Source organism: Xyrauchen texanus, chromosome 12 (assembly GCF_025860055.1).
Source record: "Xyrauchen texanus isolate HMW12.3.18 chromosome 12, RBS_HiC_50CHRs, whole genome shotgun sequence".
Classification (NCBI taxonomy): Eukaryota; Metazoa; Chordata; class Actinopteri; order Cypriniformes; family Catostomidae; genus Xyrauchen; species Xyrauchen texanus.
Genome location: NC_068287.1, coordinates 31,284,039 through 31,860,754, shown reverse-complemented (window position 1 = coordinate 31,860,754; position 576,716 = coordinate 31,284,039). Strand labels below are relative to the sequence as shown.

Here is a 576,716-nt window from a genome sequence, read left to right as displayed (position 1 = left end):
TCTCAGGCCGGGGAGCCCCCGGCATGATGTACATCCATCTCCCTCTTTCCCTGGGGAAGGGCGTGCCCTAAGCCACGTCTGCTGACAGGTCATCCCTGCCTTCCTGAATCTGGGAGGGGACGGGGGAGGGAAACAAAAACTGTAACAGTGTAGTACCCCCCCAAAAAACTGTAAATAAGAGAGGAGAGAGAGAAAGAAAAAAAACACTTACTTGCCGGTTCTCCCTAATATACGTATTATTTACTTTTAATATTTGTAACATTTTAAGTATTGCAAAATTCTGCAAAATTAGCAGCAAATATAAAGGCCATCTTGTGGAGCACTTGCTTTTTTTTGTCACATGACAATAAAATTCTGAGCACAAGCTGGTCCTGAATAAATAATGTGATCAAATACAATAATGAAAATTGTGCTTGTGCACAATTTAAATTTTTTACCCTGTGCTTGTACATTGTGGGATTTAAATGTGTAGCTCGAGTGTTTTGACTACATTCTCCAAGATTCATTCAGATGCATTTAATAATTCAGTGACCATTTCTGGTGATGCCAGAAGGTGGTGACAAATTAGTGTCTTGTGTGAAATTAGTTAGTCACTGAATCAACGATCAAAAGAAAATTTTAATCCTTTAAAATTTGTGTCTACAGACTTAATTTAACAAAGGTTTTTTAAGCATTATAAGAACAAAGCAAATCTATCATTTCCCTACACTTTGTGAGCTACTGATAAAGACTTTTCTCAAAAGACAACAATATCAGTCTTATAATAATTATGAGTTTCAAAAATATCCATATGTTTTCATATATAAAAAGCGTGTCTATATATCTATTCCCTTAAGTAAAAAGTGTTCTAAGAACACAGCAGATCTATCTTTTTTCCTACAGTTTATCAACTGCACACCAAAAAATAGGAAAAAAAAAAACAAAAAAACAGGAGCTGATATTAAAAATAGCTTTACATATTTAACACAGTTCTAGTAATCTGCTTTAATTGGCAAAAACAACCTATCAAACTATTATCTCACAAATATAATGTAAAAAGCATAACTTAATAAAGACTCATTCGCTGATATAAACTCCACTTACAATGTGTGCTTAAAAGAAGGATTGTCCTTTTCTCCAGTGCATATCACGTAATGCTGCCAATCAAGAATGATATGCTGAAATATAACTCTCATTTGCGTGATTCTCATCTCCAGATTATTAATTTAGATCAACATCTATACCGATAAACACATGGATAAATTAGCATTGTTGAAAGCAACTTTGTAGAAATGAATGGAGTCGCATTGATTAGACTGTCTGACTAATGGCCTATTACGTAAGGATTGTTTCGGCTCATGAAACTCAGCTGCGATTGGCTGGATGGTCGCTCAATCAGCCCAAAGTAACAAAACACAAAGAATACTATATACAAAGCCACAATTTGGACTCAGGTTTAGCTTGGAAAAGTGCGGGGGACAAAAATCACCTTTTTATAGAGTGCTGGGTACACGTCCCCTACATCGCAAGCGGCTGCTACACCCATGGATGTAATGATTGGCGCTACTAAGATAATGTGATATTGATTATATCTGCTATGACTGGGATAACTACCCTTATAATATCTAAATGTTCATTGTGCTGTGGTGAGAAGAAGACTATTCACTTGTGTGTGTGTGCTATTTATTGGATCTTTCGTCTTCTGGGGTTCATGGTTGAATACACTGCAACAAAGCAAGGCTAACAATACCTTAGATGCAATCTATAGCACAAAAGGCTGTTCAGAGTAATCAACTGTGTTTGATGGAAATGCTCGCTGCATTCAAACTAAAGCGTGTTCATAACCACACATGATAAAGTTGACGCAGACACCAACATCTAAACAAACACATTATTTGTTAAGTCAAATGAGTTTTTCTTTATAAATGACTGCTTATCTAAATAGTTTCTTTTTGTAATCTTATGAGTAATCTACCATGAAGAATAACATAAAATAAAGATACACAGAAAGACAAAAAATAGGCGCCACGGGCACTGATAGAAAATATACGTAATGACAGCAAAATATGGGGCTGGCATCTGTGCACTTGAGTTACTTGCTTGCAGAATGACTTGAGATGCAGGGGCACCTTTGTTTCTCAGTAAAGGAAAATGAATAACTTTGTTCCGTTTCAAACACTGGCTGGTGCAGACTCTTGATCTCCTGCATGAATCTGTTAAAGGGCTGCAATTAATCATCACAAGCCTGATGTGAGCTGACAGGACTGAAACTGTAATTAATTACTTTACAAACCAACAAAAAGCACTTTCAAAGCTTTACTCTTTGTAGTTGACATGGCCTGACAAAATGTTGCATTCTGAGCAACACACTGTCCTTCTATTACCTTTTTTTATGCTGTTATCCTTATCTATGTAGAACAATAAAAGCAACTCAGTGTACATGAGTATAGAAGACAGACTGGAGATTTATTTTAACAAATTGATTTTAGGGAAAAATTAACAAAGGAATTCTCTTCTGCATTACAACCCCTTTTAAAATTCAAAGACTCTTTCACCAATGATAATGTAGTGTGCTGTTGCTGAAGTCTGAGCCCAGTCTGAAACCCTTTTGCAGGGATATTCCAAAATATTTAATGTGATAAACATGATAAACGTTTAATGTGGCTTAATGCACTTAACATAACCAAGGAGATCCTAATTTCTTTCAAACATTCTCTCATAGAAACTCATTATAAAAACACAGTTTAACATTGCTTAATGTAAACTTAACTCTGTGTTTAGATTCCAGGCTCATCAGTCTGTCTGTACACAGTAGTTATAATCAATAATGTGTCAAATAAAAAGCTTTACATTAAACAATGCGATTTGCATTTAGATTATGGGCACATCGGTTTGTTAGGCAGTATTTATGATCAATAAGGTACAAAAAAGGTCTTCCAAATCCACATTAAGCTGTTTCCTTGTGTAACCGCTGCACAGCTTGGTGTATTCAGAATAATAATATAGGTATCTAAATTCATTCAGATGGGCACAGTGATATAACACCACACTAGGTTCAAAGGAGGATTTTAAACAGCAAACCACACATGCTTGACATAGAAAAGTGTAACTTTGTATAATTTTTTTTTTTTGCAAGTATCTGCAGAAGGGAAAAATACAAAATCAGGCCTGTATATTGAAAAGAAAAAACAACCCCACCAAAGTCTAAAGAGCTCTTTTTCTTGAAAAATAAACATAAAAAAATGTCTAAGTCCTTTATGTTCCAGTGTGGGGAAATTACTGTACTACCTAGGTAGTGAGTGTTTGAATCTCTTGGATCTCTTATCTTTTCTCAAAGTACTCCTTGAAATCCGGATGAAAAGCTAAGATGTCACATGAAACTTGCTGGCTCGCCTGATCCAGAATCAACATTCATCCAATGGAAGCACACTCTAAAAAAAATAAATAAAAAAAATACACACACACATTATTATATATATATATATATATATATATATATATATATATATAAAAGAGATATGGGGTTTCAGATCTGTCCCAATTAGTATTTGTGGCTGCTTGTTCAACTAATGTGGGAGCAACCATATTTAACAACTCAAAATACATCTCATCTACAAAATATAACTACATACATATCAGCCTATATATTAATTAAACAGTCATTGTTTAATTAATATACAATTAATAACAGCGCTAAAATGACCATTAATGCATTTTATCAACAGATTATATCTTTTCTTATTACAATTAATAATATTTAGCTGTAATGATCAACACAGTATCAAATTACCATGTTTCTGTTGCATGTTAATTAGCAGAACTCTATCACTTCCTTGTTGATTTTAACTTAACTCTGATATTTCTTTTGTAACAAAATCACTCTTATATCTGTCTTACAATGTACATAGTTCAATATTTTTACATCAATCCATATTTATATATCTTATTTATACATCTTTATTTCTCCTTCTGTCACTCACTCGATGTTGTGACGATGTAGTGACACTAGGGGTCGCTTTTGAGAGCCCCGAACACCTCCCATTCTATGAGAAAAGGCCAAAGAGAATTGGCGAGTGGAATTTGCATCCCACTCCCCTGGACATACTGGTATAAAAGGAGCTGGAATGCCCACTCCATTTAGGAATTTTTATTCGGAGCTGAGCGGTTGTACTATCAGAGAGCTGAATACTACTGCTGTTCCATTCACATCTTAAGAAGCGTATGCTGTTGTATATACGGCGCATTTCCAGCGGCTTTCTCTCCTTCTGCACGACGAGTGCATATTTCACCCCTGGGGGCTTCGACAGTGCTAAAAGAGTATATATTCCTGCTAAAGAGTATATTTTATCTATTAGAGCACACACATTGACGTTGAACATCTTTTTAAAGACGCGTATTTATAAAGATGCCTTTCAGTCTTTGTGTGATTCCTGGATGTGGTCGTTATCTCTCCGCTTCCGATGGTCATAGACGCTGCCTCACATGTCTGGGCAGCGATTACACTGAGGCAGCGTTTGTGGATGTTCATGTTCTCATTGCGAGAATATGACCATGGCAACGTTGCGGTCTCGGCTTTCCCTCTTCTGGGGGAAAGCCACTCTAGCCGCCCCCTGTGATGCGCCTTCTACCCATGGGTATGAGGCCGGCCGGCCTGTCTGGCGCTGGAGGCGATTTTGGGAGTTCAATTGGCGAGGTCTTGCCGGGTAATTCCCCATGGTCCTCCCGTTCCCCAGCACGCTCGTTTGCTCCCGTCCGTTTCCGAAATGAGACCAGACCGCCTCACAGCCAGCATGACGTCTCTTTCGGGGCCTGCGAGCATGATGAGTCTTCGATCACTGCATCAGAGAGAGCACTGGCGGTGTTGGACTCCATTGACTCGGCCACCTTTGGGTCTGCCTGCCCAGTCTGAGGCTGACGCTGAGCTGACCATGCTTGCCCATTTGATGATTGGTTCCTGTGTCATATCCGGGCAACAAAGGTCACAGCGCGAGCACTTGGGCAGGCAATGTCCACCTTGGTGGTCCAGGAGCACCACCTGTGGCTGAATCTGGTCGAGATGAGGGACGCCGACAAAGCCCACTTTCTCAACGCGCCCATCTCCCAGATCGGACTTTATGACGACAACATTGAGGACTTCGCCCAGCAGATGGAGGCCATCCAGCACATCTTGCAACAGTGTGGCTCAAGATTCCGCACCCCTGCTCACTGAGGGTGTCCCCCTGTGGCGGTGAAAGCCCAGGCAGCTCCACCTGAACCCAAGCCCAGTTCTCGGCCCCAGCGTTGAGCCCCCCACAGGAAGCTGACGCCCCCGTCTCACAGGCTGGCATGGGGACCTGGAAGGCCCTTAAGCATCCCTGAGACAGACGACCCAGGGAGCGAGATGTCCACTACGGAGCTGGTGTCTAGACCACTCCATCCCCCACTGGAGAGCTGGGAGGTAAATCCTTTGTTTCCTTTTCTCTTTTGTTTGCCGCACCCTGAACTGGCTGCGGTATCCACATTGTCAAAAAGAGAGCGGTTTCCTCACTTATTGGGTCACATAATCGTGTTTGCAACCACTGTTGTCATGGCGAACAGACACATTTACATTTACATTTATGCATTTGGCAGACGCTTTTATTCAAAGCGACTTACAGAGCCCTTATTACAGGGACAATCCCCCCGGAGCAACCTGGAGTTAAGTGCCTTGCTCAAGGACACAATGGTGGTGGCTGTGGGGTTCGAACCAACAACCTTCTGCTTAACAGTTCAGTACTTTAGCCCACTACGCCACCACCACTCTACCCACCGAGCACGCACAGTCAGGGGCCCGTGAAGGTAAGTGCTTCGAGATTTCCCTCAGCGCAGCGACCTCGGGACGAGGCAATGCCCCCCGACTTGGCGTCGCCTGCTCCCCCTACTGCGAGGCCCCGCCTCCAGGTACATCAGATGTGATCGTCCCCTCAGTGCCCCGTGGCTAACGCTTTCCAACCCATCGCGGTAATTGGCCAGGGCCAACCGACTCGGCTACGTGATTCAGTTCACCAGGTGCCTGCCCCGGTTTAGCACTGTCGGTGCTTCGGTGCAGGGCAAGAATCTGCTTGTGGAGGTCGCGACCCTTCTTCGCAAGGGCGCAGTAGAGCCTGTTCCTCCAGCCGAGATGGGGAAAGGGTTCTACAGCAAAGAAATGCAGTGGGTTGCAGCCAATCTTGGACCTGCGAGTTCTGAACCGGGCCTTACACAGACTCCCGTTCAAGATGCTGATGCAGAGACACATTTTGACATGCGTCCAGCATCAAGATTGGTTCGGTAGACCTGAAGGGCACGTACTTTCACGTCTCATTTCTACCTTGACAATTCATATGGTTTTCTTTCAACGGCCAGGCATATCAGTACAAGATCCTGCCCTTCGGCCTGTCCCTGTCCCCTAGCTTCTTCACGAAAGTCGCAGAGGCATCTCTTGCCCTGTTAAGGGAAGTGGCCGTCCGCATACTCAAATCTGCTCAGGCACCTCAGCCATCTAGGTCTTTGTGTCAACTGTGAAAAGAGCAAGCTCTCCCAGGTTCAGAGCATCTCTTTTCTCGGCATGGAGTCAGACTCGGTCTCAATGATAGTGCGCCTCACAAGCAAGCGTACGCAGTCGGTGCTGAACTGGACAGCGGTTCCACTGAAACACTTTTAGAGGCTCCTGGGGTATATCGCTTCCTCAGCGGCAGTCACGCCACTCGGGATGATGCATATGAGACACCTCAGCACTGGCTTCAGACTCGAGTCCCGAGATGGGCATTGCACCACAGCACACATTGCGTAGCAATCACGTCGCTCTGCCGCCACTTATTTAGCCCTTGGACAGACCTTCCATTTCTACAGGAAGGAGTTCCCCTACAGCAAGTGTCCGGATATGTCATGGACACCTTCCCCGATGCGTATGATGGTGTTAGATGGCACCAGCTGGATCTAATTCTCTGTGGAGAGAAAACATAGAGAGAAAAGGCTGTGGCTGGCGCAGCCTGCTTCCATGCTAGTTACGTCACTTCCCCCCCCTCAGTGATGTGGGGAATTACATGACGTGGGCATTCCAGCTCTTTTTATACCCATGTATCCAGGGAAGTGGCATGCAAATTCCACTCGCCAACTCTCATTGGCCTTTTCTCAAAGAATGGGAGGTGTTCAGGGTTCTCAAGAGCGACCCCTAGTGTCACTACATCGACACAACATCTCGTTCCCTCCATCAGGGAACGGAGGTTACAAAAGTAACTATGATGTTACATCTAACATGTATTTATCCTATTGACACACTAAAGCTGAATATATATAAATAACCATCTTAAGACAAATGTTTTTGTGAAACACGGCTTGTGCTGTTTCTAAAAAGTTATTACATAAACAAGGATAGACAGCTGGATGTGTGTGTGTGTGTGTGAGAGAGAGAGAGGGAGAGAAAGATAGAGAGCGTGTGCAATCACCTGTTGCCACACCCAATTAGAGTTGCTGTCAGCTTTCTCAGTGGAAAATAGTCATCCAAGCGGGGGTATTCCTCTCTATTTCGCGGTAGCCGGTCCGCAAGAGTCATTCAATATAGAAACATTGATGTCCTCCGCCATTTTAAACAGTATGTATTCAATGTGGAAACTCAGATAGAAGGTAAGCACTTAAGTTCTGTAATGAATCAGTCTGTTGTGTCTCTCAGCATGAGCCGTTTAAAGCTATTTCCTAGTTTTGGTAATGTATTAGTAATACGAGTGAACACAGAGCGCAGTTCTATGTAAACAAAGACTAACGGATTCACTTTACGTCACTTTTACGTCTTTTGCCACCACCTGCTGACTAACATCAGAATCAGAAAAACCTTTATTGCCAAGTACGTTTTTTACGCAAACAAGGAATTTGTTTTGGTGTTATAGGCGCACGTCACACATTCTCTAAATATAAGAAAGTTAAGAGAAACAAGTATTAAAACATAAGCAATATAAATATATCCACACAGTATATATTTAAAAGTAAGAATAAAAATAAAAGAGAGCAGTACAGCAAAGTAAGTAGTGGCATGTAGAGCCAGAGGTGGAGTGTGGAGAGTGTCAGGGTGGGTACCGGGCCTTGTTGATAAGGCTAGTGGCGGATGGGAAGAAACTGTTCTTGTGTCATGAGGTTTTTGTCCTGATGGACCTCAGCCTCCTACCAGAGGGGAGTGTCTCAAAGAGATTGTGGCCGGGGTGGGAGAGATCAGCCACAATCTTTCCAGCACGCTTCAGGGTCCTGGAGGCGTACAGGTCCTGGAGCCAGTAGCGGTTTTAGGCACGGGCGAACCGGGCATTCGCAAGGGGCGGCATTTTTGGGGCGGCACGAGCAGTTATAATAAAAAAAATGTAAAAAATTTTAAAAATCCTTTGCGCCGCAAAGCGGTTTTCTACATAGAGGTTTTTCTATTATCTATCATTTCACTGTGTGGGGAATTGGCAAATTGGCGCCCCTGCATGCTGAGAAGGTGCCGTGTGTGAGAAGGGGAAAGAGAAGGGGGGGCGCAGCAGGCAGGGGATAGTTCACCTCTGGGTCACTGACTGGGGGGTCCACTGTATAACAGAGCAATACTCTAATGAAATTAGTGGGCTAAAGTCAGTCACACTCGACTTTCTTCCAAATAACGCATAATATTATAAATACAGGCCTATAGTTCCTGCACATTTTAGTTTTTCTGTGTGAAATGGCTAATAAAAATAAGTAATACAAAACGATTATGTGGTCACCTCACCAAGGTGAATTGGTTTAGTCTTGACTTCTGGCCGTGACTCGTAACGTGAGTGACAGTGTTGGGGGGCGGGGGATGGGAAATCTGTTGATTGTCGAGTGAAACAGGGATGGACAGGAAAAGGTCAAAGCCATCAGGTGCACAATTTAGAAAAAACGAGCAAAAGATAAAGGTATGCAACTATGTTCTCTCTGTGATATGATTACGGTATCCATGTTGTCATGAATGAAGGGCTAATGTTAATTGTTGGTAACTCTTACGTTTGTTAGCCTATTTGCTATGATGCTTGCTATGCTTATACAACAATAATTCGGTTTTAAGTCAACAAACACGAGATCTAATTTCACCATAATATTGTGCTTTGCACCCAAACTGTTACAAGTTCAGTTATTATTTATTTCCATCCGTTGGGTTACGTTAGGCCCTGTAATTAGCCAACGGAATTTTTTTTTAATCTGTAGGTAGTTTCAAAGAGACGACATTTGCTATTTATTTACTACTTATTTGCTACATGACACATGCCAGATTAATTATTAAACTTAAGAAACTACTTAGCTTTATGAGTTAACATTACATTAAACTGCCATGTTGGTTTTGACATTGGCTGTCATGAAGCCATTATAACTGTCATGAATATTTTTCTGACCACTTTTTTTCCCAGTAGTACAAATTGAATGTCAGTAAAATGTCATTAAGTGTTAATACTCTGTCAAGTCGTTTTATAACAGTGTCATGTATACTTTTCTTGACCTCAAGTGGTACAATGACATTTTAATGACAAATTCAATGTGTACCACTGTAGTTGAGGTCAAGAAAAATATTCATGACACAGTTATAATGGCCTCATGACAGCCAATGTCAAAACCAACCACATGACAGTTTAATGTAAAGTTAACCCATAAAGCTAAGTGATTTCTTAAGTTTGATAATTCATCTGCATGTTTATGACATATTTATGACAATTTATGCTGTCTTGGTAATGTCAAGAAGTTGTCATGTTTATGTCTCTCTTATTATGTTTGGGGTCAATTTGACTGGATGTTTTAGCTGTTATAAAACATCATAATATGGTCTTTTAATTTCAATTTCAATTGCAATTCAGGGGCACTTCTAAAATATTTTGGAGCATCCTCTGCCACTGGTCAGGATGAGCCACCCACCTCCCCCGCTACACAGGCCTCTTCTGGAATGGTCTCGACTCTTCAGGATGAGCTACCATCTATGTCCTCAGCTACACATATGTCTTCACAAATTTCTCCACAAATATCTGATATTGAGGATGAAGTCAACTTTGCCTCTACTTCTCTCCAGCATGAGCCTTCAGGTGTATTTTGTGTGTGTATGTGTGTGTGTGTGTGTGTGTGTGTGTGTGTGTGTGTGGAGGGGGTATGCCTAGGCTACAAGACAACTGAACAACTGCAATTTAATGTAATTTTAATATTTCTGATAATTTCTGAGTAGGCCTATGTGTTATGTTCCACTGCTATGTGCTTTGACTAATGTGCCAAAATGCTGTCTGATAGAAATGCCTGGAGCTGAACCCCCACTGAGCCCCACTGCTGAGGATAAGCCTCTGTCAACCGACCCTGCTAACTGGCCCTCACATCTGACTGACAGGATTCGGACTGAGCTGGTTCGCAGAGGACCATGTAAGGTGCCAAAATGGCTTTGTTTTCCGTAGGAATGAGAGTGATGGGAGAAGTTGCCACCACCAATATTTTAGGAAGACATTAGTAAGTGGTGAAAAGATGGCAAGAAGTTGGCTGATTTATTCAGTGAAGAACAACAGCCTCTTTTGCTTCTGCTGCTAATTGTTAATTTAACAAGTGCAGGAATGGCAAATTGGAAACATGCGAGTGATTACCTCACATCACACGAAAACAGTCCAGAACACCTCAATTGCATGAAAGCATGGAAAGAACTGTCAGTGAGGTTAAAAAGTGGGGAAACTATTGATAAGCTGGAGATGGCACTTCTGGAGGCTGAGAGGTTAAGATGGAGAGCAGTGCTGACACGTCTCACTGCTATCGTGCAGTCACTGGCACTTCGAAATTTGGCTCTAAGGGGACACACAGAAACACTGTTCACACCATCAAATGGGAATTTTCTCAAAGAGGTCGAACTTATGGCTAGGTTTGATCCCATTATGAAAGATCACCTTAACCGTGTCGAAAGAGGAACAGCAAGTCAAAACAGCTACCTAGGCCATCATGTGTAGAATGAGCTGATTGATTTGTTGAGCAGCAAAATCATATCTTCTATAGTGGATGACATCAAGCAGGCAAGTTTTTTTCTGTAATTCTGGACTGCACCCCAGATATAAGTCACACAGAACAGTTGTCAGTGGTCATTAGAGTGGTGTCACTGATGGAGAAGCCCCACATCAGGGAACATTTTATGGGATTTTTGGAGGCAGAGGAGTCCACAGGCCAGCACTTGGAATCCATGATCCTGACGAGACTTGAGGAGTTGGGAATTCCTTTTGAAGACCGCAGAGGACAGTCATATGACAACGGGGCAAACATGAAAGGCAAAAATAAGGGAGTTCAAGCCAGGCTCTTAGAAAAGAATCCCCAAGCTCTGTTTGTGCCATGTGTAGCGCATACATTGAATTTAGTTGCGTGTGATGCTGCTAAGGGATCTGTTGATGCTATAAGTTACTTTGGTGTCTTGCAAAAGCTCTACACATTATTTTCAGCCTCCACCCAAAGATGGGCCATACTGAAGAACCATGTGAGCATCATCTTAATGATGTGGGCAGAAACAAGGTGGGAGAGCAAGGTCAAGAGCGTCGAGCCCATGAGGTACCAGGGAGCTGCCGTGAGAGAGGCTTTAATTGAGGTGAGAGACCACACCAAAGACCCTGCTATAAAGGCTGAGGCCCAGTCTTTGTCTGAGGAGGTGGGGTCATACCGCTTCAGCATCTGCATGGTTGTTTGGTATGATATGCTATCTGCAATACAGCATGCCAGCAAACTCATGCAGTCTCCTAGTATGGATGTGGACCTAGCTGTGAGTCTTTTGAAGAAGACTGAGCGAGATCTCCAGAGCTACAAGGCAAGTGGCTTTGTGACTGCACAGATGGCGGCCAAAGACATTTGTGAAGAGATGAATGTGGAGGCTGTTTTAAAACAAAAAAGGCTGAGGTCCACAAAGCGGCACTTCTCATATGAATCAAATGATGAGCCTTTCAGTGATGCACTTAGGAAGTTGGAGGTTGGATTCTTCAACGTTGTCGTTGATGCAGCCACTTCAGCCATCAAGGAGAGATTTTCCACATTGGAAAATGTGGGAAAGAAATTCAGGGTTTTGACAAATTTCCCAAGTCTTGCAGGTGAGGAGCTGGCAGAGCAATGCGAGGCACTAGGCAGCACACTGCACTTTAAGGGGCACTCTGATGTGGACAGTAGAGAGCATGTGCAGGAAATTAAGAACTTCCCTGAACTGCCATCAAAGACCATGAGCCTCCTTGAGCTTATCACTTTTATGCATGATAAGGATCTATCGGAGATCTACCCAATTTTTGGACTGCTATCATGATTGCACTTACTCTGCCAGTCACTGTGGCTCAAGCAGAGAGGAGCTTTTCAAAACTAAAGTTGATCAAGTCATACCTGAGATCAACCATGTCCCAGGAACGGCTCACTGGCCTTGCCGTCATCAGTATCAATCACTCAATAGGGGAGCAGATTTCATACGATGACATCATTGATGATTTTGCATCAAGGAAAGCCAGAAATGTCAGGTTTTAGTTTTAGTTTGTGTTTTCTGTTCTTAGTGCAATAGTGTAATAATTAGATTCTCTTTAATGTGTTTTCACATTTGTGTGTAATATATAATATACATATTCTATTCTATATTTTATTTGTATATTATTCTTAATGTGTTATATTATTGTTGCTCTCTGCACTTGTTACATTTTTTATATATCTGATTGTATATATGTTTGGCACATTTATGTATATAGTGTATATTTAAGTGCTGATAACTGTCATAGTTTGCCAAAAGACAATGAACACAATTCTGCACAATGTCGGATGTTAGGAAGGATTTGTGCAATTGAGGAATATTAATTTCTCTTTAAGAGAAATGTTGCTATAATAAAATATGACTGTTTGTGGATAATTAATCCACAAACAGTCATAATCATAATAATAAAGCACTCAAAGGTGGTCTCGCCCAGGGTGCAATTCAATGTAGAACCGCCACTGCCTGGAGCGGCGGCAGATTGCACCCAATCACCTTCTCTGCAGACCGAATGACACACTGCAGTCTGCCCTTGTCCTTGGCAGTAGTAGCAGCGTACCAGAGAGTGATGGAGGATGTGAGGATGGACTCGATGATGGCTGTGTAGAAGTGCAGCATCTTTGTCTTTGGCAGGTTGAATTTCTTCAGCTGCCGCAGGATGTACATTCTCTGTTGTGCTTTCTTGATGAGGGAGCTGATGTTCAGCTCCCACTTGAGGTCCTATCACAATCTATCACATTGCTGTTTCAGTGTGCTAACACAGGCAACCTCGACCACCCCACTACCACCAGTTGAGGAGGTAGGCTCCTCGCCCCTGCCTCCTATCTCCGGCAGGACATGACGGTTCTGGGTACAACTCCCTCGGACCGCCGGACGGGGCCTATGCCAAAGAGAGAGACTTTACTTCCTGTTTTACATTTATCAAATAAATGGCATCTTAAACTTCACTCAAGCCTGCGTGTCTTCCAGATAGAAAGTGATTTGATTTGATTTTAGTTTTTCCAACCTATGGAAAGATAGGAACATAAATAGTTATAGTGGACAGCAGCATAGATCTTTCTTGTTCATAGGTTTTCTAAAAAGTGCATTTTGAATTACATACATATACCCAGAAGAGAACTTTTTCCATAGTGTCAAGATTTGCATTTGCTACATGGTGGCAGCATTACGATGGTAGAAGCATTATGTGGGAAAAAAAAGGATGTTTCTCTACAGACAGCAATTAAGATGTAGCCATGTACTGTATTCTGATATTTACTTTTTCGAAGCAAAATATATCTACAATTTAATTAAGGTACTGTATATTATAGCACACTGATTAAGGGAGTTGATAGGGCGATTAACTCACCAGGGAGTTGAGTTAATGTATTCGTTAACATTAATTTGGTGAAGGGCACCAACACCCTTTGTTTTACAATTGTTTATGTAAATGAGGCTTAATCAGCTTAAAATTGACAGAAAATCAGTTTAGTGGGCCACTAAGTTAAGTAAAATGTACTAAAATCAATAATCAATGTCAAGGCTCAGCAGAGACAAAAAGAGGCATTTTGATGCCAAACTAGCATTTTGACTCAGCTATGAGCTCACAATAGATGATTTATGATTATTCAATTATTTACAACTGTTCTATAAAATGTTGCCTTTGTTATTGCTTAAGCAAAGCTATCAAAAAGCAGCAGGTCAAGCAAGATTGAGCCATTCTCACACTTTGTGGATGAGAGGCTAATCCATACTCAATACACATTTGGTAGTTGTGGATAAGCCCCAGTGGCTTCTTGGGTTAAGGATCGGCGGTTGTTTGCTTGTAACATTAAAGTCCTCTGTGCAATCAAGTAGTAACGGGCAGTTATTGACAGCCGAATGTGATAAATGTTGCAGTTATTTTATAAAGTGCCTCTAAGTTTTGTTCTTAAATTTGTTTTACCACCTTGAAAATCATTTTAATTTCACAGAGCATGTAACACTATTTAACAGACTATAAGTGAGCCAAGGGCAGACACAGTTAGTCATCCATGCTTAAGGACAATATGCAAGACAAGTGACTCATTGCTGTCTGTAATGAAGCTGTTGAATATCTCTATTAATAAGCAAAAGAATGAGCATATAGATTCACTTTTGATCTAACATGCTCTAATTTCAGAGAGGGCAAAAATGATGCTCATTGTTCAATGACTGTGCTTATCTACTTGCTATGACTTCTTGCAGTCAAAGCTTTGACCGTCCTTCACAACTCAACAGGCAGTAATTTGAATTTCAGCCTAATTTAGTTAGCAGCGAGACTCTCTCTAGAGAATTCTACTCCATATTTGAACATATGGACAGTGTCTTGGTGGTGAAGCTCCATTTGGGGCAAAATCTCCAATTAGTCAGAGAGATGCTTTCATGGAGGAGCTATTTTCTCCATCTTTATAATTAGATAATGAGTACTATCATATATAGAACATTTGGTCATCTGGAGGTAATTAAATTGATGATACAGACCAGAAAATGATAGGCCATTAACATCAATACTGTAAGTCAAGGGCTACGTGTACAAATTGTAGTATCAGGCTTATTTATCAGAATTCGCCATTTGTGGTAAGATTTTGACAGAAGTGGATGACTCTAATCCATAGAGCCAGCTCCGTTATTGAAGGGAGCCACGATGCATGAAATTACGTGTTCACACTGACCATCCCTCGTCGTCCTCTTCTCCTCTCAGCTCTGCTAACTTTTGAGCTACTCTCTGTGGTGTAAGTATAATTAGTACAAAATAAATAAATAAACCTGCTACCTTTGCTGTAAAATCTAGAAAGAAACAAAGAGAAAGTCACAGTTTGGATCAATTCAATGTGTTCCTCTGGAGTTTCACTCTGAAACACAGCTAGTGTTGTGAATGCTAATGCAGGAGACTAGCGCACTGCTACAAATCTGTATGTATCTCGATGCAGACACTTCAGAGGTCTACAAATGACCCCGAAAACAAGGTTGAGAAAAGTTGCTTCAAATTCGAAGGCAGCTTAACCAGATAAAAACAAAGCACTAAGCCGTTTTAAAGTAGCTATTTAATGTATTTTCTTTTTATGCATACTGTAGATTGAAGAGTAAACCAATTGAGAAAAAAATGTCAAATATCTGACTTATATTTTACACTCACATTTACATAAAGGAAAATGTATCCTTATGAATAAGCATTTTGCTCACTAAGATTATACTTAATTTGTGCTCACACCTAAAATTGCCAAAAAGGTACTTTCAGAAACCTGAGCCCTTGCAAAAGTACTATAAATATAGCATATTGCAACTTAACTGGACTACAAACTAGTGATGGTATCACATATCGGTCAGGCAGATTTATAGGCTGATATTTGCTAATTTTGATGGTTAATCCCTTTATCTGCTTGGTCGATTAACAAAAGTCCCTGATAGCACACTTACATTACCCAGACATCTATTTGATGTGTGTGTGTGTTTACATCCGGAAGATGTATTTTTAACATTGTTTGCTCATCTGCAATCTATCCATAAGATGCTTGTCATTAAGTATGTCTCTATTTTCAATAAGACTGTAGCAAGGAGGAGGGTGGAGATGATGCACGAACCGGCCCCTAATCAGGCTAATCAATCCGACGGGAGGGATAAAGGCCGCCGGAGAGAGAGAGAGAGAGAGAGAGAGAGCTACGGGCAGCTTCCCTGTATGTGTTTATGTTTGTGTGTTTTTGTTTAATTAAATATTCCTTTGATGCTTCGTCCGGTTCTCACCTCATCCTTTACATTCGACCCCGTTACAAAGACATTCAGCAGATATCTTTGAGAAATGTATGATTTAGAATGTTTGTAAAGTGGATCTTTTAAAGATGTTTAGCAGATGTCCAATAGATTGTGATGCTTTCTGGATGAAAAGGTCTAAAACAGACATCTCGAAGATGTACGTGCGCTATCTGGGAGTTTTAGACTCCCTTTATATCATTTCCAAAATCTGACAGCTTTGTCAATGGATATTGAATAATTTCTGAGAATTTTTTTTGTAAATATTGTGCAAAACAAGCATTCATTTAATCTCAGCAAATCTGTGTACCTCTCATTTGCTGTCAATAAATTTATATATCAGCATTATATTTGCTTAAAGGAATATTCCGGGTTCAACAGAAGTTACGCTCAATTGACAGCATTTGATTTGACAATGTTGATTACTACAAAAAATTATTTTAACTTGTCATTCCTTTTCTTTAAAAAAAAGAAAAAAAGGACAGTGAGACACTTATAATTGATGCGAGTACGTCCATAAACGTTAAAATACTCTCTGTTACAAAAGTATAGCCACAAGGCGTAAACAATCTGTGTGCTAACATGATTTAAGTGTGATAAAATCTCTTATTACACATCAGCCTGGAATACTGTATTCTGATTGATCAATGGTGGCATCTAGTGGTCTGTTATTCCTCTGTTATCACAGCAGCTCCACTTTATCAGACCACTCATCCGGATTCTTGTGAGCCATCCAGTGGCGGAGTTAAGGGGTGGCCAGGAGTGGCCGTGGCCATCATGTGCCGATGCCTGGCCACCCCATTGGCCACCCCACTTGCAATTGCTGTTTTATTCATTTTTTGGTAATTTTTTTAGCACAATTTAGTTATTGAGAGGTGAAATCATCTCTGTACAAATGTACAAACTAAACTTAACATGTGCGTACACCAAGGTCGCCGCAACTCTCCGTCCCGCGTGTCATTTCTGTGCCAACACAGACTGATTGCTTGCCCCTGCCGGACCATCCCTTTGAAAAACACCTGGCTCCGCCCCTGGAGCCATCTCTCCTTCTTCTTTGATCGCTGTGCGATCTCTTCACTTAAGGTAATGACATATTTTCAACTCAAATGTTTAATGTCCATTTATTTGTTCTTTTGGCAAGTAGTCTTGTAAAAACCTGGATAATGAGGTGGCAGATGGCCATTTTTTGCAAAATAAACACCAACAGAAAATTCTGATGCAAACCGGAGGTTGATTTCAGCTGTTCAGTGATTTATTTCTCCTTACATAATTACAAACTTTCAACACAAATCAAAGTGTCATGTCTATTTATTTTTTTATCTGGCAAGTAGTCTTGTAATAGGCTGAATAAGGAGTCAGATGGTCATTTTCACTAAATGAAATTACCGACATAAGTCTGACGCAAACCGTCCTGTTTACTTCCGTAACCTCAGTTCCTTGATGGATGAAACGAGACGTTGTGTCGATGAAGTGACACTAGGGGTCACTCTTGGGAGCCCGAGACACCTCTGATTTTTGAGAAAATGGTATGTCATAGCTATGGCTTCAATGATCCAGTGTCCGATCCTCTGGTTGGAGACAGTGCTTCCTTTCTGCTGTCCACCTCAGAGACACTGAAGCTCTGCGTGTGATCCAAACAGATGCGTAAAGTGTGACACAGAAACATCAAGGCTGGGTCTGCCTCCTCTTGGGGCAGTGCTTGCAGGTTCACCACCTGATCCCTGAATGGGGTTGTGGGAAACTTTTGCACATAGCCCGGTCGGGGTCTCAGGATCACGTGAGAGTAGCCCGGACCGAACTCCAGGCATGTTTCGCTGACAGAAAACACTTACAGGTCAACCTGCTGGTGCCTCTCAGTAACCTGATGATCAGGTCGTGCCTCTCTAAGGACTTACTGTCCAATGTGTCGTGGTGTGCTGTTATAGCGGCTACGTACACCTTCAAGGTGGAGGGTGCCGGCTGGCCCTCCAACCTCTACAGCAGGAAGGAAAGCACCAATTAAACTGCGCATCTCTGGGGGTCTTCACGTCGAGAAGAGCACCACTTAGCGAACAGACGCCACTTCAAGGCATACAGGTGCCTCGTAGAGGGAGCCCTAGCCTGAGTGATTGTGTCTACCACAGTGGGTGGTAGGCCACGTAGGTCTTCTGCGTCCAGTCCAGGGGCTAGACATGGGGATTCTAGAGGTCTGGTTGTGGTAGCCAGATGGTGCCCCATCCCTGAGAAAGAAGGTTCTTCCTCAGGGGAATTCGCCGGGGTGGGGCGAGGAGCATGAGTTCCGAGAACCAAGTCTGGATGGGCCAGTAGGGTGCTACAAGGATGACCTGCTCCTCATCCTCCCTGACCTTGCACAGGGTCTGTGCAAGTAGGCTTACTGAGGAAAACGCGTATTTCTGTAATGCGGGGGGCCAGCTGTGTGCCCGCGTGTCTATACTCAGGGGTGCCTCGGTCAGGGCATACCGAAGTGGGCACTGAGAGGATTCTGAGAAAGCGAACAGGTCTACCTGTGCCAGCTCGAATTGACTCCAAATCAGTTGGACCACCTGAGGGTGGAGTCTCCACTCTCCCCTGTGGGTAACCTATCGTGGCAGCGCATCCACTGCGGTTTAGAGGTCGCCCGGGATGTGAGTGGCTCGCAGCAACTTGAGGTGCTCCAGAGGAGGAGACGGCAGGCGATTTGTGACATACAACGGGAGTGTAGGCCGTCTTGATGGTCCATATATGTCACCGTAGCATACAGCGCCTCAGCCCGTTTTGGAGGCGTCCGTCGTAAACACGATGCACATGGAGACCTACTCCAGGGGAACACCTGCCTGTAGAAATGTGAGGTCGGTCCAAGGGCTGAAAAGGCGGCGAAAGACCGGGGTGATGGCCATGTGATGTGTCCCGCGGCGCCATGCCCATCTCGGTTCTCGAGTCTGTAACCAGTGCTGAAGCGGTCTCATATGCATCAACCCGAGCGGTGTGGCCACTGCTGAGGACGCCATTTGCCCCAGGAGCCTCTGAAACAGTTTCAGTGGAACTGCTGTATTCTATCTGAAAGCCTTCAAACAGGTCAGCACCGACTGTGCTGACCAGCCCATTCGTGCGGCGTGACATCATTGAGACTGACTCCAACTCCAAGCCCAGAAAAGAGATGCTCTGAACCGGGAGGAGCTTGCTCTTTTCCTCGTTGACCTGAAGCCCTGAGGTGTTTGAGCACCAGATCCCTGTGCACACACAACACATGCCGAGAGTGAGCTAGGATTAGCCAGTCTTCCAGATAGTTGAGTATGCGAACGGCCACTTCACTTAACGGGGCAAGAGCTGCCTCTGCGGCCTTTATCAGGGGATGTGGGACAGGCCGAAAGAGCTTGTACAGAACTTGTACTGGTACGCCTGACCCTCGTGCGCAAACAGCAGGAAGGGTCTGCGTCGAGGTGGAATTGAAATGTAGAAGTATGCGTCCTTCAGATCTACAGCTGCGAACCAATCTTGATGCCAGACGCTCACTAGAATGCGTTTTTGCATCATCATCTTGAACAGGAGTCTGTGTAAGGCCTGGTTCAGTACTCGCAGGTTCGAGATTGGCTGTAACCCACCACCTTTCGTTAGAACAATGAAGTAGGGGCTGCAAAACCCTTTCTTCATCTAGGCCAGAGGGGCAGGCTCTATCGCACCCTTCCATAGGAGGGTAGCGATTTCTGCACGCAAGGTAGCGTTCTTACGAAGGCAAGCCGTGAACAAAATGTTGCCATGGTCATGTTTTCGCAGTGAGAACATGATGCTTCCATGAACGATACCTCCGCGTGGACAGTGCCCAGGCATGAAATACAACGATTGTGGCTGTCAGAATGCGAGAGATAGAGAATAACCAGGAATAACCAGGAATAACACACAGACGGAAATGCATCTTTAAAAAGATGTTCCCATGTGTGCCGCTCTTTTAGAATGTACTCTTTTAGTTTGTTCTGCCAAAATGCCCAGGGGCGATCTCTGCGGTGCACCAGTGCAGAGGGAGGAGATGCCGCTGTAATGGGCCTCAAATCCAGCAGAGATGAATGGGAAGCCGTGTGAATTCAAATCAAATCACTTTTGTCACACTACCATGTACACAAGTGCAACAGTAGGTGAAATTCTTGTATGCAGTTCCGAGCAACATAGCAGTCATGACAGTGACGAGACATATACCAATTACAGTAAACAACATACTTACACAACACAATTTACATATGAAAATGTACACATACTTACACAACACAATAATAATATACAATGTACAGTAGACAATACACACAATATAGAATACACAATATACAATAAGTGGGAGTATATGAAATATATATAAGTAGTTGAATAGAGGAGAATATGTTGACAGTCCAGTGTGAGATTATAGATTAATAAAGTACAGTGCTAATTATTGATCCTGATAGATCAAGTGTTCAACAGTCTGATTGCTTGGGGGAAGAAGCTGTCATGTAGTCGGCTGGTGCGGGTCCTGATGCTGCGATACCGCCTGCCTGATGGTAGCAGTGAGAACAGACCATGACTCGGGTGGCTGGAGTCTCTGATGATCCTCCGAGCTTTTTTCACACACCGCCTTGTGTATATGTCCTGGAGGGAGGGAAGCTCACCGCTGATGATGTTCCTGGCAGTTCGCACCACCCTTTGCAGGGCTTTGCAGTTGTGGGCGGTGCTATTGCCGTACCAGGCGGTGATGCAGCCAGTCAGGATGCTCTCTACAGTGCTGGTGTAGAACCATGTGAGGATATGGTGGTTCATTCCAAACTTCCTCAGCCATCTCAGGAAGAAGAGGCGCTGGTGAGCCTTCTTCACAACGGCCTCAGTGTGGACGGACCATGTGAGTTCCTCAGTAATGTGGACACCGAGGAACTTGAAGCTGCTGACTCTCTCCACTGGTGCTCCATTAATGGTGATGGGGCTGTGTTCTCCGTCTTTCTTCCTGAAGTCCACTACAAGCTCCTTGGTTTTACTGACGCTGAGGGAGAGGTTGTGCTCCTGACACCAGCGTGTCAGAGTGTGCACCTCCTCTCTGTAGGCTCTTTCATCATTGTCAGTGATCAGACCTACCACCGTCGTATCGTCAGCAAACTTAATGATGGTATTGGAGCTATGTGTTGCCACACAGTCATGCGTGTATAGAGAATACAGGAGAGGGCTAAGAACACAGCCCTGCAGGGCTCCAGTGTTGAGGGTCAGTGATGAGGAGGTGTTGCTGCCCATTCTAACCACCTGACATCTGCCTGACAGGAAATCCAGGATCCAGCTGCACAGTGAGCTGTTTAAGCCCAGAGCCCGGAGTTTCTCATCAAGCTTGGAGGGCACTATTGTGTTGAATGCTGAGCTGTAGTCTACAAACAGCATTCTCACATATGTGTTCCTTTTTTCCAGATGTGAGAGAGCAGTGTGTGGTGTAGATGCAATGGCATCATCAGTGGAGCGGTTGTTACGGTAGGCAAACTGCAATGGGTCCAAAGAGGTGGGCAGAACAGAGCAGATGTAATCTCTGATTAACCTTTCGAAGCATTTGCTGATGATGGGAGTCAGAGCAACAGGATGCCAGTCATTTAAGCAAGTGATTGTGGCTTGCTTCGGTACAGGCACAATGGTTGATGTTTTGAAGCATGTGGGGACTACAGACAGGGAGAGGGACAGATTGAAAATGTCCATAAAAACACCAGCCAGTTGATTCGCGCACGCTCTGATGACGCGGCCCGGAATGCCGTCTGGGCCCGCGGCTTTATGGATGTTCACCCGTCGGAAGGATCGTGTTACATCCACAAAAGAGACAGAGAGTGAATCAACCTCTTAAGCGTCAGCCGCGAATACTCTCTCCGCGAGGGCGGTGTTATTGTCCTCAAAACGAGCATAAAATGTATTAAGTTCATCCGGGAGAGATGCAGCGATGTTCATGGCGAAGTCTTTATTCCGTTTGTAGTCCGTGATGGTGTTAATTCCCTGCCACATACTTCTAGAGTCAGTGGTGTTGAACTGACCTTCAAGCTTGTGCCTGTACTGGCGTTTGGCTGCACTGATGGTGTTACGGAGGGCATAACTGGCTTGTTTACACTCCTCCGTGTTAGAAGAATTAAAAGCGGAGGACTGCGCATTGAGTGCCGCGCGAACCTCGCCGTTAACCCATGGTTTCTGGTTGGGGTATATCCGTATTGTTTTGGACGGAACAACATCCTCTACGCACTTCCTGATGAAACACGTTACGCTGTCAGCGTAAACCTCGATGTCGTCATCAGAGGTGGACCGGAACATCTCCCAGTCCGCGTGATCAAAACAGTCTTGTAGCGCAGAGTCTGATTGGTCCGACCAGCACTGGATCGTTCTGAGGGTGGGTGCTTCCTGTTTCAGTTTATGCCTGTACACGGGCAGAAGCAGAACAGAATTGTGGTCCGATTTGCCAAATGGGGGGCGGGGGAGGGATTTGTAGCCATCCCGGAAAGGAGAGTAACAATGGTCCAAAACCCGGTCCCCTCGTGTGTTGAACTTTATGTGTTGGTGGTATTTTGGAGCGATTGTTTTGAAGTTGGCTTTGTTAAAGTCCCCGGTAACAATGAACGCAGCCTCAGGGTGCGCGGTTTCCTGCTCACTTATACTCCCATACATTTCCCTGAGTGCCCGGTCTGTGTCGGCTTGTGGGGGGATGTACACAGCTGTGATGATGACCGCTGTGAATTCCCTCGGTAGCCAGAATGGTCGACACATAAGCATGAGATATTCCAGATCAGGAGAGCAGAAAGACTTTATGAAATGTACATTCCTCTGATCACACCATGATTTGTTGATCATAAAACATACACCACCACCTCTGCTTTTACCAGAGAGGTCTTTCGCTCTGTCCGCTCGGTGAACGGAAAAGCCTGTGATTCCGATGGCCGAGTCTGGAATCTCCGCAGCCAGCCAGATTTCTGTAAGGCAGATAACACAACAATCTCTCGTCTCTCGTTGGAAAGAGATTTTCCAGTAGTATACTGGGTAGCGGGGGTCGATTTGCACGACGTCTTACTCTGATGAGAACGCCGGCTCGTTTTCCTCTTTTCCTTCTGCGTTTCAGCCCAGACAAAGGGCTCCGCCGGCGTGTTTGTAAACAGCGGGTCGGCATTAAGGAATTTGAAGTCCGGTTTTCGATGTGTAATTGTAGAACCAATGTCCAAAAGCGTTTGTCTGTCGTAAACAATAAGGCAGACAACATCCAAGACAAAAAAACAAAGAACTGTAAACAAAACAAACAATAAACCGCAGTGTTGTATCGGAGCTCGCAACGCAGCAGCCATACTCGGCGCCATCTTGAGTCAATCTATTCAGCTCAACGAATAGCAACCGCTCTACTCCGAGGATGCGCTGGAGTATGAGATGCTGCATGATCTGGCCAGATTCAATTAAACGCTGCCAGAGCTTGCACGCACTTATCGTCTCATGGTATTTCTCTCTCTTTCTACAGGTGAACAAATGGGTTAATAATGTGAATTCATTATTAAGTAAACCATATTTTTCAGAGTGTGCAGGGAATGTGTTAAGGTGTTATTTCTCTGTGTAAAAACATTTGTTTAATGTCTATGTTCAGCTATTATTGGATTCATGCATGTAAGAAAAACGAGTCATCAAAGATAAGGGTTTAAAGTTCCAATCTTTGAAAATATATGAATGAAATGGGTTTTAAAATGTTGTAAAAGGAGATTGTATGTTCATTTGCCTGTTTGGAGTAAATGTTATTGAGGTAAACTGAAATAACTGTTAATGGGGCAGAGCCAAAATGGCGCTGTGTGAAATGCGTTAGATCCAAGATGGCAGCCTCCATGTGTGAATCGTGGTCAATGTGAAACTGAATTCAATGTGTAAAAGGCATTCATATTTTATTCTAAAAGTTATGTAAACACAAACAGCGTTTGTGTTTACAACACTATATATATATATATATATATATATATATATATATATATATATATATATATATATATATATATATATATATATGTTTGGAAGAGGATGAGGAGGAGGAGAAGGGCCCCTGCTCTCCAGATACTGCCAGCGCTCGCAGCCACAGAGGCCGTTCCCCAGTCGTTGCCAGCATCCTCGGCCACAAAAGCCATTCCCCAGTCGCTGCCAGAGCTCCCGCCAAAGAGGCCGTTCCACAGTCATTGTCAACGCTCCCGGCCATGGAGGCTGTTCCCCAGTTGCTGCCAGTGCTCCTAGCCATAGAGGCTGTTCCCCAATGGCTGCCAGCGCTCCCAGCCATGGAGGCCGTTCCCCAGTTGCTGCCAGTGCTCCCGGCCACGGAGGTCATTCCCCAGTTGCTGCCAGCTCTCATTGAGTCATTGAGCCTGTCCACTTCCTTGTGGTCATCGACAAATCCGTACAGATCCCTGAGGCTGTCGACCAGTCCATCCAGTTCCCTGAGGCTGTCGACAAGTCTGTCCATTTAGCTGAGACTGTCAACGAGCCTGTCCAGTTCCCCATGGCTGTCGACAAGTCTTTCCAGTCCCCTGAGACCATTGACAATGCTTCGAACAGCCCTTTGCTCAGCCCAGTAACAAACACCTTTAAGGCACCAGCTATCAGTCTTTTGCTCAGTCCAATGGCCAGCACCCATCAGACACCAGATACCAATCTGTTGATCAGTCTGTTTAGTGCCGAGCATCCACCCACTTCCAGTCTGACCCCCGCATAGTGGACGTGGTCAGTTCCCTGTTTCCTGTTTCCATTTTCGGTCGGTCTAGTTTCTGTTTTGTTTTCGGTTGTTTACTCCTCTCCCTTGTGAGTGTTTTGATTTGTATTTTATTTGTTTATATAATAAAAGCCCTATTCTGCCTTCCTGCATTTGGATCCTTCTCTCAGCACCAAACCAAAACAAACAAACAATTGAATAACAACCTTTTGCTGCTAGTTTATCATATTATTTTACATTGAAACTTTCTCCATTGCTTTTAATATTATGTAAAGGCTGGAGACATTGTATAGTGAATGTGTAGGCCAGGCATTTTGACTGGAGCTTCAGTTTGACCATATTTCATCATTGTTCTCCCAGAGGTATTTAAATAGATGATTCATAGCTCCTTCAATGACTCGCTGTTTAAATATTTCAGCAGTTCTAAATATAATTTATGAAGAGATCTGTTCAGAATGTGACAAAAATGGCTGATAGACTTTTTTCAGTGTATCTCACAAATTCCGTTGTCAGTATGCAGGTAGAGTGTTTTTAGCTGATATTTTTTACCCAAAGCAACTTAATACAGAACAGCTATTTCAGGAATAGCATATCTTCCAAAAGCAACTCGGGATTAAGTGCAAAGTCTCATAGTAAAGCTGCATCCGGAATTATGTATGTACTAAAAATCACAATCCACATCCAGTCAAAAAGTACATTCTTTAGGTATGCAGTTGAGTAGTATGAATGCATTCCCAGACATACTTTTTTCAGGTTGTGGGAATTTTGTCCTGTGCAGAGCCAGCACATGGGTTTGGGGCCCTAGGCGAAATCATGAAAATGGACCCCCCGGTGTGAAAATGTACATAACTTTAAAACATCCATAGAACCACTTCAAACATGATGAGCAATTTTTTTAATAGAAAGGACTATACTGTATATCTTGGTAGATGAAATTAAAGTGTAAAACAGCTTTTTTTATCCCCAACAAGGGAATATTAGGATTTTAGATGCTGTGACAAGTCACCATTTGTTTTTGTTTTTTTGCCTTACGTTGATCGCTTTTCAAGTACAAATTAACTAGTGTTTCAGTTAAGATTGTGTAAACTGCATGGATGATAATTACTGGGTAACATTTTACATTAAGGTTTGCATAGGTATCATAAACATGATATAACATGTGTAGGGCCTCCTCGTGCCACCAAAACAGCATCTGAGATGCTATTCTTCTCACCACAATTGTACAGAGCGGTTATCTGAGTTACCATAGACTTTGTCAATTCATAACAGTCTGGCCATTCTCTGTTGACCTCTCTCATCAACAAGGTGTTTCCGTCTGCAGAACTTCCCCTCACTGGATGTTTTTTTTTTTTGTTTGTTTGTTTTTGGAACCATTCTGAGTAAATTCTAGAGACTGTTTTGTGTGAAAATCCCAGGAGATCAGCAGTTACAGAAATACTCAAACCAGCCCATCTGGCAACAACAATCATCCATGCGATTATCTAATCAGCCAATCATGTTTCAGCACTGCAGTGTATAAAAATGGGTCAGGAGCTTCAGATAATATTCACATCAACCAAAAGAATGGGGGGAAAATATGATCTCAGTGATTTGTTGGTCATCCAAGTTTTTCTCACCTACTCTTTTAGTAATAGGATTCTGACACACTACTCCATTGGCATATATGGTAGGACAGTATGCATATTCAGATGCAGCCTGAGACTCAGTTGCAACTGAGACTGAATTTGCAACTTTTGCACTAAAATTATTGACTGCTACACATCAACACCCCTCCAGTTTGGGCAAGTCTGATGCATTATTATTATTATTTTAAAGACAGTGTGAATGGAAACTTTGATCAGATATAGATATTTACATTTTTTGCAGCTTTTCTCTACCGGAACAACGTACCAAAAATATTAAAGGGATAGTTCACCTGAAAATAAAAATTCTCTCATCATTTACTCACCCTTATGAAATCTCAAATGTGATGACTTTCTTTCTTGTGCTGAACACAAATGACATTTTTTAGAAGAATATCTCTCTGTAGGTACATACAATGCAAGTGAATGGTGGCCAGACCTTTCAAGCTCCAAAAATCACATAAAGGTAGAATAAATGTAATCCATACAACGCCAGTGGTTTAATATACTGTATGTCTTTTGAAGTGATATGATCACTATGGGTGAGAAATAGATATATGTTTAAATCATTGTTTAATATAAATCTCCCCATTCACTTTGAGAATGCGAAAAGATGTGAAAGTGAAAGTGGATATTTACGGTTAAAAAATAACTTCAACTTATTGATCAAACCCACACATATAATATTGCTTCTGAAGACATACAGTAGATTTAAGTCTTATGAGTGTTATGGATTACTTTTATGCTCCTGTATGTGCTTTAAAGGTCTGATCACCATTCACTTGCATTGTATGGACCTACAAAGCTGAAATATTAATCTAGAAATCTTCATTTTTGTTCTACAAAAAAAGAAAGTCATTCACATTCACTGACCCTTAACACTTAGTTTAATAATTTTAAACCATGATTTTACCTATACATAATTAATATTTACATTACATTCATAATGTTAGCCAGAGGGGAACTGGCCCCCACAGTGAGTCTGGTTTCTCCCAAGGTTATTTTTCTTCATTAATCAACATCTTATGGAGTTTTGTGTTCCTTGCCACAGTCGCCTTCAGCTTGCTCACTGGGGTTATTAATACAATTATCATTTAATTATTTTTAAACACTATTAAAAATCGTATTTTATCTAAATTACACAATGATGATTAATCGACTTTATAGACATTAGTTTTATCGTCTGTTAATGCTGATATTCTGTAAAGCTGCTTTGAAACGATGTGTATTGTGAAAGGCGCTAAACAAATAAAATTGACTTGAATTGACTTGACATATGGGATGGCATGAGGTTGAGTAAATGATGAGAGAATTTTGGGTGAACTATCAGTTTAATGATTTATGTTGCACTACACAGATTTTTGTTAAATCAAATGCACTCTTAAATGAGACATTCCTTCCCCCTAAAACCACCTGCAACTGACTAGTAGCAAAACATGTTCATGGCTGTGACATGAACTAGAGTAATTGCCACACACATTTCCTGTGTTAACATGAAATACATCAACTCGTAAAACACGGGGTCTTACTTGCTAAAAGACAAACACATCATTTACATTGAGCATCCAACCTGCCTTATGACACTATACATGAACCATGGTAAGGTAACACTTAAAATTCGACAAAGTTTCTAAGCAGAGAGAAGGGATTTCATTTAATCTGGGTAAAGGATTTATTATGTCTGCAGGGACTTTTTTTTTTTTTTTTTTGTGGATGTGATAAAATACTTAGCAAAACATTTCTCTGGCACATTTACTCCTGCCCTCCGGCTCTCCTCCTGACTCAACAATTCCAGCAACTAAAACAAAATCTGGGGCTCTGTTACCAAACAAACATGCTTTCATGTGACAATTATGCCTGGATGGAGCAGAGTTGTGATTGGCAGTGATGTAGCCACATGCTGATGCTATTTCTTTGCATTGAAGGAGCTTACACAGGTGCTAGATGACACTTTTGTTTTAAGTATCGTCTAGAGCAGGATTTGCAACCTTCGCCACCAAGACTAATCTCAACTATACTGAGGGACCCCTTGAAATAAAAACATTTTTGATTTTCTCAGTAACGCTGTATATTATTTTCCATTAACAAACAATATTGAATTATGCTAAACTAGTGTTGACCTAGTTTCTCAATTAACTACATTTACATTCCCTTGCCATATCCAGGATTCATCATGCCACTGTATTTTCAGACGCAGAGATATTTGTATTTGTTTAATAATGATTTTATGCTATATAGAATCAACCAAATTAGCCAAAGATGATGAGGTTTCATTTTACCATAATTCTAAATAAAGTAGTCTTCATTTCTACTTTGGTAAGGTCCATTATTTCTCAGTTTAATTTTGTGAAAACTGAATATTTAATCATTGGACATCAAAGCAAAATCAACCAACAAATTTCTAATTTCCTCTGTTGGTTCATCTCTATTTTTCATCATTTTTTGCACAAGCTCCCCTCTTTATTTAGGATTCATATTACTATACAGAACAACATTTTGAGTAAGTACGTATATTTCTGTGTTGCACTAATGAACCACAATCTTGTTAACAGCAACAACACTAATATTTTTCCCTTTAATGTTTTGGTTTTCCAGTCACTGTGATGCAGTTTGGCTGTACGTTACACAACGTGTCAGCTACTTGCTTATATTGCATGAATAATTAAATTGCTGCACAGCTTTATAACTGTTATAGAAGTATAAATATTAATATGCATTTAATATGGTATAATGGAATTTTATTTGTATTTATTGTTTTGGTTAATTGATCAAACACATTGCCAACTGTAATTTTCATTTGATTGATTGGTAGATGTTTTTATTCAAGCAGCCATTTAAAGAGCAGAAAGATTACACAAAAACTCCAAAATAGCAAATGAAGAAACTGATGCAAACATACAGTGAAAACATTTGTCAAAGCTAAAAAAGGAGAATATACAATCAAACCTTACTTTTCTGAGATTATCCTTCAAATTATTTCATTGTAATGAAAGATGTTATTTGTGGGTCATTCTACATAGAATGTATTTGATTATATTTATTATTTCAGTCAATGTTATATATTTACTGCCTTGCCCCAGTGGCTTTCAGTATGTTGGAAAAACTATGCTATGTCAACTCAGATTTCGCATTAAAAAACACAGAAGCATGAATAATAGCTGATAGTAAATCACATGGTGCCCGACACTTTGTAGAGCTACGTCATTCAATAGATCAGCTTTCATTTTGTGGAATCGATAATCCGTCTGCGGCATGGAGGGCGTGGTCATGTGTCGGTCTGCGGGAGAGAGAGCGCGGTACAACTCATCACCTGGTTCACAATTATCTCTAACACCTGTCTCTCGTTATAGTGATGCGTAGGGATACCAAAAAAGGACGCCAGAGCGTCAGTGGGGAGGAGAGTGAGTGTCCTACAAGCACGAACAGCCACGAGTGCTTTCCTTTGTCAATTATTTATTTTTTTCCGACGGCAACTGTCAATTGTGTCTGAAAATTAAAAGACTGAACTTGAACCTGCTTCGCTGTCTCCTGACTCCTCCATTGCCCACGAACCAAGATCCTTTTACACCCTCTTTTTGTGGACAAATAAATGTGTTGCATTTTTTTTTTCCATTTGGATTGTATTGAGATATCTGAATATTCCAGACTGATCTCATAACATTTACATGACAATGGCAAAACGGCTATAATACCCATGTTTTGTGTGAAAGTGAATGAAAAGCACAGTTGTTATAGAACCTCTAGTGATAATTTTTTACCAAAAACTTCTACGTTAAACTCTGTTTGCAAAAATGTAGTTATGTAGCTATAACAAAATTTTTGCAAACCAAGTTTTACGTGTTCATTCTATTAGACTAGGTTGCAATATTCATCTAAATTTCAAAAGCCTTTGGATATTGGATGCTAGTTAATGACTGACCCCATATGTTGGGCTTTTTGGAAGTACTGAAAGGTAAACCACAGTTTGAAGACATTCCACCCCCCATTAAGCAACTGAGCATTGCCCTTGAAATAAACATCGCTATATAACATCTGGACTGATGTAATTATGTAGGTATAAATTGACACCATCTGTTTTTATTTTCGTTGATTATTATTCTATTCTCCTGACTTCAATTTAGTTAACCATTTGGAATGCAGGAATGGTTTAACCAGCCAACTGATAAATCTTTATTCTTTTAAATGAGCAAAAATAACCAGTCAAATCCTGAAGAGTGAACAATGTATTTCTATAGAAAGTGCCTCAAAACAAGTGGTTTTCAACTGATGGGTCACAACCCAAAAATGGGTCAATGGGATTGCATAGAATAAACATTGCAAAATGCAAATAATAAAATGCAACTAACCATATAATTGTGTATAATTACATAGTTAAATACATATAACCTTTAAAAGGGAGGAGAAAACGCATCCTATATCTTTGTTGTTGATGTCTAAAGCTCTGCATCTATCCAACCTCTACAGTATCTGTCGCTTAATAAAAGCTTAGTAAATTAGGCAAATGCCAATATGCCATTATCCTTGAAAATCATGTACCAAACTATGCAAGAAACAAGACTATACTAAATAAAGGTTTGCATCAAGCATGCAACAAGAATGAACAATTTATGCATGACCACAATGTGTATTGCAGTTATTTATTGAATAAATAATAACAATTATTTGAAAAAATCCATTATAAATATATATTTAATACATGTAGATGTTTGATTATAAGGATATTTTGTAAAATTGTTTACCATATTTTGTAAAATTGTTTACCATAAATATGTGTTGTAATGTGATGGGTCAACACCTGTCCAATATAAAATCTGGGTCCTGAAGCAAAACCATCGAGAATCCCTGATCTACAGTAAATTATGTCATGTTTGATAATGGGAACCATGTGGCGGTTAGACTTTGGGGGGTTGGGTTTTGGTCTATTAATAATAGGGAAATACAGCTGAAGTACCGTATGTGCACTGTAGAATTCCAAAGAGACCAAAGGAAATGTACAGGAAAGCTGCTCTCTTCAACAGAGCACATAACAGATGGACAGAGTACTAATTGCTGACCCAGACATGCAAGCACAGCAAAATGTGAACTTTCATGCAAAAACATGACTTACATAATATTTTAACGTTGCATTCATTCACACACAATGTAATGCACAAACATATACACTCAGTGTTGTGATGTATGAGTGATAGCAACTCATGAACTGCAGCTCCATCTTGCAGCATCCCCATCAGTGGCAGAGTCCATCTTTCACATTTACTACCTGTCTAATTGACATCTGATGCAAATATAGTCCGAAAACTGCCAGACAGAACTGCAAGTATAGTCAAAAATGAATGTCAAAATGCCTGTCAGTGAATGTATGAAAAATGCTTAGCTGGAATGTGGTAATGGGGCAATATTCAGAGTGTTGATTGGATCAGCTTTTTAAAAGGGGTGGCAGATCATAGCATGTCGTTCTTTTTAAAGTATGGGAAAATCATATTTGCAGAGAAATAAAAATGAAAAATATTAGAATATAAGACTTTTAGATATAAGGAAATTGACTTCGAATGAACTGCGCCCATTGATGCTGTGATCTAGCATACTTTGGTGGAATGATGCTTTACAGTTCAGTACTGCAATGCAATCATCCGAATTGCTTCTTTAAAATGTAGAAAACATGCTTGACTACATCACGTGTCTGGAATAGTGGACGACCTATAATTAATTTCCGATTGTGTCAATACCAATATCTAAGGTGGTGGGTAAGGGCTGATAACTGATTAAACAGCCGATAGTTTATTATAATATTTATATATATATATATATATATATATATATATATATATATATATATATATATATATATATATATATTTTTTTTTTTTTTATCGATTTATTGAACGATTAAATAAAAAATCTTTAATTTTCCTTACTATGAAATGCAAAAACCCCAAAAGCTGTTTATTGTGCAACCAAAACCTCAATAATAACCAGAAAAATTCAGATTTGCTGCATAACGCAGGATTTACAAGCCCAAAATACACCAGAGACATGACTCTGTTACAGTGCTCTATAGGCTCTATAGGCAAGTATTTACCAGATGAGAGCATTGTGTATATATACATTTCACCAGATGATTATTGATGAGGAATAAAAAAAATATATATTCATTGGTAACCATCAACACTGATTAATCGGTAAAACCGCATATCGGTCTACCTTTAGTCTGGAAATATGCCCGGTTTGAATACGTTTCCCTAGGTGGTAATAGTGCAATGTTAATTTCTACCAAGAAAATACCTCTGAGTTTTGTGAATAAGGTGCAATCTGTAGTAAGCCTAATTTACATAAAAAGGAGTTAGGTTTGTGCTAAAAAAATTATTACTAAATTATTTAATGGAATAGTTAGTTCAGAAAAGAAAATTCTGTAATTATTTACTCAACCTCATGATGTTCAAAACCCATAAGACTTCTACTGAAGATAAAATTACTGTATATAAATTTATTTAAAAAACATTACAATACAAAACCAGTTTAGATTGACTCATTTTAAAGCGTAAAAAGCACCCTAAAATGTCATAAAAGTAGTCCATGCTATTCGTGCTTCATATTCCAAGTCTTCTAAAGCGATGATGAACAGACCATAATTTAAGTTGTTATTCATTCTCAGAACCACAGGTGCCGAGCACCCATGGAAAAGCACGAGATATTCCCCATTCATTTTCTCCATAGGCTTTTAAAAAAAATAAAAATAAGTAAATAAATAAATATATATATATATATATATATATATATATATATATATATATATATATATATATATATATATATATATATATATATATATATATATATATATATTACATGTTTCTCAGGCTTGACCCAAACCAGAAAGCAGTATTATTAAATAACAACATTAAAACATTTGATTTGAAGTATATAAATACAAATAATTGTGAAATTCTCTGATTGGAGGATCTCACATAGGATTCACGGTTCCAGAGTGAGATCTGGTCCCAGAGGAATTATTCTTTGGATTTTACGAGACACAACAGCAGATTGAACTCTTAAATTACTTCATCAAGACTTCATCAAGCGCACCACTGCACAGAGAAAAAAAAACGTTGTAATTGAGCAGGTTGAGCATGCACCATCTTATATTCCTTCCTATTACTTAGGAAAACATTTTTTTAAAGTTAATGGGCATTTGTTGCATTCGTGGAAGTGTTCGTGCACACACCGTGCTTTGTCCAAATTACACCCACCCACCGACAGAAATATAAATCAGCACCTGTGCTCAGAACATTTATAAACTGTATATCTATCAGATGCTCAAGAACCAAAGCACTGCAGGTTTGACATTTTTTATTGCAAATACTTTGACAAGGGAGAACAATATGTGGCTGGCCAAGGCTACAAAATCACATAACACTGCTGGCATAAGGGGAGTCGGTAACACTTTAGAATACTGTATCTTACTTAATGCATAACTAATAAGGAATTACTGCAGAACTAATAGGTCATTCTTCATTAACACTTAAGTCACTACTATTAACTACTAATGAAGATGTGTTAACTAATCAGTATTTATTAGTATTTTATAGTTGTGTTAAGTAACAATTAGCTAATCAATAACTATTGAATTCAGTCATGCCTCCTGATGAACTACTTTTAATTATCTACTAATTCAGCTTCAGGAGAAATAACTATTGAGTAACTACTAATGAACAGTCAATTAATTACTATTACAATAATAGCATAACAATTAGCCATTACAATATTCAGGTTGTAGCCCTTTCTTCTTCCTTACTTCTAATGTTATTATAACTATGGAAATGCAATACGCATTTCGTGGAATTACTACACTCCCAAAATGAGTCATTACAGCGAATTTAGTAGTTTTGGCCTGTATGGTCAATTGCATTGTGAGTGTGGTCTGTAACCAGAAATCAACAACCGAATGGAACCCCATCCCCACTATAAGTGACTAGCCAACATACCTCAGGTAGGTTTATGATTTATATATAGTATAGTGTGTGTGTCTCTTGTTTTCCTCAGCACATATCACATTACATTTGGGTAAATTATTCCTGTATGTAAGGCAATGACTAAGGGGAAGGGAACATACAGGGAACCCCTGAGTAATTAATAAAGAATTACCACATAATTATGAGGGAATTACTTACAACCTGGAACAGTATTCTAAAGTGAAAATACAGGGAACCCATGATTAATTAATACAGAATTGCCACATAATTATGAGGGAATTACTTAAAACCTGGAACAGTATTCTAAAGTGAAAATACAGGGAACCCCATTAATGAATGATTATCTGGTAATTCTGTATTAAATAAATAATACAGTGCTGAAGCGGTCTCATATGCATCAACCCCAGCGGCGTGACCGCCGCGGAGGACGCCATATGCCCCAGGAGCCTCTGGAAAAGTTTTAATGGGACCGCTGTGCCCGGCCTGAAGGCGGAGAGGCATTTCAGCATGCGCTCGTTGGAGGTTGAAAACTCACAAGTCCAAGATCGGACATAAGCCGCCGCCTTTCTTGGGTACGATGAAGTCATCTCAGTTGGAGGGACAGGCTCTATCGTGTCTTTGTGTAAGAGAGTCGCGATTTCTGCACGCAGGAATTTGGAATGTTCGTCGTGTTCTGCAGTAAGGGGGGCCATGCAAATTTTATTGCAAAACCGAGTCGAATGGTCCTGGCCAGCGTGACGGACTGGGAAGAGAGAGCCACGCATCCAAACTCTGAGCTAGAGGCACTAAGGGGACAGTTATTATTACCCGGCGGGACTTCGCAGTGGGGCGGAGCAGGAAATGTGGCGTCGGGAGGCAAGGGTGCATCCCAAGGCTCTGGTGATGAGAGAAGACTTGAAGCACTTACCTTGCTCTGCACACCCGGCAGGGGTTGAGTTAGTGACTGAGGAGGAGATCCCGTGGAGTCATCCTCTGGTCTCGTCAGAACCGGACAGCCGGGGAACAGTTGTGGGGCTGAAGGCGAGAGGTCTGCCTCCAGCATGCCTGGACTGTTGAGGTGTGGTGGCAGAGTGCCGTGAGAATGGCATTTGCGGGCCAGGTGACCCAGAGACAAAGGAAATGGCTCTTTTACTGAGAATGTGGGTACCGCAGCCCGAAGGGGGATCGCAACTGCTCTGTCCACCTGGGGGACCACCGTGTACCCAAGAGCCGCTCCACCGTCGAGGATAGTGAGAGCAGATGAGAAAGAGGCCTTGTGACGGGTGGAGAAAGGTGTCCTCCACGAAATCGTCACCTCATCATGCACATCTGGGAAGAAAGGAACCGGAGGGGGCGTGGCTGTGGGCGAACACAGACCCGAGGAACCAGTCATCCAGCCGCAAAGGCTGTGGGGAAGACGGAGTCCATTCCAGCTCCACGCTGACGGTGGCCTGGGAAAGCATGTCGGACATCTGGGCCTCAGCATCAGACTGGGCGTGCTTGCCCGAAGGCGGCTCAAGAGGATAGGCAGGCTGGCTGTGAGGTGAGCCGCTGTTGCCTCGAACCCGGACGGAAGTCAACGAGCATGCTGGGGGGCGGCTGGTTCGCGGGGACGTACCCGGCGAAACCGAGCACGCTGCCATCCCCAAATATGTCCGGGGGCGGGACATGCAAATTCTGTCTGCCAATTTCTCATTGGCCTTTTCTCATAGATCAGAGATGCAAAAGGCACACAAGAGAGACCCCTAGTGTCACTTCTTCGACACAACGGGGAAGTGAGCGACAGATGGGGAACTGTTAGTTATACTATAATTGTAATGTATTGCTACCAGCTGTTGGTCACCTAAAATGTAAGTTCAAAGCACTGAAGTGGTGATTCCTGTGCTACCACTGTTTAGCCTTTAAGCAAGGCACTTAAACATATGTTGCTGCAGTCAAATGCAGTGTAAATCACTTTGAATAAGAAAGCACCTGCTAAATGAATAATGTAATGTAATGGTGCTGCCGGATGGGATGTCAGTGGAAAAATTACAGGCTAACGCATGTATCATGTTCACTGAAGAGGTTAAGATAAATCTCTAGGTCATATCCTACATACCCATGTAGGGCAAGTGACGTACTGTTTATAGGGTTAGATCATTATTCAGGCAAAAGCTCTATTGATCGATTCAATAATTGCAGAGCTAACCTCCAGGAAGGGAAATAAACTTGCTCCCTAAAGCATGCCGTTACACTAGGATTCTGAACTTAACTTTCATAACAAGCAACTCTTTTCTTCCAAGATCTCCACAGCACAAGAGAAGATCTTCTAAAGTAACAGCAAATGCAGATTCATTATATTTCAAACATTACATGACGATAATGTTCCTGCTCCTTTGATCTGATTGCATTCCATGAGCGCTGAAATTGTACAGTTTGTATCACTCACTTGTCTGTGTTCACAGCATTAGACCAGCTGTGTACCTCAGCAAAACACAATGGTTGATCCTGCTCTGTCTTTGTTTGAATCTATTTTTGTTTGGGAAGCAAGTTACTTGATATTAACTTCTTGTTTATAGAACTTTTGTGTAAAAGCATCATCTCACTTGAAATCATGTTGTTGTACTGTTTATCAGCACTTCTGTAACGTGATATTGCTTTACCCTCTGAGACCCAAGCATAGAGATTGGTGATATATTTTCTTTTTTCCTCCTTGATCATTTTATTGCTGTAAACAAACGTTGCAGTTCTGCTACACTGGGTCTCTAAGGTTTATAGGAATGTATAGCCATGAGACATGAACATTATAGGTGTTAACATTGATTTAGTGTAATAAAATAATTTACTAATCTTAATTGTTTAAATAAAATCCAATATTACAAAGGCAGTACACCCTGTAATCTAGTAAACAGCGTAATAATAGAAAATCCCTATTTATCACACTAAAATCATGTTAAAGCGTAATGTTTACATCTTGTAGCAATACTTTTGAAACGGGGTGTATTTTACTGATTATGGACTGTCCCTATTCACTTCCATTGTAAATGCCTTACTGTAACCGCAATTTATCATTATAATTTTTTTTTAATTATGAACAATGAGGCTAAATAAATTGTCGCAATCAACATTATCCCACAAATGCTGTTATGAGTTTAAATGAGTTTAACTAGTAGTGAAGCTGGGGAATTTTCTTTAACCTTGTGAGACCCGGCGTACACATAAGTGGACATTGTATTTTGCTTCTTTATACGCAACGCATAATTTAAATTAATTTAAACAGGCTAATCTCAGTTCAGGAGACTCTGAGCTGTCAGTAAAAGGCACAGAGTCATGTGACAAAACAACATGTCACTTTAGGAGAAATGCCAACAAAACTACATCTGGTAAGAAACCCAATTACGTTTTTACATTGAAACCTGTTATATGGAGTTAGAAAATAAGTTGGATTTCGAACTGTTCTGAGACCAATGCAGACAGACAGCACACTGGAGGATAAGTCATACACTAAACAGGGAGCAAGGGAGTAAGGGAGCATCTTAATGGTAATCAGTACATAAATTCAGAATTTACAATTCTGAATTTTGTTTTAACAAGGTTGGCAGTGATTGGATTATGCTTGCCATATAGTTTGAATCACAGTTAATTATGCTAATTTCAGATGTAATGTCTGTAACGCCTCAAAAACATGAATAAACAAAACTCCAGGAAATATAATAAACAATGAAAAGTAAATCTAATAAAAAAATCTGATTTTCTAGAGATTGGTATTATTTAAAATTTCACAACTTAGTTCAGCTGTCCACATATGTTGCCATACATTTTTAGGAAAACTATTTGCTCTAGATTTTGTTTTCTTGCATGTTTATTAAGTAATCTGGCATATCGGCCATTTTCCCAGTGTGCCGATGCACTTTTGGGCTATTAAGGGGCTGAATGTCCATCGGGAGAACAGAGCAGGCCAGTGGTTCGGCCGCGAAACATGCTGAATGGGCCGCGATAAGCATCAATGAGCCGCAGCGTTATGCAGAACGGACAACAAAACGGCGCCGCGATTTGCAGAAAAGGACAGCAAACAATCCCCCCCCCCCCCTCTACAACATCAAAACATTCTGCCACTCTGCCCTTTCCAGCCTAATCTAATGAAAATTCAGTGACTGTGGCGACATTTTTGCAAAATTATATTACGTGGTTCATCACACGTATTGTGGCAGTTCAGAGGTGAGCTAAAAGTGAGTAAATGTTTTCCCAAACAGACAAGTAAATATTTTCTCCCAAACAGATGAGGTTTTTAGGTTAATACTCTTTTGAGGTTTAAATCAAGAAAACCTACCTCATTAACTTAAATTTAAAACTACACCAAACCGATAGCATCATAAAAAGCAAATGTGACATGAAAAACAGATTTTTGAAGGTTAAAGTTTTATCAAGTAGTTAATCAACAAAACTGCCCTCCCTACCCCTAAACCTATGTAGGATTTGAACATTTTGGAAAAATTCAACTACTGAAACAACCACATCATTTTGTGATTTGAATGAAAAGGAATAAAAGTAATTGTTGCTTAAGCGCCTCTAGTGTTAATTTCACCAGTGAAATGCCAAGATACTTACAACAAGCCACATAAAAATAATTTAGCAAAACTCTATCTCATAGTAGCCCAGGTTATAAGAATGCTAGACTGTGTTAGACTAGATCTAGCATACCTCTAAATTACAAAGATGCTTTTGTGTTATTCAGTTGCAGAAACTGATAAATCACTCATATTACAAGCTGGCAACTCAGTGGCTGAATACATTAGAGAAATGTATGTTTCTAAGAAGAAAGTGAGCAGTTTTTGATGCGTTATTACTTCAATTTATGCTTTTAAATCTGTTACCTTTAAACCTTTAAAAAATTCACCTCTCAGCTCATAGCACCTCTGCCAGCCAGCCCTTCAATATGACCTACGGGAGAATGCTGCCACTCCCTGTGTAAATAGTTAGACAGGTTGTGCATGCTGGTGTGTGGAGTGTTAACCACTGCTCCTGTGAGACCCTCAGTCATCTGCACTATCAGCCCTGAATGACTCATTTTCTGTCTGTCCATCATTTCATTACTGCAGGAAGAGAGCCACCTGTATTGCAGCCATTCTCAGGCAGATGGTTGGTGACATGTGATCATGAAAGAGACTGCTTTCAAAATAAAGCTGTTCTGACTGCTGTTAAAAGCCATACACCTGGGTGGATGATTTATTGCTTAAAAATAAAAATTATATCCCCATTTACTTACCCTCATGATGTTCAAAACCCAAATGGCTTTCGTTCTTTATGAAACTCCAAATTAGATGTTAAGTAAAAGGTTCAGTCTCCATTCACATTCTTAGCCACTTTTTCCATACAATGAATGTGAATAGTGACTGAGACTAACACACTGTCTAACATCTCCTTTTGTGATGCTCCAGTGCTCCATTTGAAAATCACTACCCACAACATAATAGAGTATATTGCCTTACCCCAGCATACTCCATTCAAATTTGCATTCTGTAAAGGGATTAATGTAAAGGAGGAGGCTAGTTCCGGCTTGACAATATAAACAATATTTTAATATAAAACTTAAACCAAAAGACACAAACACACAAATGTGTCATACAGCTGCCCGTAAACGATCTCTCTCTTTCACACCACCGTCCGCAGTTGGCCTTTATTCCTCTCGGAGGCTTGATTAGCACGATAAGGGACCGGGTGTGTAGAATCACGACCCGGCCCCACCCTCAGCCCTGTCACACATTCTTTCTCTTTTTTTGTTACCTTAATCAGTCTGTTGTAAGGTATGGCGGAGGATCAGTGGCCTTAACAGATTCACGAACAAACAAGAACTTACTGTTAAAAACTCCCCTAATTACTGAAATAGCGCCAACCAGTCTCCACAAGCACAATAAATGTATTGACAAAGAGACAATGAACTATTGACAGAGAACCGCATGTGACATCCGCATGCTCACCACGTGCTTATCGTGTGGACAGGAAGGGGGAAACTTTGAACGTAAAAATGTGTGTGTGTTTTTCAGTTAAACACAGAACTGCATATTGCTAATGAAATACGTGTAATCCCTGTATGTTGTGTATTTCTGAGGTATATCAAACTCGTTAGAACTGTTTCAGTTGTGTGTTTTAAACTCTGAGGCCTCATATTTAATAGCCTCAGTGTATATTCCCTTTCTAAGTGTACTAAACACATGTTTCTTGGTATCAAATTAAACCTTACGATTTGTCCGAGCTGAATTCGAATATAAGATCTCTGTAGAATGATATTACGCGATGTTTTACTATCTTTTGAGTCATTCAGCCCAAAATCTCTTACTGTCATAAACATGCAAATGAGCTTTGACAAAGGAACTCTCTCATGCCCAGAGTAAGGGAGACTTTTACGACCTCCAAAGGAATGTTCAGAGAAGTGCTGACCCTCACTTCATTCTCTTACTGAGAAAGAGAAATGAACCCTGTTAATCCTATATATATATTCTATATATCCATGTGATAAATATTGACATGTATCTAATGTGCCATCTCACATTTTCCCTTAAATGTGCTTGATCTATGTTTTCTTGCAAACTAATGGGTTAATGTTTCAGACTTTGCATACTATGATTAACCAAAATCATATGTGTGGCATATTTGGTCTCTATAACTTGGTATTTTGAAGATTGAAATGACTGTGTACATGATATGTCGATAACAGCAACATATTAGTATTACAAGTATATTTCCTATTTTCTTTCTTGCACATGCAATGGGCAATTTTACAACAAAGAGCAATAAACCAAATTCCCGCCTAGAACTCAAACCCTTCTTATTGGTCGAGCCAATGAGAGGTGGGACCTGTTTCCTGAGGGTATAAAATTGCTGCGCCCACTTCCTCGCTCCCTCTTAGCCCCCTTTTAGCCCTCTCTTAGCCCTCGCTCGTCTCTTCTTGCTCTCTTAGCTCTTCCTCGCTCACTCTTAGCCTCTCTTGCTTCCTGCCTCTCTTGCCCTCTGAGCCTTGTGCTCTCTCACTCTCTCGCTGAATGATGCCAAACTAGAAGGCCCCAAGGACTCCCAAGCGTGTGCCAGGCTCCGGCCTTGTCTCTGACTCTCACTGGTTCTCTCTCATCAAGACAACATCATCAAAGATCAACTGGAGCCTCAACAAATTGCATCAGGACAGTTTAATTCAAATGGGACATGCAAGTATCAAACTTAGTCTCATTATTTGATACGTTAAGTATCCTTACCCCTTTCTAAAAAGGGCGTGTCAGAACTAATATGATGGTTTGCTCAGGCTGTTGATCTGCTGAACTTCAAACAATGCTATAACTTCTTGCCTTCCTGTATTCTGCTTCAGCCCTCTTTCCCTTGGTAAACTGTATGAATGTATGTATATGTATGTTAGAGTAGTTTAAATGTTTAGTCTAGTTAATACAGTCTTGTTCATGTCACATGTAAAGTTGTCTGTGTCTCAAGCTCATATCTAAAGTCACTAATCATAGATTTTGACTACTTGCTCTTAATACTTAGTAAGAAAGACATTTCCCTTGCCCGGAAATGTACATTTCTATTAATTAATTAATTAATAACCAAAATTGAGTGTTCACGGGATGAACCGAGTATTTGGTTGTAATGTTAATGTAGCTACATCAAGTTAACCCGATTAACTGATCCAAATATTCATAATCGATTATAACAAGTTATGATTGATTATTAATATTTCATAGAGCTGATTCGCTACCTAATGGTGGAAGAATATAGAGCTGATTCGCTACACTGTAATATTGTATATTTGTAGTCAAATTAGAATACTATGTTGAACAGAGAATGCCAAATAATACTTTGTAACATTAAAATTGCTGTCACGTTAAAGGATGTTATATCAAGACATATTTGTTATTTTTGTGCATGTATGAGTAGTGTTACCACATTATGCTTGTTTTTGACTTGTCAATTGGAGACAACATGTCACATTAAGCCTGTTCTTGGCCCCTGAAACCCCAGTGCTAATGTAATAATGCCAATGTTAATTGTTTTTAGACACATGCTGTTTAATCATTATAATTATAATGCTTAACACAAACAAAACAATCAGCACAAATGCGCAGACTAGTTTGACAACACCTTGCACAGAATTGGATCCAAAAAGGAATGAGCTCCGTTACCAGATGATTCCAACTGAATCTTGCACTCAGAAATAAAGGAAAAGATGGCATTTTTGCAGCCTGATCTCATTAAAACATGTTTGGCTGCAGGTTCCAAATGAAATGTCCATTGGTCAAAGGAGAGTGAAATGTCGTAATCAGACGAGATTTTTAAGGTGAATATTAGATGGAGGATTTCATAAGAAAAATGTTCTTCCCTAACCTAAACCTTTAGCCTAAACCTAACCACTAGCATTCCAAAAGCAAATGAGGGGTTAACAAAGACAAACTTACCCTTAACCAACACCTTAACTGATAGTGTTTTAAAAGTAAAAGTGACACGAAAAGCAAATTTTCTGAAGCAGCCACATCATTTCATGCCACTTATGACACTTTCGTCTCACTTGTCAACTTGCATCTTTGACTGGGCTTGAACCATGGTCTTCCAAGTCCAAAGTCCAACACTCTATCAGGTGAGTCAGAGCTAATTTCACCAGAAAACTGCTGCAAAATGAAGAACTAAGCACGTAAAACTCTGTTTGTAAAAATGTAGTTATAGTAATGTTCATTCTATGAGACTAGGTTGCATTTTTGGCTGTACTTTAAAGGAAACTAGGGGTGATCTCTGGGGGTGATTTGCGGAAAAAGTCTCACATGTGAGAATTCATTGTTAATGTGGCTGTACTTCATGCGGCAGTAAGGATCCTTTTGGCTGACTACCTACTGTACACGTATGGTATAGTTATGATCTGTATGACAAACTGAGATATAACATTTTACAATAAATATCTATCACAATAGCATCTGTTCCTGTGGCTCAAATGGCAAATGGTGTTTGCAACGGCAAGGTCATGAGTTTGATTCACAGGGAGGACACCTACTAATAAATATTCATGTATAACTTGAATGCCTTTAATTCTGGCTAATATTATATAAATATTTTTTTATATAAGTCCAGATATTGTAGAGCTCATTCATAAATAATGTATAAACATTATTAATATTCACAATAACATTACCACCTTGCAGTCAAATACTTGTTGTTCCGGTGAGTAACTTGGAGGGTCACCTTTTTCGAATCTTCCTCCTCAGCTGTCTCTCCCTTTTAAGACAAGTAATGGCTTACATTTGATCTGACAAATTAGCTTTTCCAGTCTCTATCTCATTAGCATTTCAAAAGATGTTGTTGCCTCTCCGATCTTTGATAGAAGTAGGAGAGATTACAGAAAGGGGTTTGAGGAAACTTTGTTCTGCCAACTGGTTCCATGAAGAAATCTCTTCTGACAACAAGCATAGCTCTTTGAAGAGAGTTTCCATATATTAAGGCTATGAGGACTCTGCCTCCCCACAACCTGGTTTTATGCTGGTCAGCATTCAATAGTCCATGTAGGAAGTGTTGTGATGTTGAATAACATTGGAGTAAAATTATGCTTCTGGAATGATGCTTTAATAAAGAAGAGGTTGCCTGGCCTTCAAATGGTTTTGGAAATCTCCCTGTAAATAATATAGAGGAATCTGTTCATCAATTGAGAAATTTCATTCTCTGATACTGTATATTGTAATAATAAATATATCTCTGTAGGGGACATACTAGGTTATTTCTGCACCACTAGCATCAACAAACAAAATTAAAAAAATAAACATTGTTTTCAAATAGCTTTCCCAAATTTTACCACCAAAATTAAAAGAGAGCAATCCTGTCCACAGACATCTCTGTGAGTTTATGTTAAGTATTCAGTATCGGTTATGCTTATCCTTTACAGACAGATGCTCTCTCTTCCTTTTGCCCACAGGCACAGTTTCTGGTAGACACTGATAAATCGCAGTCACAGTTATTGCTCTTTGCTTGGAAAGACAAGAGTTGACGCTGAATGAATCGTTTCCAGACGAGTAATCTGTGCTAGGTGGGCTGTTGAAAAGAATATGATAACCCTTACATCACCTCAATTTCGAAATGCTCACTCTCTTCTTTTTGCTCCCACGTCTTGACAAGAGTTGCTGAGGTTATAAATGATCCACAAGTCCGTGGCTTCTTCAATAGGGCTCTGTTCGTCTATTTGAGACAGTGTCCAGCTATGTGCAGTAAAAATGTTGTGCCAGCACTCTGACAGAAGGACAACTAATGTGCCCCAGATAGGTGCTAAACAAGTACAAAGGCTTCACACATAGTATGAAGGAGTCTACTAGGTGAGCTCCAGAGATTGTGTTAGGTACGTTGCATGATTGCCCGCAACTAAACTTCAGATATAAAAGGTCTAATTTAAAAGCTACCAAGGGTTGACCTGTTGGAATTTTAATCATTTACAGACAGATGTTGATGATGATACTGTAAATTAAAGAGTGCACTAGAAAAGAAAAATTCTGACATAATTTACTCACATTCATGTCTTTTCAAACCGGATACAAAAACAATATTGTGCAAGCTGTCTTTTCTATACAGGGACCAGGGCCATCCATAGTCACCATCCACTTTCATTGTATGTAAATAAGCTTAGACATTCTGCTAGATACATTTGTTGTGTTCCACACAAATAGAAGGGCATTTGGGTTTGGAATTGCATGAAGGTGAATAAATGATAACAGAATGGTCATTTTGGGGAGACATGTCCCTTTCAGAGTAATATGGCTTGTGAGTCTTATATATACATTACTTACAGATCTCAATTGGAGGCTGTGAAAATACAGATATTTTGATATCTGATTAGGCACCCAGGTTCACATCCCTAGACAAACATATACAGAAGTCTATTTTAATATGTTGGGCATACTTTTAGATATTCATATTGCATTGCATTTATGGCTTTCACATTATTACACACATTAAACCCTTGATATAACATTTACTTTAATTTTGTTTTGTTCATTATCCTCTTTAACCTTGTCACTGTAACACGGTTCAATGGAAAGGAGGAGGCGAGAACCGGCTTGACAATATAAATAACAGTTTAATGATAAACTTAACCAAAAAGACAAATACACACACAGGTGTCGGACAACTGCCCATAACACTCTCTGTCGCACTGCCGTCTCCTGTCGCCTTCATCCCTCTTGGGCTTCATCAGCCTAATTAAGGGCCAGCCCTGCCCTCTGCCCTACCACAGTCATCTTTAACAAATAAGAAAACAAAGGTTACTCTAATTAGTAGCGAAGCTGAGAAAAAGATGATAGAACAACAAATATATTGCAGGAGAATATTTTGACTGCCTCTTTGGTGAAAAAAGAACAAAACAAATAAATAAAACAAAATACAGCATTACATTTTAAGAATGAAATAAACCCTTCAGATCTGAATCCGAACATATTGAACATGCACTCACTGAATTCTATAAAGTGCAGTTTAACCTCTGATATGAATGTAAATGGAAGGCTGTATCTCACACTAAAATATAACTTTTTGTTGATCTAGGGGAGAGCGGGGTACTTTTTGGTTTTCTTAAGTTTGTGTAAATGCGCTTGGCGTTTAAAGTATTTATTATTTATTTTTTCACATTAATTCATCACATTGCTGATACAAGTATGTGGTCTTGTTTCATAAAAACCATTAAAACCATCATATCATTTTTTTTGCCATCTACCAGGAAAGATGGAAAGTGAAATGTTACAACATGCCCTATTATTGACACTTGAAAATGAATACATAGCCACAATATGAAATAATGCATGGATTGATGACACACACACACACACACACACACACACACACACACACACACACACACACACACACACACACACACACACACACACACACACACAGTAACGTAGAGTAGCCAAAACAAAAATAAAGATTTCTCAAGTAAAAGTACAGTTATTTAAGAAAATAATTACTCAAGTAGAAGTAAAAATTATATTTATTATTGATTAATACTCAAGTAAGAGTAAGAAAGTATCCAATAAAAATAAAACTCAAGTAGTGAGCAACTAGTTACTTTCACATATAATGTAATGGATGTTTGCTATCCTATATTCCAGTACATGATACACATTTAACATGAATTACAGAAGGATAATTATTAATAACTATATTAAAACTATTATTGATATAGCTGGTAATAGAAATTGTCATCATTCACCACCATGTTGTTCAAACCCATGACTTCTTTCTTCTATGCGTCAAATTAAAGGGAAATTTCACCATAAAATGTAATGCTCTCATTTTCTCACCCTCATGCCATCCCAATTGTGTATGACTTTCTTTCTTCTGCAGAACACAATTGAAGATTTTTAGAAGAAAATCTCAGCTCTGTTGGTCCATACAATGCAAGTGAATGGTGACCAGAAAGCACATAGAGGCAGCATGAAAGTAATTCATACAACTCATCAGATTTTTAGAAGCAATTTAATGGGTGAGATAATATCTATCTAATAAATATCTATAACTTTACAATATATATAAAGTTCTTTTTTTACTATTAATTCTCCTCCCTACCCATTAGGAGATGATATGCACAAATAATTAAATCCAGAAACACAAGAAGAAAATGTGAAAGTGGAGATTTATTAGTAAAAAAGGATTTAAATATTGATCCATTTCTCACCCCCACTTATCAGATCTCATCTGAAGACATAGATTGAACCAGGTTCATTTGAATTCCTTTAATGCTGCCTTTATGTGCTTTCTGAGCTTCAAAGTTTTGTTCATCATTCACTTGCATTTTATTAACAACAGAGCTGAGATATTCTTTAAAAAAAAAAATAAAATTCACATCTGGGATGGCATTAGGGTGTAAATTATGTTAGAATTTTACATTTTGGAAGAATTATTCCTTTAAGGAGATGTTAGACAGAATGCTAGCCTTAATCATCCTTTACTTTCACTGCTTGTTTTTGTTCCTCCATATTTTGAAAGGGAATGGTGACTGAGACTGTCAGTTCTTAACATTCTGTCTAACATCTTTTGGGTTCCACAGAATTCAGAAGGTTTCATGGGCTGGAAGAACATATGGACGGGGAAATTATGATATAATATTGATCAAAGGCTGAACTATCACTTTAAGGACGCTTCTCAGATTTGGATGAAGAGAAGTTTGGAAACCTTTTTCTAGTAATTATTATGGTGAAAAATGTCACACAGTCCCAAGTTATATACAATGTTTAATTATACACTGAAGCAAGATCATGCTTTATTCATGCCTTCTGTCATTATTTCACAGCTTTTTACATCTTGTGTGAACTTAGTTCAGTGTAGTTCCAGCATTTTCAGTGTCAAAATAATTTAGATAATTAGTTCTGTACACTAAGGGTAAAGGTAAAGTGTCTGTCAAAATCTGTGCACGCACCAACGTTGCATGTGTAGAAATGCTCACAATCTCGATTGGCTGGGCAAAACATTTGAACATAATGCAGATGTTACAAGGATTTATACGGTAGGCACTTATATTTTGCAGTGCTGATATAAAAATGTAAACTTAGCAACTGAGGTCACAAGAGCTCACATATTCATGATTAAAATGAATGAGCATCTCCATGACACAGATAAGCCCACATTATCACAACACAATCTCTAAAACTTAACTCACCATGTTTTCTTAAATTGGAGCTGCAATTTTAATCTTGTGCTGCTGTAGTGTTGAACGCGACTCGAGTGACAGCGTGCAGCAGCTGTGAAGTTCCGCTGTCGTAAGAATCCTTTTCAAAAATCTCAATAAATTATGCAGTAATGTAACGATAGGAACGTTACCCATTGTAGCAAAGTAAAAGTACATTATTTCATCAGAAAATTACTTGAGTAAGAGTGAAAAGTACCCACCATAAAGCACACTCATAAAAGTCATTTTTTTCCAAAACGTTACTCAAGTAAATGTAACGGAGTTAATGTAGTGTGTTACTACCCATCTCTACTACCCAATTACTCCTTGTAATTCCCAGTTTGTAACATAAAAACATTTCCTCGTAAACCACTTAAACCTGCCCACACACACAAAGGGGAATTATGTAAATTACATGACTTCCTGGAACTGCAAATCGTTTGTTCTTATTGGTGCACACTGTAACATAGTGATACAACATGCCCCATCAGCGCAACTAACCCACGCTAGTTTGTGCCCTGCTCTTCCCAACTGTAAATTGTTTACTTTGCAAACTATTACTATTACAGGGAAAACATTTTCAATAGTTATTTTTTTCAAGTACAAAGGTTTTCATTATCCTCATCTTGTTATCTTATGCTCCCTTTGCATAGCATACTCTTATGCATGTTAAAATACTAGATGTTAAAGGTGCACTCAGCGATTCCTGAGAAACACTGTTGATATTCGAACTCAACTGCCAAAACTAACAAACCCCTCTGTAGGAGCCATTTATGTTTATTGTTGGCAGGATATTTTATTTTGTTTGGATATATTTATATTAGTATTTTGGACACTGGGTGGCAGTGATTAGATGCACATGGTTATATATAGAGGGCATAGGTGATAGGAAGTGGTAGGCACAGGTAGGGGGAGCACACACAGTTCTCACCAGACCACAGACCAGTATACACGCAACTGGAAACAAAGAAGGAGAAACCAACCGGTATGTGCATCCATTTGTACTATTCTCAGCTGCAATAAACCACAAACCTCAACTGCAATAATGACTGGAAAATCTTGTGTGTCTGCGTAAAACTTCACTCCTACCTGTGTATGATGGCAAAGATACGGACATTGGAAATTAAAACTAGAGGTAAAGCAAGGAACAATTGCCATTACATTAAGTGAGAACTGTGCTCTATGAGTGAAAACCTCTACATTGGAACTGGATAAAGATTGTTTTCACGGAAGAACCGATTGTTTTATTTCATAAAACTGGAGCCTTCAGTGCTCCTTTGGAAGTTCCGTCCTCAAATTTATTTTACCTCTCGGAGGTCTATTCACCGCTAAAAAGCCTCGCCGATGTTGACGTGGCTCAAAGCTCTCAATTTATCATAATCCTTCTTTTTTAGTTTATCTGACCTTTTTCTCTTAATCTGTTTTTCAGCCATTTGTCCGACTTGGAGTTTAGAAAGTTCACATCAGCTAGATTTGCCGTCACTCTTCTAATGAATTACACTCTCGCCCCCAACCCCATCCTGTGCACAGGCAAGAACCACCCTGTGTTGTTGACTGGCTGGAGTAGTGTTGTGTGTATCAGCTTGACCCACTTTGTTTTTTCCCATTTACAGAGCCAGGGCTGTGTACAATACTAGATTTTCTTTTTTCAGCACACCCACAGAACGGACAGCTAGCAAGACTGTGAGGAGATATTTGCAGAATTTTACAAAAAGTGTATTGGATTAGAATTACTGAGTACACATATAAGGCATTATATTACACTGTCGCAATCAGTTGGGTAAGTTACTCTAAAAACAAAAAAAAACTAAATACTAACTACTAATTACATCTTCTACAGTGTAAATAGATTACTGTACTAATTACTCTGTCTGAAAAGTAATTACATTACTTATTACTAATTACTTTCTAAAGCCCTTATCAACCTCGACCAGATAAAAATACATGGATAGACATGACATTTTTCTTTTAATTCTTTCAGATAAATCATATAAAATCAAAGAAATTGTTCATGAACTGGCCAAAGAATTTAAGGGGGCTGCATTTAATTCAATTAGATTACATTTTAACATGAGACATTACATTTCGATTTTAAGTTCACTATTGTTTTGTATAGATTTTTTCTATAGTCTATAAAGTATTTAAGACAATTAAATGCAATTAAATTTCAGTAACTGTATTTAAATTACTGAAAATTTAAGAGTAATCCCTTACTTTACTTTTTTTAAATGGAAAAGTTATTGAATTACTTAGTAATGCATTACATCCAACACTGGTTGCAAAATCTCTAAGCCAGACACTGTGGCCATAGGTAACAATAAGTGCAGGGGTGTGGGCACAAACCTCAAAGCTGTTTTGCTCTGTCAGCACATTACAATGACACAGCAGACAGCAGGGTAAAGATATACACAAAGTCCCTGGAGCCAGGGAAAGAATCAGTTATAGCGCTTTTCCACCAAAATTGTTATAGTTCTCGTGCAGAGCCTGTTCTCTGCTTGTTCACGGCTGGGGCAATCTGGAGCCTTTCGTAAACTGCCGTGCTTTTCCTCTGACCTGAGAGCCGAACAGTGACGTAATTGGTTACTGTCTTATATGGTAGTTTCACATGACTACCACAAACATAAACAAACATAATGCACCACAGTGTGCTTGTACAGCTTTTACTCTTGTTTTTGAGGACATATTTAAACATTAATACTAATGCAATCCATCGTTATTACATTGCTCAACAAGATTGTCAGAGATGACTTCTCGCTTAAGACGATAGGTAATGTAATTACATTATATTGTATGAACTATGGCTTAACTTGCTAAATTCTGTAAACTATTACAGTGGAATCATTATTGACATTGGTGTAGCAGATGGTTGTTTTTTGCCATAGTATATAATATTACTGTTCCACATCAGAGAAGTGAAGTTAAACCAGTTCCTCTGACGCTTTAAATGTAGTCTTTACACCTATTTAACTATCCTATCAAGCCATTTTATAATCCACTGTGAGGCATATGTTCAGTTATGTTAGTGTTTAAAGGACTAGTTCACCCAAAAAGGAAAACTCTGTCATTATTTACTCAAACCAATATGCTGTAATTTTCAGTTGACCACAAAAGTATATACAGTGTCTTTAAACAATCTTTCATAAGTATCATAAACATAGTCCACATATATTCAGTGTTTTCTAAATCTTCTGAAATGTTATTGTGGCAGTGGGGGCGTGATCAAGCGCCCGTCCGGGAGAGGAAAGCGGTAAGGGCGCTTACACCTGAGCTAAATTATGCCTAACACCTGTCTCTAATTCCAGTGAGCACGAGGAGAGCGTCATAAAAACAGACACAGACCCTCCATTAAAAGGAGACCCCGACAAGCCAACTCAGTGCACTTGTATTGTATTGTGTTGTAGTGTATTGTGTTTATGAGCTATTGTAAGAAAGACGGCAATTAAAGCCTTACGTTTGGTTGAAGACTCGTTTCATGTCCTCCTTCCTGTAAGGGTCGTTACACTGGTGCCGAAACCCGGGAATGAAAACAAATTTAAAAAATTCCAAGCATGGAGAAAGGTCGCTCCATAGAGTCCTCCCAGCTGGCGGAGGTCCTCCAGTCCCTCGCGACGCTACATCAAAGCCACCAGCAATCCCTGCTTGAGCTCCGGCAGGACCAAGATCGCCGTTTTTTTGAAGTCATGCGGGCTCAGGCAGAGGACCGGCACGCCATCCGGAGCCTCCTCAGCCAGGAGACCGCGTCGGCCACAACCGCGACCCCGGACACCGGCAAAACCATCATTTATTATTAAATTATGATGGGAAGTTTTAATGCAAAAACTTTACTAACATTATCAGTGGACTTCAGGGAAGATAATAAAACTATAAAATGTGTCACAGTCCTGTCAGTCTGGGGTTTTGTCTGACAGGACTGTGGCATCATCGTCCCATGTCTGTCTTGTGTTTCTTTGCCTGTTTTTGTGTGAGCGCACGGTTTCGGTTGTATTACCGTTTGACTCACGATGTACGCTCAGATTTCTTTTAGTGTGAGAATGTGTAGTATTGCCTTGTTTGGCATTGCTACGCATTCTCTCGTCTTGTTGGTTGGTTGACATGGGCATATATTGCCTTAATGTCTTGGCAATGTGCGCTCATGCCATTCAGGTGTTTTGCTGTGTTGTGAGAGCATGTGGCTTTGTTTTGTTCCTCTATCACCACGTGTCTCTCTGTCTTATGTCATACCCCACCTCCTTGTTTACCCATTATTAGTTTGTTTTAGTCACACCTGCCCTGTCTTGTTAACCTGTTGAATTCTCCCCCTATTTTAGTTTCCTCATGTTTGTTGTCCAGGGCCAGTTCGTCTTGTTTCCATTCTTGTGTATTCCAGTCGGTCAAGTCGGTTGGTCCTGTTTTTTGTATATTCGCCCCTGTTCATCCCTGGTCCATTTGGTCACGTTCCCCACTGCATTCTGCCCCAGCCCTGGATTACCTTTATACCCTATGTTTTTTTTTTTATGTAATGTAATGTAATGTAAATTCCCATTTATTTATTCCATGATGTGCCTGGGTCAAAAAGAGCATTTTATGACCCTTTTAAAATACTCACTGTTTCAGAAGTAAAGCCACAAGATGTAAACAATGCATGTTAACACAATTTTAATGTGATAATATCACTTTTTAACCTTTTTTTGTCAATTTAAATCCAGTTTTACAACTCTGTTGCCATAACAATGTAATGCTGTAAACCGTAAAAAACTAAAATGACTGTAAGGATGAAGATTTAAGGAACATTACAGCTCAAATAATTCACAGTTTTTAACAGAAGTATTAATGTAGGTGCTTTTATAAAATTTGAAGTATCACATTTCTGCTTTTAAACACTCAAAGAATTGTCCCCATTCACTTCCATTGTAAGCTCCTCACTGTAACCTTCATTTTTTCTTTATTTAAAAAAAAGGAGGGACAAGTCATAATAATTTTTTCAACATTATGCCACAAATGCTGTTGATTGAGCAAATCCACGATCCCGGATCCGGGATTTAAAATTACGTCAGTAATAATGTACTTCCAATTTTAAATGTATGCGGAGGAGTTATAAGCTCATATCTGGTACCATTTGAAAGCTTAGAATGTCTACTTTCTTGAGATATGCATCACTTTGGCATTTGTTTTACACTAAGTAACTTATTTACAATAAATTACATAGTTCCACCCATCAAAAGTCGTGTCATAATTATGTGCGTTTTTGAATACGCATATTTCTCATATCGCTCAAATATGACGCACATGTACAAACCAAGTATCAAATGAAAGCTCTCATTGCCAGTAAGAAGTTCCAATAAGTCTTTTTATTGAGGTATAATCACATATCTAATACACTTCGAATGAATCATGAAGCAGATCCAAGATGGCGGCGCGGTAGCACGCAGCGGCCACTCCGGATCCACAATGGTGCTATTTTTGTTAAAAAAGCCCGACTTTTGCAACACATGGACATCGGAGCAACCAGTGTTCGTGTCTACCATCGCCAGACACTACTCAAATATAAGACTCATGCAAAAACCAAGCTGCATGATGACCTGCAGGAGGCGCTACGCGTGCTATCGGCTTGCTGCGGAGACCAGGCCTCCAGCCCTCGGCGTCACCTGATGCCGGTGGCGGGGAGAGGACGTCGTAGCGGTGTGCGAGAGCGAAGCGCGGAAAGAGGGCGGGGTCCATGCTAGGCTAAAACAAACCCTAGCCGGCCGGCTCTCCCGTCTATCCTGCTCTCAAATGTTTGCTCCCTGGACAATAAACTGGACTATATCCGACTCCAGCAGGCTACGCAGCGTGAGTTTAGAGACTGCTGCGTCTTTGTTTTCACGGAGACGTGGCTCAGCGACAGAGTTCCGGATGCCGCCATTCAGCTAGACGGGCTCGCCTCGTTTCGTGCTGACAGAAATACAGCTCTCTGCGGTAAGATTCGCGGTGGTGGCTTGTGTGTTTACATCAACACGGAATGGTGCAAGAACTCTATGCTAGTCTCTAGTTACTGTTCATTGCTGTTGGAGCTTGTGACTGTTAGATGCAGACCTTTTTATCTACCACGGGAATTCACCACTGTTTGCATAACCGAGTTTACATTCCCCAAGCTAACGCTAAGGAAGCGCTCTGTGAACTGTATGGGGCTATGAGCGAACTGCAGAACGCTCACCCCGACGGACTGTTTATTGTCGCCGGAGATTTCAACCATGCAAATCTCAAGACAGTGCTCCCTAAATTCCATCAGTATGTGGACTTTGCAACGAGAGGGGCTGAACGGCTTGATCTTGTTTACACAAACATCCCAGGCGCGTGCGGCGGAGCCCGCCCCCACCTCGACTACTCAGACCAAATCTCTGTTATGTTAATTCCAGCATACAGACCGCTCGTCAGACGCACAAAACCGCTTCAGAAGCAGGTGAAAACCTGGCCAGCAGGAGCCATCTCTGCTCTTCAGGACTGTTTTGAGTGTACTGACTGGCACATGTTCAGGGAGGCTGCAACATATGGCGATTCTACCAACTTGGAGGAATACACAGCATCAGTGACCAGCTACATCAGCAAGTGCATTGATGATGTCACTTTCTCAAGACCATCACCACACGCTCCAACCAGAAGCCGTGGATGACTGCGGAGGTGCGACGCTGCTGAGGTCCGAGACTCCGCCTTCAGAGCAGGCGATAAGGCAGCCCTAAGAACAGCTAGGGCCAAACTGTCACGGGCAATCAGAGAGGCAAAGCGCGCATGCGCCCAGAGAATCCACAGTCACTTCCAGGACAGTGGTGACACGCGGCGCATGTGGCAGGGCATCCAGGCCATCACCAACTACAGGACAACATCAGTTGCCTGTGACAAAGATGCCTCCCTTCCAGATGCGCTGAACGACTTCTACGCTCGGTTTAAAGTGCAGAACGACGTGATGGCGAGGAAGTCCACCCCTCCTCCCAACGACCAGGTGCTCTGTCTTACCACGGCAGATGCGAGGAAAACTCTACGTAGAGTCAACCCACGGAAGGCTGCTGGACCAGACAACATTCCTGGCAGAGTGCTCAGAGGATGTGCAGACCAGCTAGCAGATGTTCTTACCGACATCTTCAACATCTCTCTGAGCAGCGCCGTTGTTCCAACGTGCTTCAAGGCCACCACCATCATCCCCATGCCAAAGAAGTCTTCAGTGTCCTGCCTCAACGACTACCGTCCCGTCGCACTTACACCCATCATCATGAAGTGCTTCGAGAGGCTCGTCATGAGGCAGATTAAGACCCAGCTGCCCCCTCACTAGACCCACTGCAGTTTGCATATCGTTCAAACCGTTCAACGGACGATGCCATCACCACAACCCTCCATCTGGCCCTCACCCACCTAGACAATAAGGACTCATACGTTCGAATGCTGTTCATAGATTTCAGCTCAGCATTCAACACAATCATTCCCCAGCACCTGATTGGAAAGCTGAACCTGCTGGGCCTGGACACCTCCCTCTGCAACTGGATCCTGGACTTCCTGACTGGGAGACCTCAGTCAGTCCGGATCGGGAACAGCATCTCCACCACCACCACACTGAGCACTGGGGCCCCCAGGGCTGTGTGCTCAGTCCACTGCTGTTCACTCTGCTGACTCACGACTGTGCAGCAATGCACAGCTCGAATCACATCATCAAGTTCGCCGATGACACGACCGTGGTGGGTCTCATCAGCAAGAACAACGAGTCAGCATACAGAGAGGAGGTGCAGCGGCTGACGAACTGGTGTAAAGCCAACAACCTGTCCCTGAATGTCGACAAAACAAAAGAGATGGTTGTTGACTTTAGGAGAGCACAAGGTGAACACACTCCGCTGAACATCGACGGCTCCTCTGTGGAGATTGTCAAGAGCACCAAATTTCTTGGTGTTCACCTGGCGGAGAACCTCACCTGGTCCCTCAACACCAGCTCAATCACTAAGAAAGCCCAGCAGCGTCTCTACTTTCTTCGAAGGCTGAGGAAAGCACATCTCCCAACCCCCATCCTCACTACATTCTATAGAGGGACTATTGAGAGCATCCTGAGCAGCTGCATCACTGCCTGGTTTGGGACTTGCACCGTTTCGGACCGCAAAGCCCTGCAGAGGATAGTGAGGACAGCTGAGAAGATCATTGGGGTCTCTCTTCCCTCCATCAAAGACATTTACAAAAAACACTGTATCCGCAAAGCAACCAGCATTGTGGACGACCCCACACACCCCTCACACAAACTCTTTACCCTCCTCCCGTCTGGCAAGAGGTTGCACTTTAATAACTGTCACTTTATAACTGTCTGCTACCTCAATAACTGCTATGTGCATAGAACATTATCTCATAGTATGTTATGTTTACATTTTTAGAAACTGTCATCTTTTTGCACTACTGAGTACTGGTCGGCGCTGCACTGTCTATTGTCCTGTTCATTGTCAGTAATTTGTTGTACTGTCCTGTACTTTTTGCACATGTTTGCACGTGCACTTTATATAGGTATATATAGGTAGTTTATATAGGTATTTTATTTCGTTGTGTAGTCTCATGTGGTCCTATGTTGGTCCTTTGTTGTTTTTATGTAGCACCATGGTCCTGGAGGAACGTTGTCTCGTTTTGCTGTGTACTGTACTAACTGTATATGGTTGAAACGACAATAAAAACCACTTGACTTGACTTGACTTGACTTGAAGTATACAATCAACATTTGTAAACATACAAGTGAAATTATTGAATATTTGCCGTGCTACTCGCACTAGACAGCACAGTTAGCCACAAATGCTACATAATCCTTTACCTTAGGTTATTCTCTGCAAAATGAGCCGTTTTTCAGTGTTTTCTGTGGTTGTGTGCCCAAGTAATCCCTCGAGTGCAGAAACACCACAAAGTAATGTTATATGATATTCATCAATCCAGGAAAATATGTAAACATCCGATCCGGATAAAGCATATATTGCCGTAAAGCTTAGACCCTCCGCTGTCTCTCAAGATCAAATAGACCAATCAGGGGCTGTGATATTGCATCCAGACTGTGAAGTGATCACTAGGTAGGTTACGTCACAAAACACACAGGCGTGTCTCACCAGACACCAGAGCGCATATTTACCACTTTCAACAGTGTTTTATGTAATGACAAAGGGTTTTCTGTAAAATTACACTGGGATTTTGCATTTATAGCACTGTATATGGGTATGGGGAGACTTTAGATTTGGGTAGGCGGAAAGTACACCAAAAAAGGTAATATTCCTCCCTTCAAATAAATTGAAATAGATATTAAATAAAACATGATACAGACAAAATTCCTTTTCAGGTATTTGCTGACATCTAGTGTAAACAGCCAAAACTGTCTGCTTGCTGCTAGGGTTTACAGGGCTTGAGTTATACACTTTCAAAAATGAATTTATATAAAAAAAATCAAAAAGCGCCTCTTTTTTTAGGAGGGTTATTACTGTTCAGACAACATATATTTAATTTTTTTTTTAATTTTTAGCAGTGTTTTATGCAACTTCAAAAGGATTCCTGTAAAATGACACCAAAACTGTGTATTTAGGCCAAAGTATGTGGGAATGGGAAGCTTTTTAATTTGGGTAGGCCAAATCCAGGCGGAAATCCTCAAAAATGGCAAGGATCTTAAGAGGTTAACTTGTAATAAAACCAGAATATTCCTATAAAGCAAGAAATGAAAGAGAGAAAGTAAAAAATTGTCATATAACAAAATTTTGACTTGACCACTATTATAAGTTATAAAAACATTATAAATTATATGTCCCCATTTACACCTACTAAATAGGCCTGTTTTGGTAATTTACAGTGTTTTACTGCAAACAATCTAAAGGCACATGCAGTCACATTTATCCTTCACACTGCAAAATTCTGCATTCAAAATATAATCATCTCAATGGGAATCCGCACAATAGCGAATTTCACATGATGTACTTCCAGTGGTGAAGAATTTCCTCTTGCAGATTTCTTGTGGAGTTCAAGTTTGGTGAATTTTGACATGCCAATTGTCGTGTCGACCAATAGAAAGTTACTTGGTTTGGCTGTGACCTCTGTGTGGTGGGTGTGGGTGAATATTCACAATGGACAAGGATATCATTTTAGCAGAAGTTTCACTCTCCCAGAGTATAAAGTGCAGCATTAAAAAGAGGCTGCTTGGCAGTTAGGCTTTTGCTGATATCATGTGTGCTCTACATTTGCTCACACGTTCTTCATCTGTTGATTTTCACTGTACAAAGGTAAATGTGGCTGCTCCTTAATGGTCGCATCAGAATTTGTTTCTGTTATGTATTCACTCTGCCCCTTTATGGCCTCCACATATATGTGAATTCAGAAGGGAGAAAAAAGCATAAATGCTGGAGCTTAAATATTTTATCGAATCTCTGCAGGGCAACGAATGGGACGAGGAGAAAAGGATATAACTTCATCTACCTGTCACCATTCCTCTTAGAGAAAATCGATCACAATGAAAAAGGATGGGAAATTGAGACGGTAACATCTTCCAAAGGAAGCATCATCTGTAAGGCTCTCCAGAAAAGGCTTGAGAACTATTTGCTGGGCTGTTCAGAAGATCAGAACTTCTCAATCCATCAGGTACAGGCTTAGGAATTGCTAGGATTGGAACTTGGAAGAGATAAGTGGCTTATCCCCTTAAGGGAACCCCTTCACCATGGCTAAAATATAAATTTTAATAGGAATGCATATCTCCTGAATCTAAGATTTCAGTAAATTACATTATTTTGTTTACTGAATTAGCACTGTAGTGTTACCAGTAAGCTACCTTCTGGATGCTGACCACATTATTGATGCTTGATACGACTAAAATAAAGAGCAAAAAAGAAAATCAATAATTAATTGCGAAGCCGGATCGTGATTCTACACACCCGGTCCTTTATAAGGCAAATTAAGCCTCTGAGAGTGATAAAGGCCGACTGCGGACGGTGGTGCGACAGAGAGAAAGAGAGTGGTTACAGGCAGCTATCCATCATATGTGTGTGTTTGTGTCTTTTGGTTCAGTTTTATATTAACATTATTATTTATATCGTCAAGCCGGTTCTCGCCTCCTCCTTTCAATTAATCCCTTTACAATTTGTTTTAATGGCATGGAGATAAATGACCAACAATGTATTTACTTTGTATGGATGATTATTCACTTCTTAACTAAAAATATATAATATATAAAAAGTCTGGCCCTTTAAAAAATAATAGTCTGCAATGCATAAATTAATCTTCTTCTCATTTACTTTTCTGTCATTTGTCATGTCAGACCTCTTGAGGTTCCTATCTGGCAGTTTCAGTATGTTTTCTAAAAAATCTAGTTATTTTCTGCATGTCTTAACATCTGAAAATATAATTTATGATGTTGTTTTAGGAAAAGTGGTTAATTGAGGTGCAGCAAGCTAGCCCGTGTTACTAATATCTAGCTAGTAAAATTTTGAAGAACATTGTTAACATTGAACATTACACTGAACAACATTAGGCTACTTAAAAAAGGGTTGAGAACCACTGGTTCACATCTTCACACAAATAGTCTCAAACAGTGTTTTGAAGCATGTGATACATTTATTTTATGTAATCAAAGTTCAAAGATCAAAGTCTTCAGAATACTTGAATAGAGCATAAGATTCATATTGTCCTTTATGAAGCTTGCCAGAAATAGTAAATCTTTTTTGTGTTCCATGGAAAAAGTAACAGCATACGGGTTTAGAATGACATAAGTAAATTATTACAGAATTTGCATTTCTGGGTGAACTGGCCTATTTCTTTAAGAAACGTGTGCACAGCGAAAAACGAATGCACATACATTTTATATGAAACAGGCAAATGCCTGCAATATTTAATCATGCTGAAAAAACAAGTGTCATGCTCTACGTTTGACTGACTTATAAATAAAGAGAGTGAGAGGGGCCCTAGTCTGAATGAAAGGGCCCATGGGTGTCTCTACGTAATCCAAAACTCCTTTGATATTCTGCATCTTACAGCCTGCGAGAAACTCAGCTCATCAGAAATGCACCATGCACAAACAAACACTCTTTCAGCCTGCTAATATAGTATTTGGAAGATAAGAGCTGCTCCATAAGTGATGAGCATTAGAGAAGTGCAGCTGGCACATAGAGGCAGGCGGACCGCATGGATGTACAGCCAGTCAGGCAGAAGCTTCTTTGGATCACTCTTCTTCCCACTATGTCTAATTCTTTCTCTCTCTATCTCTCCCTCTATTCCACTTTCTGTCTCCCTGCATGAAAAACTACGCCTCGCTGCATGTCACGCGACATCACCAAGAGCTACCCAGATGATTCAAAGTGCAAATTATTTTGGGTGGAAAGACAAAACTTCTCTGCACTCTGGTGTGCTATTTTTATACATTTTATACAGCACTCAAGTTGTGTCTTTGTATATTTTGCTGAGTTTGTCTAGCTTTAGATTTATGTCACATGGTAATATGTCAATGCACTGCATTCACTACAAAAAGAGGGCTGGCTGTGGATCAGGTGGTAGAGTGGGTCGGCCACTAATTGTAGGGTTGGTGGTTCAACTCCACATGCCGAAGTATCCTTGGGCAAGACACTGAACCCCAAGTTGCACCCAATGGCAGGCTAGTGCCTTACATGGCAGCTCTGCCGCATTTGGTGTACGAATGTGTGTGTGAATGGGTGAATGAGTCACAGTGTAAAGCGCTTTGAATACCGTTAAGGTTAAAAAGGTGCTATATAAGTTCAGACCATTTACAAAAATCATTTTCTTAATCAGTATTTTCATCTTGTTCTCCAGTATAAAATATCTAAATATGCTCACACAAGATAAATATACTTGATGTTAAAATATTTCAAATAGTATTACTTGTTTCTAGAGAATGTATATTGAATTCAGTTTCCATACCTCATCCGCAAAGTTCAATTTGTATGCTTTAAAAAAGAAGAAAAAAAAGCAAGCCAATGGAGTAAGAATAATAAACTTAAAATAAACTTAAACTTGTATTGTATTAAAACAATTATTATCATGTTTTAAGTATGTATCAACAGTTTTACTGGAAAAAAATATATTTATTGAACAGTATACTTCAATAAAAATACTGTTATTTTTTGCAGTGTATGATCAAGCTCATGCTAAAGAATTCTGCCTTGTACTAGGCATTAAAACAAGTGTTGGGTGTAATCTATACAAAGTAATTCATTACTTAATTACTTTAGTACAAAAAGCTAAAGTTACTAGCTTTCAAATAAGTACGTAATTTAGTTTACACAAATTTCTAAAATGAAATTGTATATGTAGAATACAATTAAGAATTTAAATACGTAAGTATGTACATTTGTTTGCATTCTTTGACAGCTTGAAGGGAGATACCAGGTTCAATACAAATTAAGCACAATCAACAACCAGGACTAAAATCATTTCAAGTAATGAAAAGGAAAACAGAACAACATTCTGCTAAAAATGTAATCGAGAACCAGAACAAAGTGATTTTCAATGGTTCTGGAGTGAAAACGTCTTGGTAAACGCCATAACCTCATTTCCGACGTTGTGTCAATGTAGTGACACTAGACATCGCTCTTGAGAGCTCCAAAACACCTCCTATCTTTGAGAAAAGGCCAATGAGAATTGGTGATTGCAATTTGGATGCCACTCCCCAGACATAAGGGTATAAATGAGAGCTGGAATGCAGAGTTCATTCAAGTTTTGTCCTGAGGAGCCGAGCCAAAGTCCGGACATTACAGCGGGTAGTACAGCCAGTGGCAAGAGGGACACAACGTCTCTTTCCCTCCATCAGGGAATGGAGGTTATGACAATAACCGAGACATTCCCCTTCTGTAACTCACTTGACATTGTGTCAATGTAGTGACACTAGGGGTCCCAATATGAAACGGCACAATGGCTGAACTGTGTTACGTGAACTGCCGGTGCAAGTGCTACTGTTGAGCGTCGGAACAGATGCACTCAGACTGCACACCTCCCCTGACGCCCCAATAAAATGGCATGGAGGGTGGGAGACTTATCTAGTATGGGAGCAGGCCATGCCAGATGCATCCTTTTCTCTCAAAGTTTTCTCTCCACTGAGTATTAGATTCGTCTGGGGCCTTTAAATGCTCATAAAATGCGTTCTTGGAAATGGGAAGGCGTTATTTTCCTTTCCTATTCTTTCAGGTGGAAAAGACCCAGCGGAGACCACACCTTGCCCCGAAGGGGGTTAAACATGTGGCAAATACGCCACTTGGGCTCAAGGCCGCACATGGAAGTGGTGCAGCGGTAGGCCCTGCCTTTCGTAGGGGAGGAGCTCTACAAACACAGCGACCGGGACAGAGAGAGTTCTGCCCACGGGGACGCGGTTCTACCGAAGAGAGACCATGCTGCAAAAGATACATCAAAGGATGATACCGGGGTAACCAACACCTGTGGAGCACGTACCCCAGTACAGGTACACGTACTGGGTCTGACTACGAATTCCTCCGCTGAATGTGAGCCAGAGGGCTAGGAGGGTTCTTGGTGCGTAAACTCGCATGGAAGAAAAGAGAGCACAACTTCACCTCCTGGAGGGGAAAGGCACTATATGCAAGCGGCTCAAACCGGAGATTGTAGAATCCCGCTAAAGTATTGGGTGTTGCCCAGCCTGCTGCTCAGCAGATGTCTGCTATAGAGGTACCATTGGCCAGTGCCCATGAAGATGCCACACTCCTTGTAGATTGTGCTCGAACCCGCAAGGAGGCGGGCATGGCCTGGTTCTGGTAGGCCAATGCAATGGCATCCACGATCCAGTGGGCAAGCCTCTGTTTGGAGACAGCGTTCCGTTTCCGGTGTCCACCAAAGCAGACATAGAGCTGCTCAGAGCGTCGATGCTATAATAGCTATGTATTATAACGTTATTAACCGTTCTTTTTTTTGTTCTAACCAGTAACCATTTGGAAAGGAGGCTGGGAAACTTTTGAAACAGAACGGAAAAATACTGTTTTTGCTCAGAATGAACTGTAATGAAAAACATTTTGTTTTTAGTCCCTGATTGACAGTATTTGTGGCATAATGTTGATTACTACAAAAAATAATTTAGACTCATCCCTCCTTTTCTTAACAAAAAACACATTGAGGTTACAGTGAAATGGCACTTACATTGAAAGTGAATGGAGCCAATTTTTGGAGAAATGTGAAGCTTATAATTTAATAAAAGCACTTACAATTAATTATTTTGTTAAAACTCAAATAAAACAATTATTTGAGCTGTGAAGTTGTTTAAATCATCATTTTACAGCCGTTTTGGGGTTTTAGGTTTTGTTGACATTATACTTCTGGTAAACATTTGTTTGAATCACAAGCTCATTTGCACGTGAAAATAATGAGTGGCAAATTTGTAGCTAGTTTGTGGCTAGTTTGCCAGAACTCTAGATTTGTTGTAGGGATAGCCTTTTTTTGTTCATATTAAATTTTGGTATTATTCATAAAAATTTACAAAATTGTGTTTAATTTACTAATACAATGAAATGATGGATTGTGTTTTGTCATTCAGATGAAGAAACAGTTTTACTGCCTTAAAGAACCGAACGGCCTTGACTCAGGTAAACATGTTTGTGTGAGTACTTCACTGTCTATCAGATTTAGAGTGTGGACATAATGTTCAGCTGTCAAAAATGGATTTAAAAAGACCCTGTTGTGGACACAAAATTTTCCTCAAGTCCTTTTCGTTGCCTGGGACATTTCTCCACAAATTAAATGTTGATAAATCCAAATGCTACACAAACCCTATTTCAGTTTCAGCCTTTAGGCTTATAAAATACATTGAGGCTCAAGGTCTTGTGACATGCTCAATGTGTAGAACTGCCTCTGTCATCATAGAATGTTAATACAATAACAGTTTGATCCCTTCCTGTTAACATGTTGCATGCTGTCTTGCATTCTGTCTTGCTTTCTTGCTTGTTCATTCTGTTGATGTGCTGACCTTGCTCTGTGCCCAGCCTTCATGCTCCAAATAGTCACATTTGCACTCTGCCATGATGCACAGGGACATTTGGCTTAAAATTCCAGGTAATTGCCTACATCACCACACAGGTACAAACAGCTCACATCCAAACAAACAGCACTGTGGTGCCAGATAATGATTTTCTCTGATAATTGTTACTACCTTCAGTTTTGTGCAGGCTCATGCTTTTCTGAGACTGTCAGACCAAGAGCAGTGGCTCAGTTCTATTTGGGATGATTGTCTTTTGTGCTTCATTCCACAAGCCAAGGGCATACTGGGAAGAGAAATCGGCTTTGGATTTTACATGGAAACTGGATTAAAAGTTGTTGAGGTGGGTGTTTTGGGGTGGAGGTGGTTTGGGATGTGGGAGGTTTCACTTACCTTTTCTGCATATGGTGGCCCCTGTCATCATATCGCGGCACCGTTTTACGGCCCTCATCAGCCTGTCTCGGCCCATTCATAATTACCTGGCGGCCCATTTTAGCTCATTGTGGCACGTTCAGTTCCGATTCGCAGCCAGCCAATGGGAAAAGTCACAATTCTCCTTATGGCCAGTATTAGGCCTACATATTATTTTTATTATTAATTTCTCATTAAATATTGTTTTGTGACTAATTTGATTAATTAATTGGCACATTATGAAACTAATTTGATTAAAATGTTTCATTAATTGACAGCCCTACTTGTGACCAATTATCATTGAGAGCGTTTACATGCACGTTCTTACACCAATTATGTTTAAAAAGCTGACAACGCTTGTGGTACTGTAAATGCAATGAACATTTTTAAATAAGATGATTTTGGGGAGTAATCAGTGTATTAGTGTGCATGTAAACATGCTCATTGACATGAAATCTGGTGCAAACTGGTCTAAGCTGTTTTTTGTTTTTTGGAAAAAGAAAAGTTATATGTGTATATAACCTTTACGTATATATTTTTTATACTTCTACAGGCTTACCTGTCTACAGGATGTCCCAGAGCAACTGATAAATACTACACAATATAAACATCAGCTAGTGGAAAGCTGCACCCTCTCATGTCTCAATGATATTGATACTGATGTAAGAGATTTAACAATTATTGGTTAAATTTCTTCTTCAAAGATTCTGTTTTGTAATCTACATTTTGCACATTAAAACTGTAATACACCTGAAGGACCAGCTCAGCCTTAAGTAATAAGTCAATGACTTTTATTTTTCCATATTCATATTTGTATTGTAAAATAGTGCTATATGGGTGAGTGAGGGAAATTGTGAAGAATTGGACTGAGTCTGTTGAAAATCAGCTCTCAGAAGTTGAGTAAAAGGCTTTTGCTAAAGCTGGTGACTGTAATCTTGTGAGACTGGGTCAAGCTAGGGACTCAGAACTCATTAGTGCTACTCAGACAGCAGGCTCTCCACAAACTTGAGACGAGAAACATTGAGATGAGTTGAAAAACAAAGCACCACATACTTGTTCTTTATGTCTGGTAAATGAGTGCATGCTTCAAATCAACTTAGAAGTCACGACATGTCTGTTTAATTGTATAGTGCATTTCTATTAAAATTAATGGGAGAAACTGAAATGCCCAATGGTCCACAGAAATAGAAAATAGGTCCTGCCTTACATGTAAAAGAGCCAATCACCTTTTAGAGACAGACACCTCCTGTGAATTAAATATATTCTTTGATCGTAATCTTGACCAACCATTTTTGAGATTTCGGTTTTTCCCCATTCAAGTAGATAGGGGCTAAACTTGCATGCCGGCTGTTTACAAAAAGAGAGATAGCTGCCCGGGAGCATTCCAATCATGGCCACTGAGTGGACTGACTTGATAAATAAGACTTTGAGCGTACTCAAACAGTTTTTTTTAAGACAGTATGAACCATGTTTATGTAGGGACATTAGAAATTAATGGATCAAATATGATACATTTTCATTATAGGGCTAAATGCAATTTTTTTTTTATGTTGCACTGGCCGATATGGCAGTCAATTCAGATTTACATTACAATGATATGCCTTACACAGTATCATGCAAAACCAATAGTTTTTGGTTTTCACTTACAGATACAGATACCATTGTACTGTATCTCATCGCAGAAAGCCATGGTTATTCTGTGAGTGAAGGTGTCCAATAACAGGAAGGTTAGATAAAAGATAAAATAAGTATTTGACTGTTCATGTGATCTCAACATGGCGGTCCCCATAAATTGAACCACTCCATGTAAGATAAAACAGCTTTCATTATGCTACTGATATGATTAGAGTCTTCATTTCATGTACGTTCACCTGATTTCAAACTGACTTATCAGAAGTACTAATTATTCTTTGGGGGTAAATATATAATTTTGAAAAAAAAATGACAGAATACAACTTCATAAATTAGTGTTTGCAAGATAAAGCTTAAGCTGTAAAGATAACAATTAAATTGTTATCTTTAACTATCCTTAGACAGATGGAGAGATGTAGGCCTAAACTTATTACCATGTACCATATCTGCAATGGCATGCTACATGAGACCTCCTTGAAATGACAAAGTGGGTTGATGGTGGAGTGTTTGATAATCAAAATTTTGACTAGTTTAATTCAAAAAATCAATTACTACATTTGTTTTTCCACATGCTTTACTTTTCCTCTGTCCAATTACTGCTGGCCTCCACCCTCTTTGCTTGACTCAAAGAAGTCTGAGGTACAAACAGGGTTCCAATAAAATTTTCCATCTCTCTCCCGGGGCCTTATAGACCAGTGAAGACACTGATCTTCAGAGGGCTGGATTTAGGTGCTCACTCTGTTCTGTTTGCTGTCATGTCCTCTATGTTGTGACCGATGACTCCACAGGGTTCTCAGCCAAGAGACACAGTGGCCCCTTCAGCAAATGCCAAACTCACTGATCAATACACGCTAAACACAGCGGGAGAGTACACATTTGTCCTTAGTGTCCTAACTCTCCTAAACACACATCCAGACAGAGAACATTACAGTTCTACCAACAGAACTGCAATGTGTTTTCTAATTCAGATACACATATTAAGATATTGTTTGCATTCGAGACATCACTGAGATTTTGAATGATGGAGCATTTTAAATCATTAGTGTGGTTTATCTAAGTGCTGTGTTTTGGAACACAAGATAGAAGACAAAAGTTGAGCATTGCAAATGGACTTCATTTTAGATTGCTAATGACTTTACCTAAACAACACTGGCAAACAGATGGAGCCGTCTCATCTAAGAAAACAGAGCATCCAGTCTCAGCTGAAATATTCATCAGTTCGAGTGCAGATCAAAGCAAGTTCTGAGGCAAGATATTACACAAAACAACAACAAAAAGCCTTACTTACTAGAGTCTCTTTCCCTCTCTCACTACAGTGAGTTCAAAAGTCTGAGTCCACATAGAAATTATGGAAACCAAAATCTAATTTAAACCTGGAATAACCAGATTTCATGATATAAAATGTAACACACACACACACACACACACACACACACACACACACACACTCACTGAATACTTTATTAGGAACACCTTTACATCTACTTATTGTGATTAACTAATCTGCCAATCATGTGGCAGCAGTGCAATGCATAAAATCATGCAGCTACGAGTCAGGAATTTCAGTTAATGTTCACATCAACCAGAATGGGTAAAAATGTGATCCTAGAGATTTCGAAAATCCAGCCCAAAAGTTGTTGAGTGGGCGGGTGGTTTTGGGATGTAGGGGGTTTCGCTGTCCCTTTCTGCATATCGGCAAGCGGACCTCTTTAACCAGTCGTGGCCCATACGACATAACACGGCAACCCGTTTCAGCTTATCCTCGCCCGTTCTATCCCATTTTGCGGTTGACCCAGAGGGAAAAGTCCAGGTTCTCCCTATGGCCAGTCAGCCCCTGGTGAGCAGAATAGCATTCCACAATGCACAACAAGTCGAGCCTTGAGGCGGATGGGCTACATCAGCAGAAAACCATGTCGGAAACTTTATTAGGACCATAGTGTTCCTTATAAAGTGCTAAGTGTGTGTATACATTCTGTATATATAGAAATTTGTTTAATTTTATGTTGTGTGTGCTGTCTTTAAAACAAAAGTGAGACAATGCAAATCTTAATTTTTAAAAAGAGTTTTTTTGTCAAAGTTAACTGTTATACTGATAATATGATTTGTAATAAAACATTTTATTAAATTAAAGCTACACTATGTAACTTTTTTTAAAATAACAAAAATGTTATTAATGAGAGAGTGCAACAAAAATTAATCTTCCAAACCATGTCTTTACTTTACCCAAATACACTTTGATAAACCTATAATAAATATTTATATTTTAGAGCTGTTTGGACTGATTTCGTGGGAAATTGCATACATACATCATTCGCCCATGCGTGTTGACGTCATATCCGAACAAAGAGAAAATAAGCTCCGGCTTCATTAGCGCATGTGTGGGAGTAGTGTGAACCTGAAAGTTGGTTGTCACGACGAACGAGAAAAATTGACCACGGATCATTCAATGTGGCAAACCTCTGGGGAATCAGAGTTAGAGTCTACAAGCAAAAAGGGAAAGCTACAGAGACATTGGTTTGGCTTTTCAGAGATGGCAACAACTCAGAGATCTGAAAGGATTTAAAAGCGACCCAAAGATGGCTTTTTTCTTACTAAACAGGTAAGATATTTTATTGATATAGATATGTATAGTTGTGTGTGTGTGTGTAGTGAAATACAATAATAATACCGTAATGTTTAACTTGCTATCACACGTGTATATTTTTCTTTATAACACCAATAATGTATATAAATAAATCCTTTAGTACTAGGCTTGCCAAGGACATGTGATTCTTGAAATTATGTTGACCACTGGTTGGTAACAATGACAATCTATAAATTAGTTACTACCGTGGTCTATTTGGCCAGATTATCCTGCAGTTATAAAAACGTCACAACATTTTACCTTATCAGACTAGCAATCAGTTCTGACAGACACTTTTGACAGATTTATAGTCTAAGCCAATCAGGAAACTACATGTTGATATTTTGACCAACTGAAAGACCGTAAACTAAGCTTTGAAATGTAAATCATTTATTTTCTCCAAATAAATCACATACACCTCATATTCAAGGTAATGTGGTGCAGAACAAAGTATCCTGTTTCGTATATATATATTAAAAAAAGCCCTACATACTGTAGCAAATACATGGCTCAATCAATAAGCCTATCAGCAGCACTCTCTTTCAGTCACTGTCAATCTGTTACCTATTAATATTAAACAGTCACTGTTAATCTGTTAAATGTTTTGCAGCAACACATTCAAGTTCACAATTTGTCCATCTGTGCTGTTATATATATATATATATATATATATATATATATATATATATATATATATATATATATATATATACTGTATAATGTTTTTTTTCCTATGTGAACATGCGCTAGGTTAAAAGGATGTCATTGACTGTTGCGTGGCGTCTTGCTGTGTTTCACCGGCATCTTGCTGCGCTTAGGAGTGCCATGTTTTTAAGTTTATAAAAAAAAAGTAGAAGGCTAGGAAGACAACAACTCGATTTAAACCCAAAGTGTATTTACAATAAGTAGAAGAAAAAAACATCAAAGTGAATCCAGAAATATATATATATATACAAATGTACAAAAGACACACAAGAAAGCAAGAAAAAGATCAATACTAAAGGTGAATGAAAATGGATGAATTGACTATAGGAGTCCCGTACAATGTCCTGTTTATGTGTGTGTTGAATCGGCCTCACCAGTGGATATGTTAAGTCCGTGAGCTCGATGTTCTGTGAAGAAATCCAAAGGCAAAAAATCCCAAAAAATTAAGATAATCCCACAATGTCTTCTCATTCACAGTCTGGAACAGCTTAATATAGAGGTTTTCGCGCGATCAATCGCTAATCCCCTTGAGCATCAACGTGTCGCTCTCGAACGCCGGTTTCCCGGCTCCTTTTAAACGGAAGAAAAAGTCATACAGCTGATTTGGAGTGACGTCAGAACTCTCGCGTGAGTAAAACGGGAACTCAAACACATAACCGGGCAATAAAGCGTAATTCAGGTAGCCACTGGTCCCAGGTCTGATGTTGTTGACCCACATAGGCAGCAATCATGGTTTTTATGGTTCGGTTGATCCTCTCTGTTAGGTTTGACTGTGGGTGATAACTCGTGGTGAGTTTCTGGACACATCCCCATGTTTTGCACAGATCACCCAGGATGCTGGAAGTAAATTGGGGACCCCTATCGGACACCAGGTATTTAGGTACCCCCCAACATGTGAATATCTCCTCCCGTAGAATCTTCACTATTTTCTGTGTCTTACTGTCTCTGAGGGGGAACATTTCCACCCACTTGGTGAAATAATCCACAATGAATAGGAGGTAAGTATTCTGCCTCTTGCTGTTGGGGAAGGGTCCCATAATATCCACCCCTAACGTGTGTCCAGGTTCTGTGATCAGTGTGCTCTGCATAAATCCCGATGGTTTGGTATTGCTGGGCTTATATTTCTGGCATATCTCACAGGTTTTAATGTATTGGCAGACGTCCTTCCGGACGGACGGCCACATGCCACGTCTAGGATCTTCAGCAGAGTTTTCAACCGTCCGAGATGGCCTCCAAGTGGATTATCATGATAGTAATGCATGAAATCAGATGTTAAGGATTGTGGTACTACCAGTTGATATTTCACTCCTTGGTTTTTCATGGGAACTCTGCGGTACCACACCCCTTGGAGGTCTTCAAAGGTGATGTGTTGGTCTTTGACTGCTCGAGGGTTCATGTTAGACTGCAGGTGAGAGATGGTATCATCCAAACTTTGAGCTTTTGATATTTCTTCCAGAGAGTGAGGTAATGTAGATGCATTGTGTGAAGACGTGATCAGGCAAGGAGCATCATCAGCAACAGGTTTCTCCAGGACCCGGGACAAAGCGTCAGGTCCCTGATTGAGGCAACCTTTCCTGTGATGAACTGAAAAACTGAACTGTTGTAGGCGGAGTGTCCAGCAGGTAAGGCGTGAGGATGTTTTAAGGCAGTTGAACGCCCAGGCGAGTGCCGCATGATCTGTGAAGACGTCGAAGGGTCTTCCCTCCAGGTAATGTCTCCACTTTTCTACAGCCCAAACCACTGCCAGACATTCCTTTTCTGACGTGCTGTAATTTTTTTCTGCTCCAGTTAAGGTCCGTGATGCATACGCCACCACCTTTTCTCCCTCCTCGGAATGTTGAGTGAGGATGGCCCCCAGTCCTACCTCAGTCGGAGGTAGTCCGTATGAACCTGGAAGGGTTGGTTAATGTCAGGTTGTATCAACACCGGTGAGTTTTGAAAAGCTTGTTTAAGTGCATCCATACTAGATTGACACTCTGGAGTCCACTACCACTTAACTCCTTTCTTTTTGAGGTGGTTCAATGGAGCAGCAATGTCAGCGAAGTGGGAAATAAACTTATGATACCACCCTGCCAGTCCCAGAAATCGTTGCAAGGCTTTCAGATCTTGCGGTGGGGGGAACTCCGCAACGGCCCTGGTCTTCTCTCGGTCAATCTCCACTCCCCTCTCAGAGACTATATGGCCGAGGAATTTGAGCTGTCACTTGAAGAAGTGGCATTTCTTCATGTTCAGCGTCAGGTTGGCTTGGGTAAGTCTATGTAGAACCATGTTGAAATGTTGAATGTGTTGTTCTATTGACTTTGAATAGATGATTATGTCGTCAATATACACAAAACAAATTGTCCCCCTCAGATCAGACAGTACTCTCTCCATCAACCGTTGGAAGGTAGCAGCGGCATTTCTGAGCCCATACGGCATCGACTTGAATTGAAATAGCCCCTTGGTTGAGATAAAAGCAGTCTTCTCTTTACTCTGGTCATCCATCTCCACCTGCCAGTACCCAGACTGCAGATCCAAGGAACTAAACCAGGAGGCTCCTTCCAGGGATTCAAGGATGTCGTGAATTAACGGCATAGGGTAAGCGTCTGGTACTGTCTTGCTCTTAAGCTTCCTATAATCCACGCAGAACCTATAAGAGCCATCAGGTTTGGGGACCAGGACCACAGGATGGTTCAATGATATCATCTCGCAGCATCTGATCTACTTGCTCCTCAATGATCTGCTTCTTAAGAGGAGAAACTCTGTATGCTCGGGATTTGAGAGGTATGTCATCCGATAATGTGATTTTGTGATGTACTATTGATGTCTTACCCAGGGTGTTTGAAGTGGTGCATGGCCAGGCAGAGATCAACTTCATTAACTCCTCCTGATTGTCAGAGTCCCACACAGTGATCTCCGTGGAAACGGACATGAGTTCAGGAAGTCTACCAGTTGAGGGTAAGGCATAGTATAAATTCAGCTTTGCAGCCATATGAGAAAGAACTTGACCAGATGGGTTGGCTGGATCTGTTGGAATCTGTGATGGCAAGAAAGGGTAATAGGTGTATCCTTTGTCAGATCTTAACCCATATCTGCCAGGTCCCACTTCCAGGACTGCTCCCGTGGCCCTCAGGAAATCCAGACCAGCAATAAGAGGAAATGCGAGGTGAGTGTCTTTTAGGATATAAGTATCCATACTGCATTCCTGGTCATGCCATTGAAACCTAATCCTTTGCAGGTCTCTGGACTGGTGAATTGTTCCGTCTGCCATAATGAACCTCTGTGGGCTGAAGGTAACAACTGATGGAATCTCACATCTCAACTGTTTCCACAGGTTTTCTTGCATTAAAGTGTAAGTGCTACCTGTGTCTAACACTGCCTTCACTTCTTTGCCATTTACCCTTACAGGCACCACAAGGAGAGATGACACTGGATGGGGTTGAGCTAGTGTTACTCCGGCCAGGTTTTTGTTGAAGGTACGTTCAGCAGATTTCTTGTTGGTCTTTTCTTTGCTGCTCTGAGTTCCCACTTTCTGCCAGTAGTCTTTAGCTCCCATGTAGTCCTTTTCCAACATGGATCCGATTTTCACCAGGTGTTCAACCGAGTTGACTGTTCCCCTCATACACCCGGCGACTCTGGGGTTGATGTTGTTCAGTATACGATTTACTAGCTCCTCTTCAGAGATCTCTGGCTTCCATTTCAGACATAAGGCCCGGTAGTCATAAGCAAAGTCCATCAGGCGTTGTCGTGGCTGCTGAACCATTGTCCTCAGCTTTTCCTCCACTTCATCTGAAAGAAAAGCAGCCATAAATGCCCTTTTGAAGGATATCCAATCCGTTACCTTGACCTTCTCTGCCTTCCACCAGCTCAGAGCGGGTCCTTTCAGTACCGTACTTAAGGTTCCTAGTAGTTCAGCACAGGGAAGGGGCCGGATCGCCAGGAAGTTCTCACATTGCTCGATGAAGTTGAGCACCTCCGCTGTCTCACAGGAGTCTCCGAAAGAAGGGAACTCGATGCGGATAGGAGGTCGGGCACAGAATGAGGATGCACCTGCCACTACAGAGGAGGTATTCACATTAGGATGGTGAGCAAGCACCTGAGGTTGAACAACATAAGTATCATTTATGAGTGGGAATTTTCTCTCTAGATATTAAAGCTGGGGTCAGTGGTTGATGGACAGTGGAAAAATGGGAGGAATCTGGTGAGTAGGCCTGTAATCTGGAGAGTGTGGGAGTGCTAGTGAGCCTCATTTTTATCATTTGATTTTCCCATTTTGCATCTCTCCTCAGAAAACAATTTGTTACAGCCTTTTCTAATTTTTCCATTGCCTTAACGAAGTAATCCTCCAACCCTGCCAAGCTAGAGTCCACGGCTTGCCTAAAGCTTGTTTCCCGATTCAATGTACTGTCCATTGACTGTTTGAAATCTTGTTCCAAAGTATGTAATTTTTGATTTAGGGCCAATAAATTACCTTTACATTGAGTCAAGTCAGCATGCATCAGTTGTACCATGCCTATATTCAGTATGCTACTTTCATTATCGTCTTGACCCTATGTTTGTATGGTGATGGGAAGTTTATAAAAAAAAAAAGAAGAAGGCTAGGAAGACAACAACTTGATTTAAACCCAAAGTGTATTTACAATAAGTAGAAGAAAAAAACATCAAAGTGAATCCAGAAATATATACAGGTGAAACTCGAAAAATTAGAATATCGTGCAAAAGTTCATTAATTTCAGTAATTCAACTTAAAAGGTGAAACTAATATATTATATAGACTCATTACAAGCAAAGTAAGATATTTCAAGCCTTTATTTGATATCATTTTGATGATTATGGCTTACAGCTTATGAAAACCCCAAATTCAGAATCTCAGAAAATTAGAATATTACATGAAATCAATAAAAAAAAGGATTTTAAATACAGAAATGTCGGCCCTCTGAAAAGTATAATCATGCATATGTACTCAGTACTTGGTTTGGGCCCCTTTTGCATTAATTACTGCCTCAGTGTGGCGTGGCATGGATGCTATCAGCCTGTGGCACTGCTGAGGTGTTATGGAAGACCAAGATGCTTCAATAGCGGCCTTCAGCTCTTCTGCATTGTTTGGTCTCATGTCTCTCATCTTTCTCTTGGCAATGCCCCATAGATTCTCTATGGGGTTCAGGTCAGGCGAGTTTGCTGGCCAATCAAGCACAGTAATACCATGGTCATTGAACCAGGTTTTGGTACTTTTGGCAGTGTGGGCAGGTGCCAAGTCCTGCTGGAAAATGAAGTCAGCATCTCCATAAAGCTTGTCTGCTGAAGGAAGCATGAAGTGCTCTAAAATGTCCCGGTAGAGCGGCTGCATTGACTCTGGACTTAATAAAGCACAGTGGACCAACACCAGCCGATGACATGGCTCCCCAAACCAACACAGACTGTGGAAACTTCACACTGGACTTCAAACATCTTGGATTGTGTGCCTCTCCATTCTTCCTCCAGACTCTGGGACCTTGGTTTCCAAATGAGATGCAAAATTTGCTCTCATCAGAAAAGAGGACTTTGGACCACTGAGCAACAGACCAGTTCTTCTTTTCTTTAGCCCAGGTAAGACGTTTGACATTTGAAGCCCATGTCCAGGGCCCGTCTGTGTGTGGTGGCTCTTGATGCAGTAACTCCAGCCTCAGTCCACTCCTTGTGAAGCTCCCCACACATTTGAATGGCCTTTTCCTGACAATCCTCTCCAGGCTACGGTCATCCCTGCTGCTTGTGCACCTTTTTCTTCCACACTTTTCCCTTCCACTTAACTTTCTATTAATGTGCTTTGATACAGCACTTTGAGAACATCCAACTTCTTTTGCAATTACCTTTTGAGGCTTTCCCTCCTTGTGGAGGGCGTCAATGATGGTTTTCTGCACAACTGTCAGGTCAGCAGTCTTCCCCATGATTGTGAATTCAACTGAACCAGACTGAAAGACCGTTTAAAGGCTCAGGAACCCTTTGCAGGTGTTTAGCTGATTAGAGTGTGACACTTTGAGCCTACAATACTGAACATTTTCACAATATTCTAATTTTCTGAGATTCTGAATTTGGGGTTTTCATAAGCTGTAAGCCATAATCATCAAAATGATATCAAATAAAGGCTTGAAATATCTTACTTTGCTTGTAATGAGTCTATATAATATATTAGTTTCACCTTTTAAGTTGAATTACTGAAATTAATGAACTTTTGCACGATATTCTAATTTTTCGAGTTTCACCTGTATATATACAAATGTACAAAAGACAAACAAGAAAGCAAGAAAAAGATCAATACTAAAGGTGAATGAAAATGGATGAATTGACTATAGGAGTCCCGTACAATGTCCTGTTTATATGTGTGTGTTGAATCGGCCTCACCAGTGGATATGTTAAGTCCGTGAGCTCGATGTGAAGCAGCGCTGTTCTGTGAAGAAATCCAAAGGCAAAAAATCCCCAAAAATAAAGATAATCCCACAATGTCTTCTCATTCACAGTCTGGAACAGCATAATATAGAGGTTTTCGTGCGATCGATCGCTAATCCCCTTGAGCATCAACGTGTCGCTCTCGAACACCGGTTTCCCGGCTCCTTTTAAATGGAAGAGAAAGTCATACAGCTGATTTGGAGTGACGTCACGGGGGATTCCCTGGAGCTACGCGACAGAACTCTCGCGTGAGTAAAACGGGAACTCAAACACATAACCGGGCAATAAACACAGGTAGAATAATTAGAACATAGCAGCTGTCTTATAAGAATAATTAGAGTAATTAACAGCGATATAAATATTCATCCCTTATGTGGCTGCGCTACAACTGTGCCAGATTAAAAAGAATGTAAGCTTTTAAAAATGTCTCTCAAGCTGGGTTCACACATTCTCCATGAGCAGGGTCGTAACTCATTACATTTACTCCGTTACATTTACTTGACTAATATTTGGGGGAAAATTTTACATTTAGTATAAGGTTTGAAAGTGGGTACTTTTTACTCTCACTCAAGTAAATTTATAATGATTCTTTTGTTCTTTTACTTCTTTACAATGTGTGGCGTAACTGTCATTACATTACTGGGTTTAATTTGAATTAATGTGCAATTTATTGAGAGATTATTGAATGGGACTATTACGAGAGCGGAAGTTCACAGCTGCGCGCAATGAGACGCTCCCACTTGAGTGATTAGACTGTCCCTCAAGTCATCAGTGCAGCAGCATCAGACTCTTCAAAATTAAACACTTTCTTCACTCCACACAGTGGAAAAAAATTATAGTTTCATCATGCAATGCCTTCATTTAACACCAAGACAAGCTGATATTTCAAGATTAAAGTCACAGCTCCAACTTCAGGCAGCAGGCAGAGGTAAATTGTGGCTCTAATTCTAACATGGGCTTTGCTGTGTAATGAGATGGTAATTCTGTAACTGGGCTATTGAGTAACTACTAATGAACAGTCGATTAATTACAATTACAATTGTGGCCCTTTCTTCTTCCTTACTTCTAATGTTATTATTACTATGGACTGTTCATTAGTAGATACTCAATAGTTATTTCTCCTGAAGCTGAATTCGTAGATAATTAAAAGAAGTTCATCATGACTGAATTCAATAGTTATTTATTAGCTAATCGTTACTTAAAGGGGTCATATAATGCCATTTTTGTACAAGTTAATATGAATCTTTAGGGTCTAAATGAAAACTTTGTAATATAATTTTATTAAAAATTCTCATTATTATTTTAAGAAAACACTAATTTTACCTGCTCAAAAACAGCTCTGTTTTCAGCACGCCATTTCAGTGCATATGACTTTAAATGATAATGAGCTTTGGTCACCCCGCCTCTCCGTTGCCTATATGAAAGCAAAAATAAGTGATCAGATAACATCAATTAGAGTATTAATAGTCTTTAATCATATGCATTTGCAAGATGTAAACAGTATTTTGCCAGTATTGTGTTACCATTCATCTACATGCAGTTATAACTGTTTTTTACATTACTTCTTAATCAGTAACATACAAGTAAACCAGGTGTAACTTAGTGTTACCATGTTAACTGTAACACCTGCGTACACAGTTTTTAATAACACAATAACCATAACGCGTTGTTCATTATAAACATGGGATTATGAATTATATTGAGAACGTCTCGTAACGTTATGGAAAACATGCCGTAATGTATCCTGAGTGTAAACATTAGCCACATTCATTGTGAAGCGTGCAAGCGATTTGCAAAGATTAATATAAAGGTTAATAAAATGTTACACTTACTTCTTCTGGAGGTGCAGAGGGAATATAAATAGTTGGTACCGAATCTTTATTCAGCAGCAGCTTCTTAGCAAAACCAGCTTTATACTGACCCTCGTTTATAAAGCAGTCTGGTGAAAAATGATTTGCGCAAACATGAACGCATTGACGTTGCTCATGGGGAATATTCCCATTGTAAACAAAACTCAGCCACTGCGTCTTCAGCGGTTCAGATTTAGGAACATCAAAATGACTGCTGTGTTCGTTATTACACCGAAGAACATAACACCACAATTGCTTAGGCGCCATTCTACTCCAGTGTATCAACAATGATGACGGACTATGATTGACAGCTCACTCACGAGCGAGGGCGGGTCTGTGTTGAAACACTGCTGTCAATCAACAATCCTGGGAGGGGCGTCCGACCGTGTGACGTCACACGGTCGAACGGCTCGATTTGAGGCAGGGGAAATATATAAGGAGATTAAAACAAAAACACTGGATGGATTTTTATCATAATAGGATGGTTGTGTACAGGCACAGCCAACACACATTTCAGTACAATCAACTTGAAAAAGTGCATGTACCATTATATGACCCCTTTAACACAACTATAAAATGCTATTACATACTGATTAGTTAACACATCTTCCTTAGTAGTTAATAGTAGTGACTTAAGTGTTAATGAAGAATGACCTATTAGTTCTGCAGTAATTCCTTATTTGTTATGCATTAAGTAAGATACAGTGTTCTAAAGTGTTAGATAACATTTTAGAATAATGGTCCATCATTAATAGTTAACTATGCAGGAATTAAAGAAGGACAAATGAATAGTACTACGTTAACACTTTAGTTACTACTATTAACTAATATGGAAACAGGATTAACCAATCAGTAAGTAATAGTGAACTGAACACTGAGGTAGTTCACTGTTAAGTAATCACTTATTACTAAATTAAATTTTCCTCTTTGAGAACTATCAACTAACTTTGGCTCATTTAAAATAACTACTAATTAATTACTAATCAAAACATTAACATGTGTCTAAAATGTGAATGATTATGTCTTTATTATGAACAAGATCACGGATGGGTTCTTTGTGGGAATTAATTTATGAATGTAACATGTCAAGGCTACAGCATCTGGTAGAGTATCATAGTCAAGGATGTAACCACATATTCAGGATTGATGGGGACCAAATTTAAATAATGTAATAATTAACCATGAAAAAAACGGAATACTCAATTGTTTGTTCCTATATTTTATTCATTTAATCAAACAGATGGTTAAAAAATATTCACAGATATTCAAAAAAGATTTCTGGCATTGAATTATGATTCATTGAAATAATTGAACATAATTGCATAGGCTACAAACCTTTAGCAAGATAATGCTTTTAATTGCTGGTGGAACAACTACATATTTTAAAAGTCTTATCTCTTAACATAAAGTAAAATGATAAAATTCTGTGTTTAAATGATAAGTGTGTTGATCTCCACAATACTTCAACAGATAACGGAGAGAAAACCTTCTTGCAGCATGAGGCCGATTCCACATGTGTACTTCCGCCCTAGACAGCCCACTCTGTAAATATGTACCGTTTTTATCAAATTAATTTGACAAGTTACCTCCTTTGCAAATGTTCAGTATGAACAGAACAGAATATATGTTAACGTTTACCACGTGCAGGCGGATCGATGGGAGAGCGAAGCAAAATCGCACTCTCTAGTTTCAGCGTGAGCACTGAATAAGGCGAACCCTGATTGGATTAGAAGCTTGATGGACCAGACACTCATTCTTTTTTCTCTGGATCCATTAAGTTGCTCAGAAAAAAATGCACTTCACATAAAATTAAAGACTTCTTGTAAGATTAACCTACAGTATCAATGAATAAAAAAATCATTTTTAAAATGTTTTGAGAAAAAAAAAAAACATTTGTGTATATTCAAGTGTGTATTCATTAATTAATAATTTGTTACCATGACCCTCACTTAAAAATAATTAGTAATTAATTCATTTTTATGTGGAAACACGTGACTCATTACTTATGGGTTACCAAAATTCTTTTAAAAAGACCTCCAGCAATATCAATCCTGCTGAAGTCAATAATTTTTAAGGAACAGAAGAGAAATCCCAAAGAATACACATGTTGGGCACGTACATCTGTAAGCTGACTATGATACTCTACCAGACACTGTAGTCATGATTAGAGAGCTGTTATGTTCATAAATTAATTCCAGCAAAGAACACATGTGAGGTGCATGTTTCTCTGAAGATGCATTTCATGATCATGTTTAACCTCCTGAGACCCCTGTGTGACTGCTGTGTGCATGTTCCGTTTCCTTTTTGATTTGTAACTAGTAGCACCTAATAAAGAAGCAAATAATAAAAAATATATATATTTTTTTATTTCTAGAGCAAATAGTTTCCTAAAAATGTATGTCCACTTAAGTGGACAGTATGAATACGTTGTGAAATTTTAAATAACACTAAGCTAGAGAGTCAGATTTTGTTAATCGATGTATTATGTGTCCAGAAGTGTTGGTAATTCATGTTGGTAATTCCTGTGTCTGCCCCTGAGCCCGTTTATGCTTCCCATGCAAATTTGAGCGCCGTGAACTCTCTACCCCTGGAGAGGTTTTTTGGCTCTTCGGACGCTGACCAAGGGGTTTTTATGCGAGGCAGCAGTTGTGTAACTCATAACCCCACCCTCGACATTAAGGAGCCAGCGGCCCGACTCTTGGGGTTGCATCAGGGGAGTCAACCCTTGGAGGTTTTTGTTATGGATTTTGGTGCCCTGGCGTACCAGGTGAATTTTGATGAGGTGGCTCTGAAAGACATTTTTCAATGTGGACTGAATGAGCCAACCTCATCATTCATGCCAGGTGGTCGCTGCTCTCTCAACCTGGCTCAGTTTATTGACCTTGCCCTACAGTATGCTGGTTCCTCGTTTACTGTGGGGGAGGCAGAAACTGAACCAGCGTTCCATACCACGGCCCCCGTCTTGAAGCCTCCCACGGCCCCCGTCCCGAAGCCTGACACGGCCCTAGCCCCGAAGCCTGACACGGCCCTAGCCCCGAAGCCTGACACGGCCCTAGCCCCGAGGCCTGTCACGGCCCCAGTCCGAGGCCTGTCACGGCCCCAGTCCCGAAGCCTGTCACGGCCCCCGTCCCGAAGCCTGACACGGCCCTCGTCCCGAAGCCTGACACGCCCTAGCCCCGAAGCCTGACACGGCCCGAGCCCCGAAGCCTGACACGGCCCCAGTCCCGAGGCCTGTCACGGCCCCAGTCCCGAAGCCTGTCACGGCCCTAGTCCCGAAGCCTGTCACGGCCCGAGTCCCGAAGCCTGACACGGCCCCAGTCCCGAGGCCTGTCACGGCCCCAGTCCCGAAGCCTGACACGGCCCTAGCCCTGAAGCCTGACACGGCCCCAGTCCCGAGGCCTGTCACGGCCCCAGTCCTGAAGCCTGTCACGGCCCCAGTCTCGAAGCCTGGCACGGCCAGCGAGTCAACGCCCATGCCTGCCACGGCCAGAGAGTCAGCGCCCATGCCCGCCATGGCCAACGAGCCAGCGCCCATGCCCGCCACGGCCAACGAGCCAGCGCCCATGCCCACCACGGTCGGCGAGCCAGTGCCTGTAGCCTCGACCGTCCCCATGGCCACGTCCCCTGTTGGCCCGAGGATGCAAGAGAAGGAAGAGGGTCCCTTCTCCCCAGTCTCGTCTTGTGCTCAAGACCGCAGAGGTTCCCTCAGAGTCTTCCACAGCTCTACTGACCTCTGCTCCGCCCTCAGAGTCTTCCACAGCTCTGCCGGGTTCTGCTCCGCCCCCAGAGTCTTCCACGGCTCTGCCGGGTTCTGCTCCGCCCTCAGAGTCTTCCACGGTTCTGCCAGCCTCTGCTCGCCCCTCAGAGCCCTCGCGGCCTCCGCCTCACGAGCCTCCCAAGGCTCCTCCTCCTAAGCCTCCCAGGGCTCTTCCTCTCGGGCCTCCAAAGGCTCCTCCTCTCGAGCCTCCCAGAGCTCTACCTCCCAAGCCCCCCAGGGTTCTGCCTTTCAAGTCTCTCGAGCCTCCCAGAGCTCTACCCCTCGAGCCTCCCAGAGCTCCGCCTCTCAAGCCTCTCAGGGCTTCTCCTCTCGAGTCTTTCAGGGCTCCCCCTCCCAAGCCTCTCAGGGCTTCTCCTCTCGAGTCTTTCAGGGCTCCACCCCTCAAGCCTCTCACGGCTTCGCCTCTCGAGTCTCTCAGGGCTCCTCCCCCTCAAGCCTCTCAGGGCTTCCCTCTCGAGTCTTTCAGGGCTCCTCCTCCCCTCAAGCCTCTCAGGGCTCTGTCCCTCGAGTCTTTCATGGCTCCACCCCTCAAGCCTCTCACGGCTTCGCCTCTCGAGTCTCTCAGGGCTCCTCCTCCCCTCGAGCCTCTCAGGGCTCTGTCCCTCGAGTCTTTCATGGCTCCACCCCTCAAGCCTCTCATGGCTTCACCTCTCGAGTCTCTCAGGGCTCCTCCCCCTCTCAAGCCTCTCAGGGCTTCCCCTCTCGAGTCTCTCAGGGCTCCTCCTCCCCTCAAGCCTCTCAGGGCTTCGTCTCTCGAGTCTTCCAGGGCTCCTCCTCCTCCCGAGCCTCTCGGGGCTCCGTCTCTTGAGTCTTTCATGGCTCCCCCCCTCGAGCCTCTCGAGCCTTCCAGGGCCCCACCTCTAGAGCCTCTCGAGTCTTCCACGACCTTTTTCCCCGAGCCTCTCACGGCTCTACTCCCAGAGACTCCAGAGCTTCCTAGGGCTCCGCCTCCCGAGCCTCCTACGGCCTTCAGGCCTTCGCCCCTAAAGCCTCCTTTGGTTCCACCTCCAGAGCCTTCCAGAACCCCACCTCCAGAGCCGCCTACAGTGCCGCCTCTGATGGCACCGCCTTTCACGGCTCTTCCATGGCCTCCTGACCCTGTTCCTGTCTGGTGGTCACCTTCCAGACCCCCGGACCCAGTCCCTGTCCTCCAGTCGCCTTCCAGACCCCCTGACCCAGCCTCTGCCCTATGGCTGCCCCCTAGATCTCCCGACCACCCGCCTGTCCGCTATGTTCCCCCTGACCTTGCCTTGAAACTGCCCATTGACCCCATGGACTGTCTCATTTCCCTCTGTGCCCCTTGGACTGTCCTCAATTTTGTTTGTGTGTTTTGTGGGTTGTCTGTTCAGGGTTTTTTTGTTTGTTGGGATCGTCCAGCACCACTTCCTCGCAACCGAGCGCGGCCGTCAGGAGCCGTCCGTTTTAGAGGGGGGAGTACTGTCACGAACCCCGCTCCTCTGCCCCATCCCCGCTTCGTCACACACACACTCACTCCTCAAGCTCGCACGCTCGTTCTGCCCCCTCGAGCTCGCATGCTCGTTCCGCCCCCCGCGAGCTCACGCTCGTTTTGCTCCCTCGAGCTCTCACGCTCGTTTTGCTCCCTCGAGATCTCCTGCTCGTTAACAGGTCTCTCTCCTCAGGCTCACATGCACGCTCCTATGGCCAAAACATTATGACCACCTGCACTCGTCTCAATCACCCCTTTATTTGTTTCACCTGCACTCGTCTCATCACCTGTCATGGTTTACACCTGCACTCGCCCCTATATATATCACTACCCTTTCAGTCTCACGGTTGTTGGTTATTGAATTTAGTTTCCCGTGTCTTTGCCCCCGCTAGTCTCGTCTAGTTTTGATCTCCTCTTGAACTCCTCTTGATTACCCCCCTTAGCTTGCCAGCTCCTCGTTTCCCTAGTACCCCTGTCTACTCCCTTTGTTAGTTTACCCGCCTCTCGATCCTGTTTACCCCGGCTTTGACCCTCGCTCCCCTCAACTACTCTCCCGGATTTGCCCCCTTTACTCTTCACTGGATTTGCCCGTTTGTACTTTTGCCTGCTTTTATTGTTACAATAAAAGCAGTTTTTGACTTACATTGTGACTGTCTCATCTTGTGTGTGTGTGTTCGGGTAACACCTTGCTCCATATTTAGTGAATGACTTAACCTCCAGTGTGTTGTCTGTCTTCATTGGTCTCAGAACAGTTTGAAATGCACCTTATTTTCATCCTAACTCCATATGAAGCCTCTGAAAGCAAAATCTTTCGGTTTTTGGGTGAACCCATTTATTCCAAATGTGAAAATGCATAGTAAATATAGGTAATAGTAGGTATGCATCTATAGGTATGAATATAATTATATTGCACAGTGATAACTAAATAAAATCTAACAAAATGTATATTAAAATGAAGCAAAATTACCAACTAGAGACATCTTAGATGCACTTTTGTTGGTGCTGCATCCATAGGAACACTTCAAGGAAATTGAGGGCATGCTGTTGTGTCACATGACTCAAGTGTGGCAGAAGTTAACCCTTTAAATGACAGTCTAGAGTCTTGTGAACTTCGGTACAATATTAAAGTATGATGCCATTAGCAAAATGTAATGTAATGTGAGAGTTTTGAGATTAAATCAAAGACTATTTGATAATAATAATAATAATAATAATAATAATAATAATAATAATAAAAAGTGTTATCATTAAACAGCAGAAGGATATAATTTAATGAAATAATATACAGTCACCTGTATGAATAACAGGCACCTATCTGTCCTGTCATCTTTTTCACACACACACACACACACACACACACACACACACACACACACACTCATACACATGATGATAGGTAGTTGGTCTACCTATCATTATGAGGACTTTCCATAGACATAATGATTTTTATACTGTACAAACTATAGATTATATCCCCTAAACCTAACACAACCCCTAAACCTAAGCCTCAAAAAAACGTTCTGCATTTTTACATTTTCAATAAAACATTGTTTAATATGTTTTTTAAGCTATTTAAACTATGGGGACACTAGAAGTTTCCTCATAAACTACATTTATAGCATAATACCCTTGTAATTACCAGTTTGTAACCTACAAAATTGTCCTTGTAAACCACATAAACATAACCCCCCCCACACACACACACACACACACACACACAGTCACACACACATAAATGCAACACACACTACTAATACTTGATTTTCATGCAGTGTGTCCAATAGTATCCATCTGCAGAGCCACAGATCAGTGTGTTGAGTGTATAAATGGCTGTGAACCCTCAAATGAACTCTTTCTCCATTGCAGCTCGGAGATTTCACCTCCTGAGTCGCAGGAAGCTTGATATAATGAACTCTTCACAAACATATATCTTTCAATATAAAAGTCCCGCTGAAATGAGAGCCCTGTTCAACTGATTGCTTAGAGTTGAAGACATTACGACAGACAAATATTACTACTGTATGAAAGTGTAATATTCAAAGCAGTAGCAATAATACTCATAGTAACAGTAAGATAATATTAAATGGTTATATAATTAGATTATTATGTTTAAGCAATATCACATAAGTAAGTGTAATGAATATTAGCATGTTGTGATTCAGCCATGGCAGCCTTTTGCCTCGGGCAATCAGATTGTTTTAATTTAATTTGATTCTAGCTATACAGCATGTATTTGATTAAACACAATTTGATCATAACATTTAAATAAAACATTTAACATGGAATCCAGACAACAGAAAAGGCATAATTTTGGTCTATATGACTTTATGCAGTTCTTTTAGACATGTCATTTTCTGTGTAATTTCATCCAAAAATGTGAGTGTTTTTTTGTTTGTTTGTTGCCTATCAACAAAAAGTTAGGATCAATACTGAGGGACCAGGGCTGGTATCGTACCGAAGCCAAAATGTTTGCATCAGAGCAACCCTATTGTAGTGTAATCCAGCCTTAAAGCACTTCTTTTCATCCGAGCGGATGAAGAAATACAACATCTCAAAATGTAATGTAATTTTGCTGCTGATGTGTGAATGTTCGTAAAATGGAAAAAAGGTGGAAACATAGATGTGGTCTTTTATTTTGAATGACTTTTTATATCATGATCATTGGACTGTTCATCACCAAGACCTGGCTGAATCCTAGCGAACAAATGGCCCTGGGGGAACTAACACTGCCAGGCTGTGACTTTTTAAATTCTCCACGGACGTCAGGGTGAGGAGGTGGCATTGCCACTGTTTTTTGAAACTCTTTTAAATGCAGAATGCTACCTACGGACATGTATACCAGTTTTGAAGTCCAACTCTTAAAGTCTGATGCCCTGGGTCATGCCTTATGCGCACTTGTGTACAGACCTCCCAGATTTAATAGGGACTTTATTGAACAATTTTCAGACTTTCTCTCTTGACTGGTGTCACGCAGTGATAGACTCCTGATTCTTAGGGATTTTAAAATCCATGTATGCTGTCCATCAAAACCACTGTTAAATGAATTTTAACGTGTCACTGGTTCTATCCACAACATGGGTCATACATTAGATCTGGTGTTATCTTATGGTATCTCTGTATCTAACTTAGAGATCTTAGATATTGACATCTCTGACCATTATTCAATAATGTTTGAGTCTGTCTCTACTTGTCCTCTCTCAACTACTTCTCTGGCTTTACTGAAATTTCCTCATAAACTACATTTATAGCATAATAGTCTTGTAATTACCAGTTTGTTACCTAAAAGGTTTTCCTCGTAAGACATATTCTTCTCAAGCGTCTCGAGTGTTGGGTTGCATCCAGGGTATGACCATCCAGTGGTTTGCCTCCTATCTAAAAGATAGGATGTTTTCTGTAAATGTAGGGAATTTCTCTTCTACATCGGCTCATTTATCATGTGAAGTCCCTCAAGGGTAAATTTTAGGACCCTTATTATTTTCCTTATATATGCTTCCTCTGAGCTCTCTTTTACAGAAGTACAGCATATCCTATCACTGTTATGCTGACGATTCACAATTTTACTTACCAGTGTTATTCTCTGGAATAGTCTACCTTACCATGTGAGGTCAGCTTCTTAAATAGCCATTTTTAAATCCTCTTTGAAAACGTATTTATAGACCATAATGCACTTATGTAGCGCTTTTTTTAACCTTTGTATTAATTTTCTTTTAAATTAGGTAAATACTTGATACAGTTTTTTTATTGTATCTATTTATTTATTATTCTAAAAAAAATATGGTATGCATACAATTCTGTCATCGTATATAGTTGACTGATTTGGGTCAACTTCTGTTGTTTTGAAATGTAATAATTTAAGTCTATAACATTTAATCATTTTCAATTTCTTAGCTCACCACAATAGACCCTTTTCACATATCTGGGTTTAGAATGCAGATGTAAACAATAGTAGGGTAAACTTGTATAGCATAATGGGTAGCGGTCATTTTTACTTACCCATTTTTTCCAACACCAAAAGAAAAAATTCTACTGTTACACTTTTACAGCTTTGAAAAAGAAGAAAAAATGGAGAGTGGCGAATTACCGCAGTCAGAAGAGAGAAAGGCAAACATTTCTGTCACTTTCTCAGCAGTTGTATTAGAAACCTCATCGCAGCTGTTGTAACTTGTTTTTTTAAATGGATTACAGAGTAATATTATACAAAGTATAATGTTATGAATTTATACTTAATAATTTAAAAATTGCCAATATAAAAAAGTTTGCTAGATTTTATGCTACTATATAAGGCAGAAGCTCATCATCAGTCTGTGAAAAGAGTCCATAGTATTGAAATTCAATGCAGACTGCAAGTTAGGATCAGACTTAGGAGTCAATAACTATTTGTGTAACCAACTATTTATTTATTTGTTTGTTTTTTATTTGAATAGGGACAGATACAAAAAGAAAACATAGATTATTACATAAAGAACAATCCGATGCCTGTATCACAGTGTTTATAGCCATGGCTAATTCGCAACACCTGTCCCTAGAAAGACTTTTAACAGTTAAGATAATAAAGGAATAACAATTTACAGTGAATACAATAAAATGCAAATGAAAACTATGCAACCAATTGTGTTCAGCAATACTATTATGTCAGCTGGGAGGTTTTCAATTAAAGGTAAATAAGGCTCCCAGCCAAAGGGAACACTAATCACCAAAATGGCGACTTCAGATGAAACTGTTCTACTATTATCCCACAATACAGTGTTACATATAAAATGTCTTTGGGTAATTTGTTGTGATATGATAGAAAATGATCTAGAATGCATTGATTTCAATGTAAAACTACAGTACAATACAATGTACCTTTTTCTGGCCATAAAGTGTATCAAGATTTAGAAACTACATGTCTTTATATTGAATATTGATGGAGCAACATAATTTGTCCAAAAATAACCAATAACTGAAAGTTGTTTTGCTTAAAACTATTATTATAATTTTTTAAAGGTGTCGAGGGAGACTTTTACTCACATATAAAGGGCTCCCATATATGGGCAAAAGGCCCCAATATCATGTAAATATAGGTACAATAGATATAGGGCAAAATGTATCAACTAAGACAATTACATTTGAGACAGCAATATAATTTTTTTGAGTAACAAATTAAGATAATACTTATTCAAAATAACCACTTCAGAAAAGGGTTAACCATTTTCTGTTTATTTCTATTACATTTGGTATTTCATAACATCTTATGTATTCTAAAAAATTTACCTCCACTGGAATTGGAACAGTCAATATGAGCCCACTTTGAAAATTGTTAGAACAAATCTATTCGGCCCATTTAAGAAAGACGTTTTTAAGAAGTTTTATAGGGGCCTTTAGCCCCTGCAACAAGGGTGCCTTTAACCCCAAAGACTATCCTTTTACTTATTGAACAATCATTAAAAAAATTTGGTCGTAATCTTCTTGAACAAAACTCTAGACATTGCACACAATTATTTCATGGATCAGGAATATTTTGCAGTGAATACTGACAAATGTGTTAAGGAATGTACTGTGGTAGTTTTTGTTGCTTTTTAGTGTTTTGGGAGAAAATACAATTTCTGTGACGGACTGGCCAACTGCATGGTGTTTCCCTGCCTTTAGCCTGAGACAGCTGGAATAGGCTCCAGCATTACCCACAACCCTACATAGGATATCGGCAGTGTTGTAGTCAAGACCACCTAAACCAAGACCGAGTCATGACCAAGACCAGACTGTATCAAGACCAGAGACAAGACCAAGACTTTGAGGGGTCGAGACCGAGTCAAGACCAAGACCAAGGCAGGGCGAGACCGAGTCAAGACCAAGGCAGGGCGAGACCGGGTCAAGACCAGACCAGTGTGAGTCCCACACTGCATGACACACTTAAGATAAAACGTGGAACATGCAAACATAGACATATCTCAAATTGATCTGAAAGATCTACGTTCCTATAAAATACCCACAAAAAGCATTCACCACTTTTATTGCCACTCACCCAAGTGACGGAGCGTGGTACCACGGTGTTTAACTTAACTTTATTAAGTCGGGAGAGGTAGGCAACTGACATTAGTTAACGTTGATGCAACATAACTTTATATTCATCATTAGCTACATAGCTTTATGTGGCCTGGCTTGTCATTGTTTATCACAAACAAAAGTTGGCAAGCAACTGAAACTAGCCCCCTGAAACATATTATATAACAATACATAGGTAGCTAATACTCACTAAATCTCTTTGGGTGAAGGATTTCTTTCTGAAGAGTTTTGGTACAGAGGCAGATTGCAAACATTAGGTAGCTAGCTATGCTAGCTTCACTTCCACTTAGCTTACCTTTTATTTAGTTTTCTTTCTAAATGCTGGTAAAAGTTTGATGTGGTCCCAGCCGTCTCGATGAGCATCTCATTGCAGAATTTACACACTGCGGTGTGTTTTCATTTGGACGCAACTGTAAATTCTTTGTGGTTCAGGTAACCAAATGTAATTATCGCTGATTTTGCCAACATCTTCCAGGCAGATAGCCACTGCTTCACCTATCTCCCTCATTTGCTTTTGGGGTGCGGGTAATTTCAAATAAAAATGAGAAAAGTTATTGGTTGCATTTGAAGCATGACATTTTACTTCCAATCACAGTAATGATATTAACAAATAAATTAAACAATGCACCGACATTTTTGTGATATTCCCATAGTTGTGGTCTTGACCGGTCTTGAAATAAAATCCCGAGTCTTCTTTGTCAGAGACCGAGACAAGACCAAGTAAAAATGCGGTCGATTCCGAGACGAGTCCGAGACCTTAAAAAAGTTGTCTTGAGACTGGTCTCGAGTACTACAACACTAATTAGCGGGCTATTTAAGATGGATGGATGGATCAAATCAAATGTGCCTTTTACCCTTGGGGGCCTTTAGCCACGTTGTACCCTACTTTTGTTTTGTAAGAAATAGCAATATTTTATTGTGCATGTAACAGATGCTGCAATATTTGTATTACTGCCTTTTTTGTAGCAGTTTATGAATTAACCTCTGCCATGTTATCACAAGGAGGCTTCCCCTGTTGATGACCAATAAGAAACAGTAACAGAGCAGTTATTGAGAGAAAAAAGTATGGACACATTCTTGTGCAGCCTAGTGAACTGTGATTTCAGAGCCTGGGACAAGAAGCTTGCTCAAACTTGGGATGGGAAGAGGAATGCTTCGGGAAGCTCTGGTGGAGATCTCTCATGTGTAAAATTAGTGGCCTTGATACACTATTGATGAAACATGGAGGCAGCCAAAAATTAGGTTCAGGGGTTAAAGTAGTGGGATTTGAGTCCAATGAAAGCCCAATGAGTCTCATCCAGACAGATTGATGGGATTCAGATTGCAGACATGGATGAATGCTGCTCCTGTAAGTTTAGTTAGCGATGGTTTCAGGAACATTCATAGCATCAAAATTACAGCATTGGGGACATTTGTCACATGTCCCCAATGCACTCTTGAACGTCTAGCAAATCTTTCCTTGGAAAGATCTATGTGTACATTTAGTTCCTGAAATATTGTGTTGTCATGTTCTAATGAGTGTCGCAACCACTTAATGTTTTACCTGTATCATTAAGGCTGTTATCATATCAAAGAAGACCCGTCACACATGTCTGTCTCTCATTCGAACAGCTCTTTATTATCCTTTTCATCCTTCCGCCCACTGCTCATGCATTGTGGGTAGTGTAGTCCCTATCAGTACACCTCCCCCTTTTAGCTAAGAAATGCATTCACTTTCACTTATGGAAACTTTGAATATAACATTAACTCCGTTAAATCTTACCATTAACTCGTTTTCATTTCCACAAACAGTTTCTTAAAATTTTCCTTTCAACAAAGTTTCTTAACACATCCATCCCACAATTTGTATTTATTTTTTTTCCAAAACTTCTTGTGATATTTTCAATCAAAGCATTGTATAGCCCCCTTTTCCTTCATTATATTATAGGTTCAGTCTATCAGGAGGTTTGTAAACCCTGCCCAATCTAGTGACACCTCCAAGGGGGCGGAGATGCTTTCTGTTTCTCCACAGCATTCCTCTCTCTGTCTGCACCAGGTAAGATCTTGGTTTATGAGCTGGTCCGCAGACAAATCCATATATCTGTTCTGTGGCGAGCCACACTTTCTGTTCAGGCTGAAGTTGTGGTAAAGGATGTGACTTATGGCGGTAATTGTAATTCACTGCCTGGCATTTCCTCCCTTTGTCATCCTTTTTTCTGAACTCCTGCAGGTCCGGCCACCTGGGCTCCAGCTTCCCTGTGATTTGAGGTAAGGTGGTGTGTAGACATCTTCCCATGAGTAACTGGGAAGGAGAAAACCCTTGCTCCATAGGTGATGCTCTGTAAGTCAGCAGGGCTTTGTGGTGGTCTTTTTCCTTAGCTCACAGACCTTTGATTGTGCGTACAGCCCTCTCAGCCTCTCCATTTGCTTGGGGATAATGTGGGTTGCTTGTAATGTGTTTAAAGTTACAGTCTTTTGCAAACTTTTGGAATGTGTGTGACACAAACTGAGGTTCATTGTCCGAAATCACCTCCTCTGGGATGCCATGGCATGCAAAGGCTTCTTTGATTGCTGTTACCATGACCTCCGAAGACATAGTTTTCAGATGAGCCACCTCTATATATATAGAGAAATAGCCTACTATGAGCAGGTATGTGTTCTTTGTCACTCAAAGAGATCCATGCCCACCTTTTCCCATGGATATGCTGGAACTGAAGAAGGTAAGAGTGGTTCACAGTGAGGGACCCTGTGTTGATTGCATATGTGACATTGCTCGACCATCTGGCGAATGTCTGTTGATTTACCAGGCCACCACACTGAGTGCTGAGCTCTGGCACGACACTTTGTTATTCCTTGGTGACCGTCGTGTATTTTCATCAGCATCTCTTTCTGTAGAAGCTCTGGAATTACAAGTCTGTCTCCTTTTAACAGCAGATTGTCAGGCAATGTCAATTCTGCTCTCACCTGCCAATAAGGCATCAATTCTTTACTCACATCATGTTTTCCGGGCCAGCCAGAGAGACAGTGTTCCTTCACCTGTCTACAGATTTTATCACATTTTTTAGCCCTTTTTATCTGCTCCAAACGACCTTCAGTCACTGGGCAAGTCACAAGACACAACAGCATCTACAAAGACATGTACAAAAAAAGTTTTGCAAGATAGTTGGCCATCCATAGTACTCTGCGTAAATCTGCCACACAATTTGGTTGGGGCATGTGGAGGATAGCACTGACATAGCTTTGGTCTGGCTCAAGGCCATTGGCTGTGATTTTGTGGCCCACAAAAATCAGTTCTCTCTTAGCAAACTCACATTTTTCGTTTAGTGTGAGACCCACTAACTGATTTTTTTTCAAGACACTGTGCAGGCGGTAATCATGTTCAGCCTTGTCTCGCCCAAAGACGAGGATATCGTGCTGTAATCCACCAATAGCTGGGACATTCATCTTTGAAAGCGTTCGGATGCTGAAACAAATCCAAAAGGGAGACGATTGAAGACATATCTTCCAAATGGAGTGATAAACGCAGTGAGTGGTCGTGACTCATAGGGGATCTGCCAGAAACCTGATCGTGCATCTAGTTTTGTGAATAATTTGGCATCTGAGAGCATGGCTAAGAATTGATCGACGGCTGGAAGAATGTGGCGTTCTCGTTTAACCCATTTGTTAAGGTTTGTTAAATCCACACATATACAGATCTTTCCGTTTGGCTTGGGCACAACCACCATCCCCGCACACCATTCTGTAGGGCAGCTCACCTTTGAAATGACTCCATTCTCATTAGAGGTATGGGAACATGGCGGACTGCTGATAGGGCATATGGTGTTGCATCCTCCTGCAGTTAATGTTATATGTCTCCTGTACCAACCCTAGACCTGTAAACACTGACGGGTAAGCAGTAATGAAGTCATTGTCTTGTTTTGTGACTGCTTCAATGCGGTGAATCAGGTTTAGTGCATCTATTGCTGGTAATCCCAAGAGTGGTTTCGTGAGCTTATTTACAACATACAATTCTTGGGTGCAGCTGTGTCCTTTTGCACTCAACACGCTCTGAATACACCCTTTTACATCAAGGATGTTGCGCCCTGGCCCATACAGTACTTTTGATGGTGTCTTTAACTCACCAAGTTTGTTTGCATTGAAAATGGTCTCTGGTACAGCAGTCAGAGCTGCCCTAGTTTCTTTGTCTGTCATGTTGGAATTTTTTGTTGATCATCCTCTTACCTCTGATTGTATCTAAATTCAAGCTATGTGTAGCCATTGATTCTGCCCCGTGTAACACTGCTTGTTGTTTTTTTACTGTTTTGTTTTACCGTACTTTCTGTATTGCCTTGGCTAATGTAAGATCCGGAACTAGTTGCAGACGTTCAGATAGTCCCCTAACTCTAATCCCTACAACTATTCAATCTCTGATCAGCTCTTCTTTCAATGTGCCAAAATTGCAGTGTTCAGCCAGCTTGTGTACCGCTGTTATAAAAGTCTCTGTGTTTTCTCCATCTTCCTGACATTGACGGTGAAACTGTGCACGTTCGAATATGACATTATGTTTGCCGACACAATGTTGGCGAAATGCTTCTACAACACTGTCATATTTCTTTCTATCTGACTCACTCAACGGTAGAAGTGCGAGGATGTAATCTGCTTCGTCCCCCATAGCGTAGAGTAAGGAGTTGATTTGATACTCCTTAAGCTTTGTACTCAGGCTGGATGCCAGACGAAAGCGTTCAAAACGTCTTATCCACCTTGGAAAATCTGCTGAATTGGAGAAATTGAACGGCTCCAGGTGTGTTATTTGTACTGATGCAACAGCCATTTTATTTTTATTTTTTTTATTCGCACTGCTCCTTCGAGTTTCACGCACGATTCTTTCAGTTTTCAGTTTTCGGAGTTCTAACTGGTGTAGTCCGATTTGACCTACAATATGGGTCCGCTTCTGACACCATGTATCATTAAGGCTGTTATCATATCCAAGAAGACCCGTCACACGTCTTTCTTCATTCGAACATCTCTTTACTATACTTTTCCTCCTTCCGCCCCACTGCTCATGCATTGTGGGTATTGTAGTCCCAATCAGTACATGACCTTTTTACGATTTTTGTATTTTCCTTTGGTAGAGTTGGGGAATATTGCATGACCCATTAGATTGACCAGTATGTTCACTGAAGACCAGGAGTGAAAGTTGAGTTTTAAATTATTTGTGAGAGAGTTTACGGAAGACAAAGTCCTCCACATTTGCAAAGGCAAAAGAGAGAAACAAAAAATTAGTTGAGGGTCTAACCTCTAACTAAATTAGACTACTGAAACAGCAGTAATAGGCAGATGCAAATGAATTTACATAATCTCTTAAAGTACAGTTCTGATAGGTGAACAGTACATATAATTCTAGAAACATCCAAGTGTGAATGCAGTCAAAAAATATAATATTTTTAAAACAAGAAGTCAAGTTGGTCAGACGCAAAGGTCAGAAGTGAGTCAAAAATTGAGAGGGCTCTTCTCCTTTTAGATACCCTTGGCGCCCAGGTCTTCTGACCTTTGCTGCCTTCATGTGCTATTGGAATTATCCTACTTCCCCTTCTGAAGAAGTAATTAAGAGTATGTCACATTCAAGTGCTTTGTTGTCAGAAAGAACAGGAAAGATGGATGACACCAGGTTCATTCATACATATTTTTGTATGAATTTAGATTTAGATTTGCACTACGTATGTGTGTATGTATGAAGGTGTGTGTCTGTGTGTATGTACATATATGTATAATAATTTGTTTATTATTATCTATGTCTTGCTGCTGTTTTTTGCATTGTTTTTTGCATTGTTGTGCACAGGAAGCTCCTGTCACCAAGGCAAATTCCTTGTATGTGTTAGCATACTTGGCAAATAAGCTGATTCTGATGAATTTATATCATTCAACTTTTATTTTATCAACATAATACATAGTAATTTAGCCTGCTGATGATACTGGAATTTTGGTCAAATACAAGTTATTTTCATGGTGTAAAAATGTACAACATGCATCAAATGGTTGATGATATACACAAATTAATATGACAGAAACCGAGAGATATCAAATTAGCTGTATTTAGAAAAATGATCTGTATTTAGAATGTAGTCACTGTAGAAACTGTCCTCTCCTCCATGATATTGAAAGTTTACGACTCCTCCCATCTCGGAATCTCAGGTGTTAAAATTAGGTTAAAAAAGAGTTTCACAGTCGTAATAAAGACTTAAGAGGTCGTTCATATACAACTTCTGAGTAGGAAACTAAAAGTTTAGGTATTGTAATATGTAAATAATGACCAGCTGACTGCAAAATTATACCACTTATTCAGTGTTGTGGAGTAATGGAATACATGTAACAGGATTACGTATTTAAAAAACAAAATATTAGTAACTGTATTCCACTACAGTTACAATTGAAATAGTTGGTTCCCTATCTGTCACTCACTCGACGTTGTGTCAACCAGTGGCACTAGGGGTCACTCTTGGGAGTGCCAAACACCTCTGATCTTTGAGAAAAGGCCAATGGGACTTGGCTAGTGGAATTTGCATGCCACTCCCCCAGACATACGGGTATAAACGGAGCTGGCTCACAACCACTCATTCATTTTTTTCTTCGGAGATGAGCGGTGTTCATTCATTGAATTCCACTGCTGTTCCATTCACCTCTGAGTATGCTGTTGGATATATGGCACATTTCAGTGGTCCCCCCCCCCTCCTCCTCATGCACGAATTAGTGCAGAGAACGCTAACTTCGCCACTTGGCACTTTGATAGCTAAAAGAGAGTATATATTCTAACAATAAAAGAGTATATTCTCCTCTAAAAGAGTGGCACTGATGGAAAGCGACTTATTAAAGATGCCTTTGTTTCTAAGTACATTTCCTGGTTGCGGTCATTACCTCTCCGCATCTGACGGCCACGATCGCTGCCTCACGTGTCTGGGCTACAGCCATGCTGAGATAGCATTCATGGATGGCACATTCTCTAACTGCGAGAGCGTGACCATGGCAACGTTGCGGTCACGGCTTTCCTTCTTAAAGAGGAAGGTCACTCTAGCCCCTCCTCACCCCGGTCCTTCTACCTATGGTTACGAGGCAACATCAGTTAGCGCTGGGGCGATTAGGGGACCCCAATGAGAGCGGTTCTGCCGGGTAAACCCCCACGGACCTTACATTCACCACTAGGCTTGTTTTCCCCATTCGAGTTCTGGGATGAGACAGGTGGTTCGCCCCGTGTCATTTCGTATTCAAGTCGTTCAGATGAAGAAAGGCTGTCCCACTGAAACAGTTTCAGAGGCTCCTGGGGAATATGCCGTCCTTGCCGGTGGTCAAGGGGCTCGGTTTGATGCATATTAGAGTGCTCCAGCACTGGCTTCAGACTCGAGTCCCGAGTTGGGCATGGCACCGCAGCACACATCAAGTGGCCATAACGCCGATCTGCCGTTACATGTTCAGCCCTTGGATGGGCCTTGTATAGCTGCAGGCAGAGGTCCCCTTAGTGCAAGTGTCCAAGTGTGTCGTTGTTACAACAGATGCCTCCAATTTGGGCTGGGGTGCCATTTGCAACGTGCACACAGTCACTAGCTCCTTGACCGGGCCGAAACTGCATTGTCATATCAACTGCCTCGAGTTCCTGGTGGTTTTGCTGGCCCTGCGGAAGCTTCGGCCACTGATCCAGGGCAAGTACGTGTTGGTCTGGACACAGAACACGGTGACGGTACCGCATATGAACCACCAATGCAACTTAAGCTAGCGTCCCATGCCACAACTCGCCCGCTGTATCCTCCTCTGGAGTCAGCAGCGACTGAAGTCATTGCGGGCCACTCACATCCCAGGCAACCTCAACCGTGCAGTGGACGCACTGCCGCGTCAGCTGATTTGGAGTTGATTCGATGAAGCACAGGTAGACCTGTTTGCTTCCCAGGAATCCTCCCACTGCCCGCTCTGGTACTCCCTGGCCGAGGCTCCCCTCAGCACAGATGCGCTGGCACACAGCTGGCCCCAGGGGTTGCACAAATAGGTGTTTCCCACACTGAGCCTGCTTGCACAGATTTGTGCAATGTCAGGGAGGATGAAGAACAGGCAATCCTGTTGTCTCCCCACTGGCCCACCCAGATTTGGTTCTCGGAGCTCACGCTCCTCATGACAGCCCCTCCCTGGCAAGTTCCCCTGAGGCAGACACGATCACTAGGGCTCCCTCTCCAAGGCGCCTGTATGCCTTAAAGTGGCATTTGTAAATATAACCCAAACTTAAGACCCCAGAGATGCGCAGCAGTGTCGGTGCTTTCCTTCCTGCAGGAGAGGTTGGAGGGGTGGCTGTCCTTGAAGATGTATGTGGCTGCTATAGCAGTGCACCACAATGTGGTGGATGGTAAGTCCCTTCGGGAAGCACAACCTGATCATCAGGTTCCTTAGAGGCGCAGGAGGCTGAATACTCAGGCTGAGGCCAAACCTCATTCCCTCGTGCGAGCTCTCCGTGGTTCTGCTAGGCCTGCGGAGAGCCCCGTTTGAGTCAGTTGTGCTAAAGGCTCTCTCATTGAAGACTGCCCTCCTGACTGCGCTCACGTCAATCAAGAGGGCTGGTGACCTGCAGGCGTTCTCTGTCAGCGACACCTGCCTGGAGTTCAGTCCGGAGTACTCTAATGTGGTCTTGAGACCTCGACCAGGCTATGTGCCCAAGGTTACTATGACCCCTTTTAGGGATCAGGTGGTGAGCCTGTAAGTGCTGCCCCAGGAGGAGGCTTACTTTGCACATCTATTTGGACTGCACAAAGAGCTTTAGATGCTTTGAGCCAGCAGAAAGGGAACGCAATCTCCAAATAGAGGCTTGCCCACTGGATTGTGGATGCCATCGCTTTGACAGACCAGGCCCAGGGCGTGCCCTCCCTTTGGGATTACGAGCACACTCCACGAGGAGTGCGGCGTCCTCCTGGGCACTAGCCAATGGCACCTCTCTAGGAGACATCTGTAGAGCAGCGGGCTGAGCAACACCCAATACCTTCGCCAGAATATATACTCTCTGGGTTGAGCCGGTTTCGTCCCGTGTGTTGTCAGGTACAAATAGGTAAGTGTGTGTGGGGCAGCTGAAAGGGTGTACTCCACGAGGAGTGCGGCGTCCTCCTGGGCACTAGCCAATGGCACCTCTCTAGCAGACATCTGTAGAGCAGCGGGCTGAGCAACACCCAATACCTTCGTGAGATTATATACTCTCTGGGTTGAGCCGGTTTCGTCCCGTGTGTTGTCAGGTACAAATAGGTAAGTGTGTGTGGGGGAGCTGAAAGGGTGTACTCCACGAGGAGTGCGGCGTCCTCCTGGGCACTAGCCAATGGCACCTCTCTAGCAGACATCTGTAGAGCAGGGGGCTGAGCAACACCCAATACCTTTGCGAGATTATATACTCTCTGGGTTGAGCCGGTTTCGTCCCGTGTGTTGTCAGGTACAAATAGGTAAGTGTGTGTGGGGCAGCTGAAAGGGTGTACCACTTGTGTACAGTGCCTTTCCCCTCCTGGAGGGGAAGACATGCGCTTTTTTCACACATGCAAGTTCATGAGACGTTGAACCCTGGATGTCTTTCCTCCCTAGCCTGTGGCAGGCGAATTCGGTGGAGGAATTCATAGCCGGGCCCAGTTCGTGTGCTAGTATAGTATAGAATAGTATAGTGCCCTGTACTGGGGTAGGTGCTCCACATGTGCTGGTTACCGGATGTAATCAGATTACAATTACATTCAAAAGTATTTTTATTACTAATGAGATTACTTTGCATTTTATTAGTTTCATGTAATATTTTGTTAATTCCGTTGGAAAACATGTATCCATATAAATTATGCTTTCAGAAGAAGATATGGTTGTGTATACTTGCCGTCGGTTGTAGCAAGTTTGGAGCAGCAGAAACGATTAACCCTGTGTAAATTGTAATTTGGATATTTAGCTTTATGATAAGCTAAAATGCTCTTTCTAGCCCCTTTACATGCACATGTTACCAGGCAAGATAATTTTTTTCTCATAGACATTTGATATTAGGGCAATGATGAACTGCAGTGTTTCCCAAACTGGGGTACATGGGGCATGTGAGATGACGAAGGAGGTATGTGAAAAAATCTGAAATGTACCATTATTTCAATTTCATCCCAGTCTAGCATAATATTCAAACCAAGTTCATGTATTTCTCACCGACAAAAAAACGTTTTTGCGCCTTCTTCTATCTGTTATAAAAGTCAGATAAATAGTGTGCAATTAAATAACCCAATTCTTTTGCGGTTTAAAAAATACACCTACTTAAGCACCGTGCTTTAGTGCACAACATATGTGATGCAAGTATCTTTTTCTGCAGCCCACCAAACTGGTATGTAACATGGCACATAAGTGATGGATCCTTCACTGTTTTACCAGACTCACAATTGTCAGTCGTCCTCGATTATCATTTATTTATTTATTTATTTAACGTCATTTGTATTTATGGTAAGCTGTATAGGGGCTTTTGTTTCTGGCAATATAAATTAATACGTTTTGATGACAGATAAGATGTCAGTCACACCAGTATGGCCAAATAATTTTCCACATTCACATGAAGTAGTTTTGCTCACATTTGCTCACACCCTAAAGCCCTGTTTTTTCATGATTTTTTTTTCAGCAAACAAGCTCAACCTAGATGAGGCCATTCCCCCTTCCTTGCCAGTTCTCATAGATACAGAGATCATTCCCCCTTCCCTGCCAGTTCTCACGGCCATGAAGGCCATTCCCCAGTCTCTGCCAGTGATGCAGTACACTGTCCCCTGTCCTGCAGCCACTGCCTAGTACTGTGCCGCCTCTGCACTGAGGCCGCCAGACTCCATCTCTGCACTGTCTGTCTTGTGTTTCATGTCTGGAGCATGGTGTCTGGATCCTGACTTCCCTGTCTGGTTTGGTTTCGGTCCATATCGGGATCCGAACACTCATGCTCCATGTTCTGTCTGTTATTGACATGGGTGCATTGCATGGCTTGCACTCAGGTCAATAGTTTATGTCTGCCTCGCATTGCACTGCGTGCCCGGGTCACAAACTGTCTTTTGTTTCATGTCCAGAGCATGGTGTCTGGATCCTGAATTCCCTGTCTGTTCCAGTTTCGGTCTGTGTTGGGATCCGGACTCTCATGCTCCATGTTCTGTCTGTCTTTGTGTCTCTCTCGCTTTGTGCTGCACGGCCCAGTCGTGAGCTGTCTTCATGTTGTGCTGAGGTTCGGTCACTTCGGTCTGAGGTCCATTTACAATATTAATTGTGTTAAATATACATATTTTCAAAATACCTTGTGTGAATATTATCGACACATTAAAGAGTGCATACGCAAAAGGATGTTGAAAGTTTGGAGGGGTATGCAACTCTAAAGAGTTTCGATCTCTCTCTCTCATATACACACCCAAACATACTTAAAATCAGTGTTTCCTAATCTGATCCAAAGAAAAAAATTGTTCTTCCCAGTACAAGAACAAACACTGAGTGCGTTTGCATGCATGTTCTTACACCGGTTATGCTTAATAAACCGACAACGCATGCGTGTAAATGCCATAAACGGCTTATGAATAACCCTGTCGATATGGGTACTGTAGATTTTTGCCCATTACACAGATTTTGCGTGCCATGTAAACATCTTTCCCATTGTTCTTAACGGCCCATCCAATGTGTGCACATGTTAAGTGTCTCTTCACGGTTTTAAGCCAAAAGCAGAGAATAACACGATTATTTAAAATTTCATATAAACGGGGATTTCTTGACTTGTCAGATTTTTTTTATAATAATTTAATAATCTGATTTTAGAGAGTAATCCGCATACTGGTGTGCATGTAAACAAGCTCATTAATTGAACTATTTTAATTTAAATATTTTAAATTCTCTGGCCCTCAGGAGTATGGGACCAAGAAATCCAGTTGTGTCAGTGCAGATACTGTATTTGAATTGGTAACATTGGTATTAATTTGTTAATATTAGTTAATAAAATATAATTGGTCATTGTTAGTTCATGTTAGTTCATAGTGCATGAACTAATGTTAACATATACTACTTTTGATTTAAAAAAATGTATTACTATATGTTAAAATTAACAAACTAAGATTAATACATGTAATTAATATTGTTCATTGTTAGCTCATGTTAACTAATGTTATTAACAAATGGAACCTTATTATAAAGTGTTATCTTTAAATTCCTCAAGTAGAGCACTGAGAGATCACTTTAGTTCTTAGTCTACGATCCTAGATTGCACAGATGCTAACAGCAAAAGCTCTTGTCAGCTAAATTTCATTACTTTGAAAAATTCATCCCGTTACAGAAAATGTCCCTATTGTGCTCGCTGAACTGGAGCTTGTGGAGAAGGTTAATATAGAACCTTTTTTATGTTAAATAAGAGTAGAAGAACAATTACTGAGCCTCCATTAAGGGCACATCAAGAAACAAGCCATGTGCACAGATGACATTTACTTTTGTGCGTGCAACTCACTGTGGCATGTATGCTATTAATAAAAGCAATACAGAATCCTCCTCCACTTAAGAATACGCCCCATACTTAATCAACCTTTTAATTTGTGCTGTCCTCTAAAAGCCTGCAGTATATACACAGAAATGTTTTATTTATTTTTTTCAGAACTAAGTGAATTTTTAATGCAGCTTTCATCAACAACAAAAAAATTATCTTTAACAGTTAAGTTGCATGATTATTATAGGTTAAAAGAGTGTTTAGATAATAAGTTGCAGATCATTAATTTCAAACTGAAATTTATGTAATCATCGATCCAACCTAAATGCTTATTAATTTCTCCCCCTGTGGAATACAAAAGCAGTTCATTTTTATTATGTTTTTTTGTTTTTGTTGTTGTTGTAATTCTTAACTTGCATGGGGCACCAAGTGACTGTTACTGTTACCCTCTCAAAAATTTGGTTCATGATGCCCCTGCAGTCATGCAGTGCATCTCATGTACTGCTGTTCCGCAAATAGTTTTTTAAATGCGTTTGGGAGGTAAAGATATTCTTATAAAGAATTATCATTTGCTATTGTGTTCCCTTATATCATGTAGAGTTAAAGAAATGTATTGTATGCTAGTACCAATATGATTACATAAGAGCAGGTGATTTGGGAGTGTGGTCTCGACTCTAACACAGCTGTCACAGACATGTTCTAAACAAGGAGGATCTGAGTCACACGAGATGATGAAAGTGCATAGAGAATTTTGAGGCAGCTTTCTGGTGATTCGGATTGGTTGAGGTCAGCAATATAAGGACAGCATCATATGCTGTGTGGAGGGAATAATTAAGTGTGGCATGTAACCAGGAGCGGAGATGTGGTTTCCTTTTCTCAAATTTCCTTCAGACACACTTCAGCCCCGTTATAGGCCTTGTGGGTAGGCTGGTGAAGGTCAAACACTGTGCTGTCAATATGAGGGTTGGCCAAATCGCTTTGAGATCAGGCATATGCCAAGGCTAGGAACATGTTTTAAAGATACTGGTTAAATATGGAACAATTTTTACCCTCTCTTGGCTGTTAGAGAGCATGTAACTTATGACTATGGCATTTATATAAATTATACAGTGGGGTCCAAAAGTCTGAGACCACTAGTTAAATTTTTGCATTTTCTTTACCAATTACACTCTCTGAGCACTTCATAAGGAACACCGGTACACCTACTTATTCATGTGATTCTCTAATCTGCCAATCATGTGGGAGCAGTGCAATGCATAACATTGTGCAGATATGGGTCAGGAGCTCACATGGTTAATGCTCACATCAGCCATCAGAATGGGGAAAACATTTTAACTTCCAGTGAGTGGCAGTTCTGTGGACGGAAAGGCCTTGTTGATTAGAGAGGTCAACGGAGAATGGCCAGACAGGTTTAAGCTGGCATAAAGGCTACGGTAACTCAGATAATCACTCTGTACAATTGTAGTGAGTAGAATAGCATGCGAGGCGATACGTGGTGCGAACGTGAGGCGATTGTGTGCTCCGTGACTGCTTTCGGGTCCTTGAATAATGTATAACGTGCAAGTAAGGGCAGCCTGGTGCCACCCAGGGTATGATGGGGCCTCTTTGGAAGCGCAATATGCATATAGGGAGTGACAGTACTGGTTATGATTGGCTTACATGAACAAGCACCAAAACCTTATAAAACTAAATATCAGGGTTTACACATAACACACATCCAACACATTGCATGCAAATATATTAAACTGTTCATCTCAAGCACAACAGTTAACACTATGTCAGGTAACACTCTGTCTATACTCGACACGAGAGTTGTGTCAAAACCAATAGAACCCACTGTAATCTGTAATCTGTAAACTGTCTACCATGGTAGCGTCCGTAGCGGCACTTAGCATCAACGGTAAACAGTTGTCTTGTTCCATTTTGTCCATGCTACTTCTATCAAAAACACAGTTTAGAAAGTTTCTGTTGACGTGCCTAGCTGTTGCATCGTGTCGTGTCAGTGGACACGCCCGGTTTAAACAGGGTGTCTGCAGCATAACATATGAAATGTTCATGAAATAAACGGTTTACTCATGTTTTTTGTGATCGCATCCAAGTGTTTTTAACTGCCCCATCCTTCAATAACAGTTTCTTTGCAAAGCTTGAATCGTAATATGAGTGGTATGATATGAGCCAAACATACATTCCAAACTATAATACGCTGAAGACACATCCACATCCAGTTTCCAGTATCATTCCATCATGTTTTCATACACCAACAACAAAAAATAGCATCCATGATGCATTCTCCTCTTCAGAGTTGTAACTTGACACTGCATCTTTTAAAAATGGCCAGAGATATGTATCAAGCGATCAAAGACTGTCTGTGCCTGTTTATGTAGAAAAACATTTAAATCCAGACAGGCACATGAATGTGTCCTGTGTAAGTCCACTTGACCGACTGACTGAGCACGAGTGGGGCCAAGAGTGCATTGACGATAAATAGGCATTGCATATGAACATGTATTTGGTCCTTGTGAAGTCACAAGTTCCATGAATTCCAAAAGAGCCATTTTTGCAGCTTGGTTTAAATAAATGCTCTTTTTCTGTTAAGGAGAATGTTTTCAGTTCTGAAACTTACAGTAGGTTTTTATTGTACAATTACCTCTTATTTTTCAAAAGATCAAGGAAAATGTGATTCCTCATGTCATGACCCCTTTAACCTATTCGTACTTGAGTTTCTGCTGTATTAACTCCCAGCGTGAGTTCTATAATGTGCACTTTAATTAAAATAAATCTTACCATACACTTCACAGCAGATTGTGGGTGCATTACATCACAGTGGGTGCATTGAAGGTCAGATTATATATTTTCAATCGACGCGATCACAAATGCACTTTCTGGCTATGCATGGCGCCATATTTTCATTGCAATTCAAAATGGGATTCTGAGTGTGTATAACCATAGAAGCATACAAAAGGAGAAGCATAGAAGGTTCTAAAAACCTAGGCCTTCCTGGTTGTGATGGACGGAATGGGAGAAGGATCAAGTGGACTGACTAGTTTGTTTATTCTTTGACATCAGAAAACATGGTTGCAGCACTGCATATAAACAGTGTGCTCTGATGGTAACAGCGTTATTCTTTTATTTAGTGATTGTTTTAAAGTTTGTAACATAAAAATAAAGATATTACGGTGTTGAAAAGATTATTTGAGTAGCTGGTTCATTATGTCAACTGCTTGTGTCATTATGACAACTGATGTTGCTGGTAAACAGCAGCATGAATGCAAGCCACACCGGTTTGATCATACGCCTCTGAGCCCAGCCTTGTGTAATCACACCGGTTTGATCATACGTACGAAACGGTTAATTACCTCTACATTATTACTAAATATTGCACAATAGTGGTACCTCATATCATGTCTATGGTTAATTTTATACCCATTGTGTGAGACATATCCTCCCTTTATCTCCTTGTTTTAAACCGATAAATACTGTTTTTAAATTAACTGAATGGGAGCTTTGCAATTATAGTGATTATGAAATGAGAACGATCACCATTTCTCTTTCTGGCATGCAGGTGTGTTTATTACTGCCTTCCTGAATATTGTGCCTGATTCCCTTTGTTTCAACAATTCATTAATCTGCCAATGGGCTAGTTAAATAAATAAAGGCACACAGTCAAATACCTGTGTTTAGGTCTGTTCTGTAGAAAATGAGATTGTACACTTTGTACTTCTGCCAAATGCATTGCATCTAAATGCTGAGTGTCATTAATCAATGTGTCTGGTCTGTAATTAAAGCCTTAAAGCCTTCTAAAAGCGAACTGCCTTAATTTCAGATTGTAGTGCTCACCCTCACTACTGTTTTGTATACCCTGTCTTGTTCCACCGTTGCCCTTTTGTTTACCATTTTTGTCACTTTTGTATTCCTTAGTTTTCACTTTTATCACCCTTGTACCTCCATAGACTTCCTGACTTCCTGTCAGCCCTCGTGTTCACTGTTCATTGTTTTCACCTGCCCTCGTTTAGTTTCCCTTTGGTTTCTGTTTATCACCTTATCATCTTGTTTGAGTTCTGTTTGTTCATTGGTCCCTTTTTCCTATGTTCATGTATTTTTACCCTGGTTTTTGGTTCAGTCCTTGTCTATCGTTGTTTGTTGTTAGCCTGGTACGTGTTCCCTGCCCGAGTTCTCTGTTTGTTTTCATCGTGTTTAGTTTTCAGTTTTATGTTTTATTTCCCCATTGAGGGTTGTTCCTTTGTGTTTACTTGTTTGTTTATTTAATAAAATCTAAACTGCATTTGGATCCGCATCTCCTCGTCTGCCTCGTTGCTCAAACGTTACAACTATCTTTACTAATGTGCTTGCAGCAAGTGGGTTTGTGTTTACCGCAAAGTTGATTCTAGACCCTTTGTCCTTCATCTCATGACATGCCCATAAATTCTGTGATTAACTCATCTAACACTCATTCCAGTGAAATCACAAAATAAAGTGCAACCAAATGCTGTATACTTGTATACTTACTGACAAACAGATGCTATTTTTTTTGTGCTATTTTTTATTTTTAAAAATCAAGATCCTGTGCTTTGATTGTGTCACGTGATGCATCTGTTTTGTGTACAATGTGGACAGGAAATCGCTTGTTGCTGGGAACTTGGTTAGAACACAGTGTACATTCTAGAATCACTTTCGGTTTGCCTTCCAATGCTCCATCAATTCAAGACACAAACCGAATGTCAATGACTTTTACAGCAACATAAGTGCTGACATTGATTGTAGTCTTTGAGCTGAAAATTATCTGGAATCAGCAGTTTTGAGGGAGGACCAGGTAATGATTTGCATCCCTGGCACCCAAGTTTTACTGTCAGATAGATTTTTGACCCCAGGTGAAAGCTGTCATTTCATGTTGCATTTGAAAAGTTTGAAGACTGAAATATCAACCGCCTCAGATATGAGGAGCATTCTGTCCATTGGAATGATCCAGAGCCATAAATCTTTAACACTCATTCTCAACACTAAGCACAGAGCCACTGTTGATGGTCAGGTAATTTAATAGATTGCAAAGCCCTGCAGTGATATTTTATAGGGGCAGTAAATTTCTAGACATCTACATGAGACAGGCAAGGCAGATTGCACACCTAAATGTTAAGGTCCCAGATGAATAGTATCAGTCCATTCCATTTAGTGTGCTTTAAACCTATTATGCTCAACATTGTCTCTGATACAGGTACTCAGACTTACTTTCTGGTGTGACGATGACATTGTTTTTTGGATCTCAAAACATGGACTCATGGATCAAACAGACCTGTGTTCATTCACTTCATTCATCATATCCTGCCTCTCAAATTCTAGCTGATATGAACCTTAAACCAAAGAATTATCCTCCGCCACCACACACAAACACTCTAAAAATAGGCTGTGGCTCAGTGCAGCAATTATTTATCAGGTCAGTCTGGAGGGGGCCAGCTTGCTGTGCCACCCAGATGTTAGAGCATGGACCCTGGACTGCATTCACAGTGGAGAAGAGCATTTTACAGCTAACAAGCCCTTTGGGAGAAGAGAACAAGCATTGATTAAGCGAATACTGCTGCTGTTTTTGGTCATTATACTGTGTTCGATAAAATATGGAAGGAGCTGGCTCTGGCAGTCCTTGTGTCGGCTGCTAGGTGCTGAGACAGCAGAGTAACTAGTCTCCAGTACTTTTCATCTCTGTCTCTGTCAGCAACAAGGTCTTCTGGAAAAATTGACATTTTTGCAAAATCGACTCATGTACCAAACCCATATCTTTATGTCAGTGATCTGTTTTATCAAATGGGTAAAGAGCTGACTTGCACATTGTGTGGTGGTTGACAGTCATTTATTTAATGGAATAGTTCACTCAGAAATGAAAAATGAAAGTTCACTGTCTTCTTGTTCCAAACCTGTATGACTTTGTTTCTCCTGTGAACACAAACGGAGATTTTTATATAGAATATTCATTATAAAAGCATCATAAAAGTAGTCCATATCAGAGGTCAACTGATAGTGGATTTTGCCAATACTGATAACTTTACCCTAGTCTCATAGAATGAAGGTTACTATTTCTATATTTTATCAAACTGACTTTTATGTGCCAAATTCTGTTTTGTTGCATTTCCTAGTGAAATTAACACTAATTTAAGAGGCACTACAACAACTATGCAATTTATTAACTTTCACACAAATCACAACTACAATGGTTCATTATGACTATATATATATATATATATATATATATATATATATATATATATATATATATATATATATATAAACACATTTTTCGCACAGTTACTCATACTCTGGTGTCAAATGATGTTGAAAACACTTTCACTTTATTGTATCATTTGAAAAAAATACATGAAATACTTGTATTACAGACTCACCTACAGTTACATACTTAATCCAGTGTGATTAGCTTGTGAGGTAGTTCACCTGATGTTGGACTTTGGAGTCGGAAGTCTGTGGTTTTAGACCAGTCAATGACGCCATGCACACTGGATCTGTGACCCAGGGAATTAGGAAACTGCTCTTTTGTTAAACTGTTGGGTACCACAGCTACTTGTGTGTGCGGCGAAATTAAATGAAAAGGGAACAAAAGATTCTCCTACCGGCCCTCCACCGGGGATGGAGTGGTATGTTCACCAGCTCAGGAACCACTCTTCGAGCCGTGAGGGTTCAGGGGTGAGCGGAGGGTTCCACTCTAGTCCAATGCTACGCTTGAGAGCTCATCACCTTCACGGGCCCTGCACAAGAGTTCGAACTCGCTCTGAGACGAGCCGGCGCACTCATCCGGAAGCCTGATTGTGCTGGGGAATGTGAGGTCCGTGGGGATTTACCCGGCGGAGGTGGTCCCACTGAGGTCCCCAAATTGCCCCCAGTTAAACCCATAGGTAGAAGGACCATCCATGAACGATGTCTCCGCATGGGCAGAGCCCAAGACAGTGATCATGGCCGTCAGAAGGCGAGAGATAATGAGTGCAACCAGGAATAACACACAGACAGAAAGGCATCTTTAAAAAGACGAGTCTTTAAAAAGACGTTTCCGTATGTGCCGCTCTTTTAGAATATACTCTTTTAGGAATTATATTCTTTTAGAATATACTCTTTTAGTTTGTTCTGCCGAAGTGCCAAGGGGCGATCTCTGCAGAGCACCAGTGCAGAGAGGGGGAGAACAAATCTTACTTCCTTACTATGACAAGAGTCCAATATTAGTAAATCCTAGATGCAGTTTATTGATTAGCCAAAATCCCAATAAGAACTAGAAATAATTATGATTTGGTTCACAATGTGGACTTTAAACTACAAAGAAGCACAAAATATACAAGGGACTCTTATTTCAAAATCATGGATACTGCTGCTGTTATACTGTAGAGCCAAGACATTCTAACTATAGAATCCTCCAGTGCCGGCCACAGAGGAACATTAACAAAAACACAATTATCTGCAACTATCGGCATAGATTTTGCTGGTATCCCAAAGTTCAATATATATGTTCGAAAATGTATATATCTGTTTACCTCTAGTCCATATGGCCCTTGCACTATATTCCAAGTCTTCTGAACATATATGATTGCTTTGTGTGAAACAGACTGGAATTTAAGTCATTATTCACTAAAAATCATGCCTTGAAAATCATGTTTGAAAGCTGTGGCCACTTTTATTTTATAGAAAACAGCAGTTTGGACATTCTGCTACAAAAAAAAAAGAAAGAAATTCACACAGGGTTCGAAAGACAAGATGGTGACTAAATTATGACAGAATTTCTATTTTTTATGTGATCTTTCCTATTAACTAAAGGATGTATACATCTATAGAGCATGAACAACATTGTCAAAAGTGATGAAAGTCTTGTTCCTCTGTTAGATCACAAAATCCAAGCATTTGTCAGACAGGCAAGCGGAGAGAATGTTCTAGGTCGGCGAAGGCACTAGGTGGTGGTCTGACAGGGAATGTAAGCCTCTAACAGCCATTACCGTGATTAGCTGACATCCGCGAGTGTCATCAGACAGGTCCTGACAATGAAGCTCGAAGACAGACTGAGCAACATGACAGGAAAGGCCTCTGCTCCATTCTCCCCTCTGTAGCCTGACTGCCCAACCTACTATAGACAACTCAGCAATAAACCAGTTCAAAATAGTATATACTGTATATAACTTTTCTTTTCTTTCTCATGACCCAATGGAAACTTATCAGGGTTCTCTTGGTTTTTAGGTTTTGTGATAAAGTTGGTAGCATTTGGGGCCAGTGATTTCATACTACGGTAAAATATATTTTAAGTGGTGCTAAAAGAGTGTTACATTTTCTCCCAAACAGATGAGATTTCTAAGGTTAATGCTCTATCGAGTTTTAAATCAACAAAACCAACTTCCCTATCCTAAACCTTACCGATAGTGTCATAAAAAGCAAATGTGAGACTGCAATAGCTGAAGCAGCCATTTTGTTTTGAGGTGCTGCTATGACACTTTTGGCTCCTGTGTCAGCCCGTGTGCTATTCAGGACTCATACCTTTGTGTCCTTTGCATTGCAAGTGCAACAATCTATCAGTTGAAATACCCCACAATTTGATTAGCTTGAACAAGCTTGTAAATGCAGTTCTTTATGTACTGCAAATGTTAAAACGTATCGCCTTTTAAGTCATGCACTATTGTAAGTGATTAGATTACCAGGATAGAAATCATAACAAGCAATGTACACAGTAGCCTTTATAAAAGAAAGTCTTTTCAATAAATGTATTCTTTATATTAAATATATCCCCAAAAATATTAAACATGACATGGAAGACTACATCTACAATCTGCAATTAGACAAAGAAATGCATGATGCAGCAGTTTCCTTCAGAATCAAAGCACATACTTATCATGTTCTACTAAAAAGAGAGAAGCCCTATTTGTTAGGCAACAGGTAGTGGTGTAGTTCAGAAAATGTACTGTAATAAAACATTTAGTTTTTGGTTATCAGAATGAAATTAACCAGTTATTAATCTGTTTCAAGCATTTAAAAATAATGTTTTCACTCCGGAACAACTGAAAGTAACTTTGTTTTCAGTTACGTTCAGCAACAAATTGTGTTCATTTTCGGTTTTCGTTCCTTGGGCTGTTTTGAGTCCCTGCGTGTACATTTTGCATTTGCAAGCCAGAGTAGTAAAGTGCTCCAAAAAGCAGCACAGTAGGAGTGCACAGAGCCTAAACACACTCAGTCCCTGAGCAAGAATCTCTGTGGATCAACCCCATTATGACTAGAACTGAGCTCGAAGATAAATGCCTTATTCGGAAATGCCCCCCCTAACCCCCCCCAAATGACTTTCTCTCTTCTGTGGAACAAACAAGGATAAGCAGATTGTTTGCCTTAGTCACCATTTGTCTTTCACTGCATCATATTTTCCATAAACATTCAACCTTGGAGCAACATACTGAGTAAATGACAGAAATATTTTTTTTGCTTTAAAAAAAACATTCCTTAAATTAAAGTAGGCTTTATACTGAGCCACGTCCACTTCCTCATCTATGCAAATACAGACATGAATACAAATAGTTTTGTCATCCAAACAAATACAGATTTAGATACAGATAGTGGCTTCACTGCACACCTCTAGTTATATATAACCCACCTTGAGTGCCCTTCACCATAACAGCAGTTCCTTTGGACAAGGGGAGCAGCTGAGGCGCTTTACATGCTGCAATGATGGATTCAATTATATGTTTTAGATGTAGATTTGAGTGATTATATTGTAATACAGTGAGATGGAGCTGAAATTGTCTTAAGCTTAGAGAAATGAAGGTAATTCATGCAAAATCTCATTGTACCTTTATTTGGAAGTCAGACACCCAAATTACTTATGAATAGCCCATCTAGGGAGAGCAAACATCTCAAGATGACAGCCTCATGAATAACCCAAATGAAAATGGAGACAACTATTCATGACCTTTGCTGTTCTGGAAAACATGCCACTATTTGCAAGCAGGCAGCATTTCTTCCTTTCAAGCCATGTAAAATGCATGTTTAGAAAGCCAATTATGCTATTTTATCTTGTATGAGGTGATACATGCTTTGATTTTGAAGGGTTCCTGGATCTTTTTGCACCCCTTTTTGCACCCATTTTTGTATTTGAAGTGTTGTTTTGACATTGTTTGTGAAAATGCTAATTATTTAGTCCCTGTTTATTTGTTTTTAAATGAATTGCCCATTCTTAAACATCAATGTTTTGTTTGCTTGAATTTGTTAATCTGCTGAGGAGATGAAATTCATCCTTGAACATTTTCAGAAGTATATCTCAGGAATACTTCAGAAAACATTTTTTAAACCAATTGTCACAGAGACCAAACAGGTAAGAGAGAAATCAATGACATTTTTAATAATATTCCATCCATCCATCCATCCATCCATCCATCGTCAACCGCTTATCCTGTGTACAGGGTCGCGGGGGGCTGGAGCCTATCCCAGCTAACATTGGGCGAAAGGCAGGGGACACCCTGGACAGGTCGCCAGTCCATCGCAGGGCTTTAATAATATTACCATATAATATTCTTCATATATAAAGTGGTTGGACCAACCCGGTCTCATGACAAGTCGTACTAATAGTATAAGATGTCAAAATTGTAAGAAATCATATGAGTTGGCTCATATAAAAATGTATGACTTTAAAGTTTAACCCCCCTAACCCAACCCTCAAATGTAAACCGAACCATAAAGTCTAACCCCTTATACGAGCCTTAACCTAACCATGATTTGAATAGGAGTGACTGAGGAGTGATTGTAAAAATATACAACAGCTCAAAGCAAACTGTCAGTTCAATACATTCATTGTATTAACATCTGTAATAAATCACAAATATCACAGATATCACCTTGATGAACAATATATAAACACTTTTAAACATTAAGGCAGCCTCTCAGAACTCAAGATGTTCATAATAAAACACAAATCTGAACTCATGCTCAGAAAAGGCTATAAAAAATCCTCCTTTTCCTCATTCAAATGAATTAAGTCTCTAAATTAATTGAAGAGGAAGAAAACATACCATCTGCAGCAACCCCGAAGGCAAATTATAATTCTGAGAAAAATAGAACAGAAAAAAAAGACAAACTTTGAAAGAAGATTCAGCTAAACACTGCTTTAAAAAATATCGTCCTATAGGCTGACAGGCTGTCTCTCCCGCGTCACCACTCTGCTCTAAAATTTTATTTTAAGACTTCTCTTTAGCCGCGGAGCATTTGTGGCATGCTCCTTGCCAGGGCATTAAAAATGAATTTCTTCTTTTTGAAAATACAAAGAGAAAAAAGAATAGACACACAAGAATCACAAGACACAACAGTATATCTCTCAGGCTTTGTACCTTTTGAGTTTGATTTAATAGCTCCAAAAACAGGCCTATCTCCCTACGGTTTAACACATGTACTGTAGGTGCATGTTATAGATTTGTTTAATTTCAAGAAAGCTGTACAATTTTTTTTTTGTTTGCAAACTGCTAAGTGCCAGCATGCTATTAGTAAGAAAGTATTTATTTCTCCAATGCTTTTATCCAAAATGACCTATAGTACACTTATTACAGGGATAGCCTGGAATTAAATGAATATTTCACCCCAAAACTACAATTCTGTCATTATGGATTAAATAATTTTGCATGCCAAAGCGCATAATTCTGCATTATTCTACACCATTTTGTAGTCTAAGTAGTGCGAGTAGTATGTTCACACTGAAAATGCATCAAAAAGAAGTCTACTACGAGTACCCTGATGATGTACTTCTTCAAACGACAAAGTGTCAATAGAGTGTGGGATGTTTGACACTTCATGCATTCGTTCGTGTCCTGTGCTACGTAGCAGAATGGGCGGAGTTGCCTGGCCGTGATGATGACCTGACAAGTAATGGTGAATGTGTCAACTAGCGAAATTTCTGTGAAGACAGCACCTTACAGATGTGAGTTGAATGCTTTAGCATCACCCCATGCTTTGTAAATATGTACATTATTTGAAATATAAGTATTGAACTGAGCTTGGCTAACATGCTCAAGTTAGTAGTAGCACAATCCGTGAGTTTAAAATTTCACATCCGTCAGATTGAAAACAGCTAATTGTGCTATCTAGTAAACACATTTTTGTTTTCCATTTGCAACAATTCTACACTTAAAAAATTCAAACACTAGATGGCCGAGTGCATAGTGTATAATATAAGTGCACACTGTGTATTGTCTAAAATTTGACTGCTTTGTTTGATGAATGGAAACAAATTTAATTCATTATTCACTACACTCCAGCTCTCAAGTCAGACACGCGAGAACTTATGACGTTTGATGTTATTGATGTCCAGTTGTGCCCTATTTGATTTGAGAGCTGCACCAGAATGGAAGATTATCATTGAATAAACTTAGATTTTGTTCTGTTCATCACACAAAGTTATTTTATGGCTTCAGTAGACTTGCCTAACTTTCATAAGTCCATGTTAGAGCTTGACAGGCCTTGTTCACTATGAACTTGTAATTTTATGGAAAAGATTTAGAAGATTTCTTAAATTCTTTTTTGTGTTTCATAGAATAAATAATAGCATAAGGGTTTGGAAAAAGAGGAGGATAAGGTAATTTAACAGAATTAAAAAAATTTGGGGTGAATTATTCTTTCTACAGTTAATATACATTGTTGTGGTAATCGAACCAGCAATCTTCCTTATATCTTGAATGAGCTGTGAAGCTTCAGAGCATTCATATCCAGTCATGCCTAGTTTAGCTGAGGTCATTTGGTGCTCAAGTTTTATCGCTTTCAGGTCTCCAGAATTCACCTTCACATTTGGGTGTGGGTAATTGCTTACCCCCCATATATTATAATAAAAATGGCATTTCTATATTTATTTTTACAGCAGCACAAAATGGACATTCTCTTTCAAACACAACCATAAAAAAGCAATTTGAGGAAAACATGGGGTTTATATGTATTTTGTGGAGTTTTAAATGACAGTTTCTGAAGAGCGTGCTTATTTAAAGAACATATGTGAACTCATGAAATTTTTATGACTTTATGTGTAACTCAACAGTGTCAACTGAGACTGTTATTCTGTCTTGCAAACTCTTAAGCAGTTCTATATATATAAAAAAAGGTAACACTGCTGTATGATTCCATATTTATATTCACAGAGTGGAGTGAATTTACTGTTTATGTGAGGCACACCTGTGACATTCCTTATCATATCCTATTCAAGCAAATCACTCTATTGTGTATGGCTGACAGTTCAGCACACAATTAAATGAAACTGTAATGCAGTGTTTATGGGTACCAGTGGTGTCTGCACAGCCAGCAATATGAATGGCACACTGACAGCCTAAAAGAAGTGTTGATTAGGTATGACAGCCCTGAATTAGCTTCTCTGGCAGCCTTTTCAATAGACATCTCACGCTTCAAATGTGATTCTTTGATGCCTTAGTTGGTATTTTTAGTCAGAGACATTGGGTGGGAGGACAGCACTGGTGGTGACTAATGGACACGTTTTTATACATTGTAGTACAACATGAGAACATCACCAAGCTTTCTGTGCACTTCATTCATATGTGAATGTGTCTTGTTGTCCCCAAGACCCTAAGTTACCAGTTGTTTGTGTGTCTCCAAAGACAAGATCCACGCAATATATTTGTCACTTTTAATACCCATTCTGTTGTTTCTGTTTTCTACTCTCGTTAAGCGCTCAACCAAAACACTTCTGTGAGATGCTTGCTGAACTGCTGCTATTCTTAAACATTATTTAAAAATAACAGTAGGGTACAACAGGGCTAAGGCCCAAATTATGGAACATTTGCTTTATCTGGTCACAAAGTGTCTCAGATTTAAGAAATACATTTAGTTTTATTGAATATTGATGGACTAACATACTCTGAGTGAAAAGAATGAACAACAGAAGGTTATTTTGAATACAATTCTTCTATAAAATAAAAAATAAAAGTGGGGTAATCATCTCATCTGGGGTAAAAGGTTCCCTCACTTGGGGCAAAAGGTCCCTAGAGGGGGTTATAGTGATATAGTGTACACACCGGGGCAAAAGTTATAGTGCACAATTTGTCAACTTATGAAATTTTGTTTGAAACAACTAGATGCTTTTTTAATAATACATTAAGATGTTGCTTACTCAAAATAACCATTCAGAAAAGGGAGCATAATTTCTTGTTAATTTCAATCACATTTGACATTTCATTCGGGCTGGTTTGAGGATTTCTGAATAGCATCTCAGAATGCACAACAAGTCGAAGGCGGATGGGCTATAACAGCAGAAGACCATGTTGGGTTCCACTTGTGTCAGCAAAGAACAGAAAACTGAGGCTGCAGTGGGCTTACCATTTGTGTACCTCAGCAGAAATCCAGATTTGTCAGACAAGATGATGTTTTTCCAATTTTCTACTGTCCTGTTTTGGTGAGCCTGTGCCCACTGCAGCCTCAGTTTCCTGTTATAAGCTGACAGTAGTAGTACCCGGAGAGGTCTTCTGCTGCTGTAGCCCATCCGCCTCAATGTTCAACGTGTTGCACGGTCAGAAATGCTTTTCTCCATAGCACTGTTGTAACGTGTGTTTGTAGCTTTGACATTCACAAGCTATTTTCACCCACAGAACTACCAATCAGTGGATTTGTTTGTTTGTTTTTTGCACCATTCTCTTTACACTCTAGAGAATGTTGTGCGTGAAAATCCCAGGAGATCAGCAGTTACAGAAATACTCAAAACATTCCGTATGGCACCTGAAATCATGCCACAGTCCAAATCACTAAGATCAAATCTATTCCCCATTATGATGGTTGATGTGAACATTAACTGAAGCCCCTGACCTGTATCTGCATGATTTTATACATTACATTGCTACCACACGATTGGCTGATTAGATAATTGCATTAATAAGTAGATATACAGATGTACCAAATAAACTGGCTGGTGAGTGCGTGCGTGTATATATACTGTGCATCCGGAAAGTATTCATAGCGCTTTAGTTTTTCCACATTTTGTTATGTTACAGCCTTATTCCAAAAAGGATTCAATTAATTATTTCCCTCAAAATTCTACAAACATATCCCATAATGACAAAATGAAAGAAGTTTGTTTGAATTCTTTGCAAATTTATTAAAAATAAAAAATGAAAAAAAAAATCACATGTACATAAGTATTCACTGCCTTTGCAATGGCACTCAAAATTGAGCTCAGGTGCATCCTGTTTCCACTGATCATCCTTGAGATGTTTCTACAACTTGATTGGAGTCCACCTGTGGTAAATTCAGTTGATTGAACATGATTTGGAAAGGCACACACCTGTCTATATAGGGTCCCACAGTTAACAGTGCATATCAGAGCACAAACCAAACCATGAAATCCAAGGAATTGTCTGTAGACCTCCGAGACAGGATTGTATCGAGGCACAGATCTGGGGAAGGGTACAGAAACATTTCTGCAGCATTGAAGGTCCCAATGAGCACAGTGGCCTCCATTATCCGTAAATAGAAGAAGTTTGGAACCACCAGGACTCTTCCTAGAGCTGGCTGCCCGGCCAAACTGATCAGGGGAAAAGGGCCTTAGTCAGGGAGGTGACCAAGAACCTGATGGTCACTCTGACAGAGCTCCAGCGTTTCTCTGTGGAGTGAAGACAACCTTCCAGAACAACAACCATCTCAGCAGCACTCCACCAATCAGGCCTGTATGGTAGAGAGGCCAGCCGGAAGCCACACCTCAGTAAAAGGCACAATGACAGCCTGCCTGGAGTTTGCCAAAGGGCACCTGAAGGACTCTCAGACCATCCATCCATCCATCCATCGTCAACCGCTTATCCTGTGTACAGGGTCGCGGGGACTCTCAGACCATGAGACACAAAATTCTATGGTCTGATGAAACAAAGATTGAACACTTTGGCCTGAATGGCAAGCGTCATGCATGGATGAAACCAGGCACCACTCATCACCTGGCAAATTCCATCCCTACAGTGAAGCATGGTGGTAGTGTTTTGGTCTAAAGCACATAACTGGTAAACTGGTAATCAGAAGGTCGCTGGTTCGATTCCCACAGCCACCACCTTTGTGTCCTTGAGTAAGGCACTTAACTCCAGGTTGCTCCGGGGGGATTGTCCCTGTAATAAGTGCACTGTAAGTCGCTTTGGATAAAAGCGTCTGCCAAATGCATAAATGTAAATGTAATGTAAATGCATGTTGGTTGCAGCATCATGCTGTGGAGATGTATTTCAGAGGCAGGAACTAAGAGACTAGTCGGGATCGAGGGAAAGATGAATGCAGCAATGTACAGAGACATCCTTTATGAAAACCTGCTCCAGAGCGCTCTGGACCTCAGACTGGGGCGAAGTTTCATCTTCCAACAGGACAATAACCCTAAGAACATAGCCAAGATAACAAAGGAGTGGCTACGGGACAACTCTGTGAATGTCCTTGAGTGGCCCAGCTAGAGCCCAGACTTGATCCCGATTGAACATCTCTGGAGAGATCTGAAAATGGCTGTGCACCTGATGCTCCCCATCCAATCTGATGGAGCTTGAGAGGTCCTGCAAAGAAGAATGGGAGAAACTGCCCAAAAATAGGTGTGCCAAGCTTTTAGCATCATACGCAAAAAGACTTGAGGCTGTAATTGGTGCCAAAGGTGCTTCAACAAAGTATTTAGCAAAGGCTGTGAATACTTATGCACATTTATTTATTTTTTAATAAATTTGTAAAGATTTCAAACAAACTTCTTTCACGTTGTCATTATGGGGAATTGTTTGTAGAATTTTGAGGAAAATAATAAATGTAATCAATTTTGGAATAAGGCTGTTACATAACAATGTGGAAACAAATGTGGAAAAAGTGAAGCGTTGTGAATACTTTCCGGATGCACTGTGTGTGTATATACAGTGAGGAAAATAAGTATTTGAACACCCTGCTATTTTGCAAGTTCTCCCACTTAGAAATCATGGAGGGGTCTGAAATTGTCATCGTAGGTGCATGTCCACTGTGAGAGACATAATCTAAAAAAAAAAAATCCAGAAATCACAATGTATGATTCTTTAACTATTTATTTGTATGATACAGCTGCAAATAAGTATTTGAACACCTGTCTATCAGCTAGAATTCTGACCCTCAAAGACCTGTTAGTCTGCCTTTAAAATGTCCACCTCCACTCCATTTATTATCCTAAATTAGATGCACCTGTTTGAGGTCATAAAGACACCTGTCCACCCCATACAATCAGTAAGAATCCAACTACTAACATGGCCAAGACCAAAGAGCTGTCCAAAGACACTAGAGACAAAATTGTACACCTCCACAAGGCTGGAAAGGGCTACGGGGAAATTGCCAAGCAGCTTGGTGAAAAAAGGTCCACTGTTGGAGCAATCATTAGACAATGGAAGAAGCTAAACATGACTGTCAATCTCCCTCAGACTGGGGCTCCGTGCAAGATCTCACCTCGTGGGGTCTCAATGATTCTAAGAAAGGTGAGAAATCAGCCCAGAACTACACGGGAGGAGCTGGTCAATGACCTGAAAAGAGCTGGGACCACCGTTTCCAAGGTTACTGTTGGTAATACACTAAGACGTCACGGTTTGAAATCATGCATGGCACGGAAGGTTCCCCTGCTTAAACCAGCACATGTCAAGGCCCGTCTTAAGTATGCCAATGACCATTTGGATGATCCAGAGGAGTCATGGGAGAAAGTCATGTGGTCAGATGAGACCTTTTGGTCATAATTCCACTAACCGTGTTTGGAGGAAGAAGAATGATGAGTACCATCCCAAGAACACCATCCCTACTGTGAAGCATGGGGGTGGTAGCATCATGCTTTGGGGGTGTTTTTCTGCACATGGGACAGGGCGACTGCACTGCATTATGGAGAGGATGACCCGGGCCATGTATTGCGAGATTTTGGGGAACAACCTCCTTCCCTCAGTTAGAGCATTGAAGATGGGTCGAGGCTGGGGCTTCCAACATGACAATGACCCGAAGCACACAGCCAGGATAACCAAGGAGTGGCTCTGTAAGAAGCATATCAAGGTTCTGACGTGGCCTAGCCAGTCTCCAGACCTAAACCCAATAGAGAATCTTTGGAGGGAGCTCAAACTCCGTGTTTCTCAGCGACAGCCCAGAAACCTTACTGATCTAGAGAAGATCTGTGTGGAGGAGTGGGCCAAAATCCCTCCTGCAGTGTGTGCAAACCTGGTGAAAAACTACAGGAAACATTTAATTGCAAACAAAGGCTACTGTACCAAATATTAACATTGATTTTCTCAGGTGTTCAAATACTTATTTGCAGCTGTATCATACAAATAAATAGTTAAAAAATCATACATTGTGATTTCTGGATTTTTTTTTTAGATTATGTCTCTCACAGTGGACACCTACGATGACAATTTCAGACCCCTCCATGATCTCTAAGTGGGAGAACTTGCAAAATAGCAGGGTGTTCAAATACTTATTTTCCTCACTGTATATATATATATATATATATATATATATATATATATATATATATATATATATATGTCTAAACCATTAATAAACCACCAGAAATGCGGTCACAGCCTCATACTAATCTTCTACAAGAGTCTGGCTTTGTTCACACTGCAGGAGAAATCAGATTTTTTTGAGTGACTGTTCAAACTGCAAGTTATATGTGGCCAGATCAGATTTTTTCTGTTAAGATTACTGTCACTTTTGCTAAAAGAAAACTTGCATATATTCACCATGCATGAGATGTTAGCGATGGATGTTTTAACATTGATTATGTTTTTCATGAGGGCAGTATCCAAATATGAACATTCTTCACAAACAAAGGCTTCAAAATGGGAGAGGCGACAAATGCAATGTTGTTGCTGCCCATTTTTTATCATGGACGAAATTACGACATCCCATACTGGCCGCGTTTTATCTTGGGGACCTGTATTTTAGCAGAGAACGAAACATCTTGTATTGAAGGCTTTGTGTCCTGTATTAAAGCATCCAGTGATGAAATGCTCAAAATGCTCAAGGGTCCTGTATTCGGATTCCATACCACCTACAAATGTGGTTTGGATGAGGCTTGTAAAAAAATTATATAATGTATTTTTGTCCTGTTTAGGCTACTAAAACTGAAACAGATTTGAGTGACAGCATCCAAAAAATCAGATTTTGTTCTGCCTGCAAACGTAGCCTATAAGTATTTATTTAGTACATTGACCTATGTGTGTACAAAACATTAGTCAAAAGAAAATACTGCCCTTGCTCTTTGTGCTTTGGGCATGACATCACATACATCATGTGTTACTGTACATGTCACACAAATACATACTTCAAGAGAGGAAGAAAAAGAGGAAGTGAGAGCAAGCTAAACAGTAAAGAAGAGAGTGAGAGAATGCATGAGTGAGAGGAAAGAGGCAAAAGAAAGAGACTGAAAGGAAGATGAAAAAAAAAGGATGGCAGAGGAGGAAAAAGAGACAGGAAGAAACAAGAAAATGGAATGACGTATGCAGAGGAAAAGGGAAGGCAGGGAGGCAGAAAAAGACAGAGGGAAAAGAGAGCTGTTGAACAGAGGTTTGGGGAGGGAGGGAGTGGTTTCACCTGCTGCTGCATTGTGCTTCAGTATAGTCTTCCATTCTCAGCTACACTTCACCGCACCTGTGGATTTATGTGAGGTGCTGCCCCCTAGAGTTCACGTGAGACCTCTTCAGCCTTCATAAAGCAACAGCTCTCCACCTAAAACAGTAGAAAACAAAATCATTGTATCTAATTTACAAATTGTACATATGGCATACAAATAGCATTTCTACTAACCTTCTAAAAACTGGTTAATAAAAATAAAATTATATAAATATAGCCTACTCTCTATATACTTAAAACAGTCATACATTCCCTCGACAAGAAGATACAACACTCTTATTTAAAAACAAAACAAAAGTTAAACAAAGGTATTTTAGAAAAAGAAACTTAGATAATTCTCCAACTTTTTTTTGCCATTATAACTGTCTCTCATGAATTCTAGTTTGACCCTTTTTAATCCTTTTTTGCTCCCTTATCTTAATCTCCGGTTCTCCCTGAACGAGTCCCACAGTTCCTTGGCCATCTAGGCACACTGCAGTATAATTCTGCAATGATCTGTGCTATCAATCATATCAGCCTGCACACTCTGCAACCCCTTCCTGACTCCCGTCCAGCATGGGTTGCCAAGTGAGGAGCCAATGCATTAGTCCAGGCCCCCGCCATTAATTCTCCATCCCAGGTCTGCAGGCACTCTTTCAGATTGCCACTACTGAGCTTGCCTTGCATCGGCAAAACATCTCAGAAAAAAAAAGCAGGTTCGACTTTTCCTTTGCAGAACATGAACATATGCCTCGTAAGATTAATAAGCTACTGTTTTTTTTTAATGGCCCTGGTCTCAAAAGGATTAAAAACTGGCTTGTACTTTTTTTGTAGTAGTAGTATTTTGCATGAAAGAATGATATAGGGTAGAGGAGAAAAGGGGTAACTTACTGAGAGAAAGAGGCAAATATACAGTACTTGTAACAATCGCTCCAAAACCTAGTGAGCAGCCTACAGAGGCTGCATTCAAAGATGGCAAATTAATGCAAAATGGTGGCCGAAGCGAGAAATGTAAAATAAAAACAAACGTATATTTCATACAATATTGAAAAGTATCAATAAAAAAGTTAAATGTATTTAAAAATGTATTTTACCTAATATTTGTTTATGCTATGTATTTAAATGTTTTATTAGGCCTACAGTATTATGCCATTAGCTTAGCAAGATTTTTACATAAAACATTTTGAGTTTAGACTCCTGCACTCACGGTCTCGTAGAATCACGCTACCTACAGTTTTGCTAAATGTTTGTACGTGGCTCATTGTATGTATCGTGTCAGTTTACAAGTGAAATACACACTGCTACAAAAGCAATGACTTTTATTCCTTTAAAACACATTCTTTTCTCCCTTTTCCTCACACAATATTATCTTATGACATCTAAAAACCTTTACAATAGTGCATGACTTGTAAAGCCCAAATTATATTTGTTTTTAATGCAAATGCTCAGCTTCTGTGTACAGTCAAACGCAAACCTGTCAAAGTATACTCCATGTGACTGTGCACGCATACACCGACATTGGAGCATGCAAACTACGACTGCTATGTGACACTGAACTTTTTCTCTTCAGTAGTTTAGACCCATAAAGATTTCTTTTTAGTCCTTCAGACTCAAGTTATACAAATGCCTGTATCTCCTAACGTCCCCACACACGTGCTCTTGACGTGCATATCCACTGTTATTTGTACCTTTGTCTCCTGTTGTTTACTGGTGATTACATCTTCTTCTAGCTGTTCTTTGTGACAGTAATGGCTCAAATGTGAGTGTTGCCACCTTGTGGACCCACTAATTAGTGCAAATAATTCCAAATTCATGTGCATTCTGCTCTTTCAAAGTCGTGAGGTTAGAAAAATCAGACTACATGCGTTCAGTGCTCGAGCACTCTGCTGGTAATGACATTTGCATTAGTTTCTGAGTATATTTTGGCCTTAAGGTGATACATGTTAACATTTGCAACTACAATTACAAGCTAGTTTGAGCTCTATCAAATTGTGCAGTAGCTTAACTTGAACTTGCGATGCATAAAGTGTCATAGAAGCACTATAAAATAACCAGTTTGCTTTAGTGATTGCATTTTTGTAACGTCACATTTGCTTTTTATGACACTATTGGTTAGGTGGAAGGTTTAAGGTAGGGAGGTTAGTTTTGTTAATTTACAACTTGATTTACCTTAAAAACCTCATCTGTTTTGTATCTAACCTTTGTTTTTAATGACACATTTGGTTATGTTTCAGGTTTAGGGTTGGGACGTCAGTTTTGGTAATTTAAAACTTGATAGACCATTAACCTTAAAATCCTTGCCAATTTTGGGGAAAATGTACTTTGCTGTCAGCCCCACACTCTACTGCCATGTTAGATGTAATGATATTGCCACGTAATATTATTTTGCAAAAATGTCACCACAGTCCAGTATATTTCATGAGATCAGGCTTGCTATTTGTGTAATTTGTGAGTTCCTGTCTATGTGGATAATTTTAATTAGATAAATTATGAGGTTCCATGATGGCTAGGATACTGCCTTAGAAAGTAGCTGCCTATGTAGTAGTAGACAGTCAGGCAGCTCACACATTTTATTGACAAAATTAGGAGAGAGAGAGAGAGAGAGAGAGAGAGAGAGAGAGAGAGAGAGAGAGCACAGAGACAATATAACACCACCCTGAATTTGGTGCTTGTTTTAGAATGACTACTCAAAGCACTGGCTTTGACACAATGAGATCAGCTAAGCTGCCGAGAAGGAATATGTTAAACATTCTAGGCCAACAGCTCTGGGAACAAACACCAGATCATGAGGCTGCACTACTGTGGGAAAAGATTGGTGCTGCTGCTGCTCGGAAGTCCTCCATCTCACTTTGCATCCTTCCGTCGGTGCCTCTGTCTCTCTCTTTCTCTCTCTCACTCGCTAGATCACATGACTTTGCTGCTTAACCCTGGGAGAAGGCTTTGCTGTGCACTGCATGTGGGGTTAAGGAGAGGGTTAGTGTTATAAAGGGATGTGAAATCATGCCACGACAAAAGGGCAACCAGTGGGACAGAACCAACAACCTCAAAATGACTTGCAACAGAATGACTTGCAACAAAATTCTGGCAACAGAATGTCTAGAATCATGTGTAGTAAAATAGTGAAACATAAACTACTTTAATTTTATTTCAACTTTTAGTTAATTATTAATATTAGTGTTTAATCTTAGCAGTGTCATGTTTGTAATCAAGCTAGGCTAATTAAGTGTGATTCATATTCTAAATAAGAATCAGAAACTGAATTGCATGATTGTAAGATTATAGTTTATCTGTGAGGCATAATGTGAGGGCTGGCAAGGAATGTAGCAACCTGATGTGGTTTTGAGCAATGGCAGCCAGTGGCCTGATTATGGGGGCACTATTTGTCTCGTCACTTAAAGCATTCACAAAACAGTCAGTGCCACCCTTTGTGAACTTCACAGTGACTCATTTGCCATTTTAGTTCATTGTTTCTCTGCAGAGGTTTTGTGCTGTCAAATCATCAAAATGTTCCTCACTGATTCCTCACACTGGTTGAAAGAAATTACAAAGATTTAAAATGTTGCAGGCAGAAAATAAACAAATGTTACTGTAGGTGGAATCAAGTAAAAACATTTTTTTTATAATAATAAGCAGATTTTGTGAAATGGTGAGATAATTTGTTTTGTGATTTTCAGAAGAATAACAGTGAGCTCAGGCTTTTTGTTGCCATTGCTTTTTGTAAGGCTTTTCCGTTGTATATGAAACTTGATGCTTTTAAGGAAATTATGAGGTGCGTAGATTATTTTAGATTAGACATTCATCTAATTTTAGCAGAAGAAAAAGGCTCGTTCAGGAAATCTGCCTCCCATCATTCAGAAAAAGTGTTACCTACGTCACAGCAAATGTTCTATTAATCTTTTTTTCTTCTTCTTTTTTTCTACACTTATAGTAAAAACTTTAAGGCAATGCAGCAACGCAAATGCTTATTGCACAGCTCACTGGGAATACTTAATTTCCCTACTTTCCTATTTCCCTAGATGTATATGTTTAAAGGCCTATAAATAATAATATTAATAATAATAATCAATAAGGAATTCCATATATTATTTGTAAAATGATATAACTGATTAGAGTTCTTAAAGGTATAGTTCACCCAAAAATGAAAATTCCGTCAAATGGTCAAGGTTAAGTCATTTACAGAAAGTTCAGTCACCATTCACTTTCATTGCATCTTTTATATGTATATAATGAAAATGAATGATGACTGCGGCTAACCTTCTGCCTAATATCTGCTTTTGTGTTCCATGAAGGAAGAAAGTCATACCGGTTTGAAAAAACATGAGGGTGAGTAAATAATGGCATAATTTCATTTTTGGGTGAACTATTCCTTTAATTCTATTTCAAGGAAACTTGTATTATATACAATAACATCCTCCCTCAAAAAATCTCTGACATTTCACTTTGTTTTAATTTGCTGTGATACAGTACTATAACAAAGTTTTTGCAAATTGAGGTTTACGTGCCGTTTGGCTGAAGTTTCTTGGTGAAATTAACACTAAAGACATTAAAACAACTGTGCATTTTATTAACTTTTAAACAAATCACATGTACTATGGCTGTTTATGACTTTATAAACACTTATTTTTTTCATCTATTTCTCACTCCCTGCTATTTTATTATGCCTAAACACTTTTACTCTAACGCATAATTTATAAAACTATAAATTGTAATGCTTTTATTACAGACACACCAACATTTACACACTTATTCCAATGTGATTAAATTCTGTGGTAGCTCATATATATTGTTGGACTTTCGACTCTGAGACCGAGCCGTGAGCCCAGCAAAGGATGCTCAAAGTTAAAGTGTTTTTGCTTTTAAAACGCTATTGGTCAGGTTTAGGCAGGTGCGGACTGGCCATAGGGAGAACCAGGGCTGGTTGCGAAAATGGTCTGCCGAACATTTCACAGGGAAACTGCAGCCAAATATGTAATGAAGCAAGTAATTTTGGTTTGCAAAAATGTTGCTATTTTCACGTAAATTTCACGAGATCAGGCTGGGAAAAGAGTAGTGTGCATTAGCATTTCAAATTAGGTATGGCCAACATAATAAATTATAAACACATTTTCCTCATTTCATTTGGGAAGGTCTCCCTAAGACCTGTGTTAAATCCTGGTAATAGGATACAGCATGAATGAAAATATGATTAGAATAGCTGAGAGAAGAGATCTCTTTAATAACATATTAACTTGTTACTCGTCCCATCAAACGATGTCAGCTTATGTTCCCCTCTGCTATGGCTGCAGCCGAATGCATGTGGGGTTGCTGCATCACTGACTAAGTAGGACACTACGAAACACTCCTTCCTCATCCATCTCTTTCAGCACTAGCAGCAAGCTCCTAGATTCATGTGCACATGATCAAATAAGAAGCTATTTTAAGGATGTTCTCTGGAGAATCTCAAAATGCAGGCCTTTTGTCTTAAATCCTTTCCTTGAAAAAGTATTTTTTTATGATGACCAGTAAAGAGTGGCTTTATATCACAGACCCTTTTGAATAGGTTTCCAGTTCATAGCCACAGTGATTCTAGCACATCAAACGTGAACACAGGCATAACCACAAGCTGTTGGGAATTGCTGATTTGCATCTATAAGGCATAAGACAAGACAAGCTAAGCACAGAATAGGGAAAGAGGTAATGTGTTTGAACTGGGAAGTGGTAAGGAAAGATGTACTGCGGCTTAGAAAGTCACGTCGTAATGATTATCCAGTCATATGAATCCATATGAATGCCACCACAATGTCATAATTACCAGTGAGACACTTAGGATTTTCTTTAAGCACTGACTTTCAGAGTTGGGGTCATGCCAATTAAAGATTAATTTGCTGAAGCTAATTATTTTTCATCATAAGAAGTTGAAGTTGTGAATGCTTACTGTACAGTTTAGTTTGTATGCATTTGTTTACTGTTAATAAAGAAAGGTGATAAAACTTTGCAGAAAATACAATCTTATAGCACAAGTACTATGGTTTTGGATCAACAAAACTACATTTCCCATCATTCTCTGTGGCAGCATTAAAGGGATAGTTCATTAAAAAATGAATATTCTGTCATGATTTACTGATTTGTTAATAATTTTTTCCCCTCATACCCATTTAACTTTTTTCTATCATGGAACACAAAAGGAGAACTTTTGAGGAATGTTCATGCTGATGTCTTCCATACTGTACTTTGAAAGTAGATGGGGACCAGGGGCTGTCAACTTCGAAAAAGGACAAAAAAGCACCATAAAAGCATTATAAAAGTATTTCATAGGACTCATATGCACTACAAATATGAAAACGGAAATTTAACAATATCAGAGTTAAATCTAACACTTTTACAGTGTATATATGGGTACCACCACATAAGTATTAACATAACACTTTCGTAAGTGTTAAAATTACCAACACTAATAGTGTGTTCACAATGTAACACTATTAGAGTTAAATTATAACACTGCAATAGAGATCACAGTTTAAGTTGTTGGCTCATCAGAGCAACTCAGAGGTTCAGTATCACTACTGTCACCATGAAGTTTAAGATGTCTTCTGAAACCACAGTAACTTTTAAACTCCAAACAACAACCATCCTGCGCACATAACAAATTGAACTTTTTGCCAGGATATAAACCATGTGAAAGTTTTAGATGTCGAATCAATACTCCACCTGAATGATAAAGTGTCCTACAAACATAACACCTAAACATCATTCATTGACTTTGCTCGCAATTCCTTCACTTTTGGAGTCTCTTTGGTGGCTCCCACATCAATACCAAACACAGTGGTCTGGATGAAAGTATACGTACATGCTGCGAAGCGCTTCATCATAATTTAAACTAAAAACAAATTGGACCTTGAAAAGCTCATCAAATGCTGCAAGCGAAGTGCTTCCTTGGCATGAAATTAGTTTTTATCCATGACAATGTAGAAACGGTTGATAGCTCGTCTGCTGGATCCTGAAGCAAGAACATATGGCTGTCTACGTTCATCTGCAACCAAATGCTCTTCAAGACTCCGGCATGACTAGTAGAAACATATGAGAAAGGATTGCATTCGAGTACTTGTTCAAAAGAATATATTCAGTTTAGTGACTTAGACTTCGTACAGATTCATGGAATCATAACAAACCATGTGAAAGTCTACTAGGTGGTCCATGGCTTGACGTGCACTGATCTTGTTAGTCCTCTTTCTCCCAGCTGGCTGAGGTGACAGGATGTGCACAGCAGGATTAAAGTAGACATATCACTTTCCCAACCTGCAAACAATTAAATTAATAAAACAATAAATTCAACACACTACACTGTCATTAGGCTCATCTAAATAAAATTCAAATATGTGTTGAGTTAAAAAACAAAACAAAAACAAAATATTCAAATGCAAATCTACACATTTGAATTTTAGATGTGTACTCAGCACCAACTTATCAGTTCAAAGTGGTGCGCCACGGTTAAGTCATTAATTCCATCAAAGGAAGATGAGCCTCCAAAACAAATCAAACATATTAGCCTCCCCCAAAAAACACTCACAGAGAGCCACTGATTACAGAATATTAGAAGAATAGCAGCAGAGCACATAGTAGGTCCTAAACTGTGCAGCATCATAACAATTGAGCACTATGTTTATTGTAAAGCAAAAAATAGAGGATGGAATAGTGGAAAGCATTTGGGGGAGTTTTCTCCGTAAACATTGATATGTGATAAATTAATCGCCATGTAATTCATTAAAACCCCTGGGGGAAAAACAAACAAAGTTTGTGGTATTTTTAATGGGTCACAGACACTTATCCATTCTAATTTAACATTCTAATCTTGTTGTTAACAGTTCGTTCGTTAACAAGCGTTGGTTGTTGGTCAGGAAAAAAGTGAAATGAACATCCCTACTACTAATTCCTATGTTATAAAAAAACCTGAGCTACCTTTCAAGCTGTCTACAGATGATTCCCCTTGCTACTCTCTGGCAGACTGTAAAAGCCATTACAGATATGGCATTGAAACAAGCGCAGATGCCTCCTTTATCAACTTAGGTTTGTATGATGGCCACCTTTCCAGAAGTCTAGCAGATATTTTATGTCCAAAGAGAAGGCTGAAATCTTGAAGAATCTAAAACACTGAAGGATACACAGGACATTATTTAAGGGATAGTTCACCCAAGAAGGAAACTTGTTAAACTCATGTCATTCATCTTCTGAACACAAAGATTATATTTTTAATACTCAGCTGCTTGTGTCCACACAATAAAAGTCAACGGCGACCAAGCAACTGAGGGAGTTTTAAAAATATATTTTGTGGTTAGAAGATGAACAAAAATCAGATGGTTTGGAACAACATGCATGAAGGTGAGTAGAATGACTATTTACATTTTTAGGTGAACTAACCCTTTTATTACACAATTACACACTTACCAATCCTTTTGTGTCCAACAGTCTTGGGAACACAGACAAGACTGTCGCTGAACTTCCAGGGTTGTGGACAAGCCTCTGTCTATACACAAATGTCTCTCATATCTTCTGGAAAATGGTCTCCCGATCATTGGTATGGGGCAGGAAATAGCCTCTTTGCACTGCTCATCCTGAAGCTGATGTTCTTCATTTATACTCCTGATGAGTGTTGGCCCACCTCCTGTCACCACTGCTGCACTAGAAGAACTAGATGACATAGGGCGAAGCTTAATCTTTTGTTGTATTGTCTTGAGCCGCCAAGCCAGGGAGCCTGGTCCACTCTGGGCATCATAGAAATGCTCATAAGGAAAACAAAACACATCACACAAAATTCTAGATGATACACAAGTTGCTAAGATGTGAAGTTGGAAGGGGCATGTCAATTTCAAACACTAGTGTAAAACAAGTCTGTTGAATGATTTCAACACTGCTAGTTCACCATCAGAAACATATCTTGTTTGTCACACTTTTGTTTTCTTTACTCAACTAAGTAATCTCAAATAAAAGAACCAAATTTATTTTGGTATTTCTTGGCTGAATATGGCACGAGTGTTACTCTGTAAATGCCCCTTCAATGAAGAACTAATGAAAAAAAGCATCTTAGAACATACACGGAAGAAATTTGAAAGTGGCAACTAGTCTGTTTTCTCTGCCATAATGTAATAACCAGCATTTAGCTACCTCAGAAGGTTCCAGACAACTTACATAGCCTTTCTTAGAGAGTGGATCTTTCAGGGCAGGGAACAAGCTGATGATACCAAGGGCATATTTTTCCTTAGGCAGCCATTTTGGAATTCTCCTAAAAAGTGCCATAATAATATTACAAATGGTATTAAACACTCCAAAGAATTATAGAAAATAAATAAAAAGTAACATTTTTAATAGTATACCCTTCAGTTTCTGTCATGTGTTCCGCTAACATGTTAACCATCTGTCGCCTGGAACTGTCACATATGCTCCCAGTGTCCTCATACTCCTTCAGGATTGCTGCGCCACCAGGTTTCTTGAGTAGAACCTTTTTAATAAGCTGAAATTGAATAAATTTTTTTAATTATCTATCCATAGCTATACACATTTTGTTTGTCTCTACTGCATAACTCAAACTGATACTGAGCATTAAGTGTTAACTAAGTCTTTGGATTGTCTTCTATAAAAAAAAAGAACTGGAATGATCATGAATAGATATAACCATTACTATCACGGTTTCTACATAAATAAAAGCAAGATTCATTTAAAGCACACCTTTTATCTAAGGGTTTAAAAACTGTAGTGTACTTGATTATTTTTAATTTTTTTTTTGTTTTTAGAATTTCCTTTGGGATTGATGAAGTCAATCTTAATCTTAGAACAAAAAACATACCTTTATTAGAATCACTATGAATGACCAAGCACACATCCTTTTTCGCCAACTCTGGAAATACATCAGAATCAATCTCTATTCCCCCATCATCTGTCACCGTCAAGGTCTTGTCCTCATGTATGGACAATGTTTTCTGACTTGAAAGCAAAATTAAGGAAAACACGTTTCTCAAAATGTAGTCCATATGCATAACTATTCAATTCTTGAAGAAAAAAAAAAAAACATAACTTCAGTGATGAACATCTCAAAGCATGCCTCCTCTATCTTGACATACTTCTTTTACATTTACATTTATGCATTTGGCACACGCTTTTATCCAAAGCGACTTACAGTGCAATTATTACAGGGACAATCCCCCCGGAGCAACCTGGAGTTAAGTGTCTTACTCAAGGACACAATGGTGGTGGCTGTCGGGCTCGAACCAGCAACCTTCTGATTACCAGTTATGTGCTTTAGACCACTACACCACCACCACACTTTTGCTTCAGGTATTGAACCTTGATAATCATTGTTCCCCAATTCACTGACCAAACCTGTAGATCATATTCAAAAGTAGATTATCAGTTGATGACAATAAAAAGGCAAGTGATTTTTTAGGTAATTTAGATTGTTGATTGTTTGGCTTGTTAGGTATAGAAATAAGAATAATTCATTAAATTACATTTTGTCACTCTATCTGAAATATTTGAACTAACAAAACATAAATGTATCAAATGCCAAGTAGCTTTACTTACCAGCTGCAGTTTCTGCAACTCTCTGAACTGACGTGAAGGGAAAATGGCTTCCAAAAAAGTTTTGAAAATGCTAAACACTACTATATAATACACTCACAGACATTAAAATTACTTTAAAGCACATTTTAATAGCTGTCAGTAATGTAGTCAGTGACAGTTTTTAGATCGTTTGACACACTCCTACAACACAAACGATGACAAATAATCAGTTAAAATTTACATTTGTCGCTGTATCTGAAATAAAATAGCTAACAGTACACATTCCAAGCATAATGCCTATCAAATGCATACTTTTAAGTAACTTTAGACTACAAGTTGCTTTTTCTTCAGCGAGTCCGCCACAGCGTGGCTGCATAAATGCCTGGATGTTGAAAATAACACTGGCAGGTGTTGGTTATCTGTAACTGTGATTTTACACCGACTCAAACCAGCTTCTAACATTATTCATGTTAATTTCTCAAGATCTAACACTAAAACTTCAACACTTTACTCTGAAAGGCCTTAACACTGGGAATTTAACACTGATGAATTTGCATGCTTGTTAAAGTCTATATGATGAGCTTTATGTGCTCATACAGGTTTAGGTTTAAAAAGACATGAGGGTGAGTGGATGATGATCGAATTTTCATATTTGGGTGAACTATTCCTTTAAAGGTCTTAATTTTCACACTGCTTCAACGTTCATTGGCAGATGTGAGCATTAACCTGTGAAGGGTTTGAAAAGTCTTATACAGCCCCTAAAGAGTTTACCATTTCAATTTCGTTTACAAGCAGCTCACATCAAGGGTGGGTGGACGGAAGGCTCTGGTTTGGTGAAGGGCCAAATGTTGAGTAGTACTGGAATGGGTGGACAGTGAATAATGTAATGGCTGCAAAGAGGCGAACAGCACCCACAACACTGCATGGGAGTGATGGAGAATGAGAGAGGGGACAGATGTAGGTTGGGTTGTGTAAATATGGTCTGTTTTGACATTCAGATTTGCATTCATGTCAGCTTGATTTACATACATGCAACTCTAAATAACCGATGTCTTGACTGGGATATTAGTGTTTTCCTTTCCTAGTGTTTTGGTTGCTGCAATTTGTAGATTGTGTCTGTTCCTTAACTGACGAATATGTGATTTGTACACAGTGTATGGTACTGAATAAATGATAATACCAGTTAAGTTACTGTATTACTACTGTAGATTGTGTCAGTTCCTTACCTGATGAATGTTTGATTTGTTCACAATATATGGTACTGAATAAATTATAATACCAGTGAAGTTACTGTATTACAAAACAACATGTAGTTCATCTTGTATAATGTAAATTAATATAGGTCATGTTTACATACAGGCACATTTGTATGATAGACAATTCCTGCAATATCACATTCAGAACAGGAATATTTAATTCCAGCTCTGAAATCTGATTGCATGAACTATGTTCTAAGCCATTGTGACACACACCTACTGACTACTGTTGTTCTGTTGTTGCATTGCTTGACAGCTGTAATCAGCCTACTGGCTAGTAAATTACATTAATTGGAGCAATAGCTGTTTATTGTGAGTGTTATTAATTATATATTTAACTATTTATTGAACATTTGTGTCTTTTATTATATTGCTGTTGCTTCCACTTTATAAAAGCAATTTTCGTCTTAAGACTGTGTGATATAATGCCTTTTCCATGGTTTAGGAGAAAAGCCTCATTAATATCCTCACTAACGTCCTGTAACTGTGGTATAATCACACCAATGTACAAATTTGTATTGCTCTTATATACAGTAAATGTTAAAAACTGTATTTATTTATTATGTTGCTATATTAATTATTTTAAGTTCCACTGATGTCATCTAAAGACTGGAAATTTCAGCTTTGCTCTTAGATCTCTATTCATACCGCAGTAATCTCTGTATTGTAGCTTGTGTTTGTTTTAGCATTAGAGGTAATGGGAATATAATAAATGGCCTCTGGTTAGACTGCATGAGAGAAACTTCAGTGTAATAAAATGTAAAAGATAAATCAGCCTAATTCTGTGATTGTGAAGGGAGATAGTGCTTTGTGAAAGTACTGTATCTCATTAGTTTCTGCCCTGTTTTTCTATCTTGATTGTTCCCACAGTATTGGATGCCACCCTGTATCAGATTATTCCTACATCAGTGAATGAACGACTCTCATTTCATGCACATCAAGTCTCTTTAAAATCACTAAGTGCTGGATGCACCTTACATTAAGAAAACTTTGAGTTTGCCACTTGAATCTTCTCACTGCCATATCATTGATTAGCATTGCAATGTCATTGTAGTGCAGAGTCCAGCCAACAGAGAGAGGCTCAATAAGTAACATTTTTGTCCAGATCCACAAAAACATTTAATATGTGCCTATTAGTTAGTCTTCAGGATTACATTTTACACTACAGTGTCAATGTAACTTATTTTACATATTACAATATTATTATATTGGTATTACTATAGTAATAACAGTAGAAATGTGTAATTATAACAAGCTCCAAAAAATAATCATACAGGAAGTACAGTTCATTATTAATGCTCAGTACTAAAGTCAATTTAATCACTATAAAATTAACACTAATGTAAAGTGTGACCAATTTAGTAATCGAGAGTAATTATGCACAATATTTTATGTTTATTGAACTTGGTCTTTCAACTGAAACTGTGAAGGTTATTTTTGTTATATCATATCAGAGCCTTATCTTTATGCCTAGCTCATACCCTTCTTCTCCTGAGAATCAATTCAGAAGTATCACCGCATCCAGGGAGCCAAGTGTGTGAGAACCGTAAGATTTCATCTTAACACACACCATTACATCTCCAAAAGGGAAGACTGTGATTGTCACAATTATCATTAGAGCTCATTTGTGTTAGCCGCTCAGACAGGCTGGCAATGGCTGACACACAATTCTCATTATCACCTCTTTGAAGGCAGACGTAATTAACACAGTACTTCCAAGCAGGTGTCTTTGCTCATGTATTGTAATCTAGAAGGGAAGGGCAGAGGTGCAAGCATGTTCATTCTTTATGACAGTTTGATGATGTCCCCATCTCTGATCTAAGCACTCATAGTGAGGGACACAGCTGGATTTACATCAGTGTCTTGGAGGGTAAAATGTTATGACAAAACCTGTTGCATCAGGTAGAGGAAAATAAGGTGGTGGAAAATAATTCTTAACCTCTTGAGACCCCTATGTGACTGCAGTGTATATTTTGCATTCACCTTTTTTATTTGTAACTAGTAGTCCCAAAGAACCAAAGTAGTTTTCACAAAAAATTATGTCCACATCTGTGGACATTTGTGCTATTTTAAATGATAGCAAGCTATAGAAAGTCATTTGTTTTTTTTAGATGTTACTGACATTGCCTCAGAACAACATAAATAAAAGTATATTTAAGATCACGAATAAAGTGTTTCAAATGTTTTGACTGGTAGTGTATGTATACAGTACTGTGCAAAAGTCTTTGGCACTAACAATGTTTCACAAAAGCATTTGTCTTAAGATGGTTATTTATATCTTCAGGTTTATTTTGTCAATAGGAAATATAAATGTTAGACTCTCAAACCTTACTTTTGCAAATAGAAAAGATTAGAATAGAAGAACAGGGAGCCCTGCAACAGATGTCATGGCCCCCACAAAGCCCCCTACTGAACATCACGTCTGTCTGAGAATATATAGAGAGCGAAGCAAATGGATAGAAGAGCTGTGGTGAATTTTCCAAGAAGCTTGGAACATCCTATCTGCCAACAACCAAGAAAAACTATGCCAGGTGTACATAAGAGACTTGGTGCTGTTTTAAAGGCAAAGATGGTCACACAGAATATTGAGTTAGCTTTTTTATGTTTACTGGACTTTGTATGACATTAAAATGATTAATTAAAACTATTTATTTAATTATATTTGAAGACATCCTCACTATGCAACAGGTTTCACAAGTGCCTAAAACTTTTGCACTGTACTGTATATATGTGTGTGTGTGTGTGTGTGTGTGTGTGTGTGTGTGTGTGTGTGTGTGTGTGTGTGTGTGTGTGTGTGTGTGTGTGTGTGTGTACTTTTGATTTAACATGCTAATTCAGTGTGATAATGATATAAAAAATAAAATGCAAAAAATTAAAACATGCTATTTATTATGTCCCCAGACCGTAATAAGGAATGCTCCTACTTTTGGAGCAATTCAAGCTTGAAGTACCACTTGTTTTCTCCAAGGGGCAAAATTCGATTGCAAAACGTATTGCTGTGAACTCGAGGCCAATGATTGGCTTATGCTCTATAATATGGAAGTTAACAATACATTGGATTCTAAAGCCACTTTTTATATTGTCTTATCAATGCTTTACTAGTTTGCTACAAAAATATAATGCATTTAAATTTTCTAAATATAATGTTTTATAATTTAAATTATTTGTAATTATTTGAATTTTTTTAAAAATTATTTCATCATTATACAGTATATTGAATTATTGTTATATGAGGGGCTTTCTCAGCAAATATTTAAATACAGTATGCGATTCATTTTGATTAATTCAAATAATTAATCGGCATATCATGTAATTAATTTTATTAAAATTTGACAGCCCTAACTGATAAGTGAATCCAGTGGAACAAATCTTGGGGTGCAAACATGGGGCTCCGCCCACATGTAGTGGTATCTGCATGGGTGTTTGTATTGGAAATTCAATAATTGCACTTCTGTGGACAGACAGTGTTGTTAGGCCAATTTAAACTCTCTTTAATACTTCTCTCTTTTTATATCTATTTCTGTGCTGAAATATTTTCTATTTGTCTTTCTAGATTTCCATGATTTAGAAAGTGTGAGTCTGGATGGCTACTACGTGGTCTACAGCTGGTAAGTGTTCTAGATTATATCAGTGGACACATGATTTTGCAGCAGAAAATCTAGAATGGACAATGGTTTTCTAAAGTCTTTCCTTTACATCACACGAAAGCAGTTGGCAACAGCATCCTGCTACCCAGCTAACATATGTATGTTTCTAAAAATTATTCCAAAGGATTTTGGTGTGGGAATGTAAAGATATTCAGTTTTCTTAACATGAGTAGAACATTGTTCTACTCATGTTACAATTTAGCATAACATTCCTGAAAACTTCCTTAAAACATTTTTTTTAAAGTCTAGTTTAAAGAATGTATGATATTTTTTTAAGATTTTCCCCTGACATTGCGAGAACTTAGATACTTAGAACATTAAAATGATTTTTTTATTAACTTTATCTTAACAACGTTTATTCCAAATCCTCACATAAAGTTCCACAGTTTTTAGAATGTCCCCTGTTGGGTCAGTACTAAAGATGCATGAAAATCAATAACTAATATTCAAACATGATACATTGTTTCGCACAATTGTTATTCTGGTATATGATCATGGTATATTTATCACTTAGATGCAGATTCTATGCAGAGTAAAAATCACTGTAGCCATGCAAATGTAGCAATATTTGCTCATAATGCAGTGTAGGGTTTGTTCACCAATACAGTATATGACTTATTTTGGTATGGGTCCAGTTTTTAACAGCAGAACTACAAAAGATTTGATTTCTCTGGATTCTTTTCAGTCAGATGTATATTTGTTTGAATTTAGAAAGAAGCTCCCTTGTGGCATAAGGTAACTGTGCTCAAATCATGTGTTTACAGCAATGGCAGGAAAATTTCCAAGGTTAGAGCTGCTTTGTGGAGGAGGGTAGAAATGCACAAGGCCCAAGCAGAAAATCTCCTCAGGGACTACATCAAACAAATAGGTGTATAAATCCCTGCTGAAGCTCAATATTAATTACAGTTGTCTAGCTTGTAAATCATGTGTGTTTGTAGAGTACATGCATTAGAAATGGAGTAATTAGACAACCAGCTGCCAAACTCGCTCTGAGAGGGGCCAGCTAACTCACCAAAGACAGTAAGGTGGAAGAAACAAGTCATACCCAAAGATCGCTTTCAGTGGAACAAAAACCATAATGGCTAATTTATTAGATCTACTATAAACTGTTGGCAATTTCTGTGAATTGGTCAGTATTTACTGTAATATGAACAGTTTACTACTGTAAAGCAACTGTATTTTACATGTACAAGCTACTGTATGTTTCATTATGGGAAAATACACTCTCTGGGAGGTATTAAAATACTGTATTTTTTATTTACTCTAAATCCAAATACAGTAAAATTGAATGAAAAATATTTTACCAACAGTAGCCTATTTTCTGCGCTGAAAAAAGCAGAAACAAAGAACAAGAACATAAGGACATAATTCTCACATAATTCTCACATTTTATGTCAATTTAAAATATATTTATTTCTCATCTGTATTTATTATTCTTTAAAAAAAAAATGAAGTTATCTATTATTACATTTTTATAGTTTGTTAGTGTGGACATGCCATCGTCTAATTTTGTGGGCTTACTGCATTTCTGCACATGTGTGACTGTGTACAGGCTTTCAGGCATAGTACATGAAAACCTGAAGTTTGCTAAGTTGTGCCCCTTTGCATTACTATTTAAAGCTTTTATGGTCACCAGGAAGAGAAAAGACTGCTTGCAGATGGGGTCTGAAGAACATGATGAGAATTTGAGATCCTTTAAGGGCTCTACATTAATGTCTGCAAAAACTTAAATAGCATAGTACAATTTCAATGTCCAAATAGTAACTGTAAAAATACATACATACTATCCATACATAAATTACATTTTTATTTAAAAATGTATTCAGAATTTAAGGATTTTCAAAAGTTACAATTCTAATAATGAATATTAAAAGGTAAAATTTGAATATTCTATTTCTTCCATATGTGTGACGTTCTGTGTACTGAATTCTTGAGTGACATTGTTACCCTGATTTGCGTTTGCATATCCAGTTTTGCACAGTGCTTTTGGATTATTCATACTTGTTTAGGTTGTTGATCAGAAATGTTGCAGATTTTCATTACTGGATTACGTTTCATGGAATTTGCAAACTCTGCTCATGAACCCTAATCCTGTCACTGATGCAGTTTTAATGCAGTTTTTGATTGTAATTTGTGTATAAAAATAGAATTCAGAACCCCAGTGAGCAAGCCGAAGGCGACTGTGGCAAGAAACACAAAACTCCATAAGATGTTGGTTAATGGAGAAAAATAACCTTGGGAGAAACCAGACTCACCGTGGGGGCCAATCCCCTTTCGCTAAAAATAATTAATATAATGTCAATATTAGTTATTTGTGTGCAGTGCAAGTCATGGTTTAAAATTTGTAAACTATGTAAGTGTTACGGTTCCACGTTTAAACAAAGATTTTGTATGAACTGTTAAGATTAATGACTAATGTCTTTGAAGTTCATCCTGAACTAACTGCAGAAGTCCACATAGATGCACTGTCCTTTGTTAGTTGGCTGATGAAGGCTTTTGTTGGCAATTCATTGATAGTATACATATTCCATTTCAAGAGTTTTGTCCATCAATAGCAAAGGTGATGCAGGCAGAGATCAATGAGGTGCATAGCAGTTCAACCGGCAGGTAATTTCTGTGATGTTCGGTTGGGGCCAACCTAAGTCCAAGATTCAGGCAGTGGCATATGAAGTAGCCAATGTCTTAGAGTTGGAGTTGGCATTAATTCATCCTCTGAAGTCCATCATAAAACCGTTGTCTGACTAGAACCAGCTGTAGTTTGTCGTCATCACTCAGCGACATGTAGCAGTGGAGTCCAAGCAGGAACGGAGCTGGTAACCTGAGGATATGAATCCCAGGGTTAAGACATGGAAACAAATAAAATAATATTGTGTAGATGCCATTACATTTATTGCAGAGTTATATATTCTGAGAAATTTTTCTGGTTTCGGCAGACCTAACTAAAGCAGCCTAATTTTAAGTTGATGGATAAATTAGGTGTATGCCTGGCCAAATAAATGAGTCTTTAGTCTAGACTTAAACTGAGTGAGTGTGTCTGCGTTCTGAACATTGTTAGGGAGACAATTCCATTGTTTATGAGCCAAATAAGAAAAGGATCTACCTCCTTGTGTGGATTTATTCTAGGAACTTTTAAAAGGCCAGAATTTTGTGATCGTAATGAACGTGATATAGTGTGGCAGAAAGTCACTTAAGTACTGTGAAGCTAGACAATTAAAAGCTTTGTATGTAGTTAACAGAATTTTAAAATGAGTTTAAAAATGTATTAGTTTTTCGGCATCAGCCACAGAAAGCACGTCTTAGCACTATTTCTGAGGTGGAAGAATGCTGTTCTACAATCATTAGAAATTGATGCGATCTGAGCAATCTGCTGTTGGATCTACGGCGCACTTCAGTGGCTCTCTCCTTCTCTGCACGGCAGAGCAGTTTGCCCCTGGGCGCTTCAACAGCGCAAACTAAAGGAGTGTTTGTAAAAGAGTGATTTTCTCTAAAAGAGTATTTTCCTCTAAAAGAGCAATACACAGCGGCGTTGAACGTCCTTTTCAGGACACTGCGAGAACATGACCATGGCAACGGTGGTCGCAGCTTTCCTTCAACTGAAGGAGCGCCACTCCAGCCGCCCCCCGCTTCGCTCCTTCTTCCCACAGGATTGAGGATGTTGCGGCTGGCGATGGAGGCGATCTGGGGATGGCAGCGGGCTCGGTTTCACCGGGTACACCCCTGCGAACCACTCGCCCCCCTGCACGCTCGTTGACTTCCGTATGGAATCGAGGCAAAAGCGGCTCGCCTCACAGCCAGCCTGCCAATCCTTTGGAGCCCCCCCCCGAGCTGGATGACCTCACCGCTGCATCGGAGAGCGGTCCGGCATCTGACGCGGATGACTCTTCTGGCCAGCTTGCCCAGGCTGAATTTGGTCGAGATGCGCGAGACAGATAAGACACGCTTCCTCAACGTACACTGTCTCCCAGTTCGGCCTCTTCGGCGACACCGTCGAGGACTTCGCCCAGCTTCGCTCCGCAGTGAAAAAGCAGACGGAGGCCATTTCACACATCCTGCCCCGCCGCAAACCTGCCACCACGGGCCAAGCCCTGCCTGCTCGCCGAGGGCGTCCTCCTGCAGCTAAAAAAAAGCAGCTCCGCCTCAACCTAGGCCCAGATTTCAGCCCCCGTATCTGCATACTCAACTACCTTGACAACTGGATCATCCTGGCAGTTATTGAGGTAGCAGACAGTTATAAAGTGACAGTAATTAAAGTGCAACTCTGTGTGTGTCTCTGTCTGTCAAAACAGTCTCTGTGTATTGAGGAGTCTGATGGCTTGGGGGAAGAAGCTGTTACACAGTCTGGCTGTGAGGGCCCGAATGCTTAGGTACATCTTAGCAGGAGGGTAAAGAGTTTGTGTGTGGGGTTGTCCACAATGCTGATTGCTTTGCGGATACAGTGTTTTTTGTAAATGTCTTTGATGGAGGGAAGAGAGACCCCGATTTTATTTTATTGGAGAGAAATCTAAGAAAATGTAATAACCTTTATGCTGATAACAATAAACAAATATTTGCCAATAGGGTAAGAAAAAAAAAATCTTTTTTCAGCATTTTTCTATCCCAATTTGCAAATAGTTTTTTAAGCATAAACCCAAACAAAATTGTGTTAGAATTATCTGTAGTAAATTGATCTTGTTTTAAAAGGCATAGATAATTCTTTTAATAGCCTGCTAAATAATAAAATAAAACCTTTAATGTCACACATTGAGATATGTCCAATTTTTTTATTCTTGTACATGGCTTTAATTTCAGTCCAGTGTTTGTTTTTGTTATTATTATACCATGTTACATATTTAGGAGACAGCAAGACAGTTCTTTTACTTAGTTACACTTTTAATTGTCTCACTAATATTACATTGCATGACATGGCTGTGCCCTCTCTGGCATTTGGGTGATATTTGCAGAGGTCATGAATAATCAGCTGGCTCTGCACTGAAGCTAGTTGATTTTCTGCCACCAGTGTATTCTCATCAAACAGCAACTCAAAGACTCAACTCAAAGCTTGTATCTGTAAAGCTGCCAGATTCCCTACTACTCATAGATGAGGGTTAGTTACAGGGGCATCACTACACTACTTTTACTGGGGCATGTGCCCCAGTATAAATCTGTTGTGCCCCAGTAAAATCTCAAGTTTAAGTTTGATCCAGCTGGGGATACAATTTCGGACGAATAAGTTATTTAGTTTTAATTAGTTGACATGCTATTTTATATAAACACCTACATATTTTACTAGTGGGACTGTTTCCAGATTTGCCAGCCAGGATTCAGAGTATTGAAATTTGAAATATGTCCTAATAGGAAAGATTTAGTTACATTTAAATGCTGTTTCAGCTAAAGCAGGTATTTAAATGGTATGCTGTATGATATAACTATGATATGTAATATGATATAAAAATAAATGAATGTTTAGATTATATTTTTGCTAGTGTTTATGCTGCCTCATCATCATCAACAAAGCTTGTGATTGCAAATATGTGTTCAGGTTAAATAAGTAAAACACACTCAATATATTATAATGATTTCTGAAGGATCATGTGACACTGAAGACTGCAGTAATGATGCTGAAAATTCAGCTTTGATCACAAATTGCATTTTACAATATATTCAAATAGAAAACTGTTCTTTTAAATTGTAAAAATAGTTCACAATATCACTGTTTTTACTGTATTTTGGATCAAATTAATGCAGTCTTGGTAAGAAGAAGAGACTTCTTTTAAACTGATCTGTAGGTCTTTACATAAAGAAAATGTATAATCAGATTACTTCTTTTAACTTAAAACTTGATTTTGATCATTAAGTCTCCTCACATTCATTCTTTCTGTCACATTCCTCATTGATAGGCCCAGGGGAGGGGTCTTTTGTCTCCTCAGGTGTGAAATATATCCATATTCATGATAGTTCACAGCTCCTCGCATATGACCTTTCTAACACTAAAAGTGTCTTACAGAAGTTCAATTACTATATTGTTTTGTATGAATGAGTGATCAGGATGGTTTTAACATCATTTTGTAGCAAAAACTCTAGGCTAAAAGATCCAGTTCTCAAAAGGCTTGTGGACAAATGTTTAGTATGAGTTATATGGCCTTATTTTAATGACTTAAAAATTTATTTATTTTTTTCAAAATCCATGCATAAACAATATTTTCTGAAGAATACAAACATGTACACGCATGTTGCTCACATATTATTGTAGCCCAGTTTGTGCTGAATACAGTGTTATCAGACTTTAGCCATTAATGTGTTTTTAAGCAACTGAAAAAAGCACAAATGTCAAGGCATGTCAAAACTTCTCCAGGGCCCAAAACACCCACAGACCCCAGAGGGTTAAACTTACACAATTATGTTAGCAAGCTAGTTATTAATTTATAGAAACAACACTTCTGCATTTATAAAGTTAGAGATAACTCAGCTAGTTTTTCAAATTAGTGTAGTGAGACAGACTACTGTCTTGGAGTATTTCCCCTGGTTTTGTTATGTGTATAATTATGACTTTCTCTTTTATGCATTTTAACTTTAATGCGACTTGCATTATGCAGTCTGTATAACCGCAACAGTGCATCTGTCGTTTTATTGCATCGCACCCCTCAGTATTAGGTGGTTTGTTTTATAGCCTATCAGCGTGCATTTGTGGGGTATATTAGAGTGGCTATGTGCCAACTAGATGCACGTCATGGTCTAATGACCTCCCCCTCTCCGGTATCGGACGCTTCCGCTCCAAAGGATGTTTGGCTAACCTCTTGGCTCTGGTTCCCTGTGCTAAAGTTCCTTTGTATGTGATAGCATTTGTCATATTGAGCGCCGCTGGCTGACTTCTGCCTTCTTCCAGTCTGCCTGTTCCATACTGTATACTGCTTGTGTATTCGTGGCTGTAATTATGGCTGTAGCTCCAACACTTTTGGTATGTGAAATCATTAAATACGATGGTGATTAAAACTTGGGGGTTTAATGATTTAGCTTTTTATAATTGTTTGTTCTTTTATAGGTTAATTAAACTACTCAACCAGAATGTGTCTGTCTGCATAGAAGCTGCAGGGCTGAACTCTAATGTTGCTGTTTTGTTTTACTGTTTTGTTTTGCTTTTTGTACGGTTTGTTTTTTGTATTTGTTTTACATTTAGATTTTTGGCACGTTTGCATTTACAACTTTGTCTCTGACTCTGGAAGTGCAATTTTGGGACTCGCAGAGAGAAGTGCTATCATTATCTCTTTGTGTATTTCTTGAGCCAAAGAGATTATCATTAGAGTTTGGAAATAGTATTATTTTGTTCCGATTTAAACCATTTTATTTTGTTATTGTTAGTGGGAAGTTGATCTTAGCAGGGTGATTTGCCATCAGCTCTGTCCCTGTCCTTCACACTAGCATATTTTGTTTTGAGTGTTAAAATCCTTTGAGATTTCTTTTTGTTTTCTTTGTTTTGTTTTATTAATTATGTGATTATTTGGTTAATTTTCTCTTTTAGAGAGCCTATTACAAACCACACAGCTGATTGCGGTGCTCATAGTTTTAATACACTATTAAATGATGGAATGAGAGTTCAGTGCCCATCTGATTCATCTAATCTTAAAATAAAATATTTGTGTACTTTGGTATTCACGTCTCTTTCTCTATTGTTTTGAAACAACAAACCTGTGTGCCCTTTTCTATTTGTGATTTGGTTAGTATTTCCCTGTTTATTACAGGGTGGTGTAGTCAGATTATTTATTAGTTTTCCATAATATATTAGCATCAGCAGCATTCTCCCCCTATGCTGGTGCATAAGCCATGTCCTCCTATCTCCCCACTCTGCTACACTGGCAACCAGTTTAGCTATCAACTCTACCTAGCGACCAACTCTCTGCTCATTTTGAGAACTTTTTGTCAAAAGCCGTTTCATCTAAGGCCGTTTTGCCTGACGTTGGATAATGCAATTTCATAAACTTGACAGAGGTTTTCCTAATGTGTAATATAGAAGAATGCCAATATGCAAGGACGTTTTCTCCCGTTTTGTTATTTGCATATACATTGTATGTATTTTTTGCCGTAAAACATGTTGAGAAAGTTCATATACAGTATGTTGAAGATACTTAAATATTTTCATAAAGATTAATATCTCTACAAGTTTACCTTTCCCAGTACTTGTTACAGTTTAGGAATAGTGGGTTAAGAATGGGAAGTTTGTATATTGCACTGTGTTGCATACTTCCACACAGCAGGCTTTGACTGAAAGTTAAAAAAAAACAATATATGTAATGGGGGGCCTATGCCCCAGTAGAGCTTTTTGCCTAGCAACGCCCCTGGTTAGTTAAGTAAATGAGTTTATGGAAATCTTGTTGTGAGGGTCAGATATGTTATCCTCTATTTTAGCAGCAGTAGGGATGGCAAGGGCACATCATTTTCCTTTAAAAAAAAAAAAAAAAACATACTGCTTAAGAGTAGAGCTTCTAGTTTTTTAGGCCAGCCCGTCTTCTGCTCGGTGCGCACACATCATTGTTGAAGGAATGGAACTAATGCTTTGCTTTTGTAGGCCTACTATGTCTTGACAACTTTTCAAGCTGTGTTTGTATTTATACCTTTAAATCAAGGAGCAAAAATCTTAAAAATATCTGACTCAAATCGTTTTTTGTAGTGTGAACACAGAAAAACACATTTACAAATCAGATGTTTTCTGAAACACAACTGAAAGCTGTGTGAGTTTTTTTCCTTTTTTTTTTTTTTTGTAAAGAAAAATGTTTTTTAAAGATAAGACAAAAATAGAATTGAACACACATTGTCAAATACAACTAAATCAAACAGGAAACAAAAACTCACAAGGGAGAAAATACAAGAAAAAAGGAGCTGCGAACAAACTGACTGGATAACAGGACAGCATACAAACTGGAGACTGAACATAACACAATGATCTGACGAGGAAGACGAGACAAAGGAGAGAATATAAAGAGGAAGGGAAGATTGAACACAGGTGCTGCCAATAATCACAAGCAGTGTGTATCAGCGCTGCCATGACAACACTGATTGCCCTGCTGAGCAGCACCTGTGGGAAAGAGGAAAACAAAAGCACATGCCAGCCTGAAAAGAGGTGGAGGAAACTATCAAAATCCTGCCACATAACGAATAAAACCAGACCAAAATGGCAGGATCATGACAGATCCGTTTGATTGCGTTCTCTGCTCAGATTAGGCTTAATTTTTTTTACATTAAATTTGACACTTCTGTTAGAAAACTGTCCCTCATCTCACAATTGACCAGACACTGTCCGCATGTGATTTTGTACAGGTACATTGTGCTAATTTGGATTAAATGAAGTGCATAGCCATAACCAGGAAATGTCAATTACATGCCTCAGCTTCTTAAACCTTTGAATATCACTTCCAAATGAATTATTGCACACGATTCAATGCATAATGGATGAAAATACATCCAAGTTTAGAACCACCACTGAGACCTCAATGCTGGTTATGGATCTGCAATCATAATAATTTAGTTCAAGTGATGAGTGAGTGTTGTTATTACATATAATGATGTTGTAGCCTTTAATGTGATTAATTTTATTTCTTGATGTCAGAATTTGAGAACAGGAGCCCCAGCATGATTTGAACAATACCATATTGACACCAGTTGTCTGAAAGAAGGTTAACTATGGGCAGCACAGTTACAAATCATTAATAGAAAGCACAATGAAATAATTCGAGATTGGGTTCATCATTATTATGATCACTATATAGATAATTCAGTATACCCAATTTTACTGCCACAGACAGTCTAAGGCAGCATCTTAAAAAGTGCTCACCATCAAGTGTCATTGCTGTAAATACTATCTTCACAGTGTTTTCAGGATTAGACTTTTTTTTATTTATAGTGGTGAGTGTTTATCCTTTGAAATGCACAGATGGTAATTGTGAAAGTTATTTTTTTTTCTGTCATCCTACCCACCTGGTGCAGTCAGCTGTTATTTAAAATAGTAAAAAGTAGGACCAAGGGGAATTGCTACACTGACACGGTCCACTCTGCCCCCGCTTATTGAGATGGGCCAGAATTAGAAATGAACGCATTAAGAGATGGAAAAAAAGGACAACTGGGCAAATGTACAACTAGTCCCCATTCACTTTCAGCTTTGATATTTTTGCAAAACTTCTACTTTGGTGTTCCACAGAAGAATGAAATTCAGGCAGGTTTGGAACAAAATGAGGGTGCATAAATGATGGCAGAATTAAAATTTTGAGTGAACTATTCCATTAAGGGATGTTAGTGAAGCCTTGTTGATCCATGTTAAGAGTTTGCTTAATTTGAAAGACATTGTTTCAAAGTGCTCCTCAGAGGCTTTCATAGAGAGGTGACCAGTCCTGCAAGCTCAGTTCACCCTGGCATTCAGAATAGGGTCTCATTCTTTTTGTTATTAAAAGTTTTTTATTGATTCCATGAAATGTTATAAATATATATATATATTGTAACACACCTCTCCACGGAGGGAAGGACGACACAGGAAACAGGGCTTCCACTTCAGCTGTAAGGCTTTTTAATAAACTTTTAGACTTTACAGCTTCACAATCACAGTAGATTTTCAACTTCACAGTCAATAATAATTTCCAGTACAAGCTTTCTTTGTCCCTGACACTCTCCCTCCACTGGATGTTCTGTGGCTGCTTTTATGCCATTCTCCCCATGCTAACTGAAATTAGAGACAGATGTTAGACACAATTTAGCTCAGGTGCAAGCGCCCTTACCGCATTCTCTCCCGGACGAGCGCTTGACCACGCCCCCGCTGCCACATATATATAATAACAACAAAAAAAAAAAAACAGAATATTTGGAATCCCATTATATAATTTACAACCCTTCCTCCCGAACATTAACCACCCCACCCCACCACCCTACACAAACAGATACCCCAGTGGTCAAATAGAATTGACAAAGACACACTAACAGACAAAAAAAAACAGAAGAATATGTATAAAAATACATTTTTAAAAAGTATATGTAAAAAAAAAAAAAAAGGCTACAACATACACATTTAAAACAACATGTCTCCCTCCACTGCCCCTCTACAAGATCCCTCCAAAAAGGCCAAAGAGCTGCCCCACATCCTGATGAACATACCCATGTTGCCTAGCTTTCTATATGAAAACTCTTCCCAAGCTGCCACCTTGCCCATCTCCTTGCACCACTCATGAAACGAGGGGCTTCAGCTGACTTCCATCCTCTAAGGATAACCTGTCTGCCCACCATAACACCGGACAGGATCCAATTGTTCATGTACTTATCTCCTACATCAATGACCACCCCATCACCCAAAATACAGAGCCTGGGGCAAAAGGAGATCCAAGAAGGAAGGACTTCGCTATACTATCAAATTGCTTGAAATAAGAGAGGGGGACATCTATAAGGAGAGATTGTAACAGGTAGTTGAATTTTGGAATTCAATTAATTTTAATTACATTAACCTTCCCAATCATCGAAAAGTGTAATGAAGCCCACCTGTCCATATCATTCGAAGGGATCAAAATTAACTCAATTTGCTCAACTCAACAAATTTGCTGGGAATAAAACACCCAAATACTTAATGCCCTGTTTGGGCCACTGGAAGGCGCCTGATTTTAAGGCCGTTACTGGACAGTATGCTGTCAAAGCCAAAGCTTCGGATTTAGACCAATTGACTTTGTATCCTGAGAACTTGGAAAAGGAATTCATAATTCTGTGGAGGCAAGGCATAGATCTAGTGGGTTTCAGAGATGAATAATCTATATAATAAATAATAAAATAGCATCACACCTCCCGCAATCACCCCTTGAAAATCATCCTCCTTTCTTATCGCGGCTGCTAATGGTTCCAGGGCAAGACAGAACAATAATGGCGAAAGAGAGCAACCCTGCTGATTGCCCCAATCCAGAGTAAAATAATCTGAAATGAGTCCATTTGTTAGTACTGCCGCTGCAGGGTGTCTATAAAGTAACTTATTCCAATCAATAAAAGTACTCCCGTACTCATACATTTCCAAAATCTTAAAAATATAATCCCATTCTACCATATCAAACACCTTTTTGGCGTCAAGTGAGATGGCAACGACCAGAGATTGATCATTCGCTACTGACCACATGATATTGATGAGATGTCTAATATCAGATATCATGATGAGATATTAGAGGAGCCATGGCCTGTTTCCATAGATCTAACAAAAGTGGAGCCAATTCTGTAGCATAAGATTTTAAAAACTCAGCTGCAAAGCCGTTAGGCCCTGGAGCCTTGCCTGTAGGCTGGGCCTTAATTTCCTCATTAAACTCCTCCAAGGTTATCTCAGAATCAAGATAATTTTTTTGCTCGCTCGTTAGTTTAGGGAGTTCTAATGGTTCTACAAAGTTTCTGATATCTTCATCAGTAGACGGAGACGTGGAACTATAAAGATCAAAATATAATTATTTAAAATCATTATTAATATCAATGGCCGAGGTAAAAATTTCACCACCAGCAGATTTCACTGAGGGAATGGCTTTAATTCTGTTTTATATATCTAACCAAAAGATTCCCTGCTTTGTCCCCCAACTCAAAGTATGAATGTCTTGCCATGAATAACCAAAACTCCACTTTCCACGACAAAATAGTATTATATCTATATTTCAGTCGTTCCTAAGAACCACCTTAAGTGTCTCCCAAGCAACGCCACAGAGGATACTGAGGACCAGTTGGTCTCCATATAAATATTGATTTCAGTCTTTAACATTTGTTGGAAATTAGGATTTTGCAAAAGGGATACATTAAGGCACCAACTATATGATTTATTTTTCTCTGTATGTGGCAACCTCTCTAAACTCACCAGGGTGTGATCTGAGACCAAAATGTTTCAATTGATTAATCCACAACAGATTAAATGAGGGACTTAGTTTTTTATATATATATATATATATATATATATATATATATATATATATATATATATATATATATCCTAGAATACATTTTATAGACCGATGAAAAAAATGTATAGTCCCTACCAGATGGAATCAAAATTTTCCAAATATCTGTAAGACCAAGATTTTAACACATTCTGTTAAGTGTCAATGTTGCTCTAGAGGGCTTGCACACTTTTGCTTCACTATGATCAAGGACTGAGTCCATCAATAGATTAAAGTCTCCCGCCAATATTATATAATGAGTGGTCCCAGCGGCATTCAAAATCCCTTCAAGATCTACAAAAAAAGCCCTGATCATCATCAGCATTAGGTGTGTAAATATTAGCCAAAATCAGCCTTTGCTCTTGAATTTCAGTTAAAACAATAATGTCTCTTTCAAATGTATCATTAATCGGTTTGAGAAATTTGAATTGTAGATGTTTATTTATCAATATAATGGCTCCCTTGCTTTTACTTGGGCCAGCATTAAAGAAAACATGTCCACCCAATATCTTCCCAAATTTTCCAGCTTCCTGCGGGGAAAGATGAGTTTCTTGAAGAAACACAATATCATATATCTTATGTTTAAGAAAGGAAATAACCTTCCTTCTTTTTATGGGGTGCCCCAACCCATTCACATTCCAGTTGGAGAGAGATAACCCACTCATATTAACATTTGACATTTTTATATAATAGACAAAATAAATTGTGTGTCAAAAACAAAATTATAAAGATCACGTTTTAGCATCAGTGCAACAATCAAACCCTGAACAAAACAAACAGAAAAAAGAAAACCCCACATGCATTAACCCCACGCATGACAGCGCCAAACGGCATCCATTCCTCTAAACTCAAAAGGTCTATGTATACCTACGAGAAACCCCGCAACAACTTTGCCCTCGGATTACACAATTTTGCCACAAATTTGCAAAGGCAAAATTACATAATAGAAAATAATTTGTTAACAAACCCAGCCAATAGGTAGAGTAAACGTGTAGATTAATTAACAGAACTGTCTCGAAAGTGTGTTCCTCCACAAAACAAATTCCAGCCGATATAAAACTATTCAGTGTCCACGGACAGACAAACTAATGTTCATTGCGCCGGCTGTCCATGAGTGTAGCAGATGACGTCATCATTCCAATGTCCCATGGAAATGAGGCACAAGCACAAGGAATGAACAGATCCATCTACAGCTGTCCCGAAGCAGTGTAATTCCACAAAACAAGCTCCAGCCGCTAGTCGGAACCAGCACAAAAACAAACAAAACAGGAGTCCCGGTTCCTCGGATGGTCAAGAGTGTATTGAGCGAGTCAAGTTCACTCTGTGGCTGCATGAAAAAACACACTATGACTTAGTCCATCAACTTAATAAATGACATCCCTTGTGTAGGAATGTAGAAATTTTGCGGTCATCCATAGTGTCCAAGTCCCTTGGTGTGTCATTCAACAAAAACTCTAGCCGCTAGGCAGAAACTACACAAATAGAAACAGAAATGACGCCCAGCTTCCTCCGACAATCGAGAACAGCGAGTCAATCCACTCACATAGGGAAACACCCAATGGTTAATCATCCATTGTTTTCATGAATGACAATGCTTGCTTTGGTCACAAAAATACCTTTCGACCGTCCTTGGTGTCTGTTCTCAGTTTGGCCAGAAACATCAGTGCAAAAGCGATCTTCCATTGATGTAAGAGTTTCTTAAACTGATTGCGTTTCACTCTTGTCAAATTCGTAAAGTCTGGGAACAAGAAAATATTTTGATTCTTCCAAGAAAGATTTCTTTTGCTCCTCGCCTGTCGCAACACAAAATCTTTATCAGATGATCTCAGAAATATGGCCAGGATTGATCGAGGTCTGTCTTCCTCAGCAGATCTCTGCCTTCCTCATGCTCAGGAATTCCAACAATTTTGACGTTAATCCAATTCTCAAAATATTCAAGCTTTTCAAGAATATATTTCAAATCAACTTTGGTTACAGGCAGATTAACGGTCAATTCCCTCTCCGATGACTCCAGATAATCGATTCGTTTTTCAATATCTGCAACTCTTCTAACTAACTCAGAAAATTTTGTTTCCATGGCCGTAATCGATCAACGTATTACAGCAAGATCCTCCAAGTCAGCAACAACTTTCGTCAGCATCACAAACATGTTGGACAGTTGACGCTGGATTTCTCTGGCCGCGCCATCCAACTTGAATCCCTGGTCCACAGTCCCATCAGAGCTCTCATCTTGAGCTCGTAAGTGTCTTTTAATGTCTCCAGAGCCCAAGGATTTTGACTTCTTAGCTATGTTTAGCTCCAAGAGCAAATGTATCCCTGGGTGTATCAAATTTCAACAGATTATGGCATGAAAATAATTAAAAAACATTAGCAAAGTGCGCAGAACTTACTCTCACACATCTGCTTCTCGCATGGCATCACGTTACCTCCCATAGGGTCTCATTCTTAAATAAGACAGGAATTACTTATAGGTCAGTGGAATTTCAAGCTATGAGGGCTGGAGTAGAGCTCCTGAAATTGCTACATTCAATACACATAAATGCTGGATTAAAGCTTCAGCCCTTCCGTGCTTATCTCCAAAGCAGACCAGTCTAGGCCCTCATTACCTTGACCATATTTGAGACTAGATAAGATGTCTTACAGGTTGCAAAAGTGACCTCTGGTGGTTAAAGAGCTAGTACACCCAAAAATCAAAATATTTACAAATCTTATGTTGTTCCAAACCCATATGATTTTGTTTCTTATGCAGACCACAAAAGGAGATTTGTTTTATGAATTTCACAGCCTTTTCAAAACAATGGCAGTGGACAGTCCTAAACCTATAGTGGTATCAAATGCCTTCAGAAGACTTGGAATATGCTGCATGCGCTGCATTAACTACATTTATGATACTTTAGGGTCTTTAGGGTTTAGGGTTTTTGTTTAAGCTTTAAAGTGAGGTAATATCCACTGCCATTGTATTGAAAAGATGGCCTGTGAAATTCATTAAAGAAATCCTCTTTTGTGCTCAGGTCATTCTCAAAATATTTGTTATTTTCATACAAAATATTGAAATTTCCAATTCAGTTCATTATAGTTTTTGCCCTTAAAAGCTGAGAGTGAAAATGTTTTTTAACATCTTTTTATTCATAATGGTCAACCTGACTGTTGATATTTATTTATTTTTATTATTATTATTTATTTATTTTTTATTTCACGAATGATGCAAGGATTGTAACACTAGTCACAATAACACCAATGACAAATTCTCTTAAAAGATACATTTTATAAAATGGTGTCAATAGCATCACGAATCAAACACCACTGATCAGACTAAACTAAATAAATCATTATTTTAAATTAAATACATTTTAAATACAAAATCTTTCACATGAACATTAAACAATGTAACACCACTGACATTTCTAAATTAACAGGTTAAATGTAAATTAATTCCTTTTTTTTAACATGGTTGGGAAATCATTAAAAGCAGTCTCTTCTTCATCAAACTTTTGACCTTGGAAGTTCTTCTCCACAACTTTTATTATTTTCAAAATACAAGTTTTTAACATGGCACCATATGACGTGAAATCAAGCGACAATCATTATTTTTTTACAATTATTTAAATTATGAATACTTCATTTGTTTTGCTTTTGCTCACTTAGGTCTGGCACTCACTTAGAGGTGGTATACCAGAAGAAGGGGACAAGGCTTTTTCCAGGCAATTTACAAATTCAAATACATTTTCTAAAAAAAGAAAGGTTAAAAAATACTCAAACCATTTCATATTACTTAATAAAATGTTAGGTTAAAGAATGATAACTTTTAAATTGAGTTTCTTTACTATTTGAAATCTTTTTCTTTTTTGCATAAGAAATGAGTTTGTAACAAAATGAGAGTAAATTTTTGGGGTAAACTATCCCTTTAAGGATAAAGGCCCTACAGTAGGTGTAAAACCAAGAAGTAGTTTTCCATTAACTGAATATATGCGGTTATCTTATCACCATTATATCCTTGAGGTACTTAACTTTAGATTGCTTTGGAGTGACTGTCCATGCTCTATATGTCACTTGAATAAAACATGTCTTAGATAAAATGTGTCTGCTAACAAATGTCCAAAACCTATTATTAGAAAACTTCCACCAGAATTGTAGTAGTTTGTGTATTTCGTAAACACTCATGTCAGTCCGAACATGAATAAATAGCTCCCTGACCCCTTATCTGCTGCACATACACCAGCTGCTGCTAATAACCAGTGGGAAACCCTGCTGCTAATGCAACCATGCTCTGATACACATTAAACTCTATAATTGCAGGCTCAGATCTTCAGATACAGATTGTGTACAGGCATATAATATGTTTGTTTTCTGAAACAGACAGCCAAACTATCAAAAAGCACCACAATAACAGTTTTTGAATGCTGCCATGTGTGTTTACACTAGCTTTTTGTCACACACACACACACACACACACACACACACACACACACACACACACACACACACACACACACACACACACACACACACACAATGTCACACAGTGAGAAGTCAAGTGCATATAGGCAAACCAGACTGCTGCTATTATTTGTTCAAATATTTTTTACATCTATAATAAATAAATAAATAAACCAAAAGCAGTGCAGCAGACATAACCCATTTGTTCACGTTTACTATTTTATATACAATCTTTTACTTGTATTTTTTTAAGACAAGAAATCAAAAATGTAAAAAATACTCATCTAAACTCTGCCCACCTCTACCGGCAGTGCAGTGTCACGTGCAAAAATAACTCACTCCAGGAGACACTGCAGGGGAATTTAGACCCTACTCATGAAAAGGTTAATGCTTCACATGCAGGGAAGTCATGCAGCAAGTCTGAATGCAAATCCATAGCACATTGAACAATAACACATTCAAGGCAAGTTCTTCTTCAAAAGGAGACATGGAAGGCATGTATTGTGTATAATTTGATACTGCACCGGACAACCAATGAGGAAGGGGTTGCATTATACTGTATACCATAGAGCAGTGGTTCTCCACTGGTTTTGCTTCAGGACCCAGATTTTACATTGGACATCAAGTAGTGACCCAACACTGTACCAAAATTGTTTCTCCCACTAAATGTCAACATAAATATCCTTAAAATCGAACATTGAAATGTATTAATATTACCATTAACTGCATTAGCCTAAGAATATCCTATATGTGACAAAAAAGGGACATTTTTGCAGATACATAACAACTTGAGGGTAAGTATTATAGTATTTGCTATAATATGTGACAGATTTGCAAATACTTCGTAAATACTGTAGAGTTTGATTTGATGCACAACCTTTGCTTTTTCAACCTTTTTACAACCATCAACCAAAAAACAAATAAATATGGTATTTCTCCTGAATTTTAAAAGTTAATAAGTCTGTTTATTTTGCTATCCTAACTATGCACTATTATATTGGTAGTTGCAGTTTATTATTTGCATTTACCATTGTTTTTTACCCTGCTGTCTTCAACCCTAAAAGAACAGAGCTGTGACCCATTTTTGAGTCACGACCTACCTGTTGAGAACCAATGATGTACAGTTTTTGCTCTTGCTAGCAAACAAACTTCAGTCAGTAAGAGGGTCTCTGGCTGTGAGTGCTACTGCTGCAATGGGTCCATTAACAAAGATGCATCTACATCCAGGGGCGGACTGGGAAGAGAAATCGGATTTTACATAGAAACTTGGGGGGTGGGTCCCAGAACTACAGGGATATATGTGCCCAACCTGTGTGTTCCTTGGGATATCTCATCTGTTCATTACATTTTTTTTAATTCTGCAAGATTGACATTCCTAAAGGTCTTTTTTTAAATAATTCTGGTAACTCATATGTAATGAGTCAAGTGTTACCACAGAAGTATGAATGAACTATTAATGATCTCGACCATTATTCTAAAGTGAGAGACATGGTAACGCATTATTAATTAATGAGATCTTACTGTTTCCTTCCTTGGGAGTTAAAGGTTATCTGGACCATTATTCTAAAGGGAAAACACATTATAAACCATTAATAGTAACTGAGGTGTTACTTGTTAGTTAGTAATGAATACTCAAGTGTTTGTTCCTACATTTTATTCATTTAATCAAACATTTCAAACAAACATTCACAGACATTATAAAAAAATTCTGCCATTGAATTATGAATCATTGTATTATGAATCATTGAAATAATTGAATATATTTGCAAATTTTGCACATGCTACAAACCTTTAGCAGGATAATGCTAAAAAGAGGCCGAGCCTGGCTGGGCCTCTTTTCTCTCTATGTTTCTCTGCATAGAGCAATAAATGGCCTGAGCCCTTACATGCATCGAGGGAAGGGGGTCTTACCCAGTTTACTATTAATTCAGGGGGAGAAGACCCTGCGGAGACCACACCTGCCCGGAAGGGGAGGTAAGAGCGGTGAATACATCACATGGGTTTTTAGGCGGCATGTGGAATGTGAGGCAGTGGTAGATCCAGCCTCAAGGAGGGGGAAGTTGCTACAACACGGCGACAGGAGGGCAGCTGGGACTGCCTAAGGGAGACGCGGGTCCACTTTTGTAAGGGGACCGTACCACGGATAATACACACAGGGGGAGTCCGCGTAGGAGTCCTTGACCTGTGGAGCACCTATTCCAGGACAGGGGCCCGTAGTGGACTGGGGCGGCGAGTTCCTCCGCTGAACTGCAGACCAAAAAGGGCTAGGGAGGAATCATCCAGGGATCCTAATGAGTGGAATCTCCTGGGAGAGAAAGCGCACTGTGTGTGATAGGCCAATGAAATGGCGTCCACGACCCAGTGGGAAAGCCTCTATTTGGAGACAGCGTTCCCTTTCTGCTGTCCACCAAAGCAGACAAAGAGCTGCTCAGAGCATCTAAAGCTCCGCGTGCGGTCCAATTAGGTGCGCAAAGCACGTACCGGATACAGCAATGAAGGGGCTGGGTCTGCCTCCTCCCAGGGCAGCACTTGCAGGTTCACTACCTGGTCTCTAAAGGGCGTGGTAGGAACCTTGGGCACATAGCCCGGTCGTGGTCTTAGGATCACATATGTGTCTGCCGGACCGAACTCCAGGCAATTGTCACTGACAGAGAACGCTTGGAGGACCGCTGAAGACCGGTGAGGACTACCGAGAGATCCCAGGAGGGGAACAGGCTTGGTCGGGAGGGATTTATCCTCCTGGCGCCTCTTCGGAATCTGATGACTAATTTGTGCTTACCCAGAGATTTGCCGTCTACAGGGTCATGGTGAGCTGCGATAGCAACAACATACACCTTCAAGGTGGAATGGGACAGCCTCCCTTCCAACTTCTCCAGTAGGAATAAGAGCACTGACCTATCTGTGCACCTCTGTGGGTCTTCAGCCCAGGAAGAACACCAGTTAGCGAACAGGCGCCACTTTAGGGCATAAAGTTGCCTGGTAGAAGGGGCCCTGGCTTGGTTGATCGTGTCTACGACGGTAGGTGGTACACTAGCTAGATCTTCCACGTCCCGTCCAGGGGTCAGACGTGGAGGTTCCAGAGGTCTGGGTGCGGATGCCAGAGCGTGCCCCGTCCCTGAGAAAGAGAAAATTCCTCAGGGGAATTCGCCAGGGAGGGGCTGTCGTAAGAAGTACGAGGTCCGAGAACCAGAAAGGGGCCACTAGGGTGATTTGCTCCTCATCCTCCCTGACCTTGCACAGCACCTGTGCAAGAAGGCTCACTGGGGGAAATGCATACTTGCGCAGGCCAGCTGTGTGCCAATGCGTCTGCCCCGAGGGGAGCCTCTGTTCGGACATACCAGAGAGGGTAGTGGGAGGTCTCTCGGGGGGCAAACAGGTCTACCTGGGCCTTGCCGAACCGGTCCCAAATCAGCTGAACCGACTGGGGGTGAAGCCTCCACTCTCCGCTGGGCAAGTGTTGTCGTGACAGCGCATCTGCAGTATGCAAATACTGTCTGCCAACTTCTCATTGGCCTTTTTTCACAGATCAGAGGCCTATTTGGCGCTCAAGAGAGACCCCTAGTGTCGCTTCTAGGGGAACAGAAGGTTAAATGTTCAATAAGATGTACAAAATGACAATGTATGCATACAATCACTGAGTCTTGAAGACAAGAAGTACAGTCGAAGAAACAAAAATAATAATTAAAGTAAATTAAAAAAAACATTAAAATACATATAACCCAACATTTAAGATAAAAAATGGGACAAAGGGGACACAGAATAAGAATAAGATAATAAAGAAGATAAATAAATTGAAGAAATAAATATAATTGTATTTTTGGGACAGGAAAGTTATTATTATATAAGAAAGAAAATACACTTTTTATTGTTAATAATTTAAAAAGCATTTATTGCAAAAACTGTCAAGGATGTGGTAATGGAACATCTGAATACATTTCTTGGTATTATCAAAGTCTTTCTAGCAAATCAGTCCACTGCCAGTGCAGCTCCTATCTACTTGAATGGGGGAACACCAAAATCTCAAAAACAGCAATAATGCATCCTCCGCCACTCAGATTGAGTCACTACGCCACCATAAGGACATAGAGCGCATTGGGATTTGGGCATTCCAAATTGTGGAGAAAAGGGGAGAAATAAAAACATCAATAACATTTTTGAATATTGGAATCATAAATTGTGTTTCTTTACCTCATATTATGCTAAAACACACAAATTTCCCAGCTTGTATAGCTAATGTGTATACGCGTTAGCAAGTCAGGCAATGTTTGTATCTAAAAGGTTTTCGGCTCTTTTACTTTTAAGGCGAGACTTCTTTCTACATCCATTGAACGTTGGGAGCTAGAGCTTCTTGGTTGGGCTTTCCTTTTTCTCACATTAATTTAAATGGAAGTGGCCCATCTCTGCAAAAATGTATCTGGTATTATTCATCTTCAGTGTGGTATTACTGACTGGTACTGCCGTTCCCAATGTGCATATTACGCAGTCTGCATTGGGCACCTAATCACTACGGGGCACCATCTTACCCTTGGGGGGCACCAAACATTCCACCAGCTGCCATTCTTACACACATACCAACCACGTACTCCCCCCAAAATCTCACTATTTTTCACAATCCGATGTTTGCAGGTATGCATACAGGCTGTGTCTCGTGTTGAAGGCCGGTGCTAGATAGCACACATCCTTTTAAGGCAGCGGTATACAGAGTGTCCTCAACTTTGAATTAACTTTGTTTAAATGAGATGGCCATTGTAAGACAAACCGAAACGGAATGTATCATGTTTGCTAAGACAGCACGCATTGCTCTCAATGAGGGCTTTGAGTAAAAAAAGAGGTAAACTTTAGAATAGTTATAAGGATGTAGAGAAGAATGAAAATGGATTTTGTGGCTGTACTTTTATATTTACTTCATAATACTTTATTTAAAATCATATAATATTATAATTTTACATATTATATATTTACTCCCATCTACTGAGGTACTTGCATTTGAACATCATATTTTCAGGAAAATTGTCTTGATTTTGATTTTTTTATATTTTTTATACACCTCTGGCATCCTCAGAATTCCAGTGGAAGGAGGTTGCATTCGATGGCTGCATTCAGAGTCTCCTACTCGCTTTTCTGTGGCCGACAAATGTGACCTCCAGAGCACACAGCCTTTGAAACAAGGCACAGCCACAGTCCACCTTCAAGTACTGACTTTTATAACTAAGGTCATTCTGTTCAAACTATTCAAAATGTGATAAGCAACTAATACACCTTATTTAAAAGCATAAATCTAGCAAAGACTTTTACTTTGACTTTTATAATAAAAAAAAGTTTTCAATAGCGTGGTGTAGATTGAGTAACATTAGCTTATCGCAGCACACAAGAGGCGAGGTAATGATCCAAGATGTCATTGCACTGCAGCACAATTTCTATATTATCAACATCAACTCCATATGACAGAATTAAATCTAGGGTATGATTATGACGATGAGTTGGCCTTGTTACATTTTGTCTGACTCCAAGAGAGTTGAGAAAGTCGATAAATGCTAATCCCAATGTGTCATTTTCATTATCTATGTGAATGTTGAAGTCACCAACAATTAAAGCTCTATCTATAGTAACTACAAGATCTGATACAAAATTTTCAAATTTACCAAGGTAAAAGATGACAGTATTTTTTTTTTTATATATCTGACGATGTCACATTAAGCATTATTAGTTAAAAAGTCTTACATTTATATCCTGTCCTCTGAGTAACACCAAAAACATCACAGTAAATTGCAACAACACCTCCTCCTCGACCCTTCAGATGAGGCTCATGTTTATAACTTAATTTATAAATATATAACTAATATATTCATCTGGTTTAAGCCAGATTTCAGTCAAACAGAGCGCATCCAATCTATGATCTGTAATAATTTAATTTACAATTAGTGCTTTGGTAGAAAGAGATCTAATGTTTAGTAGTCCTATCTTTATATTATGTTTATCTTTAATTTGTTTGTTTTGTTCAAGTTTGACCATAATCAAATGTTTTCTTAATGATTAAGTGAGGGTTTTGTGTTTTGTAGTTCGGGGAACAGACACAGTCTCTATATGATATCTAGGTGATACTGTCTCTATGTATTGTAGTTTATGTGACCTGTGTGACGTCTCAAGGCAGCTAGTAGACGTTCGGATTAACCAATCACTGGTGAGGGAAATCTGAAAATGTATCAGCCAGTGGCTAATCACAGACATTGTCATATAGTGAAACATTTGGTTGCATATGCAAAACATTTAATCCATGGATCTTGGGATTTTAAGAATCAATATTGGGAATGACAGTTAATTTGGCATATTTTTCTCTTCTTTCTTTTGGAAAGTCATAAAAACATATTTGTCCTTTTGCTGTTTAGCAAATGGGATTGCAAAAATTAATTGTGCTATGGTCCCCAATTCACTGCTGTAGAAGTTTACCTGGCTATTCTGTAGTTTACTGCCACAATCTAAACCTGGATATGTGATAAGCTCCATTACTATACAGTATATAGCCTATATAGATTCCAGTTAACAGAGACCCATAATGCACTTAGATCAAAGACCACCAGCCTCTATATATTGTGTACAGATTTACGATAAACCAAGTGTGAGAATAAGAGTCAGTGAGACTTGATAAGGAAACCGGGAGTGAATGAATGAGTAGGAGCACGAGAAGAGAGATGGGAGTGATAGATAACATGTGAGTTTCTCTGTGAGAGAATGAATGAGTGAATGATTGTTCAGTAGATTGAATGAGGAAGAGAATGAGTGGGCCAGTGCTGGTCAGCTTCCAGCTCTCATGAAACCCCCCACGGCTCTGTTGCTGATGTGATCTGACAGGGCAATAATTCCAGCGCTGCTGACTCCCCCACTGCAGTATTACCTGCAATCCTTTCCACTGACTCCACTCTAAAAGTGGGCTTAACTTGCCAAATAAAAGTAATCTTGAGTTCGTGGAATGGGCTCTATTGTCTCTGACATTATTGCCGTGAAGTTGGTGCTGTGCTAAGATTGATGATGTGAAGTTTCCATTCGTTTAGCTATAAACAGAAGTATTGTCTAAGGCACTGCCAGAGAGTGGCACAATGGAAAAAGAGAAACGGCAAATATTTAATGTTCTCTCACTTACGGAGATAAATTGGCAAGCATTAATTCAATTTCTTTCTAATATACCTACCCCTCAGTGCAAACAAAGCATGTGCTACCTTGCAGAATGGTGACTGCCGCATTAAAATGTTGGTTAATTTGAATTGTGAGTTCTCGCTAGCTTGCTAATTTGCTGGCCTAAATGAGTCGCATTCAAACTCAGCTATCGCCTTGTGATGGAAAATAATTAGCTGAGTGCCTCATGAATGCCTTAAAGGCCTTGCTGTCTGCACCATCTCAATGGCTGGCTAAATCCTAAATGTCAGTTGACTTCACTAACTTGAAAAATAGCATTTATGTGTCACGGTCCTGCTACTTTGGTTTGGTTTTTCATGTTGTGGCATGATCATGGATGTCTCCTCTCCCTGATTGTCCAGTGCTGTATCTGTTTGTCTCGCCTTGTTCTATTTTGTGTCAGGGTTCGGCCACTTCTGTTGGTAGTGTTTTTTACCTGGTGGTTGAGCTCTGACATGTTTTGTGTCTTATTTTGAAGCTGGGTGTGCATTGCATTGTTTGTTTATTTTGCAGTGGGCACTCAGGTTTTGTCTAGTCCAGTGTTTGTGTGAGAATTCATGGCATTGCTTTATTGCTGTTGTCATGAATTCTCTTGTCCTGCCATTGTCTTTTGACATGAGGGCATGTTGCTTGTGTTTTCCTGGCAGCATGCGCTTGTGTCATTTGTCTGTGTTGGTCAAGTGTTAGTACGTGTCTATTATATGTTTGGTTTCCTCATTGCCTCGTGCTTTTATGTCTTAAGTGATACCCTGCCCTCTCATTTGCCTGTTTCACCTGTTCTTCCTCATTAGTCTGCTTATTTATACTCCTCCTGTGCTCAGTCTTGTGTAGGGATTATGTATTGACCATGGGTGTATGGAATATGGAGCAGCAGCCGAGAGTGTTCTGGATCAATTTGACAGAATACAGTTCAGAGCTCTTTGACTTAGTATTGGTGCTATTAAAACAACTCCTACTAATGCATTGCTGGTGGAAGCTGATTATTTACCATTATACTGAAGATGTTTAAAGTTGTCATGTATTGGGTTAAGTTAAAATGATCTGGAGAGGAACGACCTACAACAAAGTTGCTGTGTGATTTTTGGGAGTACTCTCAACAACAAAAAGGTAAAGGTTCCCCTTCTGTCGCTCTCTCCACGTTGTGTCGGAGAAGCGACACTAGGGGTCTCTCTTGAGTGCCGATATTCACCTCTGATCTTATTGAAAATGGCCAATGGGAGTTGGCAGTCAGTATTTGCATACCCCGCCCCCGGACATACGGGTATTTAAGCGGGGCAAATACGGGAGTTCATTCAGAAAATTTCTTCGGAGCCGATGGTCTGTCTGCAGTTTGCTGCGAGTTACATGCCACTTAAACGTTCCTGTTTTCCTCTGACGATCTGCATGCTGTTGGATCTTGACGGCGCACAACAGCGGCTTTCTCCTTCTCAATGCACGGCGTGCATTGTTGCCCCTGAGCGCTTCGACAGAGCAGACACGTACACACACACACTGTGTATTAAAAGAGTTTTTACTAAAAGAGTAATTTTCTCTAAAAGAGCAAACACAGCGGCGTTGAACATCCTTTTAAGGACGCGTCTTTTTCAAGATGCCTTTCCGCCCCTGTGTCGTTCCTGGATGCGGTAGAGTGCTCTCCGCTTCAGACGGCCACAGGCGCTGTCTCGTGTGTTTGGGCCGCGATCACACCGAGGCGGCGTTTGTGGATGGTTCATGTTCTCACTGCGAGAACATGACCATGACCACGTTGTGGTCGCGGCTTGCTTTCAACCACCCCAGCCACCCCAGCTGCACCCCGCATTGCTCCTTCTTCCCACGGGATTAAGGACGGTGCGGTTGGCGCTGGGGGCGATTTGGGGGCGGCAGCGGGTGCAGTTTCGCCGGGTAACCCCCCTCGAACCTCCCGTTCCCCGACACGCTCGCTGGTCTCCGTCCACGCTCGTGGCGATAGCGGCTCGCCTCACGGCCCGGCTGTCTATCCTCCCGAGTCCGAAGCAGATGAGCTCGCCGCTGCATCGGAGAATGCGGTGTCTGATGCCGAGGACTCCCCTGGACTGCCACCTTCGGGCCAGCAGGCCCAGGCTGAGGCCGACGCTCAGGTGTCTGACATGCTTGCCCGGGCCGCCTTGAGCGTGGGGTTGGACTGGAACCCTCCATCCTCCCCACAGCCGTCTCGGTTGGATGATTGGTTCCTGGGGACAGCGCGCCGTTCGCGGCCTCGCATCCCCCCGGTCCCTTTCTTCCCGGAGGTGCATGATGAGCTAACGTCTACGTGGAGAGCCCCGCTCTCCGCTCGTCTAGGTGCCACCCGCTCCACTCGCTCCACCCTCGACGGCGGAGAGCGCCACGGGTACGACGCGATTCCCCAGGTTGATAGGGCAGTTGCGCACCATCTATGCCCGGTAGCCCTACCTCCTGGCGGGGTCGCCCCGTACTCCCATCCAAGCCCTGTAGGACAACATCCTCGCTTAACGCGAAGGCCTACACTACGGCTGGACGTGCTGCCTCCGCCCTGCATGAGATGGCCCTCCTGCAAGTCCACCAGGCCAAAGCTCTCAGAAACATGCACGGGGGTGGACCTGATCCTGATGTGCTGCAGGAACTGCACTCAGCGACCGACCTCGCCCTGAGAGCGAGGAAGGCCACAGCGCAGGCACTCGGACAGACGATGGCCACCCTAGTGGTCCAGGAACGCCATCTTTGGCTCAACCTGGTCGAGATGCGTGCGGCTGACAAAAACTACTTCCTGGACGCACCTGTCTCCCAGATTGGCCTTTTCGGTGACACCGTCGAGGACTTCACCCAACAGTTCTCCGCGGTGAAGAAGCAGACGGAGGCCATTTCGCACATCATGCCCCGCCGCAGACCTGCCGCTACGGGCCCTGCCCCGTCTGCCCGCCGAGGGCATCCCCCTGCGAGGAAACCAGCTCCTGCTCCGCCTCAACCCGGGCCCAGCTCTCAGCCCCAGCGTCGAGCACTCCGCAGGTGGCGCACGCCCCCTGTCTCACGAACCCCCTCCAGGACCCGGAAGGCTCCCAAGCGTTCCTGAGACAGCCGACCCAGAGCCGAAGACGTTAGCTCCGGAGGTGGTAAGACCGCTCCGTCCCCCGGTGGAGGGCCGGGAGGAAAATCCTTTGTTCTTTCATTTGCCACACCCCCTGACAGGGGCTGTGGTACCCACATTCTCAATAAAAGAGCTATTTCCTTTGCCTCTGGGTCACCCGGCCCATAAATGCCGTTTTCACGGCAATGTGCTTTCAGATCACAACAGTCCTGGTACACCGGACGCGGCGATTCCACCTTCCGCCTGCCCACGACTGTCCCCCTGCCGGGCGCGTGGAGCAAGGTAAGTGCTTTGAGTCTATTCTCAGCACCTCAGCCTCAGGCCGCAACGAAGCCGCCCGACGCTGCATTACCTGTTCCGCCCCGCTGCGAGGCCCCGCCGGGTACGTCCAAAATACTCGTCCCTTTGGTGCCCCTAGCGCAGAGCTGGGAAGCGTGGCTTTCGCTTCCCAATGCATCACGCTGGCTGCACCGGACCATTCAACTCGGTTACGCAATTCAGTTTGCCCGGCTCCCGCCCCCCTTCAGGGGCGTCCGCTTTTCCGCAGTACACGGCGAGCACGCCAGTTCCCTGCGCACGGAAATCGCGACCCTCTTAGCCAAGGGCGCGGTAGAAACCGTCCCTCCAACCGAAATGAGGAAGGGTTTCTACAGCCCTTACTTCATTGTACCCAAGAAAGGCGGCGGCTTACGACCAATCCTGGACTTGCGAGTTTTCAATCGGGCCTTGTTAAAACTCCCATTCAAAATGCTTACGCAGAGAAATATTCTGGCTGGCGTTCAGCATCTAGACTGGTTTGCAGCGGTGGACCTGAAGGACGCGTACTTCCACGTCTCAATTCTGCCACGACACCGACCCTTCTTACGGTTTGCATTCGACGGCCAGGCGTTTCAGTACAAAGTCCTCCCCTTCGGCCTGTCTCTGTCCCCTCGCGTCTTCACGAAAGTCGCAGAGGCGGCCCTTGTCCCGCTACGAGTAGCCGGCATCCGCATTCTCAACTACCTCGACGACTGGCTCATCCTAGCACACTCTCGAGAGTTACTATGCACACACAGAGACCAGGTGCTCCGGCACCTCAGGCGCTTGGGGCTTCAGGTCAACTGGGAAAAGAGCAAGCTCACTCCGGTTCAGAGCATCTCTTTTCTCGGGTCTCAATGACAGCACGTCTCACGAGCGAGCGTGCTCAGTCGGTGCTGGACTGCCTCGCTTCCTTCAAGCCAGGCACAGTGGTCCCTCTAAAACTTTTCCAGAGGCTCCTGGGGCATATGGCGTCCTCCGCAGCGATCGCGCCGCTGGGGTTGATGCATATGAGACCACTCCAGCACTGGCTCCAGACTCGATTTCCGAGACAAGCATGGCACCACGGCACGCATCGGGTAAGGATCACCCCCGCCTGCCTCAAAACATTCCGACCCTGGACAGACCTCTGCTTTTTACGGGCAGGAGTGCCCCTGCAGCAGGTGTCCCGACGCGTCCTGGTCACAACCGACGCCTCCCGGTCCGGGTGGGGTGCCGTGTGCAGCGGGCACGCAGCAGCGGGCCGTTGGAAAGGGGCCCGCTGCGTTGGCACATCAATTGCCTGGAGTTGCTGACCGTCCTTCTTGCTCTCAGGAAGTTCCTCCTGTTAGTTCAGGACAAACATGTCCTCGTGAGATCGGACAGCACCACGGTGGTGGCGTACATAAGTCGCTGCATGCCACTCACATCCCCGGCAAGCTCAACGTCGTAGCGGACGCGCTATCACGACAACGCCTGCCCGGCGGGGAGTGGAGGCTTCACCCCCAGTCGGTCCAGCTGATTTGGGAATGGTTTGGCAAGGCCCAGGTAGACCTGTTCGCCACCCAGGAAACCTCCCACTGCCCGCTCTGGTACGCCCTAACAGAGGCTCCCCTCGGGACAGACGCGCTGGCACACAGCTGGCCCTCGGGGCTGCGCAAGTACGCATTTCCCCCAGTGAGACTTCTTGCACCGGTGCTGTGCAAGGTCAGGGAGGACAAGGACCAAGTCACATTGGTGGCCCCCTACTGGCCCACTCAGACTTGGTTCTCGGAACTCAGGCTCCTCGCGACAGCTCCTCCTTTGCGAATTCCCCTGAGAAAGGACCTCCTCTCTCAGGGACGGGGCACGCTCTGGCACCCACGCCCAGACCTCTGGAACCTCCACGTCTGGTCCCTGGACGGGATGCGGAAGAGCTAGCCGGATTACCGGCGACCGTTGTGAATACCATCAACCATGCCAGAGCCCCCTCTGCCAGGCACCTTTACGCCCTAAAGTGGCGCTTGTTCGCAGATTGGTGTTCTTCCCGAGCCGAAGACCCGCAGAGATGCGCGATTAGGTCAGTGCTTCTGTTCCTACAGGAGAGGCTGGACAGGAGGCTGTCCCCGTCCACCCTCAAGGTGTATGTTGCCGCTATCGCCGCCCACCACGATCCTGTAGACGGCAAGTCTTTGGGTAAGCACGACCTGATCCTCAGGTTCCTGAGAGGCGCCCGGAGGTTGAATCCCTCCCGGCCAGGCCTAGTTCCCTCCTGGGATCTCTCGGTAGTCTTGGCAGGACTCCAGAGACCTCCCTTCGAGCCGCTCGAATCAGTTGGACTCAGGGCCCTCTCTCTTAAGACGGCCCTGCTGATCGTGCTCGCCTCCATTAAGAGGGTCGGGGACCTGCAAGCGTTCTCTGTCAGCGACACTTGCCTGGAGTTCAGTCCGGCAGATACGTCTGTGATCCTAAGACTGCGACCGGGCTATGTGCCCAAGGTTCCTACCACACCATTTCAAGATCAGGTAGTGAACCTGCAAGCGCTGCCCTGGGAGGAGGCAGACCCAGCCCTTTCGTTGCTGTGTCCAGTGCGCGCCCTGCGTATTTACCTGGACCGCACACAGAGCACCAGACGCTCTGAGCAGCTCTTTGTCTGCTTTGGGGGATGGCAGAAAGGGAATGCCATCTCCAAGCAGAGGCTCGCCCACTGGGTTGTCGACGCCATCACACTGGCTTATCACACCCAGGCCGTGCCCCTACCCTTGCGGGTCCGAGCTCACTCAACAAGGGGTGTTGCGTCCTCGTGGGCACTGGCCAAGGGCACCTCCCTAGCAGACATCTGTAGAGCCGCGGGTTGGGCAACACCCAACACCTTCGCGAGGTTTTACAACCTCCGCGTTGAGTCGGTTGCGTCTCGTGTTTTCTCAGAGCCCGTAGAACTCGGTAACACGTAGACCGACCAGCCAGGTGGATCGCTTGCGCCCAGCGCCCTTTTCCTGACGTCAAGGTAAAGTAGTGCGCCTTCTTCCCAGGGCGCCCCACTCCGAGTCGGGCCCCTGGTCGATTCCTCCCCAGCCCTCCGGGTCCACGGTTCAGCGGAGGAACTCGCCGACCCAAGCTACTGTGGGTACCCTGATGGCTACCCTGTACTGGTATAGGTGCTCCACAGGTAAGGCCTCCTGCTCGGACTCCCCCTGTGTGTAATTCCACGGTTCTGTCCCCTTACGAGCGGACCCCCGTGTCTCCCTTAGGCAGTTACAGCTGCCTCGGTCGCCGTGCTGTAGCAACTCCCCCCTTTCGAGGCTGGATCTACCACCGCACCATACTTTCCACACGAGCCCTAAGACGGCCGTGTGATGTGTCTACCACTTTTCCTCCCCAAGAAAAAGGGCAGGTGTGGTCTCCGCAGGGTCTGGGTAAGACCTCCTTCCCTATATGCGTGTAAGGGCCCCGGCCGTGATTGCTCTATGCGAGAAACAGGAGAAAAGAGAGAAAAGAGGCCCAGCCAGGCTGGCCCGTTCCCATGTTGGCAAACATTGCCTTGTTCCCCTCCCAGGGTAACTAGAAGGACTCCGATGTTCTTATGGGGCATTGGGGAAGGGTACGTGCAGCCAGGTACAGATGATGTGTGGCACTGGATGAAATCCCTGCCCGCCTCTGTATCGGCGGTCCACGTACAAGGTTCAGCGCATGGCAAGATTGGAATGGGTCCCCTAGTGTCGCTTTTCCGACACAACGTGGAGAGAGCGACAGAAGGGGAACGTTTGGTTACGTATGTAACCTCCGTTCCCCGAGGGAGGGAACGACACGTTGTGTCTTTCCTCCGCCATGTCGCTGAACCGAGCCACTGTTGTGGCCGGACCATTTCCGGCTCCTCAGAAAAATCCTGAATGAACTCCCGTATTTGCCCCGCTTAAATACCCGTATGTCCGGGGCGGGGTATGCAAATACTGACTGCCAACTCCCATTGGCCCTTTTCAATAAGATCAGAGGTGAATATCGGCGCTCAAGAGAGACCCCTAGTGTCGCTTCTCCGACACTAGTCATTCCCTCCCTCGGGGAACGGAGGTTACATACGTAACCAAACGTTTTGGTTGGAGTATTAATACAGTAGTGGAAGAATATGGTTTAAATAAGTTAGAGTATGGGCCAAACACTATGTGGGGTAACGTTCCTCCAATGTGGACTTGCAACTCGTAGAGCAGAAGAGAGAATGGATTGAAAGGAATGGAGATAATATTGGATATTTGGTTCAAGATTATGTAAAGAGGAATTATTATAACACTATGCCAATTGTGATAGCGGGGGCGTGGTCAAGAACCCCTACTTCTGAAGAGCTCTGCGTCTTCGTTCCATCCTTCTTGTCAGACCTCTTCGCACCAATATATACTGATCTAAAGATCCAGGGAGTGAACATGTAGGAGTAAGAGTGTACATACCTGAGTTAGATGAGGTCATATGCAAATTAATTAATGATAGATTATCTGTATTTACAGCAGAAATAGTAGCTATAATATTAGGGTTGCAATGGATAGAATTAAGGTCTGAGAGAGTTGTCATTTGTTCTGACTCTGTTGTAGCCCTTAATATTTTGAATGCAAAAGAAACGATAATAAATTATTTATTGGTGGAAATATTTATGATAATGGTGAGAAAGTTGGGTTCCTGCTCACGTTAGTGTGGATGGCAATGAGATCGCCGACAGGATTGCAAAAGGACGGTTGAAATTAAAGGACAACGGAATAATGAAAGTTCCCTTTGGAAAAGCTGAGGCCAAATTGTTAATAAAAATGGCAGTGAGGGAATTGTGGCAGAAGAAGTGAGACACTATTACAACATACAGAAATTAATTAAGGTGAAAGCTCTCTGTTAACTCCCATGGCAGAAGAGAACCACCGCGTTACCGAGTTCTATCATCTCGGACCTGACTAAACACGGGACGAGACCGACTCATCCCTGAGATTGTAAAATCTGGCAAATGTATTGGGTGTTGCCCAACCTGCTGCTCTGCAGATGTCTGCTAAGGAGGTGTCACGGGCCAATGCCCACGAGGATGCCACACTTCTCGTAGAGTGTGCTCAAACCCGCAAGAGGGCGGGCACGGCCTGGGTGTGATAAGCTAAAAAAATTGCATCAACGACCCAGTGAACTAACCTCTGTTTGGAGACAGCGTTCCCTTTCCGACGTCCGCCGAAGCAGACAAAGAGCTGCTCAGAACATCTAAAGCTCTGCGTGCGGTCCAAAGCACGTACCGGACACAGCAACGAATGGGCTGGGTCTGCCTCGTCCTGGGGCAGCACTTGCAGGTTCACGACCTGGTCCCTGAAGGGGGTCGTAGGAACCTTAGGCACGTAGCCCGGGCACGTAGCCCGGTCTCCGAAGAAAAAATCTGACTGGCACTCGCGTGTATATCAGATAAATGTGATGTTTGTAATGTTCCTGAAAATGTTGAGCATGTCATAATGAGGTGTAATAAATATAATTCAGAGAGGAACATTTTACGTGATAAGATGTATGAGCTAGAACGTGGATGGAATTTACAAGGGATTTTAGGGATTGGTGAGAAAATTAGGGAATGTTGTTAGGCTCTCTTTATTTTTCTTAAAGATAACGGATTAGAACATGATATAGTGTAAATTATTAATTATAACACGTTGGTTTCAGGAAAGAGAGAGAGAGAGAGAGAGAGAGAGAGAGAGAGAGACTTGTGCAGGATTATTTTGTATGAATTCCTGTTGATATGTTCCCTGTTTTGCTCTGTTGGTTTTTAGTTTGTTTGTTTCTTTGAGTTCTCTGTTCTTGTAATCTCCCATGTGAGTTTTTGTTTATATTTTATTTGGTTTGTAAAAAAAACTTTGCCAAACTGCCTCCTGCATTTGGGTCCTTCTTTTCAAACTGTGACAATGTACTGTAGCTAGCTGTTGCTTAGAAGCTCTTTGTTAGCAACTTTGGAGTCCATGTCTTTCAGAATATAGTGAAGAGTTCACCTCAGTGACAACTTCAGTATTAGTAATAATGTCAGAGCTGGTAAAACCTTGAGATGATTAATCTTTTCAGCTGGATCCCTTCAGTTCAGCTGGAAACATTATTCACCATGATGGAAGTGTAATCAGACCTGAATTTATTTACGAATTAATCTTGACAGCCTCATCAAACTCTGCGTACAGACATAAATAAACCTACACCTATAATATGTTTATATCATCCAGTGATTATATATTATCTGGCTGACCGACAAGTTTCTCATAAACTGCAAGATATTTTTCAATGACCCCAGAATCTCTGCCATAATTGAGCATCAAAAGCAATAATCAACTAGTACATTCCAGATTATTTAGTTGTATATTATACAGCCATTCAAGTGAAAAGTATCTCTCGATATTTTGAGTGCAACAAACATTAAAACTTTTCATAATATTTCCAATGAACCACTGTTGATTCATTCACGTTGTTCTAAACCCATGTTTTTTTTTAACCAGGGGGAACATGGAGCATGTGCAGAGCTAGGGATGGGCTACTGGGCTTAAGCCACGAATGTTTTCTGTAAAAAAAATAAAACAAGTGTTTTTATCATCTTGAAGTGATGTCAGAAGTACCAGTGCTTCAGTATCAAGTTGATACTAAAACATATTATATTGGTTATAATTATATTGTGGGTGGTGGTAGAACTCGTAATACTAAAAAATCTAAATGTTAACAATCTCATCTAAATCTCTCAGACTTAGTTTTATTTAGATGAATTTTATTTAGTTTAGTTTACTACTTACATTATGGCCTTTCTATTCAGCAAGACATGGAAGCCTGTGCTGACTTGCATTTATATGGTTGTTTTTAGAAAATACTTTTCAACAAATACTTTTTACAGTTAGATAAAATCTACTGTAAAAAGTGAATCCCAAAAATGAAAATTCTGTCATTATTACTCAACCATATGTTGTTCCAAGCCCATAGGAATTTCTCTTATCTGTGGAACACAAAAGGAAATGTTAGGCTGAATGTTAGCCCCAGTCACCATTCACTTTCATTGGTCTTTTTTCCATACAATGAAAGTGAATGGTGACTGAGACTAACAGCTTGTCTAATATCTCCTTTTAAGTTCCACAGATGAAATAAAGCCATATGTGTTTGCAAGGTAACTGATGACAGAGTTTTAATTTTGGTGTCAACTATTCCTTTAAGAGTGGTGTTATCCCTTTAATAAGTAAATTCTCTCCAGTTTAAAGTTGAAAGAAATACACAGAGGAATCAGTTATGATTGCTGCTGAATCAGTTATGATATTTATTGAAAATAATAAAATAATATGTATTAGAAAGACAGAAAATAAGAATATATTGAAAAAAAAATACATCTATATTATTAATAACATAGTTTTTATTTTATGTAAATCATTAATCAGGCTTGGTTAATATTAAAATGACTAATTCACAAGGCAGAGTAAATACCTGTACATGCCAGATGGATTTGAGAGATGTGTCATGTGTTTAACAGGATGAAGTAGTCTAAAGAGTTTCTGTTCCTCCTGCTCTTCTGGAAGCATTACACACAAATCGTATTTGCTACTGTATTTCTGCAATTGTTATCAAAGCAGCTGTAATATGAGTGAACGTGATGATGTGACGAGGCAGAGAGATCACTCTGATGTCACACACTTGCGTTGTAGACAGCTCATTGATTACAAACAGGAGCAATTGTTTATCGTTTCGCTTGCTTGAAGAGACACAATATAGCAGTGTGCTTCTTTGGCTTACTGAACATTTGTCTAGCATCCAATGAGCAGCAGAATGCCTTGTTTGTCTACAAACATTTAAGCATACACATTAAGATCAAAAGGTTTTTAAGAAAGAAACTTAAGAATCAGAAATAGCTTATTGCCAAGTATGCTTATGTGGCGATCAAAACGAGGACAGACAATACGCAGACTATGCCACCCTGGGAATTTCACCCAAGGAATGATTTTACTGCCTAATTGCAATGGTATTGATACAATTAAGGACACACAGGTGCATGTACAATTCAGCCAAAGACAACGTTCAATTTTGAAGAAGAAACAACTTTTATTTCAATCATTTAAAACAATTTTAAAACACATTCATCTCTCGGGGAAGACAGCACAAAAAAGAAATAAACAAAAAAAGAAAAATATATATATAATTTATAATTGCTGAGGCTTACCGTTGGAGGAGAAAGGAGTCAAAGGCAGTAGAAAAATCCCAAGGAAAGTCCCCTAGTAAACACACAACCACACCACAGTGAACACAAAGGAAAACGAGAAAGGCAACACAGCACACCAGAAGGGGACGCTACCACCCAGACACCAGCACCACCATCGGCTCTCAGCCACTGTAACGAAAACACACACTCAATTAACAAAGATTCACAAAAAAAAAAGGAATAAGGGAAATCAATATATAATCTTTAAATGAAAAGAACTAACAAACTTATCACAAGATACACACAATATAAACTGCCAGAACCAACAATGGTTTTAAAAAGGCAGTATAAAAAAGAAATATATATATATCTATATATATATATATATATATATATATATATATATATATATATATATATATATATATATATATATATATATATATATTCAATAATCAGCAATGAAAGAAATCAAACTAGGGAAAAATACAACTTATAATCTAAATAGAAATCAAAACAAACAGAAAAGAAACAAACTTCTTAAATCAGCAAAATTATAATATAAAGCCCCAACCCCTTGAGCTATATTCAACCATCATAAAAACACTGAACCATATGAAACAAATGGCACATACTTTTGGCCATGTAACAACGATATTTGCGTAGAGACAGCGAAGCCGCTACCCTACCTGTTAGCACAGCAGGGCACACGGAGAGAGCGACCCGGAAGGACAACACAAGTTCCGTCACCGACGAGCAAGAGAGGGTGTTAGAAAGACTACTCGCTACATTTATAGGACGGAGCCTCACACGGGGATTGGCCAAAAGCACGCCAGCTCATTACACGTTAACTCAGACTGCTACAATCACATGGAATTCCTTGGTGACAGAAGATTCCAGTTAGAGGTCTTCACGGGTCCACCCTAACCCAATCACACAGGTCTGTTTAACATTACATGTAATACCCAAGTCGATCTGAGAAATAATCTTTATAAACAAATACAAATATATACTTTTATATACAGATAGTGCAAGGGAATATAATGGTAGGATATATTGGATAAATATAAATAGACTAAGCTGTGTTGTGACAGGGCGGAGGGCAGGGCCGAGTCATGATGCTAAACACCCGGACCCTAATCAGGCTAATCTAGCCTCAGAGAGGGATAAAGTCTGACTGGAGACTGCAGTGGGACAGAGAGAGAGAGTGTTTATGGGCAGCTGTCATCATATGTTTGTGTGTTTGTGTCTTTTGGTTAAAGTTTTTCATTAAACTATAATTTATATTATAAAGCCAGTTCTCACCTCCTCCTTTACATTAATACCTTTACATGTGTATTACACATAAGTATTGCTCAATGGGACAGTTTTAACTGTTCATGAGATAGATGGCCTGAGGGGGGAAAAACTATTCTTGTGCCTGACGGTTCTGGTGCTCAGTGCTCTGTAGCGCTGGCCAGAAGGCAACAGTTCAAAAAGGTAGTGGGCTGGGTGAGTGGGGTCCAGATTGCTTTTTTCCAGCCCTTTTCTTCACTTTGGAAGTGTACAGAATTTGAAGGGAGGGCAGGGGGCAACCAATAATCTGCTTAGCAGTCCGAACTGTCCTTTGTAGTATTCTGATGTCTGATTTCATAGCTGAACAAAACCAGACAGTTATTGAATACAGACTCAATGACTGCTGAGTATAACTGTATCAGCAGTGCCTGTGGCAGGTTGAACTTCCTCAGCTGGTGAATGAAGTACAACCTCTGCTGGGAATTTTTCACAATGGAGTCAATGTAGGTCTCCCAGTTCAGGTCCTGTAAGATGGTAGAGCCCAGGAACCTGAATGATTCAACTGCTGCCACAGTGCTCTTCAGAATGGTGAGCTTAGTCAATGTTGAGGTGTTTCTCCTAAAGTCCACTATCACCACCACTGTTTTGAGCCAGACAGCCAGCTGTTAAAACTCCCTTCAGAATGCAGACGCATCATCATATTGGATGAGACCAATGACAGTAGTGTAGTATGCAAACTTCAGGAGCTTGACAGTGGGGTCCTTGGCAGTGCAGTCATTTGTGTACATGGAGAAGAGGAGTGGGGAGAGCACACATCCCCGGGGGGCACCAGTGCTGATTGTACAGGTGCTGGAAGTGAATTTCCCCAGTTTCACTAACTGCTGACTGTCTGTCTGAAAGCTGGTAATCCACTGACAGATAGAGGTGGGAATAGAGTTGGTTTAATTTAGTCTGGTGAATAGCTGGGATGATGATGTTGAAAGCCGAACTGAAGTCCACAAAAAGGATCCTTGCATATGTCTCTGGTCTGTACAGATGTTGCAGGATATGATGCAATCATAGCAATTGATAAGCAAATTGAAAGGGATCCAGAAAGGGTCTAGTGATGTCCTTCAGGTGAGTCAACACCAGTCTCTCAAATGACTTCATGACCACAGACGTCAGAGTGATGGTGCAGCATTTGAAGCAGCAGAGAACTTTACACTGTTCCAGTGATCTGCTGAGGATATGTGTGAAGTTGGGGGCCAGCTGGTCAGCACAGGATTTTAGACAAGTGGGTGAAACACAATCTAGGCCCTGTGCTTTACTTGTCTTTTGTTTCCGAAAGACCCAACACACATCCTCTTCACGATCTTAAGTGCAGGTTGAGTAGCAGGAGGGGGGAGGAGGGTGGTTGCAGGAGGTGTTGATGTTTGTGTGAAGTGAAGGTCAGAGCGGGTATGGGGTGTGAGACTGGGCTTTTCAAATCTACAGTAAAACACATTTAGGTCGTCAGCCAGTTGTTGATTGCTGCCAAATTTTTAGCAGTTTGTCCCTGGTAAAACTGATTTGGAAAAAATTACTAAACGCAGGACAAACAAACAAAAATAACAAAAGAATTGGAGAGCTCTACACCGAGGCTGCCATCCCTGGTGTCATCTTTTACCAGGCTTCCTTGAGAAAACATAGTGAGCAACAATTCAGTCAAGTGAATCCAATCTTTTGAACGACAATATATATAATTAAATATAAATAATCTAATTGAAATGGGCATTTCATGCATTGATTTTTAAATATCCCTCATGTTGTGTGTGGTAACGTGTTTATGAGCAATTCATAATGAACCATAAAATGTATTTAAAAAAAACTTACATCAGTTATTTGAACTTTGAATTTCATTCCATTTTAATTATTCTTCCTTAAACTTAAATTTGAATTATGACACTGCATAGTGTTTGCTAGATCAATTCACAATTTAAATTAAAATTCCATCTGTAAAGATTGAAATCCTCTGTTCCAAATCTTTGTAGATAAGTAGTTATGTACTATGTACTAAACTAAACAATGCGTTTTGGTGTGATTAGATTATGTATCTCTTGAAAAGCAAACCTGTTAAACATACAACCTAATAATATCAGTTGTAGCCCTCCCTATAGTATTTCACCAAATGAAAAGCAATTTTTGTGTCTTATCCCAGTTATGTCACCTATCATAACTGAGTTTCTCACATAAGTGGGTGTTGCTGAAAATTGAAGGCTAGTGCAGTGCAAATGTTTTAGTAAGCTGGGCAGCACTTAGAGCTCACAGCCTTTCAAAGAGCGCTTAGTGCCATGTCAGTTCTAATTCTCTTCACCTGTCCCTCTTCACCAGCTCTGAGATATCTTATGTTATTTTAGCTAAAGTAAATGTAATGCATTATTTTGTAGTGATCAGACACAAAGGTCCCATTACAGAAAGCATAAAATGTTCACAGTCTTTTGGCATGTACAGTATTTCATGTGCTTCATATCTATACGTAGATACCTTATTAGCAGCTGTTTCTATAGACCGCGATACGTCTGTGCATCTGCATATTGGATAGGTCAAGAGCTGTCTGTCAACACATTAATACATTTAAAGATACAATCTGCAAAAGTCTATTGTCTTTTCCATCCAACTTTCAGATTATCTGATTTTCCATAAACATTGTGCAATATATTAGATGATATAAAAATCCTGATTTCACTTCCAAAACAGTTTTTTTTTCATACCCATAGCAAACTGCAAATAAAATCCTCCACAAATGAATATATCATGGCCAACATTCTAAATTAGCACCCAGTCAGTCAATTCATTACATGATGAACTATTTCCACACAAAAGCAGTTTATGCAACGGTCTGTGGCTTCTTCTCCATTCACTTACATTCAAACAGTTCTCCTTGTTGAATGTTCCAAGATGGTGCCGCAGTTGACATATACGAACCAGCTAAATGGGGCATCAACGTACATTATGAAAACAGTACCTATGTTGCAAATGTCATAGATTTTTTTTAAATAAATTGGATTAAATTTAATTTCAAAATTTGATTCCATCCAAATAATAAATAAAGGAATGGGAGATAGATGTCACTTATTGTATGTTTTATACACTGCCTGGCCAGAAAAAGTTGTATGACCACATTTAGCTTTGATTACAGCAAGCATTCATCTTGGTAATGTTTCAACAACCTTATGCAACGTCACAACATTTATCTCCGTCCAGAGTTGCATTACTTTTTGGCCGAGATCTTGTATTGATGACGGGAGTGTCGAACTACTCCATAAAGTCTTCTCCACCACATCCCAAAGACTTTCAATGGGGTTAAGATCAGTTCTGAAACATAAGTTCTATTGTCGTTTTTTTTACAATATATCTCCAAGAGTTTTAGTGATCTCCATTCACTACATACAGGTCATTCAGATCATTCAAGATTTTCACATTTCTTCCGTGAAGCTAACAGTTCACCACTACTACCAGGTTTTAATCATGTGTTGGACCGTTCTCAACCCAATTCCAGTGATTTCAGCAATCTCCTTAGTTGTTTTCTTTGCTTGATGCAAGCCAATAATTTGACCAATCTGAAACACAGTAACATCTTTTCCAAGACTATGGGATATGTCTTCTGACCAGGGGCAATTCTAGGGTCAGAGCTTTAGGGGTGCTGAGCACCCAATGAGCCCCACTGCCACCACCCACCCTCTTTTCACACAAAAAATATGTCTACTGAAAAATAACTTTATCATTTTAACATTGGTTCAACTAACTCCAAAATATAGAATTTCTTCTTCTTTTTTTTTTTTTTTAGACCTTTTCAGAGCACCAGCTTAATTGTGAGAGTTCACACAGACAGCCCCCTGTAACAAACACAAAACCTTCTTCACTCAGCTACTTTTCCTGACTGTTAACTCCATGTGCCTCCTTTTGTATCAACAGTCATCAGATTGATTAGATTAGATTCAACTTTATTGTCATTGAACAAAGTAACAGGTACTTGGACAACAAAATGTAATTCATCTTCTGTAAATTATTTACAAAAAATGGTTCTTGAAAGGCTCTTTTTTGTGTGCCAAACTGAGTATGAGGGTATTGAGACAGCTTTAACTGTTTAGGACCAGTGTCCTTATCCCCTAAGTCTGAACAGCTCTCTTCTGTCTCTGCTGCTTTGGCTTGGTGGTCTCTATGTTGCACTCCCTCCGTCTCTTCATTTCTTTCACTAGTCAATTCCCTCTCATCCCTTATGGACTCTCCCTGTTGTTTTCCTCCTCCTTTATTATGAAAAAATGTGGTGTAAAATAATGTTACAAAAAGTAAATGTAATGTAGGCTACTTAATGTCAATAAGTTAGTATAGGAGTATGAGTAGTTACTGTTTTGCTTGCCACTATTCACTATATGTCAGTTTATTGTTGTTCTTTCCTCACCTGGTTCTTCCTGCATGCTCTCCCTTTCCCTTTCTCCTTCTCCATCTCCCTGACTTTCCTTTGGCACTGACAATCATACACAAATATATTGTAGGCAGGAGAGTTGAGGTCAGTTTGTCATGTCACAAAAATGTTATGGAGACCATTTACAGATTCTAAGGATATGATCAAAAGGCACACAGAGCGTGCCATTTTAAATGTCTTTATTATTATTATTATTGGGCTTAGAAACTTTTTAAATCACAAATTCCTTTCACAAGAGAAGCTGTACTCTCCATTGTGGGTTTGAAATAAATAAAAAAATAAAAGCAGGGGATTGCCTAGATAAGTAATTTGATACAACAACACTTTTCAGAAGAACAAAAAAAAACTAAAAACAAGACAGAGGTCATTATGGACTGTCCCTAGGCTCTCACCTGAATCTGTATTTTTTCTTTTAAAGAACTGTCGTATGTCCATTGCTCACTGGCAGGCCACACACACACACACACACACATGCACAGAGAGAGAGAGAGAGAGAGAGAGAGAGAGAGAGAGTAATGCTAGGATTTCAGGAGTTAAGCCTAGTTCAGGTTAAATCCTCTGTGTGTGTGGAATGAATAAATACAGCAAAAGAAAAACATTAAACTTTCTTTTATTGTCTAATTTGATAGTCAGCCACAACTGACAAATAACAGATATAAATCTAGCAATGAATAACAATTAATTTAAAAAGCCACAGTGATATGTTTTTTTTACTCTGGTCCAAATGCCAGGGCTTCATGTTTCCATGACGACTGACCCGAAAAGACACACGTGATGTCATGTTTACATGACTCCCAATTTTTAAAATGAGTATCAAATTAACGATAAACTTTACCAACAGAGACACACGTACGCACTACACAGGTATGCAGTTTATTTGTCGCGCTGCTGTTTTTGTTTCACGCTCTAACAGTTAATAAACAGAACTGCATGCGTCTTGCGGAAGAACCAAGTTTATGACTATGAACAAGTCACCCAGGTCCTGTGCTACCCCACAGCGGCGGCGACCCGCTGGACTAAAATAGTCCGAAAATAAACACTTATTATAGGTGTACCGTGGTGATTCAGGATACTGACTCCAGTACTCACCGATATGGTTTCGAAATCAGAACAACTCTAGGTAAAAGTGTGAGACACAGCTTTGGAGTAACTTAGTTGATTCACAACACTACATAACGGGTTCTCCCTCTGCGTGTTTCGCGCTGGATGACGGTCGTGCTGAGCGGTGCAGGTACAGAGGAGAAGTAGAAGAAGAGAAGAGGATGACACCATTTGCTAAGCGGGGTGTTTTCATTTTCACCCTTAACACATACATTTTAAACCACAAACTACGGAGTATGTTTTGGACATTATTTAACCTTGTCAAAGACTAACAAAAATCTGAGGCACCCCTAAAGAGGGACTAGACTCGCCCTTGCTACTGACAATCATAGGCTCTTAAGTATCTACTTATTTAAATACAAACAGCAACTTTTTCTTTTTTTTTTGGCCAGGCAGTGTATATTTTTCTTCAGAGCATTCCTCTTTTAAACAACAGAATCCAAAACTTGATTAATCCTAATTCTGTGGAATCCAAACTCTGGCCATCTCTCTCACTCCTGCCTCAAGTTAATTGCATTGTCTCCAAAGCTTGTGATGCTCTATTTTTAGTTGTGGAGTGGGTTATAGTGATATGTGGCTGCTCTCCATCGCTCACAATCATCCAGAAAGTTTGAGATGTTGCGTGCTGCCCAAACTAAAGAATGCATTAAAAAAAGACTGAAATGTCAGCTCAATGACTAGCCAAACTGAAACAGAAAAGATATTCTCTTGACTAGTATGTCATCCCTTAGCAAAGTGTGTAGTTAAATATGAATGTGGAAACGGACACTTTTTAAGCTATTCTGTGTGAACCAAGCTGGACCTCTTGAGCTTTCTGACTGAAAATATTGCATAGATTTTTGATACCAGCTGAGCAAGGGTTTGGCTGCAGTGCATTTAAGGTCTAAATTTTATCAGTGAGTTCCCTGGAAATCGAACGTATGACCTTAGCATTGGTGCTGTTCCAATTAAAACAACAATTTAAAAAATGTTATGTTAATCCAAGTATACTTATATATATTTGCTGTATACGTATATACATATATATATATATATATATATATATATATATATATATATATATATATATATATATATATATATATATATATAATCATGGAAACTCAAAAACGATATGAGGGTGATTACTTTATTGTTGTGCAACTGTTGCTTATTTGTCTCAAGCACATTATCTAAATTAAGTCCACTTGCTAAACATTTCTGCAGATATCACAAAAAATAATAACTATGGTTTTGGGAAACACCAAAACATTTAACTATATTAGTATTCAAAGTCATTAACAGTGTACACAATGTACAAGTACTTGAACAGTTCAAATGGATTGTAAGTTATGTAACATATTGTAAATAATGAATACATGACATATGAAATGTGCTTGAAGCAAGAGTCTTTTAGTAGTTCCCAGTGAAGTTTCAGTGCATTAAATCAGTGATACATTGCCTTATGAATGATATCTTCTTTAAAAAATATCTATTAAGAAATTTTCAAAAAAATTTTGGAATGTGAAACTGTCCATCAAGATTTCATGACTGATCTATCACACTTGTGCCTCCTTGCCGAATGCATTAAGATTTGTATAGCTTTCCTTTTATTTCCAGAGTTTACAAGCTTGGACTTTCAGGATACCTTTCAGATTATTAAGAAAGTTTCATTTAAAAATATAACAACATGATTCCGGTACAATTGTTAACCATTGTGGTTTACACTGAACGCTAAATTACGCTTAAGGGATCTGAAAATAAATCTTTACCTCTGTGCACGTGTCACCCATTTTTCGATAAATGGGAACATGTAAGAACTCAATTGTTAAATGTAAGCAGACAGTGCCTATCTGCACTTCCGAGCATACAGGCTTATGTAAATGTAAATTTTTAATTTTTTTGAAGGGGTTATAATTTACCCAGTTCAATTAAAGTTGAATCAGATTTGGTGCAAGGTAACAGATATCTTCGACAAGAGGCTGCAATCTTCATTCCCAGAATTCATTATCTTTTTGGTGTGTCTCCGGATCCTGAGAGCAGTCACATCTTTGTGTAGAAACGATAGTAGATGCTGTTTTGTCTCTTATATAATATATCTCTGTTGCTGGACAGTGGACAAAAGAGCATAATCCTTGATTCGCTTTAAAATAAATTAATGCCATTGCTTATTATTTAGAGTGGCTATCATTCTCTCCATTTCAGTGTAACCTGCATGAATTGAAGAACAGGCTTCCTGATTCGTTTAGATTACATGACATTCAATTATGATGGGAAAATTGCATTGGAATTATTAATGTCAAGAGTCAGTATGGCAGTATGGCAGTTGAACCTGAAAATAACTCTCAACTCCCTTCTGAGTATCTTGGGCCATCCTTTCCTGCAAATGTGCTCTGTTCTTGCATAATCTGAACTCAAGTCAGTATGTGGCAGAGTAAAACAGTCTTGTATGTCCACCAGAGGCTTGCAGATATTGAAGAGACAACACGCTTTGGCATCAGGCCAGCCCAATTGTTAGCCTCAGGCCTTCAATAAAAGGTATGGCACATCAATGTATTCCAATGTCTGACACCTTTCAAGGCAGGACATTTGGAGGCAAGGAAAGAGGTGCATCGTGTATTTATTTATTTATTTATTCTAAAATTTCTGCCTAACCAACAAAAAGGTGCTAAGTTCTTGGAGGTGTTCCAGTGTGCCAAGCTAATGGAACAGATGGCCTATCAAAATGGCAGAAAGTTGTATTGTTGAATAATGTAATGTTAATTTATTCATTATGTTTTGACTGCACTCACCTGAAGAAAGGTCATTTGCCTGCAACTCATTTTGTTGAGCTTCACTGCCGTTAAAGAAATTCAGCTTAAAGGGTAAGTTCACCCAACAATGAAATTCTCTCATAATTTACTCACACCCATGCCATCCCAGATATGTGTGATTTTCTTTCTTCAGCAGAACATGAACAAATATTTTTAGAAAAATATCTCAGCTCTGTAGGCCCATAAAATTCAAGTGAATGGTGATCAGCACTTTAAAGCTCCAAAAAGCACAGACAATTATATTAAAAGTAATCCATAGCTAAACAATTGCTTTGGGTGAGAAACATATCAATATTTAAGTCCTTAACATTTTCATTATTTTCTTCTGGTCACTCTCCAATTCACGTCCACAAGGGGACTCAGTACACGCTGCCTCTCGCATGATACAACCAGAAATGCGGCTCGATTTGTTTACAGGATAACGCAGTTCACAAACTTGATTGGTTTTGCTTTCATTTGAACATGCAGCATACTTGGAAGTAAACAATTATAGTGAAAAAGAATTAAATATTGATCTGTTTCTCACCCAAAGTGATCAAATCAATTTAGAAGACATTAATTTTGCCACTGGAGTTGCATGGATTACTTTTATTACAATTATCTGTGCTTTTTGGTGCTTTAAAGTGCTGATCACCATCCACTTGCATTGTATTGACCTACAGAGCTGAGATATTCTTCTAAAAATCTGACTCCTCCTCATCACACCATCTTTTAACAGCTTTGTCTTTTAGACACTTTGGTAATTTATTCCAAACAATTGTACTTGTATATAAAAAGGTGTTTTTCTCAATTAGACTTTTAAACCTACATAAATAGATATTTGTGTTACTACATCTTGTGGCATAATTATGCTGAACTTGGGTGATCAGATTCCTGCTTGTGGAAAATGGGACAGCCTCCTCCCTGCAAAAAATGAAATTGACTTATCCTTACCTAGGCGCAGATCAATGCGAAGTAGAGGTTGCATCCACATCTGTCATCCTGTCACCTTGTACTTTTCGCTGGCAGCAATTTTATTCAGAGTGCGCTTGTCTTTCAAGAGTTTATCGTAAAATGCAGAGCAGTCAACTCCAAAATTAAGACATACAAAAAGCATTGCCTTCATGACTGTTAAACTGAGTCTAGACTTATCTGGTGTCCATGCCGCGTTCATTATTGAGAACACACGCTCCACAGATGCAGATGTCCCAGGCAGGGAAAAAACAAACTCCATTAGACCTTGGCTAAGACTCAATGATCTATCTCTTAACTAAGAGTTGATGATCTATCTCTCCAGCTCACAAAAAACATTTGTCCATCTCTCAGACATGGCCGTCTTTTTTCACGTCCCACTCAGTGATGCAAGAAGTGACAATGTTTTTGCACAAATGGTCTGCATTTATATGGTAAATGGTCTGTACTTATATAGTGCCTTTTTAACCTTAAAGGTATTCAAAGTGCTTTACACTGTGACTCATTCATACACACATTCACACACATGCAAGGTGCTAGCCTGACATTGGGAGCAACTTGGGGTTCAGTGTCTTGCCCAAGAACACTTCAGCATGTGGAGTAGTGTGGGCCGGGATTCAAACCACCAACCCTGCAATTAGTGGCCGACCCACTCTACCAACTGAGCCACAGCCAACCCTCAATTTGTTTTATTTTTAAAGGAGGGAACCTGCTTCTTTTATTTGTTTTTTTTTCCAGTTTTGTTAATGCATGTTGCACACAGTGACAGAACTTCAATGGAGGAAGGAGAAAAGAAACAGGAAAAGTGTTTCTATGAAAATCCTTCAAAGGTTGTCAGCAGCCACCATTTCTGTCCATCGAATGGTCCATCTGCCAATGGTCCTTTAAACTGTCAGGTTTCCTCTGACCCAGCCCTATTCCCTCCCTCCTACTCTAATGACATACGCCTCCCCACCAATTGGCCTTCTAAAGAAAATAAAAAACTGGAAAAAAGAAAATGGCAATGACACAGGGACAAACTGCTAGTCACAATAGTGGAAATCACATAAGTGTTCCTCTGGGATTAACACAACGATCTTCCAGGAGAACTAGCCACAATCTGCAGCGGTCCAATAGGAACATTACAATGATTAACCCGCCCACATTATACATGGAGACAGACAAAAATAAAAAGCTTATAGAAGAGCATCCAGTACCCCCCACCCACAAGCCCCACCCCATCAAGCCCCACACACCCCCAGTAAGATTGAAGTATGTGTGAGGGTGACCTCTGGCAACCAGAGATCACATAAAGTCTCTATAAAGGAGCCCCTAACGGAAGGGTCTCTAATATTTCTTGGCCTCTGGGTTCAAGCTGCTCTTGCGTGCAATGTCTTCTGCGTTTCCATCACTGACTGACAGGCCGCTGAGCTGTTGTTGGATCTGCCCCACACCAGGGGAAATGTCTCTGGAAGGAATAAACCAATCTTGATCCTCCAACATCTATTGGAAACAGTGCTCAAGAAACTCCTGCTCCAAGAGTTCCTCCTCCACCTGCCTATTGTACTCCTCATCGTTCTCCATCCATATGTACTCTGCAAAAGGGTTGGCATCACCCTCCCTGGGACCATTCACAACATTCTCCTCTTTCCCTGGTCCGTTGACTCCTCCTGGTGTCTTCGCTACCTCCGGACTGTTAATATCAGATGGTTCAGGCATTCTAAAGTTTCTGTCTCTTTAATCTATCGCCAAATAAGTCAACTGAAAGTGGTAATTTTCCTATTTGCAAGCCCACTCATCAAAGAGAGTGGCTTCATCAATCAAACTGAGAGTGGGGATTCTGGAGTAGACGTAATCGAGGCTGCTCTGAGTGTCTTTCTACTATGAGATGTCTCTCAGATGGGCCCACTCAAGTTTTTCTGTGTTCTGCAATGAGCTGTTCCAATTTTGAAGGGAATCCACTGATGCTATATAAATGTTTGTCACTACACAAAAGAAATCATCTGCTTGTTTTTCACCAGCCTTAACCAGAGCATCCAACTGCTTTTTAATGTCAGAGGGTATGAATGATTCCTCCAGCCTGGCCTGCAAGACTTTTCTCAGGTCATGAATGTGCAAAGCCACTTCTGTGGCTGTTTTGTGGTCTTGCTCTACTATCTCCAATGCACGGTTAAAAGTGGCTTTTTGCTTGAGTGCGAAGCCAATCCAAAGTTTAGTGCAAGAATCGCTGAAAATGTCTCTTAGAAATTTTGGGCATTTATCTTGAGGAAGAAAGTATCCACGCAGACCATTGTAAATGTGTTGTATTCTTTCAAGAGTTGCACCAAGAGAGAGGAAAACGTGTGTTGCCATGTTGCAGTAATTTCTGACAGTCCAGCTGCACAAAAGCGAGTATGTTGCATATGACAGCTTCAGGTTTTGTGCGGGCAGAAGAAAATTATGGATCATACAGTTTCTTGATCAGTTTCGCAGTGCAGTCAGCCGATCGAAAACTATGGCCGTGCACAACAGAATAAGCAAAAAGTTCTTCACTTGCATGCACCTTGTCAGATTTGGAAATTTTCTTCACAGAAAAATCGCTAACACCTGGTGTTGCACACTTACTTTAGCAGCATCCACATGCTTTTTTGTATGAATATCCTGTGCGATGTCGGTGCGGCCTCCATGGACGATGGAAAAGTGAGCTCCACAAATCTCACACCTCATTTTATTAGGCTCTGTCTGTGACTCCTTTTTTAGAATTGTAAACTCTTTTTGAAGATCCTCATCCTCAAGTACATGCATGCTTCCTTGACATTTTTCCAGCCACAATTTCATCAGTATGCTCTTTCAAACTGACTTTTCAATCAGTTCATTAACTGGATGTCTACTGATAGGGGATTGTGATTGGATAGTTTAATCCAATCATGTACTTCATACAACACAATGTGATTTTATTGGTTTTACAAGCCATATCCTTGGCTACCTTTGATTAGAATACTCAGGCGACTGAGAAAGCCACTTAGGCGATAGAGAAATGTTTCGGGACATCTGGCCACCCTATCATTAACCAAGTTGAAGTTGAACCAAATTATTTTTAATTTTATGGGTAAACCCCAATTTTATTAAAACACTCTTTTTGAGTGAATTTAAATGACTTCACCTGTGTGATATTCTTTTATGACAAAACAATCTCATTAAAATCCCAGTTCTAACTTTACTACCTTCAAGCAATTGTAGTGCTTCTCAAAGGCTGCTGACAAACACTTGCACAAATGACATTTCACTTTGGGTCAGCACTGCAATTAAACCTGACATTTATCTTATATGATGGTTCAACTGCCTTCTTAATATTAGCTGTTAACATCCTGTTAAGAGTACAGCCCCAGCATAGAAAGGCACATCAGAAACTGTTGCACATTTAATATGGTGTGAAAATATAATGCTTATTAATTTTCTTTGATTCATTAATGAATATCACTTGCTAGCAGGAGTGATTTTTTTTTTTTTTTTTTACAATAGTTCTATAAACAATTGGTTCATATTTACATTTAAGTAATTTACATTTTAGTCACAATATGGCAAAGTATTTTTGCTCCACTTAAGATAATATTTCCAAGCGAAGTCAAAGCAGGCTCAACTGTTGCTTGATGCCAAGTACACATAAACATCAACAGTTCATGCAGAATCATGACATGCAGATAAGCTGTTTTTTAGAATCATATACAATTAAAGAAAAGAATCATGCTAAACAGAGTATGTCAGCTCAAATCTCCTCCACTCTTCTTTAGACTGAAGCTATCATATGTGACACTGCCATTGGCAGTAGTGGACTGCAGCATTGCCCTCCCCCACCCACCCAACCTTCCCCTTGAGCTCTCTCACACTTTGTCTCTGCATTGTCTACTGGCACTGGAATCAGTCCCTGATGCTGGATCATGTTTACTGAGCTATTCTTTACTCAGTTTTGACATGCAGTTATTTTAGGTGCTGCGTTTGCCTGTTATGACATTTTAATCTCATACCAGTATTGCATGAATTTCCTGTGGAGGCACATTGACTAATAATATGCTCATGCATTGTCATGCTAAAGCAGAGTCTCCCAAATATCTTTCAGTAATTGTTTTTTCAATCCAGAAATATACCAAAATAAATTATTTCTCTCTCCGTGTTTGCCCCAGAAATATAATTCTCCAAAAGCCTAGCTTCCTATCCTAGCTTAATATGTAGACACAACTGTACGTGTCCAATTAATAGGTTGATCACCTCTCATAGGTGGATCACATTGCTCTTTTTCTTTAAGCATCCCGACCAGCCTGGCAAAACAACATTGTCTCAACCAATGATGTGACTTTCTGTTTGACCGACCAGTGGGAGAATGGGGGGATAAAGCATTTATCAAATACATATACAGTATCATGTTATATAATCTCAACGTGGAAGCTTGTGTGGAAATGTTCAACTCTGATTTCCCCGAGATGCAGGTGTGTGACGTCACACAAACATGATGGCACCCAGAGAGATATATAAAGTAAGTGATAAACATTCACTTTATTCATTTATATAGATAAATACAAGTTCAAGTTTCCTCATTACATGATATTAAAGCTTGTTTAACAAATACCTGCAGAAACAGGTGTATATAACATGGTAAACATGATCATACATACACCTGTATCACAAATGCTAGCGCTGCAGCATTGTTTATCAGTTGGGTTGCTAGGAGACATCTCTAGTAAAAGTTGAACCCCAGCTGAGCTAAAGGGAACATTGCAGTTGTTTCTTTAAACGTCATCTTCCGAATGTCGGGAAATGGAATGCATTTATCGTTGGAGATCGGAGATATCAAGTAGGAATATCCCACATTCGACTTGAATGGAACACAGCATAATAACTTGAAAGATGCATTTTGATTCATTTTAAAGCAACATGTAGCCTAAAGCAAGTGCTATGCAACAGTCTTAAACATTGGCTGCCATGAGCTGCAGCAACAAATTATGAGTTTGCAGGTGACTGACAACCAAAAGCCTACAGCAATGGTTGAAGTGACACTTTCTTAATTCAGTGAGATCATCAGCTGGAAAATGAAATTAAGTAGCAGCCCCCCTAAAAACTGTTTTAAATCACTGCTTCTCTAATGAGTTGAAAACTGAATTATTGTTCACTTGGCATGTAAAATTACACTAATTCATTCCAGAATCCTTGCTATTTGGAGCGTGAACTTCTGCTGCCACATTTAAGAAAATGCCACTTTGCTCTCCGGGTGTTCCTTCTAGAATTTAAATAACATGACCCAGTCTGAGATCATGCACTGGGTAGTGTGTCATGGTCCTGTCACTCTGTCAGTCTGGGTTTTTGTCTGATAGGACCATGGCATTATCGTCCTATGACTCGTTGTCTGTCTTTGTGTGAGCATGTGGTTTTGGTTGTATTCCCTGCCATGCGCACTTCAGTCTGTCTTGTTTCATGTCTGGAGTATGGAGTCCACCGCGCTTATGTCATCTTGGCAGTGTGCACACTCTTCATTAGTTTATGTCTGTCTCTCGCGAACATGGGTGCACCTCGCGTTGTGCTGCACACCGGGGCCGCGAACTGTCTTGACAATTTGCTGATGGTTTGTGTGTGGCCGAACTCTCGCAAAGGTGTTCTGATTTGTAACATAGTACACTAATACGTTATTCAATTCTAAGTGTGGTCTAAATTATTCATGAGAAGGAATCTTCCATATAATCACTGCACTGCCTGCATGTGCTTGCATTACAGCAGAGGATTTAAAATCACACACGTACATGACAGCGGATATTTTACACTAAATACATTATTGAAATCAGAATCACTCTTCAGAATGCACCGCAGTTGATATGGGAGTGAACATGAAGCAGCTGTTTGTTTAAATTAGACATATATTTAATCGTATCATATTACATTACATGACTAAAACTAAAGTTATTAATGTAATCTTGGGGATTACATTTTATGGTAATGTAATCTTATTACTTTTAGATTACTTCTGACCTAATTCTTGTTTATTTGATGTAACATGCATTTGATAAGGATAAGCTGGTACCATTTTTACATATTGTTGCTTAGATTCATTAAAGGGGTCATATAATGCCATTTTTGTACAAGTTAATATGAATCTTTAGGGTCTAAATGAAAACTTTGTAATATACTTTTATTAAAAATTCTCATTAGTATTTTAAGAAAACACTAATTTTACCTGCTCAAAAACAGCTCTGTTTTCAGCCCGCCATTTCAGTGCATATGACTTTAAATGATAATGAGCTTTGATCACCCCGCCCCTTCTTAGCAAAACCAGCTTTATACTGACCCTCGTTTATAAAGCAGTCTGGTGAAAAATGATTCGCGCAAACATGAACGCATTGACATTGCTCGTGGGGAATATTCCCATCGTAAACAAAACTCAGACACTGCGTCTTCAGCGGTTCAGATTTAGGAACATGACTGCTGTGTTCGTTATTACACCGAAGAACAGAACACCACAATCGCTTAGGCGCCATTCTGCTCCAGCATCAACAATCCTGGGAGGGGCGTCCGACTGTGTGAAGTCACACGGTCGAACGGCTCGATTTGAGGCAGGGGAAAATATATAAGGAGATTAAAACAAAAACACTGGATGGATTTTTATCATAATAGGATGGTTGTGTACATGCACAGCCAACACACATTTCAGTACAATCAACTTGAAAAAGTGCATGTACCATTATATGACCCCTTTAAATAAAACGTACTTAATGGTTCAAAATCTGAGAACTGATATGGTTTTTGTATATGTGTTATTAAATGCGAAAAGGGCAGTCATATATTTTGAAGCCAAATACAAAAGTAATTTGGGAAACTAAAATTAACTAACCACATTAATGCAGTCATTTCAGTATTTATGTGTGGATTACTGCATCATCTTCAGTGTAATTTTAGGCACCTGGCCGATTGCTTATGCCAGGTCTGTTTATGCTGTTCCACTGCTAATTCCACTACACCTTTTCTTTCGCTCACTGTCACTCTGCCTCGCTCTTTCCCTCTTCGCTTTTCCCACCCCTTATCTCCCTCGCAGGTCTCGAGGAAGGAGGGTAAAGCCTGCCACCAAGCACGGCCGGAAGGGCAACCTCCTCGGAAATGCGGGGGTTGTATGTCATGCTGGGTGTTCTGAGGCAAAGGAGGGAAGAGTGCAATGAGGAGAAGGAGGGTGGGGCCGGAGAGATAGAGCCACACACATCTGCTTAGCTCATCTGTTTCTCTGGGGTTGAGGCTCAACGCCAAGAAAAGCGTCCTCTCTCCCACTCAGAACACTGTCTATCGGGGCATCGTATGGAGTTCAATCTCAATGCGGGCACAACTGTCTCCCGCTAGGATTGAGTCCATTTAGATCACCCTGAGCAAAGTCAGGCTAGGTCAAGGTTGCACTGTTATCAGTATCAATGATTTCCAGGTCTCAGGGCGAATGCTTCCACAGTGATCCCTCTGGACCTTCTGCTCATGAGACCGTTTTTGTTGTGGCCAAAAGCCAGGGGATTCTTCCAAGGGCCAAAACCCCTAGGCTAAATAGGGTTACGCGCCTCAGGCTTCGTTCCCTTTCTATGTGGTTCAGACCCCGGTTTTCTGCCTTGGGTCCCACTCTAGGTGCGTCTTGTTGTCGCAGGCTGCTAACGACAGACGCCTCCCTGATGGGCGGGGTAGCGGCCTTAAGTGGTCATCCAGCTTAAGGGGATAGGAGGGTCGTCAGCTCGGTTGTCACAGTCACTGTCTCGGGTTGATGGCTGTATTTCTGGCCCTGAAATACCTCCTCCTGAGGCTGCCATGTCTTGGTGCGGGTGGACAATGCAGCGGTAGCCTCTTACATAAATCATCAAGGAGACCCACGTTCTTGTCAGCTGTATTTCTGACACGTTGGGTTCTCCTTAGGGCCCAGGGCAAGCTCCTGTCACTCAGGTCAGTTATATCCCTGGATGCCCGTATTTTGGAGCAGATTTACGGTCCAGACAGAAAATACCAACGGGGATTTAAGAACTCCACCCTAAGGTAGTAGTTGCCCAGAGTTCGCCAGCAAGGGTTTTTGCCTCTTACTGATAGCACCACGCTGGCCGAACAGGGCTTGGTTCTCGGAGCTAATCTCTTCCCTCGACGGCTCACCTTTGGCGATGCCGAACAGGAAGGATCTTCTGTCTCAGGCACAGGGCAATATTTCATCCCTGCCCCAAATTGTGGAATCTTTCATGTTTGGCCCCTAAGGGTACCAACTGAAGGACACAGGGCTCTCTCCTGAGGTTATCGAGACCTTTTTAAATGCCGGGCTTTTTCCACTTGGAACAAGTTTGGGTGAGATCTTAGGGCAGAAGAGGACCTCTTCGCCTCTATGAATAGCGCAATGTCTCCTCTACTTCTCCCTGAAATCACCCAGCCCCCTTGGGTCTGGACGTTAAGACACATACATGACCCAGAATGCGTCTATATGCATTTCTTTCCCCGGTTTCTCTGCTCCCGGGAGTCTTGGCAATGTTCACCAGCAAGGGTCTTGCCTCCTATTAATGGCGCTGCCCTGGCTGAACAGGATATGGTTCTCGGAGTTAATATCTCTCCTCGACGGCTCGCCTTGGGCGATTCCGAACAGGTAGGACCTTCTTTCTCAGGCTCGGGGGACATATTCATCCCCGGCCCGAATTGTGAAACCTTTCATGCTTGGCCCCTGTAGGGTATCAACTGAGGTTCACAGGGCTTTCTCCTGAAGTTATCAAGACCATTTCAAGTGCTAGGGCTCCCTCCTTTGGAACTGATCTGGGTAGATTTTACAGGGCAGAAGAGGACCTCTTCGCCTCTGTTGATAGCGCAATGTCTCCTCTACTTCTCCCCGAGTCACCCAGTCCCCCCCTCGGGGGTGCTGATCGTGGTGGCGCATACATGGCACAAATGCTCCTGCATGCGTTTCCTTCTAATAAGTTCAAATTACAGAACCAGCTAACTGCCAGTTTGCTTCAGTTCTGGATTTTCTGTGGAAAGAACTGTCAGCGGGCACTTGCCTCGCCACTGCCAGGTTCTATGTGGCTCCCACTTCGGCTTGCCACGCCTTGGTGGGCGGGGTGCCCTCTAAGAGGCATCCTTGCTAGGACCTCTTCATAGGGTAAGACCCCCCTTTTTAAAACCTCTAGAGTCAGCATTTGTTAGACTTCTGACTCTCAAGATGGTTTTTCATATGGCAATTATGTCTCTAAGGAGACTTGGGTACCTACAGGCTCTGTCTCTTTTGCCGGCCTGTTTTGAGTTGCCCCAGGTAGGACCAAGAGCATTCTTTGCACCCTCACCCTGACTACCTGCCCAAGGTGCCTTTCTCGACCCTTGGCCAGTCATTCTCTAAGCCTTCTGCTCCCTGCCGTTTGTAATGCCGGAGCAGCTAAAGACTACTCAGACTTTGTCCAGTCTGTGCCCTTCAGAATTATGTCCACCGCATTTGCTAGTGGCGTAAAGTCAGGGCAGCAGTTCTTCACTTCGAAGCCGTGACCGGGTTGTCACTTTGGGTGAGGGACCTTACTGCCCGGGCCTACGAGGCGCGCGTTCAAGCTTTGCCAGTAGGTTTTAGGGCGCACTCTTCCAGAGGGCTCTCCTCCTCTGAAGCCTTGGCTAGCGGTCTCCCTCTGCAGCAAGTTTGTGGTGCGGCAGGTTGGTCCTCTCCGTGCACATTCATTAAACTTTTATAGTTTGGATGTTCTTGCCACTCTTGGCTCTTACGCCCTTGAGTTGACACCGAACAAGTTTGTGGTGCGGCAGGTTGGCACTCTCTGCACACACTAATCACATTTTATGGTTTAGATGCTTTGCTACTCCGGACTCTTATGTCCTTGAGTCGACATCTCAGCCCATGCCTAAACAAGTTTGTGATGCGGCAGGCTGGTCCTCTCCGCTCACATTCATCAGTTTTTATGACAAGTTTGTGTTGCGATAGGGTTCTCTTCTCTTCCTTTTTCAGGGAACAAGGGTTACACATGTAACCCGAGATGTTTCCTGGAATTACATGACAAAATGGGCCTAAGAGTAAATTGTTCTTTTGATTAGTTTGAAGTTGTCTCTTTGTGTTGTATAAGTTGTTTAAAGTTTGAGTGTTTCTGTAGTTTACAAGTTTTTTAAATTATAATTTTGGTTCCATTTTATGAACATTAAAATATCTTATTAGTTTTCTAATTGTTCAATGTACATTTTTACTAGGATTTGAAATTGAATGTTTATTTTTAATTTGATGACATTAAATGCCCATCCTTTAAGTACTATTTGTAACATCACGAACATGAAGGAAATCATATAAAACAGTCAAATGGTTAACACTTTATAATAAGGTTCCATTTGTTCCAAGGTCCAAACAAAACTTTCAGCATTTCTTAATCTTGGTAAATGTTGTTTTTAAAATGTACTAATATATTTTTAAAATTAAAAGTTGTCTATGTTAACATTAGTTCTTGCACTATGAATTAAAAATGAACAAATGTGTTTTTATCCATTTACATTACCAAAATTATTAAATAATGGTTAAAAAATATTGTTCATGATACCTACTGCATTAACTAATGTTAACAAATGGAACCTTATTAAAATGTATTACTGTTAAATGTTTAAGATCAAGTCATCAAATTGAAATCAATGCAAAAAACAGCACGTTTTAAATCTAATAAAGCAAACAGAAGTAAGAAGTTACACTTCAAAACTGTAGGTGAGGCAAGCATCGGTCCGGAAACTGCTGTGGCTCCTTTAGCTCCGCCATAACCTCAGGCCTAAGACTGCTGGCCTGGCGCTGTGTCCTGAAATGGCTGTGATGTATGGCTCTGCAGACAGATATATCTCAACATAGGAGCCATATTAAGTCATACAAGTCACATGGTCACATGACACAACAAGGCAATTAAACTCTGGCTCTGTGGTTCTGTAGATAGATATATCTCAACATAGGAGCCAATTTAATCATACAAGTCACATGGTCACATGACAATCAAACTCCCACAATATATACCAGTACCAATACACCCTAGCCATTAATGCCAAATTCAATATCATAATCCACAATGATTGTTAAAACACATAAAAAGCATTTATAATCATAGTATCCCAACATGTCTATTCCCAACAAGTCAAATAAAGCAAGATAATAGATTTTCTTCATTAAGCCCTTTTAGTTGTAAACAGTCCATATAGTAAATCCACTTTGCATCACATTGTAAGAGTCTCTTGTCCTTGTCACAACCCCTCCTTAGTCATGTCAGCTTCTGTATACCACAAAACTTAACATCAATTAAATTGTGTTTACAATTTAACTGATTTACACAATTTAACTAATTTGAAGATTTGCTGTTCAACAATCATTGTTGATTATGATATTGACTTTGGGTATTAATGGTTTATATGAATTGGTTAGTGTGTTGTGTAGAGTGTATTGGTGTTGGTATTTATTGTGCGAGTTTGATTGTCATGTGACCATGTTACCATGTGACTTGTATGACTTAAAATGGCTTCTACGTTTGGTATGGTAATCAAGCACTAAGGAAGGTCACCTGTGAATGAATCATTTGCTCACTGCTCACTTTCATTAGAACTATACTTATCTTGCATGTGGTGATATATGTATTTCTTCTATAAATAGTGTGTGGGATTTTTTTACTTGGATTTTTGTGACCTACATATCTGTGAATTGTTTTTTGGACTTTTTGAAAGGTCTGGTGAATTCCTTAGGACATATTGTGAAGAATTCTAAAACATGCACCTATAAAGTGAGAATTATTTATATGTAGCCTACACTGCCTGAGCTGTATGATAATGCAATTCAATGAATGCTAAAAACACAGCAGACGTTGTTTGCTGTGGGCACACCTACGGTAAATGTATCTCAGCTAAATTAAGAAACATCCGCCTCAAGCTATCCTTCCTTCCTTCCTGTGCACTCTAAAACAGAGAGGCTAATGAATTAAGGATTTTTGTTATGGGCATAAGATATCAGGTGGCTTTCTACAATACCTGTACCACAAGTCAATACTGAGATATTTCCAGAGTAGGTGAGATATTTTCAGATCAGGTCATCAGCTTCAAATTTCACTCATTGTTTACATCATCCAACAAGCCAACCAAAGAGTCTGATAAATTACAGAAGCATATTTAAATCGCATGAAATCATACCATTTGAGAAAACCATATAGTTGTAGTGATAACTGTGGTAATGAACAGTGAGCTAATTAATTAAAAGTACAGTTTACCCAAAACATTTTAATTTTTCATAATTTACTCACTCTGTGAGTGAAGTGAATGGTTACTGAGGCTAACATCCTCACTAACATATTTTGTATTCCAACGAGGAAGAAAATCATACAGGTTTGGAACACATGTGAGTAATTAAATGATGACTGAATTTTCATTTTTGGGTGAATAAACTCATTAATGAGCTGTCTCTTTAATTTTGATTTGGGTCATCTTTTCAGACAGTCAATAAAGTTCAGTAATTCAGAACTCTGAATCCTAGTACAAAAGACTTCTATCACACATTAAAGTGACAGTTAATTTCAAATCATGAATATTCAATGAAAATACATATACAGTTGAAGTCAGAAATTTACATACACCTTAGCCAAATACAGTACATTTTAACTCAGATTTTCACAATATCTGACATTTAATCGAAGAAAATATTCCCTGTGTTAGGTCAGTTAGGATCACTACTTCATTTTAAGAATGCGAAATATCAGAATAATAGTAGAGAGAATGAATTATTTCAGCTATTATTTCTTTCATCACATTCCCAGTGGCTCATTCTCCAGACAGAACCAGTGTAATTGAGTCAGGTTTGTTGGCCTCCTTGCTCGCACACACTTTTTCAGTTCTGCCCACAGATTTTCTATCGGATTGTGGTCAGGACATTGTGATGGCCACTCCAATACCTTGACTTTGTTGTCCTAAACTTTGGAGGTATGCATTGTCTATTTGGAAGACCCATTTGCAACCAAGCTTTATCTTCCTAGCTGATGTCATGAGATGTTGCTTCAATATATACACATAATTTTCCTTCCTCATGATGCCATCTATTATGTGAAGTGCACTAGTTCCTCCTGCAGCAAAGCACCCCCACAATATGATGCTGCCATCCCCATGCTTCACGTTTGGGATGGTGTTCCTCGGCTTGCAAGCCTCACCCTTTTTCCTCTAAACATAACGATGGTCATTATGGCCAAACAGTTCAATTTTTGTTTCATTAGACCAGAGTATATTTCTCCAAAATGTAAGCTCTTTATCCCCATGTGCACTTGCAAACTGTAGTCTGGTAGAGTAGTCAATAAAGGACTTGTTTTACTGTTGAAACAAACATACTTGTATAATTGTTTCCTCCAGCATCTTCACAAGGTCCTTTGCTGTTGTTCTGGGGTTGATTCGCACCAAACTACGTTCATCTCTAGGAAACAGAATGTGTTCCCTTTACAAAAAGCTTCGCTATGATGCTGCGCTTTGGGAACAATCCTACATGTTTGTGACCAGCTGAAATATGTGTGTAACAGGTCAATGAACATTGACCAGAATTTATAGCCTTGGTTGGTGTAATCATTGGATGCACCTGTGACAGGGCTATAAATAGAGGCGTCACCAGCGTGTCGTCGGATAATTTTCTTCAGAGCATACTGTGCTGTGTGTCTCACAAGCCTGTCAGAAACTTTCTTTCCTCTGCTAGGATTTAGAATTTGTTAGGCAGTGCGCAGTGAACCTTTCCTCCTTTCCCTCTTGCTATATATATATATATATATATATATATAAAAAGAAAAAGGTGGAAAAATGTAGGAGAAACAAAGCAAACGATGCGTGTTTCCCTGTCAACTTTCTATGACCATCAGGGACACGCATCAGTTTTGTTTTGTTTGTTTGGGGGAAGAGCATGCTGCTCTCGCGTTGGGGCAGGGCAAGTGCGCACATTGCGACCTACTTTCAGGCGAAATGCTTTGCGTTCGCCTCGCTTACTTCCGGGAGTCAGCGCCCACTCTTTCATCGTGGGGATCTCGCATATATCTGGCTGAGGACCGAGAGACGGGTCCGTCCCTATCGCTCGCTCTCTCCCCAGATCTAGCTGATCCTTCTCATAAGCCTGAAGTGCGCCTCGGCGCCACTTCGTTTCACGAGGGGGGCGCTGAACCTCTGTACATTTCACGCATAATAATAAAGTGGCTGAGAAATTACTCGAGGTGGTTACTCGGGCTGTGGCCAGACTACAGCTAGACTGGCCACGCGAACAAGAGACACAGGGGTATTCAATGATGCCGCCGGTCGAAGAGACGCTTGCGGGCTATCTCTCACCGGGTTTGGCATCATCACTCAAGAAACCAGCTCTCCCCACTAAGCCATGCAGGACTACCTCCATGCTAGTGGGGAGGGCTTATCAAGCGGCAGGTCAGGCTGGTGCTGCGCTGCACACCATGGCCGTGTTACAGGCGTACCAGGCTGACCTACAGAAAGACCTGAGTGCAGGTGCAACGCTCGACGAAGAAGACTTTTCTGAACTTCGTCGGGCCACGGATTTATATCTCCGTGCGACCAAGCAGATGGGCATCAAGGATAAGGACAGAGTTTTCCCACTCGATGCCCCGGTTTCGCCTTCCGGTCTCTTCGGAGACACCATGAATACGGTTATCTCCAGATTCCAGGAGGCAAAAAGCCACGAGGAAGCCTTCAGGCAGTTTTATCCTCGCCGCACTCAGGGAGCGGGGCCGTCAACCACCCAGTCCCGCCCCAACTCTGCTAGGCAGAGCGTGGCGAGTCGTGCTCCCCCTCGTAAAGACTGGGGACAGGCTCGTCGCCCTCAGCAACCCCGAAGCAGGACCTCAGGGTCGTGATTTATAAAAGAAAAAAACCCTGAAGGTCTTGTACCCAGCCTTGTGGGGGTAGTTCCTCTTGGGACGGGGAGCGTGTACCATCCACTTCGGCCCTCCCGATACCCTCAAGAAACCTCTTCACTCCCGCCGCCTTTGGTGTTTCGGGTGACAGAGGCTTCCAACCGCTCGGTCAGGGTGTCCAAATTCAAGATACTACCAAGCAGACTATGTCACATTGGGTGAGGGATGCTATTGCCCTGGCCTATGAGGCGCATGGTCAAGCTTCGCCAGTAGGTGTCAGAACTCACTCCACCAGAGGGGTTGCCTCCTCTAAAGGCTTGGCTATAGGGGTCCCTCTGCAGCATGTTTGTGATGCGGCAGGCTGGTCCTCTCCGCACACATTCATCAGATTTTATAGTTTAGATGTTCATATTACTCCGGGCTCTTACGTCCTTGAGTCGACATCTCAAGCTCATGCCTGAACAAGTTTGTGATGCGGCAGGCTGGTCCTCTCCCCACAAATTCATTGAATTTTATGGGTTAGATGTTTATGCTACTCCGGGCTCTTACATCCTTGAGTCGACATCTCAAGCTCATGTCTGAGACCACTCGCGTTCTTGTGAGCACACTTCACAACAGTAGGGGTCCGGACAGCCCCAGTGCGGCGGCGTGGGTATTAGCAAAGTGCAGCATCATAGTGAAGCTTTTTGTAAAGGGAACGTCTCGGGTTACATGTGTAACCCTTGTTCCCTGAAAAAAGCAGAACGAGATGCTGCGCTTCTTTGCCTCACTGGGACATCCCAGGACTGCTCTTCAGAAAAAATATCTGACGACACGCTGGTGACGCCTCTATTTATAGCCCGGTCACAGGTGCATCCAATGATTACACCATCCGAGGCTATAAATTCCAGTCAATGTTCATTGACATGTTACACACATATTTCAGCTGGTCACAAACATGTAGGATTGTTCCCAAAGCGCTTCGCAAAGTGCAGCATCTCGTTCCGCTTTTTCAGGGAGCAAGGGTTACACATGTAACCCGAGATGTTTCCTTCCTGAGCGGTATGATGGCTACGTGGTGTTTATACTTGTGTATTATTGTTTGTACAGATGAACGAGGTAACTTCAACCATTTGGAAATTGCTCCAAAGGATGAACCAGACTTGAGGAGGTCCACAATTGTTTTCTGAGGTCTTGGCTGATTGCTTTTGATTTTCCCATGAAGTCAAGTGTGACAGGATAAAGGAGCTAGGTTATTGGTTTATTAGTGGATGGGTGGAAGACCAATGAGGTGGTAGCACCTTTAGTATTTAAGGACCTTTATTTTGACGTCAGTTGACGTGTTTTGCTGATTCCGGGCCTTCACCATCGGTAGACTTTATCCAGTGCGAGGACACTACAGGAGATGCCGCTGCTGTTTTGCTTATCAGATTACATTTCTTATTCTCGATTGATTGTTTGCACCGCTGTGCTGAGTTTACCGCTTAGCAGGTCGGTTCTTTTGGGTCAACCAACCCACGCTCTGTGTTACTGCTTGTGCGATGTATGATTGACTTGACTGGCTAAGTGTGTACCTTTTTATTTTTTTGTGTTTGTAGGATTTCAGTTGCCTTTTCCTGTGTTCTGTCTTGTTGGATTTTTCTTGTAATTACTGTGTGTGGATTATTTGTTATTGGTTTCTTTATGGTTTTTGTGTTATTTACTTTTTTTATATTGGTACATATTAATTTATGGTTTTCTTTTGTACAACTCATTGTAACTGTTTTGGAGTTGGATTCCGTGATAATCACTCAGGCACTGCCTTTTTGATCGGCCTTATCCGGACAGGCGGCTGGGGCGCCTTTGATGTACCAATCATTGTGGTTGTACATTTCATTTGGGTTGGGGGGGGGGTTTTAGTATAATTTCTCAGTTAATTATTGTTTTATTCTCTTTTTGTGTCTCCAGGAGCTGGTAGGGGTTTGAGGCGGAACGGGGGAGGCCGGATGCCTTTCTTTCGAGGTGTGTGTGCTTCACAGTGTGTGATGTGTATTAACACAATTGCCTTGCAGTGCCCTGCTGTTTGATTTTGGGGTGAATTTAAGCGGGTTTGGACGACCTCTGAGTGCGCCCGGCCTGCCTTGTTCCTGCGAGGCCTGCCCTGGAGAAGTATTTTTCTATGGTGTGTTTTTTAGTGATCTGTCTGTTTTAACAAAATAAAGTATATTAAGTATTGTTACCCCTGTCTCACTGGCTTATATCTTTGCCCTCAGTGGGTAATACTTACCTGTGTGTCCTTTCTTGGAGTATTTCCCTGGCTCTCCACCAGGGTGGCGTAGTCGGATATAAATTAAAGTGTAATTGCAAATCTTTCGTACCTAGTAACGCCACACAAGCAAAGAGGCGCTGAGTTTGAAGGTAGGCCTTAAAATACATCCATACACTTCCAATTCAGTAGGCCTCCTATCAGAAGCTAAGTGGCTAATTGTCTAAAGGCTTGATATTATTTTCTGGAATTTTCCAAGCTGCTTAAAGGCACAGTTAACAGTGTATGTAAACTTCTGACCCACTGGAATTGTGATATAGTCAATCAAAAGTTAAACAATCTGTCTGTCAACAATTGTTGGAAAAATTTATCATGTCATGCACAAAGTAAGTGTCCTAAATTACTTGCCAAATCTATAGTTTGTTAATATTAAATCTGTGGAGTGCTTAAAATTTTTTTTTTAATGACTTCAGCCTAAGTGTATGTAAACTTCTGATTTCAACTGTAATATTGAATCAGCTCAGACACGCTTGCTTTGGCATATGACTCATAAAGTGCAGTTTCTATTGCTGAAGCAAATGATCAAATAGGCTTATAATTTTGTGCTCAGTGTGATATTGTGAGCATTGAGAACTCTTGATCTATTTATCTTTTCTATGTTTTGTCAACCATGAAATATCTGCTTGCTGAGAACAGTTTAACAAGCATTAGATGTAAATCACTTTCAGTTGGAGACATTTAAAGGATTAGTTTACCCAGAAATGAAAACTGTCATCATTTACTTGATGTTACAAACTTGATATTCTTTTTTCCTCTTAACACAAAAGGTGAGATTTTGAAAAATATCATGGCCATTCTTTTCCAAATAATGAAAGTGAATGAAGAGTGGGCATTCTGCCTAACATTTCCTTTTGTTTTCCACAGAAGAAAGTAAATCATATGTGTTTGGAACTAGGTGTGAATAAATAATAACATAATTTCAAATTTTGAATGAGCAGTTTCTTTAAGATAAATGTTATTGTTCTATTTTCCTTCGGCCATGTGTGTCTAAGAACTATTGAGTAAGATGCTGATCTTCTGGTTTTTGCCCCGACCTGTTTACATCCTTTGCCATTACCATTCATCTCTTTTTTCCAATTTACATGATGTATTCACTATTCCTCTGAAAGTGCTGAAGATGGCCCATAAGAGAATGTGCTAATGAATATTGCTTGTTTAGGACAAAGGCACTTTATGAGCAATTTTGCTTACACCTCCAACTACATGAGAGAGATTGAGACAAATGCCTTTGGCCCAATCCCACGGCAAACCACTGAACTCGTATCTTTCCTTGCAAACCATGCCACTGGCAAGAGGAGACATGCAATTTCTGTAAATGACTCTCATGGCTGGGGCAGGCAGTTTGTCATTTTTTCCTGCCAGTTTTGCAGGGCATCACTTGAAGGCAGTTGTCGCATTGGACACTGCAGCTCCTTCCACTGCCCTACAGTGGAAAGCTCTCTGTTTGATTATGTGTGTGCGTGTGTTTGCAATGTTTTTATAATTAACAAAAACTTAAATGGAAAAATAATTGACAGATCTTTTGGTTACTGAAAAAAAAATAAAGACATATTTGAAAAAAACTAACTAAACAAAAATACACTTTCATAACTCTCAAAACGAATTAAAATAAAACAAAATATGACATAATATTAACAATAATTATTATTATTATAATAATGACTAATTAATTTTAATAACTAATTCATTTCTGAATTAGTTATTTTTTATACATTGTATATAATATAATTTGAAACCTTTACAACCCGCCTTCATTAAACATGAAAACGCAACAACAGCAGAATATATTTACTAGTTTACAATATTTAAGCAACTATATTTAAATTATGTCAGTAAACACATTAGCTTTGGCAGTCCTAAAATATCAAAACTAATACTTAAATACTAGCTAAACTGAAACTAAAATAACACTATGGCAGGGCGGAGGGCGGGGCCAGGTCGTGATCCTACACACCCGGTCCCGTATGAGGCTAATTAAGCCTCCGTGAGGGATAAAGGTTGACTGCAGAGGATCATGCGGGAGAGAGAGATTGTTTACGGACATGTCCGTCATGCGTGTGTTTGTGTCCTTGTTTTAAGTTGTTAATTAAAATATTATTTACATTGAAAAGCCGGTTCTCTCCTCCTCCTTTCCATTGATCACTTTACAAATACTAATAGTCATAGAGTAAAAACTCAAATAAAACACGAAACTAAATTTGAATTGGAGCAATTAAATAAAAGTTTTAAGAAGATATAGAAGAAGAGTACTTTATTAGGAACACATGTACACCTACTTCATGACATTATACAATCAGCCAATCATTTGGCAGCAGTGCAATGCATAAAATCATGCCGACATGGGTCAGGAGCTTCAGTTAATGTTCACATCAAACATCAGAATGTGAAAAAAATGCAGACAGATATGTCTTGTTGAAGAGCAGTGTTGGGTGGAATGCATTACTAAGTAATTAATTTTTAAAGTAAAAACTTTTCATTGAAAAATTTAAGTAAGGGGTTACGCTTAATTTTTCAGTAATTTAATTAGTTACTTCTGATGTAATTGTGTTAAATGCTGTATAGACTACTAACATTTCTGTATAAAACAATAATGAATTTTAAATGTAAATGTAGCATCTAATGTTAAAATCTATGTTTTCTAATTTAATGCAGCCCCCTTAAAATCATGAATAATTTATTTTATTTTATATTATTTAAAAGAATTAAAAGAACAATTTCATGTCTATCCTTGATTTTTCATCTGGTTGAGGTCGATAAGGGTTTTAGAAAGTAATTAGTAATAAGTAATGCAGTTACTTTTCAGACAAAGTAATTAGTACAGTAATCTAATTACACAGTAGAAGATGTAATTAGTAGTTAGTAATTAATTACTTTTTTAGAGTAACTTACCCAACACTGTTGATGAGAGAGGTCAATTGAGAATGGCCAGATTGGTATGAGCTGACATAAAGGCTACTGTAACTAAGATAACCACTCAATTATATGCACACAATTGCAGAATTGCATCACAGAATGCACAACACGTCGAACCTTGAGGCGAATAGGATGCAACAGCAGAAGACCACGTTGGGCATACCCAACAGTATGAGTATATGTACTGAATGTGTGTGTGTGTGTGTGTGTGTGTGTGTGTGTGTGTCTCTGTTGGGTGCATTAGGCTGGGCTCTGCTCCAGGACAATATAGCGGGGCAGTTTCCCCCTCATCTGTCACCTGAGTCGCCAATACCTGCTGTTGAGCAGAGCAGCACAGCAAGTGATGGGGAGCTCACTCTAAATCATACCACCTCTCATCTCCTCAGCCTGGATTTTATATGTGGCCTCATTTGTAACATTACGGCATCCACTCTGACGGATGAACCAGCAGTGATATTAAAAGCAAGGCAGTGGCATAAAGGCCTCAAGCTATTACAGCTGGCCCGCAATATATGATAGAGTGTTGCACCATCCATTTGCACACTAAATGGAATCTATCGGTCACTCCAGCTGTTTATGGTGATGCATGTGATAGAAAATGTTTGGGACGAACATGTCTATCAAAGCAGTGAACAAAGCAGCTCGAAGATCCTTGGATATGCATTTTAGAGGATAGTTAGGATAAGTGTGTATTTTTTTAACAAAAGCTTGTTACAGTGTTTGCAAGGCAGCACTTTATTGGTTTTCCTCCACATTCTGTTTAGGTGTTTGTTCTACATTATAATGATGATAGTGATAATGAAAATTTCTGCCTTGGTTGTGCTATCTGTTTTTGCTATTTGCTTTTAAAGACGTGACCTATTTTGTATAATAACTCCCAACTGACTTACACTGATATAATTGATACATTATAATAAGTAGTAACCTGTCATTGTTGCCTTAATTTTTACTTGATCTAACCCATAAAAAAATTAGTTTTTTTGGTGTAAACTATTATTGTCAGGTTTATTCACCCTGAATTGTGGTTGGTCTCGTCTTCTTATATATTTAACCATTTCTAGACACCTTTACACTGTACAATGACTGCTGTATGTTGATTCTTGTGTTCAGCTGACTGAAAACAAATGCATGCTGATTGCAATGATAAATGCAAAACCTCTTTTTATATGGCATTTAATTTACACATAACCTAAAACTTCCCATGAAAAGTTCTCCTGAATAATTTGCATACTTTTTTTACTGCCTTGCAAGTATTGTCATTTCCTTCTATAAATGCAAATCTGGTTGGTTAATGTAATTTCTAGTTTATTAAAATAGGGAGACTAGAGGCCCTCTGACTAGTTATTAAAACCAAACACAATTAGAGAGCTGTGGCAGGGCGGAGGGCGGGCCGGGACCCAACCCCCGACCTCCTAATTAAGCCTCCGAGAGGGATAAAGGCCGATTGTGGCCGGTGGTGCGGGAGAGAGAGATCGTTTACAGACATGTCTGTAAACGATCTCTCTCCCGCACCATCCAAAAGCTCAAATTAAGACACATGGACTACAATCCACAGGGCCCTTTAGAGTTTAGTCTTTTTTTTGTGTGCGTGTGATTCATAATATTATGTTCCTAAGCTAAAGTGCTCCTAAACAAAATTAGTCATAGTATACACAAAACGTATGGTCCAAATTCACGTTATGTGACGAGGAGGAGGGAATGGCCGTGCCGTAACGATGGACGCCTGGGAGGTTGTCATGGAGTCCTCGCCACCGCCGTCCGCCAGGGGGCAGTGCAGCTGGCTGACGACCATGTAGCAGCGTGGTCGGGAACTAGAGTTTTTTTTTCTTTTCCCTCTCTCTCTCTCCCTCTCCCTTCTCCCTCCCCTTGTCCTACTCAGAATCCCAGGAGGCGGGGATGGCCGAAAGGGCAACACCTCTCCTCCGGGAAGGGGGGGGAGTAAGTCAGACTGGATATTTCCCTGTCAGGGGTATGTGACCAGGAGGAGGGCGTGGCCAGGCCATAATGGACACCCCACACTGAATCAGCACAATCAGCCGGGAGAGGGGTAAAGAGGAGCCAGGGATGCCAGTTTGAGAGAGAGAGATGCACGCAGCAATGTTTGTGTGTGTGCGCTTTTGTGTTATGCAGGAAAGCGGTTTTATGTTGTGTTTTGTTTAATTAAAAGTCTTTTGTATTGTAACCTGCTTCCTCCTTTCCTGATGAACAAGAGGTGTTTCTGCCACACAATTAAATAAAAAACATTATGAAAAGACAAACCTCATTAGAAGAGTGATGTTATACCCTTGTGTCTTGTGAGATGAAGTTTTAAAGTTCAGAATCTCTTCCAAGTGGGCTTGCTGTTTGTCTGTTAAGCAACTGCTGATTTGGAACATCATGTGTCAGATTAAATACCAACGATGGTGCAGTCATTGTACAGAACAAAGAGAGAGCGGAAGGTGCTGTCAGCTCAGTGTCCTGTTGCGGTGACTAGGAGCCACTGACACGACCAGATGGCTGTGGACAAGGACAAGCTATGTCCAGCTTGTCTGACCCTTTGCTTGTCTACTCCTTTGTTTTTAAAAAAAAGGTGACCTGTCTGTCATTTGACTTTTTGTCTGAAGAAAATCTCCCAGAGGACATGAAAAGTGACCTGAAGGTATTCTTATACTACATTCAAATTATTATATTATATTATTTAAGTTATTAAAGCGATGCAGCCCATGATTCCTAATTTTGTTCTGCATCTGACCCCTGCTATACAGTTCAGGTTTGTGCACATCAAGTTGCATGCGTATTTGTTCTTACCTGTGTTATTACAATTCTCTCTTGCTCCATTTCTGACATTGGTGGTCGCCAAGTGTCTTTGAGTGTATATGTGTCTTTTTTGGAAACAGTTGGCATGTCTTATTTAGTGTCAAGTCTTGTGGAAATTCTACTTTTAAAAATTGCTTACATCACCTTTAACAGAATGCAATTTTATTCCAGTACACTAGATGCACAACACACAAACATTAATGAAAACATTAGTATTAACAATTTCATCAATGAAAATTACAAAATACATCTCATAAAATTCACCATTGATTCAGATTATTATTCTTTTTTTATTTCTTAACCATAATAACATCTCCCTATCTTTTATCAAATAATTATTTGTGCTCAGATACCAAAGACAAGTGCAGCTTCACATCCATCATCAATGCTGGTTCCTAGTTGTTGTTCTTTAGGTGTTTGATGTGGGTTTGCTAAGTAACTTTTGGTGTGTTTGCACCACCAACATACTAGACACGTGACTATAAGCACTTATCTAATTGGTTGGTCAGTTTTCTTCACAGTCTGAAGGGAAAAAAAACAGACTGCTCTCAGTTTGTCAGACCAGGTGTAAATAGCGCCATAGTAATTATTTGTTCCTATTCAAAAGCTCATTCACAACAAACTTAGCAAAAGATATTCAGGCTTGGTGTAAATAGGACTTTACTGTATTAGGGGGTTCCCACACAAAATCTTAAGCTGATGAAATGTTGGTTATATTTGCATATCTAGGGGGATTTTGGAGTAGTCTTCACCAGGTCAACTGCTTTCCTGTGATGCTCAGTATACATTTTAGAAAGGAGTTCCATTCAAGAATTTTTGGTCTGAAGTGGCATCTTTGTCATTTACATCACTGTCAATTTTTTACATATTGATCCAAAATTGAAATCACCAGCCTTCAGGCTACTCTGCTGTAGCCCTGCTAGCACCAGGAGGCCCAGAACAATGTCACAATTTCCATCACTCTAGCAGCTACAAACCTTTGTGCATGATGTCACAACTTGTGGGCAGAGCCCCATTTCATGGTTTGTAGGAGGAGCAAAGATTTACAATATACAGCACTGAAAAGAACATAAAGAGAAAGACAATGGAGAGAATAAAAACTGTATGTAGAATCAGTGGACAGGTTTGCAGCCATTAGGATTGGCTGACATCACTGGAACTGGTACTTTGCAGAGGCATTCAGAGTGCAATGAGGACACAAATTATCATGCCCTGGAGTCAAACTACAACCCTCTCATGTGTCTTCACAACAGAATAGTGCATTTCACAAGGTGACAGAGAGGCTTTAATGCAGCAGTGTCCACAGATTCATACCCATTTATTTCAGACCTATGAGGTCACAGTAACCTGAAATGCCAGGCTCTCTTTTTTCAGGTTGGGACAAACTGGCAAAAATAGTCCCTCTGTACTGCTTGAAATTCAACTGAAAGGAGGTGCTAACCGTAGCATGACCTAGTTGATGAGAAGCTGGTTTAAGCATGCAGCTGTAGCTTTGGCGATACAATGTAGTTTTTTAACCATTTTTTTATCTGTTTGATGAAATAATGTTCTAAAAATCTCTTGGGATAATACTGGCCAGTGACCTGTACATTTGCCATCATTGCAATGATCCAGTTTCAAAACAATTGTAACAAACGTTCGAAAAAGTAATGGTTTACAACACAAGTGCAGCTTTTAATTTATTTAAAAAAGGGCAAAGCACACAAAAGCTTTTTAAGGAATAGTTCTCTCAATAGTTATTATTTTATCATCATTCCCTCACCCTTATGCCATCTCAAACTCCAATGACTTTCTTACTTCTGCAAACACAAACAAAGACCTTTTGGAAATATTATGTTTTTATGTCCATACAATGTAAGTCAGTTGGGTCCAAAACTTTTTATGCTCCAAAAAGGACATAAAAGCAGCATAAATGTAATCCACACAACTCGAGTTGTTTAATCCATGTCTTCTGAAGAAATACGATCAATTAAGGATGAGAAAGACCTAAATAAAACTCCTTTTTCACAATAAATCTTACAGTCCCCATCAAATGTTCATTAGAGAAGCTTGAATAAATGTCCTCGTGCTTCGCTCATGTGCAGAGCCATTGTATGGACATTGTATGGAAGTTAAAAAAACATTATACTGTATCTTTCAAAATATCTTTGTATTCTGCAGAAGAAAGTAAGTCATCAAGTTTAAGATGGCATAAGTTTATGCAAATGTTTAAGATGGCATAAGTTTATGCAAATGAGCCATAATGCGATACACCGACTACCAATGGGTGGGGACACAGCATACGGCAGTCAAGTAGGAACATATACTAGCAGCCAACAGCACAGATACTCTGTGTCCACAAGCAATTTAATCGCTTTTATCGTCCGTGTGAACGCAATATTAAAGTAAACTAGGGAATGAGGATAATAAAGATTATATTTAAGACTAAGTAAACAGCACAAAACCTCACAAACTGTGTTGGGTGTAATGCAATTACAAATTAGTTACTGTAATCAAATAACTTTTTAGTCTAAAAGTAAATTAAATGTAAAAGATACCACCCCATGCTATATCCTTCCTCATGCCGGCAATGCATTGTCACGCCCCCACATGTGAACTGCTAAGTAATCAATAAGAGTGTATGAGTGATTGGCCATTCCACTATAAAATTAATAAATGAGTCCAGTTTTTGAGATGTCCTATCTGTGAACTCTGAGATTTCATTCCAAGGGCTCAGCAATGGGACAATGTTTGGAACATGCTGCTGTTCTCAAGTGCACTTAATAATTCAGCTAAGCACAATTTACCTTCTGGCTCTGTAACCATTGTGCACTTTTTGTTTGTGCTGTTATGTATGTGGCTACACTAACATCAGAGGAGAGAGCACTTTTCTTCTCAAAACCATTAATCACACCGCTGTCATCCACAGTGACGCTGTCTCATTTATATAAACTGATATCAAACGGACTTTCTGTCTGTGTGTAATCCAATACATGCTTGAGCTTTCTATCAATGTTTGGAAGAAAAATGATGTAGCAAACTACTACTGATTTGAGTGATCTATGGCACATTTTTGCAGTCGTATTCCGAAAAGTTCAATTTAAACACAATTCTGCTGAACAAAATGTAACTTCCCAAAACAACAGGATCAGCCTCATCTAGTGTTCAGCCAATGAAACTGCAATCTAATACCCAGAGCATATAGTACTTAAATGAAAAAGAGAGAAAGGCACAATGTGTTTTGTGTTGTTTTTCTAGAGCAGTGATTCCTAACACTGGGTATATTTTGATTTTGCTTTAAGAGAATAGTTTAGCAAAAATTGCATTTCTGTCATAATTTCACCACCCTTACAGTTTGTTGTTCCCAACCTGTATGACTTTCTTTCTTCTATGGAACACAAAAGGAGATGTAACAGGTTCAGTCACAATCCAGTTTTAATTTAGTATTTGCCATACAATAAAATTGGTTGGTGACTGAGGCCATTCATTCCCTAACATTCTGCCTAACATCTCCTTTTGTGTTTCAATGAAGAAAGGAGAATGACATGTGGGTGAGTAAATGAAGACAGAATTTCCATTTTGTCATTTTAACCCTTTATATCTATAAAACAGAAATGCTACATTATAACTATTATGGCTGTAAATAAATTAAAACTAGCATTTGTTTTATTAACACATTAATGCATTCAGTTTCTTTTGAGGCAAGAAAACAAAAAAAACATGTTGGACGTTTAGTAAATTTGCATGAATGACACTCATAATGGACGACACTCGTGCATAAAGCCTTTATAAAAAACACAAGGTTAATTTTTGCAATGGGGAGGTACATTTTTGCAACTCTTTACTTGATTAATTATACTGAATATATAATTGTTATTATCATTATTACTGTTGTAAATTTTACAATAATAACAATGTTATTATTAGGTAATTATATTACTATTATTAGTAAATTCAGAATATGATAATTATATTAATTAATTATCATTCATTTCTAAGGGTCTGTGGGGTTGCATTGGACAAAAACAGTTTGGTCTCCGATTGATCTAGATCTAGAGAAATTCTATAAAGAACTGTGTTCATAGGTTTTTTTTTTCCTGTTTTTTTTTTTTTTTTTGCTGATGTGCAACACTTCTGGCTAATTGGAAGCTGCATAGTGCTGATTCAAATTAAGTTAATGACCAAAAATACCTCTATATTAGCATTTAATAATGGGAATTTTGGAAAGAAGATAATCAGGTGCAGCAGTGTAGTGCCCATCAGATGGTAGTGTGATTTGGAGAGGGAAGGAGACCTCTGGCATGGCATTGTTGCCATCAAGGACAGACTCCTCATTTTCCACAGACTGGCCTAACGCTGATGGATTATCTACATATGTCCTTCATGCTGTCAAAGCCCGGGTCATAAAACAGGATGCATACAACACACCTGATCTCACCTTAAAAGCCATACCAAAAGCATGTTCCCTGTCTGAGGTATCAGAATGCATTTCACTATAATCAGCGAGCAGGAGTGTGCAGTGTGTTATGGCCACTGAGCAGCAATCATTCATTTGGAAATAATGGGGTGGCATAAGATATGTTGCCTGCTTCCAATGGGTCCTGTTTGGAATCATGTCAGTGAAAGTCTTCAGTGGAAGATAAGGGATTTCTGCAAATAGGCTGAACCACAGGAGGTGGGCTCTGAACATTGGAGTTATTACTGTATACACCTACAGAAATTGGGCTGGCAAATCTTCAATAGTTTGGTTTTATCATTAAAAATTAACCTTATTTGTGACTGAATTGCCATGTCTGAATAAAAGTAACCTCAGCTTGGGTTTGGGCACTCACATTATACTGTAATGAATAAAACAGTACTGCATTGAATAGCAACTTTTAGGGCCAAATTTCACATGTGCATTTGTATTTGCTTTTAAAGTCCAGCTTGGCTGCATTTAATAACAGAATGACACAAATGTTGAAACTGGCTGTTTAGAGATTAAAAATATTGTCAAAATCTATTCAAATCATCTGCCTCTGTACACGGAATGCGGTTTGATGATGTGATTGTAGATTATGCCTTAAAATATGTGTACATGGATATTGTATTTACAGTATATATACACACCGATCAGCCACAACATTAAAACCACCTGCCTAATATGGTGTAGGTCCCCCTCGTGCCACCAAAGCAGCACCAACACACATCTCAGAATACCATCCTGAGATTCTATTCATCTAACCACAATTGTACAGAGCGGTTATCTGAGTTACCGTAGGCTTTGTCAGTTTGGAACAGTCTGGCCATTCTTTGTTGACCTCTCTCATCAACAAGGCATTTCCATCCACAGAACTTCCACTCAATTGATGTTTTTTTGTTTTTGGCACCATTCTAAGTAAATTCTAGAAACTGTTGTGTGTGAAAATCCCAGAAGATCAGCAGTTACAGAAATACTCAAACCAGCCCATCTGGCACCAACAATCATGCCACGGTCCAAATCACTGAAATAATTTTTTTTCTCCCATTCTGATAGTTGATGTGAACATTAACTGAAGCTCCTGACCCATATCTGAATTATTTCATGCACGGCACTGCTGCCACACGATTGGCTGACTAGATAATCGCATGGATGATTGTTGGTGCCAGATGGGCTGGTTTGAATATTTTTGTAACTGCTGATATCCTGGGATTTAGAGTGATATTGTTTTCATACAGTACAACAGTTTAACAAACAATTGAATACAAAAATGAGGAAAAACTAAGGACGGTTGCAAAAACACATTTCTTGCGCCACGGATCAAGATTGGCCATTGTTAGTTCAAAAGTCTCAAGCCTCCGTTGCTAATTCGAAAACCACACTTTAGAACTAGTAATGACGGATTGGGCTGTTTGCATGATACAAACATTAAAGCATCCCAGTGCTGATGGTGTGAGCTTTCAGCACTATTGTTATGCCTTTCATCCAGTCAGATTCTAGGACCAGAACGAACTGTTCTATAACATTGGATATTAGTGTAAAAAGTGTTTAATAATAGTGTTTAACAAGTTTAAATGCTGTGAGTTTATGAACTGAAGTGTTCTTTGATTAATGTTCTCCATAGACATCCACTCAAAAAGAACGGTGTACAGTGTACACCCATAGAATGTCTATGGGAACGCTACGTTACACTGTTCTATGCTAACCTTGAAGGCTCACCTTTCTGAAGGGCTCTGCACGCACAAGACGGTCAATGTTGCCATAAACACTGCAACTCCAAAAATCATATGTTATGTGTAAAGACGAAGCTGGAAAAAGTAATGAGAGTTACTGTCTGTCACCTTACTTCAGCCCAATAACAACACAGTATAAAGCAATCGAACAGATGTCGAACTCAGTCAGGCTCAACGCAACAAACCGAGAACAGTCAATCAATATGCCCTCTCCGTGAATGTACAGAACAGTGTGGATAAAATAACAATGATAAAGCATGAATAACGTGTATGTGTTAGCTGGGATACTTTTGATGGTAAGCTACACCCAATTAAAATAGTTCTGAATTGTAATTTTGAATTACTGGAAATGCTAATATTGGTCCTTCTATATGCATTTGATTTGTTAATATTGCCGTTTACGAACACAAAACTACTTATATTGGTATTAGGTATCAGCCGATAACCAAAACTACTGTAGGTAGTTGGTACTTGTATCAGCCTTCAAAAATTAGTATCAGTGCACCTCTAGTTTGAATCCCTTTTTCATCTATTAATTACTTTATTACCTAAGTTAACCTAACTGATTCATTTGATCAAAGCACTAGATTCCTTGAGTGAGCTATCTGATTCATAGAGTGAATTACTGATCCTTTTGTTCATCTGTTTGATTCATTTTACTGCACTTTCAAATCTTGATTTCTATTATACACAGAGTACTATTTGTCTTCTTGTAAATTAAGAACTTTTAACAACTTGTTTAAAATTGTTTAAAACAAAGACAAAATGTATTTTCGATACATTTTATTACCATTTTTTTTTACATTCATTAAAAAGAGACCAGGGAAATAATTTTAAAAGAATATCGTGTTTAAACCCATACTTCTAAAGTTCTTTGGGGTTATTTGTCTGTGGTGACACATACCTGAGCAGTGTGTAGTTCATACAAGTCCATATACCCTTTAAGTTCCCTTTAATATATCAACGAACCAAGAGTACTCTCTTTCTAAAAGGGGTGAAGAGCATGCTACACAATGAAAGTGAATGGTGATTGAGGCTTCCATTGTGCCTAACATCTCCTTTTGTTTTACATAAAAGAGAGTCATACAGGTTTGGAACAACACAAGGGTGAATTTTCATTTTTTGGGTATTCTATCCCTTTAAGCAATGTGCACATGTAGCTACAGCATTCCAAAAGTGCAGCAATGTAAACTCTGTGAACTCAAAGGTGGCATTAACTTGGATCTTAGTAAAAGTGGGAAATGTGCCTCTTGGGATATGAAAATGCTTCTACAGCTGTTATGATAAAAGTTTAGCTAAGAGTTTAGTAGAGGTCAGTCATATTTGCTTTCTCTTCAGTTTATGAGTCTTATGACGCCTAGAAAAAACAGTACAATAATAGCAACCGAGCATAGCAAAAGTTCAGTCCTGCCCTGCCTGAACCAGTAATGAAAGCAGGAGATGAGGATGCCTTAATTAAAGGGGGAGTAATTGAAATGAGAGTGAACCAGAGACTGCACTTTAAAATGCTTAATTTACACTTTTAAAGAAGAGGTTGCTTTTTTATAATTACACAGTTAAAGGATCCGATATTATTAACACATGTGTATATCACTAAAGAGACCGAGATTTAAAGTAAATAATAATAACCTACAAAATTCCATGTCTTAATGTTAAATTCAGGAGGGAATGAGGATGATAGACCATGGAGCCAGAGAGTTACAGGTTCCAAACGCATATCTGTGAATAATCTGTCACAGAATGTCATCTGTTCCTGCATGACAGCTTAGCCTGTGTGAGTAAGATGTTGATGTGATTTGATTACATGCACATGTAGGTAACAGCTGGGGCTGGATGGAAAAGTTGGAAATAAAATGTTGGCTGCTTCCACATACATGGCTCGGGTCATGATCCAATCAGAGGGGAAACAGAGGCGCATCACTGTCAAACTGTTCCCTTCTGTTTTAGGTTTCAACCTGTTCATTTTTGGGGGAAAAAAACTTGCTTTAGAAAGGCAGGAATCTGTTTAGAAATTCCTCAACCTTCTCCCTCTCTTCCGTAAAACACTCATAGTCTTACCTAATATACTGTATGTCAACAGATTTGTACAGAAGGCTGATTTAGAATGAATATATATATATATATATATATATATATATATATATATATATATATATCCATTACTACCCAGCACTGGTGAAAGGCCAAAAGATTTAAAGTTGGGTTGATTGTAGTTGTTGGAGTCAGCTAAAGCAAATGTGAGGTTTGTGCTAATGTAGCACTGTATGAGCAATTAAAATGCAAGGCTTTTATTAAAAGTCCTCTGCTCCCCCAGTGTTACCCTAAATAGTCATCAGGGATTTCACCCGGTGAAGGATTGACCCTCATTTGCTAGAGAAAGGCTATAAGCTCATTCTGATAACTGTGGCAACAATGTACAACCCTCAATTAACAAGCTTAGCTTGTGACAAAAGGAAACACAATGACTGCCTCTGAGTGTCCACATGTGGTACTACCATTTCACAGCAAGCAATTAGCACATGCCCTCAGCTAATTAATATTAAAGTTGGGGTGAAACCAAGTACAGCTTACTACTTAAGTACTTTCAATCTGCTTTTATTCCAGTTTGAATATCTATTATGTAGCTGATCGTTTATCTAGGTTATTTTCTAGTAGATCATGTCCATTTTTCCCACAACTGTGAAAAATGCATACAAGGCTGTTCCCTGCCTCCACCACAGGTACTTAGATCACATCACTCTAATGCTAATTCCAGTGTGCAGACCACATCTCAAACTCACTAAACCAGTTCATAAACAGATTACAGTATGGCCAGAGGATGCTACCTCAGCATTTCAGGACTATTTCCAGTACACAGACTGGAATGTGTTCAAGGAGGCAGCCACCTACGACAATCACACACAGACTGCTTACATCAGGAAGTGCACTGATGATGTGACAGTCACTAAGACCATCGCCACACATGCCAACCAGAAGCCTTGGCTGACAGCAGAGGTCCGTGAGCTGCTGAAGAACTGAAATGATGCATACAGATCGGGGATAAAGCAGCCCTCAAAACAGCAAGATCCAATCTGTCCCATGGCATCAAGTAAAACAGCTGGATACACAAAAAATCAACAATAACTTCACTGTGCTGAGTGACTCCAGCCAGGTCTCCTAAGCAACCAAATTGGCCCAGTTGCTAGGGAGAGTAGAGTCACATGGGGTAACCTCCTCGTGGTCACCCTCGGTGGGACGCATGGTGAGCTGTGCGTGGATGCTGCGGCGAATAGCGTGAAGCCTCCACACGCGCTATGTCTCCGCGATAACACGCTCAACAAACCACATGATAAGATGTGCGGATTGATGGTCTCAGACGCTGAGGCAAATGAGTTTCATCCTCTGCCACCCGGATTGAGGTGAGTCACTATGCCACCACGAGGACTTTGAGCGCATTTGGAATTGGGCATTCCAAATTATGGCAAAAAATGTGAGAAAATAAATAAATAACTTCAAATGACAGCAGAGACGCACAGAGCTTGTGGTAAGCCATTCAGACCATCACTGACTACAAGTCCACTCCACAGGCATGTTTTGATGACACATCCTTCCAAGATACACTAAACCCCATCTACACATGGTTTGAAGTGCAGAATGACACTTGTGTGGAAAACAGCTACATCTCCCAGCGACCAGGTAATCTGCCTGTCTCCAGTCGATGTGAGCAAGATCCTATCCAGGATTAACCCACGCAAGGCTGCGGGTCCCAACAATGTACCTGGCCGTGTACTGAGAGACTGTGCTGAACAGCTGACAGATGTCCTCACAGACATCTTTAACACCTCGCTGTGCCAGGCAGTCGTCCCCACATTTCTCAAGTCCACCACCATCATACCTGTACCAAAGAAGTCACTCATGACCTGCCTGAATGACTATCGTCCCATAGTACTGACACAAATCATGATGAAGTGCTTTGAAAGGTTAGTCTTTATGCTTTACATCAAAACCAGCCTCCCTAACACACTCAACCCCTTCTAGTTTGCATACCGTCCAAACTGTTCTACAGACGATGCAATATCTTTCACCCTCCACCTGACCCTGACCTACCTAGAACACAAAACTAATTTGTCAGAATGCTGTTTATCAACTTCAGCTCAGCATTCAACACAATATTCCCACAACAGCTCATCAATAAGATGAACCTACTGGGCCTCAACACCTCCCTCTGTAACTGGATCCTGGACTTTCTAACTGGAAGAGAGTCATGGTCAACATCAACACCTCCAGCACTACCACACTGAGCACAGGTGCCCCCCAAGGCTGTGTGCTCAGTCCACTGCTCTTCACACTGCTGACATGTGACTGTACTGCCAAGTCCAGCTCCAACCACATCATCAAGTTTGTGAATGACACAACTGTGGTAGGCCTCAACAATAACAACTCCACAAGTGTTAGAGAAAGTGGCACAACTGTCTGAATGGTGTAGTGCTAACAACCTGTCCCTCATCGTGAAGAAGACAAAGGAAGTTGTGATGGACTTCTATGTTGACCACCTCCCACTGACCATCGATGGCTCAAATGTGGAGAGAGTTAGCAGCATTAAATTCCTGGGGGTGCACATCACAGAGGACCTCACTTGGACCACCAACAACACATCGATCTCCAAGAGGGCCCAGCAGCAGGTCAGTGAATAAAGCCGCAAAGATCATCTCCCCTTCATCCTGGACATTTTCCTTGCTCAGTGTGCCAGCAAAGACACCAGTATCATGAAGAACCCAACCCATTCCTCTCACAGTCTCTTCCAGCTCCTGCTGTCATGTACCAGCCTGTACCAGCTCTGCCAGACTGCTAAACAGCTTCTTCCCTCAGGCTGTGAGAGTCCTCAACACCCAGCATCAGCATGAAAAGTAAAAGGATGCACATCGAAATGTACAAACACTGTATGTACATATATGTCATACGTCTTTGGCTGCTGCATTGTGTCTCGTTGTTCCAACATCTGTTTATGAACACAGGCTGCTATAATGTAGTCTGTTATAATTAGTACAAAAGAGGGCATACTTAGAATATAATGCATAATATTTTGTCATTATGTAAAAAGTCTCTTTTCTGAATCGTGTATCACCATTTCTGCAAACCGCAGTTTTTGTGATGCCAAAATCATTGCGTTTTTATAACGCAGTGTTAGGTTAAAAATAGTTTTGAAGACCCTGCGTTCTGTTACATTCAGCTGTGCTCCATCTATATGTTTGAAAGTTTTACATTTCGCCTTTGTGTGTGTGTGTGTGTGTGTGTGTGTGTGTGTGTGTGTGTGTGTGTGTGTGTGTGTGTGTGTGTGCATGTCCGTGTGTGTGTGTGTGTGTGTGTGTGTGTGTGTGTGCATGTACGTGTGTGTGTGTGTGTGTGTGTGTGTGTGTGTGTGTGTGTGTGTGTGTGTTCTTTTCCAGAGTGTAGAACACAGTCTCTGCCCTGGACAGAATGTCATGCTGTGCTATGTTGGAGTTTGTTGCTGTGATGGTTTATGCTTCCTCACATTTAACTTGGAAATTTAAACTTCATACTGGGAAAACTGCAACCACTTTATGTAGGTCTTACAACTCATGCGAGATGCATGTGTGTCACACAAACATGTAGGCACCCAGGGAGATTTACAGTCAATGATAAATCGTAATTTTTATTAAATAATATACATTAATGAGTCAAAGTTTCTACATTACATGACAATCAAATATTTTTAGCAAGCATGTGCAGAGACAGATGCTCAAAACACGGTGGATTTTTAATTATTTTGTATTTTTCTCCCCTTGTTTTCTCCAAATGGGCTTGTAGTCAGTGATGGTCTGAATGGTTTGCCACAAGCTCTGTGCGTCTCTGCTGTCATTGAAATTATTTATTTTTTTCTCCCCAATTTGGAATTCCCAATGCGCTCTAAGTCCTCGTGATGGCATAGTGACTCGCCTCAATTTGGGTGGCAGAGTTCAAATTTCAGTTGCCTCCACATCTGAGACCGTCAACCTGTGCATCTAATCATGTGGCTTGTTGGGCGTGTTACCATGGAGTCATAGTGTGTGTGGAAAATTCACGCTATCCCATGTGGCATCCACGCATAACTCACCACGCACCCCACAGAGAGCGAGAACCACATTATGGCGACCACGAAGGTTACCCCATTTGACTCCACCATACCTAGCAACCGGGCCAATTTGGTTTGATTTGACGTCAATGTACCCCTGAGAGAGCAGAGTGTAAGACATTCACTTATTTTGCTTGGTGTGCGACTACACACCAGCGTCTTAAAAACTACTCATTCAGAAATGATGGGGTTGGATAACTGATGAAAAAGATTACTTGTTGAAAACAATGGGGTTTTATACAGTATATCATTAGCTTATTATTATATAAATGAATGCCTTGGGTTTAAATAAATCATAGCATATCTTTATAAAATTTCATAGCATATCTTTTTTATTGCAAATATATACTGTATATACAGCATCTATTCATTCTTTTTAATTGTAATTTTTATTGTGGGACTTACAAAAATTATTCAATTACAAAAATATTCTAGAATATGGACTTTCGACTTCACTGTACCTCGTTGGTTGAATGACCTTCCCAATTCCATCCATGTAGCAGACTCCCTCTCTGAATTCAAAAAACGGCTAAAGACACATCTTTTCCATGAGCACTTGACAAAAAAAATATATATATATTGTTATATGTCTATTATTGTTGTTGCACTCTAATCTGTCTTGGACAGTATTTTTCTAATGCAATTGAAAATTTGTAATGCAGCACTTTTCATACTACTGTCTGCTTAAAAGGGTCATGAAATGGAGATAAAAGTTTCCCTTGATATTAAGATATAGAGAAGTTAACTGTACTATAAAACATACTGTTAATTTCAGAAGTCAAGTTACCTCCCTGCTAAAACATCTAGTTTTGAAAACTGTTTGTTCGTGATATCACAAGACATTGCTCATTTCCATTAAACACCCCACAACATGAGTCATTACACCCTTGGCCCCGCCCACTGGTGCTCAGTTAGAAAGAGCTGTACATACAGGCCTAGTGTGGCTAACTATTCCTTAACACCCATCTGGACTGTTTTATTTTGGCATTATTTTGAATAATTTTTGTTTATTAACATAAACTACACAGACTCTTTGACCGCTGCCTTGTATCTCGCTGCTTTTAAAAGATGTATGATGCAGTGTCAAGTTACAACTCTAAAGAGGAGACATCATTCTCTTTCATTCTGCTGTTCTGCCTGTTGTTGTTTTGAGCACAAATGTGTCCTTTTGCAAATCTGCCCTATTTTTAATTGTTAGTGTATGTAAACATGAACTAGATGGACGTCGTTGACTGTTATTGTTCGTTATTATGTGTTTCTGGCGATATCCGCCTCAGAGCACCTATGTGTGGGTGTAATTTCACCGTGCTTTGGACTAAGTGTGTGCATTTTTTCTGGCTCATATCAGCGTGGATTGCTTGTAAGCCAGTCATAATATGATTCAAGCTTTGCAAAGGGACTGGTATGGGGCAGTTAAAAACACTTCAAAAACACTCCGATCAAAAACTTAAAACCGTTTACTTATTCATTAATTTTTCACATGTCATGACTGTTTGATAGTTTATGTTGCTGCTGTGCTTGAGAGGAACAGTTTAATATTTGGATGCAATGTGTAACCACTGAAATTTAGTTTCATAATGTTCTTCTTCTGATTGAGTTTGAAATATGGCTGAATTGAGGGGTTGCACAATTTTAGCCAATCATAACAGTGAGCGATTTCATTGAAGTTTTAAGAAGGCAATTAGGCAGAATTAGGCTGTTTCAGACAGAAGGCCAAAAAAAAAGATAAAGATAATAATCATATTTTTTTTTTTAAGTAGCATTTCATGAGGACTTTAAGATCTCTTATGTTGTATTACTCCTCTTTTGTAAGTTGCATTGAATAAAAGTGTCTACCATATAAATAAATGTAAATATGTTTTAACAAATAATATTTTATTAAACAAATTCATAAAGTGTCATCATTCTGCTAGAAAAAATATAGTCCCTGATATTACAGAATGTTGCTCTGCAACATGATGATAATGGTAAACAGGCATTTGGCACCATAGCTGTTACTATAAAGTGTATTTTAGCACAGCTGAAATGCTATGTTAACCAATTAGCATCCAGGAATGGAACTATGTGTTTTATAATTTAAGGTATTTTATGATTTATTGATTATGATTTTGTGTTGCTAATGCACGGTGCATCTGTGCATTAGTAAAACTGTGTATTTCCAGAATCTCTGACTAGCTCATAAAACAGCAGAATGCCGGCAGCAAAAACAAGCAATCAATGCAAAATTGATTTGATCTTGTTACAGAAAGCAACTTAAGCATTCGTGCCAGAAGTTTGATGTCATCGCCTTGCTATCGGCCTCTCCTACCTTTGATATGCTATCTAAGGTCATTCTACACACATGCAACAGTATCGTGTTGCAGCAAAGACTGATGTTATGTGAAAGACGATGTCAGTTTTTAAACAGTAGTGTGATTGGGGGAGGAGAGAACCGCATGAAGGTGCTCTGAATTAAAGCTGGCAGATGATGTAGTTAGCTTTGCTATGTGCTTTCGCTAAGCTCAGCAAATTTCATTGTGTTTTCCCCTTTACTCACTTTCCTTCTATTGTGTGAGAACTGAATCTTTCTTGCAGATCACTCACAGCTGTGGTCTCATTTCCAAAGCTTTCTGCTGCTTAAACTCTGAAGAAAAAGACTGAACTGAAGGTAATCAGATTTGCTATTCCTGAAACTGGGATGCAACATCGGTTTTATTGTCTGGCAGCATGTTGGGATCGACTGACGTTCATGAGCCTGTCTAGGACGTCATTCAGCTTTCATTTTGTTTTGTGTCATATGTGAGGCTTTACCACTTTTTGTTTGTGTAGAGGATTGCGTAGGAAGGACACGGGAGGCAGGTTGCCCCAAACCGAGGTAAGACTTTTTAATTAGTCACGTCAGCACTTACAGCTTCACAAGTAACGTAGTTTTACAAAGTAAAAATAACATCCCAACAGGACTCTCTCAGTCTCTGACTCTCTCCCGTCTGGTGGTTCTGTGGCCGTTTATATGCTGCTCTCCCCATGCTCACTGACATTAGAGACAGGTGTTAGACATAATTTAGCTCAGGTGTAAGCGCCCTTACCGCTTTCTCTCTCCGGACGGGCGCTTGACCGCACCCCCGCTGCCACATTCTGATCTCTCTGTAGAGCTAATAAAAGGAATTTGATTCCCACAGTGAGAAATAAATGTGTAACATTCTTTGGTAATACTTTATGAAACAATCCGGACTCATAGTTTAATGTGTAACCACATTAAGATTACTAATCACATTAGGATTATGAGTCAGAGCCTTGCTTGATCACTGGAATGCAAAATGGTGTTCTTGTGAACTTCAAGATTACCTTTCTTCTTCTTCATTGTTTAGCAGAACAGTGCAGAATTGTTTCATAAAGCAGAGAGGCTGAATTTTAAAGTCTCCACTTTGCCCACTGTCTAAAGTTACTCAACAAAAAAGTGCCGCACTCTTATTGTTACGTAAGTGAGTGGATTTTCAGCCTTCCAAGAGAGGGTTTTTATGTACAAGCAAGCAGTTTTTGGGAAGCATGATTAACACTTAAACGCATACTTCGGGTGTTTGGAGACCCAGGACCTCATTTCACCCCCTGTACCTCATCAATTTGTTGGAGTTGTGCCCATACCTCTTAGTATTCATAAATGTTTCTCTTTTAAATTGTGTAACAAACAAAATGCCACATTTTGAAATAAAATATATATAATGCTTTAAGTACCAAAAGTGTATAGTCATTAGAGACCCTAGGTTGTTTTATTTTTATCTTTTTTGCACTTCCATAAATTATATATATTTTTTGTTTGATTATTTAATATCTATTTAAGTTTACTATCACATGATATATATTTCTTTGTTTATTACAAGATAAATAAGTAATATACAGTATTTAGACAAATAAATACTATATCACATTGATTTTCTGTGCAAAAATGTTGAGTTATCTGTATCCCATATGCGTGTACACATACATGTAGGATCAGAGCATTCCGGCAGAAGGAAATTAAGAAGAATTAAAAAGAGAAAATTCAGACTGGAGCCAGCATGTATAAGGCTGCAGCGTCTGTTGAGTGTCAACTGTCTTGAGAACAATGAGAGTTCTGTGGATGCAAAAAGACCTTTCCTCATACATGTTGTTGTGAGCAGGGCGGAGGGTGGGGCCGGGTCATGATCATACACACCCGGTCCCTTATCAGTGTAAAGCAGTCAATGGAAAGGAGGAGGTGAGAACCGGCTTTTCAACATAAATAATAGTTTAATAATAAACTGAAACAGAAGACACAAACACACACACATGACGGACATGTCCGTAAACGATCTCTCTCTCCCACACAATCCTCCGCAGTGGGCCTTTATCCCTCTCGGAGGCTTGATTAGCCTGATAAGGGACCGGGTGTGTATGATCACGACCCGGCCCCGCTCTCCGCCCTGCCACAGTTGTAAATTAGGGAATACTTCTAGAGAACCTAAGGGAGATGATGGTCAGCATAAAACTTCACATGACTATCATTATTGTTCAAGACAGAGATTGAACAGATTTACTGGATCTGAACTGTTGAACTTCTCTTTAGCAGGACACAACTAATGATCTGATCCTAACTTCAAGTGTATACTTACATAGGGAAATATCAACGTAATCCATGAACATTTCACTCAAAGTTACAGTATTAGTCATTTAACCCTCTAAAAGTCACAGAATCTACCAATATCTAGGCTTGCTAGATAATTCAAAAAATGTTGTTATGATCTGTTATCACTTTTTTACTAACAAATTGATGATTATAATCTTTAATCTGTTTTTATTTTATATTATTATTCATGTGAAATTACTGGAATGGTAACCGTTAGGGATAAGAATATTGTGTTTACTATCATTAACATTCTTTCTGCATTTCAGGAATGTCTATGTTAATACATTTTTTATATATTCAGTTGTATACAAGTCATATAAAAGTTCATGATTAAACATTGCCCTATTTTAAGCAGGAAATGGGAGTCTTCACAGACAAAGGCTCGTTGTTCACCCCAGAAGGAGGAACAGAAAGTTCTGAAAAGACACTTCTGATTGGCTCAGGACACCTTTGGGGTGTGGCCAATCTCAACTCAAAACTCCACTACCAAGGAAGAACTTGCTCTTTTCCCCTCGACTCTCTTGCTTCCTCTCTTGCCTTTTTTCTGTAGCTCCTCATCCTCTGCACTTTGGCCCTTGTGGCTTGTAGCCTCGCTCCGGCACCCTTCAAGTTCAGGTACAATGTGGAGTTCAAGAAAGCTCGGAACACAAAGTTCCAAGGTAGCCTTTCTCCCTCTCTGCTCTATAATTCACACATGTGACAGGAGTCAAGAGTCCTCCCTGCAGAAGGCCTCGCTTCAAAGCCCACCTTATCATCCATCGACACAACAGACAAATAACAATCTACAATCATTATCATAGGTCCAAAACATCGATGGAACAACAGAACTTTCTACTGAAACCAAAGCAACGCAAGGAAACACAATGAAACACAAGTACATATCCAGACTTTTGCTGAAAGTGTTGGTGTACTATTTAAAAACGTTGGGTAATCCGATTACAAATCGAGGTACACTCAAAGAAGTAGCGAATGGTCCTCTAGGCATTGACTCTATAGCCTACTCCATAAAGTTAATTTTCTCTGTACAGATAATTTAATTCACCTTGTGTTATAATTTAACCACCAAACTGTTTTTCAAGTTTGTATGTGTTAGATAATTTTTTTATGTTTAGATTAGCAATAAAGTCTTGTTTGTATTCAAAGATGAATTGACTGTGGTATATTTTGATAAATAAACTCGTCAATTGATTTTCAAAGATCTTGCTCCAAAGCTCAGAACTATATCTAAAATATTTTTGTATAGTATTATACTATTATATATACTATATATTATTTTCAATAAACCATGAGAATAGAATTACTCCAATAAGTGAATTAACCATAATACCCATATTAAAGCTAATTCCTTACAATAGAAATAGTGAGCGGATACAATGAGTCGTTGTATTACGAATAAATTCAAATAAATAATCAAATTATTTGTCATTTATCCTTCTTATAATGGTGGTCAAACATGGATAATTTCATAAATTATCCTTACATAATGATGGCAGTTCACAGGCACTTTATCCTGTACTGTGTACATTTATACTACCAAATATCCTAATACAGTACATAATATACATGTTATTTCTTACTCAAGGTGGTGGTGTTGTTTCAGTGATTGACTTTTGGCATCACTATTTGATGAAGAAACAACCTGGAAGTAAATTTTATTAAATACAACACACGAAGAGAACAGTATGATATGATTATTGTCATTTGGATGTACTACTAAAATTATGTAAATTGTGCATCAATTTAAACTAAATAAGTGCCTGAGAAAATACGTATCTGTTATGTGTGTAACGGTTGTGGAAGTAGGAGAAGGCAGACGAAGGTTGAGGATCCAAATGCAGTTATCTTTATTTATTAAACAAACACAAAGGAAAACCCACGATGGGGAAACAAACATAAAACTAGAAAACACAGGAACTAGAAACATGGGAACACAGGCTTGGGAGGAACATCCAACCACATTCAAACAATCAAACAGCAACTGACAGAGACTGAACAAACAGACAGGGTTTAAATACAAGAATCTGGGACAAAGGGGCCAATGAACAAACAGAACACAAACTAGATGACAAGGTGATTAACAGAAACCAAGGCAAATTAAAAAGGGCAGGTGAAAACAATGAACAGTGAACACGAGGAAAAACAAGACTGTGGAGCTACAAAAGGGACAAAAGTGAAAACTAAGGAGTACAAAAGTGACAAAAATGGTAAACAAAAGGGCAACAGTGGAACAAGACAGGGTATACATAACAGAGCCCCCCCAAAGGATCGGCTTCCAGACGATCCTAAAAAACAAAGACAAAAAACCCACAAAGAACAAAATGATGGCACCGGGGGCAGACAGGCAGACCAGGGGGGGCACAAGAGCAAGGAGGCAGTCCAAGGGGCACAGAGGGCAGGCAGGAAGTCCAAGGGGGCACAAAGGGCAGGCAGGAAGTCCAAGGGGGGGCCACGAGGGGAAATGAGACAGTCCACGGGGGCACAAAGGGAGATGAGACAGTCCATGGGGGCACAACGGGCAATTAGGCAGTCCACGGGGGCACAAAGGGACAGGCCATAAGGCAAGGACGGGCTCAGGTGGCCTGGGAGCTGGCCACAGGGCAAGGATAGGTTCAGGAGGCCTGGGAGCTGGCCACAGGGCAGGGACAGGTTCAGGAGGCCTGGGAGTTGACCACGGGATGTGGGTAGGCTTGGGGGACCTGGGTGGTGGCCGCAGGATAGGGACCGGCGGAGCCACGTGAGGCGGAGCCAAGGAGGACTTCGGAGGCGGAGCCGTAGAAGACTTGGGAGGCAGCGCCGAAGGAGGCATAGGCAGGACCGTGGGGGGCTTAGGAGGCGGAGCCGAGGGAGGCCCGAGAGGCGGATCTGAGGAAGGTGGCGCCGTAGGAGGCTCTAGAGGTGGAGGCCTGGAAGGCTCAGGAGGTGGAGCCAATGGAGGTGGCGCCATGGGAGGCTCTAGAGGCAGAGGCCTGGAAGGCTCCGGAGGCGGAGCCGAAGGAGGCTCAGGAGACGGAACTGAGGAAGGCTCAGGAGGCGGAGCTGAGAGCGGTGGTGCCGTAGGAGGCTTTAGGGGCGAGGACCTGGAAGGTTCTGGAGTCTCTGGGGGCAGAGTCGTAGGAGGCTCGGGAGGCGGAGACGTAGGAGGCCCGGGAGGCTCTGAGGGCGGAGCCGTCGGAGGCTCGGGTGGCCCAAGAGGTGGAGCCATAGGAGGCTCGGAGCCGTAGGAGGCTCGGGAGGCTCGAGGGGCGGAGCCCTGGAAGGCTCAAGAGACTTGAGGGGTGGAGCCCTGGGAGGCTCGAGAGGCTTGAGTGGCGGAGCCCTGGGAGGCTCGAGAGGCTTGAGAGGCGGAGCCCTGGGAGGCTTGAGAGGCGGAGCCCTAGAAGGCCCGAGAGGCTTGAGAGGCCGAGCCCTGGAAGGCTCGAGAGGCCAAGCCCCGGCAGGCTCGAGAGACTTGAGAGGCGGAGCCCTAGAAGGCTCGAGAGGCTTGAGAGGTGGAGCTCTGGGAAGCTCGAGAGGCTTGAGAGGCGGAGCCCTAGGAGGCTCGAGAGGGAGGTGGAGCTCTGGGAAGCTCGAGAGGCTTGAGAGGCGGAGCCCTGGGAGGCTCGAGAGGCTCGAGAGACTTGAGAGGCAGAGCCCTGGAAGGCCCGAGAGGCTTGAGAGGCGGAGCCCTAGGAGGCTCGGGAGGAGGAGCTCCGGAAAGCCCGGGAGACTTGAGAGACGGAGCCCTGGAAGACTCGAGAGACTTGAGAGGCAGAGCCCTGGGAGGCTCGGGAGGAGGAGCCCTGGAAGGCAGAGTACTAGGAAGCTCGAGAGGAGGAGCCCGGGGAAGCTCGGGAGGAGTTCTGGGAGGCTCAAGAGACTTGAGAGGCGGAGTCCTGGAAGACTCGGGTGGCGGAGCTCTGGGAAGCTTGAGAGGAGCCCTGGAAGACTCAGTAGGCGGAGCTCTGGAAAGCTCGGGAGGCTCGGAAGGTGGAGCTCTGGAAAGCTCGGGAGGCGGAGCTCTGGAAAGCTCGGGAGGCTCGGAAGGTGGAGCTCTGGAAAGCGGTCTGCGAGCCTGAGCCCACGCCTGCCCCGGTCTGCGAGACAGAGCCCTCGTCAGCCACGGTCAGCGAGCCAGAGCCCTCGTCAGCCACGGTCAGCGAGCCCAAGCCAGCGCATACCACGGTCACCCAGCCAGTGCCTGTCGCCTCAGAGGTCAGTGAGCCAGTGCCTTCGAGCGGATGAAGTTGGCCGTGCTGGCTCGTTGACAGTGACAGGCATGGGGGTTTGCTCTCTGACCGGAGGGGCTGGCGTGACAGGAAGCGCTAGGGACGACTGGAGAGTCACCGCCATGGGTGGAGAGGTAGGGTCCTCCTCAACGATGCCCACGGTGAACAGTGAGCCGCAGACCAGCAACGTTGCCTCCAGGAAGTCGCGGAGAGTCCAGCCGCGCATTGCCTATGGCAACCGCTCCTTCAGTGAAGCGTTTAAATTGCCCCTGAAGAAGACCACCAAGGCTGAGTCCGGGAAGTCTGAGATCTTTGCCAGGTTCAGGAAGTCGCGGATGTGGTCTTCTATAGGGCGGCCTTCTTGCTTTAAGCAGAGCAGGTGGTAGTTAGCTCGCTGAACCGCTGGATCCATTGTTAGGTCAGTCGTTCTGTAACGGTTGTGGAAGTAGGAGAAGGCAGACGAAGGTTGAGGATCCAAATGCAGTTATCTTTATTTATTAAACAAACACAAAGGAAAACCCACGATGGGGAAACAAACATAAAACTAGAAAACACAGGAACTAGAAACACGGGAACACAGGCTTGGGAGGAACATCCAACCACATTCAAAACAATCAAACAGCAACTGACAGAGACTGAACAAACAGACAGGGTTTAAATACAAGAATCTGGGACAAAGGGGCCAATGAACAAACAGAACACAAACTAGATGACAAGGTGATTAACAGAAACCAAGGCAAATTAACAAGGGCAGGTGAAAACAATGAACAGTGAACGCGAGGGAAAACAAGACTGTGGAGCTACAAAAGGGACAAAAGTGAAAACTAAGGAGTACAAAAGTGACAAAAATGGTAAACAAAAGGGCAACAGTGGAACAAGACAGGGTATACATAACAATGTGTAGCTCAATATGTGTTTGACAGAAAGTTGCATCTCATCAATTTTAGTGTGAAAGTAATAAATCCTGTTCTATTTGTCCAGATTTGTGTCATTCTTTCTTTGATCAATGACTGAAAAATATATATATATTTCAAAATATAATTATTTTATCATTATGTGGGCATTTTGTAGATCCATTTTTGATGATAGATAGATAGATAGATAGACAGACAGACAGACAGACAGACAGATAGATTTTAGTCTTTTAAAAGAATTTACTCTTGCAAGAAGAACCCAGTCAATACACATGAATTACACTGTGACATGAGTGAGATCTTATCAGGAAGGGTTGAGCTCTTTTTATACCTCTTTTCCCCAAGGTCTCCAACAGAAGCAGATCTTCCCCCTCTACATTCCTTAGATACAGGACTAGGCTACTATCCCTGATTTACTACTAACTAGCCCAAACATACCCCCCTGTACTAAATGACCTCTGACCTGAAGAGGGCAGAGGACCCCACTCAGCCTTTTCCGAGGTGTCTCGGTTCTGCTTTTCAGTCGTAAATACTGTCTCGGTTCAGATATAAGCACATACATACATTTTCCATCCTCATCTCCCTCTACAAATGAGAAGACCATGTGGCATTCCTTTGCAATGACTATTACTGATCAATGAGTATTAAAATTTCTACAACAATGGATGGATGGATGGATGGATGGATGGATGGATGGATGGGCTGGTCTCAAAAGACCCAAATGCGTATGAGTGTTTGGTGATATTCCCATGCATATTAGGGTTAAATTCCTGTTAGTGGAATTTTTTTATAGAATTTTAGAAGTTGGTTAACTGTCTTTCAGCAAAAATGGAAATACTACACATCACAGAGACTGTAACTGTGTTTAACAAAATGTGTTTAATTGCTTCATTAGAGTACAGACTCTACTACTTCAAATCTCACGTCAGATCTAATCAAGCAGGTATAAAACATCACTAAATAAGAGAAATTATTTTGAAAAGTATAACATCTGCAGACATCCTTCAGATCACCAGGATTAGTGCCGTAAATTATGAACATATTTGTGTAGTAAAAGTGCTTCCAGTAACGATATTTTAAAGAACATATATCATCTATTCCTCACTGCACCAATTTGCATGGCAGCAGTCTATTAGACTAATGCCTTCTTTCTAATTGAGAGTTTCAGAGTCATATTCACTGCCATTACAGCTAATCACTCAAGAAAACATTACATAATGAAGATGCTGTAGCCAACACAGACTTATTTGTGCAAAAAATATGTCTCACTAGAGGACACATAAAATCCCTCCATTGTGTGAGCTTGTGTAAATAAGAGCCATACATAATTTTGAGATCACATTTTTGAAGTGAATCACTAAAGGCCCTCTAACATGAAAATGTTCCCTGTGTGACTCTCTGATCTTTGTGAGTTTTCTCTGTAATTGGATGGGCCAAATAAGATCCACCACCACCTTGGAGATAACGAGAGCTGCGAAAATAAACACCACATGCAAAGCCTCATCAGGAAGTCTTCGAGTACTCCTGAAAAATTAAGTTCCTGGGATTTTGCTCTTCAACAGAAAGCGTTGCTTTTTTCGTGCCGTTAACACATTAGGACAGAAATATGAGTGCTTTACTTCTTGAATATGCTGTATGATGAACAATGCAAGAGTATTTTATCTATGTTGTAGATTTATTTAGAGAACAATGTCAGTTTAATGATTATTCAAGCATCTGTGTTCCTATAGCTGAATTGTCACAAACACATACACTCAGCCCTTGGCAAAGAACATGAAACATAGTCTAAAATGGAGGATTTGAGGTCAGACCTTCTATCCATATGCCCACCAATATGCTGACCTTCTCCTCTTGCAGAGTAAAAAAACAACAACAAATAAAAAACAATCACAGTTAGATTGAATGGATGGATGCGATTCCTAATGAAGGTTGATTGCCCCTTCATTGAAACACTGCTGGCACCAGAGGCTAAAAATGTGCTCACTGTCCTCTTCCACTTCTGCCCTGATTGACTTCAGCTAAACATCAGCCTGAATCGTTTTAGAAATCTGTCTCAACACCGATGGACAGGACTAAATTAGAAAATACTGCAGTGTGCGTCACAGGCTAGCTGCACCCTTAATAGGCCTCGAGTCAACTCAAACCGAAAGGTCCTTAATCTTTTATTTTATTTTTCACTAAATACAAAGTAAATTGGATCACAAAGGTGTAATCCTAATGCATTTTTCATCAGCTCTGCTATTTACTGGAGTGGAAAATTAACAACATAAAACCCAGTTAGAGTTCGAACAAAAATAACCTCATTTATATGCATTTCATACTAATACATGCACTGTTTTCAAATCCTCTTCCTTCGACTTTACTGGTCGGATTATCTGCATTATTCTCAGGGAGTCCAGAACTAAAGAATACATTTATATTTCCAAAACATACTGAGCTCCATTTACAAGATTTTCAATGTAATTCCCAGCAGGTATGTAACCAAATATTCAAGATTGCTGGGACCAAATATAAAAGCTGAAATCTCAGAAACGGCAAAACTCATAAGCAATTGGTCAACCACTATTATGAATATTGGGGTAACATTTAATATGACAAAGACACAACATTTAAAATTGCATTCATTAAATTCTAAGTTTGTTATTAAAATTCTGTGTATTCAGTACAGGACGATTCTCATATAATATCAAAAGTCATCTGAGAAGACTGACTGCAGAATATTGAACTACCACACGCATGATTACACCAACATGTATAAATTCTAAGTTTTTCAAATGCCCTCTGAATAACCTTAAAGGTGGAACATAAATCCTCTCTAGAGTCTGCTGGATGTTACAATTAGAGCTGTTCAGGTTGTAGTCCAAAAACCCAGAACAGAATTAGCATTTTCAAGCCATGGGTTTCCTTGAGATTTTCCAATGTGTTTCTATAATGGCAATTTTGGATTTGTGAGTTAAATAAGGTCTTTGGTAAACATTACTTGCAGATATTTAGACATTTTGTTTTACAACATAAACTACATAATGTCATACCCCAAACATGAATTTTGAAGCCGTCGTGTTTTGAAAAAAGTAGGTTTGGAACATTTTGCTAGATAAGAACTACTATGGTGGCCGACATGTACACTCGCATGCTTGTGGTATTTGTAGTCCTTATTTAGTAACTTGTAAGGAACATAATGTTTGTTTGTTTTTAAACACAGCAGCTTCAAAATATTTTCCTGTCATGTTCACCACAGACCTTATTTTACTCATAAATAGGAAAAATAAAAATAAAAATCCATCGGAAATTCCCAAGGGAACCCATGGTGAATTAGCCGTGATGTCAATTTGTAGGAAAACCCAGAATTTAGAAACCGCTGTATTTAAAAAATATATGTTGCTAACAAGTTGTTAGATGACAGCTACAAACAAAAAAGCATGTGAGTGAACATGCCTGACAAAACAGAAAACTGTAGTGCTTATCTAGCAACTTGTTAGCAACATAGTGTCAGAAAAGTGAACTAAGTATAATATTCATTAAAATATGTAAATAAGTAAATAAGTGTTGTTTATCTTCATCAAATCAAGTAATATTTCCGTTTCAAATGTGTAATCATATAACATAATATCAACATGAATATAGCACGTTATGACTCCGGCTCCAGTCATGATCAACTCACAGTCGATGTCCAGTTAAGCTCAAATTGGGAGATTCATTTGCCAGAAGAGCAGTGCCAGTACATGACTGACATAATGTATTCTTTCACAAATTGCTTGCAATTTTAAGTTTCAACCACAGATTTCACTAGAGAGCACAAAGTTGCATGGTGAAGCTTTTAATAGTCTCTGGCCTAAAACAGAATCATTTGTTCAACCAATGTTTCGAGTGGGACTCTCTGTTATTAACCACCCCCATCAGTTTAGCTAAACTGATGCCACAATATCTGTTTCAACTATGCAAATGTCAGTCTATGTCTGTTTCAAAAGAAATTTGAAATGTCATTAAAGTATTTCAAAGATGCCTTTCATATCCTTATACAATTGTGTATTCATGTTAGACATGAATAAACTAAATAGATGTAAACTAAGGAGTTGGTTCGAAACATTTCATATTGCCATTGCAGGCCCCTCAGAATGTTGTTAATGTCGGTAAGAGTGAACCGAATACATTTCAATACATGTTGAGGTTGCACCGTACTTCTACATTGTGTTGCTGATGTAAATACAGTCAATAGTAAATTTGGCCAGCACAGGGTAATTAGAACTTCACCTCACCAGAATATGGGGTCATTACAGCTGTCACCTCACAACTAAGAATGGTTCATTAACAAATACAAAATTGTGGATGGAAATTGTTAGCTGCAACCAATAATTGCAATGTCACTCCATACATTGCCAGTAGCTGAAGATAAAGGCTTCCACACCTACACTGAAATTAAAATAGCTAAGTGAAACTTTTTGCTATTGTTTAGGGAAAAGCCTGATCATTTCCTTGCTTTCCTTTAAAAAAAATAAAACATGATGGAAACAAACTGATGTCTGTTCTGTCTGGTTGCATCTAAAATGTCAGGTTACCTTCATAAACATTTTTAAAATTTTGGTGACAAAACGTCCAGGTTATGGATGTAACCACCGTTCCCTGATGGAGGGAATGAGACGTTGTGTCGAAGAAGCGACACTAAGGGTCTCTCTTGAGCGCCGAATATGCCTCTGATCTATGAAAAAAGGCCAATGGGAAGTTGGCGAACAGAATTTGCATGTCCCGCATGTACTGGGGAGGTAAAAGTGGCTAATCAGTTGACCTTACTTACATTTTTCAAGGCAATCGGTTTGCATGCTTTTTCTATGAAAACATACTTATTTGGCTCAAGTAAACTCAACTCAATCTTTTCAATAACGATAACTAGTTACAAGTAAGCTTAACTCATCTATGATTAAAGTATAATTGTTTTGATTTAATTATTAAATTGGGTTATACAGTATAAGGGAAATTATGACTAGACTCTAAGTTAGCCATATGGCACACCGGACTCAACTCAGTACTTCTTAGTGCACATAAATCTGCACTTTCATAAAATACAATTGAGTAAAGAAGAATGGTTTAATCTTAACAGGCTCCAAGTTCATCACAGGTAACACTAATCACCCTGATTGTGACTTAACAAAAATCTCAATTATCAACCAGATACAACAAAACAACAACAATAGGCATAAGAATTAAAACGAAATACATTTTTAAATAATAAAAAAAAAACTATTATTTTAGTACATGAGTTCCCTTTTTTTTACCAAACAAACATAATGTATTCAAGCGCAAGGGTTTATGGGCATTCCACGCTTGTACTTGGTAATTTTGAGTTAGTAGTACTCTATGCCAAAGTTTAAAGAACTGATGTATTTGAGTTATGATTCCAAATTGTGACATTTCAAATAATGCTTAATTTGAACACTTAAATGTTTTTATTAATGTCAACTTAAGGATTTAGAGAGTAATGGTAACTTAATTAAAACTAGTAAGAATAGTAAAAATGTGAGATTATGTTGAGTAAACTATTTTTTATAATTTGAGATTGTGGCAGCGGGGGCGTGGTCAAGCGCCCGTCCGGGAGAGAAAAGCGGTAAGGGCACTTGCACCTGAGCTAAAGTATGTCTAACACCTGTCTCTAATTTCAGTGAGCACGGGGAGAGCGGCATAAAAGTCAGCCAGAGGGCCTCCGTGGGAGACAGGAGTGACATGAGAGTTACTATGCTGTGTCATTAAGCTGGCTGTTTAAAGAGTGCTCCTTGCACGTTGTTATTGTTATTGTGATTGTTATTGTTAGTAATAAAGACCCTCACCTTTGAGCCACTGCGTCAAGTGTCATCCCTTGGAGAGATCTTTACAGAGATTGCTATTAGTATTTACAGTGTAGATAAGTGGCAAATATTGCATAACGATTGATAAAATAATATTTTTTTGTTACAACTATATTCATTACAATTTACCAACAATTCTTCATTATTTTTCTGAACATTAAAAATGCTTATTGAGTCATAAAACACATTTTTATACTTTATATTTTTTGAACATTTCAATTTAATTTTCACACCTTGCCTTACAGTAATGGGTCATTTTTTACCTGTATGGGAAGAACCAGTTGACTTTCACTTTTCACCCTTTGACTTTCTAGATCAGGGGTTCTCAACCTTTTGCAAGCTGGGCCCCCCCAAAGCTTTATTATTGTTATTATTACTAGGCCTAATAGTAGGCATCATCTGCATTTTTTACAGAAGCTTGCTGGTAGGTGATGTTAATGTGAGATCTGAGCCTGCTTTGCCTTGCAAAGATCCTCAATTCTTGGCTCAATGTTTGATAAACATAGCCTCAAATCATCCTCGATTTGTGCACGATTGCGGTATTTCGTTTTGAGTGCAGTCATTTTTGAGAATCCTGCCTCGCACAAATATGTCGACGCGAAAGGAAGGGGAATCTTCAAGGCGACATCACAGAGTTCAGGGTATTCTTGCATCAATGCTGCCCAGAATGACGAAAGAGGGCAGGAGCTAAAGAGTTCCTTCAGTCTACTGTCACTCTTCAGCTCAATAAGCTGTTCCTGCATATCAATTGATAGCTCGTTTGCTGTGCACACAAACGGATCTCGAACCCACGCAAAAGAGCGATAATCCTCTTTAAAGTACGTCGCAAATAGTTTTCTCATTGCTGACAGGTGCTCAGACGCTGATTGAAATAGAGAGGAGAAATCGTGTGACGTGCCTGCATCAGTGATAAAGTCTGCAAGGCTGGGGAACATGTCTCAGTTCCCTCGACTGATGCGGCCATGCCAGAGGTCTAGTTTTTGTGTGAAGGCGTGCACTTTGTCTGCAAGGAGCAAAATATGAGTTTGGCGGCCTTGCAAAGACAGGTTGAGGCCATTCAAGCGGTCAAATATATCGACCAAATAGGACAGAGACGCAAGCCACATAGTGTCATCCAGATGCTTCGCCAGATCTGATTTGATTTCTGTCAAAAACCACTTCACCTCCTCTCGCAGCTCATACAACTGCTATAACACCCGCCCCCTGGAGAGCCAGCGAACTTCAGTGTGCAGAAGCAGCTGTTCGTGCCCTGACCCCATCTCCTGGCAGAGGACCCCAAACAAGCGAGAGTTTAGCGGCCGTGATTTGATGAGATTTATTATTTTCACGGATTGGTTCAGCACGGAGTCAAAGAGAACCGGCATTTTTTAGCAGCTAGTGCTTCGCGATGGACCATGCAATGTGTCCATTTCACAAGTGGAGCTACTTGCTGAACGCGAGCAGCTAGGCCACGCTCACGCCCGTCATTGCCTGCGCACCATCCGTGCATAGGCCAACGCATCGGTCCCAAGCCAAACCATTTTCACGGATAAAAATATCAAGGACATTGAAAATGGCTTCTCCTGTAGTGTCGCGACTGAAGAGGCCGGCAAAACAGGACATCCTCCTCAATCGCCTTGTCCCGCAGATACCTGACATAGGTGAGGAGCTGTGCCTGCCCAGCAATATCAGTGGATTCGATCCAGCTGCAGCGCGTAGTAAGGACTCTTTTTTACGAACTCTATCAGTTGCTCTCTGATATCATTGGACATGTCTACAATTCTCCTAGCGACTGTGTCATTGGACAGTGGTACTGCACCGAGTTTGGCTGCTGCACTATCGCCTATCATTATTCTGCACATGTCTTGCGCTGCCGGCAAAATGAGAGTCTCGGCGATTGTATGCGGTTTACCCAGTTTACCGATCCTTTTGGCCACTACATACGATGCCTCCAAACACTTAGACACAGTGCTGTGCACTGAAATGGTTGCCTGTTGCTGATGGAGGCCATCAAGCTTTCTTTTAAAATATTCAGCTGGTTTATTTTTAATGCCAGCATGCTTTGTTTCGAGGTGCCTTTTTAATTTGCAGGGCTTCATACTGTCGTTTGCCAGCACCTCGGCACACACGACACACTGAGGTCTCAGATCAGCCGTGACTGTAAACCCAATTTGCAAGTATGCTTCATCGTACCTTCGAAGATTTTTTGCAGCTGGTGGTGCGTCGGTTGGCTTGTTGGTCCTCACAAGAAATTTCTCCATTTTGATGTGTTTTTAATAACATTTAGGCAGTATGTAACTGTTTGTGTGGTGTATGTTGAGAGACGTATCAGGGGCTAATCAGTCGGGACTTAGGCACAATCTTTAATTACACGAACAAAATAATTATTTTGCAGACAATTCAGATTTTATTTTAATACTTAATGATTGTAGTCCTCGTCAGTGTGTGTGTGTGTGTGTGTGTGTCTGTGTGTGTGTGTGTGTGTGTGTCTTAGTCGTGTGGGTAGTTTTAGCTAAGTGTAGCTACTGCCTAGCAGTTAAAAAAGAAATACTGGCTAGGGCTGAGATTTGATCTAATCTTAAAAAAGAATGTTTGTGGGTTTAGTCTTTAAAAAGAATGTTGGGGTTTTGTGGTAAAGGCCTATGTAAATCGAGATTGATAAGACTAGCGAGAGCTGGCACAAGCGAACTTGGCAAGAGACTAGACTAGAGTGAATGGAAAGCTATGTCGTGAGTCAATTTAAATGCAGTGATTTATTTTTGTGTGAGAGTGAGTGAACGCTTACATTTATACCCCGCTCTGTAAGCCAGGGCGGGAACGGCGGCGGCCATGCGCATGCGCGATTCATTTGCAGCCTGGACGCGGAGGGGTGTGTGTCTCCTCTCTGCTCTGACTGCTGCGCGAGGCTACTGAGAGACTGACCGCCTGTGAGTTCTTTTGGACGGGAGAGGGGCTCATGGCAGCACCCGCTGTTCGTTGAGCACAGTAGGCCTAACTGCAGAGTGATTTGTGCTTTCGAGTCTCCAAACACCACAAAAGTCTCCAAAAACACCAGTAAAAGTCGCTGGATTTGTCGCTTTTGACAAAAAGATATTGCTGTTACAACAATGTATTGTTATTTATTTAGCATAGCGCATCTCACAGCAATACTCAATCGTGTTTTGAATGATTCAGTGTTGTGAACGAATCGGTTGAGTCAAAGATTCAATGACCCATTCACAAACATCTGTCTCATTCTTGATGAATCGGCCGTTTGAACGAATTGTTTGAATGAACGACTCAATGACTCGCTTAATGAAACCGCTTATGCTTATCACCTGCATTTGTGCTCACTATCGACAAACCAATCAAATTTGTTCAAAACTTTTTTTTTTTTAAATCAGTCCAAACACATTTTAATTTTTATTCAGGAGTTATGTATATACAAAACTATAACTTTTTATGACAGTAGTTTAGTGATAAAAAAAAATTCCAGTTTTTTTCCCCTTCCATCGTAGCCAACTCGCGCCCCCCCGGGAGAGTGGGGGGCGCGCCCCACCGGTTGAGAACCACTGTTCTAGATGCTTCACCGCTTTAAATGGTTTGTTGTACATCTATGAATCAAATTTGACCTAAACAAATATTTCAAAATTTCTCAAGTTTAGCCCCTAGCCCCATCCTGTTCCACTGGGCATTGCATCTTTCCCAAATTGAGACATCCTTTTTTATTATTAGTATTATTTAAATGTGTGTTATTATTAATACATTGTATAAATTATGTTAATATTCAGAATATATTTCAGATTTTCGTTAAGGGGGGTCGTTTGTGCCGTTGTTCAAGAATATAATTACGGGTCAAAAATGACCTGAAGGACAAAAGGAGGGTGCATTTTTTTAAGACAATAGGTGGGTTAAAGTCTGAAATAGTGCTGGTCCTTTTTGTGTCGCTGAATTATTGAACTGTGTCTTCCAACTGAGGCTTTACTCCCTGGAGGCTTTGGGGCTTCAAGATGAAAGACATGTAAATGACAGAAGCTCTGAAACCAGGACAGACGTGTTCCTCTGTCAGCTTCAACGAGCTGCTAGAGCTACTTAGTGATTTCTGTTTTTTGTGTGCACGTCGAATGTCTCTCATGTTTGTGCTGACTGTGACAGTGAGTCACAAAAAGGGATGGTTAGTCAACATTTTATCAGGTTCAGCCTGGAAAATTATCTGTGAAACCTGCGCCATATTTTTCTCTCTGATAGGGGGGATTCGTTTCAGTAGGCAGAATTGCTTGTCCTTTGAAGCAGCGCATATACTCATGATAAAGGAAATATTCATTCTACAGCTGAAAGCTCATGCTATCTACCATTTTATACAGGGTTAGTAACATCTTCACAGTCTTTTACCAGCTCTTCTATCTATAGGAGGTGCAAAAAGGGGGGGAAACTGTCATCATCAGGCATCAAATAGAAAAGAAATAGAATGTGAAATCAACACATTGTGAAGCTTATCTAGTTAAGACAAGAAGATCATTTAAGGGAGCAATGTATATTTCCTGTGCCAATTGCAGCACCAAACGGAATTGCAAAAATAATGACATCATTCATCCAGACAGGTTTCCCAAACACTCCTGCCACACCTTAAGCACCATGTGGACACAAACTAGTCAATTCCCCTCTAAATATTTTTATACAGATAGTACTGCCACAAACTTACCCCATTAGTTAAGCCATAAGATGACATACAGTATTAGACTGTTCAAACAGAGCAATATTTTGAAAGTGCCAAAGATCTTCAAGGAAGTCAACCTTGGCTTACTCATAGTTGTCTAAATCGTTATGCAGTAGTTATTGTTATCTTCAGAAGCCATTTCGACCCAATATAACCTTTCAAATTGGCTGTGCTGGTGTAACCTAACGCAGTCAGTTTGATTAAATGATTTTAAATCATATTTTTGACTTGAATCAAACCAGTTAATTTAGCTACCACAAAAGGCAATTTATTTAGGTTACAAATGTTTTTATATATTTGTATTTATTTTATTTTTTTGCAGTGTACATCATTAAAAATTAGATTAGACAGTGTATTTTCTATTCTGTTGTGAAATGTTTCTACTGTTGAACTGATCTTAGTTTGTTATTGGCTGTGTGCTGAAATGGCACCAAGACATGACTTGAGCATCTATATGAGCTGCCCTTTAAAGCAGTAATCAAATCAGTCAAGCTAATCTTCCCAAACAAATCAGCACAGCATGGGTGAAAACAGGTTGCCTGGATGGTAAATAGCTTAGATGCGCTAATATGATCCTGTCAGTTCCTCAGCAGTTCGAGTAGCAGTTCCACCGTTATTACACTACTGCTAAAGATGAACAGTGGAGGTGATCATGAACGACTCTGTATCTGCTGCCAAATGTCAAATATGGGAATGTATTGAATATGTAATACAGGTGAAACTCGAAAAATTTGAATATCGTGCAAAAGTTCATTAATTTCAGTAATTCAACTTAAAAGGTGAAACTAATATATTATATAGACTCATTACAAGCAAAGTAAGATATTTGAAGCCTTTATTTGATATAATTTTGATGATTATGGCTTACAGCTTATGAAAACCCCAAATTCAGAATCTCAGAAAATTAGAATATTGTGAAAACATTCAGTATTGTAGGCTCAAAGTGTCACACTCTAATCAGCTAAACACCTGCAAAGGGTTCCTGAGCCTTTAAATGGTCTCTCAGTCTGGTTCAGTTGAATTCACAATCATGGGGAAGACTGCTGACCTGACAGTTGTGCAAAAAACCATCATTGACACCCTCCACAAGGAGGGAAAGCCTCAAAAGGTAATTGCAAAAGAAGTTGTGTTGGTTTGGGGAGCCATATCATCGGCTGGTGTTGGTCCACTGTGCTTTATTAAGTCCAGAGTCAACGCAGCCGTCTACCGGGACATTTTAGAGCACTTCATGCTTCCTTCAGCAGACAAGCTTTATGGAGATGCTGACTTCATTTTCCAGCAGGACTTGGCACCTGCCCACACTGCCAGAAGTACCAAAACCTGGTTCAATGACCATGGTATTACTGTGCTTGATTGGCCAGCAAACTCGCCTGACCTGAACCCCATAGAGAATCTATGGGGCATTACTAAGAGAAAGTTGAGAGACATGAGACCAAACAATGCAGAAGAGCTGAAGGCCGCTATTGAAGCATCTTGGTCTTCCATAACACCTCAGCAGTGCCACAGGATGATAGCATCCATGCCACGCCGCATTGAGGCAGTAATTAATGCAAAAGGGGCCCAAACCAAGTACTGAGTACATATGCATGATTATACTTTTCAGAGGGCCGACATTTCTGTATTTAAAATCCTTTTTTTATTGATTTCATGTAATATTCTAATTTTCTGAGATTCTGAATTTGGGGTTTTCATAAGCTGTAAGCCATAATCATAAAAATTATATCAAATAAAGGCTTGAAATATCTTACTTTGCTTGTAATGAGTCTATATAATGTATTAGTTTCACCTTTTAATTTGAATTACTGAAATTAATGAACTTTTGCACGATATTCTAATTTTTCGAGTTTCACCTGTAGAATGATTGAAAATGTAATGTTTTCCTCAGTATTCACAGACTTGAACCCAAAACACTAGTATATTGCCTTCAAATACTAACATAATCAGAATATATATATCAAATGAAGGGGACATAAAGATATATGAAACCAAAGAATGAAAAACAACATAAAAAACGGAACAGCTCAAGCCCACAAATGTCAACTAAATGTCAACAAAAACACAGAGCAGTACAAACCTGCTTGTTGAAATAGCAGAGATATGGACTAACATGTGTTAGAAGAACAGCAACCGTTATTCTAGATAGATAGATAATCTAGATAGAAAATGTGCTAACACTTTAAAATAAGGTTGCATATGTTATCATTAGAAAATGCATTAGGTCTATTACAGAATCTATTAATCCAGGCCCAACCATGAATGACACCACAATACAGTGTTAAACAAATTTAATATATTAACTACAAAAAAACGAGAGGAAAAACCTAACAATAAATTAACAACTCGCACTTCTAATGTATATTTACAAAATAAAATAAATAAAAAATGAATAAATGACCTTGCTTTGCATCTGTTTATACCACATATAAGTAGATAGAAATGGCCCTGAGCATAACCTAATGTTAACACATAATAACTTTTATTTGATGCCATTTTGACTTTAGGCTCCTTTTGTTGAAGTACTTTTGGGGGTGCTTAAAATCCACTCTCAAAAGCACAATTGGCCTGTAGGCACAATTACAAAATAGAGTCTTTATTTATCAGCACATAACCAAGCCAATTTTCAATATGAAAACATATATGTAGCAGGACATATGATTACTGAGTGCTTAGCTCCCTCCACTCTAAACCATATGACTTATGCTGTCTGATGTTAATGGAATGTCCAATTAATCAGAGGCCATTGTGCATGGATAAGTAAAGTTTGCCATTTGGCTGAACACGGTTGACAGGATATCCCACTGCCCTATAAACCTCTGGTGGCATCTAACCTCCGCCACCATTTGCTAGGCTACATAGGTTGCAATGTGCATTTCTTTGACCACACTTAACCTGCCTAAACCAGTTTGGATCATTCATACTTGTCTAAGATGGTCTTTTGAGTATGTTTATCTTGTAGCTATTGCATCGACCGTCAGTGCCAAATACAAAACAGTTATTGAAAAAACTATCATCTTGACACATAGTGATTTCTTATGTCACATGTTGTGCACCCTTCCAACAAATGGATGAGAAATCCACCTTGGTAGAGTAACTGGCAGAATATTTGAAGAATACCTTGAAATGAGGCATATATTATTTGAGGTCTGAGAGACTAGTTGGTTAAAATTCATTCTGCGTTGTCATTGAACCTTTTTCTGCATCTTCAGCTCTTTTTAAATTGATGGACTGAGCCAATCTTTAATACCTACACCCTTCAGTCAAATAATATGTTGAAAGGGAAGGTAGAAGCATATTAGCCCTAAGAGGTCTGTTAACCAAAGCACTGCACCTAGAATTTCCTGAATCATAATTTATAACCATGTATCATGCACACTTAGCTTGGAAACATTTCATTTTGAGATCACTGTAAATAAACTGAATTCAAAAACTGGATTATCAAGTTTCATAGTAATTAAAAGTTTTTTGTGTGTTTAAAGCTGAGGTGTATAATTTCTGTGCCAGTTAAGGCAAAAATCATGGCTTCCCTACACGTTTCCCTAACACTCCCCATATCTTTCATTGATCGGTCAAACAGATAGTTCGGCCCCAAATTCGAGCCATTGGTTGACCCAATGTTTCCATGTTGGGCTGGTCAGGATGCTAGAACAAACAGAGCAATGTTTTGAAACTACCACCGAGTTTATACTTTGGGGTGTGTGTGTGTGGGGGGGGGGGGGTAGTTACCAATGGACTTCTTAAGGGCCATTGTCTTTTTCCATTGTTTTTACATTTACATTTACATTTATGCATTTGGCAGACGCTTTTATCCAAAGCGACTTACAGAGCTCTTATTACAGGGACAATCCCCCCGGAGCAACCTGGAGTTAAGTGCCTTGCTCAAGGACACAATGGTGGTGGCTGTGGGGCTCGAACCAACATCCTTCTGATAACCAGATTACCAGTTATGTGCTTAGACCACCACCACCACCACTCCTGGTTTTTACAGTATACATGCACAAGGCTAAACAGATGCCTTTAACCATTGCTCCATGTCCAGCTGTAAAACTGCGCAGGAGTGCTTTTTTTAGACAGCATTTCAGGTATAAAAAAAAATATTCTGTTAAATGCGTTGCACTGTGTTAAGCTTTTTAACACAACAACATTTTCGGTCTGAATGGCCCTTTATATTTGACTCTGCATATAACCTTGGATAGGAGAGTATTTAAACATCAAATAAATTACACAGCACAGTTTTAACTTTAGGGCATCAATTTTAGGGCTTTTTACAGACTTTATACAGTCTTAGACAAGAAGTCTTTGCCCTGGCAACACAAAGGGATTTTGTGGAGTCAAGGATATAATAGCATTTCCTGAGGGATACAATGCTGTTTTCTCTTAAACTTCCCCACCACTTGTATTTGAATGCTCCTGTGCCATAATGACCTCAACACCAAAAACACTTTTTCATTCTGAATTAGGCTTTTAAATGGGCACACATCCTTTTCTCTTGTTTGTCACTTGTATTCTCTCTTCCTCCACTGCTCCACTTTCAAAAGAATGAAAGGCCTGTGATAATACGTCATAAGCAATTCATCTTAAGGAGACGGCAGTATGAAAAGTTCTGCATTACAAAGTTTCACCTTCATTAGAATAGTAGTATACAAGAAAATTTAGAGACAGATTGAATCATCAGGTAGAAGAGGAAAATGTGGTAAATAGAAAACAAGGGTTTATTTGGTTTTATTTATTTATTCATTATTTATGTATCATTATTTATTTTATATATTATTTAGAGATTGTTGTGAGTGAAAATCCCAGGAGATCAGCAGTTACAGAAATACACAAACCAGCCCGTCTGGCACCAACAATCATGCCACGGAGATAAAATGTTTTCCTTATGCTGATGGTTGAGGTGAGCATTAACTGTAGCTTCTGAACCATATCTGCATTATTTTATCCATTGCACTGCTGCCACAAAATTGGTTGATTAAATAATTGCATTACTAAGTAGATGTACAGGTGTCATCAACACACCATATACCATGACACCAAAATGTGCTGTAGGCCCCTCACATGCCATACAAATCCAGTCTCTCCAGAAGACTACAGAGGGGTACCTTGCTTTCCAACCAGTGGTTGGCACGAGCTGGGCTAACTCATATGGAACAAAAGGACTGCATCTGTGATACCATCCAGAGCCTCTTCTCTTTGATGTGCGCCCTACCCTCCATCTCCAAATCCTCTCTGGGATCTCTCGTTTTCTCTCGCTCTCTTACAGACAGCCTTTAACTGCTGTTTGCAGATAAGACAACCATAAGTAAACAGCAAAGAATTGGAGTGCATGGTTGGTGTAGATATAAATTTTTGAAATGGCCTTCATACTGTATTTGCAGACTGAAATGACTTTACCAATTAAAGGAGAATGAGGCTTATTTTAGTGGCACAAACCCCAAGATAAAACAAACTAACTGGGTGAGCAGAATATGCAGTTGAATAAATTAAGACATTGAATGAATGTCATGTGCAATACAACTCATGTGAATGTCATGTGTAACACAAAATAAAATCTAAACTGTAACAAACAAAGCCAATAATGAAACTAACAAAACTAAACTGAAATGTATAGCAAATTTGAAAGCCTAATTGGAAAATGCAAAACTATAATAACCGGTATAATTCCAAACCCATAAAATGGTTGAGTGAAGCTTATACTGTATATGTCCAAGCTCAGGCATTTTCTTTGCATAGAGTTTGATGTCTTCTTTGGCTTGATGAGATGATCTAATTCTCCTTTCGAAGGGACAGCCTGGGATCAATATCCTGATTGTCATGTCCACACTTGGGAAAGAGAACCATATCCCTGGCACAGCTGGCTGGGATACCCCATCTGCAAGCCTCTAAAACATGCAGAGATAAGGGAAGGGAGCCCTGATACCCCCCATAACGAGAAACCCAGAAGAAATAATGAGGAGACTTTGTGCCAAAGGTGCTATAGAGACCCAATCAGGCAATTTAAATCACTCCCCGAGATGGCAAATGAGGTCTTAACCCCTGCTGCAGCAATTGGACCTCTGAGTTTTTTGAATATCAAAGCAAATATTTGAGGAGTAATGTGTTGGCCACAACTCAATTAAATGCCTGTAGTGAATTATCCAAGTGCCTGTGGCTCTAAATGTTTAATTTATGTGCAGAGGTTTTAATGTTCCTGCAAAGAGAGGTATATGGAACAGAGCTAACATACAATATTACAATGGTTTAATTTAATCCTTCAAAACTAGTACAGTTATTTAAAGTTATAGTTCACCCAATTTCTTCCATGGAACACAAATTCAGAATCACAGTTGGCAGAATGTAAGGGACTGATAGCCTCAGTCACCATTCACTTTTATTGTATGGACAAAGATGAAATAAAAGAGAGGCCATGAAAGAAATAAATTTATATGAGTTTGGAACAACATGGGGCAGAGTAACTGATGACAGATTTTTTATTTTGTTGAACTATCCCTTTAAAACAGTAATGATGACACAAATAATTTGTGTCTGTGCTAAATGAAAATTCAGCTATGTTTCTGAACTAACTGCTATTATAAAAATGTGCAGTTTCCATAAAACTGATAAAGAATAGCTATAGTTATTAACCATAAGTGCTGTTGCACACATGTATACTAGCTAGACATTCTCAACTGCATTAGCAAAGCAAACAAATTTGCAATAGATTTGTTATTTTACCATTACCCACGATAGATTTAAAAGATCTGAATGAATGCAGTGTGGCTCTTATTCATGGAAGAGAGTCTTTAAAATGGTAAAGTATTCAAAGTGACAGACCAAAGACTAATGCTTGAAGTTGCAAGTAAAATCAGCAACATTAAATTAGAATTAAATCATTTTAAAGTGATAATGAATTTTGAAGCTGTTTAATACTGCTGATTTTTCTTTTTCATCAGAGAGGACCCATGGAAATATAGTATCTAGAAAAACAAGTTTCAGATTTCTGCCCAATCTCCTCTACGTGCATTTAGGCCAGTTTTGTAAATGCATCACACAGCTATCATTGCAAAACAGATAAAAGCAAAAAAGATTTTGATTCAAGAGTAAGAGCATTTGGCAAAATATACCTGAGAACAAAAGAGTTTTTAATGCACATCAAAGACCAGTCTGTCAATAATGTTTCCTAATGGCCTTTGTAAATAGTTGTATGCACATTATGAATTCTAGAATTTCATATAGAGTATATCATATATAATTGTTATATTATATTACATTAACTGCTACATAAGGTATACAAATAAGGATGTTTGTTTATGTGTTTGATGAATTGGACAAGCATTAAAGCATTCAATGGTTTCAATATTCACATGAGGTAGGGCTGCTTAATTTACATTGTAGAACAAAATGGAAAAGTCTCTTTTAGAAATGTCAACCACAGGCATTATTTTACTCATAAATTGAAACAATTATTCTAAAACACTATTAGAAATAAGCCTTCCTCTTTCGGATTAGCCTGCAAAATTTTGTCATAACTGACCAGCTCTATAGTGGTGAGGAGTGGCAGGCCTGTGGAAGGGCATCAGCCAATTACAGACACTGGCATGGGGTTTTCCTGGGCAGATGGCACTCTGGCACTCTTATTCTAAGCTCTGGCAGCAGACTCTTTCCCTGTAGGGTGTTGTAAAATGGCATGACATGTCTCTTTTGCTTCACTCTTTGCTGTCCCAAATACCTGTCATAATCCTTGTTCTGATGTCTCACAGGTCAGACATTGTCCACTGAGTTCTGTGGCAAAGTAGAATACCCGGCCTAGAGATTACAGGCTGTCTGATCACTAGTCTCAGCCGAAGAGGGCACTTTATTTCCACAGACCGTTCACAGACTGTCCGATTCATATTTCACACAAAAAGGCAAGAGCTGGCTGAAAGCACTCATTCGAACCTTATTGGTTGGTCTAGTAAATCTGATTTAAACCACATTTTCTATCAGTCCACCTGAATACATAACTGTATTTAAAAGGTACTAGGTTGATTCATCAAGCGCTTTAGGAGAAGAACCATTTAGTGTGCCAGGTTAGTGGCATCTATTTTTTATTTGGCACGATTTTATTTTGAAGGCACATAATAGCTTTTAACAGATCAATATATAAGGCCTTTTTTTACTATAAATTCTCCTCTCTGCCCAGTAGGTGGCAGTATGCTCGAAGAATGTGAATCTCTAAAAACAAAATAAGAATGAGAAAGTGAAAATGGAGATTGATTGTAAAAAAGGACTTAAATATCTATCTGTGTCTCATCCACATCATATCGCTTCTGAAGATATGGATTTAACCACTGGACTGTTATGCTGCCTTTATGTGCTTTTGGAGCTTAAAGGTTTTGGCACCATTCACTTGCATTGTGAGGACTTAAGGAGCTGAAATATTCTTCTAAATATCTTTGTTTGTGTGCAGCAGAAGAAAGAAAGTCATACACATCAGGGATGGCATGAGGGTGAGTAAATGATGAGAGAATTTTGGGGGGAACTATCATTTTTGATAGTTTCATTTAACGAATCCTTGAGTGCAATCGATTTTGGTACTTTTGATTTTACTTAATTTATGTGTGCTTTTCAACTTAATTTATCATCAATAACAACTCCTAGAAACTTCTCTGAAATAATCAGAACTTTTCATTACAGGACTGACCAAAATTCTAATCACAAAGTCTATAAACATTTTCTGCAAATTATTTATTTATTATTATTTATTTTGTGATTTCTATACAACCATTTATGGAGGCCTTATTTGAATTAACTTTCATATAACTTTGGTCTCTTCCTGTCTAAGTAGAAGGCTATTGGCTAGAATAAACTGAAAATAGAACCTGACTGACCAGATGATGATAGATTAGTCATCGGAAGACAACCGTATCTTTGAGAGTCCCTAGAGACCAGGCTTGTTTAGGACATGTAGAGGATAGTTTCCCCTTTGCTTTAACATCCATGGAAAATGTAAATGGCAGCATAGCTGATATGCATATCTAATTTGATATTAAACAAATAATTATGCATAGGAGTGTGAGGATGCACTTTGACTTTCAGAAAACTCTCAAGCCCCGAGCTAATCAAGAGAGGGTGGGGAATTAAAAATAAACCAGGGCAAGAAAAGAAGAACAGACTAAAAAGTGGTCTTTTTTTGAAAAATTACAATTCACACTTTTCACAAATAATTAAAGTTATCTGCACAATGATACTACTAAAAGGCTTATTAAAATCATTTTAACACGTGTTGTGAAAACTCCAAACGTGTGCACTTCACAGTTGTGAGTTTTAAATAACTGAAAATTAGTTTTAAATAACTGAAAAAGAAAATAATGCTTATCTCTAAAGATTATTTCGACTCTTGTCATTTTCACTGTTGAAAATAAGAGATTAGCCTTGAAAGAAATGAGGGTTAAATGAGGGTCCCCATTCTTCAAAGCACTTCGCCTCTGTTCAGATAGTATACGCACTTATGACCATAATGAACTCCACTAAAACTAAAAGTGAAGAGATTTTTTTCTTCTTTGAAGTTATTTTTAAATAATCATTTGAAATCACTTTGTTTTACTCCTGTCGTTGTTAAATGGTCAGTTATGCTCAAGCTTTGTAGACTGTTCACTTTGAGGTGATATCTGACAAAAGAGTCAGGCAAATGACTTTCACAAATAGCAACGCAAATTACAATTTAAAGGGATAGATCACCAAAAATTGCAATTCTCTCATCATTTAATCACCTTCATGCCATCCAAAATGTGTATGACTTAACACAAATAAAGATTTTTAGAAGAATTTCTCAGCTCTGTTGGTCCATACAAAGCAAGTTAATGGTGACCAAATTTTTGAAGCTTCAAAAGCAATATTTTAGTCCTTTTTTACTATCAAACTCCATTTTCTCTTTCTTTTGTTTTTGGCGATTCGCATTCTTCATGCATGTCGTCACCAATGGGGCAGGAAGGATTGAAAAAAGGACTTAAATATTGACCTGTTTCTCTCTCACACATGTCAATTCTGATGATGCAGATTTAAACACTGGAGTCTTGTGGATTACTTTTATGCTGCCTTTATGTGCTTATTCTGACTGCCATTCACTTGCATTGTGAAAACCTACAGAGCAGAACATTTTCTTCTAAAAATCTTTGTTTGAGCACATCTATGATACACATTTGGAATGGCATGAGGGTGAGTAAATGATGAGAAATGGAGTACTGAGTCAACACAGATTAGTAGAATCCAGAAATGTTTCCATTATTTTTCCTGTGTATTTAAATTAATTGTAAAAGTCCTCATATTAAAGTCATATCATTCTATATCACCACCTCATCTATCTAGCTATTTGATGTGCCTTAGATTCAATCCATTGGTACTTAGGGTATGTTACCCCACCTCCTAAATAGTTTGGCTTGAGAAGACCAAATGACAGGGCTCTGTCCCTGGAGGTGTTTTTCTCTCTTTACAATGTTAAAGCCTTAGCTAAGAGAGGAGCTTGTACGTTTGTGTCGGTTTGTAGGTGAAAGCGCACCACTGCCACCTACAGAGCGCAAAGCTTTTCCAGCAGCCAACAAGGTGAGCTCACTCCCTTTGGGCCTTATTAAAGCCTTATTTCCACCCCATGAGAGGGAGATAAGTCCCAGTTCAGTTACCATCTTAATGATACTTTTGCTGATATTTCCAATAAGATAAAGACAAAGGCAGGAACTTTCTTAGCAGTTTGTTTTATTGGTTGAGATGCTGAAAGCTGATGGGCCATTTCATAGGTCTGGGAGGTTTGAACAGGGTTATTCTTTCATGCCCGTTAAATCTCTAATTAAATATTAATTAAAAAGGGAGGTATTTTTCACAAGGTATTTTTCAGCGAAAAAGAATGAGGGAGGGAACGATTCATCTCATTGCCTGCTGTAGATGAGCAATGACAGCAGTGATAAAGAGGTCACTTGACTCCTTAATTAGTGGCACAATCTGAAGCAAGGTAGCATTGATTTCATGTAGATAGACAGCATTTTGCTGGCAAATCACTTTTATAAGATACACCAGAATGGGATTAAATGAGTGGTTTTTTTAAATGCCAGTTGCCTGCACACTGTTTCACACTCACAGTTATATCCATCCATCCAAGAAAACCATAGAACCAACGTCTGTGTTTCTGAAAAATAGCTTACGAGAACTCCCTTAATGTGCCACACAAACATACAGCTATGAATTCTCATTAAAGCAGTAATGCTGCTGCTCCAATGAGATTTACCTTCCAGTTACATAATTTCTTGACTCAGCTTAGTGTACCTCAGAGTAAACTTTAGCTGCTTGTTAGCCCGCTGAAGAAGCCAACACTTCACTGGCTATTTAACTTATGACCCTCTTCAGATCAGTATATGGTCTTGTTCTCTGGATAAATTTAACAGAATTTTATATAAAACTCTGGTCATTATGACAGTTCCTGTCAATATAAAATCGTCCCATATTTAAAGATAAAATGATGCTTAATTAGGCTGGTCAGATGGCGTCACAAATCATTCCAAATCACCAATTTAACATTTGCCTACAGTGGGAAAGGGATCATCTGAAAAGTCCACACGTTGTGCTAAAACGTGCTAATATGTAGTAACTAAAAGTCCACACATTGTGCTAAAACATATTAATATGTAGTAACTAAAAGTCCACACATTGTGCTAAAACATATTAATATGTAGTAACTAAAAGTCCACACATTGTGCTAAAACATATATGTAGTAACTAAAAGTCCACACATTGTGCTAAAACGTGCTAATATGTAGTAAGTAAAAGTCCACTCATTGTGCTAAAACATGCTAATATGTAGTAACTAAAAGTCCACACGTTGTGCTAAAACGTGCTAATATGTAGTAACTAAAAGTCCACACATTGTGCTAAAACATATTAATATGTAGTAACTAAAAGTCCACACATTGTGCTAAAACATATTAATATGTAGTAACTAAAAGTCCACACATTGTGCTAAAACATATATGTAGTAACTAAAAGTCCACACATTGTGCTAAAACATACTAACATGTAGTACCTAAAAGTCCACACATTGTGCTAAAACGTGCTAATATGTAGTAAGTAAAAGTCCACACGTTGTGCTAAAACGTGCTAATATGTAGTAACTAAAAGTCCACACATTGTGCTAAAACGTGCTAATATGTAGTAACTAAAAGTCCACACATTGTGCTAAAACATACTAATATGTAGTAACTAAAAGTCCACACATTGTGCTAAAACGTGCTAATATGTAGTAACTAAAAGTCCACACGTTGAGCTAAAACGTGCTAATATGTAGTAACTAAAAGTCCACACGTTGTGCTAAAACGTGCTAATATGTAGTAACTAAAAGTCCACACATTGTGCTAAAACGTGCTAATATATAGTAACTAAAAGTCCACACATTGTGCTAAAACATACTAATATGTAGTAACTAAAAGTCCACACATTGTGCTAAAACGTGCTAATATGTAGTAAGTAAAAGTCCACACGTTGTGCTAAAATGTGCTAATATGTAGTAACTAAAAGTCCACACATTGTGCTAAAACATACTAATATGTAGTAACTAAAAGTCCACACATTGTGCTAAAACGTGCTAATATGTAGTAAGTAAAAGTCCACACGTTGTGCTAAAATGTGCTAATATGTAGTAACTAAAAGTCTACTCATTGTGCTAAAACGTGGTAAGGGACCATGTGAAAAGTCCACAAAGAGTTTTTTCTATATAAATTTTCAATACGATCAAACTATGTATAAATACAATCATAAATACAAGTACAGATGAAGAAAAAAATAAAATATATATATTTTTTTTAAATATGTATAAACCATCCAAAATGTTTACAGAAATAAGATAAAGACAAATAATCGAAAATTTAAAATAAATATATTAAGATATACATTTTATATAAAATTTACATCAAATTTATATAAAATAAGTCATGGGTCAGGAAATTCTAATTTTAGCATATAAGAAAGGATAATGTTTTTTATTAATAACACATATTAACTTTAAATATTAAATATTTAAATAATAATATTAAATATTAATTTGTTTTAAAGCTGCAAATCTATCTTGTATTTTATAGATGTACATATACAGACATCTTATAAACCATTTTATATCTAGGTATACCATGACCCAAGCCCTGGTCATTCTGGCTAGTGAATGAATGAATAAATGAACAAATTAATGGATGAATGAATGGATGAAAGAATGAATGAAAGAACAAACAAACAAACGAACGAACGAACAAATGAATGAATAAATGAATGAATGCTGTCATTGAAAAAATCATTACGAAAATACATTAGGCACAGATCTAACAAAACCCACTGCATGGGTGTGAAAAAGAGCAGACAAAGGGAAAACAACAAAAAGGATTCAAGGCTTGTCTTTATAAGGCTTGTCTACCAAATGCAACTGGAAGAAAGTAACTGCCAGAACCTATTACAAAGGTATTGTAATTGGTGTATATTTAACCAGACAGTGAAATACAGTTGCATATGTATAACAGTTTGAGTGGGAGGGTAGCCATATATACAGTATATACCCAATATATGTGCATGGCTCATATACTCTATGATCATCACTATAACTATAATCATATCAATTTAAGATTTTGTGAAACCTATATTGTTTAATATTATAAATCAGGGGTTTTCAATCTTTACAGAGCAAGGAACCCCACATTCAGACTCTCCACCAACCCTGGACCCCCAATATAAAAAAAGTCAGATATTCTGAGTAACAATTTAAAATGACTTTTCTTAATAATATTAACAAACATTATTTCTTCCTGTAATGCGTAACAGATCAGTCATTAATGTGCCACATTTAGAAATATATTTATATATATATAGAATATATTTATGTTTTTAAACAAAATCTCATATTTGTCCATGTACCCCAAGCATGAACGTCACAGACTTATATAGGTGCACGAAACCCTTGTTGAAAACAGACACAAAAATAAGTGGACGTTCAGATCGAATATGTTCTTGCACTTAAAAAAGCTAGAGCACAATGAATAAAACAGAAGAGATACTCTGAGAATAATAAAATCTATAGTCCATGTTTACACTCATAAGATGACAAAAAAAGGCAGATGTGTGAATGGCCCATTTAAATCTGCATGTTGGCCAGTATGAATGTTTAGATATAGATTTTGAGTTTTTATAGTAAAGTGCTGCACAATGCTCACCCATCCACATGTGCTAAACAGAGCATGGCTAAAAGCATCACCTTTCCTGTTCCAATCCCTTTGTCACCCGAGTGACCACATGGATGTTTTCACCTCTGACATGATGTCACATTTTATCCCGTCCCATCAAGTATGCCATCAAGCTGCAACCTGCAAAACACTGATGATGTGGTGACTCTGACTTGCCTCAAATTTGGTACGTGTAAAGCCAGCTTGCAGCTTTCAGTTTGGTGAATTTTAAGGCTTCTCTCTGAAAGTGGTTGATGAAGAGCCACAAAAACACCAGCACCTAGAAATAACGATTAAAATTTCATGAGCTAAAAATGTTTCTTTCTGTGTGCTAAGCTTGCTGTGCTACCCGCTGCAGAAACAGACAACATTGTGCAGTTTACCTTGAGAGGATACATTCTCTCTTGTGTGAGAAAAGGCAGAAGAATGTTTTGGCTGAGCACAAAAAATAAAAAAATACAAGTAGCGTCTTCTCCCACCTCACCAGTCCTAAGTTAAGGTTTGAATCTGATAACTCAATCTCATCTTGTTTCTTATATGGTCAAAACGCATGGTCATTTTGGCACAGATCAAGGAGTTCTTTAATAACTGGAGAGAGCTATGCATTAGCATTCCCCAGTTTCAGTTGCACAACTGGTACGTGACTCCCGCAATTTGAATTCTGCTATTTATGCTCATGGGACTCAGTTCTGGACACATCTGTTTTTGAACCAATCGTCTGAGCCGTAAATGCAACGTACCTAATTTTTTGCCTTTCACTAGCAAGTCGCATCTTTCTGAAGAGTTGACGTAAATGGCAGCCAAAAGAGAAAATATACATACATATATTTTACGTTTTTAAAATCCCTCAAAAAAGTCACTGTTTAAACATCTACTATAATGTTAAATAACCTTGTGCAAAAAAAACTGGCTACTTTTAAATGCCCATCAAAGGAAAAAGATGCTGTTTGCTGTCTTAATGGTGTAGTTCCATCATCTACGAGCAGTGGATAACTAGACCAAGCTAACCATCCAGTGCTTAGTGCTGCTGATGTTAAATCTGTATTTGATAAAATTAGAAATGAGATTTGGCTTTCCAAGTGGAGAAAAGGCTGTTTTGAATAATAGAGCAGTTAATTGGTCAGCCATGATTGCATCTGTGGCCAGTCAGGGTTCAGGAAAAATCAAGTGTGGGGTTAGTATGTTCCACACTTTAAAAATACCGTAATCATATGATCTTCATGATCTTTCGGTTCCGTTAACGGTTCTCCAGTGTGCAATTTTCATCTCTGCAGCAGCGCTCTAATGACATTTCAGCCTAAAAACACACAGTTCTACCAGTGTATTTGATTCCCAAATGAGCGAGTAGCTCGAGTCGGCTCTTTTTACAGCGTGAAACATATGCACTTACGGGACAGTTCGATTCCTGAACTAATTATTCATAGGAGCCTTCTTTGTTTTGGGGGGGGTTTCATTAAACAGCGCAAAACAAATGGTGCTTCCAGTATAGTCTGATCCTGAAAGAACCATTGTAATGAGCCGGTTCTTTTGAATCTACAGCGCAAAACACCAGTGTTGCCAACTTAGCGACTTTTCAGACCCCTTTAGCGACTTTTTTTCTAAAGCGAAAAATCTAGCGACTTTTTGGAAAAACCTTAGATACTTTATGTAGAAGAGTCACCAGTACTGCTGCGTTAGCATGAGGTCTTGCTTTCCTGCCACAATAGTCTACTCTATTCAGCGTAAGATAAGATATTAGGCTTTTTTCAGAGACAAAAACTTTCTTGTTTATAGACAAAACAAGTAAAACAAAATCTGCCAGTGCTGAAGAAGTAATCGAGTAATCTAACGAATATGTTACAAAATACATTTTACTGCATGTATTCTGTAATATGTAGTGGAATACATTTTAAAAGTAACCCTCCCAACCCTATCAACCAATCCACTGAAGAAATGAGAACACAACTAAAAGTTAGATTGGAAAAGCATTTTAGGAAATCACAGCCAACTTTTTATGTAAATAGCCTCCTCTGGTCTAACTGGCACTAACCTTTGTTCTATAAAAGACAACTCCTTTCTTAACAAACAAACAACGTGTGTCTGTTTGATAGCAGAAAGCGCCTCTTCTTTGATTGATCAACTCTCTTGTGAGTTTGTAAATGATAATCAGTGTCTGGGGGCACAATTGCTGGTCTTTCATTTTACACTGATGGGTCCTCTAGTCTTGCAATAATACAAAATGATCCAGGAAATGCTGAGAGAGAAATGGTGTGTATGAAAACTGCTTTTTGGGCTTTTTGCCCATTGAGAACCAAATATTTCCACTCAAGGGAAATAAGAAGGCTTTAATGTATGCTATAATGTTTGATTCGGGACAGACTCATGCAGTTAATAAAGTCCTTTTCCCATAAACATGTTTAGTACAATGTGTTTTATAGTGATGGCTTATGTTACAATGTTCTCATAACGAATCACTGTTTGTAATTAAATGTTTGGTTTATCATTGTGTGTGAAATGCCAATGAAAGTGCTGCAAACTGTCAAATGTGTTACCTATAAACAAAAAAAAACACATCAAACTTTTGCATTCATACAAGTAACATTTGAAGAGTCAACACAGATTAATCAATGAAGTAATGTTATCAGTTTGTATGTACAGTAATCTAACAGCACAAAAGTAAAATAGGTGTGAGTGCCTAAATTGATATAACATTAATATAACAGGAAATGCCATCACAATGACAATAGACCAAAGGGGTAGATTTGGCTTGAACATAGTCTGCAATGAGGTTTAGGTTTGTCACGTGTCAAATTGATGTATACATGAATGGCCGGACCCAGGGTTTCCCAGCAGAACATTGCCCAGAGCATCACACCCCCTCCATCGGTTTGTCGTCTTCCCACAGTGCATCCTGGTACCATCACTTCCCCAGGTAAACGGTGAACACGTACATGGCCGACCATGTGATGTAAATGAAAATGGGACTCATCAGATCAGGCAATCTTCTTCCACTGTTCCAAGGTCCAGTTACAACACTCGGATGCCCACTGTAGGTGCTTTCGACAGTGGATAGGGGTCATTATGGGCCCTTTGACTGGTCTGTGGCTACACAGCCCCAAATGCAGTAGGATGTGATGCACTGTGTGTTGTGACACATTCCTCCTGTAACCACCAGTAAAATTTTCTGTGACTTGTGCCACTGTAGACCTGCTGTCGTTTTGGACCAGAAGGGATAGCCTTCGTTTCCTTTGCGCATCGATGAGCCTTGTGCGCCCATCATGCTGTCGCCGGTTTGTGGTTTGTCCCTCCTCGGACCACTTTAGCTAGGTACTCACCACTGCTAACCGTGAGCACCCCACAAGCCCCACAATTCTTGCCATTTCAGAGAAGCTCTGACCCTGTCGTCTGGCCATAACAATGGCCCTTGTCAAAGTCATTCAGGTCTTTACTCCTTCCCATTTCTCCAGCATTCAACATGTTGACTACAAGAACTGATTGTTCACTTACCATCTAATCTACAGGTACCAAGACTTTGACATGTGGCCTTGTTAGGGGATGATCAAAGTTATTCGCTTCACCTGTGAGTGGTCATAATGTTTTGTTGTATACTGTATATATTTTATCTCAGAAAACATGAGGAGTATTTTTTTAAAGTTTTTGTTGGTAATGTAAAAAATGTTTGCTTGTAAAGAAAATGTAAAGATGCGTGTCACATGCAATATCAAAACAGCACTGGCCTTCAGTGGCTTTTCAAGATACATAAAGCAAAACCTTCAGTTACAAATGCCACACAGGCATATTTAATTTAGACTTTCTCTGTTTCATTTCAGGAGACATTTTTTCAAATGTTCCTATGCATTTATTTTGTCACTGCTATGAACTCTGAGAAATGAAAGTTCATATTAAGCGCTGCTTGATCTCTTTCAGTCAGCCATGCTGGTGGAATGGTTTTATTTCATGACGACTCACGATTGTCGATTAGCTAATGCCAAGGTAACTCCATTGTTTCAAGGTTGCTGTCCAAGTTCCTTAATATTTGGGTAAAGTTAAAGGTAAAAAAATAGTGTTGTTTAGTGTATCTTCATGATTTTATAATAAAGGTATAAAGGCATAGTTCACCCAAAATTTTAATTCTCTCATCATTTACTCACCCTCATGTCATACCAGGTGTGTATGACTTTTTTTCTTCTACTGAACTCAAACAAAGATTTTAGAAGAGTATCTCAGCTCTGTAGATCCATACAATTCAAGTAAATGGTGGCCAGAAATTTGCATCTCCAAAAAAGACATAAAGGCAGCATAGAAGTAATCTATACGACTCCAGTGGTTTAATCCATTTCTTCTGAAGCGATATTATTGGTGTATGATTGAAACAACTATATATTTAAGACCTTTTTTACCTTAAATTCTCCCTGCTCAGTACATGGCAATATACACAAAGAATGTGAATTGTCAAAAACAAAAGAAGAATGTTAAAACGAAGTGGAGGTTTATAGTTAAAAAGGACTTAAATATTGTTTCTCAACCACACCTATCATATCGCTTCTGAAGATTAAGATGTAACAAATCGTTCCATGGAAAGAGAAAGCGGGAGATGGGGTACTCCTTGACAATGAAGAAGTCTTTATTTACAACATGCTTGTTGCTTTTCAGCAAACACTCAAAACGTGCACACACACACACACACACACACAGGTGGTTGAAGCACAACTCTCTCTCACATCTGCTGCCATCTCCTCCCAACACAATTCACTGAAAATACAAACAGCTGTTAGCACAGGTGTAAATCCTGAACCTCTCAGCTTTCCCAGCCTCACTCTCCACAGATCGGCGCTCGACCACACCCCCAACTCCACAATAGAATTAACCACTGGAGTCTTATGGATTACTTTTATGCTGCCATTAAATGCCTTTTGGACCTTCAAAGTTCTGGCCAACATCCACTTGCATTGTATGCACACAGGGCCGGCCTGACCCAATAAACAAACTAAACATTTGTTTAGGGCCCCGCGATTGTTTCGGGGCCCCCCCCACCACCCCCAATTATTTACCCATCAATTACTCTAACCCATCAATTACTCTAATCAACATAACACACAACCGAATCAATGAAACGTAGTATGTTTTGTTTCGTAGATTCTAAATCTAAATTTCTTAAACCTCATTTTGGAACTAGGATGGAGCATTTGAAATTGTGTGGGTGCGAGAGGATGATGCGCGCAGTACTCTGCTGTTTCCGTTTGTCAACTGCCAGGAGCAGTAGCTAGGTAACAGACATCAAGCGAATGTACCCACCTGGATCAGAGAAATGCTGTTTTCCCGAATCAGACGATAGTGCATGCCAGAAGAAGCATGGCCTCTTTTAATATTGTTGCTAATTTTTGTGTCATTACAGCGGAAACAACTTAAAATACTCTGTCATTTTTGGGGTATACATATAAGTGTAAGACATCATTAGAGACTATAAAGGGTCTACTTTTATTTGTGTACACTCACAATAACAACAAAATCTTGTGCTTTTGTAAAATAAAGAAAATAAAAAGGGTGAGCTTTCAGCAGTCTCTATGTTCACGAGCAGATTTCAGAAACACGTCACAAAAATTTACTGAAACTCCGCAAATACTTATCACACAAACATGAAACATATGTCTAAAGAAAGATTTCTACTTTTAAATAAAACAATTCAAATTTAAAACAAATATTCTCCTGCAATGTAATCTGTATGAAACAAAGCGATGTTGGTTGACATGCTATTTTATATAAACATGTTCATATTTTACTAGTGGGACTGTTTCCAGACTTGCCAGCCAGGATTCAGAGTATTGAAATTTGAAATATGAGTCCTAATAAGCAAATTTTAGTAACATTTAAATGCTGTTTCGGCTAAAGCAGCTATTTAAATTGTGTGCTGTATGATATAAATATGATATGTAATATGACATAAAAATAATATGAATGTTTAGATTATATTTTATCTAGTGTTTATGCTGCCTCATTATCATCAACAAAGCTTGTGCTTGCAAATATGTGTTCAGGTTAAATGAGTAAAATGCACTTTAAATATGCCCATATTAGAAAAGGAGCATATTATAATGATTTCTGAAGGATCATGTGACACTGAAGACTGAAGTAATGATGCTGAAAATTCAGCTTTGATCACAAATTGAAAACTTCTTAATTGTAAAAATAGTTCAAAATATCACTGTTTTTACTAGCTTTGGTGAACAGAAGAGACTTCTTTTAAAAACATTAAAACATCTTACTAATGACTATATTGTTTTGTATGAATGAGTGATCAGGATGGTTTTCACATCATTTTGTAGCAAAAATTCTAGACTACAACCCAGATAGCAATAAGTCAGCGGGCCGCTGGCGGTGCTCCGGCGGCAGTAGAAGCGGCAGAATGGCGATATCGCAAACACATTTGACGGCGCACTGCCGGCGGCAGCCGCTTTACCGCCTTCGTTCCGCGGCCGGCCCGCTGGCTATCCGTCGTTCCGCCGCCGTTATATCGAAGGCGGACCGTCGGAGGCAAACGCTTTTCGAGCGATCTGCCGCCGCTTATTGTCTATATATATATATATATATTTATAGCATGCAGTTTATCAAGAATAATGATTGATCAAACCAGACAAATTTCCATTTGGCATTTTAATTCCACATTTCAAAGTACAGTAACTGTCATTGAAACAAGATGTCAGATCACTGAAATATAAATAACAGAAAAATACAAACATTATATATACACACACACACACACACACACACACACACTAAAGAACATGCAGGTTTCCAATTCAATTTTGGTAAAAAAAAAAATCAATTTTTTAAAAAACACTATTGTAACACTTACAATAATTGTTAATAATATAAAGAGGTCAGCTCCGGGATAAAAAGCATTACCAGTAAACATAAGCAATGAGGATATTTGGTACCAAATAAAGTGCAGGATACCAAATAAATTTAGGTATAACATCATATTTACAAGTCATTTCTAACAATAGGTTAAGTGGTAATAATTTAGAGTAAAGCTCTGGAGTAGAATATACCATTATAACTGCAATGCTGACCTGTGGCACAAGGATTTACAAGCTATATTTAACAATAGAATAACAGTTAAGCACTGTGACTGAATGAAAGTAGAATTTTTGGTACTAGTTAATGTGCAATATCAAGTATCAGAGGTATGAAATAGTATTTACAAACTATAATAGAATCGTTAAGCACTGACGGAATGAAATAAGCAATACTAAAGTCACGGTAGTAGAATATTTGATACAAATATCAAGTATTAGATGTATAATCTAGGATTTACAAGCTATATTTAAAAATAGAATAGTTAAGCACTGTAACAATGAAATAAGCAGCAAATTGTATATGAAATAATTGAGATCTTTGGTATCAAGGAATGTGCAGGATAACAGGTATAATATACATTTTGACATTCAACTTACACATGACAACAAGTGGGAATAAATATAATTAACAGCAGAAAATCTGGCTGTAGAGAACACAGCCAATCAGAATGTCTGGAGAGGTTGGGGACTGCGTGGCGTATTGGGCTAAGAATCACCGGTTTTCCCCGACCTCCAGAATGAGGCAGTGCAAATTGGCATATCTTCAGTGATTCCTCGTGCGCCTTTATAAAAGCACAAACCATCCCATATTCATCCAAGGAGCTGCCCTCAAAGCAGGGTCACGAGAGAAAAGAAAAAAAAAAAAAGCAATTTCCACAGTGAACAGTGTGGATTGGGTGAGTGTAGTCTGACACTTTTAGCAGGCTTTTTTAGGGGTCTTGATGTTACTGACTGCAGGATAAAGAAAGGGTTCCAGTTGTCAGTGATGCTGGGGTGTCAGTAGTCAGCCTAGGTTTAAGGGGTCGGCTGTGGGTCCCTCTCAGCTGTGCGGCGCCTTTTCCACCTTCATGTTCAGATGCTCCTTTCAGGTAACGCGTAGCGTTAACCTGGATCGCCTCATCAGTGGCATCCTGGGTTGCCGGGTTCTTCCGGATGGCTCCTGTAGAAAATAAAGATCTGTCATTCCATTTGAATGGCATAAGGTCATACACATCTACTTGAATATAAAAAAAATATCCAACTTACTTTGAACAATGGTCTTCAGGAACATGTCTCTAAAACATGCTTTATCCCCTACACCAGTCCAGGTTGTATTGATGGAAAGGTGATTAGAGAAGGTACTCTGAAGCATTCGCCACACGGTTGTCTTTAGTTCCCTCCCACATTTGATTGCCAAAAACCGAAGCTGAAAATACAAAAAAACATGTTACAAATTACATTTCTCTGAAGCTTCTCATAAATTTAAAATGTGACAGGCTGTGGATTCAGACTGTAGAATATGCAGTGTACGATCTTAATTGTACTTTTTAGATTACCCTATGGCGTTATAAACTAAATCAGCACACTTACAAATCGTTGCTGGAGCTCTTTATCCTACCTCAAACTGTTGTCAAGCAATGCCAAATCTTCCTGGGTGTCTAGGGGGGAGTAACAGATCCCCTGGCAGGGATAACTCTCCAACAGACACATTGGCACTGAAATGTTGCAGCATAGCATTTTGTTGTCCATGCTACGCACAACATCGCCAAACTCCAAGACGTCGCAGCATTAGGGTTTGATATGCACCTACAGGGATTCCCAGAATAAAAGAATAAAGTAGTCAGTCCTGGTCCTTCAACTACTAAACTATGACATTTATATCTAGGTCTACTGCATGTACAGGTGGCCCCAGTGGGAATTAAACCAACAACCACAGGTGTTGTTTGCAAGTTGTATCCGATTGCCCAGTGCGAGCAAATGTCTTCAACATTGTCCCAACTTGCTTCACCTGCTCTTGAAGTGAGCCGCTGTCACCTGGGAAGTAACAATATATTGATTAGCAATACACTAAATATAATAGTAATATAATATAACCACAATTATCATACCAGTAACTTTCCTGTAATTTCTATCCACAGTATGTTATGCATGGCATACAAGTTCATAATGAAGAACCCTTATGATAACATCAATTTCATTTTTTTTCTTTGAAGCAGAATATTTGTTTGTAAAAGGGAGGAAAAAGAAAATAATGAAATATTGGTATACAGATTTTGGTTGATATATCATACTGTACAGTGAAATTTGCTATTGTTGTATCCCTACTCACCTGAAGGACGGATCGATCAGGCAAATCTCCAGTCAGGCCTTTGTAGAGTGTGTGCTCCTGCATATCCACAGGTATTTTAATTCAAACATGCAACATATTGTAATAAATCTACAATATTCAGCCTTTACCTTACACCCTCGGTTGTTGCTCTACACTTTTATTATATTAAATACTTATTTATATAGCTTGCTCACTGTATAATCATGATAGCCTAATACTTATAACACAAGATTCCATCTTAAACGAATGACTGAGTTGAAAACTTGAATAAGAACGCATTTTACACAGAGGGGACCAGCTAGGGAAACTTCCCTGCCTACAATAACTGTTTTCATTTGATTTGAGTTACATTAAACATGAATAACCTTAGCCGAGTCCCCAGGAACATCGGGCTATTAAAGTAACAAGCCTGTAACTGCGGTCTTATCAATTCTAGCTTCACCATACACTCAAACTGTGAGGTTTATCTGTTTTCCTCGTGGACCTATAGCACAATGCCCTGACAGTGACTTCACCTGTGCCCTGATCTTTATTAGAAACTGAGAGGAGAGCAAGTTAATATAATTTATATTACAATTATCACAAAAATTAACAAACAGTCTGCTTTAAAACTAAAAATTAGATTAAAATACTTACCCTTGTAGTTCTGCAGATAACTCGATATGTAGAGTTTAAAGCCCTTGTCCCTCTTGCTTGTCGGAGCAGGGGACCAGGCATCAACAATGCGATGAACATCGCAGACGCGTATTTTCGGAAGATTCTGGAGACATCGAGTAAAAACAGACATTTTGGGCGACGCGCAAGTAAACCGGAAACAGATATGGCGACAGCGGAACTTCACAGTTCAGTCTTTGTAATGTGTTTTAGCAATACATTTAACATTTATAATGCGTTTAGATTTTTTTTATTGCCTTTACAGGGACTTTAACACTTTCTTAAACATTTGTACATTGCACAGCATTGTCTCAAATGCGCAGCAATCAAAGAAATGTAAACAATTTTCAAGTGCATAAAATAATTCAATATATTTTACATATATTACTGTATAATCGCTTCAGAGTTTCAAAGTAAATTAAATGTCATTTCCTAAACCTTACCTTATCATGGAATCAAGAGTCAAGACTCTGTTATAAACCCTAATGGCTTTGGAGCAAAAAATTATAATAGCCAACATGGCTGGTCGATTTTGAGAGTAGAAATCCTTGTATTTCAAAGCGGCTTGCCGCCAGCCGCCCGCGGTCGATCAGCCCGAGGCAAACGCCAGAGAAAATGAAGCGGGCGGCCCGCCGTCTAACTGCCGGCGGCATATCGCAAGAAATGGGAATGACGAATTCGGCGGCAAACGTTTCATCCCCGCCAGTGGGACGCACCTATAGCCGACAGCTTAGGGACAGCGGCAAAAAGAAGCCGTGCAGATATTTTTTGCTATCTGGGAAGATCCAGTTCTCAAAGGTCTTGTGGACAATTTATCAGACTTTAGCCATTAATGTGTTTTTAAACAACTGAAAAAAGCACAAATGTCAAGGCATGTCAAAACTTCTCCAGGGCCCAAAACACCCTCAGACCCCAGAGGGTTAATTGTAATGCTCCTACCATCCACTTTTTGTATGTATAATTTCCTCCTCCTCCTCAGGAGCACTATTAAAGTATTACGGGACAGGACCACAAACCACCTCCACTGATGACACTGCTAATGAATGGCCCTTACTACTGTTCTGGTAAATTTCCCTCTCTGAATTTTATTGGTAAAATTCCCTCTCTGAAATGAGAGCTTTTCTATTTAGAAAATATCTAATTTCTCTTCTTTTTGGCTGGTTCAGAAACCTGTAGGGCCCCATACACTATTTTTGTTTAGGGCCCCCAAAACTCTAGGGCCGGCCCTGTATGCACATACAAAGCAGAGATATTCTTCTAAAAATGTTTGTGTGTGCTTTGGAAATAGAAACGTAATGCTCGTGTTGTCCTTGAATACAAAGCATGCATTGCAGGATGATGAGCTGTACTTGACCTCTGGGGAGTGGGAACTGAATACAAATTATAGGTCAAAACTTTAAGCTTTTGCATTTCGCGTCAAAGTACAGCTCAAAAGGAACTGAGAGTTCTTTGACCCACTTTGCTTTTGTTTTAAACACATTTCATTAGTACTGGAATTACCAAGGGAATTAATTCCCTCACTAACAAAGTGCACCCATGACACGATTCTTGCATCTTAATAACCCTTCTACTTTAATTCTGGGACCTTGTTATCCAACCAAACTTTCCGTTGTGAATATGAAAATTACTCGGCAGGGCAATGTCTCTCTCGCTGTGTAGTTATCAAAATGCTCCTCTAAACCTTCATGCTCTGCTGGTCTTCTGCGAGTGATGGCCTCTACACCATTAATTACCTCCTCAAATAATTGATGTTCGCAGCAGTCTTGCTGTCATGCAAAAATGTAGTCTTGCTTGGGTAATTTCTGCTGACTAATGGATACAATATTAACAATTCACTTAGGCTGACTGATCCAGTGCTCTCTGCTTGCCTCTTGATGTGGACTCACTTTGGACATTGTTCATTTTAATTGAAAGCAACTCTGTCCAATGAAGAAGATCAGTTGTTATATATAAATCCTTAGGGATCAAGTGGTCTGACACCATTACAAAACAGAAACTTAAATCAGAATAGTGCATTTGAAATGGTACAATGCAATGGTCAGCCTCACTATAAGAGGGAACAAAGTTTGTACATTATTTTAAGGTTTTTGACTATGTCATTTTTATGTCTGTATCAGTTCATCTGTTTTGCACTTATATTTTTTCTTGCTCTGTCTCACTCACAATACAAATAGCACACGATTTAAAGTTGAATAACCAATATCAGCGAGTATGGCAATATCATGCTGGTGCCATACAGAGGTTTATATTTGTACAGCTTAAAAGTCAAACGCGTCATTTCTGTAGCTCTAGCATCACTTCACAGAATAGCAAAAAATAGCAAATGTTTTCAAATAGATTCCAAATACCCTCCCCTTCTGCCACAGGTTGGAAAACAAAGAGTTAAGCCAATGTTGCTATTTCGGGCTGGTCAAAATGCTCAAACAATTAGAGCAATGTTTTGATAGAGCCACAGATTTAACACTTTTCGGGGTAATCAACCTAGGAATGGATTATACTCGTCTCTGAATATTAAGCTAGGATGGGATAAAGTATTTTAACTTGCAAAAGAAATTAGCAAATAATCCAAAAAGCTAATATTTTGAACCAATCTTTGCATCTTCTAGACTTGAGGTTCATAAAACAGAACTTCTGCTGACTCTTGAATGAACTAGAATGCTAAACAAAATGCTCATGTAGGCTCTGAATTGTTAGGCATCGTTGTATTGTACTCACAGCTATAGTAAAATGCTTCTAAACCAATAAAGCCCACAGTGGCCCTTCATTAAATGCTTCTTAATAATAAAATCACAGTTTTATTTAATCCCTGACCATGGGAGGTAATTCATTTTTAAACATTTTAAAAACCATTAGATGAGCGCTACAACCTGGTGAATCAATAATTTAGACATTTTAGATGGGAAACATCTGCACTTATTGGTTTGGACAAGGCCTAACAAAATGTTTTCCATTAGAGAGGACACAGAAAATGCACTGGACTCTGGAGTACAGCCTTTTCAAAACGATCAAACTTCAAGCTGTAGATGTTATGCAGTATACTGGTTTTAGATTGTACATATAAAGTTTAATAGGTTGTTAACATGAAATACTTTTAGAAAGTTGACATGTCCTATGGTGGGACATGCTATTCTTAATGTAAAATAATTTTAAACTGCATTTTGCTTCTTCTTTTTAGGGGTCGAACGATATATCGCTGAGGCCAATACATTTTCCCCCGGCACGATTTGTTTGTTTGAGGGCGCTGAGAATCACCTGCTTGCATTTGAAGCGACTGAGGCATGTAAAGGATCAGTCACGGTTCATTTTGTTGTTACATGCCATCGTGTTACTATAATAATAGACCGGTGTGCAACACAGTGTAATTTGAACGTTCCGAGCCACGGTAGTTGGGTTTGAGCTCATAATGTTAAAGTGCTTGCGTGTTTTACTTTCCCTCTCTCTCCTCAACAGATCCCTGTAACTTTGAACTGTCTTGTCTAATTAAAGGGTAACTAAACCCTAAACCAACTTTTTTTAGTTAATGATCTGTAAGAATGGGGCTTTATTAGTACTGGTCATTGATTCAAGTAATTTTTTTGACATTTGTGTATAAAGTGTTTTAATTCTACAATATATGGTGTAAAAACGTCTGAGTGCTGCCCTCTTCAGGTTGAACAGTGGCTACTGCAGTTGAATTTTCCTATTGGCTGTTGCGGTACTTCGTGACGTAAGCGGTGACAGCTGACGTAAGCAGGTTCCAGCTCACCACGCCAGATTCATGTACATGTCGTCTTGCGACCGTGTGAGGAATAATAATAACATAGAGTCTGACAGCAGCTGTCAATTAATCCGTCACTACGAGTCTCAGGTGCCCCCGCTCAGCCCCGCACTTGGTTCATTCCCTCTATCCCCGCCGGGGTCTGCCCACTTTTCCAGCATTTTCAAATATTTCTAGTGGGTGGAGTCAGACTCTGAGCAGGTGTTTAGTTACCCTTTAAAAAGGCAAATATCATTAACAGTAATATCATATACCGTCTGCAAATATGCGCATATCTTATTTAAACAGATGTAATAAACCAACCTCACAAAACTTCAGCAGATCCAACATCCTATGGAACGCACATGAATCTTCCCCTGAAGCATGTATTCTAACAGTCCCTCCTCTACAGTTCCCTGTAACTTTTCCTTTTTTCTCTCTCTCCCCTTTTTTTCTCCCCAATTTGGAATGCCCAATTCCCAATGCGCTCTAAGTCCTCGTGGTGGCGTTGTGACTCACCTCAATTTGGGTGGCAGAGGACGAATCTCAGTTGCCTCCATGTCTGAGACCATCAATCCATGCATCTTATCACATGGCTTGTTCAGTGAGTTACCATGGAGAGGAAGCACGTGTGGAGGCTTCACGCTATTCTCAGCGACATCCACGCACATCTCAGCACACGCCCCACCAAGAGAGAACCACATTATAGTGACCATGAGGAGGTTACCCCATGTGAATCTACCCTTCCTAGCAACTGGGCCAATTTGGTTGCTTAGGAGACCTGGCTGGAGTCACTCAGCATGCCCTGGATTCAAACTCATGACTCCAGTGGTGGTAGTCAGTGTCTTTTCTTAGTAGTCACCCAGGCCTCCTCCCTGTAACTTTTCTAATGATAAAAGGCAAATATCAATAAAACTTCTGTTACATACCATCTGCAAATATGCAGATATCTCATTTTAAAAGATGTAATTCACAAACCTGTACTCTGTATGTATAATTGGTTTGATTCAGTATTTTTTGAGAAAATGCAATTGCAAACGTGGACATCCCATCCATGGTTGCTGGTCTACTGTGTGTACTGTTATTTCCTTCTTCCTAATATATGAACAATTTCTTAATGTGCAAATAAATTACTAAAAACTAAGAAATCAGAAGAAACTGCTATCTACCATTTAAAATACAATGTTATTTTTTTTTTAGATAATTTTTTACAAAGTTAAAGTTTAGTGTGAAATTGAGAAAATATAGTGGTAAATAAGCCACCCATATTGTTCGATCACAACTTCTTTTATAATTATTATGCATGTATCTGATCTCAAATTAATTAATTAAGATTACATAGAATGTTTTTAATAAATGTACTTTCAAAAAAATAATTAGTGCAACATGCTCAATTCCTTCTTAAACTATTTTAAACAGCATTTTGCTCATTCTTTTATCATTTATATGCAGCTTTTATGAGCTCATATCAAAGAAACATTCTGGGTTCAGTACGAGTTAAGCTCAATTGACAGCATTTATGGCATAACGGTGATTTCCACTCAAATTAACTTTTCTGTTACAATGGAAGTGAATGGGGCCACTTTCTGGAGGGTTTAAAGGCAGAAATGTGAAGCTAATAATTTTATAAATGCATTTACATTAATTCTTCAGTTAAAACTCAGGTATTATTTGAGCTGCAAAGTTGTTTAAATAGTTGTTGGATTACGGGTTTAGGGTGTAACTTCATCATGGCAATGAAGTTGTAAGATTGAATATAACACATTAAAGGTTAGTAAGCTATTTTTTCACACTAAAATCATGTTTACACGCATATTCTTTATGTCTTATGACTATACTTTTGAAATAATAAGTATTTTAACATTTATGGATTGGCCCCATTCACTTTCATTGTAAGTAACTCACTGTAACCCAGATATTTACTTTTTTTAAAGAAAAGGAAGAACAAGTTGACAAAATTTGTTTGTGGTAATCAACATTATGCCACAAATTCTGTCGATTGAGCTAAACTTGTATTGAACCCAGAATATTCCTTTAAGAAGACATGTATTAAAAGACTGGAGTCAAATGGATTACTTTTATGCTGCCTGTATGGAATAACGTGTTAATTAAGAGACTAGATGGAATATATATGTACTTTTAAAAAATTATTTGTCACACCGCAGGATCATTTGTCATTTAAAATGGTGAAAAGCTTCATGGTCAACAGTCATAGAATGTAAAAGATACACTTTCTGTTATACATTCAAATAAAATTAACCCTAAAATCTTAATATAATTAAAAAATGTATGGACATGTTATGTTAACAACACAAAAATACAACAAAAATAAGCAATAACATAGACAAAAAATGTTTTAAAAGATTTTTGATTATATTTGAGGATCACTTCCATCTGGCATGTGGCTCTCTCTCTCTCTCCCGAACTGCCCTCTCCTCGGTTGATTAGCCTGATTGGGGGCCAGGTGTGCATAGTCACGGCCCGGCCCCGCCCTCCGCCTCATCACACTGACCTAACGGGTGCTTATGTGTCTGAATACGAACAAATCCCCACAGCCATGTTCCAACATCTAAGCCTTCCCTAAAGAATAGAAGCTGTTGGGGAGCACAAACGTCTCTTAATGCCCATGCTTTTGAAATGTAACATTCATCAAGCACACATTTTTTTTGGTGTCCTCATATTTTGGCCATGTAGTGTACATGTGCATCATTCTAGATTTTTCTCATTTTCTTTCGCACGTCTTCACTGACAAGACTGCACCAAAAACACAGTTTCATTGATGTCTTCTAAATGTCATGAGCAAGGTACTTGATATGTCTGACCTCATAACATAACCATATGTCATTGATAAGCATTCATAATATCTGTTAGCTTCTACATTTTATCTAGAAAGCTGCTGATGGTTCCCTTGAAGAAGAAAAAAGAAAGTCCGGCAATCACAACCCATTTTCCTTTTTCATATCAGTTTAATTTAGAAAGAAAGATAGAAATAGGCAACCGCACATGGTAATACAGCTGTGGCAACAGCGCCTCCAAGTGTCGTGTTTTATAACTGGCATCAACTTTCTTGTTGAAAGGCATGACGTCATAGTAAAGCATCCATACACCTGGGACAGAAGGAAAAATTGTTGCTATAGTGACATCATCTTCACCCGAACCATCTGAGACCAGTTAAACATGCATGGTTTTGTTACTCGAATGCCTAATGAAGATTATATTCTAAGCAGCCACTACAAATAATACAAATAAAAAAGAAGCTATTAAACTGAACCTCGATACTTCCAATGGAAACAACCAAAAAAAAAAAAAAAGACAAATTGTTCTCTAAGTGGCTTTATACATATGGTCCATGATGTATTAGATGTCACTGATCATAATGGTATCATGTTTAAGCATTTAAGAAGTTGTTATTTTTGCCTTTAAGAGCAATAGCTATCCTTTTCGACATGTCTAAACAGAGTTAATTGTTTAAAAAAAAAAAAATATTGTAGATTAATTAAGTTATGACATTTTAGATTGTCTGTTACAATCTTCAAAGATCTATAACGACAGAAAAAGATAAACTACTCATCAATTATCAAATATTTCATCCATCGTTGGAAGTGTTTTCGTTGCAAGTATATTAATTGCCACAAGAGGGCAGTTGAGCATCAGGTATTGACGTTTTTCATGGATTTATTTCAGCCCTTCACAGCAAACATTCTACCTCTTAACTTTGGCAAATGTCACAAGAATCACAGTGATTTGAAACATTCTCCTGCTATAGATAACTGGTGTACATCCTGCAAGGGTATTGATTGTCTCAGAACGTTTTCTGCAATCACAGCTACCTCTACTTAAAATGTTTGAATGACTCACAACTGTTTTATAAGATGTGCAATTATGTCCAAAATCACAAAACATGCACACTTGATGTGTATATACAAATGTAACTCTTTAATAACTTAAGCAAGTTTTTGTTTTAAATGGCAACTGTGGTTTCATTGTAACGTTCTGGATAATGAAGACTATTTTACTTTCCAAACTTTAACAATTGGCTTACGGGAAAATGTTAGCTTTACTTCTTTACCTTCATATTAAGAAAATGCATGACATTTTTATATTAATTATAAACAACATATAAACAACGTTCAATCTGTAGAAATATTCCTGAAGTCAATTAAAGGGGTCATGACATGAGAAACCAAATTTGCCTTGATCTTTTGGTATATAAGAGGTCTTTGTATCATTAAAACGTCCTGCAAGTTTAATATTTTAAGACGTCCTCCCCATTCTAAACGAATCATTTATTTAATCAAGCTCAAAATACAGCTCGTTCTGGATTCATGGTTAGAAGTGACGTGACGGTTAGAAGTGACGTACCAGCGTTTGCTTATGACCGCCTCCAGCACAAGATAACTACGCTTTAAGCGCAAGACAACTACGCTCATTTCGTATCGCCGTGCGCCTCACAAGTGTTCAGTCGATGGACAGCGAGCTCTGACAGAGACTACTTGTGCATAGGAAAATTACGATGCCACAAAGATGTGCTGTTCCTGGCTGTGGTCAAACAAAACCTCTGAATAAGCTGCCGAAAGATCCAGACGTCAGGGAAAAATGGATGCAGTTTATTTTTTGCGGACGTCCCAAGTCACGGCAGTGTTAACTTAAGCGTTTGTTCTGTACATTTTAAGGATGACTGTTTTGAGAACAAATCTCAATATGATGCTGGCTTTGCCAGAAAACTGTTGCTCAAAGATAAGTCCGTGCCGACTATTCTGGGAACAACGACGACGCAAACTGTAAGTAATCTATTTTAAACTTTAAACTACTTTTTAAAGCGCAATTTCATTCATTATGAATAATCACAGTGTTTTTACTTAGTTTACTTGCATATTGTTCTGGCTGGGGGCGTCAATAATTGATACATAGGCACTGACGTTAGCCAATCATAACAGTGGGCGTTAACACTGAAGTCTTAAATGGAAAACGCCCCCAAAACAGACTGTTTGAATCAGAGGATGAGAAACAGGGTGGGAAAAGGTCATAAATCACTAGATTTTAAAGTTTTCTTAAAAAATATATATTAATACTGTAATTGCACCTAAGGGAACATAATAATACAATAAAAAAAACCATGACATGACCCCTTTAAATGAATAACCAAACAGCCTATATTTATACAAACTTCACTTTGCAAAAAGCAGTGTCAAATATTCAAACTGGCTCTGAAACATTTCCAACTGTATATGTCAGCATAAAGCAGCTTGATTGAGGCAAAAAAGCTTTGAGATAACTTCAAGATCACATCATATGATTCCCCACCACCAAAATAAGATTGCATCTTAGCTGAAGAGCCAAACTATTCTAGATGTATATACCATGAGGATCATAAAAACGAATTGGTCATTCTACATAAAGAATCTTATATCAAAACATAATAACAGGGATTAAAAGAAAATCTATATTAGTTGTAAGTGTTATAAATCAGTGTTATCAGCTCCAACCCTGCCAACACAAGACAGTACACACTTAAATTACCCAAGGAGCTTGAATTAAAAAATGTTTCCACAGTTTAAGGTGGTCAGGGTCCAGTTTGACTTTTATGCATCAGTACAAAGCTGGACCTTAAATGTGCTGCTCTCCAAATCCACTGGCCTGGATTTTAAAAGCATTTAAAGGACACTTCAATTTCAAAATGGCACAGTTTTCTCATAAGTACCTGTCCCGAGAGACAGCTCTGCAGAATGCCATTCCTACAGCACAGAGATTCATCTAACCCCTAAACCAAGTCACAACAGCCTTGCAATTTAAAATGTCAACTGCACAATTGTATCGTAAGCCTCATCCGCAGTTCTTTTTCCTCTTGTTTGATGTCCTTACAATTAATAAGAAAACAATAGATCTGACTGAATGCATTAGTGCAAAATCATTATTGCAACCATCTAAAGTTCACACAAACATTTAAATCAGCAGCAGTTTCAAGTAAGACTATTCACGTTGCACATTTCTAAAATGAGCACAACCAAACTGCCATTAAATAAGTGCAAAGGATAAACAAAAATACACTGATGAAAAAAGGAGCTGATGCTGACACTATTATCTGAAAACAAACACACAGTTATTTGCTTGGCAATACTACTGAAGCGCAACTAGGAAATATTGCAAGCTAAAAATTGTAATGTAGTCGTTCATTTGTTTCCAATACATTGGGTACTGATGGCTTTGTACAACTCAAACAATAATGCTGTCACACCTAAACACACCAAATATTTTGTGGTGAAAGTAAAAGACACCAGTCAATGGACATGGAGAGCTATGATCTAGTTTCCACCATATGGCATACTGTGTGGAATATACAAGTGTAAAGGTGTTGAATGGCCCTTGTTTCCTTATAAGGGGAATGCAAGAGTTGAGGATTAAGTGGCTTTTATTTCAAGCAGCACAGAGCATACAAAGCAATAACTGAGCTTAAATCATTCGGTTGAGTTTATGGGTTGGGGAGTCTGTGATGACATCAGCGCACTGGGCTGAGGTCCGCTTCCTGGTGCCTGCCCCACCAAGGTGGAGGGCCATCTCCTCCGATATGAAAGTGTTCAAGTCCACATCGTGCAGTCCGTTCCTTCTGCGACCTGCATTTGAGCTGCCGCTCATGGGAGTAGGTGAGCCAGGAGTGCTAGAGCGGACACTGATGCTTGCCATCGCTCCACTTAGACCTACAAATGAAACATGAGACATTTAAACCTGGTTATCAAGCATTGCACTCTGTTTTGTCCATCTCAAATTTGCTGCCCATTAATAATGAAACATTTTAAACAAGCTTGTGATGGACTTTGGTAGGCTGTTTTTATGCATAATTTAATATTTGTGATATATATTATTCCGCATAACCAAGTCATACAGGTTTGGAACAACCTGAGTGTGAGTTAATTATGACTATTCCTTTAAGGTCCTTTCAATAAGAGACATTCCTCAAAAACAAAATAAACTTAAAAGGAATATTCCAAATTACTTTCATTGTAAATGCTTTTTTGTAAAATTTAACTTTTTATTTGAATTTTTTTAAGAAAAGGAGGGATGAGTAGAAATATAATTTTTTTTGTTGTTGTAATCAACAATATGCCACAAATGCTGTCAATTGAGCTTAACTTGTATTGAACCTGGAATATCCCTTTAAAGGTTAAATATATACTTTCGTCGCCAGACAGCAATTCAGAGTAAACTTCACCTTGCCTTTAAAGGAATGGATTGTGAAGGCTGTACAAAGTAACATTTGTCTTTAACAACACTCTCAAAGTGAATAACTGGCACAATAACACTGCTACAATGTGGCCTGCCATCTTGATTGTTTTGGGTCAAATGGATCACATGACTGCATCCCATGACAACAAATACCTTTGGACGGAAGGCCAAAACATATAGAAAAATAAAGATGCGTTTTCAGGGGCCTGGGTATCTCAGCGAGTATTGATGCTGACTACCACCCCTGGAGTCATGAGTTCAATTCCAGGGTGTGCTGAGTGACTCCAGCCAAGTCTCCTAAGCAACCAAATTGGCCCGGTTGCTAGGGAGGGTAGAGTCACATGGGCCTCCACACACGCTACGTCTCCACAGTAATGCACTCAACAAGCCACGTGATAAAATGCACGGATTGATGGTCTCAGATGCGGAGGCAACTGAGATTAGTCCTCCACCACTCGGATTGAAGCAAGTCACTACACCTCCACGAGGACTTAAGACCGCATTGGTAATTGGGCATTCCAAATTGGGGAGAAAAAAAAAATGCATTTTCAAACAAAAACGTATTAGTGTGGAAGTAGCCTAAGTAAGCCATTGGTGGTGTGATTTTCCCTAAAAAGTGTAAAAAACGGCCAATATTAGTCTTAAATGAGTGATCGTGCCTATAATCGGGGCAATCTTTTCTGCTGCACACAGGGAATCACAAATACATTTCTACTCTAATAAATTATAGAGGCTGCTAATGGGTATAAAAACAAATTAAACCAATAAACGTGCGAATAGACGGCAAAGAGAGTAAACAAATCATGGATATTAATGATTTCTCACTGGAGCAGTTTTAAAGCTTGTAATGGATATATTCTTTATTTTTGAAAGTATCTTTGTGTTAAGTCAAGTGGTTTTTATTGTCGTTTCAACCATATACAGTTAGTACAGTACACACCGAAACGAGACAACGTTCCTCCAGGACCATGGTGCTACATAAAAACAACAAAGGACAAACACAGAACCACATGAGACTACACAACTAAATGAAATACCTACATATACCTATATAAAAGTGCATGTGCAAACATGTGCAAAAAGTATGGGACAGTACAAGAAATTTCTAACAATGCAGGACAACAGGCACAATGAGAGACAGTGCAGCGCCAACCAGTACACAGTAGTGCAAAAAGATGACAGTTTCTAAAAACGTTAACATAACATACTATGAGATAGTGTTCTATGCACATAGCAGTTTTTGAGGTAGCAGCCAGGTATAAAGTGACAATAATTAAAGTGCAACTCAGGACACGTGTGTGTGTGTGTGTGTGTGTGTGTGTGTGTGTGTGTGTGTGTGTCAGTCCAGTCTCTGAGTATTGAGGAGTCTGATGGCTTGGGGGAAGAAGCTGTTACACAGTCTGGCCGTGAGGGCCCGAATGCGTCGGTACCTCTTGCCAGATGACAGGAGGGTGAAGAGTTTGTGTGAGGGGTGTGTGGGGTCGTCCACAATGCTGGTTTGCTTTTTGTAAATGTCTTTGATGGAGGGAAGAGACACCCCGATGATCTTCTCAGCTGTCCTCACTATCCTCTGCAGGGCTTTGCGGTCCGAAACGGTGCAAGTCCCAAACCAGGCAGTGATGCAGTTGCTCAGGATGCTCTCAATAGTCCCTCTATAGAATGTAGTGAGGATGGGGGGTGGGAGATGTGCTTTCCTCAGCCTTCGAAGAAAGTAGAGACGCTGCTGGGCTTTCTTGTTAATAGAGCTGGTGTTGAGGGACCAGGTGAGGTTCTCCGCCAGGTGAACATCAAGGAATTTGGTGCTCTTGACGATCTCCACAGAGGAGCCGTCGATGTTCAGCAGAGAGTGTTCACCTTGTGCTCTCCTAAAGTCAACAACCATCTCTTTTGTTTTGTCGACATTCAGGGACAGGTTGTTAGCTCTACACCAGTCCGTTAGTCGCTGCGCCTCCTCTCTGTATGTTGACTCGTCGTTCTTGCTGATGAGACCCACCACGGTCGTGTCATCTGCGAACTTGACGATGTGGTTCGAGCTGTGCATTGCTGCACAGTCGTGAGTCAGCAGAGTGAACAGCAGTGGACTGAGCACACAGCCCTGGGGGGCCCCAGTGCTCAGTGTGGTGGTGGTGGAGATGCTGTTTCCAATCCGGACTGACTGAGGTCTCCCAGTCAGGAAATCTAGGATCCAGTTGCAGTGGGAGGTGTCCAGGCCCAGCAGGTTCAGCTTTCCAATCAGATGCTGAGGAATTATTGTGTTGAATGCTGAGCTTAAGTCTATGAACAGCATTCAAACGCATGAGTCCTTTTTGTCTAGGTGGGTGAGGGCCAGATGGAGGGTTGTGGTGATGACGTCGTCCGTTGAACGGTTTGGACGATACGCAAACTGCAGTGGGTCTAGTGAGGGGGGCAGCTGGGTCTTAATGTGCCTCATGACGAGCCTCTCGAAGCCCTTCATGATGATTGGTGTGAGTGCGACGGGACGGTAGTCGTTGAGGCAGGACACTGAAGACTTCTTTGGCATGGGGACAATGGTGGTGGCCTTGAAGCACGTTGGAACGAAGGCACTACTCAGAGAGATGTTGAAGATGTCGGTAACAACATCTGCTATCTGGTCTGCACATCCTCTGAGCACACTGCCAGGAATGTTGTCTGGTCCAGCAGCCTTCCGTGGGTTGACTCTACATAGAGTTTTCCTCTCATCTGCCGTGGTAAGACAGAGCACCTGGTCGTTGGGAGGAGGGGTCATCTTCCTCGCCACCACATCGTTCTGCACTTCAAACCGAGCGTAGAAGTCGTTCAGCGCATCTGGAAGGGAGGCATCTTTGTCACAGGCAACCGATGTTGTCCTGTAGTTGGTGATGGCCTGGATGCCATGCCAAATGCATCGCGTATCACCGCTGTCCGTGAAGTGACTGTGGATTCTCTGGGCATGTGCACGCTTTGCCTCTCTGATTGCCCGGGACAGTTTGGCCCTAGCTGTTCTTAGGGCTGCCTTATCGCCTGCTCTGAAGGCAGAGTCTCGGGTCCTCAGCAGCGTGCGCACCTCCACAGTCATCCACGGCTTCTGGTTGGAGCGTGTGGTGATGGTCTTAGAGAAAGTGACATCATCAATGCACATGCTGACGTAGCTGGTCACTGATGCTGTGTATTCCTCCAAGTTGGTAGAATCACCATATGTTGCAGCCTGCTCAAAACAGTACTGAAGAGCAGAGATGGCTCCTGCTGGCCAGGTTTTCACCTGCTTCAGAAGCAGTTTTGTGCGTCTGACGAGTGGTCCGTATGCTGGAATTAACATAACAGAGATGTGATCTGAGCAGCCGAGGTGGGGGCGGAGCACCGGCCGGTACGCGCCTGGAATGTTTGTGTAAACAAGATCAAGCGCGTTCGCCCCTCTCGTTGCAAAATACACATACTGATGGAATTTAGGGAGCACTGTCTTGAGATTTGCATGGTTGAAATCTCCGTCGACAATAAACAGTCCATCGGGGTGAGCGTTCTGCAGTTCGCTCATAGCCCCATACAGTTCACAGAGTGCTTCCTTAGCGTTAGCGCTGGGAGGAATGTAAACTCCGGTTATGCAAACAGTGGTGAATTCCCGTGGTAAATAAAAAGGTCTGCATCTAACAGTCACAAGCTCCAACAGTGATGAACAGTAGCTAGAGACTTGCACCATTCCATGTTGATGTAAACCAGTGGTTCTCTCCCGGGGTCATTCAAAACACGATTGAATATTGCTGTGAGATGCGCTATGCTAAATAAATAACAATACATTGTTGTAACAGCAATATCTCCAAGTTTTGTTTTTCACTGTAAAAATGTCATGATTTGCCAATGCAAAGAGAGTGCTGCCACCTTTTCCCCCCACTTCAAGCACTGATTATTATAACACAAACAAATCATCCTCCTGGCGGCTTTTTTTTTTTTTTTTTGTCAAAAGCGAGGAGACTTTTGTGGTGTTTGGAGACTCGAAAGCACGAATCACTCTGCAGTTAGGCCTACTGTGCTCAACGAACAGCGGGTGCTGCCGTGAGCCCCTCTCCCGTCCAAAAGCACTCACAGGCGGTCAGTCTCTCAGTAGCCTCGCGCAGCAGTCAGAGCAGAGAGGAGACACGCACCCTCCGCGTCCAGGCTGCAAATGAATCGCGCATGCGCATGGCCACTGCCGTTCCCGCCCTGGCTTACAGAGCGGGGTATAAATGTAAATGTTCACTCACTCTCACACAAAAATAAATCACTGCATTTAAATTGACTCATGACATAGCTTTCCATTCACTCTAGTCTAGTCTCTTGCCAAGTTCGCTTGTGCCAGCTCTCGCTAGTCTTATCAATCTCGATTTACATAGGCCTTTACTACAAAACCCACACATTCTTTTTAAAGACTAAACCAACAAACATTCTTTTTTAAGATTAGATCAAATCTCAGCCCTAGCCAGTATTTCTTTTTTAACTGCTAGTCAGTAGCTACACTTAGCTAAAACTACCCACACGACTAAGACACACACACACACACACACACTGACGAGGAATACAATCGGTAAGTATTAAAATAAAATCTGAATTGTCTGCAAAATAATTATTTTGTTAGTTTAATTAAAGATTGTGCCTAAGTCCCGACTGATTAGCCCCTGATACGTCTCTCAACATACACCACACACACAGTTACATATTGCCTAAACTTTATTGAAAACACATCAAAATGGAGAAATTTCTTGTGAGGACCAACAAGCCAACCGACGCACCAACAGCTAAAAAAAAGCTTCGAAGGTACGATGAAGCATACCTGCAATTTGGGTTTACAGTCACGGCTGATCTGAGACCTCAGTGTGTCGTGTGTGCCGAGGTGCTGGCAAACGACAGTATGAAGCCCTGCAAATTAAAAATACACCTCAAAACAAAGCATGCTGGCATTAAAAATAAACCAGCTGAATATTTTAAAAGAAAGCTTGATGGCCTCCATCAGCAACAGGCAACCATTTCAGTGCACAGCACTGTGTCTAAACAGTGTTTGGAGGCATCGTATGTAGTGGCCAAAAGGATCGGTAAACTGGGTAAACCGCATACAATCGCCGAGACTCTCATTTTGCCGGCAGCGCAAGACATGTGCAGAATAATGATAGGCGATAGTGCAGCAGCCAAACTCGGTGCAGTACCACTGTCCAATGACACAGTCGCTAGGAGAATTGTAGACATGTCCAATGATATCAGAGAGCAACTGATAGAGTTCGTAAAAAAGAGTCCTTACTACGCGCTGCAGCTGTACGAATCCACTGATATTGCTGGGCAGGCACAGCTCCTCAACCATGTCAGGTATCTGCGGGACAAGGCGATTGAGGAGGATGTCCTGTTTTGCCGGCCTCTTCAGTCGCACAGTACAGGAGAATCCATTTTCAATGTCCTTGATATTTTTATCCGTGAAAATGGTTTGGCTTGGGACCGATGCATTGGCCTATGCACGGATGGTGCGCAGGCAATGACGGGGCGTGAGCGTGGCCTAGCTGCTCGCGTTCAGCAAGTAGCTCCACTTGTGAAATGGACACATTGCATGGTCCATCGCGAAGCACTAGCTGCTAAAAAAAAATGCCGGTTCTCTTTGACTCCGTGCTGAACCAATCCGTGAAAATAATAAATCTCATCAAATCACGGCACATTGAAGTTCGCTGGCTCTCCAGGGGGCGGGTGTTACAGCGGTTGTATGAGCTGCGAGAGGAGGTGAAGTGGTTTTTGACAGAAATCAAATCAGATCTGGCGAAGCATCTGGATGACACTATGTGGCTTGCGTCTCTGTCCTATTTGGTTGATATATTTGACCGCTTGAATGGCCTCAACCTGTCTTTGCAAGGCTGCGAAACTCATATTTTGCTCCTTGCAGACAAAGTGCACGCCTTCACACAAAAACTAGACCTCTGGCATGGCCGCATCAGTCGAGGGAACTGCGACATGTTCCCCAGCCTTGCAGACTTTATCACTGATGCAGGCACGTCACACGATTTCTCCTCCCTATTTCAATCAGCGTCTGAGCACCTGTCAGCAATGAGAAAACAATTTGCGACATACTTTAAAGAGGATTATCGCTCTTTTGCGTGGGTTCGAGATCCGTTTGTGTGCGCAGCAAACGAGCTATCAATTGATATGCAGGAACAGCTTATTGAGCTGAAGAGTGACAGTAGACTGAAGGAACTCTTTAGCTCCTGCCCTCTTTCGTCATTCTGGGCAGCATTGATGCAGGAATACCCTGAACTCTGTGACGTCGCCTTGAAGATTCTCCTTCCTTTCGCGTCGACATATTTGTGTGAGGCAGGATTCTCAAAAATGACTGCACTCAAAACGAAATACAGCAATCCTGCACAAATCGAGGATGTTTTAAGGTATGTTTTTTAGAGGTCGACCGATATTGTTTTTTTCAGGCCGATGCCGATCTTTTGAAATCCGGGTCGGCTGATGGCCGATTAATGCTGCAGATTTATTTTGGCCGATATTTGGCCGATATGTGCTTGTTTTTAACCTCTTATTTGAACCTTTTATTTGAAAGATAAAATGTAACACAAATAATTACTTAAGATAGACAACATTTCTCAACAAATACATTTATTGAACACTTGACCAATCTGCACTTGTACACTTAAAATTAAAAATGTATAATGTAAAAACATATTGTATAAATAATGTATAACAAATATATTAAATAAACAAAGCAGGTGTTACTGAACTGCTCCGAGACACGAAGGTTGAGATCCAAATGCAGCTTTAATTAAGGGGCAATCCAGACACGTAATCCAATATTCAGAGCATCCAAGAGAAGCACAGGCATAACTAGGGATGGGCATCGTTAAGGTTTTAATGGTATTACTATCTTACCGATACTGCTTATCGATCCGGTACTTTAACGGTATTCTTAACGGTTCTTTTTGTTATATATATATATATATATAATTTTATTTCAGGAAGGTCTAACATTACTGTTCAGGTATGGTCTAAAAAGAAATCTAATAAAGTAATCAATTGTAAAATAACACTGCATAGTTTATCATAGATAGATTAATTCTTATTAATGCACAAGTTATTCATTCAAGAGCTGAAGTGATTTTCTCTTTGCCTTTTGTTGTTTGATTCGCAGTAATGGCACATGTTTAATAGACAGCTTCCCCTTTAAGACCGAGTGCAGATCTAATAGGTTCCTGATGCGCCATATTTTCTCCCCAACTATTTCCATAACTACGTCCATTTAAGACATAAACTGTGTTTAAGTGAATCTCCAAGCCTGTCGTTTTGACATATTTTTGTGTATAGTTGATCGTTTATACGCATGAAACCCAAAGTAGTCTATACTTTGCTCGTCTCTTTGCGGTGTGTTTCGGAGCGCGCCGCCTTGGGAATGGTAGCCTATCTCTTGCGCGCTTTTTATTATTAAACGCGTCCCGCGATTTAGCAACAGTAGCATTTTACAACAATCACCGATCGTGCTGATTCTGACATTAAGTTTGAGTTTTAGGGAGAAATGTCAGTGCACCGCTGTGAAGGGAAGGAAGTTGTGCTAGACAGAATGCGGCTTATGTATAAATATTCTTTTTATAATCTTTGGAAGGCGAAATCTAAAATAAAATCAGACTAATAATCACAGATCTAAACCAGGCTATGTTTGAATGTTTAGTTCTGTCACTCATTAAGCAGGGCTCGTGTTTTGCTCGCTGTAGCACCGCGTGAGATATCGATATCTCTCTCTCTCTCTCTCTCTCTCTCTGACTGCGAATAGCTAAATTGCATCACAGACAAATGGTTTCATATTATTATACATAGAAATGGCTGGCGAGATAAAATAACTTTCTCTTTATAGCAATAAAGAAGGTATTTTCTTAATTTCTCCAGTACTGACAGCAGAACCGATAACGTCCGAGCTTACCAAAGCCAGTCCTTCAATAGCCTATACTGCGTTGGTATATTTTTATTACTTATTTATCTGCATTGAGTGACAACCATCTCAAACATAAGACACACAAACAGAACAAATAAAAGTCTCAGATTCACTGTCTGTAATTGCAAAATTCTTGCTTCCTTATTGTGACATGATAGCAACCCTTCTGCTGTGATAATGCAACTTCAACTACGCTATCAATATCCAAAGTAGCCGAACGTCATGTCAACTATCACGTTTGCCACATTTTTTTCTTGAAGTTGGCAGTAACATATCAAAAGTTTTTAATTAAATCTAAAGAAGTTATACAAATTTAACCCTTACTGTTTTCTCCAAGGAACTTAGCTCCTTCCTTAGGCACTGGATGATGATCTGCTCACTCTGCTGGAAAATGACTCTAGGGGCAGCGTGCATCGAACATGTGTTCCACAACAACACTAGGCTGCCAACAGATGTGCCTGCCTAATAATCGGCTTGATATGTGTGGATATTGGCCGATGCCGATTATGTAAAAAATGCAAAAAAAAATCGGCCGACCTCTAATGTTTATCAAACATTGAGCCAAGAATTGAGGATCTTTGCAAGGCAAAGCAGGCTCAGGTCTCACATTAACATCACCTACCAGCAAGCGTCTGTAAAAAATGCAGATGATGCCTACTATTAGGCCTAGTAATAACAACAATAATAAAGCATAAATTAAAGGTGGGGTATGTGATTTGCAAAACGGCCGGCAGATTTTGAAAATACACAACTCTAAGGTCCTACCTTCTCTCCTCCAACGCTGGCCCTGACTCCACCCATTCGAAAAACATGGACGCGCAATCATGCACTGAGCTGAAAACTCAGATGCGCAGTGTTCTAGCAGTGTTCTAGACTCACTAGTCAAACAGTGCATTCACCTGTCAGACAATTTTTCAGAGCAAATTGTTGACACAGCAGGAGGAGGGGGTCGCATACCACTCTTGAAAGGTGTAGAGCTGATTTTCTCATAACTGTAAAAAAAAGAACATCGCCAGCCCTGGCTTCTGTACAGCGGTCTTCTATTCAAAACAGGATTCATAGAAATGTGGAACAACCCCACTAGCACTATAAAAGCTCTATTCTCCATACATAAATACAATCGCTTCCTGTTACTGGGTCACGAGCTTTGAGTATGCGCACGAACGGGACACGCCAGCCAGGGTGGTGGGGGAGGGGGCATGGTACGACCGTTTGATTGACACATTTTCTGTCCAATGATTCTAGATGGTCTTGAAAATGATTGGCTGGAGTTTTTCGAGTCCTGCCCGTTCCACAGATGATTAAATTGCTTAATTTTCATTTCAGTGCTTCTAATTTACAGCCAGTAAGTGGGTTAGGAATAGGATTTCAAGTTATTTTGAAAAAATGGTCAAAAAAGAAAATCACATACCCCACCTTTAATATCAGAGGTCTGGTGCCAATTCCCAATTATAGCAATAGCCTAGTAATGATAATAGGCCTACTGATGACGATAATAATAATAATAATAATAACAACAACAATAAAGCATGTAACCTCATATAATTATATAGCAATAGCCTAGTAATGATTATAGGCCTACTACTACTCATAATAATAATAATAATAATAATAATGCCTGGCAAGCTCACATTAGAAGTCTGGTGCTACTGCCAATTATAATAATAATAATAATAATAATAATAACAACAACAATAAAGCATGGGGCGGGGGGCACTGGGGCCCCAACTGCAATGAACCAGCTTTGGGGGGGGCCAGCTTGCAAAAGGCTGAGAACCCCTGATGTAAACACACAAGCCACCACCGCGAGTCTTACCGCAGAGAGCTGTATTTCTGTTGGCACGAAACGAAGCGAGCCCGTCTAGCTGAATGGCGGCGTCCGGAACTCTGTCGCTGAGCCACATCTCCGTGAAAACAAAGATGCAGCATTCTCTAAACTCACGCTGCGTAGCCTGCTGGAGTTGGATATAGTCCAGTTTATTGACCAGTGAGCAAACATTTGAGAGCAGGATAGACAGGAGAGCCGGCCGGCTAGGGTTTGTTTTTAGCCTAGCATGAACCCCTGCCCTCTTGCCGCGTTTCCGCTTTCTCGCACACCACTTACGACGTCCTCTCCCCCGGCATCAGGTGACGCCGAGGACTGGAGGCCTGGTCTCCGCAGCAAGCAGAGTACACATAGACATATAATTAATTTTCACAAAATTAAATCATGCTGATTAATAAAGATACATTTAATATCATAGAAGGGGAAAACTTTATGGTCTAAAAGCTGCTTTGAAACCACGTTAACTCATGCGGCGCTTCATGTCTACACACATGCAGGAAAAAGAGGCAGCACGTGCGGAGCGGGACAGGGCAGATGCATGTTTTTTTGCTAGAGAACAATATTCAAGATTACAGCGCAGAAAGATCAGAGCTGTTGTCCACATCACTGTTGTTCTGTCGCGCTCTTCACTAAAGATGATGAGCGGGCGCAACCGTTGTCATTAAGTCTTGCGGTGCGGATGGAATCAATCCGGTGTCCGACGTAACCTAATTGTTAACAAGGCAGCTAGCATTAGCAAGTTCATCCAGTCTGACCCTACGTTACCACTGGCGCGTTGTGAGTGAAGGTGAGAGCGTTTTCAATTCATTCCTATAAAATCCGAGCGTCATGCTCACAAGGTGGATCGTAGGATTAGCAGGGTGGAGCAAGCTCTCTCCAAGCGCTGTGAGCCCCTCCGAGTGGATTTTGTGTGCCACAGTGTAAACGCAGCCGGAGAAAGTCGAACTGCTTGTGTTTTAGCGACACGCAGTAAATATCGAAAATTCCTATCGTGATAAATATCGATATTGTTTTATCGCCCAGCCCTATTTTAATCTAATTTTGGTAACACTTAAAAAAAGGATTAATTTATTTAACGTTAGTTATAATGCATTAAGTATCATGAACAAACAATGAACAATATATTTTTACAGCATTTATTAATCATAACGTTAGTTAATACACTTGTTAATTGTTAGTTCATAATGCATTAATGTGCATTAACTAACACAACTTTTGATTATAAAAATGTATTAGTATATGTTGTAACTAACATTAAGTTCATTGTTCATGTTAACTAATATTGTTAAATAATGTTAACAAATAAAACCTTTCTGTAAAGTGTAACTGTAATTTTACTGTGTGAGGCATAACATATAACTGCAGCATATAACTTGCAAAAGTGTGGCAAAAGGCAATTTAAGAAATAATTGGAATCTGCCTCAAATTTCCTTAATGGTGCATCACTACAAATAATATGTAAAAAATATGTTGTTTATGTTGTCAGCCAAGGACGCATACAAGGCCCATAACCCAAAGATCCTTAATAACAATAAGAGCATGTTTGGGATTTTTAAAAGATTACAATCCACTTGATAGTGAGCTGATGCAAACTAATTCCACAATCAGAATAATGAATAACCACAACATGCAGTCACTATATGACACAAAAATACTCAGTGACAGACACAATCACACGCAGTCAGTCAGCTACAAGTGGGTAGTGATATTTACCATGTAGTGCTATGGCCTCACAGAAGGGCTGTAAATCAGACTCTACAGATGACAACACTGTGTCCGATGAAGGTGATCGGTTAGGTGACATCACAGTCAGTTTGGGGGCAGCTTTAAAAGTCCTTGGTGGTGGCGCTTTACCACATAAGAAACTTATCAAATCTTCCCTTCGTATAGATCTCCTTCGCTTTTTGACCCAGGCCAAAACATCCCTATTACGTCGCTGATGACCAATCTGAATTCCTAATTCATAGCTCCTCTTGTGTGCCTCATCACTCTCTGTTGAACAGATCACATTGCAGAACAGATTATATAAGACAGACAATCTTTTAGCAGTGTGATGCTCTAGATATGTGCGAACTCAAATGAGAAATGATGAGTTACCTTTGTAAAGATTAGTCACTGCTGTTGCAGCATTCTGAAATGGAGACCACACTGAAAGTCCTTGCTGATGGCAGACTCGATCTGGAAGACAGGAGTAACATCAGGGGCGCTCCCATGATATTACATGCTACAGAGATTACTAAAATAAAGTAGTTTCAGAAAAGCATTATAATATATACCATTGTCAATCTCTTAATTGGAGACTGGGAAAAGCATGGAAAATCCCTTTCCTTACTAAGTGGACAATACATGTCAAAATCAACTGGTTTAACAATTGATTATACAATGTCAAAACCACCCTGTGTCTGTCCCCTAGCTGCCATTTCCAGAGCATTTTCTGGCAAACCATAAAATAGCTAATTTATTGCTAAACTTTTTTTAAATAATAATATATAGCAAAAAACACAACTGTGAAAAAATATTTTGCATATAGAAAATTAAGTCTATTTAGATGTTTTACATTGTTACATTATTTTCAATAGTAACAGACATTTTACCACAAAAATTACATTACCACAACCCAAAAAATACTCTCTTGTTACTACCTTTCATTTTCATATTACAATAAAAAAAAAATCATAAATGATTTGCAGGGTTGGTAAGCAATGGAAAACATGTAATAGCATTATGTTTTTAAAATACAAAATATATGTAAATGTATTCCACTAGTTACAATTTAAATAGTTGGTAATCAGAACAGTTACATTCAAACAGTATTTTGATTACTGAAGAGATTACTTAGCATTTTATTGTAATTTGTTCCATTTAATAGTCTGTTCATTTGCAAAACATGTAAAATGATGCGATCCATATAAATGATGCGATCCAAAGTGCATTTGAACAGCAGCGAAACACTTTCTTAAGATGTGTTACATTCATACGAGCAGACAGAATAGTACATTTGAAGTAAGTTTGGAGCAGCAGAAATAAACATTGTGTAAATTCTCACTATTTCTAGCCATTTTACACACACACCCCTGTTACAAGGCACGATCATATTTTTTTTATCAAGAAAATCCCTGTTAGATCTTTTTTTTCTGTAGTAAAACCTTTGATATTAGTACCAAAATCATATCCTCGATGATAATTTTTGTATTGATATTCTGTAAACATTCAAAAAATAATTTTGCTTTATCTTGTTTTAGAAGCAACACTGCATACAATATTTAGGTTTTCAGAGAATGTATTTCTAACATGTGTATTTTGTCTTATGTACTAGCAGATTTTTTTGTCAAAATAAGTGGAAAAAAAATCTACCCGTACTTAAGTAGTAATCCAAAGTATCTCAGTTACATTACTAACCTCGAGTAATCTAATGGAATATTACAAATTTCGTTTTACAGAAAGCAGGTATTCTACAATTTGTAGTGGAATACATGTAACCATCCAACCCTGTAAATCTTTTGTAATACAGTAAAAAAAAAAATGCAGGCCTATGCGGTGTTACGGTAATGAGAATCATAATTGAAAACAATGAAAATAGTAAACGTAAAACGTCTGTACACCTTACGGTAATTAAGAGTTGCATGGTAAAATATGCTTAAATGCTATGTATTTGAGATTTACCAAAGTCCATTTAACTTAAAAACAATCCTATCCTATGTGGATTGTTTAGCTGAAAAGAACAATGACCGGCTAAAAACATCTCAAATCACAGAGCTAACAAGCCGGTTTTCATGCTAGCCGGTTAGCTAACGTGATAACAACGAGCAAACTGTCAAACACAGCCAGACCGGTAAGGCTAAAGCTAATTACCGTTAACACGACCAAAATCAGGCCCAAAGACCGGATTTCTATCCACAAATGGGAATGGTGGTATTCGCATTTCAGATTCGGTTGTGTGCTGTTCGGTCTACAAGCAGTGGGTTTACGCTTTATTATCCTAGAAGCGATCGGCTTCTTTAGCCGAGTCGATGGGCCGCTATTGGAGTATCTTTCTCTGCCTACAAACCTTTATAAAGTTGCGCCACCGCTGTAGCGGAATTCTGGAAGAGATGCCAGAGTTTATCCTGGTTCTGGTCCACTTCCTCCTCGCTCGGTTCTTCTCGTTCGGCCTCTGCAAGGCACTGGCGCTCCCATTTTGAGAACCAGTGTTCGGGTCCGTGTTCGTGGATCTCTGCTTCGCTTTCCTCCTTCTTCTCCTCCATGATGAATACTGAGAAACTTCGGTGAACTTCTGGTCGTTGTTCGAGTGATCGTTTTTTTTTTTTTTTTTACTCTTATGGGTGAATTTTCTTTCTTGAAACCATACAGAACCTGAACAATATCGGTTAGTATCCTCAAGCTATTTATTTATAATTCAGAATTAAAAGTAAATAAGTGAAATGTTGTATCTTTTGTGACGCCGAATTCTGCTTCCCCAAGAGCTGCCCACCACGGCTAGAGGGTCGCATTTGACATGCGCAATTTCACGCATTCTTTCCTTCATGTGGGCGATTTCTAGTTAAACACGCCCTTTAATTTGCGCATGCTTGTAGCAATTATGTTGTTGTTTTTTTTATCTCTGATCATAGAAAAAGAACAAAAAATATTATTCAGTATATTAAGTACTATAATATAATAGTATATACTACATGTATACTGTATACTTTGTCTGTAGGCCTATATATTTATGTACATTCTGACCTTTTAAAATTATACTTAAACTTTTATTTATTATAATAACGTTTGTATTTGTTTAATTTTAGATATTTTTCAGGCATGTATTTCATATACCATTGAAAATAAAAGATTTATTCTCCTAGCATATTTGCAGTAGAAAAAATAATATCTACATTTTGCTAGCCTAAATTGTACTATAGAAAATAGTCAATTACAAAAAAAATTATTAATAAATTAAAATCTGTAATATTGGTGGCTTGTGAGGTCTTCTATAGCTTAAGCAAATGTTTATTTAGTCAGTGTACTGACAAGGAACATAAAACTTGAGACAGAGTGAGACATTTCTGATCAAGAAGTGTGGGTGTAATCATTTACCTTGGTTAAAACACTTCAGACCTGCAGGCAGCAAGATTTGAGACAGTGTGGGATCTAATGTCATTTAGGGTTAACAAACAATATTGGTGTAATTGTAAGTAAATTTGCCATCTATTCAAAAGAACCTGAAAAATCCTACTCAAGCTTTATGAATATCAATCTACATTACATTTAATTTCATTGTAGAAGGACATTTCATCCTATTAACGTCTACACATCATTTGTTATACATTTTGTAGGGTTGTCCAAATTTCTAATGAACATGGTTCATTACACCATTCTGACTCACAGTGTACAAATGTGGTTGACTAACGTGTATTAACCATAATAAAACACAGAGACAGCTTTTAAGTTTAATGAAACCTTTTGTGTCACATTTTCACATGAAAATGTGAAATCTTTTTTTACATTTTGTCTGTTCTCACCCAAAACCGATTAGATTGCTTAAAGGAATAGTCCTTGTTCTATACAAGATAAGCTCAATCGATAGCAATTGTGGCATAATATTGATTACCACAAAAATTTATTTTGACTCGCCCATCCTTTTCTTTAAAAAAGCAAGTTGCAGTGAGGCACTTTCAAGTAAATGTGGGCCAATCTGTAAACTTTGAAATACTCACTATTTCAAAATTATAGCCACAAGATGTAACCAATATGCGTGTTAACCACTGATCTATATATATATAGATCAGTGGTGTTAACATGACTTTAGTGTGATACAATCCATTTCTTTGTAAAGTTTTATCGAATTTTACAACTTCATTCTAATGACAATGTAATGTCAACCATGCCTAAAACACTAAAATGACTCTGAAAATGACCAACAACTTTACTGCTCCAATTATGAATTAGTTTTAACAGAATTATTAATGTAAGTGCTTTTATAAAATGATAAGTGTCACATTTCCTTTTCACATTTAAATAGGACCCATTCACCACATTTCCGCTTTTAAACCATTTAAATTGTTCCCATTCACTTCCATTGTAAGTGCCTCACTTTAACCTCGATTCTTCCTTTTTTTTAAGAAGAGGGATGAGTCCAAATTATATTTTGTGGTAATCAACATTATGCCACAAATACTGAGCTTAACTTGTATTGAAACCGGAATCTTTCTTTAAGAAGACATGTATTAAACGACTGTCATATGGATTATGTTTATGCTGCCTTTATGTGCTTTGTGGAGCTTCAAAGTTTTGGTCATCATTCACTTGCATTGTAAAGAACTATTCCTTCAATGTGCTCTAGGACATTAAACCACTACTGGTACTCCTAAAGAAAGTGTAAAACAACTGCAGTGGTAATGCACAGGCAGCTCAAAGGAAGGATTTTGTGAGCTTTCACTGTAAAATCAAGTAATTGTTTCCTCTTTCTGACATAAGCAGCTACCACTTGGGGAGAAAAAGTTAATCAAAAAGAATCATGATGAGTGCATTTGAAGTGGTTTTGGCTAAGAATAAAAAGGCTTTGCTATTTATTTTTATTTATTTGCTTTAAGTGTCGAAAGGAGGCTATTTGGGGTTTTTGGCTGAGAATTTAAGGTTAATTTGAAAAAGAACACCACCATCTTGTTCATTTATGAACCATATGACAGTTATTTCATAATATTAGAGTTTTTTTTTTTCTTTTCTTTTCTGTTTTAAATTCAGTTTAATTATGTGGCCATGCAGTTTCAAAGCATGAATGACTACTTTATTACCTTGCAGACAGGACCCAGCTGCTCTTCCTCCCTGACAACATTTTTAGGGCAATAATTATCCCCTCAACCCAGCTATATTGCTTTACGATAGTGGTAGACGGTATGAATCTACTATAACAACAATAACAATTATCAATGAAATATGCAAATAAAATAATAATTAATGAATTATAGTATCCAGAACAGCCTATTTTTATGTGCCATTTTTCTCTAAATAAGATTATTGATCACAACCTTATAATTCAGTCATTTTAGAACACCTACATTCTATATAACGATAAAGATATATAACTATAAAGATGCTGATACGATACCAGTAAGACAAATATAAAACGTCATTGTTGTAAGGTATAGGTTCAAAACAATACGTTTCAATAAACCCGAGAGGTTGCATTTGTGCGTACGGTGTGTGCCACTGTTTGGATCTTCGTGCGGATGTGACATTTCGGAGTCTCGCGACCGCCATTTTGAGTTTTATCTCAAACTGAGCATCATAAACCACGGGAGAGGGTGATAGAGATTCTGGCCGTGACCGGGCAAAAATACATTTTCGCCTTTGAACAGACGCTTGGGATGCAGCTTCGGGGTGCAATTGAGCGTTAGGTGTTCAGGTTAGTTTCACGTGTGATAACGGCGAGGCAAAGCGCGTGCATCTTCGTGACTTTAAACTTCTAAATGAGTGCGATTTCACATTCGAGTCTGGCTTGAATGGATAGGCTTTTTCTCCGCTCCCCCCCAGAAGAGGGACAATTGGAGGAGCACACGGACTGGCAATATTGCAGGGAAAGTTATATTTAAAAATAAATTTCTCTGAGGCGCATGAGTAGCATTATTTCTTGCTTTATCACTCTTGCTAGCTTCATCTTTCCAGCAGCAGCTAGCAACAAACAGGGTATCCGTTTCCCCGGCTGCAGGTTGTTGTGAGTTGAATTTGCCCGCACTTCCACGGGGGAGAAAGCCGGGGTGGAGTTGTTCGGGCCTTCTCGAAACAGAAGCCCGAGGCCGCCGACTAGAGTTAGCATTTACCCAGGCGCCGAGATTGGGCGAATAGCGAGCAAATACGTCCGCGTTTCTCTGCCTGCTCCCCCGCCGGCCTCACTCCCTCCATCCTCGGCGCTGACAGCAGACAAGGCCGAGTTCGTCTCATTACAGGCCCAGCCGCAAAGGCTCGACCTGTTTACTCCACCTCCGACTTTTCACCAGCCACCCCAGAACCCACTCCCCGCGGAACCACAGTCAGTCCGGTCCGAGGGAGACAAAGAGCCCAAACACCATCCCATCCTAGCAGCCGCCAACATGAACCACCATCACACCCAGCAGCAGCAGAAAGCCGGCGAGCAGCAGCTCAGCGAGCCCGAGGACATGGAGATGGAGGGTATGCCAAGGCCTCTTGCCAAATAAAATGCACATTAATTTTTAACCCGTTTGAAAACGCACGATATTATTACAGTTGATGTTATGATTGCAATCTTTACCCGGCTAGGTGTTTATTAATTAGCAACCACTTTGTCGCATGTTTTGAACCCAATAGTTCGTCAGCCAGCAGCTAATCGTTACCTCGATGCATGAGGAGTTGAACCAGTCAGCAAAAAGCCCACTCTTTCAACATATTTTATTTACTTTCTAACAGGAGTCGCATTTCACTGTGGTGTTATTCAAGCTCGCGGAGTGGTGTATGTTTAAATAAATATAATTGTGTGACCGTTACTTCAGTTGTATTTTGTTGTATTGGCGGTCTGGTTATCTGCTGCGTGCATTAACGTGGCGCAGCCCATCTTTAAGCTCTTCTGTCCGGCAAACTGTGTCAGGTTTTCATCTGATTATGTAAGGGACCCATCGGCTACACCTGTAGATCGTGTGGGCAACTTTTGAAAAGCATAAATGGGTGAATGATCGTTTTTGCTGGCTGTGGACTGTTTAGCAGGTCTTTTGAATGGACGAAACGTTAAACCGCTTACGCGCAGTGGATAAACGTAAGTAAACAAGATATCGTTACTGAGACAAATAATTGTGACAACAGGTAGTAGTAATCGCTAATGGGCTGATCCTGCTGATTCCAGACGTTTGATTGTGAATTTGCAAGTGAGATAATTTAGCAAGAGGTTTGGCCTTCGTATTAAGCCGGGCCAAAAATCTAGGTCCCTTTTACACAATAAATGCGTACGATTTATCCGTTTAGTTTAGTGTCCTTTCATCATAGCAGATCGTATGTACGTTTCTAAAAACTTGTTGTTGGCTCATTTAATTGGGTTTCTTCCCAGTCAGCAAATCATCATGTCCCAACACCGTGTTTTGTTTTTCTTGAGAGCTAATGAAGTCAAATAAACTGCTTCAGAGCATGTTTGCTGAAAAAAACAGACCCATTTTGACTACTAACATTTGCTCCTTGGGTCCCTTTACTGTTTCGGTGCGAAACATAACAGTTGGTGTAAATCGCATGATTGGACAGATCGTATTAACGTTGTTGCTGTTATAATTGGTTTTGGATGTGATCCGCATAGGAAGTTGTACAGATCGACCAGGGGGGAGTGGATGGCAGCTTTATTCCAAGATGGTGGACTGTATTTTGCACAGACCAGTTTCTTTGAGGCCTGCTTGCGTGTGTGTTTGTTTATTTCGAGGAGACAGCGCTGCTTGCAGCACATGATGGCTCACCAAAGGATCCGAGATCAAAGTAATTTATTTGCTTTGTGTCCCGGTTACATTAGATAGTGTCGGATGACACGGTTTGTCGTAGATAAGCGCTCCGTTTGCGGTGGGAAATGTTAGCACCACGGCTAGCTGTGTGTGGAGGGGGAGGGGGTATACGAGAGGATTAACTAAGAAATGAATTCGTAATTTAGTGTCCCTACTCATGACAACTGCGCCGTTATTAATATGGGGAAAGTACGTGTGTAAGCGTCTAATGTAGATTTGACGTGTTTGAGACACGGTGTAACTCAATGAGTGCGCATCAAGGCCAGCGCGTGGGGGGGATACACCGACAGCGCGCGGGGATTTTCTGCTTCATTGTATAACGAGTCATGCTGTGATACCGCGCGCCATTTTTAATGATAACTGATTAATTTTCTGATTTTGGCTCGTACCCTGTCATGACTTGGCATACATTCCCTGGAACATGACTTATTTCTTACTCGCGTCGTTCCAGACGTTTGATTTTGCGCTGCATTTCGTCAAAGTTATGCAGTGCACGTGTGGGGGCGTTTCTGATGCTGCTGTTCCGAGACCCGCACTCAGACCTCTTGAGATATGTAAATGTCCGCACTCATAGTCAGTTGACTGGCCTTAGAATACAGAGAATGCATTAATGAACAGTAAATGACCACGTTTCAATTAAGCAGGCAGGTTGGCCTGTTTTTGTTTGAATTGATATAAGCATTCGAATATTAACCAGATGCTTTCAACATCTTGGATGGATATAAGAGCAAAATCTGCTGATGGTTCTCAGTGGTTTTAAACATTGACTGGCAGTATATATGGAAATACTTGGAACAACAAAGTAATTGCTGTTTTTGATTTTTGTTTAAAAACTTGGTTAATGCGCATTTGGATGCATTTATTTATTTACCTGTTGCACACTGAATCTGAGCATACTGGTCCGCACGTAAATCACAGCACACTAACATGAGTTTACTTGAAGTTTTAGGTAATGGAGTTGTTAATTTTCCTTTCTCTATTGGGAATCTTTAGCCCTACAATTGACGGGAATTTCTCGTTCTTTTTTTTCCAGCTGGGGACCCAGATGATCCTCCAAGAATTCCGCAGAATCCAGTCATCAATGGGAACGTGGCCATGGCGGATGGACACAACAACACAGAGGAGGACATGGAGGATGGTATGTAAAATGATGTAATAAGTGAGAGTGTGAAACAATTTGGAGCATGAGATTCAAGAGGTAATATGATAAAATGAATGGAAGAATTTCCACAGATCTAACTTGTTTGTTACAACATTTCCTAACAGACACAAGCTGGCGATCTGAAGCCACCTTCCACTTTGTGGTCGAGCGCTTCAGCAGGCTGAGTGAGTCTGTGCTCAGCCCACCCTGTTTCGTGAGAAACCTGCCCTGGAAGATTATGGTGATGCCCCGCTTTTACCCAGATAGACCCCACCAGAAGAGTGTTGGCTTCTTTCTTCAGTGCAATGCGGAGTCTGACTCCACGTAAGCAATGACTGCCATTTTTGCTGTGCATAATTGTCCTCTGAATGATATGAGTCAACAGGTTTACAGTAAGTACATTTAAATGCACAGTTAGCATCAAGCTACAGTGGGTTTTTGTGTATTCGAGTTACAGTCTTCGTCTGTCCAAGTATTCATGAGAGGTTCGAGAGCAGACTGCTTACTCAGCAGCTGCTGTTTCTCAAGAGCAGCTGCACGAGCTCTGAATGACGACACTGCTTATTCTCGATTGGCCAGACTCACAACGTGACAACGGTTATGTGTTTTCATGGGCTGCGTTTAACAATAGCATACTTCACATATTACTCTTACTGCTTCTGTAATGTCAGTCTTTGGTTTAAATAATAGTAGTATGTGTTTAATCTGACACCTCCAGTTTGCTGAAAACTCACACAATTGTATTATATAGTTGCTTGAGTCACATGGGATAACCACCTAGTGGTCGCGATTAGTGGTTCTCTCTCTCAGTGGGGTACGTGGTAAGTTGTGTGTGGATTGCGGAGAGTAGCATGAGCCTCCACATGCGGAGTCTCCGCGGTGTCATGCACAATGAGCCACGTGATAAGATGAGCTGATAGACTGTCTCAGAAGTGGAGGTAACTGATACTTGTCCTCCACCACCTGGATTGAGGTGAGTAACCACGCCACCACAAGGACCTACTAAGTAGTGGGAATTTAGCATTCCAAATTGGGAGAAAAGGGGATTAAAAAAAAAAAGTACATGTTTATATCATGCTATATTATGTTTGTCATAGTAATATCATGTTTATTCATAAAAATAAACATTACAAATTATTAAATATACTGAGTCCTTTATTATTAAGCAGCACATAATCTTTTCAAATGAATAATGTTTCTGGTTATTATATGTAAATTAAAAAATGTCATCTGAATTCCACTTAGTCTGCAATATAGAAAACAAGCATTGCGCTTAAACCAAGATGCAGTTCAAGTCGAACACACCTAATGCATAATTGTTTATTTGAAGAAAGGATGTCAGCAAAGTGTTAAATATGTGTTGTGTGTCACCTGTCTTTTGGAGTATGTCCAGTTGTGGTCCATAATGTGTATACATGTTGGACAAAGCTGAGCTACAATTGCATTATCTAGGTCTGTTTGTCCGACCTTGAAGAAATCAGATTGGTACAATTTCTGTCGTACAAAATAATTTACATTACATTTTAGTCTGACTTTAATTGATATTTTAAAGTGTATTTAAAAGCACTGACTCACCACAGAGGATATTGGTGTCTTTTATTGGTCTGAAGCAGGTGAGTTTGGCTGACCTTGGGTTAGTTCAAGGAATATTACAATTGTTGTCTAGGGCTGCACTATTTGGACAAAGCCATATTGTTTTTATTTGTGTGTGTGTGTTTGGAAATACTACTAGGAAATAATACCTTTTGTCCAAAATTTGGTAATATTATGCCCATGTTCTACTGCTAATAAAAAGATTACACTTTGAGAATTCACTCTTTAGTCCTCTGAAAAATAACTAAACTTGAATCTTTTTCTCTGCAACCACAAATAAATAAACTGTGAATTGGAAGACCGTTTTCTCCTCTTTGTTTCACTTGGTACCTCTCCACGGTGTACATATTTTTGTCCACTTTATGATAGGGTCTCATCCCACTATTCATCATTTTTGGAACCCAGTCAACTTGAATAATATATTATTATAATAGTGATTATTATTACTATGCAATACAGTAGTAATGTTTCTGTAATAAAATCTAAACTTGCACGAGGCATTGCTATGCAGTCCAGTTAAACCTATGACTTCAAACAGTTGAAGCCAAAATAAAAGCTTGACAGATTAGAAGAGGTTGTGTGTAGCTGAGTTCACCTTTACAACAGCTGTATATATTTTAACATCTCTTCCTCTGTCCAAAAATACCTGTTGCCATGGTATTCATGGTACTAACTTGTAGTGGCCAGACATTTTTAGAATTAAGCAAAAGTTAATCTGGAGAGCTTTAAATATGATACGCACCGAACAAGTAAGCAAACAAATCCCAACTCAACACATCTGTTACTCTGAGCACAAGATGGAGTTGTGGAGAACAGAACTGCTCTGAAAATGATTTAATAATACAATGCATACAATACAGAGCTGTGAGCACATTATTTATTTCATTAAATCGCAGACCGTTGCGGTTTAATAATCTCATGCAGTCATATCGCAATTGATTTTATTTTAATTAATTGTGCAGCCCTGATGTTGTCATTTACTCACTCTAGTGTCATTTCTACCCTAAAGTAGACTTTCTTCCATGGAACACATGAGGGGACATCTCCATTTGTGTTCCACTAAAGAAGAGACAGTTGGGTTTGGAAGTACACACAAGTGAGTAAATGACAGAATTTTCATTTGTAGGAGCAGAACTAATTTAACTCTGATTCCACATTTCTAGGTCCTGGTCATGTCATGCTCAAGCCATGCTCAAAATAATCAACTTCAAGGACGATGAGAAATCCTTCAGCCGCCGCATTAGTCACCTGTTCTTCCACAAGGAAAATGACTGGGGCTTTTCCAACTTCATGTCATGGAGTGTAAGTTGGCATATTTTCTTTGATTTTAACAGAGGTGACCAGAGCTATTTGGCTGTAGTTAATGTGATATTTTGGTTTGATTTTAGGATGTGACTGATCCAGAGCGGGGCTTTGTAGAGGACGATAAGGTCACTTTTGAGGTCTACGTTCAAGCCGATGCACCTCACGGTGTGGCGTAAGTCAACCCTTATGTGACATTCAATGTAGATGACCTTTGTTCTTAAGAGGAAAAAAAAAAGCTGATTTAAGTTTTGGATTTGTTCTCAGCTGGGACTCAAAGAAACACACTGGCTATGTGGGCTTGAAGAATCAAGGAGCCACATGTTACATGAACAGCTTACTGCAGACTCTCTTCTTCACAAACCAGCTTCGGCGGGTAAGACATCTGTCTTTCATGTTTTTTGGAGTGAATCCTGCTGATTGCCGTGTGTACCACATAAGTACTATTTGCTTTGTCTGATGACCCCAGTGCTGTACATCTGGCAGAGAACTTTCTTTGTTTTTCCTTGTAGGCGGTTTATATGATGCCCACCGAGGGAGATGATTCATCTAAAAGTGTTCCCCTCGCCCTGCAGAGGGTTTTCTATGAGCTCCAACACAGTGATAAGCCTGTTGGGACGAAGAAACTGACTAAGTCTTTTGGGTAGGGTTTGTTTTGAATTTTCTGTTTTCAAGCACTCTGAAACTGCCACATGACATGTCTGCCTGTTCACGTTCTCAAGAGCTGGATGTGTATTGCAGTGTTTAATCTCTTTTCTTGTAGTTTGTCCTTGTTTTTTTTTTGTGCTCAGAAGTTGGTGTTTTTATTAAGTAATGTGATGTATTTCTGAAAAACAGTATGTTTAATATTTCAATCCACTTTGACGTACCATCTACATTATATATTGTATTGAAAATGTTGTGGTTGTTTCTAAGGTGGGAGACTCTAGACAGTTTCATGCAGCATGATGTACAGGAACTGTGCAGAGTGGTAAGTATCCTTGGATCCACTTGTTAAAGAATTGAGGGATTAGTCGTGTTTTATCAGATGAGTTTGACTTGGTCCAACTGTTGCACACTTGCCATTTTTAGCTTTTGGACAATGTGGAGAACAAAATGAAAGGAACCTGCGTGGAGGGCACAATCCCAAAGCTCTTCCGAGGAAAGATGGTGGTAAGTCAGTTGGACTCTGTGTTTTCTCTCTCTCTCTAATTCGTTGATTCAGCCTCACCACACTTGGATGTTTTCTCCATTTTTAGTCCTACATCCAGTGTAAGCACGTGGACTATCGTTCAGAAAGAATAGAGGATTACTACGATATTCAGCTCAGCATAAAAGGAAAGAAAAACAGTAAGTGTGGTCTTTTCTTTGACGAGGGATTATTTGCATACCTGTACTTCATTCATTTCCAGGAAGGTCATTTTTATCATTCTAATTGCATGAATTTTCATGAAGCTTGTTACATAGTTACTGTAACGTGTGTGTGGTTCAGCAGGGGGGTGGTACTCTCTGTTGGGGGGGATGGGTAGAATAATAAGCATCTCTAGAGAACAGAATTGTGAAGACTAGAAATAGAAGGGGGACTAAAGAGAAAGGAGAAAAGTGTGTGTGTGTGTGTGTGTGTGTGTGTGTGTGTGTGTGTGTGTGTGTGTGTGTGTGTGTGTGTGTGTGTGTGTGTGAAAAAACAAATTGGCTTAGACTGTTTCAGTTGCTCCAGACTGCAACCAAATGGTCGCATTTTGCGACCAAAATTTGAGTGTGTGCAACTGAATTTTACATCCAGTCGCACATGTGCGACCAGTAAATTTGTGCATTTTTTTTTACAAGTTAAACGTGGAAGTTGCGCGTTAATGAATCCAGAATGTGATGAGTGTGAGAAGAATAGGGAATGGCCACTGTAACTGGCTAATGCGTGGAGGGGGAGGGTCTATAATCGACCGCGCGTAAACATCTGTGGGAGACAGACAAAATATCACAACCTTCTATGCGCATCTGAGCAATGAAGCAAACTATTGACTCGTTCTTCCGACTTGCGGCTAGTGTGCCAGTGCCACAGTCTGATGACGTGTCCGAGGTTTGTGTTGCGAAAAAGTCCCGAACCCACCATTTTCGGGAAGAGTGGGTTCGAGATTTCAGCTGGCTGAAGTACTGTAAGGAGACGAGCTCAATGAACTGCGAGTACTGCAGTAGCTACCCCAAAAATGCGGGAAACACGAAGTTTGCCGACAGTGCAGGCACTTCGCAGTTTAAACGCAATGCTTGAGTTAAACATAGTCTCAGCCTTAAGCACAGAGTATGCCGTGATATGTTCATAAATCAAAAAGCAACGCCACTGCCGGTTGCTTTTAGAAGACAAGAGGCTGTAAATCAGAGCGCAGATGAGGCAGAGATGATGTTGAAATTTAACACGGCCTACTTCGTTGCTAAGGAGGAACTACCCTTCACCAAATTCAAAAGCCAGCTCGACCTTCAAAGGAAGAATGGCTTAAAAATTAACGAAACCTACAACAACGATACAGCATGCGCACAATTTGTTGGAGTAATTGCAGATACTCTGAAGGGGAAGACTTACACAATGATCAAAGATGCTCCGTAACTTGTTACTAAGCACTTTTTCTGAAAGTATCTATGGTATATTTTTTTTTATATATATTTGTACTGCCATGACAGCAATGGTGCTGTCGGTTTACCTTGTTGTTGCGTCTATAAAAGTGCACAATAAAATGTGAATTTGAAACAGCACATTGTCATTTCTGCATCTAATATCAAAGTATCTATTAATAGTACAGTGGAAATTAGTAGAAATGTGAATATTTGGTTAGCATGTTGATTTACGGTGTGTGCCCCTAAAATTTTCAGTTGGGGGCCACTGTGCTCCTAGTGAAACAAGTTAGTCTGGAGCCCTGTGCTATGAATCTGGCAATGTTTTGTAATAGAGGTGTGTGATTGTGGTACTAATGCACTTTTTTTCTGTTCTGCAGTCTTTGAGTCATTCAAAGATTATGTTGCTGTGGAACAGTTGGATGGGGATAACAAATACGATGCAGGGGAGCATGGTTTACAGGTGAGGATCTCACATACTTCATCACAGACGCGCACCTCTCCGTTCCAAGCTTACAGATGTTTGTTCATTTGTCTTCCAGGAAGCAGAGAAGGGTGTGAAGTTCCTGACTTTCCCTCCTATCCTGCACCTACAGCTCATGAGGTTCATGTACGATCCTCAGACTGACCAAAATATCAAGATAAACGACAAGTAAGAGCATTTAAGTGACACATTTTTTTAATATATACTTTTAATTTGAAGTGGGTGTTCCTGTAGCTCAAATGGTAGAATGTGGCACTAGCGATGCCAAAGTCGTAGGTTAGATTCTCAGTGAATGCACAATGATTACGAATTGGTTACCTTGAATACACTGTAGCTTTGCATAAACCATCTTCCAAATCAATAAATGCAATGTCTTGTAACGTTCAGTGTATATGTTAATGGGATAGTTTACCCAATAATTTTAGTTCTGTCATACTCTGCCTCATGTTGTTCCAAATTTGTATGCCTAAGGAGTTAAAGGGTTAGTTCACCCAAAAATGAAAATTATCCCATAATTTACTCACCCTCAAGCCATATATGACTTTCTTCTTTCAGCCAAACACAGTAATATTAAAAAATATCCTGGCTCTTCCAAGCTTTATAATGGGAGTGTATGGTACCTTCGATTTTGAAGCCCAAAAAAGCGAATCCATCAAAAAAGTAATCCATACGGCTCCAGGGGGTTAATAAAGGCCTTCTGAAGTGAAGCGTATAAATTTTGTAAGAAAAATATCCATATTTATAACTTTATAAACTATATAATCTCTGGCTTCCGGTAACGGCTGTCTGCCCATTTAGAAGAGAGTCAAGTTCCGGCATAGGCTTAAAGTAAGCTTCGGTGAGAAATGATGAACGCAGAAGCACGTGTTGTTTACAGCAAAGGAACACGGCGAAAGTCTTGTTTTAGCTATACTGTAGATTTGTATTAGTCTTAAAATAGTGCGTTCCTGCGTCTAGCCAGTCATTCCAATCGTCCATTCATGGCAGCAAACACACTCAGCCTCTGTTGGCATTACCTCGCATTTCCTGCATGAGCACCACCACGTCTCCCATACTCTCCGTCTACCAGATTATTGTTTGTGCGGCTGCTGCAGCCTCCTCCATCTCCTGGAGTTCCTGGTTGGTGTACTCTGGTTCAAACAAATATGGCTGGGCAAAGAACTCTTCTCTTATATCAAAATCCTCTTGACATTTTTCTTTAAAAATCCTTGTCGTCTTCTAATTCGTGACCGGCATTTTGTTTTTCTCTATCCTCTGCGCTTCCACATTCGTCAGTTCTCACCGGAGCGCATGATACGTCATACGCCGTAACTCGACTCTCTTGTGAAAGTACGGACGGCCATTTCCGGAAGCCAGTGATTATAGTGTGTAAAGTTATAAATATGGATATTTTTCTTACAAAAACGCTTCGCTTCAGAATGCCTTTATTAACCCCCTGGAGCCAGATGGATGGATGGATGGATGGATGTGCTTAATTTACCATTCACTCCCATTATAAAACTTGGAAGAGCCAGGATATCTTATAATATAACTCCGATTTTATTTGGCTGAAAGAAGAAAGTCATATACACTGGTGGCTTGAGGGTGAGTAAATTATGGGATTATTTTTGGTGACCTAACCCTTTAAGCAGAATTAGTTAATAAAAAATAAAATTGTTCATTGTTAGTTCATACTATATTAACTAATGGAAACTTATTGTAAAATGTTACCATTTATTACACTTCAAACTCATTTTCATAATGTATGAATGTATCATGAATTATGGTGTGTTCAGGGTTGGGTCTGTCAACAAGGCTGAGAAATTAAGTTTGATTCTTCACGTACATATTACCAAAATTCAAATTAAATTTGAATTTAAGTCACCAGATTTTTACATGTGCATTGTTTCCTAAGGCCACAAGAGAGCAAAACATACATAAACCAAACAGCGCTGTGTTAATTATTACCAAGAACATTCCTGTCGGTGCATTACATTTTAATCTAAAGTGCATAGAATAATCATCATCATAAAAAGATTTAGCCATTTTTATTCTCAAATGATAAGTAAAACGAAGAAACAAGGTCCTTACACTGGTGCCATGATACTACCCCAGGCTCAAGTTTCATAACAGATACAACCGTGTTTTTCATTCAGAACCGTTGTATGTACGGTAACAATATTCCCAGATAGTGGTGTTTGGCTGAACTCATTGGTGAAGCAGCTCAAACTCTGAGCCCAGGAGCTGTTCAAACAAATGAAATGTATCTGAAGACTGGAATCTCGAGACATATATTTTTCTACGGCCAAAGACCTTCATCTAAGGGGCTGTTCACACTGAACACTTGCTTCCATCCACGCAGTTTTCCGTTTGATTTTCTATGTAAACATGCACTAGACTGAAGTCTTTGACCATTGTGCTGTGTGTCCTATTTAGCTTCTCATGCAAGAACACTGTTATTAAATGCTGTGTCAAGTTAAAAGAAAAAAAGTTAAAAGCCTTTAAAAATGCTTCTCCATACAGCTGCATTCTATTGTTGCGCTGTATCTAGCCTTTTATTTAGTGCAGGGGTCGGCAACCATTGTCATGCAGAGAGATAATAACTAGTACACAAGATAAATATTTTATTTAAATAAAGTCCCCCGCACCTCCATGACAATCTACCTCTTGATGTAGTCCTTTCTCAATCACGCAGCATGTTTTTACTTGTGAGCTGAAAGAGATGCTTGGCACTAAGGGATAGATCACCCAAAAAAGAAAATTCTCTCTAGATATTTACTCATGCCATCCCAGATGTCTATGACTTCTGCTGAAAACAAAAAGGCAGATAAATTTGGCAGCGCTTCCAATTTAGGTGAGTTTTTGTAAGTAAATGTTTCCGCTTTGCATCAGTCGCACTGAGTGCATGACAGCCTATTATTTCTTGTTTTATTAGTTCATAAACACCTGATGTAATTAAATAGATACCACTATCAAAATATGTGATAGTCAACTCTGCATACACACTTCTTAAACCAAAATGATGGTGACTCTCAAAACTACAATAAGGATAATGGGCCAACATACAAAAACAAAAAATGTCTGGGTTTGATTTTAAAATTGAAATTAACCTGGAAATAAACAATTTTCAGGCTGACACATGAAAATTACATTTATTAAATAAAATATTCGTCCAATTTTTATGTTACCGCTGTAGTCAGGATAAATGTGTGTCCTTCAGAGAGGGAGATTATGCTCTTAAAATATCCTTCTGAAACTGACATCTAAATAATGTGCTTGTTGATGGAGCACTAACTTGAATTGGGACTGGAGGGTGCACTTTAAGAGACTCTGTATCTGTCTCTCGCTCATAACATCTCAAGCATAATCTCTGCTCTCTCTTTCTTGTGAGGCTAGAGAAATCGAGGCTGAGCCTGACACTTGATGTTTTGCCCTGCAGGTTTGAATTCCCAGAGCAGTTACCTCTGGATGAGTTTCTGCAGAAGCCAGACGTGAAAGACCCAGCCAACTACATTCTCCATGCCGTGTTGGTGCACAGCGGTGACAACCACGGGGGCCACTACGTCGTCTACCTTAATCCTAAAGGAGACGGCAAAGTGAGTGTCACCGCACCAATAGTGAGAACCTTTTATTTCAGGGGTCCCAAATATTTATTTAATGGGTTGGCTTTGTGGGTGGCTTCTTGTTGCATGAGATTTTGTGAATTTTAGGGGCAGAAGTGAACCACTGGTCAAAGGCAAAACGCTGTAACTAAACATTTTGTCACAATTTAGTTATGACTGATATCTGGTCTCTCAGGGTTTGTCCTTCACACTTTTAGTTTGAAAACACATTAATTTCTCAAAGTTTATGTCTGTCTTCCACACTAAATTGGCAACATCAGTATTTTAAAAATGCACACAATTACTGCATACTTTGGAAAACAATTACATTATGAAACTGATTAGTGTGGATGTAGCCTTCGGTTCATGACAGACAGGTTGCAAAGGTTCATATACGTATCTAATAAATAGATTACCATCCGAGTATATTGAACACATTTGGCTGGACAGTCAAAAGAGTTTTAAGCTATCTTTTAGTTTCAGTGGTGTAGCTACTGTGTCTTGCCTTTTTAGGACCGTGAAGTATTGTATTGCTTGTTTATAAATTTTGTTTGTTTTTTAGTTTAGTGGCAAACACTGTTTTAACTTAAAGGTATGGTTCCCACAAAAATGAAAATTCCCTTATTAAGCCATACATATGATTTTGTTTCTTCTGCAGAACACAAAGATCTTTAGAAGAATATCTTCGCTTTGTAAGTCCATACAATGTAATTGAATGGTGACCGAAATGTAGATGTTTAAAAAAAAAACGTAGATAGCTTAAGACATAGATTAAACCACTAGTTTTATGCTGCCTTTATTAGAGGTCGACCGATTTGTTTTGTTGCATTTTTTAACATAATCGGCATCGGCCAATATCCAAATATATCAAGCCGATTATTAGGCAGGAGCATCTGTGGGCAGCCTAGTGTTGTTGTGGAACACGTGTTCGACGCACGCTGCCCCTAGAGTCATTTTCCAGCAGAGTGAGCAGATCTCATCCAGTGCCTATGGAAGGAGCTAAGTTCCTTGGAGAAAACGGTAAGGATTCAATTTGTATAACTCCTTTATATTTAATTAAAAACTTTTGATATGTTACTGCCAACTTCAAGAAAAAATGCAACAAACGCGATAGGCGACATGACGTACGGCTACTTTGGATATTGATAGCGTAGTTGAAGTTGCATTATCACAGCTGAAGGGTTGCTATCATGTCACAATAAGGAAGCAAGAATTTTGCAATTCCAGACAGTGAATCTGAGACTTTTATTTGTTCTGTTTGTGTGTCTTATATTTGAGAGAAATCAGTAATAAAAAAGATACCAACGCACTATAGGCTAGTGAAGGACTGGCTTTGGTAAGCTCGGACGTTATCGGTTCTGCTGTCGGTACTGGAGAAATTAAGAAAATATATTTATTATTGCTATAAAGAGAAAGTTATTTTATCTTGCCAGCCATTTCTATGTATAATAATATGAAACCATTTGTCTGTGATGCAATTTAGCTATTCAGAGAGAGAGAGAGAGAGAGAGAGAGAGAGAGATCTCGGGCACATCGAGCACATCAAGAGCCCTGCTTAATGAGTGACAGAACTAAACATTCAAACGTAGCCTGGTTTAGATCTGTGATATTAGTCTGATTTTATTTTAGATTTCGCCTTCCAAAGATTATAAAAAGAATATTTATACATGAGCCGCATTCTGTCTAGAACAACTTCCTTCCCTTCACAGCGGTGCACTGACATTTCTTCCTAAAACTTAACGTCAGAATCAGCACAATCGGTGATTGTTGTAAAATGCAGTCTAGCTACTGTTGCTAAATTGCGGGACGCGTTTAATAATAAAGAGCGCAAGAGATATCGTTCCCAAGGCGGCACGCGCTCCGAAACACACCGCAACGAGACAAGCAAAGTATAGGCTACTTTGGGTTTCACGTGCGCGTCTAAACGATCAACTATACACAAAAATGTCAAAACGACCGGCTTGGAGATTCACTTAAACACAGTTTATGTCTTAAATGGACGTAGTTATGGAAATAGCTGGGAGAAAATATGGCGCATCAGGAGCCTATTAGATCTGAACTCGGTCTTAAAGGGGAAGCAGTCTAATCAACATGCTGACGATTGAGCCATTACTGCGAATCAAACAACAAAAGGCAAAGAGAAAATCACTTCAGCTCTTGAATGAATAACTTCTGCATTAATAAGCATTAATCTATCTATGATAAACTATGCAGTGTTATTTTACAATTGATTACTTTATTAGATTTCTTTTTAGACCACACCTGAACAGTAATGTTAGTAGACCTTCCTGAAATTAAATCACTGTGCCTATATAACGTTTATACATATATATATATAACAAAAAGAACTGTTAAGAATACCGGTAAAGTACCGGATCGATAAGCAGTATCGGTAAGAGTAGTAATACCATTAAAACCTGTGCTTCTCTTGGATGCTCTGAATATTGGATTACGTGTCTGGATTGCCCCTTAATTAAAGCTGCATTTGGATCTCAACCTTGGTGTCTCGGAGCAGTTCGTAACACCTGCTTTGTTTATTTAATATATTTGTTATACATTATTTATACAATGTTTTTACATTATACATTTTTAATTTAAGTGTACAAGTGCAGATTGGTCAAGTGTTCAATAAATGTATTTGTTGAGAAATTTTGTCTCTTAATTATTCGTTACATTTTATCTTTCAAATAAGAGGTTAAAAACAAGCACATATCGGCCAAAATAAATTGGCAGCATTTATCAGCCATCGGCCGACCCAGATTTCAAAAGATCGGCATCGGCTGAAAAAACCCATATGGGTCCACCTCTAGCCTTTATTTGCTTTTTGGGACTTGAATTGTATGAACTGACAGAGCTTAGATATTATTCTAAATATCTTCATTTGTGTTGAAAACTCATGATGAAACTCTGCAGGGTTCCCACACGCACAGAAAAATCTGGAATTTTGCAATGCAGATGTAATTGAAATTTGAAAAATACCTAAATGTTCTTGGGATGGGTGTCAAATACACACACATATAATTTTGTCACTTTTGGCAGCTGCGCATTATGACAACCCATTGTCACGGACATTCTCTGGTCATCTGCTGTTATCTCTGCTTGATCCAACAAATGATTTTAAGATTATAATTTTATGATTAATGTAATTTTTAAAATGATTTATTTTTATTGTTCAATTTTATGGCTGTAGTGTTAACTACAAAAACATTTCAGTTGTAAACTTTAGTTAATGACAATGGTCAGAACACTGCTAAATAAGGCAGAAACTCGTCATCGCAGTGTGAGAAAAGGGTCCATTAAACCACAAAAAGCTACGATTTTATTAAGCAATATCACACGAGCAAGAGTGCGATATGGCCCTACATCAGCACTGCTGTGATTCGGCCGCAGGCACGAAGTCACAGGCAGAGTTCTGTATGTAATCACAGCAGTGCTGATTTAGGGTTATATAGCACGATTGTGAGTGTGATTATTGCTTATATACAACAGTTCAATGAACAAGTGATTTAAAAAACTGAGTATGGTCATTAAAAACGCATTTGTGCATGGAACTACTTTATTACGTGGCGGATCAGAATCTGCCATTGCTGATTCAAACCAAACGATGCGTCCAAGCCTTTGTTAGTAATTAAAAAATGTTACTCCAGAAATAGTATCACGGCTTGTGCTGTTTCTACCAAGTTGTTGGATAAACCAGGATGGATGTGTGTGTGTGTGTGAGAGAGAGAGAGAGATATGCCGCTGGATCGCGGGTCGGCATCGCGTACGGTCGGAACTACGACGGTATCTGATTGTCTTTGAACCTCTGACTTTCGTTCTTGATTAATGAAAACATGTCCGTCTTGCCCACGGGCCTCAACCACAGGCGTATGATCACCAGTTGCCACACCCAAGCAGAGATGCTGTCAGCTTTCTGGAGATCAGCTTTCTCAGTGGTAAAATAGCAGTCCAAGCTGGGGTCATTCTCCCTTTTTTGCGGTAGCCGGTGCACAAGAGTCATTCACAATAGAAACCGCAAGGGGGGAGACGAATATCTTACTGCTGTATAGTAATGTTTACTTTTAAATATTAATAATTATAAGGATTTATTAAAGAAATATCTTGCATCTGTAACGCCCGTTTCACACATACTCCGTTTGCAGTGCTTATACGGTACAGGAGCAGCACGCGCTATAGTGCTTTCACATATGCTGCGTTTGCAGTGCGCTACTGATCCGCAGTTTGTGTGCCACAAAATCAAAAATGTGTAAGTAATTTTTATTTTAAATCCAAACGTTAACTTTGACATTGTTTTAAGACATTGAAACAGTATGAAAATTAATTTTAATCATTGTGATTCTTTGTTTTACATGTAGTTTGAGTTGTTGACAGAAGAAAGGCTATCGCGCTATATCTGTTGCTAAGAAGGAGAAGAATGAGACGCATTTGCGTTCACTCTCTTTTTTTAGGGTAAAAAAATCATATGATGGCATTTTGCAACTTTTGGGACTATAATCATACTTTTTTGTTTTTCTTGACCCTGTAATTTAGTAACTGTAGAACACATTAACTGAAATTATGCGTATATGATGAAATTATTACAGTTTCTTGTCAATCTATGTCTATTTTAATGTGAACAATGCGCTGCCACTTTAATCCAGTGCGGTGCAGCACAGCAAAAATAGACACTGTGCGGAAACCATCGCTGCATTGCTGTATACGCACCGCAACTGGAACGGATCGACGGACTGCATCCGCGTGCAGTGTAAAAGCTCTAACTTGTTAACATGGGTACGGAATAAAATACGCACTGCAAACGGAGTATGTGTGAAATGGGCATGATGCTCTGTTGTGCAGCACTTTATTTGACCTCTCCAATATTGTTCCAAATTCTAAGGGTTTTCGTAAAAGCAATTAATTTGCTAAATTATGCAATGTTATGTAAAAAAAAAGAAAAATACATATTTTTTTTTTATTTGAATAATGTTTTAATTTTATTGGGCACAATTTTGATTATTAAACTGACTAATACAGAAATTGAGGGGGGGGTAAACGACCATCCAATAACCACAGTGCACATCATGACCCATCTTGCGTGTTTTTGCTTAAATATTACACCTGTTGGGCAAAAGATATCTTGGAAATGTCCTGGAAAACTGCCTTGAAAAGAGTTGGAACCATGATCAGGGATGGCATGAGGATTAGTTTATCACAGAAGTTTCATTTTTGGTGAACTATTCCTTTAGGTTTGTTTTTGTTTGGCGTTTTGTTTGATTTTGATCTACCGTGAAATGTTTTATGAATTTTCTTTTATTTATTCCCAAAATGTTATGTTTGTTCATCTTTCAGTGGTGTAAATTCGACGATGATGTCGTTTCGCGGTGCACTAAAGAAGAGGCCATTGAACACAATTACGGTGGTCACGATGATGACTTGTCAGTGCGTCACTGCACTAATGCATACATGTTGGTGTACATCAGAGAATCCAAGCTCAGTGAGTTCCATTAACTTCCATATATTTTGATTGCACCTGCTGTGAGGTAAATTTGCTTTAGCATTACCATTTTACCGTGTAGTAATTACAATTCAGCTGTGACTGCATAAGTGGCTGGCAGGCAATAATCGGCAGATACCTTTAGCAATGTGCTAAATCAATCTATCACCCCTTCTAACTCAAAACCACCATATTCTCTTTCGTGGGTCTTGTGACCTGTATTTGTTTTCATAAGTGCTGTTTTTGTGTCCAGGTGAGGTCCTTCAGCCAGTCACAGATATGGACATCCCTCAGCAACTGGTGGAAAGGCTGCAGGAGGAGAAGAGGGTGGAGGCGCAGAAGAGAAAAGAGAGGCAGGAGGCTCACCTTTACATGCAAGTGCAGGTATGAAGCAGCTTCGTGTCTCCTTTATTCCCAATCACTCTCAGGCATGCAAGAACATAGTCTTCTCAAAAGAAGAATCTATTTGGTAAATTTATTCTGCTAGATAAAATGGGTAATTTCAGATCTTTGTTGTTAAATCCTCACTAAGTTTAGACTTGGGGTGCTGTTTACACAACACTTTTTTCTTTTTTTTTTATGCTGTGTCAAGTTAAAGTTTCTACTTTAAAAGGCATCTGAAGACACTGTGTTTTGTCCTATCAATTAATCTGCATCTAGCTTTTTTAGCGTTCGGTCTGAAAGGCCCTTTAAATTGTATGCTATTTCTGTGTTTCTATTTCTCAAATAATTCAATATCTGTCTTAATGTAGATGGTGACAGAAGACCAGTTCTGTGGACACCAGGGCAATGACATGTATGATGAGGAAAAAGTAAAATACACAGTGTTCAAAGTTCTGAAAAGCTCCACTCTTGCTGAGTTTGTTCAGAACCTCTCACAGACCATGGTAAGATTTCCTCCTGATCCCCAGCATGCAGTTATTTTTCATTTTCCACTTGAGTTTTCTGTGGCATAATTTGTCATGTGTATTTCTCGATTTTACAACTTAGATCTGTGTTTAAAAGGATAGTTTCCCAAAAATTAATGTGCTCTCATTATTTACTCAGCCTCGTGCCAACCCAGATGTGTGAGAGTTTCTTTCCCTTGCAGAACACAAAAGGTTTTTAGAAGAATATCTCAGATCTGTTTTCCTCACAATGCAAGTGAATGGTGACCAGACCTTTCAAGCTCCAAAAATCACGTAAAGGCAGGATAAAAGTAATCCATATGACTCAAATCTGTCTTCAGAAGCTGTATAATGGGTGTGGATGAGAAACGGATCAGTATTTGTGTCTTTTTTTAATTTTTTTATGAGATCTATAGTAAAAAGGACTTGAATATTTATCGGTTTCCCACCGGTGATTGCATCGCTTCAGAAGACAAATTAAACCACTGAAGTCATATGGATTAATTGTATTCTGCCTTTATGTGATTTTGGAGGTCTTGTCACCATTCACTTGCATTGTGAGGACCTACAGAGCCGAGATATTCTTCTAAAAACCTTTGTTTGTGTTCTGCAGAGGAAAGAAACTCGTACACATCTAGGATGGCATAAGGATGAGTAAATGATGAAAGTGTTCATTTTTGGGTGAACTATCCCTTTAACCATATCAAGATGCCTGTTGATGTAGTCATGTTCAGATAGTTTGAGTTGTCGGGGTCCAGAAGCTGTAGACATAGAGAATTCATGTGAGATTCGTTGTTTTTTTCTAGTGTCTATGAAGATGTTTTAGTATCATATAGATTTTATTCTTCAGGGTTTCCCACAAGACCAGATGAGACTGTGGCCAATGCAGGCCAGAAGCAACGGCACTAAACGGCCGGCCATGTTGGATTACGAAGCAGATTGCAACAAGTCTGTAAGTCTGAGTAATTGGAGTAATTTTTGTTTTGCATATTGCTCTGCACATCAGAATTAAGCTGTTTATCTCAATGTCTTATGCAGATGATTGACTTGAGCGATAACGAGAACCCATGGACAATATTTCTGGAAACGGTAGATCCAGAAATGGCTGCCAGCGGTGCAACATTACCCAAGTTCGACAAAGACCGTGAGTTTCAACATCTGTTTCTAACTTAAGAATATTGTCAGAGTCCTCTGAGGCTGTAGATGTTTGATAAATATCTTGCTGTAAAGTGAATAATGAATACAAATAGTTGTCTTGTGATGGTGTTGACAACTAGTTTGTTTTGGCTTTCAGATGATGTTATGTTGTTCTTGAAGATGTATGATCCAAAAACCAGAAGCTTAAATTATTGTGGACATATATACACACCTATATCCTGTAAAATACGTGAGTAATCAGAGCAATGTATTGTTCTCTTTAAGATTTGTTTTTTTATCTTAATTGACAGACGTCAATCCTTTTAAGTTGCTCTACATCTTCTAACCCAAACAGGAGACTTGCTGCCAGTTATGTGTGAAAGAGCAGGTTTTCAGCAGGGAACTAGCCTTATCCTCTATGAGGTAAGACATTTCAGAGTATTCATAATAAGCACATGGACGTTGTTTTGTTTTTTCGTTAAAGGTGAAGTGTGTAATGTTTCAATGTTAAAATGATTTCTCCATTCCCAGGTTAATTTTAAATAGACAACTATAAACAAGCCATTCATAGGCTGAGTTCCCTAAAAAGTATAAACACTGCAGCTCTGTGAAACTTTATCAAAACATTGCTTTTAGTTTGCTACATGGTCTCAACTAATGTTGTGCATTTGGTGCCACCAGTGCTGCAAAATTTACAGTTCACATCTAACTTAATTTGCTAAGTGATACGCTGTCTTTTTGGTTCATCTGAGCAGCAAAATCAAAATATGCCTAACTAATGTGTCCATTTGTAATGAGAACTGCACAGATAAATCAGGAAATAGGGAAATAAGGAATTGGTCTAAATAGAAGCCTATAGCTTAAACTGTTTTCTGTTCTACAGGAAGTTAAACCGAATTTAACAGAGCGAATACAAGACTATGATGTCTCCCTGGACAAAGCTCTGGATGAGCTGATGGATGGAGACATAATTGTGTTCCAGAAGTAAGTATTGATCATTAGGGTTAGGAATTGAGAACTGGTTCCTCTTTCTTTCTTTCTTTTTTTTTTAAATACCTGTACCGATTGATTTTCACGAATTTCGGTTCCGTTAAAGGATATCGCACATGCAATTTTCTGCCGATGTGGACCATGCACTGTACTAAAGTATTCTGACAGTTCCCTGCAGCGCATTTCAGCAGCATACTGCCTTCTACTAAATCTACAATTTTAAACACACAACATGCCCAGCATTGTCCAAATCCTAAACTATTTACTCTTATGAGACAGTTCTTTTGAAAAGGCAATCTGTATGAAACCGAGCATCCAGAGTAGTACGATTTCCAATCAAATGACTCATATGAGCCAGTTCTTTTAGTGAATAAAAACGCTTATACTTCAAAACAGTCATTGAATTACTCTTATACTGATGCACAAGTTATGAATGTCTAACTCGAATTGAATCGGAACCATAATCATTAAATTCCTTATGATTCCCATCCCGATTCATCACCTTACATCTGCAGTAATTTTTCCCAGGTTAACAGAGCTTTGAAATGTAGTGTTCTTTCATCTTGTTTTTGCCAGGGATGATCCTGAAAATGACACCAGTGAGCTGCAGACTGCGAAAGACTACTTCAGAGACTTGTACCACCGTGTGGACGTCATCTTCTGTGACAAGACCATTCACAATGACCCAGGCTTTGTTGTGACTCTATCAAACCGAATGAACTACTTCCAGGTTGGTTTTTGAGATAATAATCTGCTGGGATGAGTCTTTGCAACTCAATCTCTCTGTGCTTAACCTCTGGGAAATACGGTAATTACTTATCATATTTCTTGTGTTTTCAGGTGGCCAAGACTGTGGCACAGAGGTTAAACACTGACCCCATGCTCCTACAGTTCTTCAAGTCACAGGGGTAGGTTTTATTTTTTCTCGAGTACCAACACTCTGTTTCCAGGCTGTGTAGTTGCACAAACTCTCACAAAATCTATGCGAACACTTGCGTTTCCACTAACGGGAATATTAGGGCATGCTAGTGCATGCCAGAGCCAGTTGCATTCCCACTGTCACTTCCGGGGCTTCATCATGCCACCTCGGGGCTTTTTCAAGGTCAATGGCCTTTTACCCACTGATTACCCTTGTGCCAAACAAGGCCAACTGTGGATTGATGCGGGTCCAATGTCAAAGGAGGAGTTTTGCTGGACTTCCCAGGTTATGTATCCATTGCACAACTGTACAGGTTCTGGCAAAAAAAAAATTGGATACAGTAATAATCTGTTAAAGCAGTGACTAAAGACATTTCCATAATTTGGTGAACTTTCATAGACTGTGCTGGGACATTGTCCCACTGTTAGTTGAGAGAATGCTCTGGACACCATGGCATTTAAGGTGAATACTCCGTATTCTAAGTAACTAGATAACATGATACCTCAGCTTGAGCTTCCCTCTTGCTTGTGAAATGGGCAGGGTGTGTGACATTGTCACTGCAGCGGCATATTAAGCTTGGATTTTTGGGCAACGCTGTGGAGTTATTGACCCAATGGTGGGAACGCAGATTGATTTTGATCTTGTGGCTAGAGGTCCGAGCCTATTGGCCCCACCTGGCCAGTTGATTGCCCTGGCTCGATAGTGGAAAAGCGGCTAATGATAACATCAGTCTGTCTGTTGAGGGTCTTTTTGGAGACTTTTGTACATAATGAAGTGAAATAGTTTAAATCTGTTAATTCCAGGGTCCTGAGTAGCTCGAAGATTATTGATGCGGACTACCACCCCTGGAGTTGTGAGTCCAGGGTGTGCTGAGTGACTCCAGCCAGGTCTCCTAAGCAACCAAATTGGCCCAGTTGCTAGGGATGGTAGAGTCACATGGGGCAACCTCCTTGTGGTCGTGATTAGTGATTCTCTCAATGGGGCGCGTGGTAAGTTGTACGTGGATCGTGGAGAGTAGCATGAGCCTACACATGCTGGGAGTCTCCGGGGGTGTCATGCACAACGAGCTACGTGATAAGATGCGTGGATTGACTGTCTCGGAAGCAGATTGAGGGAGTAACCATGCCACAATGAGGACCTACCTAGTAGTGGGAATCGGGCATTCCAATTGGGGAGAAAAACAATCTGTTGATTCCAAGTATTGGTACTTAACAAATCCAGTATAATGTGACTCCTTTTTCCATCATCTGTTTGCGTACATGAACATGCATTCTAATCCTTTTTTCTCTCAGGTACAGAGATGGCCCAGGGAACCCACTCAGGCACAACTATGAAGGCACTCTCAGAGACCTGCTGCAGTTTTTCAAGCCACGGCAGCCTAAGAAGCTCTACTATCAGCAGGTGAGAGGTCTTCCACTCTGCATTCCTTTTTAAAGGAATGTGATTCCTTCAAAGTTAAGCTCAGGGCACCTGATTTATTATGGTTTTGCTCACTACAGCTCAAGATGAAGATCACAGACTTTGAGAACAGGAGGAGTTTCAAAGCTATATGGCTCAACAGTATGTTTCGAGAGGAGGTAAGAACATTCTGTGGCAGCTCCTAAGATATATATATATACATTTAGTTTATATTTCATGGCATTCATGGGCATTGAAATATAGCTCATACACGCACATCATTTGAATTCAGGATTGATATGGCAAACTGCAATGTTGTCAATCATCCGTAAACCACTATACTCTGCTTTGCATTTTATATAACACCCTTTACGTTTTTCATTGTTTTTCTCATTACATTTCCGTGATTAATCACACTCATTTTTAAATAATATAAATAGTGATGTGCACGAGCACTCTGGTACTCTGACATGGCTGCAATGTTCGATCATGAAAACGATGATCGATGGTGATCATGCATGATGTGACTTTTCACTTAATTCGAAATTCAGTGACTTACATGACGACTAAACATAAACGCGTCAAAGAGGGAGCTCGTTTTTAATTTTGAGATTGATTATGTTGTGGTTTTGATGGATACATTGATTGTCAGAAACGTCTCATAGTATCCAAACTGGTATATGACGCTATGCTAATCAAAAGAGTGTAATTAACTGTGTTTTGAACACCTGTCTGTGCAAAATGTTTTATGATTTAATATAAGAACATTGACTTGTTGATGGATGTTATTTAATAAAAGTGAACGTTTGTCACTGATTGTAAACCTGCCAGCCCTGGGGGCCGAAATGTTTGCATTACGTAACCCACACCTGCAAGTGGTGGCCAACAAGACTGAATACAGCAGCCAAAGATGTTTGTCAGACATAAATATATATATGTAAACGTCATTGCCCCTAGAAAGATTAATTAGTCTTGAGTAGACAAAATGACCAAAATGCCCATCCCTAAACATAAAGCAGTTTGGCCTGCTTTCTGCCACTCAATACATCTAGAGTATAGCAAATTCTTGAGACAGTGATACATAAATGTAACTTGTTCAAAACTATGCAATTAATTATGTCCCTGGGCCGTAATAAGGAATATTCTATCATCACAGCAATTTAAGCTTTAAGTACCACCTGTTTTCATTAGGGGGCAGTAAGTGAAACACCAGCTGTATAGGCAACATGTAGCTGTACAGACAACATACTACACTCTGGCTTGCTTGACACTACCTACAGCATTCTTGTTTTCAAACACAGCTCGGAGTGCAACTCTGAATACAGGAACTCGAGAGGTGGTTTCAAACTACGTTTAACGACACTGTAACCTAAAACGCTGTTTATGACGTGACTCAACCAAAGTAAGACACATCAAAAGCGTCCATCTGACACGTACATTGATGCGTTCTTAGAAAAGCCCTTATAAGCTAGAACGGACAGATTGACATATTGAATTGCAAAATGTTGAGTGCTGGTGCCGTAGTGGGCTAAAGCACATAACTGGTAATCAGAAGGTCACTGGTTCGATTCCCACAGGCACCACCACTGTGTCCTTGAGCAAGGCACTTAATTCAGGTTGCTCCGGGGGGAGTCCCTGTAATAAGGGCACTGTAATTCGCTTTGGATAAAAGCGTCTACCAAATGCGTAAATGTAAATTGGATTGCTGTGGACTGTAGGCCAAGTGCAGGCTTATGTTCAGTAGGGGTGTGACGATAACCGCATCACCGCAATATCGCGTTAATGAGATGCCTACCGCGGTGTGAGGTCATCACCGCACTTTTTTTACTTTTTCTGCTGAAAGTTACAGGAGTGCATATGGTGTGTGATATGAACAATAAACACATTAATATTTGCTTATAATTTACTGTATTCCCAACGCATTCTCATCCTAGGGCGTAATATAGTGACACTTTTGACATTTCGTCTACATCCAACGCACATGGCACCCTTTTAGCGTCAATATGAGACACAGAGATATATGTTCAAGGGCTTCTGGAGAAAAAAAACGCTTTGTCTGCGCAAGGGAGGAACAGTCCATTAATGAGGGATTTATTTTTTGTGTGTCTGATTATTATTAATTAGCCTAACTGTTAGGTTTCAGTACTTGTGATGTTTACAGATAATGTTCAATTAAATACACACAAACACAGGCATAAAAGACAAAATCATAACGTAAACTGTTGGAGTTAGATTTTAATTGCATGCGATACTTCTCTTATGTGGTATAGGCAGTTGACAGCGCTAGCCAAAAGACATTATTCAAAAAATGGCCACGAATCTAGTGTCTAAGCCAAATACTGTGTCGGCTATTTGGGCACATTTTGGCTTTGAGGCAGGTGACAATGGGCAGCCGGTGAATTTGGACGAGGTAGTATGCCGTATTTGTCGCAAAAAAGTATCCGTCTCGCGAGGAAATACCACTAATTTAAGATCACATCTTAGAATTAACCATCCTGTGGCGTTTGCCGGACTTGGGTGCAGCACACCTACAACCTCAGGCCAGCAACGACAGTTGGGAGTCTCTGAGGCCTTTGCGAGAGGTGCGAAGTACCAAAGAGGCAGCGATCAGTGGCGAGTACTTACTGACAGCGTGACTCGTTATTTGGTAGAACAAATGGTACTATTCCGTACCGTTGAGAAGCCAGCATTCAAAGCCATGCTACAGGCATTTGATAAGCAATATGTACTTCCTGACCGAAAGTACTTTTCTCAAACAGCGATCCCTGAAAGGTATCTATCTGTGAAGGACGGCATAATACAGGACTTAAAAGATGTTGATCATTTCTCAGTGACAACTGATATGTGGTCAAGCGTTAACATGATGCCATACATGAGCCTGACCATACACTATCTCAGCGCAAACTGGGAACTAAACTCGAAGTGCCTGGAGACCGTGTTCACGCCAGAAAGCCACACGGGTGACAACCTGGCGGAAGCTCTCAGGTCCTCCTTCCACGAGTGGTCCCTGGACGAGAGGAAACTGGTCTGTATTACCACAGACAATGGGGCAAATATTGTGGCTGCGGTGCGAAAACTTGGCTGGACATGGCTAAATTGCTTTGGCCATAATCTGCATTTAGCCGTCACCAATGCAGTGAAGACGGAAAAGGACCGCACTGCCCGAGCCATGGGTGTGTGCAGAACATTGGTGACGACTTTTTCGCAGAGCTGGCAAAAGAAGAGAAAGCTGCAGAAAGAACAAGTCGAGCTCAGCCTGCCCCAACATTGCTTAGTTCTGGTGAGTTGTGCTAAACTTCGATTCTTATTTCTTTAGACGTTGTTTTTCATGTAACAGTCCGTGGATATAAACGCACTCGTCCAAACGCAACTTGTTGAAACTTTGAATAATTTATTCTACAAAATAATGGGTTGCAAACGATGACAAACCTGTTCCATAATTCCTATTAAACTCAAAAGATATCGAAAAAATAACAAAGTTATATAAATAAATGTTATTTCATATTATTGTTATGTTTATGATGTAATAATTATATTTTTTCAAAGCTGAATACTGAAATAACTAAATCTAAAATCCTGTAAATAACTGGGCAAAACTTATGGAAACGCCAATCAATGCTCTGAATTTCTGCTGCCCATTTTCATGATTAAGATAAGATAAGATTTTATTGATCCCGAGCTGGAGAAATTCGCTTATAGCAGCTCCAGATATACGAGCCCTGCACATTGTGCAAGAAAAAAAAAAGTAGGCTAAATTGTGCGCACGATTTAGGCTATCCTACTAATTCGTTCCCTCGTTTTATAAATCATGCGCACAATTTACTATTTCGTTCCCTCGATTTGCAAAATCGTGCGGACGATTTACTACTTTGTTCCCTCTATTTATAAATCGTGCGTACGATTTAGCCTAGTTTTTTCCTCCATGTAATGTGCGGAGCTCCGTAAGATAAAACACAACAGATGGCAAAAATACACATGTGTATAACTAGTGGCACGATGTATAAATAAATACATTTTATTGCACAGGACAAAAAAACATAGCCTAATTGGGGATTACAATTTTTAATGTATTCACAGGATTGTCCTACCAGGTGGGGCACTAAGCAGAAAATGATTGCGCGCGTTCTCGAGCAAGTCCCAGCCATTAGGAGGGTGTTGATGGATGACCGGCGCAGCCAGCATTTGATACCGACGTGGCAGGACATCGAAGTCCTCGAATCTGTTAATGCAGCGCTGAAGAAGGTCGTGGATTTTACAGATGCGCTGTCTTCCGAGAAGACAGTTACAGCGTCCTCTGTTAAACCAGTCCTACAGTTATTAACCGAGGATAGTTTGCTCCCAACCGATGAAGACACGGAGTTGACGCGCAACCTGAAAAGAAAAATGGTTGGAGTCTTGAAAGACAAATATAATGCACCTGCAACACAGCAACTATTGGCAAAGGCCTCATTCATTGACCCAAGATACAAGGACATCAACCCCGGAGATGACGTTAAAGATGCGCTCTTGGAGGAGATGCTGGCAATGCCAGAAGAGCAGCGTGATGTCGGGGATGGAGAAGGTGCCATGAGTACCGCTGCGGCTGGAGAGGGAGAAGGAGGAAGTGCGCCATCATCTTCACCTCCTCCAAAAAAAAAAAAAATGAATCTTGCGGACCTGCTTGGAAAGAGAAAAGCACAATCCTCCAATCCGGTCCCAAAAAGAATCCGTGCAGACACTGAAGTCGCAAGTTATTTGCAGGAGGACGCCCTCGATCTGCACTCTGATCCGCTTGCCTGGTGGCGGGATAATCAGAAAGTTGCCAGAAAATATATGACTATATGCGCAACGAGCACTCCTTCGGAGCGTGTATTCAGTGCGGCTGGCAACATTGTTACTCCGTTAAGATCCTCGCTGAAACCAGACAAGGTTAACATGTTGGTTTTCCTGTCACGAAACCTGAAGACCGAAAAATAAAGCAGCAGGAATTGACGATTCAGCGGCCCAACAGCCGAACACTTTTATTTTGCACTTAAAAAGGTTGTTTATGTTTAGCCTAATTAATAGTTAATTATTAATATTTACAATTTAATATAAATGTTAATTTGCTGTCAATAATAAAGAAAACTGCTTTATAATTATTAAAAAGGTTGTTTTAGTTTAGCCTAATTAATAGTTAATTATTATTTACAGTTTAATATAAATGTTAATTTGTTTATTTGTTAATAAAGAATACTGCTTTAAAATTATTCATTCCCATTGTCATTTACAAGCTACATGCGTTCTTGATCGCGTCTGCAGCAGTGTGTGGTGCGGCCGCGGGTGTTTTTTTTTTTTTGTGGGGGTGGGGGGGGGGTGCGGTTAACCGCCAAACCGCGAGATTTGTTGCTTCTTTACCGCGGTAAGACAAAATCCTATACCGTCACAGCTCTAATGTTCAGTAATATATTGCCTTATAAAGCCACTTATGTTGTCTTATCAATGCAGTACTCATCTGACACTATGTATGCTAATGCATTTTGTTTAATCTTTATTATATTTATGGTTATTTTAATATATAATGCTATTCTGCTCACTACAATTGTGCAAAGTGGTTATCAGAGTTACTGTAGACTTTCTTTCTCGAACCAGTCTGGCCGTTCTCCGTTGGCCTCTCTTCAATCAAGTGTTTCTGTCCACAGAACTTCCACTCACTGGATTTTTTTGTTTTTGGCACCATTCCGAGTAAACTCTAGAGACTGTTGTGTTTGAAAATCTCAGGAGATCAGCAAAAATACTCAAACCAGCCCCGCTGGCACCAACAATCATGCCACAGTTGAAATCACTGTTATTTAATTTTTTACCCATTCTAATGGTTAATTTGAACATTTACTGAAGCCCTGACCTGTATCTGCAAGATTTTGTGCATTGCACTGGTTCTACACAATTGGCTGTTTAGATAATCGCATGAATATTTAGGTGTAAAGTGTTTGTAATAAAGTGCTCCGTGACTGTATATTGATTTGTTGAGGGCCTTAGCAAATATTTATATTATGATGCTTATTACAATCTGCACATTCATTAGCCTTGTCTACTGTCCTGAATACCTCATATGTTCCTCTCTCACCAGGAGATCACACTTTACCCTGACAAACATGGCTGTGTTAGAGACCTTCTGGAAGAATGTAAAAAGGCAGTGGAGCTTTCTGACAAAGGATCAGAGAAGCTAAGGTGTGTTTTCTCAACTCAATATGTCCTCAATAATGGGAAGCCTATATTGTTTCCTTTTATGTGCTAAAAGGTAGCTATGAGATTTCTTTTTTGTTTTGTTTTTACTGTGAATTATCCTAAATAATATGAAAGGTTGAGACCGAGAGAAAATGTTTTATTAGTTAATCTTGCACTAGCAACTCACTGACACTACTGAAATGTAGCTGTCTACAATGAGTCACCCACTACAATATTTGTCATTTATGTCACAGTTTGTAATATCTGCCTTACAGTTTTCTTTTCTCTGCACTCTTCAAAGGCTGTTAGAAATTGTCAGCTACAAAATTATTGGGGTTCACCAAGAAGATGAATTGCTAGAATGTTTATCTCCGGCAGCCAGTCGAACGTTCAGAATAGAGGTAAGCGAGAACTGATAAGTGCGAGCCGACCTCAAAGGCCCATCATTCACTGTGTTCAACAAAGGATCTGTTTCTGAGTAAAGCATCTTAAGATGATTTAGGATCTGTGATTTTACCTCCTTGTGAATGCTGAGTTTAATGTTTCATGGCAGGAAATCCCACTCGACCAGGTGGATTTGGACAAGGAGAATGAAATGCTGATTCCAGTTGCACATTTCCACAAGGAAGTCTTCGGGACATTCGGAATTCCCTTTTTGCTCAAGATCCGACAGGTGTGTTTGAGTGCATGTGTAGGTTTACAACTGTCATTAGTTCAGTATGAATATGTCAGTTGTAATGTGTTTGTTTTTGTTGTGGCAGGGGGAACTTTTCAGAGAAGTGATGAAGAGAATTCAGAGCATGCTTGACATTCAGGAGAAAGAGTTTGAGAAGGTAAGATGAGTTTGAAATCAAACAAAAGATCTTGTTAGGAGTGTTAATTTTGAATCCGTATTGAATGCATACTTAAAAATAATAATACAAACACAGCGGCTTCAAAGTTCACGTTTAAGGTTGAAAGGTGTGTAATTTATGTTGTAGAACAAAGTCTGCATATCATCAAGAAATGTTTACCACAGACCTTATTTTAAGTTCCAAAACCCCATTATATTCTGCCTGGCCAAAAAAAAAAGTTGCATACTCGAAAATATCATTGGACCGCCTTTGTTTTGATTATGGCGTGCATTTGTTGTGTCAATGTTTTGACAACCTTATGTAACGTCACATTTATTTATGTCCAGAGTTGAATACATTTTTGGCCAAGATCTTGTATTGATGACAGGAGAGTCGAACCACTCTGTAAAGTCTTCTCCAGCACATCCCAAAGACTTTCAATTGTGTTAAGGTCTGGAGTATGTGGTGGCCAATTCATGCGCAAAAATTATTCCTCATTCTCCCTGAACCACTCTTTCACAATTTGAGCTCGATGAATCTTTGCATTGCCATCCTTGAATATGCCCATGCTGTCAGGAAAAAAAAAAATCCATTGATGGGATAACCTGGTCATTCAGTACATTCAGGTAGTCAGCTGACTTCATTTTATTGCTGCATAACATTGCTGAGCTTAGACCTGAACAAATGAAAAGCAACCCAAGATCATATCACACACTCCAGAGGCTTGTACAGTGGTCATTATGCATGACAGATGCATTGCTTCATGCTCTTACCCTGATGCGCCCATCACTTTGTAATAGGGTAAATCTGGACTCATTCGAGCACATGACCTTTTTCCATTTCTCCACAGTCCAATCTTTGATCCCTAGCAAATTGAAGTCATTTTTTTCAGATTAGCCTCACTAACAGGTGGCTTTCTTGTTGCCACACAGCGGTTTAGTCTTGTTCTTGTTGCATTGTGCATGTGCAAATGCTCTTAATTTCATTATGCATAGCTGTGAGTTCTTCGTAGTTTAAAAAAAAAAAAATGTTTATGATGTGACTCTGATCACATTCATTCAAGATTAAACATTTCTTCCATGGGATTTGTCTTCTGACCTGGTTGTTTAAGAAATGAGAAGCTACACACTGAATCAGTTAGGATCAAAATAAATGTTGCCAGCTGAAACATATTAATCACTGCAATAATGTTCCAATCATAGGCTCTTAAGTATCTGCTTATTTAAATCCAAATGCTAACTTTTTTTTTTTGGCCAGTCAGTGTAAAAATCCATATGAAAATCCTGAGGGATCCCATGGCGAATTAGACTTCCGGGTTCCCCTGCAAATGGACGTCATTTATGGCTGAATTTTTTTTTTCTATTGTTCTAAATGAGCGTGTCAGCGTCTCCAATTATTAATGATCATAATACACACACACCCATTATCTCCATATAAGGACTTTCCTCAAACTTACCTCTCCTCACTCAAAACCAGTTGAAAAACAAACACCACTTATATAGGTGTAGGTGTACATGATCACCTGCATCTACATGTGATATTAGAGAGATGAATTTAAAACAAGACTTGACAATAATATATTGATTTTTGCATACATTAATTATTTATTTTTTTTTACTTCTATCATAAACTTTTAAAATGTGTGATCTTATAGAGTAATCATGATTTCTGTGTGAAAACATTCTGACATGTTTTGCATACACATGGTTAGTGAATGAGACTGGAATCCCATGGTAATGGAAAACCTATAAACATCAGGCAATTTACACATTTAAATTTTCAGGCCTGTGAAAGCCAGGAAAATGTATAAAGTCAGTTTGCATTTTGTAGTTGGGCAATATATTGTCGATCAAATATTTAAAGAGCCGAGCATGAGTATAGCAAAATTTGGAAGCCGTAGTGATTTTTTTTTTTTTTTTGTCTGTTCTTTGAATGTGTCCAAATGGTCTGAATGATTTGTTAATGAATTCATCTGAATTCGTAATTCATTATCATATTTTTTTTTTTTAAGTTATCAATTAGTCCTAAACAACTCTAATGGTCATGGAAAGTCATGACTATCGTTTCATATTGATTTAGATATTTTTTTGTTTTTCCCCTTTAGTTCAAGTTTGCAATAGTGATGATGGGCCGGCATCAGTATATTAATGAAGAAGACTATGAGGTGAATCTGAAAGACTTTGAGCCGCAGCCAGGTATTTTAGCCATCTTTTTGCTTCTAAACTCTCTCCCTTTAACAACAGAGCAGGGGAGATATTCAATAATATGTGAAGTCATATTTGGGCTAGCATTAACACTTCGTTTACTCATTTCTCAGGAAACATGTCTCACCCGAGGCCTTGGTTAGGGCTTGACCACTTCAACAAAGCTCCAAAGAGAGGTCGCTATACGTACCTGGAAAAAGCAATCAAGATTCACAACTGACAAGCGCCACTCTAACCGACCATACTAAAGACTTTAACCAAACCTCTTGTGTGCACCACTTTTAACACCTGCTCTCTGGGTACACAGGCACCTTGTATGAAGTCTTCAGCAAATGGAGTGATTGCTGATGCTCCTGCTTTCCTTTTTGAGGCTGTTCGATTTGGCTTCTCTAACTATTGACTGCCTATTTGTCTGGAAGAATGAATTGGATTTTAACAAGAAGGGGGGAACAGTATGTCCTAGACTTTTTTTGTTTTGTTTTGATTGGTTTCTTTTTTTTTTGTTTTTTGTATTATTTCGTTTTTAAAAGAATTGTTATGGCTAGAAAGCTGCTGCATTGTGAGGTGGAGGTGATGGGAAAAGAGGAGGTTATTTTTTTTGTTTTGTTTTTTGCAGAAGATGAAAAGGATATCTCCATCCTTCTGCAAAAATCACTGCAAATGGCTGAGGCCTTTGTGAGTTGCCCCAACATGGTCATCTCATTATCTGGTCCCTTAGTGCAACTAGTCAATTGTCATGTTTACACGCTTCTTTCTCACTTAGTTTGGTTAGAGAAATTCAGTTTGTCTTCTCTGGAAAATCCTGTATAATAAAATTAAAAGCCACAGCATCTGTTTTAAAAAATAAATGAAAATTAAATAAATTGTCTGAACTTCATCTTGCACGTTGGCACTTAATATCAAAGGTTTTACATTTCTCATCACTGTTAAATGTAATCTTTGGTTGGAGTTTGATTTGCATATCTTTTTGTGTTTCTCCCTCGCTTTCACTTATTTTTCTCCCCATTAAATAGTTTGTCCTTTCCTTAGCTCCTCTGTCAGTTGCTGTGGGATTATTCTGATTGGGTAGGAGGGAGATGTCATGTGCAGATGGCTCCTATTAATTGTACTGTTTGATGGCATGAGGCTGCAGACATATAGTAGACTGGTTCAGGACAGAGAAACCAGCATAAATGAACCAATACCAAATTTTTGTTTTCTTTAAGCACAGAAGAAATGCTCCCTAGTGCATAGTTGGCTTTGTAAAAACAACCATTAAAATTGTATATTTAAATAATGAACATGTAAAATTGAAAACACAAATTTGTTGGGTACAGATCAGTTCAGATGTTCATATTCATTGTGTGTAGTTTTATTTTGGATCCTCAATGTTTCATTTGGTCTTTATTTTTTCCTAAACTAATTGCAACAGTTTGTCTCGTTTAAGTGCAGTACAAAGATGACCTGCAGATCACATTTCTTTTTGGATTTTTTTTTATCCAGTCCTAATTCCTCCGTGTAGCAGCAGTGTACGACAACTCTTCCTGTATATTGCCTTTTTGCTGGAAAATGTATGTTGAATAAAATTTTCTATAAAAGCTTACAGCCATGGTCTGTGGAGAGTTGTGGCCTGTAACCCTTAAATGAGAAATCCCTGAAATTGTGATGCTGCACTTGTGTCCAATCACAATTAAAGGGATAGTTCACCATTTTACTCATAATTTTGTTCCAAACCCATAGGACAAGGGAGAATGACAGTCATCATTCACTTTCATTGTATGGGTGGAAAAAAGATGAAAATGAATGGTGACCAAGTCTGTCAATCTGCCAAATATCTTTTGTTTTCCACGGATGATAGTCATACAGGTTTGGAATGGCATGAGTGTGAGTAAATAGTAAATAATGTGAGAATTTTTCATTTTTGGGTGAACTATCCCTTTAGATATATTTCAGTGTGTATACAAACAATACAGGGGTCTAATGAAGGAATTGCACAAAGTCTGTTTTATTGTTACAACATTGAGTAATGATCCTTAGGCAAAAATATTTGGCTATATGGAAGGTGAGCTTTGACAATATAATTAAAATTAAAGGTGCTCAGTGATTATTTTTATTTTTTTTTCCCCACAGATAAGTTTTATCAAATGATTTAATAGTACTTCTGAAAACATCTTTAAAATTGTGTACACACACATGAGATGACTTAATTCATATCTGTATATCCAATATAGCCAGGTTTATTTTACATGGTGGCAGGCATGTCATATGATATAGCGAATATACACCTTATTCACTTTAAACGTGAATGAATGCGTGGCTCTCTCAACTTCAATGACATAAAGCTCCTAGATCTTATCATATCTTTGGACAGGGGGCTTGTTGTTGTGATGGTGGTTGTTGTTGTAGAAAGACTAAATAAATTGTGCCCAAGACAAAAAAATGTCCAAAACGGCATTTGCGAGTGGAGCCACGGCCAACCCTTGCTCTGCCACTTCAAGGCAGACGCCATAATTAATTTTTCGATTGAAAATGAGGCCGTGTGGGATAGAAATACAGTCTGTTTTATGGGTTTTACTCTACTGTTAAATACCTTGTTGAATGTTCAGCTGACAAAACATAAAAAATATGCTAAACTATAAATATTTCAGTGGTGGTGATCACGCTGTGATAATTAGACATGACTGGATATTTTGATATGTCCATTTGAATGGACTGTATCTCTATTTCAATAAAAAATAAAACAAATCATAAACTACTTGTGTTAAAATGACTCATGTTACCATTACATAATGCAAATCTATCAATGCCAGTCCTGATATTGGCCTAAATGTGTCATGGGGCATCTCCGCACATAAACCTTTAATCCAGTGGATGTGGTAATTATCAAAGACACTGCTTTATGCAAAGAAAGTACTTGTTTTGGTTATTGTCACAGAGGTGGACAGACACATCATCCACCTTAATCACACAAATCCATTAGAGAGAGAGAGAGTAGTAGTGTTGGAATTACGAACAGCATCGCTTCTTTTCAATATGAAGGATCTTGTTGCATTTTGGGCATGTGTGATAGACGTCTTTGAAGAACTTGTTAAAGAATGGAATCAGACAGCAGAATAAAATAAACCTGGAAAAGGGAACAAATTCACATTGATTTGGCTGGTACACACATGGTTTGAAAGTTTTGTTGGTTGCAAATTCAAACAGAAACTTACCCACACAGGATGAGAAGTAAGCACATCAGCCAGGCATAAACTCCCACTTTATAGGTGACATTGGTTAAGATTTGCTGTTGGCAGGTAGTGCAGTTGGTCATTCCTGGAGAGCGACCCAGATCGAATGACTCGTAGCTGACGTATTTGGTTTTGCCCTCAGCTGACGGGGACTGAACTACAAGAAAAAAAGTGTTTTAGGATCAATCAAGGTTTATTTATTTATTTGTTTAACCATGACATCCCATTGAGATTTAAAATCATCACAAATTAGGCCTATACCAGGCCAGCAAGGTGACAAATAGGTCATTAAAAATCCCAGGGCACTTTTTGTAACGAGTAGGGGTATAATGAAAATAGGGGATCTCTATTTAGTAATCCAAACCAGAATGGATGTTTTTCAACTATCCAATAGGATAGGGAATCGCTATGTAATAGGTAAATCATTGGAAACTGTCCATTTTTGTTCTGCAGAGACACCAGTCTCAGCAAGACAGCAATGGCCAAATACAGTACAAGATGTCCATAAATACCCCATAAAATGAAAATGGGAGTTTTGTGGATTTTAGTCTATGTATATTATCTTTTAAGCCATCAATATGCTGCTATACTCCTAAAAGTTAACCTTTAAAGTCTTTCTCTTCCTGTAAAACAGACAAAAAATGTTGATGACTCAACTTGCACTAGACAGATTTTTGTCCAATCAAATACGCTTTAGAATTAGAATATCCCTCCCTCTATACCACCTGCAACCTATATATTGGTAAGTAGCAAATCATGGTTCATGGATGTAATGTAACTAAAAGCTATTGTTTATTTAAAAAAAGAAAGCATCCAAACTTCCTGTTTCAATGGGAACTACACTCACTGAGAACTTTATTAGGAACTACTGTACCACCTACATATTCATGTGATTATTTAATCAGCCAATCGTGTGGCAACAGTGCAATGCATAACATAATGCAGATAGGGGTCTGGAGCTTCAGTTAATGTCAACCACAAGAATGGGGGAAAATGTGATCCGGCTACTCAGATAACCACTCTGTGCAATTGAAGTGAGCAGAATAGCATCTCAGAATGCACAACATGTCGAAACTTGAGGTGGATGGGCTACGACAGCAAAAGACCACATCTTTATAAGGGACCAAAACGTTCCTAATAAAGTGCTCAGTGAGTGTACGTGTCAACACAAGAATGAAAACTGCAATCTTCAATTTCATGGGGTCTTTAAAAAATATTGAAAAGCTCTTTACAATCAACAATTTTTCCCAGATAATTGCCAGGTAACAAACTCACCAGGTCTGGCTGATTCCATTCGCATTTGCATGTTACCGATGGTGGAGCTTTGTGGTGTGAACGGTGTGTGCACATGGTAGACCTTGACATTGTCACCCTTGTCCTCTACTGTTGATTCCAAGAGAAAAGATACAGATACAAATAAATATTTTTCCTCATAATTGTTTCGAGATTGCACCTTATGTCAGTCATGCAAACACGTTTTGGATTTCTTTAGTCTTAATCACTCCGTATGAGCCATACGTACTCAACGGATGATTCAAAGACTTACTTGGTATGATGTAGGGAGGTGGGTCGCCGGTTTTGTAAGCACTCATTCTCTCTTTGGCTGGGTTTAAACTGGTGGAAAAAGAAAAAATTAGAGTGTATATTAACTCTGTCCAACATTTACCTTCTTTAAGTTTTTTCATTACCACTCAGTACCACTTTATTTGCATTTGACTGTTTCCATCATTTAAATGTAGTGATTAAAGCAAAAAACTTAACTATTCCTGTAAAAGGACTGTATTTACAGCAATATCATGTTGTTCATGATTAATAATTGTGTAAGAGCTTCACTCTGAAGTTGCATCTTCTAATATGACGAATTACCTTCAAATCTAAACAGGATTTTTGTATTTCACTAGTTTACTCTGAGCCCCTCTAACCAAATAGAAGATCTACACACACATTTACAATAAATAGGTTGTTGATGCATAAAATGTCCATTAACATTTAAACTTTTTATGATTTTAGGTTAGAATGTATATGAATAAGTGAAAGTGTATATATAATTTGCTGTGACTGGTTACCATTTATCTTAATTGCATTGTGAATATTTGCATTCATTTTTTGTTTTTTAAATTACAAATATTTCATGTAGTCTTTCAGTTTATAATGTTTACATAAACTGCATTACACTGCATACTAACCATAATATCATTGGCAAAATGATGTTTAAAATAGATTTAGATGGTATATAGCATATTTATATTACAATGCATGACATGTCAACTTCTCTAAAAACAAAAATTTAAAAACTACCCATACAAATATACAAGAACATACTGTAAATAATCCCACGAAATGTATATCTTTTAGTGGAAGTACATTATTGGTATATGTTTTTTTGGGTGTGTATCAGTAGGAGGTGACCTGGAAACCTCAAACAGTCCAAATACGTCACCTATTTCACTTTATAATTGAGGCAAAACACAGAGCGTCAAAAGGCTTGTCCATTCATCGCTCCGATGAGCTTTGTTCAAAGCATTCACTGTGCTGCTTTTTTATTTAATGACGTATTCATTTCATAATCACTCATGTCATTTAGCAATCACAAAGCATAATATATAAACAAAATAAGGCATCGCAATTTACCTTCAGGTAAATCACTCTTTATTAAAATAGGATTGTTTCTGATTAAAGATAACGAGTACAGTAATAATTCTGCGATCTGACTGCACACAAACATTTTATCTGCTGTACACAATTTCGCAATAACTGTACAAATCTCACTAACAATTATCAAAACACTGATTTCCCCCATCAGTATTTTCTAAAAACTTGTACTGTCTTCTTATTAAATAACCATATTCAACAGCCACTCAATCTCTACCATTTAATGAATCACAAACTAAAAAACATTCATAAAATGAATCTTGAAGGAAACAAAAACACCATCAATACACTATTAAATTGGTTTGTTATTAATTTGTTTTGTGTAATCTCAGACCTACTCCTATATGATCATTAAGATAAATGACGGACCTAAATCCAGAAGCACTTCAAAACTCCACATTATAGTTTGTTGTAAAGAGAAATCTCTTACCTGTACTGTTGCGGCTGTTGCTGTTGGTTAGACTGAAACCAGTTTGTAAAGAGTTTCCAAGCTTTTCATAGTCACTGTGCTACTCCACCCCTTGCCTACTTAGAAGGCATTAACATATTTTTATATCTTGTATGAATGTACTTGTGACAGAAAGAGGAAGAAGGCTGTATTTTTTTCACATCTCATTCATTGAAATGCCTTGTTTTGTTGATAAAATGATATGAATGTAAACACTTGGTATTTCAAATTTCTGAAAATCCACTGATTTACTGTGCTATAATGTGAAACTGGCCTGAGCAGACAGAAAAACTGTAATCAGTAAATCAAAGTTTACATTTTATTGAATGATTACTTTGCCTTAAAGGAATACTTCAGGTTCAATAGAAGTTTAGCTAAGTCAACAGCATTTGTGGCATAATGTTGATTACCACAAAAATTAATATAGACTTTTCCATCCTTTTGTTTAAAAAAAGCATAAATCCAGGCTACAGTGAGACACTTATATTGGAAGTGAATGAAGTAAATCTGTAAACGTTAAAATACTCAGTTTCAAAAGTATAGCCACAAGACATAAACAATATGTGTTTGAACATGATTTTAGGGTGATAAAATCACTTACTGTAAGATATCTGATTGTAAAACTTTAAATGTTGCCATGACATTGTAATGCCATAAACCCTATGATCCCACTAAAATGATGATTTAAAGTTAACAGTTACTGAAATGAATATTATAATTATATATTGCACTCACTATACATATTTATTAGTATAAGACATGTACACCTAATAATTTATGCAATTATCTAATCAGACTAAATCAATAATGTGGCAGCAGTGCAATGCATAAAATCATGCAGACACAGGTCAGGAGCTTCAGTTAATGTTCACATCAACCATCAGAATTGAGAAAAATGTGATCTCAGTGATTTCTACCATGGCATTATTGTTGGTGCCTGATGGGCTGGTTTGAGTATTTCTGTAACTGCTGATCTCCTGGAATTTTCACTAACAGCAGTCAATAGAATTTACTCCAAATGGTGCCAAAAACAAAAAACATCCAGCAAGCGGCAGTTCTATGGATGGGAATGCCCTGTTGATGAGAGAGGTCAATGGAGAATGGCCAGACTGGTTCTAGCTGACAGAAAGGCTATGGTAACTCAGATAACCACTCTGTTCAATTTTAGTGTGCGGAATAGCATCTCAAAATGTACAACACGTCAAACCTTGTGGCATATGGGCTATGACAGCAGAAGACCACGTCAGGCACTTTATTTAGATCAAAGTGTTCTTAATAAAGTGCTCAGTGAGCATATATGTAACGTTTTGCTTTTTTACATTGTCCTGCTTTTTCTTTAATGACAGCATGCACTCGAGCTAACATGGACTCCACATGTGTGTTTCAACCCTGATGATCCATGTTGATAATCTGAGAATGTTACAAAGAGCATCTTGTGTTCTATAATGGAAGCAAGTAAATCTGACTTTTCATACAAAAGTACTTTAGATGGTCATTGTTACTGAAATTAACTAGAAATGTTCTAAAATGACCTAGAAATGTAATGTCATAACTTTAATTTGTTTTAAATATTAGAACTTTCCATTCATTCCAAGTTCGGTTTATTTTAAACATGATTTCAGACCCCATTACATCTTCCTTGCTAGTTTAATAATAATAATAAGTTTTATTTATATAGCGCCTTTCCAGAGCTCAAGGACGCTTTACAATAGACAAGCAACAATAAAGGCAGAGGACAAAGACAGCAGACAAAACAACAGCAGGTAGATAACAGTGAAGGTACAGAAAATGAGAAGGTTAGGTAGATGGGACAGCACCCAGCGGAAAAAAAAAAAAACAGTACAACTTAAGAGTTATAACATTCAGCAAATAAGTGAGTTTTGAGCATGGATTTGAATTCAGAGATAGTCTTAACAGAACAGAGTGATCGGGGTAGAGAGTTCCATATTTGGGTGCTACAACACTGAATGATCTGCCCCCATCGAAACAAGGCGATGCCGAGGGAACGACGAGAAGGCTAGAGTCGGAGGATCGTAGAGAGCGAGTCGGTGCGTAGGGGTGAAGCAGATTACAGAGATAGGAGGGAGCCAAGCCGTGCAGAGATTTAAAAGTGAGAAGGAGAATTTTGAATTTGATATTATTAGTTTACATAGATTATAAAGGAATCATGTATATACCATCACATCAGCACTAAAACTCACTTACACATAGATCTATATCTTTCAAACAAGGGCTAAGGGCTATGAACTGTTTAGGTTAATGGGTGAGGAGGCATGTGAGCTACGTGGTGGGTTTGGACTGGGTTTGATATCTGTAAATCCAGAACAGTTCACTCACACTTTGGGTGTGGCAGGGAGTGTAGGAGTATGTGCTGCTGATATCATGAGAGTAGGCTCGGCATTTCAGATGTGTCTCTTTGTGTGACATTCCTTTGACATTGCGGTCCAGCTCGTCCTGCAGCATTCCACCTGCTGTCACTAAACATGTTCTGTTCTAAAGTCTATTTCATTATAAGGTTACAACCCTTCCCTGTCATATCCGATGATAAGGCAGGCCTTACAAGTAATCTGTGATTTTCTTCAGGGATCTCGGCCTGCCCATTTCCTTTGGATGTCCACTGGAATGTCGAGATGTCACTATAAAACTGGACTTTTTATATATATAATGTACTGTGAGAAAGTCTATAAGGTAACCTGACAGAATCATGTTTAAAGCAGTTTATATAGAGTATAGGCAGATTTACTTGCTTTTTAAAGTATTATAAATGCATTTTTCTCAATAAAAGTATGAATTAAAAAATAGTAACAATATGGTTATACAGAATTTATTATGAGATGGCTTAATGATGTGTTTGATTCTTAAACCTTTGCTTACAGTACCATAGTCATTGCATGTAATTGCTATATTTCCAACAAAAACTTCCTTTAAAGAGCCCATATTATGCTAATCTACAGGTTCATAATTTTATTTTGGGGTCTACTAGAATAGGTTTATCTGCTTTAATGTTCAATTTTTCTCATACTGTATAATGCAGCTCACCTCTCTTCATACTCTGGCTGAAACGCTCTAATTTATCTCCTGTCTCTTTAAAGCCCCCTTTCCGAAAAGCCCAATCTGATTTGATTGGTCAGCTGGCCCAGCCCAGTCTCTTGTGATTGGTAACACCCCTTACCATAACCGAGTTTCAGCTCCCGAGTCTTCCTGAGCAGTTCTGTAAACACTATTCAACACTATTCGCGCGCGTGTGTGTGTGTGTGTGTGTGTCAGTCCAGTCTCTGAGTATTGAGGAGTCTGATGTGTGTGTGTGTGTGTGTGTGTGTGTCAGTACAGTCTCTGAGTATTGAGGAGTCTGATGGCTTGGGGGAAGAAGCTGTTACACAGTCTGGCCGTGAGGTCCCGAATGCTTCGGTACCTCTTGCCAGACGTCAGGAGGGTGAAGAGATTGTGTGAGGGGTGTGTGGGGTCATCCACAATGCTGGCTGCTTTGCGGATGCAGTGTTTTTTTGTAAATGTCTTTGATGGAGGGAAGAGAAACCCCGATGATCTTCTCAGCTGTCCTCACTATCCTCTGCAGGGCTTTGCGGTCCGAAACGGTGCAAGTCCCAAACCAGGCAGTGATGCAGTTGCTCAGGATGCTCTCAATAGTCCCTCTATAGAATGTAGTGAGGATGGGGGTTGGGAGATGTGCTTTCCTCAGCCTTCGAAGAAAGTAGAGACGCTGCTGGGCTTTCTTGGCAATAGAGCTAGTGTTGAGGGACCAGGTGAGGTTCTCCGCCAAGTGAACACCAAGGAATGTGGTGCTCTTGGCGATCTCCACAGAGGAGCCGACTATTGTCACTATGGTAACAGTGGCGTTGGTTTTTGCTGTTCCAGCTCTAGCCCGAATCCGATAATGAAAGTTTGGAAGAACAAGCTGATCGACCCGAACCACCTTCGCAAGCACGGCTTGAGGAAAAATTTCAAAGTGGTAAGTTTTAATTGTGTAGCTTTCTTACAAGTGCACTGTTGATTACATAATGCGTCACGCCATCCACTGTGACATCCACGCACAACTCGCCATACCCGTCAACACTCCAGTTTTTCACACCGCCCCCTCCCGTTTTCTTATTTCTCCCGGGAAACTCCCATAATTTGTATGGCCCAGACCTCGTTATATGAATAATCACATCAATATTTTATTCCAAGGTTGTCCAGTTGCCAGATATTAAATGAAACTTATCCTTCTCACACAATCGACACATCATACATACAAATGTCAACCCATTGTGACGTCAATCTGGCAACCCACAACCCAGTTGCGCTGTTAATATCTGCGCAGGTAGTAGACGCGGGAAGTTGAATCAAGCATCACTGGTAGATGGGAGGAGAAGGTTCAGGTAGTGCTCCGGCGAAAAAACTAAACAAAATATACATGTACATTTAACAACAGCTGGACGGAAGAATTTACTTTAATATATCGAAGCCATATCGACAATACCATGCCTTTTGCAAAGTGTGCCATTTTTATATCGGACACGGTGGGGAAAATGACGGTACTAAGCACATTAAATCATAGCGGCACAATTTGTATGTATTTTGCCTGCCTCTGCTAGGGTTGGGCGGATCGATACGAATGTATCGAACCTTCCGATACTGATGTAGTATCAAGAAGATTGATCCTCACATTAAAATATTGATTCTGAAGGTTTTTTTTAACTAGTGATCTTGTTATTTAGATAACGTGACTATTAATGCACCTCATAAGCTTCGAAGTGGAAAATAATAAATATTTGAGCGAATTGTTGCATGTCACCTGAACAATTATTTCTTCCGGCTCATCTTGACGCGCAGAAATGCTAAAATAAACTATCAGTCACAGACAGCACTCACCCTTTCAGTCACAGTGCTCGTTCAAAGGGGGTTCAGTGCTTTCCTGAGGGAATGACAGAAAAACAGTATCTGGAGTTATTCACACCAAGTGATGACATACCTAGACGTGACATGTTAAAACTTTGGCAATGATCTTTAATCCTCGTTAATAAATGATACCCTTTTGAAAACTATGGCTTTACTGTAGTAATATTGTATTAATAAGTAAGCAAGGTTTTGATAAAATTAACCATGGTTTTACTACAGCATTACTGTAGAATCCATATGGTAACATGGTTTTAGTAATAGTAACCATATAATAATATCTATGGTTAATTTTGTGGATTTATATTTTGCTTATACTTACACATTTTTAAAAGGTAAACAAAGCAGCCTAATCATTTTCTGCTTATACCTATAAATATATTTAAAAAAAAATTTAAGTAGCAACCTGGCCAATTTGGCTTATTAGGAGACATGGCTGGAGTAATTCAGCACGCCATGGGATTCAAATTTGCGACCTACCTGAGCTACCCAGGCCCCAACTTTGCAGACCTTTTAAACGAACAAAGAGTTATGTTACACACTAAAGGAAAGGTAAAATCCCCAAACGCGTAATAGGGCCTCTTTAACTTAACAAAGTATAGATTAGCTGAACCAGCTATGCAAGTGGTGAAATTTGCCAAATACAATATACTGTATATAGTATACTACACAGGACTGTTACTGTAGTAACTCAAGAAGGGATTATTTGGAATCCCTACTCTAAGTTGGCAGACATAAAAGCATTGTTTTGCCTTCACAAGGAAATTCAGCAAGCCATACTCCATCAAACTGGATTTTCAAGCTTTTATAAAAATGAATTTCAGAAAACTACAAAGAATGAGGTTAGACAATATGGAAACCCAAAAAGCTTTCTGCATCTGAGTAATAGTACTTAAAGAGGTCACTTTTTTAAGAACAGATCACGTCCCAAGGATTCACAGGAGATACAGGGAAATGCACAGAATATGGGAGTCATCAGTCATGAAGATGATTCAACCTGATGAGAAGAAATGGTATTGTAGGGCGTGTTGAAACTAATAAACAAGTCTTGAAGATAGAAGAACACGAAGAACAGATATAACTATGCAATGCCCACAAACATGTAATTATAGCCAGGGCAAGAACGTTTTCAAATGGGTTTTATTTTTATTCACTAAGTACACTCAAAAAATAAATAAATACAGATTTAAGGTGAAGCGTTTATGCAAATCATGCAAGACACATACAATAATTTACTACAGGACTATCCAAAGAAAGCCCATACAAATAACTGTTTTGTTTAAAAAATGAATAAAAATGTATTCTTATGTTACCGTTTTCTTTTTACAACCAAATAACGTTTATGACATTACTGTTTATTTATATTTATTCTTATTTTATGCAAAGAAAGCTGAACACAAGTTTTAAACAATTTCCCCCTTTTTTTTTCAAATGTCACCAGATTCCATGCAGAGGTGACCCATAAACTATGAATGACAAAAGTATGTATTACCATTGTGCTTGAGGACAAAGCTTTTTACTCCATTGTTCAAGAGGATTGTCTCTGTGATCACAATACTTTAATTTTCTCTGGATTCGAAATTATGTGTAACTGTTATTTCCTCACATCATGTGTGTTATTCATTGGACTGTTTTTGAATAAAATAATTAATTTATTATTTTTGTTCACATTAACTGGGATGACTGATTCCAGAAAAATCAATTTTCAGTAAATTACTAGTTACTGTTTGCCATAATTTCATAGCAATATAATAGTTAATTTATATTATTAAAGGATGATAACATTTGATAAATAAATTAATAAATGCTAAATTTATTCATTAAATTTACTGTATAGACCAAGATCATTAAATGATTGTAATGTAGCAGTATTGCAGAATCACAATGATTAGCTTAATTTGACTCTAGTTTGAGAAATAGACACCTCACATTTACTCAGCCAGGGTTGGGGAATACATGAAACAGGATTTTGTATTTAAAATACAAAATATAAGTAACTGTATTCCACTAGAGTTAAAATTGTAATCATTGGTATTTAGAATACAGTTACATTCAAAAAGTATTTTGATTAATGGGGAGATTACTGTGCATTTTATTTGAATTTGTTTCTTTTAATATTTAGTCCTTTCAGATGGAAAACATTTATACATATAAATGATGCGATACAAAGTGCATTTGAACAGCAGTGAAACACTTTTTTATGATGTGTTACATTCATACGAGCAGACAGAGAAGTACGTTTGAAGTAAGTTGCAGAAGAAATAGAAATAAACCTTGTGTAAATTGTCAGCTTTACGCTTAAGCTAAAATGCTATTTCTAGCCATTTTACATGCACACGTTACCAGGCACTATCATATTTTTTATCAAGAAAATTCATGTTAGATCACAATTTAGTTTTTTCATGTAAGACTTTTGATATTAGGACAAAAATGTTATTCTTGATAATAATTTTTGTATTGTATTCTGGTAAAAATATCTAAAAATCCTTAAAACAAGATCAATTTGATTAATCTTGTTTTAGAAACAACACTGCATAAGATATTTTGGTTTTTCAGAGAATGTATTTTTAACATGTGTATTTTGTCTTACTGTACTGGCAAAAAAATAAAAAATGTTATAGTCAAAACAAGTGAAAAAAGTGCTGAGTAATCTAAAGTATTTAGAATACGTTACATACCTTGAGTAATCTAACAGAATACTTTACAAATTCAAGTTTACAGCATGTATTCTGTAATCTGTAGTGGAATACGTTTAAAAAGTAACCTGCCCAACCCTGTTCTCAGCTGACAGCTTCATTGAATTCTACTCACTCAAGACCAGTTTCATGTACAACAGTAAAGAGAAGACTCAGAGGTGCAGGCCTTATGGGAAGAACTGCAAAGAAAAAGCCACTTTTGAAACAGAATAATAAAATATTAGAGTGGACAATAAAACATAGACATTGGACAACAGATAATTGGAAAAGAGTATTATGGATCTTAACCCCACTGAGATTTTGTGGGATCAGGTAGACTGTAAGGTGTGTGAGAAGTTCCCGACAAGAAGCAAGTGCTACAGAAAGTGTGGGGTGAAATGTCAGCTGAGAATCTGGACAAACTGACAGCTAGAATGCCAAGGATCTGCAAAGCTGTCATTGCTGCAAGTGGAGGATTTTTTGATGAGAACATTTTGAAGTAGTTTAAGAAGTTCTGAAAATGTTCACGTTATTAATGTCCTGACTATACAGTAATTGTGATCATTTGAATGTCAATTTGGTTATAAAAGTACCAATTTCTTTCCATAAGAGCAACATTTTTACATTATTCCAAACCTTTGGCCTCCAATATATATATATATATATATATACATATACATATATATATATGTGTGTGTGTGTGTGTGTATTTTTATATTATAATTATATTATAGTCCTCTATTACTATATTTTTTAAATAACATCTTGGACTGGAGCTGTCTTGCAGAAAAATAATTTCACTGCCTACCTTGTGTAATAGATGGCAGCTAGTCTAAGGTCTGCTCAGTGTCTCTCTCTGGATTGATTTCATTTAAATGGATTTTATAGTACTTTATTCCTTTTAAGTTGTAGTTTTCAAGTTGTACAAGTCATTTATATGGAAATTTCATCTTGAACTTTTAAGAAGATTGTGGACTACTATGAGTTTAAAAATGACACTACACCTTTGCTCTGAGCTAACTTTGCTAACCTGAGCCTGATCTTACTGATCCTATTAGCCCAGGCTAAACAGAGCTAGGCAAACGGGCTTGAGCCTGCTACATTCTCCTGGAGCTTGGGCTAACCAGCCTGAGCCTGCTACATCTTCCTGGAGCTTGGGCTAACCAGCTTGAGCCTGCTATATCCTCTTGGAGCTTGGGCTAATCAGCCTGAGCCTGCTACATCTTCTTGGAGCTTGGGCTAACCAGCCTGAGCCTGCTACATCTTCTTGGAGCTTGGGCTAACCAGCCTGAGCCTGCTACATCTTCTTGGAGCTTGGGCTAACCAGCCTGAGCCTGCTACATCCTCATTGGAGCTTGGGCAAACCAGCCTGAGCTTGTTACATTCTTTTGGAGCCTGGGCTAACCAGCCTGAGCCTGCTACATACTTCTGGAGTTAGGCTAGCGGGCCTGGCTTGCTTCATTTTTCTGGAGCTTGGGCAAACCAGCCTGGGTCTCACCCATCATCCTGGAGGCTAGGCTAACAGGCCTGGCCTACTACATTCTCCTGGAGCTTGGGTTAACAAGCCTAAGCCAGAAACATCATTTTGGAAGCTGGGCCATACTCGACAAGATAAACTGGTACTGTTATTAGTCATCTTTACTATTAGTAAATTAATGACGATGGCATCTTTTTTAATTCTAATTTTATTATCCCTGTTGGTCACTTGGAACTTGAAACCGGGCACTGATCCTAGCGTGAGTTGTTTTAATAATATGGTGGGCATACAGGAAACCTACTATAGTGGCACAAAAACCAGTATTGACATGCACCAGGAACCATTACACTTTTGTTGGAACCTGGACTTCTGGATGGATTTGTATTGGGATTTGCCTAAATTGCAAACATTTTTTGCTTTGTATAATCTGTCTTTCTCAATTAATGACAGGCATTACCTGGTTTCAGCATATGATAGGCCAGCTTTAAAATATGCTGTGAGGTGCAGACTGATTATTACACTACTCCTACTTCTATCTGGAAATGTGCAGCCCAATCCTGGCCCCTGTTTGCAATGTGTTTCGACCCCTGATGAATTTAAATCAATGCCTGGACTTAAATTTGTTCATCTAAATGTTCGCAGTTTACTACCCAAAATGGACATGGTTAGAATATGGATTGAATCTACAGATGCAGACATAGCGATAATTTCGGAAACATGGTTGAAGAAATCAATTACAAATGAAGATATAAAAGTACATGGGTATAATGTTTTTCGCAGTGACAGGCTGAAGAAAGGTGGTGGCGTAGCTATCTATGTTAAGTCAAGATTTGGTGCATCAGTTGTTTTGTCTGAGTCTCTCTGTAGGCAAATGGAGTTTTTGGCCTTAAATTTTGAAATATTTAAGTCCCTTTCAATAACTGTTGTGGGGTGTTATAGACCTCCGTCGGCCTCCAGGGAGGCTTTATCATCTTTAAAGCTTCTTTTGTCCAGACTAAACTATAGGGAACTTTTATTGGCCGGGGACTTGAATTGGGACTGGCTAAATGTTGTTTCTGATGAATTTAAATCTTTCTGTGATTCTATCAGTCTTAGCCAGTTGGTAAATGTACCTACAAGGCCTAATCTTAAAAATCCTGACAAATCTACTTTAATTGACTTGATTTTAGTCCCTCATAAATTTTTATCTATGGGTGTCTTTTGTAATGATCTGAGTGATCATTGTGTTATTGCTACTTCGAGAGGCAGTAAAATACCCAAATGTAAATCGCAAATTATTAGAAAGAGAAATTTGAAAAATTTTAATGAACAAGCCTATCATCATGATTTATCTTTGATTAACTGGGGACAGCTTGGCCTGTTGCCTGATGTTGAACTTGCCTGGACACTTTTTAAGGAGAATTTTGAGAATATTGTAAATAAACATGCTCCTTGGACAAAGCACAGAGTGAAGGGACGGAAAACCCTTGGTTTTCTCCAGAGTTGTCAGACATTATCCATCAGCGAAATGTGGCATGGGCTAAAGCTAGAAATGGTGATTCTGCCACTGACTGGTCCATTTTCAGACAACTAAGAAACAAATGTACCTCTCTTATTAAAAAGGCTAAATCAGAATATTATTTATCAGTCACAAGTGAAAATCTCAATAATCCACAGACATTTTGGAAAGTCATCAAGTCTCTATCTGTGAATAAAAGTAATGAAGCCCTCCCAAAATTTGTCTTAAAAACTCTCTCCCAGTCTACGACAGAGTTGATGTTTTAAATTGCTTTAATGAGCATTTTGTATCAGTTGGTTCTCTGTCCGAGTCGACAGGAGTAGTCGCTGTCACTCCATGCACATACTCCCCAGTGTTTTCTGGAGAGCTTTTTAATTTTGTTTCTTTTACTGTGCAGCAGGTGCATGGAGCTCTTAAAGCGTTAGATCACAGAAAACCTCCTGGACCAGATTTAATAGAGCCTTATTTTTTGAATAAGGCGGCTGATTTTGTTGCTGAGCCCCTTACAATTCTTTTTAATTTGTCAATTCAAAATAATGAAATGCCATCAGTTTGGAAGTCAGCTTTTGTTACTCCCTTGTTTAAAGGAGGTGATCCAGCAGTTTTAACTAACTATCGGCCTATATCTAATTTATGTGTTTTGTCAAAAATGTTAGAATCCCTTGTTTCAGACCAAATAAAAGAGTTTTTATACTCAAATGAACTTCTCTCTAAACTGCAATCAGGCTTCAGGAAAAAGCACAGTACCATCACTGCTGTTACAAAAGTAATTAATGACATACTTGTCGCCCTTGATAGAAAGCAATTCTGTGCATCACTTTTTCTTGATCTGTCGAAAGCTTTTGACACAGTGGACCATACTGTTTTTCTTTTAAAGCAAAAAAGCAGCTAGTCACTGCAACATTTTTATCTGTCTTAGATTATGGTGACCTGGTGTATAGGACCGCTTCAGCACAATGTCTGCATAAGATTGACACTGTTTATCATGCGTCTCTGAGATTTATTACGAATTGTAAAAATTTGACCCATCATTGTGAATTATATTCCAGAGTGGGATGGCCATCGTTGTCCAACAGGAGATCAGGGCATTGGCATGTTTTTATCTATAAGGCCATGCTTGGTCTGTTGCCATCCTACATCAGTAGTTTAATCACATGAAGAAGTGTTGGTTCTTATTCATTGCGATCAAATGATCACTTGCTGCTCTTTGTTCCATTTGCCCAAACAGAACTGGGGAAAAGGGCTTTTGTCTACTCCGCTCCTTCTGCATGGAACTTTTTGCAAAAAGACTTGAAATTATCTGAACTCATTTCCTTAAATGCTTTTAAGTCCAGATTGAGAGAACCTGAATTGACCTGTTTAAATTGTAAATGTTTTTAATTATTTGTGTTGTATAACCTTTATAAATGTAATTGATTGTGTTTTTGCTGCCTCTTGGCCAGGACTCCCTTGAAAAAGAGGTTTTTAACCTCAATGGGACTTTCCTGGTTAAATAAAGGTTAAATAAAAAAAATATGTGTGACATAATAAAAAGACATATGACGTATGACAACACACAATATCATGTATTGCAGATTGTATGATCAGACTTGAGGATCAATCACTGAACTTTATTCTTCTCACTACTTACAGTGCAAGAAAATCTTGCATTTGCTTTGCACTAAAAAAGGACTATCCAAAGAAAGCCCATACAAATAACTGTTTTGTTTAAAAAATGAATAAAAATGTATTCTTATGTTACCCTTTTCTTTTTACAACCAAATAACGTTTATGACATTACTGTTTATTTATATTTATTCTTATTTTATGCAAAGAAAGCTGAACACAAGTTTTAAACAATGTCCCCCTTTTTTTTTCAAATGTCACCAGATTCCATGCAGAGGTGACCCATAAACTATGAATGACAAAAGTATGTATTACCATTGTGCTTGAGGACAAAGCTTTTTACTCCAAATTGTTCAAGAGGATTGTCTCTGTGATCACAATACTTTAATTTTCTCTGGATTCGAAATTATGTGTAACTGTTATTTCCTCACATCATGTGTGTTATTCATTGGACTGTTTTTGAATAAAATAATTAATTTATTATTTTTGTTCACATTAACTGGGATGACTGATTCCAGAAAAATCAATTTTCAGTAAATTACTAGTTACTGTTTGCCATAATTTCATAGCAATATAATAGTTAATTTATATTATTAAAGGATGATAACATTTGATAAATAAATTAATAAATGCTAAATTTATTCATTAAATTTACTGTATAGACCAAGATCATTAAATGATTGTAATGTAGCAGTATTGCAGAATCACAATGATTAGCTTAATTTGACTCTAGTTTGAGAAATAGACACCTCACATTAACTCAGCCAGGGTTGGGGAATACATGAAACAGGATTTTGTATTTAAAATACAAAATATAAGTAACTGTATTCCACTAGAGTTAAAATTGTAATCATTGGTATTTAGAATACAGTTACATTCAAAAAGTATTTTGATTAATGGGGAGATTACTGTGCATTTTATTTGAATTTGTTTCTTTTAATATTTAGTCCTTTCAGATGGAAAACATTTATACATATAAATGATGCGATACAAAGTGCATTTGAACAGCAGTGAAACACTTTTTTTATGATGTGTTACATTCATACGAGCAGACAGAGAAGTACGTTTGAAGTAAGTTGCAGAAGAAATAGAAATAAACCTTGTGTAAATTGTCAGCTTTGCGCTAAGCTAAAATGCTATTTCTAGCCATTTTACATGTACACGTTACCAGGCACTATCATATTTTTTATCAAGAAAATTCATGTTAGATCACAATTTAGTTTTTTCATGTAAGACTTTTGATATTAGGACAAAAATGTTATTCTTGATAATAATTTTTGTATTGTATTCTGGTAAAAATATCTAAAAATCCTTAAAACAAGATCAATTTGATTAATCTTGTTTTAGAAACAACACTGCATAAGATATTTTGGTTTTTCAGAGAATGTATTTTTAACATGTGTATTTTGTCTTACTGTACTGGCAAAAAAATAAAAAATGTTATAGTCAAAACAAGTGAAAAAAGTGCTGAGTAATCTAAAGTATTTAGAATACGTTACATACCTTGAGTAATCTAACAGAATACTTTACAAATTCAAGTTTACAGCATGTATTCTGTAATCTGTAGTGGAATACGTTTAAAAAGTAACCTGCCCAACCCTGTTCTCAGCTGACAGCTTCATTGAATTCTACTCACTCAAGACCAGTTTCATGTACAACAGTAAAGAGAAGACTCAGAGGTGCAGGCCTTATGGGAAGAACTGCAAAGAAAAAGCCACTTTTGAAACAGAATAATAAAATATTAGAGTGGACAATAAAACATAGACATTGGACAACAGATAATTGGAAAAGAGTATTATGGATCTTAACCCCACTGAGATTTTGTGGGATCAGGTAGACTGTAAGGTGTGTGAGAAGTTCCCGACAAGAAGCAAGTGCTACAGAAAGTGTGGGGTGAAATGTCAGCTGAGAATCTGGACAAACTGACAGCTAGAATGCCAAGGATCTGCAAAGCTGTCATTGCTGCAAGTGGAGGATTTTTTGATGAGAACATTTTGAAGTAGTTTAAGAAGTTCTGAAAATGTTCACGTTATTAATGTCCTGACTATACAGTAATTGTGATCATTTGAATGTCAATTTGGTTATAAAAGTACCAATTTCTTTCCATAAGAGCAACATTTTTACATTATTCCAAACCTTTGGCCTCCAATATATATATATATATATATATATATATATATATATATATATATATATATATATATATATATATATATATACATATATATATGTGTGTGTGTGTGTGTATTTTTATATTATAATTATATTATAGTCCTCTATTACTATATTTTTTAAATAACATCTTGGACTGGAGCTGTCTTGCAGAAAAATAATTTCACTGCCTACCTTGTGTAATATGTGTGACATAATAAAAAGACTTATGACGTATGACAACACAAAATATCATGTATTGCAGATTGTATGATCAGACTTGAGGATCAATCACTGAACTTTATTCTTCTCACTACTCACAGTGCAAGAAAATCTTGCATTTGCTTTGCACTAAAAAAGGATGTTTAGTTAACGTAATTAAAATGAGCTATAGAAGCACAATTCTACAGTAGAACATTTTGTCACTACTTGATTTCACTGCATTCTATCCAATTAAATTTGTAAAACTGAAGTTTAATTAATCAAGTTTAGACAACATAAATACATTTTGTGGCATTGATGAAACTGGTAAGGGGATTTCCATTTCCCAGCAGGCTTTGTATGGGACTGGATGGGGTGACCAAATGTTGAAATGAAAAGTTATGTTATGTGTTTTTGAGCCATGAGAATAGGAGGTGATTTGTTCATGTTTAATGGTCTTTTATGTTGGTATTTAAAAGAGTGTCTGTTAGGCTGGCGTTTTGGGCATTACCATTGTATTGAAGATTGGCTCTTATGCTTCGATTGAGGATGGACTTTCTATTTCAAGAGTTTGATTCAATTGCTGTTTAGCTCTGTATGCAGTATATATCAAGTTGAGAGTGAAATAGTTTCTCTGTCCTTACGCTTGCACACCTGGCAAACATAATAATTTGGACCTACCTTAATTAAAATTAAACATTAGTAAATTTAGTTTGATGAACCAAATAAAGTTGAGTTAAAACTACTACAGTACAATAATTTGACCTAATCCAAGGAAATAATGTTGACTGAATGAAACTGACTTAATCTGAATGAAAGAATTTAAATTGATTGTAAAAGGTTTCTCAAATTCAATTAAGTAAGTGTTATGTCTTCATTTTTCAGGTTGGTAAAAGTTGAACAGTTAATCAAACAAGAAATGAATGCTTCTCAACGTTGAGAACACAATTATTAACAAAAACAACAACAACAACATAAATGACACTAACAACAACAATAATAATAATAATGTCAAAACTGTTAAATAATAATAATAATCACAATTTTACAGTGTATTCAGAAACTGCTAGTAAACAAAACCACACAGAAGGATCCTGACATGAAGACAAACATGGCAACTCATGACACAAGACTTTTGACTGCAGTTAGACACACAGTGTACATGTCCCAATTCCAATTCACTTCTTTTAAACTTTTGCATTTTCAACAACAAAAAAACACACACGCACACACACACACACACACACATGTTGTGTTTCCATGTTTTATGGGGACTTTCCATAGACATAATGGTTTTTATACTGTACAAACTATATATTCTATCCCCTAAACCTAAACCTAACCCTCACAGAAAACATTCTGCATTTTTACATTTTCAAAAAACATAATTTAGTATGATTTATAAGCTGTTTTCCTCATGGTGACCGACAAAATGTCCCCACAAGGTCAAACATTTCGGGTTTTACTATCCTTATGGGGACATTTGGTCCCCACAAAGTGATAAATACACGCTCACACACACACACACACACACACACACACACACACACACACACACACACACACACACAGCAGCAGCAATAAAACCATTTTCAAACACTGCCAACAAAAGGGGGATTTTACATCTCAAATGTTAATAACCCCAATTTAAATAAATAACCATTCTCACCAAATTGTGTTAATGATCTGACCTTCTCAATATTACATGTGTTTCATGCAGGCCTGGATATAAGGGGGTGCTGGGGTGGGCTTAACCCCCCAAATTATCGCTATGCCCCCACAAGCGCAATTGAAGCAAAGGGTTGAATTGTATTGTCATGATGCTAACCCTAACCCCAAATCTAATTAAATGTGCTGTAACTGAAGACATGTGCATTTTATCCTGAAAGTCAATTTCTTATTTATTTTTTAACTGCACTGAACTAGATTGGCTTCAAGTGTAAACTGAGCTCAGTTGAATTCATTGATTTCAACGCTGAATGTGAATATCTGAGATTAAATAGATCTTGGTGGTAATGGTCTTCAACTCTAAAGTTAGTGCCAAAGCAATCACAGCCAGTGTGGATGGGTAATTTTCTCAAACTGTTATGGGTATCTGTTGTGGTTGTTGGTTGAACAAAGAATGCATTGTCAAAAACTGAAACATGATCTATGACTGCAGAACTGTGGTGTAAAGTGCACATTTTCCATTGCTAAGCAACGGTAAGTGTCACGCATCATATTTAAACTCTTGACTTTGATTTCAACTAAGACTTGGTTTAAAATCCCTTTACAACACAACTGCATATTTCACTGTAACTGGGAGTTGAACATATACATTTGGCACATATGTGGTCCAAAAGTCTGAGACCATATACAAAATCTAGGATTTAATACAAGAAATAAGGACTATTTAAAATTCTGCACTATTTCTAGGTGACTAATCAAATGTAAGAAATGTTGTGACCATGTTTTTTTGTACAAAAAGTATTCCATTGAAGCTTCCATTCTCAGAACATGCTGGGATAAAATGGATCATCAGGTTTTCCACAAACTTATGGAGTCCATGCCATCTTAAGTACATTAAATTCATGGTAAGTTTCCAATTCAACTTTTCACTTAATTTATTTACTGGAGATAACAAGTTGAGGGTGCAAAGTCACATATACCTTAGCCAGTTAATTGGCAAATATTTATAATTGCTTGTCTATCCATGTTACTGCATATGTGTGTGTGTTAATTAGGAGGTTTTATGTTTGGTCTGTGAAATTCTTTTAGTTTTTATTTCCATGTTGGCTACTGACTGCACCAAAGAACATAAAATATAATTCAGAATATTCAGGGATGGGACGGCATTTCATTGCACACCTTAGCAAACTGCTTTTTTCAAACCAAACTGGAAAGAAACCAGAATCCAATTGGCCAAACACCAGGTAGTGAGGAGGTAAATGCAAGTTTCCATAAGTAGAAATACCACCAGAAATCTTTTCCTGCTTATAATCTTCCAGCAGATGCCTCTGATCTGTTCAAAGAGAGGAGGACTAACAGAAACACAAAAGCCATTCTTCAAAAGACTGAGGAGGCTGAACCAGTATTGTTATTTGTCTGAACATTATGTCTACTAAAAATATTTGTTTGTGTTCAGCAGAAGAAAAAATGACATACACATCTTTGATGGCATGAGTCAATGATAAGAGAATTTTCATTTTTGGGTGAACTACCTTTTTGTATTTTTAAAAATGTATTTGTCATGAGCTAGTGAAATCAAGAATTTTGTTTTTAAATTCTGAAAATATTAAGAGGAAACATGCATTTTCCCTTATACATTCATATGTATTTTAACCTACAGTTTTGATATTGATAAGTTAATGGGCATGTCATGCTTCAAGTATCCATTCATCTGTAATGTTTGATTGTTGTAATCCTAGTTCAAGAGATTTCAACAGAGGACCCACACACACAACCAGAGAGCATTGCTGAAAACAATAACATTCCCTACAGTTTAGACAATCAATTCCAGTTTTGAGCAGGCAGTTTGAGAGAATCTCTAGTGAGGTCCGCTTGTTCAAAGCTACAACAGAGCACAACCTGAATTCCCTTAAATCCTGGACAAAGAATCGACATAAAAAGACCAAGAGGCTTGATTCAAAGCTGACCAACATGATGAAAGCTCTAAGGGAGAACAACCAGCTCAACATCAGGCCAATCCAAAGGCAGATCAGTGCTCTTTAACCTGAGTCATGAGATCGGGAAACAGCAAATTCACACTGGCTTTTTGGAATCCCTGAGGAATCAAGTTCAAGTTTGGATGCATGACTTTAAGGACTCTCTTAAACAGTGTCAGAGCTAGGGGTCAAAGCCGTTACTCATGTAAAAATTGTGTTCACTTGGCATTTGTTTTTTGCAGACCTAAATAAATAAATAAAATTGAGTTAAGTAGGCCTAATAAGACAAATGTCAGACTACAAAAGGCTTTATGCCATTAAAAATCTAATAATGATAATATATGATTCTTCAAGTATGCCGTGTCCTTGATGCTGCTTTTCCCATCTGCTTCCAGTGAAAACTAAGTCACCTTCCATAGGAGTTTCCTATCTAGGATTCATGAAATCTATATGCGCTTGGCTGAAAGTAGATGCAAAATATGTTGGAGTAATTATTTCCTTTGCAACAGAGAACAATATCCTCGTTTTCTATGGCTGGAATTCCAGGATTCTAGGAACTATGTACTTTGTGAATGGGGATCCAGCATATTGTGAACTGTCTGTGGAAAAATATCTACTGGATCCAAGTTCTAGAAGAGTTATGAGATTCCTCCAGAGGGCTCTGTTTTCCTGGGGCAGGAGCAGGACTCTCTTGGAGGGAGCTTTGATTAAGTTGAGGTTTTAGTGGACAGACTGGCTGGCTTTGCAATGTGGACTCTGACCCTGAGCCTGGTGAGGTATTTGGCTTGGCCACTGGCAGAGGGGTGCCATGAGGAACAGTGCTCAGCCTGGATAATGTAGGCCAGTTGTTTTTGGCTCTGCGCAACATGTAACCTATGAGTGTCTGGAACACTGCTTGTAATGGGACAAACCTTAAAACCAACAACTGTAGAGTTTATAAACATTCAGCAAAACATATTAAAACATTTACCAGTAACAACCAGTGAGCCTGTGCTATAAACTGTATAAATTGTATTTTCATGTATTATTTAAACGGTATAGTAAAGTGCCATGTAGGCCCTATTATATTTAAACTCTTCACTTTTGATTTCAACTAAGACTTGGTTTAAAATCCTTTTACAACACAACTGCATATTTCACTTTGTGATATAAAACTTCAACTAGACACTTCTGGAAAAATGTGCATAGTATTTAATTTTATGAACACTATTATTTGCATGATTGTAAAGTTAGAGCTGCTGTAAGGTTGTATTTGAATACCACACATAAAATGTCCCTACTACCTAACAGATATCAATAAAATAGGTGTGCTGAGAAATAACAGCCCTAAGCTTTGTAAATAGCAAACAAGAATCTGACAGCGGCTCTCGCCTGTTAGCCAATCAGAAAAAAATGGAGGCAGCTCTCTGCCAATGTTGACATTTTAGGGCGGGACTAACGGTTTTCCCAAGAATGGAAGAGGAGGGGCACTTTGTTGAATCTGTCAATATTTTTGCGATTCCCTTTGCTACCGTTAGTGGCGCAGAAATCGCTTACAGCAGCTTTAATATGACCAAAACTCCTCTAAAATATGATATATTATTAGATATCTTTCATTTAAACAACATAAATACAATTCTAAGAGTGTTTTTTTTAGATGCCACGTCAGGTTAAAAACAACGTCAATTATTTTAAGCACGTCTCGAGGCACTGTGTCTAGCCTTTTTTAATGCAAGAAGGCATCTATTGAACAGTCCACAGAGTTACCGTTTAGCCCGACTATTTCACCCAATATGGCGGACGTTGATGAGGTAGCCTTGACTTAAAGGCAAAAGAGCCTATTATCTTTTACAGACATCAGCAGTAAGTTAACTTGAGACCGCGAATGCGCATTAGCTGGAACGTCCCTAAAACGTGATTTGAGCTATATATATATATATATATATATATATATATATATATATATATATATATATAAGGACAATTAATGATGCCATTGTTGTCAGATTTCATTGCTGATTTTAAATCTGTGAAACGGTCGTAATCTTTGGCCAACTTCATTAAATACAGTGAATACTCTGAAAGTACGTGTTTTTGGACGCAGCTTGCGCCTCAACACAGGAACGTGACGTTTCTGTGAACTACATTTCCCAGAGTTCCTATTGTACTTGCAACTTTGCGCTTTCCGTACTCTCGTCACGAGTTTGCTTATGATTGTTAGTCATGGGGAAGAAGTGCTCGCAGTAGTTCTCCAGTTATCAGCTTTTGGATGTGTGTTTAAATTTGAAAGTGGACATTACCTGCCGCGGACATGTCCAACATCGCAAAAAAAGTGTCATGGTCAAGCCGAGGCGACGACCGCGGAGAGAGAACTCCACTGTTGAACGGAGCCGAGGACGTTAAATACACACGAAAGGTACCACACAGGCCATAATAATCTAATATAGTCATTAGGATCACTTCTGTAAAGTTTAATAATTCGACCGGAATGTTTTGAATGCAACCTGTCTATATGAATGACATGCTCTGCTGATTAAATAAAGCATGTATTTAATGAGTGCAACAGCTACTAGGCTACACGGTAGTAAGTGGACTTGCAGAAACAGAAAGCATGTACTAGACACTTTTTTGAGATCAGTACATTGAAAAATAAACTAGTTAATAAACCAGTTTTTTTTTTAGACCAAGTCCTCGTTGTAAACTCTTGTAAGAACCTTGTATTTGTGTTTAGTTTAAAAAAAGTTTAATGTTTTGCAATTCTGGATTTTTGGGATTTCTAACTTCCCATTTCATTTAATACCACAATTAGTTAGTATTGAAAGTATAGATGTCTAAGTATAGAAAAATGACTGGTAAATAAAGTGTGTAGGTATAGATGAAAGTGTATAGTTTGTTAAGTATATTGTGTTTGGCTCATAGTTCTCCGGAGGCAGTAAATTTTATATAGGCAGGCTGAGCACTGTGGATCTTGAAGAGGAGATCACAACCGAAGAGGTAAAATTTCCATCACTTTTATCCTTTAATTTTATTCTAGTAGGGTTCTTCAAAGCAAGAGTCATTAGAACTATGGAGATAGCACTCATTTAGGTCCTGAAGAATTGAGCAGTATTTTCAGTTTTAATAAGGGTTGCAAACTACTCACCTTTCAGCTAATGTCACCGTGGGAAGCCTGACTCATTGGCTACATCTGCCTGCAATCTGGAAAAATAGAATATTTTGAGTCTGCTGGTCTTGAGTCTGTATTATTTATGAGAAAATGTTTCCAATGTGCTGGCGTGTAGTCAGGTTTGCCCACGGCTGCAAGGAGTGGATGCCAGTGAAGTGCTATTCTTTCTGATTGCATGAGCATAACATGACTGTGTATTCCCTTGATGAATGACAATGTGTCAGCCATGTAACTCTTTATGTCTGAGTCTCTCTTTGCCTATACCTACAGGACATTGTGAGGAGTCGACCGAATGAAATCCCTCACAACGAAAAGCTGCTATCCCTCAAATATGAGGTAATTGAATCAAGAAGGTTTGACCTTCTGAAGCACTCTCCCCTCACAATTGGTTGTCTGTTTGGAATTTGGAAGTCATTGGAAGTTTTGGTTTGAAATCCCTATGAAATCTCAGTGTACTTTTCTTTCCTATGTTGACAGCACTTTATTATGAACACTATGGTCCTTATAAAGTGCCCCATGTGGTGTTCCGTTGTCGTAGACTATATGCCTCAAGGTTCGACGTGTTGTGCATTCTGAGATGCTATTCTGTTCACTACAATTGTACAGAGTTGTTATCTGAGTTACCGTAGCCTTTCTGTCAGCTCGAACCAGTCTGGTCATTCTCCGTTGACCTCTCTCATCAACAAGGCATTTCCATCCACAGAACTGCCGCTTGGTGGATGTTTTTTGTTTTTGGCACCATTCTGAGTAAACTCTAGAGACATTTGTGTGTGAAAATCCCAGGAAATCAGCAGTTTCAGAAATACTCAAACCAGCCCATCAGGCACCAACAAACATGCCATGGTCAAAATGACTGAATCACATGTTTTTTCACCCATTCTGATGGGTCATGTGAATGAACATTAACTGAAAATCCTTACCATATTTGCATTATTTTATGTAGAGGTCGACCGATATTGTTTTTTTTTCAGGCCGATACCGATCTTTGGAAATCCGGGTCGGCCGATTAATGCTGCCGATTTATTTTGGCCGATATTTGGCCGATATGTGCTTGTTTTTAACCTCTTATTTGAACCTTTTATTTGAAAGATAAAATGTAACACAAATAATTAAGATAGACAAAATTTCTCAACAAATACATTTATTGAACACTTGACCAATCTGCACTTGTATTACTATCTTACCGATACTGCTTATCGATCCGGTACTTCAACGGTATTCTTAACGGTTCTTTTTGTTATATATATATATATATATATATATATATAAACAAAGATAAACGTTATATAGGAACAGTGATTTAATTTCAGGAAGGTCTACTAACATTACTGTTCAGGTGTGGTCTAAAAAGAAAACTAATAAAGTAATCAATTGTAAAATAACACTGCATAGTTTATCATAGATAGATTAATGCTTATTAATGCAGAAGTTATTCATTCAAGAGCTGAAGTGATTTTCTCTTTGCCTTTTGTTGTTTGATTCGCAGTAATGGCTCAATCTTCAGCATGTTGATTAGACTGCTTCCCCTTTAAGACCGAGTTCAGATCTAATAGGCTCCTGATGCAGCATATTTTCTCCCAACTATTTCCATAACTACGTCCATTTAAGACATAAACTGTGTTTAAGTGAATCTCCAAGCCGGTCGTTTTGACATATTTTTGTGTATAGTTGATCGTTTAGACGCGCACATGAAACCCAAAGTAGCCTATACTTTGCTTGTCTCGTTGTGGTCTGTTTTGGAGCGCGCGCCGCCTTGGAAACGGTATCTCTTGCGCTCTTTTTATTATTAAACGCATCCCGCAATTTAGCAACAGTAGCTAGACTGCATTTTACAACAATCACCGATCGTGCTGATTCTGACGTTAAGTTTGAGTTTTAGGGAGAAATGTCAGTGCACCGCTGTGAAGGGAAGGAAGTTGTGCTAGACAGAATGCGGCTCATGTATAAATATTCTTTTTATAATCTTTGGAAGGCGAAATCTAAAATAAAATCAGACTAATATCACAGATCTAAACCAGGCTACGTTTGAATGTTTAGTTCTGTCACTCATTAAGCAGGGCTCTTGATGTGCTCGCTGTGCCCGAGATATCTCTCTCTCTCTCTCTGAATAGCTAAATTGCATCACAGACAAATGGTTTCATATTATTATACATAGAAATGGCTGGCGAGATAAAATATCTTTCTCTTTATAGCAATATTAAATGTATTTTCTTAATTTCTCCAGTACCGACAGCAGAACCGATAACGTCCGAGCTTACCAAAGCCAGTCCTTCACTAGCCTATAGTGCGTTGGTATCTTTATTACTTATTTCTCTGCATTGAGTGACAACCCTCTCAAATATAAGACACACAAACAGAACAAATAAAAGTCTCAGATTCACTGACTGTAATTGTAAAGTTCTTGCTTACTTATTGTGACATGATAGCAACCCTTCTGCTGTGATAATGCAACTTCAACTACACTATCAATATCCAAAGTAGCCGAACGTCATGTCGCATTTTTTCTCGAAGTTGGCAGTAACATATCAAAAGTTTTTAATTAAATATAAATAAGTTATACAAATTGAATCCTTAACATTTTCTATAAAGGAGTTTAGCTCCTTCCTTAGGCACTGGATGAGATCTGCTCACACTGCTGGAAAATGACTCTAGGGGCAGCGTGCGTCGAACACGTGTTCCACAACACTAGGCTGCCCACAGATGCTCCTGCCTAATAATCGGCTTGATATACTTGGATATTTGCTGATTATATAAAAAACTGCAAAAAATCGGCCGGCCGATTAATCGGTCGACCTCTAATTTTATGCATTTCACTGCTGCTACATGATGGGCTGATTAGATAAATGCATGAATAAGTAGGTGTACAGGTTTTCCTAATAAAGTGCTAAGTGAGCGTGTTTCCTATTATCATTTCCTACTAATAAAGGAGGTGGGGGCAGGACATATTTAAGGGCTCAATCATTTTTTAAATATGCAATAGCCTTTAGTTTAAGCCACAGCAATGAACATAATTTGCTACTTGCTATTGCTAGTTAGAAGTAGATGATATTAAGGGAAGGTACAATCATGTTCCAGAGAGCTTTTAAATGGACAAAAACAACGAGTGCAGAATGAGTCGTCATTCACTCAAGTGAATTTTGTCAACCTTTAGGAGTTACACTAGCATATAGTTAACAGACATGATTAAAGTAAAAAAAATAAAGACATTCTAGCAATGGGCATTTAAAAAATGTTTTGTAGTTGAGTACTCTAACTCTAGTAATCGATTACTCGTTACTTAAAATGTACGTTAAAAATAAGTATGACACAAATAAGAAATGTTTATTTTGTTTTATTCACAAATGTTACCAACAATGGTTTCAAAATAAGGTAACATCAACAAACTATACTTTTCTTTTAGGGAAAAAATTAAATAAACATGCATTGACCATTTTGCACATGAGTTTTCCTTTACTGACAGCTTGAAAATTAAAAATGACACTACACTTCACAGCAGATGCACTGAAGGACAGATTATGTAATATAAAATTACTATGATTGAGAAGATGCTGTTGCGAACATGATTGCCGACTATGCGCTCCACCATGCTGTTTACATTGCAATGCAGCATGGGATTCTGAGGTCTTCGAGCATGGATGGTTCTAAAAATGAGTAGCCCTTCCACTCTGTTGCTCCGGAAGTGGTAAAAATGAGTGAAGGATGGGATGGGAGAAGGCTCAAGTGGACTAACTAGTTTATGCATTCTGTGTTTGACGTCAGAAAACAGCACCGCATCAAAACACTTCGCTCCGATGGTAACTGCTTTAAACTTTTATTTTGTGATTATTTGAATATTTGTAGCATAAAATTAAAGATATTGTGATGTTGAAAAGACTATTTGAGCAGCTGATTAATTATGAAATCCGTCTTAGTCCCTCTTTGCTGCTAAACAGCAGCACAAATGCAGATCGCATGGGTATGATCGGATGCCTCTTGAGCCCAGCCTAGTGTAATCACACTGGTTTGATCATACTTGCAAAAGGGTTCATTAAAAATGGAAAAAAAAGTAAAAAAAAACAGTTGCATTCACCCAGAGCTTAGAAACATCTAAATTAATGATGACAACATTAGAGTAATACACATATATAAACTCTACAAAACATAAAGGCCATCATATGCTTATTATTTCACATGTAATTAATTAGAAAAACAAGTGGTAAAACTTGGTTTTTTATAAAATGTGCACTGCCCGTTTTCAGAGATACTGGTCTGATGAGCTTCCGAGTTTCTTGTACCGCTTTTCAGTTGTTGTTTTTGTAACAATAAAAGCAGATCGTCGTCCATTGGTTTGAATGACTCCAAGAACCGAATATTGAGTAGAATTCAATAAGAATCAAAATATAATAAATATTGCTGGTGCTACACTAGGCTTGGCTTTCAAAAGCACAGACACCATAATATCTTCTCTCATACAACACCTCGACGACACACGTCCATAGCGCCCTCCAATGGACTCAATTTTAACTGGGCGATTTGGTGAGAGATTCAGAGGGAAAGTACAGTTTTTCATGCGCATAGAAAAATCTATTTGCGATATTCAAGTAGTGTTTTTAATAGTCAGATATCTGGTGCAGATAGGGTACACAATTTGACGATTACTTTTGCACATCCTTACTGAACTCCAGTTTTGATTTAATGGGGTCTTTATTCTTTATTAACTCAACAAAACCACTGTCTTCTCACATAATGCAATGCACACACTTTTTGCCTACTTTACTGTTGATGTCTGCTATGATGTGTTGTAAAGATTTATGCTCCGTTCTGCCTGTATTTCAGAGTCTTGATTATGATAACAGTGAAAATCAGTTGTTTTTGGAGGAAGAAAGACGGATGAGTCAAATGGTGAGTAGAATCACTTTTTGGATCCTTTTTATTTGACAAATATTATTAATCTTTGAGAAAATCTGTCTCATCCTGAAACTCGACTTTAAGAGACTTTCCACAATTATTGAAATAAGAGTTTGTTTTTGCATTACCAATAGGAGTCTGCAAGTTACAGTCATGTTTGCAAATGCAATGTTGTGTAATTGTCTTCACCATAGAGCTTCAGTTGTTTGGAGATCACAAGATGGGTGATCTGTGGTCTTATTGGATTCCTCACTGGTCTCATTGCGTGCTTCATAGACATTGCTGTGGAGTACCTTGCTGGGGTTAAGTACTTTGTGGTCAAACAGAGTATCCTTTTTTAAATATCAAATCTTTTACCATGCTTATGTCTATTCTACATCTGGATATCTTTTACTTGTGGACTGCAATGGGGATCTTGTGGTTCTTTGTGGCCTCAGTGTTTCCTTTAACCAGATCTTCAGACATAGAGAAATTCACAGAGCTGGGAGGCCTGTCCATCTCTCTGATACTGTGGGCAGTGTTAAACTCTGCTTTTGTGATGGTCGGTGGCATCATTGTTGCTTTTTTTGAGGTAAGCGTTTTCTTCCAGTCAGAGTGAAATTCATGTGGCTTCTGCTTCCCTTCTGTTCTTTTGTGTAATTTCAGAGAAATCACTTAACACTTTCAGTACAGTGTGCTCAAGCAAATAACAGTATCTCCCTAAAACCTGATTTGTTCTCTCATAGCCCATCGCTGCAGGTAGTGGAATCCCTCAGATAAAATGCTACCTGAATGGAGTGAAGATCCCTCGTGTTGTTCGGCTAAAGGTAATGGCTTTTGTAGCTCAATTGGCACCAAACATAATTGTCTGTTTTTTTTAGTTGCCCAGTGGGATTCAATCTGTTTGTTGAACAATGGAAGACACGAGTGTTTTTTAAAACTTGTTTGGAGCGGAACTGTGTGTTTGTTGAGCGATGGAAGATGAAAGTGTTTGAAGTAGGGCTGCACAATTAATCAAAATGAAATCGAAACCGCGATATGACCTTTTGCGATTATTAAATTGCAAAAGCTGCGATTTTAATTAAATAAATAAATATTCTGCTCCCTTCAATGTTTATTTGCGCTGCTCTGTCCAGTCTATATTAAATTAGCGCATTGTTACAGTGTTTTCAGAGCGGTTCTGTGCTCCACAACTCCCTTTCAGTAACAGAAGTGCTCAAAGTTCAGTTCCGTTTGCTTACGTGCGCTAAACGCTTTATTTACACTAAACTGGCGCGTCCTGCGTGAAGCGTTTTTTATTATTATCTGCGGTAGCAGCATCTCAGTCTCCGCAAGGCACAGGTATCATAATAATATAACAAGATGGGGTATAATTCAAACATCTTTATTAAATGATTGCTGAGCATACAGCGTTAAGAGTAACACCTGTAGAGTCCTCTTCTCCTGTCATTTGTTTACCTCACGAGAGAGCGTGTCGCCCTTATTACACTCCCTGCGGAAACAAGTGAATGCGGAACTAATATTACCAACATCCAACAAAATGAAAAGGAAGGAACATACATATAGTAAATCTATATCAAATATTTAGTTACTATAATATAATGCATTGTTAAATTAATAAAAAATATAATGAATACAAATAATTAAATAAAATGGTGACAAACTAACCAACATTTTCACTTTGAATTTAATTACACCAATGGGTTATCAGTTCAACTTCAGTATGAAATTAAGCCTCATTCTTTAGGACTATCTTATATACAGTAACGAATAGTTTGTATAACCCTACTAGTTTTTAAGGCCTAGAATAAAGAGTAACATTTATATTTTCTGTATACTGAATTATTCAATCAATCAACATTATTTTTGACAGCAAAATCTAGGCAACAACCATTGTTTTACCAACAGGGAAATTTAGTTAACAGTGACATTGAGCATAAAGCTTACATATTACCAGTTTTGACAGAGCTGCTGATAAAAAGTTAAATGATCAGCATCGATTGATGAGATGAAAATTGGAGATCGGTGTTGGATGTTAAAATCCTGATTTGAGCATCTCTAATATTCAAGTTGACTGTTTCAAAAACTAATGTTGATGATTAGTGGGCTGATATCCTGTCACAAAATGGACAAAAACACATACACTGTGGATGGCAACATTTGGATATGAGGAAGACTTTGTTTCACTGTTTATATATTTATTTGTTTGTGGTTGAACTGAAAAAAGGTCTCAGTTTGGTTCTTTTTAAGAGGGCTCAAATGTTAAAACCCAATAGCCTTTTTGCATTTGAACGTGGAAAACATTACCATCATAATCGCAGTTCAAATCGCAATCGCAATATTTTTCAAAATAATCGCAATATGACTTTTTGTCCAAATCATGCAGCCCTAGTTTGAAGCTTGTTTGAAAACTTGTTTTTTGCATTCTGTTTGGTGTCACTAGTATTGCAGAAATGGCAATAGTGAGAACAAACTTGAATAGATACAAAAATCAAAATGTTCTTTAATGGGTTTTTATAAGAGAGCTCCCTGCTAAAAAAAAAATACTTTAAGATGGTCTCTCAGTTTGGTGAACCTGGTGCTCAGCTGGATTAGTTGAGAGACCTGCTGGTCTCCCAGATGGTCTAGATAAAAAAAATACCCCAAATCCTCCTAAAACCAGCCAGCTGACCAGGCCTGGAGACCAGATAAGACCAGCCAACCATCTTTGGTTTTAGCTTGGGGTTTTTTCTCAGCTGGGTTAAAGGGATTGTTCGCCAAAAAATAAATTCTCTCCTCATTTAATCACCCTCATGCCATCCCAGATGTGTATGACTTTCTGCAAAACAGAAATTAAGATATTTAGGCTATGTTCAGAATGCAGGCAAATCCGATTTTTTTTTTTCTCAAATCAGATCTTTTCAGCCAGACTGTCCGCACTATTAATTGCAAGTGATCAAATCAGATTTGCACATTAAGACATAACCAGCCTATCTGCATGGGTTGCTTTGGTAACGACGTAGGCGTACCATGTGATGATGCTTTCTAAACAGATGCGGGAAAATGGAAGTGCACCATCTCGCTCTCCAAATAAGTGCCCTGTCCAGTCGCAGTTCAGAACTCCTCCGTCGCACAAGAAAAACTCAGCGACTGATGAGACTGGTAAATATTGTGATGTTCCGTGCTTCAGTCACCGATTTGTGATGTCAAGACCATTTGAAATCCGAATTGAGCAACTAGAGCATCCGGACTGAGAAGCATCTGGAAAAATCTGATTTCAATCGCATTTGAAACCACCTCCCGATGTGGTTTGAATCAGATTCTGAAAAATCTGATTTCATGTGATGTTTTTTCCTGTCCAGACTATCAAAAACTCATCTGGATATGCAAAAAATCTGATTTTTAGTGGCAGTCTGAACAAGGCCTTAGAAGAATATTTCAGCTCTGTGGATCCTTACAAAGCAAGTGAATAGTGGCAAGAAGTCTGAAGGGCCAAAAAGCATATAAAAGTAATCCATAAGACTCCAGTGGATTAATCCATATCTTCAGAAGTTATATGATAGGTGTGGGTGAGAAACAGATCAATATTCAAGTAATTGTTTTTACTATAAATCTCCACTTTCACACCTGAAATTCACATGTGGCACATGTTTAGTTTCTCTTTAACATCTGAAAGTAAAAAAAGGACTTAAATATTGATCTGTTTTTCTCACACATTTATCAAATTGCTTTTGAAGACATGGAATAAACCACTGGAGTTTTATGGATACTTGCTGCTTTTATATGCTTTTTGGACCTTAAGGTTTCTGGCCACTATTCACTTGCACTAAAAGTTTCAACAGAGCTGAGATATTCTTCTAAAAATCTTGTTTTGTATTCTGCAGTACAAATAAAGTCATACACATCTGGGATGGCATGAGGTGAGTAAATGTTGAAAGAAATTACATTTTTGGGTGAACTATCCCTAATGGTTTTGTACTTCCTATCCACAGACTTTGGTGATTAAGGTCTGTGGTGTGATCTGCTCGGTCGCTGGAGGTCTTGCAGTAGGAAAGGTACAGTACAATCAAGGTTAAATGGATTTTCTGAAGTAAAAATATGCATCATCAGGGCTCTAACTTTTCCATATTTCATTACAGGAAGGGCCCATGATTCACTCAGGAGCAGTGGTGGCCGCTGGAGTGTCTCAGGGCCGAAGCACTTCACTGAAGAAAGACTTCAGGGTTGGTCTTCTGTACTGTATGCACCTGCATGATTGAATCGCACAGTGGAAATGTAGTCTGACTGTAAGTTTTTCTGCCTGCAGATGTTTGAGTATTTCCGCAGAGACACGGAGAAGAGAGACTTTGTCTCAGCAGGAGCAGCAGCTGGAGTCTCTGCTGCCTTTGGAGCCCCTGTTGGTGAGACATGCAGATAATCAGAAAAACAGGATTCCTACTCTCATGGAAAACCTGAAATATCAGGGAATTTTAAAACTCCTGAATAAGTAAAGTAATACAATCTTAAAGGGATAGTTCACCAAAATGTTTTAATTCTCTCATGATTTACTCACCCTAATTCCACACCAGATGTTTATGTCTTTCTTTCTTCTGCTGAACACAAATTAAGATTTTTATAAGAACACCTCAGATCTGTTGGTCCTTCCAATGCAAGTGGATGGCGATCAGACATTTTGAAGCTCCAAAAATCTCTTAAATGCAGTGACTCCAGTGGTTTAATCCATGTCTTCTGAAGTGAGATGATAGGTGTGGCTGAGAAACAAATCAATATTTAAGTTTTTTTTGTTTTTTTCCTTGAAAGTGAAATTTATAGTTGGAAAAAAAAGAACTTAAATATTGATCTGTTTCTCATTCACTTTTGGGTGAACTTTCCCTTAAAATCACAGAAAAGTCATGGAAATTTCTGTATTGATTATATGCTATATATTATAGCTATGCTCTGCAGTGTAGCTATACTCTGTTATTACCCTCAATTCAAATGTAATGCAAAGTAGTCTTTCTTCAGGGTTTTTGTCTTACTTGCAACATTTGTACAGTAAAGTATAATTGTTTTAATCCAATAATTGTTACTATACATACAAATAAAAGTCCACTGCAACTATCTCTATACAATTATTTAAAAAATCCTTATCCAGTAATCTAGAACAACTGGAAAGTTCATGTAGATTTATTGGTAAAAAGATGTGGGAACCTTGTAACAAATCTAATTATATTATAAATTATCCTTTTCTCAAAAGTTATATAAAATGTGTTTTATTTGGTTAAAATTATGTAAAAATGTACTTTCAGAACTGTGAATTGTGTTGCTTAGTGAAATTCCATCATGTGTTCTGGATAAAAGCTCAAAGGCAGACTTTAACTGCAGGTTTAACTGCCCTGGAAGGATTCTTAGATACTTCACTGTACCTTAGATATTTGTTGAGGATTGACTAATGCATAAGTTTTTATTTGATGTATTATTATTGTTTGGTACAGGTGGGGTTCTGTTCAGTTTAGAGGAAGGAGCTTCGTTCTGGAACCAGATGTTGACCTGGAGAATTGTGAGTGAAGACTGGCCCATTATATAAGTACCATTCTCTATTTTAGTCTAAAAAAAAAAAAAAAGAGGTAAAATTCCTCATCCTGCTTTGTTTTTGATGTAGTTCTTTGCTTCGATGATCTCCACCTTCACACTGAACTTTTTCCTAAGTATTTACCATGGGAAGCCTGGAGACCTATCCAGCCCTGGTCTCATTAACTTTGGCCGCTTTGACAGCGATGTAAGTTGTAATTCTCTCTCATTCAGTTTCTCTTCACATTGTCTCTTTCCCTTTTTTAGCTGCCAAACTCTCTTATTAAGTGAGAGTTAAAAAGAATGATTTTGATGCTTCCAACATACCACATGATACTACTAAGCTTAATGCCTGAACCTGAATTTTTAGTTGAAGACATGACACCACATTGTGCTTGAACTAAATTTGATGTGGTGTATGTGGTTTCTCTGATAGACCATGGAGTATAATTTATATGAAATTCCTCTCTTCATTATCATGGGAGCTTTAGGTAAGGGGCACATCAGCATCTTTCTACATGCATTAGAATTGATTTGTAGAAAACATTTTAGCTTTATAATAGTTTTTCTTTTATCTTACCATTTTCAGGAGGTTTGCTTGGAGCGCTGTTCAATCTACTCAATTATTGGCTAACGATTTTCAGAATAAGGTAGGATCATAACTGTAGTTTATCTCAATTAGCTCATGGCTAATATGTATGGCATCAGTTTAGGGCCAAAAGGTTTTAATTAAAACTTTGTTATCGAAAAATCTATTATTGTAGTAGTAATGAAGATAGAATGGACTGACATGACTTCATACCATTTCTTATTATTAAAGGGATATTTAAACCTAAAATGAAAATTCTCTCATTATATATTCACCCTTATGTCTCCTATTATATAGTCCATTTCTTCAAGCACCGACCATTCATAAGAAGTTGGTAGTGTAAATGGAGTGTATGCAATTAATTCAAATAACAGAAATATGGATTTACGTTCTATCATTCATTAACTGTTTTCTTGATGAATGCCAGATATAATGCCTTTTATATGAATGGAAAATGCGATTGTTGTCAGAATTTGGATGTATACTCCTTTTAAATTATAGAGAATATCAGTATTATTAATCATTTTCTTCTACTGACTTACAAATCATGGCTAGTATTTAAGTGATTGTATCGGAAAGCACTTCACTTCTACCAGTCCATTTTGATATTGAAAAAAGAAATGAATATATTGAAACACAAACAAATTAAAATTCAAATTACACTCAAATTAAACTGTACATTATACAGTTATATATAATCAAAATAACTAAGTGGTCAGAAAAAATCATTTTACTCTGTCCAACTTCTTCCACCGGCCATTTTTGCAGTGACTTAAAAATCACTCAAAAAATGAATAAAATACCAATATAAATTTGATTATAAATACAATTTTAAATATAAACAATGATAATAAATGAAAAATAAGCCAGGACCTTTAGATAGTTTTACAAACTCATAATTAAATGTTCCACCATATTGTAACAGTTTGGACATTAACTTTATTACCAGCTGCTGGTGGAATCTCCAAACTTCAAATGCAGGAACTGAATTTGGACTTTGCGTTAAGACGTGGGATTGAAAAGCTTTAGTTCAACGAACAAGTTCTTAGTAAATTGCACTTTGCGCCACTTCATTTACATAGAATACACCCACAGTTTGAGCGCATACACCCACAGTGGTGCAAACACGCCCACCCACGTCCATTTGCACGAAAATTGCACTTAGAATTAGCGCACTCATGAAAATTGGATAAGACGCACGGTCGTAGCGCATTGCGCTGCGCTTTGCACACTCATGAAAAAAGAGCCCTTTGACTTTCTTTCTTCTGCAGAGCACAAAGAATTTTAAAAGAATATTTCTGCTCTGTAGGTCCATACAATGCAAGTGAATGGTGACCAGACATTTCAAGCTCAAAAAATCACATTAAGGAAACATTAAAATAATCCATATGACTCCAGTTGTTAAATCCATATCTTCAGACATGATATGATAGGTGCAGGTGAGAAACAGATAAATACAGTTGAAGTCAGAAGTTTACATACACTTAGGTTGAAGTCATTAAAACCAATTTTTTAACCACTCCACAGATTTCATATTAGCAAACTATAGTTTTGGCAAGTCGATTAGGACATCTACTTTGTGCATGACCCAAGTAATATTTCTATTTTAAGGCCTGCCTTCAAAATCAGTGCCTCTTTGCTTGACATGATGAGAAAATCAAAAGAAATCAGACAAGATCTCAGGAAAACATTTTTATGGATCTGCATAAGTCTGGTTCATCCTTGGGAGCAATTTACAAATGCCTGAAGGTACCACGTTCATCTATACAAACAATAGTACGTAAGTATAAACACCATGGGACCACACAGCCATCATACCAGTCCGGAAGGAGATGCGTTCTGTCTCCTAGAGATGAATGGTAGTTTGGTGTGAAAAGTGCAAATCAATCCCAGAACAACAGCAAAGGACCTTGAGAAGATGCTGGAGGAAACATGTAGACAAGTATCTATATCCACAGTAAAACAAGTCCTATATCAACATAACCTGAAAAACTTCTCAGCAAGGAAGAAGCCACTGCTCCAAAACTGCCATAAAAAAGCCTGACTACAGTTTGCAAGTGCACATGGGGACAAAGATTTTCCTTTTTGGAGAAATATCCTCTGTTGACCATCTGTTGACCATCATTATGATTGGAAGAAAAATGGTGATGCTTGCAATCCGAAGAACACCATCCCAACCGTGAAGCATGGGGTGGCAGCAGCATGTTGTGGGGGTGATTTGCTGCAGGAGGGACTGGTGCACTTCACAAAATATATGGTATAGAGGAAACAAATACTTGAATATATTGAAGCAACATACAAGACTTCAACCAGGAAGTTAAAGCTCGGTCACAAATGGGTCTTTCAAATGGACAATTACCCCAAGCATACTTTCAAAGTTGTGGCAAAATGGCTTAAGGACAACAAAGTTAAGGTATTGGAGTGGCTATCACAAAGCCCTGAGCTCAATCCAATAGAAACTTTGTGGGCAGAACTAAAAAAGCATTTGCAAGCAAAAAGGCCTACAAACCTGACCCAGTTACACCAGTTCTGTCTGGAGGAATGGGCCAAAATTCCAGCAACTTATTGTGAGAAGCTTGTGGAAGGCTGCCCAAAACATTTGACCCAAGTTAAACAATTTAAAAGCAATGCCACCAAATACTAACAAAGTGTATGTAAACTTATGACCCACAGGGAATGTGATGAAAGAAATAAAAGTTGAAATAATTAATTCTCTCTACTATTATTCTCTAATTTCACATTCTTAAAATAGTGATCCTAACTGACCTAAGACAGGTAATGTTTTCTACGATTAAATATCAGGAATTGTGAAAAACTGAGTTTAAATGTATTTGGCTAAGTTCACGGTGTATGTAAACTTCTGACTTCAACCGTAAGTCCTTTTTTACCATAAATCTCCACTATCACTTTCAAATTCTGAAAGTAATACACATCTGGGATGGCATGAGGGTGAGTAAATTATGAGAGATTTTTCCTTGAAAGTGCTTAAATTAGGGCTGAAATTAGAGCTAAACAATTAATAGAAATAAAATTTAAATCGCAATATGACCTAGTGTGATTATCAAACTGCATGGCCTGCGATTATATTACACAGACATGTCAGAGCCTGAACCTTTATTTCCCCCCGCCAAAACATTTAAAATATGCAACATACTGTTTATAAATAGCACCAGATTCAATACAGTTTTATGTGATTTGTAATGACACATTACAATGCATGCTCAATTATTAGGCAAGTGAGTATTCTGATCTTATTATTTCCATGCACATTTTTCAACTCCAAATCATATAAACTTGAATGCTTATTGGATTCAATCATTTTCAGGTGTTATGTATTTGTGTAATGAGGAAGGGTATGGCGAACGTAACTAACGCCTTATATCAAGGTGTACATAATTATTAGGCAGCTACATTACCTCAGGTAAAATGGGCCAAAAAAGAGATTTAACTGACACTGAAAAGTCAGATATAGTAAAATGCCTTTCAGACGGATGCAACACTCTTGAAATAGCTAAACTATTGAGGCATGACCACCGGACAATCAAATGTTTTGTTGCGAATAGTCAACTGGGGTGCAAAAAACGCATGGAGAAGAAAAGGTGCAAATTAACTGCAAAAGACTTGAGAAGAAATAAACATGAATCTACCAGGAACATATTATCCTCCAATGCTACCATATTCCAGAACTGCAACCTACCTGGAGTGTCCAGAAGTACAAGGTGTCAAGTGCTCAGAGACATTGCCAAGGTCAAGAAGGCTGAAACACGACCGCCACTGAATAAGATTCACAAGTTGAAGAGTCAAGATTGGGCAAAGAAATACCCGAAGACTGATTTTTCAAAGGTGTTATGGACAGCTGAAATGAGAGTGACTCTTGATGGACCAGATGGATGGGCCAGTGGCCGAATAACTAATGGGCACAGGGCACCACTTTGAGTCAGGTGCCAACAAGGTAGAGGAGGGGTACTGGTATGGGCTGCTATCATTAAGGATGAGGTAGTTGGACCTTTTCGAGTTGAAGATGGACTGAATTTCAACTCTCAAACCTACTGCCAGTTTCTGAAATGTACTTTCTTTAAGCAGTGGTACAGAAAGAAGTCCTCAGCATTCAAGAAGGCAATGATCTTTATGCAGGACAATGCTCCATCACATACATCCAAGTACTCCACTGCTTGGCTTGCCATTAAAGGCCTCAAAGATGCCCAAATAATGACTTGGCCCAATTCCTTACCTGACTTAAATCCTACTGAGAACTTGTGGGCCCTTCTCAAATGTGAGATTTACATTGAGGGAAGACAATACAGCTCTTTGAACAGGATTTGTGAGGCTGTGGTTGCTGCTTCAGTGAAAGTTGATCATGAACCGATCAAGAATCTGACAGACTCCATGGATGGAAGGCTCATTGCAGTTATTTATTTGTGTCTGAATATTTTTGAAAGGCCAAAAATGTTATTTAATTGTCATTTTGTGTTACTTATTTGTTGCACTTACTCTAAAAATAGAGAATTAACAATTGAGTTGAGAAATTATTTTTGTAATTTAGTGTGCACAATTATTAGGCAACTAATAGTTGCCTAATAATTGTGCATTCTTATATATTCCCCTGAGAAAGACAAAACACACTTTTTCTTTGTTAAACATTCAGGTTTGAGGTTCAATAACATTTTGGATTGACTGAGAGCATTGTGTTTGTTTCACAATAAAATGAATCCAGAGGAATACAATTAGCCTAATAATAGAGCACGCAGTGTATGTTTAAAGGTAGACAAAACGTGAGCCTGGGTAGCTCAGCAAGTATTGACGCTGACTACCACCCCTGGAATCGCGAGTTCGAATTCAGGTTGTGCTGAGTAACTCCAGCCAGGTCTCCTAAGCAATCAATTAGCCCGATTGCCAGGGAGGGTAGAGTCACATGGGGTAACCACCTCGTGGTTGTGATTTAGTGGTTCTCGCTGTCAATGGTGCATGTGGTAAGTTGTGTGTGGATTGCGGAGAGTAGCTTGAGCCTCTGCATGCTGGGAGTCTCCGTGGTTCATGCACAACGAGCCATGTGATAAGATGCATGGATTGACGGTCTCAGAAGCGGAGGCAACTAAGACTTGTCCTACGCCACCCGGATTGCGGTGAGTAACCATGCCACCATGCAGACCTTCTAAGTTGTAGGAATTGGTCATTCCAAATTGGGAGAAAAGGTTATAAAATTTTTTTAGCCAAACGTAATGTTTGCTATCTGTCACACTCACAAATGCAGCAAATGGATTTAAGCATTTATATAACATTAATGATGGGACGACTGTTTGTCCATGCATTTATTTGCTGAAGTGCAGAGTAAAAGTAGTCTTACAATGTGTTTATTAATAAAAATAATACTAATATGTTTTATTTAAGGACTAAATAGTGTTTACCAATTGCTTTATGCATACAAGGAAATGGATACTGTGGTTGAAAAAAAGTCAGTACTGGAAAAACACCAATAAACAAACTGCAAATACTTTTTTATTTTATTTATTTTTTTATCATTTATTTATTCTGTATGTATTAAGAATCAAATTAAATTACAAAAACAACCTATTATTGAATCAAATGCATATCTGAACTGTAGATTTTTGCTTTTGTTTTAGCTAAATTCAATTTCATAATAATACAAAGGTTATGTTTGACATTATGGCATACAATGCAATTTCAGTAGGGAACATGCCTTTTCTTCTAGTCTAAATTTAGCTATAACTGAATATTAAACTGCTAATATTAGCTATCACCATCATTTCTGAATGAATCTGAATCATAATTGTGTTTCACTTTAAAGTTGTATTATATCCTGCTATTTTAATCTTACCAACGTATACTTGCATTGTTCAGTGAGGCAGAAAAATTTAATTTGAAAATAGTTAAGGGTCTTCCATTAAACTCATATCTGCCATATCACATGTCTCACCTTTTTAAATTAAGGCTATTTTATTGGGTACAACCTGTCCGGAGACTGCTTTTTAACATTCATTTGTGTTGCAAATACTTGGATAATCATGTTAAATGATATAACTAAAATGGTTGAAGATAAACAAAGCACGTAATAACTCCGTAACACGTGTTCTATATTGCAATCTAATTAAATAGTTATATGGAAATAGCATGTCATGACATGAAATAGCAATCCCACTCCCGCCCTGAGAATGTTGCCCTGGAGCTTCTACCCTGAAATGGCTAGTGTTGTAGTTGTAAACTACTGCATCACAAAGCAAGAGTAGTTGGGTTGTCTACTTTCATACTTCAGTCACTTGCGAATAATAATTGTATTAATAACCCCTGTGAGCAAGCTGTAGGCAAATGTGGCAAGGAACAGAAAACTCCATAAGATGTTGATTAATGGAGAAAAATAACCCTGGGAGAAACCAGACTCACCGTGGGGGCCAGTTTCCCTCTGGCTAACATTATGAATGTAATGTAAATATTACTTATGTATAGTTGAAATCATGGTTTAAAATTATTAAACTAAGTAAGGGTTAAGGGTCAGTGTTTAAACCTAGATTGTGTTTGGGGTGGTGGTGGTGACGTCGTAGTGGCTAACGCACAGGGCTGTTAATCAGAAGGTTACTGGTTCAAACCCCAAGGCCACAATGGTGGTGGTAAGCAAGGCACTTAACTCCAGGTTGCTCCAGGGGGATGGTCCCTGTAATAATTGCACTGTAAGTCGCTTTGGATAAAAGTGTTTAATATTTTTCCTGGGATGCATAAATTGACGCCATAAATGTGATTTCAAAAGGATATGTTATGTCTTAGGTACATCCACCGGCCGTGTCTGCAGGTGATGGAGGCCATGCTGGTCGCCGCGGTCACAGCCACAGTTTCTTTTGCTATGATCTATTTCTCTAATGACTGCCAGCCATTGGGAGAAGACCATACTGAGGAATATCCTCTACAGGTTTATATGCTTACTGTGTAATTCAAACAAAGAAAATGTTGATCAGGCTGATCTTGGATCATAATGTTGTCTGACGTGTTGAAAAGGAACAGACTCTGATTGTTAAATTGTTTATTTTACAGTTCTTCTGTGCTGATGGCGAATATAACACCATGGCAACAGCTTTCTTCAACACACCTGAGCGGAGTGTGAGGAGTCTGTTCCATAACCCTCCAGGTGTGTTCCTTTGCGGGTGTGGACAAGTTTGGGTGTGTGGTCATCTATCACACTTGCATGGAAGAATTGTAACCTTGCCTGTTGGTTGTAGCAACTCTCAAGAATTATTTCACAACTCTTTGATTAATGATATGGTGTGTCTGCATGCTTGATTGTGTGACGTTTGCGTGTGTCTGGCTTGCCAAGGCTTTAAGCAGATATAGAGGTACAAGCAGGAAGCAGGCCAGCTGACAGGTGGTTAAAACATTCCTACACTTTTGCTTTACAAGAGCACTAGTGAGTGCATGACAACCAGAGACACTGATCTAAAAACAAGCAGCTGTCACCAAATTTACCAACAATTAAGGGTTATTAAGACCAACTTTGGTCTCTAAATATGACAAGTTGGTAATACAGCTGATTACTGCTGGGCAGTATGAAGATATATAGGCCTACCATCTGACGATAGAAATTTTGCTTCACATTTGAGACTGTTGTGATCAGACGAAATGCATGCCATTAGAAACATCTGCTAGGAAAGGTCGTGCTTACTGTACATTTGACTGTAAATGTGCAGTATATGTTATATGCCCTATAACATATAAAGGCCTTTGGCAGGCACTTTTATCAAACTTGCAGTGAAATCATGGGATACATATCAGTATGGGTGTTCTCTGGGAATTAAACCAGAAACAAGTGGCATTGCTAGCATCGTTCCCTACCAGTTGAGCTACATTAACTAAACAATTCCTGTACAAATGCAAACACTTGTTAATTTATTTGGACTGAAACTTAATGCAGATATACTGTAATTACTTAATTGTAATTTTACTGGCGTTTGACTGGAAATGTCTGTCATTTAGGCTCTTACAACCCACAGACCCTGGGACTCTTCACTCTGGTCTATTTTTTCCTGGCTGTCTGGACATATGGCCTGACTGTGTCAGCAGGAGTGTTCATCCCCTCTTTGCTGATTGGAGCGGCATGGGGTCGACTCTTTGGAATCCTCCTGTCCAGCATTACCACAAGCCAATCAGTGAGTATTGCCATCTCAGCCACCTTTCTGGTCTCAACACTATCAGCTTCACACCCTCAACCCAAGCATTAGTTTATAGTAATTATATTAAAACGTAAAGTGATAGATCACCCAAAAATTCTCTCATCATTTACTCACCTTCATGTCGTCCTAGAAGATACATTTTTCTTCTTCTTCTGCAGAACACAAACAAAGATTTTTAAAAGAATATCTTAGCTCCTGTTGTTCCAAACAATCCAAGTGAATTGTGACCAATTTTATTTTATGCTGCCTTTGTGTTTTTTGGAGCTACAAAATTTTGGTCACCATTTACATGAATTGTTTGGACCTACAGAGCTGAGAAATTGTTTTTAAAAAATAAAATATTCAGTCATATATCCCATCAAATCACCTTCAACTGACTAGCAAGTAGTAATCATGGTTCGCAGCTGTGACATTAAAAAAGGGATGAGCCCTTTGATATGTTCTGGCCCAACTTCCTGTTTCAATAGGAAATACATCAACACAGGAAGGAAAACTTCTTTCGTCAAGCAATATCATGTAGTCTTTAAGCCCCTTTTTAATATCTACAGACCATCTTGGGTCTCATAATTCCAAAAAATAAAAGAAAAAACCCAGTAATTCAGCAGGATACTGCTGAATGACTTCAGGATTATCTCTACTGAACTATTGACAAGTTTTCTAATCTGTTGACAGATTTGGGCGGATCCTGGGAAGTATGCTCTGATAGGTGCTGCAGCCCAGCTTGGTGAGTTATTGTTTTTTAGCCTCATTAATGTCAACAGTTTGAGGTGGTGTTTAAGGAAATGATGCAGGAAGGTTGTTTTGTGATCATTTTAGTTCTTCCATTTGCATTTTTGAGGAGTGTTGAGAGAATGTTTTGTTGGGTATTTCTTAACAGGTGGCATTGTTCGAATGACCCTCAGTCTCACTGTAATCATGGTAGAAGCCACTGGTAACGTGACCTACGGCTTCCCCATAATGCTTGTGCTGATTACTGCCAAGATTGTTGGGGATTACTTTGTAGAGGTGAGAACTGAAATATTTCTGTCATGTTTTGTCTCGTGTGAACAGGTGGTTTGTTTTTCAACTTTTTTTTTTTTATTCTATTTTATTTTCTCCCCTTTATCTCCCCAATTTGGAATGTCCAATTCCCAGTGCGCTCTAAATCCTCATGGTGGCATAGTGACTCGCCTCAATCCGGGTGGCGGAGGATGAATCTCAGTTGCCATCAATTGAGTCCATCAATCACACTGGAGGATGTGTGCCGAGTGACTCCAGCCAGGTCTCCTAAGCAAACAAATTGGCCCGATTGCTAGGGAGTGAAGAGTCACATGGGGTAACCTCCTAAATAATGTGGTTCTCGCTCTCGTGGGGTGCATGGTGAGTTGTGCATGGAGGAGAATAGTGTGAAACCTCCACATGCACCATGTCTCTGCGGTAATGCGCTCAACAAGCCACGTCTCTGCGGTAATGCGCTCAACAAGCCACTGGAGGATGTGTGCCGAGTGGCGGAGGATGAATCTCATTTGCCATCAATTGAGTCCATCAATCCGCGCATTTATCACGTGGCTTGTTGAGCGCATTACCGTAGAGACATGGTGCATGTGGAGGTTTCACACTATTCTCCTCCATGCACAACTCACCATGCACCCCACGAGAGCGAGAACCACATTATTTAGGAGGTTACCCCATGTGACTCTTCACTCTCTAGCAATCGGGCCAATTTGTTTGCTTAGGAGACCTGGCTGGAGTCACTCGGCACACACTGGATTCGAACTAGTGACTCCAGGGGTGGTAGTCAGTGTCTTTACTCACTGAGCTACCCAGGCCCCTGATTTGTTTTTCTAAATGTTTTTGTCTGTGGTTTGTTTAAGGTTGTCATGAGTTATTAGTCATGCATGCATGTTATTAGTGCTTTGTGCATTTCATTTCATGTGTGTGCATGCATGTTTGGTCTGACTGGTTTTCCTTGTTTGCAGGGCCTGTATGATATCCACATTAAGCTGCAAAGTGTTCCTTTCCTTCACTGGGAGGCTCCTGCTACTTCTCATTGGCTGACGGCCAGGTAAGCATACACTTTGGCAATATATGTCATAGGAAATTTGTTTTTCTGTGGAAAAATATTTATTTTACTTTCTTTTTTTTTTCTTCTCAATATTTGGCATAATACTTATGGAGCTTAGAGGACAGGGCAGGAATTTGTTTTCTGAAATAGTTTTCCATTCCCTTGCAATAGTTTGCGTTCCCTCGCAAAATTTTTAGCATGGTTTTACTACAGTAACCATATTTTAACCTTTATATTCGTAGTAAAACCATAGTATTAACACAAGAAAACATGGTAATAATTGTTATGGTTTTACTACAAATACCAAGGGAATGCAAAACGTGTTGCGAGGGCAACGCAAACTATTGCGAGGGCACGCAAAACGTATTGCAATGGAAAGTAAACTATTGCGAGGGCACGCAAAACGTATTGCAATGGAAAGTAAACTATTGCGTGGGCGTGCAAAAAGTGTTGCGAGGGAATGCAAAACTATTTTAGAAAAGACATTTGAGCCCTGTCCTCTACGCATTAGACTGTGACCTAACCAGGTGAAATATTGCAGAGACAAGAAATGTGTCTTTCCACACTAACTATACGACACAATTACTGGCAGCTAGAACATATTTGTTGTTTAATGTACAGTTTGAAATGTACGAGGAGCGGTATTTTGGGCCAGTGAGATTTTGCTGTGAGTCGGGCTACCCTGTGCAAATAGAAAGGAACTAAACGATCAAAAAATACCTTGTTGCAGACATGGCTGGTTAGGACAAAACCTGGGAGTAACATAAAGCTTTTATTGCTTGTTGCTTTATTGTATTGTATTTGGTAAGGTCACATGGATTAAGTGTATCAAATTAAATTTTTTGACAATAGACTGTCACAGTGGGCTATCCTGTATCGATTCTTGTTTCATAATGATCTATGAATTAAAATCTGTTGAAGGTCTTTATGTCCAGTGTCATGTAGCCAGGGGTTAAATTGGGATTGTTGAGGAGGGGGACTATTTTGGCACTCATTTTTTTCATGTGTTCACCTAAGGGAGGTCATGAGCTCTCCAGTCACCTGCTTCAACAGAGTGGAGAAAGTTGGCACCATAGTGGATGTTCTTAGCAACACATCCACCAATCACAATGGCTTCCCAGTGGTTGTCCATACAATTGAGGAAGATGAGGTGACATTCACAGGATATCAGAGCAGTTGTTTCATTTTCCACTTTACTCTGTTTCTGTAAAGACTAAAACTTGTCTTCTGTCTACAGCCTGGCAAAATCTGTGGCCTTATTCTCCGCTCTCAGATCATTGTTCTTCTGAAGCATAAGGTATGAAAATTGGAATTCTCATGATTTTGTTTGGGCTTCCATTTCTGTATACCAAATGCATTTTACAGGCAGTACTGTTACTAAGAATATTCCTAATAGATAAGCACTCTTGTTTCAGGTGTTTGTAGAGAGGGCATCTTCACGTCTCAGCCAGAGGAAGCTAGCGCTGAAGGACTTCAGAGATGCATATCCACGCTTTCCCCCCATCCAGTCCATTCACGTCTCTCAGGACGAGAGAGAGTGTATGATGGACCTGACAGAGTTCATGAACCCAACTCCTTACACTGTGCCTCAGGTCAGTGCCTTGACATTTAATACTTTTTGTCTGAAGTAACTTACTATAGTTTGGTTTCAAAGTCAGTTTTTTGATTAAAGGCAACGTGAGCTGGCTTAACGACTGCAGTTTTTCTGTCCTGTGTTAACGTATTTCCTATTGAATCAGGAAGGTATCACCTTTAGTTTATGTGACAGATGTAAGCCTTGATTTGCTATTGTTAGTCAGAGTTAGGTGGCATTAGGATGAAGGACATGCTCCCTCTAGAGAACATTTGGTTGGATGAAAATGTAAAAAAATAAGTCTTCCATGCTTGCCCATACCTTGCATCGAATTGGCAAACATTGCAGTGCCTAGAGCTTTTACCAGAATACTTTCTTGTAATGACTCAAAACAACTCTTTCATGACAGATGAATTGCAGTACAAGAAATACCACAAAGCAGTTTATTTCAGCTTTCAAAACTGTTTTTTAATTTTTTTTTTAGCATTTGTCATGTTTTTAATTCATTTAATTTCAGGAGACTTCACTGCCCCGGGTGTTTAAGTTGTTTCGGGCATTGGGACTGAGGCATCTGGTTGTTGTTGATAATGAGAACATGGTGAGTGTTTCTCTGTTTAAGGGTCTTGAGATCTTTTCCACCTACCTCCCTTTTGTGGTTCAGTCATTTATTTTATCCATACTTGATATCAGTCATTGACTAAGGCAGCAAGGCTTAATGCACAGCACAAATATTTTGACCCCATTTTTTTCTTTTCTTTTTTTTTTTGCTACGTCTTTGTTAATTAATTTAACATGTGTTTACACTAAAACCCAGACAGACAGTGCAGCTGTGCACTTCACAAATTGATCTGGGCCCTATTATCTGTGGGTCACAAGTAAATGTATTCGCTTTGTGCTTTTCAGTGTGTCACACGGATATTGGTCCACGCGGCTCTGTCCAGTTGAGTAGCATAGTTTTTGGATTGTTTGTCCTCCCATTAAGTTCGTAATTAAATAAAACTGCATGATTACAAGGAAGGATTACTGTAATTGGTCATTTGACATTCAATATTGGTATACTTGACAAACTTGATATTTCTAAAATAAACAACTAATTAAATGCTTATAATTTGAATCGCTCTTATCACTCACATGGCATATGATGACACGTATACTCTTTTATACTGTATATGTGGAAATATATCATTTAAAAAAATAGGGATGTCCCAACACCATTTTTTAGAGAACGACTACAATACTTCCTTGTTGGTACTCGCCGATACCAGTACCAGTTTTTCTGAATTCCATGTTCAGCAGTTTATTACAATTTTATCATCAAAATGGTGTCTAAATAAAATTATTCATTAAAACTTTAATCAAATGAAAATTGATTATTTCGATAATTTTCAACAATATTGTATTATTTTATAAAATGAAGATATTTTATACGGAGTCTCGTAGCACTATCCAAAATTACAACATTGATTATTTTGATAAAATAAAGTGCTGCACAACAGCATCACATGTGAGATATTGCTTAAATATTATATAATTATTGATTTATTATTAATAATAGTACAGTAAATATTATCATATACAGTAGCTTTTATTTTGTCGGAAGTAGTCTGTATGTGCTTCACGCTACATAGTGAATTAGCGCCCTGCTCGCTGTCAGAGTGCGCGATGCTCGTGATGGTGTTTTAGAGCTTTTTGATATGAGCAGCCAGCTTCATATTTACATTCAATTATTCTTAAAACAAGAAGTTTACTTTGAAACACACAGTATCTCATTAAATTGTACCGTTTGTGGTTTAATAACTTGGGAGTCTATATGGATAGTGCCCTGAAATTTGACAAATAAGTCAGCTCTGTGTCAAATCCAGCTTTTTCCATCTAAGATTGCAGGCAAAGATGAAGACCTTCCTGTCTTTTAAGAACTTTGAGAGGGATATCCATGCTTTTATCATGTCTCTATTATTGTAGCACACTTTATACAACAATTAGTCAAGCTTCCCATTCTAGGCTCCAAATGGTGCAAAATGTAGCAGCCAGTCTCCTAACTGGGGTTAAGAAATATGAACATATCACACCTACGTTAATATCACTACACTGTGTGCCAGTACACTATAGAATTTAATTTAAAGTTCTATTAATGAGGTTCTTTTCTGCCGTTCTTTCTATTCCCTATAGGTGTATTGCTGTGGATTGTTTATTTTATTTACGTATTTTTATTGAGTTTTAACTTTTTTATTTTTCTATGTACAGCACATTGGTCAACAGCTTTTGTTTAGTTGTGCTTTATAAATAAAGTGACATTGACAAAGTGACATTAATAATCACACTAGGACATAAAGGGATTTTAATTTGTGTGCTAAATGTTTACACAATGACATTTGTATATCAGATGGTATCTGTTTTTGGTATAGGAGTATTTCAAGTTCATAAACGCAGTATCAAACCCAATTCCAATACCAGTATCGGTATCGGGACATCCCTAGTAAAAAAATCTAAATTGGTTGACAGTGTAAATGTGGCCTATATGCCAGCTAACATTAGCTGTTCAATTCCCTCTGCTCTCAATGTGTGAAGGTTGTAGGTCTGGTGACCAGGAAGGATCTTGCACGGTATCACCTGGGTAAACACGGCCTGGAGGAGCTTCAACTGGCTCAGACATGATTGGTCAATATGCCTTCAGACCACCAGCTTCAGACCTCAATAACATTAGTGGCTGGGCAGAGTCTCCCTTGTGTCAAAGATGTCTAACACAAACCTGCAACCTGCAGAACATTTGTTTTCACGTTCAGTATTTTAAAGGTTTGGTTCTTTTGAAAAACACATTTTTGCTCCTTTTTCATGAAGGCTGCATTTATTTTTGCATCTAGAAGTACAGCAGAACAGCACATAATGTTGTATGATTAGTTTTGCACTGTTTGAGTGTGTATTTATTATATTTTAGAGCAGGTGAGCTGTTTGGGAGGCCTCACTTTACTTGCCTTTCCAAAAGCCTCATTCTGTGTCACCTTTCTTGTTCATTATGAGATTCATGTCAGTATGTATTGTCATTCCAATGACAATGTATATTGACATAACATGTTTTTTTCATTGTTAGTGTAGTGTCTGCAGTGATACAAACAGGATTGTGATATTTGTGGTCACAACAATTCCTGCACAATAGGAATTATTGGAACTTAATGCTTAAAATAAGGTTGAGTAAAGTACTGTTAGCTCAATGTAAACAATTCGTCATGAAAAATTCATGGATGCAAATTGTTTTTGTGTGCTTAGTGTTGTTTAGGGTTTTAAAATTTTCCTTTGTTTTCAGTTGATTTAGTAATTTAACTTGTAGCAAACATGTTTGGGTAGGTCAGACCCTAAGATTAAATAATAAATCCTATTTTCACATGCCACTTCCTGGCTTTACCTGTTGGAAAAGTTTGGTGTGAGTGTAAAACAAGCTGCAGGTTTTATATAGTAAGTTTCCTGAGCTGAGCTTTTTTTTAGAGAATGTGTCTAAAGAATGTGAATTTATTGTCTTGAGCTGAATTTGTTTTCTGTGAAAATCTGTACTTTAAATTAAATATGTATTTCACAGTATTGCACAGTGAAAGATGATTATGCTATAAAAAATTGACTGGCACTGATTGGAAGAATCGGTCTTTAACTAACATAAGATGCAGTGTATAAATATTTTGTTCATTCTTTAGTCTTTGTCATTAAAAGCCAACAGTTTTTGGTTTTATCAATAATCTTCCCCTCTGCTGATCTCTGCTTTTTATATGGTTGTTGATTTAAAGTAAAAAAAGAAAAATGAATTTTAAAAACATTTGCACAATTATTTGAACTAATAAAGCTATTTTGAAGAACATGTCAGTTTCAATTTGCTTAGACAACAAAATTGTTATTTTTCAACACTTATAGTGATAGTTAACCCAAAAATTTTTAATTCTCATAATTTTCTCATTCTCGTGGCATCCCAGATGTGTATGACCTTTTTTCTTCTGCGAAATAAATGACGATTTTTAGAAGAATATTTCAGCCCTTTAGGTCCATACAATACAAGTGAATGGGTACAACATTTTTAAGCTCCAAAAGCACATGAAGGCTTTGTAAAAGTAGTCCTTAACAATTCAGTGGTTAAATTCATGTCTTTAGAAGTGATGGGTGCGAGTGAGAAACAGATAAATGTCCTTTTTTACTATAAATTATCCACCATGGCCAGTAGGAGGCGATATGCATGAAGAATGCAAATTGAAGAAACAGAAGACTCAAATATTGATCTGTTTCTCACCAACACTTTGATTTATCCACTGGAGTCTTATGGGTTACTTTTATTCTGCCTTTGTCCTTTTGGAGCTTCAAGATTTTGGTACCCATTCACTTGCATTGCATGGACTTACAGAGCTGAAATATTCTTCTAAAAATCTTTGTTTGTGTTCTGCAGAATAAAGTCATCCACATCTGGGATGTCATGAGGGTGAGTAAATGATTACAGAAGTTTCATTTTTGTGTGAACTATCCCTTTAAGTAAGGTGTAGATGTGTAAAATTGGATTTTATGAGTAATGCTATAAGGATTTCACAAAAGTTTAAGTCTGAATCCCATGTTGATCCGCCCTGTTTATTACAATGTTAACTGTCACAAACAATATATGTTTGAGAGATGTCAAACTTGTTTTACTTGCTCTGTGACGCATATATTGAACAGTCTAATAGGAATGTTTTTCAGGTGAAAAGACTTAATTACTTAATTATAGAAGTGATGCAAGTTAAAGAATTATATTTACATAATTATTATTTAAATACTGTATACGCTCACTGAACACACTATTAGGAACACCTGTACACCTATTTATTCATGTGAGTGTCTAATCAGCCAATCATGTGGCAGCAGTGCAATGTATAAAATCATGCAGATATGGGTCAAGAGCTTCAGTTAATGTTCACATCAGCCATCAGAATGGGGAAAATGTGATCTCAGTAATTTTGGCCATGGTAAATGGTCTGCGTTTAACGGTATTCAAAGTGCTTTACGCTGTGACTCATTCACCCATTCACACACCAATGGCGGCAGAGCTGACGTTCAAGGTGCTAGCCTGACACTGGGAGCAACTTGGGGTTCAGTGTCTTGCCCAAGGACACTTCGGCATGTGGAGTTGTGTGGGACAGGAATCGAACCACCAACCCTGCGATTAGTGGCCGACCTGCTCTACCAACTGAGCCACAGCCACCCCTAACATGGCATGATTGTTGATGCCAGACTGGCTGGTTTGAGTATTTCTGTTACCGCTGATCTCCTGGGATTTTCAGTCACTAAAGTCTACTCAGAATGGAGCCAAAAAAACATCAAGTGAGCGGCAGTTCTGCAGACAGAAAAGTCTTGTTGATGAGAGAGGTCAACGGAGAATGGCCAGACTAGTTCAAGCAGACAGAAAGACTATAGTAACTCAGATAACTGCTCTGTACAATTGTGGTGAGCAGAATAGCATCTCAGAAGCCTCAACACGTCGAACCTTGAGGCAAATGGGCTACAACAACAGAAGACTATGTCAGGAACGTTATTAGGACCATAGTGTTCCTAATAAAGTGCTCCGTGGGTGTACATTTTGAGTTAGTTTGATGCATGTTGGTAGTGTTTATTATGGATTCCACAATGACACATGCTTGTTTTAACAAAGAGTATTAAGCTTTTACCATACAGTTATTTATTTAATATTTAATCACTTAACACAATACATCAGCTAAATTAATACAAATAAAAAAAACAGCGTAGAGGGTAGCGCAGGGCAGCCGCCTTCAGATTGAGAATTCAGATTAGTATGTCCTAATCCATTTAGAGCCATCTCTAAATCCTCTCAAATCAATAGGTGCCACATTACAGCTCTCTGGCATCGACTCATGTAACGGTTTCAACTCTTTTTGTGAAAGAAATATAAAGAATGTTTCAACAAATTTTTCCATTCCTCCATATATAGACTAAATAAAATAAGGGAACATAAAATATCATACACAATCTGGTGCACAGTCGCTGTAGGACGTGTTCCTCGATCATCTTCATTCGTTGATTTGTTTGACTTTGTTTATCATGAATGATGATCCAGAATGATAATTTCAGTGATTCGGTATATATTTTCTAATGTTGATCCAAAACCGTAAATGCAATCCTGATCCTGGAACATCATTATCATTTCAATCCTGTGTAGATTTGCTGATGTTGATCCAGGGCCATCATTGCTTTGTTGCTCCAGAATCATTGTCACCATGCTGATCCTGGAACATCATATTCATTTAAATTCTGAGTAGATTTGCTAATGTTGATCCTATACCATAGTTGTCTCCAAGACCAGGTGACACATATTTGGCAAGAAACCTCCTGTCCTCTGTCTCAGATAATACCATACTGAGCAAGCTCATGCAGCTCCAGATGGCTAAAGGCTTCCCAGGGACACACCACGGTTATGTCTGTGAATGAGAGGAGTTGGCTAGGAAGTAAAAGTACTTTGCAAGATTAATGGGATTAACATACAGGTAATACAACACAGTGTAATGTGATCACTACACAAACAACGTTCAAAATGGGCTGTACGCACCAGTGCCAAGACCATCCATTCCTGGGATGTCATCTCCAAATCTAATGAGAGGAGAAAAGAATGTGGAGAAAATTATGACTGAAGATCACATCCTCCAATTGCTTTCTAATTCAAGTTTTAAAGAGATTTGTTTTAATAATGGCTAATTCTTATTAGCCAACTTTATTTTCTTATATTGAATAAAATTTTGTCTCCAACAGAGTGCAATGCAAACTTAAATGTTACTTGGCTCAATGCACAGAGAACAAAAATCTATAATATATACTGTTAAATATAACGAACTATTTGTTCACTGTTTTCTCACAATTGATGTCAGGCAATCGTTGTAAATAAAACTAAGCAAAACACACAGCAAAAACTATACAAAACAAAAAATGTATAGTTTAACTGTTTCACTTTCATCTCTTTTAACCTGTGCTTTTCTGTCAAATTTGAAACGTATTGAAGCACTAATGTAACTCCCTCCATAGGATGAATAGTTTATGTTGTATTCCTCATTCGCTATAGATAAAAAAATAAAATGATTCAATGCAAATTTAAATGTTATATACTCACCCTTTGACTCCCTTCTTTGGGGGTTTGCTTTTAAACTGTCTAGTCATCCTCTGTTTGAATTGAAGGGGTCCCCTCCTGGGTGTGGTTGGCCCATTTGTCGGGCTTATGGGTGAGTAGCTGAGACAGTCGCTGCAATTTGCGGAACTCATCTTGTGGTCTCTATCAGACTTCTTCTGCAAGAGAGGCTTTTGTGTTTGTATACTTCTCTCTACCTGTGCGTCTGGACTGTTTGATGAAAGCTGGTTTAAATAATCTCTGGCTGGCCTATGTTTGCGTCAATGGGACAACAACAAAGACTGAGAGATTGGCACAGTGACACAGAAGCAATCTGTTCCAGGTTAACTTGGGCAAAGGGCCAGTATTCCTCCTTAGTGTCTGAAAACACAAAATGTCCCTTCATTGCTAAATCTTTCACATTGGTTGACTGACATATATGAGTAGACCGGGAGTGTCTGTCATGGATTAGAGAGAACATATGTTTCATTCATGGCGTTCTGACACTGCACAGAGAGGTTATGAATGAAGACAAAATCTCTTAAGGCAGGTGCACACGTGTGTGCCAACTAGAAGTAGTCAACTACTTTATGAATGACTTTACCTAAGATGGCTTTGTAAGCTGCTTTGGATGAGAGAAGTGTTTCAAAGAACATTCTAGACTTCTGCAAACATCTTATTTCATGGAGTTGCCAGCTACTATAATTCTACTCAAGAATGAAAACATATGATTACATATATTACTGGGGTAAAAAAAAAAGGTCTACAATATCATTATCAGGGGCGTGTGTGTCAGTTTGTTTAGTTTTTTGTTTTGTGAGGTTTTGTTTAATCATTTAATTTTCTTTACAATGATGGCCTGGCATCAATCGTTCAATAGTGAAAACAGTTTAAATAATAGTTTATATATATATATATATATATATATATATATATATATATATATATATATATATAATTGATACCTCAAGGGAAAGGTATCCTTTTTTTTTTTTTTTTTTTTTTTTTTGAGTGTGCAACCTAATGTGTCAGGTTGATTTGGACAGATTAAATAACATTTTTGAATTGAATAAAACCATTTCATTTATACATGCTTATTACCACATGAAGCAAATCTTTTTAGGTTATTTGACAAATTTTGTTTTGTTTTTGTTTTTACAGCGCAATCTTTTTTTGTGATGTACTGAACGTTGTTGTGAATTAATCTGATTTAAATGTGTCAACACGGTAACATTATAGTTGGATAACATTTCAGTTAAAGTGGGTTATAATCAAATCACTGTAAGCCATTATTTTACAGGAAAAGTGTATACTGAATTTGTATCCATTTATTATAGGGATAAAAATTCCTGCTTAATTTCCAGCTATTATTGCAAATTAAAAACCTAATAAATTGTAACTGTTCTTAAGAAAACGTTATTTTTAATGAGAAACATAAATTCAATATTAAATTAAATAGTTTCACATGTAGCTATAAAAAAATAAATATATCTTATCTTGAAATATCTGGACCAGTAAAAAAAATTCAATTAAATGTTTTATTGTTCAGCCCTGATCATAATTCATTGAATTATGAATTATGTTAATGCCAGTGTATAACAATGTATAAGAATTTCTAATGCCAATGTATAACAGTAACTTGAAATGTTAATCGTTAAGAGCTATTATGGATTGTCTCAAAAGACTTTAACAACACATTATGTAACAATACATGTAAACAGAAAAGTGAGAAAGACAATCCTATCATCACTTCAGAGAGAACTGGGCTGCTGATGTTCATTGTGGCATAAGGTACAATACTCACTAATGTGCTTATAGTTAAGCCCCTCAAGCAGAGATTGAGACTGATGTTGGAGTTTGGTCACCATTAAGATCACTTGCTCCCTTAAAACAGAGGCAGATGTCAAATGTGGAACAAGAATATGTGTGCCATTTTGCAGAGTGCTTTAATGCATTCAAAAAAAGAACACCAGCATATTTTCAGTTAAGCTGGATTAAGGCCAACAGGCACAATATCATTTTGTGAGTCTACACAGCATTTTTAGATTACATAAGAACTGATACAAAAAGGAACTGAATTTTAAAGACAGTTTAAAGAAAAGGGGAGACAGAAAATCCTCCATCTGTCTTTCACAGTGTGCACTGGGTCTCTTTTAAAGTTAACATCACTCTAACATTACTCACCATCGCCTGCAGGCCGCAGGCGAGGATTAACTTCATGCACATTACTTTGTGTGTGTAAAAGTTCACCTGTGATTTATATGCATTTACACGAGTAGCCTATGTTATGTTGTCTGACTTGAAATCTGGACTGCGTTTGCAAAAATAGTGAGTATGAGAGTATACCATTCTGAACGTGGCCCAGTAATCACCAAGACTCAAACATTGTCTGTGTTTAATGGCATTGCAGGATGTTTAAAATGAACTAATTTTGTCACATGAAGTGAACTTCAACAGAAACAGTATCTGTGCTCAGTCAGCAGGGAGCAGTGAACACCGCGTAGGGACCCTGCAAATCTGAATGCAGCTCTCTGGTTTTTACAGTGCTTTCTGGGAATTTTTAGGGCTGAACCAGAGACAATTACAATGTTTAAACATTGGTTCAAATCAGACCATTCAATAGTAGATACAGAAGAGAAGAATTAATCTAATCTAGACTTAGATTGGCACACGCAGGTCTAAACAAAGCATTATTCCTCATGAACAAAACAAAAACAGATAAATATGAGACATGTAAATGCATGCAGTTAAAATATTCATGGTTCAATAAAAGTTAAGCTCAATCGACAGCATTTGTGGCATAATGTTTATTACTGACTTGTCCATCCTTTTCTTAAAAAAAAAAAAAAAAAGAAGAAGAAGAGGAAGCAAATATCGAGGTTATGGTGAGACACTTACAATGGAAGTGAATGGGGTCAATTTTTATAAAGCTTATAATTTTATAAAAGCACTTTCATTAATTCTTCATTTAGTATTTGAGCTGTTAAGTTGTTTAAATCGTAATTTTTACAGTCATTTTAGCATTTGTTTACATTACATCATCATGGCAACAAAGTTTTAAAATGTACTATAACTTTACACAGAAAAGGTTAGTAAGAGATTTTATCACACTAAAATCATGATAATATGCATATTGTTTATTTCTTGTGGCTATACTTTTAAAAAAGTGAGTGAACGTTTACGAATTAGCATCATTCACTTCCATTGTAAGTGCTTCACTGGAACACTGATTATTTTTTTTTCCTTTTTTTATTTGGTAATCAACATGCCACAAATGCTGTCGATTGAGCTCAACTTGTATTGAAACCGGAATATCCCTTTAAGGGATTAGGCCTATTATAAATAGGAGAGACACAGACTAAAGTATTTTATTATATCATACAATTTCTAGATATCTACTAGATACCAACTACAGTAGTTCTAATATAAGAGATTGAAGCCATAATACTGCACACTCCGATATAGTAGGTGGCAGTATGCACATTTTACGCTGATTTGTAACCTGCCAAAAACAAAACAAAGAAGAAAAAAATAGAAGACGATGTTCACTGAAACGATTTTGCAAATGTGACAGCTCTTAAAATGTCCGTTTCCCTGGCCAGTGCCACTGAACGAGGGAGCTGATTGAAATACACTTGGAGAGAGACGCACCTGAGATTATACACAAGTAACAACATGAACACATTAGAGACCAGAGTTGCAGAGCTGGTGCAAACATACCCACATCTTTACGACCGTTCACGTAGAGACTTTCGAGATTCAGGGATGAGCTGGAACTCTTGGAAGGAAATTGCTTCAAAGCTTGGCGTCGATGACCCGAAATTATGCAAAGCAACATGGAAAAACATCCGAGACAAATTTGGAAAAGCAATGAAAAGGATGAAGTGCAAAAATGCAGATGAGGCGTCGAACACGAAAGTACCCAGGCTGTTCTTGGAAATGTCCTGGCTCGAACCTTATGTCCGGCACCGACAAACTGTGTCCAACATGACATCTGTAAAACAGGTATGCTAACGTTACACAGAAGACGTTACACATTCTGTAATATAACGATAGCTAACTAGTCAGCTTTAGCAAGATAGAGCTATCTTTCGGCATGTTTTCAACGATTGTTTTTGTAAAGAGATCTTGTTAAAGTAATATTTCATGTTCAATACATGTTAAGCTCAATAAACAGCATTTGGGGTGTAATGATGATTATCACAAAAAATAAATTTGACTCATCCCTCCTTTTCTTTAAAAAAGGCAAAAATATGTGTTCCAGTGGGGCACTTACAATGGAAGTGAATGGGGCCAATCCGTAAATGTTAAAATACTCATTATTTCAAAAGTATAGCCACAAGATGTAAACAATATGCGTGTTAACATTATTTGTGATTAAATCACTGTTAGGAATGAAACTTGGATATTGTTGTAGTTTAGCACACAACATTTCTGCCATCAAGAATTCCTCGGTCCCTTTCTGTGCATGCCCGGGTAAGTGCAGTCGGGAGTCTGCGGATCTGGAGACTTCATGAAGGAAGAAGAAAGAACGACAACACACGGTTGTTTCTATTCAATCTACTCAAAGTTTTTTACGGCAAGCATAATATTTATACCTTTCATATAACAAAGAACAAAAGCCAATAGTATAGTGATAGCAAGACTTGCGAGACAGCCAAGGACAATAAATGTTGACCGGAATAGCATGGGAATGGTAATCAGTCCTAGATATGTGTTATGTCCGACTGAGATATTTAGCTCAAGGAAAAGAGTATGTGCTGGTTGGAGTGCAAAACATTCTGAGAAGAGGATAAGACAAGAGAAACTAACAACATCTAGGGCCTATGAAGGTCATGGACTCTTCGTGCGTGTGGTGTGATTCGCACACATACATTCATAGTTAGATGTCAAACTAAAGACAACATGTACAATTTATTTTTCTCACAATCACTTAGTATACTTTTTTGTGTAAAGTTATATCCAATTTTACAACCTTGTTGCAATGACTACGTAGCGCTGTAAACCCTAAAACGGCCATAAAAACAACGTTTTTCTATCTGTTTTAATAGCAGAATTAATACAAATGATTCTGTAAAATTATAAGCTTCACATGTCTGCCTTTAAACCCACCAAAAATTGGCCCCATTCGTTTCCATTGTAAGTTCCTCACTGTAATAATGATTTTTGCTTCTTTCTTTTTTTTTAGAGAAGGAGGTAATGTTGTGGTAATCAACATTATGCCAAATTGAGCTTAACTTTCAATGAACCCTGAATGTTCCTTGAATGTTATTAGTTAGCTAGCTTATATGAAGTTACATGGTGAGTTATGTCAAGCACCAGGACATGTTGTGTTAGCAGTGTTGATTTTCTTTTATTTCATTCACTAACTCGTTCTTTTAAATACTGCAGGTTCAAACTGATAAACCTTCAAAACAAATGATGGGTGATGTATCATCTCCATCCACAGCACCATCAGCCGGTCCATCCTCTGGTGTAACCAGTGACAGTGAAGCAGAGGAGCGGTGTGCAACTATTTTTTTGGATGGCTTTGGCACTTCAATACTGGAGAGATCAAGCACACAATGCAAAGCTGATGCAAGTTCAGTGATCATGTCAACCACTTCATCAACCCCATCTGAACCACGCAACAGAAGGAAAAGGAGAAGGGATGATGCTGAAGACACAGACATTAAACAAGTACTTGCTTTCCTGGAGAAGGAAAAATCTGACATTTTTGATAGGCACGCCCAGATAGTTGCTGATTTTATGCGCAAACTGCCACCACGGCACTGTGCCGTCTTTAAAAAATGCCTACAGGACGTGATGTTTGACATTGAGATGCAAGTGCTGGAAGAACAGAGCACTAAAACACCACAGTAGTGACTGTTTATTTTATTTGTTTTTCTTTGACAAAAATGTTTTTTTTGTTTTTTTTTTTAACCTTTCTGTAATTTGTTTTTTCTTTACATAAACACTTTGTTGTAACAGCCTGTTGTTGTTTTAAATATGTAAATAAGCTTATCTAAAGTTAAATACACTTTCTGTAATAAAAAAAAAATCATAAAAAACAAAACAATATTTAAAGGTAAATCATGACTAATTTTGTTTTTTTTTTATCAAACCCGTCTTTCAGTATCTTTGGTTAACCTGTTTATTTGTGCATAATATAAGACTACTTTGGATGACAGGCGTAATTGTTTTTCCTTATAAAAGAAAAAATAAATAAAAATTATAACACCATGTCATGAGATTTATAAACAAAATCTACTAAAATACTCATTCACTCTTTTTTGTATGCTAGCCTGCTACATTCTTTGTCAGCAGCCTTTGCACTTCTGCCCAAAGTGAGACACATCAATATTGCTATGCTAAATTTCTTTTGTAAAGCCAAAAGCTGCTTGAACCTGAAAGGCCTCTAATAATTATTCTTTTGTATTTATTCTAACCCTTGACTCATGTCTCCCTTTTTTCGTTCTGCTACCTTTAGATGCAACCGTCTTTGCAGTGATATCAAGTGTCTGGTGACACTTTACAAAAAAAGTTATATTTGTTAACATAAGTTAATGCATTAGGTATCATGAACTAACAATGAACAATAATCTTTTTAAATTAAAATTTTATTGATTCAAAAACCAGGATTGAAGAAACCGAACATACACACAAATCAAATTATATGTCCCTCCCCCCTGAATTTGAGTGCCCAACACATCACACATAAAACTCTGAACCCTCAACCAAAATTCTTGGATCTTCACACACCACCAAAAAACATGCGTGTCCCCATCTTCTGATTGGCATCACCAGCAGGTGGGCGTATCTTTAAGACCAAGCCTATACAATCTAGAGGGGGTCCACCCTTGCATCTCTAGATGTTGACAATATTTTTAAGAATCTTAACCCACACTCCCTCCTCCAATACCAAGTTTAAATCTTTCTCCCATAATCTCTTGAGAGAAGTAGAAGCTCCATCCCCAAGACTCTGAATTGCAGGGAGTAATACACTAATGCCTCATGACCTTTTCTCAAGGCAGTAATCACAAATCACAAAAAAGTGTGTCTGCCACTTTAGGGGGGTGTATGCTACTCCCAAAAATAGTACAGAGCAGGTGGCGCAGTTGTAAATATCTAAATAATTTAGGCCTGGAAATCCCAAAAGGTTGAACCATATTTTCTAAGGATCTCAACACTCCACTCTCATGTAGGTCACCGAGCATATTAATCTCCCTCACAATCCACTTATTAATACATAATTTTGGGTACAGCCATATGCTCGAATCAGTATTTAAAAGAATTTCTGATTTAAACATTCTTGACACTTTTGTCCATACCGCATGCAAATGCGAGATAAAGGTAACTTAACTTCTCCAGTTAGTTTGATAGAAAGGCTTTGCAATGGCGAGTTAGGGGCAATTACTTCCTGTTCAATACAAAACCAGGGAGGGGCTCTCTCAGTTGGAAGCGACCAATGTGCCAAATGTCTGTGACCGAATGCATAATAATAAAACACAATCTTGGGTAGGCCTAGCCCACCTTTGTCAATCGGCCTATGTAACTTGTAATGTAAGTGTAATCTGGGACATTTACCATTCCAAATGAAGGAATCTATGAAATAAGAGAGGGGGACATCTATAGGGAGTGACTGTATCAAATATTGTGTGTGTGTGACAAATATTAAAATATAATCTGCGTAAAGCAAAAGCTTATGCACCACACCTCCTGCCCCCACCCCTGGAAGATCCTCCTCCTTTCTTTTCACGGCTGCTAATGGTTCCAGGGCAAGACAGAACAATAATGGGATCAGAACAACCCTGCCGGGTGCCCTATCCAGAGTAAAATAATCTGAAATGAATCCATTTGTTTGTTCCGATCCCATACATTTCCAAAATCTTAAAAAGATAATTCCATTCTACCTATTCAGACACCTTTTTGGAGTCAAGTGTGATGTCACCGACTGGAGACTGATCATTCGCCACTGACCACATGATATTGATGAAACGCCTAATGATGTCAGGAGAGCTACGGCTTGAATAAACCCCACCTGATCTATATTTATAAGAGATATCATAATTTTACTTAATCGGTTTGCCAAATGTTTTTACAATATTTTTACTAGCTGGATCAGGGAAATTGGATGGTAACTCTTACACTCACTTGGATCTTTGTCCTTCTTAAGAATCAGACTGATCCGGTCTTGCATCATGGTTGGCAGAAGCTTTCCATTCTTTAATGATTCTGTATAAACTTCTAGCAAAAGTGGACCCAGTTCTGTAGCATAAGATCTAAAAAATTCAGCGGCAAAGCCATCTGGCCCTGGAGCCTTGCCTGCAGGCAAGGCCTTAATTACCTCACCAAGCTCCTCCAAGGTTATCTCAGAATAAATGTTTTTGGTCAGCTGACAGTTTAGGAAGTTCTAATGGTTCCACAAAGTTTCTAATATCCTCTTCTGTAGACAAAGTTGTGTAACTATAAAGATCAAGAATAATTCTTTAAAATAATTATTAATGTCAGAGGTAAATATTTCACCACTAGTAGATTTCACTGAGGGTATGGTAGAAAAAGTCTCTCTCTGTTCTATCGAGCCAGAAGCTTCCCTGCTTTGTCCCCCGACTCAAAGTATGACTGTCTTGCCCTGAATAGCCAAAACCCCACCTTCCGCGACAAAATAGCATTATATCTGTATTTTAATTGGGTCAATTCTCTGAGGCTGTAGGGATATTTGGTATGCTACATTTAGAAGGGAACCATTAAAGTGCCCTCATTCTCACACCATTATGTGTAAGGGAATTTAAGGTCTTGAAATATGTGAGCTATGAACTAGATTAAACTGTCCTTATTGTAAATTATTAGGTAATTAAATGTATAATGGAATTAGTCATGTTTGACCACCATTATAAATTAGATAATTGACAAATATCTAGATCATTTGTCTGAATAAAATTCTCCACCATTAAAATTGTAATACAACATCTCGTTGTATCCGCTCACAATTTCTACTGCAAGGAATTAGCTTTAATAAGGGAATTATGATTAATTCTCTTATTGGAGTAACATTATACTCATGGCTTATTGAAAATAATATCACACGTATTTAGGTAAAGCTTTGAAGCTAAATCTTTTAGAAACAGCAATGAGATTATTTATCAAAATATACCACAGTCAGATCATCTTTGAATACAGACAAACTTTATAGCTATTCTAAACATACATCTAATCTAACACATATATACATGAGACAGGCTGGTGAGAAGAGTGACAGAATGTGAAATAAATTATCAATACAGTGAAAATGAACTTTATGGAGTTTGTTGACAATTCCTTAAGAACCATTTAACCTTATTTGAGTCTACATCGATTTGCTATCAGATTACCCAAAGTATTTAACTAATATACCAGTACTTTGAGCACAATATTGGAGATGTACTTGCGTGTCGTGGTGTTTCCTTGCGTTCTTTGTGTTACTTGGTTCTTGGCTCTTGGTCGAAAGTTCGTTCCATCAATGTTTTGGACCTCTGTAAGATCAGATAGTTATTGTCTGTATGAATGATGAGGTTGCATGGATAAATCATTACACATATTTTAAAGAGGTACATCAGACATTAATTTGTCAGTTATACAACTTACCACAGTTCAAAGCAATTATCAGAATTATCTAGCAAAGCTAGATATCCTGTGGTTCCATGCGTTCTTGTATATTTTATAGGATTGATTCAGCAAAGTACTGTGTCTTTGTGTGATATGTTTCTGGATTAAGGAATGTCCTTTTTAAGATGCTGTTTGCTGAACAATGATCATGATGTCACATGATCTGATGAGTCTAATTGTAGCAAATTTATTTATTATATCGGAGGACAAAATCTTGTGTGTCCCGAGTCTCTCGGGAACTCAAAGAGTGTGTGTTCTGTCTTTTATTGGTTTGAACTTAGGGCCTCTTTCCAGAGAAGTTTTCAAGTCATATGGGATCTAGACAAGTCTCTTTGTTAGTTATTATTGGCCAGGTGTGAGACTCACTGAAACCGAAGTCTTTCAATTTATGACGTTTTGGAATTCCAGGAATAAGATTGTGTTTTTCCTAGATTCAAATCATATGGCTACAATTCTTCTGCATGTATAATACTACAAGGCCATCAGATGACATTCGGCACTTAAGCTCTGCCTCTGCACTTTTAATATTCCCTTCCAATTCCACAAGTTCTTGTGCTTTGGGTTTTTTGGTGAAACCGGCATACTGTATGATCCGACCCCTAAGAACCGCCTTAAGTGCCTCCCAAGCAATGCCCACAGAGGATACGGAGGACCAGTTGGTCTCTATATAGACATTGATTTCAGCCTTTAGCATTTGTTGGAATTCATGATTTTGCAAGAGAGATACATTAAAGCACCAACTGTATGATTTCCTTTTCTTCATATGTGGCAACACCTCTAAACACACCAGGGTGTGATCTGAGACTAAAATATTTCCAATTGAGCAAACAAGGACAGATGAAATGAGGGACTTGGATATAAAAAATCCTCTATTCTAGAGGAAATCTTATGGACTGATGAAAAAAAATTATAGTCCCTACCAGATGGGTTCAAAAGTCTCAAAATATCTGTAAGGCCAAGATTTTTACACATCCTGTGAAGCGTCAATGTTGCCCTAGAGGGCTTGCACACTTTTCTCCACTATGATCAAGGACTGAGTCCATCAAAAGATTAAAGTCTCCTCCCAATATTATATCTTGAGGGGTGGCAGTGGCTTGCAACATTCCTTTAAGATCTATAAAAAAGCCTTGATCATCAACGTTAGGTGCATAAATATGAGCCAAAATCAACCTTTGTCCCTGAATTTAAGCTAAAACCATAATGACTCTTGAATTGTAGATGTTTATTTATCAGTGTAATAACTCCCCTGCTCTTACTCAAGCCAGCACTATAAAAAAAAATGCCCATCCCAAATTTTTAGGCTTCCTGCAGAGAAAGGTGCGTTTCTTGAAGAAACACTATATAATATTTCTTATGATTAAGTATAAGAAATACCCTTCCTTCTATTTATGGGGTTCCCCAACCCATTCATATTCTACGTGGAGAGAGAAAATCCACTCATTTTGACATTTGAAAGACAAGACAATAAAGACCACACTCCAACATTAGTGCAACAATCAAACCCCGAAAATCCCCTAGAAACAAAAAAAACAAAAACAAAAAAAAACAGAAAAAAGCATTAAACCTGCGCACATCAGTGCCAACTGGCATCCATCCCTCCAAACTCAAACAGTCCATGCATGCCTACGAGAGCCCCCGCGACAACTTTGCCATCAAATTGCTCAAGTCAGGAGTTTCTATACACATTATGTGAGACAGAGTTATACAGCAAAAGATAATCTATGAAACAAGCTCCAGCCAATAGGGAGCACAAAGAGCATGTAGCTTCATCCATAAAACTAACCTGAAGGTGTATTATTCTACAAAATAAACTCTAGCCAGTAGGTAGCACCAGCACAAAAAGAATGACAGGTTCCTCAAACTGTCAATTGGAAGTTCAGTGAGCCAGTCCACTCAACTGTAACATGAGTGCAAGCAAATTACTTACTCCAAAGACTTTGCCAGAAATACTCCTCAAAATAAACTCCAACTGATAGGCAGAATAAGCAAAAAGTGTGTGTAGATTCATCCACAAAAATCATACCGAAGGTGAGTTGCTCTACAAAATAAACTCCAGCTGCTAGGTGGAACCAGCCCAAAAAGAGCGCACAGATTCTTCAGTAAGCCAGTCCATTTGGCTGCAACGTGATTACCACGAGATGACTTACTTCATTGACTTTTTGAAGGACATCGCTTGCTGTGGGTATGTGAATGTTTTAAGGCCATCCTTAGCATCTTTTCTCAATTTGGCCAGGAATATCAGTGCAAAAGCAACCTTCCATTGATGTAAACATTTCGTGCATTCCTTGAATCAGTCACGTTTCTCTCTTGTTGAGTTCACAAAGTCTGGGAACAAGAAAATGCTGTGGTTCTTCCAAGAAAGCCTTCCTTCACTCCTCACCTCGTGTAACACAAGATCTTTATCGAATGATCAGGGCCTGTCTCCTTCTGCATAATGTCGAGCCGGAACCCTGTGAGCTGGCTCGATTTCCAGCTTATTGACTGCTATGTCGAGCAGACTCGGAAAGAGCCCATGCAAGAATTTCACCGTATCCTGAACCTCTACTCTCTCCGGTTCTCCCACGATACAGACGTTATTCCGCCGGCTACGGTTTTCTATGTCTTCCATACATCTTCATACATATCACTACCTACTGGGCAGGGAGGAGAATTTAAGGTAAATAATCTTGACTTAAATATTGATCTGTTTCTCTCCCACACTTATCATATCGCTTCTGAAGATATAGATTTAACCACTGTAGTCTTATGGATTACATTTATGCTGCCTTTATGTGCTTTTTGGATCTTCAAAATGTTGGTATCTTTTCACTTGCATTGTGAGGACCTACAGAGCCTAAATATTCTTCTAAAGATCTTCATTAATGTGTATATTTATATATATAATCTTTTATATATATTATCTTTTTCAGTATGTTATATATAATCTTTTCAGTCAACTATATAATAAAGGCAGATTTTGACAGAAAGCTTTTAAAAATGTTTAAAATCATTTTACTGTTCTAACATGGATTTTATTCATTGACTCAGGTATGTAGTCATTGATAACACATAAAAGTCACATTTTAATGTCACATTGGTTAATGTTTTACACTTTTTACAGAGTCCAATTTTACAAGTAAAGTCACAAAGTCTCTTGTTCTCAGTGGGCATCATTCAGTCCACATGCAACCACACGGCCTTGCCAAGGAACAGAAGGCTCTGAGTCTGGAAAAAGTTCTTAAGGACATTCCTATTCACAGTATCAGCTTGTGTTCAGGACGAGACCAGCCCAGGGGAGCTAGGTTGCTGCCTGGCTCCGTCTGTCCCCTCCACTCTCAAGGTCATGAAAATGAGCATGACCTCTGGATATTACACATATTGTGAACCAGGCATCAATCCATTTCTCTATATTTGGGGAAATATAATTCAGTTTACAAACAGAAGGGGATGGTATGAAACACAGAACGCAGTAGTCTACTACTTGGTATGCGTTCTACTAATGCCAATGCATTCTCTTCTGGAGAGAAAAAAAGGTATGGCTGAGTGATAAGAGATGGCCTGGGGTTAAAATACTTTTAGCCACAGCATTCCTCTGTTACTCCTTGCATGTCCCTCATCTACTATGAGATACTCCCTTAGAGTAGCCCATATCTGAGAGCAGAGATATGATGGGGTCACTCACACAGCCTATCAACAACCTACAGCAACTGCAGCAATTTATTTCAGCACTGCAATCCATTTTTGGAGACAAGTAGGAAAATCGCAGCTCCTCAAAGCCAGGCCACAGCAATGACCATTTTACGCAAGCATACCATACTAACTTGGGCCACCACTGTCCAAAGAATCTAGGCTTAACAAAATGGCATACTTCATCTGAAAGCCTCTTATAATGTTTGAAGAATATGGCATATAAATTAACAGAAGAGGTAAAACTAGCGATCCACTGCATGTGTTTTTTCCTCAGTAAATGTAAATGTAGTGTCAATGATATATATATATATATATATATATATATATATATATATATATATATATATATATATATATATATGGCATGGCTACCATAGTAATTTTTATGAAATGGTTGGGCTGTAGCTGCCCAAACTAGATGGACACATGCAAAGACAACAAGCATAAATCTATGTAGAACTCCTTGGCATAAATATGGAGGAATGTTATTATGTACAAAATTGTGATACACACATGTTTGGGGAAATATTCTGCACAGGGGCTAAATGAAACACAAAGCCTGCTGTATAGCTGACAGTTTTATGCAGATTTAACTCAAACGATGGAAAAAATAAATTAATTGCTTGACACCACATATGTGTACTAAATCTGGAAAAAGTGAGCAGCTGTTTGCAGCAGGCATCGTTTTACATGTTGAAAAGCCTGCATGTGGAATTTGCAGCCATGTCGAGACAAAGATCAGCACTGTCACATATTTAAGCAGAAGGGTCCCAGATAGCACATATACATCTCCGAGATGTCTGTTTTTAGATCTTTTCATCTGGAAAGTATCACAATCTAATTTACATCTGCTAAACATCTTAAAAAGATCAGAATGACCAACATTCTTAATCATAAACGTCTCATCTGCTGATTGTCTTATTGGCATCCGAGAGGAAATGTCTTATAGACATATTGAAGATGCAAAAAAAAATAAATAATAAAAAAAATAAATAAATAAATAATAATAATAATAATAATAATAATAATAATAATAATATATATATATATATATATATATATATATATATATATATATATATATATATATATATATATATATATATATATATATATATATATATAATAAAAATGCCTTCCAGGTGTAAACGCAGACATCAAACAGACGTCTCGCACGTGTGCTATCAGGGATTTGACTACAATCCATTTTTAGAAGTTCATAGTTTGTTGTAGTACAGAATCCAACACTTGTAATGTAAAGAAAGCATATTGTATATATTTCAGCTGTTCAGTCCTGTTGTGTCGTTCATTTAGAGACAGATGTAGGCATAGCTATGAGGCATTTCCTTGTTAATATAGAAATGCGGGCGATGATGGAGATTGTTTAAATAGGCAAATGCCGGGTTGACAATATAATACTTAACTATTAACATTGGAGTTGTAGTTTGATTTTGCGGTAAACAAGCGTCGTTTACAGCTTGAGCAAGTGTTTGCAGCACACTTGCTGATTTTAGAGACGTAATACTTTCAAAAACTGTGGTATTTAGTGACACTACTTTGACATAGTTGAAACATCTTTGTCATTTTTCATAATGTAAAATATATTTGCATGTAGTAAAAATAAATAAATAAATAAGTAAAACAAAACAAAAAAGTCCCTGTATACAGAGCCGTGAAACGTAACATCTCTAAGTAGTACACTTCAGTAGTAGCGAGTTGTGATTGGTAAACGCTATTTCCTGGCACACATGATCTGAACACTGTTCTTTTCTCTGACACATCCGCATCTGTAGCTCTGAAAGACGAGAGCAGGCGGTAAGACACTTTTCTTTCTCTCTTAAACTTTGTTTGTAGCGTTACAAACATTTTGTTTGATGTAGAATTAGAAAGTTTGTAAAGATGCAACCATGCAAACCATGATTTTTTTATGCTGGCAATGGTTGCTACTCTTGGTTTTAAGGACAATATATTATCTATATGTATGTATGTACTATATATGTACATATATATTCTTTTCCTGAATGATATTCAAAGGTCCATCTGCTGTACAAAAAAAAAAAAACTTGAATATCTTGTACTGCAGGAAGTTTAAGTAACTTGCAGATGCAAACTCAAGCTTTTATAAATGTCAATGTTAGGTTTATCTACCTAAATTTACTGGAATGTATGCCATTAATGTCTGATCATGGGGACATTTTATAAGCTTTATTAAGTTCACTGATGCACGAAAGACAGCAGTCATTAGCGCCACCCTGTAACTTTCAATGTACTTTTTTGGTAAAGTCGTACTCCACCACATCCTCCCTTACCGACTGAAAAAAAAAAAAATGCTGAAATCCACTTCTGATTGGCTCCTGCGTCCTTCACTAGACACCACGCTACTTCTTTATAACGATAAATACTTAATAAAAAATGTGTTTGCAAAAGTGCAAATGAACAGACTTGATAATAGGGTAAAGTAATTGCCATGATTGTCCTTTATCTTTGTGGCTTTTGGGTACACATGCATGGTGTGAAATGTTACTGTTGTCTTTAACTCTATTGGAGCAGACTGTTTTACTCTGACATTGTTCACTGTCACAATTCCTCCACTTACAATCCTTTTCACATACTCAAATACACTGTGTTTTCCGTATATATGATGGTGTTGTTGATGAGCGTTTTGTTGGCCAAACTGGTATGATTTATCTGCACAAAAGGGTCTATTGCTGTTTTATGGCAGCCTCAGGAGAATTTGAAATGACATGCTGTTTTCTGATAGCTCATTTTTCATTGACATGGTTTAGGGGTCTTTAAAATCATAGAAAATTTCTTGTGATGCCTTTTAGCCTCATATTGGTGAGTGCAGTAGATGTCCTAAGTCATTGTGCATCACTGAGCTGATAAATAGCCCATAAAATTTGTAGTGCTTTGAGATGCTGTTTAGTTATTTCGGAACATTTGATTGGCCCCTTTTGTTTTCGCACAAACAAACACGTTTTTTTGCTGCCCTCCACCTCCCTAACCTTCAGTCACCCTCACAGGGAGAAGTAGCCAAAAACATCACAATGCCTTACAGAACTGTAAAGAGGAAGCAGTGTTTAGTAACTGGTAGACCTGGATAAAATAGAGCTCTGTCTATTGATCAAGATAACCCTTTCACTTCCTTTGCGAGCTGGTTGTTCTTCATGCCTGGGCTTGCGCAGTACTTCCTGTGGTAGAGAAACAGAGGGTTTGGATGAGGCTTGTTCTGCTTTGCAGTTAAATCAAAAGGAATTATTCAGCGCTATCACTGTTATTTCATTTTATTTTTGTATTTTTTGAGCTTCAATTTGTAAGAACATTGCAACAGAGGTGACTAACTCCATATATTGCTGAAAGTATGCCACTGCTCTACACCAAGTTCTGTGGTTGAAATTAGAAGCCTACTCATCTTGCTTCCTGTTTGTGCAACAGTTTCCAATGTTGCAGTTCAACAGCAGCAAATAAATCTGTTCTTTTTTGATAGAGTTTGTGCTCATCACTGCCATTCAGTTTCTTTGTGTGTTCTACCAGGATGGTGAGCTAGTCCCTTCGAGAATTTGTTATGTCTTGATAAAATAAGAAATCACTGTCTGTTTGGAGCCCACCAGATTTGTGGTCTCAGTTTAGTGTGGTTTAATAGATCTGATAATCTGCCAAATCCCTTTTTGGAGCTGCTTAATTTGAACAGCTCTCAGTCACTCTGAAATCAAGTCTCAAGCTGCTCTAGTCTAGATGACCAAGGTGTGTAGCTTTCACACATAGGAACAACAACAAAAAAAAAAAACAGAAATTAAATCTCTTTAATATCCTAAATGATTCTACTAGAGATTAAATGGAGACTTTTTGAAATCTCTGTATTTTCAGAGCAAATCTCAACAAAGTCACATACTGCTCAGATTTGCCAAGATCTGCAATACATTTTTTCTTCTTATTAGATTGTTGCAGGGTTTAGGGCGTGGCCGGGTGGTGATTCTACACACCTGTCCCTTATCAGGCTAATCAAGCCTCCGAGAGGGATAAAGGCCGACTGCGGAAGATGGTGCGGGAGAGAGAGATAGTTTACGGGCAAGCCAGTTCTCGCCTCCTCCTTGCCCATCTATATCCCTTTACATAGATTTCAAAAAGAATACAATTTAAGCCTTTTTATTTTGAATGTACAGTTTTTACACAAAAAAAACATTGCTTGTTTTGTTATAGTATTGTGTCTGGATCACACTGATCTCACTGTGAAAGAGGAAACAGCTGGTGTAACCTAAATGTAAAACACTGCCCCTAATGGCCAAAGCAGTAACTTGTTTGGTGTATGCGCACGTGTGAGCTCCATTATCTGGGTGAAATGTCCACAGAGGGGCGCCAAAAGTGAGTTGTGAATTGAGTTGTTTTCAACTGTACAGGCTGTACTACAGTGAAGAGGAATGCATATTTGTACTCCCCTTACATAAACCTAACCATCAGTGGAGTAAAAATTTGATGTTAGAGGTGAAAAGGCAACCTCCAAATCGTGCTCATGATTGATCATGCGAATGCAATTACTTTCTGGTTTCATTGCAAGATTCCAGGTTTCCCACGCTGCTGACTCAGTGCGCTTCCCCATTGTGCCACAGGGGAAGTTAAACACATTGGAGCCAATGCAAAATGTCTGATTGGAGATGGCGCTTGTTGGTGAGTCGGCATAATGGAGCCAAACCTAGAATACCTGAACTCTCAGATAAAACATGCTGACTTCCTATATGATTGTGTTGTCTAGATAGGACACTGTGTTGCTGTATGTCAACAATTATCTAATCTGTGTCTGCTTTTATTTAGTTTTATAAAAAATTTTGGAACAACATCTGAGACAGCTGATATTTGAAATATAACTGAGAAATCCATTAAGTAATGTATAGTTAAGTTTGAGCTGTCAAATATCCCTCTGGGCAGCTACATTCATCTTTCTAGTGTTTGTTTGTACTGTTAGTGCCCTGTCGCTCCCACAAGAAGTGTCATGATGGTTGTGGGTTAACTAGTGCTGCATTATAACTTGACTAATTACACTGTGAATTCAGCAACAAGAGGTCAAAAGTTCTGCTGATGAAATAATTCTGTGCTTACCGAAATTTGAACCAGTGCCCCCATTGGCCGAAGCTGGAAGTGTTGTTGACTAGTTTCCAGGTGAAATGTCCACAGAGGGGCGCCAAAAGTGAGTTGTTAGTCAACAGGAATGCATATTTTATGAAATCTACCTACCTCCTAACCCAAACTCCAACCCCTAAAACCTAACTATTAGTGGAGTAAACACATAAATCAAATCACGCTCACCATTGTTTTTGTTAAAGCGATTACTTCCTGGTTTCCACTGGACCCAAACCTGTCTTTCATTTACATGACACCAGAACCAGTGTCTCTTGAGATTGCAATATGCAATCATTAGTGCCACAAGGAAAGGTAAACATGTTTAAATTGATGCAAGATTGTCTGATGGGGGATGGCGCTGGTCAGTAGTTCAGCAGAATGGGCTACATTTCCAGATGCATGAACATTTGGCTTTGCAGCATTGCACTTTAAAGTGAGATGCCGTATAAGGTCAACTCACATTTTCTGATGTCCTTCTGGAAAACGGGCTAAGCAATGCAGTGCTACCAATAGCTGAGCACCAAATGCAGGGGCCACGCCCACGTTACCTCTGGCAGGTCGCTTTGACAGGTTGAAGACCCCTGAGAGAGATGACAAAGAACTGCCGATGGAGGGTCTCAATGATAGAAACTCATCTTCACCTAGAAAAGAGAAAGAGAGATGAAAGGTGAAACAATATGATAGTTGATATAAAATGGGGGATGGGTAGAATAATAAGCATCTCTAGAGAACAGAATTGTGAAGACAAGAGAAATAGAAGGGGGAATAAAGAGAAAGGAGGAGAAAAGTGTGTGTGTGTGTGTGTGAGAGAGAGAGAGAGGAAGAGGATGAGATCATCATAGTCTCCTGTCTAATGAGAGATGGGGTTGGGAGGCATGCTGAACTGAGGCGGATGGTTTGCTTCTCGTGCCAGGAATCAATAGCATCTGCAGACCAGAATAACATTCCCAAATTACTGCTTTTCATTGCCATCAGTTTAGCAGCGAGTTGTCCAGCATGGATTACGCACAGATCATTTGTGCATTCGGTTTCTTTTTCTCCCTCAATTTCTTTCTCTGTGTCTCTCGTTGCTGCACTCTCTCTCTTCTATCTCCCTCTATCATATCCACTTGCGCTCTCTCTCTCTCTCTCTCTCTCGGATCTCTCTACAGCGAACCCACACCCAGTGATTCTGTCTTAGTTTTGTGGCAATAGGGGGGGTGCTGTTCTAAATCCCTTTTTAAATGTGTTTTAGGCACATATCTTACAGACAGACACTTTTCTGTATTTTGGGAGTGGTGCTTGTTTGATTTTGTATTTTTTTCTAAATTCTTTTGGAAACCTTGTGGATAGAGCATATATACAATGTTGGACTTGGATGTTTGTGAATTTGGAGGACAGTTTTTCGAACTGCTCTGTTTGACAGTTTGCTACAGAGGTGAGGAATGCATTTATATAAGAAAATAAATAAAAATCCATTGTTGACATAATCTTTTGCAACTTTAGTGTATGCAGTTTAAATATTTCTTAAAGGGATAGTTTACCCTAAATTGAAAATTGTAACGCCATTTTACCTACTCGCATTACTTTCTGTCTTATGTGGAACACAAAAGGAAATGTTAGGCAGAATGTTAATCTCAGCCACCATTCACTTTCATTGAATCTTTTTTTCCCCAAAACAATGGAAGTCAGTGTTAACTGTGGATTTCAGTCCTTAACATTCTACCTAACATATCCTTTTGTGATCCACAAAGTAAAGAAAACAATACTGGTTGAGAACAACATGAGGGTGAGTAACTGATTACAGAATTTTCATTTTTGTATGAACTATCCCTTTAGATGCCACAAAAATGATCTTCTATTATGAATTGGCAGCCTTAGGATTTTCTAAATCCAATACAAAGTCATATAGTTTATAGTGCTGTATGATGATTTTCTTTGAGGATGTAGACATTTTTTATGGTTTGCATAAGATGCAGTTTAAACAAGCAAATGTGGACTGATCAATATGTATCGATCAGCCTGTTGTGGCTCTCACAATGTTGCTTGTATTTGTGATCATGATGTTGCTTGTAATTACATGTCACAGATGTTGTTGATTCAGGGCTTCACTCTGCAGATCTGCTGCTTATTGATACCAATCTAGTGTTCAGCATACTTCCAGTCTTTTTCACCCTGACTTTACCTCTCTCTCTCTCTCTCTCTCTCTCTCTCTCTCTCTTAACATCTCAGTTTCACTTTGACATTGGCAGGGGCATGAAAATACCGTATCTGGGAAGTAATGAGCACCTGCATACATGTGTAAAATGGGCGGAAAATGTGCATGTGTGTGTATATTTGTGTGTGGTGGGTTACACTGACACTAGTCTTGCATAGCCTGTTTTGACTATATGGCAAAAGGTCTGGTCCATATTGCAGCTTATTCTGGAACAAAACTGCCCAGTTAGACAGAAAAAGACTATTTGACCTACACAGATTGTTGTGTTTTGACATGTCGTTTAGAGAAAGGGTTATATGAAATAGGTTATACCACAGTAATAGAACACTGTGGGAAAAATATTATTTAAATAATGGCACGATAGTCTCTATGAACTGTTCTGCCGAAAGTTGTGTAAAGTTAGCCAATCATATAAGAGCTTGCCAATTGAGAAAGTGTTGTCAAGTTTTGTGTGCAATATGCATTATATGGCTACTATGATTCATTGTTGAAGAGAACACTCAGAGTATGTTCTGGCAGGAAGATCCCATGAATACATCAATGTTGTTGAGAAAAGGCCTGCAGATGGACAGAATCGAGCTCCATGGGGTTGACTGGTAAACAGGTTTCACAGCTCTTTTTCTGATGGACTGCAGGTTTTGACTGCCCATTTACACCAAATTCGTGACAAATTTGTGAGTCAAACTGCTGGAAAATTTTTTAGAAAACGGAGTTCTAAACAAATTAAATGGAAAACTATTTCACCCCTAAACAGTAGGTGGCGCTGTTCTAAAAACATTTGTTCTTGTGATCATTAAATCTTCATCTGTCAATGGATGAGATTAAAATATTTGTCACAGTAAAGGCAGTTATTTATCTGATTCTTTCCATGTTCTTAATGCATTTAGAGGAATATACAATATGTGTTTTATGTACGAGTGAGACGTGTAAAGATCGCTGTTGCATACGTTCTGTATCTACTGTCATTATATTTAAGTATGTATTTTGCAGTGAGTATATGCTGACCGGGTGTGCATAGTCACGGCCCAGCCCCGCCCTCCTCCTCGTCTCAATGAGGTATCAGCACATTACGTACATAAAAATAAAAAAAGAAAGAATGTGTTTACAGCTTCTATATTAATTATTTACTCCATATTTGCATTAAATTCAGAGTTGTTGTGCGTGAGAAGATTAAAAGAGCACAGCGCCTTTGTTTGCCAGTTGATTTGCGCCACGTACCAAGACGCTGGATTGTGCAGCAGCGATTCTGGGAAAATAACAATTGGTCGGTCAGTTTTCATCTCAGTCCGGATAAAACAAATCAGACCGCACCCCATAAAATACCTTCGTATTGTCGAAGGCCGATTTGTCGGACATGGTGTGAATAGCACTATGGGAATTAATTGTTCCTATACAAAAGTTTGTTCAGAACAAAAACTATTGGAATTGAATACATTTAAAAAAAAAAAAAAAAACTGTGGCCTGGCAGAGCTGTATCACGACTCACTGAGGCTCAGCTGCTGCTGTGTTGTGATGTATGGCTGCATGTCAAACACTTGACACATGTTTAAAGGAGTAAATAAATTAGTTGGTATGCAGTAGAAACAGAAACTGCAAAATGCTGACGTGTTTGTGTACCCTGTCAGTAAAGGCCATATGAATGAGTAGGAACACATACATCATTGCGCTGTCTTACAGAGCATGTTGGTGGGCAATTCCAGTGTTATGGATGTGACATTTCCAGACATCAGAAATGTTTCAGTCTAGTCAAGTTCTTTTCCAGTTTAGATCAGTAAATGTGCTTGCGTTACAAATATGACAAAAATGGACAAAGTTTTTGGGAGATCACACTCTTTGTAAAAACACTGTGAATTTAAATGCACAATCCAGAAATAATAAACGCTACAGAATGTACAAAGGTTGGCACTCCTATGAACATATAATATTTATTTTTTATGAAATGTAATTTTCACATAAATGGGAAAAACCAGCAATACAAACATGATATTACTTTGTTATGGACGTGAGTGGCAGTTGTGAAACAGCACTTACATCATGAGGGAAAACCACCCAAAACACTTTGAAATCTGCAGACTTTGACCTGAGACATATTATATTACATTATAATACTCAATAAGGCTGCAGAATAAATTGAAATAAAAGTGAAATCGCCATTTTTCCATTGTATGGTTAACATTTTCGTGGAATTGCCTTGGTCTAGTTTCTCACAATGCAGCTGCTGTCTGATAAAAGATAAAGGGTGTCATTTCTGCACCACTAGCATTATCAAATGGATCTTAATAAAGATTCCAGAAAACTCCCCTCTCTTCAATTAGTTGTGCAAGCAGATAGTCCCACCACATGTGGTTGTATCCTGTTGGATGGGCTGCTCATACAAACAGGGATATTTTGGTAGCGGCACAGAGCCACAGTGTTTCACTTTTAGGTGAAATTAATCTACAAATTGAAACGTGTCTGGCCGCCTATAACCTCTTATTTACTAAATTACTTCTCACTCTGTTTTTCCATCATCTTGTGTGCATTACTTTGTAATTCTGCTGCATTATTAGAATGTATTCTTGTTGACAGTTACAGCCATAATCTTATGAGACATAGTCAAATGGCTGTAAAAGTGCAGATTTCCTCCCTGCTGTGTTTTCTGTTTGTATCTGACGTACAGGATGAGAGTTTACTGATATGAATCACTCTCGACTGTGCACTCAGTTTGATTAGCAGAGAAACTGCACAGCGTCAAAGTAACAGAGAGTGGAGGCTGTGAGGGTATAGATCATTGTGTTTCAAAGTAGTTAGAAAGTGATAAAGATGAGGAGAATTTTGAGAATTTTTGGACTTTCAATTTAAAGATGCACTCAAAGAGGTCTATAAAACCTGGAGAAAGCTATATGTTATTATTCTCATTAATTTCAATGGCAGTTGATGCCTGGTGCAGGAACCCCTGGAATTACACATATAACAAATAAAATAAAAAAATTGTAGAATTAATGTGTTTACGCATGTGATTTAATTTTAAATGTTTTTTTTTTTTTTAAATGTGTTAATTTTTCTTAATCACGATTACATTTTTCAGCCTATGTAATGCGCATGCGTTGAGTACAAAGCGCCACTCAACACTGGTATTGCCATCCTGATGCGAATCATGAATGCTGCTTCTTGATTGCTGTAACAGAGCAGATAGCCACAGTCGACTGGCAGATAATTATTGTGGAGGATGAGAGTTTAAGAGATTTAATGCCCATTGAATATGCAACCTATGTGGGAACTAGTTCTTTCAATTAGTGAAACTCCCACTTAGACTTTGGGAAACCTTTGAAGTGACTTCAAATTGGTCATATTTAAGCGCATTTCTATATTTTAATCGTGGAATGCTTTGTATGGAAAATGTTAATAAATCATTGTATTGCTACTTATTGTTTTGTTTTTCTTCCTAAAATGCAAATAAATAGATTTTGTCAAGAAAAGAAGTGTATATATAGTAAATTATAGTGAAATTGAAATGGCTCCAGGTACAATTCCCTGCATTTTCCAGGTGAAATGAAAACTAGAGGTGCTGCAACAACTGTGTGTTTTATATATAGTTATGACTTTAATGGCTGATTATGACTTAATATCTTATTTTTCTCTCTATTACTCAGACCCTGCTATGTTATGATATCGAGACACTTTTACTCTAACATATACTTATTCCAATGTGATTAGCTTAAGCGGTAGCGCAACTTACAGGGTTTTGGACTTTGTATTCTTGAGGACCACGGTTCAAAACCAGACAGCAACTCAAGCTGATACGTCACACGACAGAGATGAGACATTGAAGTGACACGAATTGATATAGTTGCTTCAGAAAATAGGTTTAATTTAGCTTCTGCATTTTAAAACACTATCGGTTAATGTTAAATTTTGGTTAAGGGTAAGGATGTCTATTTTGTTAAACTCTCATTTCTATTTTCTGACAATATCTGTTAAGTTTAGGGTAAAGTTTTAGGTTACAGAGGTTTGTGTTATTAAAACCGCCATCTAAAATTCATCTTAAAAACCTTGTCTGATTACAACCACATTTCACTCGGTTTTTGCACCCCCTGCTGGACATTTCACTTAAAGTGCAGCAAAAGTAATTTCAGTTTTGCAAAAATGTTGTAATGCTCACGTAAATTTCATGAGACCAGGCTTGAGAAATAGTGTGGTTTGAGACTTAAGAAATCCTTGGTGGGCCTTCAAACCTTTTGTTTAGTAATAAACACATCTGTGTCCATTCATCTGCACAAGGTCCATGGAATATTGGGTCTTCAGTGTGCTGTATATGAGAGATTGCAGTTTGTCAATGGTGTTTGCTCATTCACTCTAACCTCATTAGCTGTGCACTGAAGCCTGCAGTACGCCATCAGAAGAAAACCAGCATACTATCCATCACAATGTATCCAGGCATTAAATTGCTTCTGCTGATCAAAGCTGGCCATAGCATGTTGCCTTTGAAGCTCAAGATGCTGCGCTTCACATATTTCACTCAGAAATTATTCTGTGCAGGGCGGGGGAAAGACAATTAAAACAGCTTTTTAGATTCTTGAATGTATTAGCATTGATATTTAACATGACTGGGTCAGGGTAATTACAGTCATTGCTCTTCTTTGCGAATAAAGGTGACCTCTCACTAATGGCCACTGCGAGACTGGGAGTACATTAGCAGTCACTATTGTTCTTTTGAGCATTTTAGGGGGTGGTCCTTATGTTTGCTTAAAATTTGCAAATGATTAGCTTTTTAGCTTGTGGACAATGCAAGATCTTTGAATCTATCTTGTCCGTCTGTCTGTCCATCCGTCTGTTTGTCATTTTCATTTTGTAGAAAACATGCTCGGAAATATCAGTGGAATGGTATCTAAACAATCCCCAACAACATTACCAACAATCCTTCACTACATATATCATAATGCTTGTAATTTGCTGTTTTGAAGCATAAACTCCCCTTAGCTTTGTTAGAATGTTTGGTTTGCCTATTGGAAATGCTTTAAATTGCCCAATTAGTCCAGTCGTTTATGCAGTGTGACCAGGCTTTCCTGTAGTGAATCTTAACTCTGGGGATTTGATTTGTGTGTTCTGTATGCAAAATATTATAATCAGTGTGCATGTTTTAGAAATAATTCAGCTGTGATTGCACATGGATTATTAACTAAATGGCCTCATTATGCAGTGAATATATTGGTCCAAAAGACACCAGCGTGCAATATGTGGCCTCACTTAAATGTCACATAAAATGTCATAGTGCTGCTGTCAATTTAAGCATTTACTTTTCACACAAGAGCCGGCAGTTGATTAAGACACATTTAAGCATAGCCAAATTCCTCCTCTCAAATTTCATTAGCACGTTCAGATTGTTTATTTATCTCTAATTAGTAAGTTAATTGACTTACTTTGTCTTCTGCTGGAGTATTGCCATATGTCCAAAATAATTTTGTACCTGGAAATTGTGCAAATCATTCAATCTCCCCATAATCCATAATCTGACCCACTTTTCCTTCCTCAAATTGTCTTCCTCAATAGAGAGGGTTTTTTTCACAGCTTCAATATATGTAGATACAAAATACATTCCCACATTTTCTTACCTTTTTTGTTGGAGGAAATTGGCTGCTCATTTTATATGGTTAGTCTATGTATGCGTGTCATCGTCCTTGAGGTGGTGCTGTCTAAATGCAAAAGAAGATGGTAGGATATTTTTATTGGAGGGTTTGAGTGAAAATCTTCTATTTAAAACTAATGGGGTATTAAAGAGCGACCCTGAAAAGCACCCTATTGATTCCATCAGATCAGATTTTATAGCCATGTCCTTCGGTTGCATTTGCCTTCACATTATAGCACTTAGGGAATTTGTCCTCCCTTCATAATGTGAAAGAAGTTTCATCATTACTCATGATAATCATTGGAGAGAAGAATGTAAGCGTGTTTCCATAGTTGCTCAGCCAGAGACACACTCAACATGCTGTAAAACAGAAGGCTAGCTCTCAACTAGATTTTCTCTTTTTTTTTTTTAACAATAACACAGTGAAACATTGTTTTCTAACAGTGTATTGTGGTCTTGTTTTCCAGTAAAAATATCTAAACATTCTTAAAACAATATCCATTTACTGGAGAAGCAAAATGACATGATATTTAGTCTTGTTTATAGAGAAATATAAAAACATTTAGTGGGGTTTATGCAAAAAAAAAAAGCGATTTTGCCAATGGGGGAGGAAAAATACACTCACTAAGAACTTTATTAGGAAGACTATGGTAACGCATGGCCCAATTATAGTATAAGAGTGAGCCATATAGGCAGGGGGGGGGGGGTCTACCTCTTTTCATGACCTCCAGCTGTGTTCAGGAGCATCCAACCTCCGAGAAGTTTCATTGGTTTTCACCCAGGCAAGTGCAAGCAATGATGTCATCTTTCAACAGTTCCTTTCTATGGAGCATTCACATTAGGCTGCTTCTCTAGGGGAGTAATGTGGATATAACAATTCAACTCTGTTAATTCATATGAAAAATGGTTGTTTCTGTTCTTGGTCTCCTTCATGGATAGCAGTTTTCTGTATCTTTATGTTCCTCTGGAGAGCTTTGCTTCAGCTGTCTGCGTGGCAAATTGTGATAGCCGTCTGTGATTATTAGCTGTTACACTGAAACGCTGTATGTTTTTTTTTGTTTTTTTTTTGACAACGAAAACACGTTTTTCTGTGTCAGACAAGTGGGTGAATTAAAATCCAATAAGGTGTCTTAATAAATCTGCTGAAAGCAGGCCGTTTTATTAGATAGATTAATATTGTCTGACTGTAAGGATTTGGTTAGGGACCGTCTTTTAAATGAGCTGAATATAAATTAATGTCAGTTATCATCAGTGTCGGAGATGGGTGTATTGCTTCACTACATGAGGATTAGAACAAATTACTGAATATTATAAGAGATAAATATGTTGCCTCGAACAGGGTTGGTGAATATGAATTAGGTGATGTTTCAAATATGGAAATGACTGCTAGAAATGATCCATCAGCACAAAAAAACCATCAGCCTGTTGTTTATCTAGTCTGTATAGTAGTGAAAGAGTCATATGTGGAACACAAAATGTACTTTAATAGATCACAAATTTCACACTTGATTTTAACACCAGGAATTCGATATCTGGTCATTTTATTACCCTTGCGAATAGAGTTTCCTGCTTGGTCATGAATGGCCGGCTGAGATCTTTGAATAGTGTGATTTACCAAATTTTTTTTTTTTTTTTTTTTAAAGTCATACGAAAAACTGAATTTCACGATTTGAATTCTTGTTACTAGAATCAGAAAAAGTTGTATGTTATCAATGTGGATGTACAATTTCTGGGTGACCAGTAAATGTAGGTTTTTTTTCTGCTGGATCAACAGCTTTTGTTGGCCCTGAAACACCATTTCTGTTAAACAAACCCTATAGTACTAATTTATTAGGAAAGGAGATTAAAGGGCCTGGTATACTTTGTTTTTCTACGTTTCGGATCAGATTGTGCCCAGTCGACGGTGTTGCCTTTTAAAGTGTACTCTTTCGACCACGAGTGAATACGAGTTTGTCGCATGCGCACTACTACTGCTTTGTGATACTCTTTTAGTACATTCAGTGGCAGACACATACTGCAACAATGTTCACAGAAAAGGACTGTTCGCGTGTTGATGACGAAATTTGCATCAAGCATACCGTGCGGACAACCAAAGTATACTCTGAACTGCCCTGCAAAGGCAAAATGCAGTAACTACTCAGTTCGTCAAAACAGAGTTAAGGTCGAAATTGGTTCTGGTCTGAAAATATTATCTATCCTATGACGACATGTTTGGCTCAAATATGCTCAGATTCAGAGAAAACAGGGCGAGTATATTATATAATCCACATTTGGCTGGACAATGAAAAACTGGACAATGAAAAAAGTCATGAGACCATGGCTAGACCTATTTTTAAACCCCTCATTCCTCTTTTTCTCAGGCATCATGGCTGATAAAGACAAAGAAGTGCCCGTGGTTGAGGAAGAAGATGAGCCAGATCTGAACTACCAGCCTCCAGCTCAGAAGAGCCTACAGGAAATTCAGGAACTGGACAAGGATGACGAGAGCTTGAACAAGTACAAGCAGACCCTCCTTGGCTCTGGACCTGTGGTGGCAGGTAATGCATGTTTTGCTGTATTTGAGGCTGAAGCAACTCAATGTATTAGGTTGAATATTTCGATTGGTCTTAGTTTAAAACCTGTGTTTTGGCAAAATAAAACTGCCAACAGATTTTATAACATAAAATCACTTTACTGAAAACATATAGTATTAGTTATCAAGCATAGCAGTCCATTGTGTAATTAACTTTTTGCAGGTATTCCTTGATTTTTTTTCTCAGATGTCAATAAAGTACTATGCATCTACCTATGATTATAACTTAAATGTGTACAATGTAGTCTATCAGAAAAACTCGTACAAAACATTTATTGAATAGCTTTACATGAGTAATGAAATGTCCTCTGAGGATTGCCCTCCTTGTTAAAGCTAAAGAGTGTAATTTGTGCACCACTAGCATTACCAAGTGAAATTGCAGAAATAATGAATGTGTTCAAAAAGGTTTCCTTAACACTACCCCGTCATTTGTCAAACTCACAATATTGGTTGAGCCAATGTTGCTTCAGTATGTTGAGCTGGTCAGGATGCTTAAACAAACAGCAATTTTTAAAAAGCACCCAGTATAATCTCACAGTGAAATCCGTAACAGTAGGTTGACTTATGTAAAATTGGTCAAAACACTGCCCCCAATGGCCAATGCGGTAAGTGTTGTTGGGCTTATGAGCACCTGTGAGCTCCAATTTCCAGGTGTAATGTCCACAGAGGGGCGCAAAAAGAGAGTTGTGAAGCAAATTGTTTTAGGCTGTACAGGCTGTAATACAGCTAAGAGGGATGCATATTTTATAAACCGAAACCCCCAACCTATATCCCAAACCTAAAACTAACCATCAGTGGAGTAAAAGTGTAATGTTAGTGGGAAAATTAAACCCCTGAATCGTGCTGTCACTGATTATGTGAACGTGATTATTATTGGAATACTTTTGACAATGTGATTCCGGTCGTGCCACAAGGGAAGGTAAATGCACTGGAGCTGATGCAATAATGTCTGATAGGTGGTAGCGCTTTTCAGTTAGTCTGCATAATGTGGCCAATTCTAGGGTACTGGAACTCTCTGAAAAATTATGCTGACTTCCCGTGTTTTTATGTTGAAGCGCCATGGAGCCACAGTGTTTAAAATTTTCAGGGGAATGAACCTACTAATAGCTTACTTTTAGTTTTCTCTGCATGTAAAACTGGGATGAAAGTATTTTAACATTTATAAAAAGCTGTGGCTCATCCCTCAAAGGACTGTTCTCACTTCTTCCCCCTGCTGTCTAGACTAACTCATATCCCTAGGGGATTCCAGTTTTGGATCAAAGCCCCCAAACAATATCCTCTTAACTCAGTGAAAGGAATGATAAGGTGGCTATCACACAGTCAGAAAAGCATTGCATTGAATGGCTTTGTTGTTTAGAATGTAATACATGATACATGAATTATGATTCCACTCACAGCATAATGCTGTATAATTTGCATTTAATATTTTGTCACACTGCACAATGCATTAATTATAAGATCAGTTATTGTATTTCTGACTGGGAGTTATAGAATGAAATAATGTAAGTGCAGATTGAGAAATCTTTTTTTTTTCTTTCCTTTTTTTCTCTATGATGAATTGTGTCTAATTATTATAATCAAAGTCAAGCAATCCTAATAAATTTTTCCAGAGGGAAAATCCAATATACACTTTTAAATCCTTTGAGTGTGAACTGAGAAAGCTTGCTGAAAAAGCTTGCGGATACCTACAACCTTAGGAAATAAAGGCAGATTAATTTCTTCTCTTTGATTTAGACGATATTTCATTTTCTATTGAGAATATGTCAACTGCAGTATTTTCTTTTTTACCTTCAAATGCAACTGCCAAGGGTATTTACCTCCTGACTTCTCTGATTCATAAATTATTAATGTGTGTATTTTTGGTTATGGCCAGGTTAATAAAAGCCTTCATTCAAAATGCTGGAATGCATACTGCATCACCAGTTGGCACCAATCTTCTTGAGTCTCTGAGAACTGGCCTATAAAACACATCCTTTCATACATCCTCTCAGAACCATTTTAGTTGGACTTAAAGGGGAACTAAATGGTGTCAGTTTGGGAAAGGACTACCTGTTTATCCAACCAATTGCAGAAAGGGGGAGTGTTTGGAAACCTGTTTGAAAACAGTCATTATTTTTGCAATACCATTTGCTGACACTAGAGGACAAAAATTACACACTTCTCTTTTAAGGACACTTGTGTATGATAATGCTTTGATTCCCATATTTTCAGAAATTAAAGCATTTTCACATCGTCACTGGGTATGGAAGCCATGTAAAAACCAAAGCAGGCTTGTCTTGATGTCCATTAATTTGACATAAGATATTCTCAGATATAATATTGGGATTCTGCCTGTGTATATGTCAATCATATTTGGTGCGTGTGGTCCCTGGTGTGCTGTTTTGAATGTGAACTGAACATGCCTGTGGCGGGTGGTGGCACTCATAGCCATCAGTGGATGATTAACTACAGTTCCCACTTAAAAAAACAGTCCATCCTGCATCAATAACACTGCATCAGTGAGATTGTTCCAACCATTAGTTGTATGCGGTATTACACCACTAGCTTCCTTTTGACGATGTGGAAACAATTATTCAGCAGGACAATAGAGTTGATAAGCAGCTGTTTAAAGCTACTCCCCTTTCCTGCTTGATTCACAAGACAGCTTCAGCGATGAATGGCTGTTCATATAGGAATCTCCACAGATACAATTCTATTGGGTTGAATATGTACTGTTGTTAAAGGGGTTGGGCAGCAGCAGTTATCAGAGAGCTCTATCAGTCTGTTGAAATGTGCTGAGACTGCTTGCTAAGGTCACTAACCTCCATGCAGCTGTTTCCACCTAAACCTACACAGAATGGCTCTAGGGTGAATTTATAAAACATTTGCGCAAAAACCTGAACCTTATACACTAACCACATGCAATCCAGTTTAACCAGGTGGTAAAATAAAAGTAATTGTTGTTATTTTAAAATAGTTTGTTGTATTATAGATTGCATCATATTCACAAACATCAGCGCTATTTGCTTGTCGCAGTTAACGTTGCTCTATACTGCCCACAGAGAGCAAGTGGTAAATGGAATTTTATTAGAATGATATTTGTGTACATGTTTTTGTGATCATCATCACAGTAGTAATTTCAAATGATGGAGAAGAGTGTTATAAATGAAGTTAATGGCACAGTAGAAAATAACTGCTTTCAATGGGCGCTTCAATTGCTGCTCAAATTGAGCTGAAAATGCCCAAAAAAGTGCTGGGGTTGAAACGTTATTAGGTTATTGTAAAACGTATTAATGGAAAGGAGGAGGCGAGAACCGGCTTGACGGTATAAATAATAGTTTAATGGTAAACTTAAAAGACAACATAAACACACACATGACGGACATGTCCGCTAACGATCTCTCTCTCCTGCACGACCCTCTGCAGTCAGCCTTTAAACCTCACAGAGGCATAATTAGCCTAATACGAGACTGGGTGTGTAGGATCACGACCCGGCCCCGCTCTCCGCCCTGCCACAGTAATATAATGCTTAAAAGATTGTTTAAAAAGTGCATCACTACATCTCCCATTGAAAGCTGCTGCTCAAAATATCCCAGAGGTGCAGTTGCCTGTTGTGTTGGCCTGCAAAATGTTACCAATGCAATGCACTGAGAAAATATTTTTTGGGCTTGTTTGCACTGTTACCTAATTTATTATTTGATTTAGTGTATCGGATGCATAAACAGTGCAGACAGCAAATAAACAATGCTATCAGGGGGTGTGATTAATTCTAAGTGAATTATCCAATCTTCTCCTGTAATGGCAAGAGCTCTTATGGAAGCTAGAAAGGCTGAAAGGATTATATGGCAGCTCATTAGCAACACTGACTTAAATGCGTCTATCTTTTAATGAAAGGGATTTTGTTTGTGAAAGACACTTTATATCAAAGATTAACAAAACAAAGGAAGTGAGTGTGAATTGTATGGATGTAGAGAGAGGGAGACCCATCTCTCCACAAACATAAATTGATGGTATTCCTCTGCACAGATGTGAGATGATGAATGTGTCTTATTTACACTCTGATTGGCCTGTGCGTTGCAGGTGCACATGAAAGCCCCATTTTTTTTTTCCCTTCTCCATTCACACTCTGTTTGGTCCAGTCTAAGTGTCTTACCTCTAGTCTGAGACAGATGATGAATGAATAAAGCAGTCGTCTTGGAGGATTTACTCTGCAAGTAATGCCGTTGGATAGACAGGATATGCAAGAATGGACACATTCGATTGGATTTCTGTGTCAGACACAGATCAGCATGATACAGTGGTGGTAAATTATAGCCACTATAGCATCACTGTTTTTATTAGTTAAAATAATAGTTCACCCAAAAATTTTAATTCTCTAAGCATTACCTCTCTCTCATGCTATCCCAGATGTGTATGACTTTTATTCTTCTACTGTACACAAACAAATATTTTAAGAAGAATATCTCAGCTCTGTATGTCCTTACAATGCAAGTGAATGGTGATCAGGCCTTTTGAAGCTCCAAAATACACAAAGGCAGCATAAAAGTAATTCATAAGACTCCTAGGGTTTAATCAATGTCTTCTAAAGAGTTCTAATCTCCTTTTCACTGTACATCTTGCCATTTGTAGTCTCTAGGCATAATCATGATTTCAAGCTCGATTACACTTCCTCACACTTGACGCATACGCAGAGCACTAAATGGTGCTAGGAAGTATAATCGAGCTTGAAATAAAGATTGCCAAGGAGACTGCTGATGTCAAGATTTGTTGTGAAAAAGGAGTTTTCACAACAAACATTTTGGACTGTTCTCACAACAACGATTGGATCGCTTCAGAAGACATGGACTAAATCACCATGGATTACTTTTATGGTGCCTTTATGTGCTTTTTGGAGCTTAAAGTTTTGGTCACTATTCACTTGCATTGTATGGACCTACAGAGCTGAAATATTCTTAAAATCTGAAAAAAAAGTCTGTTCAGCAGAAGAAAGTACGTCATACACATCTGGGATGGCATGAGGGTGAGTAAATGATGAGAGAATTTTCAAATATTCCTTTAAGATTAGGGAATTTTTCAAAACTTTATATTACATTTCAGTACCTAACTCTTCCCTCACCATTATTGCCATGGATGTAAATTGTACCTTAAATCATCATCTTATTGAGGAGAGGTGCATCATTACTTTTGTAGGAGATCAGTTTAGCGAATTTCATCTGGCAGATGATAAACAGGCAAAAAAATCCCATAGATTTACAATGATGGAGGGACCTAAGCCATATCTAGAGACCATAATATAAAATAGATTGGGCTCTTTTGACTTGGACCAGTAAGAATCACAATCACAAGAATCACAAAGTAGGGGACAAAACTTCTCTGATGGATAAGTGGGTTTATCCTAGTGTAGCTATTGCATGTATGTATGGGTTTCTGTTTTTAATTCATTTTTGTCATTGCATGGTAGATCCCACCATTCCTAATGTTCAGGTGACCCGACTGACTCTGATGTGCGATCAGGCTCCAGGACCCATCACCATGGACCTGACAGGTGAGTCTCACTGCAAAACTATTCAATATTTTAAACACAATTACATACAATTAAGGCAGTCCAACTTTTACATCTTAAATTTGTATAACAAGTGTTCATAGAACAATAATTATGTGGATTGAGGTAAGTGGGTTGAATCGGTGGTCTCTATTGTCCACACAAAGGTTGCTGGTCAAGAGCAGAAAGGGCATTTGCTTAGTGGACAATATTGACAGAGTGCCTCTGCACAGCATTCTAATGCTTCACCTCCCCTGCCTTCAGAGGGATGATGTCATTGCTTCTGAGGCCAGCCAATGCTGGGGATGGAGACCTGCAACACAAATCAATCGTAAACTGCTGTATGTGGCTAGTTGACATGAAAGTAGTGGTCCATGCTATACTCAATCTAAAACTATTTTAAACCACATTAGCTAATTAATTTATTATTATTATACATGCAGATTTATGACCATAATATTTGAGATACTACATTGACATTCACGTGTCACAATGCAGGATCATTTGAAATGAATATGCAAAGGCAAAAATGTGATTAAAATTGTGAAATGGTAACCAGTTACAGGTTCTTTCCTTTATACTTACATGCATATAATTTTAACCTAAAATCTTGACAATGATGAAAAATTAAAGGACTGTTCCAGGTTTAATACAAGTTAAGTTCAATCAACAGCACTTCTGGCATAAAGTTGATCACTATTAAAAATAATTTAAACTTTTACCTCCTTTTCTTTAAAAAATCTAAAGTCGAGGTGACAGTGATGTACTACTTACAATGAAAGTGAATTGGGCCAATTTTTGGAGGGGGATTAAAGGCTTAAAAAAATTCAAATTTACTAAAATTGGATATACACTGAAAAGGTTAGTACGTGATTTGATCACACTAAAATCATGTTAAAAAGAACACAACACAGCTGCACACAAACCAGAGAACCGATCTTACAAAACATGTGTGAAGAGTTTGAAGATGAAGAGGAGATGCATTTCTATGCCCAGCCTTATTTGGACTACTCTGAAATCAAACTGAGAGAGATGGAAGAGGCTGAGGTAGTCACAGTCACAGCTGTGATGACTGACAGGACATTATGTCGATTGCTTGGTTTCTATTTGGAGAGTCTTGCCAGGTAGCCCCGTCCACTATGAATTGGCACTTACTGGCACATACCAGTTTATAGGTTATAAACTACTTAAATTTTCTGAGGGTGTCATACTTACCGACTGTTCTGCTGAGATCTCGCTCTCTACAGGCAGAAGTCTATCACACATGCACCGCTTCAGAATGGAGGAGACGTGATAGACATACCGGTTTTTTGCACCTTTCTCTTCAATTCTTCCAGTTCACCTTCAGTAAGAAGAAACATCCAAAACACTACGGTCTCCTGTAGTCTCTGTCTCCCTGTGGCTTTTGACTGTGTATGTGTGTATGTATGTCTCTTCAATCTCTCTCAGTTTGATTTCAAAATACTCCAAACAAATAAGGCTGGGCATAGAATGCATCTCCTTTTTGACTTCAAAATGTTTTGTAAGTTCTGTTATCTGTTTTGTGTGCAGCTGTGTTTTTTTTATATTTTTTATTGCTTTTTTTTATTATACTTTTGTGTCCTTTTGAAACTTATATAGCTGGTCACCATCCACTGCCATTGTATGACATCAGCAAACAGAATATTTTTCAAAATGTCCCCCTTTGTGTTATGAAAAAGAAAGTTATATTGGTTTAGAACAACACGAGAGTGAGTAAATAATGACTGACTTTACATTTTTTAAATGAACTATCCCTTATCCCAGTGCTCTACAAAAAGAAAGCTGTTCAGCTGTAAAAACTGTAACATCATTCTCAGTGTAAAAACTTGTTCATGTACCAACCTAGAAGTTCCTGCACATTTCCTCTTCTAGAACAGAACAAGAAGTGACTTTGCCGTTTGTGTTGGTCTTGTGTGTACAGGAAGGCATTGCCCTCTTAACAGAGTACATTGTTGCGTTTTTGTGTGTGCACTTCCTGTTTAATTCTTAAATGAAAAAAGAGGAACAATGATGGCTGGTTTAATGGTCATTTTAGTTAAAAAACTTCTAAACCAATGAAACTAGTCTCCTTCACTGATAATTGTGTATGAGTGTTGCTGTGTACAGAGAAAAGTTTGTCAGGCAAAGTGTCTGTCAGATTCACAAACAATGTTTTAAGCACATACATTTGTTCTTACACTAGTTTTAATGTTGGTGAATCCAGATTAGATGGAGCACATGTCTGCAGTTATAACACACATTATTTTTGTTACTCTGAAATAAGTAAGAGTTACTGGAAGGTCACTTATTCACTTTCTATTCAATTAAATAAATAGAAAGCATTTCATCTTTGCACTTCCTTGTTTCTAAGGCCACCGGGAATGATATCTGATATTTTACACACTTGTGGTTTTAGTCGGTTCGTAAGCCTTACAAAAAATGTAAGCTTAAAATGATTGATTATTCATGATTTCTGCGTGAAAACATTCACACAGTTTCTACACACAGATATGTATGTAAACACTTTTTACAAGAAAACTTTAGCTAACAGCATAAAATATTACACCGTGATCTTGTGTAAGCTGTAATTTAAGCTCCAAGCATTAGTGGTCTGTGATCCAGGGACACAGGTGTGCTGTCCTGCTGTATGTGACAGCTGAGGCTGGCACCTTACGGTGGTACAGCTGCTGGGACGGAACACGATAACCAGACTGAGCTTTTGATAGATGCCGACAGGCAGTAGAGGAGAAAGACTGTGACAGTCACTGGTGGGTAGAAGGTGGGGAGTGGAACCTGACTGCACTCCAGGCTTGAAAACCACTCACCATGACAGCAGAAGTTCTGCTCTACTGACGTTCACATTGGAGCAGCAGGAAGCCAGACCTTACCATGCGCTCTTAATTGAATCCTTCAAATGATTCCACATCTGAGCAGTTGAATATTTTGCAGGGTTTGTTGCATCCGGTCTCAGATCCTGAGAATAAATGCCTGGTGCATGTTTACATAGGAAATTAAACGCAAAAGCGCATTTAGTGTGAATGGCCCCAAAAGCATTGAGTTATTTGTCAGTTAAACCAATGAACAATCAACTCCCCATCAAATGTAGAGGGATGATAACACAATGAGTGAGTCATGTGTCCTTCCTTGAGATTGTAATTCAATTACTGTTCCCAACACACTAAATACTGAAAAATAGAAGATGAAGATGTAGTTTTTAAATAGTTGGTGAAGTGTTTCATTTCTGAAGCATAAGCAGCACCAAACAGAATTGGAATTATTATTATTTTTTTTTAACTGCTACAATCTCTTCCGCTCTGCCCCTGGTCCTCAATTGTTCATAAAATATTTTTATGCGCCTCTGAGTGCAACATGAGTCATCAACATTTAGTGTAAAAATAGTGTAAATTCTAAATGGATATGTCTGCTAAATGTATAGTTTAGTCAACTTTTATGAGCACAATAGCATATAGATGACTTAAAATCTAATAAACATGGACTAAAAGCAAGAAAAATCCCATTGTGATTTTATTAGGTCTTTAAAGTGACTGTGCATTATACAATTTTAACAAAATATAGCCTTTGCCAAGGCTACTGAGCAATAAAAAGTCATATACATTAATGTGTCAGCAGCAGACAGATCTTTAAAGGGAAAGTGAGATTTAGTGAATTATGTTTATAGTGATGAGAGGAGGGGAGGTAGCCGTGTTGAACCCTGCAGCAGTGGGAGAGAGGGTGGAACAGGGCGCTCTCATTCTCACCTCTTCCAGATTGCTGAGTTTTCAGACTGCTGGAGCCTCTACTGGGATCTATCTGCCTTGCTATTTATCTCCATCACTGCTGTATAGGAGCCATACAAACAGCATACCAACTACAATTTCTGCAAACTGTGTTCATAACCAGACGACACCCATGAATTTTAAATTAGAGTGAGAAAGAAAGTAATAAAGAAAAAAAGGAAAAGGTTGCTATATAAGGACTACAACTACAATAAGAATGTGAGTTTAAGTGCATGACATTTTTTGACCCTTTGTAGTTCTTATGTAGCATCTTTGTTAGCATATTACAATTTTAAAGAACACAATCGGAACACAATCACCCTGGAAATCATCATGTTGCTTCTGAAAGTTAGTGTACCCTGAATCCAACACCATTCTGCCAAATTACTGACAAGTGCAATCCTCCACCTGACATTTTTGCATCAGTTCAAGTGTAAATACATTTCCCTCGAGCACTACTGATAGTGTGTTGCGCAAGGAACCTTCAAGACATGGTATCTGGTACAAGAAACATCCCCCTTGTAAAACCACCATCCCAATTTACCATCCTCTTTTGATCAGTTTTGTCATGGATAACATAAGTTATCATGCAAGTAAAATATTTAGTTATCTGCATATGATAAATAAGGGAGAATAGCCGATCAGAATTAGATTTCAACATATTTGGGGTTGCCGGATATCAAGAGATGCAACCCCCCAATCAGATCTTTACACTTACACAGTTTGGGAAATTCTGTCATTGTGCTTTATTTCCCATGAATGCAGAATGTAACAATTACTAATTATACAAAATGTACTGTCCTTAAATTATTTTGTCACAGTTTTGGAGGTATCCTTGGGGTCATTGTCCATTTGGAAGACACATTTGAACCAAGCTTTAACTTCCTGGCTGATGACTTGAGATGTTGATTTAATATATCCACATAATGTTCCTTCCTCATGATGCCATCTATTTTGTGAAGTGCACCAGTCACTCCTGTAGCAAAGCACCCCCACAGCATGATGCTGCCACCCCCCTGCTTCACGGTTGGGATGGTGTTCTTCGGCTTGCAAGCCTCACCCTTTCTCCTCCAAATATAACAATGTTCATTATGGCCCAACGGTTCAAATTTTGTATCATTAGACCAGATTAATTAAAAATTAAAATCTTTGTCCCCATGTGCACTTGCAAACTGTAGTCTGTCTTTTTTATGGCAGTTTTGGGGCAGTGGCTTCTTCCTTGCTGAGCAGCTTTCAGGTTGTTGATATAGGACTCATTTTACTGTGGATATAGATACTTGTTTACCTGTTTCTCCAGCATCTTCACAAGTTCCTTTGCTGTTGTTCTGGGATTGATTTTAACTTTTCGCACCAAACAACATTCATTTCTAGGAGACAGAATGTGTCTCCTTCCTGAGAGGTATGGTGGCTGCGTGGTGCCACAGTGTTTATACTTATTTACTACTCTTTGTACAGATGAACGTGGTACCTTCAGGCATTTTTAAATTGCTGAACCAGAAAAAGGATGAACCAGAATTGTGGAGGTCCACAATTTATTTTTCTGAGGTCTTGTCTGATTTCTTTTGATTTTCGCATGATGTCAAGCAAAGAGGCACTGAGTTTGAATGTAGGCCTTAAAATACATCTACAGGTACACCTCCAATTCAGCATCAGAAGCTAACTGGCTAATTGTCTAAAGGCTTGATATAATTTTCTGGAATTTTCCAAGCTGCTTAAAGGCACAGTTAACTTGGTGTATGTAAACTTCTGACCCACTGGAATAGTGATATAGTCAATTAAAAGTGAAACAATCTGTCTGGACAAATGTTAGAAACATTATTCAAGTCGTGCACAAAGTAGATGTCCTAAACAACTTGCCAAAACTTTAGTTTGATAATATTACATCTTTGGAGCGGTTAAAAATATGGTTTTAATGACATCAACCTAAGTGTATGTAAAATAATGACTTCTACTGTAGTTTTAAAATTATGTGCTATTTACTTTAGCAACCATCCTGGATTTGGAGAACGCTAATTGTGTTCTTGGTTTCTGAAAAGAAAGGATCAAAATATATTTGCCATGAATGTTGAATCATCTGCCCACACAAAGTAAACAAGGTGTGATCTGCTTGCATATTAGTGCTGCTTATGAACATGTCATAAGAAGAGCACACCTCCCATGCTCATACTGTGGATGAACCAGAATAATCCTCTTGTTTAATCAGGATTATGTTATTACAGTAATTATCTGAGTTTTATTTTGCCAGTTACGATAAGGGATAAGGGATTTGGGATTAATCTATTTGATGTAAAACAAAAAGTTTTAAGGGGAAGGATGGCTATGCTGTTGTTGTTATATTAATAGCTAACCAGATGAGAATTTTATTTTATTTCTTCCATTGAACACAAAAGGAAATGTTTGACAGAATGACAGCCTCAGTCACCATTCACTTTTATTACATCTTTTCCATTAAATGCAAGTGAATGGTGATTGAGGCTGTCTTTCTGCATAACTTTTCCTTTTGTGTTTGACATTACAAAGAAAGTAATATTGGTTTGGAACAACATGCCATTGAGTAAATTGGAGAATTTTAATTTTTGGGTGAACTGTTCCTTTAAAAGTGGAGAAACTACATCCAAGGTCTCATATTCTATTATGCAACCAATATACTCAAAAAATAGAACCACAGTAAAGATTTGGAGCACAGGAAACTAATAAACACAATCTGGCACCAACGTGAAGGACACATAGCATCAATGATGTTGTTCATTGTATTAATATCCTATATCTCCTTCCTCCACTGTCTCAATCGTGTACATTATAAAGCACTTAGGGCAGATTCAAAGGATAAATTGATAATGCTGCAGTCGAAACTCTTGTAAGGAAGCTTTTTGCAATGAACCCATTTGAACTACAAGCAAACGAATGAACCCTTAATATTTACTGTTATGATATTGATTTCTGCTGTTTTGTTTAGCATGTTGAGAATGAAGATGTGAAATGCCAGGTAATGTTAATCTGGTACAATTAAATAAAAATTAACATCCACATTTTTACACAGGTGACCTTGAGGCTTTGAAGAAGAAGAATTTCACCATGAAGGAGGGCGTGGACTACAGGGTGAAAATCCACTTCAAGGTAAATATCCGATTTCAGACACAACATTCCTATTGCATTGAAATAAAACTTATTCTTCTTTATAAATTTTATTTTATTTTTTATCAATGATAGTTTCAATGCATTTGAATCATCCTGTGATCCCACATAGGAGAATCATGCACCTATTTATTTATTTTGAGGTGGCATGAGAGGCAGTCCTGGCATATAAAACATGATATAGGGAAACTATTTGGTTGTCTATTTTTCATATAGTGTGCAATGGGACTCGTTCAAATCCTGACCTAATATATAACTTTTGTTCGACATTTTGATAACTATTTTTGTGTGCGTATCTTTTTGAGGGTGATGATGAGGAATTTTCAGTTTAAAGCACAAAATCTGCTGAGGGTGTGTCTGGATTTGAATGACCAGATTTAGACATGTGAATGATGATTCCTGTCACAGAATTTTAGACAGTTTTTGTGCAACTTAATCATCAAATACAAATACTTTTGAAAATCCCCTTGGCTTAAAAATCTGAGGGGGCATGCTTCTGTTCCCAAGCCTCTGCAGGCTTAGATGTTGTTAGATATGAACACATATGTTATTAGATATTTTCGAGTAGAAGTGGATGGAATTATTTTTATTTATTTTTTATTTTTTTAAAGAATGTTTAGAATTCTTGTTCGCTCCCAAGGCTCTGCAGCACTATAAATAACTCACAGAGACGCTCTTTCCCAGGCTAAAATTTCCTAAAATATAATGCTCTTTTAATAAATATGTGTAAACAATTCCTGGTACAAAACAAGCAGGAAAGTGGGTTTGTGTATATTTTCGTTGTTCCAGAATATGATTGGATATTTTAGAACATTTGTTACCTTCTATTTTCGTGAGTGCGAAAAGCATCTGTGTGAAGCGTCTTATCCAGTTTTCGTGAGAGCGCTAATTCTAAATGCATTCTATGGGTGTATTGTATGTAAATGAATTGGAGCAAATCGTAATTAGCTATTTTCCTAAGAATTTGATTTGAATCTGAAGACATTTCAGAACCACCTCTTAACTCCAAATTCAGTTTCTGCATTTGCAGTTTGGAGATTTCACTTGAGCAGGTGGTAATATATTTAATGTCCTAATTCTGAAAGTACAGCACATTATTTAATGTCCTTGATGATCACTGTTGAAGCCGTTTGTTGAAACAAAAAATTATGCGATTTGTGTTACATTTTCTAGAGGTCATGGTTTATTTTTTCAATTAATATTATTATTATTGTTATGTTGAAGTCACTGTAAAAGGGGCCGGTGGTAGAAGGAACTCTTTGAATGTCTCTGGATCCAAGCCTTGCTCATCTATTTGCTTGAGGAGCTTGGCTTGAAATACCTGGAGCACCGTCATTGCGTGGAGTGCTGAACCAGCATGGCCCACTTATGAGTAAGCTTCTCCAGCCAGTGCGGATGTTTGTCGAAACTGATTGGAAAGATGTATAGAGCGTGATTTCCATGACCTGTTACTCACTGGGGAGAGGTGTGCTGCTACCGCATCCTCCACAGGGGATAGTTGGGGTTACCGTTCTCTTCCCCGTGATCCACATTAGAGAGGATGGTGTCACTGTCTAAGTCCTGGTGCGTGCCCTTCTCAGCACATTCACGCAATTCGTTATGAACTTTGGGGAAGAATAGGGCAGAATTGCAGAACACGGCCGTTTGACGGCGTCCGGACTGCAGGAACCATTCATCGAGGCGAGACAGTTCAGGTTCCTCTGGGGGAGATCGCTCAAGGTTAAGCTCTTTGTCCGCCCTTGTAAGGACATGGAGCATCACCCTGTCAGTGGCCCTTGCACGCTCCTCGCCCTCTCTGGGGGAGGGGTAGCAGCATCATCATCAACTGACCACATGCCTGATGCAGTGAGAGACAGTGAGGGGCTCAAACATATCCAATATTAGAATGTTGGCATTATTGTAGAGAGGTTTCAACTAGGTTGTGTAAGAAGGCACTCCCCATATGCGTCAATAAATACAATGTCAAGTGCGAGTCGTAAGGGAACTTCAAATGTGTTTCTAGGTCAAAGTGACTCAAAATGATGGAGCAGGTTACATTTAATTTCACTTTATTTAAATGTAACAACTACAACCACTCTATTTAATTGTCAATCAGCCTGACGAGATCATATTCCTGCAGAATGTTGTTGTACAATCCAGAACAGAGATCATCTCCAAATGCTAATTCAGTTAATGCCTAAAATACTAAAGTAAAGAAGAATTTCCTTTATATGGAGCATTATGGAAATTCCCTAAAGGGTACTCAGATGTGAAGTGAATTGCCAAAGTCATCTAACAGGACCTCTGGTGGTGATTCTTTGCTGTAACAGGTTAAAATGCCTGAGAATGAAAATGACATGTTCAGTTAATAATATTTATTCCACTTAATCCATCTCTTTCCATTAGGTAAACAGAGACATTGTGTCTGGAATGAAGTATGTGCATCTGACCTACAGGAAAGGACTGAGAGGTAAGTGCATATGTTGTCATGAATTTAAATGTTGGCCTTGGTGCTGGGATAGCTAGAGTCAAAGGTGTATAGATATCTTTATTCACAGATCTACTGCTTTAATGTTTGTGATCTAAATCAGAGGTTCTCCACTGGTCGTGACCCAAAAATGGGTCACTCGTCTGTTCTGATAGGGTTGTGATGCTAAATGCAAATATTAAAATCTGACTAGCCAACTGCATAGTTATGATAGCAGAATAGGAAAAAAATACTTCCTATTTCTTTTGTAGCTGATGTGAAAGGCTGCACATTCAAACTCTGTCCATTCAATCTGTCTAATCCATTCAAACTAAAGCAACACAATACTAGAACATTTTGTCACAACTTGATGTCATTGCGTTCCATTCATTTACTTTTATAAAATGGTTTACTTAATCATTTAAGTTGGGACTACATGAATACTTTATTTAGCATTGATAAAACTGGACAGGGATTTCCATTCCCATCATGCTTTGCATGAGACTCATTAGGGAGAGTAAATGTTAAAATTAAGTGTTATTTTATGTGTTTTTGTGCAAGATGAGTTATGTTGAGATTTAGAATTGATGTTAGATTTTGGGGGTTACCATTATGGTAAAGAGTGGAGCTTGAGCTAATTATGAGGACAGATATCATACATGAAATTGATTGCTTGGTTGAGCAATTCCTTTGCCAACCATAGCATCATTACTAAACTACACTCTGTAGTGCTTCCAACCAGTGTGTATTTAGCATGCTAATATTCACTTCCACTAGCTAGTACATAAAAAAATAAAATGTCTAATTTTGTTGGGTTTTCCCAAATGAACTATGTTCTTTCTACACAAAGTGTTTGTGTTGAAAAAAAAAATACAAAATCATTTTAAGTTAAGAAAACGTATTCCAAACACATGGAATCATTGTCTACGATTGAATCAAGTTCAGCCAAAGAGCTATTTTTCAATTGTATAATGTCAAAATTGACAAGTTGCATGACATGCCTTCATCCCCAAAAACCATGAGCAAAGCTACACAAGGTAAAATAAAGTATAACTCAGACTGCTTTAAATACTGTTTCACTTGCAACAAGAACAAACATGGTGCAGACCACACTGTGTTTAGTGTGATGGAATATTGACTGGAGAGAGCATGAAACCTTTGAGCCATTTAGAAACCAAACACTAAAAATATTAAAGTGATAGTTCACCTAAAAAAGGAGTTATCTCATAATTTACTCTTATGCCACCCCAGATGTGTATGACTTTTTCTCTTCAGCTGAACATAAACAAAGATATGGAGTCCATACGACTCCAGTGGTTTAATCAATGACTTCTGAAGTGATATGATAGGTGTGGATGAGAAAGAGGTCAATATTTTAAGTCCATTCTTACTATAAATTCTCCTCTCTGCACAATAGGTGGTGATATGCATGAAGAATGCAAATTGCCCAAAACAAAAGAAGGATGTGAAAGTAAAAGTGGAGATTTATAGTAATAACTTACTTGCATATTGATATGTTTCTCAACTACACTTATCATATAGCTTCTAAAGAAATGTATTTAACCACTGGAGTCATATGGATTGCTTTTACACTGCCTTTATGTGCTTTTTGAACCTTCAAAGTTCTGGCCACCATTCACTTGCATTGTGAGGACCTACACAGCTGAGATATTCTTCTAAAACCTTAGTTTGTGTTCAGCAGAAGAAAGAAAGTCATACACATCTGGGATGGCATGAGAGTGAGTAAATGATGAGAGAATTTTCATTTTTGTGTGAACTATCCCTTGTAAATCTTGTAAATGTAAATCTTTACACACACATGGACTCAAGAAAACCCAGTTGATGTTATGTTTTGTTGTTTCTTTGCCTGCAGTGGACAAGTCGGTGTACATGGTTGGCAGTTATGGTCCAAGAGCTGAGGAGCATGAGTTCATGACCCCAGTGGAGGAGGCACCGAAGGGCATGATCGTCCGGGGAAGCTACCACATCAAATCCTACTTCACAGATGATGACAAGACAGATCATCTGTCCTGGGAGTGGAACCTGAATATTAAGAAAGACTGGGACAGCAAAGAGTAAAGAGGCTCTTCCTCTTTCTCCCTCTCCCAGATACATAGCAACGTACTGAATTTTGGACAGGAGAGTTAGGTTAGGTAGATATGTGACCGGAGTTGGCTTTGCAATTGATTAATTAATAATTAGTCATATAAAAAATGCAGAAGATATACATGTTAGGCATAATCAATGGTGAGGACACACAATGACTAGCAGGGTTTTAAAAGCAGCTTAGTACGTTGTATGTAACCACTGTATAACTTAACAGATGAAATTCCTCATGCCTGTACTCTCAGGTTAGTGTACACTGTTAATGTAAATATTACGATGTCTGTATTCTTGTAATGCATCTAAAGTTCTTCACACAGCCCAAGATCAGTGAGTGCATGCTTGAGTGTCAAGCCATTGTGTCTGCAATGGCTAAATTCCTGTATTGATGATGTAATCAGCCTGCTGTTAATACAGATATGTGGGAGTGGTTTGTAGTAAGTGTTGCTTGTATTCAATGGAGCCCATAGTCAAACACTTCCTCGTACCCTGAAACGTGAAGTTTAAGATCTCTGTTAATCTCTGTCCAGGTTTCTGTAACTGTGTCTACACCTTTTAGCTTTTATATTTGATTTTCTCGGACTTTTTGACATTCTAAATTCCAAAATAAATACGTTTTATTGTTTATATGCTTGCTAATACTGTTATCTGTTCATTTCATACACATTTTAATTTCTGTCAATCATCTGACCATTTCATACATATTTTAATTTAGTTTGAATCACTAATCCTGTGCTATCATATTCCGAATATTATCTATATTATCTATATAGAAATATTACAATAGGTAGTATAGAATATTCCGAATATTAATCTGGGGAAATAATCAAATGTTTTGTAAAGAATAACATTCCTTTTGAGTTAATAAATTAAAGGAATTGTATAATGTGCAAGTGCATTTGGTATGTAATACTTTATGAGGGAGAAAAATGCTAAATCATTGTTAACTGTGAGCTGTTTATTAATGTAAAAGAGTGAGCACACATAAATAGCTTAATGCTTTTATGTTAAATGTCAGTTGTTGATAACGTGAATCCACAGTCAAAATATGAGTACAAGATGCATTGGATGTTATCCAAAGGAAACCCTAAACATATTTCAAAATATTCTCACAAGTTGAATATTTTTTTTCCAATTCATATTGTGATTGATAATGCAATTGTCAACATAATTAGATGTTGTCATAGATTTCTTATAATTGTGTATTGCATGATGCAAAATGTTTAAAAAAAAAAAGTTATTTAGGGGGTTCATTGTGATGTAATGAGGCTACAGTAAGCAATAATGTTTAATGTAAGATTTCATAAGGGCATTTTCTCGGCTGAATGAATAGTTTACTGAAACAGATTCTAAAGCTTCTGAATTGTCAAACATTTTCATCTCGTATTTTTAATAAAGTTTGGCCTGTTGTTATTTGTTTTGTTTCAAATGTAGTTTAGCTCTTGTTCCAGAGTAATTATCTTATGTATGACTCATCAGGTAATTTACAATTTATAAAGATTATTAATCAAATTCACAATAATACAACATGTATAGCCTAACAGTTATGGCTGGAAATTAAATTTTATTTCTGCAAGCTCCAATGAAAATAAAAGTTAAAGGACAAATAAAGTTACATTATTTCTTAGTTGTTTTACTTACAGATGATTATCCAGATGTGTTTTAAAATAGGCTTCACACATGCATGTTTTATTACTTTGATATATTTTATTTGCTGAAGAACTGCATAAGAACTGCAATAGAATCAATACAGGAAAAAGAAACTCACTTTAGTGTCATAAAAATAAATATAGATATGAAATGTATAATATAGGCTATAACAAATATAGATTATTGTCAGATAATCAAAATAGTAAAAATAAAAGAAATATAATCAGAATATAAATTTAAGTGATTGTGTATCTAGTTGGCCTACTGGATGAGACTCTTCAATAAAAAAATAAAAACGTATTGAATTCTGGCTAAGAAATCGAGAAATTTTCTCATATGTATAAAATATTAAAAGAATAGTTTGGCCAAAAAATGAAAATTCTTTCATCATTATCTCATGCAGCCCAGATGTGTATGTGTATGAGGGAGATGAGCAGGTGCACTGTTCAAGCTCCGTCGGCATAGCTTTCGAACAGCGCTGCCAATATTCATCTAGCGAATCTCCGCTCTCTTCCTAACAAAACGAATGAACTACATCTCTTCAACCATACAAGGACTTTTCAAACACTGCTGCCTTGTGCTTCACAGAAACCTGGCTGAGTGAAGCCATTCCGGACAGTGCATTACATCTGCCGGGGTTTCAGCTGTTCAGAGCGGATCGCGTTGTGGATTTAACAGGGAAAACGAGAGGTGGTGGAACATGCTTTTACATCATTGACAGTTGGTGTACAGATGTAACAATGTTAAAGAAGATGTGCTGTCCTAATTTTGAAGCACTCTTTATTAACTGTAAGCCTTTCTACGTGCTGCAGGAGTTTTCCTGATTTATTCTGGTGAGTGAGTATATAGCGCCAAACACCTGTGTGAGTGCAGCACTGCAACAGCTGGCTGATCGAATCACAGACATGGAACAACAATACCTGGACTCAATTATTATTATTCTTGGGGATTTTAACAAAGCAAATCTCACACGTGAACTGCCCAAATATAAACAGCATATTACATGCCCAACCAGAGACAGGAACATACTGGATCACTGTTACACAACAATAAAGGATGCATATTGCTCTGTCCTTAGAGCAGCTTTGGGAATCTCTGATCACTGTCTGGTTCATATTCTTCCAACCTACAGACAGAAATTAAAATAAGCTAAGCCTTTAGTAAGCAGTGTAAAGAGATGGACCGATTGCACGGATTGGAGTGTTTTTGAAGCTGCAGCCTCTGACCTGGATGAGCTCACAGATATTGTTACATCATATATCTGTTTCTGTGAGGATATTTGCATTCCTACTAGGACTTATTTAACATTCAACATGGTTTACAGCAGAGCTCAGGCAGCTTCATCAGGCCATGTGTGTAAGAATGGGTGAATGAGACGCAGTGTAAAGCGCTTTGAATACCGTTAAGGCTTAAAAAGGCGCTATATAAGTGCAGACCATTTACAAGGTACACGCTGAATAAGGAAATCAGAGTGGCTAAAACTAGATACTCTGAGAAGCTGAGAAGCAAGTTTTGGAGTGGCATGAAACAACTTATGAATTACAGGACTCCTACCCCAAGCCCTGTAGTGGACCAACAACTGGCTGATGACCCGAATGTGTTTTACTGTAGATTTGGAAGGCCCACTCTCACACCCCACACCCACTCTGACCTTCACAAACACCAACACCTCCTGCAACCCCCCTCCTCCCCCCTCCTGATACTCAACCTGCTCTTAAGATCTGTGAAGAAGAGGTGTGCCATATCTTTTGGAAACAAAAAATTTGGAAAGCTTCAGGCCCGGATGGTGTTTCACCGCATGTCTTAGATCCTGTGCTAACCAGCTGGCCCTCATCTTCACACAGATCTTCAATAGATCACTGGAGCAGTGTGAAGTCACATGCTGCTTCAAATGCTCAATCATCATTCCTGTCCCAATAAAACAAAAATCACAGGTCTTAATGACTACAGACCTGTCGTCCTGATGTCTGTGGTCATGAAATCATTTGAGAGGCTGGTGTTGACGCACCTGAAAGATATCATTGGACCCTTTCTAGATCCCCTTCAATTTGCTTATCGAGCAAACAGGTCTGTGGATGCAGTCAACATGGCATTGCATCATATCCTGCAACATCTGGACAGACCAGGAACAATCAGCACTGGTGCCCCCCAGGGATGTGTGCTCTCCAATGGCTGCTTCGCCAAGGACCCCTCTTTCAAGCACCTGAAGTTTGCAGACGACCCCGCTGTCATCTGCCTCATCCGAGATGATGATGAGTCTACATACAGAAGGGAGGTTAAACAGCTGGCTGTCTGGTGCAGTCAAAACAACCTTAAGCTGAGATGATTGTGGACTTTAGGAGGAACACCCCAACACTGACCCCCCTCACCATTCTAAACAGTACTGTAGCAGCAGGGGAGTCATTCAGGTCCCTGGGAACTACCATCTCACAGGACCTGAAGTGGGAGACCCACAGTTGTTGAGTCTGTCCTCTGCACTTCAATAACTGTCTGGTTTTGGTTCAGCTACGAAATCAGAAGACTACAAAGAAAAGTTCGGACTGCTGAGAGGATTATTGGTTGCCATTAAATTTGTATTTATTTATTATTATTATTTATTAAATTTTTTCTTATTATCTATGTCTTCTTGCTGTTTTGTAATGTTGTGCACTGGAAGCTGCTGTAACCAAGACAAATTCCTTGTATGTGCAAGCATACTTGGCAATAAAGCTGATTCTGATTCTGAAAAAAGTCATCCATAAATAAGAATCTATATCTTCAGAAGAGATATGATAGGTGTTGGTAAGAAACAGATCAATATTTAAGTCCTTTTTAAATATATATTCTCCTCCCTGCCCATTAAGTGGCGATATGTACAACAAATGTGAATCACCAAAAACAAAAGAAGAAGAAAGTGAAAGTGGAGATTTATAGTAAAACAGGACTTAAATATTGATCTGTTTCTCACCCTCACTGATCATACCACTTCTAAAGAAATTGATTTAACCACTGGAGTCGCATGGATTACTTTAATGCTGAATTGATGTGCTTTTTGGACCTTCGAAGTTCTGGCCATCATTAATTTGCATTGTATGGACCTACAGAGTTGTGATATTCTTTTAAAAATCTTAATTTGTGTTCAGCAGAAGAAAGAAAGTCATTTGGATCTGGGATGCCATAAAGGTGAGACAATTATGACAGAATTGTTATTTTAGAGTGAATTATCCTTCTATAAAAGAATAATTAAAACAATTAAACGCTTTGTTATTACATGCAAATTAAAGAAATACATCTTTCAATGACAAAAAAGTTTCCCACAACGTGAAGACGCTGACGAATGACACTTGCCATATCACAACTGACCACATTACTTACGCTTTGGTGATTGGCTCGTGGAATGATTGACGTACTCATCAACCACACGATTTCACTTTACGTATGTGGTGAAGTGAAGTTTACTTGTAGCCATTTAGCAGTATCGCTCTAGCTAGCGAAATGTCTTCTGTATTAAGGCACGCTATTAAATCCACTTCTTCTGGTAGGTGTGTCATGCCGTATCAGAAATGTAGCTTTCGAAAACACGTATTCAATTGTTTTTGTACTTTGTACTGACCATGTATGGTTTTCAATGATGTATGCTGTATACATGTATTCATTTGGATTTAGGACAAAGGTCAGCGGACTTCAAGGAATATTGAAAGGTTTTCTGTATTTTAAATGCACTCCTGAGTTCTTGAATGATTCCCTGTTTTGCATAAAGCACACTTTAAATATTGCAGACTCTCCATTTTCCCCCTTTACAGCTCTTTCAAGTAGTGGAAGTAAACAGGAAATACAACGTCCTTCAATGAGGGCAGAGTTTTTTCAACCAAGGACAATATAACACTATGTGGTGTAGTGTAGTAAATTATTGGGCAAATAAATGCAATGCATTAATAACTTTTATTTTTTAAATAATTGCCGTTTTTCTTGCAGGATTCTTATCACTATTGCCTGGAACCTGCAATCATGGGAAAACATTTGCTTTGCCATACTTTGTATCTAAAAACAGATTTTCATCATCTACAAAAATTAAAGTGGACCTGGACAGTAGTAATGGTAAGAATATTTATATATCATGTGCATTGAATAATGGGTTTAATTCATTTAACTTAACATGTATTGTTCATTGCTCTAAAATAAGTGTCCTGCTAAACTAAAGGTCTCAAATCTTTTCTAAGGTGTTGCTGTAATGCATTTCCAGAGCCCTCCAGTCAATAGTCTCAGTCTGGATTTTCTGACTGAGTTTACCATTAGTTTAGAAAAACTTGAGCTGGACAGAAGCTGCAGGGGTGTGATCATAACTTCTGTAAGTGGCCAGAAAGATCTGAAGAAGCATGCAGTAAGGTTGTTAAATAAGTCCAGTTTAGTTAGTATCTCCAGTATTATTGACAGTGCTTTTTATGTCTTAGACCCAGCCAAAGGTGTTTTCTGCTGGTCTAGACATTATGGAAATGTATCAAAAGAACCCAGAACACTGTGCAGAATTCTGGAAGGCTGTACAGGAAATGTGGCTTAAGCTTTATGGATCCAACAAGGTCACCATTGCTGCTATCAATGTGAGTGGAATCCCATATTAATCGACCACTAATCTGAATATTCCCCCTGTGTCTGTGGTGGTGATTAAAATTAATCAATGAATGAGCAATGTAATTGTTCTGATTTTAGGGCTCCAGTCCTGCAGGTGGCTGTTTGTTGGCTATGTGTTGTGACTACAGGATAATGGCCAATAACCCCCATTATTGCATTGGCCTCAATGAAACACAGCTTGGCATTGTAGCACCTTTTTGGTGAGTAATGCCAAGGTTTTCAGAATTCCTGTCATTTATATCACTGTATGGTAGGATGGTTCTGAACAGAGCTTTTATGAACCAGGTTTAAGGACACCATGACAAACACTGTGGGACATAGAGAAACCGAGAAGGGTCTTCAGCTTGGTATGTTGTACAGTACTCCTGAAGCCCTGAAGATTGGTCTGGTGGATCAGCTTGTTCCTGAGGATAAAGTTCTCAGCACAGCCACTGAGACCATGACCAAATGGTTGGCCATCCCAGGTATGAACTAGTAGTAAAAACTTACTCCAAAATATGACATTTCCTTTATCAGATTGAAGAACTGCCTGCTGTCTTTACTGTATGTTGTTTGTACATGAGGGAAATGTACAAATTATTATTTTTTGCCCACAGATCATGCCCGTCAGATAAGTAAGTCCATGATGAGAAAGCCCACAATAGATAAACTTCTTGCAAACAGAGAAGCCGATACCAAAAACTTTGTAAGTTTTATCACCAAAGACTCCATCCAGAAATCTATTGGCATGTACTTGGAGATGCTGAAGAAGAGGAAGTCTTGATGAGCTGAATTAGTTAAAGTTGGATTAATGTGTGTGTCTGTGAATCACATTGTGGTCTCCCTTGTATTAAAAGAGGTTATCTTGACAACTTCAGTGTTTGTAAATGAACTTTTTTACCAAAAAATGGGAAAATTTTAATAGCAAAAGCATGATAATCACAGCAAGAGCATGATAATTATTTGTGCAAGTAATTTGCTTTTTATTTCCCACCAAGAGTAGGACAGTGTCACATTTTGGCTAATGTTGACAAGAATTAGCCTACTAGTGTATACAATATCAGAAGTGTGGATTCCCCTACAGTACTCATTCTTTATTATTATAACTATCATCATCAATTCTCATTATCCACGTTTTAGAATAATAGTTAAGTTGTCAAAACCATAAAATAACACAAATGGAAGTATGAGAATTATGTAATGACCAAAAACAGCATGGGACTGGCCATGTATGCTTGGAACTTGTTGGCTGCTTTAACTTGAATATATTGTCAGTTTTATTTATTTTTTATTTTTTAATTGTAGTTTTATAAAGACGAATATACAAAGAAAATTCATATTTGTCAGCAAAACAAATTTTAAGCATTTTTAGATCAGAAGATTTTTTTAAATCATAAAAACTAGTCAAATGTGTCAAAACATTGAACTTGTGTATCTGCTGTGAAGGAAAAACCTTGATCTTTCACAGAAGCTTCACCTCAACTGGAAAGTGATCACTCGCTGCCTGGGCCTAGAAGAGACATGAATGGTTCAGACAGATGAAAATGCTATACAATATATCAATTCTCCTTAGAGCTTCCTAAGTTTAATGCTTAGAATATTACCACCAATGAGGCACCGATCATCCTTACCCAGCTGTGACACAATTCCTGGGGAAACTACTCTCATCTAGTCTCAATAGACTAGATCATACAGGACAGTATGGCTCAGTGAATAGTTACATTAGTTTTCCAACGTTGTCTGGTATCCAAGATGACATCATACAGAGCATCAATTTCTTGCACAGCAACTAATGGGGATGTATTCTGGGGAATGAAGGAAAAGTTCTGGACAGCTATTGAAAAGAGTACAGCAGAGGCTTTACGACACCGTACTTAAAAAAAACATTTTCACTTTATATTTGAACAATGCAGTGATTTCCTCCAATAGTTTTTTTACATGAGTGATTTTTGGCATCCCTTGGTCTCGATGAGGGGGAAACTTTCTATTTCTTTTGGGCAAATAGTGTATGCGTAGGACCTGTTAACCTCAGGGAAATGCCCCTTGGATTTAGCGTAGGCTGTAAATTGTTGAATGGTAAGTTGCTAACTGTATTAACACTATCATTCTTACAATGATTTGAGACCTTCACCTATAGTAGAGGAGGACATCCCAACAAAGGTTTTTCTGTTAAATTCATCAGTTCGCTGCTGGATCATCATATTGGAAGCTGTTTACCGCAGATACAGTATGATGCCTGATAAGCACAGAAGTGTAATTATTCTATTTTATATGACACGTGAGCTACATATTACCTGTAAATAAAAAGATATTGCTCTTTATAAGTACTTCTATCAAGGGGCTCACTCACAATGTACTCAAATTTATATGGAGAGGAATCTCTGATGATAAAAACAGGAATAAAAATGAACCTGACATATTTTAATTTGTTCTTGCACTCTTAAAATGGGATTTTTTGATGGTTAAGCTATATCTGTTTGTGTATTTTCCAACTTCAAAAGTAGAAGTAATCAACAATTGTGTCTCAATGACCAAGATTTACATGCATCAAAGCTATTGTAATCGCCATAATCTTAAAAACAAAGAAATGCATGTTCTTTTCCTGCTAATCTGGAAATACTGGAAATGTTCTTGCCATTTATTATGATGCAATTTAGTCATTTAATCAGTTTGACTAATCAATAGTTCTCACAAATGTCTTTAAAAATAATACACAAGAGTGCAATAACCTGCAAAATGTTGGTCATGATGTTTATTTTAATGTTTGTAAAATGTAATTTACAAAAAACGCAGTCTCCTCCGTGCTCCAAGTTTCTTCAATAGGGGGTTTCAAACCGGCATCTACGGAATGGGAGGCAGGTGCTCTAACGAGGAGGCTAAAGGCTACAGCCCCTAGCGTCAGTCGCTAGAGTGCCTCTTGAGGACAGGGGAGTGAGGTTTACACAATGCACAGCTACCTACCAGCTGGCTACCGTTACGCTCACCCCCCTAAACCTCACTTCCATCCGGGTCACGGCACCACTTAACCAGACCTACTCGACCGGCTCCAAATGGGTTTCGAACCAGCATCTCCAGCATGGGAGGCAGGTACTCTAATGAGGAGGCTAAAGGCCACTGTAGTTGTATGTATTACTTTTATGCTGCTTTTATGTGCTTTTTGAAGCGTAAAATACTTTTAAAGCAACCAAATTATTCAGCCAAAAGTAGTGAGTGGTTTTCTCGTTTCCTTGTTAATGTTGTTTGATTAATAATAGCCTTTATATGACGTAGCCTACTAGACAGTGCTCAATTCGGTAACGTACACTTCAAGTCCAACATTTTGATGCAAGTACGCTTTTTGTCCCACTGTTTAAATTAACTTTAGACACGACTCCATTTGCATGAATTCCTCATCAAGAAGGGCACTGGCGGAATTCGAAAGTGTATTTGATCATTTAGGCACGTAACCACATTAGCGCTCAAACACTGCCTGTCAAATCAAACAACACGCAGCTACAAACGTCAGGAAATAAAAAGTAAATCTTTTATATTTAATCTAGATCAACCAACCTGTGGTGATCTTGATGTAATGAACATCCCTGTTCTAGAAGTATAACATAGGCTAAATATAGAAAATCTCTCAAAAGTTTGATCGAGGACATTTCTCTTTTTCCAATAAACATCTAGATAATTTTATTGCCCAGCTCTATTGATAACATTGCATTAATCTCTCACAGCAGCCCAATAATCTCAGTGATAGATAGTTAAATTATAAGCTACGTTATAGACACAGAATCTAGTAAACAGAAATATGAAATTTACCTCGATCTGTTTCTAAAGATTAGAGGCAGGATTAATGCTGATATCTGTCTTGAGCAAGTTAAACTCTCATGACACGACCATGCAATTGGCTTTTTTACTGCAAGCTCTTCCAGGTGTGGCTGAGATGTTCAGCTGTAAGCTATACTTGAGGCATTCTCCATATCCATAACAGTTGGCACCTGATCTGCAGCTGCCCTTAAAGTTTTTTACATGTGATTTGATGGGAGTCACAAGACTCTCCCTAGCCAATCATGTTGATGGATAAAAATAAAATCAGGACAGGGAAGTAACGAATACAGACAGTGGGAAAATAGCACAGTAAAAGTACAGTTACAGCACTTAAAATGTACTCAAGTAAAAGCATACAATTTTTAAACTACTTAAAAAAGTAAAATTCTTGGAAAAAGTAGTTAATTACAGTAATGTGAATATTTGTAATTTGTTACTTTACACCCCTGACTGTTACATACAGTAACATATGAACTATATACAGCAACATCATTGTTACAGCCTAATTCAGTTTAACATACATGTTTTCATGTCTTTTTTATCTTAAGATGTTTTGTAGAAAGCCTCTTAAAAACGTATATGTTTGGCTGTTAAACTTTATTACAGTGTCAATTGGCGCAGGTCTTCCAGGTGCTTCATAAGGATGTTGAGGCGCTGGGATGAGTGCAGGCAAGGAGAATGATAACCCAATTACTGGCCATGATGGAAGACATATCCCATTACAATTATACAAATTATACAAATATTGCCATGTACATATTTACGAGCACGTTTAGTGCAACGATCCGACTTCGGTGCAACAGGGGACGCTACGTGTTTCTGCTATTTAAATACACGTGCAAAATACATGCCTTGAATACTGTATTAGCTTCATTTCTATATTAATTTTTTGTATTTAATGTAGGTTATCCAATGCCAATATGTGTAGGCTACTGCACAGTGTTGCTAATACATCTAAATTTCCTCACATGATAGTATATTTATTTATATAACATTAAAAGCAAAGAAAGGGTTGTTTTCACTTGAAAATATTGCTCATACCTATTTCACAACTCTTCACTTCTGCGACGTTCGCCCGGAAAGAAATTTACCGGAAGTGGCAACCAAAGGAGTTTGTCGAAATGCTAGTGGCTATGCTAATGCATTACAGAGCGCAATTTGAGTGTCTGGCTGAATGTGTCTTCCTCATCCCGGACACAAATTTACACGTTATCGTCATGCTACCGCAGCAGTAAACATTTTCCACCGCAATAAAAGAAACGGCCGCGTATCCTTCTGTTTATCCAGGCGCTGAAACAAGGCAGGTTAGGAATTATTTAGCGTCTCAGCTAATGTTGTCTGCTTGTTTGCTTGTAAACAAATCAGCTTTTTCGATTATATTAATGCACTGTATTCCCATGTCATAGGAGATGTAGACCTTTCTACATTTTCACTCTTCCATATATGTTTTTTATATGCTCAAAAAAATATTATGTCTGAATATTTCGAAAGACAGGGGTGTTGAACTAGCTGTTAGCCATAGAGAGCTCACTGAATTAAAGAGTTTTTTGTGTGTTTGTTGTTGTTGTTGTTGTTGTTGTTTAATCTGACTTTTTGTGGGTATATTAATGTACTCAACTATAGCTTGCTCTTGAAATTTATATAGACTATATTGACGTTTTTAATATGCCTCCTATGAGTTACTAACATAGTGTAAAGCCGTGTGAGAGATATTAGTACAATATAGTGTTGTCATTTGCTGAATAATATGGCAAAAGCTGTGTTCTTTTTACTTTGACATCTCATATAACTATTTTATTCTTACAAATGAGTGTTCGGTTGACAGCAAACCGAAAGTAACATGGCCAATAGCAGATTACACGTATCACATTTCTCCAGAGAGATGATACTTCACTAGATAAGTTGCTAAAAGCTTTGAAAGCAAGTTGTTGGTTACAGCCACTCTGGCCCTCACCCATCATGCTTTCAAATACATAATGGCAATCCAACTGATCAATACAACAAATTAATGATTTTCTAACCAAGAAAATGCATAAATGCATGGATAGTTTAATTTTTTGATATATACAATTCTAAATCTCGACTCAATCTTTCAGGTGTGAATGACAGACGTGGTGCCTACCACCTCCCTCAGTGAAATAAAGCTCCGCCTGCTCTGCCACGATGACATAGAGAGAATAAAGGTGCTCTGTGGAGAGTGGTTCCCCATTGAGTAAGTATTCAGTGCTTTTAAACAGATCCAGTACATGGTAATTCTATAGCTGCTTGTCTTTTACACAATCTGTTGTTGGTTTGTTTTGTGTCAGGTATCCAGACTCATGGTATCATGACATCACATCAAACAAGAAGTTTTTCTCTCTGGCTGCCACCTTCAGAGGTGGAATTGTGGGGATGATTGTGGCAGAAATAAAAAGCAGAACAAAAGTGCACAAAGAGGTATGAGAGACTTTTGTCTCTAGGGATAGTTCACCCCATAAAATAAAAGTAATTCTGTGATCATTTATTTAAAATAGAGCAGGTCACTCCAAACAAGTCAAGGAAAGTAGACTAACTTGTTATTCAGATGGGTGTGATTTTTGTTAACGTTTTGTAAAATAAAAAATAAATATTATGTGACCGAGCAGAAAGCTCTGCAATCTAAAGATGAAGCATGCTACAAAGTTCTATTATAGCCAGAAAATACATTCTGCATCCAACAGTCCACTTAACAGCATGTCCCATGCAATAAGATGGCAGCAACAAGCATTTGTCTGTCTACATGTAACGCAAAACTGCTGCACGACAAGGCACAATCACAGCCAATCAGATCTTATTTGATGCTGAATGTACAGTTATAATGAGCAGGATTTTGGACCAATGAAAGTTCACATTGATTGAGTCTACAGAGACTGCAGAAATGAAACCAAGCGATGGACAATGTCTTTACACTTTTCGTGGTTGCGATTGTTTTGGACAAAACTCTTGATTAACATGGAAGAGATACCTTTTATCGCTTGATGTGTAAGAGTAAAGCAATAACCCACAGGAGAGATGCTGTTTGTTACAGTTATCCCGGTTTCCTAGGCATGACAAAGAGTACATAAAACCTCCTTAAAAAGGCCTTTAGTAAACCTCGGGCAAAGCAATGTTATTAAAGACACAAATGTACAATAAATAAACTTATTTTTAAGTAATAATCACAATAAACACTTTATCTGCCAAATAATATAGTTAATTATTATGTGTTATAATGTGAAGCAGAAGTTGTTGCACTGATGGCTTATTCATTTGAACAATCTTAATGATTTGGAGGTGCGTCCATCATGTTACAACTTCAAGCACAAAATAATCAAATGAGATAAATTAACTACTTTTCATTGGCAAAGAATTTAATTCACTTTATTGTCCAATAATAGGCATTTCAATTTGTTTTATTTAAACAAACAATTTGTGTTAAATTTCAAGCAAATATAACTATTGTGAATGATAACTATAACATTTCAATGAAATTGTTTACAATATTTTGTGAGATAATATTTAAGTGAGTAAAAATTCAGTTTAACAAGCCAGGAAGAATATTTCCTCTTGAGCTTTAATGTAAAGGATGAGGATGATAATTAAGTTTCTCTGACATATATAAAATCTTTTAATAGAAGGTGATTAATTGGATAACAGACTAAATTATTACGTGCGGCAAAGGATTTAACCTTCATTAGAGAGGATTTTGCCTCTTCATTGTACATTTATTTCTCCTACTGAAGGCTTTTGCAGTAACTGACCACTGTGTATATATAGATTATATTTAAAGGGGTCATGACATGGTTTTTTTATTGTATTATTATGTTCCCTTAGGTGCAATTATAGTATTAATATATTTTTTTTTAAGAAAAACTTTTAAAATCTAGTGATTTATGACCTTTTCCCACCCTGTTTCTCATCCTCTGATTCAAACAGTCTGTTTTGGGGGCGTTTTCCATTTAAGACTTCAGTGTTAACGCCCACTGTTATGATTGGCTAACGTCAGTGCCTATGTATCAATTATTGACGCCTCCAGCCAGAACAATATGCAAGTAAACTAAGTAAAAACACTGTGATTATTCATAATGAATGAAATTGCACTTTAAAAAGTAGTTTAAAGTTTAAAATAGATTACTTACAGTTTGCGTCGTCGTTGTTCCCAGAATAGTCGGCACGGACTTATCTTTGAGCAACAGTTTTCTAGCAAAGCCAGCATCATATTGAGATTTGTTCTCAAAACAGTCATCCTTAAAATGTACAGAACAAACGCTTAAGTTAACACTGCCGTGACTGGGACGTCCGCAAAAAATAAACTGTATCTATTTTTCCCTGACGTCTGGATCTTTCGGCAGCTTATTCAGAGGTTTTGTTTGACCACAGCCAGGAACAGCACATCTTTGTGGCATCGTAATTTTCCTGTGCACAAGTAGTCTCTGTCAGAGCTCGCTGTCCATCGACTGAACACTTGTGAGGCGCACGGCGATACGAAATGAGCGTAGTTGTCTTGCGCTTAAAGCGTAGTTATCTTGTGCTGGAGGCGGTCATGTGCAAACGCTGGTACGTCACTTCTAACCGTCACGTCACTTCTAACCATGAATCCAGAACGAGCTGTATTTTGAGCTTGATTAAATAAATGATTCCTTTAGAATGGGGAGGACGTCTTAAAATATTAAACTTGCAGGACGTTTTAATGATACAAAGACCTCTTATATACCAAAAGATCAAGGCAAATTTGGTTTCTCATGTCTTGACCCCTTTAAAAGTTTTCTTTGTTAAATAAAACATTTTCAGTTTTTTTTAAACATGCCATCTTTAACATGGAGGCCGTAAGGGATTGATTAACCATCTCATCAATGTGTTGTACAGTTGCTTAAAGTGTTTTGGATTGTTCCGCTGATGAAACATTGAAAATAAAAACTCTTTTCAAAAATTCACTGACAAAAAAACTCGAGAAAAAATGTATTGTAGAAAATGAGATGTGATCAAGGAGCTTTATACAGCTTTATTCTGTGCATGCAATTAAAGAGACAGTAAGTCTATCCCTCATTTTCACATATGGTGCTACTATGAATTGTATTTTGGATAAGAAATGAACAAATAATACATTACTGTAGAAGTTATAATTAAATGTATTATTGAATACATTTATAATTGAATAAAATCCATAATCAGTGTCGTGAATTTTTATTGTCAGGTCAACACGCTTAGTATGTTTAATTAGAAATTATGTTTCCAAAATATTCTTTTGTTATTAGAAGGACAGTTGTAAGCTGCAGTCACATTACCTTCACACAGCAAAATACATTAATTTCAATGAGAATCTGTGCGATAGTGAATTTTGCGTAAAATACCTTTTAACGTAGAGTTCAAGTTTGGTAAACCTTGACCTGAGAATTTGCTTGGCTGACCAATAGGAAGTTGCTTGGTTTGGCAGTGACCTCTGTGTTGGCAGTGCTTTGCACACAGCTACACTGAATATTCACAATGGAATACCATATTAGTGGTGAGTTTCTTTTAAACTTTGTTCTCCCAGAGTATAAAGTGCAGCATTAAAAAGAGGTTGTTTGGCGTTTTTTGCTGGTTTCACACACACTCAATGCCGGCACATGCCGGTGGAATTTTGCCATGCAGAGGTAAAAGTGACCACACCTTTAGGCAGAATATTAACCTCTGTCAACATTCACTTTTACTGTATGGTGACAAGATGCTATGAAAGTAAATAGTGAATTCTATTGAAGATCTTGCCATATGAGTTTGGAACATAAAGAGGGGTGATTAAATGGGTGAACTAAATAAATTCAGTTTTTTGGTTGAACTATCCCTTTTAAGCAGATTTTTTTTTTTTTTTTAAGTACAGTATAATATTTCAGATAACCACTGTTTGTGTTGCTAATTTAGCATGCATTTCTCTCCTCCAGGATGGAGACATCTTGGCCTCCAGCTTTCCCGTTGACACTCAAGTTGCCTACATCCTGAGTTTAGGAGTCATGAAGGAGTTTCGAAAACATGGAATAGGTGAGAGGTGAAGATTGTGTAATGTTGCGTAATGTTTGGGAAATCATTCTGCCGTAGCAGATATCTTCTCACATAAAGCTTGAAAGGAAGGTCACTCCTATCTCTCTTTCTCTCTCCAGGCTCTCTATTATTAGACAGTTTAAAGGAGCACATCTCCACCATGGCACAGGACCATTGTAAAGCTATCTACCTGCATGTGCTCACCACCAATAACACTGCCATTTACTTTTATGAGAACAGAGACTTTAAGCAGCACCACTATTTACCGTATTATTACTCTATACGAGGAGTGCTGAAGGATGGGTTCACATATGTCCTCTACATCAATGGCGGACATCCACCATGGACTATCTTATATCCTTTTTTTATCTCACCTGTTGTTTTGTCTATTTTTATGTGTGTTCTTGTGCTGAGAATAATCAATGATGGGCAACACATTGTTAAAGGGAGAGTTTACCTAAAAGAAAACCCTGTCATCATTTTCTCACCCTCATGTTGTTCCAAACCTAAACAAAAAAGTGGTTATTAGGCAGAATGTTAGCTTCAATCACCAATTACTGTCATCAAATGGAAAAAAGATGCATAGAAAGTGAATAGTGACTAAGGCTAACATTCTGCCTAACATCCTCTCATGTTCCACAGAAGAAAGAAAATCAGATCTAGTTTATTAGCCTAACTTTATTTATTTAAAATTGACAAGCAACTTAGCAACCTGGAGCATTAATAAAGGCTCTGTCGAAAACCTAATGCCACCTATTCAATCAATGACTTCACATGGAGTGTTTGTGTACCTCCTGTGTACAAAAGGCTCCATAATGTCTCAACTGATGATCTACAATAAATTCAAGGGTGCTTTAGAGATGACCAAGCAAATATTTAATGATTACAGTGCTTACTGCAAGAATAGAAATCCCGTCTTTTAGTTAAAAAAGCCAATCATCCAATTAAATGGTCCAGCCTGAAATGTGTTATGATATATGTCATTGAAATGTAATGTTAACTAGCAGTTTGGGAGATTTAGGTCTTTCTCCATTAAATTAGAAGCTGCACTTGCCTACTATTCTACGGACTGACTTTTAAGGGGATGTTGGTACAACATAGTTACCCTGTTATTATTTTTAGACATTGGGAATTTGAATTTGGTCTGAACTGTATCGTTTGTGTTTCTTGACTCGCCTAGCACTGATTATATTCATCATATAGGTTCGGCACTGGCCAGTCTGAGCCCATGCTCTATTCCTCAGAGAATTTACCGGCAAGCACAGAATCTCCTGCGCAGCTTTCTGCCATGGTCAAGCATCTCTTCCAAGAGTGGCATTGAGTACAGCAGAACAATGTGAGGATCATCAGGCCAAACAGTGCAGGGTAAGCCTGACTCTGGCTCTTCATAGTAAACCTCTGTGTCCACTTTCCACACTTAAATTGAATCATTCCATGGTCTGATGTTTTCTTTATCAGGTGGAAGAGAATGATTTGTTTGGGTCACACCATCACTCATCAAGCTTGAACTGTGAAGACTGAAAAAGGATCTCTTGGCGAACAGTGTATTATATGTGTACATTATATATACTTTATATAATATATGTATTGCCATTAGTAGATTGCCCTCTTAACAAACTCTCAACTTCATGCCTGTATTCGGCTGCTGTTTAGAAATATGCTATAGTCTACCCAGATTTTTAATATAAATAGATTTTTTTTTATGTGTGCCTGGTCTATTTAGAGGATTATAGGGTCTATGATGGTAAAAGTATCTCCAAGATGCATACTTTTTGATTAAGTCACTTTCATGCATGTGTCAAGCTCTAGTGTTTTGTTGGTGTATTTACACCTTGATGCACAACATATATTTCAGCCCCCAATTTTAGTATTAAGTACTACATTTAAAATTATTGTTTTAATTATGTTTGCACAGAGGCAATGAATGTAGTGTTGCTATAAAGGGAAAAAAGCTACAGTTTTAGAAAACGCTCCACCTCACTAAATGTGTATTATGTCAGATTTAAATTTGCAAAGTCCTTTTAAATTCTGAAAATACTAATTTAGCTAGAGCACTACATCCTGTCAGTCCATGCATTGTACATGCTTTTCTTTTAAAGTGGAAATAGGTGAATGTCGTTGAAGGGAAGTTTTTGAATATGTTGATGTGAATCAGAGATTTACATATAAATAAGATTATTTGAGAAACAAGCTACTGCATTATGCAACTTTGCAGGATCAAAGATGACCAACTCTCTTCAATATTAACGCATATATTTATGTTGGTTTGTGACTGTCTTTTCATGATATCTTTGACAAGACAAAGGCACATGGGTCTGTTTGTGTAAGACTTAGGACTTTTGTTTGTATTTGTCCTCTTTCTATATGGAACTTATATTTCTTTTCAGAATTTTGACTAAGGAAAAAGTGTTGCCATGATGCCCTATGTATGAAAAATCATTTTTAACAAGTTATTGATGTAGATAATGGTGCCACTATCACCTGTAGTTGAGAGTGAGACAATTATTCTGCAATACTTTTTAAAAACGTTAGTATTTTGTGAATTGGTGCATTGTAAAGGTTTACATTTAAATGTGTATAACATTTACATTGTGTTGATTGTCAGGACTTAAATAGAGGGAAAGCAGTTTTGATTTTATACACTTATAATGAAAAATATTATTTTCCAAATGCATATACTTCCTAACCCAAAAGAACATGCCTAGAATTATTGAAAGCAAAGGTATGTGTCACTGGTTTCCTAATTGTGCAGTGGCACTCTCTGGTGTTCAATGAGAGAATGCAAAACCAGTGGTGGTGTTTTTAATTGTACATTTACTATTTGTGATCATGTATAAAGCTCTGACCATTTATCCCTTTGCATCCATCCATTTGTCTGTCACTTATATATGATTTTTTTATTCATTTGTCTATCCATCAATAAAGAGCATTTTGAGATGACCTATAGGTAAGACAGAAATAAAAAATAAACCAAGATTATGAAATAATTTACTTGAATAGCATTGTTTATTTGTGTCTCGGTTTTCAGATGGTTCTACAGAATATTGGAGGTTTGACGGTAATTGTCATTTCATTACGTAATTTTGGATGGCATCGGTTTAGTCATGCCTCTGGAACTTCTTTCTCAGTAGGGATAGGTGATATCACTTCTTTTCTTTTCAATCCAATAACTTTTATGCAGAAAATGATTAGGCTGCTTTGTTTACACTTTAAAAATAGTTAGTTTAAGCGACATATAAAATCTCAGAATTAATCATAGATATTATAATATGGTTACTATTACTGAAAACAAGTTACCATATGGATACTACAGTAATGCTGTAGTAAACCATGGTTAATTGTATCAAAACCTTGCTTTCTGCCAAAGAGAGAAAAAACATGGCTACTACATTCATTACTACAGTCATGGTTAATACATTACAACAGCAAATCAATGGTAAGTTTTAATATGTGTATCATTTATTACACAGATCATTTAACAATGTTTTAACAACTCTGAAATTAAATAAGCTTGTAAAAATGGTCACACAGGCCCATTATTATACATGTCACGTCTAGGTATGTCATCACTTGGTGTGAATAACTCCAGATACTGTTTTTCTGTCATTACCTCAGGAAAGCACTGAACCCCCTTTGAACGAGCACTGTGACTGAAAGGGTGAGTGCTGTCTTCTGGTGTATTTTCGCGTTTCTACGCGTCAAGATGGGCGGAAGAAAAAATAGTTCCAACTATTCGCTCATATAATTATTTGTTTCCACTTCGAAGCTTATGAGATCCATTAATATTCATGTTATCTAAATAATAAGATCAGTAGTTAAAAAAACAACAACTTAAGAATCTATATTTTTATGTGAGGATCGATATTCTTGATGCCACATCAGTATCGGAAGTATTGATACTTTAGTATCGATCCGCCCATCCCTAAATTCACAGACTGAGACAAGAACAGCAAACGCCGAACAACTTCTCTGACACTGTAACTGCATTTGAATGTTCTCTGTCGCAAAACAATAGTTCTTTGTATCTACGTTTCTTTGTCCGTTCGTAACTGCAACATTTACAAACGGTAAGTGAAGTTTTTTTATTGATTTTGAAAGGGTACTCTTAAACCGTGTTTTTTTAAAAAATTATTTTATTATTAAAGTGAAAGGAACGCGAAATTAGCGTGCTCGTGTTACTATTCAACAGATCGAAGAATTGAATTCGGATTATCTGGAATTCAGTGTAAACGGATTTCAGTAGTAGATTTATCTTTTTTTTACAGTGTTAATCTGTTGCATCTTTGATCGATCGTAGGCAGGAAACGTCTCTGCGCATAAACATTTTAAAGAAAGGTTTCAAAAATGAACATATGGGGATGTTTCATATACGAAATATTTATAAAATGTAAGTTGAGCTGGTATAGGGAGGGGTCAAAACGCATCAAAGTATCACAATACCAATTGCCACAATTCTAGGAAATAAACAGGAAAACCTTTGTTATAACGTGTAACGAAGGTGTTTTGGTAGAAGAGTGGGAATATAATCCTGATTAATTTGCAATGAAAGTCTGTTGCTGACTCTCACATTGTTTACTCAGTGTTGTTTAAGTCTTGTTAACATCAGATGACAACAGATGTGATCAGATTTTCTGTTTTTCTTTACGAAGAAAATCCATAATGTAACTTTGTGTTCTTTGTTTTGGATATAAAGCTCCAAATGAAGTGTTCGAGTTGGAGTGATGACTAAAGTCGCTTATAACAGTTAAGCTGCATAAGTTGCACACAATTTAGCTGTTTGCACGATACATTGCTGAAAATAACCTAATTACAGTGATCTGTCATTTTTCATAGCATTGTTTATTCATAATTAGTGGCTGGAAATGAATGAGTAATGATAAACTACAAGGACAGGGAAAAGGCTGATTGCATATAGGATGTTACCATTTCCTGGCTACTGTCCACAATTTTCCAACACCAAATGCACACAGCCTACAGAATCACTGTGAACAACAGTAAACGTGGTGCCACACAGACTTTGTGCTTTTGAGTTTTGTGGGGGCTTCTTTACTGTACATATGAATTTTGTTCACATATAAATGAATTGTATATTAATTTGTTGCATTGGCTTGAAAAAAAGAGGAATGATTGCTTCATAATCTGGTGCTTCTACAGCAGTGTTTATTTGCTGTCTCAATAAATGGCTTTTGTGTCTTCACCTCAAGGCCACATTGTTTTTTTACTTAAGCATTTCTGCATAAACCATTTCTTCAACACCGATGTTAGGCAAAGGAGGTAGGCCATATTGTGTTGTAAACAGGACTTGCTTTTAGGTATGATTGTTTGAGTAATGGATTGTTCTCTAGTTGTACATTAATAATGATGAGAGCTCATGGTGAACTGAATTTGTAATAGTGGCTAGAAGTAAAGAAATACACTGTTTGCAGTGTGCTCTGTTTCCTCACTAGACAATTACAAGGTAAAAGGTTAACCAGACAGATACTTTTGTAACAGGGTTTTCTGTCTTTGTAGCCACAAGGGCTTATTTCATTGTGCAGCGTTGTCATTGGTAGCATTAACCCTTATGTTCTTAGACATGTTTGTCTGATTTGATCCCTTATATACAGTACTGTGCAAAAGTTTTAGGCACTTGTGAAAAATGTTGCATAGTGAGGATGTCTTTAAAAATAAAGACAAGGCTCTGTGGGGACCATGCCATCTGTTGCAAGGCTCCCTGTTCTTCTATTCTACTTGCAAAAGAAATGTCTAAAATATACACATATTATTCTCTGTGACTTTGCAAATTAATTGATCTAAATCTACCCAAAAATCCTGAAATGATTCCATCAAGTAAAGGTAGTTTTAAAAAAAAGTCACACACACTGTACCCAGACAAATTTGTCAGACCATTGAGGGAAATCAATGGGGAAATCAGTGGCTGAAATCAGAGCATAGAGATACAATGCAGAATGTAAACATTCATAAATTAATTGGTGTGACTATAACACTGCCACAGTGGATAACACACCCACACCTACAACCACCCACACACACTTTAAAGTATTTCAAGTATTTCTTTTTAAGTCTTCTCTTTGTAAAATCATGGTCAGTGATTAGTTTAGAGGTGTGACAAACAAAATGTGTCAAATGTGTTATCACGTATTTTGGAAAATACAGGTTACATGAAGACTGTTCTGGATTTCTTTTCCAGGAACAGTACGAGTGTTGTTGTTACTCCAATATGAACAGAATACAGGGGTTAATTTATAAAAGAGTAATCAAAAACTACAAAGCTCACTGTCGCTAAGATAATGAAATGACAAAATATGGTAATTATTTTTAGAGAAAGCTACTTGAGGTTTTTGATCTTTCAGAGAATAGCATTGAGATGTAAATGCATGCGAGTTGTAAGGCAGTCTGGCTTTAAAAGGTCATAAAACCACCCACAATTTTTTTGTTCAGATTACGCATAGTTGAAAAAAATGATAGCTCATTATTTTTATTGTTAAGGGTAAAGTGGTTGTTATTTTGTTTTTTGTTTTTTTGCCATTTCATTCTTCTGATTTAAAACTAAACATAAGGCAACATCATCAAATTTGAGGTATATGCGTAAACTCTGAGTTGTGATTGGTAGTAGAGTACACTAAAATGTCGTTCAATTCTGTGGTTTTCTCCACATTCATAAGAACACTGCACGGTACAGCTCGACTCTGCTCGCTTTTTGGGGGTTTTCCACTGTGGATAGTACCTAGTACCTGATTCTTTTTTTAGCCTGACAATAAATGGAAAGGTGATTATTTATATATATTATTGATCACTTCATCATTTTAATTGCTTTTTTGTTTCGTTTGGAGTGCAATTTGAATTCAGAAATGTTTTTGATTTAAGCTTTTCGTTTTTTAATAAATTCATTTAATATTCAATGTAAAATCACTAAAGCAAGAATATTCACAGATCCAGCCGATGTAATTGGATATTGTGATTATATATATAAATCACAATATCCAATTACATCGGCTGGATCTGTGAATATTCTTGCTTTAGTGATTTTCCAGACAATGAAAAACCAGACTGGTAGAGAATGCACAGATGAAGTAGGTTCTTTGCCAGAGAGATATTGACACTATTCAAAAATTTGAACTACACACATTTTAATTGCACTTAATTTTTTTAGTTAAAAAAAGTTTTAAATCAATGTGTTATTTTTTATTGTGTACTTAACCCTGCTTAACCAAAATTACCATACAACCTAGCGTCCAACCAGCTGTAATACAGGTGTTTGTCAGTTTCCTGTGGAGGTTTTTTTTTTTTTTGCAACCAACCGACTAATCAAAACCTCATCGACCAAGACTCTTCCGGCACCACTGGATTTGCGATATGGGACGTCAACCCGCCTCTATATCCTCTTCCTGTTCACTGTGCAATGAGTCTGAATAACTACCGTAACGACTCTAGAAAATGGGCAAATTAATATTCATACATGAAGCTCATGTTTGTAGTTGAAATTCATGTCAACTCTCTCTTTGGTTTTCTTTACATCCTGTGAAAGTTACTGGGATTTAGGCCTACAGGGTTTATCGGTGCTCTGTTATCAAGACAACGATGTTGAAATAATTGATAACTTTACACAGATAAGGTTAGTAAGTGACTTTCATCTCACTAGAATAATGTTAACAAGTATTATGTTTGAGTATTGTGGCTGTGCTTTTGAAACAGTTTGTAGTTTAATGTTTTGTGAACAGTTTACTTTTATGTGCCTTACTGAATGGGATTTCTTCTTTAGAATAAGAGGGATAAGTCATTCTATCATCTTCACTCTCTATATGTTCGTACATTTGTCCCATGATTGATATACAGCAAAGTTCCCCTACATTTATTTTTAATTTTGTTTTAATTTAGCTGTTCAGACATCTCTATCATGAGTGAGAGTCCTCTCCCTCTTCCCACTACCCCCAAACTTTTTACATCTTTTCACAGCCATTTGAAGAGCTTTTTTCAGTCTGAGATATGAATGAATGGAAACCGTGCACAAGTAGCTGTTTAGTGCTTGAGCTTGCTTATAGCAGAAACTACCAAATGGTTAGCCTTGAAATACCATTCCTTACAATGCCACACCAAATAACATATACAAGGATAACTTTATAAGGTTACGCTGAATCTCTTTAATCAGAATGAGCTTTATTGCCAAGTGTGCTCACATACACAAGGAATTTGTTTTTGGTGATGGGAAAAACAAGCATGTGCACAAGGCATACCAGTCAACACTTGCGTTTTTCCCAGGAGTCTCCCATATTTCACACCCATCTCCCGCCCCCTCCCATTTTGTTATTGCTCCCGGGAAACTCCCGTAATTTGTATGGCCCAAACCTTGTTATATGAATAATCACATCAATATATTATTCCAAGGTTGTCCAGTTGCCAGATCTTGTATGAAACGTACCCGTCTCACACAATCGACACATCATACAAATTTCAATCCATTTTTGACCTCAATCTGGCAACCTACAACCCAGTTGCGCTGTTAATATCTGCGCAGGTAGTAGACGCGGGAAGTTGAATCAAGCATCACTGGTAGATGGGATCTCAAACCTATATCGACAATGGCCACACCTTTAAAACTGATGTTAATATCGGACACTGTGGGGAAAAATAACGTCACTCAGCACATGAAATCACATCTGCACAGTTTGTATGTATTTAGCCTGCTTCTAAATACACCCCATCAGAGGTCTCCCGGACAAGGTAAGAGTATAAATAGACATAAAAAAGGATATATGACATAAAATGGCGTATGTACATGTGCAAGTGGTTAAATGTTAATTAAATATTAGTGAATTTACATATGTACATGAGATATGTATTTACATTATTGCACTATGGGTGATTAGAACCACTACATAACATTGCAGTGGTTTCTATCAATGGTTTAAGGTTGAACTCTCATAATATTGTGAGGAATGCAAAAATTATGCTGCTGATTTTTTTTAAAATAATAATTTGTCATGTTCCTCAGAGAAGGGAGTTCACATAGAAGTATTGATTAGCTGTTTCCTGGTTTGATCCTTTGAACAGAAGGTCACTGCCTCCCCATTTTTCCTTCAACCCTTTCTTTGTCTCAAGGCCATGTGGAAAATTTAATATAACTATTCCAGTAATACTTTGAAATTTCAAACATATTCTGCACCATTCTTAATTCTCCACCCTTCTTAATTCTATAAAGCACAGCTTTCAATCCATGTTCTGATGTATTGCGCGTTTTTGAACAATCAAAAAAAAAATTTAAACATGTATCACGTTTGTGTAACGTTTGTGGTTTGGCTTGAATATTGTAAACAGTTTTAGTAGTGGCATTTATTCAGGAAGCCTGTGGTTTTGCAATGTTGATGTGGGGTAGGTGAGTTTTGAATTTATTTTTAACTGTAAAATACCCTTTAATGGAATAAACCAAAACTGTTGTTCTGTGGAACACAAAAGACAACGTCATTGTGTGGTAAAAAAGGTGTAATAAAGTAAATGGTAAATGAGACTAACAAACTGCCTTATGTTTCATTTTGTGTTCTATGGAGGAAAGAAAGTCAAAAGGGTTTGAAACGACTTGAGGGTGAGTGATGACAGAATTGTAATTATTGGTTGAACTATCCATTTAAGTCATAAATCCAAATGGAGAAAGTTGTGTGTACTTGGAACACTTGACCAAATGCACCAAAGTAGGTGTCTGGACCTTGTATAGGTTTTGTTACTGGCTGCATTATTCCCCTTCTAGCTGTTGCTGCAGGCTGTGCCGAGTGTGCACTATTATATTCATCAGTCATCATTTTAAATCCATTCAGCATGTTCCCATCAGGGAATACACGTGCAAGTGTAAGCATGTTACTGAACAAAGGTAGCTAAGGTGGGCAAGATGGGTTTCACTGTGCTGATGTGACAATGATTATCCTATTTATTCAGTTATGGTGGTGTGGTTTTGTGAATTGTGTCTGGTGTACACAATGTTTTCCCTTATCCTATATGATTGTTGCTTGTCAGAGTGTTTGATATGACCCCGGTGAGATCTTGTGTAAAAGCCAAGGCAGACTGCAACATATTTCATACAGGTCACGAATTACTGTGTTGATTGGATGGTCACTTATGTCTAGTTCTGACTTCTTTATTTACATGAAATTGAAATGTTACCACATTGTCACACAGCAGGGCTGTAACCCAAAATTTTAGACCCTGTCAGAAATTCATCAGAGGCTAATTATGCATTAACGCCATGTCAGAATTACTCTAGTTACTAGATTTCTAGGAATTCTATGAAAGATCTGACTTGACCACATTGCCATGTAAAATGAACCAAAATGGCAGCGGCCTCGAGGTAGTTTACATGTCTTTTCCGAAATATCAGACTTTTATCAAAATTTTTAAATATAATTTTTGAAATTGTTTGAAAAAGCATTTTATTACAGCCAGTGCTACCTAGGGTTGCAGCGGTATACCAGTTTCGCGGTATTCCACGGTATGAAAATTGATGGTTTTCAGACATATACATTTGCTTATCTATGGTGTTGAGGGAAACAAATGGTTGTTGACGTCAACAACACAAATAATGTCACTTAATGCATGTCCTTGTACTTAAAAACCATGAACAAAACTAAAAGGAAATGCGACCCAGGATACATTAAATACGTTTTTACTTTGATGGGTCGGCACTTCATTTCCAATGTAAAATCTGGTCCTGAGTTAAAGGTACAGACAGGAGCATTCTGTCACGCACCTACAGTATGTGTTAATTATTAATAATCAAAGGACATTACTTTCAAAGCTCACACAGCTGATGTTATTTTTCATTTTGTAGTTAATTTAACATGCTATGCTAACATGTAAAGTAACATGCTTTAGTTATATAACATGTTATAGTTACATGCAATTTTTTTGATCATGTTTATGATTCTGTTTATTATAATTCTGTAAGCTTTCTTATTTATTCTATTTATTTTTAAAAGGAATACTTTTTTACACATTCTTCCATAAAAAAAGTTTCAGTTATAATATATAATAAAGCTTTTGTTCAATTTCAGGAAGGTCTACTAACATTACTGTTCAGGTGTGGTCTAAAAAGAAATCTAATAAAGTAATCAATTGTAAAATAACACTGCATAGTTTATCATAGATAGATTAATGCTTATTAATGCAGAAGTTATTCATTCAAGAGCTGAAGTGATTTTCTCTTTGCCTTTTGTTGTTTGAGTTGCAGTAATGGCTCAATCTTCAGCATGTTGATTAGACTGCTTCCTCTTTAAGACCGAGTTCAGATCTAATAGGCTCCTGATGCGCCATATTTTCTCCCAACTATTTCCATAACTACGTCCATTTAAGACATAAACTGTGTTTAAGTGAATCTCCAAGCCGGTCGTTTTGACATATTTTTGTGTATAGTTGATCGTTTAGACGCGCACATGAAACCCAAAGTAGCCTATACTTTGCTTGTCTCGTTGCGGTCTGTTTCGGAGCGCGCGCCGCCTTGGGAACGGTATCTCTTGCGCTCTTTTTATTATTAAACGCGTCCCGTAATTTAGCAACAGTAGCTAGACTGCATTTTACAACAATCACCGATCGTGCTGATTCTGACGTTAAGTTTGAGTTTTAGGGAGAAATGTCAGTGCACCGCTGTGAAGGGAAGGAAGTTGTTCTAGACAGAATGCGGCTCATGTATAAATATTCTTTTTATAATCTTTGGAAGGCGAAATCTAAAATAAAATCAGACTAATATCACAGATCTAAACCAGGCTACGTTTGAATGTTTAGTTCTGTCCTCTGTTGTCACTCATTAAGCAGGGCTCGTGTTGTGCTCGCTGTAGCACCGCGGGAGATCTCTCTCTCTCTCTCTCTCTCTCTCTGACTGTGAATAGCTAAATTGCATCACAGATAAATGGTTTCATATTATTATACATAGAAATGGCTGGCGAGATAAAATAACTTTCTCTTTATAGTAATAATAAATTTATTTTCTTAATTTCTCCAGTACCAACAGCAGAACCGATAACGTCCGAGCTTACCAAAGCCAGTCCTTCACTAGACTATAGTGCGTTGGTATCTTTATTACTTATTTCTCTGCATTGAGTGACAACCCTCTCAAATATAAGACACACAAACAGAACAAATAAAAGTCTCAGATTCACTGTCTGTACTTATTGTGACATGATAGCAACCCTTCTGCTGTGATAATGCAACTTCAACTACGCTATCAATATCCAAAGTAGCCGAATCGCGTTTGTCGCGTTTTTTCTTGAAGTTGGCAGTAACATATCAAAAGTTTTTAATTAAATATAAAGGAGTTATACAAATTTAATCCTTACCGTTTTCTCCAAGGAACTTAGCTCCTTCCTTAGGCACTGGATGAGGTCTGCTCACTCTGCTGGAAAATAACTCTAGGGGCACGTGTTCCAACACGTGTTCCACAACAACACTAGGCTGCCCACAGATGCTCCTGCCTAATAATCGGCTTGATATACTTGGATATTGGACGATGCCGATTATGTTAAAAAATGCAAAAATCGGCCGACCTCTACCCATCAACATGAGTACAAGCGGCACCTATTTACCACTGTAACTAGGTAACAACTCAAGAAGACATCAGCTTTGTTGTGTTATTAAATTATCCATATTTTGGATGTATCACCAAAACTTTACATGCACAGAATGACACTTATTTGTCTGCCACATTTGGATTGAATGTGCAGTGTTGTGATGGATGTTAGCGTTTGTCTACCGTGAGCCCGTGGATGTGTGGCAAGAGATGTGTAGAATGTGAGCTGCTCTCCGAAGCTGAATTATTTGGACACAAGCACGTATGAGATATGCCATAATAATTACGATTGGGCGCCTGCAAAGACACAAATTGGTACGATTGCATTCAGTGAACCGCACCAGAGTTCACCCAGACCCCAGACCAACTTTTCAAGCGTTCACATCATCCAAACAAACCGAACTTTGACATCATTTGAACCCAGCTGCACACCAAAAGTGCAAGTGTGAAAGCACCCAAAGACTCATCTCATCATCTTAACAGGTGATGTTAAATGCCCTATTTTAGCCCTACAACAAAAGCAATCTCTTACAATTTCCAAAATTTGTCTCCGATCATAACATCTTGGCCAAAATCATACAGTTTGCACCAGGCTTTACTCCAATTTTGTTGTTGGAAATGTGCATTCATTAGATTGTTGATGGGTAATAAAAGAATGATTGTAAGTTTTAGTCTTGCTGTATTACTCACGTCCTGTGTTCTTTTGAAACAGGGCCTCTTCAGGTGGCACTTAGACCTTAAGTGCAAACAAAAGGCAAATTATCTCCCACACAACATTCCCCACCCCTATTCTTGTCATGTCTTCAGTTGCTGTGTACATCAGCCATGTTTTATAGACTGTCCCCCTCTAGGGCATGCTGTATCCACAGCTGTTCTATAGTCTGGCAGCTCACCAATAACACGAATAATGTTTTGGTTCCTTTTATCACTCCATCACTGCCACCTTCTCGTTCCTCTGCAACCTTCCTCTAAGGCCCTCTGGGAAGTCCTGCCCATCAACGCAGGCTCCAGGTGGAGTAAAGAAGAGAGAAGTGGTTGGTGTATATACCCAAGCACACTGTAGCTGGTGAGTAGTCCATCCACCTCAAGAGCAGAGATGCTATTGATATCAGAGCTGCTTGTTATTACAGTTGCTAGATCAGGTGCAGATTAGTAAATCACCAGTACCATATCATGCATCGCTGCGAGTTGTTGACGTTCAGCTCTAATCTGCCAGTGTATGTTGTTTATCCCACCCATGAAGTCTGTTGGGGACATTTTTGAAGCATCTCATACGCAGTAAATAGAGGTTCTGTCTCTGTAGAGCAAGCTTTTGTTTACATTTTTAGGGAGCTTTGTATAGTATATGTCTTCTACTTTGTACAATTTGTACACTGGGTAAAAAAGTATGCTTTTTAAACACTTGACTTGCTTTTTATGGAACATTAACATGCAGAAGTAGCATTATCTTGTGAATTGTTTATAATTTTGTGATTTTGTTTAAGCCCACGAATACCTTGTTAAACTGGATTTTACTAGTATTGTTTTATGGTTGTAAAAAAATTAAATGCAACAGGATTAATCTGTTATAGGATCGTACCGACCTATGTGTGTTTTTCCCTTTATGTATGGGCATACTGTGCTTGTGTGTAGTACAAATTCTTGATCTGCAACCGTTAAGACTTGAGTAAATTTTAATCACATGTTGTAAATGTAAGTACTGCTCTATAGTTTTGCATTGCATACTTGCGTGGCATACCCTTTTTTTAGTTTAGGACCTCTGCTCACAGTGTGGCTTAGTGCTTCTATTGTGGTCGGTGGCAGAGTTGTCAAACTATGGTTAGAGGTGGAGCTGATGGAAAATTCAGGCACATTCCATTGCTGACCTTAGTGTAGAGGTTTGTTTGCCCATCCTGGGATTATGTCTTTCCTCCCTCTGTTGACTTTTGGCTAATAATGAGGAGATGTGACCTGTTTTAAAATGTGCATCTAGTTACTGGACCTCTTTGGAATAGAGAAAGAGCGTATTTTTCACATTAATGTTTCCATATGGATTTAAAATAAAAATAAAAATCTATAGGGATTTAAAAACATTACGAGAGCAGATTAAAAAGATAAAGCTTGCAACACTGTGCTTGGTAAGATTTAAGAGCTTAAAGTACTTGTCACACAAGTTTTTATGAAACCAATTTCACTTTAAAATGAGCAAGTTTTAAAGCTACACTATGTAACTTTTGGCCCTCTAGCGGTCAAAGCATAAAAATGCAGGGTATTTGTAGAGGAACATTGTTTTGGAAATTACGTGAGTTGGGCTTCTCCTCTGGATGGAATCTGATGGGTTGAGAAGTAACCATGGTTACAGGTGATCATCTTATCAGAGAATATGTCACAAAAGACAATACAACTCGCCCCACTCCGCTCAAAATATCAATAAATAATAAAAAAAAGAGAAAGCCGGATATCCAAAAATATGTCATATGAGCAGGTAAGTAGCTTATTTCCGATGTTGTTTTAACTTATTGAAAACAGTTGTTTTAAAATAAATAGCGTTAAAAAGTTAGGCAACAATGACATTAGACATAACGGTTGCTGACATTTAACGATAGTCATATCCGATAAAAATGAGGGAAACTATTATAATTTGGCTAGCAGGCAAATAAACCAAAGTAGTAACCGGTTTAGAGATTGTTACCAGCATAAGTTAATGTTTTCCCATTGTCCTTTCTTCCTCAAATGAAATTGAAAGCACTGCAGTATCACAATCCATAATAAAATGCCCAATTAAAGTGGCTTACAGTATCTAACGAACTACTGTGATAAGAGAGCTACCTGGCTTACTATCGGTCCAGTAAAATATCTTATCTGTCCAGAAAGAAAAACTTTTAAAATCAGTCAGTTTTAAATCCTTTAAGATCTTGGAGTTGTCACCACCATATGTGTTATCGTTAAATACCTATTTCTCTATGTCGAAAATGTATTACATTAAAATTTTCCAAAATTGTACTATTGCACTCTATTTGCTAGTAGATACGGTAGCTAATATGTGTTGTTGCTAAAAGATGCCAGGTTGGCATAGAATAGTGCAGCCTGGTCTCATGAACAGTGATGGATTACCGACCCAGCCAATGGGGCCAGTGCCCAGGGGCCCTTGACTGCCTGGGGGTGCCCTGGGCTTTAAGTCTGCACAATCTAGTTTGGTGATCCCCCGCTTGAAAACCTTTTTGGGCTTTTTGTCAGCTCAAACCAGTCTGGCCAATCTCCGGCATTCCCGTCCATGGAACAGCCACTCACTTGATGTTTTTTGTTTTTGGCCCCATTATGAGTAAACTCTAGAGACTGTTGTGTTTGAAAATCCCAGGAGATCATCAGTTGCAGAAATATTCAAACCAGCTCATCTAACACCAACAATCATAGCACAGTCAGATTCAAGAGATCACAGTTTTCCCCCATTTTGATGATTGATATGAACATTAACTGAAGCTCCTGACCCGTATCTGCATGCTTTTGTGCATTGCAATGCTGCTGATTAGATAATCGCATGAATAAGTAGGTGTACATGTGTTACTAATAAAGTGCTCAGTGAGAGTACATTTTAACAGACAGAAACCAGAAGTAGTAGTATTTTTTTCAAGAATTGTTTTGTATAATTAATACTGATTCGATGCTGTTCAACTGAGAAGCAGGCCTGTTATTAAAATTAGCTGTACAGTATATTTTTGTTGTTTAGCCTTTTTTTTTTTGTCTTTGTGTTCATATTTCATTGTAAAAGGCTCATCAAAGCTGTGAAATTTATTCAGTCAAGAGCAGTCATTTTCCTGTCAATATTGTTGTTTGATTAATGATTAAAGAAAGTGGCAGAGTGGTATAATTTTTTTAAAACTTTTTAATATAGACTATAAAAGAATTGGTACTTTTGACATCCATAGCTGTTTGCTTGTGGGTTGTAATGGCCTAAATGAGTAGAAATTAGAGTGGGGGAAGGGTGTGATTATGTATTCAGTGCCATTTCATGCTGTGATTATTACAAGCGATGCTTGACCCATTGTGGCCTATCTGTGTAAACACGCAGCGCTCCAGTGCTCATAGTGGGGGACCACTCTATTAGTCGGAGCGCTGTTGTGAATCCTACAACTGAGAGTGTCCCATTCAGAAAAGATCGTCAGCTTTGAGCAGGGTTTCAGTCTGCACTACTAATAGGCTAAAACCTCTAGTGGCCGAAGCCAATACTTTTTGTTCCAGAGGAACAGGTTTGTAATATCTTCCCAGACGGGGGATTTGTCATATAGAGCTAACAATGGCTGAATGTGGCCTTCAGGATCAACAGTGAAAAGATTACATTACAGTTTGAAATAGGAGCTACAGCCAGAGGCCACCAGTGGGGATTTGGTTCTGGTACTTATCACTGCGATCCTGATAGACAAAGTCAAAGGGCATAAAACACTGTTGCCTTTACAGTTCTGTTGGACCTGTTTGAAATTGTGTAGATGAATAATAGGCTATGCTTAAACTATATCTATGAATTATGCACACTTCCTGCATTTGAATTGAGCTTGGATGCAGAATTCTATGGAATAATATTTAGGTTAAAATCAAAATACTGGCATTTATGTTTCAATAGCAGACCAAATGTTTGCGAGTCATCAAGTGTAGGCCGTGTTAAAGCCACAGCTGTGTAAACTAGCAATATTGAGTTACCTGTTCTTTCTTTATTTAAAAGAAATCTGTGACACAATGTCACAGACAGGGCCCAAATTTTTTTTTTGATACACCTGACAATGAATTGAGAGAAATCACTGGCTGTAAATATTTCTTACTTGCACAAAAACTATGCGGACCCGCCAATGGATCCAAAAGGGGGCACTATGTTGAGAAAAAAGTTTACGCTTAAAATGTTCAAGTCTCAGTATACTTAACTCTACGCATATGAAGTGTCGTTTGAAAGCTTAGAATTAGAATTTGTCATAGATGACCATCGCTTCTGCATTTGCCAAGCAAATGAGTGCCACCTAGAGGTCATGTGGTAGAAATATAAATATTTGTATTTATTTTTATTAGTTTATTTTGTTCCAGTTTGAAAAATGTTCAAAAGAATTACAAAGTGAAATATAATTTCTGTAAGACATCAAATACAAAAATCTCTTTAATGTGCGAATGACTGCTGCTGTAAGACCCAAATAGCTAAAAACCTTACCATTTAACCTTACCATTTTTTACTTGTCTGAGAGCTTGCTTGTGTGAATAATATGTTAGCTGTCCAGAACTAAATATGGTCTGTAAAGTATGGAAGAGTGGCGAGGCGAAAACCACTGCTAACCCAAAAGAACATTATGGCTCATCTGAATTTTTCCAAAACACACCTTGATGATCCACAAACCTTTTGGGAGAATGTTCTGAGGACTGATGAGTTGAAATTAGATCTGTTTGGAAGACAGTGGTTCCGTTACATCTGGCATAAATCAAATACAGAATTCCACAAAAGAACATCATATCTACGGTCAAGCATGGTGGTGGAAGTGTGATGGTGTGGGGCTTTGCTGCTTCAGGGCCAGTGCGTCATGCAATAATTGAGGGAAACATGAATTCTGCTCTCTACCAGAAAATTCTAATGGAGAATGTCCAGTCATCAGTCTGTGAGTTGGAGCTCAAGCGAAACTGGATTATGCAGCAAGACAATGATCCAAAGCATAGGAGTAAGTCCACCTCTAAATGCCCCAAAAGAAGCTAAATTAAAGTTTTGGAGTGGCCTAGTCAAAGTCCTGACTTGAAACCAATTGAGATGCTGTGGCAGGATCTTAAATGGGCAGTTCATGCTTGAATACCCTCCAATGTGGCTGAACTAAAGCAGTTCTACGAAACTAAGAAGAGTGGGCCACAATTCCACCACACCAATTCCAGTTATCAGAAGCATTTGGTTGCAGTTGTTGCTGCTAAAGGTGGCACAACCAGCTATAAACTTTAAGGGAGCAGTTGGATTTCGCATGGGTGATATAGGAGTTGGATAACTTTTTTGCTTCAATAAAAAAATACAGTTGAAGTCAGAAATTTACATTCACTTAGGTTGAAGTCATTAAAACACATTTTTTAACCATTCCACAGATTTCATATTATCAAACTATATTTTGGCAAGTCGTTTAGGACCTCTACTTTGCGCATGACATGAGTATTTTTTCCAACAATTCTTTACAGACAGATTTTTTCACATTTAATTGACTATCATAATTCCAGTGGGCCAGAAGTTACACCAAGTTAATTGTGCCTTTTAAGCAGCTTTAATTCCAGAAAATGATGTCAAGCCTTTAGTTAATTATCCGATTAGCTTCTGATAGGAGGTGTACTGAACTGGATGTGTATCTGTGGATGTATTTTAGGGCCTACCTTCAAACTCTGTGCCTATTTGCTTGACATCATGGGAAAATTAAAAGAAATCAGCCAAGACCTCCACAAATCTGGTTCATCATTTGGAGCAATTTCCAAATGCCTGAAGGTACCACGTTCATCTGTACAAACAATAGTATACAAGTATAAACACCTTGGGACCCCGCAGCCATCATACCGCTCAGGAAGGAGACACATTCTGTCTCCTAGTGATGAACGTAGCTTGGTGCGAAAAGAGCAAATCAATCCCAGAACAACAGCATATGACATTGTGAAGATGCTGGAGGAAACAGGTAGACAAGTATCTATATCCACAGTCAAACAAGTCCTATATCGACATAACCTGAAAGGTTGCTCAGCAAGGAAGAAGCCAATGCTCCAAAACCGCTATTAAAAAGCCAGACTACAGTTTGCAAGTGCACATGGGGACAAAGACCTTACTTTTTGAAGAAATTTCCTCTGGTCTGATTAAACAAATATGGAACTTTTTGGCCATAATGAACCATTATGCTTGGAGGAGAAAGCGATGAGGCTTGCAAACTGAAGAACACCATCCCACTCATGAAGCATGGAAGTGACAGCATCATGTTGTGGGGGTGCTTTGCTGCTGGAGGAACTGGTGCACTTCACAAAGTAGATGGCATCACGAGGAAGGAAAATGATGTGGATATATTGAAGCAACATCTCAAGACATCAGCCAGAAAGTTAAAGCTTGGTTGCAAATGGGTCTTCCAAATGACAATGACCGCAAGCATACCACCAAAGTTGTGGCAAAATGGCTTAAGGACAACAAAGTCAAGGTATTGGAGTGACCATCACAAAGTCCTGAACTCAATCCGAACTCCTGAACTCAAAACTCAATGTGGGCAGAACTGAAAAAGCATGTGGGAGTCACACACCTGACTCCAGTTCTGTATGGAGGAATGGGCCAAATTTCCAACAACTTATTATGAGAAGCTTGTGGAAGGCTACCCAAAAAGTTTGACCAAAGTTAAACAATTTAAAGGCAAGGCTTCAAATACTAACAAATTGTATTCTATGTAAACTGGGAATGTGATGAAAGCAATGAAAGCTGAAATAAATAATTTTCTCTACTATTATTCTGACATTTCACATTCTTAATGTAGTGAATCCTAACTGACCCAAGACAGGGAATGTTTTCTACAATTAAATGTCAGGAATTGTGAAAAACTGAGTTTACATACACCTTAGCCAAATACATTTAAACTTCTGACTTCAACTGTATAAATATTTGAAAACTGTATTTTGTGTTTGCCCAGGTTGCCTTTATGTTATATCTCGTTTGAACGTCTAAAATGATTTAATATGAAAAATACACAAAAATAGGAGAAATCAGGTGGGGGCACTATTATACTATTATAACTATTGAAGGCTATAATACGTTATACATCAACACAAAGGAGAGGATCTCTTCTAATGACATCTAGTTTCTAACTGAGCTTCTAGTCCACTCAGAGTCTGAGATTTTCGATTAAAGAATGGGAGGTGGTGCATCAACTGAAAATTAGACTAAATGTCTATGGATGAGCACATCTGCAAGGGCTACATTTTTAAAAAGTTTTTAAAAACATTTTTCCAAATATTTTGTTTTTGTTTTTGCTGCCATTTAATGGAAAAATTACGACTTTTTTGGAGGGAGATGTAGTGAACAGAACCAAAATTACAAAGATACAAAAACAAAAGAAAAAATATTATTCTCATCATAAGATTGTAAACATATATAGTATTATTTATAAATAATTGGTTAATTTTGAGTGTGAAAAATTTGTTGAAGAGGTTAATATTGAAAAAAAAGCATCATGTTGTGGGGGTGTTTTGCAGTTGGAGGGACTGGTGCACTTCACAATATAGATGGCATCATGAGGAAGGAAAATTATGTGGATATAATGAAGCAACATCTCAAGACATCAGCCAGAAAGTTAAAGCTTGGTTGCAAATGGGTCTTCCAAATGACAATGACCCCAAGCATACCACCAAAGTTGTGGCAAAAAAAATTAAAATACAGGTACAAGCTGCACGAGAAGGTTTCAGTGTGCTAAAGTAAAGGTCCTGCCCATCTCTCTTTTCCAAGGGTCCTTTGAGTTTCCTGATATAACAGAAGCAGTATAACCATCAACATGTCCTCAGAGGCATCCTCTCCTGTGAAGTCCACTACCCCTCCTCTGTCCCCGATGTCTCCTGTCTCTCCGGTGTCCCCCTGCTCTCTGCGCCTGCAAACCTGTCGCCACAGGGACCTATCACCCTCCCCAATGATAGTGAGCTACCTGATTCCCAGCCCTCTGCCCACCCGCCGCAACCGCACCTGCTCCGCGTGAGTACAGCAGCATAACATCTAGAGAACAGTCCACTGTCCTCACTTATTCATTTACATTGCTTCATTTAGTTGCTTTTCTGCAAAATAACAGTATGTTCATTTAAATATCTTTCCACCAATTTCTCACACATGGGTGAATCTCACAAAATATGTCAAGAATGTGTCCGTGTTACTTTTCATAGTAATATCAAAAGAAAAAAAGATACATATACATATATAAAGATACATATACATATATAAAAGAAAACAAAGCTTTTTGATAATTTTTTCTTGACAATTAAGCGCATTTTCCTCTCATTCTAATTACTATATTACAAAATAATAATTGTCATGAAATTGTCACATTGCAAAGCTAAAATCTTTCAGGCTTCGTTGCAAAATATAATTTCTTTTTCATATTTTTTCTTTTCATTTTGTGGTAAAAGGTGACCTAGACATGTTTTCATGACATTATAGAGTAGATATACCCATGTACGGATTATAGAATATTTAATATATATTTATTTTCATTCTACCACTTCAGTGCAGCACGTGCAGCAGAAGGGCCGGTTTTCACTGGGGTCTGCAAGTGCTTTTCAAGGTCCAAAGGCCATGGCTTTATTATACCATCGGATGGAGGCAATGACATCTTTGTGCACATATCTGAGTGAGTTAACTAGAAGGCATCTTAAACCTTAAAAAAGATTTTACGCCTTTTAAATAAAAGCCAACACCCATTCCACAACAATTCAAAATAACCCAGTGCCCTATATATGATCATCACAACAACAACAACAACATCAACAGCACCCTGACTATGGATGCTTTTGAAGCATATGTTAATATTACTTCTATGGGCCCTTAATAAGAGAGTGAATGAATGTTACATTTATATAGCGCTTTTCTGAAACTACACTCAAAGCGCTTTACACAGTGAACAGGGGACTCTCCTCAACCACCACCAGTGTGCAGCATACACCCGGATGGTGTGATTGTAGCCACAGTGCACCAGAACACACACCACAAACCAGCTATTGATGGAGAGGAGAAAGTGGAGTGATAGAGCCAATTCAGGTATGGGGATTATTAGGAAGCCATGATTGATAAGGGCCAATTGGGGGAATTTGGCCAGGACACCAGGGTTACACCCCTACTCATTTCAAGAAGTGTCTTGGGATTTTTATTGACCACAGATAGTCAGGACATAGGTTTAACATCACATCCGAAGGATGGTACCTTTTTTTTTTTTTTTACAGTATAGTGTCCCTGTCACTCTACTGGGGCATTAGGACCCAGACAGATCTGGTCTCACAACACCTCTTCCAGAGAGCATATGTATACTGTATGTTCCTAGTCTACTTGTAGATGTATGTGAACTGACCATGACGGAGGTGTTCTGGGAATAAAACTTGTGGAGTGTGAAAGTTTTGGGTTCAGGGCAGCACTTATATAGATATAAGTGTGTTAGACTGGTTTCTTTAGAGCACAACACCAGTGTTTGAGCAGTGGAAATATTATAGGCTGGCCAGGTGGCTGTGAAGCAGCTGCTAGCTGTTCAAACACACACCCCATTATATTATTTTATGGGCAGATGGGCAAAAGTTATTGAAACGTCACACTTTTGCAGTACTAGATTGGTTAAATTCTTAGATTAACTTATTATGTGGCTGTCTGGATGATTTGATTCTGTTTGTTCATTTATGGTATTCTATGGACAAACATGTTCGTATAATGTTTAAAACTTATGTATAATAATTCTGTTTAATTTCCATTTTCCCAGACAACCCATTTCTTATATAGCTGTGCTCTCACTGTCTATGAAACGGTTTATTTTACTCTGGTACTTCTAGTCCTCTGAGCAAAACATTTTATTCTGCTGACAACCTTAAACGGTTTTTTAACAAAGTCAGCCCAGATTCAGTTTTATAAAACATGAATCATAAATATCTTCCATAGGTTTCTAGTTGTTTTGACCCATTTTACCTCAGTATATTTTAACCTGATTTCACCACTAAAATAGCATCACACTAAGTTCCAATAGCTAGAGTCGTGCAGAAGCGTGAGTAGAAGAAAGAAACTGGGGTGAGGACATTTAATAGCTTACTGATGATACTGATCTCTCTTTTTACAGCATTGAAGGTGAATATGTGCCTATGGAAGGAGATGAAGTCAGCTATAAAATCTGCTCTATTCCACCCAAACATGAAAAGATTCAGGCTGTGGAAGTGACCATCACTCATTTAGCACCAGGCACAAAGCATGAGACCTGGTCAGGAGCAGTGGTTGAATCCTGAGGACCCGTGATATCAATAGCATTCACACTCTGAACTGTCAGGCTGTGTGTGATGTTGATTTTGAAATGGGTTTCTGTTCCTTTTCTGGAGTTTTGGGGAGGAGAACAGGGCTGAATGAATGCATTTAAGGGTAGTGTTTGAGGTGGGAGCACAAGTCCTAAGAAGAAAAAGTCTTATGCTTATGTTATTTTTCTTCCGTTTTGGAGGGGACTGGGGGTGTTTTGTTTTGAAAAGATCTCTTATTGGCTTTAATGATGTGGCATGAACAGCATGCTTACACTAACCATCTGTGAATTCAGTATCTTTGAATGATAGTTGTCTGGTGAATATGGATATGCTTAATGGGTTAGTTTACCCAGAAATAAAAATGTAGTCATCATTTACTCACCCTGTTGTTTCAAACGTTCTTGAATTTCTGTCTTCTGTGGAACACAAAAGATGATTTTAGGGACTGACAGCCTCATTCACTTTCATTGTATGGAAAAAAAGAACATGCTATGAAAGTGAATTACCTTCCCTGACATTGTCTAAAATCTAAACAATTGTGTAAATAATGAAGTCATTGGAGTTTGGAATAATATCAGGGTGAGTAAATTATGAAAGAACATACATTTTTGGGTGAACTATCCCTTTAAGAAAACTGACCGCACTCTTAAAAGAAAGCTTGAACCAATCATCTAAATAGCTGAAATACATACTTTTCCATAGTTCACTTTTCCTTATACTTTACAATATGGTTCAATTTGTTAACATTATTAACAACATTAGTTAACATGAACTAACAATGCACAATACTTTTACAGCATTTATTAATCTTAAATGGTAATTAAAACATACTAATACAGTTTTAATATCAAAAGTTTATTAGTTATCAGTAGTTAATGAACTAACATTGAACAATTGTATTTGTATTAACTAACATTAATAAATGCTGTAAAAGTATTGTTCATTGTTAGTTCATGTTAACTAATGTTGTTAATTTTGTTAACAAATGGAACCTTATTGTAAAGTGTAACCCATATTTTTTATTTGCTGAGAAAAGTTCTGTGTATTGTCAACATATTGTGAAAATATATCATTTTGATCATTATGCATGACTTGATTTAATTTTTCATTCATTCAAAGACAGGCAAGAAAAAGATGAATCAAAATGTAAGATTTATTTATTTGAAGATATTTATTTTATAACTTCCAACAATATTTAGGTTTATGCAGAACGAGTTACATCAATAATTGTTCTAATTTTACAACACATAAACAGTGAAAACAAACATTAGCCATTTTTATTATTGTTAGTTATGAATAATACACATTTCTCTATTAAATACTGACAGCTTTCACATATCGGGTCTCCAAGGAGCCTGTACATTTAAAAAGCATCCAATACATTTACCACATTCCTACATTACTCTGACATGGGACGCAATATCACATAAGAATATGCTCAGTAGATGAGATGGTGGGTTTTCACACACATTTATAACAGCTGAGAAAATTGAATAAATTAAAGTTCCTTATTTAAACTGCCATTAAAGGGAAAGTGCACCCTAAAATGAAAATTTGTAATTTACTCAATAAGACTGAATGGTCAGTCTCAGTCACCATTCATTTTTATTGAAAATAAATGGTGACTGAGGCCATCATTCAGAATGCCCAGAATATACATTGTTGTTTTATATATATATATATAAAATGTCATACTGGTTCAGAACAACATAACGGAGTAAATTAATTGGGGATTTTCATTTTTGGGTGAACTATCCCTTTAATATCAGTTTCAATAACAAACTTTAATCTGAGGCCCCAAAAGATGGTGCCATAAACAAAGCTATATTATCTATACAAAGCCTTGCATAATCTAACAACAGAACGCACACACTGGGGTTTGTTTTGAAAAAAAAAAAGGACAGTTTAAACCCAGGATACAACAAAGCTAAAGGGATATCTATTTGCCCTTTCAACTTGAAGAAACAAAAACAGGAGAATCACCCCAAAGATAATGAACAATGAATAATATCTTGTGCGTGATGGTTCCAGTGGAACTATCATTCTGCTTTGTACATGTGGCCATTATATAAACATGATGGATTCTGAGGGGATCATGTTGACCTGAGCAGTGGATGGACACTAAACCAAGCCACCCCAAGCTTGTCTGATAGTTATGTGTGCTTTTAGAGAAAAAAAAAAAAAGATTGATACTGTTGGATACAGATTTATTCTGTCTATTGTCAACTATGAAACCCTGTTAATGCTATAAGATTTTGGCATACCGTTAGACCATTTGAGCAGTAAACTACAAGCTTGTGCTTTATATATTTTGGCCTCTCTTCACATTTAAGACTATCGCTAAGGACAGTTCAACCAAAATGGAAAATTCTGTCATTTTCATACTATCATGTCGCTCCAAACCCATTTGACTTTATTCCACAGAAAAGGAAATGTTAGGCAGAATGACAGCCTCAAGGGTGTTGCATCCTAAAGATGAATTTTCACCACGATTAACATTTTGAATAGAAACAATGGATTCCTATGAAGCTGTTCACATCTGGAGTAAACATTGACGTGCCAAGAAAACAATTTTTTTTACAGCGAGTGTAATGAAATGCCCTGACCAATAAAATATGAGCTTAGGAACAGGTGTCAAGAGCCCCTGCAGTTACCAAAACCAGCGTAACTGGTGGCGCTAAAGCACAGAAAGCTGTATTGACCAACAACATTAAGTAACTCGAGGAATAAATCTGAAACAGCATTGAGGATGTGTATTTCAGTTGAATCAATGCCCCCCCCACCCCACAAATGGGTTGTACTGACATGTAAATGATATTGCTGAACCACTTCTTTGCATCACCTTTAAAAACAAACTCTGATCTTATGTGGACAGTCTTCATAATGTGTTCCATATTGCTGCATTTTTTTGCCTTTGCATTTATTCTTATGTGAAATGTATAGCAAGAAGATATTCATGGCAATATACTTTATTACCATTTTAAACCATTATTGTTCAACTTTACATTTGTTTTAACAGTCACTATGCGAGTTTGCATTACACAGTTATTTTTTACAAATGTAACCTGCTCGTTAAAGAAATCGCTTGCTTGTCTTTCGTATTGCGATTTCGAGGTTGTTCTGCAAGCTTGTGAAGTAATTCTTCTCATTCATAATGTAAATCGTTCACGCTTTTTAATTTTTTCTACCAAAGTTAATGATAACTACACTAACAGAGAAAAATTAATTATGGGTGAATAAATGACAGAATTTTCATTTTTGGGTAAACTTTTCCTTAAAATAATAATACGGTTAAGCGGTCTCCTTTAAGAAAGGGGATTGCTAATTGAGGTTTTCAGATTTAAACAGGAATATCTGCTCCTCCTTTATCACTTCCAGCTTTCCATTGGCTCTCAGGATGCAATCCATCTTTTCCACAATGATTTTTAAGACTCTCACAAATGCTTTTAATTCAGAGGACTGTAATATTCAGGTACTCTGTAAATTCGATTCTGTCATCATGCAAAAATCACAATATAAACAACATTTCCAGTGCAGTCATTTCACTATAGATACTAAACTAGTATCTACATATATTACATTTTTATCTTTTCAAATGGCATGTTTAATAAGAGAGCAGGCAAGAACTTACCTTGCTGGCAAAAAATTAGGCAAACATTTTGAGTGTTTTTCAATACCTTAAGATCACTTATTTCATGTTAACTTCCAAACTAAGACCAGGACAGCTTTTAATTCTAGAATATGAAAGGAGAAATATTGCAATTAGAAATCCTGTCCTGCCTCAGCGAGCTCATACAGCTGTGGAACTTTTTGTATGTGAAAATGTTACACATTAGAACTCTGGTCCTGAGTCACTTCTTTCTATAGTTCACAAACAAATTTGCAACATCAGCATGAGAGATGTGCAAAAGACTGTTTCATTTTTGTTCATAAGTATACAATCCAAGTGAGTGACCATTCTTTTTTGGGGGTGTTATAACCAGGATATTTCCTAACTATATACTCCTTAATCTTATATATGGCCACTTTCGGTAAAAGAAGAGAATGTGGAGCCGAGGTGACATCTGTGTCTGACTAATTAATAAAGATAGAAAGCTGATTTATATCTTTTTTAATTAGAAATGGCAAGACGAGAATGGGCTAAGAGAGACCGATTAATTGTGACAAGCTTGCAGAAACCCTTTATGGGTTTGTACATCTATGCTTCTTAATTGTGTCCGACCTGCCAGCCAGGGCTCTATTTCTGCTCAGCCAGGACATCATTTAGGATGTTCAAGAGCTGATGGACATGATACTCCTTGAAGACTAGTGCGGGACGGAAACGGATGGACTTTTCTCCACAAGAACCCAGGAGAACACCTGGTGAAGAAGATACATGGCTGTTCAGTTCAAAGTACACCGTATCCCATAATAACGTGTCTCTTACATGATATCTAAAGGGTTAGCTAATAATCATGTTGTTCCAAACCCATATGACATCCTTTTGGAAAAATGTTAGCATAAGTCACCATTCACTTTCATTGCATCATTTTCCATATAATGAAAATGAATGGAGACTGATCATGATCATTTCCTTTTGTGTTCCAAGGAAGAAAGTCATCCAGCTTTGGAACAACATCAGGGTGAGTAAATGATGACATCATTTTCACAATTTTTTTTTAAGGGCTTACCCTTGTTCCTGGCCTTAAGCATAATCCTGTTGCGAGTTGCATCATCACAGGCATCTATGGCACAGAAAGTACCCTGGCCACGAGCCCTGCTCAGGATATTAGGGTACTGGGTCTAAGGCATGAAAGAAAGGAATACTAAACTAATGTTCAGACTGTGGTGAGCAATCATCAATCCACAAACTTTGCCACAAAACCAATAGACATAATACAGACATAATCATTCACTGGTACACTGTCTCTCCTGCAGCAGGAGTTATGAGGCTGGCCCTCAGGTGAAGAATGAGCATCCACATAATAGAACCATTAACGGTTTTAAAGCCTCTCAGGATGAGTAGTGGCCTGTGTGAAAGATGTGAGGAGATAAAGGAAGATGGCCATACCTGCAGTGCATAAAGACCCTGCAAAAGCGCCTTCCCAGAGCGAGTGACCTCCTCCAGAAGGTTCTCTCTTCGGATAACATTGAGCACCTCAGCTAAGAACAGGTTCTTTGAGGGGTCTCCCATCCATGTGTTGAAGATTCTGTAGGGCTGAGGTGCATACAATAATGTCCACTGCAATCTGATTGGAGCTTGCAATTTCCACAATCCTTTTCAGTTTTGAATGTAATATGCATCAGAAGGTCAGTGAATGGACCTACTATACATAAAAGGCCTTTTTTGTGCTTGCTTGGGTAATACTGCACCACAAATAGTTACTTAATATGAAAAGAGATGTTTTCAACAGTAGGGGGCATGGTTGCTCTTGTTTGGAGCAATTACGCATACAGTATATGAACCACGTCTAAGGACATGCAATCATTCAGATTAACATAGATTGCAAAAGGTACAGTCATGTGGTGCTTAAACACATTACACTGTCGTTCATCAACGATGACTCATTTATGATGAGGGTAAAACAGACATTTGGGAACAATGACTGAAAATTAGTATTGATGATTCAGGATGAGGGGAATTAGAGAGGACAATTTCAGTTCTATACCTTGTCTGCTTGCATTTCATCTTTGTGGAAGTATCCTCCTGTGAGCAGCTTCTTGCTAAAGGAGACCATGTCGGCAGGGTCATCCAGACCCCAATGCTCATGGGCCCAGAACTTGCCTGTAGCCCCTCCACCTGTCTGCACCTCATCCACGAGGAAAGCACAGCCATGCTGAAAGAGCCAGACACAGACAAACATCTTTCAGCTTACTCTCTCTGTCAGCTGACATCGCTGCATAGTGCTGCATACAACACCCGTTGGACACGGCGGTTGCACATTGACTCGCCCTATTTATTAAGCAGTTCCAGTGCTTTTCAGGGAGAGTGTGGGGTTGTTCTCACAATTTCTTAAAGGCAAAGTGTGTCATTTATATGCCACTAGTTTTAAAAATAATTACTGTTTCTACACAGTTTTCCCAAAGAAATTCCTGCCCCAAACTCATGCCATTGATTGAGCAGTGCTGCGGTCTAGGGCTGGTTAGGATACTCAAACAAACAGAGCAATGTCTTGAAAGCACCTCAGAGACAGTGTTTATATTTTTCAGGGAAAATCAACCCACTGAATGCCAACTTTTAGTTTTTGCTTCATATTAAACTGGGATACGAGGGAGTACATCAAACATCGACAAAATTACCCACTTCACATTTAAGAAGCCTTTTTTTCTGGGCATAATGCAACCTTATTAAATTATTCCCTTTTGTCTTCTGCCTTATCTCGTTCAGAAGAACGCAAATTAGAGTGGATCAAAAGGAGTTCCTGCAAAGAAATTATCTTTGGGTACTGTTCTATTTTATTAATGGACACTTCAAAAAAGTCTCATCTCATCAAATAGTGTCTATCTGCAACTACTTGGAAAAAAAAGAAGCACGAATCCAGTAAGGACAACAGTAGGGTTCTGGAAGTAAAAATCCTATTTATTTCTCCATAAACCACAAGCCAATGTGATTTTAACCTATCTATTTAGTGCTGTTGATTTAACACATTGGGATAGTTCACCTAAATATTCCCTGATAATTTATTCACCTCATGACATCTGAGATAAATGACTTACTTTTGAACACTTTTGAAGAATTGCAGAAAAAGATACAGGTCCTTAGAATGTGAGAGGATGGTGATTAGAAATTTGTCCAAAACGCACAGATAGTCAATCATCCTTTCTCCATAATGTCTTCTAAAGTGAATCGATCACTTTGTGCGTGAAAAAGAATGATATTCAAGCATTTTTAACTATAAAAGATCGCTTCCTTTAGCCAAGTGCCTGAGTTAAATTTACTCGAATGCTCCAGTGACAGACTGACAAGTGACAGACACACAACCAAGGAGTCGAATTAATGTGCCAACGTGTGGTAAATTCGGTCATTCATCAATGCCTGATTGGAAGCGATCTTTTATAGCTAAAAAGTGCTTAAATATAGTTATTTTTCACACACAAATTGATCTATTCGCTTTAGAAGACATTACATGTCACTGCTGGAAGGATTACTTTTATGCTGACTATCTGTGCTTTTTGGACCTACAAATATCTAATCACAATCCACTCTCATTATAAGGACCTGCTGAGCCTGGAACGTTTTCTACAAATCTTCAAAAGTGTTTTGCAGGAGAAAGAAAGTCATACACATCTGAGATGGCATGAGGGAGAGTAAATGATCAGATTTCAGTGTGTTTAATTATATTAAAAAAACGATGCGTAAAACATTAACACTATTAATCATGCCCCTAGACTGTAATATGAAATATTTCTACCATCCGAGAATTTCAAGCTTGAAGTACCACCTGATTTCAGCAGGGGGCAGCAAGCAAAATTTAAGCTGTATAGGCAACTCGCATCAGTACAGACCACAAACCACACTTAAAGGAATATTCCGGGTTCAATACAAGTTGAACTCATTCAATAGAATTTATGGAATAATGTTGATTACTGCAAAAAATGTATTTCAATTAGACTCCAATCAGTCCTTTTCTTTAAAAAAAAAGTACAGAACTGGGTTACAGTAAAATACTCACAGTTTCGAAAGTTTAGCCACAAGATGTAAACAATATGTTTTAACATGATTTTAGAGTGATAAAATTTCTTGTGTCAATTCTGTGTAAAGTTATATTCAATTTTACAACTTTCACATCTGGATTTCTAATTTTACAGTTTTAAAGTTTTCTGTTTCTGTTTAAAGTTTTAACAGAAGAATTCATTTAAGTGCTTTAAAAAATTACAAGCTTCACATTTCCATCTTTAAACCCTCCAAACATCAGCCCCATTTACTTCCATTGTAAGTGCCTCACTGCAATCTCGATTTTCTTTTTTTAAAGAAAAGGAGGGATGTCAAAATAGTTTTTTGAGGTAATCACCATTATGCCATAAAGGATGTCAATTGAGCTTAACTTGTATTAAACCCAGAATATGCCTTTAAGCTTGCTTGACCCTAGCTACAGCGCAAGATGAGGACGCGTTCTTGCGCTAAAACACTTCTGGACAGAGCACATTTCCAAATGCAGGGACCTTGAGACGCAAACTATGTTTAACTTACCTAAAAATGCTGTGTTTCTGATGTGATGCATCCAAAGTTTGTATTGTATTTTCAATCCTTTACTCATATGCCACAATAATGTAATGCATTTGAATTAGCTGAATTATTATATTTATAACATATATTCTAATAATTTAAATATCTATTTATAATTATTTAACAATCATATATTTAATTATTGCTATTTAAGGGGCTTTCTCAGCAAATATGTATTTATAGGTGCATCTAAAACAATTTGAATATCGTGCAAAAGTTTTTTCCGTAATTTAATTCAAAAAGTGGAACTTCGATATATTCTAGATTCATTAAACAAAGTTAAATATTTCAAGCCTTTTTTTGTTGTAATCTCGATGATTACGGCTTACAGCTCATGGAAATCAAAAATCCAGTACCTCAATATATTAGAATAAAAATGTATAATACAGAAATGTCAACATCTGAAAAGTATGTTAATTTATGCACTCAATACTTGGTCGGGGCTCCTTTTGCACAAAGTCCTCTTTTCAGATGAAAGTACATTTTGCATTTAATTTGGAAATCAAGGTCCCAGAGTCTGGAGGAAGAGTGGAGAGGCACAGAATCCAAGTTGCTTGAAGTCCAGTGTGAAGTTTCCACAGTTAGTGATGATTTGGGGTGCCATGTCATCTGGCTCATTTGTTGAGGCTCAGGGTTGGGGCTCAAGCCCCAGCACCACCAAGATGCCACTGTTGGGCCCTTGAGCAAGGCACTTAACTCCAGTTTGCTCCGGGGGGATTGTCCCTGTAATAAGTGCACTGTAAGTCGCTTTGGATAAAAGCATCTGCCAAATGCATAAATGTAAATGTAAACGTAAAATGTCATCTGTTGGTGTTGATCCACTGTGTTTTCTCAAGTCAAAAGTCAATGCAGCCGTCTACCATGAGATTTTAGAGCACTTCATGCTTCCACCTGCTGACAATCATTTATGGAAATGCTGATTTCCTTTTCCAGCAGGACTTTGCACCTGCCCACAGTGCCAAAACTACTAGTAACTGGTTTGCTGACCATGGCATTACTGTGCTTGAGAATCTATGGGGTATTGTCAAGAGGAAAATGAGAGTCACCAGACCCAACAATACGGACGAGCTGAAGGCCGCTATCAAAGCAACCTGGGCTTCCATAATACCTCAGCAGTGCCTCAAGCTGATTGCCTCCATGCCACGCCGCATTGATGCAGTAATTCGTGCAAAAGGAGCCCAGACCAAGTATTGACTTGAAAATGAACATACTTTTCACAAGGTCGACATTTCTGTATTATAAATTCTTTATTGTAATATTTTGAGATACTGGATATTTGATTTCCATGAGCTGTAAGCCATAATCATCAAGATTACAAAAGGACTGAAATATTTCACTTTATGTGTAATGAATCTAGAATCTAGACTTTTTTTAATTCTCTTAGAAGAAAATGAATAGAAAAAAACACTTCTGTGACCAAGGCCACTAGAAAAAAGTGGGTGGTCACCGTTGCGCTCTATTAAGGATAATGAAGCATTATTGAACAGTCAGCCTGAAAAAACAACACAAAATAAAGAGTTTCAAACATAGTGTTTCACCTTGCATGCAATATTGCGTAGTTTGGTGAAAAAGGCAGGGGAGGCATGGTTGTCTCCTCCCTCTGCCTGGATGGGCTCTATCACAATTCCAGCCACTGGTTTGCCCTTCTGCCTCCATTTCACAATAAGATCCTCAACCTGCCACACAGAGACATGGTTATAGTCCCTATAAAGCTCATGTTTCAATATGTTACTGATTCTGTACAAATTACCTGCTCCATGATATATTAACACTTTACGGATTATAGATTACTCTTCACACTGAAGACATTTTAAAGTATGTGCACTGTCAATGGTTGCCAAAATAGTGAGTAATAAGGAATGTTGCCTGGTGGTGTTGCCTGGAGGCTGAAGATCTGAGTTGGTAACTGAAAGGTTCTAGAATAAAACCCCATGTAGTGGAATACATTCAAATTTTCAGGTCACTTTGGATAATTGCTTCAGCCATATCACTACTTGGAAATCCCAGACCGAATCTGTAGACCTTTTCATGTTTTCTGCACTGATTTTGTGGGAAAAATCAGTGGAATTCTGGGGGATAGATTTAATAATATGGTCAATTCTGGGGGATAGAATATGGTAAAAATGTGTTAAACAGAGCAGAGAGTACTAGTCTTATTGATAGCCAAATCATAATCACATTTTTCAGGGGATGAGAAAACTTTGTGAATGAGGGGTGTTCTGTGATTTCTGTGGAGAGCAGCAGATTCCATGTCAGCCTGCTGATTAGTTATTGAATAGTAAGTGGAGGACATTTTTCTGTAAACATGCCAACTGGGCAAGTTTCTGAGTGTAATATGCAGTACAATAGATGGCTGAGATCTCTGACCTCCTCTAGGCAGCGGGCCTCTTCCTGCGCATTCTCCATCGCAAACTCCTCCAGAGGATACTGCAGTTTAGGGAACGGTGCGATAGGCCAGTCGAAGGACGGAATGTCAAGCTTGTGAATAGCTTTAGAATGCGTTGTGGCCAAGCAACCTGAAATCCAACACCACAAACATTGAGGATTGATTTGCCAATTTAAAAAAAAGAAGCCAGGCATCTTTGTTGTTACCTGTATCATATGACTTCTACATTTGAATTGAACACTAAGACAAACCAAATGCAGGCAAATACATGTGGTCAAGTCAAATCTGTGTTCCTTCTCAAAGTGTAACATCAGCTTTATACTCTCAACATTTAGAACCCAAAACAACTGAAATAAGAATGTAAATAATTTATTGTAAAAAAAATAATAAATAAATGTTTTTATCAGATAAGGAGGCATAGGAAATCACTGGGAAAATAAAGGGTAATGGATCGGCACTTATTGCAATACAAATTTGAAACTGTGCCACTCTGTGAGCACCACAGCTGCATCAGGTTTCTCCAAAATATCTTTCACTAATATTTTCATAACATATCATACTATTTTGTTAGACCTCACCCATAGTTCTCCCGTGAAAACCTCCCATAAAAGATAAGATGCTTAAATCTGGGCATCCTGGGCTCTGAGGAGGAGGAAATAAAAAGGTGTGGGTAAAAATGCTTTTGGTGTCTTTCATATGCATAAAGTGTCACTTTTCAGTTTTTCCATGTCTAACCTGGTTGATCATGCAAGTACCAATGTCCTCCTCAGAGGGGTTGGTGTGTCCTCTCTCTCTATTCTAAAAAAAATTAAGAAGAAGATATTAGACAATTTAAGAGTTATTTATGTTTATAAAGTAATATGAATCAAATAACCTATGAACATATTCTACATATTATGTACTTTTAAAGCTGAAGAGTGTGCATGTTTCAATGCTAAAATACTTTCTCTTATCCAGGCTTAAAGGAATAATCTGGGTTCAATACAAGTAAAGCTCAATCAGCAGCATTTGTGGCACAATATTGATTACCACAAATAATTTTGGCTTGTCCCTCTTTTTCTTAAAATCAAAAAAAGCAAAAACCTGGGTCCAGTGAGGCACTTACAATGAAAGTGAATGGGGCCAATCCATGAATGTAAAAATATTCCCATTTCAAAAGTATAGCCACAAGACATAAAAAATATATGCTAGCATGATTTTAAGTGTGATAAAATCACTTATTACAAGGTAGCCTGGAATATTCTATTCTGATTGCTCAATGGAGCCATCTAGTGGTCTGTTATTGCTCTGTAACAACCGCAGCTCCACGTATTAGACTGTTCATCTGGGTCCTTGCGAGCCATCTCTCCAGCTTCTTTGATTGCTGTGCAATCTCTTCAAGTAAGGTAATAAACTATTTAACTCAAAACAATGTTTCATGTCCTTTTATTTGTTTATTTGTCAAGTAGTCTTGTAAGAGCCTGGATAATAAGGAGTAAGACAGCCATTTTCGCAAAATAAACACCAAAAGAAAACTGATGCTACCCGGAGGTTGAGTTCAGCGATTTATTTTTACACAATTTCAATGCAAATCAAAGTGTCATGTCCATTAATTTGTTTATCTGGCATGAAGTCTTGTAATAGGCTGACTAATGAATCTGAATAATGAGTCATCACATAAAGAAACCACCAACAGGTCTCTGACGCAAACAGTAGGTTGATTAAGGCTGTTCAGCGATTTCTTTCTTCTCAAATGACAATTTCAACGCAAATCAATTTATGCACATGTATATTTATTTATTTGGTTAGTAGCCATGTAGTAAGCGGGATAATGAGCAGTCAGCTAGCTGTCATCAGAAAATACACCCCTTCAGGGTGATACAAGACCTCTCCACTTTACGTCAGGGTCCTGTTCACCCTGTCAGGGTTTATTGTGCGATAACAACTGGCTGACTGTACATTATCCCTTACTTAGTAACCTTTTCTGTATAAAGTTACTACCAATTTAAAAAATATGTTGCCATGATGATGTAATATCAACAAACCCTAAAATGAAGATTTAAACAGCACAAATAATAGACAAACTTCACATTTCGTCCTTTAAACCCCCCAAAATTGGTCCCATTCACTTCCATTGTTAGTTAGTTATTGATTTTATGCCATGCCAGTTTACAAGTAAATATATGTTAAAAGGTAGAGTAATTAAAACCTATATAATGTTTTTAAAATGCATTTTTGATAAGAACTCTCAAATTGATTCAGGGTTGACTGTTAAAAATCTTATCAAAAAGTATTTGCTGAGTAAAATTATTTCCTAAAAGAAATAAAACCTGCACAATCCAATAAACATATGCTTCAAAGATAATGGATTCTGGCATGTGGTGCATAATGGTGGATCTTCATATGATATTCAAATCTTGTGTGAGTCTGGAATGTCCTATTCAGCAGTGGGTGTAAATGATCTGATCCCAGCGATTACTGAGATTAAAGATTTGATTTTGCCCACTACAGGGCACCATTTCATGCAATCTGTTTGCAATGCATCGATCTTATTTTGCTTGCCATTTGTTGATGATGTAAGAGATTATGGAAGGTTTCAGATCTGAGGGTGGTATGGAGCATTTTTTAAGATCTGTAGAAAGAGCTTCTTTAGCAGCAGAGTCTGCTTGTTAATTTCCTAGGAATCCACAGTGGCCAGGTACCCAGCAAAAGTAAATGTTACAAATTCTGAGCCTCCAGAGTTGACAATTTGGTTAAAATCTTTACAAGGGCTTGATGGTCATTTTTGAGTGATGCAAGTGCTTGAAGACATGAGTTTGAATCTGTTCTTATAATAATAATTTTGTTTTTCTCCCCAATTTGGAATGTCCAATTGCCAATGTGCTCTAGGTCCTCGTGGTGGCGTTGTGACTCACCTCAATCTGGGTGGCAGAGGACGAATCTCAGTTGCCTCCGTGTCTCAAATCTTATCATGTGGCTTGTTGAGCACGTTACCACGGAGACATAGCACGTGTGGAGGCTTCATGCTATTGCTGAGCTACCCAGGCCCCCCTGAATCTGTTACTATTAAGAAATGTCTCTGTCTTGTGATCTTAATGTGATTCAGTGCTAGAATATTAGCATTGGCTTCTGCAGTAAAAATTCAACTCCTTATTCCGCTTTTTTGGTAATTGATCACAAATGCAGCCGACACATGATTTCCAGAATTCAATCCGTCTGTATATATAGGTGTATGTGATGAAATCATCTTTTTGATACCCAGTAGTTTTTGAAGGTATTCATTTGGATGGGTTTCAGATTTTTTGGTTCTTGTCCAGGATTATTATTATTTATTTATTTTTGATTGCAGGGCGGAATATTGCAGAAGTATGTCTGTTCCTGTATGCTTAAATCAACTTTTCTGTTTTCTAGATGTGAATTAATCCATAAGCCAAGAGGTTGAATATGCCTTGGTTTTCTCTCATACAGATATGAGCATTGGGGTGAGAAGATTGCATGATATGCTGAGTTTTCTTTGTTGGTCTCTACTTTTGTTGTGTATTGTAGGGCTAATTTGAGATGTCTGTGCTCTAGAGAAAGTTCATTAGCCTCTGCATATAGACTTTGAATTGATGATGTTCTGAAGGCCCCCAGTACCAGATGTATGCCTTGATGGTGATCTGTGTCCAAGAGTTGGTTATATGATCTCCTGGCTGAGCCATACACTATACTTCCATTGTCCAAACGTGATCTAATCAGCATTCTGTAAAGGTTTAGAAGAACTGAACTTTCTGCTCCACACTTAGTCGTTGCTAAAAACTTTAAAATATCCATTGCTTTAAAACATTTGCTTTTAAATATTTATGTGAGGGATAAAAGACAATTTATTGTCAAATGTTATTCCAAGGAATTTGGTCTCCTTGGTAACTTTGATAGGATTGCCATCCATAGCTCTGTGTCATGATGGAGAGAGCGTAACTGGCAAAAATGCATACAGACCATTTTACTCTTTGAGAACTTAATCCCGTTGGATATAGACCAGGCCTGGAGCCTAGTAATAATTGTCAGCTGGATTTTTCTTTCAATACTGTTCATAAATTTAGTTATTATGCTGTTAATATCCCCCATAATTATAAAGGGGGGAGGAAGCTGTTCAACAAATTTGTCCAGCAACCTTGGAGTCCAACAAGAGGCTGCACAGAGCCGCAGAAATCCTGCAGATTACACACCAGGAATATAGGGATGGTATACTACAGCACAAAGAACAAGAGATGTTCCAGCTACTCAACTGACCCTAAGCCAATGATAGCTGATGTTAACCTATCACACAGTGTCTTGACCAGCCGATTGATTGGATTGGGCCTTTCCAATCTCCCGTCAAGGTGAATCAGTTGCCAAAGCACAGTGTTGAGATGATGGAAGCTGCAGCAAACCACATTTCTCAGGAGTCAGGATCTCTTCCTCCAGTGACATGGGTCGCAACTCATGGCAAACAAGTTGCCCTCTTTTGTCGTATTTATGAGTAACAGGGGAATGCTAGGACTTTAACTACTCAGGATCCTTATGGAGAGGTAGACAGTGATAGTCTACGAAGATGGGAAAACTCAAGTACAGTAGAGAGAAAAAATCATTAAAAGTATATAAACAACTGTGACCATAGTATGGGAGGCTCAAAGATTATTCACTCTTGCCCAAGGAGTTGACCCTAGCACTACGTAGGGAAGGAGCGTGCTACTGTTCCTTTCATGAGCTACCACCACAATGTCGGGTCCCACGCCGTACCCGGCAATTCCATTGTAAATGCTTCACTGTAACCTCGATTTTTTTTTTTTTAAGAAAAGGATGGACAAGTCTAAATATTTGTATGTGGTAATTAACATTATGCCACAAATGCTATTGATTGAGCTTTACTTGTATTGAATCCAGAATGTTCCACTAATGTGCAGAAACAACTATGAGTAAAGCCATATTTTGATGTTGTGAAGTTTGGGATGGGACTATCTGTGTTTTGACCAATGGTAGATGGGGGAGTGTTTGGGAAACCTGTTTGAAAACAATCAGTATTTTTTAAATTCCCTTTGGTGATGCTAGTGGTGCAGACATAACATACTTCAGCTTTAAATAGATTTTATTTGTTGAAGACTCACACTTTCTCATGTATAAAAATGTCAGTCTTGATGTACAATACAGTCTTGTTGAAATTATCAAGTTTTCACCTTATCTACACTTTACTTTCAGAAACATTCCTTCACCCTTGGTCTTGTTATAATCAGAAAACAACCAATATTACACCTAAAGCCTTTATTATTGAGCTGTGGGTGAGTGGTCAAAACACAGAGCGGAGTTTGTGCGTAAGCTCAAATCAAAGAAAGTCCACTCACTCTATACCAGATAAACATGGCCTTGAAAGCATTCTCATTGGAGCAGGAGCCACAGGCCATGGTCTGTACACGGGTCATCCCACTGGGGGCAATCTGATGTTGAAGAAAGAGTCATTCACAGCACTCCACACTGGCACCACTACAATAAACATTAAGCCACTTCTGGCAAATACAAAAGGAGTACAGTTAGTTAACAGGGTCATCATGATATCTGCAACGGCATTATCAAGATAAAGAGAATCCAAAAGGGCTGTTTTATAACTACTGTACACACTTGGTTCTTCAAGTTAAAGGTTGCTATGGTCTCATTCTTGGGGCAGATCCAGACCAAGCGACTACACAATTTGCAGTCCATGCACAAAATGGCTCCTCTTATTTGCTACTTGAGAAATGTTTCAACAATATCCCCAATTATTTACAGATACAATTGTAATATATTGTTATAAATTCTTGTAGATGTTTTGGAGCATGAACACAAACAAATTCACTCAATGCTTTGCTCCAAAAGCTATGTTGCTGCTAATTTGGAAGGCTGTTCCAAAAGGAAGGCAATCTAATTATGCTGCCAAATCCTAAGGCAACATCACATGTATCCTTCTTGGAAAAGGCAATCCCATGTTTTGACCAGCACAGAGAAAAAACTCAATCCAATATGATGGATGAAACAAGAGAAATGTAGATTAAAAACTGACTAACAATACATTCAATGCTCAAATGTATTGCTAAAAATAATTTCAAATGATAAAAAAAAAAAAATACATTTTACCCAAATTTGAGTGCCATGTATTTTTTTACTTAGTAAAGTGTTGCGCCATTCCTCTCATTTTGCCAGTAATGAAATCAATTGAGCGGAACAGTCAGAGATTTCAGAAGTAAAAATGTTTCACTTTTCATGTCTGAATATTAAAAAAAAAATGTCAACACGCTATTGTCAACAATATATTGATTCAATAGTTATAATCAAAAACGTTATATCCATATTTTTAGATTTTTCCATCGTTTTTAATTTGATTACGCAATTCACAGTGCTTCATGGGATTGTAGTGTATTTAAGAAGGCAAGTACACAGTCTTGTAGAGTTTCATATGATCTTATGTTATGTTAAATGAGATGAAATGACAATTCAACAATGAAAACTTTTTCTATTGTCGACGTTGTCGATAACGGCAATTAATAAAACATTTTGACATTGGATTACAACCCTGTTTAAAATCCTCCTTAAACATAAACATAGAATCACCCATAAACGTTAGCTGTGATATTTGACTGTGGATCATGAGCAAGCAGAGGACAGACACTGAATTAATAATAATAATAATAATAATGATGATGAAGAAGATAGCCTGTGATCTACTTATTGCAGTTGGAAGTTAATGAATGGTCAGTGCCAATTTGTCTACATGCTAACTGCAATAAATGGCAGAATTAATCTTTGTAGTGTTTATGAATTTGAGGTATATCCTGCCATATTTTGTTTAATGTTAACCAAGACATAATTCAGTGTATCTGTCCTAAATGTATTTGCTTGATGAGAAAATAAACTATTTTCTGTAACAGATCAACTGAATTGGTTAAAAATGCAGAGTTGTTCTACATTTGAACATATTCTGTTTTCCCATTTATACGGTATATAATAATAGTTACATCACCCATAACAAATACGGATTGTATGCATACAGAAGGCATGATTAAAAGTCTTTGAGAAAATATTTCTTTTCTTTTGACTTTATTCACATATGCATTTTGAAGATAATCAAAAGTAACAAAAAGTAATCTGATTACATTAAATAAACTGGATTAAGTTATGGAATATTTTTTTACCAAGTAATCTGTATTTGTAATGGATTAAATTTAAAAAGTAACCCTCATAACCCTGCCTATGATGCTCATTAGGTTTTGTATCAGAGCTACAGTCTTCAATCAAGAACTCACCGACAGAAGGCTCTCGATCAGTTTGTCCGGAAAGTTCTCAGGTGGCAGAATTCCAAGCGCTGGCCGGTTGACAAATGCACTCTGTGTAAACATAAAAATTACAGCTGAGGCAAAAATGATCGTCTAAAGTACACAGAGTTCCTCGGAATTTCATTATTTCCTATAAATGTTTCAAATGTGTTACAAGAAGCTGGGAATTTTGAGATGCATGTTGAAATTGAGGTTTGGAGACATTTATTGCATTTTTACACTGCACGTTACGGTTCACGTCGACTTGACTGTACTTGCTTTACTTTTCTGAGCTTGCTTTTCCACTGCAGTTTAGTGCCGCCTCAACGTGGGTGGGATTATAGGCTGATAGTCATAGTTGCGCCTCAACTGCCGTGACATCATCTTAAATGCTTGTTCGTCGCTAATGAGAGGAATGTCTGCACCTCGTTTATTGACCATGACGTGGTTTTGCGCACAGCCATTTCTTTTTACAATTCGAAAGTCATGTGAACAAATGATACTGCTATCGCTGTTGCTAACTTTAAAACTAGCAGGTTCATGTCCCGTGTTGCAAATCCAGTGATGCTTGTAGAGACGATTCTCTCAAACCATCAGTGATCTGCAGGGTTTTTACATCACATTTAGTATCGGCTCGGCTCGCTTGGAACCTCGACCGAGGTGGTACTAAAAAAAGTACCAGGTACCATCCACAGTGGAAAACCCCCAAAAAGCTAGCAGAGTCAAGCTGTACCATGCAGTGGAAAAGCTCCATTAGAAGCACTGAAATATAAAAGCCATATGCTGTCTATTACACTACACCTTTAAAAATCTTGTCAAACTCATGCTGCTCGGCCTGACAGATCAATGCAACTCTAATTTCAATTCTACACTCTATAAATACACACACACACACACACACACACACACACACACACACACACACACACACACACACACACACACAGTTGTGTTTCCATGTTTTATGGGGACTTTCCATAGACTTAATGGTTTTTATACTGTACAAAATTTATATTCTATCCCCTAACCCTAAACCTAACCCACACAAAAAACTTTCTGCATTTTTACATTTTCAAAAAACATCATTTAGTATGATTTATAAGCTGTTTTCCTCATGGGGACCGACAAAATGTCCCCACTAGGTCAAAAATTTCGGGTTTTACTATCCTTATGGGGACATTTGGTCCCCATAAAGTGATAAATACACGCTCGCACACACACACACACACACACACACACACACACACACACAATGATTTCACAGTCTGATCAAGTCTTACCACATTGTTTGGATTGGTCACTACTTTCATTAAAGCAGGATGATTGTAACCTAGTAAGAAAAAGAAAACTTGCAGTATACCAAAAATCACTGTGACAATGTTAATTTAATATTTGGAGTGGGATATTTGCAGAAATGCAAGAAAACAGTGTAAACACAAACAAACATTTGCATTGACTTGTCACATTTTTCAATTGGAGCTGAAGGCTATAAACACATTTGCATACTGGTGAGTGTAGGCTGAGTAATATAGTCAGTCACATGCCAATATTGACAGCAGCAATTCACGAAACTAAAGCTTATTTTACAGCGCTAATGCACTTGGATTACATTGTGAATATGAAATGACGTGTATTTGGGCATTTTGATGCGTTTGATGGACAAAACCTTTCCAAACACATAGCGACACTTGGTTACACACAGAATGCCAATTCAAATAATAATTAAAAGGTGTAGTTCGTCAGGAGTTACATACATTGAAATGCTTCTTTAAATTTGGTGTTGAATACTTTGCCTTCCAAAGGTTAAAATCCTGTCAAATGCCGAGTTAACATGATGTTTTGCTGATTTAGACTGTTCCATCTTCACCTGGCTAATGACGAGTATCAGGACTGTGTGCAATTCACAACCCTCCCCCTCTCTTCCAAAAACACTTGAAGAGTCACTGAACGTATATTGTAGGTAGGCTGATTTAGAGTGAAAAATGAAAAAAAATAAAAAATATATATATATATATATATATATATATATATATATATATATATATATATATATATATATATATATATATATATATATATATTACAGTGTTCAATAAATTATGAACAATTTACTGTCGTTGCCTAACTGTCATTGCCCTTGCTGTAATCATGTAATCCATAAAAATAACTGTAGTCAGATTAAGAGTATTTTATAATGTAATTTAATCACATTACAAGTACTTGATTTTTTTGTATCTGATTATGTAATACAGATGACATGTAATCTATTACTACCAAACACTGTGTGTGTGTGTATATGTGTGTGTGTGTGTGTGATATATATATATAGGCCCTATATATATATATATATTAGTAGGGACGGGCGGTTTTTCCGATAAACTCGAATTTGCGTTTTAACACGCATTTAACATGCCATTTTTTAATGCAAAAACCAATTGTTGGATAGAGGGACAGAGTAGGGATCCGCCATTACATATTGTGTAAAAGTGCTGCATTTGAAGCCTGGTATTTGATAACATATTTATAGTTCTATAGAACTGTATTTACATACTTTGTTATAATGCTTACATTGCAAAGCCATTAAAATTATCAGTACTGATACATACATTAACTGAGCTCTTATTGTGTTTCTAATAAAGTGCCCAACATGGTCTTCTGTTGTTGTAGCCCAAACGTTTCAAAGTTCGATGGGTTATGCATTCTTAGATGCTATTCTGCTCACTACAATTGTACAGAGTGGTTATCCGAGTTACCGTAGCATTTCTGTTAGCTCGAACTAGTCTGGCCATTCTCAGGTGACCTCTCTTGATGTGAACATTAACTGAAGCTCCTGACCCGTATCAGAATGATTGGCTGATTATATAAATTGCATGAATAAGTAAGTGTACATGTGTTCCTAATAAAGTTCTCTGTGAATGTACAAACATACTGTATAATACCATATTTAAATTTTACTTGATACATTTGAATAATTATTGTAATTTAATGATAAGCTTCTGAACTTTAGCTTTGGTTGAAGTTAACATTAATTTTGTATTGTTGTTTAACACATTTTCACAAATAATTTTCAGAACAAACAATAATTGTCGGAACCCCTACATTACTCAAAGTAATCAACTACAAATTACTTGTCTAGAATTGTGACTAGATTACTGACTATACACTATGCTACACTACGAACCACACGTTTCCCCCTTACAATGGCTCGTTAGTGGTCGCACGGCCTTCAGATGACACAGAAACACAAACAGATTTAAATATTTACATTATTCTTCTTTTACATGTTTTCTACATAAAGAACATTATTTTAGAAATGTGTCACTAAATTAAAGTACTTAAAAGTAACGAACTTAACTGAAAGTCAGTAACTATAATTTGATTACAAAATTTTAAATGTAATGCATTTCACAAATTTTTTTGTACTCAAAAGTAATGAGATTACAGTAATTAATAACTTTGTAAAGCTTACACCCAACACTGTTTGCAGTCCACGGCCTTTTAACTCATAACATATATTCGATTGAGATTACAAGCTCAGAACATAAATATAATATTTTGCAATTCTGGTAAAATATGATTTATTTTACTGTGGGGCTGTAGGTATAGTACTGCAGGAAATCCTGGTGCACAACATATCAACCAAGAGATTCGGTTGATTGCATTGATTGCATTGCAGAGTGTGTGTGAGTGTGGCAAACTTGCTCCTCTTTCTGCTTCAATTGTCAAGAAAAACTATTCTGCAGCCCTTTGTGTGCATGTGTATGTCAATGTGAATGTAGTGGGTGAGTGGGGGTTGTAGAGTATGTTAAAACCACATACCATAATGCATTTTTGTCCAAATGATACAGGAGCAGCAAGTGAGAGGCAAATCAAAACTCATTACATGCGAGTCATCACCTAAAGGCATTTCTGAGAGCGGGAGACAGAGGCTTCACTCAATTTGTTGAGACTGATTAAATGTAAATAAGCGAACAGACTAAATGAACGACCATTCACTCATGTAGAGAGAGAAAAGATGATTCCACGGTCTGATATCTGTACAGGAGGTTCCTTTTTGAGTCCCTTTGTTCCTTTCACTCACATTTAATCATCCAAACCAACTCTCCCCTCATGCAAAGCCACAGGATGCTGTTCACAACACATGAAGACTTCACTGTGGCCAGTCTGTTGAGGCCACACATCACTGTATGGTGTATTCTAAGATCCTACCCTTCTCTAGTTTTGTAATTCTATATCAATATAGGAAAATACATATCTGAAATACATTCATGAAACACTTCCACTACAGAGAATGTAAAGAAGAGAAGCATATTTTAAAAGAATAGTTCACCTAAAAATGATTGCACACACCACTGTTTCTTGATTGTTTCAACTGAGGTTTGAAAATGCATCGATTTTGCTACGTTTACCCCTCTCATCCACGCTGGAACGGCAATTCGTCCACCAAAAATAGGAGGTTAAAATTTTCAGTGAACAATTACTTACATTTCAGTCCTTCCTTCAAACAAAGCTTTCACATAGCTTTAGGAGACTTTCAGTATAGTCATATGATCTACTTAAATCGTTTTTTGATTCTGTGTCAGTGTATTCACGCAACAGGTCTGCAGAGCGATGCATGTGATGTCACAGAAATCTGATGAATAACTGAGCTTACCAATGGGGATAGAGGAGATTTGTGTGTAAACATCCAGCATTCGATTGCCGTCTACGTCCACCAGGTAGTTCCCCCTGCTCTCCTCATAGTTACAGAAGAAATGAACAGCTCCAACATTCTGGAGAGAGAGAGGAGAGAGAGAGAGAGAGAGAGAGAGAGAGAGAGAGAGAGAGAGAGAGAGAGAGAGAGAGAGATGTTAAGTGGTGATTAAGGTGATTTGTGATTCAGGAAAAATGTGCCATTAGCACACATGGATTTTCAGGCAAAGCTTCAGCTTCACATTAATAAATGAACCCTCAAGCTCTGACACCCAGCTATAAGCATAGAAATATCATGTACACATAAAAAAAAACTAATACTGGTAACATCTCAGTTTCTTTGGAGGTTTTAACATCACATGTCTTTTGAAGATCAATGTTTTTAAGATTATGAAGCAATTATGTTCTAATAGTACTGCAGCTTTAAAGGGATAGTTTAACCAAAAATGAAAATTTAGGTGAGAACAGACCAAAAATGTAACTCCTTTTTCACAGTACATCATGCCTTTGCAATCAATCATGATTTCAATCTTGGTTACACTTCCTAGCGCATGACGAATACACAGAACGCTAGATGGCGCTATAGGAAGTGTAATCAAGCTTGAAATCATGATCACCAAGGAGACTGCGGTCAAGATGTACAGTGAAAAACGAGTTATATTTTGGTCTGTTCTCACCCAAACCCAACTGGATCGTTTCAGAAGACATTGATTGTCTGATGGATTACTTTAATGCTGATCGTATCCCCTTTTTGGAGGTCTGGTCACTTTTCGCTTGCATTGTTTGGACCTACAGAGCTGAGATATTCTTCTAAAAATCTTTGTTTGTGTTCAGCAGAAGAAAGTAAATCATACGCATTGGGGATGGCATGAGGGTGAGAAAATGATGAAAGAATGTTTTGGATGAACTATAAGTACAAAGCTGTTCAAACAGGATGCATCCATATGTTGTTCTAAATGGAGTGCAATGCAATGGAACAGAATGAGGAGGTCTTGAGATGTGTTTTTCAAAGCCTAAAAAGGAATAGTTCACCCAAAAATTTTAATTCTCAAAATAAAATGTACTCACCATCATATCTAACTCTAACCTCATACTGTATGAGTTTCTTTCTTCTGCAGAACATAAAATGAGAAATTTTGAAGAAATATCCATATCTCTCTTTTCAATACAATGGCAGTGGATAGTGACTTCACTTTAATGTTTTGAAAAGCCTGCAATAGACAATGTAACCATAGATTTGATTCAATTAACAATGGTGTTACTACAGTAATACGGTGTTAATACAGTAACCATTAATAATATAGTGGTTACTATGATTTTACTACAAATGACCATGGTGATACTATGGTTACTGTAGTAAAACAAAGGTTAATTTTGGTTAAGGAAAGTAAGGGACCGGTTTAGAGGTAGAGGTTGGTGTAGTGAATCTGCGGGACTCTAAATTAACACAATATACATGCTGCAGTGATGCCCCTATACTGTTAGCATTTAATTAGCTGTGCAAATAGTATCTGCCACTATTTGCACCAGGGTTGGGAGCAAATAATATTTGACACTATTTGCACCAGGGTGAAAATAGCATCTGCCTTTAAATTTTGCCTTCCGAAGACTTGGATTTGGTAAAAAGAGTCACTATCCACAAATTCTATTGAAAAGAGGGACACAGACATTCTTCAAAATTTATTTTTAAAACTTCACAGAATAATTCACAATAAAATACTTTAACTACACAATGTCTTGAAACTTTGTAAACCTTGAAAACAGACACTGAAAAACAAATATTTAAAAAGGGCAAACAGAATGCAATCAAGTAGAATGTGTCCTTTGTGATCAGCTACTGAAAAATGATGTACAGATATTTTCTGTAGACTTCGCTTCAAGTGACATTAAAGGGCACAAAGACAGCGAGGCAGCTCACTAGGTTTTGAAAAAGACCCTATGACTCATTTAGTTTGTTAAAATCTCTACTGTAAAATAGAATAATTAAAAGATGTTACAATGTAATCACTATAAAATGTTTGTAAGCAAACTTTTTCCCTCATGGCACTCTTTGAACCTGAAGCAGAAACTATTTTTAGACAGTCTGAAGAATAGATTGGGACTTGTCTTATGCCTTCTCTCATGTGGCGGAGACAGACAGTGGCCAAGCGTCACACGCACAGAAGCCGTAGTGAAGCGAATCTGTGATATCAGCTTGAATGATGCCTGTCAGCTTCGATCTAAGTGCAAAGCAGCCAGTGAATGACTGTGACCTCTTTCAAGACAGCAGACTCCAGACAGCAGATAAATTACTGCTTGAAATGCATTCATCACTCAATAAACTTAAGACATTCAGGCAGGCTGAAATATGGCTGGAAGGTTTACCAGAAGTGGCGATATTGATCTAGAGCAGACATACTGTAAACTTTCTGGTTTTAAAGACTACATTGGTGGACATTATTTCAAATAAATGTTTGTCTTCGTAATCAAAATGCAATGCCTTACTTTTAATGAGTTAGCGATTGCAACAATTTAATGATTACATCCGTAAAACATTTTTTTAGTGATCACAGTGTAACTCGTAAATTTTTTTACAGTTATACAATTGATAGTTTAACATAATAAAGGGTTATATTCTTCACTTTTGTAGAGTTTTATGTTTTTCTCTCATGAAGTTCAATTTTAATGTTAGTACACGTTTCTTGCACCACATTTTGTCAAAATTAAGTTTTTCCATATTTCACCCTCTTTCTGGCACTTAGAATTAAACAAGCCATTTTTCTACTGTACATTTCAGACTTCTCTATGTACACTAAATGTAAGTAATTGTTCACTGAAATTTTGTGTAAATTTTTTTTTACATCACAAAACTCTCTTGAACTGTGTCCTAACCAGACACAAAGTGAGACGGTTTCAGCAATTTATTTATACATCCACACTGAAAATAAAAATCATGAGCAATACAATCACAGACAAACATAACATGCTTGATATTTTATATGATACAGTGATTTTGGATCAATGAGATTTTGCTGCAACAGAAATCAAACAACCAACAAAATTACATTTTATTGCTTTGTGTTAACTCCTATATAGGAATTAGCTTTGACTGTTGATTTCTGAGTAAAATTGACTCATTATAATTTTAAAATCATTATGGAAACACAAAACAGCACTGGTTGCCAATTAACTGCCTGAGAAACAGTACAGCCTTTCAAGACCTTTGATTACATAGTATAATTATTGTAGTTATCTGTTCTCTGACTTTTTAGGTATAGTAAACAGAGCAATGCACAGGTGATAGAGAGGAGGCCAAAGTTAATTCTCTGTTTATCTTACTTGAATCTCTCCAAGTTGTCTTGTCAGCTCCTGTTAAATGAGAAAAACACATTTTATTAGTCATTCTGCTCGGGTTTCAAGACAATTCAAGGGAAGTTTATTTTAAAAGAACATTTAAAAACAACCATATATAAACAACTAATATATATATATTAGATTTATATATATATAAATCCTATCAATTAACAAAACATTAAAAGCAAGGGAAAAGAGATTAGTTTTGAGCAGATATTTAAAAACCGACAATGAGGAAGCAGCTCTAATTAACACAGGCAAACTGTCCCAAAGCTTAAGGCCTGCCACAGCAAATGCTCGGTCCCCTCTACGCAGCAACCTGGATCTAGGGACATATAGCAGCCAGCTATTACTTGGGAACATTTTTGATGAACATAACATGATCTGAGGGATCTGGAAGGATTGTGTGTGCATACTCCGTCTGCAAGATATTGTGGAGCTAAATTATTAAGGGTTTTCTACACAAATAATAACATTTTAAAATCAATACAATATCTGACTGGCAACCAATGCAGAGAGCACAGAATGGGGGTGATATGATCACGTTTATGGCTGCCTGTCAGAAGTCGAACATCCACATTTGAACCATTTGGAGACAAGAAATGGAAGAATGGGGCAAACCAACAAATAAAGTATTGCAGTAGTTGAGGCACAAGGAGATGAAAGCATGAATAACAATCTCAAAGCTCTTCATGCAAAGGAATGGTTTAGTTTTTGCTAATCGCCACAAGTGAAAGAAGCTCAATCTGACAACAGCATTCATTTGCTTATCGAACTTGAGGCTGCAATTGAAATAGACACCCAAATCCTTAATGCAGGAAGAAGTAGGAAGCAAGATTACTCAAATCGAGATTGTTCCAATTATTTTTCTCATCTGGTCCAAACAAAATAATTTCAGCTTTGTCTTCAAGTTTAGAAAGTTACGAATAAACCATCATTTTAATTAATGTAAACATGCTATAAGTTGTTTGAGAGCAGTATTGTCATCGTGCTTCAAGGGTATGTAGATTTGGGTGTCATGAGCATAGCAATGATATGACCCCATATAGAGCCCATGTGTAACATATATAGCGAGAATAAAATAAGATAAGCGCAAGAATCGAACCTTGGGGCAAGACACAAGGTAGATATGCCACAGAGGATGAGTGTTTGCCAATAGCAATAGAAAACATTCTATTTGACAGATAAGACTGTAGAACTGTACCCCTAATTCCAAGGAAAGGCTCTAAACGAGAAATAAGAATATTACATGATCCACAAAATCGAATGCAGAGCTGAGGTCTAAGAGAATCAAAACCATAGTGCTACCAAAGTCATTGGTCATTAAAATATAATTATATACTTTTAAGCGAGCAGACTCAGTACTATGCAGTTTAAAACCTGACTGAAAAATATCGAAATTTTATTTGTATTAAAAATACATATTTGTTCAGTCAAATACACTGTAATCTTGTACACAGAATATGTAAAGTCTGCCTGAAGTAATACCAATACCTGCCTAATACCAATAATGTAAAACATGAGGTTTGACAGTTTCAATCCTCTTTTAAAAAGAGGCCATTTCCCTCCTGATCTATGTGTATCAGAAAAAAAATCTGATGATAAATCTGATGGTAAGAGTAAAATACTGAAACTGAACCTGGGACTTTGGACCTGGGACGGGAGTCTTCATGGAAGGGGCGTCATTTTCAAACTCTGACACAGTCTTTGTGGCAGTTTTGCTGACATATCTACAACCTAATAAAACAAAACAGAATAAAAGCACATATATAGACAAGAAATGAACCATTTGACCTGTGAAAGACTTACATTTCTGCAGTTCTGCTAACAAAATACAGGCACCTCTAACAAGCCATGATATACAGTAACTTTAACATTCAACATTTTTCCTCCTTGCTTCAAGCATTTTATGAACAGGATATTCCTTGTACATTTTAAATAAGAGTAGTTCTCTTACGAGAGGTTCTCTCGTATTGCGTAAGCTAGCTTATGCTACGGGAAAGATTCATCTTTTCTGAGAAAAATTATCCTTAATTTTGTATCCATTGTCAATGCAGTGCGGCAGCTGCAGACCTTGAGCGGGCTAGCTAGCGAGCTCATTAGTTGCTCTGCGGCAACTGCTGCAGCCTATAGACGAGCTTGGGCGAACTCGCATCCAATGAGAGGCGTCCGCGCGCTCACTGCATCAAAGCCCGCCAAAAAGGGCGTGACTAGAGTGCATATAAGCGTAGTTTGTAGGCTGGAACCCTGATTTTCATCTCTTCAGCGAAGCTCTTCGCATCACTGACCTGGAAGCCGCGTCGCCGTTCGAGGGGCATCAAGCAAGCGTGGACAGCGCTCGAAGAAACCGGCCGTCTTCGCCACCTTCAGCAGTCCTGCTCTGCTGCCATCTCGGACGAAGAAGCGGAGGATAAGGGCTGTTCCATCATGGCTTCGGACAGCGAGGTGTGGTCAGGCTCACACGCCTCCTCCTCGGCCCAGGAATCCAGCAGGACCCGCGCCAGAGTCGAAGGGGAACTAACACGCCTCCTCACACAGGCCGTCGACCGCCTCGGGCTCGAGTGGTCACCGCCCCTTGAGCAGGCACCCAACAGACTTGACGGCTGCTTTCTACAGAGCCGCCGCCACGCAGCACCCGCTACCCGGGCCGCTCCCTTCCTGCCGGAACTCCACGCCGAGCATTCCAAATCATGGAACGCGCCTTTCTCGGCCAGGGTCCGATCCCACGTCTCCACCTCTCTTGCTTCGGTGGACGGCGCCACTGAGAAGGGCTACGCTTCCATCCCTCCGGTCGAGGATGCGGTAGCAGCACACCTTTGCCCGCCCTCCGCGAGATGGCGGTCTAAACCAGTGCTCCCGTCTAATGCCTGCAGAACAACTTCCGCCTGTGTTGGCCGCGCCTATTCCGCCGCCAGCCAAGCTGCATCTGCTCTGCACTCTATGGCCGTCCTACAGATCCTCCAAGCGGACCTTCTGCGGGAGTGGGATGAGGAAAGCAGGCATCCAGAGGCGGTTGCAGACATACGGAGTGCTACGGACCTCGCCCTCCGCGCTACCAAAGCTGCAGCCCAAGCTATAGGGAAGTGCATGGCCGCGCTGACTGTGACCGAGAGACATCTGTGGCTAACGCAACGCACCACTCTCTCCATCTGGTCTCTTCGGCTCCGCGGTGAGTGGTATCATTGACCGGTTTTCAGAGGTCCAAAAAGCCACACAAGCCATGAATCTCTTTCTGCCTCGTCGCGCTAGCTCCTCTGCAGGCCGCCCACGTGAGCCTCCTGCACGAGCCTCTTCACAGCGCCCAGCTCAACAAAGCCAGACTTCTCAGCGTCGATAGGGCGGCCGCCCTCGATCGCGCTCAGACAGCCGCCGCAGACCGCCGCCCCCCCGCGGGCCTCGGACTAGAATTGCGCTGAAACCTGAACAACCGAAGTCCTCCTAGCTTTGTTGACAAAACGACGGATCAGTCCCGCTGCGGCCGGACCACCGTCAAAGCTTCGCCCCCTGTCAGTCCCCTTCCTTCAGGCTACTACAGTGGTAGATTCAGCAGCCAACAAGCCGGTGTTAACGCCCGCTTGCCTGCGCTCAAACGCCGTTTTCACGGCGACCCAAATAAATCTGGTAAAGAGCAAGCATGCCATATGTGTAGAAAATGTGCCCACAACCCAGTGTTCACCTCTACACACAAGCATTACACATCCCGTGTCCATACCAGAGAGCAAACATGTCTTATGTGTAGAAAATGTGCCCACAATCCAGTGTTCACCCCTACACACAAGCATTACACATCCCGTGGCCCTATCACGGCACACTCACATAAAGCGGTTACGAACCGCTCGAGTGTTAGGGTTAATAAACGCACCCACGAATCCGTGCGCGCGCCCATTCTCTGGCCGCTCTGTCACACGACCAGCCTTATGTGTAGAAAATGTGCCCACAATCCAGTGTTCACCTCTACACACAAGCATTACACGTTCCGTGTCCCCATCAGAGCACACTCAAAAGCGGTTACTGAACCACTCGAGTGTTAGAGTCAATAAATGCGCTCACGAATACGTGCGCGCGCCCATTCTCTGCCCGCTCTGTCACACGGCCAGCAAACACTTCTCTGTATGTAAGTCCCGTGCCCGTGACTATGCTTGCGTATCACTTAACAGACGTGACTCTTTCCCCATTCACCTCAATCGGAAGTCACTCACAGAACAGCCTGTCCATGCTGTCTGCGAGCAGTCCAGCATAAGCACAGTAAGCGCGCTCACACATTCTGTTCAGCGCGCTGTGTGCGGCAATCAGAGCGATTTGGCCACTCACCCTCTAACATTACGCTTCAAAGCGTGGGAAGATATCCCAGGGATATCCGAATGGGTGTTAAGCACAATAAAACAGGGCTATTTACTACAGTTCGATCGCCGTCCTCCTCGCTTCAGAGCGCGGCTCGAAACTACTGTGAACACGGAAGCAGCGTGCATGCTTCGTTCAGAAATAGCAAACCTTCTGTGCAAAAGGGCCATAGAGAGAGTGCCGCCTCCCCTGAGCGAGTCGGGGTTTTGCAGCCGTTATTTTCTTGTCCCCAAGAAAGACGGCGGCCTCAGACCAATATTAGATCTCAGGGTTTTGAACAAAGCGCTTGCAAAAAGACCGTTCAAAATGCTTACAACCAGCAAACTCCTCGCGCATGTGCGCCAGGGGGACTGGTTTATTTCTCTCGATCTGAAAGATGCATACTTTCAGATTCAGATAAATCCCGTCACAGGCCATTCTTGAGATTCGCCTTCGACGGCCAGGTTTATCAATACACCGTCCTTCCATTCGGCCTGTCCTTAGCACCCCGTACTTTCACGAAGTGCATGGACGCGGCGCTCGCACCCCTGCGGAGTCAGGGTTTGCGAATTCTGAACTATTTGGACGATTGGCTGATTTTGGCACAATCACATACGGAGCTTCTGTCTCACAGTACAGTTCTCCTAAGTCATCTGAACAGTTTGGGCCTTGCAGTCAATTGGACCAAGAGCTCACTACAGCCCAGTCAGACAATTTCCTTCCTTGGAATAGAACTAGACTCAGTGGCAATGACGGCTCGCTTATCTACACAGCGCGCGCGCCGTGTGCAGCGACTAGCCGCGTCATTTCAGATGAACAGCCTCACACCTCTGAAGAAGTTTCAGAGAGTGCTAGGCTACATGGCCTCAGCCGCAGCAGTACTTCAACTGGGTTTACTGCGCATGCGCCCGCTTCAGCATTGGCTAAACACCCGCGCGTCTCGCCGGGCTTGGGCCACAGGCCGCCAGCCAATCAGAGTGACTCAGACCTGTATTTCAGCTCTGCAGCCCTGGACAGTGGCCGAGTGGTATCAGCGGGGAGTGATGATGGGAGCTGTATCTCGCCGAAAAGTCATCTCGACAGACGCGTCCAACACGGGTTGGGGCGCGGTCTCGCGAGGGCTCTCCGGTTTTTGGCCTATGGTCAGTTCAGGAAAAGCTCCTTCACATAAATTGTCTGGAAATGATAGCGGTCGAGTACGCGCTCGTGCGCTTCCTCCCGATCATTCAGGGTCACCACGTCCTGGTCCGCTCGGACAACAGGTCTGTGGTATCCTATCTAAACCGTCAGGGCGGTGTCAGATCCAGGAACCTCTTCCATCTGACGAAACGCATACTGAGTTGGTCCCAGCGCCACCTGCGCTCGCTGAGGGCGACGCACGTGCCAGGCCACCTGAACGACGGCCCAGACAGACTGTCCAGAGACAATATTCCCCAGGGAATGGTCCCTGCACGCTCAAACAGTCCAGACGTTATGGCGCATATTCGGCAGAGCAGAGATAGACCTCTTTGCATCAGAAGAGAACTCTCACTGCCCAATATTTTTCTCGAAGCGAGGACGCGCTGGCCCAGGACTGGCCCAACCGCCCGCTTTACGCCTTCCCTCCCGTCTCGCTATTGCCACAGGTAATGCAGAGGATCAGGGAAGCAGCGCCACTCGGTGCTCCTCATAGCCCCAGCTGGGAGAATCAAACATGGTTCCCGGAGCTTACGCAGCTGTCACTGACAGCGCCGTGGCCCATCCCAGTGAGAGCAGATCTCCTCTCGCAAGCTCGCGGAACGATCTGGCATCCCCACCCAGAGCGCTGGGCGCTACACGCGTGGGTGATCAACGACTACCCGTCGCTTTGCCAGAAGGAGTAATAAAGGTGTAATAAACACCATCATACACTTGGATCAGATCCAAGATGGCGGCGCGGTAGCACGCAGCGGCCACTCCGGATCCACAATGGTGCTATTTTTGTTAAAAAAGCCCGACTTTTGCAACACATGGACATCGGAGCAACCAGTGTTCGTGTCTACCATTGCCAGACACTACTCAAATATAAGACTCATGCAAAAACCAAGCTGCATGATGACCTGCAGGAGGCGCTACGGCGTACTCGGCTTGCTGCGGAGACCAGGCCTCCAGCCCTCGGCGTCGCCTGATGCCGGTGGCCGGGGAGAGGACGTCGTAAGCGGTGTCGCGAAAGCGGAAGCCGGAAGAGGCGCGGGGTCCATGCTAGGCAAAAAACAAACCCTAGCCGGCCGGCTCTCCGTCTATCCTGCTCTCAAATGTTTGCTCCCTGGACAATAAACTGGACTATATCCGACTCCAGCAGGCTACGCAGCGTGAGTTTAGAGACTGCTGCGTCTTTGTTTTCACGGAGACGTGGCTCAGCGACAGAGTTCGGATGCCGCTATTCAGCTAGGCAGGCACGCCTCGTTTCGTGCCGACAGAAATACAGCTCTCTGTGGTAAGACTCGCGGTGGTGGCTTGTGTGTTTACATCAACACGGAATGGTGCAAGAACTCTATGCTAGTCTCTAGTTACTGTTCATCACTGTTGGAGCTTGTGACTGTTAGATGCAGACCTTTTTATCTACCACGGGAATTCACCACTGTTTGCATAACCGGAGTTTACATTCCCCCAGTGCTAACGCTAAGGAAGCGCTCTGTGAACTGTATGGGGCTATGAGCGAACTGCAGAGCGCTCACCCCGACCGGATTGTTTATTGTCGCCGGAGATTTCAACCATGCAAATCTCAAGACAGTGCTCCCTAAATTCCATCAGTATGTGGACTTTGCAACGAGAGGGCGAACGCGCTTGATCTTGTTTACACAAACATCCCAGGCGCGTGCGGGCGGAGCCCGCCCCCACCTCGGCTACTCAGACCACATCTCTGTTATGTTAATTCCAGCATACAGACCGCTCGTCAGACGCACAAAACCGCTTCAGAAGCAGGTGAAAACCTGGCCAGCAGGAGCCATCTCTGCTCTTCAGGACTGTTTTGAGTGTACTGACTGGCACATGTTCAGGGAGTCTGCAACATATGGCGATTCTACCAACTTGGAGGAATACACAGCATCAGTGACCAGCTACATCAGCAAGTGCATTGATGATGTCACTTTCTCCAAGACCATCACCACACGCTCCAACCAGAAGCCGTGGATGACTGCGGAGGTGCGCACGCTGCTGAGGTCCCGAGACTCCGCCTTCAGAGCAGGAGATAAGGCAGCCCTAAGAACAGCTAGGGCCAAACTGTCACGGGCAAATTGAAGTGCTTCGAGAGGCTCGTCATGAGGCAGATTAAGACCCAGCTGCCCCCCTCACTAGACCCACTGCAGTTTGCGTATCGTTCAAACCGTTCAACGGACGATGCCATCACCACAACCCTCCATCTGGCCCTCACCCACCTAGACAATAAGGACTCATACGTTCGAATGCTGTTCATAGATTTCAGCTCAGCATTCAACACAATCATTCCCCAGCACCTGATTGGAAAGCTGAACCTGCTGGGCCTGGACACCTCCCTCTGCAACTGGATCCTGGACTTCCTGACTGGGAGACCTCAGTCAGTCCGGATCGGGAACAGCATCTCCACCACCACCACACTGAGCACTGGGGCCCCCAGGGCTGTGTGCTCAGTCCACTGCTGTTCACTCTGCTGACTCACGACTGTGCAGCAATGCACAGCTCGAATCACATCATCAAGTTCGCCGATGACACGACCGTGGTGGGTCTCATCAGCAAGAACAACGAGTCAGCATACAGAGAGGAGGTGCAGCGGCTGACGAACTGGTGTAGAGCCAACAACCTGTCCCTGAATGTTGACAAAACAAAAGAGATGGTTGTTGACTTTAGGAGAGCACAAGGTGAACACACTCCGCTGAACATCGACGGCTCCTCTGTGGAGATCGTCAAGAGCACCAAATTCCTTGGTGTTCACCTGGCGGAGAACCTCACCTGGTCCCTCAACACCAGCTCTATCACCAAGAAAGCCCAGCAGCGTCTCTACTTTCTTCGAAGGCTGAGGAAAGCACATCTCCCAACCCCCATCCTCACTACATTCTATAGAGGGACTATTGAGAGCATCCTGAGCAGCTGCATCACTGCCTGGTTTGGGACTTGCACCGTTTCGGACCATAAAGCCCTGCAGAGGATAGTGAGGACAGCTGAGAAGATCATTGGGGTCTCTCTTCCCTCCATCAAAGACATTTACAAAAAACACTGTATCCGCAAAGCAACCAGCATTGTGGACGACCCCACACACCCCTCACACAAACTCTTTACCCTCCTCCCGTCTGGCAAGAGGTACCGAAGCATTCGGGCCCTCACGGCCAGACTGTGTAACAGCTTCTTCCCCAAGCCATCAGACTTCTCAATACTCAGAGACTGGTTTGACACACACGTGTCCTGAGTTGCACTTTAATAACTGTCACTTTATAACTGTCTGCTACCTCAATAACTGCTATGTGCATAGAACATTATCTCATAGTATGTTATGTTTACATTTTTAGAAACTGTCATCTTTTTGCACTACTGAGTACTGGTCGGCGCTGCAGTCTATTGTCCTGTTCATTGTCAGTAATTTGTTGTACTGTCCTGTACTTTTTGCACATGTTTGCACGTGCACTTTATATAGGTATATATAGGTAGTTTATATAGGTATTTTATTTCGTTGTGTAGTCTCATGTGGTCCTATGTTGGTCCTTTGTTGTTTTTATGTAGCACCATGGTCCTGGAGGAACGTCGTCTCGTTTTGCTGTGTACTGTACTAACTGTATATGGTTGAAACGACAATAAAAACCACTTGACTTGACTTGACACGCTAGAGCCCCCTCCACGAGAAGACTCTATGCGTCAAAATGGTCTGTGTTTTCAAAATGGTGCACCGACAGAGACCTGGACCCACGGACATGTGGGGTGTCGCCGCTGCTCGTGTTTTTACAAGAGCTGCTGGATAAGGGCAGATCCCCATCCACGCTCAAAGTGTATGTGGCGGCCGTCGCGGCGTTCGCTGAACCCCTGCACGGCCAGTCACAGGGTAAAAACGAGCTGGTCATCCGCTTCCTCAGGGGAGCTAGAAGGATGAACCCTCCGTGCCCCCCATCGGTTCCTATCTGGGACCTTTCTATAGTTCTCGAAGCTATGAAAGCCCCCCCTTTCGAACCGCTTCAATCCGTGGATGTGAAACACCTCTCATTTAAAACCGTTTTTCTAACTGCCCTATCATCAGTTAAACGGGTGGGAGACCTTCACGCGCTATCTGTCAGCGCTGCGTGTCTTGAGTTTGGACCAAGTGACTCCAAGGTCATTTTAAAGCCTAGACACGGCTACGTCCCCAAGGTGGTCGGTACTCCTTTCAGAGCACAGATCATTTCCTTGTCGGCGCTACCAGCATCTGATAGTGAACGCGACGCCAATCTCCTTTGCCCAGTGAGAGCACTGAGATTGTATACTGCGCGCTCCGCATCTTTCAGAAGCTCCGAGCAGCTTTTCGTTTCGTTCGGAGGGCACACCAAAGGTCTCGCCGCCTCGAAACAGACACTGTCCAGATGGATAGTGGACGCTATTGCTTCTGTGTACGCGTCAAAAGACCTACCATGCCCGCTAGGCATTAAGGCTCACTCCACTAGAGGCATGGCCTCCTCGTGGGCATGGTCCAGCGGGATTTCCATTCACGACATATGTGTGGCAGCGGGCTGGGCTTCCCCCTCCACCTTTGTCAGATTTTACAATCTGGAAGTACCCGCTCTGCAGGCTAAACTGCTAGCGGTTTAATACGCTACAGCTCCCTGGTGAGCTGCATTAATGGGACACAGTCCACACAGACCGGCACCGCCGCTCTGTCTATGTGCTTATGTACTACACACACACTGGCCCGCACTCTTGCCGGCCAAATATTAATTCCCCACTCACAAGGGCTCCCCCGGGTCCCCTTAATTCCCTGGGGCTCATGCAGTGGATGCTTGGCGCGCACGGCGTTGACAAAGGGTTCCCGTAGCGTAAGCTAGCTTATGCAATACGAGAGAACCTCTCGTAAGAGAACGAATCGGTTACTAACGTAACCTCGGTTCTCTCTAGATGAGGGAACGAGTATTGCGTAACCGGCCGTGCTCAGCGCCACGAGCGATTTTTCGCTTCATTCAATGAAAACCAGGGTTCCAGCCTACGAACTACGAGCGGAGGCCTCTCATTGGATGCGAGTTCGCCCAAGCTCGTCTATAGGTTGCAGCAGTTGCCGCAGAGCAACCAATGAGCTCGCTAGCTAGCCCGCTCAAGGTCTGCAGCTGCCGCACTGCATTGACAATGGATACAAAATTAAGGATAATTTTTTGGCTTCAATATCTCAGAAAAGATGAATCTTTCCCGTAGCGTAAGCTAGCTTACGCAATACTCGTTCCCTCATCTAGAGAGAACCGAGGTTACGTTAGTAACCGATTCGTTTTACGCTGCCAATTTCCACAATGCAAAGATTTGTTAAACCTTTAAGCTTCGTATGGGTCCCCACCGGCGGGCCCGTGAGAAAAAAAGTGTTTACCAAATTAGGTATCATTTGAAAGCTCAGAAGCTATACTTTAAAATGCATGTAGGTGTTATGACTAAAACTGGACAAAAGCTCTAAAATTTGCAGACAAATCAGAAGTGTTTCATTTTGATAATTTATAAAAACATTTGCACTGTACATATTATGGTATATCAAACTCATCAAATAGTCATGTGCCACTATAATACAACTGCAGTATATGTATATGTCTTTGACATACATGTTTCATGTGAACAGGTGTTGCTTTATATGTGGCATTTTCACTTATAACTTAAAAAAAATAAACAGAACACAAAATTTCTCATACCATTACTTAGGAGGTGATTATCTTTCAAATGAGCCCATTCACAAGGTAATCAAATGCATAGATCATTAGATAATCCACACAAAGCACAATGTGCACACAGCATCTGGCTATCTGGCATCTTGCAATCTGCATGGCTGCAAACACGTTAGCTTTCCTGGATCAGAACACGTCAGGGAACACTAAGCCAATCGGATTGGGTGCAGATCGGAACAGAAATCATCCATATTTGAGCAGAGAGACATATGATTGATGACTGTTACATATGGCCACCAGGAGATGGCGCCAAGTAAATAACACAGACACGATGCCGTATCATCGAGTCAAATGGCACTCATTCTGTGAAATCTCATTACTGAAATCATGTCTGCATGCTATGCAAACCTTTATTCATTGTTGTGTTTGCATGTGTAATTAGTTCTTATGTATAATTATTTGGTGATGCTTTTGGACACTAGGATGAATTGCTATAAATTTTGATTGCTTTGTATTATCAACACACACTTTCAACAGTTACAGTTGACATGATTGGGATAAAAAAGCAGTTAATTCAGAGCCACCTTATTTACAACCAGAGATATATAATGTCAAATCAGCTTTCAGCAGTTTCTTAGGATGAGAGTCTCCATATGTATCATAATTTATATCATTAAGAAATTAGATAATTTTTTTTTCTCCAATGATATCAAACACAACTTTGTTGTTGAGCTATAAGACTTGAATTTTGGGTATGCCACTGAAACATGAAATCTCAGATTTCTTATTTAACCCTCAGAGCTTAAAGGGTTAAATAAGAAAAAACATTGTGTATATTTCGACAGCAGTCAACAGATCACTCAATGTCTCATTCCAGCAATGAAATGCCTTTAAACTATGTTGTAATAGCAGTACCCACATGCACATTAGGCTGTTAAGAGGCTACACAGGGTTACAAACAGGGAACATTGTCACATTACTGAGCTACTGATAAATGAAGCAGCCTGGCTGGCCACACATTCTGACTTTTCAATGAATGCACAATTCAAGTCACAACCAGACAGAACCAGATACCAGTAACTCATTTACAAGTAACTTTTGAATTGTGCCCCTCTGAACACTCAGCTCTAGGGTCACTAGAAGGTTGAGAACATTAACATTTTCTCTGTCCTCTGTTTTACAGGAAATTACGCAGTCTTTTCAATTAATAGTTTACACAAAAATAAAATTCAGTCATCATCTATGCACCATGTCATTCCTAACACAAATTTCTTCTATGGAACACAATTTTCTTTTTAAGAATATCCTAGCCATTCTTTGTCATAATTTGGCATGAGGACCGGGGCTGTCAAGCTGCAAATCAATTCACCATACATTTAGAATAAATGTGTTCCATATGTGCAACATTCCAAGCCTTTGCAAGGCATACAATAGTTTTGTATGAAAAACAGACCAATATTAAACTCGTTATTCACTGAACAAAAAACATTCACTCTAGCTTTCCTTGGGATGTTCATTAGAGAAGTAGCGATGTCTGATCAGTTAACAAATTGTTGTTGTGAGTTTAATAATTTCTATAAATTGGCTGATCCAATTCACAAATCAGACTGTTGTGGTACTCTTCAACTCACTAGCTGCTTTTCCACTATTGTGCTAGTGCGGGCCAGGGCCAGTAACTGGTCATCTTGGGCCAAAACCCTTGGACCTCGAGCCACAAGACCAAAATGTATGTGCATTCCCACCATCGGGCCAATAGCCCTGCAGCATTGCCCCAAAACCAGTCCTTAATACGCCACTCTGGTGCCAACGTCACACACCCTGCCCATTTCACTCAAGCTGAAGTATCAGATTCTGGAGACTAGCAAGCCCTCGCAAAGAGCACAGATTTGTGCTGTGCTCACATTTATATGAATTTTCCCCGCATTGTGTGCTGGATAAACAACTTGGCAAGTTCCGAGACAACATTCATTTCGGCAGACACCTTCGATCTGACTTTGCACATTTTCATCAGCCCAAATTTTCAGAGGAGCCCTGATTTCATCTTCTGACCAGTACTGACAATTCTCCATTCTCCGTTGATCTATTGAGGTGATCTGGTAGCAAGAAATGAAAGATTGGTAAAGGAGAATTATTGCTGCTGAAACCTCTGAGCTGATTTAGCAAAAGTCCACTTTTGACCCCACCTCAATCCCCAGTTGGAATTCTTTGACCCACGGGTAATCGGCATGTCAGGGTGCTTCGCTGTTGGCCCCGAGGAAGCATGATAAAGCCCAGGAAGGGACAGTGAGAACGCAACTGGCCTGGCAGGCTATCATTTGGCCGATTGTGGAAATGTGTGTACCTACTCAAAGAACTGGTTGCAGTGGTTAACAGCTCATTATCAATGAATAACAACTTAAAGTCCAATCTGTTCCTCATAAAGTAAAGCTATTGTATTACTTTAAAAGTGAAGAGAACATAGCGTAAAAGTAGCTTTTTTTTGTCATTTTGGAGCTTAACAGACCCAGTCCTTATTCACTTTTATAACATGGAATAGAGTGGCCAGGATATTCCTCAAAAATTCCCTTTTTGTGTTAGATAGAAAAAAAAAAGTGGGCTAGGTAATAATGACAGAATTGTCATTTTTGGGTGAACCGTTACTTCAAAATCCTGTGTAACTTCCCTGTCAGACAGCAAATACTGAATTTTTATGTACTCAGCCTTCCAATGACCCTCAAAAAGATTTGAAGTTGTTGCAGAAACATCATGAGAGTGAATAAATGAAGACATCATTTACATTTCAGGGTGAACGATTCCTTTAAGACTGAAGGGTATTATATTCCTTGTGTAGTATTTTACCTGGAGTGGCGAGCCGCAGGTTCTGCTGAAGGGAGACAGCCAGCTGGCGGGTCAGGAATGAGGAAGCCATGAGTAGCACTCACAGACAGAGGGAAAGAGAGAGATAGACAGCACACAGCACCTGTCTTTCACTTTACGTGAGGAAAGGCAAAGAGAGAGAAATGATGAGTTCCGGGGGGGGGAATGGGGAGCAAAAACAGAAACGGTCTGAGTCCTTTGAGGTTTTGGAGGTTAATACAGTTTGCATTTGAATGTCTAAGAAAAACTGAGATTCAGAATCTTACGTTAATTAAAGAGGAAATATCATGGAATGTCATATTTTTCTTGTTTAAAATGAGAGAGTCTGATGTAACTGTAGTAATATGTAGTAGGTGTGTAATGGCTCAAATTTCACAGTTCTGTGTTCATGGTTTCAGTTTGGTAAATACATGGTATCATAGACTAAAAATGTTTCAAGAAACGAAAATGCTGATTTTTTTTGCAGAATGCAAGCGAAAACGGTAACATAGTACCTTTAATTTGTTCCGAGTCAAAAACGTACTAAACGTTACTAACTGGATCATTTCGTTCCGATAATTTTTTCATGAAACCAAAGACCAAAGAGGTTTCTCTGTTCTTAGCAGAACATATACATACATGCTTTTATAATGTATGCATCATACATTACATTTTTTGTGAATAATTAGATATTGTGGATGTAGCCTTCTGTGACATGCTAAAGATATTTTAACAACTAATATATATATATATATGCCCTGCGATGGACTGGCGACCTGTCCAGGGTGTCCCCCGCCTTTCGCCCAATGTTAGCTGGGATAGGCTCCAGCCCCCCGCGACCCTGTACACAGGATAAGCGGTTGACGATGGATGGATGGATGGATATATATATATATATATATATATATATATATATATATATACACACACACACACACACACACACACACACAGTATAATTATTACATATTCATGTGCAGTTAATCCAGATACAAGGACAAATATTAAAGATACGGAAGTACATTTCTCAGGTTAGTGACATCAAACCTTTTAAAAATATTCAGAGTTTTGTTTCAGGCACATCCTAGCAAATACATAGGATATCCACAAGCACAAATTTATATTCTGCTTTGTTTTTTAGATATGAAATGTTCTTAGTTGTGAAAATACTTTGTTTACTGTGAAATAGTCTGTATTTGTTCTGTTTTTGTGCTGTACTTGGGACTCTTTTTATACAACAAAATTTTTGTTGCAACATGGTATCATATGGTATGGTATCTCAGCTAACTCCCATACCTAAACTGCACGCAATTACAAAACTGACAGTGATTGATTGCTTTACATGCCAGTCAGACACCTCTTCCTGTCTAAGTGGGAGGTTCTTGGGCAGTTTAAGCAAGACCAACATTACAGCAACTTGGATCACCCTAATGACCCACAATATGAACTATGCTGGTACTCATTTACCAGTACATATAGAAGTCTTAACTGTACAGTAGTACAACAACAGTCTTGTTGCTACGACTGTGTGTTGTGCAAGAATTCTTCAATTTAAAGGTGCACGCAGCAATTACAAAAGTTTCACTCCCAAAGACATGGATTGTAATTTTGCAATATATGTAGAAAATAATGACCACTCAGATAAAAATAAAGACTCCAGTCATATCAGTAACCTTATAAAAACTGTTTTATTCTACATGGAGGGTCCGCACATGGGGGCTGCCATGTTAGAATCACATGACCAGCCGAATACTACTCGCTTATTCACAGTAATCATCCTGTTATTTGACACTTTCACTCATTAAAGTAATCATGGTTAAATGTGAATACTACATTTCTACAATGGCATCTGAAACTGAAAACTACTGATTTTTAATGATGCTGCATCCAAACCGCTAGGTGTCAGTGCAAGTCCAAGATGACACAAAGACAAAAGTTACTGAGTGCACCTTTATTAGTGGACTTCAGAGGAAAACAATGCAACACGTGCAGTTCATGGCTCTTTTAATGCCTCTATAAGGGAAACAATCCAATCAGATTTGATCAGACAAGAGAAGGGAGAAAATAGTACTTGGTGCAAAAGTGACAAATCTGTGAGCTGGCTTCAATACCACAGACAGTTCCCCGGTCCCTCAGCTGCTGGTTCAGCCATGCCCATCAGTTCTGTCCCACTCCAGTAGCCTTGAAAGTTGGCCTTCACGCCAGATAATTACAGCACAGTTGATTGGTGTTAATTACAACATGGCTTAGTAACTCATCAGCTCTCTGATGATCTTTTTTTCACTGTGGAATCTTCACGTGTGTTTCTTGGGATGCCCAGGCTGAGGACAAAGGGTCTTGTGAGGACACAGCTTGGGGCAGCATACGAGTGACTAATTCTGAGACTTTCAAGTACCACTTAAACCTTCCCAACAGGCACATGGTTCTGGGACCAGAGCACACACAGTAACACTTTGGTGCCTAGATTAACTGGGAAGAATAGTCTTGCCTAAGGGAAAATGTAAAGCCTAAGGGATACTTCAGCTAATATAAAGCATGAGCATATGCTTAGGAATGGAACCGCAATGCGAGGCTATATTATTATTATGTTTTTGCAGTATTATTGTTCCTCAGTTTAAATGTAAAAGTTAACCAGGGATTTACACACACCAAGCATCAATTGGGAGAAAAAAAACCTTTGACAAGTACAGTTAAAGTCAGTACATACACCTTAGCCAAAACTCTTCTCTTTTTCACAATTCCTTACATTTAATCATCAAAAAGATTTCAACATTTTTCAAAAGCATTCCCTGTCTTAGGTCAGTTAGGATCACTACTTTAAGAATGTTTAATGTGAGAATAATAGTAAGGAAAATTATTTATTACATTATATTACTCACAAATATGTAATAAAAATAAAACCAGCTAAACAATTCCATTATCATAGAGACAAAAATATATCTTTAAAGAAATATTTATGGCAGGTAAAATTTCTCAATTCATCCACCATTGACAGGTGTGGTAAAAAGCACCCTGGGCAAAGCTGCACTACTTAGAAAATCAGACTTCCTTCTTTATTTGAAAGGGAGTCTATCATATGTGTTTGCTTTTTCCAAATGTATCAATTCATAGGGGAGAACTGATGTTCGCTGGATGGTGGAATGAAACCACAGCATCTTTATTGTCTCACATGTGTGGAAAAACAGAAAGCACATCTCTCTACTGCTCTGGATCTGAGAGCGCTTATGCAATCAAGACAGCACAGGCAAGAAAAATCCAGACACTGCTTTCTCTCAGAAGCTCCCCATCATTGACTGGATAGAACTGGTTCTGGTCAAATATGCATTACACAAGCCCGTTGTCATGTGCCTGTGAGGATACAGCAAGCAAAATGGGTTAAAATAGTTTGATGGCTAGGGGGCAACAACTTGCCGGATGAAGCTGAATTTTCATTCTTTTGTGAAATGGGCTAATTTTGTTTCTTTGACTTGTATAAAGAGCCGAGCTAAAACTGATGGGAGGAAAAGTGTGACAATAAATAACTTAAGATATATCCAAATGTAAAAAAAAAAAAAAATGATATCCAAACAGCACTTATAAGGTTGAAAACAAACTATTTGTCAGGAAGATTCATCTAATGATATTTGGCCATTGAGATTATTGGACGATAATGTGGCTGATTAACAGCAGTGGTAGTGTATCAGTTCCAAGATTTCCCAATGGCTCTGTCATTATATAATAAACATTATGATTTTTAATAGGGTTGGGAAGCGAACGCTTACATTTTTTTAATCGTGTGATTTTTATGACCTTCTCAAATGTGCAATTTTCTGATGTGAACAGAACACCATACTATAATTCTCTGACTGTGTTTACTGCAGTGCAATTCAGTGGCAGAATCGCCACGCTACTGACTCTACAGTGCAAAACACACAGCACCAACAGTGTAGTCTGATTCCCAAGCGAATGACTCTTATGAGCAGGCTCTTTTTAATGAATCAAAATACATATTGAGTGGTTGGAGTCAGAGTGGTTACTGATCATTTAATCTTGCTGTTAGGATTCAAATTTATGACTTTATCGTGTCTACTTCAAAATCGTTAAGAGGAATGGAAATCAGAACCGGAATTGTTAAACTCCTTACAATTCCCATCACTAATATTGACTATATTTTAAGTTTTTATTGTATAAAAATTAAATCTAATTTCAGACTTTTTTTTTCAGACATCTCTCGCTCGCTCTCTCTCTCTCTCTCTCTCTCTCTCTCTCTCTCTCTCTCTGTTACAAAACTCCAGCACAGCCAATCAAAATTCATCAGGGGTCTCTGCATGTTCAGTGTGCTGGGGGACAGTTTCAAAGTGAACAATAGCAGCCTGTGCTAGATTACTCAACACAGATCAGCCACCAAGCTTTATACTCCTCTTCCTCTCAGCTCAGAGTGTGAACTAAAGCCAACAGTCCATGAGAGCATTCAGCAACCAACTGCATTCTCCCACAGCAAAAGCCATTTCTTTTAAATGTCAATGATTCCAGAAAGTTACATAACATAGCCTTTGGACTAGCCTCTCTCAGTACAGGAGCTGGATAACATCAAAACAAGTATGCTACAAGACAAGACAAGACAGAGTCTACACTAACCTCAGTTCTTAGTATGAAGATATGAAGCACATTTTCAAACTTCATATCAAAATGAAGTATTATTCACTATTCTGAACGGATCAGATATCTGATTAACTGATCTTTATCTGATTGTTTAAAACCTGTAATGCAATTAACCTTAAATATAGTAGAGTTAATTTTCAGTACCAATCTTGAATCTAAAAGGGACAGTTCACCCAAAAAAAGAGAAAAGAAAGAAAGAAAACTATGTCATCATTTACTAACCCTCATGTTGTTCCATACTCATTTTTTTTTATTTATTTTTTACATGAAACATGGATGTATGGAGCACTAACTAAAGGAAATATTAAAATTCCGTTAACTGTCACCGTTATCGTGTTTTGTGCAACAAGTGTTGAGGTCGGTGTAAACTGTATTCTGTTTCTGTCTCCAGTAATTCTAGGTGATGTGGTCTGATAAATACATGGCATGCATTAAGCTTCCCCGTGGGAGGCTCTGTGTCAGTTGGTGCATGATTAAACATGTATTTGTAAGGGAAGTTCAAAATGTGACATGTTCTAATAACATGTTAATTTAAATATGAATAAGTTTAAAGTACTATGTATATCATATTTGTAAGTTATTGTTACTTTATTTACTAACATGTTTAAGTTAAATTTACTCACTTTATTCAATATGTCATGAAGATTTGAATTTAGATTTACTTGTGAAATAAAAATTAAGTAAATGCTACTAGCCATTTTTTTCAGTGTACAATGAAAGTGAATGGTGACTGAGGCTAACAATCTGCTAAACATTTGTGTTCCATGCAAGAATGAGAGTCATATGGTGTAGTAACAACAAGTTAGAGTAAGCAAATGATGACATAATTTTTACTTTTGGATGAACCATCCTTTTAAAAGATTAGCATAATTCCAATCAGATTAAGCATCAAATGAACTTTAATTGAAGGATAATGATAACATTGAGTTCACCAAGAGACAAAGCAGGCAGTGAAGGGTATATATGCAGTTCATTGCACATAATGCTCATCCATAAACCCTGTTCAAGGCACCGAGGTCCTATTGGCAAACTTCATTATACCAATTTCACTCTGCATGATTTAAACATCCTAGTACAATAGGTCATGTAGAAGTCTCATCTTTAATACACTAGCTCATACAAATACCCCACTTTCCACTATCTATTTCAATAATAATAACAAAAAATAAATATTATTTTTATATTTATAAATAATATTATAAATATTATTCATGGAGACCATGTTGAATGCCTAACTCTACACTGAATATGAAAGAACAAGAAAGCTAAATGGAGAGATCAATTTAATATGAAGAGTCATTTAAAAACCTGAGGGGTTATGTAATTGAAATTGAGCATTGGCATTGAGGGCTTTTAATCAGTCTCCATGGCAACTGAACAGGAAAAAAAAGGGACATAACACACATTCAGGGGATTGAGGAGGTAAAACCTCACCAAGACTCCTGCTTGGATACATACTGCCAGACAGTTGCCAAGGGAACCAACTAAGAAAAACAATTGTAATGTCTGTCTTTTCTGTCTGGATGATAGATCAACTACTGTAGGGGAAAGTGTGGTGTTATTAAAATGATTAATCTTGGTAACAAAGCAATTGGCCAAGGCCAATGAACACTTCAAAATACCCATGGCTAAATGGGTGTTTAGATTATATTTTAAGCAAAGCATGATCATGCACAAAGATACTATTGTAACGCTGGGTTTTAAAACACAGATGACAATTCTGTTATCATGTTGCAAAACTCTTATGATTTTCTTCCTGTTCCAGACAACGAAAGTGAATGGTGAATGAAACTAATAGTCTGCCTAAAATCACATCAAGAAAGGCATACGGGTATGAAACAACATAAGAGTGAGTACATGATGATAAAATTGTATTCACCATTTTTTGGTGAATCTAGAAAACAAATCCAGAAAACTGAGCAAAAATGCAATGAACAACTACTGTATGCATATCAATTACAGACCAATCCAAATTGTGCATGGCAAAAGATGTGTCATCCTGAATGTCCCTCCAGCAAACAATATAGAATTCCTCAAAAATATCCTCCACAGACATGTCTTTGTATACCTGCTTTGCACCATAAAAGTATGGATTAATCTTCCTTTAGCTCCATTCAATGTGAACATCAAAGTCATTATTGCAGGAGAGCAAACAGGTCTAAGATTACCTCTAGCATGCTTTATGATGACAGAGCATAAATCAAGTGCACCTGAGCAGGTGAACTAACTTTCACATGGTTTAGGATACAAAACAAACTCAAAAGCAGGAATTCAAGACCAATGTGTAGTCTAATGTGACAAGTGCAAACATATCTGATGACCAACGAATGGTCTAACGAGTCTAAAATAAGCTTCCTGAAACTTATAGGCCAAGGCACAATTGGCCTTTTAAGTTTCACAGAAAATGTGTTCACTGAATTCTTTGAGGATACTGAGAAGTCATTGGTTTCAGTTGTATGGTAGATGATAAAGGCTTGACTTAAAATATCTAACTGAAATTGTCAACAGGTTGCAATAATAACACAACATATATCACCGGTAATTAGTATCCGGTTCCGACTGGATCGGACTTGTCAAAAGGTTCAGAGTGAGTTAGTTGTATGGAGCAAATCAAATTTATGCAGCAGCAGCAGGCCATTTCTACTTGACTCTCAATGCCGCAATGTTTCATAAGAAATGCATCCATTACAAAACTTGATAGCTGTTGTGCTAATGCAATTCCAGCAGCAAAATACACTGATCAGCCACAACATTAAAACCACTAGCCTAATGTGGTGTTGGTCCCCCTCGTGCCACCAAAACAGAGCCAACCTGCATCTCAGAATAACATTCTGAGATGCTATACTTCTCACCACAATTGTACAGAACGGTTATCGGAATTAACGTAGCCTTTGTCAGTTCAAACCAATCTGGCCATTTTATGTTGGCCTCTCTCATTTCGGTCCACAGAACTGCCACTCACTTTTAAGTTTTTTTGTTTTTGGCCCCATTTTGAGTAAATTCTAGTGAGCGGCAGTTCTGTACAATTGTGGTGAGAAGAAAAACATAGGGTTGGGGCTGTTTTGGCCGCATAAGGGGGACCTACACAATATTAGGCAGGTGGTTTTAATGTTGTGGATAATCAGTGTATGTTCAATGCATTATAAACTTATGATAATTAATTACCAAAACATGGGTCCCGCACACTCGTTCTCTCTTCTTCCAGTAACAATAACATTTAAAAGACAGAATGACTCACATTTGTGGCTTTTTGCTGCACAGCAGATGAAATATCTCAGGTGTCTGGTGTTAGTACGAGGAAGCAATAGAAACACGCAAGAGTGAGGAATGCAGGCAGACTTTAAAACATCACTTGATGTCTGGCCTTTTTCCTCTTGATTAAGAAATTACTCATGAATTGTGTTTTCTCCTTTGTCACAGCAAAACCAATTTAGTCACCATAGAGGATTAAATAAAATAAAACAAATAACAGCAATCTTTAATTAGAAAGAAAAACAACACAGTCTTAGTAATATTTCCTTTTCACTACACTACAGTTCTAGTGAAATATTCTCACCACACACGTGTGTACAGTCAACAGCAAGCATACCTTTGCTAAATGTACCATGATTCCATTAAAACACTTGTTTACAAATGTTACTACAGTGAAACTGGGATATAAGCCACCACAACTGGTTGTTTGTCGGAAACTATTGTCAAGGTACATGTAAGGGCAGAGAGGCAGTTTACGATTTCTGAGGCCCTTTGCTTAAAAAAAATGACAAAATACATTTTAAATCATACTTTTAAATTCTTCCTATCAACTATTGTAGCCAAGTACATTCAAAATGTTTAATGGCATACAAATCTAGTTAAAGATAATTAATGCATGTTTTCCAGTTTTTCCACAATACAGTGATAAAGCAATATTTACCTATATATGTTTACAAAACACTTGTGTGTGTGTGTGTGTGAGAGTGAGTGAGTGAGTGAGTGAGAGAGAGAGAGAGAGAGAGAACAGGGTGTGCAATACATACTACTTCACCAAATAACATTTTGAAATTCAGTTGTTACAGTATTTATTAATATTATATACCAACAATTATGTATTGTTGTCCAGACTGTCATTATAATATGATACAGTATTATCAATATTACTTTGAGGATTTATAGTTCTATAGTCTTATTTACTTTCACCGTGAATTTATATTCTAATGCTGCAGAGTATTGTACATCATGTTGCAAAAGGCTGTATTTTATGCAGGCTAAGCATCATAGGCAACATTCGTTACAGTATTGGAACAGTAAACATAAAAGCCACGGCGACCCCTCAGCACACTAGAGCACAAGAAAACAACAACACTGCTGTTTATCAAGCGCTGAAAATCTGCTTGGTGCAGAATAATGTAACAGTCACCTCTTTGCAGCCTGAACTTGTTCAGAATGTTAAATCGTTGTGACACCTGCGCTAAAATCAATCTAGACAGCGCTACGACTGAAAGAACGCATGTGTCTCGACATGTGATTTTGAAATCGGAAGTTATTTTTAACTTGACAGTGCCTACAAATGTCCCGGTCCTGCATGAGACACTGAAGAAATACCGAGACGCGGTACAACAGTCAACGAAGTTCGTCCAGCGCGTGTTTACATAGAACAACTATGGTAAATCAGAGTGAAGCACGTAAAACACGTTCAGTGTGAACGGCCCCTCATCCGTTCGCGCGTATCTGTGTGAGAGAGCACGCGTGGGCTAAACAAGTTCGGAAGGCCTATATATTTTATTCATAAATTACAAACCCGAACCCAAATTCCTATAAACCCGAACGTGGCGGCTTCGTGAACCGCTAACAGCGTATTCACGTGTGTACCCAGAACAACATGTCACCTCTGAAGCGGTTTTTGCAGAGCTTTCCTACGCGCAATTGTGTGGTAGTTAAAACAGCTACTGTGTGTATGTACTAATTGAACCAGTGATTCAACTCAAGATTATAAAAGTCGTACAAGTTGAAAAGAAAAACAACAGAGGAATGTCTGACAAGCATTCTATCCACTACGCAAAAATAAAAATAGCAAAGCTGTCATTTCAACACGTCTGCATTCAAACGACAAGTGAATTCTAGTATTGTTTTGATCATTGTCATTCTCTGAGCAGAGGCAATAACGTATGAAAAAACTGGATGCACACTTAGCAGCTGGTTTGACCGAGACGAGTATCCGGTTCCAACTGGATCTGACCTGTCATACGGTTCTGAATCGTATGGAGCGAATCGATACAGCAGCAAATGGACATTTCTACTTCACTAGCGATGGCTACAATATTTCATAAAAACGCGTCCATTACGAAACATGATAGCTGTTGCACTAATGCAGCTCTAGCAGCAATATCCCTACATGTTCAATACAGTATAAACTTATGATAATTGATTACCACCGCACGCTCCTTCCGTTAGACGCTCGCGGCCACCATAATAACATTTAAAGACATAGAAACACTCACCTTGATGCGTTTCTGGTGTTAGGACGAGGAAGCAAGAGAAACGCGCAAAAGTAAGAAATGCAGTCAGAATTTAAAACACCATTTGAAGTCTGGCCTTTTTTTTTTTTCAGAGAGGAACGTTTTGGTGGGGGATCCGCCGACTCCAGCCAATAGAAAGAGAGACGTAACGTGACCGGAAATACAGTGGAGCACAGCTGTGTTCAGTCAGCAATTCATATTTCCCTGTAAGCAATGCTCCAGTCAGAGTGGAGAAAACAACATTACTACGGCCGTTGCTTGTACTTAAAATAAAAAAAAACAATATTTTGTTTGTTTTTAATTTATTTATTTTAATTTATTAAGTGTTGTGATCTACAAAGACAAACAGTTTAATTAAATATGTGTCTATCTGTACATCTAATTTACACTTTACTAGTGATACGTTTAATTCCATCTTAAGGGATTTTATTCACACTCCCTACCTTTCAAATGTGTTTCAAAACCACACAAACAAACAACAAATGCCACAATGATTTATAATTTAAATTAGTGCATAAATAAATACTCAAATACTTGTCAGAGCTGATTCACATCATGAAAACATTAATGTGTAGTAATCTGCACAATGAGTGGACCATGGCATGCCTGCTTCCCAATTGCTTCTAGTGTTCAGAGAGAAAAACAACAAAACCTCAGCTCAGCATCTCCACTCATTTAGCACCTTGCCTCTGTGTGGCTGCATATTACAGAAATTCTAAGCTTTATAAAAGATAGATTTACCATGATATGCACAATTTATTCAATCTATCATATGCAAATGACTAAATAAATAAAAAATATGACATTTTAGGTCATACAAATGCTATATTAATTTGCACAGGAGCTTCTCAACTATACAGGCCATATAATTTTTATTTGTTGAAACTCAAAACTGTATTACCTCAATGACAATAAATTTAGTCTCTTTACATAATAAAATATGTCATCATAAAATAGAACACTATTCACCCAATAATGCACTGAAAAACCTGCCACAAACTAATATCAAAGAATCAAAGCTTATTATTACTAAAAAGTTCAAGTTTGTGACAGTAAAACCTTGGCTTTCCTTCTCTTTTATAGCTTTTAATAAATTATTTTAAGAATCAAAAGTATATTACTGTATCAAATAAGGACCTTCAGTTTTACATTGTGTAAAATACAACAACAAAAGATCCATTCTGCCAACATTTTAAATCAGTGTCTTGGTGTTGAAAATTTTAGGGTGTTATATATTAAGGTCTTTCAGCAGTCACTTTCCAAAGTTCCTGCAAAGAAGATCAGAGGGGAGAATATGTGATAAAATAACCTTTTATCACTGTTAATAAAGGTTTGGGAGACTAAGAACACACAAAATGTATAACAAACACGAACAGCTCCCTCTAAAGGCAGAAACGGGGCTTGTTTCATATACATGTTCATATACAGTATACAAGTAAATGTAAATATTATTTGAGTAAATAAATATAGACAAGTGCTCCTTACCAGCTGTTCTACTCTTTCGTACTGAAAGAACTGGGGAAAAGATCTCTTTACTGGCTCAATAGTGAAATTCGTCTTTCCATCCGTCATCTGTTGTAACTCATTTAGACAGTGGCGAAAGTGATCATAAGCTTCACAAGACACATCCATGTGTCGCAGTGTGAAGTTCAATCTATAGAAACACACAAACCATCATGCTGGGATGCAATATTCTCAAAACCTATAATGCAGACCCTTTAGCCACCTGAGTATTAACTTGTAATTCCATTATTAAATTTATGTAATCTAAATCAAAGATTGTAAATTTTTTATGTAAATAAAATATGTATGATTAAATTATATTAATTGCAAATAATAAAATATCATTAATAAATGTTAGAGGCCATACATTTTCATTTTTCTTTCTTGCTTTTATTTTTTGTTTGTTTAAAAAAATAAAATAAAAATTCTATAAATAAAATTAAAAAAATTATAGAAATAATATAATGATTTATTTCTGTGGGCTTCTATAGGGTACAATGGGATTAAAAGCACACCTTAAGTAAAATGTGCTTTTTTTTGGTCACAATGTGCATCAAGATAGAAAAAAAATATTTCTTTTGATTATGTACTGATGGAACAATATAATTTGTGTGAAAAGAAACAATAACGGATGGTTGTTTTTATAAAAATTCTATTTTATAATGGTGGCATAGGAGACTTTTGCCCCACACTTGTGATTTGATCAGTCAATGTGAGCCTACTTGAAACATTTTTGAGCTCCAGTTGAAATGCTTCACATTAATTTTTCTCTGATTCACCTCTCCGGGAACCAGCACCTTATCGTGGTGGAGAGGTTTGTGTGCCCTTATGATCCTGAGGGCTGTGTTGTCTGGAGCCAGGTGCTCCTGGTAGGGTCTCCCAAGGCAAAGTGGTCTCAGGTGAGGGGCCATACTAAGAATGGTTCACAAAGACTCCATGAAAAAAAAACGGCAAGAGGAGGAGTTACCCTGCCCGGAGGAAGCCCGGGGCCCCATCTGGAGCCAGGCCCAGATGGAGGGCTCATCGGCGAACGCCTGGTGGCCGGGCTTGTCACGGAGCCCGGCCGGGCACAGCCCGAAGAAGTGACGTGACACCCCCCTCTACACCACCCATTGGAGAAACCGCAGGAGTCGGGTGTGCTGCCATATGGGTGGCAGTGAAGGCTGTGGGCCTCGATGGACCAGACCCGGGCAGCAAAGGCTAGCGACTAGGGTGTGAGGCGACGGGTGGGTGTGGGGATACTGACGAGTCCCCGGCTGAGCGCCGCTATGTTGGAGTTTACCCCGGTGGATGAGAGGGTCGCCTCCCTACACCTATGGGTTGTGGGGACTCCATAGTGATGCTGGGTGACTTCAACGCGCACATGGGAAATAAAAGGGACACCTGGAAAGGTGTGATTGGGGGGAACAGCCTCCCCGATATGAACCCGAGTGGATGTTTGTTATTAGACTTCTGTGCTAGTCATGGATTATCTATAACAAACACCATGTTTGAACATAAGGATGCTCATAAGTGCATGGCACTTGGCCGAAGGTCGATGATCGATTTTGTAATCATGTCATCGGATCTGAGGCCATATGTTTTGGACACTCTGGTGAAGAGAGGGGCAGAGCTGTTAACCGATCACCATCTGGTCGTGAGTTGGGTCAGGGGGTGAGGAAAGACTCTGGACAGACCTGGGAAGCACAAGCGAGTAGTGCGGGTGAACTGGGAACGTTTGGAGGAGGTCCCTGTCCGCAAGATCTTCAACTCACACCTCCGGAGGAGCTTTTCAGGCATCCCTGCGGAGGTTGGGGACATTAAACCGGAGTGGGCAATGTTCAAAGCTTCCATTGCCAAAGCCGCGGTGGAGAGCTGCGGCCTCAAGGTTTGGTCAGGGAAGCCGTCTGACTGAAGAAAGAGGTCTCCTGGATTTGTTGTCCCGGAGGTCTCCGGAGGCAGTTGCAAGGTACCGACAGGCCCAAAGGACTGCGGCCTCGGCCGTGAGGAGGCAAAGCAGTGGGTGTGGGAAAACTTCGGAGAAGCCATGGAGAAGGACTTTCGGTCTGCACCAAAGTGCTTCTGGAAAACCGTCCACCACCTTAGCAGGGGGAAACAGGGAACCATCCAAGCTGTATACAGCAAAGATGGGATGCTGTTGACCTCAACTGAGGAGGTTATTGGGCGGTGGAAGGAACACTTTGAAGAACTCCTAAATTCCAACACTATGCTAGAGGCAGAGACGGAGGCTGATATGGGATCAGATTCTATTTCCCTGGGGGAGGTCACTGAGGTAGTCAAACAGTGGCAAAGCCCAGGGATTGATGAGATCAGACCAGAAATGGACATGGATGACACGCTTCAACATTGCGGGGAAGTCTGGGACAGTGCCTAAGGAGAGGCAGAATGGGGTGGTGGTTCCCCTCTTCAAAAAGGGGGATCAGAGAGTATGTGCCAACTACAGGGGGTATCATACTTCTCAGCCTCCCTGGTGAAGTTTACTCCAAGGTGTTGGAGAGGGGGGTTTGGCCGATTGTCGAACCTCGGATTGAAGAGGAACAATGCGGGTTCCGTCCTGGCCGTGGAACGACGAACCAGATCTTTACTCTTGCAAGGATCCTGGAGGGAGCCTGGGAGTATGCCCAATCGGTCTACATGTGTTTTGTGGATCTGGAGAAGGCGTATGACCGGGTCCCCCGGGAGAGAATGTGGGAGGTGCTGCGGGAGTACAGGGTGGGGGGTCCCCACTTAAGGCAATCCAATCCTTGTACATCCAAAGCGAGAGCCGTGTCCGGGTCCTCGGCACAAAGTCGAGTTCGTTCCATGTGGGGGTTGGTCTCCGCCAAGGCTGCGCTTTGTCACCAATCCTGTTTGTGATATTCATGGACAGGATATCAAGGCATAGTCGGGGTGGGGAAGGTGTGCGATTCGGTGGGCTGGGGATCTCATCGCTGCTTTTTGCAGATGATGTAGTCTTCATGTCATCATCGGTCTGTGACCTTCAGCTCTCACTGGATCGCTTAGCAGTTGAGTGTGAAGCGGCTGGGATGGGGATTAGAACCTCTAAATCTGAGGCCATGGTTCTCAGCAGGAAACCGATGGAGTGCATACTCCGGGTAGTGAAGGAGGTATTGCCCCAAGTGAAGGAGTTCAAGTACCTCGGGGTATTGTTCACGAGTGAGGGGACAATGGAGCGGGAGGTTGGCCGGAGAATCGGGGCAGATATTGCACTCGCTCTATCGCACCGTTGTCACGAAAAGAGAGCTGAGCCGGACGGCAAAGCTCTCGATATACCGGTCAATTTTTGTTCCTACCCTCACCTATCGTCATGAAGGCTGGATCATGACCGAAAGAACTAGGTCGTGAGTACAAGCAGCTGAAATGGGCTTCCTCAGAAGGGTGGCGGGCTTCTTCCTTAGAGATAGGGTGAGGAGCTCAGTCATCCGTGAGGAGATCGGAGTAGAGCTGCTGCTCCTTTGCGTCGAAAGGAGTCAGTTGAGGTGGTTTGGGCATCTGGTAAGGATGCCACCTGCCCACCTCCCTAAGGAGGTGTTTCAAGCAAGTCCAGCTAGGAGGAGGCCTCGGGGAAGACCCAGGACTAGGTGGAGAGATTAAATCTAACCAGCCAAAGCTGGTTAATGTGGCTCAGAATAGGGAAGTTTGGGGCCCCCTGCTGGAGCTGCTGCCCCCGCGACTTCAGATAAGCGGTTGAAGATGGATGGATGATTCAATTACTCAAAAATATTTTCAAGCACATTTTTGGTCTGCTTTCTGCACAGATGTTTTCCATATCTTTCCTATTCCAAAAATAAGCCACATGAAAACATGACTGCTACTATTCAAATGTCTTTGTTACGCTGGTAATGTAGACCTTACCTCTTTTCTATGGAGATGTAGGTTGTGCTAGGATGGCGCAAGTTGCCAATAATTCTGTATAGTGTTCTGAACAGGGCGTCTGTAAGATCATCATCATAACACACTGAATGGGGAATAAAAAAAAAATCCTTAACAATAACAAATTAAAATCATTAACTTTCATCATGAACACTTAAGTGTACCTTCACATATTAATACATTATGTAAATTCTCTCCCCAGCCGGCAGCAGTTTTTAGGGCAATGTACTAAAAGCATAATTATGGGAAGCACTCTTCACAAATTTACCATCTGCCGCAATCAGAAAAGTGGTATTATCATGCAGGTCTTCCACTTCTGCTTCAGTCCAGCAGAACTCCAAATCAGTATCTGGGGAGATTTGAAATATGAGGAGAAATTAGATGACAACCACAGGTTGATTTTCATAGGTCCTATTTCACAGCTCAGAGCAACAGACTTTCCCAGCATGAACTGCAGTATGAGTGTGAGGTACATTTATGTCATATCCTGCACAAACTGCTTTTAGATGGACTCTCCTTGACACTTACAAATGGATTGTGCTTGAGGTGACGGGACTGTTCAGCTCTAAAAGATATAACTGGCAGTTTAATGACCTCAGCCCTGGCTCTTATCCACACCAATTAGCATCACACACCTGATCCTCCTTGTACTCCTACCTGTGCAGATATCACCCGCCATCCAGTCTAGTTGCCTCACCCTTATTTCACTCTCTGTTGGAAATATAAAAGGGTATTCAAGATGAAAGAGACAAAATATAATGTGCTAGATTAGTGCTTGTGTTAGACCAGTGCTTGCACATGTAAAACTCTGTGCTATAATGGTGCATGGTTGCTAAGGTATTCGGAGTGGTTTTTAGTGCCTTGTTATGCAGTTGCTAGGGTGTTATGGGTGGGTGCTTAAGAGCCTTAGTCAAATGAGTCGGCATGATATTTTAGTCTTTAGATATAGCTCAGAACCCTAATTTAATGCATGTCTATGGGGTGTTTTTCACCTGTTTTACCATTCGCCAGGTGAAAATAAAAAATCTGATTGCTTGAAAAAGTAAATGGCACAACTCTCATCAACAAGTTGCACAATTTGAGTTATTAGTTGTGTCTGTACCACTAATTGTGCAGGCTAGGGATTTGTTCAAATTCATTACTGGATCTTACTGGAAAATCAATTTGATTCAGACCGATTAGCTGTTTTGACAAATTCATTGAGCAGAGCAATTTGCTCACAAACTGGACATCACTATGGTTTGTGAGCAAGCTAAACTATTCAAGAGCAATGTCTAGCCAATTAAATATGTCAGAGCTGAATAATAGTAGAAAAACGTATACTATAGAATGTTTACTGTCGAAATTTCCGTGACTTAATATTTTATTAATTTACATGACTTTCCAGGCCTGGAAAACATAATCAAAAAATTCCCTGATATTTTCATGTTTTCGTTGACTGTGGGAAACCTGAATTATAATGGAAGTTCTTGCCTGAGCAAGCACCACTACTTGTACGTTAAATATAACAGTTTTTGTTTTTCCGCTCAACTCATCAAAAATAATGTATATATTCCCTCATTGTTCATTGTGGAGGTCATGTAATACACTCTGCACACATATCTCCCTAACAATAACTCTGACATAAATAATATTATTTAGATACACTACCAGTCAAAAGTTGAAACATGACTGAAATGTTTCTCATGATCTTAAAAATCTTTTAATCTGAAGGCGTATGCTTAAATATTTGAAATTAGTTTTGTTGACAAATACAATTGTGCCACCATATTCATTTATTTCATTATAAAACTAAAATGTAATAATAAAAAAAAGGTTTTTGAAATGGGAGGACTAAATAATAAAGAAAAGCAGTCAATAAGTGTCCAACATAGATGGAAACTCCTTCAATACTGTTTAAAAAGCATCCCAGGATGATACCTCAAGAAGATGGTTGAGAAAATGTCAAGAGTACATGTCTGCAAATTCATGGCAAAGGGTGACTATTCTGAAGATGCTAAAATATATAAAAGTTGTCTAGTCACAACATAATTCCCATAGTTCCATTTATGTTATTCCATAGTTTTGATGACTTTACTATTATTATAAAATGTGAAAAATAATATATAAAAATGATAATATATAAAATATATATTATATTTTAAAATTATATTATATCACATTATAAAGAATAAGTGTTTCAAAACTTTTGACCAGTACTGTATATGTGTAACCCAAGTAATATACTTACCGTAATTTCCGGACTATTGAGCGCACCTGAATATAAGCCGCACCCACTGATTTTTAAATAAAATATTATTTTGAACATAAATAAGCCGCACCTGTCTATAAGCCGCAGGTGCCTACCGGTACATTGAAACAAATGAACTTTACTCAGGCTTTAACGAAACACGGTGTGGCAGCGGGGGCGTGGTTAAGCGCCCGTCCGGGAGAGAAAAGCGATAAGGGCGCTTACACCTGAGCTAAATTATGTCTAACACCGGTGTCTAATTTCAGTAAGCATGGGGAGAGCGGCATAAAAAGGCAGCAGCCACAGAGCTGAGAGAGTGACACACGTCAGTCTAGTGTTGGCACATAGAAGAATTGAGAAACTTTATAAAAATTGATTGTAAACATTGCTGTGGCCATTAAAAGCCTTACCTGGAACGTCAAGTGCCCTGCTGAAAACTGTCACACTGGTGCCCGTGTGACAGTTTTCCCAAGAAGGACACGTGAAGCAGGGCACTTGAAATTAGACACCGGTGTTAGACATAATTTAGCGCAGGTGTAAGCGCCCTTACAGCTTTTCTCTCCCGGACGGGCGCTTGACCACGCCCCCGCTGCCACACACGGCTTGTAATAAAACATTTGCAGTAAACAGTAGCCTACCAATAAAGTCATTGGTCACTATCTTCCTCCTCTTGTGCACATGACACCACTGAAGTCATCTCCTTCGGTGTCGGAGTTGAATAGCCTCAGATTTTGTCTTTTTGCACTGAGTCAATTCCTCACGCTGCTGTTTCCAACGTCTTATCATCGACTCATTAAGACCAAGCTCCCGTGCAGCAGCTCTATTTACTTTTTCAACAGCCAGATCAATCGCCTTCAACTTGAAAGCAGCATCATATGCGTTTCTCCATGTCTTTGCCATGGTGAGGGTGACAAAATTACTACCGTAATCAGAATGATGGGAAGTTTGAGCGCGCTTGATTTATTCTAAACATTAAACAAAAAAAGTTGTTTTGACCTTAACCCGTTCGGCAATTTCATTGGTCTAATGAAAGCTTCACGCCGCCAAAAAAACTGAGCACGTCACAGAATGTTTTTTATATATATATATATATATATATATAAAATTTGAAAGTGGGAAAAATCCATACATTAGCCGCGTCATTGTATAAGCCGCGAGGTTCAAAGCGTGGGAAAAAAGTTGCTTATAGTCTGGAAATTACGGTAAGTAATAATTAACTTCATTGAAAGCTAGTAACTGTAATCTGATTACAAGAATTTAAAATGCACTAAAATAGCACTACTTTTTTTTTTTAACTAAAAACACTACTTTTTTGACTTTGTAAGCAGATTACGTCCAACACTGCTTATTAAAGCACATTACTGCATTACACCTAATAAGTGAACACCCAGACACACATTTTTTAACCAATTCTGAGCAAATACTCATAAATCAGTTATTTGTATGGCAGCTTGAAACTAAATTAACTGAAAGTGGTAAATTTAAACTGTAATTTTACTGAGGTACTGGCTTGATTATACTATTACAGAGACACAAAAAACTGAGGAGCACTTATCACAGGTGCTCTGCCAAAGGTTATGCCCATTATGACACACATTATTGACACAAAAAGGCCTAAAAGCAGTCATTGTTAATGAGAGAACGCAGCTGGAAATTCCAATATACCTTTATCACCTTGAGATTCAAAGTGCTTGTTTAAAGACACATTTCTCTGACACATGCTTAGAAGGTCTTCACCAACATCTGCAAAACACAAAAAGGTTTTAATTTAGTCAGGGGGAAAAAAACGTCATACATCCAATCAAGCCCTTTATCTTTGGAAGCTAAACACAAAGCTGAAATGTTTTGGAATGTACTGCGGATACTGTAATCCATAAATTAATGCTGTTTAAAAGACTACTAAAAATAAAGAGATGGCCCTATTATACAAAATGAGACAAAGCCTAATGAAAAAGGGGCAAACAAATTAGCATCTTATTATATAAATGAGCTTATGTAACAATCACTTTAAATGTGTTAAAGTAGGAGCAAAATCAAAGAGAAACAATGTAAAGTCATAAAATTTGATAAGACCCCTGTTTACATGCTCTTAATAGACTTTGAATTGGCTTTTTCAAGAGTGAATTAACTCATGTTCTGTGCAGGCCTTGAGGACTGAATTTATGAAGAAATTAATGAATTAGACATAATTTATATATTTAGTGCACAATGTGTTTGTGGACTAAAATTTAGGCTCCTGCAATTTTTCACCAATGAATAACCAGGACTTTTCCAGTCAATTTTTAAAATAATTTTCTAGAAACTGCACTCATAAAGAGCAATTTCTAGCCAGTAAAACGCTGTAGAGCTTAGCAAAACCAGAGAAATTGACTGTATATTCATTATAAAAATGTCAGATAACACTTTATAGTAAGGTTGAACATGTTAGTTTACATGAACATACAATGAACAATACCCTATAAAAGCAGTTTCATTCTGCATGGAGAGGGTCCCCTAATGGTGGCTGCCATGTTAGCCATACGGGTATAAAAGGAGCTGCCTTGAAACAACTCATTCAGAGTGTTTTGTGCAGAGAAGCAGAGACAAGGACCCGGCCATTTCAGCGGGTAGCGGGCCATTTCGACAGTGTTGTGGCGTGCTGAGTCTAGGGATACCGAAGCACTTACCTGGCTCTGTATAGCCACTATAGGAGCGGTCTATAGGACGGGGAAGGAGGGAAATCGTCCTCGCAGCCTGTCGCATCTGTTCTGACATGCACGCAATTGTGCCACAGCTGGGCGCCCGGGGGGCCTGCCTACGGCCATAAAGGAACGGTGCCCAGCAATAATGATAACGATGGCCGTGACACCGGATGTATGATCCAGGGCTTGAGCAAACCGCTCTTTTCTTTAGAACGCATCTCCATGGGTTGCCCATCTCATGGGCGCTTCGAAGCTTTCCTCGTGTTCTTGGCAGCAGGCCATGAGACAGGGGCCGTCTGCTTCCTTCGGGGGGAGGGGGCTATATGGCAGAGCCGGTGTCGTTGCCACAGGGGTGGATGTGCTGAATAGCCTCCGTCTGCTTCTTAACTGCCGAGAACTGCTGGGCAAAGTCCTCAACGGTGTCACAGAATAGGCCAGCCTGGGAGATGGGGACATCAAGGAACCATGCCTCGTCAGCCTCCCTCATCTTGACCAAGTTTAGCCAAAGGTGGTGCTCTTGGACCATCAAGGTGGAAATTGCCTGCCCAAGAGTCCACGCTGTGAGGGCGAGACCGGTCGCAGAGAGTGGCTCCTGCATCAATCTCGGGTCAGAACTACCCTTGAGCAGTTCTCAGTGCCTTGGCTTGATGCACTTGCAGGAGAGCAATGACATTCAGGGAGGAAGTGGCCTTTCCAGCAGCACTGTAGGCCAGTGACGACGTCGGACGGTTCTGCCAGGTGGTGGCACCTTGCCGGCACAAGTGCACCTGGGAAATCGCAGAGTACCCCCTGGCAGCCCCACCATCGAGGGATTTGAGAGCAGAGGAGCTCAGAGATTGGGTCCGGGCAGAAAAAGATGCCCGCCATGACTTTGTGAGCTTCTCATGCACCTATGGGAACGTGATCAGCGCTCCGGGCCCAGGAACCAATCATCAAGCCGTGAGGGTTCAGGGCGGGCAAGCATGGCCGTCATCTCAGTGTTTGCCCGCAACGGGGCAACCGCACACAAAGGTGGGAGCCCCATCGAGTCCTCGGCGTTAGACTGAACCAGCCTGCTATCCAATGCTGCAAGAGCTCATCCGCTTCACAAGCCCCGAATGAGATCCCGAACACAACCGACGAGCCGGCAGTCCCAAGGCAGAACTTGACCAGGACAAACGAGTGTGCTGGGGAATGGGAGGTCAATGGGGAGCTCCCATTGAAATCCCTGAATCACCCCCAGTGCTAACCAATATGCCTTAAACCAGTAGGTAGATGGACCATGGCGGGGAGCCGCTGGGGTGGCTTTCCCTCTGAAGAAGGGATAGTCATAGCCTATCATTGCCATAGTCATGCTCTTGCAGTGCCCAGGGGCGTTCTCTGCACTACACCGGTGCAAGAGGGGGAGAGGCCGCTGTAATGTGCCGTAATCCAAAAGCTTTGCAGAGGTGAATGAATCGATGGAGGAATTCAGCTTGCTGAAACACAACAGCTCAGCTCTCAAGAAAAAATCTGAATGAGTGGTTGCAAGACAGCTCCTTTTATACCCGTATGTCCGGGGGAGTGGCATGCAAATTCCACTCGCCAATTCCCATTGGCCTTTCAAAGATCAGAGGTATTTTGGGGCTCCCAAGGGCGACCCCTAGTGTCCCTACATCGACACAACGTTGAGTGAGTGACAGATAGGGAACCACAATTTTAAATTTCCCTGATATTTCCAGGGTTTCCATGACATAGGGAACTTGACAATTTCACGTAAAAAAAAAAATTCTGAAACGTATAAATATGTAAACAGATTGCTGCAAGTTATTAAATGGGACAGCACAATTCTCACTTGACAGAGTGTGTTAATGAAAACTGTGACACCATCCACACAAAGTAATCAAACCACTGGTCTCTCCACTCGAGCCCTAATATCAATGATCTCTCAAACACTCCAGAAAGCATAAAATCTACGGCCATCTTTTATTCTAAGGGATTATTCTTTATTCTAACAAAAATGTTAATTCTGTCAATTACTCACTCATCTTGTTCCAAAACATATGACTTTATTTCTACCGTGGAACACAGGGGTTAGAAAGAATGACAGCTTCAGTCACCATTCACAGCATCTTTTTTTAATACAATGAAAGAGAATGGTGACTGAGGGTAGTTCTGCCCATCATAGGCATTGCTACACAATTTGGAAGGCCTACATTTGATCTCAGCTCCCCTAAATATCTGTGACTTTGCAATGAGCATGCAAATCTGAATGTAATTGAAACTTATAATTATTTTTAAGCTAATATTGTTGTCTTTTTTGTATAGCTTGATAGTCATGCATTTCACAAAATGATAGCTATGCTGTGTTGTCATTTGTAGAGAAATGCTTATGACGCTTAAACTCTTTGCTTAATTCTCTTAAGACTTCTCTAGATTTGTAGACACGCAAATTTTTATAAAGTGTAATTAGACTTGTTTCGGTCGTAAACAACTCTGTGCTTTATAAATTGTTTAATGACTTGCTAAAAACACATAAATATGTTCATTTGTTTGCCACCTACTGCCGTAAAAGTGTGATTTATGTGAATTATGCAAAAATGAACAAATCTGAACAAATCTTTTGAATGAATTTAAAAGACTTGTGTCACAGGCTAATAACAGATATATCATCTGGGGTTAATTCACTCCACTAAAAAACGACCAAGCTAAATGAGACATGCATTGCAGTAATAGGTTTTTGAGGTATTAATCTATAGAAGTTTAAACATTATTGATTCATGTTCTATTTTGTTGATAAATGGAGAACTAAAAGTAATGATTATGACAGATTAAATGTGTTGCCAATAAACAGACAGTTATGACAGATTAAACATGTTGCCAATAAACAGACAGTTACAATAAAATATATGGTTTGTTTATGGTTCTTCAAGCAGTTTCGGTTATTTTTATAACAGATGTATTAATTATAGAAAATGACAATATTCTGAAGGAATATTCGCTGGCTAGCTTAAATGATGTAAAAACATAATTTAAAAAGCAAAAACGTATCTATGCAACAGTCTGGAATTCATCAAATGTGCATATATTATAGAGTCATTGCGGGCTGAGGCCCCCTAAGATTTAAATCCTAGAATCGCCCCTGCTGACAGGGGCTAACAGACAAACTCCTTTTGTGTTCTACGAAAGAAAGTCATACAGGTTTGGAACAACATGATGATGATGACAGAATTTTAATTTATGGTGATCATCCATTTAAGTAGTAGTAGTAGTATGTTTTGTTTAATGCCATGTCAGCAATCAAAGCTATTTTCATGGCAAGAATTCAATTACAAAAATACAGATATCATATAAATACAATAAAAACAAAACAAATATAGATAGCAAGTCATATTATACAATTTTTTTTTAAGATTAGCATATGACAAGAAATCCAAAACCTTTTCAGGCACAATCTCATTAAATAAGTCTTTTAACGAGGTAACTTCATAAAAGAGCATTCTACTTGCGTTAAGACCAGGACAATCTAGTAAAATATGTTTGACAGATAAGGGAATATTACAGAACACACATAGGGTTGGGTCTTCACCTTTAAGCAAAAAGGCATGGGTCAGATTTGTGTGACCTATACTGCATCTGGTGTAGACCACTTGATCAAATCTAGTTTTAAAATTGATAAAAAGTCTATTTGAAATTTCCGGATGAATTACAACTTATTGTTCTTGCACAAATTCCACTCTTCTTGCCACTTAATTAAAATGTATCGGTTAATAATCGGTCTGATATCTGAGGGAGGGATTTGACATTCGTTAACTTCCTGATTAAGAGCTTCCTTAGCAGCTGCGTCAGCTTGTTCATTTCCTGAAAGACCAACATGTCCCGGAACCCAGCAAAAAATAATGCTGAAGAACTGATTTAGTAGATAATCCACTTTGGTTAAGATGCAGTCCACTAGAGGATGATCAATTTTTAAAAAGTGTCCATTGCTTGAAGGCAGGATTTAGAGTCAGTGAAAATTACAGAAAATTTTTGCAGAGAATTTTCAATGTGCTCCAGAGCTAAAAGTAAAGCACGTGCCTCAGCAGAGAATATTGAGCCCTGTTTTGGAATACGAATTCCATAGCGTTGATTTCCAGTCACCATTGCTCATCCATTTAAGTATATTCTCTGATAATATATAATACAGTATTACAAAACCGTGTTGAAAATAACACATGGGTCTAATATGTATGCTGGAGATCATTGTCCATTACTGATGGAGAACATCAATCGAACTATAAAAAGGCAGATAGGGCTCTAATAAGTAAATGCCTTTACAAAGAAGCCAGGATATTATGTCACGTGTACAGAAAAAAATCTAAAAGATGAATTGTCAGTAATCTTCAACAAAACAAAACAACAACATAGAAAATTAGGACTTACAGACACAACCAAAAGGTTCTTGGAGGCTTTTCTTGATTCTGAATTCAGTTCTTGGAATTCAAGTTGTACTTTCTAAGAACGCTATTGAAAAGCATTTAAAATGCATAGACGTGCCAGCATAAATTAAATAAACAAACATCTGTTGCTAAAGTTGGAAGTTTTAGATGTGTTTCCCAACCTTTTGGTCTTATTTATCCCACAGCCCCATCAGTAAGCTTCAGTACCCCTTCATCGACACCAAACCAGAAATGAGATCATTTTAACTCATATTATATTGTTCTGCATATAATTAAATTTTATCATGAATAATATTTAAATAGACATTAAAACAATTTACTTTTAAAAGTAAAAACAATCAATATTGTGGTTGAAAAAGGGACTGAACAAGTAGCTTCCTCTTAAACTGAGGCAGATATTGGTTTGACTAAGATATTTGATGGGATGTAAATAAAAAATAAAAGAATACTGTATTGAAGACGACAAAAGAGACAAGTGAAGAGCTGTTGCAGAAATCTGTGTCTGTCTAGTCTCTTTATATACAATACATATATACAGTATGTTTATATGATCATTTATGCTGTTAACCCATTAATGACTAGAGAAAAGTTTATTTTAAACTTTAAAAAAAGCGATAATTATTTTATTATATTCAAAGTCCAAATTTCTGTATTATACATTTAATAAATAAATAAACAGATCTTTATACGGGCCTTTGTTTAAACATAAACCCACCAGGAGCGGTTTTCACTTTCAATATTTGTTTTGAATGTCATTGTTCATCCCATTTTGTTATTGGCCACATCATTGTCAATAGCTTCTTTGATTGGCCATGACGCATTTCATAATTGTTGGCAATGCAATTTGTGTTTATAAATGCCTGATGAAGGTCTTGAGGCTGAAACATTGCAATAAATATTGTTTTTGTAAACTATAGTAGTGTGCAGGATTTTTTCATTTTATTTTCTTTATAATGTCTTATAACGTTTATCAAAGCAAATTTGAAATCTTTCAAAGTACGCCCTAGGCATCTGCTTAAGTACCCCTTGTTTGGAATAACTGATGTATATAATCCCATATATACTACTTTCTACTTGTGCCTGTTTTAAAATGATTCAAAAGGCACCTTTTAACTATAAATTACTTAATTATGCCAATTATATCACCACCTGTGCAGTAGACCATTTTGGCCACCATTGCCATGACAATGCTGGTCAGTCCAGTTCCTGCTCCAAGGTCAAGGACAGTGGCTCCTTTGAACATGCTCGAATGTGCCAGGATAAAATCGGCCATCAGGAAAGCACCACGCCAGATCTGCAATGAAAAATAATAACTTCTTATAGTGCAGTAGAGTGGACTAGTGCTAGAAAAGTTCATTTAATAGCGTAGTTTGTCAATCTAAAAGCTACTCATAATAAAACAAAATCTGCAGACTTTTGTCGCATATTCCGCACTGATTTTGTTAGAAAATCTGAAGAATTCTGCAGAAGGGATTCAAACAGAGTAAAACATGTTAAATAAGGCTGCCGAATATATATATATATATAAAAAAAAAAGAGTACTATACTCCAATCCATAAACAAAAGCATCACCAAATTAGCCAAAATATTTAACAAACAAACATGTAAGGGGTGAAATCTGTCGAGCTTTCTGTGGAGTTCTGCTCGCACAGACACTTTATGGACCTACTCTTTTCTCCCCTCTTATTTTAAGTAATTCAACTACATTCAAGCTACCCAAAAAGTAGCAAACTACACTACAAGCTACTACCAAAAATTTAAGCTATTAAAGGGTGGCAATACCTTTTATATATTTATAAGACTTTTTTAGGCACTAAAACAATGAGGATGTCAATATTATTGACAGCATGAATATGAACACAAAGATAAAAAAAAACACTGAATCAAACAATAATAAAAAGCAATATTTAACTAAATGTTTATTTAGCAAAAAAAACAACAACTAGTAAAATGACAGAGGGGGTGGACTTCTGTGAACTGAGTGATGACTGCAATACGAATTGTAGAACATATTTTTGAACCATTCGTCTAAAAAAAAAAAAATCAATCTGCTAAAACAAACCATCAGAACTAACTGATTCCCCGAAATGAATCAGTCTCATCAGACATTCCAGGACATTCTAAAAAAAAAAAGATAAGCGCCTTTGTTCGCTCAGTTATATAGCTGTGAATACGTGACATAAAAAGCAACGTTTTTTTAAATCAATTTATTGCCTTAACAATAAACAAATGTGCATACTCTAATATTTTGTTGGACTGCCTTTAGCTGTGATTACAGTGCACATTCATTGTGGCAATGTTTCGACAACCTTATGCAACGTCACAACAATTTCCATCCAGAGTTGCATTCATTTTTGCCCAAGATCTTGAATTGACGACTTGAGTCTAACCACTCCGTAAAGTCTTCTCCAGCACATTCCAAATACTTTCAATTGGGTTAAGGTCAAGACTTTGAGGTGGCCAATTCATGTGTGAAAAGAGTTCCTCATGCTCCCTGAACCACTCTTTCACAATTTGAGCCCAATGAATCTGGGCATTGTCGTCTTGGAATATGCCTGTTTTTTCAGATTAGCCTCACTAACAAGTGGCTTTCTTGTGGCCACACAGCTGTTTAGTACAAATCCTGTAATTTCTCGTCGCATTGTGCATGGAAATGCTCTAACCTTCACTGTTAAACATAGCCTTGAGTTCTACTGTCGATTCTTTACAATGTGACTTCAAGCGTTTTAGTGATCTCCGTTCACGATCATTCAAAATTTGATTTTTACACGACCACAGGATACGTCTTCTGAAATGGTTGTTTAAGAAATGAGAGGGTATACACTGCATCAGTTAGGATTAAAAGAACTGTTGCCAGCTGAAACATATTAATCACTGCAATAATGATCCAATCATAGGCTCTTAAGTATCTGCTTATTTAAATCCTAACAGCTTTGTTTTGGCCAGGCAATGTACATTGTTACAGGAAAAGTTACAGTATTTTCACGCCACTGAAAATGGTAGTGTGCAATTACCCCACCACCACTCTCCTCACCTGTTTCCCAACATCTTCCAGAGGCGTCGCCATAGTATGCTCTGTTTAAAACACATTAAAGAGATTTGTCAAACACACCACAGAACACATCCAAGTAGGGCTGGGATAAACTATTATTTTTTAAACGATTAATCTAGCGATTTATTTTTTCGATGCATCGATTAATCTAACGATTCATTTTTTCAGTCCGATTCAATTTCGATTCGATTAATCGACTTGTGACAACACCGGTAATACCGGTTTCATCCGGGGTGGGGGTGTATAAAATGTAAAAAAAAAAAATTGCCGTGAGTTTGATTGACTGGCGATCTAATCAATCAATCATAATACGTCATTTTTGTCCGACAAAGTAGTCAGGAGAGAGAAGATTAACGTCGGTGGATTTGAATTTGAATAATGGATTGTAGGCTACTGTACTGACGTCTTTCCGTGATTAAAACAACAGTCCTTCTGATGTAGGCTACATTCATGTTTAGCCTATTTGATGCTAAATTAACCAAGGAAAAGATGATCGGTTCACGAGCAGCTTTAACTGAGGCAATCTGTCACGACACATTAAAGAGCCACAAAATAGTAGGCCTATTTATGGTTTAATTTTCTTTGAATGACCAAATTTGAAAGTTGAGACTTTATTAAATGTTACCTGCTTGGTCCTGTCTGTCAGCGTGCTGTCAGTGTCCTCTTATGTATTTTTCACGACATTCATAGCTATACGCGCATTATTAATAGCTATAAGCGAAAACTTTACGCGTCGACAACGTATTATAGCCTACTCCAACATCGAGTGCAAAGTGGGGAGTTGGTGCATTGCCGTGGTGCTAGAATGGAAGGCCATCTCCATTTTGCAAAGACGACATATCAAGGAATTGTTTCCTTTTAAATTAAAGAATTCCCATACTTTAGAGGAACGAGTGCATGCCGCCTTGCACTTCTGATAGTCTGAGGAGCCACTCGTTTTTCTAATACTCGCTGGCGCCGCCATCTTTGTTTTGGGTCCGACGAATCGACGCGCATATTTTGCGTCAACGTATTTTTTGCGTCGACGTCATCGTTGTCCCAGCCCTACATCCAAGAAATCACATACAGCTGTATGCTGAATTCTGTCATTTGAATTATTTGTCAATAAAAAAAAAGAAAAAAAAAAAAAAAGAAAATCACATACAGCTCAAAGAAAAAAACTGACCAATCTTAATAATGTCACGGGCACCATCCTCCTCAGAATCTTCATCCTGGTCAGTCAGTGCTGCTACCGATTGGCTGAGGATAATGGGATACACTGCGTCTCTATTGCTGGTGGCATTTCTGGGTCTTCTCACCACATCCAGATCCCCATCTTCATCCCGAGGAACATTCAAGGCATCAGAGCTCTCAGCTGTCTCACACTCACGGACAGGTGAACCACCACTTGGCTCCTTCTCATCACAGTCTCGCAAAATCCTGAACTTTGAAATGAAGACTGGACATACCCATGCAAATACATTTTTAGATAGTCATGCAAAGTTGTAAAGTCATTGATATATTTTATGATTTTTATATTTATTATTCATTAAATAGAGATTGCTGGGTAGATTTCCATTGGTATGCCAGGTTCCAATCTTTTGAAATAGATTATTAGCAGTGTGCAAATATACTTACAGTATATTCAATTAGACGTTACAAAGACAGACAGATGTTAACACAATAGCTTACAGGCAAACATACATTCAGCATTAAACAAACATTCACAAAAAGAAATATCTAGTGGATGAAATCATTTAGAGCACAAAAAACAAGAAATAAATATATTTACTATAGACATTTTTATGATTTCTCCATGACTTTAAGATTTTAGTAATTTCCATAAATTTTCCAGGCCTGGATATCCCAATTTAAAAATTCCATGATATTTCCATGACTGTGGGAACCCTGGGTTTCAAACTGTCACATCAGCTTCTGCAGCATTCACACTGCACAAAGAAGCACGAGTTAGCTACGATGACGTAATGACAGACATTTGTAGCCCTAGAGATATGGGATTCTGGTAATGACCAAACAGTCTGTCTGGTGCCATTTTGACTCAATTTCAAAGAGAGTCTCTAATTAATTTTTGTTAGGACCTTTTCTTGTGGCGACATCAAAGACAAAGGTTATCGATTAAATTGGGTAGTCTAGTCTGTATGCTTTAAGAGGCTACTTTTAACCCTTTCAAAGCAAAAATTTAAAAAGGGTACTACCATACTTTATAATTTCATTTCCCCTGAGATTCACTCATCGTGCATAATTTACGTAACTTGTATTTAACAAGACCATTTTCCACCATCAATTTGTATTCTGAAACAGGGTATTTTTTTTCTATTGCACCTTCTCTATGTAAATTACCTCTGTTAATTATGATTGGCTTACAACCTTGCAAGTAAAATGGGTAAAAATGCTTTCTAACAGGTTGCAGTTGGGTTCAATGTAGTTTGTACTGCCCCATACTTCAAACTTGTCTGGTCGTCTAAAGCGCTGTGTATGCTTCAGGCGCAAGGAAGTATAATCGAGATTCTCACATAAACTTGCCATAGAAACAGATGTAATTTAATATTTAGTGAATAAGAAGTAAAATTTTGGTCTGTTTCTCACTTAAAACCGATGATATCTCTTTAGAAGATATGGATTAAACCACTTAAATCATATGGATTATCCTTGAAAATATCTTTGTTTGTTTTCCACAGAAGAAAGAAAGTCCTACAAGTTTAAGTCGGCATAAGGGTGAGTAAATGAAGAGAGAATTATAATTTTAATATAATTATAACTATTCCATTAATGTGAGACGAGTTGATTGGTTTCTTTACCGCATCCTTGCTATGTATGATTATAACTTTTCAGTTTCTTTTAACTTTTTGATCAGCAACTAACTGTAATGAACAGAATGGATATTAAATGAGACATTATTTAACCCTTTAAGCTTGGACTGGCTGGCAGGCGTGCCGAGAAATAAATAATTATCAAAATATTAAACAGTGAACTGACAACATAAATAATTAATGATATAAATGAACTTAAAACAACATAAAAAATAAGGACACATATGCAGCATGGCCGCGTGCATCTCTCTCTCCCTCCTGAACTGGCCGTGCACCCTCATAGCCCAGCCATGCCCTCCTCCTAGTCACATTCCTGCCACAACTGATTCAGGCTGGGGCACAACTGGACTGACCTACTACCCCCCAAACTCTGGAGGGGAGACAATGCCCTTCTGGCCGTTCTGTCAGCGTGGTCCACCCTGCCTCCTGGGAAACTGGGTGAGAGACGAGGGGAAGCGAGGGGAAAGGACGAGCAAGAGACACAAGTCACCCAGTCCTCAACTGCTCCTCCCCTCTGGTGGACAACAGCTCATTCCTCCCCAGGTGGATGGCAGGGGTTCCTCCTGGTATCGGTGGCTAGTAGTGGTGGCTAGCTAGTGGCTAGTGGGAGGACAGCAGCAACGAGAACTCCATGACAGCGCATCCCTCCTCCCTCCCGGGTTTCAGCACCAAAGTAACAGTTAACGTTTGGGCAAGGAGGAGGCAGGAACCGGCTGACAGTCAACATAAACTTTAATGAAATAAATGAACTTAAAACAACAAAACTTAAGGACACACAACAGCGCGACCATGTGAATCTCTCGCTCTCTCTCCCGAACTGGTGTCTCTGGCTCCCCTTTATCTAACTCTCCCACCGTGCACCCTCACGGCCCAGCCATGTCCTCCTCCTCGTCACAATGAACAAGTGCTTTGACATTTGCAGACAAATCAGAAGTGTTCCATTTTGATAATTTATTTATTTTATACACTTCTCCCAATTTGGAATGCCAAATTCCCACTACTTAGTAGGTCCTTGCGGTTACTCACCCCGATCTGTGTGGTGGAGGACAAGTCTCAGTTGCCTCCGCTTCCGAGACGCCAATCCATGCATTTTATCATGTGGCTCATTGTGCATGACAACGCAGAGACTCACAGCATGTGGAGTCTCATGCTACTCTCCGCGATCCACAAACAACTTACCACATACCCAATTGAGCTCGAGAATCACTAATTGTGACCACAAGGACGTTACACCATGTGACTCTACCCTCACTAGAAACCAACTTCCCCAGCTAATTTGGTTGCTTAGGAGACCTGGCTGGAATCACTCAGCACACCCTGGATTCGTACCCGCGTAATTGACTCTTGGCATATATTTAATGTTTTTGCTAATAAAAGCCTTTCAAACTTATGCAATGCTTATCATTGTTTTCCAGTATGCCATAGAAACATGTTAAAAAATTATCTACAAATACTGAAGCAGCAAACTTTGCAAAGCACAAATTTATGTCACTGCCAATACTTATAGGCCACGGCTGTAGAATGTTTGAAAACAATCTGAAAACTGTAATTTTTGCAATTCCATTTGGTGTGGCTAATGGTACAAAAAAATACACATTTCTTGTTTAAAAATCTTGATAAATTGTAATAAATAATGTTGCATAATGTTTTAAAAGTAGATGGCTAGAAAGAATATATGAACATGACATTGCAACAAAAGTAAAAAAAATAAATAAAACTATTTCAGGCTGATAGATGCATGATGGGAAGAATCTAATTATTCAAGATCAAGTGAATCTTCACTCCAGTCTACCGTTATAAAGGTCACTACAGCTACAGGGTTCAAATCTGGCTCCTTTTGTTTTTCTTAGAATAGAGATAGGTTGTGTGTGGCATAATTTCAGCTCCATTTGAGCCTTGCTGCTCTGATGAGAATAATGATTCACAATATATGCAACTCCATTCATGGTCACATCGGGGGTTTAAAGACAAAAATGGGACACCCGGTATTGCTTAACATGTAATCAGACGTTAATAAAAACAGAACCTTGTGGTGATAAATGCCATAAGCCAGGGCATTATCAACCCAAAAGACAGTTGAAAAAAAAAAAAAAAAAATACCTTCCCATAATATCGGTACAAATTGCTAGTGTTTATTGATCAATTTGCCAAATATGATTAAAGGAGTTTTTATTTTTTTAATAGCATTTTAAGGAAAAGGCTTGACCACAGTATATACTTTTCCATTAATCAATCAAGATTATTTATAATAGTAATAATTATTACCAAAATACTTAAAATCAACAACTTAAAATAAATAGTTTTATATTATACCATTGTTCTACATGGGATTGTAGTGCATGCCCTCTTGAATGACAGTAAGTAGACAGCCTTGTACCTTTGTCTATTTGTCAGATTTTCATATATATATGAAAATACATATATATATATTTTTTTATTATTATTATTTATTTTGTGTTTGCTTCAAATCAAAGTTTGCAATGGTGTGATTCACCTCAGAGCTGGTTTGTTCGATTCATGGCTTAGAGCTCTTAAGTACAATGTGATTTTAAGATAAGTCCATAGAAAGAATGAATAGGAAAAATACTTCTGGAAAACAGGTGGCTGAAAAGGTAGGCTGGCAATGATGCGCTCTGTAGTAGTAAGTGTGAAGTGAAGAAAAAGCAAGAAAGAAAACAGAAAATGTGCATCAGACTTAAACATACTACTCCTATTATTTATGCAGTGTATATATTATGTATACTGTACATATTATGCAAATAATCTTTATTATACTCAGATGACCTAAGTGCAATTTCCAAAATGTGTTGTATATAACAACACTTTTGACATCTCAGCTTTGACTCACCTGATTAATTGTTTACAGAAAATTTCATAAAAGCAATAGTTTACCCAAAAATTTAAATTCTTCCATCGTTTACTCACCCTCATGCCATCAAAGAATTTCTTTCTTCTGCTGAGCACAAACAAAGATTTTTAGAAGAATATCTCAGCTCTGTTGGTCCTTATAATGAAAGTGAATGGTGGCCAGAACACTGAAACTCCAAAAATCATGTTAAAGATCACATAAAAGTAATCCATAAGGAATTCAATATCGATCTGTTTCTCACCCACACTTATCATGTTGCTTCTAAAGACATTGATTTAACCACTGGAGTCTTATGGATTACTTCTATGCTTCTTTCATGTGCTTTTTGGAACTTCAAAGTCCTGGTCACCATTCGCTTGCATTGTATGGACCTACAGAGCTGAGATTTTCTTCTAAAAATCTTAATTTGTGGTCTGCAGAAGAAAGAAAGTCATGCACATCTAGGATGGCTTGAGGGTGAGTAAATGAGAGAATTTTCATTTGTGTGTGAACTATCCCTTTTAAAATGCAAAGTAACCCTATTTACTTCCAAGATGATAACTGAATGCCACTTACATGCAAAAGATAGTTATTTTTAGCATGTTAAAAAAAAAAAAAAAAAAAGAGTAGGCAATATACAGTGTATACTGTGCAGTATTCAGTGAACCGTAAGTTAGTGTTACTTTCTTAACATAGCCCTCCTTACCTGGTTGCCCTACACCGTTGAGTCTTTTCATGAGATGGCAAGCATTTGGTAGCAGCAGGTGCACATCAGACAGCACAGTGTCACTTCTAAAGGTGACCTGGTCCATGACCATCCCTGCGTGGCACTTTATCAATGATGTAGCTCTAGGAAACAGAGTAGTTTCACTTCACCTCACCATATTTTCCACATGATGAAATGTTTACATGCACTTAGGAGAGTTTAGCATACAGTAAATCTGCCATTCCACACTGGCAAACTGATTTTAAAGATGCACTCAGTAACCTGGAGTGTGAAAAAGGTCTATTGTGTGCTTGTCTAAGGAGAAACAACAAATTGGGCGTGACTACATTGTCAGACTCTCTCTGTAGTATTGCACTCAAAACAACATTAGCTTTCTGATCATTTTTCACAAGCTTTCCTTGTTGACAGAGAGCATATTTAATTTGATGCAAGTACATAATAGATTTCGTAACACAAACATTCAGATAAAGGAAGCGTTGAGATTCACAGATTACCTGAAGGTCATCGTTCATATGTACGCCTCTCAAAACCTAACCTAGTGAGCCTTACAACTAGACAGCATCTAAATGGCATTTAGGCACGTTCCATCCTGTCTAGTTAGGCAGCTCACTAGTGTTCAGAGACTTTTAGCAAAAGTCTATCTTCAATGAAGATTCTTCATACCTTGTAGTCTTTTATACTACAGGGCTGTTGAATGCTTGATTCTGATTGGTTGAGAACGTTCTAAGGCGTGCAATTATTTTCAGGGAAACGCACGGCTAAAGTAGTTCCAGGCATGTCTTGACCGCATTACAGTTCCATATCACTTCGCGTAGTCAACCGTAATAACGGAAAATAGGATACAATTCATAACAAGAAGTGACAGCGACAAATCCACTTCAACTTCAAGAGGATTTGTCACCAGACACAGCAGCCCAATACGTCGTTGGATGATTTGAATTCTGTCAGCCCAATGCGCTTGATCTGCCATTTTCGATGTCTGACTTCACCATCAATGGAAACGTGCAGTTTAATTTTAATAAATAAATTCGTTCGAATTAACGAATGAATTCTAACGTATGAATTAATAAATAAATTAAATATGACCCACATGATTTTCTGTCTCATTATTGCAACCTCTGTCTCTCTAATAACTACACTAATAACTGCATTAGTCTGCTGTCAGTGGCTCAAACCTCCGTTACTAACTCTAAAATGACGTTTTGGAATTAGCAACGGAGGCATGGGATTAGATGCGTAAGAAATTAGTCCTACATACAAGAGCGTTTTAATGACAAAAACTTGACAAACGTCTAGAGTCACATCATCTGAACAATGTTTCGAGGTGTGGTAACTGTAGTATAAGCGGAATAATTGACTCCGGGCCGTTGAATTATTAGAAAAATAATGCACACCCGAGGTGTAACGGCCACTCCGCTTCGCGTCGTGACCGCATTACCACCCCGGGTGTGCATTATTTTTCTAATAATTCAACGGCCCGTCGTCAATTATTCCTTACCTAATCAGCTCGGGGACAAAGAGCTGTCGATATTTATCGACTAGTTAACTAATATATATGTGAGCTTTGCAGTGCAGTCCAGTTACTGAGTCATTCTACACATATGAGCAAAACGACATGCTGAGGTTCTTTAGATAAAGGTTTTTACTGAAGCTCAAGCTTACCAGACATGATGCATGAGTGTAACATTATAATACGACCGTGTGTCAAAGCGCTTTGTTAACAGTTCCGCAACTGTGCGCGCAGTTTTTGTGGTGGTATGAACAATACAGAGTCACTATGTATGTTTTACTATGTAGTTTTTGGTTTTATTAGTAGTAGTTTAGTTAGTATGCGCTATAATTTGTAAACAAATACATTTCTTTATTATTATTATTGCCAATACTATTTATTGATTAATGCAAACGTAATTGCTTATCCTGGTCAAAAAATCATATAAGAATGCGGTTGATGGCACAAATGTAATAAATGCCCTAAAGTTATCAGTTTGGTTCTAAACTTAATAAGCCCTAAATGTATTAACCTTTGGTCAGCAATGTATATACAAATGCGCCAGAAGGGTATCTTTAAGGTAGCTTGAAAGTTCGTGTTTGCAAATGCATATATTAGCACAGTAGCCTATATATGTAGACATACTGTTTAAATAATGTATGTAGATATATAGCCTACGTAGATAGGCTTACTTGAAAGTTCAAAGTAGTCACCCTTTGCCTAGAATTTGTAGACATACTCTTGACATTTTCTCAACCAACTGCTTGAGGTATCAACCTGGGATCCTTTTTTAACAGTATTGAAGGATTTAATTTTTTTCAGAAGACAACATTTTAATTCTAACCACACTTTTCAATTACCCGGTTTACTGATATTTGTATTGAGAAGTAAACTCAAACATACAAAAACAGAAAACTGACTGGAGGGGTGAGCTAAGATGAAGGCTGTTCACCTATCAAATTAATTCAGACATCCCTCTGGTAATCATTTAATAAAAACAACCAATGGTTTGCATACTAATGAAGGTGGGGAAATTATAGCATCTGTAGCAATTATGACTATATCTAATCATGTGGTCAGGTTTTTTTAATCACCAGTGTTATCTGTGCCGCAGTTCAATGATACCACAGTAAGAGAGCATCTGAAAGTGGATCGTACTGCCCTCTTTTGGTAACAACACCTTGTTCTAGCTGATAATAGATAAATGGCACTGCATCCAGCCAGGGGCTTCCAGATGGGTAGAGCTGAGGGAAAGGAGCACAATCAAGGCATTGAGGAAGTACTGTAGAAACCTGTTGGTATTCAGTCAGACAAAATGAAAGTCACTTTCACTGGTCTGGCCAGTTTTGTGGCCACCTTTGGTGTCCTCAGCTTTGTAGGTCTGGTTTTGGCAATTGGAACTGATTTTTGGTACATAATTGACACTTCTAAGAGGGAAAACAGCTCATCAGTGTCTCTGAGCTCACATTCTGGACTCTGGAGGACTTGTAACTGTGAGTACAAGTTTGTTTATATGCCAGCACTTTTCTGTATTTTATTTTTCTTTTCTTTTTTTGGTGCATGAGATTTTCAAATAAATGTATGAAGTTATTTTCTTTTACAGTTCATAACCAGTGTTGGCCATTTATGAATCCTTTTGGAGCAGGAAGAAACTTATCAGATTCACAAAGGCAGATACTAAGTAAGATCTGTATGTCTTATCATCCTCATAGTCCGTGATCGTGTTTTTGTTTCTGAAGAGCTCCACTCAGCAAATGTAACCCATTTCTTAAAATCATTTTCATTAATTTGTTGAGTCTTAAATGCATTGTTATACAATATGAGGAATGCAAAATATTGATACATTTTTGCAGTCCATTTCTTGAGAAAAACCTTAATTTGATTATATAGTGCAATGCATGCTAAATCAATGTATACTCCAATATTCTTTACATATTTAAGGGATTGTGAGGGGACATTTTGGAAAAGGCAGATTTAGAACTTGACAGAAAACCTAATAGAGGTAATATTTGCCAATATGTTTTTTATGCAAGTGTAATTAAATTACAGTTCTTGTAGAGCTCTCCAAGACTCGCTCCCAATCTGAAACTAAAAACAGACATCTATTTAATAGAATGACAAAAACAGTATTCTTTATGCTACTTCTCAAATATAGATTATGGGTTCTATTCTTTTCAAACAAGAACATTTTAATGGCAGAGGTGCTAACACAGTTTATCACCTGTTATCACCACTAATTGGAGAAACAAATACAAATACTCTTTAGAGTGGAGCAGATTATTACAATTTATGCTAAAATGGCTTAAATGTACTTTTGACAAACAACAGGACTGTTTGTCCAAAAATTTCTTTTTAAACATGGTGATTGCTTCCAACAAGTGTCATTACTGCATGTGGGCTGATTAAATTCCACAGAGACCCTGTTGGCAAATAAAATAATGTATTTAACATAAATTCACACGTTGCCGACATAACAGTGTTAAGACACTGAACATAATACCCTCAGATTGCCCCATTATCTTTGGATTCCCATGGAAACACTTTTCAATTCAAGGGAGGAAACAGCTGGAACAAGTGCTCCATGATGAACCATGTGTTTCACTGATAAACTTGTAAGCCCACCTGGCAACAGAAAACACAAAATTATTTTTATTGTTTTCATTCTTTCTCCATAATATGTTTGTTGGCCATAAATAATGTGCAACATCAGTCCAAATTACTCTGTTTCCAATGCGTTGTGGTCTTTTTAGTGCCAAGCAATCAACATTAGTAACACAATCATTTGTTTGTGAATGGCCAATTAATACTGCAACCTTTTAGATACCGCAGCATGTGAAATGTGTTTCTAATTTATTGTATTGAGATTATACAAAAGCTGTTAGGAAGAGAAACAAAACCTCATTTGTAACAATGCCAGGGAAAATACAGATATGTAAGACTATGAAAAAATATTTTATGAAAAAACACATTAGTGCTCACTATTCTATGACTCCATAAGTGGTTTTAAAATTGTTGGTCCATGCCTAAAATATCTTTCATACCTGCTGGAGAGCATGGCATCAAGCAGAATGTAGCAAGGTAGTTAAAACCTACATTATCTTAGATTGAAGACCCCTAAGCTGGCTCAAATTGGATTTAGTTTCTGTTCTCCTTTGAACAATAGACTCAATAAGTCTGGGTTGCCTCAGTGTTATTTTTATTAGATAGCATCCTCTGCCTAGGGATTAGGTCAATTCTCCCTGGAAGATAGTTCAATATGTTATTCCCCTGCATCTGTATATGTGGTGGATTGTTTGTGTAAAAACTAATCCTTGGAAAAACATTAAAATAAATACCTATTATGTGTAGAAGTAGAATAATATCACAGACCTCTGTACCAACATTTTCCTATTGTTTGCTTAAAGTGTTTACGTCTGTTATTGCTTTTCCAGAAATAGTGCAGAATAGTGGAGGAAAAGCGGGTGAATTGCAAAGGAAATCACCTGTCCAATGCAATTCTCTGAAGTGGACATTAAATGGCTGGACTGATTGTAAAATTATCTTTGATGTGATTGTGCATGACAACTTTCTGTTGTATACAGTACATTGTAGCAAATTTCTAAACATGTCAGTAAGGATCTAAACAACAGAAATGTCCAATATGGTGTGGTAAGAAATGTGCTGTTCTTGAATTGAGGACATGCCAAATGGAAACACATGCCATGAGCTCTCTAAACCTTTTTAATAAAAGTGAAAAGAAAAAGTCATACTTTTCTTAATTAGCATTTTTGTCTTGTTCTCCAGTAAAAATATCCAAACATCCTTAAAAACAAGATAAATATATTTAAGCAAGAGTGAGACAAACTATAGATTCCAGAGAATATATCTTGAATTAAGTGCTCTTTTATTACCGGTGAAATAATTTTTCTTGTTTTAAATATTAACAAACCTATAAATATAAAATTTTGTTTAACATTTTTTTATGTGCTCAGCATGAGAGAAATTGTTTGTCAATGTTGTAAAACATTTAAAGGGTTATGAGGTTTCTGCACAGTTCAGTTCACAGTTCTAACAAATTAATGGATGCTAATATCTTCTATCATGTGCAACACGAAGAGTACATATCTGTTAACATCTTAAAAAATGTAGTTGTGTTTCATGACCCTTTAAGAGGCGTTCTTCATAAGGCAGTTTTGCTATGGAGGACAAAACCTGCAAAAATAATAAATACATATATAAATGTAATAAGAAAATAAATAAAGAAATAAATGTCTTGATAAAACAAATATAATTAGTTTTTAATGAAAGTTATTCCTGAATTTATTGTTGTAGACTTTTTTCCTTTTATTATTTTCTCTTTTTATTCTTTAAAACTTTATTATCATTTATTTATGCATTCATTTATTTTTATTATTCCCACCTGTATTTATTTCCATATTGAAATATTCCCACATGTATTTATTTTTATATTTATTCTTACATTTCTGTCTTGTGTATGATTATTATGTGGTCGGGTCCTGCTTACCATTGGTTTATCGAAGATTGAAGCGTGTGCTCGATTACTCTTGACTTGTTTTTACGTGGCGTTAGGTCATAGCCATATCATGTAAACTATAGCTATTTGTGGGCTAAAAACATAAGAGCTTAAGTCAGTCCAAGATGTATTGGTTAAACTACAATCACAGAATAAATGGGGAGCTGTTTCTTCAACAAAACCACAAAATGAGCAAGTTTCATAAATGATATGATTTAACCTTATACTTTTCTTTTTTTCTGTGTATATAACTTCATGTTTTGATGTCCGCAAATCCATAATATTGTTTTCTGTTGTTATGATTGTGCATTGTAAAAGATACAACCATGCTTCATTTCCCTGATCGTTTATGTATGTATATATAAGTTCTGCAATAAAAAAAATCTATAGCTGACGCTTCACATATATTTAGAGAGTTGCACAACTTGGCGAACGAAGTCGATAACCACGCATCAAATGACTATGTTTCATTTAGAGTAGAGGTGCTTATTGATGGTTTAGGAGAGCTGTAGGCCGGTATGAATGTCGAAGCACATCCTGGATTGTTAAACTCTCTGCAAAACGTTTCCCTGCATATTCTAGATCTGTGCGAGTCTTATTTGCTTTCGATAAGCACTATTGAGCTCTCAACAATGATGCAATGCAGCTCCGCAAGGACCGCTTCCCTCATTTCCATGTTGCACACAGAAAAGTAAAAATAAATACATAGATAAATAAATAAATATATATGGGAATATATAAATATGGAAATAAATATATGTGGGAATAAATAAATATAAAAAAAATAAATGAACACATAAATAAAAAACAATGCAAAATAAATGAATAAATCAAAAAAAGTTAAAAATAAATATAGAAAATAATAAAGGAATAAAGTCATACAATAATACATTCAGGAATAAATTTAATTAAAAAATAATTATATTTGTTTTATCAAGACATTTATTTCTTTATTTCTTTATTATTAAATTTCTTTATTATTTTTGCAGGTTTGGGCCTCCATATTTTGCTTAAAGTAAATTTTATTGTGTATTAAGAATATTTGTACTGAAAAACAAGGCAAAAATACTATTTAAGAACATGATTTTTTTTCTTTTAAAATTATGATTTCAGTTGAATAAAATAATATTTTATATTATGGTACCACCAGGGCATTTTCATGGTATTTGGGTCTGGTTTCCATTTTCATCATTTTAAATCTATATTGAACCCATTAAAGAAAATCCATAACCTTGAAAACTCTGTACCATCTTTAATCTCAGTGCTATACAGATGTACAAAGTCTTTCTCTCTTTCTGTTAAAACCCCAAAATCAATACAACCCAGGCCCGGCTCCATGGCCCTGGGGGTGGGGTGGGGGGAGGTAAACGAGGCTCGTGCAAATACTCAGGATGTAGATAAAGCATGATGTCCACTACACATATAAAGACAATATTTGAATATCAGCTTGGTATTCCACATTTCTCTATCACCCACCACGTGTTAATTGCAAAAATTGTGCAATGTGGACAATGTTTTGTAGTCTTTGGGATCCTGCAAATATCCAAGTTGTGGAGCATCAGGAAGCAATTATACAGCAGGCAAGTGTCTGACATAAAGAAATGCGTTAATTATTGTCTGTGGGCATGTAACTTGAATGAGTTGCTTTTATAATAGGGGAGACAAGTTTTCTTAGTTCACACCAAAATTAAAATTCTCTCATGATTGACTCACCATTTAAGCCATCCCAGATGTGTACGACTTTCCTTCTTCAGCTGAGTGAAGAATTTTATAAGCACATTTCAGCTTTTTTTTTATCCGTACAATGAAAGAGAATGGGTGCCATTAGACTGCTGGCTAAAGCAAATTGATAGGAAATAAATAGATAATATATATTTTTTTAACTTTAAATAATTGCTTCCGGTTGTTATTTGGAATGACCCAACTCTCACGTGACATTCGTTCCTCTGTTGTATTCAAAGTGCACTCTTCTATCTCTTAGGTCACTGATGCGTCAACTGCTGGCAGGAAGCGATTTTTTAATAGAAGTTAATAAGGTTTTAATTATCTATATTTTTTTTACACAAACCAATTGATTTGCTTCAGAAGGCATTAATTGATCAACTGGATTAGTGTGGATTACTTTAATGCTGCCCAAATATAACATTTGGACTGTAAAAAAGTCAGCAGTCTAATCGCACACATTCTCTTGCATTGTATGGACAAAAAGAGCTGAAATGTTCTTATAAAAAACATCTGTAATGGCTTAAAGGTAAGTATATCATGAGAGGTTTTACATTTTTGGGTGAACTCACTCTTTAAGAGCTGTCTAAAACATCCAATTATATAAATGCTTGTTTTCTCTATCAGTGGATTTGTATGTTGGTTTTATTCAAAACCCAATTAAAGTAAAATATTATAATTAAACAAAACATGAAATATATTAACACAAATCTGACTTCCTTACCAATTTATTTTACTTCCCTCACACTCACGCAATTATTTCATACTCCGATTTCTACAAAATAATCAGTTTACACAGAGACCATGGTCTTTTTTTTTTTAGTATTCACCAGGTTCATCACAAGAGCAGGTAACAACAAAAGAAACTGCGCCACAATGCGTAGTATATATTTAGAATAAATGACAGCACCAAGGAGAGGGATGTAGTTTCATTAATAATTTGTTTATTTTGCACAAGGCAATAAATAATTTTAATTCTTTTGGTGTAATTGGAATTCATAACACTTCAAAAACACAAATCTTCACACTAAACTGAAAAAGGCTAATGCTGCAATTTTGTTAATTTTACAGGAAAAAACACTGCAAAAAATTATTGACAAAATACAAAAATACAGCAACTTAACTGAAATTATTACAAAAAAAGGTCTTGAACTTTGAAATAATAGTTATTTTGTTTATCCAATTCTCCATTAGTGCCTTGTCAAATGTATGCAAATTAGCACATTTTTATTAGTTAATGCCTAATTTGCATATCAATGTGGTGATTGTGATGACATTATTAGACACAAATTTTACTGTATTCACCTGTAGTGTCTCCATTTATTACAGTACATTAGCCTGTATGGCCATGATATATTGCCTTCGCTAAACTTTATCTAACTTATTACATTAGCTTGTAGCTCATGAGTCATCCATGTTAGCGAGACACAAGCTAATTATATTTGTCTTTTGGCAATTAGCTGTGCAGTCGAGGCACTGGTAGCTTAGTCTTTTGCTCATCACCACTCGCCTCCACACAAGCCAAGAAAAACACAACTGGGTTAGGAGCTGGGAGGGGCTGCTGCCTGTATATATTAATTTATAAAAATAAATAAAAAAAAAAGTACCCTAGAAAAAAGGACACTTTCTCTCGAGGAAGAAAAAGGACAGGTGCTCAAACCCCCTTTGATGTCTATGTGTGCACGTGCCTGGTTCACCCAAAAACAGAAACATTTTAGAATAGTATCTCTATTAATAGCCCTATTGGTCCATACGATACAAGTGAATGGTGATCAGGCCTAAACATCAGCAGAAACATCAGACTCCAGTGGTTTAATCAATGTTTTCAGTGCGGGGAGATTTTAAAACAAGAATGCCAAAGAGAAACATTTATAAATACACAAGATCCTACCTTCACACTGTGGACTTCTGCAGTTCTGCAGACAGAAATGCCTTGTAGGTCAACAGAGAATTGCCAGACTGGTTCCAACTGGCAAAGGCTACGGTAACTCAGATAACTGCTCTGTACAATTGTGGTGAGAAGAATAACATATCAGGATGCTATTTTGAGATTTCTGTTGCCACTGTTTTGGTGGCAGGAGAGGGACCTACACAATATTAGGCAGGTGGTTTTAATGTTGTGGCTGATTGGTGTACAGAACTGGATTGCTTATGACGTCACATCAATTAAGCCACCGTGCCGCCATATTGCTATGCCCAAACGTTCCAATGTCCCTATATATTGACTTAATAGGAAATTATCTCGTTTCAGCAAGTAAACATTCAATCACCGATTTTATATTTGAAATCTGCATGTACACCCCTATAACGCAAACATCCTACACATGTAATTTGTTATTTATTTAAAGACTGGAATGTGTCCTGTTTTTGAAAGCTCAAGCGAGTTATGTAGGCTATATCTATATCAAACAGTGTCCAGCTCTAACAGACTTCATCAGCAAACAGATCAGCTGAATGTAAACAAGTTTACGGAAACTGAGGTAAGATACAAACAGACATTTTCAGACTTATTTACTGTGATCGAAGTATTAGTTCAGAGTTATGTTTTTATTAAAAATTACCTTGTTCTCGCGGTCATTTGAGTAAGAGCGCGTGCTCTCTGTACCTCATGTGCAGCGCTAGGGAGACACACAAAGCAAAGTTGGTTAAAATTAATCTGATACGCTATATTTAAATGGCAAACAAACACGTATTTATGACATGTATCCATGTATGACTACAGAGAGCACATCACTATGAAAACAAGAATATTCTGCGCATTTGAAAACAAGAATATTCTGCGCATAGGCCTATAAGACTTTTTTAAAGTCTCATTGTGGAGTAAGGATGTGTTGTCATTCTAAACAAGCAGATATTACAGACTTTCCTACTTATATTACAACTTGTGGACAATTTTACCACTTAATTTGCTGCGCTGATAACATCGGGGCAGGTGAATGCTCGGACATCGCGATCGCCGTAGGGCCTATATCTTCTCCATCGTAACAAATACTATCCATAACAAGCCAATTAAACATTAAACCTGATTGTCACTAGAGTTGAAATGCAACCGTTTTATCCACAGGTCGGAGACGATGAAATGGTGGTGTTTTCGCCTGTCAGTCATTGACGCTCTGAGAGTTTGGGCATACTATAATGGCCACTCGAACTTTTCTGGTGGATTGAACTCCTAGAAGTTTACCGATCCAGTTACACACAAAAATATAACTGTGCCACCATATTTATTTATTTATTTAATTATAAAACTAAAATGTTATAAAAAAAAAAAAAAAAGATTTTGAAATTGATGACCAAATAATATAGAAAAGCAGCTAATAAGTGCCAAACAGATGAGAACTCCTTTAATACGGTTTAAAATGCATAGAGTGATACCTCAAGAAGTTGGTTGAGAAAATGTCAAGAGTACATTTCTGCAAATTCTTGGCAAAGGGTGACTACTTTGAAGATGCTAAAATAACAGTTTGGATTTTGTTTAGTCACAACATAATTCCCATAGTTCCATTTTTGTTATTCCATAGTTTTGATGACTTTAGTATTACTTTAGTATTTAGTACATTAAAATGTGAAAAAATAAAATATAATAAAGAATGAGTAAGTGTTTCAAAACTTTTGACTGGTAGTGTATATATCAGGGGTTCTACATCCTCCTGTCCTTCCGAGTTCATTCTTCCAAGGCAGCTTGGCAAAACTTGGCAACACAGGTTCTTAGAATTGAGAAACACCCCTGATTTCAAGCTCGATTACACTTCCTATAGTGCCATATATCGCTCTGCGCATGTGTCAAGGGGTGCATCTCAATCAGCACCCTAGTTCAGTAGTCAGGGCACTGATCAAGGAGTCTGACATTTCTAGTGCTGCGGTCCATTCAAATCTGATGTGGGATATTCATTCTTATATCTCTGATCTCAAACCATAAATGCATTCCATTGTCAGAGGCTTGGATGATGTTTAAGGAAACAAAATTGCAACGCTCCCATTATCTTACCAGTTGTTTGTAATGAATGCATGAAGAGTCAAGAGAGCAGGATCAAAGTACAGCTTTACTTTAATAAGAAAATTTGTCTAGATACAAAACTTGAAATTCACAGGAACAAAACTAAAACTCAGGAACAGAACAAACATCACATCCATGGGTGTAACAGGAAACAACAACTGACAAAGACACAAGCAAATACAAGGACATTAAATACATTGGGTAAATGAGAAAGAGCTGGGAACAATCAGGGCAGGAATCAGAAACAGAGACACAAGAAGATAAACAAAACTTCATACTGAAAGTCTCTTAAACACCTAGCGATCTCTGGTGGCTGCTAGGGCAAAAGTCTCAGGTGTGACATTGCGCCCAATTTAAGGAGTGACTCCTGGCGCTCCTAAATATAAAAAATTGTAAATGGGAGAAGCTTGCGGATGATCAGGATGCCAGGGAGGTGAGGGACTGGGAGGCAGCCACAGGATCAGGACAGGGTCAGGAGGAACCACAATAAGAGGAGTCTCTGGGGGAGTGGAAGGAACCACTGTAAGAGGAGTCTCTGGGGGAGTGGACGGAACCGCTGTAAAAGGAGTCTCTGGGGGAGTGGACGGAACCGCTGTAAGAGGAGTCTCTGGGGGAGCGGACGGAACTGCTGGCAGCGACTGCAAAACGACCTCCGTGGTAATGGGCACTGGCAGTGATAGGGGAACGACCTCCGTGGTTGTGAGCAAAGGCAGTGACATTGGAACGGCCTCCATGGTCGTGAGCAAGGGCAGTGACAGGGGAACGGCCTCCATGGTCGTGAGCAAGGGCAGTGACAGGGGAACGGCCTACGTTGTCGTGAGCACGGGAAGTGACAGGTGAATGGCCTCCGTTGTCGTGAGCACGGGAAGTGACAGGGGAACGGCCTCCGTTGTCGTGAGCACGGGAAGTGACGGGGAACGGCCTCCGTTGTCGTGAGCACGGGCAGTGCCTGGGGAGTCGGAGCCATGGGAGGCTCGACGAAGGAAGGCAGTCATGGGAGGCTCGTGGGGCATGGCAATCGTGAGTATAGGCAGTGACGGGGACAGCCTCCGTGGTCGTGAGCACAGTCAGTGCCTGGGGAGCAGGAGCCGTGGGAGGCTCAATGAAGAAAGGCAGAGCCATGGGAGGCTCGAGGGGCGGAGCCATGATGAGCACAGGAAGTGAGAGCAGAACGGCCTCCGTGGTCGTGAGTGACAGGGGAGTGACAGGGGAACGGCCTCAGTGGTCATGAGCAATGGTAGTGCCTGGGGAGTAGGAGCCGTGGGAGGTTCAATGAAGGAAGGCAGAGCCATGGGAGGCTCGAGAGGCGGAGCCATGTTGTCCCCCCCTCACCTGCTCATTGAGTCCAATGCGATACATCTCATAAAAGAAAACTCTCCCCAATCAAAATCCTGGGCAAGACTGCAAAAAAGCTCTGTGTACTGCTCTATATTTTGATCGCTCTGTTTGAGATGCAGCAGTTGCAATCCGCAAGATCCATAGTTACTAGTCAGTTGTTCTATAACGAATGCAGGAACGAGTCAAGAGAGCAGGATCTAAGTGCAGCTTTACTTTAATAAGAAAACGAGTCCAGATACAACACTTGGAAAACACAAGAACAAAACTAAAACTCAGGAAAAGAACAAACGTCACATTAATGGGGGTAACAGGAAACAACATCTCACAAAGACACAAGCAAACGCAAGGACATTAAATACATTGGGGCAAACAAGGTAATCGAGAAACAGCTGGGAACAATCAGGGCAGGAACTAGGAACAGAGACACGAGAAAGTAAACAAAACTTTATACTAAAAGTCTTTTAAACACCTAGCAATCTCTGGTGGCCGGTAGGGGAAAAGTCTCAGGTGTGGCAGTGTTTCACTGTCACTAGAAATGTCTCCTAGCAACCCAATTCAGAAACGATCTGCAATGCAAGCATTTGTGCTACAGGTGTACGATTATTACTTTCCGAGTTGAATGGAAAGCAGCAAGGGCTGTCTCAATCACAAAATCGTTCCAGAAACATTTGCTTCCTAAAAAATACCACGATGCACCGTAAAAACAAATGAGCATTGTTGCTCATTATGTTCCCTTACCAGAAATGTTGCCATGCTTTCTGAAGTCTCTCAAGTCATTAGTGTCACGGTCCTGTCACCTTGTCAGGTTGAGATTTAGTCTGATGGGACCGTGACACCATCACCCCATGTTCTGTCTTGTGTTTAGTGTCCTGTCTTTGTGTTGAGCTCAAGGGTCCGGGTGTGAGTTACGGTCCTGTCACTCAGTCAGGTTGTGGTTTTGTCTGATGGGACCATGACATCATCCCATGTCTTGTGTTTGTGTACGTTCTTTGTGTGTGTAAGAGCCGTGCACTCTTCGGTCGCTCTTGTTTCATGTCCAGAGCATGGTGTCTGGATTCTTACTTCCTGTATGGTTCAGTTTTGGGATCGGACACTCATGCTCCATGTTCTGTTTGTTATGGTTTCCCTCATGTGTTTCAGGTGCTGGCACAGAATCAGCATTTCCATGGGAGCCCCTGTAGCAAACCCCCAGCCAGACAATGGTGAAGCGTACTGATGTTTCCAGAAGCCTTTATTTATGTTCCGCCGTCAGCCTTGGTTAAACACAAATCTACTTTCCTTTCATTACAACTTTTCTTCTTGAAACAATGTAAGAGCTACGGGACAGATAAATAACATAAAATTAGCTCTTACAAACATAAACATTACCCGAAGGCCGAATTAACCGTACAAACAGTCATTTATAAAGACCCTTTAGTGACGTTACCCATGTAGTATTAACAATGCTAAAAAAACTTACGTTAGCTTGACTTCACATGACACGAGCGATAATAATACATTCAAACACTTCTTCACAGTTGAATGGATTAACCTACATATTACTGCACATAAAAACTAAACAATTTAAACACACAATACCTTGTTCCCGTTCTGGCTAGGTGCTTAAATTATCCTTTAAGAGCTTTATGCAATTTCAGAGTGAAATGTGATTTTGTTTTTTTGTTTTTTTGTTTTTTTTTCCTCCTCACTTCAGTGGGTGCGTCTTACTAACTAGTCTCACCTTTTTAGAAGCGAAATTAACGTACCACTAGGATGCGGCAAAATAAAAGACTCGTAATATTAACAGAGAACATTAATAAAATAAAGCTCTGAAATGATTATCTTATTTACACTTTCCTTAGAGTTAGTTACAGCCCCGATTGTTTCCATGGGAATGCTGATCCTGCCAACTTTTAGTCAGGGGTGGAAAGATTACTGAAAAATCATACTTAAGTAGAAGCACTGTTACTTCCCAAAACATTTTGTGTGAGGTAGAGGTAGAGAAGGCATGGGAAAGGTTGTTTGGTACAGGGGCTACATCACGCTTGAGAAGGAATAATTCACCCAACAATGAAAATTCTCTCATCATTTACTCACCTTCTTGCAATCATGGATGTGTATGACTTTCTTCTGCAGAACACAAATTAAGATTTTTAGAAGAATATTTCAGCTCTCTGGTACATACATTGAAAGTGAATTGGTGCTAAAATATTGAAGCTCCACAAATCACATAAATCAGCATAAAATGAGTCTAATCCATGTGCCTCCAGTGGTTTAATCCATGTCTTCAGCAGCGATATGATAGATGTAGTGAGAAACAGATCAATATTGAATTCCTTTTTTACTATTATTTCTCCTCCCTGCTCAGTCAATCTCCACTTCAACTTTCACTTCTTGTGTTTTTGGTGATTCAAAAGAATTTCTAGCAAAAATTTACTTAAATATTGATCTGTTTCTCACCCAAACCTGTCAGATCAATTCTGAAGTCATGAATTAAACAACTGGAGTTGTATGTATTACTTTTATCCTGCTTTTATGTGAGTGTCAAAATTGTGCTACCCCTTCACTTGCATTGAATGGATCTAGAGAGCTGAAATATTCTAAAAATCTTAATTTGTGTTCTGAAGAAAGTCATAGACAGATGGCATGAGGGTGAGTAAATGATTTGAGAATTAAAATTTTTGTGTGAAATATTTCTTTACGTGGCACATGGTCCTCCTTTTGAGATTCAATGTTCCACAATGATTTAATTTTTGTACCTTTTAAGCCCGGCAATAGTTGTGCTCTCATTCTAATGCATGATGCACAATTTTCTGAAGTTTGTGACTGGTGGAATGTTCTGCTGAAGTATTGCTCTACAAACATTGATCTTTTTAAAAGCTAAGCATAATTATTTTATCACCTATATTTTTATCTCTACTTTCCTGTTAATTTATTATACCAATTAACACACTCTCTACATCAGGGATTAGTATTATAAAAAAATATTATTATTACAATTGTCACTGTTTTATTCTATTATATTAACACTTTTAAAGCTACCAAAGTTATTCAGCCAAAACTAGCGAGTGGTTTTCTCATTTCCTTGTTTGATTAATAGACTTTATATGACATAGCCTACTAGACTGTGCGTAATTTGGTTACATATACACTTCAAGTCCAACATTGATGCAAATATTCTTTTTATCTCAATGTTTACATTCACTTTAGACATAAATGACTGCGTTTACATTAAATCCTCACTAAGACGGGCATTGGTGGAATTATAAAGTGTATTTGATCGTTTAGGAGAGTAACCACATTAGCCCTCAAACACTAGCCGCCTGTCAATGAAACAGCAGGCAGCGACAGATGTTTGGAAAATAAAAAGTCAATCTTTTATATTTAATCTAGATCAAATCAACCAGTGGTGCTCTTGCTATCGTGATTGATGTAATGAACACCCCTGTTCTAGACGTATATCATAGGCTAAATATAGAAAACTTCTCAAAAGTTTGATCGAGGACATCTCTCTTTTTTCAGATAAACATCTAGGTCATTTTATTGCCCAGCCCTATTGATAACATTGCATTAATCTCTCACAGCAGCCAAATAATCTCAGTGATAGTTAAATTACAGGCTACATCATAGACACACAGAATCTAGTAAGCAGATAGATGCAATTTACCTTGATATGTTACTTCAAATTAGAGGCAGGATTAATGCTGATATCTGGCTTGAGCAAGTTAAACTCACATGACACGATCAAGCAATTGCCTTTTTCACTGCAAAAAGCCCTTCCAGGTGCAGCCTGTTATGTTGAGGTGTTGAACTGTGCTTGAGGAATTCTCCACAGCTGCCGTTCAAGTTTTTTTAAAATGTGATTTGACAGGAGTCAAGAGACTCTCCCTAGCCAATCATGTTGATAGATAAAAATAAAATCAGGACAGGGAAGTAGCGAATGCAGACGATTGGAAAATAGCGCAGTAAAAGTACAGTTACAGCACTTATAATGAACTCTAGTTAAAGTAAAAGTATAAAAACATTTTTTTAGGGGGAAAGTAGTTAATTACAGTAACGTGAGTATTTGAAATTCGTTACTATACACCCCTGCTTTTAGCTAATGAGCAGCACCTGTCCCTTGTTTGTTCCTGCTTATTTTAATCCCCTTGTGTGTCATGGTATTGGCTGGAGTGTTGAAGCGTGTTTGGTGTGAAGTAATTTACCTCACTCACTCTGCATTATTGGTCCTGTGTCGTGTATCTGTTTGGTTGCCCATCTCTGCCCATGTGTTGGGTGTGTGGTTGCCTTCCAGTTTTCTGTGTGCGTGTACTCTGCGCTCACAAATCTTCAAAGGAGGATTCCTCATCTCTTCTTGCATTTTGGGAGTGTGGTTGCCTTTGCTGCATGCAGGGTTGGGAGGGTTACTTTTGAAATGTATTCCACTAGAGATTACACAATACATGCTGTAAAATGTAATTTTTAACGTATTCCGTTAGATTACGCAAGGTCAGTCACGTATTCTAAATACTTTGGATTACTTCTTCAGCACTGGTAGATTTTTTTCACTTGCTTTGACTATAAAAACTCTGCCAGTACAGTAAGACAAAATACACGTTAAAAATACATTCTCTGAAAAACCTAATTCAGTGTTATGCTTATGCAGTGTTGTTTCTAAAACAAGATTAATCAAATTGATTTGTTTTTAAGGATTTTATTAAAATATTTTTACCGGAAACTAATAAAAAAATTATATTATTCAAGGTGAATTTCCTTGATTAAAAAAATATGATCATGCCCAGTTACATGTACATTTAAAATGGCTAGAAATAGCATTTTAGCTCAGCAAAGGGTTTCCCAAACTGGAGTACGAGTACCCCTAGTGGTACGTGAGGTGACAATGGGGGTACGTAAATAAAATTCTGAGATTTACCATTCTTTTCATTTCATCAATAAATAACTAAAAAACATTCAAGCCCAGTTCATGTATTTCTCACTGGCAAAGAATTATTTTGTCTGCCCACTAGTGTAGAAACACCAAAATGGTTGTGTCACAAAGGTCAGATAAATATGCAATGAAATAACCTTTGAAATAATCTTTTGCGGTTAAAAAATGCATCACACAATTATCTTTTTTCACCAGCCCAGCAGACTGCTAGGTGACATAGCTTAGTGATAGTAAATAAAATTAATACTTCACTGTTTTACCAGACTCGCACATGTCAGTCGTCCATGATTTTAGTTAGTCTGCTTGTTTGTTTTTTCGCCATTTAAAACGTAATTTGTATTTAAGTTTAGATGCAAAGGGTGTTTTGAGTCTGATGGTATAAGTTCATAAGCTTTGATTACAGGTGTCAGACATCCGGTGCGGCCAAATAATTTTCCATATTCACACGCAGTAATGTTAACTCACATTTGCTTGCATTGTGTTTTTGTTTTTTTAGCAAATGAGCTCAACCTTGCTAAATTGTCAAATGTGGCAAAGCACCTTGATGTAACAGAACAAAAGTCAGAATAAGACTCATATACAGGTTCTTTACTGGACCATTATTTTGGCGTGGGCATCAGTAACCAAGAAAAATGCTTCACTGCCCCATGCTTGGTTCAATTATATATAACAATTTTATTTATACAAAAGGTCTTAAATCTAAAACACTGTAGGGAGCAGCTGGTTAAGAACCATCATAATACATGCATGAGATATTAAGAGCCTTAAATTGTTTAGCTGTTCAAACATAAATCTACAAGCTTTTAAACTGCAAGAACAACAACATACCAATTAATATTCAGCAAAAGTTTCGAAGCCCTTTTGTCCCGCATGCATTAAATTCATGACTCATGTAAACACCCAATACACAGCAATTCAGTACATATCCAACACACACAAATTCATAAATACCTCACAATAAATACACACCAAAACAAAATATAAAAAGTACATACCATGGATACCAATCAAGCTAAATACATAACTGTCGTTGATTAGCTACAGTAGAGAAAGCATGGAAATTAGGAAAATAACCTGCCCTCATACCCCCACTGAATCACACGCACACACAAATTACAAGCACCGGGGGCCACTGGTTAATACTCCCAACTAGACCCTGCACCCCGGCAAAAAGAAATCCCAACCAGTCAAACATTAATTCATAAATGTAAAATACCTTAAATCCGGACTGCTGGCCTCCTTACCTGCTACCGGACGTGGGTACCTTGCTTTGAGAAACATCAAGGACGGCCGCACCCAAATTACTCCGAAATCATTGTCCCTCCCAATTTACTTACACGCGCGCAATTCGACAATAAACGACCCACGTCCCAGCATGGCAGCGTTAGGTTTGGAGCTCAACAGTACCAAACACAACTGCAGCTGATCTAAACCCCTAAATGGCTGTATCAAGTGCTCCCACAGCACCTTGGCCGTGGTCACTGCTGTTTGATCCAAAGTTGGCACTGCCACCGCATACTGGGTAAAGTGATCCACCATGACCAAAATATTACACATTCCACTGCGCGAGGTCTCAATGATAAAAAGTCAACAGAAACAATGTGTAGAGGGTATTGTGATTGTATAGGCACAAGAGGGGCACTCAATTTATTGACTGGGATTTTCCGAAGACTACATCGAACACATTGGAGACACCGCTTCTCTACTCCTTGTGCCAGGCCCGGCCAAAAGAAGTGTCGAAGTACCAAACCCAGGGCCTTCTCCACCCCAAGATGTCCAGCCTGGTCATGCACCCATTCCAAAACTTGATTCTGCAGACAATGGGGCACTATCACTTGCTTCAGCTGGTCAAGAGTCTTTGGATAGCATACCTCTCTGCAAAGCAACCCCCCCTCAACACAGATGTGAGTCCAATGTCGTAGCAACATCTGGGTTGGCCGATCCTCTGCTGCTCACTCTTTTGGGGCAGGTCCTCTCCCTCTTTCCCTGTAGACCCATAACCATGACACTACAGGATCTGTACGTTGGGCCCTGACCCAATCAGCCAGGAGACTGGGGCCAAGTCTGTCCTCTGGAATTTTCTGTGCTGCTATTCCACCATCCCCGCATTCCTTAAGATGCTCCCTCACCGGAACAAAAGCCTGCACACAGGCACAAACTACTTCAGGTGCCACATATCCGATCCTGCCACAAGGGGCTACCCAGTCCTCGGCTGGGCTACCTTCCGTTTCACCCCTAGGCCACCTGGACAGGGCATCAGCATTTCCATTTGTCCACCCAGATCTATAGCACACCTCAAACTGGAACCCTGCCAGCTGGGCTGCCCACTGCTGCTCCACTGCACCTAGGTTCACTGTATTCAAATGAGCCAATGGATTATTATCTGTGAACACCGTAAAGGGAGACACCGCAAGATATTCTCTAAACTTTTCCACTATGGCCCATTATAAGGCCAGCAATTCCAGTTTGAATGAGCTGTAGTTTTTATCATTCCTTTCAGCTGGACGGAGGCTTCTACTTGCATAAGCAATCACTTTCTCCTGCCCCTTCTGTACCTGTGCCAGCACTGCCCCCAATCCTGCCTGGCTAGCATCAGTGTACAACACGAATGGCCACTGAAAGTCAGCATATGTCAATATTGTTGCTTGTAAGAGGCTGAATTTTAATTTCTTGAAAGCTGCATCCTGTGCCTCTCCCCATGCCCAATGAACTTTTCTACCTGGGGCAGATTGGGTGCAACGCTTTGAAGTACCCCACATCATTGAATTCAGGGGTGCTGCAATCTGGGCAAAATCTTTGATAAAATGCCTGTAGTATCCTGCTAGGCCCAAGAAAGCCCGAAGTTGAGTAATATTCTGAGGAGTTGACCAGGCCTGCACTGCCCGCAGTTTCTCTGGGTCTGGTGAAACTCCACCTTCTGCAATCACATGGCCTAAATACTGGACTTTATTCTGAAAAAGAGAACACTTGGTGGGTTTAACTTTTAAGCCATAGTTCCCCAAACGACTGAAAACCAAATCCAGGTGGGAAAGATGGGGAAAAGACTATTATATCATCCAAATAAAGCAGCAGTGTTTCAAAAATTTGGTCACCAAGGCAGCTCTCCACCAGTCTCTGAAAAGTTCCTGGGGCATTACATAACCCCATTGGCATACGATTAAATTCAGATAGCCCCATCGGGGTCACAAAAGCAGTCTTGTCTTTGTCAGCTGGGTGCACCCCCACCTGCCAATACCCATGTGCTAAATCTAATGTTGAAAACATGCTAGATTTTTTCAATGAAGCCAATGATTCCTCAATTCTGGGGAGTGGGTATGCATTTTTATGGGTAACCCCATTCAGCCGCCTGTAGTCTACGCAGAAACGAAGAGTGCCGTCCTTCTTTCTTACCAGCACTACAGGTGCTGGCCAAGGACAATAGCTTTCCCTAATGATCCCATTGTCCATCATATTCCCCAAAAGCCCCCTGACCTCTTGGTACAATTTTGATGGAATTCTATTATATCAGTCTCTAATTGGCGCAGAATCACCTGTAGGTATGACATGTAGGACCTTATCAGTATACCCATAATCTTCATCATGTTCTGAAAAAACCTTCTGATGCTTTGATAATAATTTGGTAATCATCTCCTGTTGTTCAATAGTAAATTGTAACTGATCTAACGAAACAGCTACTGGCCAAGACGCATGTTCTGATGGTAATTCCTGCACTCTAGTCTGCCTGACCCCTACCTCCACGGTCTCCTCATCTAATGGTCTTAACTCTACTTCTCCTTGAGATTTCAAAGGGCAAAACTCTACATCAAAAATATGCCCTATCCGACAGCGCTCAAAGTGTCACTGGAGCTGGGGAAAGGTTCAATATTTGGACCATAACTCTACCCTTTGTCACTGTACTAAGTGACCGGGCTACCAGTAACTGCCCTGGCAAAGCAGCATCTTGGAGAGGCTCCACCAAGCCCACACAGTCCTTTCCATCAGGTCGTAAACGTACACAGGCATCTACCACAACCTCTGAATGAGCTGGAATGACCTTCAGTCTTCCCTGTGGCCAATAAATAGAACTTACCTGCCCTAACTCATCAGCAAACTTTAACAAATCTTCACACACAGAGAACATTTGACGCCACACCTTAACTTGGGCTACACTTTCTAACCCCGAACAACTGTCCCCAGCCTGCGTCATCAAAAATTCTCTACATTCTCTGATTACATTCATGCCAATCAATCCCAGATACGATGACCCACAGGAATCAATACTCCTCTTTTTGGTATTATTTCTCCACATATGTTTAAGTCCACCTCAATATACCCAATGTATGGAATAACTAACCCATTAGCAGCTACCATATTAAACGTTTGAATGGGTGGCTGTATTGTTGGCCGTCCAGTTTCAAAATGTTTCTTAAAGTAACTTTCTGTCAATGTCGTCACTTGTGACCCAGTATCAATTAAACAAGGCATTTTAACCCCTTGTATAACTACTTCGACTACCGGACATTGCCCTATTAAATGTTCTTTGTTCTCTAATTGGCCACTACCCAAAATACCCACCATTTGGGCCTGCACAGTGGGTTTTATTAGTTTAAAGACCCCTGTGCTCCATCCGCAACCCTACAACGCCTTTCAATGTGGCCAACTTGCTTACAACGACGGCAAATATGTCTTCCCTGATGGTCGAATTGATCAGTCTCTTCGGCCTCCCCTTAACTCATTCCTAGTTCCTTCACTTTCGCTTCTTGGTAGTAGATTCTGTACACCCTCACGCACTTCTTTAATCATTCCAGCCACAATTTCTTTTATTTCACCTTTCAACTGAAAAAACACCTCCTGTCTAATTTCCTCAACTAATTTTGTTGTATCCAGGGAGGGTTTTACCTGCACTGTTGCGGCTACTGCTTGTGCCATTTCCCCAAACTCATTGGCTCGTAAAATTGCTTCCTGTTAAACCTCTAAAAAAGCAACATTTGGTGTAGCTCGAACCATACTCCGGAGTTCCCTATGCAATCCTACATCCGACAGTCCTGAAATGAATTGATCTCGTAAAATATTACCCCCCAGTAGTGCCATCCCCCCTACCCCCCAGACGGTTACTTAATTATTGAAGTGCCAGGGCAAACTGTATAACATTCTCATTAGTCCTTTTGTTTACAAGTGAAAAATTGTGACCGATGGATAGCAAGGGGGACTACATCTCCATAAATGCCTTTTAAAAAGGTCAAAATCTGCTCAACAGTTACACGCTGGGCTGCTGGCAAAGCTAGTACTTCCCACTTTGTTTCGCCCTCCAGATTACTTAGATCTGAAACCTTTTGTTCATCAGAAAAAGGATACATGTTAAACATTGATGTCTGAGCGGTAAGCCACTCCTGAAAATAATTCTGAGTAGTTTGTTCACCATTAAATTTTGGACCCCATAGTGTCCCCATCATCAAAGGAAACATAACCATATTTGTATTAGCTGCCTGACTCTGATCTATATTAGAGGATGAGCCATCTGCTTCCTGCTGCTGATGGGTGGAAGATGGCTCCCCTAATTGTTGTGCAGTTGACATTTTTCTTGACCACTGCCCAAGGTCCAGACTGCCGAAACTACGCCAAGTTGTAACAGAACAAAAGTCAGAATAAGACTCATATACAGGTTCTTTACTGGACCATTATTTTAGCGTGGGCATCAGTAACCAAGAAAAACGCTTCACTGCCCCATGCTTGGTTCAATTATATATAACAATTTTATTTATACAAAAGGTCTTAAATCTAAAACACCGTAGGGAGCAGCTGGTTAAGAACCATCATAATCATCATAAAGAATCATAATACATGCATGAGATATTAAGAGCCTTAAATTGTTGAGATGTTCAACCATAAATCTACAAGCTTTTAAACTGCAAGCACATCAACATACCAATTAATACTCAGCAAAAGTTTCAAAGCCCTTTTGTCCCGCATGCATTAAATTCATGACTCATGTAAACACCCAATACACAGCAATTCAGTACATATCCAACACACACAAATTCATAAATACCTCACAATAAATACACACCAAAACAAAATATAAAAAGTACATACCATGGATACCAATCAAGCTAAATACATAACTGTCGTCGATTAGCTACAGAAGAGAAAGCATGGAAATTAGGAAAATAACCTGCCCTCATACCCCCACTGAATCACACGCACCCATTAACTTGGTTAATACTCACAACTAGACCCTGCATCCCGGCAAAAAGAAATCCCAACCAGTCAAACATTAATTCATAAATGTAAAATACCTTAAATCCGGACTGCTGGCCTCCTTACCTGCTACCGGACGTGGGTACTCGGAGAAACATCAAGGACGGCCGTACCCAAATTACTCCGACATCCAATTGTCCCTCCCAATTTACTTACACGCGCGCAATACGACAAACCCCCCCACAGGAAACATATCAGCTTTATAACTTAGAGCACATTAAGCAAATGACCAACAGGTGTGCGGTCCCATTTACCACCAAATGAGACAGGGTGGAAACGCTGCAAACACATGGTCCCTCCTCTTATTTATATTCAACAGCTTATATTGAGCTGACCACGCAATTGCACAGATACTTAATCGCAATGCTCGATGTTGGCCGGCAACACCGTACCTGCAATGATGCGTAATTCCAGGCACAGAACCGTGTGCGATCGCCTTATCGGAGGATTCCTCGTTACTTTGCTGAAGTTTATTATTTACTGTAAATAAATCCTTTGAACTGTTCCTCTGCTCCGGGGTCTCTGTCTCACTCTCTGACAATTAGAAGACGAGCACATGTGTAAATGTATAATGTCAAAGCCTTATTTTCTCTTTTAAATGAGATGTTGTTTGTAATGTCTTTCATTCATAATGACCATGAAAGGATAACAATCTATTAAATATTAGAGTTGTGAGTAGATTTAAAATACACTTCTTTATATTTTTATTTCTTTATAGAATGTAGTCTATCTTTCTTCTTCTTCTTGTTTAATGGCGATTAACTCCTAAGGAGCATTATCGCCACCTACTGTACTGGATAGCAAATGAACCTTGGGTGATAAGTCTGAAGTTTAAAACTGTTTCCTCTTCCTTCCTACCAATGGACCATTGACTAAATATCTATATCATCCCACACACATCACCAGTATTTATAGTACCTGCAATAGAAGCTTCATTGAGTTTCATCCGGCGCTGCGTGTTCAGCTCCTCCGTCCACACTCAGCCCCCATGGCGGGTTCAACTTTACAGACATATTATATTCTAAAACCCAAACCTGAATCATATATAAACACAATTAGTGCTCTATATATCTGTCTGTTCAATAAACTTTTTCCTAGAATATCCTCATTCTTCATTCTATCCTCTCCATTTTCCAAATGACTGAATAATACACCCCGAAAAATATTATACTTACTACAAATAAATAAAACATGACATACATTTTCAGATACACCACACACATCACATAATCCATTCTCATGTAACCCCATAATTGCCAGTGTTGAGTTTAACCCTGTATGTCCCAGTCTTAACCTAGACAGCAATACCTCTTCTTTCCTATTTCCTCCCTGACAGTTTATCCTCCCTACTGTCTGTGTGATACTATAACACCATCTCCCTTTGCTACTACTATCCCATCTAATTTGCCACTTATTCATTAACTTTCTCTTTAAAATCGATTTTGCCTCCTTTTTCCCCATAGGTACTCTAACATCCACCTCCCTCTTGTCTAGTGCTTTTTTTGCTAGTTTATCAGCAACTTCATTACCAGATACCCCAACATGTGCTGGTACCCAACAAAAATACACCACTACTCCAACCTCTTTCAGTCTGTATAATGATACATATACTTCCATTAATAAATCTTCCCTGTCTGATCTTGCATGTACTATACTGCTTAAAACTGAAGAAGAATCTGAACATATTACTACTTTATTTGGTCTGACTTGTTCAACCCACTGTAGTCCTATTATTATAGCTGTTAACTCTGCAGTGTACACGGACATCTCATCAGTCAACCTCAAACTAATATGTTTTTTAAAATGTGGAATATATACTCCTAATCCAACCTTTTGACTGATAGGTTCCTTTGAACCATCTGTAAATATTTGTAACACTGAATAAAATGTGTTATTTAAAAAAGCATTAATCTCATTTCCAATGTACTCCTCTTTGGTTTAGTAAATTCAAATCTACAAGCGGTTCAGGGACTTTCCATGGTGGAGTATCAGTAAGTGGTATATTGGGACAGAAGATCCTATTGTCCATGCAACATTCCTTGGCCCATACTCTGCTCTTCCATCCAAAACTGTGTCCTCCATCATATGAGTATTCCCAGCACTCCTCCAATACTTTGCGAGTAAGGTGATTATTTGCTGATTGTTGAAGATTTACCCAGTATGTAATTGCCAGTTTTTCCCTTCTAATATCTAGAGGCATCTCTCCCATTTCTACTCCAATTGCATCCACAGGGGATGTTTTAACTGCTCCACAACATATTCTTAATGCTTTGGATTGAATTATATCTAATTTCTTCAGTAAAGACTTGGATGCCGAACCATACACAATACATCCATAATCAAAGCAAGAACGAATCAATGCTTGATACATGCACATGCACTACGGCTAGCTCCCCAGTTTTGACTAGCAACCGTACACATGCAATTTAAGATTTTTTTACACTTTGACTCAATTTTACTGATATGACAATTCCATGTTAATTTTCCATCAAACCATAATCCAAGATATTTAAAAACAGGTACTCTTTCCAATGTTTGATCATACAACTTCAGATCTAAATGTTCATTCCTCCTGTTCTTTGTGTATAGCTTATATTGTGTTTTTGAGACTGAAAATTTTAGACTCCAATCCAATGACCATTATTCCACTTCTTTAATTGACTCCTGTATACCTTTAACCACATTTTTAATATTATGGCCTCTCTTCCATAATGCTCCGTCATCTGCATAAAGAGCCAATCCTATTCCTGGTCTATTAACTTTATCAAAAACATCATTGATCATTAAATTAAACAATAATGGGCTAATTGCACTACCCTGTGGAGTTCCATTTAGAATGTTATAAGGAGCTGATAATTCTTCCCCAATTTTCACCTGAAAAGTGCGTTCAAATAGGAAATCTAAAACCCAATTATAAAATTTGCCACCTATTCCAATTTTATTCAGTTTAATTAGCAAACCTTCCCTCCACAAAGTGTCATAAGCCTTTTCTATGTCAAAGAAGACTGCAATCATGTACTCTTTCATTACAAATGCTTTTTTAACTTCATTTTCAAACAATACTAAAGCATCTGCCGTAGACCTACTTTTCCTAAAACCACTTTGAAATGTTGATAACAATTCTCTTTTCTCTAAAATGTAATTCATTCGCCTCACAATCATTTTTTCCATTAATTTACATAATGTAGAGGTAAGAGCAATGGGTCTATAATTACTAGATTTTGTTATATCTTTCCCAGGCTTAGCTAGAGGGAGCACAATTGCCGTTTTCCATTGTTTAGGAAGGATACCCTCATTCCATATATAATTATATAAATCCAGTAATATTTCTAATGCTTTTGGTGATAATTTCTTTAAAATTCTATAACTTATCATATCTTTTCCTGGTGTGGTACTCTTTGAGTTATTAATTGCTGTTTTTAATTCAAAATAACTAAACTCATCATCCAAAATATTATTAAAATCTTGTTTTTTCTTGCAAACATCTCCATAGATATTCTTAATTTGCTGACGTCTTGTTAAAAATGTATCATCAAAATTTTCAATGCTATGAGCTTTAGCAAATGTTTGAGCCAACATAGTAGCTTTATCTGTGATAGCTACCTTCCCATTTTCCTCCATTACAGGTATTTTTTTAAAGCTGTTAATTCCATTCATCTTTTTAATCATACGCCAGACTGCATTTATTTTGGTTTCCCTCCCTATTGTATCGCAAAAGTTTTGCCATGCTGTCCTTTTTGTACTTTTAATAATCTTTTTAACATGAGCCCTTTTTCTTTGATAATCTATGACTGCTTCTGGAGTGAGTGTTCTTTTTAAAAACTGAAATGCTTTATTCCTCTCTCTGATTGCTGCAGAGCACTCCTCTGACCACCATGGCACATTCTTTCTTGTATTTATACCACTTGATTTTGGGATAGACTGAGAGGCTGCAAAATAAATGCCACTCACTACTTTATTATATCTGTCATCAACACTACCCTCTACTGACAGATTTTTGAATTGTTCTTCACATAACATTTGAAGTTTTCCCCAATCTGCTTTCTTATATATCCATCTTACACTTTGTAGTTGAATCTTATTTTGAATTTCACATGTCACTGGAAAATGATCACTTCCTATATTATCCTTAGATACTGACCATATACATTTACCAGCTAATGATGCTGAAACTATTGTGATATCCAGACATGACATTCTACCACTTGCTATGTCTATTCTTGTTGGATTGCAATCATTTAAACATACTAACGCGTTATCTTCCATGAACTCTTCTATTATTTCTCCATTTTTTATCTGTACTCCTGCTACCCCAAATACAATTGTAAGCATTAAAATCACCACATATAATCATTTTGTTTGCCTTTTCTCCCATGACACTTTTCAGGATATCTATTGTTAATTCTGCACATGGATTATAGAAATTTAACACTCTGATTACCCCCTGTGTACCCATTAATTCTATACATATGCTCTCTGCATTACCTTCATTATTTATTTGTCTATATATCACATTTTCTTTTATGAGTGTTGCACATCCTCCACCTCTACCATTAATCCTGTCCTTCCTTATTACCTCATAGCCATTCATCCTAAAATCTAATGACTTGCATAACCATGTTTCTTGTATACAAATGATATCAGGAGATTTACTCACATCTTCAATATACTTTTTAAACTCCTGTCCATTAGCGATTAAGCTTCTGGCATTCCAATGAAGCAACAGGAAAGACATGATAATGTTATACATCATTACATTGAGATGCATCATAATTTGTTGTTATACCACCTTCTGTTCTTCCTTCTTTAGACTGTAGAATCTTGTGAAGTTGTTCTGCTGATATACCGATGCAGTTCAAGAACTTGTTTGCACAATCTACCACAATTTTTATTTTATCAGATCTTCTTTCTACCTGCCCAGTGCCATTCACCACTGCACAGATAAATGCCACACAACCAGTTTTGCTCATGTTAATGTTGTCATTTGAGTCATTCTTTAACAAGTTCAGCTGTTCTATTGACTTGTCAATCTGAGAGGTTTGTTCCGGTCCAATATGTATTCTTGTATCGTCTACATGTTTCACTCTACGAGCTGCTTCTGCATATGTTACATTCTGTGTGGATTTTACCTTTTGGATTTCACGAGCCTGTTGCTGTACTGGACAACCTGCATATGCAGCGCTGTGTTCTCCCCCACAGTTGCAACACTTGATCTCAGCTCCTTCCTGACACTTCCCGTATTCATGCTCCCCTCCACATTTTGCACAACGCATTTTCCCTTTGCAAACAGCAGCAGTATGACCTATGCGCTGACACTTGTAACAACGCAAAGGAGGGGGTACATACTCCCGTACCACATAACTGATGAAACCTAGTTTCACCTTGACTGGTAGATTGCTGTCTTCAAAGTGTAACAGCACAGAAAGACTATCACACTTTTCATTATCTTTCCATGTCGTCAATCTTCTAGCCAAAGCAACTTTGCCTCCAATCAAGTTTCCTTTTACTTCTTCCATAGTTACATTTAAGGGTACTGCAGAAATAACGCCACGTTTCTTCACATCTATTCCAGCACAACTTATTTTACCACCAGCTAGTGTTTTCAGTTTTAGAATCTTTGCTTTCTGATTTTCATCCTTACACTTAATCAAGACTCTTCCATTGCTCAGACATGTTGCCCCTTTCACTGATCCCGCTTCTTTTTCTATCGCTTTTGATAGTTTAACAGGATGCATGTACTGCTCTGCTTGTTTGACAAATGTGACCATAACTTTTATTTCCTTTTCCTCACTGTTTCTCATCATCCTTTGCCCTGAATCCCTTGTTTTACTTGTACATAGTTTCTCATATTCAGACTCATCACCCATGTTAATTCCTTTTTTTCTTTTATTATATTGCACTTCTTGGAACTCCATATCTTGATTACCATCATCCGAAGAATCGTCCATTATGTCCACCTACTTCAACTCAAGAACCGTCCCTAATTTGTCCTTTTAGAATCTATTAATTTGTCCTGACGTTCCTTCGCCGCTGCTTCAACGCTCTCTGCTGCAACACGCGTGTACCGTCGTTCAGTCTATCTTTCATAATAACACTCATGTTTTAATATCTTCAACGAAAATGAATGCGAGTGTAATTTATATAGTGATGGTGCTGATTAATAACAGCTGCACTTGAATGCCCAATTAAGCTTGTTATTGTGTCACAGGTGATTGAAGGAATGTTCCTGGTTCAATACAAGTTGAGCTCAATCGACAACATTTGTGACAATGTTGATTACCACAAAAATATTTTGACGACTCCATTTTCCTTCTTAAAATAAAAAAAAATAATAAAAAAAATATCTTGGCTCCATAGAGGCACTTATAATGGAAGTGAATGGGGGCCAATTTTTTAACATGTAAATACAAGTTTTAACAGAAGAATGAATGCAGGTGATTTTATAAAATGACAAGCTTCTCATGTCTGTGTTTAAACCCTCACAAAAATGGCCATATTCACTTTCAATGTCCCTATTCACTTGCATTGTAAGTGCCTCATGAAACAGATTTTTGCTTTTTTTATTCAAATAAATTTTCGTGGTAATCAACATTATGCCACAAATGCTGTCTATTGAGCTCAACTTGTATTGAACCTGGATCATTCTTTTAAGTCTTCAAGGTTGAACACTCTTACCAGTGCCTGCGCTCATATTCATGATATACTGATTCACAACATAGGGAGCTAGAGAGCTGACTGAGACGCACACAAGCACTATATAATCAAGCTTGAAATCATGAGCATGCCTAGAGACTGCAATGTCAAGATGTACAGTGAAAAAGTAGTTCTATTTTGGTCTGTTCTCACTCAAAACCAACTGGATCTCTTCAGAAGGCACAAATTAAACTACTGGAGTCGTATGGATAAAGTTAATGCTGACTGTATCTGCTTTTTGGAGCTTCAAAGGCTTGGTCACCATTCGCTTGCATTGTGCGGACCTATAGAGCTGAGATTTTTCAAAAATCTTGGATTTGCAGAAGAAAGTAAGTCACACACATATGGTATGGCATGAGGGTAAATAAATGATAAGATTACATTTTTTTGGGTGAACTACCCCTTTAAGGCAAGGGTCAATACATCATGCAGGTAGATTTGAAGCGAAAGGTTGAACAACTGCTCTCAGTATGAGGGTAAATATAAAAAATTATCTGTTTAATTACAATATCTGTTGGTCAAAAACAATGGTTTGATATTTTTGTGTGTTTTCTTGTACATATTTGCTAATTAATCAATTTGTGCTTTAATTGTGTTGCCATTTAAAGATTTATAATGTAATAAGCAAATGTATAACAGGAAAATGTGTCTAAAGGCAGGTTACCATTGTGACAAATTACCCCATATAGTGGAAAAACATGCCTCACTATTGTGTGTGTTCAATGAAATGTATCTTTGTTCCTGGGCAACAACACTACGAATGTTCACGGCTTATTTGTAGCTGTGTTGATATTTGTAGGCTTTTAGATATGTGCCTATACAGAAATTGACTTTCAAAAATACACTAACCCTGAGAAATATTCTTTAGAGAAAAAAATTTGACAACTAGACCCAGTCCCCTATATATGGCAGATACAAAAACTTATCATGTCATGCACTAATTCAAATATGCACCCCAGGCATTTCATGTGTCTCAACGCTTACAAGAGCTACTGTAGAGTCCTGATCTTCCTGTCGAACTCCCTGGAAACTATTAAAGGGAATAGTGCAGCTGCACATAGAAAATCTCAAGAGCAGAGCTGTAACCACCACAACCTACACAAAGTAAGCCAAATTAGCTTTTCACATTCATTCACCTGGCTCCCAGCTTTGTTCTTTAATAATGATAAACTAATTTTTATTACCAGGGCCAGACTGCTGAAAGAACATACTGTAAGATTATGCCATTTTGACCCCATCATTAGAAAGCCTATGACAAATTCAGACATAAATACATTCAAATATGAACTCACTGTTTTAATAGACAAACTGTCAAACTATTGCTCTATGTAGTTGGAACAAATCCTGGCACAAATAGCAATTTCATACAATATATCTCCATCATGGTCAACACAATGAGAAACAAATATCACTACATGAAGCTCTTTGTAATGTTTTCTCACCACTCCTAAATTATGCTGAATAGATTGATCATTAATTTCCTTGTCAAACCAATGGAATAAACTATATATTTGTAAGAATGCAAATCAATCAACAGCATTTGAGGCATAATGATGATTACCATAAAAATGAATTTAGACTTGTCCCTCTTCTTAAAAAAAAAGTAAAAATCTGGGTTCCATTGAGGCACTGGCAATGGAAGTGAATGAGGCCAATTCGTAAATATTAAAATACTAACTGTTTCAAAAGTATAGCCACAAGAAATAAACAATATGCGTGTTATCATGATTTTAGTGTGATACAATTGCTTACTAACCTTTTCTGTGTAAAGTTATAGCCAATTTTACAACTGCTTTGTCATGACAACATAATGCTGTAAACGCTAAAATGACTGCAAAAACACCGGATTAAACCTTATTCAGAGTAACACCATATTTATTTTTCAAAAGGAATGAAAACAAGAGGGATAGACTTATAGAGTCTCTTCAGTGGATTGAAATTTTTTTAATTTGTTTTTGTTTTTATTTTTTTATTTATTAATTTATTTATATTGATGTTGATCATTGTTTTAATTAACATAAATTGTGAAAATTAGATCTAGGACCTTTACTATGTGCATGCCATTGAAGAGCATGTAAGTGCCTCAAAGCCTAGTTTTCATTCCTGTCAAAAATTTAATATGGCGCTATGACTCTGAATATCATAATGTGGTCATGATTGTGAGTGCCCCCTACTGACATATGTGGACCTTTTCTCTCTTCAGACATGCAAGGAACGTTCATTGTCTTGCTGCCGCTCAGTGTGATTGTGCTGTTTGTTGGAGGAATGCTTGGCTTCATCAGTATGTTGGCACGAGCCTACCTGCTGCTACTCCTGACCGGAGTGCTGCTTCTGTTCAGCGGTGAGCATCAAACTTACTTCTACCCATGATGGACCCTCACGAGCATGTGCATGTTCTATCACACTTGATAGAACAGACAGTTTTGATATTAATGAATAAGCTTTACAAAATGAGAAAAATCTGTATATATAGTCATAATTTTATTAAATTACTTCAATTTAATCAATTCAAATTAGGTTTATGTGATAAATAATGAATAAAACAAGTCTTCGAATAAAATATTATTAGCTAAGAGCTTACAAATAAACTTGGTAGCAGTTTTTGCCCTACACATTTGGAATTTTGGGGGCAATTTTGACCCGAACTACTCTTAATTTCTGGCTCTGATCATGACACAATGGACTGGGAGGCAAAGCAAATGGGATACATTTTTAATTTGGACCGATTTCACTGGTCAAACTCTATTATATAGATAGTGGATCCTGATTTTAAATGAAAAACCTAGACACTTCATTCATGGGAAAATACTGGTTCACTTGAAATCCCTTTTAGGACATGTGCCATTCCTTTTAAGACTCACTGTATCTTTATAACAGAAAAAAATGCTATTTTCAGCATTGTATCAGACACCATGGCAACCTCTTAACCCTAGCTGGGCCCTCTGAACTTAATCCGACTGATTTTAAAACATGCAATCATCGCAAAGCAGCGATGCCCCTAAATGTCACCAGACTACAGATCAGAACCTTGGAATTACTGCATTTAATCAGCCTTTTCTTTTAGGATACCAGCATGATCTGGTGGGCTCTGATGATGAGCAGGGTTCTCAGAACGTATGGGCTTTGCTAAGTGGAAAGTGCACAAGTATGGAATGGATTTGCTTTTAACTACAATGCCTCCCATTGTGTAGGATTTTGCAAGACTTTCATTTTGTTTTCATAGTTCTGCCACTGACTCCATGGTTGAACAGAAGGTGTGGTTCATTTTCAAAACATGTGCATTTACAATTACTGCTATCTTTCAAGAAGAGCAAGTTAAAGGGTACAGTTCACCCAAAAATGCTAATTCTGTCATATAATGTTTTTAAGCATCATTACGCAGCTCTGGCTTTACAACAAGAGTCAAAAACACCATATGACTTCTGAAACCATACATTAGCTTTGTGTGAGGAACAGATTGAAATTTAATTTGTTATTCAGAAATTTAAGTTGTTAGGTCGATAATCTTGCCCTTCCTTAAGGTTGTGTCTAGCCTGCATCCACATCCAGATTCAATAATGGTGTGTCAACGTCATTGATACCAAAATGGCATCGGTTCAAGCATAAACAGTAAGTAAACATGACACAATTTTTTAATTCAACTACATACAGACTGATCTCACTGTGAATTCGGCCTACAGTAGATAGAAAGTTCTACTGCTGAAATTGGTCTGTTTTCTAAAATTCAAACCAGTTGCTTGAAGGGTTGTTGAACATAAGGGGATGTTTGAGCTCCAGTTTCTGAGTGAAATGTCCACAGTGTGGCGCCAAAAGCAAGTTGCATTTTTAGTTGTAAATGATGTACTACAGTCAACAGGAATGGATTTTTATTAACCCTATGCCCTAGCCCCAACCCTAAATGTCAGTGGATTAAAAATGTAATGCAATGGAAAAGGCAACCTCTGAATCGCATACATTATTGATTTTGTGGACAAGATTGTATCCTGGTTTCCAGTGGGACTAGACATACTTATGTCTTCCTACACTGCAAGGTTGTTATAATTTAGATTTTTTTTATATATAATGTTCATTTTTATTTAATTTCCGATTTCAAAATTTTTGTAATCTGTGTTTGTTCGTTTTTCAATTAATTGCCATAAACCTGTTTGCCTACCTATTGAGATGAGTGAGATGACTTTCCTGGTCCGCCTATTGAGTTGGACATCTTATTACAATAGCTGGGTCCACGTATTTTTATGTGAATTTTTGGGATATAGCATAAGAATGCTCAATGGAAACATCAAGATGCAGATAATATCTTAGGCATACAAATGTTTATGCTTGCTTGAGGTGAAAAATTTTCTTTATTTGATAAGAGGACATGTGCGTAAAATATGATGGAAACACATTTACTGAATATATTCCTATAGAATTGATATAGGAATATAGGTGCTCATCAAAACAGTCATGTGCCTCTGCCTCAACAAGCCATGTGAATACATAATTTTCTCAGAGAATATCACCAATATCATTGCATAGCATCTCAGATGATGCTCTGGTTATTCAGAAATGCTGGACACAAAGCCTATGATTTAAATGATTGGCTTCTATTACCTCGCAGAACTCTCTGACATGCTTTCACTGCCAAAACCAAGGCATTTGCCGCTGAATGCTAGCAAACATGAAGTTTGTCAGCAAGTTTTGTCTGCATGCTCTAAACCCCAAGTAATTCCAGTGGCTTCAACTTCCATTTTAATTTCTATTTTGCAGCAACTTTCCAGGATGTGAAGATTTTATTCTCTTGATCACATAGGAATGAAACGCTACTTTATTCGCAAATTGTTTATGCAATATTCATATTTTCTCACATAAGTTCAATTACTAACTTGGATGGAAAGAGCTACTGGCATGCTCCCTTGTTGGCTGAGCCCAGTGGTCTTCCATGTCTTTGTAAACCTCATTGTGCATGCTTTGCACGTGCACTTTCAAGTTTGTTTTTGTATATATATATTTTCCCTTACAGATACATGCCACATATGTTATTTTTGAGAAACAACTAGGCATTTAGATTTAACAGTCAGTGAACAATATTTAAAGAACCCCTAATTGCAGCTGGTGCGACTCCTTTCGGCCATGAGGCTTCTCGGGCTAGAGAATCATGGCCTGTAGATGCTATGTTTGAGGAGGAACAAACAGCAATTATAAAAGAAACAAAACATTTTTGGTAACATGCACAAGTCAGTGTATTAAAAACCAAAATTTAAAACAGTTTTTGAAGCAGTGCAGGACAGTTTCAGTTCAGTTTTTAATGAAAAATTTGTTTTGATTTCCTTTTACGAGGTTATTTTTTTTAATTTCGTTTCAGTTATAGTTTAAGATTCAGTTAACTATAATAACCTTGATGCTCTGTTCTTTATAGCTGTGCTCTCATTGGCTGGAATCTGTGTCTACATGGCCTACTCTGCTGCTGCTTTTAAAGAGGCTGTGGGTATCTCTGGCCACAAAACTCTGGAGGATATCAACATATACTTTGGCTGGTCTCTGGTCCTGGGGTCTCTTTCTTTTGTTGGAGAGCTCTGTACAGCCGTTGCATTCCTGCTAGCCTCAGCAAGAGTAAGCCAGCTGACCAGTCAAGAGGAAGACAAATAAATACAAATATCTGACACAACATGATCTGAATTATGACTGTGATGGCAGGAGGAGATGATGAAATCTATATGAAGTTTGCAAATTGGTGTTTATATATATCTTTTCCAATGTTAAAATACTCCTATCACAGCACAATGTGCAGAGTCAACTATGATTAAGCCATTTGCCATTCTTTCAAAAACTGTAAAGACACCGTGGCACTATAA

At 39.0% G+C, this 576,716-nt stretch overlaps 15 protein-coding genes and 1 pseudogene across 26 annotated transcripts; 10 read left to right on the top strand and 6 right to left on the bottom strand.

The window, feature by feature from the left end:
- Positions 1 to 184,168: 184,168 nt before the first annotated feature.
- LOC127652343 (polyadenylate-binding protein-interacting protein 2B-like) lies at positions 184,169 to 184,603 on the bottom strand (annotated as a pseudogene).
- An 86,400-nt stretch (positions 184,604 to 271,003) lies between these two features.
- LOC127652259 (HUWE1-associated protein modifying stress responses-like) lies at positions 271,004 to 287,354 on the bottom strand. The gene is made up of 4 exons (XM_052138398.1): positions 286,922 to 287,354; positions 284,971 to 285,051; positions 284,587 to 284,865; positions 271,004 to 272,613 (listed from the first exon to the last, which is right to left on the bottom strand). The coding sequence occupies exons 1-4, from the start codon at positions 287,115 to 287,117 to the stop codon at positions 272,369 to 272,371; spliced, it is 801 nt and encodes a 266-aa protein (XP_051994358.1). The 5' UTR covers positions 287,118 to 287,354; the 3' UTR covers positions 271,004 to 272,368.
- Positions 287,355 to 290,106: 2,752 nt separating this feature from the next.
- LOC127652693 (ubiquitin carboxyl-terminal hydrolase 7) lies at positions 290,107 to 324,870 on the top strand. Of its 4 annotated transcripts, none has more exons than XM_052139000.1 (31): positions 290,107 to 290,254; positions 293,374 to 293,478; positions 293,607 to 293,805; positions 296,238 to 296,376; positions 296,463 to 296,551; positions 296,644 to 296,752; positions 296,889 to 297,019; positions 297,292 to 297,346; positions 297,448 to 297,528; positions 297,615 to 297,705; positions 299,337 to 299,419; positions 299,499 to 299,608; positions 302,859 to 303,036; positions 308,350 to 308,494; positions 308,748 to 308,878; positions 309,247 to 309,381; positions 310,232 to 310,333; positions 310,420 to 310,525; positions 310,676 to 310,768; positions 310,874 to 310,941; positions 311,402 to 311,502; positions 312,085 to 312,238; positions 312,349 to 312,416; positions 313,720 to 313,828; positions 313,927 to 314,004; positions 319,914 to 320,014; positions 320,313 to 320,412; positions 320,565 to 320,684; positions 320,773 to 320,844; positions 322,949 to 323,039; positions 323,162 to 324,870. In XM_052139000.1, the coding sequence occupies exons 2-31, from the start codon at positions 293,436 to 293,438 to the stop codon at positions 323,266 to 323,268; spliced, it is 3,189 nt and encodes a 1,062-aa protein (XP_051994960.1). In that variant the 5' UTR covers positions 290,107 to 290,254; positions 293,374 to 293,435; the 3' UTR covers positions 323,269 to 324,870. The 4 variants fall into 4 exon arrangements, with proteins under 4 accessions (XP_051994960.1, XP_051994961.1, XP_051994959.1 ...); XM_052139001.1 differs by lacking the exon at positions 290,107 to 290,254 and adding an exon at positions 290,588 to 291,018; XM_052138999.1 differs by lacking the exon at positions 290,107 to 290,254 and adding an exon at positions 290,796 to 291,018 and having other exon boundaries at positions 302,859 to 303,015.
- Positions 324,871 to 325,008: 138 nt separating this feature from the next.
- LOC127652694 (lipopolysaccharide-induced tumor necrosis factor-alpha factor homolog) lies at positions 325,009 to 329,426 on the bottom strand. The gene is made up of 5 exons (XM_052139002.1): positions 329,340 to 329,426; positions 327,804 to 327,871; positions 327,533 to 327,640; positions 326,240 to 326,414; positions 325,009 to 326,151 (listed from the first exon to the last, which is right to left on the bottom strand). The coding sequence occupies exons 2-5, from the start codon at positions 327,847 to 327,849 to the stop codon at positions 326,034 to 326,036; spliced, it is 447 nt and encodes a 148-aa protein (XP_051994962.1). The 5' UTR covers positions 327,850 to 327,871; positions 329,340 to 329,426; the 3' UTR covers positions 325,009 to 326,033.
- A 3,302-nt stretch (positions 329,427 to 332,728) lies between these two features.
- LOC127653445 (uncharacterized) lies at positions 332,729 to 341,910 on the top strand. 3 transcript variants are annotated; one of them, XM_052140135.1, is made up of 2 exons: positions 332,729 to 333,324; positions 341,770 to 341,910. In XM_052140135.1, the coding sequence occupies exons 1-2, from the start codon at positions 332,758 to 332,760 to the stop codon at positions 341,791 to 341,793; spliced, it is 591 nt and encodes a 196-aa protein (XP_051996095.1). In that variant the 5' UTR covers positions 332,729 to 332,757; the 3' UTR covers positions 341,794 to 341,910. The 3 variants fall into 3 exon arrangements, with proteins under 3 accessions (XP_051996095.1, XP_051996093.1, XP_051996094.1); XM_052140133.1 differs by having other exon boundaries at positions 341,129 to 341,910; XM_052140134.1 differs by lacking the exon at positions 341,770 to 341,910 and adding an exon at positions 335,692 to 335,755.
- Positions 341,911 to 346,784: 4,874 nt separating this feature from the next.
- LOC127652342 (pentraxin-4) lies at positions 346,785 to 348,402 on the top strand. The gene is given in 11 exon segments (XM_052138457.1): positions 346,785 to 346,952; positions 347,265 to 347,306; positions 347,309 to 347,356; positions 347,359 to 347,564; positions 347,566 to 347,673; positions 347,777 to 347,792; positions 347,856 to 347,944; positions 347,946 to 348,106; positions 348,109 to 348,264; positions 348,267 to 348,349; positions 348,352 to 348,402. Coding segments are annotated over 11 exon segments (1,128 nt in total).
- Positions 348,403 to 349,688: 1,286 nt separating this feature from the next.
- Positions 349,689 to 376,431, top strand: LOC127652820 (H(+)/Cl(-) exchange transporter 7-like). Of its 2 annotated transcripts, XM_052139220.1 has the most exons (25): positions 349,689 to 349,896; positions 350,400 to 350,474; positions 350,917 to 350,982; positions 355,462 to 355,527; positions 355,728 to 355,860; positions 355,995 to 356,104; positions 356,259 to 356,339; positions 359,484 to 359,546; positions 359,631 to 359,714; positions 359,798 to 359,891; positions 360,966 to 361,030; positions 361,133 to 361,249; positions 361,478 to 361,532; positions 361,631 to 361,691; positions 368,408 to 368,549; positions 368,672 to 368,765; positions 369,608 to 369,780; positions 370,477 to 370,528; positions 370,682 to 370,809; positions 371,763 to 371,848; positions 372,866 to 372,998; positions 373,086 to 373,145; positions 373,264 to 373,440; positions 373,939 to 374,019; positions 375,990 to 376,431. In XM_052139220.1, the coding sequence occupies exons 1-25, from the start codon at positions 349,792 to 349,794 to the stop codon at positions 376,074 to 376,076; spliced, it is 2,388 nt and encodes a 795-aa protein (XP_051995180.1). In that variant the 5' UTR covers positions 349,689 to 349,791; the 3' UTR covers positions 376,077 to 376,431. The 2 variants fall into 2 exon arrangements, with proteins under 2 accessions (XP_051995180.1, XP_051995181.1); XM_052139221.1 differs by lacking the exon at positions 350,400 to 350,474.
- A 2,711-nt stretch (positions 376,432 to 379,142) lies between these two features.
- On the bottom strand, positions 379,143 to 380,737 carry LOC127653298 (retinal cone rhodopsin-sensitive cGMP 3',5'-cyclic phosphodiesterase subunit gamma-like). Its single transcript, XM_052139943.1, has 3 exons — positions 380,542 to 380,737; positions 379,987 to 380,027; positions 379,143 to 379,858 (listed from the first exon to the last, which is right to left on the bottom strand). Exons 1-3 carry the CDS (start codon positions 380,688 to 380,690, stop codon positions 379,782 to 379,784), a joined length of 267 nt encoding a protein of 88 aa, XP_051995903.1. The 5' UTR covers positions 380,691 to 380,737; the 3' UTR covers positions 379,143 to 379,781.
- A 3,318-nt stretch (positions 380,738 to 384,055) lies between these two features.
- On the top strand, positions 384,056 to 386,726 carry LOC127653360 (uncharacterized). The gene is made up of 2 exons (XM_052140030.1): positions 384,056 to 384,540; positions 385,927 to 386,726. The coding sequence occupies exons 1-2, from the start codon at positions 384,211 to 384,213 to the stop codon at positions 386,395 to 386,397; spliced, it is 801 nt and encodes a 266-aa protein (XP_051995990.1). The 5' UTR covers positions 384,056 to 384,210; the 3' UTR covers positions 386,398 to 386,726.
- Positions 386,727 to 395,543: 8,817 nt separating this feature from the next.
- On the top strand, positions 395,544 to 427,711 carry LOC127653237 (rho GDP-dissociation inhibitor 2-like). 2 transcript variants are annotated; one of them, XM_052139848.1, is made up of 6 exons: positions 395,544 to 395,643; positions 409,106 to 409,282; positions 414,758 to 414,841; positions 421,655 to 421,731; positions 424,135 to 424,198; positions 426,069 to 427,711. In XM_052139848.1, the coding sequence occupies exons 2-6, from the start codon at positions 409,111 to 409,113 to the stop codon at positions 426,272 to 426,274; spliced, it is 603 nt and encodes a 200-aa protein (XP_051995808.1). In that variant the 5' UTR covers positions 395,544 to 395,643; positions 409,106 to 409,110; the 3' UTR covers positions 426,275 to 427,711. The 2 variants fall into 2 exon arrangements, with proteins under 2 accessions (XP_051995808.1, XP_051995807.1); XM_052139847.1 differs by lacking the exon at positions 395,544 to 395,643 and adding an exon at positions 400,122 to 400,360.
- Positions 427,712 to 431,369: 3,658 nt separating this feature from the next.
- Positions 431,370 to 433,406, top strand: LOC127653143 (enoyl-CoA delta isomerase 1, mitochondrial-like). Its single transcript, XM_052139696.1, has 7 exons — positions 431,370 to 431,465; positions 431,903 to 432,025; positions 432,148 to 432,275; positions 432,379 to 432,525; positions 432,635 to 432,756; positions 432,842 to 433,020; positions 433,153 to 433,406. The coding sequence occupies exons 1-7, from the start codon at positions 431,423 to 431,425 to the stop codon at positions 433,317 to 433,319; spliced, it is 909 nt and encodes a 302-aa protein (XP_051995656.1). The 5' UTR covers positions 431,370 to 431,422; the 3' UTR covers positions 433,320 to 433,406.
- Positions 433,407 to 437,454: 4,048 nt separating this feature from the next.
- nat15 (N-acetyltransferase 15 (GCN5-related, putative)) lies at positions 437,455 to 445,336 on the top strand. 3 transcript variants are annotated; one of them, XM_052139697.1, is made up of 7 exons: positions 437,455 to 437,649; positions 438,442 to 438,557; positions 438,652 to 438,781; positions 442,261 to 442,357; positions 442,477 to 442,711; positions 443,541 to 443,722; positions 443,816 to 445,336. In XM_052139697.1, exons 2-6 carry the CDS (start codon positions 438,448 to 438,450, stop codon positions 443,695 to 443,697), a joined length of 729 nt encoding a protein of 242 aa, XP_051995657.1. In that variant the 5' UTR covers positions 437,455 to 437,649; positions 438,442 to 438,447; the 3' UTR covers positions 443,698 to 443,722; positions 443,816 to 445,336. The 3 variants fall into 3 exon arrangements, 1 of the variants encoding a protein (XP_051995657.1); XR_007971779.1 differs by having other exon boundaries at positions 437,455 to 437,645; positions 442,477 to 443,722; XR_007971778.1 differs by having other exon boundaries at positions 442,477 to 443,722.
- A 603-nt stretch (positions 445,337 to 445,939) lies between these two features.
- LOC127652573 (calcium-regulated heat stable protein 1-like) lies at positions 445,940 to 466,889 on the top strand. Of its 3 annotated transcripts, none has more exons than XM_052138780.1 (4): positions 445,940 to 446,015; positions 463,351 to 463,590; positions 464,117 to 464,239; positions 465,704 to 466,889. In XM_052138780.1, exons 2-4 carry the CDS (start codon positions 463,397 to 463,399, stop codon positions 465,864 to 465,866), a joined length of 480 nt encoding a protein of 159 aa, XP_051994740.1. In that variant the 5' UTR covers positions 445,940 to 446,015; positions 463,351 to 463,396; the 3' UTR covers positions 465,867 to 466,889. The 3 variants fall into 3 exon arrangements, with proteins under 3 accessions (XP_051994740.1, XP_051994739.1, XP_051994741.1); XM_052138779.1 differs by lacking the exon at positions 445,940 to 446,015 and adding an exon at positions 446,260 to 446,424 and having other exon boundaries at positions 465,704 to 466,885; XM_052138781.1 differs by lacking the exon at positions 445,940 to 446,015 and adding an exon at positions 455,886 to 455,970.
- A 1,146-nt stretch (positions 466,890 to 468,035) lies between these two features.
- Positions 468,036 to 516,002, bottom strand: LOC127652572 (4-aminobutyrate aminotransferase, mitochondrial-like). Its single transcript, XM_052138778.1, has 16 exons — positions 515,852 to 516,002; positions 505,737 to 505,867; positions 493,409 to 493,506; positions 491,755 to 491,784; positions 488,399 to 488,516; positions 485,025 to 485,074; positions 483,736 to 483,816; positions 481,804 to 481,896; positions 477,200 to 477,262; positions 477,043 to 477,106; positions 476,446 to 476,594; positions 475,617 to 475,754; positions 471,521 to 471,688; positions 470,923 to 471,069; positions 470,543 to 470,654; positions 468,036 to 470,231 (listed from the first exon to the last, which is right to left on the bottom strand). Exons 2-16 carry the CDS (start codon positions 505,804 to 505,806, stop codon positions 470,110 to 470,112), a joined length of 1,503 nt encoding a protein of 500 aa, XP_051994738.1. The 5' UTR covers positions 505,807 to 505,867; positions 515,852 to 516,002; the 3' UTR covers positions 468,036 to 470,109.
- Positions 516,003 to 516,209: 207 nt separating this feature from the next.
- On the bottom strand, positions 516,210 to 541,671 carry mettl22 (methyltransferase 22, Kin17 lysine). Its single transcript, XM_052140129.1, has 11 exons — positions 541,653 to 541,671; positions 539,970 to 540,112; positions 534,771 to 535,043; positions 533,588 to 533,628; positions 531,703 to 531,847; positions 525,141 to 525,218; positions 521,903 to 521,956; positions 521,514 to 521,594; positions 521,228 to 521,330; positions 517,355 to 517,523; positions 516,210 to 517,137 (listed from the first exon to the last, which is right to left on the bottom strand). Exons 2-11 carry the CDS (start codon positions 540,079 to 540,081, stop codon positions 517,105 to 517,107), a joined length of 1,089 nt encoding a protein of 362 aa, XP_051996089.1. The 5' UTR covers positions 540,082 to 540,112; positions 541,653 to 541,671; the 3' UTR covers positions 516,210 to 517,104.
- A 1,123-nt stretch (positions 541,672 to 542,794) lies between these two features.
- LOC127653456 (transmembrane protein 114-like) lies at positions 542,795 to 576,510 on the top strand. The gene is made up of 4 exons (XM_052140155.1): positions 542,795 to 542,972; positions 543,083 to 543,160; positions 573,086 to 573,223; positions 576,281 to 576,510. Exons 1-4 carry the CDS (start codon positions 542,795 to 542,797, stop codon positions 576,508 to 576,510), a joined length of 624 nt encoding a protein of 207 aa, XP_051996115.1.
- Positions 576,511 to 576,716: the final 206 nt, after the last annotated feature.

What these genes read in the sequence shown, in the direction of transcription:
- LOC127652259 (XM_052138398.1), bottom strand. Translation starts at nt 287,117, where the DNA reads ATGGAGGAGAAGAAGGAGGAAAGCGAAGCAGAGATCCACGAACACGGA. An exon ending in AGTGACTAATCTTTACAAAG is followed by an intron (nt 284,866 to 284,970) that starts GTAACTCATCAT and finishes TCTGTTCAACAG; the next exon opens with AGAGTGATGAGGCACACAAG. An exon ending in TGAGGCCATAGCACTACATG is followed by an intron (nt 272,614 to 284,586) that starts GTAAATATCACT and finishes TTTCATTTGTAG; the next exon opens with GTCTAAGTGGAGCGATGGCA.
- LOC127652693 (XM_052138998.1), top strand. Translation starts at nt 292,176, where the DNA reads ATGGCAGCTTTATTCCAAGATGGTGGACTGTATTTTGCACAGACCAGT. An exon ending in CCAAAGGATCCGAGATCAAA is followed by an intron (nt 292,318 to 293,373) that starts GTAATTTATTTG and finishes TTTTTTTTCCAG; the next exon opens with CTGGGGACCCAGATGATCCT. An exon ending in TACAGGAACTGTGCAGAGTG is followed by an intron (nt 297,347 to 297,447) that starts GTAAGTATCCTT and finishes TGCCATTTTTAG; the next exon opens with CTTTTGGACAATGTGGAGAA.
- LOC127652694 (XM_052139002.1), bottom strand. Translation starts at nt 327,849, where the DNA reads ATGAGTGCTTACAAAACCGGCGACCCACCTCCCTACATCATACCAA. An exon ending in ACCTCCCTACATCATACCAA is followed by an intron (nt 327,641 to 327,803) that starts GTAAGTCTTTGA and finishes TGGAATCAACAG; the next exon opens with TAGAGGACAAGGGTGACAAT. An exon ending in TTACTTCTCATCCTGTGTGG is followed by an intron (nt 326,152 to 326,239) that starts GTAAGTTTCTGT and finishes TCCCTTTTCCAG; the next exon opens with GTTTATTTTATTCTGCTGTC.
- LOC127653445 (XM_052140133.1), top strand. Translation starts at nt 332,758, where the DNA reads ATGCTTCGGTACCTCTTGCCAGACGTCAGGAGGGTGAAGAGATTGTGT. An exon ending in TGAGGAAAAATTTCAAAGTG is followed by an intron (nt 333,325 to 341,128) that starts GTAAGTTTTAAT and finishes TTGCCCAAACAG; the next exon opens with AACTGGGGAAAAGGGCTTTT.
- LOC127652820 (XM_052139220.1), top strand. Translation starts at nt 349,792, where the DNA reads ATGTCCAACATCGCAAAAAAAGTGTCATGGTCAAGCCGAGGCGACGAC. An exon ending in CTAACGATTTTCAGAATAAG is followed by an intron (nt 361,692 to 368,407) that starts GTAGGATCATAA and finishes GTTATGTCTTAG; the next exon opens with GTACATCCACCGGCCGTGTC. An exon ending in ATACAATTGAGGAAGATGAG is followed by an intron (nt 372,999 to 373,085) that starts GTGACATTCACA and finishes TTCTGTCTACAG; the next exon opens with CCTGGCAAAATCTGTGGCCT.
- LOC127653298 (XM_052139943.1), bottom strand. Translation starts at nt 380,690, where the DNA reads ATGAGTTCCGCAAATTGCAGCGACTGTCTCAGCTACTCACCCATAAGC. An exon ending in CCAAAGAAGGGAGTCAAAGG is followed by an intron (nt 380,028 to 380,541) that starts GTGAGTATATAA and finishes TCCTCTCATTAG; the next exon opens with ATTTGGAGATGACATCCCAG. An exon ending in AATGGATGGTCTTGGCACTG is followed by an intron (nt 379,859 to 379,986) that starts GTGCGTACAGCC and finishes TCTCATTCACAG; the next exon opens with ACATAACCGTGGTGTGTCCC.
- LOC127653360 (XM_052140030.1), top strand. Translation starts at nt 384,211, where the DNA reads ATGAACACATTAGAGACCAGAGTTGCAGAGCTGGTGCAAACATACCCA. An exon ending in ACATGACATCTGTAAAACAG is followed by an intron (nt 384,541 to 385,926) that starts GTATGCTAACGT and finishes TAAATACTGCAG; the next exon opens with GTTCAAACTGATAAACCTTC.
- LOC127653237 (XM_052139847.1), top strand. Translation starts at nt 400,288, where the DNA reads ATGTTGGACTTGGATGTTTGTGAATTTGGAGGACAGTTTTTCGAACTG. An exon ending in CTCTGGACCTGTGGTGGCAG is followed by an intron (nt 409,283 to 414,757) that starts GTAATGCATGTT and finishes ATTGCATGGTAG; the next exon opens with ATCCCACCATTCCTAATGTT. An exon ending in CTACAGGAAAGGACTGAGAG is followed by an intron (nt 424,199 to 426,068) that starts GTAAGTGCATAT and finishes CTTTGCCTGCAG; the next exon opens with TGGACAAGTCGGTGTACATG.
- LOC127653143 (XM_052139696.1), top strand. Translation starts at nt 431,423, where the DNA reads ATGTCTTCTGTATTAAGGCACGCTATTAAATCCACTTCTTCTG. An exon ending in TATTAAATCCACTTCTTCTG is followed by an intron (nt 431,466 to 431,902) that starts GTAGGTGTGTCA and finishes TTTTTCTTGCAG; the next exon opens with GATTCTTATCACTATTGCCT. An exon ending in GGACCTGGACAGTAGTAATG is followed by an intron (nt 432,026 to 432,147) that starts GTAAGAATATTT and finishes ATCTTTTCTAAG; the next exon opens with GTGTTGCTGTAATGCATTTC.
- nat15 (XM_052139697.1), top strand. Translation starts at nt 438,448, where the DNA reads ATGACAGACGTGGTGCCTACCACCTCCCTCAGTGAAATAAAGCTCCGC. An exon ending in GAACAAAAGTGCACAAAGAG is followed by an intron (nt 438,782 to 442,260) that starts GTATGAGAGACT and finishes TCTCTCCTCCAG; the next exon opens with GATGGAGACATCTTGGCCTC. An exon ending in GTTTCGAAAACATGGAATAG is followed by an intron (nt 442,358 to 442,476) that starts GTGAGAGGTGAA and finishes TTCTCTCTCCAG; the next exon opens with GCTCTCTATTATTAGACAGT.
- LOC127652573 (XM_052138780.1), top strand. Translation starts at nt 463,397, where the DNA reads ATGTCCTCAGAGGCATCCTCTCCTGTGAAGTCCACTACCCCTCCTCTG. An exon ending in CGCAACCGCACCTGCTCCGC is followed by an intron (nt 463,591 to 464,116) that starts GTGAGTACAGCA and finishes CTACCACTTCAG; the next exon opens with TGCAGCACGTGCAGCAGAAG. An exon ending in ATCTTTGTGCACATATCTGA is followed by an intron (nt 464,240 to 465,703) that starts GTGAGTTAACTA and finishes CTCTTTTTACAG; the next exon opens with CATTGAAGGTGAATATGTGC.
- LOC127652572 (XM_052138778.1), bottom strand. Translation starts at nt 505,806, where the DNA reads ATGGCTTCCTCATTCCTGACCCGCCAGCTGGCTGTCTCCCTTCAGCAG. An exon ending in AGGCCCGCTGCCTAGAGGAG is followed by an intron (nt 475,755 to 476,445) that starts GTCAGAGATCTC and finishes TCTGTGTGGCAG; the next exon opens with GTTGAGGATCTTATTGTGAA. An exon ending in ATGAAATGCAAGCAGACAAG is followed by an intron (nt 471,070 to 471,520) that starts GTATAGAACTGA and finishes TATGCACCTCAG; the next exon opens with CCCTACAGAATCTTCAACAC.
- mettl22 (XM_052140129.1), bottom strand. Translation starts at nt 540,081, where the DNA reads ATGGTCATGGACCAGGTCACCTTTAGAAGTGACACTGTGCTGTCTGAT. An exon ending in CCGTGACATTATTAAGATTG is followed by an intron (nt 533,629 to 534,770) that starts GTCAGTTTTTTT and finishes TGTTTTAAACAG; the next exon opens with AGCATACTATGGCGACGCCT. An exon ending in TGAATCTCAAGGTGATAAAG is followed by an intron (nt 521,957 to 525,140) that starts GTATATTGGAAT and finishes TATTTCCAACAG; the next exon opens with AGAGTGAAATAAGGGTGAGG.
- LOC127653456 (XM_052140155.1), top strand. Translation starts at nt 542,795, where the DNA reads ATGAAAGTCACTTTCACTGGTCTGGCCAGTTTTGTGGCCACCTTTGGT. An exon ending in TTCACAAAGGCAGATACTAA is followed by an intron (nt 543,161 to 573,085) that starts GTAAGATCTGTA and finishes TTCTCTCTTCAG; the next exon opens with ACATGCAAGGAACGTTCATT. An exon ending in AGTGCTGCTTCTGTTCAGCG is followed by an intron (nt 573,224 to 576,280) that starts GTGAGCATCAAA and finishes TGTTCTTTATAG; the next exon opens with CTGTGCTCTCATTGGCTGGA.